The 576,716-nt window shown below is 36.6% G+C and overlaps 2 protein-coding genes and 3 pseudogenes across 9 annotated transcripts; 2 read left to right on the top strand and 3 right to left on the bottom strand.

Moving 5' to 3' along the window:
- Nucleotides 1–140,826: 140,826 nt before the first annotated feature.
- CRPPA (CDP-L-ribitol pyrophosphorylase A) lies at nt 140,827–528,519 on the bottom strand. Of its 8 annotated transcripts, XM_053553593.1 has the most exons (11): nt 527,047–528,519; nt 515,767–516,043; nt 484,954–485,103; nt 425,079–425,183; nt 419,059–419,104; nt 357,278–357,375; nt 302,513–302,605; nt 301,964–302,056; nt 260,096–260,227; nt 173,158–173,230; nt 143,551–143,668 (listed from the first exon to the last, which is right to left on the bottom strand). In XM_053553593.1, the coding sequence occupies exons 1-10, from the start codon at nt 527,301–527,303 to the stop codon at nt 173,204–173,206; spliced, it is 1,278 nt and encodes a 425-aa protein (XP_053409568.1). In that variant the 5' UTR covers nt 527,304–528,519; the 3' UTR covers nt 143,551–143,668; nt 173,158–173,203. The 8 variants fall into 8 exon arrangements, with proteins under 8 accessions (XP_053409565.1, XP_053409571.1, XP_053409572.1 ...); XM_053553590.1 differs by lacking the exon at nt 173,158–173,230 and having other exon boundaries at nt 140,827–143,668; XM_053553596.1 differs by lacking the exon at nt 173,158–173,230 and having other exon boundaries at nt 140,827–143,668; nt 526,548–527,187.
- On the top strand, nt 433,175–435,050 carry LOC128560215 (ribosomal protein S6 kinase alpha-3-like; annotated as a pseudogene).
- Nucleotides 460,249–461,403, bottom strand: LOC128560100 (nucleoporin Nup43-like; annotated as a pseudogene).
- LOC128560101 (heterogeneous nuclear ribonucleoprotein A3-like) lies at nt 469,935–471,000 on the top strand (annotated as a pseudogene).
- A 41,507-nt stretch (nt 528,520–570,026) lies between the features above and the next one.
- SOSTDC1 (sclerostin domain containing 1) lies at nt 570,027–574,368 on the bottom strand. The gene is made up of 2 exons (XM_053609133.1): nt 573,998–574,368; nt 570,027–571,465 (listed from the first exon to the last, which is right to left on the bottom strand). Exons 1-2 carry the CDS (start codon nt 574,200–574,202, stop codon nt 571,050–571,052), a joined length of 621 nt encoding a protein of 206 aa, XP_053465108.1. The 5' UTR covers nt 574,203–574,368; the 3' UTR covers nt 570,027–571,049.
- Between the last annotated feature and the right edge of the window lie 2,348 nt (nt 574,369–576,716).

The following is a 576,716-nucleotide window of genomic DNA, read 5'->3' as shown; positions in this document are numbered from 1 at the left end:
TTTTGTGTAAGTTTCAAGAGGTGTACTTCAGCTTCTTCAGGAAAAGTAACTGCATTTTGTTTAAAATCCTCCACCCCATAAAGCTAAGAAGATTTTTTAATTGTTGTACTGATAAACTGCCAATGTATGCAATCGTGTTGAGATTATGGGCTTGAATAGAATTTCTAGAGATGGAGCTATCAGGAAAATTCTAAAAGAAACATGTAGCTCCAAGAAAGAATTGTATGTTCTTTGCAATTATTTTTTAACATCATATGTGTTTATACTTTCACTAACTTTCCAAAAGTGTTAATTCAAATTGGTCTCCTAAGTATTCCCTCCTGTTGGTAGCATTTGGCTGAATAGTAAAATGAGCAGCTGCCATAGAGCATTTGCTAATGCTTCCTTCCTCAAAGGAAGATTAGTACAAATTTAAGTTTGAGTTAAATCCCCACCTGAGGCATGACAGCCTCCTTTGGGTTTTGGCAAGTACAGATAACTGCTTCAAAAATAGTTTATTTGCATGATATAGGACTATAGCAACAATATTTGCATTTTATAGTAAATGTTGTTTATTTATGGCATTGTACATATGGTATCTATTAAGTAACATCTCCAAGAATGAGAGCTACTTACTTGTTAAATGGAAAGCAAAATGTCAAAAATAGTTTGGGGAAAAGTAAAAGTACATAGCAAATGTTGACAAGCTATGAGGCTTACTGAATTTATCAAAAATGCAGATTACTTAGCCATTAATAACAAGAAATAATAACAGTTTTTCAGGCTTGACCACTTTTGGCAAGATTTTAACATCACCTCACACAACATGACATATGCAAATTTTTTCAGTGAAGTTTCAATTATAATGTCATAGAAGTTTTACTAGTCATTTTGTAATACTGTAGAACAATTGAGAAAGGCAGTGAGCAATTTATAAACAGGGACATTGATTCCATGAGGCTTTCTTGAATTTAAGAAGAAAATTAATGATATGAGTATTTATATAAGGGAAAAGTACCATCTTCTATGGTTTTGTTAATGCTGTTGAATTCATAGTTTATATAATTGCCTTTAAAAAGGATTTGAAATGGCCTACCCTAAACAATATAAAACATTAATGTTTTTTTAATTCCAGATCAATATAAGTGTACATAAAATTAGGTTACATTGTTTGCATTTGTTAGGTAAAGTCCAAGTTGCTGTTGAGCTCTTCACCAGGAGGTGTGCCATATGTCCCTACATTGTACTTGATAATTAACTTTTTTAATATAAGTGATCAAGAATTATTTAGAAGAGAAAAATATCAAATAATTTTGACTAAGATTAGAAGTGATATTTCATCATGAAAATTGTTGTTGCCTTCCATCTTGTGTGACTTGAGATTCAAAACCAGAAATGCAAATGCTCAACTCTTCATCTCTAAAACCATGCTACTCAGAACTTGGGCAAGAACTTCTTGTGGGAAATTGGTCTGCATAATTCCACCTCTTTATTCATGATGTGGAAGAATAATGGGACTTGACATAGCATAATTAACATCAAACATGTTGAAACCCCTGGTAAGTGAATACTTGTGAGCTATGCCCCTACTTGGCCCTTAATATAGCAGAGTATTGAAACACAAACTCCAAAAGTGAAAGAAATTGGGAGAAGTCCATACCTGACTATGCAGGGGTGAAATAAAGAACTAAAAATATCAATACTACTCTTTGGTTCTTTAATTATCCAACTTGCCAATTTTCATTGACAAATCATACTACAAAAAATACCAGATCCTATGTGGAGGCACAAGCCTATAGTCCCCGCTACTTGGAAAGTTGAAACAGGAGGATCCCTTGAACACAGGAGCTGGACTGCAATAAGTTATAATTGCCACTGTATATCATCCTGGGTGACAGCAAGACCTCACCCATTTAAAAAAAAAGGTAGAAGTAACCGTGTTTCTATTTTTTATTTAATTAAACTAATTTCAAAACTAAATTTCTAGCCTGCAAGACTGATGAAAGATACACCGACAAACAAGCAGACGGCGCGGTGCTGATCCCTTTTAGCATCTTTGAGAAAGCTGGGAGCCTACTACTTATTGAATTTTGGGGGGCTATGTGACTTATGAATTTTTGCTCCCTTGAGTCACAGAAAAAATTTCTACTTCTCAAAGACATATACCTCTCTCCTGCCCCACCGAACCATCAAATTATACCTTCAGTAATTTTAAAAGGAGTCTACATCATGTAGTTTCTACTTTCTGTTGAAAAATCCCCCAAGTAAAGAAATGACAAAGATCAGCTATGTGCTTACAATGAAGGGACCCAAAAGATATTTTATACTGAAACTAAGTGCCACAAAAATGAGCAAAAACTCATGAGAAGTTTACCTTTAGACTTTAATTTAAATGCAACCTGAATTGAAAAGCATGAGACACTTTGTCTTGTCCCTTCCATTCAACCCATTCTAAGATGTAATGAAATGCATGATAAGAGGTTTTTACCAGCTACTTTTCTTTTGGTTTTCTTTGGACTCAAACTAAATTTGACTTTATCACTCACTAGATTCCCCTCGCAAATCTCCCCACCTTCAATCATTTCTCCTCTCTCATCTTTTTAACATTGGCAATTGTACTGGCAAGTGGACATCTTGTATTCATTGATTCTCAACGTTTCAGGAATATTTGTTGAGGCAAGCTCGATTCTGCCTTTGACTCATTCTTATGCTAGTTAGCTGGTGACACTCTGCTCCCTAGAGACTCAGATAACAGGGTCTGTTGATTCTATTTTCATCCAGTTATCCCTTTGTATTAGCATTTATGGTGTTCCAGTTGACTCAAAGCCCTTAATACAGATCCTTCTTCTTGAGGAATCTGTTTGTCTGATGTAGAACTACCTTCCTTCTATCCTGTACAATGTCACATATGGCCCCGGACAATGCTATTTTAACTTGGTGTAATCCTGCCCAACATTGTTCATTCTTTCTTTATTGCCAGGGAAGATTAGGTCCAGGCTATTTGTCTTGGCATGTCCAATGTGCTAAAATCTGTTATCAACTTTGTTCTTTGACTTTATTTTCTTCTTACATTTCATTGAAACTCCAGTCAATCAAGGCAGCCACACAAGGTGCCCTCCACGCATCTCCCCTCATTTCTGTATTTTTATAAATTGTTGTTCTAGAATGAGGTAGTGTCTCATTTAACATCTGGAGGGAAATACTCAGTGTTTTCCCAGTCTGGTTTAGCCCTGCCTTCTCTAAAAATTCTTTGCAATGTGAGGGTGTTCAGCACACCCCCTAGGGGAAGGGCTCAACTACAACTTGAATTTTACCTTAGAAGTGAAAACAGTGTAACCTAAACATTTGTACTCTCCTATTAATCTGAAATTAACAAAATAAAAAATAAAAGTTCTTCATAGCTATTTTTTAGAGACAATGGTTTCTCTTGTCCAAAAAGGCTCAGTATCGCTTTCTTGCAATAATTTATTATTTCCTTGAATGTATTCTTGTTTCAGACTTTTGATATTGCTCTTACATTTTAAATCGTTCATATTATCAAGCAAGTTTTACCTCTATATCTACACTGTCCTCTGTAGCTTTGAGTGTGAGGTTTTGGTTTTCTGTAAGTCCCCACTCAGAATTCTGCACAGCCTGTGAAATGATTGTCTTATCTTGCCATTAAGGTGTCGAATGAAGGAATAGCCATGACTGAGTCCCATGAATATGACAGAGAGTTTCCAGTATAAATTAACAGGGAATTAAATTATTCTATAATGTCTAAACACAGTAATTCAATTCCTTTATAACTCTCACATAGCAATATTTTAAATTGTATTCCACTACTATTTATGTGTGTGCATACACACACAAATAGCATCTATTATGAATAAAATGGCTAGGATATATCCTAATTTTTCACTGTTAGAAAAAAGGGAATCCAACATTCCTCTGGTACCAAGGAAATGATAATTTTACCAGTAGGGGGGATGTCTTTTCTACAAAAGAAGGAAAAACCAATCCCTCCAACTGAAATTCAATCTAATTTCAAGAAATATTTTATATGCATGTAAAATATATTAGAATTATCCCTTCCTCAAAGCACTAAAACTCAACTCATTTCTGCTCCCCAGAATATACCATTGCACATTTCTTCTCCAGAATGATTGGGGTGGACGTATCTGGCAGCCAAACATGAAAGTGTGGGTACTGAGCAGCTGGCAGCTGGCCCAGTATTTAACCCTGCTGTTTTAGAATGTCATAAAATAAGCACAATTTAATCTTCTCAAATCATTTGGTCAGTGGCTGTGATTTCCGCTGAAAATGACTTCAAAGAAGACAGGCACCTCTGTTGATGCTTGGTTAAGTGCCTTGAGTGCAATGTATTTAAGAATAGAAAGCACAGCCTCAAAGCCCGTAACACATTCTTGAGATTAGATACCAAGAGGATATGTAAACTGCTCTAGTAAATTTCCCTGGTGTGCTCAAATTGATATAATTAAAGATAATGTCATAAGTTTGTCACAAGTGAATTGACACTTCTTGTTATGATACGTCAAAGCAGAGACATTGATATGGGGCACAGAAATCAGTGAATAAAACAGCAATGTTCATTTCTGATCTAAGGAGGGTGAGAAAATATATGTTTTCATTACATAAATCTGAAAGGCAGATTGTATCATTTTATCTCGTGGTTACTTGGAATCGTGTAACAAGTGATTATTTTTTGAAGCTATCATTAAACTGTTTTGGAGAACATTATTTGATGTGTGTCAATAATATTGTCAATCTCACATGGAGACGGCAGACTTTACAAAAAGCAACTGATCTTTCTTGACCAAAGTAGAGATTAAATTTTAGATTAAGAAAATGAAATTTGAAGTATTTGAACATAAGACATCCTGTTATATAGTCAAACAAATTGTATCATGGTTGATAAATCTCTAGACACGGTTTATTATTAAGAACTTCTCGTCTTGTCCTGATTTAACAAAAAAGTATAAGACAAAAAATGCATTTTACCCAAAACATTTATCTGGCTCACACACATACAAAGAAAGAGTGGTTTATACCAAAATTACTTCTGATTTCAATAACACAAACCAATTTATCTCTTTTTACGTTATTTTTATAGACCAACAAGGATAAACTGCACTCAACTTTTTATTAAGAACTCTAGGGAATTTTCCTCTGTCATCAATTTTGTCAATTATCTTTCATGCAAATATTTAACTTTGCTTCCTTTCTTATGGAGAACCTAGAGATGCACCCAGCCACATACTGCCATCTGATCTGTCTTTACCTTTTCTAACAACTGTTTAGAAAAGGCCCAATTCCTTAAGTAACTTAACCCATTTCTGAGATTTTTGATTCCTGATCTCTGTCTTGCACATTACTTAACTATATTTACTTTCTTCCCACCGAAACTGGGCTTATAATTTGTCCTAATACCACCCTTACTCCTTGCCCCTTGAATGCCCTTACCTTGCACTTATTGGATTGTTGATTTCTGTCTCTGGTTTACTCCAATCTCCTACAAACTATGCAATAATCCAGTTACTTTCCTAGTTACATTTTTTTTTATGGCTACAAATGATTACCAGGAAATATAAAATGGCCTAATCGTATTAACAAATGCTCTTATGAAATATTTCATCAGCTAGAGCAATCATTATCCTGATTCCTAATTCGCTCAGAAATTGTTTCAAAGATTGACCTTCTTCTCAAGCCTCTGCAATTTACTCAATGTAAATGATCTCTGAAAGCACAACTCTGGGGATCTGGATCGGAACTGCTAGCCAAGGGTGAGGAGCATCTAAAATGGGTGCTAAGAAGGAAAAGCAGCATTACTCACTCTCCAAAAGATGAGCCACTGACAAACATGGGATTTTAACCTAATATTTTCTGATTTCTGTATGTAACTTAAACCCTACTTTTTTTTGAAGATTGGTGTCAATTACTCCGCAAGGTGACTTATTTGCTTTCCTTATGGTCCTTAGCAAGAAGAGTCTGAAGTAACTGATGGGCAGCTGGAGCGTGGAGTTCAATGGGACTCTCATTTCATCCATTGGTGGAAAGATTCTCTGTTGGGAACAGGCGCCTCTCAGTCCACTGAGGCTAAATTTCTTGCACACCTCTGTCACTGGGGAATAAATGCACTGTTCCTCTAATACGTACACATCTCTGAGAATTCATCTTTTGCTTAACAAAGTAGAGGTAGTGGATGTCATTAAGGGACACTTCTAAATTCAATAATTATTGTCAAAAACCCTTATCATACTGAATCACAATAAAGCACCTTTTAGTGTATCTCCTGCTCCAGCCTGAGGTTCACCGTGAGTGGAGGAACCATGGCGTATTCCTACAAACAACATGATGCCTGGCTGTGTTGTCAATAAATATTTGTTGGACAAATTCATTATCTTTTCCAAGCCCACACCTGCATTTTCCATTTCTATTAAGTGCACGAACAGGTATCAAGCAGCATTCCTTCAGCCTCTCTCGTTTTTGTCTTTAATTTTCACATCCTCCTCCCAATCCCCGCATCTGATAGGCCCGCCTCCCAAGTGCCTTTTCCATCTACACCCTCTTCTCTATCAGCTTTGCTCCTACTACAAGCTTTATCTCCGACCCAGGTTCTCGGCCTGCAAATCTACTTCCTATGTAACCATTATTCCTCTAAATGAATGAGTAATTATTATGAATTAGTAATTATTATTAATTAATCAGTGATAATGAACTCATTATTGCTCACAATGAATGAATTTCATTGTGTTGCATGCTAATGTTCTGAAAGTTCTTTTACACCACTTTCTTAATGTGCACAGTCATTAGCACAGTAGGTGTACTTCACTATTTGTCCCCAGCCAACGATGCTGGCATCGTACTATGTCATCCAAATCCAAAGATTGTCACTTCAAACAACATAGCATATTATTTTATACCTCTGAGACTTGACTCTCTTTGCTTTTTCTGCAATGTAAGCCTACATACTGCTCACATGTCAACTTTCCATGCAGGTTGAATATCCAGCCTAAATATTCAACTTTTTAAAAAATTTATCTAAGCAGAGATAATTTCTCCCATATCTGTTCTATACTTTATACTTACGACGCATACATGTACAGGGTACATTGCATAAAGATAAGCACCAGGACTTATAATATTTAGACAGCTAGAAAATATAACATAGTGTCTGCTAACGGAATTCACTCAACAGATATTTCTTTATTTAGATTGTAACTTTAAGAGGATATTAATAGGAGAAAAATAAGTTATAATGCTATTGAATAGTTTAGTAATAATTCAATAACTTGGTGATGGAGACCGACAAAATGGAGAATATAATGACATATTATTAAGTTAAAAACATTATAAAACAGTATTTATTTATTAGACCAGATTTGTGATATGTATTATGACACAAACATTAATATAAGATTATATGTAGGTAGCTAAATAATTATTTACTTTTTACTGTTTCTTTGTTGCTTTTATACATTTTTTAATATTATATTCATTACAGAAAATTATTTTGACAAAACAACAAAGCTTTCAAGTTTAGGAAGAAAGGACGAAAAGAAATTTTATGTAAATAAGGATTATTATGATATTAAATATTAACCTTTCTAAGCTGCTGAACCTAGACTAGTTGCTTTCTGTGGGATTAGCAAATTAAAAGTTTTTTCCAGAACAAATCTAATGGCTTTATCTCTTGCAGGCAATGAGACTAATGCTTCTATATTTCCCCTTCAAAATTCAAGTCCTTTTTTTTTTTCTCTTTTTTTTTTTTTAATTAAATCATAGCTGTCTACACTGATATATTCATGGGGCATCATTCACTAGCTTCACAGACCGTTTACCAAGTTTCACATATACCCTTGTAAGATGCACCACTGGTGTAATCCCACCAATCCCCTTCCCTCTACCCACCTCCCCCCTCTATCCCCTCCCTTTCCCCCTTCCCCCTATTCTTAGGTTGTAACTGGGTTATAGCTTTCATGTGCAAACCCTAAATTAGTTTCATAGTAGGGCCGAGTACATTGGGTACTTTTTCTTCCATTCTTGAGATACTTTACTAAGAAGAATATGTTCCAGCTCCATCCATGTAAACATGAAAGAGGTAAAGTCTCCATCTTTCTTTAAGGCTGCATAATATTCCATGGTGTGCATATACTACAATTTATTAATCCATTCGTGGATCGTTGGGCACTTGGGCTTCTTCCATGACTTAGCAATTACGAATTGGGCTGCAATAAACTTTCTGGTACAAATATCTTTGTTATGATGGTATTTTTGGTCTTCTGGGTATATGCCCAGTAGAGGGATTACAGGATTGAATGGCAGATCTATTTTTAGATCTCTAAGTGTTCTCCATATCTCTTTCCAAAAGGAATGTATTAACTTGCATTCCCACCAGCAGTGAAAAAGTGTTCCCTTTTCTCCACATCCGCGCCAACATCTCTGTTCTTGGGATTTTGTGATATAGGCTAGTCTCACGGGAGTTAGATGATATCTCGAAGTAGTTTTGATTTGCATTTCTCTGATGATTAAAGATGATGAGCATTTTTTCATATGTCTGAAGGCCGCGCACCTGTCTTCTTCAGAGAAGTTTCTCTTTAAATCCCTTGCCCAGCCTGCGATCGGATCCCTTGTTCTATTCTTGCTAATGCGTTTGAGTTCTCTGTGGATTCTGGTTATTAAACCTTTGTCGAAGACATAACCTGCAAATATCTTCTCCCATTCTGAGGGCTGTCTGCTTGCTTTACTTACTGTGTTCTTGGCTGTGCAGAAGCTTTTTAGTTAGATCAAGTCCGAGTAGTGTATTTTTGAAGCTGCATTAATTGCACAGGGGGTCCTCCTCATAAAATACTCGCCCAGACCGATTTCTTCAAGGGTTTTCCCTGCACTCTCCTCTAGTATCTTTATAGTTTCATGTCTTAAGTTTAAATCTTTAATCCAGTGAGAGTCTATCTTAGTTAATGGTGAAAGGTGTGGGTCCAGTTTCAGTCTCCCACAGGTTGCCAGCCAGTTCACCCAGCACCATTTGTTAAATAGGGAATCATTTCCCCACTGAATGTTTTTAATTGGCTTGTCAAAGATTAAATAACGGTAAGTAGCTGGGTTCATCTCTTGCTTCTCTATTCTGTTCCAGACATCTACTTCTCTGTTTTTGTGCAAATATCATGCTGTTTTGATCACTATCGATTTGTAGTATAGTCTGAGGTCTGGTAGAGTAATTCCTCCTGCTTTGTTTTTATTTCTGAGTAATGTCTTGGCTAGTCGAGGTTTTTTCTGATTCCATATAAAATGAAGTATTGTTTTTGCAACATCTTTAAAGTATGACAGTGGAGCTTTAATAGGGATTGCATTGAAATTATATATTGCTTTAGGTAGTATGAACATTTTAACAATGTTGATTCTTCCCAGCCATGAGCATGGTATGTTTTTCCATTTGTTAATATTTTCAGCTATTTCTTTTCTTAGAGTTTCATAGTTATCTTTATAGAGATATTTCACGCCCTTTGTTAGATAAACTCCCAAATATTTCATCTTCTTTGGCACTACTGTGAATGGAATAGAGTCCTGAACTGTTTTTTCAGCTTGACTATTGTTGGTATATATAAAGGCTACTGATTTATGAATGTTGATTTTGTAACCCGAGACGTTGCTGTATTCCTTGATCACTTCTAAGAGTTTTGTAGTAGAGTCCCTAGTGTTTTCCAGATATACAATCATATCATCTGCGAAGAGCGAAAGTTTGATCTCTTCTGACCCTATATGGATACCCTTGATCGCCTTTTCTTCCCTAATTGCAGTGGCTAAAACTTCCATTACAATGTTAAAAAGCAATGGAGACAATGGGCAGCCTTGTCTGGTTCCTGATCTGAGTGGAAATGATTCCAATTTAACTCCATTCAATATGATATTGGCTGTGGGTTTGCTGTAGATGGTCTCTATCAGTTTAAGAAATGTCCCTTCTATACCAATTTTCTTAAGTGTTCTGATCATGAAGGGATGCTGGATATTATCAAAAGCTTTTTCTGCATCGATTGAGAGAATCATATGGTCTTTGTTTTTTAATTTGTTTATGTGCTGGATTACATTTATACATTTACGTATATTGAACCAGCCTTGAGACCCTGGGATAAAACCGCCTTGGTCATGATGTATAATTTGTTTGATGTGTTGCTGGATTCTGTTTGTTAGGATCTTGTTGAATATTTTTGCATCTATATTCATTAGTGATATTGGTCTATAATTTTCTTTTCTTGTTGGGTCTTTTCTTGGTTTGGGGAACAGGGTGATGTTTGCTTCATAGAGCTTGTTAGGTAGTCTTCCTTCTTTTTCTACCTTTTGGAACAGGTTGAGTAATATAGGTACTAATTCCTCTTTAAAAGTTTGGTAGAATTCTGACGTGAAACTGTCTGGTCCCGGGCTTTTCTTTTTAGGGAGGTTTTGTATGGTTGATGCTATTTCCAAACTTGATATGGGCCTGGTCAACATTTCCACTTGATTCTGGCTAAGTCTTGGAAGGTGATGTGCTTCCGAGTGTCGGTCAATTTCCTTCAGATTTTCATATTTCTGAGAATACAGTTTCTTGTAATATTCATTAAGGATTTTTTTGATTTCTGAGGAGTCTGTTGTTATTTTGTCTTTGTTGTTTCTGATTAATGAGATTAGAGATTTTACTCTTTTTTTCCTGATTAGGTTGGCCAAAGGTTTATCTATTTTTTTCACTTTTTCGAAAAACCAGCTTTTTGTTTTATTGATCTGTTGTATTATTCTTTTGTTTTCAATTTCATTTAATTCTGCTCTAATTTTGGTTATTTCTTTTCTTCTACTGGGTTTGGGGTTGGAATGTTCTTCCTTTTCCAGCTGCTTGAGATGTCCCATTAAGTTATTAACTTCCTCTCTTTCTGTTCTCTTGAGGAAGGCTTGCAGTGCTATAAATTACCCTCTTAGAACTGCCATTGTGGTGTCCCAGAAGTTCTGATAGTTTGTGTCTTCATTGTTGTTTTGTTCCAAAAAGTTGGCGATTTCTTTCTTAATCTCATCTCTGTCCCAGCTATCATTCAGCATAAGGTTATTTAACTTCCATGTTTTTGTATGAGTATGCAGATTCCTGTTGTTACTCAGCTCAAGTTTTATTCCATGGTGGTGCAAGAAGATGCATGGAATAATTTCTATTCCTTTAAATTTACTGAGCTTAGACTTGTGACCTAAGATATGGTCGATTTTGGAGTAAGCTCCATGGGCTGATGAGAAGTATGTGTATTCAGTTTTGTTGGGATGAAATGTTCTGTAGATGTCTGCTAAATCTAAATATTGGATGGTTAGGTTTAAATCTAAGATTTCTTTGCTCAGCTTCTTTCTGGAGGATCGATCCAACACTGCCAAGGGAGTGTTGAAATCTCCAACGATTATGGAGCTGGAGGAAATCAAGTTACTCATGTCTGTTAGAGTTTCTCTTATAAATTGAGGTGCATTCTGCTTGGGTGCATAGATATTAATAATTGAGATCTCATCATATTGATTATTACCCTTAACAAATATGAAGTGACCGTTCTTGTCCTTCCTTACTTTTGATGGTTTAAAGACTATTGTATATGCAAATAAAATTGCAACACCTGCTTTTTTCTGATTACCATTTGCCTGAAATATGGATGACCATCCTTTCACCCTGAGTCTATATTTGACTTTTAGGTTAAGATGTGACTCTTGTATGCAACAGATATCTGGCCTGAGTTTTTGTATCCAGTCAGCTAACCTATGCCTCTTTAGAGGACAGTTTAACCCGTTCACATTAATGGAGAATATTGATAAGTCTGGTGAAGTTTTGGCTATCAAGTTTTTCAAAAGTCCAGTGGGCATTTTTAATCCTTTTGCCAGTGTGGAAATTGGAGTTTGATCTGAAGTTTCTGAGTGAGTTTACTTTTGTGGTATAGGATTGGGTTGGTCATTATGGAGGATAGGTCTGAGAATATCCTGAAGAGCTGGTTTGGTTATGGCAAATTTCTTCAACATATGAATGTCATTAAAGTATTTAATTTCTCCATCATAAATGAAACTCAGTTTAGCTGGATACAAGATCTAGGGTTGAAAGTTATTTTGCTTTAGGAGATTAAAAGTTGGTGACCACCCTCTTCAGGCTTGAAAAGTTTCAGCAGAGAGATCTGCAGTCATTCTAATATTCTTCCCTTAGAAGGTAATGGTTTTCTTTCTCCTGGCAGCTTTGAGGATTTTCTCCTTCATGTTAACTTTAGTGAAGTTAATTATGATATGCCTGGGGGATGTCTTATTGGGGTTGAGTCGTGCTGGGGTTCTGAAGCTGTCCGCTATCTGAATTTCAGAATCTCTAGGCATGTCTGGAAAATTCTCTTTCATAATTTCATGCAGAAGGGCCTCTGTGCCCAGCAAGGCCACTTCATCTGTTTCTGGAACTCCTGTGATTCGGATATTCGCCTTCTTTGAATTATCCCAGAGCTCTCTGAGATAATGATCCGTTTTTACTCTCCATTTCTCTTCCCTTTGAGAGTTTGGGAGCATTGAAAGGCTTTATCTTCGATGTCAGAAATCCTTTCTTCTGCTTGCTCCATTCTGTTGCTGAGGGATTTTACTGTATTTTTCATATCTTTGAGGGCTGCAAATTCTTGCTTCAGTGTGTCTAAATCTTTGGTGGTTTTGTCTTTGAATTTGTTAAATTCTTGAGACAACTTTTGAATTTCTCCTCAAATTCCTAATTCCACTTTGTTAATCTTGTCTGCAATCCAAATTCTGAATTCAATTTCTGACATCTCAGCCAGTCGTTTATGAATGGGATCTTCAATTGCATCTGCCATATCTTTCCTTGGGGTGGGTGATCTATTCTGGTTATTCATGTTACCAGAGTTTTTCCGCTGGTTCCGCCCCATGGTTGTTTTCCTCCCTCTGATTTTTTCCCCTGAGGCTTTGTCGAGGGCGTGTACAGTGTTGTGGCCTGAGAAACTGGGGCCCTGTCTGGTGTGGTGGGGCTAAGTGGTTCTGTCTTGTTTTCAGCTGGTTTCTGTTCCACCCTAGTGAAATAGATACTCTGGATTGAAGTCTCAGCTATGGAGAAATATCAGCAATTAAGTCACCCCACCCCCCACCAGCAAACAATTGGAAAAGAAAAATCAAACCTTCCTACCACTGTGCACCCAGGGCACCACCTCATTTGTCCTCAGGTGATTAGTTCAGTTCAAAAAGTCCAAATCAATTGTCTCAGTCTGCACCTGTCTCGGGTGAGAGAGTTTAAGAGGTCTTTGGGAACTGGATCACAGGGGTCTGGTGACTACTCTGGTGTGGCTTGCTCCAGTGCTGCGTGGAGTCAGGAGGAGCCACCCAGCCAATAGATCAGTCTGGGAAGGTTGATGCCTCCTTCCCCACCTTGCACCACTGTCACACCCAGTCACTGGTAGCTCTGCAGTTGGCTGACCCAGTTGCCTGTAGTGAATCGGTACTCCAGGAGTTTGCACCTGCCTGAATCACAAGAAAGTCTGCCAGGCCGCTGCGCTCTGCCTCTCTCTAGCAGGAGGAGGTGAGGCCTGACAACCTTGGGCGCTTGATGAAGGTGAGGGGTTTTCACTCCGGTCCAGTCTTGCCCCTGATTAATGTTACTGACAGAACAGAACAGAACAACTCTGCGCTTCCCCTGCAGAAGAGAAGTTTTTGTTTGTATCCTTGTGGTTGCAGCTCACCTCAGCGGGGTTGACGTGAGTTCTTCAACCTTCTCTCTTAGTACAGCTCAAATCCACCAGGTTACTTGCTGAATTTTTGTCCTTTAACTCTCCTACTGGACGGGAGCCTCTGTGGAAAGCTGGCTTCAGTCAGCCATCTTGTCTCCTCCCCCAAAATTCAAGTCTTGAGAGGAGAAATATAGTCTTTCAGCTAAGCAACAATGTTTTCACAGAAAGATAGGTTTATTTATAAAAGACGAGAATAAATTGACAGGACCATTGAAACAAAATCTAAGAGAAAATGAAGCAAAGATTTAATAAAACAAAACACACTTTTAATTATTTAGAAATAAGAAAAATAATAGAATTGAACACACATAAGAAACTGGTTCTTTGGGAAAGAATAATAAAATATATAAAATACTAACTAGAATTATCAAGAAAAACAAAAGTAGAATAAGAAAACATATTAAGAATAAGAAAAAAAATACTTCAGGAAGAAATATTTAAAGTTCTAACAGAAAATTCAGTGTTAGCTAAAAATTATTTTACAGTAAGCGTAAGTTACCAAATTGATTAAAGATGTAAAGAACCAAATGAGACAATAATTGTAAAAGAACTTAAAAGTTTACAGAAGAACTAGCTCACAAGAACTTCAGGCAAAATTTCTGGCTAAATTTATAGAGATCCTCAGGGAAAACAACAAAAAATCCTTTGCCACCATGTAAATGTTCCAAAGCCTAAAGAACTCTCCATCTGGTTTTAGAATATATCATACAAAAAAGAAAATTACATTACAAGTTAGATTATCTAGTCTAACAAAATAGCATACCATAAAAATATTCCATTCCAATCTAATTTATAATATATGGACAAAATAATGATTTTTAAATAATTTAAGAAATCCTTTCATAGAAAGTAAGTATATTTATTATTAGGAAATCTATTAATAAGATTCACTGCACTACTAGGTTAAAGGATGAAAATGACATAGTCATCTCAATATAAATGGATAATCATCTGATAAAATCCAATACCCATTAATAAGTCAGAAATACATGAATAGTTTTTTATTGTTGTTTGTTCGTTTGTTTTTTATGGCTGGGGCTGAGTTTGAACCCGCCACCTCTGGCATATGGGGCTGGCGCCTTACTCCTTTGAGCCACAGGTGCCCCCCAATATGTGAATAGTTTTTCAATAATGTTAAAATAGTTTTTCTATCACAAATCAATGAGAAAAAATATGTTTTAGGGGAAACATTAGTTTTAATGAAAATTGGAATTATTCTAAGGATATTAAATATCATCACTATTATTTAAAAATTCTTTAAATAGTCAATTAATGTGTAAGAAAAAGCAACCAGAAAAGGATGAAACAAAATGTGAATTATTACTACATCATATGATACTTTTCATAGAGAAGTAAAATAATTATTACATACATTTTAAAGATTCTAATAAATTTCAATAATGTGGCCACTGCAAAATAAATTATTCTCCTTTACCAACAGTAGCCACATAAAAATTATTTACATATTATTCTATTTGAAATCAATAAAAACATAACTATGTACATGTAAACTTTAAAAAATAGTTGATACTCACATGAATATCAAAACAAAACTCTACTGAGGGAGTGTAGAGAGATATTGAATGGAGAGATATATCATACTCTCCTTGTGTATATTTTAACACAATATTTTAAAATACCAAACCTTCCTAAAATAATGTGAAAACTTAATGCGTTCACAATGAAAGCAGACATTTATTTCTGTTTGGTCTCAAATCAAACATGAGTAATGCTAAGAAAATTCCTTGAAATATAAACAATGACTATGACCTAATCTTACATAACATTAAATTTTATTATAAAGTTAAAATAATTGCAAATATTTGATATCAATGCAGAAACAAATATATCAATGATACAAAATAGAGAATCTTTTAAAAGACATAAATATACATGGGAAATTAATATAAAAATAATATAAAAGTTGGCACTTCTAAATAGTCTAGCTCATTCATCAAGTGGTATTGGGCCAACTGGCTTGTTTTTGGAAAAAAATAAAATAAACTTGGAAAATAAATCTAGACAGCTATTTCACTTCCACCAAAATGAATCTCAGGGGACTTCAAAGTGTTAGACATGTAAAAAAAATAAACATACTGTAAGAAATCATTTGTAAATATTTTTCATCTTTGAGATAGGGAAGTTTTCCAAACATGTTACAAAACTCAAAAGTCACAAAGGAAAAAATTAACTTTAAAACCTAAATTATACAAGCAAAAATTTTAAAAAATCTTAAGTTTTAAAGACAAGAAATACTATAACAATAATTACAATGGGGGGAAATGTTCTAAAAATCATAAAGTAAGAGAAGAACACCACCAAAGAAAGTTTAGAAAATTTCCTAAACTGGCACTTTAGAGTCAAAGACATTTGATGGCCTAAAAACTTATGATCAGATTCTTAATAAATATATAAATAATATAATAAAATTATAAGTACAATTCATGAAATATTATGGCTCTATGTCTTGCAAATATTTTTAAATGTTTAATAAGGTAATTTGACTATATTTAATCAAAGCTTCAATTGTGTGTAAAAACTCTCTTATTCCGATTCTAAATATCTATACTAATATACAGGTGGCAAATATTTCCTTATGGAAGTAATATGGAATGATCATTGTATTAGAAAAACTTAAAAATGATCAAAACACTGTTCAATAGGAAAAAGATTAAATTATCATAGGTACTCTCTCTATATATGTTATATATATATATATATATACTATATATAATAATGTACTATATATATACTATATATAAACTACCTATATCACATTATATATGATAATGTGCTGTATATATGTCATATATATAGTATATATGTAGTATGATATGTACTATATATTATATGCAGCCACTAAAAATAATGTGATACATCTTCAAGTAAAGAGAAGGATGTTACAGAACAAAATACAGGGTGGACATAAAGTTCGTGTGCAATTGCAACTTTATGTCCACCCTCTATATAGTATTTATAAGTAGTAATTATATTAAGAAAACATGATAAAACAGAATTTCTGGAAACGAACAGAATTCATATGGGGAGGGGAATGAGATTAGTGCATAAGTGTGTGGGAGGGAGCAGACACAAGGGCAGCAGAAAATTGCCTGGTAATTCTGCTTCATGTCATTCCTTTTCTCTACAAGGTTTTTTTTTTTTTAATACACGTATTATTTGCCTTATTTTACAATTAAAGACAAAAGGAATGCAAGAGAAATTGTGATAATACCTATGTTTTATAAAGGTGAGAAAATAGGCATCCCCTGACAATTTGGTTGTAATGTAGATTATTTCATTTCTTTTGGAAAACACTCAGTAGTATCCATGAATTGAGTGATGTGCATTCACATTAAGACAATGATGACATTTTTAAAAATTGTGTGATAGCTGTAGAAGCACAAGTGAACAAATCTATTTATGAAAAAATGCTCATGGAAGCATTAATCTTGATATTTAAATTTGAACACACCCAAATATTTTACCCATAAGAAATTAGTTAAATACATTATGGTAAGTTTATTCATTAAAATAATATAATGCAAAATTTAAAATACTGTAACCGATATCTCTGTATTGGCAGCCCATGAATTATTAAGTAAAAGTAATAAATTGCAGGACAGAACTTAAAATTTGATTCATTTTTTATAAATCAATAATAGCAATATTATTTACATATTAATAATGTCAGCTGTTGGTCTATACTCTGTTAGTGCATATACATGTGAAAAAGTGGATATAATATACATGAATCTGTTAACATATGAATAATCTTTGTTATATTTGTAGGGTGGGATTAGAGGGATTCCCTAAAGTTCTGCTCTCATATTGATAAATGCTTTCTAATAAGCATTTATTACTCTTAAAATCAGAAAAATGAGAATATAGCATTGTCGATAATTGTAAACTACGTAGTTTTGAGTTTGGATGCCAAACAAACACACCAACACACGATTACCATGAAAGCAGCTGGATTGGTGAGATTGAAGTATGTTGATTTTTTAAATTGTTTATTTTATTTATTTATTTTTATTTTTTTGTTGTTGCAGTTTGGCCGGGGCCAGCTTTGAATTCGCCACCCTCGGTATATGGGGCCGGCACGCTGCTCACTGAGCCACAGGCACCACCCAGTATGTTGATATTTTAATAAACCACATCAAAGTTAATATATAGGAATGCCTACACATTTGATGTCATTCTTATTTTTAATAAATATCCAAAGCTCAAATATTATCTATTTGCACATATCACAACATTAACTCGGGAGATGTTACTATATAGGTGCACCCCCAAATTATGTTCAGAGAAATTAGTTTATCTCTCTGTAGACCTATGAATTTATAACCATTTCATTAAAGTCCATGTCCTAAAATTCCTACCATTTTCTCATTCAATAACATAAAAGAAGTTCTCAATAGCAAGTTTTTTAATCCTCACCTCCGAGGGTATAGTTGAGAATTTTCTCTTTCCCAGGACTCTGACTGTAGAAATAGATGAGTTACTTCCACCTTAGGCACTAATAGTGCACTCTTAAACTCACTTGCAAGAAACTTTGTTCTAAATTTCAAATTTTCTCTTCTAGCTATTTGAAATGTTTCCAACCAAAGAAATGATAAATGTTTGGGATGACAGGTATCTTAATTACCCCGTTTGATCATTATGCATTGTACGCATGTATCAAAATATCACATCTACTCTTAGGTGTACACTTATTACATCAATAAAAATTTAATAAAAAAAGAAAGTTTGTTCTCATAAGAGATTATGATATTGAATCTGAAATTCTTAAAGATAACTTTAAAAAAGAAAATGATTTATGTGTTCAAAAGGGGTTCTCTTATTTCAGACTTTGGCCATAATTAAAATCTCATCACTTTTATTTTGAGTTAAAAAAATAAGAAAATTCTTAGTTCAATAATGTATACTTTAAATATAAGAAATCAAAGTTAATTTTGAACCAAATCTAATATACTTGAAGTTAGGAAGTATCTAATTTAAATTTGTTAAGTGTTAAATATCTAATGTTAAATGTTTAATTCAGATTTAATTAAAAACGAGCTAAAAAGCTTTGCTTAATGTGGTCATCTTGAATACATGTTTAGTAAAAAGACTACCTTAATAATATTTACTTTTTAATGGTTTAATTTAGAGGTTGTTCTGGAGATTTACTTTACATAAAGTTACAGGAAAGCCAAACTCTAAAACTTAAAAAACTCTAACATAAAAATAACACCAGGTTACAAATATATACATTTTTGGAATTTTGTATTATAAAGTCAGAAAGTGCAAAGTAAGATATATAAATTATCATTCCTTTTGGAGTTATTTAATTATGTAAATAATTTTAATGTGTGCATGTGTACACACATATACATACTCATATGCATGCTGAATTATATATGCATGTTTACTTAGTTCATGTACATAGACATTGGCATGTAACACACACGACAGGCACACGCCTAATACTGTACCTCCTGGGCTCTGGGATCAAATTGGCAGCTCTCAACCACAATCACCCTCTCTTAGCAATTTAAAGACACCAGGCTAGTCCATTCTTTATTAAGGTTGTTTTTTAATTTTGAATCATTCCCTCTAGATCTCCGTGGTAAAATATATTTTTTAATATTTATATTTAAAAAAATATTGAATGGCCTTATTAGCTGCGAGCTATGAATGCCACAAAACAGATTTGGAAATTGGAACACACCCAACATAAATGGTTACCAACAGTGAATGGGAAGGCCTGAGAAGTAGGGCAGTAAAGCCACCACACAATATGAGGAAAATCATTAAACGATCTTGAAAACCATCAAGATGGCTGGCCTCTTTGTAGTTCCAGCACAAAGATTGAGCCTTATTTCTAAATATTTTCCCTGGTGGGGAATAACAGCTTGAAAATAATCCCAGATGTATTCATTTGTGTAACTATTTGCTTCTTGTAGCATATAGGCATGGAAAAATTATTGAAGGCTTCAATTCTGGACTTGTATTTTTTAAATGTCAGGCTTTTGAAAAATAGCACCATTTTTCCTTAAAACCGTTCATTTACTGGGAATGTTGGCCAGCAGGCCTATAATATGGACTTGGTTTTGTTAAGATTGAAAAAATGCCCAATGGCAAGAGTGGATTGGGCAAGGTTAGTGGATAAAACTGAACCCAAACTCAGCTGAGCAAATGTCCAAGCAGATTAAAAAAAAGTGTTTTTACAATTCCAAGGTAGCCAAGGAATTCTAGATCCTGTTAAAGAAAGATAAATTTGAAAAAGAAAGTAATCTAGAAAGTTTTCCTTAAAGATGCTGAAAGCAGGGTATTTAAAGTACTGTTTAAGGCAGTAGTCAACTTTAAACTCAACCATTTTTTTTCTTAAAAGCAGCCTTTCATTAGAGGTAATTCTAGATAATGAGACAAGAGCTCCAAAAACTAAAATTCATTTTTGTAAGTCAATTTTTAAATGGAAGCAATTTAAATAAACTTACAGTTCTCTATCTAACAAATTCACTTAATCTCAGTTTTTAAAGTTCTAAGAATTTATATAATTTAAAAATTAAAACAATTTCTCTTAAATATATGTATAAACATGCCCTCACTTCTGCAAATAATTCACTAAGTATTGATTCTGCTTTCTACACTCGAGTACACATAAATTTTTTAAAGCAGAGTCTCTAGGAAGTGTGGGGTGTGTGTGTGTCTCTGTGTATAGAGAGAGATTATAGTCAGTCTTTTTTTTCTTTACTTGATCAATTCTTTTTAATTTTGCAGCACACTAAGAATTTAAATAATTGAATGAAATAACCAACTTTTTACATAGCATTCTAGTGCTAAAAATAAATGTTGCTGGTAGTGGTTGTAGTTTTACAACCTGACTATTGTTTAGAACATGGAGGGGCATATTTGAATCTATCATCTATTTTTAAAATATTTAAATTAGCACTGTGATATGCCAGATACTAGGGTTTCAGCAGTGGTACCGAAGTTGCAGTACAACAGTTCTTCAGAAAAACAGCTAGAATCATACTTCTAGTTACCTTAAGAAGACAATCTGAGATAAACAGAAAAGTATATTTTATATATATGGATCTATAACTATTTTAAACCATTACATCAATTCCCATATAATTTATGTAAATGATTTATTATCAGAGCATCTGGAACTGATATCCTTAAAAGAAAAGGCCTCTTTGACTCAAGTGATCTCTTGCTTTGAGACATACTATTTGCCACATGATGATGACACCAGGAGGAATGGATTGGATTAATTTCAAGCAAAAATAAAGAACTCAATCTAAACTACGTAAAACTCACCTCACTCTGATTTATTGCTTTCTTCAGACCATTGAAGCAGCAAATAAAATTTATGAGGGAAGAACAATAAATTAGGATTGGATAAAGGCATAATTTTAGGCCTCAAGATGCTTGTACAGTTAGATTTTAACACATAAAATTGGGAGCATAATACTAACAAGTTAATAAAATCAGCTGAGTGCTGACATGTAAAAACATTTTTTTAAACAATTGGTTGGTTCAGTTAGCCTTGTTGACAACTCGAAATTTTGAAAACCTACATTACTTACATTCAATGAACATTAGAAATGTAGAAAAGTTCATAAATGCATGAAACAGAAATTTCTTGGTCTTGTAATATATTTGGGAGGTGGGGAAGTTACCTTTAAAGTTAAAACTGTAAAATTACCACATAATAAAAACCTACGCTTTGAACACTAATTGCCCATTTATTAAGACCGAAAAAGCTCTTTCCTACTATTATGCTGGTGTGATGCATGAATTTTCTTTGGTTTTACTGAGGTGTGTTTTACATATTTTTGTTTCTATTGCTCTTTTCCATTTATTCTTGATTATAATTCCACTAATATGCATTAGGGTCCATAAGGCATTAGGTCTATGAAGATTCCTACAGCGTTTTAATTGAGAGTAAATTGCTTTCAATAAATGGGGCCTCCTACCGGCCTAGAAGGCTGGCCCACCCTAGTGGCTAGGCACAATTGCTTGTTTGAAGAGTTAAACCGAGGCACGATAGCCCACTTTGTCAGCTGCCTAGAGGGAAGTTGTCAAGTCTGGGACCCTGCTGCTTTATTCCTATAACTGTGTTTTAGAAACACCTCACAAGTGGAATTGTGGTTGCCTCATCCAGAAAATGTGGAAAGGATTAATGTGGCATGTAAAACAAATCACTCCTGAGCTCAGCTGAGAAAGTGGGTATTAAAAGCACTCCAGTCAAAAGAGCTTTAGTGAGAGGGTCACGGTGATATACAGTCAGCATATGTTGGGCTGGTAATGCTGCAGGGTGTTTGGAAATGGTAATGGTCCATGGGTGTAAAGTCTTTCAAGACCTCTTAAAGGCACATGTGTTTCTTGAGCATGTTCTCCAAACAAGGACCTGTTATGGGTTAGATTCACTGAAGCTTTTAAACTTTATTGATTGGTTTGTGAGATTCCAGGTTCACATACTGCTTTAAAAAAAAAAAAAAAAACTGTTGATAAACACAGGCAAGAATCCCTCTTTAATCTTAACCTTATGAATCAATAAACAATGTAGGATGTTGCCTCCTCATCGATTACAGTACACACTATTTATTTTTATTATGGAAGTGTTTGCTAGTTTTCCAAGTTAATGGGCAATATATCCAGGTTGTTCTTCTAAATCCAGGTGCTTTCTAGATTTATTCTGAGGGGGGCACGGAAAGGGAGAGACCTGAAGATTTCTTGCTATTTGAAATATGAACCATAGCCTTAATAAAAACTTGCGGGTTTCAAGTTGAGAGAGAACAAATAAATCTGCTAAGTGTAATTTCATAAACTGAAACGCTTTTCCTTGGTATTTCCACTTTTGGAAAGAATTCTTTCAGATCTCACATTATAATGCAAATATATAATTGTAACACAAGTGGAATGAGCTTTTGAAAAAGTAAATATAATGCAGTCATTTGGTACGTGTAAGTAAACTGTTTCTGTCTAGTTCCCTTTGTTTGGTTTGTATTTGTACTTTGTATGAGATACTGATGTTTTTTCCTACAAAGTTAGACCTCATCGATTCATTCATTTTTCTATGTAACCCATACCAAAGGATCATGCAAAATCTTTGAAAAGATTAACGCAGAGGCAAAGGTTGCAATAAATAAGGAGCAATGAGTTTAAGTAGTTGTCACCACATGTTCAGAAAACAAGCGTGTGTTTTGAGGTAAGACCTGGTAAAATATCAAGACAGGTTATCAGGAAGCACTAGTTAACTAACCAAGAAACTCATCAGTAAAACTAAGCAAATAAAATTATTACATGAGACTGAAAAAAGTCAGGGTGATTTTGGGTTTGGGTCAATGCTCCAAATTTGGTCGCAACTTATATCCATGACAGCAAATATTTTTCACCAACTTCCAGCATGACATTATTTGTTACCTTTGCTTTACCGCAGGCCTAGTAAAAGTCAAGATCAATAATTTCTCAGGACAAGTTCCACTATACGCTAAACTTACAACCAGACTGAGGGACACAGCAGATATAAAATTTCTTGCCATCTCTGTAAAACTCATAAAGCATCACCATTGCCTTGTTTTGAAATTGAACTTCCTGTCTGAGTCTCATTCATGTCACTACTCTGTGACTAACACATTTGATGGGGGGGAAGCCTCTGGTAAGTGTTTATGGTCAGTGTATTGAATATGAAATGGGTACACAGAGAAAAGAGATGAAAATGTTACAATAAAATAGCAAGATAGCAAGGGAAGCAGCTCATATCATTACATTTTACCAGGCAAGAGGAAATACTATGGCTGTGTATACTTTGTAGTCAAAGATGCAACTAATGATCTTCTGCACGCCCAGCTGTAGCTGAGAAGGACTACACAATTTCTGTGCCCCAAAGCTCCTTATATGTAAGTTACTATTCATGGATAGATAGCCCCTGACTCCTTTGGATCTTCAGATGTATGTATTTATAGCCAGTCCTCGTTATCCTCAGGAAGCGTGAGTCTGCAGCTATATTTTCTCACTTACACTTACTTTTCCTGGGCTTTCCATGACAATAAAGTATTTCTGCATGATATATAAATGGCTGCAACTTTTATGCTCTCTATTAGAAGTCACCACTTAACAAACATAAAACAATTCAAAGTTGTCTATTCCAAATTTAGGATTTTTCAGATGACTTCCTGATTATGTTAAATGGTCCAGAAAGTTAAAGGGCCATGTTTGTTCTGTATTACTGACAAAGGTGTTTTCTTTTTATACTGGAATGATGACAAGAAATGAATGATCTTAACAACAATCTTTGTTTTGTCAAATATGTGTGAGTCTGTGCACGCATGTAACATGTTTGCCACTTTAAATTGAAAGGGATTCTGGGCCTGAATGATGGATTCTGCAATATCTAACAGTAACCAGGACTAAATTCTGGTAACTGGGAAATTGCTGACTGCTGGTCTTTGAGCTCAGTGGCACCGACTTTGAATGCTCCTCCTAACACTAATTGCGGACCTGGACTATGTTGAATTTTGCAGGTTTCCACATCTTCCAGACACACTGCACATGAGGGCAAACTAATCCACACCAAGATGTGCCGCACACCTGTACAACAGATGACCAGTTTTAATGTGCAAAGGAAAAATCTCCACAAAATAATATGATGTTTCTTTCACATGGTGTACATACAATTCAGACAGCTAAGGGGCTGAATCATGCCATTTAGCTGTTAAGTTTTCATTGCTAAAGACATTTTATAGGGCTTAAATTTTATATAGTCCAGTATCAAGTAGTACTCCTAATTGCATGACTTCAAAGGAGACATATGAGCCCGACTTTCATATTATTTTAGTGGCAGGCAATCGCTGCCCTTCCAATTGTTCCTATAAGGTCCTGTATTAACATTATTATTGGGGATTTTATTTAACTTCAATTTTAGTGAAAACTGTGCCTCCTTCTTTGAATGGCAATTTGAACACTGAGATTAAATTGATAGAGAAAATCAAGTCTGAATCGTTTTATAGCCCAGAGGTACATTGTGAATCCCATAAAGCATTGTTTCAGGAACCTGGTTAGTGTTCTGTACACCTGCTTAATGTTTTTTTCATCATCACAAATGTCAAAGTGCTCAGTAAGTCACTGGGGTTTGAATGACAGCCATGCGCTAAGCAAGCAGTTATGTTTTTTCACTACCAAATTGGACCATAAATGATGAAAAAGAGGTCAAAAAGGAAGTACGGAACCATACAAATTTGAAAGGGGAAACTGCTAATAGCCATAAACCCGGTGCAATCAAAGGCTTGGCAAGTCATTGCAAATTACCTGCTCTGTGAATTACTGATCGCACTGCATTATGATATAGAAGTTTCTAACTCCTTTCAGCTGTAGTAACAGAGCTTCTAATAGCTCACAGATCAAAACAAAACTCTGCCAGGGGAATTTTGATACAAATGCACCAAGGTTGCACAAGCATAATGCATGTGAACAAATGTTAATATACATCCAAGGTCACTTTTGGTCCACTGATTGTTTAACATAATGTACATGTTTTACAGATCAAACTTGCCAATACAATACTTATAGAAAGGGAAGACTGGTGAGGTGTGCATGACCAATGTAAAAGAAAGAGTGAAATTTTGCATGATACTTTCATTAGGAATTAATGTAGATTGGTATTCTTTAAGCAGTCTTGGCCATCTTTTAGAACAAGATGACAAGCTCCTAAATCCTTTTATTCTAACTCAAGATTCAGACATGGGGGAGTCAGAAATACTCAAAAATAACCCTACAAATATTTTTCCTATTAGAGAAAATATCTGTATCAATAAGTTTCTTGGAAAAAATATGAAATGCCCATGAAAGGTGAAGTTTAATCAGATTCTTTTTCCCTTAACATTTGTCTGGAAATGTGGGGTAATGAGTAAATAGATGTCCTTAGTCTAAGTGAAAAAGAAAAGAAAAAAAAAATCTTTGCATCATGAGACATTTTATGACAAAGATTTGGCTGAAGGGCTGCCAAGCTAGATTTTGCCCTTGTACAAAAATAGCCCTGGTGCCTGGGAGGTAGAGAAGCCCGAGAAGCAGATGAGACACAGAGTTGCCAAAGAGATATTCTCAGTTATACTTGCATGCTTTGGATTGAAAACAACTGATATACTTGAAATGTAAAATCATTTTCTCATTGGTTTTTAGCTCCAGACTTGTATGTATCCCTCTGTAATTCTTTCATAAGAATAATTTATTTCTTCTTTTGTAAGAACGTCCTACCAATTAGTGCTAATTGCTCTAACGTTGCAAATACAGTGGTGAAAGAGGATATAACACACTTATGATTATGGGAATATGCATTTAAAGGCACACATTGAGACAAACAAAGAAACAGAGATTGTGATGGGTGCTATAAAAATGGAAACAGAAGGCAGAAATGGTTTTTTCATGGGGATGCTGTTGAGCATAGGATGGTCAGAAGAGATTCTCAGATAAAGTGATCTCTGAGCAGAGATATGAGCAGTATGAGAAAAAGCCAGCTTCGTGCAGATCAGGTTACCTGGTAACCATCTGACAATGTGAAGTAGAACAAGGTCAAAGGTCCTAACTCTATGAAAAACTAAGACTGGTTGAGAAAAAACAAGCAGCTCGATATGGTTGAACCATAGTGAGCAGGAAAAAGAGTCCCAGGTGATCAGGACGAACGGCACAGGACTGTGGCTCAGATTAAGGAGAAGCGAAGCATGGGACAACTGGGCCCTTCTGTGGAGACCAGATGACACATGAGGAGGAACAGAAGTGAGAGCAGACAGCTCAATATTACAGTTGACCAACATGATAGCAGTGTGGACTAAAGTGGTGGCAGAGGAAACAGAGAGAAATGAAAGTAATCTGACTACCCCAAGCAACCCCTCAAGGAAATTCTGAAAGGTTCTTTCAGCCCTCCAGTCCTTATAATACAGTAACCCAACCTTCTGGTTTAAGTATTCCAGTGAAGGAAATTCTACCTCTAACTTCCAGTCAGAATATTTGTTTCTCCCACCAGTGCTTTCTTGAAATTGGTGAAATGTCATCTTTTTAAATCTATTTAAATGAGCTAAGTAAAGAACTCCATGAAAACCATGAATTCCTTCTGCAGTGCTTATTTGAAAAGTTATTTCAAATCTTTGTGGTACCTGTGTGGTTATATATCCTTTGGTCAGTACATGGAAGTTGATAGGATCCGAGGAGGTGAACTTCTAGTATCAGAGGGACAGAGAGAGAAAAAGAGAGCTTGCCTGAGACAACAGGAGTAGCATCCAGGATGAGAGCTTTAGAAAGAAGGACTCTGAATTCTTTTGTATATATTCTTGCTTCTTATTTCTGAAAAGTCACAAACAGCATCCATTCCTGGACTCTGGGTTTTGTATAAATTAAGAAATTCTATCACTTTTAACGTTATTTTAAGCATTTGCAGGAGGTGTCTGGAGACTCTTTGCAATCAGTACCAGATTAAAGGGAGAAGACTCGAACATGGAACAGAATAGCAGACAAGAGAAATGGAAAGCTGGTGAAGAACCGTCCATCACAGAGTAATGCTGAAGTCTACATTCCTGGACATTTCTAGGGCCACAGTCCTGGGAGGAGCTGTTGAGAGATATTATCAGATAAGTATGCCTATCTATCACTTATAATTGATGTTGATATATAATTACTTTTCTAACCACGTATAATTCACTATTTTTATTTTTTTTTATTGTTGGGGATTCATTGAGGGTACAATAAAAAAGATTACACTGATTGCATTTGTTAGGCAAAGGCCCTCTTGCAATCCTGTCTTGCCCCCAAAAGGTATGGCACACACTAAGGCCCCACCCTCCTCCCTCCTTCCCTCTCGCTGCTCTTTCTTTCCCCACCCCTCCCTCCTTCTTTCTCTCTCTGCTCTCCCCTTCCCACACCCCCACGGTGACCTTAATTGTCATTAATTGTCCTCATATCAAAATTGAGTACCTAGGATTCATGCTTCTCCATTCTTGTGATGCTTTACTAAGAATAATGTCTTCCACTTCCATCCAGGTTAATACAAAGGATGTAAAGTCTCCATTTTTTTTAATGGCTGAATAGTATTCCAGGGTGTACATATATGTACACCATAATTCACTATTATATGTGAATTCACTAATTCACTTACTGATTCCTTTTTGTTTTATAATTTCTTGTGAGAGAAAGGAGGAGGAAACCAGAAGGGATTTAAAAAGTCTCTGTAAATTTCTTTTTGGGGAAAAAAAAGCATTATATTTTCTTATTATATAATGATAATGACCCAGATTATTAGGAAAAGTATTGAATGTTAAATGTGTATCATACTTCTAAATGAGAAGCACACTTCCAATGAGAAACTTGACTTCAGTTTCACGTGCAAACTAGTTACATTCAGTTTTCAGCTTAATGAATTCATCTTTGTCTTTCACTGACAAAAGTGATTCTGGCACTTCTAAGGGCAACATGATTTTGAACTAAATTGAACTCCTTCATATAAAATATTCCAACCTGGGACTCAGAATGTGCTTGCATTGTTAGAGCAGTCACCATGCAACAAGGGTGCTATGGTTTGAATGGTTCCTCCGAAGTTCATGTGCTGGTAACTTGATACCAAATGCAACAGTGTTGAGAGGTAGGAACTTTAGGTGGTGATTAGATGATGAGGGTTCTGTCCTCATGAATGGATTAATGTCATTACTGAGGGAGTGTGTTGGTTATATCCAAAATGGGTTTGTTGTGAAAGCAAGTTTGGCCCCCTCTTGCTCTTTCTCACCCATGTGATGCCTTTCACCATGTTATGATGCAGCAAGAAGGCCCTCACAAGAGGCAGCCCTCAATTCTGGACTTCCCAGCCTTCACAGTCATGAGCAACCAAATAAATTAATTTTCTTTATAAAGTACCCAGTCTCTGGTATTCTTTTATAGCAGCACAAAATAGGTTAGGATAAAGCTTAGATATTACTAGAAAAATACACATGTCAAAAACATATGCACATATTCCAGATATGCAAAGACAGAATTGAGGCTGACTGACAGCTATATCTACTAAAAGTTTTTTTTGTGTGTGTATGTGTGGTTTTTGGCCGAAGCTGGGTTTGAATCCGCCACCTCCAGCATATGGGGCCAGCACCCTACCTCTTTGAGCTACGGGCACCGCCCTATCTACTAAAAGTTTGTACCAAACTTCCCTATCTCCAAAAGTTGTGTGCCATGAATCTTTAGGTATTAGAGATTTAAACTCCTCTGTAATCTGGTAGAATCTCACAACTAGCACAACCTGAACCTGGGTCCTGAACTGATGCCATATGTAAAACACTTCCTTAATCATGGAGAAAAACTATTCCAATTGTCCAATAGCTATAGGCATCACTGTGTATTCTCTCAAATCTGGGTGTTTGAGGGCCGTCCATCCATGGACCATCTGAATATTGCTCATTACTAGAGTCTACTGACCTAGGATGTCAACCACCCAGGTCCTACCTGGACACTTCAGAGCTATAAATCAACAGCCCATCACTGGGGTGATTTGTTGGAAAGTTCTGCTTTAGTGGACAGTTGAGGAACCAAATTGCTATCCTGCACCTATGGGTTAGCCTTATCTCTTGCAGCGTGTACTGTCAATCCATGTCTTGTGTAATCATTCATGCAGTCACAACATCTGGCACGACAGCAGGGTCCATGCCTCCTTCAGAATGCACAATTTACAAATCCTTGGTCACTGGACTTTCAAATCTAATTTTTAATACAATGTAGAGGAGAAGATTTCTGTTTTAGCATGTTCTACTTTCTCTTAAAGGAAGACTTGGAGAATCAGACGAAAGATAACAGGGACAGCATTCTGTTTGATATGTACACAGGGATGCATCTAAGCCCCAAATTCTTAGTGTCGGTTTTAAGGATTTTTTTTTATAAAAAGATCAAAATTGGGGTAGGAAGAAGGCTCAGCTTCATTGATTATTTGAAAGGAAAAATTATTGCATTACATTCTAAGACAGTATTAATATCAACATAGTGTAAGCCACATACATAATCAAAATTTAATATTTTCTAATAGCCACATTTTAAAAGCTAAAAAGAAATAGGTAAAAAGTAAATTTGACAAGCTATTTTATTTAAATCCAATTTAGTTAAAATGTTATCATTTTAAGATCTATTCAATATTTTTTTAATTATTAAAGAAATATTCTATATCCTTTCTTTCATATACAGTCCTCAAAATCCCAAACTACAGCTCATCTTAAATCAAATTCAGACACACAGGTTCATTGGCTGCCTTACGTGGCAGTACAAAGTTTACAGTGAAGGAGAGGCAGGCATGTTAATGACATGATAAGGCAAGAAAAATCAGCATTTCTCCACTTTGATCAAAACAACTAAAATGCTGAATTTTTTTCTGAAATATTAATAGCTGTTCTATCTAAGATAATCAATGTGCATGTTTAAAAATACTGTTGCAACCATTTTACTGGGTTATAACTTATCCAACATTGAGTTTGGACAGTCAACCCTCTTTGTCTTCCAGATGTTCACATTGCTAAGCTTTCTTTTTCATATTCATGGAATTTACTTATTTATATTTTTCCCTTCATCTGGGCCCAAAGCATATACACAGGCATGACATAAAGTAATAAATCAAAATGAAAAGTATATGTTTTGTGTACATACCTGTGGTATACTCTTTTTGAACTACAATCTATACTTTTCTAGTATTTTTATACCATGTGTACTTTCCTCTAAAAAAAAAAAAAAAAGAATTAAAAAAATTTCCAAATCTGTCCTGAAACTTCCACTTTAAATTCAAAACAGATCCCAAAATGTCTACTGGGATATAGCTCTAGTATGACAAAGAATGTGCACCTGTGATTACCTAAACCAGCCGAAGAATGGCACCATTGCTTCACATAAATGTAGTCACAGATATTTTTTATTTGGTTATAGAATTGTATCATAAATCCCATGGCTCAGTGTAGAATTCTATGTGTCCTACAGGCCCACTTTTAGCCTTTAGATAACATTTTACTGCAAAAGCATATTGTATTGCTTCTGTCACCCTTAGACTACTAAAGAAACTTAGAAGAGCACAAAGGGTGAATAATAAGGAGACAAAGGGAAATCGCTGCCCTTCTGGCTCAATCCATGCAGATGGTCATAATTTTCCAACTTTATGATAATAAGGGGAATGCATTTATCACCCCTCTGCTCCTTCTCAAGTTGATCTCCCACTGTTAAGTTTAGCACTTGGCCATAGATATTATGGAATTGTTCAATAACATGGAGGGTAATGGGTGAAGGCAAGTTGAGTTTTAAAGGGAATAATGATAGAGACAGAGTGGCAGATCTGAAGGACAGATTCAGAAAAGGGTCAACCATATCAGACAGGCATCTTAAGATTCTGAGAGTTAAACTGAAAATGAAAGATAGGCTGATAGACCTCAGACTAATTTTCCTTACTGTGTTCTGCTCCAGATTGGCATCCCCACAGTAGCACTGGAGGGATTGCAATAAAAATTATATATATTTTTTCTTCTTTATAATTGTGGACCATACCTACCAGCCCTTTACCTCCTTTATCTATTATCCCTAGTACCATTTGGATGGTTTTATATTTTGATTCAATATTGCTCAGTTTTTGACATCAGGCAAGGCAAAAGAAAATCTAAACTAATTTCAAAATTGGGAAAAATTGTTGCCCAGTTTATAACTGGTTGGAAGATAATCAAATGGCTGATAACTATGTATGTACATGAAACAGTATCCAATGTCATTAATCATCAGGAAAACCAAAAGTAAAACCATAATGAGACGCCACTAGAAAAACTACAGAAAACCTAAGATTTAAAGGACAGAAAATACCAACTGTTGGCAAGATTGTGGAGCTACCAGGATGTTCATATATTGTTGAGAATGCAAAATGGTACACTTTACCATTTTGAAAGGCGTAATAGTCCCTTTATGAAAGAAAACGAACACTTATGCCATAGTCCAGCAATTCTACTCTCAGATATTTACCTAAGAGAAATGAAAACATGTGTACACCAAAAAGACTCGTATAAGAATATTTACAGCAGCTGTATTGCTAAAGGCCTAAACTGAAAACTAGCCTAAGTTTTCATCAACAGAAGAGTGGATTACCCAACTGAGAAATGTTCATACAATGGGATTTTGCTCAGAAATAAAAAGGAACACACATCAGTAAAACAACACAGATATAGCTCACAAGCATTATGCTGAATAAAAGAAGCCATAGGCAAATGAGTTGGATACTATGTGATTCTTTTGAATGTCCATGAAGTCTAAAACATACAAAACTAATCCATGATGTAAAAATACCAAATAGTGATTGTCTCAGTTTTGGTGAGTAGAGGGCTAGGAGGTAAGGATTAAGTTGAATTTGAAATAGTAACATTCCATACTTTGAAAGAAGTTTTAGTTGCACAAGTGTATATACTCATCAAAAAAAAAAAAATCATCAAATGATAACGCTAGATTGGTACATTTCCATAATAAAATTTACCTAAACAAAAGAGAAGTCAATAAACAGTGAACTCTAGTTGATGAAATGCATACTAAGTGTTTAGGAATGAAGAGTACAGTTAATCTGCAATTAATTTTGAAATGAATTTGGAAAATAAGATCAATTGTTTGAAGGAGACAGAGACAGGTGAAAAGTAAAGCCAGCAAAATTATAGAATCTAGGAGTCACATATATGGGTGTTCCCTGTGTAAACCTTTCAAATCTTCTGTATGTTTCAAAATTGCTATAATAAAATGGTAGAAAAAAATAATGCAGATGAACTTTATCAAGATTGCTCCTGGAAACTAAAAGCTGATATTTAAGAAGCAAGAGAAATCTTGAATATAGCTATCTAAAATAGAGGACTTTGATGTATTGATCACTATTTTGTTTAAATCAGAATCTCTGTGATTATTCAATGTAGAAAAAAATTATTTCCTTACTCAGAAGGACTGTCCTCTAAACAGAAGGCACAGAAACCAATTCAGAAAGTGTGTTGGCCAGAGAATGGGCACCAGGCATGGTATATTGATGGCTACTCACAGACCTACATCATGCCACTCAGCTAATGGCAAAAGTTCTTCCTCTGTATGGACAGCACAGAAAGACATAATGCGATTAGTCACCAAACATTAAAGGCAGAAGCATCTAGCTTTTAATTTGGCTTCTCCTCCTCATCAGCTTTGTTTCCCTATAACCGTTACTGAAACTTTCTGAGTCTCGGTTTCGTTTGTTTACGAAATGGGAAAATTACTGGTATGTACTCCTGAGGGTCCTTCTGAGGAATAACAGAGTATTGTGGATATGAAAAATCATTATCTCTCTCTCTCTCTCTCTCTCTCTCTCTCTCTCTCTCTCTCTCACACACACACACACACACACACACACACACACACACACACACACACACCCCACACCCCTGGAAAAAACAGTAAAGAAGAAGTATCATGTTATTTAAAGAAAAGATTTTGAGCAAGGAGGATAATGATAAAATAAGGAGCTTGACAGAAAGTATCAAACTACAGAACTTCTGGTAAATTACAATTATCTTTACTGTAATTTATTTTCTTTTTGTACACTATGTAGGTTTCAGAAATCTCTCCAACCCTGCCCCTGAACCCTAAAGAGATGACAACAATGATTATTTCTAAGCACAAGTCTGAATGAAAAGCCACATTGTGAAATATTTGGTTCACTTCCCCCTGAAAATCTTCTCACAACCTTCTCATAAATAAATGGGGCTAGAGTCAAGGAAATTGGGCTAAATCCCTCCCTTACTATCTGGACTATTCTCAACTCATTCATCATGGACACAGGCGGATGGGGCTTCTTTTTGGCATACATCTTCAAGAAGTCTGGCAGGGTAAAAGAAAAGAGGCAAAAGAGACTTTGCTCAAATATCCAGGATATTTGTGCCAATCTACTGCTTTAAAAAATACATGTGCAGTTTCTTATGTCAATAAATCCTCTGTGCTTTTACACTGAAGGAGCTGAAAAGTGCTTAGGTAGTTCAGAAGGGTATCCAGAACTTTTTGCAGAACTGTGTTCTGACAAGTGAAGATAAAAATTTCTGTCTCCAGATTCTACAATCAATGAGCTCTGAGAATTCCTACAGGTTTTCATTGGACTAGAATTCACAGACTCGGTTCTGAGTTGCATGCTATCTATTTCAATTCCTGGGCAAGGAGAATGAGTTTGTGCTAGAATACTGGGCCAGGGTGAGGGTAAAAGTATCCTCATCCCTAGGATATGATGTGTGGTATATATGGATGGTTAAGAATCACAAAATCCATGATAGATTACCCTATAAAATTTCTCTTAAATCTGCCTCAAATTCTATATTCTATAATATTTTCAATCTTTGAAATGAAATTTCATTGTTGGATTGTTCAATGAGAGGAAAAATTACAGGGCAAAGCAATGAAGAATAAAGCTGAAGCAAGACAGAACAATTTTGACGTATGAAAAAGTAATTTTAAAATTACTTTCCTTCTATTCAAAGAAAAACAATTTTTTCTTATTTTTAAATACTTTATTGGGGCACTGGATAAAATTATGAGGTTTGGGAGTGGAAGGCCACTGTGCCTTATCTTTTCTTGGCTCCTATGATTGAAAATTTTTGCCTAATTGTGGTTGGGACAAGAAGACTTTTTAAGTGAAAAGTACATTTTATATTTTATCTAATTAAATATGATCAAAGGCACCCTTGCAGAATTTGAACAACCATTTTCCTAGTTATGTGGTGTAGTCTATATAAGAATATAGCCATCGGCTCAACGTCCTTGTTATTGATTCAATAGTTCCTTCTGCTATGGACGAACAAAATTTTCCATTCTTTGAAACCTAGTGTTTTACTACACAGATGAAACGCACCTGTTTCTGATATACAGCCACTTTCAATTCTTGTTAACTGTGAAAAATTCATGAAATAGAAAAAAATCTGTATTTCCCATTCTGGTGTTAAATATAATTTGGAGCTTCACATTGTCAATTAAAAGAAAAAATATATAGCACCTACCATATGCAGGGATGGCTCCATGGAATCCAATAAATCTGAAAATGTTTATTGAGCATGCAGTCTAGGACCAGGCCCTCTTGTAGGCTCTAGAAAAGAGGTGAGCTATAAAAACAAACAAACAAAGACAATAACAACCAAGAAAGGAAGATAGATGGGGGTGGGCTGACCACTAAAGAGGATGACCAGAGAACATCTTCCTCATGACAATAAGATGATAATAGGGGAATCTGAAGAAAAGTTAAAAAAAAAAAAATGAGGGTGAACACAACATAGGTCTTTGAGGAAGAACTTCAGGTGGGAAATAGAGTGGATACTTAGGAAAACAACAGAGGCTAGTGTGCTATACATGAATGCCTGATGTGGGAAGTGGTAAGAAATGAGTTTGTAGAAGTAAAATGGGACCAAATTAGCAAAAATTTGGTTTTTACTATGAGTGAGTTGGGAACCTCTTGGAGAGGTTAAACAAGGAGAGATAGAATCAAACATCTGTTTCAATATGACACCAAAACCAGGATGCTTAGTCCATTGAATACACACTGGCTGGTGTGAGTAAAGAGAGAGAGAAACAAGTTAGCAAGCCATTGAGTACTCCTGACTTAGACCAGGGTCATAAAGTAAAATGGTAAAAAGTGGCCAGATTCTGAATATATTTTGAAAGTAGAACCAGCAGGATTTGTTGAAAGCTCGGATATACAATACAAGAGAAAAATGAATTGGTGATTCTAAGATATTGGTTGCCATTTACTAAGAAAAGTAAATATAAATGTACCTCCATTAGCTAAGGAGGTAAAATTTATTTTGTACAGGGAGGGAATTGGATTTCTATTTGAAATACATTTTATTTGAGATGACAAGTAAAGATGAATGTGGAGATGATTTGGCATGCAGGAAAACATTTTTATCTACAGTTAAGGGGTTAAGGTTCAGGCTAGACATATATATTTGGGAGTCATCAGCATATAGATAGCATCTAAGGCAGGGGTCCTCAAACTACAGCCTGCGGGCCACATGCGGCCCACCGAGGACATTTATCTGGCCCGCCAGGTGTTTTTGCCACAGCTGCCTGTCCTACTTAGTAGCTGACTTGTCCCGCCCAGGCTGCAGCGCACATGTGTGGAATATACCCTACACTCTCCAATTCCCCTCCTACTCTCTGACTCCACTCCTTCTCTCTGTCTCTTGGCTCCTCATCTCAGTCTCTAGTGTAATTGAAGGAGTCACCAGGTTGCCTGTGCAGAGCCTGCTGCTGCCTAGGGACTGAGGTAAAAACAAGTTAGGATATATATATATATATATATATTTGTTTTTTTTGAAGTTAGGAGGTCTTTTTTTTTTTATTTTGCAGTTAGTAGGGCCTTTTTTTTGCAGTTAAGGGGGGGCTCTTTTTTCTGAAGTTAGGAGGTCTTTTTTTTTTTTTTGTAGAGATACAGTCTCACTTCATCACCCTTGGTAGAGTGTTGTAGCATTACAGCTCACAGCAACCTCCACTTCCTGAGCTTAGGTGATTCTCTTGCATCAGGCGTCCACCACAACACCCAGCTATTTTTTGTTGCAGTTTGACTGGGGCCAGGTTTGAACCCACCACCCTTGGTATATGGGGTTGGCACTCTACTCAGTGAGCCACAGGCACTGCCCAGGAGGTCTTTTTTTTTCTTTTGCAAATAGGGGGCACCTTTTTTTGAAGTTAGAAGAGCCTTTTTTTTTAAGTTAGGAAAGCCTTTTTTTTAAGTTGGTTAGTTGGTTGGGGGTATTTTGGGGGAGGTTGCATCACAGTGATAACTCAAATAGTCAGCACTCAGTGCTAATGCAAATTGTCAGTGCTCAGAGGTAATGCAAATGGTCAGAGCTCAGAGGTAATGCAAATAGTCAGTGCTCAGTGGTTATGATAATTATAAGTGCTCAATGTTAATGCAAATTGTTAGTGCTCAGTATTAATGCAAATTGTTAGCAGTGTTATTGCAAATGGTCAGTGGTCAGTGTTAATGCAAATGGTCAGTGCTCAGTGTTATCACATGGGGACCCCAAACTGGTAATCTGCCTAGGGCCCCATGGGAACTTAATCCAGCTCTGCAGACAGGTGAGGAGTAGGAAACCCAATTTAATTGCCAGTAAGTGCATTTATATTCTGATTACTATTCAGTTGTGTATGATGTTGTATGTTTTATGCTGTGTAAGCCCCGGTTCACACTGTTGCGATCTCTGAGCAGTGCAAGTTCAGCCAAATGCTTGTACGGCTGAACTACATTAAATTTGGAAGAAAAAAAGCATATGTGCCTTCTTTTTTCCTGCAGTGGAATCTGATCACATGGGTCTTCTCACCCATGAGATCAGATTCCTGTGCAAATTCACAGATCGCAGTGTGGTTCGCACAGGGTATTGTAAACTGGAAAGGTGGTGGAGGAACCGGCTCTGTAATTGTGCCTGTTCCCACACCACACCAGTGTGAGCCTGAGGTAAAAATGCAGTTCCACCATATGGGCACTGGTGAGGCTCAAATAATGTGGACTGGCAAGGCTGCATTATTGGACACTGATCAGACTGCATTGATGGGCACTGATCAGACTGCATTGATGGGCAGTGCAGTCTATATGTCTCTGTGTGGGCAAAGTTATTGCTGGTACATTGTTTTTGGAGTGCTGTATATATATATATATATTATATATATATATGTATTTTACTAATAGCAATTTGGAATCCCTAGGAAACAATGATATCAAGAAAGAGAAAAATTGACTCAGAGTGTAGGATATTCAAAGAACAGTGGACTTATGATTACTTTTTCATGCAGTACAAGGAAAGAGCTGTGTGTTTGATATGCCAGAATATAGCATCTCTGTTCAAAGAATACAATTTGCGCCAACATTATCAAACTTAACATAAAGATAAATATGATAGTTTGGTAGGAGAAGTGAGAAAAGATAAAATATTAAAACTGAAATATTTATTGACAACTCAGCAAAATATTTTTGTGAAGCAGAAACAGCTAAATACTTCATCACTGTGAGCAAGTTTTCAAGTTGCCAAGATAATAGCGTACTGGCAGACCATTTGTGGAGGGAGAATTTGTTAAAGAATGCCTTCTTTCTGTTGACAAAGAGATGTGTCCAAAGAAGGCCGATTTATTTAGTACAGTGACTCTTTCAGGACCCTCAATTACATAAAGGGTTGAAGAAATGGGAGACAATTTGCATCAGCATTTGCAAAACTCCGCAAAAAACTTTCCTATTTTTCCTTGGCACTTGGCGAAAGTAATGATGTTTGTGATTCTGCACAACTTCTAATTTTTATTTGTGGTACAAATGACTATTTCAAAGTCACAGAAGAGCTTGATGCGCTGCAAAGCATTAAAGGAACAACTACAGGAGAGGATATTTATGAAAATGTTTGCCAAACTGTGAATAGTTTGGAGCTGGACTGGGCAAAACTAGCCAGTGTGACAACTGATGGTACTCCTAGCATGGTGGGGTCTAAGAAAGGAGTAATTGCTCACATTAACCAAGAGATGGACAAACATAACCATTCTCATCCAATAGCCATAAACTGCCTCATCCACCAACAAGCGCTGTGGAGTCAATCACTGAAGTGGGACTCTGTTATGAAAACTGTGGTATCTTGTGTTAACTTCATTAGTGGTAATACACTAAACCATGGACAATTTCAGGAATTTCTGTCTGAGCTAAATGTTGCCTGTGAAAATGTTCTGTACCACACAGAAGTCCATTGGCTGAGTTGAGGGAGAATTTTGAAACATTTCTGTGACCTACTTCCACAGACTACAGCTTTTCTGCTTTCAAAAAACAAGTACCAGAGCTCAATGATGCAGAATGGAAATGGCACCTTGCCTGTCTGATAGATGTAACAGAGCTACTCAACAATTTCAATGTGCAACTTCAAGGAAAGGGGAAGCTCCTCTTTGATATGCAATCACATGTGAAAGCATTTAAAGTAAAATTAGGCCTCCTCATCAAACAAGTGAAAGAGGAAAATTTCTGCCATCTCCCCACAACTCAAAATCTGTTACCAGAAAATCCATTGGTTGCATTCCCAAATAAAACATGTGTGGATTCACTGGAAAAGTTGCAAAAGGAGTTCCAATTTAGAATTAAAGAGTTTCATCGCCATGAACAGGACATACAGCTTTTCCGTAACCCATTTTCTATTGACATTGAAAATGTGGATACGATTTACCAAATGGAACTGGCTGAACTGAAGAATTGTGACTCTGTGAAAGATGCATTCAAGTCAAGCAGCCTTCCTAATTTCTATGCATCTCTCCCCTCTGAGACATATTCTAATCTCAGGAACCATGCACTCAAAATGGCAACCATCTTTGGTAGCACTTATGTCTGTGAACAGACTTTTTCCAGAATGAAACATCTGAAATCTCCAACCAGATCTAGACTAACTGATGCACACTTGCATCACTTGTTACAACTAGCAGTGACAAATATGAAACTGAACATTGACCATCTCATTATCCAAAAGCAGGCCCATAGTTCACATTGAAATACTGGTAAGTTTGTTGATTTAACTTTACTTGTTCTTCATTTTAAATATTGTATTTGTTCCCATTTAGTTTTTTTACTTCAAAATAAGATGTGTGCATAGGAATTTGTTCATAGTTGTTTTTTTTTTTAAAACTATAGTCCGGCCCTCCAGCAGTCTGAGGGACAGTGAACTGGCCCCCTGTTTAAAAAGTTTGAGGACCCCTGATCTAAGGTCATAAAATTCAGTGTGATCTGTAGGAAGTGAGAATTGACCAACTCCAAAAACTAAGCTTTACTACATAGCTAAGGGTATAGATGGATGAGCCAAGCCAAACAGAGAGAGACAGAGTCAAGAGAGATCAAGAAAGAAATGGCCACTGAGGGAAGAGGAAAATTGGGACAGGCTGGTATCCTAGAGGCCAAGTGAAAAAAATGAAATAAAATGAGGCTTATACTTTGTGATTATATAGAAACAAGTAGGAAAGTAAGATCATTTCAAAAATTACAAATTTAGTACAGTAAATGGTAAGTGTGACAAAAGATCTATAAAAGAGTGCTTCAGTCAGACAAGAGAGGGACTTCCTGCCACTCCATTCATGGCAAGGCTGCATAAAATACGTAATATTTAAGGCCAATGCTGAGAGATGGATGAAAAATTAACTGGTAAAGATGGAAAAACAGAGGACAGCTAATTCAGAGGTAGCATTTTACAAAAATAATAGAGAAGGGAGAGCACAAAGTATATATTTGGGGAGCAATGAGTAGTCTGAACTAGCTTGTGTATACAGAATGTATAGCCTACTTTCTGTATACATCTAAGGCAAGATTCCTGAAACTAAAAGGTATTCAAATTTTATTGTTGTTAATGTATTTTTTAAAACCAGATCTTTGGCAGTGATGGGTATAAGAAATTTTCACACAGTATTAAAATGTCTTCCTTCAATTCTTTTCCCCCCAATCTAACGATCACATGTCAAATCTTATATTTTCATCTGCAAGTACAATATGGCTACACAGAACATTAATTTCTATACATTAGCATCTATGGAGTTCTTGTTTTGTGTAAATTCTGGTGGGAAGAGAAAAGGACTAACAAATATGCAAAAATAGTCATTGCAAGGTAAGTCTCTGCTGTGTGCTAATTCTGGAGGTGGGTGGAAGAAGTTGGGACACAGTAATATGAAGAAGATAAGGCTCTGTCTTTGGACAGTTGAACAAATTTATTAGGTAAGACAATCTGCCTAATAGAAAATAGGAGCTACATGCTATAGATGTGGATTTTAACACAACATAATCTAATCTAGGCTCCAGTTCCTTGGAGAAAATGTTACTTTGCCTACAACTGTGCCCAAAACTCCTTAAGAATAAGGGTTATCAGGTGGCATCTGTGGCTCAAGGAGTAGGGCACCGGCCCCATATATAGGAGGTGTTGGGTTCAAACCTGGCCCCAGCCAAAAACTGCAACAACAACAAAAAAAAGAATAAGGGTTACTATCTCCTGGGGTCTGAAACTTACAGCACTGAAGAGCAATAGAAAGAAATGGAAGGAATCACGGGGGATTTTTTCTTAGTAATAGGCAAGCAACGTCTTAATAGATTCTACCCCTTAAAATATGAACATGGTAAATTTTTAGATTTGTTTTAATGTAACTTTTAATTTTAGGACTGATTATATTAACTATTAACCCATACGGTATTCCAATAACATAATAGTATAAACTGAGTCAGCAGACCTGTTTTCAATCCAAACTCAGACCGCAAGTTAGCCTCTGAGCCTCTTTACACCTCATGGCTCTCAAATGCAAAACTAAGGAGACCTTGGTGAGGAATAGAGTGGAAAGACTCAACACTTTGGAGTCATGCAGACTTTGTAACTATATGACAGTGGGCAAGCCACTGAACCTTTTGAATTTCAGTTGTTAAACTGGAAATTAGAGAGAGTAAAAGCTCTCACACAGTGTTGTTATGTGATTAAAAGATAATCACGGATGGAAAATTTATGGTAGACACTCAATTAATGTTCATTTCCTTCCTTTTTTCACTTGAGAATTTTGGATCCAGTATAACATCAAGACTTTGGCTCCATAATTTGGGTAAAAATCACTTAGGAAAGAAATTATAAAGTTTTACCACTACTGGCTTTTTTGCAAGGGTTTTTTTTTTTTTTTCTTAACTTAGCATCCAGTTGGTGTCAGAGCATAAAACAGCTTCTATCTTCTTTAGGGTAAAAGTAAAGAACTGTCAGGGAAAATGTACCGAATGAACGGTGGGGAGAAAACTGGTGTTTCCCTTGAGAAAAACTCTTAAGATTTGTGGGGAGGGAGTGGGGAGGAAGGAAGAAAGGGAGGAAGGAAGTTAGTTGATAAACAGCTATAAAGCCTATAAATTAGAAATGAGCTAAGTAGGAGAATGCTATTTGCAGTGCTGCTGTCCCCATTAAGATGGGTTAGGTATGATGGCTGGCATCACACAGTCATCATTCTTACTCCTGAAATGAAAAGGATTTTTTTTCTACAAAAGTAAGTGGGTTTATGGCAGGAGTGTCAGCTCAATGAGTGATTCTATGCTCTTTCTAAGAGGAAATACATACTTTACAACTTTGAGCTTTCTATATTTTTCATATTTTGCCTGGCTTTTCATATATTGCAAACCTTCCTTTCAGTCAGCAATTAAAGTCTAATTTGCACTGGCTTTTATAAAATGAAAGCTTCCCTCCTCCAGATAATATTTAAAATCCTCTGGTTGATCTCATACAGTTCATATAATCCAGTAATACACAATTCAGTGTTTGAGACATAGAAAGCACAGTATGAAATATAAATGAAGAAAAAAGAGAAAGGGAGAGGTGGCAGTAATTTACACCTGTCTCGAAAGTTCAGCACTGCAGCACCAAGTATAGGGAGCCATTTACAGGGGAAAACGTAACCAGAGACTATGTAAGTGTTCAAGATGAGATCATCTACCAGCAGCAATCTTTCAAATTCATAGACACTTCTGGATTCATGAGGTGAGAATGAGCAATGTAGAGGACTGTAAAATTCATCTGTAGTGTTTCAATTTATTAACACACATTCTCAAGCTGTCTTTGTGATGAGATAAATGGCACTCATATTGTAAATGAAAAAAATCAGTCTGGAAAATACCTCTATCAGTTGAAATCATGATAATCTCACATCAGAAAGACACAGTACAAAATGGAAGTTTTGTACTGAAAAGTTATTTAAATGGCCAAAATAGGTAAATTTAGGATAAGTTTTAATCCCATTTCCTCAAATAATTACCTAATATTCTTTTTAAAGTTTCACTTAATTATTTATTATTATTAATTTGAATATATTCAGCTACACTGGGCATGGTTAAAATTTGTCTTTGAGTATTTTTTTGCCCTAAATTTTTTCTTAAAGGCAGAATTAAATTTATCAAGAATTTAATAAAAGAAATGATCTGTACCTCTCTTCTTACTTTTCTCCTATAAAACCGAACATAGATATAATTTCAACTTCAATATCAGAAGAGGAAAATGGGAAATCTATCTTAACATTTTTTTCCAAAACCAGGGAAATGCAAATCTAGAAATCAAATGCAGAAGGTTGTAAGGTGTTTTAATGAGAGCGAGAGAGAGAGAAAGAGAGAGAATGGGTACTATCAATGTTGCCTATTTGGAACCTAGAGCATGTATGTGCATATATTAGAAAACATAAAAATAATGTGAATAAGTAAAGTATCACTTATTTGTTATGACCCATATAGCCATCCAAACATTCAAAAAGCAAATCTTTGAGCTAAAGAAAATACACAGGAATAATTAATTATTAAATTAGGAGGAAGGTCAGAAAAACCTGAGAGGATACCTAGGCGCTTTAGATGTATAGACCAAGGCTTTTAAACTTTAAAATGTACACAAATCTAAGATATCATTAAAATACATATTCTGCATCAGCATATGTGAGATAGGACCCCAAAAGCTCCATTTCCAACAATTTCCCAGGCAATGCAGATGCTGCTGGCCCATGGACCACATTTTAAGGAGCAAAGCCCCAGATCTTGACAAAGAAATGTTTATCCTAGAAACTGTATGCAGGGAGGTCTGAATTTGAAATGACCTTTTCCACCAACTTCCCCTCTGTTCTTCAATGGAACCCACTCTAGAAAACATAAAAGTAGTTAACATTTTAAAATAATCACAATGTAACATTTTACCAATGTGAAAAAAATCATTTATTTAACTCCCAAATACCTTTATTATCCTCATTTACAGAAAAAACAAACTTCAGCTTAGAGAATTTAATTAATATAATCAAGTCCCCACTTGATTTAGAGGCAGAAATCTGAATCTGAGATATGTGGCCACAGAGCTTAAATATTTAGCCAATGTCACTTTTAAAACTATTAAGACTTCTTGAATGCTTTCTTAACTATATTACAAATAAAGAACTAGACTCAAAACACCATAAGGGATGTAATAATGTATGAGCACACCATTGTCCTGGTTAGTTTCCAAAACAGGAGTCACTCAGGAATAACTCCTCTTGATGTTAAGATGATTAGGAGCTTCAATGCAGTAAATAATCAATGGCAAAAGCCAGAATGAATAAAAGATGAGGATAAAATACTCACTGGATTTAGCTCCTAAGACTGAAGGAAGAACATATAGACTTTAGATAAGGACATACTAAAGGCTCCACAGACTTGAACATATGGGATAACCCTTAAAACTTCACCTTGAAAAAAAATAACTCTTAAACTTTAGAATCCCTAAAGGACCTTTACTATTGAAGGATACACTATTAAATATTTTATGTGTTCTGTTATTTTTAAAGGGTGTAATCTCTCCTAAGGTGTGTTGGCCCTGGGGTCTTTGAACCAGTCTAGACCAGAATTAACTAGAAGTCATCATTTTCATTATAAGCATGTTATAATTATGTTTGCTTCTTTCACACTGTTTAATATACTCCCTTCTTTTAAACTGCATCACAATACCTTCAGCACCTGTTGCTTATTTCTGCCAGCCTGAAAATATTCTTTTTCCTTTATTATTCATGTGCAAGAGTAAGATTAACTTGCCAAAACTTGTCATTCTTGAATTCACCTGCCAAGTGTCAGAAACTTTAATAGTTGAAATGCTTATAGCATGTGCTATGGTTGCTGCAGCTACCAACTTCCATTGTCCAGTACCTCACAAGAGATTTGATATATTCAGGGTGACAGAGTCATCTCTTGATGAATGTACATGTGATGATATACCCATGGGTATGTACCATTCTCATATAACAAGCTTTGGGTGAGAATATATCTTTCAGTAAACTACTACCTGAACAACTTTCTTTAAATCAAGAATAAATTTCTTGGATTGTATTTACTGATCTGTTGGCAGTTGCTCACATAAGTGATGACATTAAACTATACCAAAAAAAAATCAAATTGCATTTATGGTTATAATATAGAATTGGTCTTCTTGTTTTGATACCTTTCTTAGTTTTCCTTTCTAAAAACACCTAATACTTTTTGCATTTGTTTGTTAGGTCATCCATCCAGATTAAAAGTAAGTACTTCTAAATTACAGTATTCAGAAGTGAGCTAAGCTTAGATAAATAGCCAGGGTGAAATTGTTCAACTGCTGGGACCTGGCCAGTTAAACCTGGGAACAATAGCCCGTTATTGTTTTTTTTATTTAATTTTTTTTTATTGTTTGGAATTCATTAAGGGTACAAAGAATTAGGTTACACCAATTGAATTTGTTAAAGTCCCTCTTATAATTGTGTCCTGCCCCCAAGAAGTGTGCCATATACTGTGACCCTCCATGCCCTTTCTCTGCCCCCTCCCTACTTGCTCATTTCCCTACCTTGCCCCCCGCCCCCGTATTAGCTCATCTACTACCTTCATATTAGACTAGAGTACATAGGGTTCTTGCTTCTCCATTCCTGTGATGCTTTACTAAGAAGAATGCGTTCCACCTCCATCCAGGTCAATACAAAAGATGTAAAGTCTCCATCTTTTTTAGTGCTGAATAGTATTCCATGATATACACATACCATGGCTTGTTAATCTATTCCTGGGTTGGTGGGCATTTAAGCTGTTTCCACATTTTGGCAATCATAAATTGAGCTGCAATAAACATCTAGTGCAAATGTCCTTATGATAAAAGGATTGTTTCCTTCTGAGTAAATGCCTAGTGCTGGGATTGCAGGATCAAATGAGAGGTCTAGTGTGAGTCCTTTGAGGATTCTCCATACTTCCTTCCAAAAAGATTGTACTAGTTTGTAGTCCCACTAGCAGTGTAAAAGTGTTCCCTTCTCTCCACATCCACAACCAGCATCCACAGCTTTGAGACTTTGTGACGTGGGCCATTCTCACAGGGGTTAGGTGATATCTCAGGGAAGTTTTGACTTGCAATTTCTCAGATTATTAGAGACAATGAACATTTTTCATGTTTGTTAGCTATTTGTCTTTCTTCTTTAGAGAATGTTCTACTAATGTCTTTTGTCCAGTGATATATGGGATTGTTGGGTCTGTTTTTGTTGATGAATTTGAGTTCTCTATAGATCCTAGTTATCAAGCTTTTGTCCAATTCATAATATGCAAATATCTTATCCCATTCTGAAGGTTGTCTATTTGCTTTGGTTGTTGTTTCCTTAGCTGTACAGAAGCTTTTCAGTTTAGTTAAGTCCCATTTGTTTATTTTTGTTGTTGCAAGTGCCACAGAAGTCTTCATAAAATCTTTCCCCAGGCCAATATTTTCAAGTGTTTTCCCCACACTTTCTTTGAGGATTTTTATTGTTTTGTGTCTTAGATTTGTACTTTTTATCCACCTTGATCAATTGTTGTAAGTGATGAGAGGTGCAGGTCCAGTTTCAGTCTTTTACTTGTGGATATCCAGTTCTCCCAACACCATTCATTGAATAAGGATTCTTTTCCCCAGTGTATGTTATTGTTTGGTCTATCCAAGATCAGATGACCATGACAGATTAGTTTCTTTTTTTCCCCCCCCCCAAAGGTCTATCTATTTTATTGACCTTTTCAAAAAACCAACTTTTTGATTTATTGATCTTGTGTATAATTCTTTTGTTTTCCATTTCATTTAATTCTGCTCTAATTTTGGTTATTTCTTTTCTTCTACTGGGTTTGGGGTTGGAGTGTTCTTCCTTTTCCAGTTGCTTGAGATGTCCCATTAAATTGTTAACTTCCTCTCTTTCTGTTCTCTTGAGGAAGGCTTGCAGTGCTGTAAATATACCTCTTAGGACAGCCTTTGCGATATCCCAGAGGTTCTGATAATTCATGTCTTCATTGTTGGTTTGTTCCAAAAATTTGGCAATTTCCTTCTTAATCTCATCTCTGACCCAGCTATCATTCAGCATAAGGTTATTTAACTTCCATGTTTTGGTATGAGTATGCAGATTCCTGTTGTTACTGAGTTCAACTTTTATTCCATGGTGGTCCAAGAAGATGCAAGGAATAATTTCCATTCCTTTACATTTACTGAGGTTAGACTTATGACCTAAAATGTGATCAATTTTGGAGTATGTTCCATGGGCTGATGAGAAGTATGTGTATTCAGTTTTGTTGGGATGAAATGTTCTGTAGATGTCTGCTAAGTCCAAATGTTGGATGGTTAGATTTAAATCTAAAATTTCTTTGCTCAGCTTCTTATTGGAAGATCTATCCAACACTGCCAAAGGAGTGTTGAAATCTCCGACTATTATGGAGCTGGAGGAAATCAAGTTGCTCATGTCTGTTAGAGTTTCTCTTATAAATTGAGGTGCATTCTGGTTGGGTGCATAAATAATAATAATTGAAATCTCATCATATTGAGTATTACCCTTAACAAATATGTAGTGACCATTCTTATCCTTCCTTACTTTTGTGTCTGCAAATAGAATTGCAACACCTGCTTTTTCTGGCTACCATTTTCCTCAAATATGGGCAACCATCCTTTCACCCTGAGTCTATATTTATCTTTTAAGGTAAGATGTGACCCTTGAATGCAGCAAATATCTGGCCTGAGTTTTTGTATCCAGTCAGCTAACCTGTGCCTCTTTAGAGAACACTTTAAGCCATTCACATTAATAGAGAATATTGATAAGTCTGGTAAAATTTTGGGCATCGAGTTTTTTGAAAGTCCAGTAGACATTTTTAATCCTTTCACCACTGTGGTAGTTGGACTTTGATCAAAAGTTTCTGAGCGAGTTTACTTTTCGGCAGAGGATTGAGCTGGTCATTATGGAGGATAGGTCTGAGAATATCCTGAAGAGCTGGTTTGGTTATGGCAAATTTCTTCAACATATGAATGTCATTAAAGTATTTAATTTCTCCATCATAAATGAAACTCAGTTTAGCTGGATACAGGATCTGGGGTTGAAAGTTATTTTGCTTTAGGAGATTAAAGGTCGATGACCACCCTCTTCTGGCTTGAAAAGTTTCAGCAGAGAGATCTGCAGTCATTCTAATATTCTTCCCTTTGTAGGTAATGGATTTCTTATGTCTGGCTGCTTTGATTATTTTCTCCTTCATATTAACTTTAGTGAAGTTAATTATGATATGCCTGGGGGATGTCTTATTGGGATTGAGTCATTTTGGAGTTCTGAAACTGTCTGCTATGAATTTCAGAATCTCTTGGCATGTCTGGAGAATTATCTTTCATAATTTCCTGGAGAAGGGCCTCTGTGCCTTGTGAGGCCATTTCATCACTTTCAGGGATTCCAGCGAGGCGGATATTAGCCTTCTTCAAATTATCCCAGAGCTCTCAGGGATTCCAATGAGGCTGATATTAGCCTTCTTTGAATTATCCCAGAGTCTCTGAGAGAATGATGCATTTTTGCTCTCCATTTCTCTTCCTCTGTGAGAGTTCGGGAGCATTCAAAAGCTTTGTCTTCAAAGTCAGAAATCCTTTTTTCTGCTTGCTCCACTCTGTTACAGAGGTATTCTACTGTATTTTTATGATCTTTGAGGGCTGCAAATTCTTGTTTCAGTGCATCAAAATCTTTGGTGGTTTTGTCTTTAAATTTGTTAAATTCTTGAGACAACTTTTGAATTTCTCCTCAAATTTCTAATTCTGACTTTTGAATTGCTCCTCAAATTTCTAATTCCAAATTTTCCTCCATTCTATTAATCTTGTTTGCAATCCAAATTCTGAATGTGATTTCTGACATCTTGGCCAGCTATCTATGAATGGGATCTTCAGTTACATCTGCCATATCTTTCCTTTGGGGGTTGGGGGGGGGTTGACCTATTCTGGTTATTCATATTACCAGAGTTTTTCTGCTGATTCTGCTCCATGATTATATTATACCATTTTATTTTTCCCCTGGAGCTTTGTCGAGGACTCATACAGTGCTATGGTCTGAGAAACTGGGGACCTGTATGGTGTGGTGGAGCAAAGTTGTTCTGTCTTGTTTTCAGCTGGTCTCTGTCCGACCCTGGTCGACAGGTTAGATTCATTTCATGTTTTTCTATTCAGTTCCAAATGTCAATGTCTCTGTTTTTGTGCCAATATGTTGTTGTGATCACTATAGCCATGTAATATAGCTGAAAGTCTGGTAGAATGATACCTTCAGGTTTGTTTTTATTACTAATAATTGCATTGGCTATACAGGGTTTCTTCTGGTTCCATACAAAATGAAGAATCATTTTTCCAAATCTTGAAAGTATGATGATAGTATTTTAATGGGGAATTATTGAATCTGTAGATTGTTTGGGGTAGTATAGAAAATTTTGACAATGCAGATTCTTCCCAGACATGAGCATGATATGTTCTTCCATTTGTTATTATCTTCTGCTCTTTCTATTCTTAGAGTTTTATAATTTTCTTTATAGAGGTCCTTCACCTCTTTTGTCATGTATATTCCTAGGTATTTCTTTTTTCTTTCTTTTTTTTTGAAGCTACTGTGAAGGGAATTGTGTCTTCGATTAGCTTCTTATTTTGGCTGTTATTGGAATACACAAAGGCTACTGATTTGTGGACATTGATTTTATATCCTGAGACCTTGCTGTGTTTTTTATCACTTCCAGGTGGTCTTGTGGTTGAATCTCTGGGGTTCTCTAAAGTATAAGATCATATTGTTGGCAAAGAAGGAAAGTTTGACCACCTCTGCACCTATTTGGATGCCCTTTATTTCTTTCTCTTGCCTTATTGTATTGGCTAGAACTTCCAACCCTATGTTGAATAATAGTGGCAACAGAGGACAACCTTATCTGGTTCCAGTTCTAAGTGGAAAACCTTTCAGTTGTACTCCATTCAGTATATTAGCTGTGGGTTTGTCATAGAAGGCTTTGATCAGAGTAAGAAATGTGCCACCTATGCCTATATTCTTAAGTGTTCTCATTAGAAAAGGATGCTGAATTGTATTGAATGCTTTTCTGCATCTATTGTGAGGATCATATGGTCTTTATTTTTACTTCTGTTGATAAGGTGTATTACATTTATGGACTTGTGTTTATTAAATCAGCCTTGCGTACCTACATGATTGTTATGAATGACGAAGCCTACATGATTGTTATGAATGATATTTTTAATGTGTAGCTGTAAACTACACATTAGGATTTTATCGAGAATTTTTTATCAATATTCATTAGCAAAATTGGTCTGAAATTCTCCTTTTTTAGTTTGGTCTTTTCTGGTTGTGAAATCAAGGTGATGTTTGCTTTGCAGAAAGTGTTGGGAAACATTCCTTCCTTCTCAATTTTTGGGAATAATTTCTGCAAGATGGGTATAAGCACTTCTTTGAAGATTTGATAGAATTCTAGTTTGATGCAATCTGGACCAGGATAATTTTTGCTTGGGAGATTTTTTTTTTATTATTTCTTTGATCTCAGTTCTGGAAGTCAGTCTGTTCAAGAGATCTATTACTACTTAATTAAGTCTTGGGAGAGGGTGTGATTCCAAGTATTGATCCATTTCCTCCACATTGTCAAATTTCTGGCTATAGCATTTCTTGTAGTACTCAGACATGATCTCTTGTATATTTGTGGCATCTGTTGTTATTTCCCCTTTATCATTTCTGATTGAGGTTATTAGAAATTTTACTTTTCTATTTCTAGTTAATCTGGTCAAAGGTCTAACAATTTTATGTATTTTTTCAGGAAAAAACAACTTTTTGCTCCATTAATTTTCTGAATGATTCTTTTGTTTTTTATTTCATTGATCTCTGATTTAATTTTGGTTATCTATTTTCTTCTTCTGGGTTTGGGGTTAGATTGTTTTTCTTCTTTTTTTTTTAGACTTAAAAAATATTTTTTATTAAGTCTTTTGTACATAGATCATAAATACATTTATGCCAATTTCAGTGTATTGATTATTTGTACAAATTGGAGTGCTTACATCATACTAATCAATATAGTTTTCACCTCATTTACCCAATTATAACATTAGGACATTTGTGTTCTACACATGATAGAACCAACTTGTACTTGCAATGTGTTCCATAGTTGTGGTCCCTCTACTATCCCCTACTATCCCTCCCGCCCCCTTCTCATCCCTCTCCCTCCCCTTCCCTCCTTCATCTTAGGCTAAAGTTGTGTTTCATTTTTCATATGCAACTGTGAGTTATTATAAATTGTTTTCACAGTACTACTGAGTTCTTCTTCTTCTAATTCCATAAGATGGTTTATGAGATAGTTGATGCACTCTCTTTCTGTTTTACAAATGTAGGCATCAAGTGTGATAAATTTCCCTCTTGAGACTGATTATGTAGTATCCCACAGGTTTTGGTAACTTGTGTCTTCACTGTTTTTTGTGTTTGAAGAATTTAATGATTTCCTTTTTATCTCTTCCTGAACTCATCTATCATTTAGAATAAGGTTGTTTAATTTCCAAGTCTTTGCGTGAGGATGAACATTTTTGTTGGAGTTGAGTTCTACCTTTATTGCCTGTTGTCTGAACAGATACAAGGTATAATTTCTGTTCTTTTAATTTGCTGAGGTTTGATGTTTTATCCTTAGGATGTGGTCAATTTTGGTGTACCATGGGCTGACAAGAAAAATATGTATTCCTCAGCTTTGGAATTGTTCTGTATATGTCTATTAATCTCATTTGTTCTAGGGTCACATTTAAGTTCTTTATATCTTTGTATGGTTTCTCTTTAGAGCAGTGGTTCTCAACCTTCCTAATGCTGTGGCCCTTTAATATAGTTCCTGTGGGTCACAACCCACAGGTTGAGAACTGCTGGTTTAGAGGATCTATCCAGTTCTGTCACAGGAATGTTAAAGTCCCCAACTATTATGGTGTTATAGGATATCATATTACTCAGACCAATCAAGGTGTGTTTCATAAGCTGGAAGCATTTAATGTGGGTGCATAAATATTTATAGTCGAAATGTCTTCTGCATTTCAACCATTGTTGTTCAACTTCTACAACAATAGTTGTATTGTTCCCTTGACCAGTATAGAGTGTCCATCTTTGTCTTTCTTAACTTTAGTTGCTTTAAATCTGCTTGTATCTGAAAATAAGATCCCAACCCCTCCTTTCTTCTGATTATCATTTGTTTTAAATACTGTTTTCTATCCCTTAACTATGAGTTTTGATTTGTCCTTCAAGTGTAGCTGTGTGTCCTGGAGATAGCATATGGATGACTTGTGCTTTTTCATCCAGTCAGCCAGCCTGTGCTTCTTCAGTGGCAAATTGAGTTTTATTGACATTTATTGAGAGAATTGATAAGTGACAATCTTATTTTGTGAAAGTCCATTGTGTCCTTTATACCATTGTGTAAGCTAAGGTTTGACCGTTAGCTTCTGGATGTTTACCTTGCTTGTAGCCCATTGTGATGGTCAGTGTTGAGAATAGGTCTAAGTATTTCCTGTAGAGCTGGTCTTGTTGTGGCAAATTTCCTCAGTGCTTGTATATCTGCAAAAGATTAAATTTCTCCATCAATTTTGAAGTTTAATTTAGCAGGATAGACAATTCTGGGCTGAAAAGTGTTTTGTTTAAGAATAATGAAGGTGGATGACCATGCTCTTCTCACTTAGAAGGTTTCAGTTGAAAAGTCTGCTGTCATCCACGGGCACCGCCCTGTGGATCAGTTGTTGCTTACTCCTGGCTGCTTGCAGAATTTTTTCTTTCATCTAGACTTTGGACAGGTTCATTACAATGTGTCTTGGAGAGGTTCTGTTTGAGTTGAGATGACCCGGGGTTTGATATCCATCTGAAAGGAATGTGTCATGGTCTTTAGTACAACTTGGGAAATTTTCATTTATGATAGTCTCCAGTAGCACTTCCATTCCTTTGGAACAATCTTCTTCCCCTCCAGGAATGCCTATTATTTATATGTTTGAATACTTTATGGAGTCTCATAATTTTCTAAGTGCCTGTTCTGCTTTTTCTCTCTCCTTTTCTGACTCTTTAACTACCTAGGTTAACTCATAAACTTTATCCTCTACCTCTGAGGTTCTTTCTTCTCCATGGTCTAACCTATAAACATATATATATATATATATATTATTTTATTTATTTATTTATTTATTTTTGCAGTTTTTGGCCAGGGCCTGGTTTGAACCTGCCACCTCTAGTATATGGGGCTGGCACCCCACTCCTTTGAGCCACGGGCACCGCCCTTAACCTATTTTTGATAATTTCTACTACTACCTCTTTACTTTCCCTGATTATCTCCTTCATTTCCTTAAGCTCCACCATATCCTTTCTATATTTTACATATCTCTCATCTGACTTTTGGTTCTGCCTTTCCATTTTCTCATCCATTCCTTTATTGTTTTTATCATCCATATTTTAAATTCCCATTCTCTCAAGTCCATTAATTCTTTATAGGTGGAGTCTTGTGCAGTAACTGCCTTATGGTCGCTTGGGGAAGCTGCTCTGTTTCTGTTTTTCATGTTGCCTGAATTTTTCTGTTGGTTCCTCCTCATACGTTCCTTCTTCTTGTTCACCTCCTTGTACTCCTTTTTCCTTCTCACTGCCTCCTTTGCTTCAAATTACCTTGTGTCAGAGCTTAGGTCTTGACGTGTCCTCAGCCTGAGCAAAGCCAAACTCTTCCTGGTGGCCAAATAAACAAAAATACTTGCTTTCAATGATAATCTGTTGGAATATGTCACTGGAATACTAGGTGGTGCTGTGGTCTTTTTAGGATACAGAGCACAGCCAGCAACCTCTATGGTCCTTATTTCAAACTTAGTTACTTTCAGTGATTGCTCAATTGTTTCCTCACCATTCAGACCCTATCAGGTTGGGATCTTAAAGTTCACAAGAATCCTTCAGGTGCAGGTCTCACAGTGCCCTCTGACTCCAGTTCCTGTAGGGTCTGGGAGTCCCTTAGCCTGTCCCGAGAGTGGAGTCCTGATCTCAGCAGGCAGAATTAAGACAGCCATCTTTTAGGCCCCTGCTAAGACTTTCACATGTTTCTTCCCATAATAGCAGCCCTCTGGCCACCAAGACCTTTTCAGCATGGCTGTCTTGCCAGCCACCAAACCTATGACAAATCCACTCCAACCAGCATTCCATCTAGTTGCTGTATATTGTTTGAATCCACCCACTCTCCCAAGCTTACCACTCAACACACAGCTTCCCCTAACAACTGAAAACTCGGGAAAAGCTTTCTCCCATCCCAAGCCTCTGTGGGCAGCCAGCCGATCCCAGGTTGCAATCACTTGCTAACTCATCAGATTTCCACCAGTCCATATCATACACTATATCCAGCTCACCACCTCTTCACTGTGCTTCTTGAGCTATGACTCTGGGTAAGTTCCCTGTGCCAGGTATGGCGGGGTTCTCTCTTTTTCCCTAGTCATTCTAGGAGAGCTCAGCTGAACAATCCTTCTGGTCTGCCTTCTTGCTCCACCCCAATATCCCATTGTTATGTAAGGGGCAGCAGCCAACCTCCTAAAGATAGGTTTCCTTTTACATCTGAATGAGAAACAGAGCTAATAAAGAGGTGTCCATTTTTGAATCCTACATAAGGTAATAATAGGAAAGGTAGGTGTGTCCCTTTTCCATGATTTATTTAGTTCTATGCTACCAATCTTTTCAGATCTTATCATTGAGGTGGAATGGAGGAGGAGAAGGCATTGAAGTTTTTCTAGAACATTATAGAATGCTTGCATGTGGCTGATGCCAAGAAAGACTGATATATGGAGCTACATTTATGCTTTCATTGCTTTACTGCATTCCTAAGAACAGGTGAGGACTTCACAGGTTTGTTCAATTCCCAGGCAGGCCATGTATTTCTTTCCCTACGCACATGAGCATGGCAGAACTTTAATCTCCCTTCCTCGGCAGATATCAAAAATCTATCTAAATATCTCCCAAAATTCACAGCGAAATTAAACCGTATAGCATCCTTATTTCATAAGCACCCTGTTTCAGGTAACTTTAAAACAAATTTTCCATTTGGATACAGTACAAAAAAATAGTTTGAGTTTTCTTTCTCCTGCTCTCTTTCTATCGCCCTCCTTCTCTCCATCTACCTCATGTTCATGTAGGCACACTACTCAGAGCCCAAAATGCTTCATATTTAAGGATGGAATTACATACTTAAGACCTTTATTATTAGATGACACATGGCTTTTAGTTTCATAAATCTAGTGATAAAGAAACTTCCTGATATAACAACAACAGGGGACTTTTCTCAGAGGAGGAGTTTCCAGTCACATTATTTGTTATTTGTCGTAAGTAATTCTACCAAACTCCACTTGAACAATTCATTATAGCTCCTGGGATGAGAGCTCTTGCTGCAGAGCCAGGGACAAGCTGGTTTTTCCTTATCCTGAGTTACTTATTATACCTCAGAAACTAAACCTCTTTAGATATGACTGTAGTTTGGTCACAAGATTTTCTCAGAGATATTTGGTGCACTTAATCTTGAATTGATGACAAAACATCACAAGTAGGATAAACTTGAAGACATAAAGAACTTTCAGGTGTGTAGAAACAGAGCATCTACATATAAGTCCTCTTTGTTACCATAGGCTGCATGTCTACTACCTAGCTGGTGCCTTATTGGATAATTACTGCAAAAACAACAGAAGAAGCAGGTCAGAGCTGGTGGCCTTCAACATACTCAGAAAAATACAGAGGAGACAAAGTTGGAACTCTCCTTTAAGGCCTAGGCCACTAGTCAGAGAATTCCAAAGAGGATTCAGTCCACAGACACCACAAAAAAAAATTTTTTTTAAGGAGATTAGAGAACTATTTCCATCCAGAATAATTTGAAAGGTCTGACATGTACCATTATGTTGTTTGATGAACATTTCCAGAAAAATGAGATGTCTGTTTTGACTTTTGCAGAGTAACACAGGGCAAAAAGCAAGACGGAAGGCTTATTTTTCTACAGATAGCAGAATACTGCTCTCCTTGTTAAGAAAGTATGGCAGACTGCTTTTGTCCTTCTTTTTCCTTTGTAATTTGAAAGTACTCCCAGATAAACCTTTGCGGTATACAACTTGCTTTTGACATCCTGGCTTTATGCCTCTAACTGTTTATAAGTCATGCAAGGAAGTCATCTATCTTAACCAATCTGACTCAGACATATTTTCCATGTTAATTACACATGTTTGGACTGACATTGCAGTGATACTATTTCATTTGTTTAAAACAACAGAAGAAATGTCTCTTTAACTCAACAAGTGTAGGTAAAAATTCTTCCCAGGGTAAGTGTAACAAGTCTGGAAATTATAAAGTCACAGGCGCTCGTGGCTAAAACCCCAGAGACTAAGAAGCCGATATTCTGCAAGGATCCCTTATTTAGATTAAAAGCATGTTGGAAAAGTACAACACAATTATCAAAACAATTATAATTATAATAATATATGTGTTAGACACTCCAACAAGATTGGCATCTTAGAAATAATCACCAGTTTAAAAGGAAGCAGAGGCATTTTTTACTTTAACCCAATGGAAATGTTCAAATTTTGACTGCATTTTTTTTTTTTTTTGAGCAGGACCTCAACATTTTTTTACACTTACCAGAACACCAGTAGTTAACCCCATAATGGCCAATTGCTAGTTATTATCCTACATTTGGTCTGCAGCTGCATAGTTGTGCTCACTTTATTGTCGTTTCAGCCCTCAACCTATTAGCTGCCTGGTGACTGCTTGCATGCAGAGGGACTTTTCGTTAACTAAATCCCCATCAGGATCACAGCTGTTATAAAATATGTGGTGACAAAAATATCCATGTGCAATGCATTGTAGATAAATGTGTAAGCCAATTTAAGCAAAACTTGAAAAGCAAATGAGGAGAGTAGCTGGATTCCCTGGCTTCTGAACATTGCAAACTACATTTCCTTTACTTTCAGGAATACTCATTGTAAAATTCCAGCACTCCTCATTGCAAACATTTGGATGATGAGGGCTAAATTTAAAAGTGATAGGCACAGTTTAGGAAATATATTCTTTTCTCCCATCCTTCACTCAGCAGTGAGAGAAATGTCACACTTGATAATTCAAACAAATTCTTCATTTTGGTACAAGACTAAAGTCAGCATTGGGTATTTAGTCAATTATGTGCCTTAACTCAAACACCCCAAATCTTCTCTCAGTTTCTCCTAGCCAGAAGGTTTGGCTCCATAGTTATATATGTGCAAAGATATCACACCATAATCCTTTGCAGCAGGCAAAGCTGCCATGTCTGGTTCATCTTACAGAATACCTTCAAAGTGCCCTTTAGGAAATTATAATTGGAGTATTACTGGCTATTCTATCTCCGGTTATGACATTGGGAGTTTGGGCTTCTTGTTGCTACATTAAAAAGTTTAAGAACAGGGAGAAAATGAAGAACAAATGATCTATACCAAAAAGATAGCTTGGGTACAGTGGTTCATGTCTATAATCCTAGCAGTTTGGAAGCCAAGGCAGGAGAATCCCTTGAGGTCAGGAGTTCACGACCGGCATGAGAAAGAGGGAGACCATGTCTCTACTAAAAGTAGAAAAATTAGCTGGGCATTGTAGCCAGATACTCAAAAGACTGAGGCAGAAGGATCACTTAAACCCAGGAGTTTGAGGTTGCTGTGAGCTATGTTGACCCCACAGCATTCTAGTGAGACTCTGTCTCAAAACACACACACACACACACACACACACACACACACACACAAAGAAGAAGAAAAAAGATAGGATGGAGAGATCCTTTGTCTATTTTATCATTGAAGCCACTCTTTTATCACACTGTCAAGATCCCAAATCAAGTGATAGATGTCATCTGAAACTTTCTTAGATCAATTGAATTTCAACCCAGCAAGGGAGAATTATTTTAGATCTAACTATTTTAAAATTTAGTTTTTACTTGCCAATGATGATTGATTTGAATACCTACCCCAAACAGATTGTAAATTGTTAAGGATATTCCTTAGAAGTCAGTAACCACATTTTGTTCCTTCATGAATTAATTCAAACATGTTTTAAATACCTACTATGTGCCAGGTACTGGAGATAAAATATTAATGAATCATAGTCCCTGTATGCAATGAACCTAGGGTTCTGTGGCATGTAATCTCCCAAGTGTTAAGTGAATAATTACTTTCTTTCATTTATCTGCTGTCAAAAATGATGCTGCAAATGAGATAAAAATTATTAGCTCTTTGTAGCTGTTTACCAACCTTGATGAAACAAAATACAGGTATTGAGGTATGTATATTAACTGTGCATTCATGGATGGCTTATTATCTGACTTCTTGGTGCACTCAGGAAAAAAAATTTTAATTATCATATAGATATCTAAGGTATAACCAGTGTATTAGGTTCGTGGCATTTAAAAATAGAATAAATTATACACTCTATGTTCAAGGCATTTACAAGTTTAGAAAATAAGATTTTTTTAAATGCTTTTAAAGTACAATAAAATGCATTGCAACTCATGTGTTTGCACACACATGTACATATGTGCAGAATAATTGATTTGAAAAAAATAATTATGAGTTTTATATATAGGAGAGCTCTTAGGGATAATATTGTTCATTAGAACTTTATTATCAATAGTTTCTTCATCATCTCACATCAAGTTGCTCTATTGCATAATATTTTCCAGCAGATCTCTTCCATACATAAGATAAGACACTTAGAAGGGCAGTATAGAATCCAGAGGCACAGTGCAACTCTACTCTGCTACATGAAGCCAGTAAACTCATTGAACATTTCATCAAGAACAGTGAATTCTAAATCTGTCTTTTGTCTATCTCCTTCTGAGCTTCTATTTTTCTCCTGGTATTTTAACTCTTTTTCTTCTTGATTCTCTTCTCTTTTGGAAAATGCTGCCCTGACATTTGAAGGCAGTTTGTGGTTCATAAGATTAGTAGTTTTAACAAAGTTACAGTTAACAAAAATTCAAAACAAAAGAAAAAGAACTTTCTGGATTTGAACAGGAGCTTCTATATGACATAAAAGACCTATAAAAATATCCTTTATAATGACAATTATAAACTTTGAGCTAAGGATTAAAATTTTCTCCCCTTCATATGAAATCAAATGATGAAAATTGCTTGTATTTTGAAGTTAGGTAATATGATGTCTACAGCAATTATTTGTGTATTTATTTATTTTGCTCAAGACTGCTTTGACAACTCAATGTCTTTTGTTGTTCTGTACAAATTTGAGGATTGTTTTTCTATTTCTGTGAAGAACATGACTAGTAAATTTACAGAGATTACATCAAATCTGCAATTCTTTGGATAGTATGGACATTTTAACAATATTAATTCTTCCAATCCATGAACATGGGATATCTTTCCATTTCTTACTGTCTTCAATTTCTTTCATTAATGTTTTATAGTTTTTAGCATAAAAGTTTTTCACTTCCTTATTTAAATTTGTTCTTAAGCAATTAACTTTACATAGGATTAGAAATGATACTTTACTGCTCCTTATTATCCTTCTAGAATATTTATTCTAAATATTTTGGAATGAACATTTGTGAAAAGTAGAAATATTTACTGCCTTAATAATAGCATATTATAATGAGAGAAAGAAAAATACATTTAGTATTATCAAAATTGATCTTTTAAAAAACCTTGAATTGGTATTCACATGAAATCATATAAGACGTTTGATAATTAAGTTGACAAACTTGCCACCGTGTTCTTATGTTGACAGAACTGTACAAATAGCTTGGAAAGGTTTCATAAATGTGTTATATCAGTGTCTCACAGCTGTGTTCAGGTCAACATGTGGTGTTGTCTTGCTAAGTAGCATTTGTTATTGTTGCATGTTTTTGTGTGCTGCCATGAGAATGTCAGAGCTTGGATTAGAGCAAAAAACAAACATTAAATTTCTTGTTAAACTTGGCAAGAGTAGAAATGAAATCAGACATATGTTAGTCCAAGTTTATGGGGAAAACACCATGAAGAAAATGGCAGTGTAAAATAGATTAAATGTTTTCTGAGGGGAGAAACATGTCACCAATGAAGAGAGATCGGAGCAGCCAGTAATGAGTGGAACTGATGAAAACAAAAATTCATTTAACTCTGCATTAAAATTGTTGGATGACTGTGAGAATCATAGCAGGCCAACTAAATACAAATAGACAAACAGGAAAATCTTCACTGAAAATGTTGGCTAGCAACTCATGCTTCTTTCATTATGACAATGCACCAGCTCACATGGCATTGTCTGTGAGGGAGTTTTTAACAGTAAACAAATAATTGCATTGGAACACCCACTGTACTCACCCAGTGACTTTTTTCTTTTCCTAAAGATAAAGGAAACATTGAAAGGAAGACATTTTGATGACATTCAGGTCTTCAAGGGCAATACTATAACACTTTGATGACCAATCCAGAAAAAAGTTCCAAAATTGCTTTGAAGGATGGACTAGGTGCTGGCATCAGGGCACAGCTTTCCAAAGGGAGTACTTCATAGGTGATGTAGTAATATTCACCAGTAAGGTATATAGCACATTTTATAGGATGAGTTCACAAACTTAGTTGTCAGACCTTATATGCCAGTAGTTCTAACAGCAGATAGATAATGATAATTTTTTTTAAGACAGAGTCTCATGCTGTTGCCCAAACTAGAGTGCAGTGGCAGAATCCTAGCTCACTACAGTCTCAAATTCCTGGGCTCACTACAGTCTCAAATTCCTGGGCTCAAGCTATCCTCCTGCCTCAGCTCCTGTGTAGCTGGGACTACAGGCACACATCATTGCAGCCAGATAATTTTTCTATTTTTTGGTATAGATGGGGTCTCACTCTTTCTCAGGCTGGTCTCGAACCCCTGAGCTTAAGCAATCCTCCTACTTTAGTCTTCCAAAATGCTAGAATTACAGCTGTGATCCACTGTGCCAGGCAAAATAATGTGTTATATTTAGCAGCAAGTTTCTAAAAGATAAATGTGTCGCCAACTACAATATTACTTTATTAACTTAAAAGAAAAGCCTTCATATCACTTAAATTTCATAAGGAGGATATCAAGATAATAAAAGAAAGATACATTTCATAGAATAGCATTATTGTGTACTCTGTTATATTGTAATTGTGTGAAAAGTAACTATCTATATAATAACTTGATGATCCAGGAAGTACAATTAATTGAAAATTCCTTTTTCAATAATGTTAAATAATGAAAAAAGCTAAATTAGTTTCCTTAATTTTTAATATAGCTGTGTCATTCTAAGGTGCCACATATATAACAGTACTAACAGTTACATTCATCAAGAGCACTAAACTAGGAAGGAAACAGCATACTCTGGAGAATGACTTAAAGACATGAGGCGAACTGTGTCATAAGTTTTCTTTATTTTCTGTTTTGGATTACATCAAACTTACAAAAACTCATATTTATAATTAACCCATGAAAATAAAAGCCAGATTTGGACAGAAAATATTAATCAGTTCAATTTCAATAAGTAAATAGAGTACATAGGCCTAGTTATCAAGCTTTTGTCTGATTCAAAATATGCAAATATCCTTTCCCATTGTGTAGGTTGTCTATTTGCTTTGGTTGTTGTCCCTTTAGCTGTACAGAAGCTTTTCAGTTTAATTAAGTCCCATTTATTTATTTTTGTTATTGTTGCAATTGCCATGGCAGTCCTCTTCATGAAGTCTTTCCTCAGGCCAATGTCTTCCAGTGTTTTCCCTATGCTTTCTTGGAGGATTTTTATTGTTTCATGCCTTAAATTTAAGTCATTTATCCATGTTGAATCCATTTTTGTGAGTGGGTAAAGATGTACGTCCAGTTTCAGTCTTTTACATGTGGATATCCAGTTCCCCCAACACCATTTATTGAATAGGGAGTCTTTCCCCCAAGGTATGTTCTTGTTTGGTTTATCAAAGATTAGGTGATTGTAAGATGTTAGTTTCATTTCCTGGTTTTCTATTTGATTCCAAGTGTTTATGCCTCTATTTTTGTGCCAGTACCATGCTGTCTTGACCACTATGGCTTTGTAGTACTGCCTAAAATCTGGTATGGTGATACCCCCAGCTTTATTTTTATTTCTAAGAACTCCCTTAGCTATACGAGTTTTTTTTCTGGTCCCATACAAAATGCAGAATCATTTTCTCCAAGTCTTGAAAGTACAATGTTGGGGAGAGGCGGAGCAAGATGGCGGCCGAGTAACAGCTTCCTTGCATCTGGGCACCGTGAGTCTGGGGAGATAGGACTCCAGGCATCTCTGGCTGGTGGGATCTGCCTATCATCACTCCTATGAGGATACAGGGAGTCAGCGAGAGACTTCTGGACCACAAGAAGAGGACTAAAACAGTGGAAAACCAGCAACTGGTCGCGTGTGTTCAATCCGTCTAAACCCACCCACAACTGTAAGTTCAGTAGCAGCGAGACTGCAAACCAGAAAGGCCTTACCTGTGAACTGATTTGGTGTCCTTGGACTTGGCACTGAGTTGAACTGCCTTGGGGAGGGACTGAATGGGAGTGTGGAGAACTTTGGCCGTTGTCTAGGGCCCCAGTCTGAGCCGCTGAGCCAGACGGAGCTAATAGTATTTGGCGGTGGGTCACACGGAACCATTGTCAGTGATCTGCCCCGGCAAGCTCCGCCCTCAGGGTTGCAGAGCTAGAAATGGGTGGGACCTGGTAACCCAGCAACCAAGTAGCCTAAGGGTGGGGTCTGAGCGCCTTGCAGCCCTAACCCTCAGGGGCAGAGTGAGACCGGTTTTGGCACACTGGGTAAGTGGATAGCCACTTCAGCAGTGATTCCAGTGAGAAAGCTGGGAAAGCTTCTGCTCAGCAAGTTTACAAGTTCAAAGTGCCTGTTAAGTGGGCTGAAGAGAGATTTAGGGTGTCTACCTGCTGGGGTTTGAGAAATCAGCAGCCTCCAGTCGTATCAGAACTGTGATTAACATTTCATACCCCAGAAGATCACATGTTGCCCAGACAATTTTCAATAACATATACAAACTGCTTTGTTTTCGCTTGTGTATTTTTTTCTTTTTTTTGGTTTGGTTTTTTTTTTGTTTGTTTGTTTATTTTGATGTTGTTGATGTTCTTTTGTTTTTTAATTGCAATCTTTTCCATACAGATCCCATTTTCTTCCTCAATTTTTCTAGTTTAATTATAATTTCACATTGATGCCTTTTTTAATAACTAGAACTTCATTTTTGCTAGTGTTTCTACCGATATAATTTGGTTTTTCACCCAATTTTATCCCCGTAAAGTTTTCTGTTTGCTTGTTTTGGTTTGATATATAGCATTTTTGTCTTTCCTCTCTACTTGGTGGAGGTGGGGTACTGTGTCTGATCAGGTTAGCAAAGAGCTGCTGACCTCAAGGGAACCACCCAACTGGGCACCCCCAGAAGGTGGGTTTTTTTTTTTAAGGTTGTGTCAAAGTACCCTACTGTACACCTATATGCCCTGTCTCCCACTTTCTGTGCCTGTCTTCTTTTTGTCAATATTCCTTATACCCACCCCCTCTCCTTTCTCTATCTTTCTTTTTTTTCTTATCACTCGGTCCTCCTTCCCTTCATCCCTTTTTTGCTCTTCAACCTTCTCACCCTTCTGGTCCTGTAACCCTTAGTCCACAGGCACAAGAACTTAAAGAGCAAGAGGAAGTGAAAGGAAAATTAGGGCAAGGAAACAGATAAAAGAAATCACTCATAGGAAGAATCAGCAGAAAACTCCAGGCAACATGAAGAACCAGTCTAGAACAACCCCACCAAGGGACCATGAGGTAGTTACTGCAGATGATTCCACCTGTAAAGAAATGTTAGGAATGACAGAAAGGGAATTTAAATTACACATGTTGAAAACAATGAAAGAAATGATGGAAACAATGAAGGAAACTGCTAATAAAGTGGAAAATAACCAAAAGGAAATCCAAAAACAGAATCAAATAAGAGATGAACGATATGAAGAATATAAAAAGGATATAGCAGAGTTGAAGGAACTGAAACAGTCAATTAGGGAACTTAAAGATGCAATGGAAAGTATCAGCAACAGGTTAGACCATGCAGAAGAAAGAATTTCAGAGGTAGAAGACAAAGTTCCTGAGATAACTCAGACAGTAAAAGAGGCAGAAAAGAAGAGAGAGAAAGCAGAACGTTCACTGTCGGAATTATGGGACTTTATGAAGTGTTCCAACATATGAGTTATAGGAATTCCAGAAGGGGAAGAAGAATGCCCCAGAGGAATGGAAGCCATACTAGAGAATATTATAAAAGAAAATTTCCCAAACATCACCAAAGATTCTGACACACTGCTTTCAGAGGGATATCGGACCCCAGGTCACCTCAACTCTAACCGAGCTTCTCCAAGACACATTGTCATGAACCTGTCCAAAGTCAAGACAAAAGAAAAGATTCTGCAAGCTGCCAGGAGTAAGCGCCACTTGACCTACAAGGGCAAATCATTCAGAGTGACCGCAGACTTCTCTAATGAAACTTTCCAGGCAAGAAGACAATGGTCATCTACCTTTAATCTACTTAAACAGAACAATTTCCAGCCCAGAATTCTGTACCCTGCTAAGCTAAGCTTCAAAATTGATGGAGAAATCAAATCATTTACGGACATACAAACATTGAGGAAATTCGCCACAATAAGACCAGCTCTACAGGAAATACTGCAACCTGTTCTGCACACTGACCACCACAATGGATCAGCAGGAAAGTAAGAACTCAGAAATTAAAGGACAGAACCTAACCTCCACACTGATGCAAAAGATAAAACTAAGCAATGGACTCTCACCAAATAAGATGAATAGAATACTACCACACTTATCAATTATCTCAATAAATGTTAATGGCTTGAATTAACCACTGAAGAGACATAGATTGGCTGACTGGATTAAAAAACACAAGCCATCCATTTGCTGTCTGCAAGAAACACACCTGGCTTCAAAAGACAAATTAAAGCTCTGAGTCAAGGGTTGGAAGACAATTTTTCAGGCAAGTGGAATTCAGAAGAAAAGAGGACTTGCAATCTTATTTTCAGATACATGTGGATTTAAAGCAACTAAAGTCAAAAAAGACAAAGATGGTCACTTTATATTGGTCAAGGGAAAACTACAACAAGAAGACATTTCAATTCTAAATATTTATGCACCCAATTTAAATGCTCCCAGATTCTTGAAGCAGACCTTACTCAGTCTGAGCAATATGATATCTGATAATACCATCATAACAGGGGACTTTAACACTCCTCTTACAGAGCTGGACAGATCCTCTAAAAAGAAATTAAACAAAGATATAAGAGATTTCAAAGAGACTCTAGAACAACTATGCTTGATAGACGCATATAGAACACTCCACCCCAAAGATAAAGAATATACATTCTTCTCATCACCCCATGGAATATTCTCCAAAATTGATCATATCCTGGGACACAAAACAAATATCAACAGCATCAAAAGAATTGAAATTTTACCTTGTATCTTCTCAGACCATAAGGCATTAAAGGTGGAACTCAACTCTAACAAAAATGCTCGACCCAACACAAAGGTATGGAAATTAAACAATCTTCTGTTGAATAAAAGATGGGTGCAGGAAGAAATAAAACAGGAAATCATTAACCTCCTTGAGCATAACAACAATGAAGACACAAGCTACCAAAACCTGTGGGATACTGCAAAAGCAGTTTTGAGAGGAAAATTCATCCCTTTAGATGCCTACATTCGAAAAACAGAAAGAGAGCACATCAACAATCTCACAAGAGATCTTATGGAAATGGAAAAAGAAGAACAATCTAAGCCCAAACTCAGTAGAAGAAAAGAAATATCCAAAATCAAATCAGAGATCAATGAAATTGAAAACAAAAGAATCATTCAGAAAATTAATGAAACAAGGAGTTGGTTTTTTGAAAAAATAAATAAAATAGATAAACCATTGGCCAGACTAACTAGAAATAGAAAAGTAAAATCTCTAGTAACCTCAATCAGAAACGATAAAGGGGAAATAACAACTGATCCCACAGAGATACAAGAGATCATCTCTGAATACTACCAGAAACTCTATGCCCATTAATTTGACAACGTGAAGGAAATGGATCAATATTTGGAATCACACCCTCTCCCTAGACTTAGCCAGGAAGAAATAGAGCTCCTAAACAGACCAGTTTCAAGCACTGAGATCAAAGAAACAATAAAAAATCTTCCAACCAGAAAATGCCCTGGTCCAGATTTCTTCACTCCAGAATGCTATCAAACCTTCAAGGAGGAGCTTATTCCTATACTGCAGAAATTATTCCAAAAAATTGAGGAAGAAGGAATCTTCCCCAACACATTCTATGAAGCAAACATCACCCTGATACCAAAACCAGGAAAAGACCCAAACAAAAAGGAGAATTTCAGACCAATCTCACTCATGAACATAGAAGCAAAAATTCTCAACAAAATCCTAGCCAATAGATTACAGCTTATCATCAAAAAAGTCATTCATCATGATCAAGTAGGCTTCATCCCAGGGATGCAAGGCCGGTTTAACATACGCAAGTCCATAAACGTTATCCACCATATTAACAGAGGCAAAAATAAAGATCACATGATCCTCTCAATAGATGCAGAAAAAGCATTTGATAAAGTCCAGCATCCTTTTCTAATTAGAACACTGAAGAGTATAGGCATAGGTGGCACATTTCTAAAACTGATTGAAGCTATCTATGACAAACCCACAGCCAATATTTTACTGAATGGAGTAAAACTGAAAGCTTTTCCTCTTAGAACTGGAACCAGACGAGGTTGTCCTCTGTCACCTTTACTATTCAACATAGTGCTGGAAGTTCTAGCCAATACAATTAGGCAAGACAAGGAAATAAAGGGAATCCAAATGGGAGCAGAGGAGGTCAAACTCTCCCTCTTTGCTGACGACATGATCTTATACTTAGAGAACCCCAAAGACTCAACCACAAGACTCCTAGAAGTCATCAAAAAATACAGTAATGTTTCAGGATATAAAATCAATGTCCACAAGTCAGTAGCCTTTGTGTACACCAATAACAGTCAAGATGAGAAGCTAATTAAGGACACAACTCCCTTCACCATAGTCTCAAAGAAAATGAAATACCTAGGAATATACCTAACAAAGGAGGTGAAGGACCTCTATAAAGAAAACTATGAAATCCTCAGAAAGGAAATAGCAGAGGATATTAACAAAAGGAAGAACATACCATGCTCATGGATGGGAAGAATCAACATTATTAAAATGTCTATACTTCCCAAAGCAATCTACCTATTCAATGCCATTCCTATCAAAGTACCTACATCGTACTTTCAAGATTTGGAAAAAATGATTCTGCGTTTTGTATGGAACCAGAAAAAACCCCGTATAGCTAAGGCCGTTCTTAGTAATAAAAATAAAGCTGGGGACTTCAGCATACCAGATTTTAGTCTGTACTACAAAGCCATAGTGGTCAAGACAGCATGGTACTGGCACAAAAACACAGACATAGACACTTGGAATCGAATTGAAAACCAAGAAATGAAACTAACATCTTACAACCACCTAATCTTCGATAAACCAAACAAGAACTTACCTTGGGGGAAAGACTCCCTATTCAATAAATGGTGTTGGGAGAACTGGATGTCTACATGTAAAAGACTGAAACTGGACCCACACCTTTCCCCACTCACAAAAATTGATTCATGATGGATAAAGGACTTAAATTTAAGGCATGAAATAATAAAAATCCTCAAAGAAAGCATAGGAAAAACACTGGAAGATATTGGCCTGGGGGAAGACTTCATGAAGAAGACTGCCATGACAATTGCAACAACAACAAAAATAAACAAATGGGACTTCATTCAACTGAAAAGCTTCTGTATAGCTAAGGAGACAATAACCAAAGCAAAGAGACAACCTACACAATGGGAAAGGATATTTGCATATTTTCAATCAGACAAAAGCTTGATAACTAGGATCTATAGAGAACTCAAATTAATCCACATGAAAAAAGCCAACAATCCCATATATCAATGGGCAAGAGACATGAATAGAACTTTCTCTAAAGATGACAGACAAATGGCTAACAAACACATGAAAAAATGTTCATCATCTCTATATATTAGAGAAATGCAAATCAAAACAACCCTGAGATATCATCTAACCCCAGTGAGAATGGCCCACATCTCAAAATCTCAAAACTGCAGATGTTGGCGTGGATGTGGAGAGAAGGGAACACTTTTACACTGCTGGTGGGACTGCAAACTAGTACAACCTTTCTGGAAGGAAGTATGGAGAAACCTCAAAGCACGCAAGCTAGACCTCCCATTTGATCCTGCAATCCCATTACTGGGCATCTACCCAGAAGGAAAAAAATCCTTTGATCATAAGGACACTTGTACTAGACTGTTTATTGCAGCTCAATTTACAATCGCCAAAATGTGGAAACAGCCTAAATGCCCACCAATGCAGGAATGGATTAACAAGCTGTGGTATATGTATACCATGGAATACTATTCAGCCATTGAAAAAAATGGAGACTTTACATCCTTCATATTAACCTGGATAGAAGTGGAAGACATTATTCTTAGTAAAGCATCACAAAAATGGAGAAGCATGAATCCTATGTACTCAATCTTGATATGAGGACAATTAATGACAATTAAGGTTATGGGGGGGAAGCAGAAAGAGGGATGGAGGGAGGGGGGTGGGGCCTTAGTGTGTGTCACACTTTATGGGGGCAAGACATGATTGCAAGAGGGACTTTACCTAACAATTGCAATCAGTGTAACTGGCTTATTGTACCCTCAATGAATCTCAACAATAAAAAAAAAAAAATTAGCTTTGAAAAAAAAAGAAAGTACAATGTTGGTATTTTAATAGGAATGGCATTGAATAGGTAGATTGCTTTGGGAAGTATAGACATTTTAACAATGTTGATTCTTCCCATCCATGAGCATGGTATGTTCTTCCATTTGTTAATATCCTCTGCTATTTTCTTTCTTAGGATTTCATAATTTTCTTTATAGAGGTCCTTAACTTCCTTTGTTAGGCATATTCCTAGGTATTTCATTTTTTTGAAACTATGGTGAAGGGAGTTGAGTCCTTAATTAGCTTCTCCTCTTGACTGTTGTTGATGTATACAAAGACTACTGACTTGTGGACATTGATTTTGTATCCTGATACATTACTGTATTTTTTGATGACTTCTAGGAGTCTTGTGGTTGAGTCTTTGGGATTCTCTAAGTATAAGATGATGTCATCAGCAAAGAGGGAGAGTTTGACCTCCTCTGCTCCCATTTGGATTCCCTTTATTTCCTTGTCTTGCCTAATTGTATTGGCTAGAACTTCCAACACTATGTTGAATAGTAAGGTGACAGAGGACAGCCTTGTCTGGTTCCAGTTCTAAAAGGAAAAGCTTTCAGTTTTACTCCATTCAATAAAATATTAGCTGTGGGTTTGTCATAGATACTTTTGATCAGTTTCAGAAATGTGCCCCCTATGCCTATACTTTTCAGTATTCTAGTTAGAAAAGGATGCTGGATTTTATTGAATGCTTTTTCTGCATCTATTGAGAGGATTATATGGTCTTTGTTTTTGCTGCTGTTAATATGGTGGATAACGTTTATGGACTTGCATATGTTAAACCAGCCTTGCATCCCTCGGATAAAACCTACTTGATCATGATGTATGACTTTTTGATGACAAACTACAATCAATTGTTTAAGATTTTGTTGAGAATTTTTGCATCTATATTCATGAGTGAGATTGGTCTGAAAGTCTCCTTTTTAGTTGGGTCTTTTCCTGGTTTTGGTATCAGGGTGATGTTTCCTTCATAGAACATGTTGACAAAGATTCTTTCCTCCTCAATTTTTTGGAATAATTTCTACAGTACAGGAATATGCTCTTCCTTGAATGTTTGATAGAATTCTGGTGTGAAGCGATCTGGACCAGGGCATTTTTTTGGTTGGAAGATTTTTTTTTGTTTCTTTGATCTCAGTGCTTGAAATTGGTCTGTTCAGGAGCTCTATTTCTTCCTGTCTGAGTCTAGGGAGAGGGTGTGATTCCAAATATTGATCCATTTCCTTCACGTTATCAAATTTCTGGGCATAGAGCTTCTGGTAGTATTCAGAGATGATCTCTTGTATCTCTGTGGGATCAGTCATTATTTCCCCTTTATCATTTCTGATTGAGGTTACTAGAGATTTTACTTTTCTATTTCTAGTTAGTCTGGCCAAAGGTTTATCTATTTTACTTATTTTTTCAAAAAACCAACTCCTTGTTTCATTAATTTTCTGAATGATTCTTTTGTTTTCAATTTCATTGATCTCTGATTTGATTTTGTATGTTTCTTTTCTTCTACTGAGTTTAGACTTAGATTGTTCTTCTTTTCCAATTCCATAAGATGGCTTGTGAGTTTGTTGATGTGTTTCTGTTGATGTCTTTCTGTTTTTCAAATGTAGGCATCTAATGTGATAAATTTTCCTCTCAAAACTGCTTTTGCAGTATCCCACAGGTTTTGGTAGCTAGTGTCTTCATTGTTGTTATGCTCAAGGAAGTTAATGATTTCCTCTTTTATTTCTTCCTGCACCCATCTGTTATTCAACAGAAAGTTTTTTAATTTCCATGCCTTTGTGTGGGGTCGAACATTTTTATTAGAGTTGAGTTCCACCTTTAGTGTTTTATGGTCTGAGAAGATACAAGGTAAAATTTCAATTCTTTGGATACTTTGATTTAATTTGTTTTGTGGCCTAGGATATGATGAATTTTGGAGAATGTTCCATGGGGTAATGAGAAGAATGTATATTCTTTATCTTTGGGATGGAGTGTTCTATATGCATCTATCAAGCACAGTTCTTCTAGAGTCTCATTTAAATCTCTTATATCTTTGTTTAATTTCTGTTTAGAGGATCTGTCCAGCTCTGTCAGAAGAGTGTTAAAGTCCCCTGTTATTATAGTATTATCAGATATCATATTGCTTAGACTGAGTAAGGTCTGTTTTAAGAATCTGGGACCATTAAAATTGGGTACATAAATATTTAGAATTGATATGTCTTCTTGTTGTAGTTTTCCCTTGACCAATATAAAGTGAGCATCTTTGTATTTTTTGATTTCAGTTGCTTTAAATCCACATGTATCTGAAATGGGAATCCTTACAACCAGAGTAAAAGTAGTGCCTGAGATTATAGCAATATATATATATAGATTATATATATATATATATTCACTGGTCACAAACAAGGGGACAGTCCTCTAAGTCCCTACCACAGGTCAACATGTTGTAAAGGAAGCCAGTGTCTTGTTTTACCGTTCAAATAAATTCAGGCAGACATCAAAATAAATAAATTAATTAATTAATTAACATGATTCTGAAATAAGATTGCAACTCCTCTTTTCATCTGAATTCCATTTGCCTGAAAAATTGTCTTCCAACCCTAGACTTGGAGTTTTAATTTGTCTTTTGAATCCAGGTGTGTTTCCTGAAGACAACTAATAGATGGTTTGTGTTTTTTAATCCAGTCAGCCAATCTATGTCTCTTCAGTGGGGAATTCAAGCCATTAACATTTATTGAGATAATTGATAAGTGTGATAGTGCTCTATTCATCTTATTTTGTGAGAGTCCATTGCTTAGTTTTATATTTTGCATCAGTGTGGAAGTTTGGTTCTGTCCTTTTGTTTCTGAGTTCTTACTTTGCTGCTGATCCATTGTGATGGTCAGTGTGTAGAACAGGTTGTAATATTTCCTGTAGAACTTGTCTTGTTGTGGCGAATTTACTCAATGTTTGTATATCCATTAATGATTTAACTTAAATATCCATTTAATGATTTAATGTTTGTATATCCATTAATGAAGTTAACTTCTGATTTAACTTAGCTTAGCAGGATAAAGAATTCTGGGCTGGAAATTGTTCTGTTTAAGTAGATTAAAAGTAGATGACTATTGTCTTCTTGCTTGGAAAGTTTCATTAGAGAAGTCTGCAGTCACTCTGATGGATTTTCACCTGTAGGTCAACTGGTGCTTACTCATGGCAGCTTGCAGAATCTTTTCCTTTGTCCGGACTTTGGACAGGTTTATCACAATGTGTCTTGGAGAAGCTCGGTTAGAGTTGAGGTAACCTGGGGTCTGATATCCCTCTGAAGGCAGTGTGTCAGAATCTTTGGTGATATTTGGGAAATTTTCTTTTATAATATTATCTAGTATGGCTTACATTCCTCTGGGACATTCTTCTTCCCCTTCTGGGATTCCTATAACTCGTATGTTGGAATGCTCCATAAGGTTCCATAATTCTGACAGTGAACATTTGCTTTCTCTCTCTTCTTTTCTGCCTGTTTTACTATCTGAGTTATCTCAAGAACTTTGTCTTCTACCTCTGAAATTCTTTCTTCTGCATGGTCTAACCTGTTGCTGATACTTTCCATTGCATCTTTAAGTTCCCTAATTGGCTGTTTCAGTTCCTTCAGCTCTGCTATATCCTTTTTATATTCTTCATATCATTCATCTCTTATTTGATTCTGTTTTTGGATTTCCTTTTGGTTATTTTCCACTTTATTAGCAGTTTCCTTCATTGTTTCCATAATTTACTTCATTGTTTTCATCATGTGTATTCTAAATTCCCTTTGTGTCATTCCTAACATTTCTGTATTGGTGGAATCCTCTGCAATAGCTACCTCATGGTCCTTTGGAGGGGTTGCTCTGGACTGGTTCTTCATGTTGCCAGGAGTTTTCTGCTGATTCTTTCTCATGTGTGATTTCTTTTATCAGTTTCCTTGCCCTAATTTTCCTTTCACTTCCTCTTGCTCTTTAAGTTGCCATGCCTGTGGACTAGGGTTTCGGTGAGTCCTTTTGGTACAGGACCAGAAGGATGAAAAGGTTGGAGATCAAGAAGGGATAAAAGAAAGAAAGAAAAGAAAAAAAAGAGAAAGTAGAGGGGGTGGGAAAAAGGGAATATTAACAAAGAGAAGAGAGGCACAGAAAGGGAGACAGAGCAATATAGGTGTACAGTAGGATACTTTGACACAACCTTAAAAAAAAAATCCACCTCTGGTGGTGCCGAGTTGGGTCCTCAAGACCTCTGTCTTGAGGTCAGAAGCTCTTTTCTCACCTGATCAGACACATTACCCCACCTCCACCAAGTAGAGAGGAAAGACAGAAATGCTATAAATCAAACTAAAACAAGCAAACAGAAAACTTTATTGGATAAAATTGGGGGGAAACCAAATAATAGGGATAGAAACACTGGCAAAAATTAAGTTCTAATTATTGAGAAAGGCAACAATGGGAAATTATATTTAAGCTAGAAAAATGGAGAAAGAAAAAAAGAAAAAAATCTATAGGGAAAAGGTTGAAATTAAAAAACAAAACAACAACAAGGGAAAAAACAACAAGGGAAAAAAGCAGTATATATATTTTTTTGAATATTGTCTGGGCAACAGATGATCTTCTAGGGTATGAGATGTTAATCACAATGCTGATATGACTGGAGGTCTCTGCTGATTTCTCAAACCCCACAGGGTGAAGACCCTAAATCTCTCTTCATCCCTCTTAAAAGGCACTTTAATCTTCTAAACTTGGCTAAGCAGAAGCTTTCCCAGGAAATTGCTTGTCACTGGGATCACTGCTGAAGTGGCTATCCACTTACCCAGTGTGCCAAAACCAGTCTCACTCTGCCCCTGAGGGTTAAGTCTATAAGGCAGCTCAGTCCCTGCCTTTAGGCTGCTCAGTCACTAGGTTACTAGATCCTTGTTCTGCGACCCTGAGGGCAGAGTTTGCTGGGGCAGTTCTCTCACAATGGCTCCCTGCGGCCCACAGCCAATCACTGTTAGCTCCGTCCAGCTCAGCAGCTGAGTCTGGGGCCCTAGACAATGCCCAAAGTTCTCTACATTCCTGCCGAAGCTCTCCCAAGGCAGTTCAACTGAGTGCCAAGTCTAAAAACACCAAAACAGCTCATAGGTAAGGCCTTTCCGGTTTGCAGTCTCATTGCTGCTGTACTTACAGCTGCTGGAGGGATTAGACCAAATGAACACACGCAACCACTTGCCAGTTTTCCACTGCTTTTGTCCTCCTTTGGGGTCCAGAAGTCTCTTGCTGACTTTGTGTGTCCTCAAAGGGAAGATTATAGGTAGATCCCACAAGCCAGGGATGCCTAAAGTCTTGTCTCCCCAGACTCACCGTGCCCAGTTGCAAGGAAGCTGTTACTCGACCACCATCTCTCAGGAAACTTCCAAAATGAGTCTACACAGTTAAATTTCTTAAAGTGTCATAAATAAAATTAATACAAACTTCCCAGGCAGGTCACCTTACCCTTTCAATAAACGTGGCCTGAACATATCCTCTGTGGCCTCATCTCTGGGTGACATCGTTTATGCTTTTGGCACAGTAACTTAAAAAGCAAGAGGTAGTGAAAGGAAAATTAGGGCAAGGAAGCAGATAAAAGAAAACACTCATGAGGAAAAATCAGCAGAAAAAATGCTGGCAGCTTGAAAAACCAGTCCAGAACAACCTCCACAAGGAACTGTGAGGTACTTCCTGCAGGAGATTCCACCTATAAAGAAATGTTAGAAATGACAGAAGGGGAATTTAAATGACAGTTGATGGAAACAATGAAGGAAATTGCTGAGAAAGTGGAAAATAATCAAAGGAAATCCAGAAACAGAATCAAATAAGAGATAAATGATATGAAGAATATAGAAAGGATAGCAGAGCTAAAGGAATTGAAGCAGTGAGTTAGGGAATTTAGGGAATTTAAAGAAAGTATCAACAACAGATTAGACCATGCAGAAGAAAGAATCTCAGAGGTAGAGGACAAAGCTCTTGAGATAACTAAAATAGTTAAAGAGGCAGAAAAAAGAGAGAGAGAAAGCAGAATGTTCACTGACAGAGTTATGGGACTTCATGAAGTATTTAAATATACAAGTTATAGGTATACCAGAAGGGGAAGAAGAATGCCCCAGACGAATGGAACCATGCTAGAGAATATTATAAATGAAAATTTCCCAAATATCACCAAGGATTCTGACACACTCCTTTCAGAGGGATATAGAACCCCATGTTACCTCAACTCAAACAGAGCTTCTCCAAGACATTGTGATGAGCCTGTCCAAAATCAAGACAAAAGGGAAGATTTTGCAAGCTGCCAGGATTAAGTGCCAATTTGCCTATAGGGGCAAATCCATCAGGGTGATTGCAGATTTCACTAATGAAACTTTTCAAGCCAGAAGACAATGGTTATCTACCTTTAATCTACTTAAGCAAAATAATTTCCAGCCCAGAATTCTATATCCTGCTAAGCTAAGCTTTAAAATTGATGGACAAATCAAATATTTTACTGATACACAAACACTAAGGAAATTTGCCATAAGACCAATCTACAGAAAATACTTCAACCTGTTCTACACACTGACCATCATAATGGACCACCACCAAAGTAAGCACTCAAAAATTATTTAAAGGACAGAACCTAGCTTCCACAATGATGCAAAAGATAAAACTAAGCAATAGACATAGATTCAAAAGACAAGTTAAAATTCAGAGTTAAATGTTGGAAGATAATTTTTCAGGCAAACAGAATTCAAAAGAAAAGAGGGGTTGAAATCTTATTTTCAGATACAAGTGGATTTAAAGCAACTAAAGTCAAAAAAGACAAAGATGGGTATGATACTTCATATTGGTCAAGGGAAAAATACAACAAGAACATACTTAAATTCTAAATATTTAAGCACTCAACTTAAATGCTCCCCGATTATTAAAACAGACTTTAATTAGTCTGAGAAATATGATATCCTATTATATCATAATAACTGGGGACTTTAACACTCCTCTTACAGAGCTGGACAAATCCTCTAAACAGAACTTAAACGAAGATATAAGGGACTTAAATGAGACCCTAGAACAACTGTGCTTGACAGACATATATCAAACCTTCAAAGGAGACCTTATTCCTATACTGCAGAAATTATTCCCAAAAATTGAGGAGGAAGGAATCTTTCTCATCACATTCTATGAAGCAAACATCACCCTGATACCAAAACCAGGAAAAGACCCTACTAAAAAGGAGAACTTCGGACCAATTTCACTAATGAATATAGATGCAAAAATTCTCAACAAAATCCAAGGCAATAGATTACAGCTTATGATCAAAAAAGTCATACATTATAATCAAGTAGGTTTCATCCCAGGGATGCAAGGCTTGTTTAACACATGCAAATCCATAAAGTTATTCACCATATCAACAGAAACAAAAACAAAGACCATATGATCCTCTCAATAGATGCAGAAAAAGCATTTAATAAAATCCAGCATCCTTTTTTAATTAGAACACTGAAGAGTATAGGCATTGGTGGCACATTTCTTAAACTGATCAAAGCTATCTATGACAAACCCATAGCTAGTATTTTACTGAATGGAGTAAAACTGAAACCTTTTCCACTTGGAACTAGAACCAGACAAAGTAGTCCTCTATCACTACTACTATTCAACATAGTGCTGGAAGTACTAGTCAGTTCAATTAGGCAAGAGAAGGAAATAAAGGGCATACAAATGGGAGCAGAGGTGGTCAAACTCTCCCTCTTTGCTGATGATATGATCTTATACTTAGGGAACCCCACTGACTCAACCACAGTTGAGATTCCTGGAAGTCATCAAAAAATACAGTAATGTATCAGGATATAAAATCAATGTTCATAAGTCAGTGCCCTTTGTATATACTAATAACAACCAAGATGAGAAACAATTAAGGACACAACTCCCTTCACTATAGCTTCAAAGAAAATAAAATACCTAGGAATATACCTAACAAAAGAGGTGAAGGATCTCTATAAAGAAAATTATGAAACCCTAAAGAAAGAAATAGCAGATGGAAAAACATACCATGCTCATGACTGGAAAGAATCAACATTGTGAAAATGTCTATATTCCCCAAAGCAATCTACCCATTCAATGCCGTCCTATTAAAATACCAACATCGTACTTTCAAGACTTAGAAAAAATGATTCCTCATTTTGTATGGAACCAAGAAAAAACCTATATAGCTAATCAGTTCTAACTAATAAAAACAAAGTCAGGGCATCAGCATACCAGACTTTCGGGGGTACTACTAATACTTCCTTTTTGGAAGTAATCAAAACAGCATAGCACTGGCACAAAATAGACACATAGACATTGGAATCAAATTGAAAACCAGGAAATGAAAATAACATCTTACAGCCACCTAATCTTCTATAAACCAAACAAGAACATACACTGGGGAAAAGAATCCCTATTCAATAAATGGTGCTGAGAGAAATGGATATCCACATGTAAAAGGCTGAATTGAACCTGAACCTTTCTCCACTCACAAAAATTGATTTAAGAGGGATAAAAGACCTAAATTTAAGTCACAAAATGATAAAAATTCTCAAAGAAGGCATAGGAAAAACACTGGAAGATATTGGCCTGGGGAAAGACTTCATGAAGAAGACTTCCACGGCAAGTCCAACTACAAAAATAAACAAATGGAACTTAATTAAACTGAAAGCTTCTGTACAGCTAAGGAGACAACAACCAAAGCAAATAGATAACCTACACAATGGGAAAGTATATTTGCATATTTTGAATCAGACAAAAGTTTGATAACTAGGATCTGTAGAGAATTCAAATTAATCCACACACAAAAATGCCAACAATCCCTTTTATCAATGGGCAAGAGAGAGTGATAAAACCTTTTCTCAAGAAGACAGAGAAATGGCTAGAAAACATGAGAAAAAATGCTCATAATCCCTAATTACTACAGAAATGCAAATCAAAACCACCCTGAGATAGCATCTAACCTCAATGAGAATGGCCCACATCACAAAATCTCAAAACTGCAGATGCTGGCATGGATGTGGAGAGAAGGGAACACTTTTACACTGCTGGTGTAACTCAAACTACTACAACCTTTTTGGAAGGAAGTATGGAGAACCCTCAAAGAACTCAAGCTAAACCTCCCATTTGATCCTGCAATCTCATTATTGGGCATCTAACCAGAAGGAAAAAAAATTCTTCAACCATAAAGATGCTCGCACTACACTCTTTATCACAGCTCAATTTACAATTGCCAAAATGTGGAAATAGCCTAAATGCCCACCAACCCAGGAATAGATTAACAAGCTGTGGAATATGTATACCATGGAATACTATTCAGCCCCTAAAAAAGATGGAGACTACATCTTTTGTATTAACCTGGATGGATGTGGAACACATTATTCTTAGTAAAGCATTACAAGACTGGAGAAGCATGAATCCTATGTACTCAATTTGATATGAGGACAATTTATGACCTAGTACATGGTGGCAGGTGGGGTAAGGGAAGATAGAGGGAAGGAGAGAGGGGCTGGAGGTCTTGGTGTGTGACACACCTTTTGGGGGCAAGACACAATTGTAAGAGGGACTTTCCTAACAAATATAATCGGTGTAACCTGGTTTCTTGTACCCTCAATGAATCCCCAACAATAAAAAATAAATAAAAATAATTAATCTAATTATTTCTGATTATAACACTTTGAACTCTAGGTTTATAGGATTTGATTGTCAACAGCTCCTCATTGTTCTCTATGAAACTGGGATAATTGTGAACCAACTATAAATTCTGAAGATGAATGTAGATGTAAAGGAAGAGGTAAAGGAAAGCTGCCCCTATGTTGTTTATGCTCAAGCACAGCCACCATTGTCAGCACAGGGGGAATGATCCTCAGGAAGCTTACAGCAGACAGTCACAGGGTTTTGAGCGGCTAGAGCAAATAGGTGCCCTGAGGCCGCTACTTCATTCACTTTACATACCAACATGGCAAAAGCCAATTCCTAAATAATAAATTATCTTTCCAAATGATAAATTATCCTTCCACTTTAGAAGGTAGGAATGAGAAAAGGCTGAAAATATTTATGTGTCAAATATTCAACACTATCTCTTACAATTGATTATTCTTCTTCCTTTAGAGTACTAAAGGCTAAGCCTACCATATCCCATATTCTTGTTTATTTTGGTCAACCCTAATTTTAAATCTTCCTAACCATTTATCATTACATCCAGAAGTGAGAGGTCACATCACCTGGTAGTTAAGGATATAGATTCTAGAACCAGGCTGGTACTTACTATGACCTTGTGTAAGTCACTTAAAATTCCAATGTTTCAAGTTCCTCATCTATAAAACGGGTAAATATCATCAGAATATTAAGAAGATTAACTTGTATTATTTGTTAAGCATTTCAACCAGCACATAGTGGTTCCAAATGTGTATTGCTAAATAAATAAATGCACTACATCCTACTCTGACTTAGCCCTGCTCTCCCTCTCAAGTGTCTTTTCCTAGGACTATGAATAGGTAGCACAACTTCGCAACCACACTTAGAAGGGGCTATACTTGGAGTAATGCTCACTTGTCACCATCCTAAATTCTTAATAATTTTTGAACATGATGTTCTGTATTTTCATTCTGTAAGGTTTCACCTATTATGTAGCAGATCCTGACAATCTGTCATCATGAGAGTCCTTATTCCTTCAAATTCTTCCCTGGATACTCTTGTTAGCTTCTTAGTTTGACTCCTATTGGCATCATTCTCCTCACAACAATCTAGAGTATAGGATTTTTTAATATACCCTATATAGCACAGGATCAAAAGCAAGAAATTGGGGTAGGTGCTTGTTCTGATTTTCTTAGTCCCTCTCATTTAAAGCTTGCATCATAAAACTACACTACACATTACATCTCCTTTGACTCTACAGTACTGACTCTTAAATATATTCTTGATTCCTTTCCCCTTTCTCTTCATCCCTCTGCATGCCATTATACTTAACAATTTCAAAAAGCATGTGGATGGAGCATTTACAACCTGCTTATCAGATTCTTTCCTTTCTTATCTTCAATAGGCTTTTTCTCTAACTCCTCTCCAGCCAGTAGTCACACCCTTTACATTGCGTTAACAGTAACTAACCATACCCAAAATCTGAAAATCATTCACTCCCTCATCTGGCAGCCACTGCTGTTCTTTCAGTTTGCTTCCTTAAGCATTCATTTTGCAAAGAAGTCTCCAACTTCAGTGACACATATAAAATATTGGCTCCACTTTTCACTATCTTTCTATGCACTTATCTTTCCTCTTTACCTGGCTTTTAGTCTATGTATTTTTAACTGAAATAAAAATTTTAACATCCTCCCATGAAAAATCCCAAACACTGATTAAAATCATATCAAAACTGTTTTCATGCTGGCCCCTGAGAAACTGAATATAACTATAGAAGACCTGTTCTAGGAAGAACAAAATCACTAAATTTATGCTAAAATTTTCATAAACACACTCAGCACCGCCTGGCAAACCTAGTGCCCTGCAATGCCCACAGAATCACAAACAACCCCTTTATTTGTATTATTTTCTCCAGTCTCTTCAAATCACCGACCCTTTGCTTTCTTGGATGCAAAGCTACCAGGGTGATTTTTTTTTTTTTTCGGTCTCACTGATCCTTTTACTGCCATTAACTAATCAACTCATTACAATATAGTTACTTTCCCCATCAATCCCAGGAATCTTATTTAGGTCATTGGCAACCACCACCTTATCAAATCTGCTTTCCGTGCTCTTCTTTCTTGGCATTCTATGGGTGACATTTTCTCTTTCTTCAAACACTCTTCCTTTGGTTTCTAGAAATCTAACACTTTCCTGCCTTTGTTCTATCTCACTGGCTATAGTTTCAAAGCTTCTCTTTCATCTAAATATCTGTCTGATTCTTCTGTGATTTACTTGTTTGCGCTCATTGAATCTCATGTTATACATACATTTATACAGGGTGTCCACCTGTTCTGGTTGGCCAAGAACTAATGAGTTCCCAGGACTGGGACTTTCAGCATTCAGATGGGGATAGTCCTGAGCAAACGAAGATGGTTGGTTACCCCATGTCTACATGCTGATAACTCCCAATATTATGTCCCCAGTGTAGATCTTTCTTATGAGTTTTATTTCTACTTGCATTTTTAATATTCACTTCAGACTTATATTTTTTCAAGACAAAACTTGATTTTTGTCTTCAAATTTTTCCTCTGTCATTATTTTCTTTTCTTTCTTTTTATTTCTTTTATTTTATTGTTGGGGATTCATTGAGGGTACAATAAGCCAGGTTACACTGATTGCATTTGTTAGGTAAAGTCCCTCTTGCATCTCCAAAGATGTCACATAATGTACCAGTTATTATGGAAAACAAAATAAAAGAAAATTTTTATGGCTCATCTTACCCTTCCTTTCCCACCACCCTTCAAAGCCACCATCATCATCTACCTAGGGCACACCAATAGCCCTCTGACTGTCTTGCTCTAACACCTGACCCTTTCAATCCATTCTGCACAATGAAAGCAGGGATAACTTGAGTTCTTTTAGGAAATATACATAATGATTCATTTCTTTTTAAGACACTTCAGTGTCTTTCTTTGCTCTAAGAATAGCAAGGAAACATCTCTCCAGGACTTAAAACAGTGTTTCTCCATCTACTTGTAGGGAGGTAAGTTTGTTTTATTTTTTTTGTTGTTCTTTTATTCCACTGTGGACTGATAGGCACATGACTGGAAGCAGTTAGTATTGCGAGATGCTCCATGAAAGTTTGAAACACCTGAACTGTTATGCACCCTGAAATGGGTCCAATGATCACGTCCTAGAATCTCAGCAATGTGACGGTTTCTATAAAGATTTTTACATTTATGTACTTGTCTTGTTACCTGACCAGAAGTGGTCCACACCCAAACTTTTCTTTGCAGTGGTCTACAGTCCCTGTCTCTCTGATCTTAATGACTAACCACCCCCAAAGACACTCAGACTTCTCTTTGTCATTCAAAAGATATCAAGCCTGTAGACTGAGCTAAGAATGTTCTTTGCTCAGCTCTCCACAATAAAACCTGTTAACCTTCAAGTCTCAGCTTAGATATTCTCCTCAGAGAGCCTATTGCCAAACACTCTCCACTAAATTGGCTGTCTCCAATCATTTTCTTTTTTTTTTAATTAAATCATACCTGTGTACATTAATGCAATTATGGGGTACATTTGAAATATTTTCATCAAACATAGCCTTCACCTCCTTTTCTTATTGTGTTAAGATGTTTATACTCTACACTTAGTAAATTTAACATGTACCCTTATAAAATGCACTGTAGTTATGTTTCCACCAATTATTTTCTAACTCATCACTCAACCTATTGCCTTTATAACATACTCCGAATATTAACATTATATACTTTTCCAGCTTTATTGATGTATAATCAACAAATAACAATTGTGTATTTAAAGTGTACAGGGTAGTGTTTTCTCACTGTTCATATAACGTTTTATGTCAGAGAGGCCTCTTTTTATCTTGCTTTAAATTGGATTTCTATCAATAGTTAGGAAGTTTCCCTCAATCCCTGTATTATATATGTAATGCTGATGATTTCCTTCTAAGTATTTTATTTTTAAATTTTAAATCAAAGGAGAACTATTTTATATTACATATTACATAAAAAATGTGTATTTCATATATATGCATACACATATGTTTATATTTTATAATATACATAAATGTATTTAGATAATGAAGAGAGAGAATGAGAGAAAGAGAGACATAATATTCTAGCCAATAGAACATTTTGCAGTGATGGAAAAGTTTTATAATCTGTGTTGTCCAATAAATTAGACACCAGTAACAAGTAGCTATTGAGCACTTTAAAACATGGCTAAGCCACTAGGAGCAGGATTTAACATTTTTATTTAATTTTAATTAACTTATATTTAAAGATAAGTAGCACTTCTGGCTAGTGACTACCATGTTGCATAGCACAGACATAGTGACAGCTGGTCCAACTTTGTTTCCTTCTGGATAAATAGCTAATTGTCAGCCCCATTTAGAAAATAAGTCATTCTTTACCACTGAATGGAAATACTAGTGTAGCCACATATAAAATTTTCATGTACAGACATTTATTTTCAAGATTATCTATGTTTTTCATGGATTCATATGGCTAAAACCCATATTGATTTGATTATAGTGACCTTATAGTCTGACAAATAATGTGCAAAGCAAGTTTCCCAGCTTCTCAGTGTCCTACATCAAAATTTCTTGGCTATTCTCAGACATATATTCTTCCAAGTGAACTTTAATATCATTGTATCCAACTCTAAAATCAACACTTGATGAAGCTCTATTTAGAAATGTCTTAAATTTATAGAATAAATTTGAAGAATTGACATTTTTACTGTAGTAATTATTCTCATTCAAGATCACAGTATGTTTTTCCATGGATCAGATATTATTTTATGCTTTTCAATAAGATTTCATAGATATTTTTGCACAGATCCTGTCTTCCTTTTTTTAAATAGTCTGTAAGAATATTATGTTGTTTATTATAAATAGAATATTTTTTCATTTTCATTGCCATTTTTTATATGTAATAAAACAAAAATGTTGATCGTTATGTATTAAATCTGTCACTTAAGTTTTTATCATTGTTGTTGATTTTAATAAGAGTCTGGAATTTCTAGACCACAATGTTATTATAAGACTTTAATTTTTTTTAAACTTACCATGCCAACACAATGGTGTTAGTAAAAATTCCTTTAATCATTTTTTACATGATGTGAACTGAGAGTTTTTTAATTAGAATGACAATTAGTTTTGGCTTGGGATAAATCATTTTGTCATATTGTGTAATTTACTTTTATTCCTATTAAATTTAGAGTTTTTATTGAAAATACTTAATAAATTTTAAAGATTTTATTCAGAATTTGTTAATATTACCAAATAAGTGATTATGATTTTTATGGATTGGTATAAATAATTATCCTGATAGATTTCTGGTTAATAAAAAAATGGGTTTCACAATTTTTTTGCATTTGTATTTATATGTGAGGTTGAATTACAGTTTTGGATTTTGCTTACCTTATAAGGTTTTCTCTTAAAGGGTATTTTTCCAATAGGCTGTAATAGCTTAAGTAACATGGGAATTATCTATTTTTTAAAGTTTTGATAGAACTCAGCTAAGAAAATACATGGTCTTAGTTATTTTTATGTTTTTTCCAACAGAAGTTCTCATATTTATTACTAGTGCAGAGCATATAAACAAAAATACTTGGAGTTGTACTTGATTTTATTATAAGTTTCATCCCATTTCCCAATGGGACACTTTTGCTTTTGTTTCTTGGTCAGAAATTGCTTGATCCTGAATGTCTTAGGCAAGAAACCGAGTTGACCACATACATCATAATGGTGAAGAAGGGAAAGAGATCCTAATTACTTTTATTTATGTTGGATTGTTTTCACCTTCTCAATCACTGTTAGAATTATTGGCTTAAGTTTTTTTAAATTTTTCTTGGGATAATTTTGGAAATGTCAATGATATTAGAAAAACTTATTTTACCTAGGTTTTCAGATTTGTTTCTATAGAATTATCTGCAGGTATACATTACTAGTATATCATTGTAATCATATCTCTAGTTATATCTCAATCTCTTTCTTGCATATTCTGCTCCTTTCAAATTCCTTAATCAGGCTTCTTTTCCTTGCTTCTCAAATCTTACATTCTTTGGGATCACATTTCCCCTCAGGAAAAGGAGATGGTCCCATGCACGTTTGCTCTCAGGCATGGCCCATATCCAGTTTACGGATTCATGGGGGTGTCCTTTACTTTAGGAATCTCTGAAGACAAGAGCCAGTGCCAGCCTCCTTCTCTATCAGCTGTTAGCCAGTCACCCATCTGTGACCTTTGTCACTCATTTGTGTCTCCCCAACATGCCACAGACACAGATTAAATTCTTAGTGTTCTCTTTAAGACCCTTCTCCTTAGATCTAAAGAATGAAGCAAATTCCAACCCTCTGCCTTTATAGCATGCACTGACAGCATAGCTATTATGAATAATTTCTGTCTCTAAATCATATCAGCAGTTCAGTCTCAGAAAACTAAACTCACCCCCACAATTACAAGCAGAAAAGGTATTAATTTATTTAATTCGTGTTTATGAAACTTTGTCAAGGTGGTAGAACAGGCTCTGAGTTGGCCTACAGGACTGATTCCCAGATAAATGGAGAAATAAGCCATCAATTACTGGTCACTTCTGCCACAATCAGGAAACTTCAACCCACACTGTGTAGCAGGTTCTACTGTAGTGTCTGAGTGTGCCACAGTGAACAAAACAAACAAAGAGAGTTTGAATCTTTATATTTAGGAGTGTGGACAGGATATAGAGAATAAACAAGATAAATATGCAAAATATATATTATGTTTGATGCTGATAACTGCTGTGCAGAAACAAAGAAGGTTTGCAGTTTTGCATAGGTCAAAGGAAGGACGGGGGCAATATATGTTAATATTGAGGGAAGGGATTTCCAGAAAGAGGAGGGAGAATGTTTAAGAAATAAGGAGAACAATGGGTTTAAAGCAAAGAGATGAAATATTTGAATCAAAATAATATAGTGGTCACATTGTTATGAGTTAGGGGTGGAGCATGTTTCATGGATCATATAAGGCCTTAGGGTCATGGCCTAGAGAACCATGAGACAGTTTAGTCAGTGGAGTGACAGGTTCTACCTTATTTTTTTTATTTTTTTTTTTTGTAGAGACAGAGTCTCACTGTACCGCCCTCGGGTAGAGTGCCGTGGCGTCACACGGCTCACAGCAACCTCTAACTCCTGGGCTTCCGCGATTCTCTTGCCTCAGCCTCCCTAGTAGCTGGGACTACAGGCGCCCGCCACAACGCCCGGCTATTTTTTTTGTTGTTGTTGCAGTTTGACCGGGGCTGGGTTTGAACCCGCCACCCTCGGCATGTGGGGCCGGCGCCCTACTCGCTGAGCCACAGGCGCCGCCTCTACCTTATTTTTTTTAACAGGACTCCTCTGGTTTATGAGAAGGGGGAAAGGTGAAAGCAGGTGGGCGTTGGTTAGGCAGACTGCTAAAATAATCTAAGTGAGACACAATGTTAGTTTGCATCAGGACACCAGCACGGATATATTAGACATTATCAGAGTCATCATCAGTAGAGATGACAAAATTTTCTGATAAATCAGATATGGAATGTGAAAGAAAGAGAAGAGTTAAGGAAAACCCCAAGATTTTTTAAGCAAATTGGAAAATGGATTTTCTGTTAACCAAGATGTGGAAGAGTAGGAAAGAAGATTTGGGCAAGGACAGACCAGAAGCTCAGTTTTCAATCCACTGAGTTTGAGATAAGTGATATATTCAAATTAACACCCCAAGAGATATGTGAGTCTGGAAACCAGCAGACAGGTCAAACGCAGATTCTCCACTGGGATATGAAAATTAGATGCCCTCTAGTTTTCCAAGAAAGATGTTCTATTTCTTCACTGTTTCCTCCACTTTTCTTGAGTCTCTTTTTCCTATCATATTTTCATTATATGTACTTTTGATCCATATTTATTACACTTGCTCTTCCATATCTTGATAAGCATCATCCTCACCCTCAATTAACACAGACATTGCATGTGAATCTCCTGAAATGTTACTATTCTTACCATGTTAATTCAAGCTCCGCCAGAAGCTCCATCTTGTAAGGAGCCTGTTCCAGTTTTCTGCTTTGTGTCCTGTTTACCTGCTGCCCCCCTGAGGAGTGGCATCATCCTCTTTGCTACAAGTTGGAGTTCAGATACAGTCTTGGAATTAATTTTTATGGTGTCACTACCTGAAAGGTTAAAGGCTTGGTGATTTATATTCTTGGACCTGGAGAGAGGCAGTTGGAAGGTGGTCAAATTCTTGTCAAGGCACCAGTAAGAAGGCTGCCTGCTCTCAGGTCTCTCTGCTGAATACTCAGTCCACCTGTCCAACTACCTTTGAGCTCCTTGAGGGTCCAAGAACCCTCAATGTATGTGGAGCTAATTACCAATCCCAAGGGAAGACTTCCAATGAATGGATTATACCAAAGATCATCACTGTGTCAACTACCAGGAATAAGGATCCAAGCATTTCCATCCACTGCATCTTGGACTACCATTTTACTAACTGCCTGATTCCTGTGAGACAGAACACACCCACATGCAACAAGTTATATGAATCAGGTTTATTACTTATAGAAAGTGAAAAAAAGAAGTCTCAGATCCATTGTAAGCCAGTTCCTCAAGGCTCAAGGAAGCTTCCTGGGGTAGTGGAGTCTTGACTGGGCTTGCACCTCAGCTGAAGAACTCCAAAAGCCTACCGTAGATTATGTCTCAGGGGCAACATCAGTCATTGGGAAAAGCTTTGAAGAACATGTTCTTCCAGTGGAAAAACTGCCTGGGATAGAAATGGAGAAGAACTGTCCAAAGCAGTTCTTCCCTACCTCAAAATATTACATTCCCTAGGAGGGACAGGCCCATTCTGTTTCATGCAGCTCCTTCCTATCTCCCCAGCACATTCTATGGTTATTCTGAGAGCAACATGCAGGCAGTAGGGGTGGAACTGCCTCAGTCCAAGGCCACCTGCAGAGCTATCCTGCAGGGGCCTATCTAGAAGGCAGCCTTAAGAGATGTAAGATTCTCCTGGGATCTTTCATTGCCTGAGACTTGCCCTTGATTTCTACCATACTGAAGACTGAAAGCCTGCATTTACTTTCTTAATGTATTTACAGGAAAAAAAAAATGGAATTGTGAGAAGAATCCAGACCTACGCTATTTATCTGCTCAATATTTTGTTCCTTTTGGTGAGGGTTCAGGGGCGCAACAAAGCCCCCAGGCATCTATGGGAAACCTTAAAGTTGGAACAGGAGGGAGTATAAGCTAGCACTGATTTAGCACCTAGAAGGTGCCAGTCACTAGGCTAGTCACTTTCATCTTATCTAATCCTTATAAATATTCCACAAGGTGGATCACATTAACTTCATTTATAAGTGAAGAATCCTTATTCAGAGAGAAGATCAGAAACTGTTCACGACCACTCATTGTCAATGCAAGTCTGTCTGACCCCAAACCTGATGATTTTGCCATTGAACTGTTTTTACCCTCGAAATATCATTACTTATCTCAACAGACTAACATACATAAGTGTATATGAATGTGTTTTGAGTATTTTTTTTTATATTTTCTGAAAATACTACCTTTGGGGATAATGCTTCAAGTCTCTTATGCAGTCTCACTGCCAGGAAATAGTAGAGTGGGTTTTAAAACCCAGGGTATGTTGCCCCCAAAGAATAAGCTGTTTTCACTACACTGTACTATTTTTTTTCTAGCAAAATATGAGTGATTTTTATGTTGGCCACCTGAATTTCCCTTTATTAATGTATATATAATTAAGGGCTGAGATTATTTAAAGAAATCATGGGACTTATAGATTAAAGCAAATTTCTTTATTTACTCCTAGCCACAAAGTAGTTCCTGGAAATTTTGATCTCCTGCCTTGATGTCACCCAGTTACTATTCAATCTGACAATGCGGTGCCTCAAGTTTGGGCCCTGAAATATGCTAATCATGGTTGGCAGCGCAGTTGGTAAAGTGCATCCAGCATGAACTACCTGGTCCTCCCAGAACTATTCTAGTCTTTGCAGTTCATTATATTGAAATGCTCAGGAGTAATCCACATTCTTAATAGCCTGGATCTTATCCAAGCCCATTTTCCTAGACTTTTCTTACAATGTCCCAGGAACCAAATTCTATGAACTGCCAAAGACCACCCAGGAGTAGCCTTTAAACTGTATGTAGTATTATCAAATTTCCCAGGGCTCCCTAAACTGGGTCACCCAGGACCACCCAGAGGCAGGATAGAAGATCTAGTGGAGTTTTGTTTTGGACTCAACTTCCAAAGAATGTGTGATGTCTTCTCCAGCATCAAGAAACCAGGCTAAAAAGACCAGAGCCTATTCACTCGTGGAAATGGCTTAGAGACAGTAATCATCCCACCCCTTGGCTTCAGCAATGTGTATGATCATCAGCTGTCCTCATCTGAGGATCACAGCATGTGAAACCTAAGCTGTGAACTTTCCAAGAATGTTGCAATAGCCATCTTTCCAATTTAGCCTACCCAAGAGATTGCGGGAAAATTAAACTTTATTCCCTCTCAATTGTCTGTCTGATTTTTGGTAAATTTAGAATATTTTTCTCAAGATTTTGTATGTTCAATTATTAACTGGTTTATCATATGTTGTAGTACCTTGTAAGTTTTAGATAAAAAATGAAAGATTGGCATTCTTTGTTATCCAGCTTACTTCTTTGCATGAGTTTTGGGAACAACACAATCAGAAACATCTGTGTTATGAAGATGGTATAAGGGTGAACTCTGTGAATTACTAGAGTAAATTGGGATTTAGCACTTTGTGTCAGTGCATTATTTTAATTTACAGTGAATTGTCTCACATAAGCAAGAGAGGCATGTGATGAATGAGCATATTGAACAATTTTCCAGCTAAAAATATTTTGAACTTCTGAATATATATCACCCAAGCCATATTCCAAGATTTTCTATTAAATCCCTTGAGCAACTCCAAATTAAAACTATTTAAAATAAATTTTTCTTGTATATAGATGTAAAAAGATACTCATATAGTTACACTGTAAGTCACCATAAAATATGACCTGAGAATAGACATGACTCTGAAAAAGCTGGGATGCTGCTTTTTGTTCAATCATCCATCAACTCCATGACTGAGAATGTAAGAAAATTCTACGTATGATATCCCACCTTCGTCTGAAACCAAGAACAGGAGGTTTCATCAGTTGATGAAATATTTAAAATTTCATCTAAGATAGATAAATTGATGCCCAAGTGATAGTTTTGTGAGAAAAGGGAAAATCCCACTAGATTTAGCTATTTCTTGAATGGAGGAGGGTTAACCCAATAGTTATTTATCAACCGCCATGTGGAATCAATTATACAAGACTGAGCCATCAATTAAATTGGAAAGCATTTCCTTTATACTTTCTAGATTATAGAAAACAAATCTTATACAAATAGGAAAGAGGGAGAAGCAAGACTATACCTGGTTGATCCAATCCCTCGAGTTCTTCCAATCCATTAACGTAGATAGTCTTTCACCACCTCCTGGATTTTCACCTACAACTGCACTGCAACACCAGCATCCAGTTACACATCCACACCACTGGTTAGCAGACAGACTAGGAAATCTCTCTGGTTTAGTCATTTATGTGTCAGCAAGCAGGGAGCCCCTCTTCCCTCATTTCCAGAAAATGTATTTCTGCAGCACTGGAGTGATGGCTAGGCATTTACAAGCCATTTTCTTTGGCCGACAATTTTGTTTTTAAATCCTTAGTGGAGCATCTGCAACTACTGTTTTATTGATCTAATTTCATATGCAGTTGTGTTTCCAGTAATCTATGACAGTTTTAAAAGTTTGATGAGACCAGGAGTTGGAGACAACAGTGAAACAGATGTGTTTCATTGGGACTTGTTAGCATCCTGCTAAACTATGTTATGGAGATCTTTTGGAAGGCAGCATCAAGTCAAGCAACAACAAATCCTCTTTAAACTTACACAATTTCACATTAAGTGATAAAAGGAACACCCAGAAGCCACCACACTTCTAGCTTAATATACAAGGATCAGAGATATATCTATCTTTCTCTCCCGGTCTCTCTATCTATCTTCTATATATATATATATATACAACACATATATAGTCATTTATATCTCTCTTTCTCTCTCTCTGTATATATATACATATATATATATATTTTTTTAAATAACTATTTTAAATTATATATATATGGTGGACATAAATTTAATGTGCAATTTAAAATAGTTTAACACAGTAAATTTCACATAAAATTTATGACAGCCTTGTATATAAGATGAATGATTAAAAAAATCCTAACAAGAAAAAAACTATTAATTGTAAAGGAATAGATTCATTCATTAAAAAAAGAATAACCATTGGACACCTATGATGTGCCAGACACTTCCTTAGATTCACAGAATTCGTGAATGACCAAGGTGCCTGACTTCAAGAAGTTTCTGTTCTGGTGTGGGTGGTTGGCAGGAAGAAGACAGGGGAAAAAAGATAATAAACAAGTAAGTTACAAAGCTTATGGAAGATGATAATGGGGTGAAAAGATGAAAAGGTGAAGTAGAGGAAGGGAGCTTCAAAGTGGGCTCCCAAGGACAACTTTGTTGGAGAAGGACAATAGGTCACAGAATCTGAGTGATCCTCAAACTCTTTGGCAAGGTGATGGTTGAACAAGGATTAAAGGAGGTGAGGAGATAAGCAATTATATTTTAAATGATGAATTATCAATGAAATATAAAAGTCTAGAAAATGGATCGGACAAATTACACACCAATTGGATCGATAGAGCTGCAGACTAATCAATTAACAGGTCAGAGAGCAATGACCATGGTGGAAGCCTCTCTTCTCAAGTTCTTTCACTTGGGATGCTCCTCCCATGGGCTTCTTTCCCATGAGTCTTCCTTCCTCCTCATTTATTACATTGCTCTTCTATTCTTTCATTGATTTGTACTTCTCTCCCCCATGCATGAATTTATTTTTATTTTATTTTATTTTATTTTTGTTGGGGATTCATTGAGGGTACAATAAGCCAGGTTACACTGATTGCATTCTTTAGGTAAAGTCCCTCTTTCAATCCTGTCTTGCCCCCAAAAGGTGTTGCTCTTCCTTTCCCCAACCCTCCCTCTTTCTTTCTCTCTCTCTGTTCTCCCCTTTCCCCACCCCCACCGTGATCTTAATTGTCATTAATCATATCAAAATTGAGTACATAAGATTCATGCTTCTCAATTCTTGTGATGCTTTACTAAGAATAATGTCTTCCACTTCCATCCAAGTTAATACAAAGGACGTAAAGTCTCCATTTTTTTTTTTAATGGCTGATGAGTATTCCATGGTGTACATATACCACAGCTTGTTAATCCATTCCTGGGTTGGTGGGTATTTAGGCTGTTTCCACATTTTGGCCATTGTAAATTGAGTTGCAATAAACAGTCTAGTACAAGTGTCCTTATGATAAAAGGATTTTTTTCCTTCTGGGTAGATGCCCAGTAATGGGATTGCAGAATCAAATGGAAGGCCTAGCTTGAGTGCTTTGAGGTTTTGCCATACTTCCTTCCAGAAATGTTGTACTGGTTTGCAGTCCCACCAGCAGTATATAAGTGTTCCCTTCTTTCAACATCCACACCAGCATCTGCAGTTTTGAGATATTGGGATGTGGGCCATTCACACTGGGGTTAGATGGTATCTTAGGGTGGTTTTGATTTGCATTTCTCTAATAGATAGGGGTGGTGAACATTTTTTCATATGTTTGTTTGCCATTCGTCTGTCTTCTTTAGAGAAGGTTCTATTCATGTCTCTTGCCCATTGATATATGGGATTGTTGGCTTTTTTCATGTGGATTAATTTTGAGTTCTCTATAGATCCTAATTATCAAGCTTTTGTCTGATTCAAAATATGCAAATATACTTTCCCGTTGTGTAGATTGTCTATTTGCTTTGGTTGTTGTCTCCTTAGCTGTACAGAAGCTTTTCAGTTTAATAAAGTCCCATTTGTTTATTTTTGTTGTTGTTGCAATTGCCATGGCAGCCTTCTTCATGAAGTCTTTCCCCAGGCCAATATCTTCCAGTACTTTTCCTATGCTTTCTTTGAGGATTTTTATTGTTTCATGCCTTAAATTTAAGTCCTTTATTCATCTTGAATCCATTTTTGTGAGTGGGGAAAAGTGTCAGTCCAGTTTCAGTCTTTTACATGTGGATATCCAATTCTCCCAACACCATTTATTGAATAGGGAGTCTTTCCCCCAAGGTATGTTCTTGTTTGGTTTATCGAAGATTAGGTGGTTGTAAGATGTTAGTTTCATTTCCTGGTTTTCTATTCGATTCCAAGTGTCTATGTCTCTATTTTTGTGCCAGTACCATGCTGTCTTGACCACTATGGCTTTGTAGTACAGCCTAAAATCTGGTATGGTGATACCCCCAGCTCTATTTTTATTACTAAGAACTGCCTTAGCTATACGGGTTTTATTCTGGTTCCATACAAAACGCAGAATCGTTTTTTCCAAATCTTGAAAGTATAATGTTGGTATTTTAATAGGAATGGCATTGAATAGGTAGATTGCTTTGAGACATATAGACATTTTAACAATGTTGATTCTTCCCATCCATGAACATGGTATGTTCTTCCATTTGTTAATATCCTCTGCTATTTCCTTTCTGAGGATTTAATAATTTTCTTTATATTTTCTTTTGTTCTCAACAAAATTCTAGCCAATAGATTACAGCTTATCATCAAAAAAGTCATACATCATGATCAAGTAGATTTCATCCCAGGGATGCAAGGCTGGTTTAACATGCACAAGTCCATAAACGTTATCTACCATATTAACAGAGGCAAAAATAAAGATCATATGATCCTCTCAATAGATGCAGAAAAAGCGTTCAATAAAATCCAGCATCCTTTTCTAATTAGAACACTGAAGAGTATAGGCATAAGCGGCACATTTCTAAAACTGATTGACGGTATCTATGACAAACCCACAGCTATTATTTTGCTGAATGGAGTAAACTGAAAGCTTTTCTTCTTAGAACTGGAACCAGACAAGGTTGTCCTCTGTCACCTTTACTATTCAGCATAGTGCTGGAAGTTCTAGCCAATACAATTGGCAAGACAAGGAAATAAAGGGAATCCAAATGGGATTCAAACTCTCCCTCTTTGCTGACAACATGATCTTATACTTAGAGAATCCCAAAGACTCAACCACAAGACTCCTAGAAGTCATCAAAAAATACAGTAATGGGGCGGCGCCTGTGGCTCAACGGGTAGGGCGCCGGTCCCATATGCCGGAGGTGGCGGGTTCAAGCCCAGCCCCGGCCAAAAAAAATAAATAAATAAATAAAAAAAAATAAAATATTAAAAAAAAAAAAAAAAAAAAAAAAAAAAATACAGTAATGTTTCAGGATATAAAATCAATGTCCACAAGTCAGTAGCCTTTGTATACGCCAATAACAGTCAAGACGAGAAGCTAATTAAGGACACAACTCCCTTCACCATTGTTTCAAAGAAAATGAAATACCATGCATGAATTTTTAAAAATTATATGAATAACTAGAAGTATTTCCAATAATACAAGCTTCCCAAGAGAGCAGCACACACACCTTATCCTTGCCATGAGCACTTATTTTCCATTCCTCATGTGGCAAACATCAGAAATTTAGTGAAGTCTATGTCCTCATGTAAAGATTTTTTTGTTCCTGATACTCTTGCCTTGAAATGAAAATCCATAAATTGAAAACAGAATTGTGAATTTTAAAGTGAAATTATCTTTCATATTATCCCAATATAAAACTTCCAATTTTCATAGAAAATTGAACAGTGAAAACAAGTTTATATAAATATTAAATAATGTGAAAGTAACATACAGTTAAAACATGTCCTGTAATAAAGTTTCTCGTACTCATAAAGGAAGGAGGAAATTGGATTAGGGGAGATTGTTGGGGCTTATTTTCAGACAGACATTTGGTGTCAAAATTGGATATTCTACACGTATTGATTTCCTAGGGTTAACATAACAAATGGTCACAAGCTGGGTGATTTAAAACAACAGAAATTTATTCTTTGATATTTCTGAAGTCTTCACTCCTGTAATCCCAGCACTGTGGGAGGCTGAAGAGGGAGAATTGCTTGAGCTCAGGTGTTCGAGACTTGCCTAAGAGAGTGAGACCCCAACTCCTAAAAAAATGAAAACCCAGCTGGGCACTAGGGCAAGCACCTATAATCCCAGCGGCTTCCGGAGGCTGAGGCAGCGGGATGCCCACAGTCCGAGTCTGAGGTTACAGTGAGTTTAGGGCATAGGGTAGGACTCTGTCTCAATGAAAATAATAAATAAATAAATAAATAAATAATAAATAAAGGTGTCAACAAACTGCCTAAAAGCTTTAAGGAAGAATCTTGTCCTTGTCTCTCTTCCTGGCTCTGGTAATCACTGACAATTCTTGTAGTTTCTTGGATTGAAGATAATATCACTCCAATATCAGCCTCTTGCCTTCACATGATGTTCTCTCTCTGTGTCTCTATGTCCAAATTTCCTTCTTCTTACAAAGACATCAATCATTTGAAAAGGACTTGGAACATGATTACATCTACAAAGATCCTATTTCCAAATAAGGACTTATTCATAGGGACCAGAGGTTAGGACTTGAACTTATCTTTTTGGTGAATACAATTAACCTGCTGGATAAGAAATTTTATCTTTTTAGACTACAGCAAAATAAATACTCAGTCAAGGAAGAGTTGAAAACACGTAGAAAATATATGTGCAACATAGACTGAAGATTCAGAAGATGCTACCATCTCATCTCATGTACTAACAACGCAAAGATGTTTTTTCATCCAAACTTGATGTTCAATTTGAATTTTTCCATATTATAGTCTTTGATTATAAATTGTTGTGTTCAGTAAGTAGGCAAATCTGTCTTTTCCTAAAAATACACATATGTTGTTAATATTACTATTATCGATTTAGTAGTATATTGTATTCAGTGTGTTTTGAGATGAAAAAAGTTATTCTCTCCCTCAAAAAGTGTTGTTTTAGGTACTGTAACAGTAAACTGTTACAGTAAAAATTGGTACTAGGACAGTGATAACATGAAATAAGTGTCTTAATATATCTTCAGATTCAAGGGCTATTCAGCTGTGATCCAGATAAGTATATATTTCCATGACAATGTACTAAAAGCGATATTTCCCAATTCATGATATTATATATTAATCTTAAGTATTCTTAAAAATTCTTAAATACCTCTCTATTCTAAAATTTCTCCCAGTGGAAAAGGAGAAAAACAATTATTGCAATGTAGATGTTGCGAGGCCAGGTAAGGGATTCTCCAGATTTATTTTTCTGGCAAAGTAATTTTCATGCCAGATATTATGAGTGGAATTACGACCCCTCAAAAAGACGCATTGAAATTCTAATCCCCAGTATCCTGAATGTGATCTAATTTGAAAACAGGGTCTTTGTTGATGTAGTTAAGATGAGGTCATTAGGTAGGCCCTAATCCAGTGTAACTGGTATCTTAATCAAAAGGAGAAATTTAGAGACAGACACTAGGTGAAGATGAAGGCAGAATGCCAGGCAGACATAAAAGCTGAGATTGAAGTGATAAGTCTCTAAACCAAAGAACACAAAAGATTGCCAAACCCATCAGAGGCTAGGAGAGAGCCATGCAACAGATTCCCTCTCAGAACCCTCTGAAGAAACCAGCACCAAAAATGCCTTGAGCTCAGACCTCTAGCCTCCAAAACCATGAAGCAGTAAATTTCTGTTGTATAAACCATCCACTCCATGGTACTTTGCTATGGCCATAGTACCCTAGGAAACTGATACACAAGCTTTGGTGTAAAAAAAATAATATGGCAGAAAAATGTAATGTTACTATATGAAATGGACCTGAAAGGTTGATCAAATGCTGAATGTCAAGATTCTCTCCTATACGGCAGCCTTCTGACACAATCTTGTCCACACCTTTTTAAGTGAGTGTGTTCTGTTTGTTCATTGGCAATGGGAGATGAACTCAGCTTCCCATATAATGGTGATTGTGGATGAAGTTCTGTCTCTTCCCTTTTACTCTAGCTGATTTACTCCAAAGAGAAGCCTGAGATGGCGCTGAAATGCCACAGGTATGTGGCAGTAATCCTTCACCAAAACTACTATAGCCATGTTGTTATTTCTTTCTATGTAAGAGTGGATGGGGGAGGTTCTGCACCCAGCTAGAAACACAGTTTTCAACCTCACTTGCTCAAAGGATGGTCAATAACATACAAACATATAAATAAGACATTAGAAACATCTTGGATGAGACTTCAGGAAAAGTTTATTCAGCTGACAGGTGCCTCTCTAACCATCTCATTTTCTTTTTTCTTTTCTACAGCATGTCTTAAAGTCCAGCTGCCATTTGCAGACCAAGAGTAAAAGACTAAGAGATTCTTCCTGAATACCCGAACTCTTGTACTATTGAATAGATATCAGCAACTGCCCAACTCCATATGTTTTATTGATTGTATAACCATATATATTTAAATCATCCCAGGCAGCAGTCTGCAACTAGTAACCAATTGTAATTTTTAACTGATATAAAAACCTTTGCACTCAGTGGAAGTGCCCTTGGTTTCCAAGGCTACCAGTAGCTTCCTCTAAACTTGTCATTGTTTACAACCCAAATTAATACACTGAAATTCTTCACTTTTATCATTGAAACAATGTTTCACCAAGAGAACATTATTGTACAACATAAAGAACATAATTATAATAAAAACACAATGAATATGATTCTTTTGAAGCTTATTCTCATTGCATCAGGCAATTACCTCTGAAAAAAAGAAAATAAACCAAACAACCCATTTCACTTGCTTTAAAATTATTTTTGTAGATTGTCTTTTCTCTTGGATTTCATGGAGCTTCTTTATAATCCACTTTTGAAATTTTTTTTTTTTTTTAGAGACAGAGTCTCATTTTGTCGCCCTCCGTCAAGTGCTGTGGCATCACATCTCACAGTAACCTCCAGCTATTGGGCTTATGAGATTCTCTTGCCTCAGCCTCCCAAACAGCTGGGACTATAGGCCCCTTCCACAACACCCAGCTATTTTATGCTGCAGCTTGGCTGGGGCTGGGTTCGAACCTGCCACCCTCGGAATATGGGGCCAGCACCCTACCCACTGAGCCACAGGCACTGCCCCACATTTGAAATTCTTTATCTGGCATATAAATAAATATTTTTCATTGCTAACCATTGCTAGAGAAATGGTGTTCCCTTTGTGGGGGAGTGTCCTCTCAGTCTAATTTTTTGTATTTCTTGATTTTTTTCATGGATTCCTTCTTGTCTGGATCTGGTTTCGCTTCTTTTTTTTTTTATTTATTTCATTTTATTTTTTTGTAGAGACAGAGTCTCACTTTATGGCCCTCAGTAGAGTGCCGTGGCCTCACACAGCTCACAGCAACCTCCAACTCCTGGGCTTAGGCGATTCTCCTGCCTCAGCCTCCCAAGTAGCTGGGACTACAGGCGCCCACCACAATGCCCGGCTATTTTTGGTTGCAGTTTGGCCGGGGCTGGGTTTGAACCCGCCACCCTCGGTATATGGGGCCAGCGCCTTACCGACTGAGCCACAGGCGCCGCCCTCTGGTTTCGCTTGTTACTCTCAGATTTTCTTTTGTGTCGATGGGGCTTCCCCCAGCCCCATTCACAAGTAAGGCTGTGTCTAAGGCATGTGTTGGATAAGTGTTTGTTTTTGCTTTGGGTGCTTTGATGGCAATCTAAGTTCTTGATGGATACCTTGGGTATAGATATCCTTAGTGCTGCAGTTTCCAGATGCCAGTTCTTTGTAACCTGTAGTGGTGGTGAGCTATGTATGTGGACAATTTCCCTGTCTCTAATTAATGAGGGAAGATGGAGTTCTTTGAAATCCTTTCTCTTTCCCCAGCCCTGCAGCCTTCTTAACAGCGTGAATTATATAGGCATGCCCAGTTTAATCACTGAGACAGAAAGTGGTGCTTGTAACCATCAACAAGTATGATTGAGTCAGTAGTGTTGTGAAGGCTGTGCAAATTGACTTCCCTGGTTTTGGAACCTATAACTGGCTTTCTAGATCAGGCGTCCTCAAACTGCGGCCCGCAGCCACATGAAGTGGTGTGAATTGTATTTGTTCCCATTTTGTTTTTTACTTCAAAATATGTGCAGTGTGCATAGGAATTTGTTCATAGTTTTGTTTTTTTTTTTTTAAACTATAGTCCAGCCCTCCAACAGTCTGAGGGACAGTGAATTGGTCCCCTGTTTAAAAAGTTTGAGGATGCTTGCTAGATCCTCAGGTGGTGAATGCCCTGGGTGGTGGGAGGAGCCCTGAAACTTTCAGGTGAGTTCTTACTTTCTACTAAACAGAGGTGGGTAGGAGAGCGAGGGTGGGTAGACCTGGGTCAGAGAGCCTCCCCTCAAGGGTGACAAACCATGTAAGGCAGCCGTCTCAGCAGGAGTTAAAGGTCTGCTCCCAGCTTCTGGAAAAAGCTGCCAGGAAGCAGTTGCAGTGAACCTACCTGGCCAGGAAGTCTGCTTATGGGAAGAGGCATGTGAGATTCACAGTCTAGCTATGGGGAACAGGTTCCCCTACTCTGTGGTCTCTGTCTGGCATCTTCCAGCTGGTAGGAGCTCAAACTAGCTGAGCACTTCTCTGACGGTGATGTGGGCTGGAAGTTTCCCAGGATCCCACACAGGCTGAGAGTGTGGGCTTCCTGTGGGGGGAGGGTGCTCCATGAGCACACTGTGAGGGGATTTTACTGCACTCTCTTTTCAGCTCTGCCCACGTGGCTCCCTCACCTCCTGAAATTAGTTCACCAATCTCTCACTCTTGTGTCCCCAAGAAACACAATTGAATCCCAAGGCTACAGGATTGGGCCCATGGGCCTGTCCCGGGTCCCTGAAGATTAATTCTTGACCATGCCTGGCAAAGGGTACTGGTCTTGAATTGCTATGAGGTGCTCATGCAGGTTTGATGTAACCTTTTCTTTGGGATGTGCCATGCTCTGGTGAGCAGCTGGGCAGGCGACACCGGGACAAGCCACTGAGCTGGGAGCTCACAGGCTGAATACCCTACCACCCACTTCAGGTCTTTAAGAAGAAATGTTTGAGTTCCATGCTGTGTGAAAGCCCCAGTGTGGTGAATGCACCAATGGAGGGGAAGCAGACCCTCCTGAGAACCTTGGCTCAATTGTCTCTGCAGCCACAGGCAGGGAAGGGAAAGGGGATAAAAAAGAGTCTGAAAGGAGGAATCTAGTAGTTTCTCCATCTCTGTCCCTCTCTCCAAAAGGCAGGCCACCTGGAATGTTCAGGCTCTGCAGTAATGCAGATCCCCCAGAACTCACTAGCACCCTGGGCTTCCCTAGTCTGGGCTGGAGTCGGAAAATGTCTATGTGGGAATGAGTGAAAAAAAACTTGAGGCGCTGAAGCCCCTGGGGAGGACAAAAGTGCACAGTGGGTGGAGAAACAATAGGGGACCTGCTGTCTTAACTCAAGTGGGTGGTGATGGGACATGAGCTCAAGGGAGTTGGTAGCCTGGTGCTTTGTCCTCAGGGAGCTCCCAAGTCCCTGGCAGCAGCAGCTTTGGGGCCTATGAAGGTGGAAAGATTCTTCAGCAGCTCTGGAGCCTGCTGACTACAAAAGATGCGAGGGGGAGAGAAACAAACTGCCCCACCTCCCTTTCCCCTGGACTCCAAGCTGCTCAGAGGTAGACCTCTGCTGATATCTTGCTCCTTCTTGTTCTGGTTCACATCTTCTTCCCATGGAATCTCTTACAGGTTCTGGCACTTTTCCCTCACAATTACACCTGATCTATGTTTGTTCATTTTCATCTGAAATTTTTCTTCTTTCCTAGACCATCTGGTCAGCCATCTTCCTGAATTTATTCTGCTATAAAATTCTTAATCAGAACCATCAATTGTCATTCACAGCCACAGAATGAGCAAAACCTAATTGTTTGAAGCTTGTTGATAAATTGTATGGGCTACTAGAATATATGAAGGTAGGCAATGCTTGTTCACCAATTTGCTAAAACCTCTCCAAACAGTTTCACTAACAGAGAAGTGGAAAAGTGGGAATTAAAAAAGGAAGAACTTAAGAAAACTTTTATCCTCTTGGAATATAGCTACTCTTTTGGAATCTAAGGAAATATCTAGGGCATAGTTCTAAGATGATAAATGATTATAAACATGGAAAATACATTAAAAGATATGCCATGAAACCTGGGCACCTATGAGGTAGGTTTGTTTCTGGTTTTGTTTCCATAGTCCTATATACATAGGACAGAATTTTTGATGAGGGGGTCACAGTATATGGCACAACTCTTAGGGGAAGGACACAATTACAAGAGGCAACTTGACCTAACAACCACCATCAGTGTAACCTAAGTCTTTGTACCCTCCATGAATCCCAAATGATAAAAAAAAAAAAAAAGCAACTCTTTGTTTTTAATAAAGAAGCCAGGTACTGGATGTCATAACAATATCTGCTTTAATCAAAGGGCTTTTGCTACTAAATTCATAGGACATTTGACTTGTATCCTTTGTTCTACTATCTCATCAGTTAATGTTAAGAAAAATTACATTGCTATAGTGTTTGGAAAATAGTCTACAAAATCAGTGAAGGCTGAAAACAGGTGGCAAAATTAATTTCTCCTCTACTGTTCTCCCATTTCCTACTTAAAATTCAGCTCCATGTGTACCCATAAAAATCAGTCCAGCATAATCACAAATATAAAATTGAATAAGCAAAAAATAATAATAAATAAATAAATATAATTGAATAAGCATACCCACAGTCTAAAGAAATAAAACAAGACATTTCAGGTGAGGATGTAAGTAGCTGTAAGCTTAAAAACATACATATATATCTGTGTTTTCTCTTGTTTTTTTGTTTTTCTTAGCCATATTTGTGAGAGATGAGTATTATGAGTTTATACACCATAGAAAAAATAGTAAATCTTCTTTCACATCAATATGTAATTTGCTGTTCAATTACCCCTTCAATAAATATGTATCTTGAAAGCTTATTCTAAGAAAGACACTGTCATAAATAGTGGGGATATGATATGAACCAGTAAACATGGCCATTGCCTTTATGAAGCTTATAGTCTGATGAAACATGTACAAAAGTAAAAAAAATAAATATGATAAATATTACAATGTGGAGAATATAGGATTCTAAGAGAGAATTTAAAACCACACATTCCCAAGGACATATCTAAATTCAAACACAGCAATTTACAGTATGTCAGTTTTAATTCAATTTAAACTTTCTCTCTTCTCCCCCCAAAATAAATAAAGATAAGTATAAACAATAAAAATAAATAAGGGTGATATTATTATAAGGATAACTTTGAGACTTCTATCATGTAGACAAAAATGTAGATCATCCTTAAACTTGAATTCATTAAAAAGTTTTTGTCTCATGTTAATTGTAACATGGTATATTATAACACCATATTTGTGATTATCTTTGACATGAGTTTATAGGAAAATAAAAAGACACCAAAATTTTCATAGTAGTGGAAACTCTAGCTTCCTAATCCCTGTCTTAAGTCAAATGCACTTAACGGTGTAACTCCATGAGGAAATAAAGCCAATCTCAATCTAACAACAAGGTAGAACATGGGAAGCTAATGTACATTTACAGAGAATGTATTAAAAGTGGTGAGGAAATTATATTATTCCATAAATTGTCCGGGCAGGGCTTTAGTGTGATATACAACAGACATCACATTTTCAATTGTTCACCTAAATTCTTTGTTAAGAAGCTCTAAGTTATAACCTGATATTGACCCTAATAGTCAAAAAGTAATATTGAAATAAAGTAAATTACAAATCGCCTTCCATGACTCACTACACATAAGTAGTATTTCTAGGAGACATAACTAATAATTCCATGGCAAGACTCCATATGGACTGAATTATGCAAAGAAAGAAATTTTGATTGTTGTACAATTCTCAAACCTCCACAGCAAAAATATGTTTTGTGTTAATGATTTTAAAAACCATAATAATTAAATTGATTAAAAAGGAACATTTATTTTTGTTTATGGGCCTGTACTTCTATCAACTGGCTTCGAAAAAGTCCCCACAGGATTCAGTCATTAAAAGAACCAACAACTGGGACAAATAATATTAGATGCCTAAAGATTAGCCAGATGGATTTTCAAGGTTGTTCATAATTTGAGATGCTCAATTTCAACAGTAAAAATTAAGTCTACTAAAGTTGAGTCTTGAGTCATACCAGAGTTATTGTGGTATTAATTTAATAAAGGAATACCTTATTAAAGACTTTTTTCCTTATCTTTCTAACACAGTACATGTCTACTTCATCACTGATAGAAATTTATCTACTGAGGATCCATGGAATTGACACAGGTCATGGTCCCTCAAACTATAGACTCTGAGAAAATGTTTGCCAAACATACATTTACATCAGTCCAAAAGAATTTCATGTCTAGTCCTAGACAAGTCTAATTTCTTACTTTAGTCTTATCTCTTAATGGGCCACCAACTCTGGCAGCTGCAATAGTGATAGTGTTAGCCAAGCCCATTATAGAGTGGATGGTGCCAAAAAAAAAAGTTTTTTTCTGATGTTCACAATTCCCAAGAGAGTAGCTGTCAAGTAGCCAGGGAATGAGTTGGTATGGGCCAAACCACACAGAAATATTCTTATCTAGTGTATATTTATTTTATGATTGGATCATAAATATGATCCAAATTTCCCTTTCTTCATGAAATGTTAATCTATGTTCTCTGATCAGAGGCCGGAAATCTCTGCCATACCAATGTTTTTAATAGAGTAGCAAAATAAAAAGTTTTGCATTATATGCAGATATTTTGACTGAACATATTTATGAAATCTCAGGCTAAACAATTTATAGCCTCAAACAATATTTAAAATATGTATAACATTCAAAATAGGAGAATATTCTTAAGTACATTTCTAAGGAAAATAGCCTAATTCTTGAATTTGTAATCTACTTTGTATGAATATTTTTATCACCTATGGCATACAGTACATGCTCAAGAATCAGTTGCATTTATTGAAAGAACAAATCATATAATTATACCAAAATATCTAATCATATTAGCACAATGTTAATTCTGATTACCCAAACTTTCACTTATCCAATACAAAACTCTTTTTCAGTGATCTACTTACAGTCTTTAAAAAAAAATAATGAATATGCATACTTATTTTCTTTAATTTCATGAGATAGTATATTTTGAAAATTAATGTTTTAAAAGTAATTAAAATGACTTCTTATAATTTGTAACTTAAGGAATTTGACTAAAGCACACAGTTACTCTCTTACGGCAATCTACTTAAAATGACAGTAATAATAATAAAGTCTAAACTCGTAAGAGTAAAAGAAATGGAAGAAGAATGAGTGGCATACTAAGGGACTTAACAAGCAAAAGAAAGTAGATGAGAATTCTTTCTCTGGCAGTGTGGCAGCCTAACGAAATCTGCCCTGAAAATAACTAAAAATGCTAGGTATACAACATAAGTTAAATTTGTGAATGTGCTATAAAAAGGTTAGGGTTATTTGTAAGAAAAAACAAAATGAAAAAATAATTAAGCAATAAAGTGATTTTCACCTTGAAGATATTTGCCAAATCCAGGTAACCTCTACCTCTAGTTTTCAAGCTTTCATAGGACACAGGAAATATGAATTAACCCTAGAACTAACCCCAAATGGAAAGTCTTACACATGCTTTTTCTCCATAAACTTGACAGTATATGGGCACATATTCTTGGTTAGACAGGTAAGCTCTGTTCTCTACAATCTCCTACTTTCCCACCCTTATTATACCCCTCTAACTCCCACTTCGACTCATACCTCTACTACTAGTGATAAAAGGAAAAATGTGCTTATCCTTAGCATTGGTGGAGGAAAAAATTAACTCTTCTAAGAATTTTTAAATACAAATAAGTTCTTAATGAGTTTTTCAAACCAATACTATGCTCCTTGGAATATTTGAAAATATTTAACCCATGAACTTATATGGAAGTGGTCCTAGATTGATAGTAACTATGTGTACTGACAGAAACAACTTGACATCATTTCTGAGAGATACCAATAGTAAACCAAGCCATTAAGGAAATACCAGAAAAGCTTCCAAGAGATAGGAACTCATAAACAAAATTACAAAATATGTAGGAAATCTAGACCCAGCAGAATTAACAATGTAGAATCAGGCCCTCAATGTCCCAAATAAATCATTAAAAATTAAAAATTTTTGGTAACCCAAATTCAAGGAAAGAAATGAATATAAAAAGACTATAAAAACAAATCAGATTAGAAAATATTCAAATTTAACTTCTTTAGTAATAAAAAAACAGCAGCTGATTTTTGCTTCTGGCCATTTTAGAGTATCAGGAACTAGATATATCATCCTATATTAAAGAAATATGAAGTTGCCAAAATATATGAAATTATACCTTTTAGACATTGTTTACCAGATAGTGTTGATTTTTCATCCTGCAGGAAATGAGAACTAATGTGATGAGACTTGATTGTCAACACAAGGAGAGGGAAACCCATGCAGAGCCCAGTGGTGGCACTGAGTTGAGGACAGAGAGATTGGAATGTGGGGAGGCCAAAACAGCTAGCATCTGTGGAATGGCATATGCAAGAGGAGAGCGCTTCATAGAGAGAAAGCTCCAGGGAGCAAGTATTTGTTGGAATATTTAACTTCATGGACATGAGATAACTATCCAGGACAGCAGAAATAACAACTAGGAAATCATTAGGTCAAGTAATTCCTGGAACTTATACAAACCTGAAAATAGTGTGTCATATAGCTAGAGAAAGGACTTCAGAATACATAGAACCTCTAAAAGTTTACATATAAAAATTATATTTGTAAAAGTTCATATGAAAGCAAAGAAATCACAGGGTTTTTTAAAATCTCTTTTGATGACTCATCACCAGTGGATGATGCAAAGTACTTGGCAAATGGAACACCAACTCATGGTAAAAAAAACCATCAGCCCACTGAGAGGGGAACTTCCTGATAAAAAGCATATATGGCCAACCTACAAGTAAAATCATACTTCATAATGAAAGACAAATGCATACTCACTATGACTGAGAAAAAAGACGAGAATATTCTATCAAACAAATGTTATTTACTATTGTATGGGAAGCTTCAGACAGTGCACTAAGGCATCAATGAATACATACACATATTTACAGAAAAATGCTCACACGTTGAAAAGGAAGAAATAACGGTGTCTTCATTTGTAGATCCTCTGGTCATCTATATAGAAAATCTTATGAAATTTACTCCCTCCAAAAAATGTACCAGAACTAGTAAGCAAAATAGAAAGACTACAGGATACAAAGTCAATATACAAAACTCTATGGTATTTCTATAAGTTAATGACAAATAATTAGCTATTGAAATTTAAAGATAATACCATTTACAAAGTGATACTCAAATTCTAGTAGGCTTTTTAAAATAACAATAAGCTGATTTTTAAATTTATATGTAAATATAAAAGGTCATAATCGTCTATTTTGAAACTCCAGGCCAAACTTGGAGGACTGATACTACTTACACTATGTGATGTCAGTACTCATTCCAATGCTACAATAGTCGAGACAATGCAATATCAGCATAAGATCAATGATGGAAGAAAAATTCTGGGAATGGACTCCTGCATATGTGGTTAATTTTTAACAAATATTTTAAGATTGGATAGGAAAGATGTAGTGTTAAGGAAAAAAATTTTGACAAATTAAAATTAGAGGAGTTTCACTGAGGGAAAAAAATACGAATTTTACAGAATCAGAACATGTTTGGAAAAATTCTGGGGCTGCCATGTGGTTGGATAATATTGATGAGCAGAAAAAAGAAAGTGACGTACAGAAAATGGAAGCAAGGTACTGAAACAGCTTAATTGGTTATAGTTCAGTGTTTGACTCATTTGAACACATTTTGAACAACTGGCTACCTGTGATTGGCTGAAGCACAGCTGCTGTAGTTGGTTGAGATTCAGCTATTATTACACAAGCATACTCCCAAGTTAGGTTTTCAGTATATCCACATGCTATGTTAGATTGCAATTCATAAGGATTCAAGTATGTGAACAAGAAGACTTTCTCAGGCCAAATTTATTTTAACAGTAGTCTTTCTAACAAAGTGTGCTGGAACAATTGAATATATACACATGGGGAAAATCAACACTTATGTCATACACAAAGTTTAATGTTAAAAGTATTATAGAAATAAAAGTTAAATATAAAACTTCTGAAAAAATAGAGGAGGGCAAAAATTTTTTAGAACAGAAAAAGCAGAAATGATAAAGAAAAATTGACAAATTGGACTTTTTTACTAGATATTGACAGAAAAATTAAAAGGCAAACCATGGACTTGGAGAACACATTTGAAAAACATATTTAGCAAAATACTTTAAGCAAAATATATAATGAAAATAAACAACATGATAAAAATTAAGAAAACCATTTAAGCAGATTAGTCATACACATACATACTTGCACACAATACTATAACACTATCCACTCTCCAGAATGGCTGAAATTGTAAAGATACCTCACATGAAGAGCAAGGATGTGAAGCAGCTAGGACTCTCAAACATTGCAGATGAGAGTATGAAATGGTACAACCACTGTGGAACATAGTTTGGTACTGCCTAATAAAGTCAAACATTAACCCATTACCCAGCTGACTTATTCCTTGGTATTTACCAAAGAAAAATACAAACATAGGTCTACAAAAAGATTTGTAAGCAAATGATCATAGTAGGTTAATGCATAGTAGACAACAATGGGAAACAACCCAAATGTTCACTAATCCTTGAATACATAGCAAATTATATTCTAACTATGTAATGGAATGCTGCTCGGCCCTAACTCAGATGAACTACTAATACATGCAACAATACGGTTGAAACTCAAACGCATTCTGATAAGTGAACATAGCAGGCATAGAAGACTACCTGCTTCATGATGCCCTGTGTATGAAATTTTAGAAAAGATAAAGCTGTAGTGACAAAAAGAGCAGTTTTTTCCTAGTCGTTGGAATGGAGAAAGGGCTGATCACAAAGCAGCATGAGAGAATGGAATTTTCAGAGGGATGGAAATTATTTATACCTTGATGTGGTAGTGATTATATTACGATACCCATGTTTCCAAACTCATCAATCTGTGCTTTTAAAATTGACGACTAAACTCTATGGAATTATACTTCAACAAACCCAGTATTTTTAAACCACAGGCAAAAAAGATAATCAGGCAACATCAAATCAAACTCTTAATATGAGTCCATTTGGAACCTATTCAAATGACAAAAATGAAGAAATTATTGAATACCAAGCACTGGAGGATATGTGGCTAAATACAATCTCCTGTGCATTATTGGTGGAAGTACCTTTTGATTGCACCACACTGTAAAACATTTGGCATTATCTTTTGAAATCAGATAACTATATGCTTTAAAGCTTAAGAGTTTTACCATCTGCGCATATTCAGGTTAACTTTTTTATGTATGAACCATGAAACATATGTAACAAAATTAATTTTAACACTCTTTGTAATATAAAATAATGAAACTATTAAGTGTATATCACCAGGATGACAAATTACAGTATATTCATACAAGGGAGAATTATACTGTAGTAAAAATAAGTTAACCAAAGCCACATGTATCAAAATAGAACATAATGTTAAGGAAAATAGCTAGTCTCAAAAGATTACATACTGCATGATCCCCTGTTTATAAGATTTAGAAGCAAATATAACTTTGGTTAGTCTTCTAATCCTTGGTTATTGTTGTGAGGCTTCATTATACGGATACTGACAGAGTGTCATAAACCAAGAAGTATAATTAATTCTGTGCTCCTTGAAGTCCTTTTGAAATAAATACATAAATATGTAACTGGAAAGAAAAGTGAATAAGCAGATAAAAGATTAATAATATGATATAAATATATCTTTTGCCTCTCAATAGAAAAAAGAAATGTTATCCTAATCTTAAAAAAATTAAAAATTACAGAAAAGTAATGAAATAAGAAAAAAATTAAGTACTGAGCTATTGTTGAACTGAGAAAAAATAATTCCTGCAAGATTGTTTCAGAACTTTTTTTCTTGTAACTGCCTACAGTGTGACAGTGACATTTAAACTTTTCAGAATTTATATAAAAGAATATATTGCCAGCATGATTTTTGGCTTTTGTAATTATTACTTACAATAATCATACTATATAAGTATTTAAACTTTCAGGATTATATTATTAAGTAAGCCAGCAAATGCAATGTTGAGCATCCTGTGATTAAGACTCTAGCACAGAATGTACATCTTACGAATTTTGAAAATGTAAAAGTAAAGCTATAAATGAACACAGGACATGGAAGGAGAAAGGAGAGCCAGAAGAGAAAGTAAACAGTATGGATAGTCTCATTTTTTTAATCACTGGAAATTACAAGAAACTGTGTTTGACAAAATTGGAAATAATTGTCTAATAGTTTTAACTACTGATATAACTAATAAAAGAAAGAAAGATAATGCTGTAATGTCCAAATTTTATCACAATAGTTGGGACAAAACATCTATGGTGTTATTAATAGACTATAGCATCGTCTGTCAGATTGAAAACTTCAGAGTTAACATTTCATAAATCAAGAGCATTGATATACCGATATTATTTGGAGTTTTGAAAAAATAAGTAGCAGAACAAAATTTTTAATTGCGAGTGGCTGTCTCTTTGAAATAAGACTGTGCATAGAAAGAGAACTGGGTCAGAGAAGTGTGCTTCAGTGTAAGTCCTCCATCACTGGGTGATCTTTTTCCTATTTGAATGAACCACTTTCACCTAAATAGATGAATAAATAATAAACTAATATAACCTAATCATATGAACTCTCATATTAATATGAGATTAAAAAATCAAAAAAGAATGATAAATAACACCAAAATAAATGACTTGTGCAGAACTTCAAGTACCGTAACCAGTAGATACCACAGCCTCATCTTACATCCACTACAAAGTACAATTTTTTATTCCTGTGTCAAGATATGCTATCTCATTATCATGACAGATAATGATGCCCATCTTCCTTTGCGTGAAGAGAACCTAAATCAACCCCAGAGATGAACTGCAGGATCCGTAGCTTGTAAAGTATTTTGTAATCATCGTGGTAAGTGAGCTGAGCTGTCAAGATCAGTACTGGAGGAGAGTCCCTGGGGTCATTCAGCTAACCTGCAGCCAGAGCACACAGGAATTTAGAGACCCCACAGGGTTGCACAGATGGCTTTTCAGCCCTCTGAACAGCACTGCTCTTAACGTGAACACATCTAAAGAAACACAACAGTGTTGTAGGTCTGAGGCTCAGCTCAGTGAACCGATATCAACTCAGTGACATAGAACAAACCAGCAGGGATCTGACCCCCCCTCCATGAGTCATTCTCATTCTGTCCAAGGTTAACCTCGCACAAAGTGTACTTGGTTTGTCTTCCTTTCAGGCTTTAAAACTGAAGAAAATCTTGGATGAGAAAAACACTTTCTTTTTCCCATCTTCACATGGAAGCAGGGATGACAAGTGGCAACACACTTCTAACCTCGTCAGGGGGCCAGGATGTATTCTCTTCGATAGCAATTAAAAGTGCTGCAAATACCCATAAATGCCCTTTTCATTAAGAGACTTACTATTAATGTACGTAGCAGAATAGTTCAGAAAATGCCTTTTACTAGCAAATGCAAAAAGAACTATAATGTGTTAGAAATACATGCAAAGTTCTCAGAGTCCAGTAGTTGAGAGCAAAGGCTCTGCAGACAGATAATGTCCAGGCCAGGATGTATTCTCTTCCTATAGTAATTAAAAGTTCAAAAAAGAAGAGTTCCAATCTTGTCTTCCATTTGCTAGGTTTAATTCAGTCTTCCCTATTTTCTTTTCAAGAGATTACTCCCATCACATTGCAACCTAGAAACCCGGAGACCCCAAATCAGACCTTCATAAAAGTATCCCAAGTTGGTGGACAAGAATTTATTGTAGAAAAGAATCATACTAATGTGAAAATTAATATTCTAGTTTTGATTTTCCTGTATCTTGTCTGCTGACTCACCACGTATCCCTATGTCCTGTCCTGTGTATTCCCTATGGCTTTTACTTCATCAAAATTGAATGAATCTTGAGTTTCATATCACTGTTAAAGCTCTGAAAAGAGAGAAGAGGAAATATCCTCACTGGCCAGGTTTCCCCCAAAGAAAGGATCAAGTAAGGAATAATTGCCAATTTCATGATAAAAATCTGTTTATAGGTTTGGAGTGCTTAATATACTGTAAAACATTAGCACAGTATAATCACTATAATGATCAAATAACCACAAACACATCAGCATGTGCTGTAACCCTGACAATGGCTGACTTAGGGCAGTGACTCCAGAATTATCTTTCAATTCACCGGGTTTGCTGAAACTTTCCATTCTCATGCAAAGTGCATATTTTCAAAAGTTTACCTAAATCTAAATTGTGAATAGCACCCCTACACATCCAGCGCCCTTGAAAAAGCGTCTGTTCTAAATTCCTCAGGCATTCTAAACACCTCCATTTCTGGAGGGCAGAGAAGTCCCTACACACGTGTGTGTGTGTGTGTGTGTGTGTGTGTGTGATGTCACGTGCTGACAAATACCCCTATGTGCTGTGAATGGTGCCCTGAGTGCCCTTCCTCCAACCCACCACCTGCCTCCTTGGCTCACGGATTTTTCTTTTACTTTTCCTCTTCTTACAACGCCCTCCTAAAAGTTGCAGGATGGTTTGCTCCTTCCAGGACTTTTCATGTTGCTGAAGTTTAACCTTCTTAGTGAGGTGTCACCAGATCACCGAATTAAAAATCGCAACTCCACCATCCCAGCACTCCATATCCCCCTTCCCTGTTTCACTTTCCTCCATAGCACTTAATGCCCTCTCCTGTATTCTATAACTTCATTTTTTTTCTGTTTTCTAACACTAATATGTCTGGCACATCAAAATACTCAGAAAACATTTTTTGAATGAAATTCAACATGATTCAAATGATGCCAGCTTGATATCTGAATATGAATTCTGAAGTTCTGTTTTTTACACTATAAACATACAATTTTGTTACAGTTCAGTAAAACTAAACGCTCTTTCTAATATCCAAGTGCTGGAGTTTGTTTTTTCGCCTCAAGAGACTCCTCAGCTTTCCCCATTTCCAATTGCTAACATCTTGGTGGCCTTCAAGTCCATTTTCAACCAGTGTTTATTTGACATTTCCTAGTTCACTGAGAACTACCTCAACAAAAAGGGGTTTTCCAAGTTAAAAAAAAATTGCACAGACAAAAAAAAGAAAAAAAAAAATCAACCCCGCTACAAGGATGAAGAGAATTTGCTGCAAGAGATCACGTAGGCAAACCGAAAGATGCCTGGAGATATAGGCAGCGTCCACTTTGAAGGAGAAAGAAATTGGACTGCCCAGAGATTTCCTGCTCCCCTTCCTCAGAAGAGATGTCTCTGGCAAAGGTCCTGCTTACCCCCTCACTCAAAGGGCAATAATTTACCAGTGGAGCCAATTGGACACATGGCTACTTTCCAGTTATTCAAGTCCTCCAGCAAATGTGTCCTGAGAAGATGTCTACAGTGTAGGTATGATTTCAGAAGATGAATCTGGCTGAATGATTTCTTGTCTGGACTTGGCTGGAATTTTTTTCCATCTACTCTAATTTTTTTTCAGTCTAGATTTTTATGAGTATTGAATAATAAGAGTATTTAAGATGCCTCTAGTAGCCGAGATGGAGTCTTAGACAAAAGGCCTCTAAGACTGAAGTATAAATAGAGAGGAGTTCAGATGACATCATGCTGTGTGCACACCAGAAGTGACCACAAATAACCTACAATAACCTTTAAAATTAGTTTTTTCCTGACTTCATAAAACAATATTTTATTTGGCAGCATATATTGGCAAGCTCTTTCAAAAGCTCTATTTGTTTTCTGTATCCAGGAAGACACAACCACTGTTTTCACATAGGTTTCCTTCTATGCTGTGGTTTTGCCATTTTCTGCTTCTTTATTTGAGTGCTTGCTGCAGAATATTTTTCTTTGAGACATTTATTAAGAGCAACAAGGATATGAATGAAAAACCATCTTGATAACAATAGAAGGTGGTTTTCTCCTTCCATATGTGATGCTGACCAAATCCAAAGGACAGAAGTGAAATATATCAACAGTGATATTGTTGCTTTATCCTAAAATTATATAATAGCATGCAGCTGGCTAAAAATACACTGTAGTGTGTTAAAGAAAATCAGTCCACGTGCCCTGGGTTGCGTTAATTAAATCCAAGGTTAAAAAGAGGATGTAACATCATAGCATACCTTTAAAAAATATATAAAATAATTCAAGCCAAACTGAGGCATCATAGAGACCAAGAAAACATAATTACATAGTTATCTCAAGTGCATCCAGTTGTTTTAGCTTTTTAAACTTGTTCACGTCATAAAAGTGATACATTTATTTCTAAATAAGTGAACATATTATGGAATCCTTTCTGAATCTGATTACGTTCATATCACTCAGTTTTTCAAAATCTCCTTCCACTATTTAATAGAAGGAAAAGATGAGTAAGTAAAATATTTTAAAATAGAATACAAACAAATTATTTCTCTCATAAACAGAACTTCTAGAATAAGTCCCTGTATTTTATTTTCTTTTTGTATTTTCTATTAATATTTTACTTTCACGGAGGCACAAGAGGAAGGTTCCAATAATTAACCTTGTGCTGTTGACCTAACCAAAATTAACTGGCTATGCAACAATTTAGTTGTCCATATAAAAACAGGAAGAGAGATTTCCCCAAGTAACCCTTATTCACCATGAGAAAAACAGCTGGCCCTCTCTCTTTCCATGTAAGCCTGTGGGGCACGGATGAAAGGATGTATATTTCTGATATCCTCTCTTGTAAATGGGTCGTTTTTTCAGTGGAAGTGTGCCAACACTCAGTTCCTGAGAGGCAGGGGCCCAAGAAAGTCTGGTCAAAATATTTAGAATTCTATCTGTCTAAGGTGAGGGCTGTGAAAATGAACCAAGTTTCCTCACCAGCATTATATGAATAATCACTGCAAAACAATAATGGAACCCTTTATCTTTTCCTCCAAAGAAAGGAAGGAAAGATTAATAAGAAGCTTTGCCCTTGCAACAACAAATATCAAAGTTTTAGTACCAGGCTTTTTTTGTGTCCCTGTTTTCCAGTAGTTCTGCTACATTTCCCACAGTACACTGCTGGGATTTTTTATTTTTTATTTTCGCTACGCATGCTCACACATCTGTTGCACATGTGTGATCAACCGACTAGATTTTTGAGCCAAATGTCCTGTTAAATGGACAGAGTGGGCAGAGCATTCCTTTGAGAGTTAGGCTTTGCCTCTGGTGGATTGCCGCCAAATGCAATGGTGTAATAAAGAAAAGAAATCTGCTCATTTGAATTGCATTGAAATGAACTGTGTCCTCTCCTAAAATACCATATGGTAATGATCCCTGGAGGGATGGCGCATAACACCTAGGTCTGGCAGACTCCAGTGGAAGGCCGTAAACGTCCCTGTGTAGTCAGACTGTGAAAGGCAAGACAGTTGACGAGAAGCATGCAGGGGGAAACAAGAATCCTATCTGATGTCCCTCACACAACTAGAAATGAAAGAAAATAGATTGAACAAAGGAATCCTAGCAAGTCATCTTAGAGAATTCCTCCTTCTCCCATTAAAAAAGCCGATTTTGGATCTCACCTCTAATAAAGTGAAACCTTATGGAAAGAAAGCTGTTTCACCTGAGCAGTAGCCAGAGTTTCTTTGCAGCAAATTATCTCAATAACACTACTCAAGTGGATGTCTGCAAAGCAAAATACAGTCTTCATAATCAAACCTCCACGAGAGCAGAGAGCAGATGGACCAAGTAAACCGAGACGCTCCAAGTCATGCCTCTGCCCTGCTAGCACTCTCAGTGAACCAGATCCTACAAGCAGGTAGAGCCAGTGACCGTCGCACCATTCTGCGGAGTCTCCCAAGGGACACACACACCTTTTTAGTGGGGCGAAAAGTCAAGTAACATTAGAGAACTGGTGGGGAGATGTTGCAATGTCTGGATGAGAAGCAATAGAAAAGGATAGGTAGAAATTTAGACTACAAGCTAACAAAACCCCAACAACCATTACTAGTTATAGAATTTTCATTTATATCAACAGTGCAATTCTGATCCTTTCTTTCTTCTTCCTTGAAAAGGAATAAATTTCCCATTTATTTAATCTAAAAATGATATATATTGCATCGAAATAATATGGCAATTAACCTGTGGTCAAGATGTAATTTCTACCTGTGCATTTTTCTGTTTAATAATTTGATCATAATAGGGTACATGTGTTAATGGGGTGCAAGAATTCCTTAAACGACAGTTACTTCTCAACCTTCACTTTTCCTTTACTAGAAGTTTCAACAACTGAAATCTATCCATATACTTAAATACAAATTTTGGATTTATTTGTTGTTCTTAGGTTTTCTGAAAATTGAAGTTTCATTTTCTCATATCAAATATGACTATGTTTTGATTTACATAATTCAACTCAGTTATCATTACTTATAAAAACATAGATACTGTGTAATGGAATAGTAGCCATGAGTATGTATTGGGTAGTTTTATATTGGTTAATAGTAGCCATTTAATCTTGACCATAACCTGCAACAATAGTATTATTATCATCTTCATTCTTTTTTCTTTTTTAGAGACAGAGTCTCACTTTGTCACCCTTGGCAGAGTGCCAAGGCATCACGGCTCACAGCAACCTCCAGCTCTTGGGCTTAGGTGATTCTCTTGCCTCAGCCTCACAAGTAGCTGGGACTACAGGCGCCTGCCACAACGCCCGGCTATTTTTTCTTTGCAGTTTGGCCGAGACTGGGTTTGAACCCACCACCCTCAGTATATGGGGCCAGCGCCCTGCTCACTGAGCCACAGGCACCACCCATCATCTTTGTATTTTACAGATGAGGAAACTGGGATTTATCAAGATTTTGTAATTTGTCCAAGGTTAAAAGTAAGAAATACACCCCGAGGTGTTATTCCATGTTGTTTTTTCAGAGCCAGCATTCTAAAATGTCTATTACACCATCATGCTAGAGGGGTTTGGGATCTGGTTTTGTTTTTGAAATTCAGACTCTAGAATTGCCATTTCAAACATGTCAGTGCTATAGTCTAAGACCATTCAAAGGGTAAAACTCTATTTACCTCAATAATTTCATAGCATTTTTTTTAAAACTCGTGTATAACTATTTTTTCTTTCTTCAAATCTGAAGATTTCCCACTCCTAAAGTTTTAATCATCTCTAAATTCTGCCACTAGTAATATTATCTAAAAACTTAACTTTTTCTTCAACCTCCCTCCCAAGAAAAAAATCAAGTTTTTAAAACCTTACTACATAAGTCATTTTTCTCCCTACATTCCAAGCCAACAAATTTTTCCAGAAGTACGTAGAAATCTATGAGTAAAAATTACATACAAAAATATTTTTTGAGAAAAGACTGTGAAAGGAGTGTCTCTAATTTAAGTCTTCACATATTAAGGTCTCTTCCTTGTCTTGTTCACAAGTCATTTTTACTCGAGGGCCTCTATGAATATTGGGATCACAAAAATGGCCCTGGAAAGCAAGTAGCAGGCAGCTCACACTTCCATTGCTATCCATGTTTCAGAATCCTTCTCATAACATCAACACAGATGTCTCTTTTCTTCATTAACTATTATATCTTCAAATTTGGTACTGAAACACAAAATCAATCTTGGCCACTCTTTGATAACAAAGAGGACACTGGATTCATCACCACCCTGCTCATTGTTTCAACAGAGGAGTTTTAAGGGCAAAGTGTGTGGGAAGAATATTTATCTTATTTTTACAGATCAGAAAGCTGATGCATAGCGATTAAATTACATTTGTGAGGTCAATGACATTATCAGCAGAAATGTGATGAGCCAATGCTGCATTCCACAAAAAGTTTAAAAATAAATTGGATTTCCAAATGATAATGTAACTATATTTTATATATTCAGGCCTTTCACTTCAGCTCTAATGTAGACTATAAACATTTTATCAGATTCACAGGAAATTCCCAGCACGGTTTGCCAATTGATCTTAGAGCATGAAGTCCAAAGAAGTCATATATATATACACACACACACACACATCCATATTTTTTAATTTAATGAATGTGTATTTCTAAAATGCAAAGAGTCATCTCTGAGAGGACTAAGTTTGTTTTGGGATAAGGACAACACTGCAGAAATACAAACACACTTCTCAGTTCAGTTCTGAGAGTTATTTTCTAACCATTTTAAGGAGATTACTATTTGTCCTGGATGGAAAACTGGGGGATAGCTATTTTTTCTTCCTAACCATGAAGACGCTTAATGATCCCAACAGAAGCTTGATTATTTTTTAGGATATGCAAATGAACAATTCCCGTATCGCTCTGATTGTTAGTAAAATCATAAGATGTGTTTTATTGAGAGTGAATAGCTATTTCTATTAACCTATTAGCATCTCCAGGATTTTAAGAAATAAGCTCCTCATCAGACATATAATCATGATCTAACAGCATTCTTAAAAATACTTCACTAAAATTTCAGATTAGAAGTAAAGTTAAAAAACTAATGTTTGCAGCATCTCTCTGTTGTGTGTGTGTGTGAGAGAGAGAGACAGAGAGAGGCTGCAAATAAGCCAAAAATGAAGATTTTGCAGAGCATCCTCGGAGGGCTGCCTCAGAGACTGTTTAGTCCAACTGCACTCTCTCTAGTAAGCCTACAATGTACGTGTGTGAAAACACTCACATATAAACAGGAATTTCAGCTCAGCAACACTTGTGCTCACTTTCTCTTCCTCTCCCCACCTTTCCCTCCCCTCCCCAAGTCTTTTTACTTTCTAATCTGCCAAATCAAATGCTAAATCAGGAGCAATAGGCCTACAATTAGCTTTTTCAATTAAAATATAGAGTTCAAAGTTGACTCCAGAGTGAGTAATTGCTTTTGAAAACCGCAACCAGCAGGCAGCTGCCAGATTATTACAACAGTTTATTTAACCTCAAAACATCTGATCAATTTTATTATCTCAGCAGAAGGGAGATATCCTGGAGAGCAGGATTTTAAATATACTATACATCCTAGATGTCTGAGAGAAAATTAAAATTCCTCAACACCATAAATATTCTTTTGCCATCACCTTGCTGAGAAAACAAACTCAAACCACACTTTCTTCGTTCAAAAGTCAACAGAAATCAAGAACATTATGACATTCAGCTGGGGTGGAAGTGTGGCAAAGGGGCCAGGAACAGACAATTTACAAAATTACAAGGTTCAAAAACATTCAAACATCCGGCTCATGATGTTTGGAGTTTGTTTTATTCATCCAGAAAAGAGACGCAGAGAGGGTTGCCAACCTCACCAAAACAAAAAGCTTAACGTTTTACGAATCCTGATTTGGCTGCCTCCCCCCCACCCCCCACTGTCACCTTATTATTCTGAAATTTGCTCGATAGCCCCAGTAATGCAATGGATTGAAACGTGGGGAATAGATAAATAGACTGAAGGGCTCTCTGAGCTCCTTCCTCCACAGAATGGCACCTCTAGGAATTTCTTCCAACTCTTCTTTCCTGACCCTACCATCCACAGATTGCCAGGACTTCCTTTCAGATCCTTGGATTCAATCCTGCAATGCCTCTGAAAAGCTACTGCAACCTAACGCACTAAGCAGATTGTATGCCTAAGCTCAACCCCCATCTCTCTCCCAATCCTCCTCAAAGAGGCAGTATTGGGTAAGATTCTTTAGCAGGCTTTCTGCATTTTAATTCTAGTTTCACCATTTACTAATTGCTTCTCTGCTGAGCATAACCTCAAAGCTTTGTTGTGAAGATTGACAGATTATCATGTGTAAAGTGTTTAGAACTGTGCCTGCCTGACACAAAGTAAGCATTAGGTAAGTTTTAGCTGTTGGTTTTTCTTCAGTTCCTGTCAGCTCTGGTCCTGGCCTGCTGGCAGTGTTATTACTCTCGTCTACCTCCCAGCTCTTGGAACATCTCTTCAGATAGCCTGGAAGGAGGGTTCTTCTGATGCTTGGCTTGGAGATCATGTACTTAGAAAGCTTTAATATAATCACATGCCTCTACTGTTTACAGGAATTTAACCATCAGGAACAGTGTCGCAGATGGACCCAGAACACAAGTAACTCCCAGTTATAGCTGTCTCCAAAGCACATCATCATGGATTTCCACGGGGTGTGATGAGACACTAATACACATCTCTGTATTTGAAGAACGTTAGCATCGCATCTTTTCTGCCCACTCCAACAAAGGTCAACTGACAGAAAAATAAATTTTCTCAGCACAGAAAATCTAGAAAGCATTCTAGGGAAAGGAACCATTCATGCCTTCAAAAAAGACACCTCAATGTCCCTGAAAAACCATAAGAACACCATCTAAATGCTTATTTTGTGTGCGTGTGTTTTATTTTCTGTTATTGTTTTTTATGTCCCTCCCCCAGTACCATTCACTTTCCCCTCTGGAACCATTGTAAAGCATTTGATTTCCTTGAAATACTATGAATTCTTATGTAATATGTAGCATTTTGTGTGTAATTTAATATAAAGTGTATTGATTTACAACCTAACAATCAACAAAGTTTGATTTATAAAGATTTTGATTCATTATATTTATTACTTTTAATCATTTAACAGTGTTCTAATGATATATTCATGTTATTTTGTCTTAATTTGTTGCTTTTAATTTTAAGAGTACTCCAGAGTGTATGCCTATTACATTTTTACCTAACCACTTTGTGCTTGTCATTTAAGTAAAACAAAAATGTTAACATCCAATAATTAGTCTCCTATTCAATAAACCTGATCTAAAGTCAGAGTGATTTTGGTAATTCAGTGAGGGAATTTTTCCCTCCAATCTTTTATGTAAGAGTTTTCCACCTGAATTATGGAGACAAATGATTTTCTTTCACTTTGCAGCAGAGATACACTCAGTAAAAGGACCATTTTTGTTTTTAAATCTGATTGTTGGCAACCAACATGTTTTGTTGATAGAAGTATCTGTCAGAGATACTAAACAAAACATAATGTAAGACAAGAACATCTTAAAAGCTTTGTGCAAACAGGCCATGGATAAAACATAACTAATAACAAGCCAGCTGTGTTTTCAGTTACCTGTAGGATTTTATTTATAAAAACATAGGAAATGCAGACGATCCTAAAGATATTTATTCAAGTTTCTGCACTGTAGCAGAATGTAATAAAATGAGATACTGGAAACAATATAAATGTCTACTAGTAGGAACCTAGGGTCTAAGTAGTAAAATATGCGATTTTAGGCAATTATAAAAAATGAAGTAATCTTGTGTGTACTGATACAAACATCTTAAAAATAAATACATTAAATACATTGTTAGTAGAAAAGGCGACTCACTGAAGAATATTTTTGCCCTGATTCCATTTTTGTAAAAAAAAAAAAAAGAAAGAAAGAAGAAATATGTATGTATAACAATGTGTATATATACAGGATTGCATGTGCCAGAAAATATCTGGAAAGATTCAAACTGCACAGAGAGCAACATCTAAAGGAAAGAGAAAACGTATTTGTTTAACTTTAATTTTTGTATTTTCTTGCCACAAGAGTTGTTTGCTTTTGATATCTATTTTTTACCCTTCAGTACCATTTACATATTTTTCGTTGTTTACAACCAACATGTATTCATTTCACACCAAATTTTTCTCAGTATGAAGAAAGCATGATAACAAAGCCTGGATTTGAGGTGGAAGATACGGTTTTAGTTACAAATGGAGGAAATGGAGGTGCCGGCCTGGTCCCAGAAACGCTGAGGGAAGGAGAGGCAGATGTGAGCAAGGAGGGAAAAAGCACGTCCCGGAATCAGCCCCACCCCAATCACTTATTACCAGGCAATGTGCAATCAAAATAGCCTACAAGCTTCTATTGTAACAAATCAGTTGCAAAGTTGTGTTATTTGAGTCACTACAATGGAAAAAAGAAAGAAAATACTTTAAAGAGAAGAAACAATTTTCAGTGAACTGGAGGAATGAGGGGAAAACTTTTGTGTGGCATGGATGCTAACCATATGTAACTAAAAAAGGAAATCTGTTAGAAATGGTTCTTAAATAGTCAAGATATTAAGAAATTAAGGTTTTTATTAAAAATAAATTCAAAATAACCACACACGTGTGCATTTTTTTCTTTTATGAAAAATGTATATATACCTTCAACTTAAAATGTATTTTACATATAAAAAGTAAATATAATTTTAATGAAAATTTTACTACATCTTAAATAGTGTTTCATTGCTTGATGTTTTAAAATAGAGTATATAAATTATTTTTAGTTTTTCTCCAAGTAGTCAAATATAAAAAGTACAATGTAAAATAGAACTTGGAGGCTTACATCAGAATTTGACCATATTTCATATTATTTATAGAAACCAGGACAAACATATAAAATTTTGATGGAAATATGAAAGAAAATGAGTTAAAATTCAGACCACCCATTCTGGAATGAGTAGAGCTTTTTACCCCTGAGAAATACCCATTTTTTTATTATTCCTAAGGCAGATTTTTTTTACCTACTTAACAATTAAGCTTTTGATTTTTGATGCTATATAACCAAAACAGTTGCCCAGTGAAATTGTTAATTTTAAATGTCTTGGAATACTATAACAAAAAATTACAAACAGGTAAAGATATCAGTTGCAACCATGGGAAATAAAACAACAATAACAACACTAAACCATAAAAAAATCTGGTGGAGTTTACCCACATCCCAAGATGCTGTACATCGTTTGGTGCAAATAATTGATCTTATTTCCACAAAATTTTAAATTCAATACTTTACACATTTAAACATAAAAACATTAATGTTATATATTATATATCGTAATAATTTTTTGGCACAATCTTTGTTATTTTCAGACTATTCAATAAGATTTCAATGAAAAAATATTAGAGTATGAAACTAAATTCTTGGTATTTGCACTCTTGCTGGCTTACCAGAAGCAAAGGAAATATTTATGATGTTATACTCCCTCTAGTGGTCATTTAAAAAATGAAACGTTCAGTACCTCCCCGCGCACTTCAGTGCGTTTTGAGCTTCAGGATTCCTTCTGTACTGGATAGGAAGGGTCTGTGCAGGTTGTCCTGTGATGCAGGAAGCTTGGAGTCCGTCAGCTCATGCTTTATGTATGTTTCACTCCTTCAAGAAAGCTGCATTTTCTAGTGTGGTATCATTGTTAGGAAGTCATGTTTATACCAAATCCAAATAATCCAAGAAGTGAAGGACTTCTTGGGCCTCATGAAGACTCTGGGAAGAGTTTATTCCCCATTTTGACTGTCCTTACAGCAGCTTCTTGAAATGTATCTCAGCATAAGAATAGCTACCAAACGAGCGAAAAACAATCGTCTTAAGAAGCCATTTCAAAAATATTTCAGGCAGGCTTATCCCTGCGTTGTTTATAATCCATGAAATTACAAACCTAAAATGATTATTTTTCCTTTGCCATTATATATGCAATGCCTCATCACATCTACAATCGAGTGTTGTATATAACAGAAAATAAGTTTATACAGATAAATATTCACCAAACTGTTAATTAATAATTTTTAAATGTTTCTCTTTTCATGAAACTGAGTAATTAATTTCTATTGCATGGAAGAAACTGTGTGAGGTCTAAAAGGCTTTAAAGGACTTAAAGCCCAAAGGGTGAAACGACAACGTGTGTACAAAGTAGCATGATTTAGTCAGAGAAAAGAGGCTCAAGGCATACCTCTGCTGTTAGATGCTCAGATTTACCATCTAATTTAAAAGAAACCATACTGGAGATTCACCAAAAATAGAACTGTCATAAGATCCAGCAATCTTACATCTGGATATACGAGTATATCCCAGGAAAATACAATCCCTATCTCAAAAAGACATCTGCACTCCCATGTTCATTGTGGCATCATTTACAATAGCCAAGATATAGAAATAACCCAAGTATCCATCAATGGGTGAATAGAGAAAATATGATGTATATGTATATGTGTTTATACATAATGGAATATTAATCAGCCTTAGAAAAGAAAAAAATCCTGGCATTTGAACATAGAGGACATTATGGTAAATTAAATAAGCCAGACAGAGAAAAACAAATACTATATGATCTCACTTAAATGTGCAATCAAAATATCAAACTCATAGAAACAGAGTGGAAGGGTGGTTATTAGTGGGTACAAGTTAGTTAAGGGCTACAAACTTGCATCAGTTAAGTTCTGCAGACCTATTGGACAGCATGGTGTCGTTAATAATGATGTAGTGTATACTTAATATTTTCTTGCCAAATGAATAATTATTAGATATTCTCATCAAACACACACATGTACATACACACAAAGTAAGTCTCTGACATGATCGACATGTTAATTAGCTTGACTGTGGTAATCATTTCACAATGTACACGTAAACCAAGGCCATCACATTGTGAATATTAAACATATATAATTTTTGTTTGTCATTTATACAGCAATAAAGCTGAAAAATAACATGATTCATAATGAAATTTCTACCATTATGTTCACCCTTGAGAGAAAAATCCTTCTGGCACTCTACCTCTTTGAGCTAGCACAGAACCTACATCTGGGTAGAAAGGTTCCACGGTGCCATGCTTGTTGTGGAAGATGAAGCTCCAGCTTGAATACTTGGGTTAACCAACCTTTATTAACTTCCATTTGAACCATATAACAAATTTGCCTTTTTGAATTATCTGCTTCTGAAAGAAGTGTTTTGATGGGAAAAGGGAGTTAGAAAGGTGTGGGGATCCATGAGATGTAGGACAGGCTTGGGGTGTGTGATAGGAAACCTTGGCAGGTAGGGCACTGTCAACACCGGATGGAAAGGAAGTGGTGAGGACACCAAAGATACACACCGTCTAAGGCCAGCCCAGATCTACTCTCCTGCAAAAAAGAAAGCTTAGCCTTTTTTCAAAAGCAATGTGCTATCTACACCAGGGGAGCATTATGGGACTTTTGCTATAATTCTAATCTTACCTCCCCTAGCTTCTTCAGAAGCATGACTTTTTAAGATCATTACCCAATTGCCTGGTGTGAGGCAGAGGAAACGTATCATGATGTGGACAACTAGATGGCAGCAGATTGCATCATAGATTAGATTGTTTAGTACAAACATGGGTGTTCCTACAACTAAGCAACAATATAACATACCAAGAAATCTAGGGCAATATTTTTCAAATCATGGCCTTGGACATAAGTAACCAGCAGCACTCAAGTGCAATTTTTACAAACATGTGCAACCCAAAGCCTGCTCACTCTGACTTTCTAGGGGCATTGCCTGCTAAGCAAGATATTTTATAAAATCCCCAAATGATGTTCTGAAAAGTAAGAATCACATCACAGAACCAAGTACTTAAAAGACATCTTCCACAAGGGTGGAAGGAATGGGCGTATCTCTAAAATATGTCCCTCCACAAGGGACATCATCTACAAGCCTTTAGAAATACCTAAGAAACTGACACTTGAGGACCAACTCACTTTTTCTTTATTTCCCTTCTGTACGGGAAAAGAATTCGTTTTCTTTGAGTGAGCACTAGGTTACAAAGTTGGCCAACATTTAAAGGCTGTATTGTAAAATATTTCTTTCTAATTCTAGAACCACCTCGATCTTGGGGAAAGCCAAGGGTAAAACTGAGACCAGCTAAGGAATGAGCAGCTTTAGATTTTTCTTTGGGTTAAGCCACAAAATGTGCCAATAATTTGGGGGAAAAAATGGATGTTTTCATGTATTTGTTCGTCCACCCGTCCACTGAGAGACTGTTATCTAGAAGATGTTTATTGATGTCAATACCAAGATAAACAGTGAAATTAGCATTTGATGTGCTTCAAAAAAAATAACATAATGAAAAATCCAAACTTGAGTGTGAGAACTTTTCAGTAGATTTTCCTGAAACATATTAAGGATTCTAGTAAGTGAAAGAATGCCATCAGACGACTAGGTGAAGCTGGAGAGATGAGTTTTATTTCTTTCTTTTGTTGATAACTGAAGAAAATAAACATGATGTTTTCCTATTGGACTCATTTCTTTATATATTCTTTTTAGAGTGTCATGATTTATTGACCTATTTAGCTGATGTTATTATTTCTTTTCTTTTTTTTTTTTTTTAATTATTTCAATGTAGTGATCCTTGATATCCCCAGCCTTCTCCTTGCAAATCTGGCGTTTTCTGAGGAGCCTCCTGTGAGACCCACTTGCACGAATGTCTATGTCTGGGGCTTGACTGTCTTCTGTGCTCCTGGCCTGTGTGTACTACCCCCCCACACCCCCACCCCCGTCTGACTATAAATGTGCTCCTCATCCATACCATACAGACCGGGAAGGGGGCTGGCGGTGCCAAAATCTCATGAAACATTATTCTCTTAGCCGGCTGCAAAGTGGTTCAGCAGTTTTCTACCATTCAAAAGCAGCAGATTAAAAAGAAATCCTCCTAGAGGCAGCGCCTGTGGCTCAAAGGAGTAGGGCGCCGGCCCCATATGCCGGAGGTGGCAGGTTCAAACCCAGCCCAGGCCAAAAACTGCAAAAAAAAAAAAAAAAAAACAAAAAAACCATAATCTGGGCTCGGTGCCTATGGCTCAAGCAGCTAAGGCGCCAGCCACATACACCTGAGCTGGCAGATTCAAATCCTGCCTGGACTCGCCAAACAACAATAACAGCTGCAACCAAAAAATAGCTGGGTGTTGTGGCGGGTGCCTGTAGTCCCAGCTACTTGGAAGGCGGAGGCAGGAGAACTGCTTGAGCCCAGGAGTTGGAGGTTGCTGTGGGCTGTGATGCCACGGCACCCTACCCAGGGCAACAGCTTGAGGCTCTGTCTCATAAAAAAAATAATCTGCATTCTGAAGGTCACCTGTAGGGGCATGGAAGAGCTACACAAATTTATAATTTTATCTTCTCATCATTATGTCAACAATAAGCCTAGAAGAGTATTGACTCATATTTCCATTTGCTATAAGAGCATTGCAAATTAGAAAGAACATTCTGTAATGTACATACATTAAATACTTGATGTACATTGAGATCCATTTCTGTTTATAAATTTTCAATATTCTCATGCCCATACATGCACATTTGACTTCTACTTTCCCACTCTTATTGATCAATTACACTTTCTTCTCAATCCCTTCCACTTACTTTATTCTTAAAAATCCATACACTGCAAACCCATTGTCCTCAAGCCTATACTACTATTGGCTGTGGCCTTTCTACACATACTAGATGAACTGTGAGCAAAATCACCTCTACTATTCTGAGAATATATTCATATGCCATTTTTGAAATATCCTATGCAGAGACTGTGGGAATACTCAGGAAAAAGAAAGTGTATCTAACTTTTGAGACCTCCTCCCTATTGTTAACTTTTTACCACCAGCCTCCTATTGCTAGCCGCTGCCCCCTGGTGCACCGGGCAGTTCTTTAACCATGACATCCTCTGCTTTCTACATAGGGGCAGGAATGGGTTAGAAAAGTGATTCTCAGGGGAAGGGGGCAACAGAGGGGAAAAATGGGGTAGGAAGTTTGCATTGTTCTAAAAATTATGTTTAGCACTATAGTTTTATGTCTTGGAAAAATATTTTCATGAAAACTTCAGAAAGCAAATGATAAGACTTCTTTGCTGGTGTATTAGTGTTTTATTGTTGCTCTAATAAATTACTACACACCTGGCACCTTAAAACATCACAAATTTATTCCTTTGCATTTCTGTAGATAGAATGCCAGTGCACGTCTCATTGGGGACTAACATCCTGGTGTTTGCAGCACTGCATTTTAGGAGGCGCTGGAACAAATCTATTTCCTGGCCTTTTCCAGGAAATTCTAAAGGACTGTCACATTCCTTAGTTGGTGGCTCCTTCCTCCAATTTCAAAACCAACAGTGCTGTGCCTCTGACTGTTCCATACTCACTCCTCCTGCTGACTCTCCTCCTGGTCTCTATTTTCACTTTTTATGGACCCTTGTGACTACTGGGCCCACAAACTCAGTCCAGAATGATCTATTTAAGTTCGTCTAAGTAACAACTCAGAATTCATCTTCAACCTAAATTCTCTGTTGCCATGTAGGGTCATATATTTGCACATTATGGGGATTAAGATATAGGTATCTTGGGAGGGGGCATTATGCTGCCTACATTCACTAGTGAGGATATGATGACATGGTAATTATTTATCATGGAAGTGGTGCCCCATTAAATGGAGACACAAAATGCAAACCAAAAAAAAAAAAAGTGAGCACAAAATATTTGTGTTCATTACTGGATCGCTGGACTAGAAAACTGAACATCATTGGCTTAGTAATAATATTAACTGTTCAGGTGGTAGTTTGATAGAAAGGAAGAAGAAAAATATGTGAGAGTCTAAATTTTAGGTTTAACTCTTCAGCCAAGGAATTGTGTGTCCTTATCAAAACTTTTCTCTCTGGAAACGCAAATCAGAACCACCTTGAGATATTACCTAACCCCAGTGAGAATGGGGTCTCAAAGCTGCAGGTGCTGGCCGGGATGTGGAGAGAGGAGAACACCTTTACACTGCTGGTGAGACTAATACAACTTTTTTGGAAGGAAGTATGGAAGAACTCACATTAGGCCTCCCATTTGATCCTGCAATCCCATTACTATGCATGTACCCAGAAGAAAAAAATCATTTTGTCATAAGGACATTTGCACTAGACTGTTCATTGCAGCTCAATTTACAATCACCAAAATGTGGAAACAGCCTAAATGCCCACCAACCCTGGACTGGATTAACAAGCTGTGGTATATGTATACCATGGAAAACTATTCAGCCACTAAAAAAGATGGAGACTTTACATCATTTGTATTAATCTGGATGAAGGTAGAACACATTTTCTTAGTAAAGCATTGCAAGAATGGAGAAGCAAGAATCCAATGCATTCAATTCTAATATGAAGCCACTAGACTCTAATACATAGTCACATAAGAGAAAAACTCAAATCATTCAAGGTGGGGGCGGAGGAACTAGGGAGTGGAGGGAGGGAGGAGAGTGGGGGTGGGGGTCACAGTGTATGGCACACATCTTGGGGGCTGGACATAATTATAAGAGGGACTTCACCTCACAAATGCAAACCGTATAACCTACTTCTTGGTATCCTCAATGAACCTGAACCAATAGTGTTTTTTTCTCTCTGCAGTACAGTGTCCTCTAGGAAATAAGCAGGTAACCTGATAATGCCAAAAACAACCAAATGATCTCAAGGTGGAAATAATATAGTTTAAATGTTCCCCAGCCCAGGCTTTGTATTTAAAAGGCCACCAAGACTTTAAAATTTGCATCATCCAGTAGTTAGGAAAGGTACCCCCTGTCCTTAAATTTCAACCCATCTGAAAAACTCCTATTTCACTAATGGAACATTGTACGAAATGATATGGAAAACATTGTTTCTCCATATTTTTGATGACTATTGACCAATTTCTCTTCCTCGCCTTTTTGTACTAAAATATAAATTTGTCAGATAAACATCACAAATAAGCTACAATGGTCATGAATGTGAATGTTTACAGAAACCAGGTAAGAAGAAGGCAGAGTATGATAACGCTAAGGAATAGTGGGGTCTGTGGAAAAGTGGAATGTGTGCCCCTCTACAAAGGGAAAGCTACTCCTCAGGTCAAGATTACTTGCCTTGTAAGACAAAGGCCAGCCCGTCATTGCTAGATAGCTGCATTTTTTAAAATAAAATTTCCTAATTTACAAATGTAGGCAACTATTTCATGTCGTTAATGCAGATATAACAAAACAGATCTATGGACTAAAACCAGCCGGAGGCCTTTCCAGTGTGTAAATTCTGCCTAGGTTTTCAGTCTGAAATAATTTTAAAGCTAAATGCTACAAAAGAATGTTATTCAACATTATTTTATGCTTAACATGCTTGTGAGAAAGAAAAGATATAAATTATGTATTAAGTTTTGGACTGGCCAGTATTATTACTTGAGTTAATATTTTTCAAATATTTCTCCAGATTATTTTTGTGATTTTATATTAATCATAGAAGACTCAAAATCAGTGTTTTTCAATGTTTTTATCTCACAGCACACTTTAACCTATAGTCAAACTTCCACAGCACACTTAAATGATGTTGATACAAAAAAAGAGTGAAAAAAAATGCTTAATGTGCTCTGAACTTATTTCAAAAATAATTTAACTAATTACCTTTAAAAATTTTGGCAGCACACTTAAGATCCTTTCATAGCACACCAGTGTGCTGTAACACACGAGTTGAAAACCATTGCCTAAATGAACTTTTGTAGTAGAGAAGCATAGATCAAAAAACAATCTGGATATGAGACAGAGATAAGAGGAAAGATTTGCTTTGTGATTATCACAAGAAAATCACTCTTGTAACCTCTGAGTGCCTGAATATCATGAAACAATGGTAATAATCGGATGCTGAATGCTGTGTTTTAATGTCAGTATCAATTTAAAAGATACAGCATATTTTACAACATCTGTGACAGAGGAAAACCTGATAAACACACACATATGTAACAGATAAATGTATGTCTGTACGTAGGTACAGATGTACATAGACTTTATTTCTCTGCTAAACCCAACACCAGGCACGTGTGGAAGTCCAAACAGGAAAGCAAATTCTACCACCAGATGGAGCTGAACTTCCATTAAAGCCGCAGACACACAAAGAGGGTTTCAAGAACTTATTTGAATTCTTTGTGTACCTCAGGAAAGAATTCAAGGAAAAGGGTAAACTTCAAAGAAAACTGTGTGTTTTAAAAGCCGGTTACAGATGTCAGTGACCACAGGACTTTATTTTTCATGAGTACTCATTTGCTCAGGTGCTAAGTGGCCACTCAGAAATGATTGACAATGGATTTCCTTCCTCTCTGTTCTTTTTCCCTTTGTACCAGAACGTTGTTAAACACCTATATCTCTAAGTGCCCAACTTTAAATAAAAACTATAGATCATCACTGTAACAGAGCCTAAGAAGTAAAATTACCAAAAGAAATAGCTCATGTTATGGAAAGATTGAACTCTAAGTAGCACACTAGCATGTATTCTCCATTAGATGAAATGAAATACAGCACAGAAATCCTCCAGAGTAGTCCTGAAATTAATTGTCAAATATTAGTGAGAGTTACTCCTACCATAGTCTCTACACAGATGATCATTTAACGATTAATCTCTATCAAATCAATGTCCTACATGTCTATGAATGCTCATGGACAAAGCATTCAAAGTGTGGCTGGGCCTTACAGAGCAGCCATTTGTAAGTCAGGACATGGTCATTGTCCTTTAATTGAGAAGAAAAGATGTTACACAAATCAGTGTATCCCAATTCAGTGTGTAAACTGAGGGTGGACTTGTGAGTTTATAGCTTGTAAAGACTTTTTTTTCATATTTGGCTTTCATATTCACCTGATTCCATCTATTTTCAAATATTGAGGATAGACAGGAAGGGGGTTATAATAGCATCCCTAATATCATTGGCACTTCTTTGGGGGAAGAATATATTCTAAAATATTTTGGGGGCATATTGATTGTAAGTTCTAAGCTATATTATGACAGTAAATTTAACATCATTTCAATTGACTAAAATATTTGTATTGATCTGGCTTTTTAAACTATTCAGTTTTTTCAAATTACTAATGTCATTCAATGGAGAAGCATAGAATTTAATATACTTTTACTTAGCTTTTTTTGGTAACTGTTTGTGTATTTCTTCATCTCTTGAGGCATTTTCTGTACAAATTTCTGAACACTATTAATTGAAACACTTAGATAATACAGAGTTTTTCTTCTTAAAAATGCAAAAAAATCTCCATCTTTCTTTAAGGCTGCATAATATTCCATGGTGTACATATACCATAATTTATTAATCCATTCGTGGATTGATGGGCACTTGGGCTTTTTCCATGACTTGGCAATTATGAATAGGGCTGCAATAAACATTCTGGTACAAATATCTTTGCTATGATGTGATTTTTGGTCTTCTGGGTATATGCCCAGTAGAGGGATTACAGGATTGAATGGCAGATCTATTTTTAGATCTCTAAGTGTTCTCCGTATCTCTTTCCAAAAGGAATGTATTAATTTGCATTCCCACCAGCAGTGCAAGAGTGTTCCCTTTTCTCCACATCCGTGCCAACATCTCTGGTCTTGGGATTTTGCAATGTAGGCTAATCTCACTGGAGTTAGATGATATCTCAAAGTAGTTTTGATTTGCATTTCTCTGATGATTAAAGATGATGAGCATTTTTTCATATGTTTACCTCTTTCATGTTTACATGGATGGAGCTGGAACATATTCTTCTTAGTAAAGTATCTCAAGAATGGAAGAAAAAGTACCCAATGTACTCAGCCCTACTATGAAACTAATTTAGGGTTTTCACATGAAAGCTATAACCCAGTTACAACCTAAGAATAGGGGGAAGAGGGAAAGGGAGGGGAGGGAGGGGGGAGGGGGTAGACGGAAGGGGATTGGTGGGATTACACCAGCGGTGCATCTTACAAGGGTATATGTGAAACTTGGTAAATGTGGAATGTAAGTGTCTTGGCACAGTAACTGAGAGAATGCCAGGAAGGCTATGTTAACCAGGGTGATGAAAGTGTGTCAAACGGTCTGTGAAGCTAGTGAATGATGCCCCATGATCATATCAATGTACACAGCTATGATTTAATAAAAAAAAATGCAAAAAAATTTATATTCACCAGAACACGTTTAACGCATATAAAGACAAAATACAGATAAATAACTTGAAGGAGAGATAAGCTTCCAAAGCTCATATGAGAGAAGGCCTGGAAAGGATGGATCTGGTTAACAGACAGATGATTTTTAGGCCAGAACTGAACTTAACAAAATAAAGACAAAATTTTTTGCCATACTACTTTCAACAAAACCTCTCCTAACGACACTCAGTTGTTCTTCTCAGTGGGTGTTAACCAAATAGCTAATATAATGTTGAAGCATGGGCACGTTAGTAGCTTTTCCATAACACTAAACTATTAACATGATCACTGTGTCCTTAGGTCTTACTTAGTTCCCATTACTGTGGGAGCTTCCATTACTAAAGGAACAGGGAGAGATGGAAAAGAGAGGCTCCCAGAGCAGGAATGGCAAAGAACACTATAGGAAGGATGGGGATTCGATCGACAGAGGGAGGGATGTGTTCCCAATAAGAGCAAGAAAATCAGTCAAAGGGCAAGATCTGGAAGGGGATGAGCATGTGTGCCATCAGGAAGGCACGGTGTCTGGTTCCACTGCAGGTGTGTGTTGGCCTAAGATTAGGCCTTGACTACAAAGGTGAGGTGGACTGCAATGATGGAAGATACAGTAACAAGAAAATGGGGATTTACTTGCTGGAGAAGTAGGTCAGAACTGTAAGATGAGGAGAGCATTATTTACAAAGCTTATGAAAAAGAAAGAAAATTTGGGAGGCTCATTCAGTATTGAGCCTGCCTTTCTGCTTAACTTCTTTTATACCGGTTACCAACATTTATTATTCTAGGTTCAAAGAAAATAAAGATGTAGAAATATGCCTTATACTCTTTTCTTTCTTCTTTCTTTTATTTTTTTGTTACTCAGTTGAGCTAGAAAGTTCAACGGAGGTACAAAAGTAATTGAAAGCAAAAATGAATGGGAACTGGAAATAAAAGCAGAGCAGCACAGGCAGTGTGAATGGAAAGCAAAGGTAACCTACACAAGTTTTAGGGTAACAAGGAGAAGTTTTATTTAGAAAGAACAAAGAGAAAGTTCAGAACACTTCCAATGAGAATTGGAAGTCAGTCCCTCTCATGATGGAGAGAAAGTGAGAGGGAACCTACTTTTTTTTTTTTATTTGTGTATTTTTTTTATTTTTTTATTTTTTTATTAAATCATAGCTGTGTACATTGATATGATCATGGGGCATCATTCACTAGCTTTACAGACCGTTTACCAAGTTTCACATATACCCTTGTAAGATGCACCGCTGGTATAATCCCACCAATCCTCTTCCCTCTACCCGCCTCCCCCCTCCCTCCCCTCCCTTTCCCCCTGCCCCCTATTCTTAGGTTGTAACTGGGTTATAGCTTTCATGTGAAAACCCTAAATTAGTTTCATAGTAGGGCTGAGTACATTGGGTACTTTTTCTTCCATTCTTGAGATACTTTACTAAGAAGAATATGTTTCAGCTCCATCCACGTAAACATGAAAGAGGTAAAGTCTCCATCTGTCTTTAAGGAACCTACTTTTTTTTGAGCGTGTGGATCAGGGAATGGTGAGTGACTTGTTGGACTGTGTGGCATACAGGGCGTGAGTGGCTTGGAGTGAGCTATGAATGTGCAGACAGTGTTAATGGCAGGAGGAGAAGAAAGCATAGATTCAATGAGTGGCTCAGAAAAAGGCACAAGGAATGTAGAAAAGGATCCCAAAGAAGGGGAGCAGTAGCAAGAGGCAGTAACATTGATGAAGACATGAACCTGAGGGCCAAGTCAAGCTTACGGGAGAAAACTGAAAAGATGGCCGAGCGTAAACACATTGTTCTGTAGGTGACAGAGGGCATAAGATTGGAGTCATGTGATAGTGGGTGGAGGCATGGGTTTGCAGGGGACCGGAAACCTGCATGGAGAAGAGAGGGTTCACCATCTGTCCCCCTCATGGATACTTAATTGACAAAAGGCTGGGCTTCTGGACTCATTCCTTCATGCTTTGTTCTCTGTTTTCCTCTTGGTATTTAAACCTTGTAGCCTGATTTATCATTCCTTGCCTCAGGGTTTGGGGAAGGAAGGAAAGTGGGAAGAGCCTAAAGTGTCAGGTGCTGTTGTTTCTGTGGCAAGACAAAACCCAATGGCTTGTACTGGTCATTCCCGGGGAACAGAAGAGAGGCATGAGGAGAAAGGTAGAAAGTGTGAGCAAGCTGGGTGGAGAGAGAGGCTTGGATTTCAAAGAGGGTGATGGGACTCAGAAGGACGGGGACTACATTGTGTTTTTGCCCCTGCTCACTGGACCTGCAGGGAGAGTGGGGTCCTTGGTGCTCAACAGTAGAGACTGATGCCTGAGAACTGAAGGGACAGTTCTGATGCTTTAACACTTCTTCAGACCCAGTGTCTTTATATGCCCCTGATGGACTTTTCTTCTAACCCACAGGGCTTGAATTCAGGGATAAGTTAATTTGTTAAGAAAAGATATTTATTTTTGAATGTATGAATTTATGAATTGAGATTCCACACATTGCATACACTTTGGTGAATTTTAAAACTATCACTCGATTTATATATTCTCTGTCCCTTGCTGAGCAACACTGTAAATTCCTCAAGGTTTATATCCCACTAGATAAAGGTTTAATATCAGGAATTATGATACAACTACTAGAATAGAGTCAAATCTTAAACCCAAAAGGGACCTGAGCATGCCACTGTCATTTTTAATGAAAGCAGGAGGTAACCAGATCCGTATAATTTAATGCCTCAAGGAGTTTACATCTTAACAATGAACTGGAACGTGAACAGAGATAAATGAATAGAACAAATCAATATGCATCATAAGTGGAGGTACCCAATGATGCTGTGTGAGTATCAAAGAGGATATGTTGCCCTGTAGGAAAGTTTAGGGAAGAAATTTAGTAGAAGCCTCAGCCAAATCTTGAGTACTAAGGCCATAATGTGACAGAGAATTCTCTATACCTCCAGATGCCAGAAGATTCTCTCCTCTGAGTTTCTATCAGTAGGTCACAATATCATTTACTTCATTTTTGCCATATACTACTTTCCGTTGTCATAAATTTTGTCTTCTTCACCTTTCCAGAAATATCTCAGGGAGAGTAGAAATGTTGCCTTTTATCACTCTGTAGAATTCACACAGAATCTAGAGGTCTTGGTCTTATGTAGTAAGAGATCCCCTAAAATAACAGGGCCCAGGACTTGGTCTGCTACACGTTTCCCATCTGACTTCCTTGGAACCTGGCTAAAGCAGAGGAGGACATGTGACCAACGCCCAGCTACTTCTGGAGCAGCAAGTGATGAAGTTTAGAGAGGCCAGGACTCATACCACATAACAAGGCACCAGGAGAAGGCTTCCCCATCTGAAATCTCACCAGCCTTTTTATTGTGTTTCAATAACATTTACAACATAGCATGAGCTGATTCATCACGATTACTTAGGAGTCAAGGAAACTATGTCCCCATATGTGGCATATGGGTGGTCTTGTGTTAAGAAAGACCTAACGGGAAGAGTGTGTAGGGAAGTGGGCAAATGGTCTAGGTTAGAGTTAACTTTTAAATGGGAACATATACTGTATTTGGGGGGAGATGTTAATTACTTTTTAATCTATACTGCTAATCTATTCCAACCAGCCCAGAAAGCTGGTTTCTAATCTAATCATCTAATGTGTTCAAAATTTGCTAAGCATTCCATCCTTGCTGTGATCTTCAGTTTCCAAGATAAGAAGGCAGGCTTTTGCCCTTTGTACTCCTTACAAAGGCTTCACTGCTTTTCCCCTTTGTAATGTTTCTAGCAATTCTAGAGTCGCTTTCAATTGTAATTGATGTAGCACTGTAAGGGCAATCCAAAAAATATAAGTTTTTGGGACTGGCCATGGCAGGTACTAGTTGTGTGATTTGGGGATTCCCATGAGGCGTCTACAAGCCTCAGACTCTTTTGTAATATGTAGGACTGTGTGTTCTCAAGAAAGGTACATCAGATAAAGTAAAAATTACTTGGTAAAGAATAAAACACAGCTTAATAGCAATTATTATTAAATAACTAATTGGTCTTCAGGATACTCTTTTACAATAAAGATCATGGAGATTTTATATAGGAAAAAGAGTCTTATACATACTTTGCTATGATTATGTTACCTGGTAAAACTGTTTAATTTATTAGAATCAAAAATTTCTCTCAGTTAAATGATATATTTTGGAAAAAATATTTTTTAAAGTATTATAGTTGACCGTGGCTGAAACTAAAAAGCCAGACTTTAGAGAAAGCATCAGTATCCACACTCTTCGCATTTAACTTATTAGATACATGAGCATATTTCTTGAAAAGAAGGGATGATTGTGCTATCTAATCTCATCTAATCTTGATGTAATAAATAAAGTAAGTCCTTTAGATAGCAGGACTTGAGGGGATAGCAGAGAGTAAGCATTGCTTATCCTCCGATTTAGTAGTAGATGGGCTCGAACATCCAGGGAGCTGAAGCGTTTCTTATAGTGAGGCAAGTGGATGGAGGCCTGATGGGAGTGGCAAGGCTCCTTTTCTTCTTTTTGGCAGAGGACATGTCCCTCTGGCACAGAATGATTACAGAAGTTTCAGGGAGAGTCTAGCCCTGACCCTACCCAGCTGAATGCATCTGAGATCAAGCTCTCTGAGAGAGTTGGAAGAAGAGTCCACAATGGTTAAGTCCAGAGGTGGCAGCATCAGGCAGAGTGGCTTTTTTTAAGAAAAGGCTGATGGTCCTCATGAGGGTAAGAACATGGTGACAAAATGAAAAATGAAACTGAGGAGCTTATGAAATTGAAATTGCTGGGGAGGATACTGTGAGTCAGGCTAGTTTCTGGCAGAAACGATGTGAGCTCATATTATAAGAAATTGGGTTAAAAAAATGGAAGTGCAATCTCATTTTAATGTCATGGGCTAGTGGGACTGCCAATATAAAAACAATTAAAGAATGTGTCCAATCTGCATTGCCAATGAGGATTATTATATACCTGTAATTACTCTGTGTAAACATGTATTTATTATGCTTCAGGTATATCCTTTACTCTATTTTCCCACTTTACTAAATCTAAAGTGGGTTTTACAGACTAGAGGCACCTAGTCTCTAGAAGTGCATACAAAGCACAAACTCACATTGCAATTGTTTTAGGACTCTAAGAAAATGTTCATCTGAACAAATACACTTTTTCCCTTCTATTTCCCTATACTCCTCTTTCTCTACACACACAGAGCGATATTAATGGAACTATCATACTGACAAATTAAATTTGTAGGTTGTCTTCCTTAAGAAAGTTTTACATTGAAGTTTTAGCCTGTGAAAGCTCATGGGAAGGGCAGAGAATGCCACATTATCTTATAATAAGATAAGACTCCTTATCTCTTCCCAACACGGTTTTCAGTTTACATGCTGAGATTGACAGTTCTGAGAAAAGTATACATCAGAAAAGCCCCAGAGGAAAAAATCTCCGGTCTTTCAAAATGTCCTACACTGCATTCATTGAATTAGGCAAATACAGTCATTAATTCCTTGTTAATGACAAAGATAAATAATTTTCATATTATAGTGTGCTAGAGAATATAAAGTAGTGGCTTCAAGTTGAGCGGCTGTTTGCTATAAGCAATTAAAGGTTAGTGAGACAAACAAACAAACAAAAAATCCCATTTAGGCAATGTACATACATAGGCTTGGGAAGGAATGGCCTTTTGCAGAACCTCATGATTAACCCAACTTTTAATATTCAGAAGATTCCCAAACCAGAACCAAGAATAGTTGGCCCGTAGTTGCTTCTCCCTGCTGTCTTATCAGATAGTGTATTTATCATCATTTATTTTAAATCCTCATTTATGGCAGAACTTATGGATATTCCCACTGGGATCCTAAACATTCAATTTGTTTACATATTTTGGCCTCTTTCCAGATTTTTGTGAACGTTAACTGATCCAAGAAACAAATAGGCGGAAATGTCTTTGAATAGCATTCTTTTACTGTAGGGTCATACACATCTCCATTCAGTAAAACAGGCAACTGAATTCCTGACCCAAGCAGTTCAATAACACATTTTTAAAACTCAGGTGGGATTACAGAGAATAATATTCTATTCAGACTAGAAAAGAAAAAAAAAAAACAACAACTATGACCCTAACAAGGTCTTAAAAACACACACACAGGATGGAAAAGAAATTCCTCTCAACTATTGAAGAAAATGAGTTAGCACTCAGATTTTATCTTCTATTTCCTCCTTTTCCTCAAAGGGATGTTTTGTTATCCACTTAGACCTTCAACTAAATTAAGGACTCCAATGCATATTAACAGAGAAGCAAAAAATATAGAAATAAAAACTGACATACCAATAAACCAGCCCCTTTCAATAGTCCATTTTATAAGGAGGTAGGACAAAGAACACATAATAGATAGCTCCAAAATGGCAAAACTCCAGAAACCTCATTCAGTTAATCTACTAGATGCTTTGCCAAAATTTATCCTTATGGTCTACATACTAGTGAAAATTCTTATAAAATGACCTATATGTGGAATCTCAATCATGCCTTCACTCTGGTCAAAAAAATCACTAGGATTTTCTTGTTGAAGCTTTGCCCCCAGGTTCAACTTTAATGTTGCAGAATGGAAAATAATGGAATACATCCAGGTAAAATTCTGGATGTAGATTTAAATCAGACTTTTTAAACCTTAAGAATAGTCCATCCTATTTGTGATTCAATTCCCTGAAATATTGTGTAAAGCTGGCCAGGCACGGAGGCTCATGCCTGTAATCCTAGCACTCTGGGAGGCCCAGGCAGAAGGATCCCTCAGGAGTTCGAGAAACAGCGAGACCACATTTTCACTTAGAACAGAAAAATCAGGCATTGTGGCAAGTAACTATAATTTCAGCTAATCAGGAGGCTGAGGCAGGAGGATCACTTTAACCCAGAAGACTCAGGTTGCTGTGAGGTCAGCTGAGGCTGTGGCACTCTATCTAGCCTAGGCAACAGAGTGAGACTCTGTTTCTCCAGGAAAAAAGAAAAAAAAGAAAAACCTGGGCCATTCTGGATTCCCAAACTCGGTTTGGCTTCCAGTGTGTTGGGTGATCATGAGTTCTTAATCTCTGCATCTGCCAGCTCATAGTGAACATATCACAAGGTTAATACAGACCTACCTTACTGAGACCCTGCCAGGATTAATTAAGGTTAAATAAGAATAAAAATATTGCATTTGACAAGCCAGGTTTCATCGATACTGCCAAATAGACCCAGATGTTTTAACAACTGTTCAGATTATTTGGTAGCACCTTAAGTAGAGAATTAATTTGCATAATGCATTTCAGCTATGAGGACATTTTTAAAAATCAAAGATTTCAGTGTTTCCGATGGGAAGGGAGAAACGATCTGGCTCCACTCTGGCCTCATGCATCAAACTGGGCATGATTCACGCCCAAATCTTCCTACTGAGCAAACAAGGGTGAACATACGTGATGAAGAGAATCCCATGGCAAGGGAAGACTTACTTTCTTATTCTTGGATACTTCTCTATACTTCCTTTCTCTTATAAAGATGGTAAATGGATTAAAACTTTTCATATCTTGCTGTGTTGCTGAGGCTTCTTGTGGATCCAGAAGTATACACTTTTCTAGTTTTCATCTTCCATTTTCATTATCCAAGTATCCTATAATTCACTGCCTGAAGAAATCCAACAATTTTAGATCTCACACAGATGGCATTGGTAATAATCTTATATGGGCATCAGTCTTAGCTGATTTCACCAGTACGTACACATCCAAGAATGTTCCAAATTCTGTCAGGAGTGATGAGGGGAAAAGGAAAGGAAAAGGACAGAAACTATGAGAAGTAATGGGCTTTACCCATTTTCTTTTCTTTGCTATTAAAGGAAAAAAACCTGACACTCCCTTCTTTGAGAGTCATTCATTAAGGAGTCTTAAAATGGTATGATTTGTACTGTTGTTTAACACAGTGCTCAGGAGTATAAGGTATGAGACTAAATAACAAAATATGAATTCCATTTCTCCCACTTGCTGCCAAGTTGACTTCGAATAAGTTTTTCAGAAGGTATATGCCTTTTTTCCCCCATCTTCTAAATGACAATGGCTGCACTACATAGCACATAGTTATTAGGAAGAATAAAGAAATTCTATACATGTAAGGAACAAAGAACAGTTTTTGGAAACTAGTAATGATTCAATAAATGTCAGCTATTTTTATTATCTATTTTAAATGCCCATATTCTTAATTCATTATAACTTGAGATCCAAGACAGTTTCACCTCTTTTGAAAACTTTTCTAAAATATTCAGTACTATTTTTATCCTGTAGAAACTACTGAACAGGGAATGTGTTCACTGCAGCACCCTCCAGTACTTTGGGATCACTGCCCTAACAATTTTCCTATAAGCATTCTGCTTCCAGATACATGCAAGGCTTGTGAGGACAAATACATTCTATACTGCACACTGCCACAGATTTTCTTTCCTTAGTTACCAATTGGTATGCAATGAAAAGACTGAAAACTCAGTACTAGGAGAAAACAATGAGGATTTATGCAGCTGACATGTCTGCTGGAGGTCAACTAAACTGGGCTAGAGGGCTCTGCTTAACTCAGCTGAGCCTTTCAGCCATTTGTGGCTTAGCTGGTTGTCAGCTGACTAGGTCCTTGTCTTTCTCCTGGACGTGGCACGGGTAGGCTGGGCATGTTCTTCTCGTGACGATGGCAGAAGCAGAAACACAGCTCTCTCTAATGCCTAGTCTCCATGGCATACTGCCACTTCTGAAAGCAGGTCACATGATGTATCCCAAAGTCAAGAGGTGATTATGTTCCTCCAGTGGAAGGAAAGGATTACTTCTGAACAATAATTCAACTCACCAGAGACACTGTTACCTAATCACAATACTTGTTTGACTGTGCTTGAGTACAGCTTTTATACCCTTAATTACTAGGAAACCTGCTAGAGATGAGGGGAAAAGGAGAAAGTCTAATTGAGAATTCTGGTTTAATAATTTATTAATTTTTTTTTACAGAATAATAGTTCTGGACTTCAAATTCTACAATATAAAGTATCACATTAATATATGTATTCTGAGAATGTTAAATTTGGTTTTTCAAATGTGATTTAGTTGAAAAAACATGTACATATACACGAAACATAAATGAAAATGCCATTAGATTTTAAAATATAATTTACTTACATGTTACTTATTTTATGAAGAAAACATGTAGAGTCTTTAATAACAGTATTTTACTTCTGAATATGCACATAATTTTCACAATTTTGAAACATGTACAGAACATGTGTAAATGCTACAATGCCAAACACCACTTACGTAGCTACTTCAAGTTCACTGATCTTAAGCCATACTGACAATTTTTCATTTATTCTGTTTATTTTCAAGTTAAACTTTTATATAACTTCAATCTTTCTTCTCCCAAATAGTTTCCTGAACATTTTAATTAAAATGTTATGATTTAAGCTTCTGCAAATCCACAGTCTCAATATTAAAGTAAAATTTACAGATTTTAATGTAAGAGAATGTTCCATAATTTGATATTTATAGCATGATTGCTGTATTTAAATAAAGTAAAATTTAATAGTTACAATAAATTAACATGGGAGAAAAGTTTTCCTTTTAAACCAATGCAAAATGTTTAACATGATCACGGTAACAGTGGCTCTGACAGAACACAAGGGTCTGACTCTTAATCTTTAGATAAGAATACATGTAACAAGTCATTCTCTCAAATTAAGCAGTTTTATGAGGGGAAAAAAGTCCTCTTAACAGTATGTCACTACTCAAACCATTGCTCACACTATGTTGAATTCCTAAAAAGATTAATTTTAAATTGCATTTAACTAAGTAGCAAAAATTTAGAAACATAATAGTCTTTCCACAAAATTTTCCATAGCTAGAAGCAATTTCAGCAACCTGAAGGCCTAATTACCATTATTTTAAAAGAGATTTTGGATACTTTACTAAAGAGAATGTTCTCCAACTCTATCCAGGTTAATACAATGATGTAAAGTCTCCATCTTTTTATGGCTGAATAGTATTACGTGGTATATATATATATATATATATATATATATATATATATATATATATACACCACAGTTTATTAATACATTCATGGGTTGATGGGCACTTGGGTTGATTCCATATCTTGACAATTGTAAATTGGGCTGTGATAAACAATCTAGTGAAAATGTCCTTATGATAAAATGATTTTTTTCCTTCTGGATAGATGCCTAATAATATGATTTCAGGGTCAAACAGAACCCTATTTTGAGTTCTTTGAGGATTCTCCATACTTCTTTCTGAAGAGGCTGTATTAGTTTATAGTCCCACCAACATAGAAAAGCAAGTATCTAATGTACTCAATACTAATATGAAGCCAGTAGAAGAATTAATACAGGCCCACACAAGAGAAAAACTCAGTTTGATTCAACGTGGGGGCAGAGGAGAGGAGCAAGGGCGGAAAGGAGAGGAGCGTGGGTGTTTGGTGTGCTCTCACCTCAGGGCACAATGTGAGGGTACCCAGCACACCTCTTGGGTGAGGGGCACAAGAAAAACAGGGACCTTACCTAACATATGCAAACATTGTTTGGTCTGAAATCTAAAAAAAATAATAATAATAATAATAAATAAAAAATAAAGATAATTTGGAAAATAAAGTGAGAATGATAGCTTTTACTGAAGTAAATAAATTTACAGAAGCAGTGATAAAAATAACAGCAAAGTTGCTTCTGGATCTCTGAATGAAATAATTTATCTTCATAAGACAATAATTCTGGCCATTCCTTTCACCCTCGGCTATTGTACAATTTATGCATGTTGGAAAGATTGCTGAAAAGCCCGAAGTTCCATGATTTCATCGTGTTTGTCCACCCTCCCCTCTCCTTGTCCATTCCTCCAGCACTCCCTGAGAGCCTCTTGCTTCTGACTCACAGGCTTGCTTTCGGAAGTCTTTGCCAGGAGTCATTATTAGATAGTGATACAAGGGTAACACTTATTCTCAGTCCGGAGTTTAAGCCCTTCCTTGTTACCATGCAGTTACTTGATTTTTACCAAGCTAATTAAGATCCCTGAGCTCCAATTTCCCTATCTAAATAGTGAAGGATGTGGAGATTTCTTTTTCAATTGCAAATGCTGTCAACTGCTTTGTAAACTGTAAGGTTGAAAGACTATAATCATTTTTTAGGCACATTTAGTATTTTATTAACTCAACTTAATTACACTAAGTGTTTCCAAGTGCCCAGGGTAAAGTCATATTAATTACCCCAGGATAAATTCTTGTCTGCTATGATATTCTTTTATTAAGTTGAAATCTATGTCAATTAGGCAGCACCCCACAGAGCAGGATGCCCAGTTTCCTGCTGCCTTCTTAAAAGGCACTCTTTAAAACCTTGATAACATTTCCTCTTCTGCCTTTATGGGTACTTTCAAAGTCTTAAAATATTTCAGGCACAGGGTAAGGACTTTGCAACTGTGCCTTTCAATGCCTTTCACCACACAGTTAACTACCTAAACAGGCACAAAGACATTATACCCAAACTACACATTGTCCACATATTTTTATCCTTGAGAATTTGAATCAATGGATTTTAGGTTTCTTACCTCTCTCAGAGAGAGAGAGAGAAAAAAAAAAGGTGATCCCAGGAATTCAGATCTAAATAATACATTTCATTTAGGAGAATGAATTGCATTAATTATCCCATGCACATTATATTCTACTCATTATTGCTTAAATATAAAACATAAACTCTATTACATAGATACTTGAAATATATAGGGAAACATCACCCAACATGTTAAAGAAATTCTACCATGTAGATACAGTCTATCTTTAACTGACAACACTTCATCAACTTCTGTAATTTCCACAGGCAACCTAAACCCTAGAATAATCTATTTTAATCTGTTGGTATAAAATAAAAGTATGTATAAAATAAAAGGCATCTCTAATGACTAGAAACATGTAATTAAAAATGTAAGGAAAAATACTAATATTTAAGATGTATACACCAATGGTAATTGGAAAGAACTTGGTTTTAAAAGTTAACAGTATTTGTATCAAAAGAATAACCACCACTTCAACTCTATATGATGCACAACAGATTCTCCAGAAGATGACTAACCAAAATAATTTAGGAAGCTTTCTGGACCTTTAAAAAGCCTATTCATAAAAAAATAGAGACCCTTTGAGACAATGTTAGCAATAATTATATTTCACAAACCAAGGAAAATATTTAATATATAATTTAAAAATAACAGAAAACCATAAGGAGATTCCATCTCCTACATGAGACAGAAGGGGAAGACATTTGATACAAGGACTTTCATTCACTGTCAACTTCTCTTTTTTTTTTAAGATGGGAAAAATTTCGATGAAAGGCAAAAAGATAAACCACCACATGTTGAGAGGACAATTTTAGAATTGAGAATAATTCTGAAGCTTATCCATTAGCTTTATTACAGTGTGATTTATTTTCATAGAGTTAAGGTAACAGCTGAAGTTTTCTTATTCCTTAAAAGAATAGCTTATTCATCATTATTTCTTTCATGCCTTTGTGGAAAGATTCTTTAAGTGAAGGTTATTATTTTCTATTTATCTACTCTTTTCTAGTCCAAGCAATTAATATTTGACATACACAAAAATATATTTGCTTTACGGGTGCAAGTATTGATCCACTTCTATAATCTAAGTATCACATCCTACAAATTATAAGATGACAAAGAAAACAACTTACACAATCTACCTCAAACAACGGGGGGGGCACAACAGAGATACTTGGGTTGGTGTTTCAAAAAGCCTAATGGGTCATTTTCTGTGTTCTTCACGCCACCAGTAGCTGACCGACGAGTCCAGCATTTCTTTCTTTGATTAAGGCAGTAATAATGACGGCAGCTTGCTTTAAACTCTCTTGCAGTTTCTGCTCATCCTGAAAAGAAAGGATGAAACAATAATTGTTTTAGAAAGAAAAGATGTCACATGTTGAATTTGATAAAGAGCCACTTTTTAAGGTCATCATGGAATCTGCTGAATGGATTTGGCATTTTATAAAGTCAGATCTTGGCCACTGGCATGGACTCAGTCCCCCAAATAAAGAGGAAATGCTTTTGTAAGCACTGTTCATTACAGACCAAAAAATATCTGCTAAAGAACCAAGGAAAAGCACTGGCACAATTTCAAATGCTAACAGAAAGAAACAAAAGATTGTTTTCCCTTAATCTGATCTGACAAACTTTGGCTCTTCACTGAAGTGTGAATATTTCAAGGATGATGCACGGCTTTTCTCCTTAGCGTTTCTGAGTGCTCTCCAACTTTGTTACAAACTGTGTGTGAGCACTGGTGGGAGGAGAAAAAAACCTTGGTTGCTGTTTCTGGAGTGGGGGATCAGGCAAATTTGTGAAACGAGTTATTTCACAAGTTGCTTCTGAAATCATATTGGCTATGAAAATCTGTTTATGCTAATTATTCAAGCTTCTTGAAAGTATAGGGAGATTATATGAAGGGAAAAGGAAAGTGGAAAAGAGCTAATACCCTCTAGTCTCTGTGCTGTGAACTGTGCTATCAACATTTTTAAAAAGAGGGACATGGTAACCAATTTCTAAACTTTGGTATCATCCTCAATACCTTACCCCATATTCCAACATTCACATATTTTAAAATGTAGATCTGATGACATCACTATCCACCCTAAAATCCTTTGATTAATACCTTTAAACCTCAAGATAAGGTCTGATCCTTTACCTGGTAAGAGAAAGTCTTTTACCTTTCCAGCCTCTTTCTTAACATTTTCTTAAAATCATTCAATTCTCCCAGTAAGAAGGACTTACTGCTTCTCCTTCCTGTTGTTTCTTGCCTCCATATATACCAGGCTGAGACATGAAGAATAATGCCACTCAAAATGCCACTGCCCCCATAACACCTCTGTCCTCAATGACTGTAACACTCTCAGGAATGGTCTCCCTAAAGTCTCTTTCTCTTCAATTCCATTTTCTACACAGCTGTCAGCATACTTATTTTAAAATGTAGACCTGATGACATCACTATCCAGCCTAAAATCCTTTGATTAATACCTTTAAACCTCAAGATAAGGTCTGATCCTTTACCTGGTTAAGAGAAAGGCTTTTACCTTTCCAGCCTCTTTCTTGACATTTTCTTAAAATCATTCAATTCTCCCAGCCACATGGAAAAAACAGGTATTTTTCTGTGCTTGTATTCCTTTGCTCCAGCTAATCCCTTTGTCAGAAAAGCTTTCCCACACCTATCCCAGTTTAGCTGACCCTAATTACTCTTGGTGGTTCAACCCAGGTATCAGTGACTCTTGAAAACTACCCTGACTCCTACCTTCCAGTCCAGTTTGGGTGAGGCAACTATGTTTCCACAGCTGTGAATTCCTCTAGCACACAGCATTTTAATAGTTTTTTTAGTAAACCATTTATTCTGCCAGATAAGTTTTTGATGTAAAGAATTTTTTATTTTAGCTTTGACTATGGAACCCTTAGCTCAATGCCTAACACATGGCGGCACTCCAAAAATCACACCAGATTTAAGGAAAGCAGGCTCTGGCTGGGATAGAGATAGAATCGCCCTTTCAGTTGAATTGATTTGTTGACCTTGACTGCTGCTTGGTTACTTTGTTTACTCCTATTTGCATATTTAGCCTGAAGCCTGACAATAGTACAATGGATAAATCAATCAATACATAAATAAGGAAGCTTCATCACTACCAGTGGGCCTCCACTTCCTAACCTGGGTCCCTCACCCCAAATCTTGAATGTATGATGTTGGTATTTTAATGGAGATTGCACTGAATCAGTAGATTGCTTTAGGTAGGATAGACACTTTAACAATGTAGATTCTTCCCAGCCAAGAGCATGTTCTTCCATTTGTTAATGTCTTCTGCTATTTCTCTTGTTAGGGTTTCATAGTGCTCTTTGTAGAAGTCCTTTACCTCTTCTGTTAGGTATGTTCCTAGGTATTTCATTTTCTTTGAAGCACTTTGAAGGGAATTCTGTCTTTGATTAACCTCTCGACTTGGCTATTATTGACATATATGAAGGCTACGGACTTGTGGACGTTGATTTTATACCCTGAGACATTACTATATTTTTTGATCAATTCCAGGAGTCTTGTGGTTGAGTCTCTGGGGTTCTTTAAGTATAAGATCATATCATGAGCAAAAGTGACATCCTCCTTTTGGATGCCCTTTATCTCTTCCTCTTGCCTGACTACATGGCTAGACCTTCCAGAATTATGTTGAATAGTAGTGGTGATAGTGGACATCCTTGTCTGGTTCCACTTCAAAGGAAAAAGCTTTCAGTTTTACTCCACTCAGTATGATATTAGCTGTGGGTTTGTCACAGATGGCTTCAATCAGCTTAAGAAAGGTGCCACCTCTGCCTATTTCTGTAAGTGTTCTTGTTAGAAAAAGATGCTGAATTTTATCAAATGCTTTTTCTGCAACTGTTAAGATACCATATGGTCTTTGTTTTTTCTTCTATGGATATGGTGGATTACATTTATGAATTTGCATATGTTAAATTAGCCTTGCATCCCTGGGATAAAGCCTACTTGATCCTGATACACAATTTTTTTAATGTGTAGCTGTAATCTATTGGCTAAGATTTTATTCAGTATATTTGCATAAATATTCATTAGTGAAATTGGGCTGTAATTCTCTTTTTAGTTGGGACCTTTCTTGGTTTGGGAATCAAGGTGATGTTTGCTTCATAGAATGGTTTGGAGAATGTTCCTTCCTTCTCAATGTTTTAGAATAGGTTCCGCAGTATAGGTACAAGCTCTTCTTTAAAGGTTAGATAGAATTTTGATGTGAAGCCATTTGGTCCAGAGCTATCTTTGTTGGAAGCATTTTTATTGTTTCTGCTATCTCAGTGCTTGATATTAGGGTTCTAGAGATCTATTTCTTCCTGATTTAAATCTAGGAAGATGCTATGATTCCAGGTATTGGTCCATTTCCTCCACATTGTCAAATTTTGGAGCATAGTTTTTGTAGTAGTCAGAGATAATCTCTTATATCTCTGTGGTGTCTGTTATTTCTCCTTTTTTGTTTCTGACTGAGGTTATTAGAGATTTCACTTTTCTCTTTCTAGTTAATCTGGCCAAAGGTTTACTGATTTTATTTGTCATTTCAAAGAACTAAGTTTTTGTTTTATTAATTTTCTGATTCCTTGTTTTTAATTTCATTAATTTCTGATTTCATTTTGGTTATTTCTTTTATTCTGCTGGGTTTGGGATTAGATTTCTTCTCCTTTTCCATTTTCTTAAGATAATTCATTAGGTTGTTGATGTACCCTCTTTCTATTTTCCATATGTAAACCTCTAATGTGATAAATATCCTTCCTAGGATGGCTTTTGCAGTGTCCCACAGGTTTTGGTGACCTGTAGCTTCATTGCATATCTAAGAAAAGGCATTTACTTCTGCCATCTTCCTCCTAAAAACTCATAACCCAGGTCTAACCATAAGAAAGATATCAGAAAAATTCCAATACAGGGATATTCTATTAAACAATCTACTTGACAAAACTACCTGATAGTTTTGACTCCTCAAAATATCATCAAAAACAAACAAACAAAAATCTGAGAAACCATCAGTCTTGAGAAGCCTAAAGAGGCGTGAGAGCTTAAAGTAATATGGCATAATGGAAGAGAAAACTACTTTAAGTAAAACTGGGGAAATCTGAATAAACTATGGACTTTGTTAATAGTATTACATCAATTCATTAATTGTTCACTAATTGCAACAAATGTATCATGCTAATAAAAGATAATAATAGAAGAAACTTTGTGCATGGCACATGGGAATTCTATACTATCAATTTTTCTGTATATCTAAAAAATTAAGTATATTACTTTTTAAAAAGCAATTTTTTTCTTGGTTTTAAAAATGTTTCTGTACCAGATTTATAATACTTGAGTTATAAAGGCAATATTTTGGGTGTGTGTGCACTGGCCACTTTGTGTATTTCTTAACTAAAATATAATATTCCTTTAATCAATTATGCAATTGAGAAGAACATAGGCTATAAAGTCACATTGCTGGCATTTATATACTGGCTTTGAAAATTTAAGTGATGTTTGAGCAAATTTAGATTTTTCAAAATTTAAAAATAGAAAAATAGATTTTTTGTGTGTGTACTATATTAGATGAGACATGTAAAGCAATGATGTCTAGTAAATGTTCAGAAATAAGAGCTGTTGAAATTGTCATTTTTATGGAGTATGCTGATATCAACTATGATAGCATGTATCACCTTCTTACCATAGATAATTATTAAATCCTGAAAACTGTATGTAAAAATGTTGAAAATATTGTTCGCAGGTCTTAGACAGTAGCAAATGCATGTCTAATATTCCCTGAAAGAAGAGCTGTCTAGCTGACATTCATCCTAGCTGTTTTGTTGAGAGCACTTTTCCAAACAACAAAGAAGAGAAACAGAATCCAAAGGAAGAATGGCAGTATCTCTGGGTAGGAAAAGACACAGATTATGATTTAGAACTATCTAGGTAGCTTGGATTTCCATAAGGTTCCTGACAGGACAGAGTTGCAGAGAAGTCCTACAAATCTGTTCATCCACCTGTGTGTGCCCAGGGAGAGATTCCATAAGGCATTGCAGAGAATAACTTCTGGGAAGCTGGAAGCTAAGGAGAAATTTCAAGGACTCACAGTGCTGAGGAAAAGAAGTTATATCTGAGTCCAGACAAAATGAAAAGCCCCCAGTCAACAGCCATCACTTAGAGTTAAGATCTCTGAAAGATGATGACTATAGGCGGGCAATGAAAGGAAAAACCTAACTAGACCTGACTTAAGAAAGCTTAAACAACTTTTATAAGATCAAGTTGGTCTCCCTATAACACAACTGCTTGCTACAACAAATTTTTATACTCTTTGAAGGAAGCTAAAATTATCTAGAAGAGACTTTATAATGTTTTCTAACTAAAGTATGTCATACAAACAACTATTACTAGATTAACAAAGAGGCAGAAAACAAGCAAAATAATAACCCCTTATTAGAATATATAATCATTAATTAAGCTGATTCAAAAATGATACAATATTGTAATCAACATGTAAGGATTTAAAACTAACTATGATAACATATAAAGAAAGAGCTAAAGATGAATATGTTGATGAAAATGTAAATTTTCAGCCTGGAATAGGGATCTATAATATAGAATATTTTAGAATTACAAAATATAAAATTTAAAATCAAGAATTAATTGCACTGGTTTAATATTGGATAGGCAGAGCAGAAGACAATAATAGTGATCCTAAACATTGATATAAGAATAATCCAAACTACAACAGAGGAAAAATGTTGACTTATTATAATCATTGTAATACTTCAGGCTCCTATTACCATTTCATTTTCCTATTTCTTCCTTCTCTATCAAGCCTCTCTCATCACTAAGAAACCTGTCTGGAAAATTATCCCAGCAGCCAAGTCATTGGGAATATTTATTTCATGAAACAAAGGAGAGTTTAAAAATGTCAACCCCATTTCTAGTAATGCAATGTAATATAATGTACATAACTATGTACAAAATTAGACTATAGGTAATATCCCTATTACTGGGCACTGAAGGATATGGGAATTCAGAACATGGCAAGATCATATAATGCTGAAATTATTCCTGAAGGAGGTGGAACCAAAAGATGAGAGAAAGAGGAAGCAAAACTGATAAGTCCAGAATGGACAAGAAAACACTTTGGGAACAAAAAACGACTGATTGTTATAGTGGCATATAAATGTGATATGCATAACTTTACAAAGGTATTTTAAGCAAAGCAGTCACTCAAAATTCCACATTAAAAGGAAAAGAAATTACTGAAATTAAATTTATTACCAGTTTATTTACTATCTGTAACTTTAGCAACATTAATCCCTAGGCTTCAAGTTTACCTAGACAACACAAACTATAAACAAAGGCACACCAGTGTTTGAATAGCCACGCATAAAAATAAAAAGAAGGCTGGGCATGATGGTTCCTGCCTTTAACCCCAGTGCTTTGGGAAGCCAAGCCTGGAGGATTTCTTGAAGCTAGGAGTTTAAGACCAATCTGGATCAGTCTGGCATGGTGGAGTTCAACTATAGTCTTAGCTACCTGGGTGGCTGAAGTAGGAGGATTGCTTGAGTCCAGGAGTTCAAGGTTACAGTGAGCTATGATGCATTGCTGAATTCAGACATTGTACAATTTGAAGAAAAGCAGATTTCTTAATGCCATGACATGTATCAAAGTCCTTATTTTCTCTTAAACCTAAATCATTGCCATAGATGTCATTACATATTTTATTAACTTGTTTACACCATAATGATGTCAGATTTTAAGAAATTTACAATTTCAAACTCTACTGCTTACAAAACAATAAAAATTTAACTTCTGTTTGAAATACAGTGTTTATACTTTTTTCTTGTTTTCAACTATATTATAGCAAAAATAAAAACCAGCCATAGGGTGGCGCCTGTGTCTCAGTGGGTAAGGCACCAGCCCCATACACCAAGCATGGCAGGTTTGAACCTGACCCTGGCCAAAACGCAAAAAAAATAGCCGAGCATTGTGGCAGGTGCCTGTAGTCCCAGCTACTTGGGAGGCTGAGGCAAGAGAATCATCTAAGCCGAGGAGTTAGAGTTGGTATGAGCTGTGATGCCACAGCACTCTACCGAGGGCAATAAAGTGAAACTCTGTCTCTTTAAAAAAAAAAAAAAATCTATAAAGGAAAAAAGTACTGGAGAGAAAATATAAAAATATAAACAATATGAAAATGTTAAAAAGACTTTTTGGGTTTTTTGGATGATGAATGAATGACAATTTCTCTTTCTTCTCTGTGCTTCATTACATTTTCAAAATTTCCATAATAATCAAATTTCATTCCTCTCACCAGAAAAAATTATCCTAAAATTTATTTGTAAGACTGTTTAAACTCAGAGAACTAAACTTGATTTTTTTCATATAAAATCAATAATGCAGAACATTGTCCAAATTTCTAGAGAAATTTCTCTGTAAATATCCTCAAAATCTATAAAAAAAAAATACTGTTTTGCTTGAACATTCGAGCTTTCAACAACAGGCCCCCCCCCAATGATATTAATATTCCACAAAGTCTTATCTTTCTGCTGATTTAGATTTTAAGAAAAATATTACAAATAGCCGGGCGTTGTGGCGGACGCCTGTAGTCCCAGCTACTCAGGAGGCTGAGGCAAGAGAATCGCTTAAGCCCAGGAGTTGGAGGCTGCTGTGAGCTGTGTGAGGCCACGGCACTCTACCAAGGGCCATAAAGTGAGACCCTGTCTCTACAAAAAAAAAAAAAAGAAAAGAAAAATATTACAAAAGTCAAGCTAAAAGCATGACAAAAAATTGTACTTAATCTTACCCAGCACACACACACACACACACAAAAGTTCACAGAGTGGTAAAGAGTTTCTTAACAGCAGGATTTTAAGACTATTAGAAAGAACAACAAAATAATACCAATGTAGAATATACTTAATTTTCTAAATCCTCAAACTGATTGAATTCCGCATGAGTTTTACCTAGAAACTTTTATTTAGTGATTTCTCTATTACCTGTAATTTCAAGATTAAGATTAAATATACTCTACTCAGATAAAAGATGAACGAAAGTTCTAATTATCATTATCTTTTAAACACATAAACTAATTCCAAATTTACTCCCTAGAAATGAAGTCTTATAATGAAATCCCTTACTTCAGTCTTTCTGCATGTGTGTCCTGTTGTTTGGGGGCTGGTTTCCTTACAGTGATCATATCTACATCATCTTCAGCAGAATAGTCATGATGAGAAATTCTTGTGGGACCTCTAAGCTTTTGGCAAGCTTTTGGGAAATTGAGGAAAGTAAGAGATTTCATTAGTTTCTCAGAAGCTTGGGAGTGACAGTATCATCTCCATAATTCATAGAAACTCTTCTTTTGCCTCCTTTTCCATCCTCCACCTCAAAATTTGGTCAAGCAAAGCCTGTAGTTCAAAAGGAAGTTACGAATAAGCCACTCCTCCCAAGTTGATAGTGGTCAATTTTCTATGATGCCTGTGTCTTCAGAATTTCTTACTTACTAACCATCCCTTTCAACATTCTCAAAAGACAACTTTTGCAAAACTTCTTGGACTAAATTTGAAGAACTTTTTAAAAAGTGTATTTTAAAACATTAAATCTCATTATTTTACTACTAAACAGATCTCAGAACTTGAATTACAGAAGTGTAAACAAATTTATGGTGGGCTGTTAGAATCACATTTATGTGGATTTTGTACAATACTGTTTCAAAGAATAGCAGGAAAATAGTCATTGTTCTCTAAATCTTTATAGACAACCTGAAAGGAAATATTTTAGGAGATATTTATCATCCATGCACATCACTCCTAAACAACATAATGTACTCTGCTAAAAGGAAAACTATAAAGTATATATGTATGTGTGTGTGTGTGTGTGTAGATATAGGCTTTAGACATCTCAGGAGATTACGCAGTGCTTCGTGAAGGGTAAACCTTGCATTGTCTCAGCAAATTCCATACCTAAAGCCTAATTCAATTTCCATGAATTAGAGAACTCTACTGAAATTCAAGTTTCTTAGAAGTTGATATTATTATCCTATGCCACTCGTGTTTTGGTGAACTTACGCAAAAATTCTCTAAATGTCACAAATTTTAAACATGCAACAAATTAAAGTGTTCAAGCTACATCTGGTGATATATACACACATATCTAGATATATCTACACACCTATCTCTATTTACAACATATGCAAAAAACAAAAGCCAAAGTGGTAAACTTATTAAGCCTTAAGCAGGTTTGTTAGATTTATTAGATCATTAATAAAAAAATCAAAATAATTTGAGATTAAATTTCCTTTTTGTACAATTTTGCTGATATGGAAGAAAAAAATCTAATGGTGACACACTGTCCCCTACTGTAAATTTCCAAAACTACAGGAAAAAGCAATCACCTATTAATAGGATTTAAAAAAACAAACAGCCCTTTCTACATGAAGAGCTTTTCCCTCTTGCTCCTTTGAATGAAACAGCTCTCTCTCTAAAGCTAGACAACAAAATACTAATGAAAATGCACCTGGGATTATTTATTAACACTCATCATACAACAGTCCTAATCACCTTTATTTTCTGTGCCTAGAACACTGTCCTGCAATATAGTAGATGCTCGATAAGTATGTGTGGAAAGAACTAATTAACAAAAAAGGACTAGTTAATAAAATCCTGAAAGGCAGCACAGATGCTCTGCTGAATAGGAACAGAGAACAAAGATAGAAAAGAATCAAACTCTACAGTGCTTAGAGCCAGACTGCAGTGGAGAAAAACACAGGCAGCAGAGATAACCTGAGAAATAAGCAGTTTATTATTGCATAAATGATTTCTGACCAGAGGATTATCACAGTCATACTTTTTTTTGTATCATTCATTATATAAATTCCAGAACTTAATAGTGCATTTCACTTTTTCATTGGCAAAAATATTTTGATCCCACACAACTCACCCAAGTCCTGTAGTTTTCTACCGTGACATTCCTCATCAGTCATATTCCAACTCCTGTAATCCTACCTCCACACCATCCTATGCCTGGACTGCTCTGGGATATTCTAACTGGCCACTCCTCTTTGCCCTTTGCTACTGCTCTAACCTCACTGGAGCAACCTCTTTCACTACTTCATACCCAAATTACCTTCAGCACTTCCACTTACCTTTCAAAGACATAAGCAAACAACCCAATTAACCCTTCTAATTACATTTCTCACTCCTTATCTATATAGAATCTACTTTTGTGGCTATACTAGCATAGTCATTGTTATTTCTGCTCAAGTAAAATGGTTTTCCAGTAATTATCTTTCACATCAATTTTCAAAGACTCAATTGGGATAAAGTCCTCTTATGAATTCATCCATTTTACGCACATTACATTATCATAGTTTTTCTCAAAATTCCTTACTAATGTTGTTATTAGTTTGCACACCTACATCCCATTTTCTCAGCTAAATTATAGGATAGTAAAGATAACTCTCTGAAAGTCCTTAGTAGTCACTCAGTAAATATATATTAACTAGATTAATTGGCTCAATAACTCTACACACAGCTAACCATAATTATAGATGACTGTTAAAACACCTTGGAAATACCAAAGTTTTTTTTTTTTTTAATTTCAGGTTAATGTGAGATTAACCTACAAACAACTAGTTTACAATATTTCCATTTGTTAGATAGAGTCCCTCCTGTAGTTGTGTCCCACACCCAAAAGGTGTGCCATATACCCTTATATTGTGCCCACTAAATGGGAGCATACCAATCCCCTCCCCTCCTCCCCTCCTCTCTCCAACTTGAATTGAATTGAGTTTTTTCTCTTGTGTGGGCATGTATTAGATCGCCTGCTGGCTTTGTATTAGTATTGAGTACACTGGATATTTGGTATTCCATTCTTGTGATATTTGACTAAGAAAAATGTATAAAATGTCAAAGTTTTTAGAGGCTACATTGCTATAGAAATAACCTCCTAAAATTAAAAACAAAATTAAAAAACCCTTGTATCTGTACCTAGAAACTAGAAAGGATGTCAAAAATGTGGAGTTTATGTTCCATAACTCCCATGATGAAACACCCCACCCAGTCTGACAGGTAAGTGTAAAGGACATTAATAAACCCCTCCCTACAGCCCAAGCCAAGGGAATAAAGGCACACATTAGGCAGCATCCTCTTAGACAGGAGGCTGCATAAATGTACCAGGTGCTGATGGGCAACAGGTGTTGTTTCCAAAACACATGATAAGTAATGGGAAGGACAGAAAGCTTATTCTAGTTACTTCCTGAGTGAATTGTCTGTGTATTAGTAGAATAATATTGATAAATTCTATACCAGCTAAAAAACTGGTTACATTTTTTCCTGTAAAATTTAGTTTCAATTTTTTAAATTACAAACTGTATGCAGAGAAAGAAAGAAAGAGAGAGAGAACTAAAATGGCTGATTAAAATACATCTTAATAAGGAATATAGGGATAGTGGAGAGAATTATTTTTAGAATATTTTTGAGTAGTCTAAAACAAAGATTCCTGGTTAATGACAATTAGGATTTTGAATATTGGTTGGTTAATGGTTATTTAGCATATAGAACTGTTTACCATTGTAATAAAAAGTATTTCCTTCCAAAAAGATGGCTGTGAATTACGACATGCAAAAAAAAATTCTATACCAATATCTTCTCCCATCCTGAAGGTTGTCACACCCACACAAGAAAAAGTCACACCCACATGAGAAAAAAGAAAAACACAAATTCAAGTTGGGAGTGTAAGAGGACTGACGGAGGAGGGGAAGGTGGCATGGGAGGAAAGGTGAGAGAAGATTGGTAAATTCTCACCTAATGGGCACAGTGGAAGGGTATACAGCACACTCCCCTGGGTGAAGGGCTACAACTTGAACTTTGTCTAACAAATGTAAATGAGGTAGCCTATCATTTGTACCCTCATATTAATCTGAAAATTAAAAAAAAAAAAAGATTTCTGTACCAAAAATACTAGTGCTGATTTGTATTAGTCTTAGTTCTCAAAATGTTAGCCTAGAAAAGCTCTCTCCCAGAACTGAACTCAGAAAAAGGTTGTAGATGGTAGAATTAATGCCTATAGAGTTTCTTTCCAATAAGGAAGTAGAAAAATATATCTGCAGATACGTGAAACAATTCCCTTTGTGGAAAGAACTTTTTGAAATCACCAAAATGTAGTACCTCTCTCTGAAATGACGCTTTTGAGTTAAACAGGAAAAAGTGTTAGATATTGTCTGATTTTCAGTCTCAAGATGATTAAAGAGGATGTTTTAACCCTAGCCAAAAGTACAAAGTAGGAATAATCTTATGTTGACATGCGGCTATGTCAGAAGAGATTTTATGTAGATATTTAATGCATTTTGAATTTAAAACATTAGATGTGGTATACAATCTACTTTTTCTGTAGAAAACTGAATAAGATAAGTAAGAGACAGACTTAAAAATGTCTAGAACTCAGAATTTGTTCTTCTAGGATACCTGCAAATGCCAGAAGAGGGGGCTATTTCCTCAAATGCGTAAATAATAATGCAAAGACACAAGAAAACTAATAAAGCTCCAGAAAAGGACCCTAAAGGAATGGAGAGCAATGAAATGACAGAAAAACAATTCAAGGTAATACCCATAAAGAAGCTAAGTTAACTACGAGAATATTCAGATAGAAAATTTACTGAAATTTGAAAAACAAAACTTCAAAAAGCAATGTTAGACAAAGACATAGAAACCCTAAAACAACCAGGTAGAAACCTAAACAGGAAGAATACAGCAACAATTGAAAAATTCAACAGAAATCTCTAACAGCAGACTCAATCAAGCAGGAGAAAGAATCAGTGAGCTGGGAGACATAATATGCTAAGTGATCCAGTAAAAAATACAAAAGGAAGAGGAATGCCTATTGTAATTACGGGACATCAGCAAGAGAGCAAATATTAATAGAAATTGTAGAATAAGAAAATAGAGAAATGGATCAAAAAACATATTTAAAAAATAATGGCTGACAACTTTCTTACTGTGGTGACAGATGCCAACATCCAGATATAGGAACCTAATGGTCTCCAATCAAATAACACTCTAAGGAGGAATTAATCAAGGCACATAATAATCAAACTAACAAAAATAAAAGACAAAGAAATTCTGAAAGCATCAAGACATAAGAAATACATCACATACAAGGGACTGATAATATGACTATCAGTGAATTTCTCAGTAGAAACCTTGTGGTCCAGGAAAAATAGGATAATAGATTCAGGAGGGGTGGGGTAGGAAAACCGCCAACAAAGAATACCTTATCTAGCAAATCTAACTTTTATAAATGAGGGAGAAATAGAGACTTGCCTTATAGGAATTACTGAAGGAAGCTTTTTAAACTGATACAAAAAGCCACTAATTAATACATGAACAATAAGAAAGTAAAAATAATAAATACTATAAGTAAAACAGAGTCATATTTAGAATACTCTAAAACTGAAATGATAGGATATAAGGAACTTTTTTTCCAAGTATGAGGATTTACAAAACTACTAATAACAACTATACCTAAAATTAATTAAGCGATATACATATTAAAATGATGAAAATTCTGACCTTAAAAACATAAAATGTGAGGGAGAAGGTGAATAAAAATGTAGAGTTACATGTAATTAAAACTAATTTATATCAGTTGAAATAGACAATTATAACTACTTGTGCCAGTTTCATAGTACCCTTAAAGCAAAAATCTTTAGCAGAAGCAGAAAATAAAAATAGAAAGCACATAAAACATAACATTACAGAAAACCAGAAGAAATAAAGGGAGGAAGACAGGAAGGGAGGAAGAAAGGCAAAAAGGCAGGCAAAGTTTCCATAAAAATAACTAACAAAATGGTAGTAGTAAGTCTTCACCTATCAATAATTATCTTGAATGCAAATGATTTAAATTCCCCAATAAAAAGAAAGTGACTGGTAATAAGAACCAGAGGAATTAGGTAATAGATAGAAATAAAAGACATCCAAATACAAGAGGAAGATGTGAAACTTTGTTTTCTGATGACATAAATATATGACAAAAGCCCTAAAGAATCAACCAAAAAGAAAATAAAGTGGCAAAATATAAAATCAATAGAAACAAAATAGTATTTCTACATACTAATAACTATTCAAAAAAGAAATCGAGCTAATTATCCCATTTACAATAGCTATTAAGTACTTAGAAATAAATTTAATTAAGATGATAAAGATCTATACAGTAGAAACTATAAAACACGAATGAAAGAAAATGGAAATAAACTGGAAAAATAAACTGGAAAAAAAAAAGAGAGAGAGAGAAAGAGAAGATATCCCATGTTCAAGGATTGGAAGAATTAATATTGTTAAAATGCCCATTCAAACCAAAGCAATCTACAAATTCAATGCAATCCCTATCAAAATTCCAATGTCCTTTTTCATAGAAACTAAAAAAAAAAAAAATCCTAAAATTCATATGGAATCACAAAAAAACACTAATAGCCAAGGCAACCATAAACAAAAAGAATAAATGTGGAAGAGTCAATTGTACCACCTGATTTCAAAATATATGATAAAGCAGTAACAATGAAAATATCATGGTACTGGTAAAAAATAAATTAATACCCAATCAATGACACAGAATAGAAAACCCCAAAATGAATTGTTCAGCTGACTGAATTTTCACAAAGGTGCCAAGAATATACAATGGAAAATGGAAAGTTTTTTCAGTAATGGCACCAGGAAAACTGGATATCCACATGCAGGCGAATGAAATTAGACTCTTACCTCACACCATACAGAAAAATCAGTATTAAATCTACTTAAAGTGAATTAAAAACTTAAATATACCAAAAACTATAAAACAACTAGAAGAAAAGATAGGCAGAAAACTATAGAACACTGGTGTGGACAGTGATTTTTTTATACCTGAACCAAAAGCTCAGGTAACAAAAGCAAAGATAGGCTAATTGGATTATATCAAACCAAAAAGCCTGGGCTTAGTAAAAGAAACAATTAACAATGTACAGAGATAATCTACACAATGGGTGAAAACACTTGCAAGCCCTACATCTAATAAAAAGGTGATATTCAAAATATATAAGTAGCTCAAACATCTTACTAGCAAATAAATAAATATATATATATATATACACACACACACACACACACACACAATTTAAAAATGGGCGAGGGACCAGCATAAACATTTCTCAAAAGGAGATATACAAAATGGCCAATAAGGACGCAATAAAATGTTCAACAGTGCTCATCAACAGAGAAACGCAAATTAATATCACAGCTCGCACCTGTCAGAACGGTGCTAAGAAGAAAATGAAAGACATTAAATATTGGCTAGGAGGTGGAGGAAGAACGTTTGTACACTGTTGGTGGGAATAAAAATTATTATAGAAAACTAAAAAACTAAAAATGGAATTACCACATGATCTAGCAATCCCATTTTTGAGCATTCTCTCAAATGATTTGAAATGAGTTTGTCAAAAAGATGTCTACATTTCCACGTTCATTTCAGCACTGTGCACAATAGCCAGACGGATGAATAAGTGTGGTATATATACACAATAGAACATTATTTGCCACCACCCCCCCAGATGGAATGAAAGAACATTAAACTAAATTTAAAAAGCCTAGCAGAGATAGACAAGTACCACATGTTCTCCCTTATATGTGGAATCTAAAACAGAAGCAGAAAATAAAATGGTGACTGCATCGGCTGGGAGGTTGAGGAAATAGGGAGATAATGGTCAAAGAATACAAAATCTCACTCAGGAATTGTATGTTCTAATTTTATTTTTTTTAGTTCTATTTACAGCATGATGAATATTATATATGTCAAAACTGCTAAGAAATTAAATTTCAAATATATTCACCACAAAAAATTAAGTATTTTAGGAGTTGGATATGTTTACTATATTGATTTAATTATTCCAAAATGTATTAGATCATAACATCACTTTATTACCACATACACATATACGATTATAAATGGCCAATTTATTATGAAAATTTTTAAAAAAGAAGAAAATGCCATGAGCTGAATTAAGATCAGGAACTGCACATAAACAGGTATTCTTTGGTGCCTTACAAAATCAGTTAAAGAATGTCAAAAGAAATCATATTCAGATGATACCTTCAAGTTTTTTTTTTTTTGTTTTTTGTTTTTTCTTCACTTTTTGGCCGGGCCTGTGTTTGAACCCACCACCTCCAGCATATGGGGCCAGCGCCCTACCCCTTTGAGCCAAAAGAGCCACCCAATACCTTCAAGTTTAAGATTAAAAATATCAGTTACCTCTAGGACACAGTACAGCTTTCTTTTCTTTCTTTCTTTTTTTTTTTTTGGAGACAACGTCTCACTCTGTTGTCCCAGCTAGAGTGCAGTGGTGTCATTGTAGATCACAGCAACCTCAGACTGGTGGGGCTCAAGTGATCCTTCTGCTTAGGTCTCTGCAGTAGTTGGGTCTACAGCTATGAGCCACCACACCTACCTAATTTTTCTATGTTTCGTAAAGACAGGTTCTCGTGGCTCGGCGCCTGTGGCTCAAGCATCTAAGGTGCCAGCCTCAAACACCTGAGCTGGCAGGTTAGAATCTAGCTCCGGCCCACCAAACAACAGTGACACAATAGCCGGGCGTTGTGGCAGGCACTTGTAGTCCCAGTTACTTGGGAGGTGGAGGCAAGAGAATCGCTTGAGTCCAGGAGTTGGAGGTTGCTGTGAGCTGTGATGCCACTGCACTGTACCCAGGACAACAGCTTGAGGCTTTGTCTAAAAAAAAAAAAGACAGGGTCTCACTCTTTTGTGCTTAGACTGGCCTCAAACCCCTGACCTCTAGTAATCCTTCCATCTTAGCCTTCCGGAGTCCTAAGATTACAGATGTGAGCCACCACACCCAGGCCAGCTTTTTTTCAATAGATAAGAATGGCTGATGTGTAATTTTTCTAGAATGCTAAGTATCAGAAACCAATAGGTTATGAAAAAAGGATTATCACACAAGAATCCTGGCTGTCAGAAGTACAAAGAATGTACAAAAATACTGAACATATTGCAATTAGTGGCTCCTTTCTTGAAAAAAAGTAAGGAGTATCTAAAAATTTAACTTATCCAATGATAACATAAGCAAGGGGGTGCAAAAGGGAAAACTATTCCTTATTGTAGACTTCCACTTAATACATTTGGGAAGAATAATGGGATCAGAAAACCACCATTTCACAAACAATAGCATATAGTGGTTTCCAGAAAGAATTCTCAATGCATACTAAAATTTTATGCAATGGTAGGATTAAAAATTGGGGTAGTTACCCTAGTCTCAGCTATCTTCCCATAAGATAATTATTCATTACTATTGGAATAACAATAAAATTTCAGTGGACAAACCTGGCAGATATCACCTTCCTAGAGTAATCAAAGCCAACATGAATAGCAGGGAGCCAACTAGACATCACGTGACCCCTAGATGTGACATACTAAGAAGAATATAACATTGATTCCGTGGTATTCTTGCCAAAAGAACACATTCTGATTTTGTACATGAGAAAATAGCAGAAATTTAAATTGAAAGTTGCTATATAGGCAGCGCCCATGCCTCAGTGGGTAGGGTGCCAGCCCCATATACCAAGGGTGGCGGGTTCAAACCCCGCCCTGGCCAAACTTCAACAACAACAACAACAAAAATACCCGGGCATTGTGGCGGGTGCCTGTAGTCCCAATTACTCAGGAGGCTGAGGCAAGACAATTGCCTAAGCCCAGGAGTTGGAGGTTGCTTGAGCTGTGATGCCACAGCACTCTACTGAGGATGACAAAGTGAGACCCTGTCTTAAAAAAAAAAAAGAAAAGAAATAAAGATGCTACAAAATAACAAGTCAGTATTTATGAAAAGTACAAAGCCATCAATGACAAAGACTGACAACGTATACCAGGTTAAAAGACACTGAGAAGTTATGACAGCGAAATGCAATGTATTTCACAATTGGATCCTGGACCAGAAAAGGTATATTACCGGGATAATCTACAAAATTTGAATAAAATTTGCAGACTGGATAACAGAGTTGCATCAATGTTATTATCATTTCCTAATTTTGATCCTAGGGTGATGTGAGATGTCAATATCAGGGATACTGGATCAAGGGTACATAGGAATTTCTTTGAACTCTTTTTGAAATTTCTTTGAAGTCTGAAATGATTTCAAGATAAAAAGTTAAAAATAATGAGAAAAATCGATGAAATCAACAGAAAATCTCAAACAGTTAAGAATAAAAATAAGAAAATCAAGACAAATCAAATAAGGCAAAAGAAGATAATATTTTTCTAATTTCAGCAAATGTAAATGGACAAAGTTTATAGATGAAAATAGAGATTGTCAGGTTGGCTTAAAAACCAAATAACAGGGCGGTGCCTGTGGCTCAGTCGGTAAGGCGCCAGCCCCATATACCGAGGGGGCGGGTTCAAACCCGGACCCGGCTGAACTGCAACCAAAAAATAGCTGGGTGTTATGGTGGGTGCCTGTAGTCCCAGCTACTCGGGAGGCTGAGGCAAGAGAATCGCTTAAGCCCAGGAGTTGGAGGTTGCTGTGAGCTGTGTGAGGCCACGGTACTCTACCGAGGGCCATAAAGTGAGACTCTGTCTCTACAAAAAAACCAAAAAAAACAAAAACAAATAACAGCAAGACTTAAAACACAAAGATACAAAAGTCTTAAGAGGCTGCAAAAAATAACCTAGACAGGTACTCAACCCTAGAAGGGCTGGCTCACTATATTTCCCCAAACCACAGACTCTCAAACAAAAAACAGTTTTATAGATTGAGCATCACTACAAATGTCATAAAAAGTTTAATTCACCAGAGCAGGTTTTGGATGTTGGGAATAATAAAGTGCATTTTGGATAAATCTGAGATGTAAGGAAGACATCTACAAGAGGATATCAGGTATACAGTTAGATATGTGAGTCTGGAACATGGGAAAGAGTCATTTGCAAAAGAACGGTATTTAAAACTATAGCAGCAAGTAAGAATTCCTAGCAATCACTCAGGACAGCGACCTAAAAATCATCAGCATTTCAGGATCTAATGGAGGTAAAGAAGTTGGCAAGGATTTTCAGAAGAAGCAGATTTAAGTTACATAAAGAAATCAGAAGACTGTGATATTATGGGAACTGAGATAAAGTAGTTATCAAGAAGAAAATGGTTCCTTGTTAACCATTTGTATTTACAATCTGTTATTAACAAAGACTTTCTCCTTGATCAAATTCTAATCAGGCTCCTCCAAGCTCTGTATACCTTGACCGTGGTCAGTCTTATCACCACTTTTATCAAGAATGCTAAATAAATTGAGTAAGAATCTCTCAAATTCAATATCATATCAGCCATGATATATGATCAAATTCCTCATCTCCTGCTATACCCCGGATGACAACTGATTACCCTGGTCTACATGCAGCAAGAATCCTATCAAGTCAGCTTAACCGGAATCACCCCTTATTCTCTTAGGGATTTTAAAACATTAAACCCCATCATTGTACTGCATAGCTATCGGCACTTGAATTAAAGAAGGGCAAATAAATTTATGGTAGGCTGTTAGAACTGAATGTACGTGGATTTTTATAATGTCTTGAGGAATAACAGAAAGAGCTATGACATCTTTGTTCCCCAAATCTTTATTTCCACTCACTGCCCCATAATCTTACTCCGTGGGAATCCCCACTTCCCGTCCTGTATTTGAAGCTGAGACCAATCTCTCTCCCCTATTACAAAACTCCATTACAGTAGTCCCTTGAATAAAGACAGCCTTTACTGTCTTCAACAAGTGTCAGAATAATTTTACTTGACATTACAGAAAAAATGAATAGGCTGTCGAGGGATGGATAGCTGTTTTTAATAGGTTATCAAGCAAAGCAACATAACTAATAATTCTGCAATCATAATTTTTTTTAATTCATCATTAAAGATACATCATGAAATATCAAAATGTGAAGTAATGGTTTAGGGTGGAAAGTGGTACTAAATTTCTCATTGTATATAGAAAGCCAATATGCATACATTAAAAGTATCACTGATTTTAAGTTAGTAAAAAAAAAAAAGTAAACATGCATAGAAAACTCAAGAACAAACAGATTTAGTATAAAGCAGGATTTTCACAAAATTGCTAAGGAAAAAAGTACAGAAAATATAACAAACCCTATGAGGTAAATTCCATTATTTAGAAACTTACATCAAGGTAGTTGGAATATCATGTCCAACATTACATAGATTATGACTGAAAAACCCAGATTTCAAACCAGAATCTGAATCCATAGAGTCCAACCACTTAATAACTATATTAGACACATTCTTATCTAAGAAAATACGCTTCTAAATGACTATTTGAAGTTTATATCCATTAATTATTTTGTGCAATTTAATATTATAACATATTAAAATTATAATTCCTCTCCTGAGATTTTAAATTATTCACCATCAGATAATTGGGTGGTCCAACACACAATCACCCATCCCTTGTAGGTATATTTTGCAAAAATACAAATATAAAAAAAAGAAAGAGAAAAATAACACAGTTACCAAATTAATTTATGTTTTAGACATGAAGACAAACTAAGGAGATAATTAAATATTTTGAGTCAATAATAATAACCTCTGATATGAAAATGAGGATACTAATGACTCCAGAATTTGTTAACATCAAAAAAAAAAAAGATAGAAGCATTATTCAGTGAATATTGTTGGAGGAATAATACCAAAAAAAAAGGCAAGTTCTGTAAAACAGATGTAGTGGACATGAAGTAAATATTTATGGAGTCAAAATGTCATTTTCCCTTATAGTTTACATTGTCACACATATATATTACAAAGGTAGGCAGGAAGCCTTGTCAATTTCAAGAACTGCCATGCCATAAAATGATAAGCCATAGGGGACAACAAATACCAGAGTCAAGTTGCTAAAGCAAAGGCAGAAATAAAAATTTTAACCAAAACATACACTGATTTGACTGTCATGGTTGGTTGGGTTTGGCATGATCCTGGCAGGATCTGTTTTACATTGAGAAATGATGAACAGTTGCTTTCTCTGCTGACATGTTTTCAGTGAGGTGTACAACATAGGAAAGGCTGAGCAACATTTAATTATTGCTCCAGCATTATAATAAACTGAAAAAGATCTGGGGAGAACATAAATAAGCAGCACACTGGAAATCTCCTGTGGCACCCTGGAAACCCTACAAAGAAAATGTTAACATGTTTTCCATTCACGCAGCCTAAAGCGTAATTCTCCAGTTTCCTGGATATACTAATTTCATAAAGAATAATTTAAGTGTTATATAGAACACACACAATCAAAAGAAAAAGAAGGACTACAAAATCTTTCTTCCTTTTAATTGTTTATTCATTCTGATTGGGATTGGAAGGCCTTTAAAAGAGAAATGTCTGACAGCTATAAATAATTAAAATACTAGCAAAGAGCAACAATAATTACAAGAAAGAAAATGTCTGTCCTGATTATACGCATTTCTAAATGAAAAGAGACACTAATGAAAAGAGTGAATACCAAACACTAACTTGTCAAAGTAAAAACAATTGATAATTTTTACAAGAACATGTTAAAAGTAAACTCGAATTTAATGTTAAGTTCTTATAAGTAATAGTGTACATCATTCTTACAGAAAAAGATATTTCTCTTACAGAATGGAATATTATCATCACTATGAAAGGAAAACTTGTACTGAGAAACCAAGCCTGCTCAGATTTGTTTTGTTTGGATTTAAACACGTACTTGCAAATGAATCATCATGGCGGGGACAAAAACAAAACAAAAGCAAACTCATTCAGATTACCTGTGAAAATTGGAGCTTATACTGGAATTCTTGTAGATATTGTATCACTTTTTTCTTTAAATAATAGTAAGACTTATAAAGTTTAAGAAGAGTGGAAGATGTTAGTCTAATTGCCATGGAAGAAGCCTTAGGGCATGGGTGTCCAACCTGCAACCTATAAGCCACATGCAGCCCAGGATGGCTATGAAAGTGGCCCAACACAAAACCATAAACTTACTTAAAATATTATGAGAATTTTGGGTTTTTTTTTTGTGGAACTTAATTTCAATTGCTCAGTTCTCGAGCATGAACCTTGTAAATAGGACAGCATTGTGTCACAATGTCACATCAATGAACATACGTACAATCTGTTTGTACACATGCGTGACTTCAGTTTTATGGCAGTATGCAGCTTCCATAGTGTTATTTTCCAAGCCCAGAGAGTTAAACTGACACCATCAGATGTTAAATGTGCTTATGATGACTTGGCAAAGCAGTGATTATCAACAATATCACTACTTCCTATTGCAACGTAAGGCATTTAATGTAATGTAGAAGTCAAGTATGCATTCTTATTTGATTATTAAAGGTACTTCCATGCCTCACCAGTGCTTCACACATCGCCCAATGAGCTTTACAATTTGCTCTCTGCCTAGCCCTGCATCTGCAGCAAGCTACGAGAGGCCCCAAACCTTGCTTTCTATTTTCCTGTCAATTAATTTTCATAATCAAAATAAATACAGTCCCTTATCTATTTTTATTTCAGAGCAAATAGACAATCTGCAGAATGGGAGAAAACATTCACATACTATACATCGAATAAAGGGCTGTTAACCAGAATCTACAAAGAACTCAAGCAAATCAGCAAGGAAAAAAAAAATCAAACAACCCCATTAACAAATGGACAAAAGACGTGAACAGAAGCTTTTCAAAAGAAGATAGATAAGTGACCAATAAACACACGAAAAAATGCTCAAGGTAATTTATCATCAGGGAAATGAAAATTAAGCCCACAATGAGACATCACCATACCCAGATAGAATTGCTTTCATTAAAAAGTCCACAAAAGTAGGGGCTAGCATGGATTCAAAGAGAAGAGAACGCTACTCTACTGTTGGTGAGTCTGCATATTGGTACAATTTCTATGGAAAACAATATGGAGATACTTCATAGAACTAAAAGTAAACCTACCATTCAATCCAGCAATTCCACTACTGGGTATTTACCCAAAAGAAAAGAAGTCATTTCATCAAAAAGGTATGTATACTCGAACATTTATCACAGCACAATGCACAATCACAAAGATGTGGAATCAACCCAAGTGCCCATCAATTCATGAGTAAATTAACGAAATATGGTATATGTAAACCATGGAATACTACTGAGCCAAGAAGGATTACTTAATGCCTCTCCATCCCATTTGGATGGGATTGGAGACCACTATCCTAAGTGAATTATCTAAATAATGGAAAAACAAACACCACCTGCACTCACTATTAAACTGGAAATGACTGAAAAGCACACGTGTGCTTAGAGCAGCCTTTCAACCTTTTTTTTTGTATCATGGCACACTTGAATCTTAGTTAAACTTTCATGGCACACTTAAATTATGTTGATCAAAAAAAAAAGTTAAAAAAAGAATATACTCACTGTGCTTTGAATTTCTTTCAAAAATAACTTCATTAATAATCTTAAAATTTTCATGGTACATCTAAGACCCTCTCATGGCACATCAGTTAAAAAATCAGTTAATAATCACTGGCTTAGAAGAAAGTAAAATTTAGTGGAAATCAAACACAGAAGGGATAGAGGGGATGGTAGAAGACCTACTTAATGGGTACAATAAACACAATCCGGGGGATGGGCATATTTATTGTTATGACTCAAGCATTATAAAAATGGTCTATGTAACCAAAAATATTTTTATCCCTATCATTTGAAATAAAAATATACAAATTAATAAAAGTAGAAAAAAATCTTATTTTTGATTGGTACATTTTTAAGGGAGCACAAGACAGTGCAAAGAGCATTTAATATCTCATCTCATTAGTTTAGCTACTTATAATAGGCTTATTGATCCAAAAAGAACTTATGGGGGACTGTAAATATAAATGATAAATATATGCATTAATACACTTGACATTTAAACCCCCATAGAAGTGATTTTAAGCTCTAAGTACTTATTTATCTTCCCTTTAAAACAAAATAATGAGTTGTCATTTCCTTCATTCCGATGTGCTGCTAATTTTCAGGGTGAATTAAACCACAAAATACCAGCTTAAGTTATAGAAGAGAAATATCAAATATAGATGAATCATAAGGACTCAAATTTCAGATAAGCCCAAAGCAAACTATGTTAGATTCCTTAGGACCTGTCTTATTTGTCAATAAACAAGATCTAAAAGTTCCAGGAACCGAGAACTCTGGCTAGCAACATCCATTTTCATATTAACCATAAGAAATTAACCATTGTAAAGCTCTCAGAGGACTACCCAACATGCCAGGCCATGCACCAGTAAATAATCATGCTAGGAGAAGGAGGATGAATTCTAAAATATGGATTGTATATAAGTTGTATAGTGCTTAAGAGGCATGGGAAAGGAGTGATTGTGCCACATTAAATTCCAGAGATCCATGAGTTGAGGATTTAAGAGGATTCTGAATTTGTGGTGGTTTACCTGCTTTAATTACAACTTTATAAATTTTAGAAAAAGTGCCTTAATAAATTGAGACAGAAATATGTAACAGTTTTCTCCAGCACCAAAAATTTTATAAAATAAAATGTTAATAAGCATTTTAAAAATTAAAAACTTGAAGAAATTTGATTTAAACAACAGTCATCCTATTTTTAAATCAGTAGTCACTTATTTTCAAGAGCCACTCAGACATTCTAACTGACCTGTGACACCCAATCCCTTAGGTTGATTTCATATCTTGGGTATTCTGAATAGTGCTGCAATAAACACTGGAGGGCAGGTATCTCTGACATACGGAGTCCTTTCTGTGGGATAAATAACTAAAAGATTGCTGGATCATAGGGTAGCTCTATTTTTAAGTTTTTGACCTCCATACTGGTCTTTATAATGGCTGCACTAATTTACACTCTACCAATGATGTATAAGAGTTCCCTTTTCTGCCCATCTTCTATTTTTTGATAATGGTTATTCTAACTGGTGTGTGAAGATATCTCATTGTGGTTTTGATTTGCATTTCCCTAATGATTAGTGATGCTGAGCATTTTTTCATATACATATTGGCCATCTATATTCTTCTGAGAAATGTCTACTAAGATCACTTGTGATGCAGACATACATGGATGACAACAAAATATTATACAGCCCTAAAAAAGGAGGAATCCTGTCATTTGCAATGTGATGATCTTGAAGGATGTTAAGTGACATTAATTAGGAATAGCAAGAGAAACACCGCATGTTCTCACTCATGCATGGGAGTTAAAATAGTTGACCTCACAGAAGAAAAGAAGAGAATAGTGGCTATTAGAGGCTTGGATAGGAAGTTAATAGACACGAAATTACAGCTAGGCAGGAGAAATAAATCCTATCATTCCACAGCACTTAACAGTTAAGTATAATTAACAATAATCTATTGTATATTTTCAAATAGCTAGAAGAGAGGATTTTGAATGTTTCTAGAACAAAGAAATGATAAATGTTTGAGATGATGGATATTTTAATTACCCTAATTTGATTATTACACACTCTATAATGTGTATTGAAATATCAAATTATACTTCATAAATATGTAGAATTATATGTCAGCAAAAATTTTAAAAGTTAAAAAATATATAGTCCTCTATTTTTGTTGAGGGTTGGGGAGAAGAAACCACAAGTGACTAGTTCCTTTTTTGAAACTAAAAATAAACCATTTTACCTTAAAACTGTGAACTAACATGAAGCAAGTGCTTCTGTTTCTTGAATTAGACTACTCAATTTCTTTTTTTTTTTTCCCTATAGTCTTTGCCATTTACTCTGGATCCATCTATATAGCTCTTTTCTTTTGTGTGACAAACTAGAATAATTTAGAAGCTCATTAAAAATAAACTCAATGAATCAACTAGATCACCATAAATGTGGAGATAATATAAGAAAACTAATAGGCAAGACAGAATGAGCTTTCAATGAGTACATCACAATAAAAATTACGATGGTGTACCCTCTGGAAAATCAGAGAAATGTTATAAATTCTAAGTTCATCTTTAAAGAAGAATTACTTTTCATTGTATGAAACAGGTTAAATGGAAGATGATTTAACACATGACAAAGTTTTATTATTAGAGAGTTTATTTCAAGAAATCATCAAGAAGCTCAATCAAGACGACAGCCTCAGGACACATGCCTTCCTCATTTTAAATCACTACAAATATCTACTGGTGGCAGTGGTGGGGGAGTTAGACGCACTACAGAAGTATACACACACTCACAAATATGTATATACAGCGTGGCCGTAAAGTCCGCTGCACACGAACTTTATGGCCACCCTGCATTAATAATAATAAAGGAAAAGAAAAGGAAATGCTCTAACGTGACTAATGATTTCAAAGAATTTCTGAGAATCAGAAACAGATGGGATTAGACTGGAAATGAAAGCTGGGAGAACATGTGAGGCCTGTGACCAAAACATACACAAGGTAGGGGCTCTATGGAAACCAGTTTTGGGTTTATTTAAGCTTGAGGGAAACAAATTCAAGAAGCAGAACAAGATCCTGTGCCAATCTTCAGGATAAATATTCATGAAACTATATCCTTGGCGGTCAACAGATCAGTCTATCCCTCAGTCCCACCTGCATTAAAGAACTGGCAATAAATATGTTTACCCATAGTGTCAAAAAGATCACATGGGCACTTGTTTCAGAGAAATAACAGTATGGTAAATTGCCATGAAATCCCAGAAAGGAAAAATTCTCGCAGAAGGAAGCAAGTTATCAGTATGCAAGGCCAGAGGCCTCACATGTTTTCCCAACTCAGAGTTGCTGAAATATGCTTTCATTAATTCCAAAGATTAATAACAATGAAAGGTTTTTAGAACATTGATATCATGAAATAAAGTCACCAAATTTAACAAACAGAACTAACATTCAAAGAAATAGAGTTAATACTGCAAAAAAAAAAAAAAAAGAAGAGTGTTCCTAATATAGGGTCCCTACCAAAAGTGGTTTAGAAATGTGCTACACCTGAAATATCAAGCATTGCATCTGGAGATACTAAAACCTAAACATATGATTATTCCAATACGAGTTCAATGGGTAGACTGCCTAGCAGAATGAGTACAGAGGAGGATAAAATTGGTGAGCTGGACAACTGAGTCCGGGAGTTTTTTCAGAATACAAAAGAGAAAAAGAAAAGAAAGACAAGAGAGATATATGGATGACAGATACAAAAGTTCTAAAAATGACTAACAAGTTACACAATGTACTTGTGGATGAAAGGAATATTAGAGTCCTGTCACCAGAAAAATAAGCAATAAAAGGCAAAGAAAGCAAAACAAAAACAAAACTTTGAAGTAATAATTTTCAAATCTGCATTAAGAAGGAATAGGATGCCAAAAGAAGTAAATGATATTTACACAGTAAAAATCAGAACAGTGAGCACTGTGCTAACTAAAAGTGGTAATAACACGCAGACAATGCCTCTCACCACAACACATTGTGAGAAAGAAAAGCATTTGCTAGGATTTCAACTTTGGTTCAGCATATAAAAATTTATCAGTGTGATGCAAGATACATTATGAAATTAAAGGTTAAATAGTAGAAACTTTTAATCAGATGCCAAAAGCATTTATTACTATTCAATACCCATCCTGAAGAAAACAAAAAGGGAATAACACAAAAAGGAGAGGAGAATCCTTGCTTAATTGTTTTAAGAATTTCCTTAAATTTAGAGAAAGCGCAAAGCTGACCAATATCACTACTAAAGTATACTACTGTGCTTGGGTTCTTAGCCAGTATAACAAACCAAATAAATAGGAAGGTTAAATATTTCAGTGTAAGATGTAAATGTATACTCCTCCTCAAATGAAAAAGCAATTTAGTAGGTGGTCAGGTAAAAGATTAACACACAGAATAATGTGAGCTTTCCCATATAAGCAAAATAAGCGATTATAAAATTCCATGTTTTTAAAAATTCCACTCACAAAATTTTTGGTAGCTTTGAAAACACTGCCAGCAACCAGTTATGAAATGTAAAAAAAATTATAATCAATAGCTCAAACAAAACCCATATACTGGTCACACTGCAGTGTTGATATGTATCAGGTAAAGCACTGACAATTCCAAATTAAAATAGTCTAATCAACAAAATTAATAATTACAGATCAAAATAAGTAATTTGGCTCTATATTTGTAGGATGTACAAGTAGAATAAATCACCGAACAACTACTCTCAAGTTAAATCTTACTCATCCAGAATTTTTATAACTAAAGTCATTATTAGCATTCTCACTTTGAATTTATTTTCATTAACTGATAAAACAATCAAATATTTTATTAGTTTTGGTCGACATTTCTGTTAAAAGATCAACAAGTTTATGTAATTTTTGAGGCTGCTAAACTCCAAACCTACAGCTACAATGAAATCAATTTTGCTGCTCTCATGTCCTACGTGGGAAAAAATAGATATATTTTAGAAATTAAAAAAAAATTAATCTCAACAGCCCCAATAATACAGAGACCAAGACTGCTATTTCTCTTCTCTTTCCAAAGTGATATATAGAACTTTAAAGAAAGGATGCCTGTGGTTAGGAGAATCATAATAAAAGATCTGCTAAACTGCATTAGAACTAATCGGTAACTTTCAAGTAAGCAGGAAATTCAGAGAACAAAGGGCTTCTAATGTAAAGAAAAGAAACCAGAAGACAAATAACCCTGCCAAGGAATTAACTTGGCAAGAAAGCTGAATTTTGGCCAGAATATAAAACAGGGCTGTGCTTAGTGATGGGGGCGGCGGGAGTCAGTAAAACAAGAATCCATACCAATTCCAAGTTATAGACCAGATGGAAAAATTGGACCCAAATAACATACCACCTTAGAAAGATCTGTAATGAACAAAATTAAGGAAATACCAAGTTTCAATTATAACAGATTAAGATAATCATGGAGATGAAAAGCAAAATTACTTATGACTAAGATAAGATGGGTAGAAGAAAGGGGAAGAGTATAGGAGGACCAGCAAGTGATCCAGACAGCAGAGAATAATTATTTTTATTTCATGATTAGATGCATAATTTGGAAATTATTTCAGTTTGACAGTACAGTTCTAAACAAGAAACACTGGTATATACTGCTTCAATTATTGCTAAATCATTAAGTACAAAAGCTTATAAGAGTCGAAATTTTAGCAGTCCATCCAATTTTAATTAGTATTACCAAACACCATCTTTTTGTGGAGAAAATGACATGGATCCCCTTGCCACATCACACATTATGCTCCCCCTTTCTCCCTCCATTTAATCTAGTTAGCCTAGTTTCTGTCCTTTGAATTTGTTGTCATCTGTCATTGGCGTTTCTGTATGTTACTTCCTCTCTCTAAAATGTTCTCTCTTCTACTTTCAAATCTCTAGTTGAATGGAAAAGTTGCTTTTCATTTCATTTCCCTCCCTCAAGAAAGTATCTCTTGACCTCCCTGCCCAGGTCAAGTGCATCCATTGTAGACTCTCATTGGACCTCTTCTTTTTAGCTCATCTTTCTTTGTCCCAATTTTATATTTGCTGGTGTGATTCTTCTTCTCGCCCGAATGTCCATGTGATCTCATCTGTTTTATCTTAGCATTGCATTCTGAGCGTGTGTCATGAGACCCAAACAACAGCAGATGCTCAGCAAATACTGTGAATGAATAAATGTGTAAGTAAGGGAATCCAGGTTTCTGGTACTATTTGTTGCTGAGTTTCTGCAACTCTTTCAGGTCAAAACTTTCTTTCTTTTCCTATTCTAAGTTTATATTTCATCTCCCTTCTCCCACCCTGTGCCATTCCTCATTAATATCTAATTGCAGTGAATAGGAAGGTCATTTCTGTTTCAGGGTTCCAACCCTGTTGATCTATCACCATTTTAGCTCTCAGGTTCCCTTCTTTCCTTATTGGTGCCCAAGCTTCACATAAGACCGTGGTGGTTCTCAACCTGCGGGAGAGGAACTGTATTAAAGGGTTGCAGCATTAGGAACCCTTTCATACACTGGCATAAGACATAGCATGAGAATGAGAAAGCACACACCCAAATAAATACTGAATTATTAAAAAAGTTGTCTACATTCTACCCCAGATCATCTCTAATTCCACCCATAGCGTACCTATAACATTCCCCAAGAATATTAGTTCCCTTGACTCTTGAGAGGAGTTATAGGCAAAACTTGCATAATAATGAAGTCATTATAATGTTAAATACAAACATTTTTAAGTTTTTTGTTTTTGGGAATGTGTGATATTCTGTTTTGAAAACAAAAGATTTCATCATTTATGTTTCTTTATTGGTGAAATATTGGATTTTTTCTAGGAAGGAAGAAGAAAGGGGAAGAACAAAGGGTATCTCTAAATAAAGCCTAAAAAGATCTTTAGTTACAACACAGAGGCCACTCCAAACTGCAAGATGGACTGGGAAATCAGTTTTTTTGTCCAAAATAAAATCAAGTTTCTACAATGAAAAACACATGGGCACCCAGCAGACTCTACCTTGCATGTCTGATTTGATCCTTAGGAGAGAATTAAACAATAAAAAGAAAAATTCCATGAATGCAAATCCCTCTTCTGCTCTATGTTTTCTATTCTTAAATTGAGCAATGGACTTCCAAAGGGCAAGTGCCAACTTCCTAACACTAACCTTACCCCTTATTCTGCCAAACAGACTTAATTGGACGGCTTCCCGCGATGTTCTCTTTTCCTTTAGTCCACTAATGAGCCATGATTTATAGGCGATACATAATGAGTTTCTGTATCCTATTTTTTAAATTAGGCCCAACTGAATGACATCTGAAAAGTATTCCTAGAAGTTTACACTTTGAAGATGAAATTCTCTGCTACAGACCGAATATTTGAGTCCCACCAAATTTATATGTTGGAACTTCATCTCTGGTGTGATACTGGAGTTGGGGCCTTTGGGAGGTGATTAGATCATAAAAGAAAAGTCCTCGTTACTGGGAATAGTGCCTTTATAAAAGGAACCCAAGAGATAATAAGCCCTTCTGCCCTGTAAGGACACAGTAAGAAGATAACCATGTTTGAAGCAAGAAACAGGTCTTCACTAGACACGGAACCTACCTGCATCTTGATCTTGGACTTCCCAGCCTCTGAACTGTGTGAAGTAAATTCATTTTATGGCTTATCTTTATAAGCCATCCAGTCTATGGTATTCTGTTAGCATTCTGCTATGTATAGCAGCCTCAACAGAGTAAGACCAAAAACTGATACCAAGAAGTGGTGGCTACTGTAACAAAATGTAAAACTGTGGGAAAGGCTTTGGAAATGGATGACGAGTAAAGAGGTACATACCAAACAAAGCATACATTACTGTTGTGAACAGACTGCTAAAGGCAATTCGAGTGAGGGTCCAAAAAGAAGAGAGGGGAGCTACAAAGAAAGCCTTAAGTATCACCAAATAGAATGTTAATAAAAATATGAGTAGTGGCTCGGCATCTGTAGCTCAGTGGCTAGAGCGCCAGCCACAAACACCGGAGCTGGCGGGTTCAAACCCAGCCTGAGCCTGCCAAACAACAATGACAAGGACAACCAAAAAAATAGCTAGGCATTGTGGCAGGTGCCTGTAGTCCCAGCTACTTAGGAGGCTAAGGCAAGAAAGTCACTTAAGCCCAAGAGTCTAAGGTTGCTGTGAGCTGTGACGCCAAGGCTCTCTACTAAGGGCAACGTAATGACACTCTGTCTCAAAAAAAAAAAAAAAAAAAAAAAAAAGAAAGAGTAGTAAAGGTCATCTAAATCAAACCTCAGATGGAAATATTATTAAAAAATAATATTATTTTAGGAAACTAGAGAAAAGACCATCCTTGTTATAAAGTGGCTAAGAATTTGGCTAACTGGTGCTCCCTTTCTGTTTTGTGGAAGTTAGTAACAACGTTGGTATCAAAGGTTCAGAGCTAGAGAATAATTAGTATAATGAGACCTTGACTACAGTGAGGAAGACAGGATCTAAACAGATGGGTCTTACATACATAATGAAGGAAGTACATATAGAACCCACTTATTGAAAGAAAATAGGACTTTAAAATGACTCAACTTTATACAGGAAAAATGTTATTCATTAAAGTGAAATTAGAGAGGCAGTACGTATTTTAAGGAGGTGAGAAAGAGGTGGAAGGGTAGAAAACAATGTTGAGGGGATAATTTCTTCATATGAAACCTAAATAAGGTTTCCAAATACAGTTGACCCTTGAACTATGTGGGTTTGAACTACATGGGTGAACTTATACATGAGGTTTTTTTTTTCAATAAACATATAAGAAAATTTTTTAGATTTGTGAGAATTATAAAAAAACAAATGAATTACATAGCCTAGGAATATAAAAAAAATTTTTTAAGGTATGTCGTGAATGTACAAAACACAGGGAGATGCTAGTCTACCATTTACTACCATAAAAATGTCATAAAATATATACAAATATAGAAAGTTAAAATTTATCAAAACTTACAAAAACACAAATATGCCATTCTCAGTCAAGAGAAACAGAAGCAACTGCAAAGTCATAACTGCATGAAATTAACTCTTATACATTACAAACTGTACTAATATAACAATTTCCTAGCTACCTCTTGCTGCTAGTACGGGGAGCACAAGTGTTGCGAGTATCCACTTAAAATACTACGTCATCCTAATCATCTCAGCATGATCAGTTCATTTCTCCAAGAAAATGAATGTCATAGTAAAAAGTGATTTCTCACAGTTCTCAGGTATTTTTCATTGTTCTTCATGCAATACTGTAAACCTAGAATAACACCAGGGGATACATGAAGTGCCACTAGTGATGTTGGCTATGCTCCCCTCAGATCAGAGGAAAGTTGGCATCACAAGAAAAGGCTGAACTGCTTGACAGGCACAGTAGACAGAGATCTGCTGCTGTGGTTGCCCACAATTTCAGACAGACCACTTACCTTATAAACAGACAATGTAAACTACAACGCCAATAAATATGGTACAGTACTATAAGCATATTTTCTCTTCCTTATGATTTTCTTAGTACAATTTTCTCTAGCTTACTTTATTTTGTAAGAATACAGTATATAATACATATAACATTCAAAATATGTGTTAATTGTCTGTATATGTTATCAGTAAAGTGTATGGTCAACAGTTGGCTATTAGTAGTTAAGTTTGGGAGGAATTGAAAGTTATACATGAATTTGACTTCATGGAGGATTGGCACACCTAACCCTGGCATTGTTCAAGGGTCACCTATAATAATAATAATAAAATAATAATAAGTCAAGAACCCCTCCAAAGTTTGAATAGACAGGTAATTACAAAAATAAGATTAAATGATAACAGAAATGACCTCGGGATATGGGCAATCCTGATATTTCTCAATTTTGTAAATTATAATTTAATTGTAGCCACCTTGCAATCACATATGTCAAAACATTATTAACAGAAATGTTCCCAAAAAGTTGAACACAATTAAATCTGATCACAAAGCAAAGGCATTATGAAACATCCTAGAATTAACTGAATGTTATGTCAAACTTTTCTACAAAATATAGAATAATTTCAGAGTATGATTTCTTACCACTATATATGTTTTGGAGTCTGAATTTTTTAATATTATTTCCTTAAAGTAGAATATGCTCTTCATTAAGTATGTAATACTACTTAGTCAATATCTCAAAACCATATTATTCCAACATATCTGAGCAAATATCGAACAAAAACAGATTTTCCACCTTTTAAAGACCATGTTTTCACCAGTTATGACAGGCTCTTTGATTTGCTCACAACAAAATAGAAAAATCTTGCAATAGGTTTTTGTAACAGGCATAATTTCTACTGCAGCGGCAAAAGGTTTCAATAAATCTAAACAAGTACAGTGTCACACAAAAAGTTAACATATACCTCTGTGAAGACCTCCATTTGACTGGCCCTTGAATTTTCTGTGGTTAGGTAGGACTTTATTATATAAACTATATATTGAGCCTTAATACCTTCTAATTATGTTAAGTGCCATTTGTGAAAGTTCTTCAACTTATTTGGAATTTTGCTTCCTCAGCTGGCAGCAATTACAGATGCAAGGATCCCCAGAAATAATTGTGCAGCCCATTTTGGGATCCACATGCTTGTTATGAACACTTAAGCAAGCATACACGAACATTACACTCTGATAATAAACGAAGCCAGAGGGAAGATTTTTCTTTTCCACTAAAAAAAAAATCCTGCTCATAAATGATTCAAAAAAGAAATGATAATTCTACCAACATATGCAAACTTTATCTGAAATCAGAGCCACTTTATGCAGAACTTTGAACTTTGAAAGTAACAGCTCACACAAATTATTGACTACTTAGGGTCCAGTCAGTACATTCATCTAACAAGGCAATTTCCATATGAGTAACCACAAACATTTCTGGCTTCAGTTGTTAATACCCCATGAAAAACTATTTCCATACTATTTTTAACTTATTTATGGTAATTGTTATCCATTTACCTCTGAAGCATGAAAACTCTTCCTGTGCCCTCTAGAATGTATTTATGTGCCATTTCCCTTCCATGCCCTTGGCAGATGGAAGATTCACGTCTTCATCCCAAGAACAAAGGTTGAGAAGCATGTTGCTTCCTTTTCAGCTGGCTCCTTTACTGCCTCCCAAATTTTCACACTATTGCGTCTGTTTCTCAATAGCTTTTCAACTGTAACTTCTTAGGTAAAAAATGTAATTGTGTAATACCTGAAATCAATTACTGTGGAAGAGTAGACAAAATGCAAAGTAAAATTCATAATTCACCTTGGGCACATATGTAAAAATCAAGAATTTTATTTTTTACTATAAATTAGAAATTCCTGTGGCAAAGTATAGAATTCAAGATATTTAAGTATAGCTCTGAACTAAGACCTCTTGCGTACCTCTAACCAAGTATTTTAAGTTAATTCATTCAATATATTAACAATATGACAGGGGCAGCGCCTGTGGCTCAAGGAGTATGGCGCCGGTCCCATATGCCAGAGGTGGCGGGTTCAAACCTAGCCCTGGCCAAAAACCACGCCCCCCAAAAAAATACAATATATTATTTTAGCTTATAGAAGAAGAAAATAAACTTCATAAAGACTAAATATCTCATCCAAGTTTACAAAAGCAAATAGGTAATAGTTTCAAGTATTAAATTCAGTTCCATCTGAATTCAGAAATCATTTTGCTTTTGTGACTATGCTCTATCCTTTATGAATTTCAAGTTTAAAGCCCAGTTGGAAGACCCAATTACAAAATAGACTGACTTCAAATACACAGATCCTAAAAGAGAGTTACAACTTAGTGCAAACAATTGCTAAACAACACGTGGTCTTTATTCTTAAGTAACTCCTGGTTTGTGCTGGAGACATTTTTATTTCGGTAATGTGTTTTAGAGCTCTCTTTATTATGTTACATATGTGGAACATCAGCTCATCACAGAAAATCTTTCATGGCTGAAAGTATATGTCCAATATTTCTTTGGGTGATGTGAAAGAAGAGTAGTGGAAAATTCATCTATTTATACACATATAGATCTCTTAATAATTAGATATATAGTTATTTAAAAACTTGCATCTAGGTTATACTTTCTAAATATATTCCATGTACCTGAAAGCTCTGTGCTTTATAATTTGGGCTGAGTTTGAATCTACTAATATAATTTTTGAAAAACTATATTATAGACAATAACATTAAGATATTTCAGAAAGTAGAACTCTAATGTTCAACTCTAGCAATCTACATTTCAATCTTTTTGATATAGTTAACCATGTGCTAAGGTCCAGACATTTGCATCACAAAATTCATATTCTGAATCCTAAGCCCAAAGTCAGAGTACTAAGATATAATTAAGAATACTACATAATATTTAAACTGAACATAGTGGCTCATGCCTATAATCCTAGCACTCTGGGAGGCTGAGGTGGGTGGACTGATTGAGCTCAGGAGCTCAAGATTAGACTGAACAAGAGAGAGACTCCATCTCTACTAATAAACAGAAAAACTAGCCAGGCACTCTGTCAAGTACCTGTAGTCCCAGCTACTTGGGAGGCTTTGGCAAGAGAATTGCTTGAGCCCAAGAGTTTCAGGTTGTTGTGAGTTATGACACCAAGGCACTTGATCCAGGGTGACAGAGTAAGACCTTGCCTCAAAAATAATAAATAAACAAAAGAATACTATATAATATTTAAATTAATTTTCAATCATCTTACTCCATCAAGAAGTTTAACTTTCCTTTCAATTAGATTTGCCCTCTGCTAGAGTTTTTCATTAGTATATCCAGTTTTGGTATCTATTCTTTTTCTATAACATTTTATAGAAAAATAGCTTAAAAATAAACTGCATAATTCTATACCAGATTTAAAGGTAACTGTGACTTTTCCTTTTTAATATGACAGTATACAAACAACCCATGATGAATTGTATAGTATGTGCTTGCAATTATAATCTTATACAAAATATGAGCATTGAATGTTCATTAAACTAGTGATGCTTTATTAAAACATCAGGAAAATATCCCATAGGAAAAATATTTTACAACATAAGCTTTATTCATTTTCGAAGTGAAGAAAAATAGATAACATAAAGATAATGCTGAAGCTAGCATGCCTTGAAAATCGGTAAAGTTAACAGATCATGGAGTATGTCAACCAATCACAAATATCTGACATACTTCTCTAAGTGAAGTCTTTATAGTTAAAGATATTTATGTGAAAATAAGGTCATCATTTCTAAAGAATGTCTGCTCTTCATATCACCTACAATAATAATGTTTTGGGTAGGACAAATCATTTGCAGCTGAAATATCCATAATGCCTCAAGAAAGTATTTGTCTATGCAAGAGCAGAACAGGCAAAGGTACCATACCTTGGGGTAAAGAGGGGGTTAAAACCATTTTTGATTATAGCCTGAGACATACAGAACATAAATTTGAAGTATCTTCAAAAATTAGTACCAAAAGGGCAAAACATGAAAATGTAAGTATCATCATGATTGTATGTTATCCAGTTACTATTACAATAATGTTTTTAAGGAGTATGGTCTAATATACTTCAGGCAAATAAATTACTACACGGAGACAAAGAAATAACACAAAATTGAATTGTCTTGGATAAAGACAGCACAGGATGGAGTGCAGTAGTGGAATTTTCCCTCTCTGGCCCACTTCTCCACATACAGAATCATACAGGAATCTGTCAAACCTTTACACATAGTTTAAAAATCAAAGCCATATATAATTGTTTTTATCTCAATTATATAGCATGCCCTTTCTACTCATGGAAAGACTTTCTAGACGTTTGAATCTTCGGCAGATAGCAGTTTCATTGAGTATCAAACATTTCTCAGTATCGCCTGTATATCATTTCCATTAGTCCATAGTTAGCATATTTATACATTTCTGGCATTTCTTACGCATAGAATAATTTTTAACATTAGGGGTCATGAACTGCTGAGAATTATTCATCTATTGTTTAAATAACTGTTCTTTGAGCACCTACTATGCCCCAAACACTGAGGACGAATGTGGACCATTTCACAAGAAAGACAAAGCAATATATAACCTTTTGCTTGTGAATGCCTTAAGGTGGTTAATAGACCTGATATTAAGAATCTTTCCTTAGGTGGCCTTCCCTACTTGTCTAACTAGCATCCTGTTTCTTGTATCTTCTTCCTTCCATGTCAGTTGGTATCCTACACAGAAGTCAAGAATCCACTGCCCTCAGAGCAAATGCAGGCTGCCTTCTGTTTTTACAATTAAAGCATCATTGGAACACAGCCATTCATACATTTAGGATTTGTCTGTGGCTGCTTTTGTACAAGAATAGCAGCTGGCTACTCAAAAATCCCTGTATCTTCTCTTACCCTTTGTAAGAATAAGAAAACTACAATTTATAAACAGATTACTTTGACATCAAGATTCTAAACATAAAAATTCTTAAATATTTAATCAAGTTCCATACCTAAATTTAATAGAAAATAACCACAAATCAATGTTGCCATATTTTCTTCTCTAATTTATGCAAATGGCTAAAAAACAGACCCTAAATGAGCAAATGGCTGTATAAAAATTTTGATTTAGAGTTCCACAAAGACTAACAATTCTGAAATATTAAACACAAGTGATTTAAGTGAGCTATGTAAATATGAATGTAAAAACATTTCATTTTTAAAGGGTATACTAAAAATGTACCATATATATTCTACCATTCATTGTAATTCTTAACCTTCTCAAGCTAGTAACTATCAGTGTGCTATGAACATGATTTATTTGACTACACTTGAAATTGCATGATAAGAAATTCTCTAGCAAAATAATAGTAGGGGTAATTTTATGCAAGCCTTGCTCTCCTACTGAGTACACACAGAAATATTTTCATCTATCAATGTCAAACGTTCAACTTGTGCAATAATTTAAATACAGGATCACAATTAAGAGGAAAAGGTTTCTCCTTTCAGAAATAAAGTTCTATATTGCATTTTGAAGAAAGAGAAAATCATTATTTATAATTTGAGATACTTGGCAATTTAAATGTAAATGCAGATAAAATTTTTGGATTTTAAGCTATTCTTGGTCAAATAATTATCCACAAACCATTCTCATGTTTTAAAGAACAGTAAAATATGTGATAAGAGTTTTCCTAGATTTATATTTACACACTAATATTTTAAACTTCTTTGCATAATTTCACAGGCTACTCAAAATACAGTCTCTAAATTGTAGGTATAGATCTGTAATCAAATTCTTAAGAATAATGTATAATTTAAAATTCTACCCTGTGTTAACTTCTAATGAGATTTTAAGCACTTTTACATTTTAGAACATTAATGTATTATAACTCACCAGAGAAAAGAGCAGTAAATTTCAATGATAGTTCACTTATAATGTGCTTTCTTCATATCCAAATAAAATTTCAACAAGGTGATTTAAAGATAAATAATAAATGCCAAATAATAATAGTAAATTTTTGTAAATGGGTAGACTTGGCAGTTTTACTCTATATTCAGAGATCACAGCTAGCAAATCATGCTGAGAAAAGGAAAATATATTTTTGTCTTATGACTGACTAGTTAATGTATACAAACCACTGAGAATAATGCCTGGTACAGGGTAAGCATCATGGTCATTACCACCACAATCATTATCGTATCTTAGAAACAAAACAGAAACAAACAACTCATCTGTAATTTTCTTCTCTAGGAGTGAGGCACCTGAGTATTCAGCAGGTAAAAATTTCCACCACTCAGAAAAGATTTATCACATGATATTCAAGGAATAAAAAAATTTCTCTTATACCTAAAGGATGTAAATTACACTTTTAATCCTAGAATTTTGGGATGATGAGGTGGAAGGATCACTTGAGGCCAGGAATTCAAGACCAGCCTGGGCACTGGGCAATATAGCGAACTTTACCTTTACCACAAAAAAAGAAAAGATAAGATAAAATAGCCACGTGTGCTGCTGCATGCCTGTAGTCAGAGCTACTCAGGAGGCTGAAGCAAGAGGATCGTGTGAGCCCAGGAGTCTGAGGCTATAGTGAGCTATGGTCTTGCTACTGCACTCTAGCTTGGGTGACAAAGAAAGACCCTGTCTTGAAAGAAAAAATTGTTCTCTTATGCAACAAATTCAAGATCAAAGTTATTGGAAATACAGTGCAAAAAAAGGTTACTGGTGAAATCTATGGACTATGCCATCTATTTAAGCCAACGGTAAGTAGGATAAGTGTTAGGATGTAGATACTCATGAGAGATTACGATGAACAATTACATGCCAAAAAATTGGATAACCTAAAAGAAATGATTAAATTTCTAGATACATACAATACACCATGACTGAATCATGAAGAAATAGAAAGTCTGAGCAGACCAATAACTGATAAGGAATCAGTTATCAGAATCTCCCAAGAAAGAATATCCAAGGACAAGATAGCTTCACTAGTGAACTGTGCCAACATCTAAAGAGAAGGCAACGTCAAACCTGGTCAAACTCTTGTTTTCCATTTTGAGACAGAATATCTGTCACCTTGGTAAAATGTTGTGGCATCATAGCTCACAGCAACCTGAAACTCTTGACTTCAAAGGATCCTCTTGCCTCAGCCTCCTGTGTAGCTGGGACTACAGGTGCCTGCCACAATGTTTAGCTAGACCTTTAAATTCTTTTTATGAGACCATTACCATTATATTAAGGCCAGATAAGGACACCACAGGCAAAGAAAATTAAAAGCCAATATCCCTGATGAATACAGATCTAAAAATCCTCAACATATACTAGCGAAACAAATTGAATGGAACAACATCAGCATAATCAAGTAGAATTCATCTTTAGAAAGCAAAGACAGTTCAAAATATGCAAATAAATCGATAACATGAAATAAAAAGATATCCTCTCTGAATACTATAAAAATCTGTATGCTCATAAACTTGAAAACATGGGAGAAATGGACAAATTCCTAAAAATGCACAGCCTCCCTAGGCTCAATCAGGAAGAAACAGAATTCCTAAACAGGCAAATAAGTGCTGAAATTAAAGCAACAATAAAAAAATATTCCAACAAAAAAAAAATCCCAGATCACATGATTTCAAACCTGAATTTTACTAGACCTATAAAGAAGAGTTGGCTCCTATCCTACAGAAATTACTCCACAACATCAAGTGGGAAGGAATCCTTTCTAGCCCATTTTATAAAGCCAATATCACCTTGATACCAAAGTGAGGAAAGAACTTGACAAAAAAAAAAAAAAAAAAAGAAAACAACAGACAGTATAGGTTATGAACATAGACGCAAAAAATTCTCAATAAAATCCTAGCAAACTGAATTCAGCTGCACATCAAAAAAATAATTCACCTCACAATCAAATGGGCTTAAACTCAGGGATGCAAAGATGGTTCAACATATACAAAACTGTAAACATAATTTAGTACCTATATAGAAGTAAAAACAAAGACCATATGATTCTGTCAAAACACACAGAGAAAGCATTTGACAAAATTCAGTACCCTATTATGATAAGAACACTTAACAAAATAGGCATAGAAGGGACTTACCTCAAAATTACAAAAGCCACATATGACAAACCCATTGAAGGGGGAAAAACAAAAAGCATTCCTGCCTATAACTAGAACCATATAAGGTTGCCCACATTTCTACTCAACATAGTGCCAAAAGTCCTAGCCACAGCAATCAGACAAAAGAAGAAAATCAAGAGTATCCAAATGGAAATTCTATTTTATCTAGAAAACACCAAAGATTCTGACAAAAAGCTCCTAGAATTGAGAATTTCAGCAAAGTCTTATATTATAAAATTAATGGACACAAATCAGTAGCATTCATTTATTCCAACAACAGTCCAGCTGAGAACCAGATCAAAGACTCATTACTCTTCACAACAGTAACAAAGAAAATAAAATAAGAAGGAATATATTTAACTAAGGAGATAAAAGACCTCTACAGGGAGAACTATGAAACAAGGAAGAAGGAAACAGCAGAGGATATAAACAGAAGGTAAAACCATGTCATGCTCATAGACCAGCAAAATTGACATTGTTATGATGTCTATAGTACTGAAAGTGAGCCACAGGTTTGATGAAATCCTCATTAAAATACCAATGTCATTTATCATAGATCTAGAAAAAATAATTTATGGTTAGTATGAAACCAGAAAAGACACCATAGAACCAAAGCAAACTTAAGGGAAAAGACCAAACTTGGAGGCATCATCTCACCAGACTTCAAGCTATACTTCAAGGCCATAGGAACCAAAACAGCATGAAACTGGTGCAAGAACAAAGACATAGACTAATGGATCAGAGCAGAGGACTCAGGTATAAAACTATCCTCATATTGCTATCTGATATTTCCCAAAGCAGACAAAAAAATACACAGTGTGGCAGTGGGGGTGGGGGGGTGGCAGAGGCAATCCCTATTCAATAAATAGTTCTGAGAAAACCAGACAACCAAATGTAGAAGACTGAAACAGGATCCCCACGTCTCGTCACTCACAAAAATTAACTCACTATGAATAACAGACCTAAACCTAAGGCACAAAACTATAAGAATTACAGAAGAAAACATTGTTAAAAACTCTTATAGTCATTGGGCTAGGCAATGAATTTATGAAAAGGACCCAAAAAGCAGTAATAGCAACAATAAAAATAAAATGAACATAATTAAATTAAAAACCTTATATACTGGGTGGCGCCTGAGGCTCAAAGGAGTGGAGCACTGGCCCCATATACTGGAGGTGGCAGGTTCAAACCTGGCCCTGGCCAAAAACTGAAAAAACAAAACAAAACAAAAAAAAAACCCTAATACACAGCCAAGAAACAATCATTAGAGTAAAAAGACAATCCACAAAATGAGAGAAAATATTTCTGTGTTAGGCATCCAATAAAGGGCTGATAACCAGAATTTAGTAAGAACTCAAGCAAATCAGCAAAAAAAACAACAACTCCATTAAAAAGTGGTCAAAAGACAGGAACAGAAACTTTTCAAATAGCCAAAAAATATATGAAAAACAGCTCAACATCTCTAATCATCACAGAAATGCAAATCAGAACCACAATGAGGTATCAACCCGAGTGACAATGGTTTTCAAAAAGTTCCCAAACAACAAATGCTGGCATGGATACAAACAGATGGAACACTAGACGATCTGCTGTGGGACTGTGAACTAGTATAACTGCTATAAAGAGTGGTATAGAGATAACCTCAAAGAATTAAAAGTAGACGTAACATTCCATCTAGCAATCCCACTACTAGGTATTTACCCAAGGTGGGTGGGGACATCGTATAAAAAATAAAACTGCACTTAAATGTTTATCATAGCACAATTCACAATTGCAAAGACGTGGAAACAGTGCAAGTGTCCATCAATACATGAGTGGATTAATAAAATGTCATATATGTATGCCATGGAGTACTATTCAGCTGTAGAAAATGGTGCACTCACGTGGATGGAGTTGTAGACCATTCTTCCAAGTGAGGTAACACAGAATGAAAAACAAATGCCACGTGTACTCACTATTAAATTAGAACCAATCAATCAACACTTACGTGCACATATGTAAATACTTACCAAAACTCAAGTAGGTTGGAAGGGGGAGGAGCAGATGAGTAAATTAACACCTGATAGGTACAATGTACACTACCTGTGTGATGGGCACACTTACAAATTTGACTCAAATGGTAGCAAAGCAATTTATGTAACCAAATGTTTGTACCCATGTAATATTCTGAAATTTTTTAAAAATTGATGGAAAAATCTAAATTTCATAGCTGTTGACTATAGAATCTGGATTAAAGGTATGTTCAGAAATCTCAGTGGCATCAATCACTCTATTACTTGAGAAAATCCTACAAGAGCAACAAAAATATACTTTGTTAAACATGGCCATAAGGTTTCAATAAAACAGGCAATGTGGTTGAGATTGAAAAAAAATATGGAAATCAATAAATTGATATGCCACATTAACAGAATAAAGGACTGAAATCATATGATCATCTCAGTACATGCATAAAAAACATTTAATCAAAGTCAACATCTTTTCAGGATAAAAACTCTCAAGAAATTAGGCATAGAAGAAAATGTACCTCAACAGAACAAAGACTGCGGAGCACAAATCCACAGCTAACATGTCCAACAGTGAATATGTGAAATGTTTTCTACAAGTTCAGGAACATGACATTGATGCCCACTCTAGCTACTTCTTCTATTCAATACAGTACTGAAAGACCTTGCTAGATTAAGGAGATAAGAAATAAACAGCATTCAAACTGAAAAGAAATAAACAAAACTGTCCTTGTCTGCAGATGACATGACTTTATATATAGAAAGCCTTATAGGTCACCAAAAATCAGAAATAAATTCAGTTAATGTTTCAGGATAAAAAGTCAACATAAAAAATCAGTTACATTTCTATACACAAAGAATGAGCTATCTAAAAAATAAATTAAGAAAACAATCTCATTTACAATCCATCGAAAAAATAAAATGTTTAAGAATAAATTAACCAAGGAAATGAAATGTCTGCACACTGAAATCTGTAAAACATTGATTCTAAAAAATGAAGGTAACACATATAAGTAGAAAGATGTAATTGGAAGGATTAATATTGTTAAAACATTTATACTACTGATGATCTATGGATCCACTGCAATTTCTATCTCTTGAGATTTTTCACAGAAATAGCAAAAAAAAATCCTAAAATTCATATGACATCAAAAAGGACCACAAACGGTTTAAGCAATCTTGAGCAAAAGAACAAAGCTAGAGGTATCACACTACATGACCTCAAATTATATTACAAAGACACAGCAATCAAAATGGTATTACACTGGCATAACGACAGAAATATAGACCAATGAAACACAATAGACAGTTGAGAAATAAATCTGTACATTCGCAGTTAACTCCTCTTCCACAGAGTGCTAAGAACATTCAACAGGAAAAGACAGTTTCTTCAATACACTGTGTGGGGAAAATTAACTACATATAGAAGAATTAAGTTGAACCCTTATCCTACACCATAACCAGTAATTAATTCAAAATATATTAAGGGCTTAGACATAAGACTTGAAACTATAAAGCTACTAAAAAAAAATTGAGGAAAAGTTTATTGACAGTGGTTTAGGGAAATAAATTTTTGGACATGGCATCAAAAGTACAAGCAACAAGAGCAAAAATAGATGGAATTTCATCAAAGTTAAAAGGTGTGACACACCAAAGCAATGACCAAAAGAGTGAAAAGACAACCCACAGAATGAGAGAATGTATTTACAAGTCCAAAACATGTAAGAAACGATAAAAAAACCTATTCATCCTAATCAACGAAAAGAAAATATACCCTAATTAAAAAAATGTGCTAAAGGCTTGAATAGACATTTCACAAAAGAAAACATACAAATAGCCAACAGGTATATGAAAAGATACTCAAGGTCACCAATCATTAGGGAAATGCAAATAATCAAAACCACTATGACATAACCTGTTAGGGATTATCAAAAATATAAAAGTACTGGATTGTCTCATTACACATTGTAATACATGTATCAAAATAGTACTCTGTATCCCATAAATATGTACATATATGCTCACTCAAAATAAATGAAAATATGTATCTATAACCTCCATTAAAACTTAGGAAAAATGTTTTCTACTTTGAAACTGTAATTCTCATTTTTATTGAACTCAATTATTATTTCTGTATCCACAGTGAAATATTCCTGACTCTTGGACAATAGAAAATGTTTAGAATATGTAATTACAGAGTAAAAGTAGGATATTGTTGATATACAGAAATTACTCTGCAAATAGGTTAACCGTCATTTCAATAATTCCTGTAGCTAAAGAAGTTATAACACACAATATTCTTTCCTTCAAGTGACAAGCATTATAATCTGTCCTTTCAAATGACTGAGATTTGGAGAAATCATACTACCTATAGATTAATCCTCTCACACTTCCCATCACAAGTGAACTGGGACAATTGGCAGTCTAATAAACACAATTATAAGATGAATGAAAAATCATAAGATATATCTCATAGGCAAATCTTTTTCTATAAACTATACAGTTTTATTCTTTAAAATTTTATCATATTCAGGCAAAAAAGAACACACACATTTTGTATATACATGATATAGTGAGGTGCCCCTTCTTAGAATTAGAGCATGTTTAAGACTCAAAAACTTAAATTAGGTTGTAAAAGATGTGCCCACGTAGATAGTTGTGTGTAGAGAGAACATGGCTAATTGACAATGAATCATTAGGACTTGATCTGAAAATAATTGTCACCTCTGATTTCCAACACGTAACAGGAGGAGGGTCTGATGCAGACCTGTGGAGTAAAGATTGTTTTCTTGCCAACTAATATGTTTGAAATGGTCCTCAAGGCTTTCTTAAATAAACAAACCTGCCAAATAAATAAAAACTAGTTGATTTGCTATAATAAAACAACAGATAAGAAATAAAACTACATGAAGAATGCTTTATTTCTTGTACAGGAGAAAACAATGTCAAATGATAAAAATGAAATTCTCTTTTAGTTAAGTTTTAGAAACTTAAGGAACCTTTTTGATTTGAAACAATTTATATCCAGGAAAAAAAAATGAATATTGTGTGCTTAAAGTAAATCTGAAATTTAATTTTAAAGTAACTATTCCCAAGTTTTAAATTTATTCCATGCTATTTTATTTCTAGTTAATATTTACAAAGGATGAAAGCTCTTTAACCGCTAATCCAGCAGTTCTCAACCTGTGGGTCATGACCCCTTTTTAACAATGAAAATACACTGCAGCATTAGGAAGGTTGAGAACCACTGCCTAAGCAGTCTCTTTATTTATATCAGAAGCATTTTGTGATATTGTTAAAACATGTCATTATTTTAAGCACAGGAAAATCAATAGCTGACTCAAATTATAATACTATATATTCACAATAAAATTATATTTTAGAAGAACAAACATGAGATTAAAAAATTATTAGTTCTACATGGCTTGTTTCATCAAGTCACCATGAACCAAGTCATTGGCGCTTTGGAAGGAACTGGGTTGACTCAGATTCAACTGGTCTTGAGAATCTACTTTTTAAATGCGTCCAGAGGAGCTAAGAATATCCCCAGCTTTGGATCCTCCTCCCTAAGGTGACATATAGTAAGGATATAAATTGCTGAAGAAGTTGAAACCTCTGCAGTCTCTCCCTCTACAGCATGGAAAGACAGAGCAAATCTGTGACAGTATGGAGTATTAGGGAAGGCACCAACTAGAACAGCATTCTACAGGGAACGCAGAAGACAGACACGTGTCCTCTTCATGCCACAGCCATTCATTTCTCATTAGGGTGCTAGAAACCCTGATAATAAATATCATGTAAGTATATGTATAGGTAGAGGCTTTGGTACTAAGAAAATCAAGGGCATTTTATGGTACCATTTGTATAAAATATAACATTTAGCATAATATTTCTTATAAATAAAAAGATGATACACAGCATCCTCATAAACTAAAGTAGTTCTGTAGGTAACCAGTTAATTGATCCATAAAATTATAGTAAAATTCTAATTACATATGTATAATTGATAAAACTATCATTTCATCTCGTATAAATTTTTTTGTTTTTTATTTTATTTTTTTTTATTAAATCATAACTGTATACATTGATTCCTATAAATTTTTATAGATGAATCATGAATGTTGATAGAAGCTCATGATTTTTACCTCATTGGTACATTCTAGAAACAATAAAACTGGTGCTATTCATTTGACATATTGATAGTATTTTTGTATCACTATTTATAGCCTTTTACTCTAGGGCCAGCCTGGTGGCTCATGCCTATAATCCTAGCACTCTGGGAGGCCGAGGCAGGTGGATTGCTTGAGCTCAGGACATGGAGACCAGCCAGAGGAAGAATGAGACCAATACCCCAACAATTTGAGGTTTCTATGAGCTATGATGTTGTACCAGTCTACTGAGGGTGACAAAGATTTAAATAATTTAAAATATAAAGACTCTTACTTTTACACTTGAATAAAGATTTTTTTTAAGCAAATGAGCAAAATGACTTTTTAACAATAGATTTATCAAAAATCTGTACCACAAAATTTTAACAGCATATTGAAGGAACTAATAGTTAATAGTTTTATTTTTCTATTTAAGAATCATTAGCGTTTCTTAAACTTAATTTTTTTAAATTTTAATTGTTAAGACAGAATGCTCCCTGTCTTATTAAGAAGGGTATCCTTAACATTAATAGAACGGCTACTGGTGGAGAATGTTAAAAAGATTCTGGTAACAAATCATCACTATTAAGGAAGCTAAATGTTATGACTGAACTTGAAAGAATCCTCAAACATACTGTGAAAATATGAAGTATACTTCTTAATGATTCTTTTTGTCTCATATTTAAAATGTTGGATCTATTAAGTATAGAGTATAAATGTCTTACAATTAAGTAAATGAGATGAGGTATATATTAATCAGTGTGGTGTAAACACTCCTAATTCTATATGAAATCAGCAAATTGTACCTCATAAATGCATTAAAGTATACATGATCTGTGTATTTATGATTTAATAAAAAAAAATAAAATATGGTATAAAAAAGAAAGTCCATTCTATTTTGCTGTTTTTAGAATGAAAAGATTTAAGGCTGTCAGTCAGTAGTAGTTACTAAGTGAGCACCTTCTACTACAAGAAAATACTAAAGGTGCCTTGTCCTAGTACATTTTGTGCTGCTATAACAGAATACCAGAGACTGGGTAATTTATGGGAAAAAAATTATTGTCTTGGTGTTCTAGATGCTAGAAAGTCCAATGTCAAGCTTCCTTGCTGCATTATCCTATGGTAGAAGAGTGAAGAGAAATGCCAGAGATTGAAAGAAGGACACCAAGCTAGGCCTTTTATAAGGAACCTACTCCCATAATAATGACCCACTGCTGTGCTAATGGCATGAACTCAACCCTGAGAGCAAATCCCTTACTGCCTGATCAATCATCATTAAGCCCCACCTCCCAAAACTGTACACTATAATATTGGGGCTGCAGTTCCCAAAGGAGCTCTTGGGGGAGGGGACATTCAAATCACAGCATGTTTTTCAATCACCAATAAAAACTGTCAACAGACACTTTCTTTCTTAAGATTTTGTACTACTCAGGAGGCTGAGGCAAGAGAGGTTGCTGTGAGCTGTGTGACACCACAGCACTCTACGGAGGCTGATAAAGTAAGACTCTGTCTCTACAAAAAAAAAAAAAGGATTTGTTAACACAGCTAGCAGGATTCACAAGCACACTAGCAGATAGATGAGACAATGTAAGTAAAGTGAGTATTGTATCCCTCAATGACTAAATAAGCCAAAAATAAGAAATTGTCATTTATTAATCTTTCTTCTCTTTCAGGCAGGTAATATTTTGGTTCATGGCAAACATAAAACAAAGGAGCTTCAAGACAGAAACCAGAGACTAAAATCATCAACTTACCAAAAAATCTACTCAGTTACCTTGAGAAAGTAGTCTTTGAAAAATGATTGGTCTTATAGTCAAAAGGACTTGAGATAATCATGTAAAGGAATGTGGTCTGTGATAGTTTATTATTTGAATCAATGTAAGTTTAAAATAAAGACATTCTGTTCATATAGGAGCAGAAATACTATTTTCCCTTTCTTGTTACAGCCAGCAGATAACGTTTTATTAATGCCAATCCAATGAGCATGTATATTTATAATGATGAAAAATACATTCATTGTAGAGAGATAGAAAAACATTTTTAAAAGGCATTATTAATATAACATAAAGAAATCAATTATTTTCTTCCTAGAAATTTTCAAGCGTATTTGTCCCATGTTTTCTATTTATGTATTTACGTTCATATACAAACATTCTTTGCAACTAAATACTATATGAATATTGCATGATATTATAGTTTATAGCATGTTAGATTATTTTATGACAAAAAACACAACTTCATTTTAAGGAGAATATAAGGACTAATTTTCAATGTAATTTTTCTAGGCAAACATTAGTAAATATAGTATGAAGTCTTGAGGGCTAAAAACTATGAGCAAATTGAGTTACTGCTGACTAAAAAACTAAAATTTATTCATTTATAATGAATAAATCAGTAAATTTCATTCCAAAGATTTCATAGAATTAGAATCCTAACAAAGCCGAGCCACATAAATTCTCTAGTAGCATTTTGGATTCTGCAGAAATTCAAAATAGCAGAGAAAAGAATCTATGCTCTATTCCTCTATAAATAATTTTAAAATCATTAATAATGATTATATAATATCACCAGTGTAAATGTGCTAATCAATTATTAACTAATAGAAAAGATGCTCTGCATTTTAAAAGAGAAAACCCAATGTACTCACCCTTATTATGAAACTAATGTAGGACCTTCACATGAAAGTTATATCCCAGTTATAACCTAAGAATAGGGAGAAAGGGGAAAGGGAGGGGAGGGAGGGGGGAGGGAGGGGGAAGGAGGGGGATTAATTGGATTACACCTGCGGTGCATCTTACAAGGGTATATGTGAATCCTAGTAAATGTGGAATGTAAAGGTCTTAGCAAAATAACTAAGAAAATGCTACAAAAGCTATGTTAACTAATGTGATGAAAATGTGTCAAACGATCTATGAACCAAGTGTATGGTGCCCCACGATCATACTAATGTACACAGCTATGGTTTAATAAAAATAAAAAAATAAAAAATAAAAAAAAAGAGAAAACAGAAATCATAAATTATGCAATGTTAACATTTTATATATAAATAGAGACATATTTTATAATCAAGATCATATTTAATAGCTACAAAGTCCAGTATCTAGGTGAAGGGCACACTTACAACTTTGACCCATGCAGTACAAAAGTAAACCATGTAACCAAAACATTTATATCCCTGCAATACACTAAAATTGAATAAAAAAGATAGAAGCAGGAGAAAAATACTATAAAATATGTGAAACTAAAATATGTGAATATCAATTTGATACAAGTTGAATAAGCATAGATAGTAGTGATATTTTATAAAATATACTTTATATAAGATTTATAAATTATAACATAAACTTGATATTATTAAAGAAGTGAAAAACAATGACTTTACATGTGAATACTCTCAAGTATTAAATAACTATTTCCTAATTAAGTCTCAAAATATTATATTAGGGATTCTAAAGGGTGAAAATACTTGCCTTACTGTGAATTAAAAGTAGCATTACTATTGTTTAAAAGATTTTGGGCTATTTTTATTACACTCAATAAATACGTATGATGAGCATTAGTAAGACTGAAACGTGGTGAAGTTGAGGTTAGAACACAACAGAAAATATGTTAATTATTATTTTCCATTCTGTACTTCCAAAAAAAAGCAATCATATTATTAATTCCATCCTTAATATATCAACATGAAAGGCATCATCTTGGTTTAAAGTTATGGATGTAATTTTAAGACTGTTTCCAAAGCTTTTGAGTGGTTCACAATTTAAAACATGACTTTCTACATATTGCTTCACAATCTACATGAAATATGTGTACAGTATTAAAGCAAAGCAAAAGAGAAAACTAAACGCAGATTTTATACATAAACACATGCTCACACACAGAGGTAACCCTTTGATGATGCAGGGGTTAGAGGTGCTGACACTCCCAGCAATCAAATACCTGCATATAACTTTTGAATCCCCCACAATTTATAGCCTACTGTTTAATGGAAGCATTACCAATAACAAAAATAGTCCATTAATACATATTTTATATGTTAAATATGTTATGTTCTATATTCTTACAATAAGGTGGGTCAAAGAAAATGTTAAGAAAATCATAAGGAGAAGAAGATGTATTTACTATAAATGTATTTGTTGTATACTAATTAATATTTTTATTATAATTATTGCCCAGATTAGAACTAGAAATCACATTCAAGATTTTCTTGTTCTTCATTTTACAACAAATCATACAAGTCTTTTAAACATAGTTCCCTTTGATTAATACCTTTAAATATTACTGATTTGTATTTTACTAGTGACTCTATTGTGAAAACTTAACAAATGTTAATATCCAAAATTCGTCTTTGATACACTTGAGTACAAAGCAACACGCTTTGTGCGCACTGATGTTTCTTTTTCCAGAGCTCTGGGCCAGCTATTACCACCATGAGTATTCTACATTCACCCATTTTCTTTTTATTTTAGTGGTGCAAAAATTGCTGCAAATCGTATTCCTACTATACACAAAAAAGTGTTCACTGGGCTCATGTCACTAGACAGGCCGTAAGACCAGGTCAGACATCATTGAAGTCGTGGTGAGTCACATATCCACCTGACCCTTGAACATGGATTTAACCTACACTGGGACCAGTCACATGCAAGTATTTTTCACTAACAGTCACATCAGCTGTTCCTGCCTCTGCTGCCTCCCCATGCACCTCCTCCATCTCTACCACTCCTGAGACAGCAAGATCAACCCTCCCCTTACTCCTCCTCAGCCTACTCAGTGTACAGAGGACAAAGACCTGTATGATGAACCACTTCCACTTAATGAATAGTAAATACATCTGTCTTTCTGTTGATTTTCCTTTTATTCTTTTTAGGTAAATGGAAACTGAATAATTTTATTTTTTCTTTGTTAAATCATAACTGTGTACGTATTTTCTTAACAACTCTTTCTTCTAGCTCACTTTATAGTAAGAATATGTAATAATACATATAACACGCAAAATATGTTTTTTTTTTGATGAACACATGTGGTTTACAAAAGTAGATGATAAGGAATTTTTACTCTCAAGTATACATTTTTGAAAGTATTTTTGTGTATTCTTTTTTCCTTTTTTTTTAGAGACAGAGTCTCACTTTGTCACCCTTGGTAGAGTCCGTGGCATCATAGCTCACAGCAACTCCAGCTCTTGAGCTTAGGCGATTCTCTTGCCTCAACCTCCCGAGTAGCTAAGACTACAGGCACCCACCACAACACCCAGCTATTTTTTTGTTGCAGTTTGGCCAGGGCCAGGTTCGAACCCACCACCCTTGGTATATGGGGCCAGTGCCTTACTCACTGAGCCACAGAGGCTGCCCTCCTTTTTCCTTTGTATCGAGACATATACATAAAATATATTTTAATGGACTGTATGTTACTGGGAGGCTTCTGTTCAATAGGAAGCTATCATTAGTTAAGTTTGTATGCAGATTTGACTGTGCAGGGAGCCTCTAACACTCCTGCTGTTCAACAGTCAAATGTATAAGCTACTTACTAGGCACATATTATAATAGCAACAGTAACCGAGGGAAATTACACAGTAAAACCAAGCAGCATTCCTTAACTTCAGCTAGAGAAACACTGCTCTCCAGGATAGAGAAGGGATAAGAAGGGGAAGTTAAAGGGGTGGAAACAGCATAAACATGCCTAAGGCTAATACAGGTTCTGTATACATATCTTAAAGACTACTCCATTTTTTAAATTAAGCAAATACAAATGAAGCTAAATCCTGTATACAAGTTATAGAGAGATTAAAAAAATCATTACTATATAACTGCATTATAAAAGAAGTGTGTTGTATTAATATATTAAACCAATGGCCAAGGTTCTAACTTAAAAACAGTTGTAGGATCAATACTCATTTTATTTCAGTTGCTTTATTAAGTAATTGTCACTGCTCTCTCAGGCAGGATTTTGGTGGGTTTTGCCCACACATGTACTTTGCACCCTAATTTTATGTCCAGTATAGACACTGGCAGCTTTTTCAAAGGGCTTTGCCAAGGGGTTATAACATCCTTTTTGGTGGCTTACATGAGTGAAGGGAAAAAAAATCCAAATTTGCTCCCAATCTTAAGAGTCACATGGCAGATGTTTTGACTACACCAGAATCCTCTCCTCTGGTGACCTGTTTGTGACTTGACTTGTTTTTCCCCACTTTTTCTTCTACCTCAAGGACTAGATACTGGAATTTAATTGATGGCATCTCAGAAGATCATAGAAACACTAAAAGACAGGGCATGATATATGAATGAATTTATAAAGTAATATGCCAACAACTAAGACAATCCCATTTTTGTCATGTTGAATATTTTCACCCCCATCAATATATATAGGTTTTAAGGCAAGAAATCCTAGTCTTCATGTCAAATGATCATAACATTTCTTTTTTACAACTTCTTTTGGGCTCTCAGAATCCTAAACATCTGATGAAAGCTGTGGATAAAAATGAGTCTTTAAACTAATTTTATTAAAAAGATTTTTTTCCTTTTCATTAAAAAAGATGGATGCCATTTATATGTTTTGTGCTTATTACTGAAGAAAAAAAGATGTAGGATATATTGCATACTGACATGTAGACTGTGGATGCTGCTGAACAAAAAAGCCTGCATTGACAGACACAGAATTTTTCATATAATTTTAGGAAGACTATCACTTGACATCAAGCCAACCTCAATTTAAAAAATCACCAATATACCATAATAGCAAAAATAAAGCTCCAAAGAGATGACATCTTTTGCCTAACATAACACAGCAGTGAAGACACTTTTTTTTTTTCACTCCCAATTTAAGAGTCTGGAGAGACTCTTTAATTTCAAAGACTTCAAAGTAAGTTATAGTACTTCTTTATGAAGGAGAATACTTTTAGTGCTTTTGAAGCACTGGGAAAAATCTTTCAGAGCATAAATGCTCCATTTGTTATCCCCCTAAAGAGCAAAGAAGTGAAATTCATAAGCTTATTCTTGATTTTCTGATTTGGAGAGACAGAAGATAAGCAATTAGAGTTGAAGAAAAACCCTGGAAGAACATCTAAGAGTTGGGAGAGGGTTCTCATATGGAAACAATATGATTTTGGAACATGTCTGTATTTATTAGGATAAAAGCAAGTGATCCTGAACATTATTATAATTAATGAAATAATATGAGATTTCTAAATCAGAACACATGTTTCAGCTCCCTCTTCCAGCTGTTTCTTTTTACTTGGTTGCTACTCTGATATCCCGACCATCCAGGCTGACAGTAAGCTTGAAACTGGAATCATCCTAGGCTTCCCCTCCTTCCTATCAATTCTATCCTTCAATATTATGAATGTACCTATCAATTCCACCCTTTAGTATTATGAATCTACCCTGTATTCTCCTCTCCATCATCCTGTCAAGTCTCACGTTTTCTTCACCTCTCACTTACCCTTGCTTCCTTTATACTTGCCCCCGTCTACTCCCTATCTATCCAATTCATCTACCACATTATTCCAAAGGGGATCTTTCCATAATATTAAGCAAATTCAATCACATTATTTGTTCCATTTATTCTCTTGTTTGACCTAACTCAGTGGCTACCTCATTAGTTATGAGTTTACTTCATTTGGATTTCTCAAACATTTCTAACATGTTATGTGATGATTATCATTTTGCATGGATTAAAGTTAAGAAAACAGCTTATTTTAAACCACTATCTTAGCACAGGTGCTGCAACAAAATATGTGTACTAGCAATCAAAATTCAACAATATATCAAAAAAGCAATCCACATGACCAAGTGGGCTTCATGCCCGGAATGCAAGGATGGTTCAACATACGTAAATCAATAAATGAGATTCACCACATGAACATAAGTAAAAATAAAAGTCACGTGATCATCTCAATAGATGCAGACAAAGCATTCAACAAAATTTAGCACCCTTTCATGTTAAAAGTACTCAACAAACTAGGCACAGAAGGAATATATCTCAAAATTATTATTGATATATATAACAAACTCACCTCCAACACCATAATGAATAGGGGAAAGGTTGAAAGCATTCACCCTAAGAACTGGAAGAAAACATGAATGTCTACTGTCACCACTTCTACTCAACGTAGTAATGAAAGTCTTAGCCAGAGCAATTAGGCAAGAGAAAGAAATAAAGGATATCCAAATTGTTGCCCTTTTCTGACAATATAATCTTATATCAAGAACACCCTAAAGATTATACCAAAAGACTTCTGGAATTGATGAATAAATTCAGCAATTTCTCAGGTTACAAAATCAAGGTACACAAATCAGTAGCATTCCTATACACCAATAACAGTCAAACTGCGAGTAAAATCAAAAACTAAATATCATTCACGATAGCTACAAAGGAAATAAACTACCCCAGACACTTAGGAAAGAAATTGCCGATAACCCAAATGATTCAACAAGTCATGCTTGTGGATTGGTATAATCAACATTGGTAGAATGTCTATACTTCCCAAAGTAATTTACAAATTCAATGCAATCTCTGTTAAAATATCAATGTCATATTTCACAGACCTATAAAAAGTAATTTAACAGTTCATTTGTAACCACAAGAGTCCAGATAGCCAAAAGCAATCTTAAGTAAAAAGGATGACGCAGGAGGCATCTCATTAACAGACTTCCAACTATACTACAAAGCTATAGTTATCAAAAAGGCATAGAAGTGGCACAAAAACAGAGACATAGATCAATAGAACAGAACATGGACCCAGATATAAAACAATCAATATACAGATTTTTATTTTTTATTTTTCTTTATTGTTAAATCATAGCTGTGTACATTAGTGCAATTAAGGGGTACAATGTGTGGGTTTCATATACAATCTAAAATATTCTCATCAAACTGTTCGACATAGCCTTCATGGCATTTTCTTAGTTACTGTATGTAGGCATTTGTATTCTGCATTTAGTAAGATTTGCCTGTACCCATTCTAAGATGCACCGTAGATGTAGCTCCACCCATTACCCTCCTTCCACCAAAACCTCCCACCTCCCTTCCCATTCCTTGGCCCTTTCCCCATAGTCTTGTGCTATAGTTGGGTTATAGCCTTCATGTGAAAGCTATAATTTAGCTTCATAGCAGAGCTGAGCACAAAGGATACTTTTTCTTCCATTCCTGAGATACTTTGCTAAGAAGTATATGTTTCAGCTCCATCCATGTAAACATGATAGAGGTAAAGTCTCCATCTTCCTTTAAGGCTGCATAATATTCCATGATATACATGTACCACAATTTGCTAGTCCATTCGTGGGTCGATGGACACTTGGGCTTCTTCCATGACTTAGCAATTATAAATTGGGCTGCAATAAACATTCTGGTACAGATGTCTTTGTTATATTGTGAATTTTGGTCTTTGGGGAATAAACCTAGTTAACGAATTATAGGATCGAATGGCAGGTCTATTTTCAGGTCTCTTAAGTATTCTCCAAACATCCCTCCAGAAGGAACGTATTAGTGTGCATTCCCACCAGCAGTGTAGAAGTGTGCCCTTTTCTCCACATCCATGCCAACATCTCTGGTTTTGGGATTTTGTTATGTGGGCTACTCTTACTGGGGTTAGGTGATATCTCAAAGTAGTTTTGATTTGCATTTCTCTGATGATTAAGGATGATGAGCTTTTTTTCATATGTTTGTAGACTGTGCAACTGTCTTCTTCAGAGAAGTTTCTCTTCAAGTCCCTTTCCCACCCTGAGATGGGATCATGTGTTCTTTTCTTGCTAATACGTTTGAGTTCTCTGTGGATTCTGGTTACTAGACCTTTATCAGAGGTATAACCTGCAAATATTTTCTCCCATTCTGAAGGCTGTCTTCTTGCTTTACTTACTATGTTCTTGGCTGTGCAGAAGCTTTTTAGTTTGATCATGTCCCAGTAGTGTATTTTTGATACTGCTTCAATTGCCTGGGGAATCCTCCTTATAAAATAGTTTTCACCCAGGCCGATTCCTTCAAGAGTTTTCCCTGCACTTTCTTCAAGTATTTTTATAGTTTCATGTCTTAAGTTCAAATCTTTTATCCAGTGAGAGTCTATCTTAGTTAGTGGTGAAAGGTGTGGGTCCAGTTTCAATCTTCCACAGGTTGCCAGCCCGTTTACCCACCACCATTTGTTAAATAGGGAATCTTTTCCTCACTGAATGTTTTTAATCAGCTTCAAAGATCAAATAACGGTAAGTAGCTGGATTCATATCTTGGTTCTCCATTCTGTTCCAGACATCAACTTCTCTGTTTTTGTGTAAGTACCATGCTGCTTTGATCACTATCGATTTATAGTACAGTCTCAGGTCTGGTAGCGGATTCCTGCTGCTTTGTTTTTATTGCTGAGTAATGTTTTGGCTATTCGAGTTTTTTTCGGATTCCATATAAAATGAAGTATTATTTTCTCAAGATCTTTAAAATATGACAATAGAGCTTTAATAGGAATTGCATTAAAATTAGATATTGCTTCGGATAGTATAGACATTTTAACAATGTTGACTCTTCCCAGCCATGAGCATGGTATGTTTTTCCATTTGTTAACATCTTCAGCTATTTCTTTTCTTAAAGTTTTGTAGTTCTCTTTGTAGAGATCTTTCACATCCTTTTTTAGGTATACTCCCAAATATTTCATCTTCTTTGGCACTACTGTGAAAGGAATAGAGTCCTTGACTGTTTTTTCTGAATGGTAATTGTTGGTATATATAAAGGCTACAGATTTATGGGTGTTGATTTTGTAGCCTGAGACATTGCTGTATTCCTTGATCACTTCTAAAAGTTTTGTAGTAGAATCCCTACTGTTTTCCAGCTATACAATAATGTCATCTGCAAAGAGTGAAAGTTTGATCTCTTCTGACCCTATAAGGATACCCTTGATTGCCTTTTCTTCCCTAACTGCAATGGCTAAAACTTCCATTACAATGTTAAAGAGCAATGGAGACAATGGGCAACCTTGCCCGGTTCCTGATCTAAGTGGAAATGATTTCAATTTAACTCCATTCAATATGATATTTGCTGTGGGTTTGCTGTAGATGGCCTCTATTAGTATAAGAAATGTCCTTTCTATACCAATTTTCTTAAGTGTTCTGATCATGAAGGGATGCTGAATATTATCAAAAGCTTTTTCTGCATCAATTGAAAGAATCATATGGTCCTTATTTTTTAGTTTGTTTATGTGCTGAATTATATTATAGATTTATGTATATTGAACCAGCCTTGAGACCCTGGGATAAATCCCCACTTGGTCATGGTATATAATTTTTTTGATGTGTTTTTGGATTTTGTTTGTTAGGATCTTATTGAGTATTTTAGCATCAATATTCATTACTGATATTGGTCTATAATTTTCTTTTCTTGTTGGGTCTTTCCCTGGTTTGGGGATTAAGGTGATGTTTGCTTCGTAGAATGTGTTGGGTAATACTCCTTCTTTTTCTATATTTTGGAAGAGGTTTAGTAACATAGGTAGTAGTTCTTCTTAAAGGTTTGGTAGAAAGCCATCTGGTCCTGGGCTTTTCTTTTTAGGGAGATTTTGTATAGTTGATGCTATTTCAGAACTTGATATAAGCCTGTTCAACATTTCCACTTCTTTCTGGCTAAGTCTTGGTAGGTAGTGTACATCCAAGTATTGGTCTATTTCTTTCAGATTTTCATATTTCTGAGAGTAAAGTTTCTTGTAATATTCAATAAGGATTTTTTGAATTTCTGAGGGGTCTGTTGTTATTTCATCTTTACCATTTCTGATTGATATGAAATTGAAGATTTTACTCTTTTTTCCTGGTTAGGTTGGCCAAAGGTTTATCTATTTTTTTGACCTTTTCAAAAAAACCAACTTTTGGATTTATTGATCTGTTGAATAATTCTTTTGTTTTCAATTTCATTTAATTCTGCTCTGATTTTAGTTATTTCTTTTCTTCTGCTGGGTTTGGGGCTGGAGAGTTCTTTCTTCTCCAGTTGCTTGTGATGTCTCATTAAGTTACTAACTTCCTCTCTTTCCATTCTGTTGAGGAAGGCTTTCAGTACTATAAATTTCCCTCTTTGCACTGCCTTTGCAGTATCCCACAGGTTCTGATAATTCGTGTCTTGTTGTTTTGTTCCAAAAATTTGGTGATTTCCTTCTTAATCTCGTCTATAACCCATCTATCCTTCAGCATAAGGTTGTTTAGCTTCCATGTTTTTGTATGGGTATGCAGGTTCCTGTTGTTGTTCAGTTAAACTTTTATTCCATGATGGTCTGAGAAGATGCAAGGAATAATTTCTAATTTTTTAAATTTGCTGAGGTTAGATTTGTGGCCTAGGATGTGATTGCTTTTGGAGTATGTTCCGTGGGCTGATGAGAAGAATGTGTATTCAGTTTTGTTGGGATGAAATGTTCTGTAGATGTCTGTTAAGTCCAGATGTTGAATGCTTAAGTTTAAATCTAAAATTTCTTTGCTTAGCTTCTTTTTGGAGGGTCTATCCTGCACTGCTAAAAGGGTGTTAAAATCTCCAACTAGTATGGAACTGGAGGAAATCAAGTTGCTCATGTCTGTTAGAATTTCTCTTATAGATTGAGGTGCGTTGTGGTTGGGTGCATAAATATTAATAATAGAGACCTCATCGTATTGAGTATTACCTTTAACAAATGTGAAGTGTCCATCCTTATCCTTAATTATTTTGGTTGGTTTAAAGCCTATTGCGTCTGCGAACAGGATTGCAATGCCTGCTTTTTTCTGCTTTCCATTTGCCTGGAATAAAGATGACCATGCCTTCACCTTGAGTCTATATTTGTCTTTTAATGTAAGATGTGATTCTTGTATGCAGCAGGTATCTGGCTTGAGTTTTTGTATCTAGTCAGCCAACCTGTGCCTCTTTAGAGGACAGTTTAAACCATTCACATTAATTGAGAATATTGATAAGCCTTTCGAGAGTCCAGTGGACAGTTTTAATCCTTTGTGACTGTGGAAGTTGGAATTTGATCAAAATTTTCTGGGTGAGTTTACTTTTGTGGTGGAGGATTACACTGGTCTTTATGGAGGAGAGGTCTGAGAATATCCTGGAGAGCTGGTTTAGTTATCACAAATTTCTTCAACATGTGAATGTCATTGAGTATTTAACTTCTCTGTCACAAATGAAACTCAGTTTAGCTGGGTATAGGATCCTGGGTTGAAAGTTATTTTGTTTTAGGAGATTAAAAGTCAATGACCATCCTCTTCTAGCTTGAAAGGTTTCAGCAGAGAGATCTGCAATTATTCTAATATTCTTCCCCTTGTAGGTAATGGTTTTCTCTCATCTTGCAGCTTTCAGAATTTTCTTCTTCATATTAACTTTAGTGAAATTGATTATGATGTGTCTGTGGGATGTCTTATTCGGGTTGAGTAGTGCTGGAGTTCTGAAACTGTCTGCTATCTGAATTTCAGAATCTCTTGGCATGTCTGGAAAGTTCTCCTTCATAATCTCATGGAGAAGAGACTCTGTGCCTTGTGAAGACACTTTGTCGTTTTCAGGGATCGCTATAAGACAACTATTAGTTTTCTTCGAATTATCCCAGAGCTCTCTGAGAGAGTGATCTGTTTTTGCCCTCCATTTCTCATCCTCTTTGAGAGTTTGGGAGCGTTTGAAAACTTTGTCTTCAATGCCAGAAATCCTTTCTTCTGCTTGCTCCATTCTGTTACTGAGGGATTCTACTGTTTCTCAGATCTTTGAGGGATGCAACTTCTTGTCTCAATGTGTCAAAAATCTTTGCTCATTTGGTCTTAAAATCTGTTGAATTCTTGAGATATCTTTTGGGTTACTGCTTGGAGTTCTAATTCAATCTTATTTGCTATCCAGATTCTGAATTCAATTTCTGACATCTCAGCTATTTGTTTGTGCATGGGATCTTGTGCTGTGTCTGCCCCATTGATCCTTGGGGGAGTTGATCTACTCTGATTATTCATATTGCCAGAGTTTTTCTGTTGATTTCACCTCATGATTGTTTTTCACTGTTGCCTCTGGCCGTCCTCAGAGTTGGGGAGGTGTCTCTCCAAGATTAGATCCCAGCGGGATCACTCTATTGTTGCTTGATCTTTGTATGGAGTGACCCTGGGTAGTTCCTCTGGGGCTGCTCTAGCTAGGGAGTTCTGGTTGTGGAAGCAGCTCTGGCGTGTGACACACCTGGATCCAGCAACAGGGCGGGAGGTGGTGCGCACGATTCTGGGAGTGCCTGGCCCCCAGTGACTTTGGCACAGAGAGCCCAAGGCTCCAGCAGTCTCTGTCCAGGAGAAGGGCTCTGCGTAGAGGCAGGGAGGGCTCCAGAGGGCACGCAGCTACCAGTATCCCTGGCCAGATGAGCAGGCCAGTGTGGAGGCTGGGAGGATACAGGAGGGAGGATGTAGGGTTGCACGACTTCCGCAGTTCCTGGTCAGGGCATGCAGAGGTCCGGTTGGTGCAGGGTTGTGGCAAGATCTTATGGAGGTCCAGGCAGCACTAAGCCCAGGAATTTGAGGATGCTATGGACTGTGACACCATGGCACTCTACCCAGGGCAACAGCCCGAACCTCCAGTTCACAGTAGTATTTTTGATAATAACCAGAAAAGTAGGAATAATCCAAATGTCCATCAGCTGTCTGTATGTCTTTATCTTTCAACCAAGTTCCAAGAAGAATGGGTTGTTTTCTTTCCTCCTTATATTCCAAAGTCTAATGTGACTTCTCTGGTGGTTCAAATCCAGCCCGGGCTTGCTAAATGACAATGATGGCTGCAACCAAAAAATGGCCAGGCGTTGTGGGGGGCACCTGTGGTCCCAGCTGCTTGGGAGGCTGAGGCAAGAGAATCGCTTTAGCCCAAGAGTTTGAGGTTTCTGTGAGCCATGACTGCACAGCACTCTACTAAGGGTGACATAGTGAGACTCTGTCTAAAAAAAAAAAGAAAAAAGATTTCTTTTCCCCAAAGAGTTCAGGAATAGAAACACAACATCCTATTTTACGCCCACACATGGGTTTTAAAGGGTAGGGGCACTATACATATTATGGGTGGGGTAGAGGGGACATCCAACATACAGATCTTTGACAAATCAGACAATTCAGTATACTACTGAATAATACTGAGCCATAGAGAAGGATGAACAGAGGCCTCTTGCAACCATGTGGATAGAACTGAGATCATTATCCGAAGTGAAGTTGTCTAAGGACTGGAAAAACAAACACCACATGTACTCACTATTAAATTGGAATTAACCCATGAGCAGATGTGTGCATAGAGTGAAGTAAAACTCAGTGGAAATCAAGTGGGAAGGGGTGAAGAGGGGATAGGTGAAAACCTACCTAACAGCTATGGTGAACACTCCCTGGGTGATGGGCACATTATAACCCTGACTCAGGCATAACAAAAGTGATCCATGTAACCATGTAAAACATCTGTACCTCTGTAGTATTTTAAAATTAAAAAAAAAATTACACCATGCTATATTTAAACTTCACGTATTAAAAAGTTTTTTTTTTCCTTTTCATGGTAAAGAATGGATGCTTTTTGTATGCTTTATGCTTATTATTTAAGCAAAAAAGGAGTAGGACATACTGTACATTGACATGTCATTATATAATGAAAAGCATATAATTTTTTGCTAAAATTTTGTCATTATATAATGAAATTTTATGTCATTATATAATGAAAAGCATATAATTTTTTCACTAGTTTATGCTATTTCAATAGCATAAATACACTATTAAACTCTCAAATGTAAATGTAAATTTCATATTATGAGCTTAATAAACTAGCTGGATTTTTAAACAATGATAACCCTTATGTTTAAAAGCTAAGAAAAAGAATTTTATAGAATACCATTTGCAAGAACATCCCCACAGTGACATAAATCCTACGAAAAACTTCATGTAACTCTAGAGGTCTGAAAGCCCTAAATGTGGGGTCATTCTGAATTCAGTGTGGTGCTCCATCTCACAGCCCTTTGCTCTACTTACTTGAATCTGCAGTTCTCCAGACCCTATGACCTTGAACACACCATTCCTGCTTCCTGCAGAATTCCCTTTTTGTAAATGTAGACATCTGTATGCATTGCTTTAACCTAAAGTGGGAAGGTATTATTCTGAGGGCTTCTCTGAAATATATACTCCTCTGTGCTACTCTTTATTTCACATACTCTACATTATCGTCATATACATTTTCCCTTCTGAATTCTAAATTCCTACATAGGTAGTAGAAATCCCAATACCAAACCAATAGGGGGTAGTAAATATTTATGAATAAATTTCTAATGAAATTTGTAAATGAAATAAAGTTACTTAGAAAAATAACCCCAGATGTTGAAAAATTGAACAGGTAAAGGTGAAAAATTTCTACCACCATGGCTTTTCACATTATTTTATACTAGCATTCTCTCCCTTAAGAGGTTTTTTCCTTAGTATCTATGACATGTTAATAAACTTCGCATGTTGTAACAAAATCTACAAGAGCACAGACTAATCTGACACAATATTAATGTGACAACGCCAAATTTACTTTCTAAGAATCTCTTAATGGGTGAAAAGTTGCTTTCAAGACAGTGTATTTTTCCTTATATTTCCAATGATACCCGTGCTCAATGTTGTTAATAATCCATTAAAGACGATTCTGCTCCCTCTACCCTTAAAGTGTGGCTGAAACATGGCTGCTGGCTAGGATTAAGTTTCCCAGTCCTGTTTGGCACAAATACGGCTGGCCACATGATTAATTCCTCATTGCTAATGGAATACAAGCAAGGAATTATGTGAGCAAACTTCTACTTGACCTGCTGAAGAGAAAATGATTGGCCCAAGACTTCTATTCTTTCCTTCTTACTATTTAAAGGTTTACAGCCGAAAACTGTGAAATCTATGCATTTAAAGGTGGCATAAAGAAGGACGGGTGGTAGACCTTCATAGTGTGCCCAGACTGTGACTCAACAGAACCATAAACTTCCATCTTGTTTGAGCCACTGCATTTTGGAATCTTTTTGTTATAGCAGTTTAAACGTTTATCCTTACATACACAGCAAAGGCTTTAAAAAAATGGCAAGTCTTTGTACATTCCTAAACATATTATATTTATATATAATTTCTGTAAACCCTCAAAGCATGTTTTAAAACTATCAAATATTAATATTCATAAAAAAACTAGCAAACATTAATATTCATAATAAGATACTCATCTTCTGAATTATATAAACATTTTTGGGGTTCAAAACTTTGTTAAATCTGATATAAAATGTTAACAGTTTGTTGCATTTTATAAATGATTTGCTCACAAAGATAAACCAAATTTTATGCAGAATGGATATGACAAATTTCCTGTTACAAGGCCTTTTAGAATAGAGAATGCAAATATACTAAAAAAAAAAAAACATACAGTGAATAACCCTACAATGTTGATGTTTTCCACAAATCATGGTACATTAAAGTTTTTTGAGGTCTGAGTATAATTTCTAGGTCATGAAGAAGAAGCAATCAGTTGACCAGTTATCCTAGTGACAGGACATTCTCTATAATTTAGAGCTAAATGTTTTTTAGGATATACTTTAGATCTTCTTCTGGAAAATTATTCAAAACACATTTGTCTGTATCCTGATTTTGTAAAGTCTACTAAATCTAGCCAGTATTTTGGTAATTCAGAAATACATAATGCATTTTGAGGTTATTACTAAAAATCATTTTTAAAAACATTGCTGAATTTTTATTTAAAGAAAATACAGTAGAATATACAGAACCTAATGCAATAGAACATGAAGCTACTTTTCTTTAGGGTACTTTGTAAGTCTTACTTACACAGTTCCTTTTGTACTTTATTTAAGATGTATATGGTTCTTCTCTATCTGTCTCTCCCACCAACCTTGTCCAAGAAAAATCAAACCATTTTTGATATTTTTAACTAATAAAACCTGTAAGTTTTTATTTATGATTACATTTGTGAAGGACAAACACCGAGAAATTAAATAGTCTATTTAGTTTATATAACAAATGAACCAGCAACAATACTAGAAGCTTAATGTATATATATTTATTGCACAAACTAAACCCAGACACTTGAATTTTGACATCTGGAAAAATGCAACCACATTTCTAAAATATATTCAGTTATCATCAGTTCCAGGAACTAGATCACTGCCATAAACATGTTTTTGCCATTGAAAAATGATATAAGATGATATATGTTCTAGCAGCAATCCATGTATGGGACCACCACACATGAGAAATCATCAATTAACTAACTTCCGTATGTCCATTGTCAGATGGAATCCACATGTAAATGAAAATTCAAAATAGTCATTTCTTAAAATGAGGTTATGAAAAGTTATAATTGCTTTCTTCCAGCTCTTTTCTCTACCTCAACTACTCCTAGCTAGACTGCTATAAAAATCATTAGCACCCAAGCATCATCAAAAGAAGTGTAGCTCACGTTGTTAAAACTGGTCAGATACACTTCTAAAGAAGATCTCCTGGGTACACTTGTAGAATTCATCATGAGCTGGAGAAATCAGTCTCCACATTACAAAATCAGGTTGAACAAGGCCGTGAGGTCCTAACTATTCTATATTCACTCTTCCTTCACTTAGCTCCAAAAACCTACATTAAATTTTCCTTAGTTGAAGGAAAGCACACAATCTCCCGGACCAAATTCTGTCTAAACATGAACATTTTATGGGTACTCCTTTAAACATTGCCTTATAAATGTTACAACACTCTTATTTGCACACTGAGGTAATCCGGTGTTTCTGTTGAGCAGACTTTGTAAATTATACCAGTGTTGCCTGTTTCATTTGCAGAGTCTTAGAAGAAAGGCAACGTAGCTGATAGACATTTATTTAAAAGGTTGTTCTTTTTGATAGCACTGGTTGTGTGAATATTCCTAACACTATTTCTACAGCCTAAACTATTTTTAATACACCACAAGGAAAGTAGATTCTATAACTTTTCACGGGTTATTACTTGGTTAAAAATATACTGGCCTACTCAACAGCCTCCAAATTCTCCTTACTGGCTACTGTGCCAAGTTTAAATTCTTCTGACTACTTCTGAGAACCTTCCCAGCATCATCTTGCTGAGCTTCCACCGTTCTTCAGAACGAACCCAGCAGCACTGGTCACAAGCATCTTGCTCCTCCTCCCTACCTCTCCGCCCTTGCTGACTGGGTCATATTATCTAATTTATCAACACCAAATCATAGAAAAAAGTCGTATTTTCTTTGAAAATCTCCTGACAGCCTATACAAGGTGATCAATATATACAAATGTATTATGAGATTAAAGCATTATCTTCCCCCAAGTTTCACAAGATGAACCATCCAGTCTAGAATAAAGGTACAATGCCCAAGTTGTCAAGTCCATTATTTTTGAATGTGTCTCCATTGCCTAGTATCACTACAGTATATTAGAAAAGGAATTAATCTGCTTATAGATACTGCAGTTTTCTACCATTTAGCTGTCTTATTTAAGTAAGCAGGTCAATTTCTAAGCCACTAACACATTTGAATAAAATAAAAAATAAGAACAGCACATTTCACTGACTTTTTTTGATTTCCTTAAATACACTACGTACACCTCATATTATCTTTCCTCTACTTGAATATTTCTTTCCCCTCTATTTACCTAGTTAATTTTTATATATGCTTAAATATCACATTCTTACAAGGTTTTCCTTACTATTCCCTCTTCCCACTTTACTTATTCAATGTTTATCTTTCCTAATGGAGACTGTAACTTGCCAGAAAAAAAAATCATGTTGTTTTATTCCAAATTGTATATCCAGTGTACTGAGTAAATATGCAAATATTAGTTATGCACCATTAATAATATGTACTATATTCAAATAGATTTATATGATAGAAAATATAAAAATGTTGATAGTCATATTTTTATATCTAGCCTTCGTGTTTTCAGTCTAATTAAGCCTGCATAAATAAGAATCCAGATTAACATAAGTCATTAAGAGTGAAAACATATACATACACACCATTGACATAGCACTGAAGGGAAAACTGACATTCTTATAAAAACAAGAAGACACTGAAAAAAAAAAAAAACAGATCATGCCAAATCTTATAGACAATAGAAAAAAAAGAAATACTTCAAAATCATTCCACTTTTTGAAATTATCTTCTATTTTTATTTATAAATATTGTCTATTTTTGAGACTTTGAAAAAAAGAAACAGGCAAAGCATGCTATGATAGACATACTTTTATCTAACAATGTGAATGTTCCTTTTTTTGCATCATTATTATTATTATTGCTCAATATTTCATTGCAGCAATCATCTGATTTCTTTTCCAAATGTATTTATCTTCATTTGTTCTTTACAAGGTTTTTGGTCCTAGTCCTTATCTTAAACATTGTTAATGTTATTAAATTTTAAGCCTCTTTAATTTTGTGGCAAAAAGTGGAAACCAAACAAACACATGTAAATGTATAGATAAAATAAAACAACAACAACAAAAACAAACAAACAAACAAAAAAGCAAGAAGACACTTGTCAAACCATGAGTGTTCTAACTCCATTTAGTCAGAAATGTTAGGGTATCCATCTAAAATTCCAGAAAATTTCAATGGCTATACAAATAAATTCTCTTATTCAATTTTAGTCAGACTGAAATTTAAGGTTAACCAGTGCACTCTAAAAGAAAAACAAGAGAAAAAAATGTATACTGTGTGGTTTTATGTACACTGTTAATGAAAGAAAAGTTTCTCAACAAATGAGGTGATGATAACCACTCAAACAGTTACAATCACATTTGGCTGAAAGTATCTGGCAAAGTAATGATCCCTGAGGGGACTTCTCAAATCACAACCTAACACATTTAAGTCTGTATTCAATATTAACCTATATGGGAAACTTGGTTAGGGAGGTTTCAAGCATAAAGGATTTAAGAAATTGAACTTCAACTTTCATCAACATGCCTTTTTAGCTAGTAAATTAAATCTCCACACCTGTCTTACATAAATTTTAAAAAACCACTGAAATTACACCTTATTTTCCAATTGATACCTCACTTACATCTTCCCTAACTAATAAAAGGCAAGACATAATTTAAATGGAGGAAAATATTGCAGGGGAAAATTAAAAAGTACATGTACTACATTAATAAAGAAATAAAGCAAAGACAGGAAGTCATTAGAGGTAGAAAAATTCAATCCATTCTCACTGGAAGAAATGAAATAATAAAAAGATAAAATAACCTTTGGTTGGAAAGAAGGTATTGGAGAGAACAATCCAAGACGGCAGCCGAGTAACAGCTTCCCTGCAACAGGGCATGGTGAGTCTGGGGAGATAAGACTCTAGGCATCTCTGGCTGGTGGGATCTGCCTATAATCATCCCTTTGAGGATACAGGGAATCAGCAAGGGACTTCTGGACCCCAAGAGGATGACAAAAACAATGGAAAACTGGCAAGTGGTTGCGTGGGTTCGATCGACCTAATCCCGCTGGCAGCCATAAGTACAAACAGTAGTGAGATTAGAACTGGAAAGGCCTTACCTGTGAACTGTTTCAGTGTTTTTCGACTTGGCACTCAGTTGAACTGCCTTGGGGAGAGCTTGAGAAGCAGTGCAGAGAACGTTGGGCATTGTCTAGGGAAACAAACTGAGCCGCTGAGGCTGATGGAGCTAACAGTGTTCGGCTGTAGGGCGCAGGTAGCCATTATGAGAGAACTGCCCTGGCAAGCTCCGCCCTCAGGGTCACAGAGCAAGGATGGGGCAGGAGCTAGTAACCTAGTGACTGAGCAGCCTAAAGGCGGGGACTGAGCTACCTTACAATGTTAACCCTCAGGGGCAGAGTGAGACTGGTTCTGGCACACTGGAGCATCGGGAGTGCCAGGCACTCCAGAACCGTGAGCACCACCTCCCACCCTGCTGCTTGATCCGGGTGTGTCACACTCCAGAGCTGCTTCCACAACCAGAACTCCCTGGCTGGGGCAGCCCCAGAGGAACTTCGCAGGGTCACTCCCTACAAACATCCAGCAACAATAGAGGGATCATGCTGGGATCTAATCTTGGAGAGACACCTCCCCAACTCTGAGGACGGCCAGAGGCAACAGTGAAAAACAATCATGAGGCGAAATCAACAGAAAAACTCTGGCAACATGAATAATCAGAGTAGATCAACTCGCCCAAGGATCAATGGGGCAGACACAGCACAAGATCCCATGCACAAACAAATAGCTGAGATGTCAGAAATCGAATTCAGAATCTCAATAGCAAATAAGATCAAATTAGAATTCCAAGCAGTAAACCAAAAGATATCTCAAGAATTCAACGAATTCAAAGACCAAATGAGCAAAGATTTTGACACATTGAGACAAGAAGTTGCACCCTTCAAAGATCAGGGAAACACAGTAGAATTCCTCAGTAACAGAATGGAACAAGCAGAAGAAAGGATTTCTGGCATTGAAGACAAAGCTTTCAAATGCTCCCAAACTCTCAAAGAGGAAGAGAAATAAAGGGCAAAAACAGATCACTCTCTCAGACAGCTCTGGGATAATTTGAAGAAAATCAGTATTCGTCTTATAGGGATCCCTGAAAGTGACGAAGTGGCTTTACAAGGCACAGAGTCTCTTCTCCATGAGATTATGAAGGAGAACTTTCCAGACATGCCAAGAGATTCTGAAATTCAGATAGCAGACAGTTTCAGAAATCCAGCATGACTCAACCCAAATATGACATCCCCCAGAAACATCATAATCAATTTCACTAAAGTTGATATGAAGGAGAAAATTCTGAAAGCAGCCAGATGAAAGAAAACCATCAACTACAAGGTCAAGAATATTAGAATAACTGAAGATCTTTCTGCTGAAACCTTTCAAGCTAGAAGAGGATGACTTTTAATCTCCTAAAAAAAAAAAAACTTTTAACCCAGGATCCTATAACCAGCTAAAGTGAATTTCATTTATGACGGAGAAATTAAATACTTTGATAACATTCACATGTTGATTTAATTTGCCATAACTAAACCAGCTCTCCAGGATTTTCCCAGACCTATCCTCCATAAAGACCAGTGTAATCCTCTACCACAAAAGTAAACTCACCCAGAAAATTTTGATCAAATTCCAACTTCCACAGCCACAGAAAAATTAAAAATGTACACCGGACTCTCAAAAGGCTTATCAATATTCTCAATTAATGCGAATGGTTTAAATTGTCCTCTAAAGAGGCACAGGTTGGCTGACTGGATACAAAAACTCAAGCCAGATATCTGCTGCATACAAGAATCTCACCTTACATTAAAAGACAAATTTAGACTCAAGGTGCAAGTATGCTCATCTATACTCCAGGCAAATGGAAAGCAGAAAAAAGCAGGCATTACAATCCTATTCGCAGATGCAATAGGCTTTAAACCAACCGAAATAAGGAAGGATAAGGATGGACACTTCATATTTGTTAAAGGAAATACTCAATATGATGAGATTTCAATTATTAATACTTATGCACCCAACCAGAACACACCTCAATCTATAAGAGAAATTCTAACAGACATGAAAAACTTGATTTCCTCCAGTTCCGTAATAATTAGAGATTTTTAACGCCCCTTTAGCAGTACTGGATAGATCCTCCAAAAAGAAGCTAAGCAAAGAAATTTTAAATTTAAACTTAAGCATTCAACATCTGGACTTAACAGACATCTACAGAACATTTCATCCCAACAAAACTGAATACACATTCTTCTCATCAGCCCAAGGAACATACTCCAAAATCAACCACATCCTAGGAAACAATCTAACATCAGCAAATTTTAAAAAACAGAAATTATTCCTTGCATCTTCTCAGGACATCATGGAATAAAAGTTGAACTCAATAACAACAGGAGCCTGGATACCCATATAAAAACATGGAACCTAAACAACTTTATGCTGAAGGGTAGATGAGTTATAGATGAGATTAAGAAGGAAATCACTAAATTTTTGGAACAAAACAACAATCAACACATGAATTACCAGAACCTCTGGGATACTGCCAAGACAGTCCTAAGAGGGAAATTTATAGCACTGCAAACCTTCCTCAAGAAAACAGAAAGAGAGGAAGTTAATAACTTAATGGGACATCTCAAGCAACTGGAGAAGGAAGAACACTCCAACCCCAAACCTAGCAGAAGAACCAAAATCAGGGCAGAACTAAACGAAATTGAAAACAAAAAGAATTATACAACAGATCAATACATCCAAAAGTTGGTTTTTTGAAAAGATCAATAAAATAGATAAACCTTTGGCCAACCTAATCAGGAAAAAAAGAGTAAAATCTCTAATTTCATCAATCAGAAATGGTAACAATGAAATAACAACAGACCCCTCAGAAATTCAAAAAATCCTTAATGAATACTACAAGAAACTCTACTCTCAGAAATATGAAAACCTGAAAGAAATCGAGGGGCGACACCTGTGGCTCAAAGGGGTAGGGCGCTGGTCCCATATGCCAGAGGTGGCAGGTTGAAACCCAGCCCTGACCAAAACTGAACAAAAGAAACAAAAAAAAACAAGAAATCGACCAACACCTGGAAGTACGCCACCTACCAAGACTTAGCCAGAACAAAGTGGAAATGTTGAACAGGCCTATATTAAGTTCTAAAATAACATCAACTATACAAAATCTCCCCAAAAAAAAAAGCCCAGGACCAGATGGCTTTACATCAGAATTCTACCAAACCTTTAAAGAAGAACTAGTACCTATATTACTAAACCTCTTCCAAAATATAGAAAACAAAGGAATATCATCCAACACATTCTACGAAGCAAACATCACTTTGATCCCCAAACCAGGAAAAGACCCAACAAGAAAAGAAAATTATAGACCAATATCACTAATGAATATTGATGCTAAAATACTCAATAAGATCCTAACAAACAGAATCCAACAACACATCAAAAAAATTATACACCATGACCAAGTGGGATTTATCCCAGGGTCTCAAGGCTGGTTCAATACACGTAAATCTATAAATGTAATTCAGCACATAAACAAACTAAAAATAAGGACCATATGATTCTTTCAATTGATGCAGAAAAAGCTTTTGATAATATCCAGCATCCCTTCATGACCAGAACACTTAAGAGAATTGGTATAGAAGGGACATTTCTTAAACTAATAAAGGCCATCTACAGCAAACCCACAGCCAATGTTGTATTGAATAGAGATAAATTGAAATCATTTCCACTTAGATCAGGAACCAGGCAAGGTTGCCCATTGTCTCCATTGCTCTTGAACATTGTAATGGAAGTTTTAGCCATTGCAATTAGGGAAGAAAAGGCGATCAAGGGTATCCACATAGAGTCAGAAGAGATCAAACTTTCACTCTTTACAGATTATATGATCGTATATCTGGAAAACACTAGGGATGCTACCACAAAACTTTTAGAAGTCATCAAGGAATACAGCAATGTCTCAGGCTACAAAATCAACACCCATAAATCTGTAGCCTTTATATATACTAACAATAACCAAGCCAAAAAAACAGTCAAGGTCTCTATTCCTTTCACAGTAGTGCCAAAGAAGATGAAATATTTGGGAGTATACCTAACAAAGGACATGAAAGATCTCTACAAAGAGAAGTATGAAACTTTAAGAAAAGAAATAGCTGAAGATGTTAACAAATGGAAAAACATACCATGCTCATGGGTGGAAGAATCAACACTGTTGAAATGTCTCTACTACCCAAAGCAATATATAATTTTAATGTAATTCCTATTAATGGTTCATTGTCATATTTTAAAGATCTTGAAAAAACAACACTTTGTTTCATATGGAATCAGAAAAAAACCTCAAATAGCCAATACATTACTCAGCAATAAAAACCCAGCAGGAGGAATCACACTACCAGATCTGAGACTGTACTACAAATCAATAGTGATCAAAACAGCATGGTATTGGCACAAAAACAGAGAAGTAGATGTCTGGGACAGAATAGAGACCCAAGGTATGAATCCAGCTACTTAACCATTATTTGATCTTTGACAAGCCAATTAAAAACATTTAGTGGGGAGGGCGGCGCCTGTGGCTCAAGGAGTAGGGCGCCGGTCCCATATGCCAGAAGTGGCAGGTTCAAACCCAGCCCTGGCCAAAAAAAAAAAAAAACATTTAGTGAGGAAAAGATTCCCTATTTAACAAATGGTGCTGGGTGAACTGGCTGGCGATCTCTAAAAGATTGAAACTGGACCCACACCTTTCACGATTAACTAAGATAGACTCTCACTGGATAAAAGATTTAAACTTAAGACAGAAACTATAAAAATACTTGAAGAAAGTGCAGGGAAAACTCCTGAAGGAATCGGCCTGGGTGAATATTTTATGAGGAGGACTCCCCAGGCAATTGAAGCAGTATCAAAAATACACTTCTGGGACCTGATCAAACTAAAAAGCTTTTGCACAGCGAAGAACATAGTAAGTAAAGTAAGCAGACAGACCTCAGATTGGGAGAAAATATTTGCAGGTCATACCTCTGATAAAGGTCTAATAACTAGAATCCACAGAGAACTCAAACATATTAGCAAGAAAGAACACCTGATTCCGTCTCAGGGTGGGAAAGGGACTTGAAGAGAAACTTCTCTAAAGAAGACAGACGCATGATCTACAAACACATGAAAAAAAGCTCATCATCCTTAATCAGATTTGCAGAGAAATGCAAATCAAAACTACTTTGAGATATCACCTATCCCCAGTAAGAGTAGCCAACATAACAAAATCCCAAAACCAGAGATGTTGGCGTGGATGTGGAGAAAAGGGCACACTTCTACACTGCTGGTGGGAATGCACACTAATATATTCCTTCTGGAAGGATGTTTGGAGAATAATTAGAGACCTAAAAATAGACCTGCCATTCGATCCTATAATTCCTTTACTAGGTTTATACCCAGAAGACCCAAACTCACAATATAACAAAGATATCTGTACCAGAATGTTTATTGCAGCCCAATTCATAATTGCCAAGTCATGGAAGAAGCCCAAGTGTCCATCGACCCACGAATGGACTAGCAAATTGTGGTACATGTATACCATGGAATATTATGCAGCCTTAAAGAAAGATGGAGACTTTACCTCTTTCATGTTTACATGGATGGAGCTGGAACATATTCTTCTTAGCAAAGTATCTCCGGAATGGAAGAAAAAGTATCCAATGTACTCAGCCCTACTATGAAGCTATATTATAGCTTTCACATGAAGGCTATAACCCAACTATAGCACAAGACTATGATGAAAGAGCCAAGGAAGGGGAAGGGAGTGGGGAGGTTAGAGTGGAGGGAGGGTAAAGGGGGGAGGGCACACCTATGGGGCATCTTAGAACGGGTACAGGCAAAACTTACTAGAGGCATAATACAAATGTCTACATACAATAACTAAGAAAATGCCACGAAGGCTACGTTGAACAGTTTGATGAGAGTATTTCAGATTGTATATGAAACCAGCACATTGTACCCCTTGATTGCACTAATGTACACAGCTATGATTTAACAATAAAAATAAATAAATAGTCAAAAAAAAAATAACCTTCAGTTGTACACTCCTTGTTTAACATTAATTTTTATCTAATACAGTTTCATAATTAAACATTGCTAATCATAATCTAAAACTGAGTGCTGCCTGAAAGGTGATTTATACCCAGATAAAATGTTTCTACAAAATTCATAAAATGAATATCTTGTCATTTTATAATATATTTAGTACTCATATATTTAGAAGCACTCTTACTCAGATAACAAAAATGTAGGAAGCTTACAGATAAATCACTAAAACTCTAAATTCAAGAAAGAAAAAAAATTTGAAATTTGATTAGACAATACTGAGCTATTGTATCTCACAGTGTAACTCAGTTGGCCAGGAATAGCTGTACCAGAAGCAAAGTTCTTTGTGTCCGATATTCTATCAACAAATTAGTCCCTCTCTAGGACTATATGAGTTGCATATGCAGCCATGTGCATATGTTGGCAGCACTGTACAAACAACTCAGTACAGTTTTATAACTTTGGCATATCTGTGTCTCACAGTTGTGTCTGTGTCAACGTATGGTAATACCTTGCTGAGTGGTGTCCATTATTGTTGTGTGTTTTGTGTGCCACCATGAGAATAGTGGAGCTTGATAAAAAGCAACGAATAAACATTCATAAATTTCTTGTTAAACTTGGCAAGAGTGGAAATGAAATCAGGAACAGGTTAGTCCAAATTCATAGGGTTAATGCCATAAAGAAAATTGCAATGTACAAATGGGTTAAACATTTTTCTGAGGGGAGAGAAAGCATCACTGATGAAGAGAGGTCAGCAGCCATAACAAGCAGAGCTCGTGAGAACATTGCAAACAGTCATCCAATTGTGCATTAAAATCATCTGCTGACAGTGAGAAGTCCAGCAGATCAAGTAAAAATAGATAAAGAAACAGGAAAATTTAACTGGAAATCTTGGCCAGCAACTCATGGCTCTTGCATCATGACAATGACGAAGTTCACAGGGTGCTGTCTGTAAGGAAGTTTTTAGCCAGTGACAATAGCTGTATTGGAACACACTACCTACTCACCTTGGTCTCCAGTGACTTTTTTCTTTACTCAAAGATAAAAGAAAACTTGAGAGGGAGACTTTTTCATAGAATATTAAGGGTAATATGATAACAGCTTTGATGACCATTCCAGAAAAAGATTTCCAAAACTGTTTTAAAGGGTTAAGTAGATGCTAATGTCACGGCATCACTTCCCAGTGGGAGGACTTGAAAGGTGACCACCGTGACATTCAGCAACAAGCTCTGGAGCACTTTTTCTAGGATGGGTTCATGAACCTAATTGTCAGACCTTGAATGAAGAACAAAAACTATAAAAAATCATGTGCTTCTTCTAAACAACTAGCTAAAATGATGTTATTATCAATAAAACTCAGCTTTGCAAAACAAATCTTCATGGATCCAAAAAAAATGAGAAAAACTATATTGAGCAAAAAGGAAGACAAATACAAATGCTAATATTAAAAAAAAACTACTGAGCATACAAAGTATTAGAAAAATCTCAACTCTGAAGAGAATAATCAAACGATACAATATTGAGATTACTCAGATGATGGGCTTATCAAAGACCCTTAAGCAGATATAATAATCTTGTATCATGAAGAACAAAAGCTATAAATGACTGATGCTCACAGAGAGAATATATATACACATAAATTACCAAAACACAATGTAAAAATGCACAAAAGACTTGAACAAATGTTTTTCCAAAGAAGATACATAAATGACCAATAATCGCATGAGGAGATATTCAATCACTAATCATTAAGGAAATGGAAAAATCACAACCATGATGAAACATTTCACATATATGCATGGCTATTATCAAAAACTAAACCAATATAAATGCGCTTAATGCCACTGAACTATATTCATAAAATTATAAATGGTAAATTTTGTTATGTACATTTTATTACAATTTTACAATTGTAAAAGTATTACAATTACTTTTACAAAAAAGTAAAAAGATAGGAAAATGTATAAAAAGAAAACAATGGAAAATAATTCAATTTAAAAATACAATGACTGAAATATAAGCTGGATGTCTTTAATAGCAAATGAAGACAGGAGAAGACAGAGTCAGTGACTATCAAGGTAAACCAATAAATACTACAAAATCCAAGCAAAAAGGGAAAAATGACTGAAAACAGCAGCACAGAACCTCAGAAATCTCCAATCCTGTGTTTGTTTTTATTCTGACATGTATTCTTAAAGTCATAGAACAACAAAAGAGAGTAGTGCAAAAATAAATACATATTTTAGAAAATAATGACTTTGAAAATTGGAAAAATATATTTACGGATTCAAGAAGTCAAAAAATCCATAACAAGATAAACAAAGAAAACCACGACCATGGTTGGAATTAAAGCATCATTAATCCAACAGGTGAAAACTGAAGATTAGTATCTCAAAAGCTGCTAGAAAAATATGACATATTACATATAGGACAAAGATTTGAATGCATTCAGATTTCTAAATAAAAACAATAGAGATTAAAGGATAATGCAACAGAATTCACAAAATGCTGGGGGGAAAAGTGGCCAATTCTATATTCTCTGGCAATGAAACCAAAATAAAGACATTCTAAAATAATTGAAAAGGAAGAGAATTCAACAATAGGCAGCTTGCTCTGAATGTTACAAGCAGTTCTTAAGGCAGAACAGAAAGCATGCTAGAAACAAACCTAGGATCCAAGGAATAAGGAAAATGAATAGCGGAAAGAAGAAAGATCTCAAATCAATAATCTAGCTTCCACTTAAAAAAAAAAAAAAAGAACAAGGAGAAAAATGAAATAAACCCGAAGCAAGTAGAAGTTTAATAATAAAAGAACTGAAATCAATGAAATTGATTTAGTAGAAACAGAATTAATGAAACCCAAAGCTGGTTCTTTTAAAAGAACAATAATAGTGATAAATTTCAACTTCTTCCACATGATAACATCACCCATGAAAACTTAAAACATTATACTTATAATGAAATTCTGGGGACCTTCATACTAAGATTGAGAACAAGTCAAAGATGTCTCTAACAACCTTTCTTTAACACTTCACTGGAGGCCAGAGTTAATGAACACGTCTCCCCCCTAAATAAACAAATAAATAGTAAAGGAAGAGAAGGAGGGAGGGAGAAAAAAGAATATAGTCTATTTGCAGATGAGAAAATTTAATTGCCTTTGTAGAAATCCTAGAACAAATAAGAGAATTTAGCAATACCATAGGATATATATAAGGTCAATAATAACAATCATTTATATACAATGATCAATTAGAAACAAGTATTCTTTTAAATGATAAAAAAAAAAAAAGATAAAAACTGATAGCTTCCCTGACCATCCTCCCTCCAAGAAAAAAGGAACACGTAACTATAAATGCAGAGGACCTGTAACTGAGAATTTAAAACCACTAATAAAAGAAATCGAAATCCTAATAAACTCATAGATTTATAGTCCAATATTCATGGATTGAAAGAATATTTTTAAGATATCAATTCTACGTAATCTGCAGATTAAATGCAATCCCAAGCAAAATCCAAACAAAAATTTGTATACATAGTGACATGTTCAGTCTTACATTTAAATAGAAAATTCAAAGAAACAGCACCAACCAAGACAATTTTGAAAAAGAGGGTCAAAATTGGGAAACTAATACTAATAGATTTTAAGACTTATTGTAAAGCTACAGTAATTAAGACAGCATAAGTTTGCTGAGAGAACAGACGGATAGATGAATGGACTAGAATGAGTCCTGAATATACACATTAACATTGTCCGTTGATAATCGAAAAAGCTGCCAAGGCAATCACATTGAAAAAGAATAGTCTTTTTTTTTTTTTTTTTGTAGAGACAGAGTCTCACTTTATGGCCCTCGGTAGAGTGCCGTGGCCTCACACAGCTCACAGCAACCTCCAGCTCCTGCGCTTAAGCGATTCTCTTGCCTCAGCCTCCCGAGCAGCTGGGACTACAGGCGCCCGCCACAACGCCTGGCTAATTTTTTGTTGCAGTTTGGCCGGGGTTGGGTTTGAACCCGCCACCCTTAGCATATGGGGCCGGCGCCCTACTCACTGAGCCACAGGCGCTGCCCGAAAAAGAATAGTCTTTTTAACATGGAGTTCTAGAATTAGATATCTGCATTGTAAAGAAAAGAACCAAAACTTAAAATCTCACATCTTATATAAAAATTTACCCAAAATATATCATTACCTAAGTGTAGAAAAAATTCCAACATTTGGAAGAAAATAAAAAAATCTTCCTGACCTTGGATTAGCAAAGATTTCTCATACAAGACACTAAAAAAACATTCCATAAAATACTGACATATTCACATTTCATAAAAATACATTTGTTCTGCAACAGACAACACTATAAAAATAATAAGACATAGTAAAGATGGGGACAGAAAGTTCACAAATCACATATCAAAGGACTTGTAGGAAGAACATGTAAAAAATTACTAAAACAAAAATAGAAAAATAAACAAACTAATAAAATATAGGCAAAAGATTTGGACAATCACTAAAGAAGGTATATGGAAAGCAGATGAGGACAAAAAATGTTCAATTTTAGGGTAGTGCCTACTGCTCAAAGGAGTAGGGCGCCAGCCCCATATACCGGAGATGGTGGGTTCAAACACAGCCCTGGCCAAAAACTGCAAAAAAAAAAAAAAAAACAAACAAAAAACCTTCAATTTTATTTCTCACTATCGAAATACAAATTAAACCCACATGATATACCATTACATAACTATTAGAATAAGCTAACATAAAAACAGATAACACCAAATGTTACTGTAAGACCCATAGCAACTGAAAATCATACATTTCTAGTATAAAACAAAATGGTAGAACTACTCTGAAAAACAGTTTAGGAATATTCTTATAAAGTTGAATGTGCACTCACCACATACCGTAGCAATGACACTCCCAAGTATTCACTCTAGAAAAATGAATACTTCTGACCACATAAAATACCTCAGTGTGATTATACCAGCATTATTTATAATCACTATATCTTGAATCAAAACAAATATCTTATTATAAATTCATGTTAATTACATGATACATCCATAAAAATGATCACCATTCAGCAATACAACTTCTTGATAAATACAGCAATATGGATTAAGCATAAATGAAATATGTTATCTCAAAAGGCAGTTTACATATTACTTCATCTCATTTAATGACATTGTGAAAATAAACTAAACTTTAGGGACAGAAAAGAAACCAATGTTTGCCAGGTGTTAGGAGTGAAGACAAACTATGACTAAAATGGGAAAGATGAGGAAATTTTGGTGGTGAAGAGTACATTTTGTATCCTCACTGTAATAATAGTTACTTGATACATTTGCTAAAATTAATTGAATGGTATACCATAGCTAGGTAGATTATATGTATATTTCAGAACCAAAAGGAAATGTTACATATAAAATATCCAGAAATAGATAAAGTGTACAATGTGTCCTGTTTGGAATAAGTTCATTAATTTACTTTTTAAGGAAGAGAGGTGAATGAGGACCTTCTGTTCTCTAAGTTTCTATATAACTTAGTTTCTGTGAAATACTTATAATTAAGGTTGTAGAGACCAAATAATCATGTAGAACTAGAGACAGGAAGTTGGACAATTAAGTTTGCAAACTCATCCTAGAAAAGTGCTGCATACCTCACTGCTGAATAGCCCTAGAGTCACCCTTCAGGTGCTCTCCTGGGGAAGCTATGCAATGACAACAGCACCCAGCCCATCCTTCATAGGAGTTTTGGAACACCTTTCCTGGAACAGCCATCAAAGGTGTATCACATGAGGTCTGACAGTTAAGTTTGCCAATTCATCCCAGAAAAAAAATGCTTTGGAGCAGTGTTTTTCAACCTTTTTTAATCTCACAGTACACTTAAACCTATAGTTAAACTCCTGTGGCAAACTTAAATTATATTGATCCAAAGAGTAAAAAAAAAAAAAAAATTTACATAGGTAATTTCCTGTGCTTTGAACTTCTTTTGAAAATAATGATCTTTAAAAATGTTGGTGGTGCACCTAAGATGTTTCATGGCACACTGGTTGAAATTCACTGCTTTGGAAGGTGAACTAGGTGCTAGCGTTGGTGCATAGCCTTTCAAGGAGAGTAATTCAAAAGCGATATTCAGCAATGAGGTTTGTAACATTTTTTCTAGATGAGTTGGCAAACTTAATTGTCAAATCTTATATTCACTTGAGAGTCACGTCCATGTGGATGAAAGGAATAAATATAATAAATCTGAGAAAAACAAATATCCATGTTTCTACAAAATACTATTCAACACCAAAAAATTCAAAGGCAAATGATTAAAAAAACCAAGAACTGTTAATTGAGGAAAAAACATACTCTCTAAAAACAAAACATTCCAATTAGCATTTTTCTTCATAATCTAAAGGACATTTCCTTTTAAAAAAGAAGAAAAAAGAGCTAAATAGCAATAAGACATACATTATAACTTTATAAAACCAAACATCTTCATATGTATGCCATCAAATGGAGGGCTATTTCCCTCTGGAATTCTTTTGAATCTACTATGAAACTTGCTATTTTTCTAAGCTGAGTTATGTGGCGAGTGCACATTTAACTTTATAAGAATATTCCTAAACTGTTTTTCAGAGTAGTTCTACCATTTTGTTTTATGCTAGAAATGTATGATTTTTCAGTTGCTTTGGTCGTAAAGTAGCATTTGATGTTATCTGTTTTTATGTTAGCTTATTCTAATAGTTATGTAATGGTATATCATGGGGGTTTAATTTGTATTTCGATAGTGACTAATAAAATTGAAGGTTTTTTTTGGCCGGGGCTGGGTTTGAACCCACCACCTCTGGTATATAGGGCCGGCACCCTACTCCTTTGACGGCAGTAACAACTGGAAGTAACATACACACCGGGCTGCACAGCAACTATTGTGATTTGCCTGGTAGGATCTGGAGATGGGTAAAATGGGTTATTAGTGATTCAAAAACCTCATGATGTACAGTAGTTGAGTGGAGCTTCTTAAGGTCCATATTTATATCTGTAACACTTTAGAATTTAAAAGTAGTAATTGGTAGAATATGAAGACTAAAAAAAAATTTATGCATACACACATACAAATTCTAACATGTATTAGTGGGAAAAAGTGAAATAAATCACTTCTGCTTCAGTTTCAAGAAACAAAGTGTGCTTATATGTACGCATACACACACACACACACACACACACGTGGAGCTTCCGCAGACAACCACCTCTCGACATAGACTACCTCCTTAAGTCAAACGAATTTTCACGGACCAGATGTGTACCATGTCAGTAAAGTAAGCCTGGTTACTTATGATGACCACTTATGTATGTAATATTTTCATGGAAAACATCAAAACTGTATGCCTCTAAAATGGCTAAATTTGTCTCTGAAATACTAGGATGCCATGTATCTATGGCTTTACATAAACAAAAACAAATCTTTTATAATTTTGTGATTTCCGAAAATGAAAAACAGATATATAGTACACATGATTAAATAAGCATCACTGTAATTTTAAATACAATGTTTGTAGAAAACTATGATACAAATTAAAGCCTTTAAACTGGTAATTTTTCCTCATGTTTTGATCTTCACTAAAGTTTAGAAACTAATGAACTTTAATTATATGGAAAGTTTAAAAAAATTATATAATCGAACAATTACTATAGAGCATATGCCACTGCACTGAGAAATAAGAGAATTAATTTTAAAAAAGTATTTAAAACTTTTTCTTAAAAAAGAATGGACATTGTACACTATAAACCTTTGAAAGCATACTTCCTTTCCAAGTTAATTTAGATTAATATCTATAATAAATATCCATTAAAATGTTCTCATAAAATATTAGAATCATTTTGTCATTCACTGGTTATCATCAAATTCAAATTTTACAGGTGGAAGAATATATGTTCGACTGGCCGACTTCTTGAATTTTGTTACTCTTTTCTGTGACTTAGTTGTCTAATAGCCAGATTCCATGTGTAAAGAAAATATACGTATGGTATCAAATGTACTGAAACAAACAAAATCACAAACCTAATGGCATAACATTAACGATTTTAATTGCCATACTCCAAATTATTCTGTCAGACTGTAGTTTTTCAAGAAACTGCATTCTTTTTAAAACTAAAGAAGTGCTTTGTCCAATTTAGAAAAAAGCATAAATTAATAAATTAATGCAAGGTTGTGACACCTGATATGCCATGATCTGTGTGTAATTATTTTCTTTCACATATATCCCTTAAGACATTTTTACACTAAGAAATAAAAATATTTAGAAATATCATACTAAATACAAAGAAACAAGGTCCTCACTATATTCTTTAAAAATTAACAATTTTCTTAAATCAAACTTTCTGATAACCATAAATAAGTTACATAATTTTAATCTATTCCATACACAATTCATATGTATACATGTAAACAATATAATTAATCTCCAATGAGAACTAATGAGAGAACCATAATTAATCTCCAATGAGCACAGAACTATTATAACTTTGATTATCATCAATATTTCTAAATCTGTAAGCCTAATGTTCAATTGCTATAAAGGTTGGTAAATATTTACAACTAAAAAAATAAATAACATATGCAATCCATTCTCAGTATTTGTTTCATAAAATACCTCTTTGTATCTGGCCAAAATACATTGTTTAAAATTCTTCTGTAACTGGCCAACTAATTGGTGTTAGGCAGCATTGACAGGGATAATAAAAAAAAATTGTCCTGGAGAAATTATATCAACTTTTATATGCTTAAAATAATCTTAATTAGTACAATTTATGAAATATAAAAAGTTTCGTTAGGAATTTTAAGAGGTTAAGCTGTTGATAAACAAGCCACAGTAAAATCCCTTGTTTAAACTCAAATGATTTTAAAAATCACAATAATATAGACTGTCCCTATAGTTTGCAAACATCATTCAACACATCCAAGTATGTTGGCTTATTGAGTACAAAGTCCCTCTTTAACAAAGTGCTAGATAAATGAAGTTATTTCACGATTTATCCAAAGCAAAACCCTAGTGTTAACTGTTCCAAAATAATTTAAGAAACTTGGAGCTAGACAGCAATCCTCTCCTTTTTAAACAAAGACTCTCATTTTTCTTAGAGGAAATTGATACTATAAGAATTATATTAGTTTTTTTCATGGCCAAGTTAGCTATCACTAAAACATAAGCCCTGGCTCCCTGATTCCTGCTTCAGGGTTCTGCTCACACATAGACATTTTTTATTTTTATTTTTTAGTGACTTTTAAATTGATACAAACCTACCCAAAGTTAATTGTAACTTGTGCCAGAAGTTTTCTGAAAGCATATGATCCAAAACACTTTTAATATTTTTAATATATAATTTATCATAATTTATAATTATATAATTTATTGTAATTTTTCTCGTGCCAAAAAATGACCAAAATAAAGTATTTAAATGAAAGTTCCTCTTTTATATTTTCATAATTTCCCCTTTCCAGAAAAGGTTTTAGAGTAATCATTTAAAGGAATCAGGGCAGTGCCTGTGGCTCAGTGGGTAGGGCACAGACCCCATTTACCGAGGGTGGCGGATTTGAACCCGGCCACAGCCAAACAGCAACAAAATAATAGCCAGGCGTTGTGGCAGGCGCCAGTAGTCACAGCTACTCAGGAGGCTGAAGCAAGAGACTCACCTAAGCCCAGGAGTTGGAGGTTGCTATGAGCTGTGACACCACAGCACTCTAATGAAGGTGACAAAGTGACACTCTGTCTCTAAAAAAATAATAAGTAAATAAATAAAGTAATCAAAAAAGAGAATTTTTTTCTCTTTAATCTTATAGGGATAGCAGAGTTAAAAATAAAATATTAAATAATTTTATCATCAAATATTATTCAGTGACTTACAGAATAAACCAATCTGAATAAGGTTTTCTTTCCTCAAGTACTACCCTCATGCTACCTAGCTTATTACTTAGGAAAAGTGCAGGCCCATTAAGCGTGGATATGCCATGTTGTTTCCCTTCCGTTCTATTCATATGCATTTAATTAGAAATGGTACAGTGAAAACATACACTCAGTCTTTAAACAAATTTCTATGGGATTTTCTGTTCCTAAAACTTGAACCTCATGGTAATATTTCTGGATTATGGCCCAAGAAGCATATTTACAGTTTTCGGCTTACTTTAGACAAAAAGTCAGTTTATTAGCCTTCTAATAATCCATGCTATCATAAGTATTGTAACAGAGAAAACATAAGACATAGAACATTTTCCTGAATCCCTTTCAAGCCTAATATCTATTTATCAATATTTTAAAATATTTTTGCTATATATTTTTTGTTGACATTAACAGATCCAAAGCAAGTCATTCAACAAAGAGCAAGCATCAGCAACGTGTTTAGCATTGTTATGGATGCCAGGAAGGTGATATAAATACATAAAACATAAGAAAAATATTTAAGTCTCCATATGAAGAGAAATGATTGTGATGTGGCAGATCCCATATCAGTTCAGTGGTTTTAAGGGGGTATCGGATGAATAGGAATTTAATTCCTTGAGAAAAAAGGAATTGGCGAACAGGAAACCAGGATTTGATAAGAGGATGAAAAGGCGAATCTTCTTTACCGAAGCAAAAATAGAAACAGTATTAGGAAAGAGTCTGGAGATTTGGACAGTTGAACCAGACAGTAACATTAGAGATTAATAAAATACCTTAACAACTGAAAAGTGCTGATTCCTAGCATGAACATTTGAGACTGCAATGTGATCTAGTTTGTGGTTGTATGAATGTCCGCATGAAATCATCTATAAGACTTGGGTGAAGTCTTCCTGTTAATCTCTAAAGAAATTTGTATTATTTTATAGTCAGGACAATTAGTATGAATATATGGTGTGAGGCAAAGAGATGACAGGGGAGAGAAAGTACATAGTTCAACAAGAAAGATAGCAGTGTGGTCTCAAAACCATATTTACTGATTGAAATGGTTATGTCATTATTGGAAATACATACTTTCCAAACAATGCATCGTCCAGTATGGCAGTTGTTAATGACTGGCTTGGGATCCTACTCCACATCTGCCTCTGGTAGCACCATGACTATGAGCAAATTACCAAAACTCTGAGCATTGGTTTTGTCACCTGCAAAATGGTGACAAATTCCCTTGATAGGTTCATTGGAAGCATAACGTCAGATGAACATAGAGACCTAAGTTCAGTGCAGGAACACGGTAGGCCCTCAGTAAATAATATCACCTGCCCAACTTTTCAATAACAGTATAATGTATATTAAATTTTATTTATTTTCATGTACATTTCTTTCAAGAGAAATGCCTCATTTACACTAATAACTTGAAGAGAACCATTGTATTTCTGTCATTTGTTCCAAGCCAAATATGTTGTATAAGTAATAATTGATTAATATACATCAAGTCTTTTGGCTCCTTGGCTCCTTGAGAAGATGCTGAACAAGTCCTAAAAGAAAAAGAATCTTAATTTAATCGCTTCTCCTCAAAATAAACAAAAGAAGAAAGAAAAGGGCAAACAGATAAATTCAGATTGAATGGCCCACACTTTACAACATCATTCAACATCTCCAAATCCAGGAAGATAGGCACATATCAAAAATCTCTTGCAGAGAGGAATTTCTAGGCACTGTGAGGTGGGTTGTCAATTACCTCCGCAGGTCCTGTTGAATTGTGTAGTTAATGCAAGGCGTGTTTTGCTTTTCCTACTAGCAATATGTACCACTCTTACTGCCTGGTAATTTATGCTTAGAATGAAAACAAAAGTTTTTCCTTAAAAAAATACAGTGTGGAGAGCTCGATTAATATTTGTAAAGGACAGCCTGGGGCGGAGCAAGATGGCAGCCGAGTAACAGCTTCCTTGCATCTGGGCACCGAGAGTCTGGGGAGATAGGACTCCAGGCATCTCTGGCTGGTGGGAACTGCCTATCATCACTCCTATGAGGATACAGGGAGTCAGCGAGAGACTTCTGGACCCCAAGAGGAGGACTAAAACAGTGGAAAACCGGCAAGTGGTCGCGTGTGTTCAACCCGTCTAAACCCGCCCACAACTGTAAGTTCAGTAGCAGCGAGACTGCAAACCAGAAAGGCCTTACCTGTGAACTCTTTTGATGTCCTTGGACTTGGCACTGAGTTGAACTGCCTTGGGGAAGGCCTGAGTGGGAGTGCGGAGAACTTTGGCCGTTGTCTAGGGCCCCAGTCTGAGCCGCTGAGCCAGACGGAGCTAATAGTGTTTGGCGGTGGGTCACACGGATCCATTGTCAGTGATCTGCCCCGGCAAGCTCCGCCCTCAGGGTAGCAGAGCTAGAAACGGGTGGGAGCTGGTAACCCAGCAACCAAGTAGCCTAAGGGTGGGGTCTGAGCCGCCTTGCAGCCCTAACCCTCAGGGGCAGAGTGAGACCGGTTTTGGCACACTGAGTAAGTGGATAGCCACTTCAGCAGTGATTCCAGCGAGAAAGCTGGGAAAGCTTCTGCTCAGCAAGTTTACAAGTTCAAAGTGCCTTTTAAGTGGGCTGAAGAGAGATTTAGGGTGTCTACCTGCTGGGGTTTGAGAAATCAGCAGCCTCCAGTCGTATCAGAACTGTGACTAACATCTCATACCCCAAAAGACCACGTGTTGCCCAGACAATATTCAACAACATATACAAACTGCTTTGTTTTTGGTTGTGTATTTTTTTTTCTTTTTTTTTTTTTGTTTGGTTGGGTTTTTTTGTTTGTTTATTTTGACGTTGTTGATGTTCTTTTGTTTCTTAATTTCAATCTTTTCCATACAGATCCCTTTTTCTTTCTCAATTTTTCTAGGTTAATTATAATTTCCCATTGCTGCCTTTTTTAATAACTACAACTTCATTTTTGCTAGTGTTTCTACCGCTATCACTTGGTTTTTCACCCAATTTTATCGCCATAAAGTTTTCTGTTTGCTTGTTTTGGTTTGATTTATAGCATTTTTGTCTTTCCTCTCTACTTGGTGGAGGTGGGGTACTGTGTCTGACCAGGTTAGCAAAGAGCTGCTGACCTCAAGGGAACCACCCAACTGGGCACCCAACCCCCAGAAGGTGGGGTTTTTTAAGGTTGTGTCAAAGTACCCTACTGTACACCTATATTGCCCTGTCTCCCTCTTTCTGTGCCTCTCTTCTTTTTGTCAATATTCCTTATCCCTACCCCCTCTCCTTTCTCTATCTTTCTTTTTTTTCTTATCACTCGGTCATCCTTTCTTTCATCCCTTTTTTGCTCTTCAACCTTCTCACCTTTCTGGTCCTGTAACCCTTAGTCCACAGGCACAAGAACTTAAAGAGCAAGAGGAAGTGAAAGGAAAATTAGGGCAAGGAAACAGATAAAAGAAATCACTCATGAGGAAGAATCAGCAGAAAACTCCAGGCAACATGAAGAACCAGTCCAGAACAACCCCGCCAAGGGACCATGAGGTAGCTACTGCAGAGGATTCCAACTATACAGAAATGTTAGGAATGACAGAAAGGGAATTTAGAATACACATGTTGAAAACAATGAAAGAAATGATGGAAACAATGAAGGAAACTGCTAATAAAGTGGAAAATAACCAAAAGGAAATCCAAAAACAGAATCAAATCAGAGATGAACGATATGAAGAATATAAAAAGGATATAGCAGAGCTGAAGGAAATGAAACAGTCAATCAGGGAACTTAAAGATGCAATGGAAAGTATCAGCAACAGGTTAGACCATGCAGAAGAAAGAATTTCAGAGGTAGAAGACAAAGTTTTTGAGATAACTCAGATAGTAAAAGAGGCAGAAAAGAAGAGAGAGAAAGCAGAACGTTCACTGTCAGAATTATGGGACTTTATGAAACGTTCCAACATACGAGTTATAGGAATTCCAGAAGGGGAAGAAGAATGCCCCAGAGGAATGGAAGCCATACTAGAGAATATTATAAAAGAAAATTTCCCAAACATCACCAAAGATTCTGACACACTGCTTTCAGAGGGTTATCGGACCCCAGGTCGCCTCAACTCTAACCGAGCTTCTCCAAGACACATTGTGATGAACCTGTCCAAAGTCAAGACAAAAGAAAAGATTCTGCAAGCTGCCAGGAGTAAGCGCCAGTTGACCTACAGGGGCAAATCCATCAGAGTGACCTCAGACTTCTCTAATGAAACTTTCCAAGCAAGAAGACAATGGTCATCTACCTTTAATCTACTTAAACAGAACAATTTTCAGCCCAGAATTCTGTACCCTGCTAAGCTAAGCTTCAAAATTGATGGAGAAATCAAATCATTTACGGATATACAAACATTGAGGAAATTCACCACAACAAGACCAGCTCTACAGGAAATACTTCAACCTGTTCTGCACACTGACCACCACAATGGATCTGCAGCAAAGTAAGAACTCAGAAATCAAAGGACAGAACCTAACCTCCACACTGATGCAAAAGATAAAACTAAGCAATGGACTCTCACCAAATAAGACGAATAGAATACTACCACACTTATCAATTATCTCCATAAATGTTAATGGCTTGAATTCCCCACTGAAGAGACATAGATTGGCTGACTGGATTAAAAAACACAAGCCATCCATTTGCTGTCTGCAAGAAGCACACCTGGCTTCAAAAGACAAATTAAAGCTCCGAGTCAAGGGTTGGAAGACAATTTTTCAGGCAAATGGAATTCAGAAGAAAAGAGGAGTTGCAATCTTATTTTCAGATACATGTGGATTTAAAGCAACTAAAGTCAAAAAAGACAAAGATGGTCACTTTATATTGGTCAAGGGAAAACTACAACAAGAAGACGTTTCAATTCTAAATATCTATGCACCAAATTTAAATGCTCCCAGATTCTTGAAACAGACCTTACTCAGTCTGAGCAATATGATATCTGATAATACCATCATAACAGGGGACTTTAACACACCTCTTACAGACCTGGACAGATCCTCTAATCAGAAATTAAACAAAGATATAAGAGATTTAAATGAGACCCTAGAACAATTATGCTTGATAGACGCATATAGAACACTCCACCCCAAAGATAAAGAATATACATTCTTCTCATCACCCCATGGAACATTCTCCAAAATTGATCATATCCTGGGACACAAAACAAATATCAACAGAATCAAAAGAATTGAAATTTTACCTTGTATCTTTTCAGACCATAAGGCACTAAAGGTGGAACTCAACTCTAACAAAAATGCTCGACCCCATCCAAAGGCATGGAAATTAAACAATCTTCTGTTGAATAACAGATGGGTGAAGGAAGAAATCAAACAGGAAATCACTAACTTCCTTAAGCATAACAACAATGAAGACACAAGCTACCAAAACCTGTGGGATACTGCAAAAGCAGTTTTGAGAGGAAAATTCATTGCTTTAGATGCCTACATTCGAAAAACAGACAGAGAGCACATCAACAATCTCACAAGAGACCTTATGGAATTGGAAAAAGAAGAACAATCTAAGCCTAAACTCAGTAGAAGAAAAGAAATCTCCAAAATCAAATCAGAGATCAATGAAATTGAAAACAAAAGAATCATTCAGAAAATTAATGAAACAAGGAGTTGGTTTTTTGAAAAAATAAATAAAATAGATAAACCATTGGCCAGACTAACTAGAAATAGAAAAGTAAAATCTCTAGTAACCTCAATCACAAATGATAAAGGGGAAATAACAACTGATCCCACAGAGATACAAGAGATCATCTCTGAATACTACCAGAAACTCTATGCCCAGAAATTTGACAATGTGAAGGAAATGGATCAATATTTGGAATAACACCCTCTCCCTAGACTTGGCCAGGAAGAAATAGACCTCCTGAACAGACCAATTTCAAGCACTGAGATCAAAGAAACAATAAAAAAGCTTCCGACTAAAAAATGCCCTGGTCCAGATGGCTTCACTCCAGAATTCTTTCAAACCTTCAAGGAAGAGCTTATTCCTGTACTGCAGAAATTATTCCAAAAAATTGAGGAAGAAGGAATCTTCCCCAACACATTCTATGAAGCAAACATCACCCTGATACCAAAACCAGGAAAAGACCCAAACAAAAAGGAGAATTTCAGACCAATCTCACTCATGAATATAGATGGAAAAATTCTCAACAAAATCCTAGCCAATAGATTACAGCTTATCATCAAAAAAGTCATTCATCATGATCAAGCAGGCTTCATCCCAGGGATGCAAGGCTGGTTCAACATACGCAAGTCCATAAACGTTATCCACCATATTAACAGAGGCAAAAATAAAGATCACATGATCCTCTCAATAGATGCAGAAAAAGCATTTGATAAAATCCAGCATCCTTTTCTAATTAGAACACTGAAGAGTATAGGCATAGGTGGCACATTTCTAAAACTGATTGAAGCTATCTATGACAAACCCACAGCCAATATTTTACTGAATGGAGTAAAACTGAAAGCTTTTCCTCTTAGAACTGGAACCAGACAAGGTTGTCCTCTGTCACCTTTACTATTCAACATAGTGCTGGAAGTTCTAGCCAATACAATTAGGCAAGACAAGGAAATAAAGGGAATCCAAATGGGAGCAGAGGAGGTCAAACTCTCCCTCTTTGCTGACGACATGATCTTATACTTAGAGAACCCCAAAGACTCAACCACAAGACTCCTAGAAGTCATCAAAAAATACAGTAATGTTTCAGGATATAAAATCAATGTCCACAAGTCAGTAGCCTTTGTGTACACCAATAACAGTCAAGATGAGAAGCTAATTAAGGACACAACTCCCTTCACCATAGTCTCAAAGAAAATCAAATACCTAGGAATATACCTAACGAAGGAGGTGAAGGACCTCTATAAAGAAAACTATGAACTCCTCAGAAAGGAAATAGCAGAGGATATTAACAAATGGAAGAACATACCATGCTCATGGATGGGAAGAATCAACATTGTTAAAATGTCTATACTTCCCAAAGCAATCTACCTATTCAATGCCATTCCTATCAAAGTACCTACATCGTATTTTCAAGATTTGGAAAAAATGATTCTGCGTTTTGTATGGAACCGGAAAAAACCCCGTATAGCTAAGGCAGTTCTTAGTAACAAAAATAAAGCTGGGGGCATCAGCATACCAGATTTTAGTCTGTACTACAAAGCCATAGTGCTCAAGACAGCTTGGTACTGGCACAAAAACAGAGACATAGACACTTGGAATCGAATTGAACACCAAGAAATGAAACTAACATCTTACAACCACCTAATCTTCGATAAACCAAACAAGAACTTACCTTGGGGGAAAGACTCCCTATTCAATAAATGGTGTTGGGAGAATTGGATGTCTGCGTGTAAAAGACTGAAACTGGACCCACACCTTTCCCCACTCACAAAAATTGATTCAAGATGGATAAAGGACTTAAATTTAAGGCACGAAACAATAAAAATCCTCAAAGAAAGCATAGGAAAAACACTGGAAGATATTGGCCTGGGGGAAGACTTCATGAAGAAGACTGCCATGGCAATTGCAACAACAACAAAAATAAACAAATGGGACTTCATTAAACTGAAAAGCTTCTGTACAGCTAAGGTGACGATAACCAAAGCAAAGAGACAACCCACACAATGGGAAAGGATATTTGCATATTTTCAATCAGACAAAAGCTTGATAACCAGGATCTATAGAGAACTCAAATTAATCCACATGAAAAAAGCCAACAATCCCTTATATCAATGGGCAAGAGACATGAATAGAACTTTCTCTAAAGACGACAGACGAATGGCTAACAAACACATGAAAAAATGTTCATCATCTCTGTATATTAGAGAAATGCAAATCAAAACATCCCTGAGATATCATCTAACCCCAGTGAGAATGGCCCACATCACAAAATCTCAAAACTGCAGATGCTGGCGTGGATGTGGAGAGAAGGGAACACTTTTACACTGCTGGTGGGACTGCAAACTAGTACAACCTTTCTGGAAGGAAGTATGGAGAAACCTCAAAGCACTCAACCTAGACCTCCCATTCGATCCTGCAATCCCATTACTGGGCATCTACCCAGAAGGAAAAAAATCCTTTTATCATAAGGACACTTGTACTAGACTGTTTATTGCAGCTCAATTTACAATCGCCAAAATGTGGAAACAGCCTAAATGCCCACCAACCCAGGAATGGATTAACAAGCTGTGGTATATGTATACCATGGAATACTATTCAGCCATTAAAAATAATGGAGACTTTACATCCTTCGTATTAACCTGGATGGACGTGGAAGACATTATTCTTAGTAAAGCATCACAAGAATGGAGAAGCATGAATCCTATGTACTCAATCTTGATATGAGGACAATTAATGACAATTAAGGTTATGGGGGGGGAAGCAGAAAGAGAGAGGGAGGGAGTGGGGTCGGGCCTTAGTGTGTGTCACACTTTATGGGGGCAGGACATGATTGCAAGAGGGACTTTACCTAGCAATTGCAATCAGTGTAACTGGCTTATTGTACCCTCAATGAATCCCCAACAATAAAAAAAAAAAAGAAAAAAAAAAAAAAAAAAATCTCTTGCAGATTGCTGTTTCCAGTTTCTTCTCTGTGGTTGTTAAAGATAATTAAGACTAGAATAATCTGAGCAAGAGTGAGGCTAAGACCATCCCACTCCTCTCATTAGCAACAAGTATATATATATATATATTTTTAATAATTTTTAATAAACTTTGTAGTAACTCTTTAATTGCTGGAAGGAGAGAGTTTCTTTTTTTTTTTTTTTTTTTTTTGGCCGGGGCTAGGTTTGAACCCACCACCTCTGGCATATGGGACCAGCGCCCTACTCCTTGAGCCACAGGCGCCGCCCAGCAACCAGTATATTAAGGAAGTATCCCCAAAGGGTGAATAAAACGACAGCAAATGTAAAAACTTGAAGATTCTCAGAAGGTTAGGCCTAAGAGAACTATTTTGTTGTGACCCAATCTCTTTTAATATTCATAGAGATTAAAAAGAACACACACAGAGAAAACCAGAATGTACACTGATTTCTACCCAGACAACAATATTGTCTGGAAAACCGTAGCTGTATATTTACCATCTGACAAGGGGGAAGGGAAGTCCTAGCAAATGAGCATCGAGATGATGTTTGCAAGAGTTATCACACACCCACATACAAGGAAAATCTGAATCAGCAACAAAGACAAAGGCGTACTTCTCACCAAAGGATGAATATTCATAATGTTGCCAGTACCACACAGGTTGAATTAAATGCAACTGCTACAATTTCACACTGATATTCTGCCTGAGAGCAATATCAAAGGTTTAACTATAATATGATATAGGACTATTCATCAGGAGCATGTATTTAGTGTTAAAAAACGAGTTGGAGACTAGCAGTAATCACCAAGGAACAGTTCTTCTGAGTTAGAAAGAATATTGTATATGAATAGAACACAGAACACACGGAGAATTCTAAGTGGAAATATCAAGGTAAATACAGGTTTGGGAAATCCTTTACAAAAATATAATTGCCTTAGCCTATCACATGCTGATATCCTGCTTTTTCTCAATTCTCTTAAAATGTATCTGTCTCTATTCTAAAACCATTCAATATTAAACAACAGCAGAAGATCTTTTACTGAGAGTAATTATATATTTTAAAAACTCTCAGATAATAATTCTTTGGCTTATCATATTCTACCAAGATCAAATTAAAAAGGCAGTTCGAACACAAAAGTAGACTTCTAACATGAGGGTCCTGTGAAAGTTCATCCAACTAAATGCCAAACCACCTTGCAGACACATGAGCTACAAGTTTACCTGCCAGCATGTGCACACACCTTGACAGGTGTCCAATTCTTAACTGTTTCCATGGGGTTTCATGTGAAGGTGTCCAGGCAGAGCTAAACTATAAAGTTATTTTTTAATTGTTGACTTAATAGAAGACAATTCTTATTTGGAAAAGTAGTGCATTATCTAAAGTGTAGTGCAGAAAAATTGTGATTTGAAGCTTTTTTAGGTTAGGTAAAAGGAACAAGTAAATTAAGTATACTGAAGCTTATATTATGTTACAAAATGACTCAAACTAACTATAATTCCTTTCCCCATAAGCATTCCTCAATAGATTTATTCCATTAGGCTTCTAGTGAATGGCAATGAAAAGCAATCTTCTGAAGATCACAGATGTGATTGTGCTATTCCTCCAACTAGAAAATGTGCAAAGGTCTTCTTTTGTCTTCAGAAGTCACAAATTGGGAGTGTGGGTTTTAGAACTGGTGACCTCACAGTGTAGAGGTTTCCTCAACACGTTCAAGAATGAAGACACTTTTTGACTTGAGAAATGCTCAGACTACACCACTCACCATTCAGTATTTTTCAGCAGAATAATGCACAGTGATAATTATGAATTTGCAAATGTCTGTCAATTATAACATCTATATATTTGAAAACAATGTATTTACTTTCTACTGAGGATTCTGAGAACAAAATAGATTTGAAGACTTTGGTAATGGCTTTGTGGCTTATGGTTTAAGAATCACTCCTGAGGTGAAAAGAGAAAGGGATTAAAAATTTCTTGGGCACCTAAAGTGTTTGTACTGTTGAAGCTCCACAGCTCAACACTATGCTTACAGAGAAAGTGTGCTCAATACTTATTTACTAAAAGAATAAACTACTTAAGATCAGAATTCTAGTCTTAGTTACTGGCTTCAGGATTTTTCACTGGTTGTGTCCTTTACTGGACTTCACTACACATGGATGCTGATTCCCTCAGTTCCTTCACACATCCCACTGAATGCCATCTTCCTAACGAGGCAATGGCCCCACCTTCATTCTCAGCGCCTCTTCCCTTCCTTTATTCTACTTCATTTGTTTTCCCAGTAGTCATAATTTCATCATTTCCTATCATTCTCTAATAATTTTCTCTTATATTATTTTTACTCTCTGTCATCCATAGAATATCAGCTCCACAAATGCAGATTGTCTGATTTGTTCACTAGTGCATTCCAAGCTTCTAAAACAATCCCTGGCATTGTGAATGTTTTTAAAATGATTAAATCTTTGACAAATCATTACATTCTAGTGTTTCTGACCCTTCATCTGCAAAAATACGATGAAATCTCTCTTGCTCATCTTGCAGAGTGGTTTAAGAAACTAGTGAGTCTCCCTGTAGTAAATGTGATCCAACTGCAGTTCTGAAATTTATGTGATTTTATTTGTAACTCTTCTGTATGAGACGGTGCAGGTGATGAGGGTAAGACAATAGAGGTATCCCCTCTCCCCTGAAGGCTCAATATATGGATGGCAGTGATAATTCTCCTCCTCAGCCAGGCATATTTTATGAACCTGGACTTATTGCTCATTTTGTTGACATGCCTGAGTGATGACTATAAAGATAGTTTATGTGTCTTCACAAAAAGGGTTACAAATTATAACCCATCCTGCTTTGATTTGGAATGTTCTTTTCCCGAAAATGCCTTCAGTTTCCCAATTGAATTATGCAAGATTTCCCACAATCATAGGTGTGCTGGTTACTTTTATATGTCAACTTGGCTAGGCTATGGTACCCAGTTATTTGGTCAAACACTAATCTAGATGTTTTTGGTCAAACACTAATCTAGATAATGTAGATAAAGCAGATTATCTTCCATAATATGGGTGAGCTTCATCTAACCAGTTGAAGACCTTCAGATCAAAAACTGAGGTTTAAGGAAGAACTAATTCTGCCTCAGGACTGCAACATAGAAATCCAGCTTGAATTTCCAGACTGCTGGACTGCTGTACGGATTTCAGACTTTCAGCTTCCGAAGTCAAGTAGCATCTCTCCACACATACATTCTGTTAGTTCTGTGTCTCTGGAGAACCATGATACAGACGGTTCTGAGACAGCCTAAGTTTTGAAAGCAATGCTAGTGACACACATGCTTAGAGATACACAGTTAACATGAACAACCTGTTGATATTTCTTAAAGAAACTAGTTTTTATTCAAGCATAATACACGTACTTAACTCCAAAATGCACATTTTAAGAGTGAAGCTTAATGAGCTTGTACACACATCTACACTGTATATCCATTGCCCTTCTTGCCCTTTCCAATTATTCTGCCTTCTATTTCTATAGCTTAGTTTTGCCTGTTCTAGAACTTCAGATAAAAGGAATCTGACAGTCTTATAATCTTTCATAAATAGTTTCCATTGTTCGACATGGTTTATAAGATTCAACCTTGTTTTGTGTATCAGTAGATTTGTTTAATTCTTATATATACGTTTCAAATCATCTTGAATTTACTTTTTATGACAAGTAAAAAGTGCAAGTTGAAGCTCAATATTTCCTAATTGTTTCCAAATGTTCTACAACAATTGAATTGACTTTCCCTACTGAAGTACCTTGTTTTTTGTTGTTGTTGTTTGTTTGTTTATTTTTTGAGACAGAGTCTCACTTTGTCACCCTCAGTAGAGTACTATCATGTCACAGCTCACAGCAACCTCCAACTCCTGGGCTTAGGCGATTCTCTTGCCTCCACCTCCTGAGTAGCTGGGACTACAGCTGCCCACAACAATGCCCGGCTATTTTTTATTGCAGTTTGGCCGGGGCCGGATTCAAACCCACCAGCTTTGGTATATGAGGCCAGCGCCCTACTCACTGAGCCTCAGGTGCTGCCCTAAAGTATCTTGTCTTTGTCAAACATCAGATGACTGTACATATATGGGTCTATTCTAGAATACTTTGTTCAATTCCCCTACTTATTTTTCTTACATCAACTCCATAGTCTTGATTCTGTAGTCTCATGACTTTTCAAATCAGTTAGTGTGACTCATTCAATTTTGTTATGCTTTTAAAAAGCAGAACTATTTTAGGTCTTTTGCATATCCATATGAATTTCAGAATCAGCTTGTCATTATCAAAAGAAATTCCTCCTATTATTTTAATAGGGACTACATGGAATTATAGGTTAATTGGTGGACAACTGTTCTTAATGTCGATCCATGAATATGATATATATTTCCATTTATTTAGGTGCTATTTAAAATCTCTTGGTGGTATTTTGTAGGAGATTTGAACATTCTTTGCACTTACATCCTTAAATCTTTTATATTTTATCATGCCACTGTGTTTTTTTTAACTTTAACTTCAATTTTTTTGTTGCTTATATTAGTATTGTTTTTATAGTGATCTTATATTTCAGAAAATAATAGTCCTCTAAAGTTAGTTAACTATGGAAATTTTCATGAAATATTTGAAACTTGTGAAATTAACATCTACATAGCATAATAGAAAATTATTTTACTTCTAAGGTAAATTTGCTTCAATAAACAAATCTACATTTATAATTTGTGATGCATTCATGCTTTGAAACAGTCTCCCACACCTTATAAAACATATAAACTTTAAGACAGTAATTCCATACATTTTAAGTTGTTGCTCATATAAGCTTAGAAAGATATCAAAAAGGTAAGTATGAATGCCATAAATATAAAAGAGATTAAATATCTTGTAAAGGCTCAGCGCCTGTAGCTCAGCCGCTAGGGCGCAAGCCATATACACCAGAGCTGGCAGGTTCGAACACAGCCTGGGCCTGCCAAACAGCCTGGGCCTGCCAAACAACAATGACAACTACAACCAAAAAATAGCTGGGCCTTGTGAAGGGCAACTATAGTCCCAGCTACTTGGGAGGCTGAGGCAAGAGAATCGCTTAAATCCAAGAGTTTGAGGTTGCTGTGAGCTGTGATGCCACAGAACTCTACCAAGGGTGACATAATAAGACTCTGTCTCAAAAATAATAAATAAATAATAAATGTCTTGTGTATATGCACATGTATACAGACACACACACAATATTAAAGTTTTCAAAAGTCAGTGACACAGCATTGCTTTTGCTGAGGCAAGACAAAAATACTTCCAAGCACAACTCCGAACTCCGCTGTATGCTCCTCCCCTGGTCTGTGATAGGGCCAATTCATTTAACATTGTTTCCTTCTCTGAGACAGCGTTTTTCCTACCAACTCTCTTCAGGAATTCAGAACTATCCTGACCTCTCCACCACCCACATCCTACCAAATAGCAGTGAATTTGAGTTTTTAGGGTGGCCAATTACTTGATTTCACTAAAACTTACAATGTTAATGATAAAATTTTACCAGGATCAGGCCATTTAATCATCAATGAAGAATTAAACACCTGTTCATCTAAAACAAAATAATAGGAATAATAATTGAACACCAAGCTGTTAAGGAGCTACAGTGTCAGCCCAGACAAAGAGGCCTTTAAATCACACTGGGATCCTCTGCTAATCCTAGAGGAAGCCTATTTTAGGCCTTTTAGCCCAGTGTTGTGGATAGAGAAGAATGTGAACCTAGTTCTTTATTCTCCACACACAACACTATTGCCTTGAAGGACAGAGAGACACAAGAGGCCTCTGCAAGCGCACAAGACATGGCTTGGGCCATACACACAGCAGGGTCCTTCTGCAACATGAAGCCTATTTTGCTCGCAAAGAAATTTTATACACATGGTTTGCCACTTTTTCCCCTGAGTCTCAAACTCCATTATCTAATACCTATCCATGTCTCTCTTACCTTTCCCTGAATTTGATTATTAAAGCTTCTGACAAAGTAACATGTCATGAAACCATAATCTGTCAACACAGATGTACTAAACCCATACCAAAAAAGGGAAAATCTCTTGGAAAATGTCTCTACCAAGAATAATCTGGGTGGCGCCTGTGGCTCACCAGGTAGGGTGCCGGCCCCATATGCCCAGGGTGGTGGGTTCAAACCCTGCCCTGGCCAAACTGCAACAAAAAAATAGCCAGGCATTTTGGCGGGTGCCTGTAGTCCCAGCTGCTTGGGAGGCTGAGGCAAGAGAATCGCCTAAGCCCAGGAGTTGGAGGTTGCTGTAAGCTGTGACGCCATGGCACTCTACCAAGGGTGATAAAGTGAGACTCTGTCTCTACAAAAAAAAAAAAAAGAATAATCTGAGTGCCAAAAAGAAAAAAAAAAAAAACCTAATTGTGGATTTACTGCTTGTATTGCTGCTTTATTTTGCTGTACTGCTTTCATAGTAAGTTTTGCCTATAAAAAAAATTGAGTTGCCTTAAGTATAAGGCATTCCATTGAGGGTCAAAATAAAGAGGGTAACAGAGACAAAGACGATCAGATTGAACAGCAGTCAGTAGTCCCGTCTACCTTAATATTCAAAAATTGTGCAAACTTTTCAAATTACATCAAATTCAAATTATGAAAAGTAGTGCAAAACTTTTCAAAGAATATTCTATTCTTAATATTCAAAAGTTGTGCAAACTTTTCAAATTACGCCCTGCTGAGTTTAAAACCTTTATTTTTGGTCTTTTCTTTTTTACCTTAACATACTTAAAGAATATGACATTTCCATATTGCGAAGGGAAGTTGCACCTTTGGATTCATAGGATAAGAGGTTGACATAAAGACTTTCATGGTTTGAAGCAATTGTCTCTGTTTTTCTAAGTTCCTCCAATACCACCGTGATTACCCTACCACGCTCAACTTTTTAAAAGGCATGAGAAACACTGTTTACAATGTTCTTTATACTATACAATTAGAAGCCCAACCCAAATCAAAGTAAGCCACACAATGATGCCTGGAAGCAAAGATAATTGAGATAAGCAGATAATTAAGGGTGGGCATTACCAGAGAAACAGTGTTATGGTTCCCGAGGACTCTCTGGAATGTATCTCACCAACCCAATTCTGGCAGTGAAACAGAGCAAGTATCTAAGAACTATTCCTCCTGGAACCAAGAATTTCCAGTGAGATTTGCTTTTTTTTTTTTCTCCTTTTTTTTTTTTTTTTATTGTTGGGGATTCATTGAGGGTACAATAAGCCAGGTTATACTGATTGCAATTGTTTTAACAGGGTTAAATTTTAAACTGACTCTTACTCTATTCCTCTGCAAGTACTGTCTCTTTCTTCTTAGCCCCATGCAGCTATTCAACATAGCCCAGGAAACAATCAACCTGAGGCTTAATAGTGCCCCAGCCAATGTGCCCCTTCCAATCATACTAAGATAGGATTTCCTAGAAGAGCAGAGAAGGCTTCAGCCTCCCACCTTTAGAATGACATTAAATAAGTCCTATGGAATCCTCAGCTTTGCTGTCTCCAGGGGACAGGGCCTGAGAAAGTGCATCCACAGCTGAATTAATCAAGCAATTTTAAGTACAGTGGAACCTCCAGAGTCAACCACCTCCCTACATTGACTACCTCTTTAAGTTGACTCAGTTTTGATAGACCACACATGTACCACATGTCCGTACCAGCACAGTAGACCTTGTTCCTTGGGTGGTCAAATTGTAGAGGTTGAACTTTCATTGCTTCCTGGCCATCTGTGGATGGCAGGCTGTGGATGCCCCATGATAAAAAGCCTCTTTGCTCTCTACATACTTTTTCTCAAAAAAGCTCTTGATACTCTGCTCTTCCAGCCCCCTCCCAGTCCTGCATATCCCTTCTTGCCACCATAGGAACAGGCCATGTGCTCAGCTCCATTTCCTGCTCTTTACTCCGCAGAAGAACTGATCATAAAGACAAGCTTTTGGCTTCTAGGCCCACCCATGCTAGATTCAGTTTCTCTCTGCTCCATGTCCCATAGCCAGGGAAAGGCCCTGCCAACCCTCATGCTCCATAGCTAAAGAGAGGCGATTGGGTCATAAAATAATCTGAAAAGGAATACAAAATAGTTTCATTTTTATGATAAATTAAAACCTCATTAATTGTAAAATAATGTAACATGGCTATATTTTGTGCATATGCATGTGTAAATATGTTTGTTACGTAAAATATATATGTTTTGTTTCTTTGTTTTTTTCTGTTCGTTTTTAGTTTAGGAACTTCTACTAAAACCTCACTGGGCATGTGGACAGAGTGGTGCATCTGAGGTCCAAGTCCAGGTCAGCCACTTACAAGCTTGTAGTGTGTGGAGTTATGTAAGTTTCTGGGCCTGTATTCCTCACTTGGGTATGAGTGAGCTATCAATACCCAGTTCACAGGACTATCCTAAAGTTTCAACAAGAGTGTATACACGGCACCTATTTAAAAATATTTTTTAATTATAATAATAGTGACATCTATAAGGAGCATGTAGCAATACTATGTACATGATCTAAATTAAATACTTTCTGCATGGCACTCACAATTCTATGAATTCAAAGCAGTTATGAAGTTCTAACATGATTCAACACAGAAATTTAATTAAAAGTGTAAGTGCTGCCTAATTTGATTTCTAGACACCATATAATTAAGCAAGATGCAGCCACCTTAGGATGTCTTAAGATTTTCTGCAAGTCTATGAAAATGTGTTTATAAAATAAAATCTCAAGGCTTTTCACAAAATGTAAATATTGAGTACATATAATTGCCTGGTATTGTGAAAGATTAATAAAATTGGCATATCATCAGTTGCCTTAAGCAACAGCGCAGGCTAACAGACAATGAGAGTTCACACAGTAATGTGACGAGAAAGCAGCACGCAGAACCCTGAAACGGACATGTCTAATACCCAGATACCAAAAGCTACTCAACAGTTCACTAGGGGAAAGTCAACACTTTCTTCTTCTGATTCAAAGGCATTTTATTTCTTTCTTTCTTTTTTTTTTTTTTATTAAATCATAGCTGTGTACAATAATGCAAACATGAGGTACAATGTGCTGGTTCCATATGCAGACTGAACTATTTTCACCGAACTGGTTAACATAGCCTTCATGGCATTTTCTTAATTATTGTGTTTAAACACTTATACTCTACACTTAGTAATTTTAAATGATCAAAAAATTTTGTTCATAAAGCATAATATTGAAATCTATAAATTAACATAAATCTACATAAACATGAACATATATTTAATATAGGTTACAGAAAAAATCACTATACTCAAAATTTTAAGCTAAGTGGTTAAAAATTTAAAGGCAAAATTAAAATTCACACTTTTACGTTATTTAACAAATTATGGCAAGCATATGTTTATTTCCTAACTCACTAAAAACTATCAATATCTAAATTATAACTCTGTAATTCACAGTCATTACACAGTCTACATTTTCTTTTTCTTTACTTTTAAATGAATATTTAACTTTGGACAAAATATTTTAAATGTTTTTCATCTAAAATATGGTAAGCATCAGAGAACTATATGATGTTTTTAACCTGAGGCAACAGTTAATCTACAAAAAAAAGTTAATCTAAATGAAATTAATATCCAAATAATATATGCCAATTAAAAAACTCTGAGAAAGGAATTAGCAGTCATTTAGCCACAATGTCTAAGAAAAATATGGATATATGCTAAGACAATTAAGAACTTTAAAATTCCATTCAAGTTGAGCACTTAAAGAATTAAAAGGTCAAGGAGAGAAAATTTCCCTTTTTCCTGAGCCTTGCTAAAGTCAGAAAAATCTATAACAGTGGAATCAAATTTAGTAAATTCTATGACTTTTATAAGACTTTTTAGAAATTACAACTTGTAACCTTTTTAGATTTTACTAATTCTTCTTTATTATACATTATAGTCAGGAAATTCATAATTTAAAAAGAACTAGAAGACACAGTTTTCTTCTATTTTGTCTTAGCACATTTGCTTTATTATTAAGCTCCAAAGACATACTAGCTGAGAGATCTGTAATCTCTGGGGACGTATATGGCATGGTTCAGAAGTGGAAGCCACCGTTTGATTTCAAGATGGCTTCATCTTTGTAAAGGGCCATGAACTTACTTAAAGAAGAACAACAATAACAACAAAAAACACCAAACAACCAAACAAAAGAGTCCTTTTTTCCTAAATCCTTACAATTACCAAAAATTTGAGGAAAGGTAAAGGTGCACACTTGTAATTGACTTGACAAAGTACATTTGGGAAGAAAATCTGTTCTGGTGATGCTACTGAGAAAACCTGGTTTTTAGTTTATTAGAAAAACTGAAATTATAACTTCAGAATACCTGAATGAGGCTTTTTAGAAATTGTATTGGCCAGGTCATCTTGTTAAAAATTACTAAGCCTCCTCCTCCCTGTACCCCCCAAACCCACCTAAGTGTGTCTATAGTGTTGCTTAAATGGGCACTTTGTAGGTTAAATGCAATGCCTTATAATGGAAATTATATTTCCATTCTATCAGGGTTTATAAAGGTTTGTTACTGCCTGTTTGGAAAACATTATGCTAAAATATTTGAGAAAAATATTACGCGACCATTTTCATCTAACAAGTTAGAGTTAGTGATTATGCTTATTCCTTTTTCCATGGTCTAGAACTGTAAATTCATGAACTAGATTTGAGCAACTTCTCATCTAGGGCTTTAGTTTATTTCTTCTTATGAAGGTGAGAAAAATAAAAATAAGTCTGTTCAAATGCTAGACTTTCTCAAAAAAAAAAAAAAAAAAAGCAACCCTCCCTAAAGAGCCTAAATCCTTTAATTATATCAAAAATATCTTAAATATGAAGTCAGAAATTTAATAAATGGATAAGAGGATTAAGGTGAAGAATATGGCACAAGTAAATTTAAACCCTAGTATATTTAACAAAACTCATTAATGCTACTTAAAATCCAAAACTGAACAGATCAAATCAGACCCCCAGATACTTAGCCAGAAGATGAGCAAGAAATGACCTAGCCTTACTCTTCACAATGAAAGAACCACAAATGCATAACATAGATATATTATAAAACCATAAATGTATACCTTCATACAATACAAGAATTCTATATGTAACTTTATTTTTGGTGATTGGAATCATTTCACAAAAGTGTATCCCCAGTAGAGAGTCAAAAATGTTAGTTGTCATCTTACTTTACAGTAAGAATGAAGTTTAAGATTGGTTGAAACCAACAAACTAATGTAAGTAACATACTAGTAAGTGGTATATAGATTCCTTCAGTGAACTGTGTTTTAATATACAGAGGTGGCCAGAAAATCTATACACAATTCTACGAAATGTTATCTATGTATTACTTTTCAAAGTTGAACTGAAGGTACAATTACTGGACAAGTGTACCCAGACATGCTAGGCATATCCATTTTACCTGCAATTCACACACTTTTGGGGAATGACTGATTTCACTGCCAACAACATCTTTTAAAATGTATACATGTTTTTGGCACCCTTGGTATTTTACTTAGCCCCAATTTCAGCTTGCAAGCCAATGAACAGAATTGAACTTCCTTTCCTTATGTCTTAATTTGGATACTTCCCATGAGAAAAGTATTTTTTGATGAACAATAACAAAAAGGTTAAAGCATGTCCAATCACAACCATTTATTTGCTTGCGTTTCTGAACCCTTATTTTGAAAGATTTGTCCATATAGATCGGTGGCCTAATTACTTTAATTATGACTTTTGGGCATTAAATACAAATTTTGAAGCATTTGTAAAAAAGAAAATTGTAAAAATGCAGAGACTACAATACAAAATTTTAGCTGGAAAAGAGTGACAAATTCTTTGTGGTACTCTTTTTAAACACTATTTCCTTATCTTCTTCCTGAGAGTTTCAGAATGACATAGTGATTACAAACATACGAGATATAAACAATGACGGAAGCATAATAATCATGAATAGTGTCTTTGTAAAACATCTGTGTTCTTGTTCCATTAAAATCTAAAGTCTAAAAGGATTCATTATACTAGAGATGTGTTTATTATTAAACCAACTCATTTTTAAACAGCATTAGTATCGAATTGTCACTGCATTCAGTAAGAGGAAGTTGAATCTTAATTAAAATATACTCCCTTACAAGTTACCAAAGTTGAGTAATGAGATGGAAGGAAAACTAATAAACCTCACTATTTTCTATACACAAACCCATAGGCCAAACATTACTCATCTCTGATTCACAATGGAGAAAACACCTCTGTATTGCCCATTGTGATTATAATCAGAAATGCTGATAGGATCTCTCAGAGACAATAATCACCTTTCTAATTTTATAAACCATTTTGTTTTCTATGTACAGACTGGGGATGAAAGTAAAAAATTTACATATGAACAAATTCTATAACTTTCCCCTTCTCATTCCAGGAAAATGATTTGGATAGATAGTTCCTGATTCTGGACATCACTTAAACTTTTCTCTAAATAACATATGATATCTAATGGTCAATAGACCCCAAATACTTCTAAGCATTCAGATTCATTCCCTTGGGCTTAGAATTTCCAATCTTACAAATTATTTTGACTTCACATTTTTCCTGTCAAGTTTCACCTTCCACCCTACTTGATGGTTTCAAGTCTTCCAGCGTGCACGTGATTTCTCTACTTGGTACAGTTAATCACTGCAATTTTAGAGTTCTTTGTACAGCTGCTTCTGCAGTTTGGATAATTAGTGTTTTGTAAAATGAAAATAAACACAAAGATATCTCCCATGTTCAAGCATTATTTAAAGAAAAGACTACATAAAACTGATGTAGGCAGTGCACACACAACACATTTGATTTCAAAGGGTTGAAATAATGCCATGTCCATCAGAGAACTTTCAAATTAGAGACTAATTACTAGATTTCGTCTTTTAGCCTGTTGGTCATGCCTTTTTTTTTTCTTTTTACTATTTATTCAAAATATCTGAAATTGAATGAAAACTAAAGTTAAATCCTGCTTTCATTTTTCATTGATATTAATAATAAAGCAGGAGTTTATAGGACAAATAGCTTACAGGAAATCAGATGACCTCTAACAACATTCCTCAACGTTTTCTGTAAGTCCACAACACATATTTTCTTTTTTTTTTTTTTTTTTTTTTTTGTAGAGACAGAGTCTCACTTTACTGCCCTTGGTAGAGTGCCCCCGTAGCGTCACACAGCTCACAGCAACCTCCAGCTCCTGGGCTTACATGATTCTCTTGCCTCAGCCTCCCGAGCAGCTGGGACTACAGGCGCCCGCCACAACACCCGGCTATTTTTTTTTGTTGTTGTTGCAGTTTGGCCGGGGCTGGGTTTGAACCCACCACCCTCGGCATATGGGGCCGGCACCCTACTCACTGAGCCACAGGTGCCGCCCACAACACATATTTTCTGAAGATTACAAATAGGACCTCAGTGGTCAGATTCATTGACCTTTTTTTTTTGGGGGGGGGGTAGGTTCTATTCTTCTTAACTACAGCAACTATTTCCTGGAAACGCTATTCCAAACCTCTGAGATGCAGAATCTTCTGAAGTAAATGCTTATGTTTTTAATATAATGTATCTCCCCTTTCTCAATTGCACCACTACCATTTTATAGCAAGTATTTTAAAATACTGGCTTCACTAACTTGAGTTGCAATATTGCCTACCTGTGAATATATGCATCCCCCACAAATAAATGCCCTCATTGTAACAGAAGGTAGAATATAATGTCAAAACAATTTATTTTTTATTTTTTTCTTAATTTTTATTAAATCATAACTGTGTACATTGATGCATTTACGGGGGCAAAATAATTTCTTATGTTATCACATGGGTTGGGATAGTGATGAAATCCCACCAAAATAAAAATAATAAGGGATGATACTAAATATTTTTAAGTAACTTAGAGATACCTCAATACCATCTATTTCTAATAATTTATTATTTGTCCTAAGTCTCTTAAGAGAGGCCCATAATGTCCTACATTACTCTACACTCGTTGCTTTTCCAGTGTGTGTTCTTCAATACTGAATCTCTTTTTAACTATATACTTATATGAGTTAGAAATGCAATAACACGTTGAGAAGAAAAAGGTATAGTATATAATTTAACAATTTGGAGATAAAATATTTAATTTTCCTCTTCATAAGGATCTGAATTACGGTCATTTCTCATAACTTCTTATAAAAACTCTGCAGTATATTATATGAGAATTCTTAAAAAAAAAATCCATGGAAATGCTTATGAGAAAACTATGCATGGACTTAAAAGTTTTTTTGCACCAAAATAAACTCTAACTTGTAATAGCATGTCCGAACAGGATCTAGCTAGGAAGAAAGATGAGACATTGGTTTGATAAGCTCCCCTATTTGAACCAATAAGAATTATGCTAAAATTGAAGCAAGAACAAACATGAAATGTATGAAGTTTGAGTGAAAGAATAGTGAAATCACTGATGCTTTCTGAGTTTATGGGTGCATTGCTGCAAGCTTAGCAGTTGGATAACTTGTTTTACAAAGAGACGATATGATGTTAAAGATAAACCCCATAGCACCAAACCATCCGCATCAATTTTTGAGGGAAAAATTTATCTTACTTGTGCTGTAAATGAAGAGAACCAACAATTAATAGCACAGGCAATTACCAAGACTGTAGACATAGTTATTGGTTCAATTTACACAATTCTGACAAAAATAAATAAATTTAGGCAAACTCTCCACTAGATACTTGCAAAAACTTTTGTTCTCAGATCAGCTGCAGACAAGAGCAGAGCTTTCAATGGAAATTGTGAACAATGGGATCAAGATCCTGAAGCATTTCTCTGAAGTAACAAGAGATGACACATGTTCTACTAGCAGTTGGGTTACCAAGAGTTGGAAGTAGACCAGTCAAGAGCAAAGATCATGGCACCAGCACTTCAGGATGCTCACGTCATTTTGTTTCTTGACGCTCTGGAGAACCAAGGAACAATTGTATCTGTTTACTATGAGGATATTTTGAGAAAGTTAGCCAAAGCTTTAGCAGAGAAACACCTGGGAAACTTTACCTGAGAGTCCTTATCCACCACAAAAATGCTCCTGCACATTCCTCTTATCTAACATGGGCAATTTTGTCAAGAGTTTCACAGATCTCTGTAGAACTTCCCTTCACACTGCACAGAAACTACCCTATTCCAAGTGAGATGACATGGCAGGTACAGCAAACATCAGCCCTCCCTCTTCTCCACTGGACTAATAACTACTGTCCAACACATGTGTATCAAAGAAGGTTATCTATGGGCTAATTCACCTACAAAACAAAGCTATGCAACTCCATCTTATTGTGTTTAGAATATATGCCCTTGTTAAATCTAAAATGTTTCATCTCCTAGGCTAAGAACTTCATGAGGACTGAAAGAATGTTGGAAGCTCGTACTCTGCACAGTGCCCAGCGCAGTATGCAGTGCACAAAAGACCTGGAACACTCAGAAAATAAGCTATGTGATTGGGCTTAAAATGAATAAAAATATTTGAAAGCAAATGTAAAACACAAATTTTTAGGTTGAACCAAATGAAATAAAAACAGTGTGGAATGAGATAGATCTTTTAAGAATGTATTTAAGAAGATATAATTTAAATGGAATTTTATTTTTTATTAGTGTTAAGCTTGGTATCTAAAAGGATATAGTCACTATATAACTGAGGAAGACATCAATTTAAGCGACTTGAGAATGTCTACAAAGCTGCTAAAGATCAAGAACTTAAAGATAAGGCTGAAGAAGCCCACTTCAATATTGCTTCAATACTTTTTTTCACTTACAGGCAAATCCTCTCTCACAATAAAAATTAGAAAATAATGATACAAGTGTGCTAATGTGTTGGATATGGATCTGACTCAAAGCAAACTCTTTAAAAACAGTTGCACAGATCATGTCAAAAATAAGTGTCCCTTGCTTTGACCCTGTATCACCCTGCTATATGCTGTTACCACTCTACATGTCAAAAAAATTATATACACATATATTGATATATGTACATGTATATAATTGGCATGTTTCTCATGAATAAACATTTATAGCCTTATTTAGTTATAAAACCCTTAATTTGCACAGGGATGGATAGAAAAGAATATACCTAGTTTATGGCCTACAATATCAGCGTCCTGGTATTATCATGGCAGGCAGCACCTGGTATGGCTCCCAGTGACCACCGCACTCCTCATATTCGTGTAATGAATGTAATCACCTTCTCTGAATGTAGATGGATCTTAGTGATTTGTTCTGGTGACGAGCATATAGTAAAGGTAATGGGATGTCACGTGGTGATGTTACTACAGAAGACTGATTTCTGTTTTACTCTCTCTTGTCCACTTTCTCGCTTGTGCTGATGCTGCAAGACACATGGAAAGGCCACTTGTGGCAAGAATCCGAGGTGGGCCTCAATCTAGGTGCTTATGAATTGGGAAAAAGTAAGGCCTCAGTGCAGCAGCCCAAAAGGAACTGAATTGTGGCAAGAGCCACATGGGAATGAGTGAGGAAGAGGGCCAGAGGGCCCACAGAAACTGTGATATGAAATGTTGTTTTAAGCTACCAAGTTTGGCTTAAGCAATAATATCTGACAAATACATTGTTCAAAGAAGTAGTCATTAATTTTCCATGGTAGTACCCTAAATTTTCATAAAGTTGCATCGTTTATTTAAAAAAAAAACCATGAATACCAATAAGCAGTTATATGTAGTATAAAAGGAATAAAATCTGTTTGACAGATTGGTAGGGTGACTATAGGTAAGAATAATCTATTGTACATTTCAAAACAGCTAAAGAGAATACAGTAGCACGTCCGCAGCTGAACACCTGCACACACTGACCACCTCCTTCATGGATCTAATTTTCACAGACCAGACACACCACACATGTACGTATCAGCACAGAAGGCCTAGTCCCTTATGTTGACCACCTATGTATGTTGACTGGTGTGTTACAGTCCCTTGGGTGCCTACAGAGGTTCTATAATTCAACTATTCCTAGCATTAAAAAAAAAGAGCATATTCAACGTGAAGGATATCCCAATTACCGTGATTCGATCCTTATACATTATTTAAATGTATCAAATCACTACAAGTATCCTGAAAATATGTATCTCTACTATGTATCAATGGAAAAAAGATTTGTTGCTAAAGTTTTGTATCTAATATTGCATTTCACTTACATGTGTTTAGGTAAAAAAGGGTTTAGTGCCACTCTCTAATGAGGTCTGCCACGTAAGACTAACCAAACTCCCTAAAAACAATTTTGTTTTTCAAACAATTTTAAAGACATTATATTTAATAAACTTCATATTTTCCCAAAGAGTGACTAAGTCTAAACAATAAAAGCGAAAACACTATTGAAAAGTGAAAAAATATTGAGTCTCATAAACATTCCCACATCTCAAAAGCCTGATTACTCTGAACAGGGTATTACAGATTTCCGTAAACAGAATTGGTATTGCATGTTTGGTGTGCATGCCATATGATTCAGTGCCATAAAAAATACTGCGTGTTTAGTAAATAATGCCCAGTTAAATTCCAAGTAATGGTTCATTGCAGGAAGCTAAATTTCTAAGTTTAATATTACCTATAATTATCATTAAGAAAAATTTCTTTATTTGGCTACTTGGTAACATACAGGCATTTGTTCTCCAATGATCAGACATGTTTAAAGGATGACTTCTAGTTCTAGAGGACCAGAGGAAATGAGGGCCTCTGAGCTGAAAAGACTGGGGTCAGTCACACCCTATACCTTCATATCCTAGGGGTCAAAGGTATAGTAGAGCAGTCAGATCTGTTCGTGTGTTCTTGTTAGATTATTATGAATTTACCTGAGATAATTACAAGGGCATTCATAATTAACAATTTTCTGGATATTCTTTACAGTAAACTGAAAACCTCTAAACAACAGAGAAAGACAGTATGTAACTCATCAAGTAGAGTGATCAGGTTTATACTTTATGAAACAAGACCAATTTACATTCCTTTATCTAATTTCGTGTTGTTATAAAATAATTTCATTTTATCATTTGCTATCCTGTTTTGAAATTTATGAGATTTATACAAGGATTCCCATAAATATTTTACAATTTTTTTTTTTAATAAAACCCCAAATTCACAGAACTGGTTTGGAAATTTCTTCCTTTTTATATACCTTCCAGATCTAAAGTAGTAGGAACAAAAGAAAGGTGGAATTCTGGAGCAGAGAGGGGTCAGGGAGCTCCTCTGTTTCCTCCCCTGACCTCTCCAGGGCTTGTTTCTGCGGCTCTGCCAACTGGAGCTGATCTTTCCAACATCCCCCATCCTATTACAGTATGCACCAAACCAAACATTGTTTTCAACAGTCCTATTTCCCACAATATCAAACTCAGTAGCATGACAGCTCACTGGAGAAGGAGAAAGAGAAAGGGGATAGACCAAAACGGCACGCACTCCCTGCCTCGCCGCCATGTGTAACATTTTTGTCAGAGGAATGCCCCTTTGTTGTCTTTGACTTTAATTTTATTTAAATGTGTAAGAACAGTTACCTCTCTGAACTATACTGAAATATATAAACTATAACGAATGATTTCTGTGTGAAATAGAGGAAATGGTATAGCTGAAGATTTTGGTCCCATAATGAGACAAATGAAAAACCAGGTTCAGTTCCAGAACTACCATGTAACAAGAGTTACGTTGAGTCCCCGAAAATAGCCATGTCTGACACAGGCCTTAATGTGGAAGTTTTGATATCTACATTTTACAAATGGAGAGTCCGAGACCTAGGAAACTTACATTACTTGTCCCAGGTGAGATAGCTATTTTTTTTTTTTTCAATTTAGAGGGGAATAAACACAAATTTGGTAGAAAAACCAATTGGTTATAAAGTTATGGTTCAAGGTTATAAAGCCTTGAACCTGTGTGTTTTTTCTATCTCTAAATCCCCAAGGATATAAAAGGCACAGGTTAAATATAAAACTGCTACAAGACTTTATAAATTTTATAGACTTTAAGATTTTTACTGTCAAGTTTATATTCAAAAATTTGTTAAATAAATGTATACCTTAAATAATAAAAAGTCATCATAAAAAGTATTTTAGGCTTCTACAAAATTAAGACCACAAACTCTAAGCCATTGATGCTAGAAAGATGATCAGAACTCATTCCCCAAACAATTTTATATCATGGACCTCCATTGTGACTGGCACAGCAAAATTAGATAGCAGTGACAAATTCAGCATACAAGTAATATTTTATAAGTACAAATATTTAAATATGAAAAAAGGGACTAAGATCCTTCATATGGATTAAACTATGAAAGCTCATTTTAATTATCCATAGTTAAATGTTTATACGGTAATTTTTTTTCTTTCCTAACACTCAAAGTGAGGGTATATATGGTTATTTTAGAGGGCAGGATAGGGTCTAGTTTAAATTTCTTCAACAAATTATAAAGGCAAACTCTAGGGTGCACTTCTAATCTAGAGAACATATTTCAAATCTTTCCAAATTCATTTGCAACATGAGGAACTGACCACTGGGTGATAAAGTCAGAAAACTTTCAACAATGTATAAACAGCAAGGCCAATTTTTTTTTTTTCAGTGTAAAAATCAATTTATTATACAACAATCATACAGAATGCTTTTTATCTAAAAAGAAAAATGGCTTCTCCAGACTCCCTGTCCACCCCAGTCATGATAGCATGTCCTTAAGATACAAGTACTTTCAAAGGAAAACAAAGTGATGCCCTTATTTTCCAAAAAGGAAGCCCCCAGAAATATGGAAACACTGGAAAGAAAATAGACTCTTACATATAAAATGTGGTTCTATCCATCACAGTAAATACCATTTTGCTTTAAAATAAAAAAAAAAAATACTTCCCTAATAGAGGGGCAGAGTACTTTATCCCCTAATACGTCCACATTCACAGTATATAATTTTAATGGGTTACAAATTTCTGTATTTCATTCCATTTTAAAAAATTGAACAGATATGATCCATCGGGCTAAGTTTAAGCTATCCACAGAGGGGTTATTTTAAATGATGAATTTTCTTTTTGAGATTGAAAGATTACTTTAAAATCAATTTTGAAAAAACGTTATTTGATGCTTTACACTGGCACACCTAAGAAACCTAGTAAATGTGGAATGTAAAGGTCTTAGCAAAATAACTAAGAAAATGCTACAAAAGCTATGTTAACTAGTGTGATGAAAATGTGTCAAATGATCTATGAACCAAGTGTATGGTGCCCCATGATCATACTAATGTACACAGCTATGATTTAATAAATAAATAAATAAATAAATAAAAAAGAAATCAAGGACATTCAAATATTTAATAAAACTCTCCATGATCTAAAATCAATATATACATATGGGGTGTACCTAGAGGTGAGCAAAGCATCTGGCAGGGTTTCTTACAGGAGTATTAAAATATAGAAAAACTGCTTAAAGATGACTGTTAAATGCATTTGTCAGTGGATTATTAAAGAAAGATTGGTAATTGATCACTCACAATATTGTAGAACATTTATAGATACTACAGAAGGAATCAGTCCTTACTCTTCTCCAAATCAGTATCTTTCTAAAGGTAAACATGAAATACAGATATCTAAACTGTACATTATAAGCTATGATCTGAATCAAAAACAATAGGAAAAAAACAAGTTTAAATTCACCAGAGAAACGCCTATATGTATGTAAAAAGAAAAGTCTATACAAACACAAACAAGATTATCAGAATCATGTATTAAGTTTTTTAAAAAGCTTAATTATATTCAACTATAAACAACATATTTGTTAACACCAAAGGTACAGAAAAAAAAATCAAAGGCCATATATATTATCAGAAATATCACATACACAACAAGGTAGGTCTTCTCTGAGAATGAAAAAAAAAAGCATGTATGTGGCACGTACTTTGAATTCAATACATGCTCTTCTAAGGAGGAGCTATTAAACTGAAAGCTTATCCAAAGAAGTACTCAAAGAAAAATGATGAAAAATCTAGAAAGAATTCTCTAATCAGAGATTTACAGGGATATACAACTACCTAGGAAAATATGCTAATGACAATTATAAGGAAGGGTTAGATTTAAGAAACAAAGTGTAATTTGCAAACACTATAAAAAGTTGCATCTCACAGCCCCACAACACTATAAAAAGGTGCATCATTTCCAGCCCCATGGAAAGCACAAACCAACTCCAGGACGTTCCAACTTAATATATCCTTAGTGCTAAAAGAACACTAGCATTAACTAAATGAAAAAATTCATACTGAAATAAAACTGTATCTAGAAGGCAGTTTATTTACTTAGGAATACTATTTGTGAATAGTGTTTTCCAAAAGTTGCTACTAGAAACCCTTAATCTTATGAGTTGTCCATGAGCTAACTCCAGCAAATGAAAAGTGGCATGCCCTCAATTTGGAGATGTGAAATGTTCATTAGTATGTTGAAGATTTGTGAGAGCCCTTCATTCAATCTGTTTAGCTCTATTGATGCTTCCTAAACTTTTTAACCATATCTTTTCCGATAGCATATCTGGTGGACATCCCAGGGTCTTTGGGTAAATATTCCCTTAGATGAAATTATGCATTGCTCAGTAAGTTAGGTTACCGAGTCGATTCACACCTGTCTTTGAAGACAAAATAAAGCCTGGTATCTTAAACATTCTCACATACTTGAAATATCTTCACTATTGCATACTTAAGAAGAAACAAGGAATGCATAAAGAGGCTATCTTTGCTCCCTAAAATGATGACAGAGATATCTTACAGGCCTGAAAGGTTTATCTCCTTGTCCAATCTTGGTGGCTTAATAGAGAGCTGGGTTAGCAGGTCCTCAGCTCAAAAATAACAAGGGTCTGAAACCAAGCTCCAAAGCTTCTCCTTTCCAAAAAGTCCACTTTTCCAGTCAGGGAGTTTTCACAAGTACAAAGTCACAAAGATAGGTATCCCACCCCCTAAATATGTACGGTATGCTGGTTATGGGAATACTTTCTACCAAGGTTGCCAGATTTAGCAAATAAAAATAGAAGATGCCCAGTTAAATTTGAATTTCAGATACACAGACAAGCCTCTAAAGCAAGTATCTTCTATGTAATATTTGGGACATACTTAACACTAAAAATTATAGTCTATCTAAAATTAAAATCGAACTGAGAATTCTATATTCTATCTGGCAACACTACTCTCTACGAGAAAGTCAACTACAGTGTATACAGGCCCCTGTCCTGGGACAATGAGTGCCAGGAATTACATAACATAACAGGCTCCCATTTCTCTGAATTTCAGATTTGTCTCAATGAACTATTTTATATCTTCACAAAGTGGCTTCAGTAGTATATCTCTACAACTCATTTGTACAACATAAGAAAAAGCACTGATTTATTTTCCCATGATAACAATCTGGAGTACCACCAGAAAAAAACAGTTTATTAAAAAAAATTATTTCCCATTGAGGATACAGACCTTATGTTACCCTGCCAATTATCCATCCTTGGGCAAGTACTCGTCTCCTTAACTCTTGGTTGTCCTGATGTCAATAATCCCTATAGCACTAACATTTTACAATTCCATTACACTAAGTAAATGAAACTTTGCTTTGTTCTTGATGACTAAACTAAGGTTATCTTTGCATAGTTTGGAAGCGAAGGAAATCACCACCTCAACATTAAAAAATAAAACATAACAAGGGACCAGCTAAAAGATGGTCCTTATATTTAATTAAAGTCCACTATTTCAAAAGAAATGTTACCCACAGGCTAAATATGCTACAAATAATTTTATAAATAGTGTCTGCTGTTCATCATCCATATATAACTTTAAATACCTTTCATTTTCTAGACAGTACCAAATCACTTTTATTCAAGTTTCTAAAAAAAGCAGTTGACAATTGAACTATTAGCCTCCTGTGTGGTGCCTTCAAAAAGCATAAAATGCTGGTAAGTCTGATGAATAAAATCTATATACAAAGAGTAAATCCACTTTCTCTAACAGATTCTCCACATACTTTGTTTTAAGAAGTATTTCTTGGCACAAAGAATCTATAATGCTAGTTCATCTGCCCTTCATTGTGATTAACTTAACTACTGTTAAACACAGTGACAGGCAATGCATGTCTCCGGTTAAGTGCCACGCTCTGTGAAAAGGTAAATGCCAGGTATTGCTTTCAGGTGATTAACATGAGGGGGGAAAACACTTGACTACTTTAGCAAATACAAAAATAGGCAATTTGAATGATATCACTGGCCAAGAATTGTAGCCTGATAGGGTTGCCAGTTAAATATAAGAATTCAGTTAAAGGTGAAATTCAAATTTCAAATTCCAAATTTGGAACATACCTACAAAAGCCTTTGCTCATCTGAAATTCAGTTTTAACTGGGCATTCTGTATTTTATTTGCCAAATGTGACACTCCTATGTGAAATACCCATTATGAGATAATTGTCAATTTTATTATTTTTTGTCTTAATCAAAACACTTGTGATTTTTATTTTTCTTCTAGATTCAAGAATTTCTACTATTATAGCACACACTCAGATGAGCAATTCTCAAGACACAACTTTCCCTATCATTAATACCCCTTTTCTTTTATCAAAATCAAGTTTTCACCATTAAAATTGTAATCTATAAACATATATTCCAAAGCCATCAATATTTCACCTACCTGTGGGTAACATATGAGAAGGCCACATAGCAAAATATTTCTTTTTTTCATTTCCTTTGCAAATCCCCTAATCCACATTAGGTTTTCCATTTTCTGACCAAGAGGTACTAATTTAAAGTCAATAAAATGCACCTGCAAAATATAAAAGGCAAAGTTTAGAAAAACATTTTCTCCAAAAGTCACTTAAAAATATAAAACAGTAAAGAAGATCAACACACATATGATTACAATATTGCAATTGTTTTTATTAATTTGTATTAATTTTGACTTATGGTCCAAGCCACAAATATTTAATAACATTAATGAATGCTCCTTTGTAAATACAGATATAGTAGTACTCATTGGGAACACAATGTTGAAAAATATAAAATACTAATATTCTACTTCAACTTACATCAGAGTTAAATGTCTGAAAAATATGATTTTATCAAATCATTCAAGTTAATTCATTATTTGTAACTAGGCTAGCTGGCAATATACAATGTTATATATGCTAAGAATTTAATATAAATAAAATTCAAAGGGAGGAATTATCCAATTAAGTAAATTAAGTTTTTTTTAGAGAATCCCTTTCAAATAATTAGTAACTGGTATCCCTAGAAAGTAATTATTCATTTCTTAAGGAAAACCCAGAGGGTTTTTATAAAGAATATTTTTAAGTAAAAGTAGTATTTTTCTTAAAAATATTTAGATAATCATTTTTTAAACTTTTATTGAAACATAATATTTGTACAAATTTATGTGATATATTGTGACATTCAAAGAATATATAATGATTAAGTCAAGGTATTTAGGGTATCCATCACTTCAATACTATGTATTGAAAATATTTCAAGCTCCTCTTTTTACCTATTTTGACATGTACAATACATTATTTGCTACAGTCACTTCACTCTGTAATCAAATATTAGCACTTACCTCTTCTATCTAACTGTATGTTTGTGCCTATTAGTCAACCTTTCTTCACCTCCCGGACCCCCACCTATACTCAACCCTTCCCACCCTCTGGTATCCATCTTTCTACTATCTCCATGAGATCAAGCCATTTAGCTCCCATTTATGAGTGAGAACATATGATATTTGTCTTTCTAAACCTGGCCTATTTCACTTAACATAATGACCTCCAACTCAACCCAGATCGTTATGAAAGACAGGATTTCATTCCTTTTTTTGGCTGAATAGTACTCCATCATGTATGTATGTGTGTGTGTGTATATATATATATATATATCACCTTTATCCATTTATCCACTGATAGACACATAGGTTAATTTCATATCTTTTATTTAAACTTTAAAGATGTCAGAGTGATATTCCCTCATTTCTCTAAACTATTTAGGCTTTACAATATTATCTTGTCTCTGATGGGACCTAAAAGACCTTAACCACAACAACAGCCCCCAAAGAAACAATTTTTAAAATGTTAATGCACATATAGAATAAACACTCAAATATGCATATTCTTTTGTAATATCAAACTTTAAAAACTCAATTATATTGCTTTGTATATATTTATAAACTAGAATCACTTTAACTATACCCACCCTCATATTTTTATACCAATCCCTTGCTTCCACTCTGCCCACCGTATGGAAGTGCATTCTATAGAAAACACACAATAAAACATCTTACCATGTTCCTTATGTAACACATGGAAAAAAATCTTTTTTCTACCTATCACACCACACTTTTCCTTCCCAGGGAAGAATGCTTAAATAATATCTATTTTTAAAGAGCATTATACAATGATGTGTAATACATATTAATTTAGTAGATATTCAATAATATTTCTTAGAACTTTTCATTAAATGTAAGTAAAGACACAGACATACAGTTACTTCCTCCTGAAATCTAAGAAGACAATAGACTTTAAAATGCCCAGTTCAGAGGAAATCTAAAGAGTAGACAAAGAAGGCTCAGCGTCCCTAGCAGTGGTGAGGGCACTGGCCACATACACAGGGGCTGGCAGGTTCGAACTCGGCCCAGGCCCGCTAAACAATAATGACAAGTACAACAACCAAAAAATAGCCAAGCGTTGTAATGGGCACCTGTAGTCCCAACTACTTGGGAGGCTCAGGCAAGAGAGTCATTTAAGCCCAAAAGTTTGAGGTTGCTGTGAGCTGTGATGCAACAGCACTCTACTGAGGGAGACATAGTGAGACTCTGTCTCAAAATAAATAAATAAATAAAATAAAGAGTAGACAAAGAAAAGTAAAGTTTTAGAAGACACACAAGAAAAAAGAAAGAAAGAAGGTTTAAGGTTTTTCTATTTGCCAAACAGCTGGTTACCCTGTGACCTTGGGTGTTTACTTTACTTAGCTTTGTTTCTCCGGAAACCCGCAAAGGTGAAATTTCAGCTGTTTTACCATGCCACATTATTTATGATAAAAATAACACCTGCCCGGCAAACCACAAGTAGGCTAGAAGAACTGTGAATGAACTATAAACAGTAGACCTTCCTTTGGTGTTGCTTAGCTTAAAACCAAGTGTTTCCCTAGCTGGGATCTGGATGCTAAATGTTCACAAGCTATTGCAAGAATGTTAGTTCTTGTTTGTAGCCTGAGCCTTCTAAAACGGAGGCTCACATGCCTCACCTCACCCCTTGGCTGTCAAGGAGGGCTTGTGGGTGGTCTCACTAAACTGAAGACAGATGGTAAGCTAAAGTGACATTCATCTTTGCCCCACTTTCTTTTCCTTGCCCTATACTCTTCTATAAAATTAAACAAACTAGTGTCACAACGACGTGTTCTCAACCTATGAATTTGAAATATTGTCCTGAGCCAAAAATTACTGGCAGTGGGCTGACCTACAAAAAAGGCAGGCTAATTCCCAAATTTTGGAAGTTACAGTCATATGGTATGAACCTGAAACCAGGGGATGAGCTGAGGATATAATAAGGTCTTCTCCTGAGCCTATGCTACAAAATAGCTATGTACTTCCATGCCTGGTGGACTGTGTAACAACACTGCTGTTCAGAGTTAAAGCGTCAAGGTGTTAATACAATTTAACTTTCTGAATTTAGATACCATGAAGATCCCATGGCCACCAGGCCCCTCATAGTTGATGTGAATGAAGTACCTGAAAGACTTTAATGGAAAATTTAGGCAAGCTCACTGCCAGGCAGCATGGATATGTGGACAGCCAGAAATTTCTTGTTCACTACAAATTTTCAGTTCTAAAAATTTTGAGTTCTGAAAAACTCTCATTGTGTATGTGTGTGTGTGTGGGGGGGGGTAGTTTGTGGTAAAAAAAATAGTACAAAGGACAAAATGTACATGACTCTATTTGGTAATTACAGACTCCATGGATATTTGAAATGCACAAAAACTAAAGAATGGAAATATTGATCATGTTAATTGGAGAAGGAATGAGACATACGGTGCAATGGGGACTAGAGCTCTGTACCTCTGCTAAGTGAAGCTGCCATTAACATCAGCTCAAAAGGAAGCTCAAGCTCCCAGGAGCTGGGGCATCTTTCTGGAAGTCAGTTGACACCAGGTACTTATTTTTAATTTTCCAAAAAGAATATTTAAAGGCTTCTGATTCTGGTACATCTGGTACATCAACCAAGTTGACACTGTCTCCCCTTTCCTTCTGAGGTTATGATGCTACCCTCTTTTGCAGACATCTATGAGCTGATGCCATTCCACATTATATGGACCTAACTCCCCTACTTAATGACCAGACACAAGCTAATTTTTCTTAAAGAAACATATGCTGCACCAAAACAATCTAAGCTGAATATAAAGACATGATATAATTGTTTCTAGAGTCCCAGCAAATTCATGAGATGTCTAAACAAAGAACAGATGATTTTCACTCAAGCTATAGATCTATAAAATGAAGCACAGCCTAATTCCTTCAAGTTAATAGCATTTTAAAAAGAAATCAACAGGCCAATACTGTTCACCACAGATTCCATAAAATAAAGAAATGGTGCGTAGAAGTGAGTTCAAGGCAAATTATCTATAAATCTACAAACCAACATTTCTATGTTATCCCTTCAAACCAAGTGCTTAAAATATGGAAAAACTTGAAGACATAGGAAAAATATTACAGGTCCTTTTCATGAATACTTACTATATGCTGAGGATGGGGCTAGTTGATACAATTAACTTTTAAAGAAACACATATATGGATCTTAACCTTGTAAAACATGTAATTAGGTTAACAAAACTCAAGCATGAAGTAGGATGCATCTGAAAATTATCTTGTACCGGACGAAAAGCCCTAATGACATCACGAAAACAAAAGATAATCATCAGCAGATGTTATTCCTAATACTATGAAATTTAAGTTTAAACTTTACATGGTGCCACTAATTTTGAATCTAAAATATACCAATTACTTCTGTCTTGTAAGGAAAAAATACCAGTCGGTACAAAAATACAATCAATTTTAATTTCAAAAAACTAGGCAGGTTTATATAACCACAGCTGAGGGTCAAAATAATCATGATAGCTCAGGAGAATGTAAATGTTTTTGCCTTAAAAAAACAAACTTGCAGCCTGGACAGGCTTACATCTATTAAAATGCAGCAAAAAAATTCATGTACCTTGATTTCTTCTGATTTGCTTATAGCTACATCAAAGAGGTTTTTTTTTTAATAACTTTTTTGCACTGTTTACTAATTCACTACATGGAAATTACAGTGAAACAAAGTTTCCCACTTACCATGGCCTTTCTAACAGTTCTTTCTCATATATACATTTAAGAAGATAAGGATAGCCTTCCACCCTCCGAAAAAATATGTCTAATTTATCTAATTTCATTTTTTAATGAAAGGTAGCATATCTACTCATATAGAGTGGTAAACTGTTTAAACATTTAACATATGGAGAGCTTTATGGCTTTGTGGGTGGGCAAGGTTTCTGGCACTTGGAGTTTAAAAAACGATCCTCTGTACCCTGTATGTCTTTATTTACTTATTTATTTTATTTTAGTTATTTTTTTATTTTGAGGCAGAGCCTCAAGCTGTTACCCTGGGTATTGTGCTGTGGCATGACAGCTCAACCTGAAACTTTTGGGCTCAAGCAATTCTCTTGCCTTAGCCCCCCAAGTACCTGGGACTACAGGTGCCCGTCAGAATGCCCGGTTATTTTTGTTGTTGTTGCAGTTGTCGTTGTTGTTTTTTAGCTGGCCCCTGGCTGGGTTCAAACCCACCAGCCTCAGTGTATGTGGTCAGTGCCCCACCCACTCAGCTACGGGTGTTGCCCCTTGTATGTCTTTATTACACATCAAGTTCTAACAAGCTTTTTATTTCTCTAGCAACCATTTAATACATCCCTGGTCCCAAATTAATTCCAATTAATTATTTTTATACTTTAAAATATGATTTTCAAATAAATTAATGGATAAATAAACAGTGATTTTCACTTGTCTCTGAGGACAGGTACATTATTAATTAAAAAACATTAAATATTAAACATAAAATTCTTGAAAACTCCATATTTAACAAATTCTGTTTCATTCCAGAATCTATGGTCACAAAAAGGCCTCAATAGGTAAATTTGTATAAGAAGGGAAAACAGACTGTTTTTTTCACTAAAGAGGAAAGTCAATTCATGCAGCTTGTGTATAAACTCAAATAAGGCATTGCTTAATGTCCCAGAAAGTGGAAAGAAGGATAGTCAAAATGAAAGTTCAGGTAATTATCAAATAAATGAATTAGAATTGGTAGATAAACCAGAGAGGTTTTCTGATTCCATACAGTAGATACTACAAAATTATCAACCTATGTGTATAAAAAGCAAATTGTGTGAATTAGGCCCAACATCTTCAAAACATCTTTTTGAAAGAAATATAAAGAAAAACTCAGAAAGGCAAGATGGCTGACTGAAGCCAGCTTTTGGCAGAGGCTCCCATCCAGAGGCAGAAATATTAGCAAGAAATAACCCAATAAACTGGAAGATTGGGAGCTGAGCTGAGAGAGAGGATTGATAGGTTCACATCACCCTGATGCAACAAGCTGGAACTCGAAGGAAACAAATTTCAGTTTCTCTAGCTAAATTGTGAAAAATAATCATGGGGTGGAATCAGTGGGAAAACTCTGGCAACATGAATAATCAAATAGATCAACTTCCCCAAGGAATGACAAATGAGATACAACAGAAGATCCCATTCATAAACAAATGGCTGAGATGTCAGAAATTGAATTCAGAATTTGGATTACAAATAATATAAACAGAATGGAGGTAAACATGGAATTAGAAATTAAAGAAGCAATTCAAAAGTTGACTCAAGAATTCAAAGACAAAATCACCAAAAATTTTGACACATTGAGGCAAGAACTTGCAGCCCTCAAAGATCTGAGAGGTACAGTAGAATCCCTCAGTAACAGAATAGAGAAGGCAGAAGAAAGGATTTCTGACATTGAAGACAAAGCTGTTGAACAATACCAAACACTCAAAGAGGAAGAGAAGTGGAGAGCAAAAATGGATAAGTTCCTGAGAGAATTGTGGGACTACTACAAAAGAGCAAACATTTGCCTCATAGGAATCCCTGAAGGAGAAGAGGATGGTCTGAAAGGCACAGATACTCACTCCAAGAGATAATTGAGGAGAACTTCCAAAGCATGGTAAGAGATACTCAAATTCAGATAGCAGACAGTTTCAGAACCCCAGCACGACTCAACCCAAATAGAGCATCTTGTAGACACACTGTAATTAACTTCACCAAAGTTAATATGAAGGAGAAATCCTGCAAGCAGCCAGATATAAGAAAATCAGAACCTATAAGGGGAAGAATATTAGAATGACCGCAGATGTCTCCGCTGAAACTATTCAAGCCAGAAGATGATGGTCATCAACCTTCAGTATCCTAAAACGAAACAATTTTAGGCCCAGAATCCTGTAAGCAGCAAAACTGAACTTCATTTATGACGGAGAACTTAAATACTTTAATGACATACACATACTGAAGAAATTTGCCATAACCAAACCAGCTCTTCAGGATATCCTCAGACCCACCCTCCATAATGACCAGCAAAATGCTCTACCACCAAAGTAAACTCACTCTGAAATTTGTGACCAAAACCCAATTTCCACAGTGGTGAAAAGATTAAAAATGGCCACTGGACTTTCAAAAAACTTGACATGCAAAATACTATCAGGCTTATCAATACCTTCAATTAATATCAGTGGCTTAAACTGTCCTCTTAAGAGGCACAGGTTGGCTGACTGGATACAAAAACTCAGGCCAGATATGTTCTTCATACAAGAATATCATCTTACCTTAAAGGATAAATATAGACTCAGGGTGAAAGGATGGGCATCTGTAATACAGGCAAATGGAAATCAGAAAAAAGCAGGGGTCGTAATTTTATTTACAGATACACTTGGCATTAAACCAACAAAAGTAAGGCAAGACAAGAATGGTCACTTCATATTTGTTAAGGGAAACACTCAACATGATGAGATGTCAATTATTAACATTTATGCGCCCAACCAGAATGTTCCTCAATTTATAAGGGAGACCCTAACACATATGAGCAATTTAATATCTTCCAGCACCAAAATAGTTGGAGATTTTAACACCCCTTTGGCAGTGTTGGATAGAGCCTCCAATAAGAAACTAGGCAAAGAAATCTGCACTTAAACTTTGCCATACAACAATTGAATTTAAACAACATCCACAGAACATGTCATCCTAACAAAAGTGAATACACATTCTTCTCATCAGCCCATGTAACGTCTGCCAAAATTGATCACATCTTAGGTCACAAGTCTAATCTCAGAAAATTCAAAAGTATAGAAATTATTCCTTGTATTTTCTCAGATTATCACACAATAAAAGTTGAACTCACCAATAACAGGAATCTGCATACTTATACAAAGACGTGGAAACTAAATAACCTTATGCTGAACAATAGCTGAGTCATAAGTGAGATTAAAAAGGAAATAGCCAAATTTTTGGAACAAAACAATAATGAAGACATGAATTATCAGAACCTGTGGCATACTGCAAAAGCAGTCCTAAGAGAGAAATTTATAGTGTTGCAAGCCTTCCTCAAAAGAATAGAAAGAGAGGAAGTCAATAACTGAATGGGACATCTTAAGCAATTGGAAAAGGAAGAACATTCCAACCCCAAACCCAGCAGAAGAAAAGAAATAACTAAAATTAGAGCAGAATTAAATGAAATTGAACACAAAAGAATTATTCAAAAGATCAATGAATCAAAAAGTTGGTTTTTGAAAAATTCAACAAAATTGATAAACCTTTGGCTAAACTAACCAAAAATAGAAAATTAAAGTCCATAATATCATCAGTCTGAAATGACAAAGGTAAAATAACAACAGCCATCTCAGAAATTAAAAAAATCTTTATGTGGCATCTGTGGCTCAAAGCAGTTGGGTGCCAGCCCCACATGCTGGAGGTGGTGGGTTCAAATCCAGCCCTGGCCAAAAACTGTAAAAAAAAAAAATCTTTAATGAATACTACAATAAACCTTATTCTCAGAAATACTAAAATCTGAAAAAAAATGACCAGTAATTGGAAGCATGCCAAGTTCCTAGACTTAACCAAAAAGAATCGGAAATTCTGAACAGAACTATATCAAGTACTAAAATAGAATCACTTACACAAAATCTCCCCCAAAAGAAGACTCCGGGACCAGATGGCTTCACACCAAAATTCTACCAAACCTTTAACGAGGAACTATTACCTATATTACTTAACCTTTTCCAAAACATCAAAAAAGAAGGAATACTTCCCAACACATTCTATGAAGCAAATATCACCCTGATACCCACACCAGGAAAAGACCCAACAAGAAAAGAAAACTATAGACCAATATCTTTAATGAATATAGATGCAAAAATAGTCAATAAGATCATAACAAACAGAATCCAGCAACACATGAAACAAATTATACATCTTGACCAACTGGGTTTTATCCCAGGGTCTCAAGGTTGGTTCAATATACATAAATCTATAAATATAATACATCACATAAACAAATTAAAAAGCAAAGACCATATAGTTGTCTCAATACATGCAGAAAAAGCTTTTGATAATATCCAGCATCCTTTCATGATCATAACACTTAAGAAAACAGATATAGAAGGGAGTTTTCTTAAACTGAGAGAGGCCATCTACGGCAAAGCCACAGCCAATATCATATCAAATGAAATTAAATTGATAAGCCCATCAAAAATATAAAATTGGGGAAATATTCCCTATTTAACAAATGGTGCTGGGACAATTGGCTAGTGACTTGTAAAAGACTGAAACTGGACTCACAGCTTTCACCATTAACAAAAATGCGCTCTCACTGGAAAGAAGATTTAAACTTAAGACATGAAACTATAACGATTCTTGGAGAGAGTGCAGGAGAAACACTTGAAGAAATTGGCCTGGGAGAATACTTTATGAGGAGGACCCCTAGGGCAACTAGAGCAACACTAAAAATACATTACTGGGATCTGATCAAACTAAAAGGCTCTGCACAGCCAAGAACACAGTAAGTAAAGCGAGCAGAACAGCCCTCGGAATGGGAGAGGACATTTGCAGGTTATGCTTCACACAAATGTTTGATAACCAGAATCCAGAGAACTCAAACTTATTAATAAGAAAAGAACAAGTAATCCCATTTCATTGTGGTCAAGGACTTGAACAGAAGCTTCTGTGAAGAAGATAGGCACATGGCCTACAGACACATGAAAAAATGCTCATCATCGTTAATCATCAGAGGAATGCAAATCAAAACCACTTTGAGATATCATCTAACTCTAGTAAGAGTGGCTCACATAACAAAATCCCAAAACTACAGATGTTGGCACGGATGTGGAGAAAAGGGAACACTTCTGAACTGCTGGTGGGAGTGCAAGGTAATACATCCCTTTTGGAAAGAAGTATGGCAAATACTCAGGGATCTAAAAGTACACCTGTCACTTGATCCTACAATTCCTCTACTAGGTGTATATCCAAAAAACCAAAAATCACTTGGCAACAAAGATATTTGTACCAGATTGCTCACTGCAGCTCAATTCATAATAGCTAAGTCATGGAAGAAGCCCCAAGTGCCCATCAACCCATGAATAGGTTAATAAATTGTGGTATATGTATATCATGGAATAGTATGCAGCCTTAAAAAAGATGGAGACTTTACCTCTTTTACATTTACATGGATGGACCTGGAACATATCCTACCTAGTAAAGTATCTCAAGAGTGGAAGAAAAAATATCCAATGTACTTAGTACATTATGAAACCAATTTACAATCACTCACATTTTCATATGAAGAATAGATCACAACTCATGGCCCAAGATGAAGGAGGGAGGAGGGGATGGGGGGAAGTCAGATCCTGCAATTCATTGTGGTCAAGGGACAATGGTGGGATCTATGCACCTATGGTGCATAATGCAAGGGTACCTGTCGGATCTATTAGTATAAAGTGTACATGTCTTAACTCAGTCACTAAATAAATAATATGAGGTATATATTAACCAAAGTGATGTAAGCATTCCTAATTTTATATGAAATCAGCACATTGTACCCCATAAATGCATTAATGTATACATGATCTATACAATACAATATAACAAAGTAATATTACACAATACTTATACAATAACTAAGGAAATGACATGAGGTATATATTAACCAGAGTGATGTAAGCATTCCTAATTCTATATGAAATCAGTACATTGTACCTCATAAATGCATTAATGTATACATAATCTATGAGTATACATAATTTATTATGAGTTAATAAAAAAACAAAAATTAAAAAAAGGAAAACTAAAAACTGATACGAAATACTGAACTGGTCAAAATAAAAGTTTATCTGAAAGATTAGAAAAATTAAGAAAAATTTTCACCTTTCTTCAACTGTTTAAGAATTAAATGGATTTCATTGATAAGAATTACTTTAATTTAATGAACTGTACTTTTAAAAAGGAATAAGCTTCTAATATTGAACCACTTCATTACAGAGCAAATTTAATGTCATCATGAAAATCATCATCTAATGAACAAAAATTAACAAGCTGCTATGAAAATTCAAAGTAAATTCTTAACTCATTTTTAAATCTTCACAACATACAGGCAAAACTAGTAAATTGAGAAACAATGGCATTTAACAAAAGGTAGTCAGTAAAATAGTACATTGCATTAAAAATTTAACTGTACAAAAGATTTTAGTGTTTCTTTTGATTCAAATAATTGAATAGTAAATGATTTTATAATATATGTATGACTGTTATTTTGTATACACATTTTGTTTCAAATCCTTATTTAAATGACCAAAGTATTAAAACCAGAACTTCTCATTTTTAACAGTTAATAAAGAAGCCTAACATTATTCAAAAGCATTTTATTAAATGCTTAAAGTAAAATGCATAAAATGAAACTTTCTCATGGTCCACAAGACTGTCTCTCCCATAAGAACATAACGTCGCCACCATTGCTCTGTGGAACAAGTATCTTAGGTACCACATATACCCATAATGATTTTAATATCTGTGCTAACCATAGCAAATTTTAGAATTGAAAGTTAAAAGAAATCCCAATTGGTTAATATGAAGCATTGATTTGTTTACCTAACATTTCCATCTTCATGGAAACCTTTCAGAGAATATAAATCACCAAGGTTACAAAAAAGCAAGTATGTGACTCAAAAATTTTACCGAGTTTAATATAATTTTATATATTTTAGTGAGCTGTCAAAATTTTATTTTACATAATAAAAACCTGTTACTGCTTAAGTAACAATCTGCTATTATTAAGGTTATCCAAAAGCCATATAGAGAAGCATTATACAACATTAAATAAATAATGAACATAGTTAGAGTTCGTTTCACAAAAAGGACGTATGCTTTTAGGCTAACCACTCCAAGCCCGTTATACTACATTGAATCAATAGAAATAATTGATTCTGTTTTATATACCTACATTTACAAGTGCTAATTTTTAAAAAGTGTATTAATATGTTTTAAAAAGCAAAACAATTAAGAAGAAAATCTTTTCAGAAGATGAAGCATCCAGAATATACAGAGAAAAATAGTACTCAATAACACGACCGAGTTGCCAGAAAAGCAAGTATACACTGTAAGCCACATTAGAAGGGCATCCACAAATGCATCCTTCACGGTATGGCAAAAATCCTTAAATATCTCAATAATTAAAGATTGTTCAATAATATCAGAAATTAATCACTTGATAGCATTAATAAACTAATTTCTTCAACCCCAGGAAATTCACAATCTAATAATCAAAAGCAATAGATATATAACACATCATGCATATTTCTTCTGAATTTGATAATAAAAATATATGAAGTATATGAAAAAAATGTTAAGAAAATGTAAAAAGAATAACCATAGGGGAAAATATAATACCAAGAAGTTTTGATTACAGTGCTTCCAACAATTAATTGGAATGTCACTTGTGTTTCACTTCGTTGGGCTATTTTAGATTAAAATAAAATGACAACATTTGACTTCTAACAGATTTTTGCCACATACTGCTGTTTAAACTCAAATGTATTAGAATAAAAAATAAAAATGTTTCTTTTACCACAGTACTAATACCTCAAGTACTCATAATCACAAGTAGATAGTGGCTACCATATATCAGAGAAATTGACCTTTAGGAAAAGAAAATTGTTAATTTTCACTTCAACATTGACAAATAAAATTTACGTTTACTATGCCCAATGCAATATCTTAAAATGTACATATATAATGTAAAGACTAAGTCCAGTGAATTAACCTAGATATTACCTCATAGTTATCACTGTTGTGGTGAGAATTTGCATCCAACCTCAGCAATTTCAGGAATATATTAATTGTAGTTATGTTATACGACTGATCTCCTGAATTTATTCCTGCTACGCAATGGAAAGTTTGTACCTTTACTAACATTTCCCCAACCACTCTACTCTCTACTTCTATGAGATCAACTCTTTTAAAAGAATCCACGAAGGGAGACCATGCAGTATTTGTCTCTTTCCATTCTTTGCTTACTTATTTCACTTAACACAAAGTCTTGTAGGTTCATTAAGGTTGTCGTCAATGACAGGATTTCCTCCTTTATCACAGCTGAATAATATAGTAATATTGAATGAGTATACAATGGTGTATATAAACAACAGTTACTTTACCCGTGTTTCTACTCACAGATACTTAGGGTGATTTCCTGTTACAAATGTATTTTGTGAATAATGCTGCAATGCCCATGGGAATGAAGATATCTCTGCCATCTAGGGATTTTCTTTCCCTAGATGTTTAGCAAGTAGTGGGACTGCTAGGATCATAAGGTATTTCTAATAGTATGAGAAAGTTTTATACTGTTTTCCACACTGTCTGTACTTATTAAAATTTCTACCAACAGTATACAAAGGCTCCCTTTTCTTCATATCCTTAGAAACATTTTTTTCTCCTTTTGATAACAGCCATTTAACAGTGAGGGGGTGATATCCCATTGTGGTTTTGATTGGCATTTCCCTGATGATTAGTGATGACTATTTTCTTCATACAACTATTGGCCATCGGTGTGTCTTACTTTGAGAAATGTCTGTTCAGGTCCTTTGCCCCCCCCCAACCCCTTTTAAATTAAGTGATATTCTTGCTACAGAAATAAGTTTTTACACAATTTGGATATTGACTCCTTAGTTAGGATAAATATAGTTTGCAGACGGTTTCCCCTAGTCTGTAGGTTGTCTCTTCATTCCACTGATTGTTTCTGTGGTTGTGCAGAACGTTTTGAGTTTAATTCCATTTGTCTATTTTTATTTTATTGCCTGGGCTTTGGGGATCACATCCAAAAATTCATTTCCCAGACCAACATCATGGAACTATTCTTCTTTCCTTCTAATAGTTTCATGGTTTCTGGTATTTCATTCAAATTTTACATAAGTATGTGAGATAACTTCATTTTTCTGCATCTGAAAATTCAGTTTTCCCAACATCATGTATTGAAGAAATTGTCCTTATCCTACTGTGTTCTTGAAACTTTTGTCAAAATTAGTTGGCTATGAACATGTGGATTTACTGGGGGGCCTTCTATTCTGTTCCACTGGTCTCTGTGTCTGTATGCAGTGCCAGGCTGTTATGGTTACTATAGCTTTGTAGTACATTTCAAAGTCAGTTAGTCAGCTTTTTAATTTTTGCTTAAGATAGTGTTGGCTATTGGGGGTATACCAAAAGATTTTTGTCAATTTTGTTTAGGTTTTAAAAAAATTAACTTAGTTTTATTGATCCTTCCTATTGATTTTCTACTCTCTATTTCATTCACTTGTCTTCTGATCTATATATTGTTTACTTCCTCCTAACTTTGAGAGTAGCTCTTGTTTTTTTTCTAGTTCCTTGAGGTGCAGAGTTAGCTCATTTTGTAGAGATGTTTCTTTTTTGATAGAAGCATTGGTTGCAATAAACTTTCCTATCAGGACAGCTTTTATAGTATCCCATAGGTCTTGGTATGTTGTGTTCCCATTTGTCTCAAGAAAATTTTTAATTACCTCTTTATTCATTGGCCCACTGGTTGCTCGAGAACATATTTAATCTCCATGTATTTACAAGCTTTTCAACATTTCTATTATTGTTTTCTAGTTTCATACCACTGTGTCAGAAAAGACACCAAATATGACTTCAAGGTTGACAAGTCTTAAATTTAAGACTTGTTTTATGGTCTAGCATATGATCTCTCCTAGGCAATGTTCTATGTGCAGTTGAAGAATACATTTTCTGTAGTTACTAAATGTAGAATAGTTATATATATAATACATATATCTGGATATATGTGTTAGGTCCACTTGATCTAGAATATAGTTTAACTCCCATGTTTCTTTTTTTTTAATTTATTTATTTTTATTGTTAAATCATAGCTGTGCACATTAGTGCAATCAAGGGGTACAATGTGCTGGTTTCATATACAATCTGAAATATTCTCATCAAACTGTTCAACATAGCCTTCATGGCATTTTCTTAGTTACTGTATGTAGGCATTTGTATTCTGCATTTATCTGTCTATGAGGTCTGACAACTGAGTTTGTGAACTTGTCCTAGAAAATATGTTACATACCTCTTGCTGAATATCACTATGGTCACCTTTGAAGTACTCCCCTTGGGAAGCTATGACTGATGCCAGTACATATTCCACCTTTCAGAGCAATTCTGAAGCTTTTTCCAGAATGGCAATCAAAGCTTTTGTCATACTACCCTCGATGTCCTAGATGTTATCAAAAAGAAAAAGTCAATGGGGGCCAGATCAGGTAAGTAGAGGAGGTGTTCCAATACAGTTATTCGTTTACTGGCTAAAATATCCCTCACAGACAGTACCGTGTGACCTAGTGTATTGTCATGATGCAAGAACCATGAGTTGTTAGCCAAGATTTTCAGTTAAATTTTCCTGTTTTTCCATTACTTTTACACAGTTGGTCAATGATTTTGACACACAATTTAATGAATTTTTGTAGTGTTTTTGCCAATTCTGCTCTTTATTGGCTCTGACCTCTCTTCATCAGTGATACTTTATCTTCCTTCAGAAAAATGTTAAATCCATTTGTACACTGCTGTTATCTTCACAGCATTAATCCCCAAAAACATGGACTAACATGTCCCTGATTTCACTTCCAATTTTGCCCAGTTTAAAAATAAATTTATAAATGTTTGTTGGTTGCTCTAATTCAAGCTCCTATGTTCTCATGATGCACAAAAAACATGCAACTACACATAACATGAACACAGCTGCGAGACACTGATAAACCACAGTTATGAAACCTTACTATTTCTATTGTGCCACCAACTTACGCACATGGTGGCAAGTTTATGGATTTAATTGTTGCACCTAGCAGATAATCTGTCCATTGCTGATTAGGGTGGTTTTGACCATACATAACCATAAAATGATTATATTGCAGTCTACATCTCCCTTCAGGTCTGTTGATATTTGCCTAATATATTTAGGTCCTCCAAAGTTAGGCACGTATATTACAATTGTTACATTCTCTTGCTGAAGATTCCTTTCACATTATATGACTACTTTTGTTTACATAATTTTTTCCTTAAAGTCTATTTATCTGATAATACTTATTATCTCTTTTGGCTTCCATTCATACGGGCATCTTTTTCTACCCTTATAGGTGAAATGAGTCTCTTATAGGTAGCATTTAGTTGGGGGTTGTCTTTTAATCCATTCTGTGACTCTATCCCCTTTCAGGAATTTGATACATTTATACATTTACATTCAAGGTAGTTATTGATAGATAAGGGCTTACAACTATCAGTTTTTTCATTGTTTTCCTGTTACATTTTAAATTCTTTGTTCCTTTTTGAGACAAACACTCACACTGTCTCTCTCAAAAAAGGGAGCTCACAGAAACCTCAAACTGTTGGGCTCAAGTGATCATCTTGCTCAGCCTCCCCAGTACCTGGAAGCACAGGTACCCACCAAAATGCCCAGCTAATTTTTTCTATTTTTAGTAGAGATGGGTCTCACTCTTGCTCAGGCTGGTTTTAAGCACCTGAGCTCAAGCAATCCACCCACCTGGGCTTCCCAGAGTGCTAGGATTCCAGGTGTGAGCCACTGTGCCTGGCCAATTCTTTCTTCCTTTCTTCCTCTCTTGCTGTTTTCTCTTGTGGATAAGTAATTTTCCCAGTGGTATATTTTGACTTCTTGCATTTTGTGTGTGTGGTTACTATGAAGGTTACAATAGGCTTTTGTTCTGTGGTTACTATGAAGCTTACTTTTTAGTTATAACATGTTCTATTAAGCAGATAAATTTGACTGCAAGAAAAACAAAACTTCTTCTATTCAACTTAGAATTTTGATGTCACAATTTTCATTCTTACAGTTTATATGCTTACTTTCTGCTATTTTTTTTTACTTTACTTTCTGCTATTTTTAACAGTTTTGTCATTTAACCTTCATGCTAGAAACAGAAGTGATTTATAAACCACCTTTACAGTATTAGAGTATTCTGAGTTTGTGCACTTGCTTTTACCAGTGAGTTTTCTACTTTCAGATGTTTTGGGGTTATTTTAGTGTTGTTTTAGTTCAAGAAAACGCCCTCTAACATTTCTTTTAAGACAGGTGTGGTGGTGAGAACTTTGACCTTCCTGTACCAGTATATTTATAATTTTTTCAGAATTAGAATGTTTATTGCTATTATTTTTAAGTATGTTTCTATCCCTTTATTATTCTCTACTTCAAAAATTTGCTGTTTTGATGCCATGTCATAAATCCTATGAGATTTCTTCCCTCTCTTCTTTCTTTCTCTTCTGACTATAGATTTTCAAACACTGTCTTCAAAATTACAGATTTTCTTCTTCCTGAACAATTCTGCTGTTGATGCTTTCCATTGCATTTTTCATTTCCTTCATTGTTTTTCATCTCCAAAACTTGATTTTTAAAAATTATTTCACTCTCTCTACTAAACTTCTCTGTTCATTTATTGTTTGCCTCAATTGTAGAATTGTTTCTCTGAATTTTCTTAAAGTTTGATGAGCTTCCATACAAGTTTTTTTTTTTTTTTTTTTTTTTGCAGTTTTGGCTGGGGCCAGGCTCAAACTCACCACCCCTAGTATATGGGGCCGGCACCCTACTCTTTGAGCCACATGCACTGCCCCCATAGAAGTTATTTTGAATTCTTTGTCAGGCAGTTTATATACTTCCATTTTTAGCATCATTGGCACTTTATTTTGTCCAGTGATGTCATTTTTTCCCCTGATTATTCTTGGGCCCTGTGGTCATGTATCAACTCTGCACATTTAAATAAGTATTTATTTCGGTCTTTAATGAAAAACTTTGTCTGGAAGATCCCTGCAGAAGCTGTGACACTACCAAAAAACAGGGGCTTGCTATGGCAGAGAAGCCCAAATGTAGAAGCTTGCCTGCTCCTGAGGCTTTCCAGAGCCTGAAGCCACTAATATCAGCCTGGTGGTAGTGTGAGCTGAAAATAAAATTCTTCACACAAGCCTGAATTCTAGGGCTGCTGGTCCACCTAGCACCAGAGCAAATCTAGAGGATCAGTCTGCAGGTATCCACCTGGAAAATGAGGCACTGAGAATCTGCCAAATATTGAGTATTATTGTGGTAGGTCCAATATTGGGTTCCAAGTAAATTCTTATGCTCATTTTCCTTCTTATCCCTCAAGCACACAATCTCTCTCTGCATATTATGTTACCTGAGATTCAAGACAATAACAAAACTGTCTAAATAAAACAAAAGTGTCACAATAAAAACATCTCATTTTTATTATGTTACAACCAAGCACTATGATTTCTCACCTAGTTTCTTTAACTCTTGTAAAGATATTATTGTATACATATAGTTGTTCAAATCGATGTCTCTATGGAGAGAATAATCATTGGAGACTCCTATTTTACCATCTTGTCCCACCCCTCCAGAATATTTCATCATTGCCATAAGTGATAAGGGACAGCGTCTAAACATGAGAATCATATATAATTTTTGGTCATATATCCCTTTGAGTATTTTTGATCATTAAGTTATATGCCTGTATTACAAAGAAATTTTCATTCATGCTTAAATACTATGTAAGATCCTATCAAAAATTATATATGAAATAGGCAAAATTACATATAGCCTGGAATAAAACAGCTTTTTATTTACATACAAAATATAATCCCCAAAATGTGGATGAATATTGAAGTTGTAAAAATTAAACATGCAAAACTTTCTAATCGCTATGGTTTAAATGTTCCCACCAAAACTCATGTTGAAATTTAATTGCTATCTTAACAATTCAGAGTTGGGTCATTTAAGAGTGATTTGATCATGAGAGCTGTGTCCTCATAAAGCAATTAATGCCGTTATCTAGGGCAGTGATTTTCAACTGGTGTACCCTGGCATTATTTTTGGAAAAAGTTCAAAGCACAGTAAGTATAGTCTTTTTCTTCTTTTTAAATCAACATAATTTAAGTGGGCCATGGAAGTTTAACCTTAGGTTCAAGTGTGCCATGAAATAAAAAAGACTGAAAAACACTATCTAGGGAGTAGATTAGTTCCTACAGGAATGGATTCCGACTAATAAAAGGTAAGTCCTGCTCACCTTCCTCTCTGCACATATGCTTCCTTCCACCATAGAATGGCCCTTGACGCATGCCAGGGCCATGTCTAGGGGTGCTCAAACTGCGGCCGCAGGCCACATGAGGTGGTGTGATTATATTTGTTCCCGTTGTGTTTTTTTACTTCAAAATAAGATATGTGCAGTGTGCATAGGAATTTGTTCATAGTTTTTTTTTCTTTTAAACAATAGTCCAGCCCTCCAACAGACTGAGGGACAGTGAACTGGCCCCCTGTTTAAAAAGTTTGAGGGCCCCTGCTAGGTCTTCCCATCTCTAGAACCATGAGTCAAATCTCTTTCCTTTTTAAATGATTTAGTCTAAGGTATTCTGTTATAACAGTATAAAATGAAATGAAATTGTAATTTACAGAGCATTAGGTAGAAAAGAAAGGAGGATCATCCCTTGGTTGTGAGGAATAATTATCTCTGTACTAAATATATTAACTAGTTGTGTCTGAAAACCATAAATGTCCAGCACCCAGTAAGGTAACATTCATAATATCTAGCAACTAATCAAAAAAAAAAAAAAAGAGAAAGAAACAAAGTATACATAATACAGAAAATAAGCCCCATGATGAGAAAAAATAAGTGACACAAAACTTACAGATAAATAAAAAAAAAACAGAATTAAAAAAATTATTAAACTGTGTTCAATTTGTTCAAAAAGCTATAGGAAAGACTAAACATAGTAAGTACAGAAAAGGGAAGCTATAAAATAGACCTACATATAACTCTCAGAGGTAAAACCTTTATCATCTGAGAATTTTTTAAAATCTACTTATGATAATTAACATAAAATTAGATATTAAAGAAAAGACTAACAAACTTAAAGACATAATAATAGAAACTAAAATGAAATTTTTAAAAAAGAATCAAAGAAAAAATAACCAGACCATCCATGAGGTATGGATCAACCTTAACTAGTCTAATATACAGATAGCTGGAGTTCTCAATGACGTGGGAAGAACAGAAAACATCTGAAAAAATACCTCATCTATTGTGCATAATGCAATGGTACATTTTAAAACTATTAAGAATAGAGTATAAATGTCTTACCACAACAAATAAACAAGTGAGGTGATGGTTATGTTAACAAGTTTGATGTAAGCTTTCCACATTGTATATCAAATTAGCACATTGTACCCCATAAATACATTAATGTACACAGTTATGATTTAATAAAAAATTTTAAAATAAATAATTTAGAAACTAAACTTTTCAAATTGAGTGAATGTTTAAAATACCTATATCAATAAACACCCCTTAACAAGACCCCAAAAAACAAACAAACAAAAAAAAAAACAAACGAAAAAACCTATAAACAACAACAGAAAAGAACACCCAGGTAAGTAAAGGAGGAACTTATGACCCATAATGAAGAGATATATGCATCATTTAAAACTGAGACAGAACTGATAGAGATACTGGAATTCTCAGACAAGTATGTTAAAATGGTTATTGAAACTAAAGGTCATATATTCAAAAGTAAAAAAGAGAATATTTAAAAGTGACCTAAATCAACCTTTTAGAGATGAAAACTATAATACCTAATACAAAATAACCCATTTTTAAAAAATTTAAGCCTGTACATGTGAGCATATAAAATGGTATATGTGTGCTAAGCTGAAATAAATGGCTAGCCAGAACAAAGAAACATCCATTTGGCATACAATTTCATTGTGTTGTAAAAATAAATTGTGCAACAACAAATAAATGGGTGAAATACCACGTTCTGTTGATTCTTATAATCTCAGCATTTATTATAAGTTTTAGGATCATTTTTGTTCTATTTTATATGCATGACAAGGAGAGAGGCTACTCACTTTCAGGTTACAGGGTCCACTTGATTGAAAACGCATTGTAAGAGGGGGAAACTGTTCTTTAATTATTGATATTATAAGTATCTAATAGGCCAGTTTATTGGAAAATCCAAATAAAAGGAAGAAATAGTCATCTACAATGCAACTGTCATCCATAATTTTTTTATTTTAAACTTCTGTCTTTACCCTAATATTTTCTATTAATATAAGTAAATGTCATACATATGAACTAAAAGATCAAATTAGTGCTTGAAAGTATAATTTTTTGTTAACTTTTAAAATTTGTGACATATGAGTTTTCTCATAAGCTTTTGTATCCGAAACACCATTTTTCTATTTGTTTTTCTCTTACCTTAAAATTAGAGTGACAATATTTCCTCTTGGATCTTTCTCTGTCATATCCTGGTGCTTGTAGTTTTTTCCCTTTTGACAACTCAGCAAGAATAGACATCCAGAATTGTTATGGGACAAATAAAGAATGCCACCTATCCCACTCCCCAAACTCAAGTTTTAAGAGAAAGAAAGTCTCATTTAGGAGTTAAAACATATCAAACATTAATACTACCTTTCAGAGGACATACAAAAAAACTAATTCAAAATAAGACATATCAGCAGTCATTTCTTAACACAATAAGATGCTTCATAAAAACTAAAAACGGGTATCAGTAAGACAATTCTAATTTTGAAATAAAAATAAAATATATTTTTCTATAAAGCAAAATGGAAAATTAAAAATTAAAATGTATTAAAAAGTGTGATAGGATAAAATCAAAACAGTAAAATTCATAAAATTTAAATTTGTATACAGTAAATAATGATCCAAATAATCATGTAAAACTAGTACTACTCTTTTGCTTAATAGAATGTAGCTATTTCTTGAATTGAAAATTTTATTATTTCCTCATACTCAGCCTCATTCATTTCTGCAGGTCCCCATGAAGCACCTTGTTGTAGTCGACAGAAGTGGAACAGGTCAGGACAGGAGACACCATAGCTTAGAATGTCAAGGCACATTCAAGTTGATAAATAATTCTGAATGTCCACTCTTGCTGAGTAGTGAAAGGGGAAAAGACTGTGAGCACCAAGGTATCATAAAGAAAGTTTCCAAGAGGAAATATTGTCACTCAAATTTTTAGATAAAAACAAATAGAAAAATGGTGTTTCAGGTAGAAAAGCTTAAGCAGAAAACACATGTGTCACATAAAATGGTACAGGTGAAGAACTACAAGAACTTTAGTATTTCCAGTGGGCAAACAACTCAGTGAGGAAATGACAGAGGTAGAACACTGGAATTAAGCAAGAGCCAGACCAGGTCAAGGCTTTATAACTTGGCGAAAGCATCAGAGAGGTTTCAACAAGGAGAGTAACTTGGTAGATTTATAATTAGCAAAATCTCAGATGGTAGCTATGGTGAGGACAAAACTGAAACAAAAAAGAGCAGGTAAGATGGACAGTTATTGGAAGGAAGAAAAGTTTAAGTTTTTAAACTGCATATATTTATACATTCCTATCAAAACTGAGTTCAGAAATAGAAGTGTACAAATGTATGCATGAGTAATACTTTAAATCAGGAGACTTGATGACCCAGAGTCTATGTCTATAAAGAAATATCTTACACACTATAGGTAAAGGAAATAAACAACTGTGGTAACTAGGTCATATAAAATTGAAAATCTAAACCAAAAAGTCAGCAAACTACGGCCCATGGGTCAAATCCAGCCTGCTGCCTACTTTTAAAAATAAAGTTTTGTTGGAAAACAAACATACCTATCCTTTACGTATTGTCTAGGGCTGCTCTGGCACTAAAATAGCAGAGTTGAGGAGATACAACAAACACCATATGGCCCAGAAAGCCTAATATATTTACTGGTCTTTTACGGGAAAGATTTGCCAGCTCCTAACATACAGTTGTTATCTCAGATTCACTCAAAGAAAGGACTTGACTTGTAAAATGAGACCACTCTATTAGATGATTTTTAAAATCCTTTTCTCCTCTAATAATATTTCTATTACTTAAAAAAAGAGGCAGCATTGGCATTACTCATGAAACATTACGCAGTAAAATGAAATGTCTTAGGCTTATTTTTGAATAGGAAATAAAGCTATCTATTAAATCAACTCATGGAATTTCAGTAAGGATTAATGTTCTGGATTCATTTATTTTAAAACAAAGATGACTCATTATTTCTGTGTCTATTATTACTAACATTAAGATAATTATACTAATAATATGCATTAGCAGGCCACATTTGTTGGGAGGGTTCTGGGAATCTTAGGGGTAGTTGTAGTTCCATCTTATACAAATAAGGAAAAGCAAAAAACACAAGATCACAGCTGGATTCTCTATGGGTGAGGAGCAAACAACTCAGTCATTACCATCAACAAAGTTACAAAATATAAATTTATTGTTCTCATTCAATATAGTCTAGAACTAGAAAAAATACTCAGAGTATTCAAAGGACACATGCAGATAATTTCAACCAGTCCTGTCACTCTCAGATAAGAATATTCCAATTATGACACTGGTACTATCTGGACATTTGTTTCATTCTACCTTAGCAGGTGCCAGTAGAATTAAGTATTAATTAATTATTATTAATTATTAAGCTTCAGAATTCCATAAAACAAAACCTCTAGCACCCGGAAAATTGAATCGCACTTTTTAAGAGTGTCACATATATACTTGTTGCAAACACAGTTCAAGCCAAAAAATATTTGGATTAAGAAACTTCTGCACTGATTGACCATGTTTCTATACTTTCAATAAAAGAACAGTTCAGGCTTCTCAGAAAACCAGTAGCTATAGATTTTTATCTTAAGGGAACAGCACTTAAGCCTAGTAATATTCTCACCATCTTTGTATCTGATGATTCAACTCCTAGACATAGTTCTCTTCAGAATCGGAAGTATTACTATAAAAAATATTTAATATAAAACATAACCTACCATACAGATACTATATAAGATTTGACAACATCACTACAATATAAAATATGTATTTTTTAATTGTGCCTATATACATGGAATTATTTTAAAATTCAAATATTAAGAAAGCCTCCAAGGAGTCTAACTTGCATTTCCAAGTAAACTTCCAGATAAAAGTTTCTGTGCACACAAATTAATAGAAAACTTTTAAATATGAATGATATTTAACTATACTATGCCAACAAACTTGGAATCTTCATCTGTCTGTTCAACCTTCATAAACAAACCAAAAATCTGATGTTCCATATCTTACTATCATTCACCTAGTTTCATGAGACATAAAATTAAAGGGTTTACTTATTTTAAAAGTCAATTCTTAGTTCTTCAATCTCTTTAATTAATCTTCATTTCTGTCCTTCCAGCTAAAATACCTGCCTTGGTAACTTTGACCTGCGATAAAAAATATCTATAGCCTGGATAGCCTTTAAACAAAATAAATTCTCGAGGAGGTGAAGCAAGATGGCAGCCGAGTAACAGCTTTCTTGCATCTGGGCACCGTGAGTCTGGGGAGATAGAACTCCAGGCATCTCTGGCTGGTGGAATCTGCCTATCATCACGCTGCGCAGATACAGGGAGTCAGCGAGAGACTTCTGGACCCCAAGAGGAGGACTAAAACAGTGGAAAACCGGCAAGTGGTCGCGTGTGTTCAATTGGTCTAAACCCGCCCGCAACTGTAAGTTCAGTAGCAGTGAGACTGCAAACCTGAAAGGCCTTACCTGTGAACTGTTTTGGTGTCTTTGGACTTGGCACTCAGGTGAACTGCCTTGGGGAGAGCCTGAGCGGGAGTGCGGAGAACTTTGGCCATTGTCTAGGGCTCCAGTCTGAGCCGCTGAGTCAGACAGAGCTAAAGGTGTTTGGCGGTGGGTCACAGGGAGCCATTGTGAGCGATCTGCCCTGGCAAGCTCCGCCCTCAGGGTCACATAGCTAGAATTCGGTGGGAGCTGGTAACCCAGCGACAAGTAGCCTAAGGGCGGGGTATGAGCCGCCTTGCAGCCCTAACCCTCAGAGGCAGAGTGAGACCGGTTTCGGCACACTTGGTAAGTGGATAGCCACTTCAGCAGTGATTCCAGCGACAAGCACTTTCCTCGGAAAGCTTCTGCTCAGCAAGCGAACAAGTTCAAAGTGCATTTTAAGTGGGCTGAAGAGAGATTTAGGGTGTCTACCTGCTTGGGTATGAGAAATCAGCACCCTCCAGTCGTATAAGAACTGTGATTAACATCTCATACCCCAGAAGACCACGTGTTGCCCAGACAATATTCAATAACATATACATACTGCTTTGCTTTTGGTTGTGTTTTTTTGTTTTTTTTTTTTGTGGTTTGGTTGTTTTTTTTTTTAATTTGATGTTGTTCATGTTGTTTTGTTTTATAAGTTCAACCTTTTCCATACAGATCCTTTCTCTTTCTCAATTTTTCTAGTTTAATTATAATTTCCCATTGCTGCCTTTTTCAATAATTAGAAATTCATTTTTGCTAGTGTTTCTACTGCTATTATTTGTTTTTTCACCCAATTTTATCCTGTAAAGTTTTCTGTTTGCTTGTTTTGGTTAGATTTATAGCATTTTTGTCTTTCCTCTCTACTGGGTGGAGGTGGGTACTGTGTCTGATCAGGTTAGCAAAGAGCTGCTGACCTCAAGGGAACCACCCAACTGAACACCCCCAGAAGGTGGGTTTTTTTTAAGGTTGTGTCAAAGTACCCTACTGTGCACCTATATTGTTCTGTCTCCCTCTTTCTGTGCCGCTCTTCTTTTTGTCAATATTCCTTTTACCCACCCCCTCTCCTTTCTCTATTTTTCTTTTTTTTTCTTATCACTCGGTCCTCCTTTCTTTCATCCCTTTTTTGCTCTTCAACCTTCTCACCCCTCTGGTCCTGTAACCCTTACTCCACAGGCATGAGAACTTAAAGAGCAAGAGGAAGTGAAAAGAAAATTAGGACAAGGAAAACAGATAAAAGAAACCACTCATGAGGAAGAATCAGCAGAAAACTCCGTGCAACATGAAGAACCAGTCCAGAACAACCCTGCCAAGTGACCATGAGGTAGCTACTACAGATGATTCCACTTATGAAGAAATGTTAGGAATGACAGAAAGGGAATTTAGAATACACATGTTGAAAACAATGAAAGAAATGATGGAAACAATGAAGGAAACTGATAATAAAGTGGAAAATAACCAAAAGGAAATCCAAAAACAGAATCAAATCAGAGATGAACGATATGAAGAATATAAAAAGGATATAGCAGAGCTGAAGGAACTGAAACAGTCAATTAGGGAACTTAAAGATGCAATGGAAAGTATCAGCAACAGGTTAGACGGTGCAGAAGAAAGAATTTCAGAGGTAGAAGACAAAGTTCTTGAGATAACTCAGATAGTAAAAGACGCAGAAAAGAAGAGAGAGAGAAAGCAGAACGTTCACTATCAGAATTATGGGACTTTATGAAGCGATCCAACATACGAGTTATAGGAATCCCAGAAGGGGAAGAAGAATGCCACAGAAGAATGGAAGCCATACTAGAGAATATTATAAAAGAAAATTTCCCAAATGTCACCAAAGATTCTGACACACTGCTTTCAGAGGGATATCGGACCCCAGGTCGCTTCAACTCTAACCGAGCTTCTCCAAGACACATTGTGATGAACCTGTCCAAAGTCAAGACAAAAGAAAAGATTCTGCAAGCTGCCAGGAGTAAGCGCCAGTTGACCTACAGGGGCAAATCCATCAGTGACCGCAGACTTCTCTAATGAAACTTTCCAAGCAAGAAGACAATGGTCATCTACCTTTAATCTACTTAAACAGAACAATTTCCAGCCCAGAATTCTGTACCCTGCTAAGCTAAGCTTCAAAATTGACAGAGAAATCAAATCATTTACGGATATACAAACATTGAGGAAATTCGCCACAACAAGACTAACTCTACAGGAAATACTTCAACCTGTTCTGCACACTGACCACCACAATCGATCAGCAGCAAAGTAAGAACTCAGAAATTAAAGGACAGAACCTAACGTCCACACTGATGTAAAAGATAAAACTAAGCAATGGACTCTCACCAAATAAGACGAATAGAATACTACCACACTTATCAATTATCTCAATAAATATTAATGGCTTGAATTCCCCACTGAAGAGACATAGATTGGCTGACTGGATTAAAAAACACAAGCCATCCATTTTCTGTCTGCAAGAAACACACCTGGCTTCAAAAGACAAATTAAAGCTCTGAGTCAAGGGTTGGAAGACAATTTTTCAGGCAAATGGAATTCAGAAGAAAAGAGGAGTTGCAATCTTATTTTCAGATACATGTGGATTTAAAGCAACTAAAGTCAAAAAAGACAAAGATGGTCACTTTATATTGGTCAAGGGAAAAATACAATAAGAAGACATTTCAATTCTAAATATCTATGCACCCAAAAATTCAATATTTATCTATGCTCTCAGATTCTTGAAACAGACCTTACTCAGTCTGAGCAATATGATATCTGATAATACCATAATCACAGGGGACTTTAACACTCCTCTTACAGAGCTGGACAGATCCTCTAAACAGAAATTAAACAAAGATATAAGAGATTTAAATGAGACGCTAGAACAACTGTGCTTGACAGATGCATATAGAACACTCCACCCCAAAGATAAAGAATATACATTCTTCTCATCACCCCATGGAACATTCTCCAAAATTGATCATATCCTGGGACACAAAACAAATATCAACAGAATCAAAAGAATTGAAATTTTACCTTGTATCTTCTCAGACCATAAGGCACTAAAGGTGGAACTCAACTCTAACAAAAATGCTCGACCCCACCCAAAGACATGGAAATTAAACAATCTTCTGTTGAATAACAGATGGGTGCAGGAAGAAATAAAACAGGAAATCATTAACTTCCTTGAGCATAACAACAATGAAGACACAAGCTACCAAAACCTGTGGGATACTGCAAAAGCAGTTTTGAGAGGAAAATTCATCGCTTTAGATACCTACATTCAAAAAACAGAAAGAGAGCACATCAACAATCTCACAAGAGATCTTATGGAATTGGAAAAAGAAGAACAATCTAAGCATAAACTCAGTAGAAGAAAAGAAATATCCAAAATCAAATCAGAGATCAATGAAATTGAAAACAAAAGAATCATTCAGAAAATTAATGAAACAAGGAGTTGGCTTTTTGAAAAAATTAATAAAATAGATAAACGACTGGCCAGACTAACGAGGAATAGAAAAGTAAAATCTCTAGTAACCTCAATCACAAATGATAAAGGGGAAATAACAACTGATCCCACAGAGATACAAGAGATCATCTCTGAATACTACCAGAAACTCTATGCCCAGAAATTTGACAATGTGAAAGAAATGGATAAATATTTGGAATCACACCCTCTCCCTAGACTAAGCCAGGAAGAAATAGAGCTCCTGAACAGACCAATTTCAAGCACCAAGATCAAAGAAACAATAAAAAATCTTCCAACCAAAAAATGCCCTGGTCCAGATAGCTTCACACCAGAATTCTATCAAAACTTCAAGGAAGACCTTATTCCTGTACTGCAGAAATTATTCCAAAAAACTGAGGAAGACTGAATCTTCCCCAACACATTCTATGAAGCAAACATCACCCAGATACCAAAACCAGGAGAAGACCCAAACAAAAAGGAGAATTTCAGACCAATCTCACTCATGAATATAGATGCAAAAATCCTCAACAAAATCCTAGCCAATAGATTACAGCTTATCATCAAAAAAGTCATTCATCATGATCAAGTAGGCTTCATCCCAGGGATGCAAGGCTGGTTTAACATACGCAAGTCCATAAACGTTATCCACCATATTAACAGAGGCAAAAATAAAGATCACATGATCCTCTCAATAGATGCAGAAAAAGCATTTGATAAAATCCACATCCTTTTCCAATTAGAACACTGAAGAGTATAGGCATAGGTGGCACATTTCTAAAACTGATTGAAGCTATCTATGACAAACCCACAGCCAATATTTTACTGAATGGAGTAAAACCCAAAGCTTTTCCTCTTAGAACTGGAACCAGACAAGGTTGTCCTCTGTCACCTTTACTATTCAACGTAGTGCTGGAAGTTCTAGCCAATACGATTAGGCAAGACAAGGAAATAAAGGGAATCCAAATGGGAGCAGAGGAGGTCAAACTCTCCCTCTTTGCTGACGACATGATCTTATACTTAGAGAACCCCAAAGACTCAACCACAAGACTCCTAGAAGTCATCAAAAAATACAGTAATGTTTCAGGATATAAAATCAATGTCCACAAGTCAGTAGCCTTTGTATACACCAATAACAGTCAAGATGAGAAGCTAATTAAGGACGCAACTCCCTTCACCATAGTCTCAAAGAAAATGAAATACCTAGGAATATACCTAACGAAGGAGGTGAAGGACCTCTATAAAGAAAACTATGAAATCCTCAGAAAGGAAATAGCAGAGGATATTAACAAATGGAAGAACATACCATGCTCATGGATAGGAAGAATCAACATTGTTAAAATGTCTATACTTCCCAAAGCAATCTACCTATTCAATGCCATTCCTATCAAAATACCAACATCGTACTTTCAAGATTTGGAAAAAATGATTCTGCGTTTTGTATGGAACCGGAAAAAACCCCGTATAGCTAAGGCAGTTCTCAGTAACAAAAATAAAGCAAGGGGCATCAGCATACCAGATTTTAGTCTGTACTACAAAGCCATAGTGCTCAAGACAGCATGGTACTGGCACAAAAACAGAGACATAGACACTTGGAATCGAATTGAAAACCAAGAAATGAAACTAACATCTTACAACCACCTAATCTTCGATAAACCAAACAAGAACATACCTTGGGGGAAAGACTCCCTATTCAATAAATGGTGTTGGGAGAACTGGATGTCTACATGTAAAAGACTGAAACTGGATCCACACCTTTCCCCACTCACAAAAATTGATTCAAGATGGATAAAGGACTTAAATTTAAGGCATGAAACAATAAAAATACTCCAAGAAAGCATAGGAAAAACACTGGAAGCTATTGGCCTGGGGAAAGACTTCATGAAGAAGACTGCCATGGCAATTGCAACAACAACAAAAATAAACAAATGGGACTTCATTAAACTGAAAAGCTTCTGTACAGCTAAGGAGACAAACAAAGCAAAGAGACAACCTACACAATGGGAAAGGATATTTGCATAGTTTCAATCAGACAAAAGCTTGATAACCAGGATCTATAGAGAACTCAAATTAATCCACATGAAAAAAGCCAACAATCCCATATATCAATGGGCAAGAGACATGAATAGAACTTTCTCTAAAGATGACAGACGAATGGCTAACAAACACATGAAAAAATGTTCATCATCTCTATATATTAGAGAAATGCAAATCAAAACAACCCTGAGATATCATCTAACCCTAGTGAGAATGGCCCACATCACAAAATCTCAAAACTGCAAATGTTGGCGTGGATGTGGAGAGAAGGGAACACTTTTACACTGCTGGTGGGACTGCAAACTAGTACAACCTTTTTGGAAGGAAGTATGGAGAAACCTCAAAGCACTCAAGCTAGACCTCCCATTTGATCCTGCAATCCCATTACTGGGCATCTACCCAGAAGGAAAAAAATCCTTTTATCATAAGGACACTTGTACTAGACTGTTTATTGCAGCTCAATTTACAATCGCCAAAATGTGGAAACAGCCTAAATGCCCACCAACCCAGGAATGGATTAACAAGCTGTGGTATATGTATACCATGGAATACTATTCAGCCATTAAAAAAAATGGAGACTTTACATCCTTCGTATTAACCTGGATGGAAGTGGAAGACATTATTCTTAGTAAAGCATCACAAGAATGGAGAAGCATGAATCCTATGTACTCAATTTTGATATGAGAACAATTAATGACAATTAAGGTTATGGGGGGGAAAGCAGAAAGAGGGACGGAGGGAGGGGGGTGGGGCCTTGGTGTGTGTCACACTTTATGGGGGCAAGACATGATTGCAAGAGGGACTTTACCTAACAATTGCAATCAGTGTAACCTGGCTTATTGTACCCTCAATGAATCCCCAACAATAAAAAAAAAAAAAAGAAAGAAAAAGAAATTCTCTCAGTTCTGTAGGCTGGAAGTCCAGGATTAGGGTACCATAATGGGTGGGTTCTGGTGTGGGTCCTCTTCCAGCTTGCTGTCTGCTGACCTCTTCTGTTGGATCCTCAGGCAGTGAAAAGAGAGTGAATTAGTTCATCTAGCCTCTTCTTATAAAGGAACTCATGTCATGAGGGCCCCACCTCCCACGAACAAAATACCTTCCAAAATCCCATTTCCAAATATCATTTAGAGGCTAAGAATTTCAACATGTGAATTTTGGGAGGACATAAGAATTCAGTCCATGACACTGTCCTAGTCCTAGATACCACCATTATTTCTTGGACAATTCTACTGCAGTAGCCTTCTAACAAAGAAAATCCATCAGTCTGCTTACTTTCATCCATTTCTCTGTTGCATCCAGAAAGTAAAAATGCAAATCTGATTATATCCATTGCTATGGGGCAGTACTTCTTTTATAGAGTTCAAACATAGAAAGACCACCTTAAACCCAGACCTGCCTAATCCCCAAACTCAACCCTCCTAAATGTGTAATTCCTTATGTTTTAGACCCACTCACTGACTCTTTGCAATTCCGACCACTCTTTGTGCTTCCTTGTGTGTACAGAAATTCCAAACCTTCTACTCTTCATGGAGCTAGACCCTGTTCAGTCTTCCGGATCTTAGCTTCCTCTCACATCCTTAAGACAACCTCTACAAGCTAACTTGCCCCTTTTTCAAGCAGACCTGGCCAAAGTTCTTAAGCACTAGGGTGGCAGATAAAAGAAAAAAAGACCAAGGATTCTGTGAACTCACACCCACTGACTGAAGCACTTTCCTGGCTAACTATGGCCATTTAATTAAGCTCCTATTATATTAAGAATCCTCATTTTAACTCTTAAGGATGCTGGCCTGGGGAAAGATTTTATAAGGAAGACTTACATGGCAATTGCAACAACAAAAATAAATAAATGAGACTTAATTAAACTGAAAAGCTTCTGAACAATGAAGGACACAACAATTAAAGCAAATAGAATGGGGACAGCACCTGTGGCTCAGTGGGTAAAGCGCTGACCCCATATACTGAGGGTGGCGGGTTCAAACCTGGCCCTGGCCTCACTACAACAAAAAAATAGTCAGGTGTTGCGGGCGCCTGTAGTCCCAGCTACTCTGGAGGCTGAGGCAAGAGAATCACTTAAGCCCAGGAGTGAAGAGGTTGCTGTGAGCTGTGTGATGCCATGGCACAGCACTCTGCCAAGGGCCATAAAGTGAGACTCTGTCTCTACAAAAAAAAAAAAAAAGCAAATAGAATGGGAAAAGGTATTTACATGTTATAAATCTGACAAAAACTTGATAACTAGGATCTACAAATAACTCAAATTAGTCAATAAAAATAGAGCCAATAATCTCATGTATCACCAGGCAAGAGACATGAATAGAACCTTCTCTAAGGAAGACAGATGAATGGCTAATAAACATATGAAAAAATGCTCATCATTGGGCATTTAAGAAAGCCTCCAAGGAGTCTAACTTGCATTTCCAAGTTAGAAATGTGATTCCATGTGGTTCAAAGGAGTAGGGCACTGGCCCCATATACCAGAGGCAGCGGGTTCAAACTCAACCCTGGCCAAAAACTGCAAAAAAAAAAAAAAAAAAAGCTCATCATCTCTAATCATCAAAGAAATACAAATCAAAACTACCCCAGTTTTGATATCACCTGACCCCAGTGAGATTAGCCCACATCACAAAGTCCCAAAGCTGCAGATGCTGGTGTGAATGTGAAGAGAGGAGAACATTTTGGTGGGACTACAAACTCATACAGCCTTTTTAGAAAGAAATATGGCGACTCCTCAAAGATCTCAAGTTAGATCTCCCACTTGACCATGCGATCCCACTACCAGGCATCTACCTAGAAGAAAAACATCATTTTATTGTAGGATATTTGCACCAGATTGTTTATTGTAGCTCAATTTACAATTACCAGGATGTAGAAACAAACTAAATAGCCATCAACTCAGGAATGGATTAACAAATTGTGGTACATGCAAACCATGGAATACTATTCAGTCATTGACGTCACGGCACTCTACCGGAGGGCGGTACAGTGAGACTCTATCTCTACAAAAAAATAAATAAATAAAAAGATGGTGACTTCACATCTTTTGTAATATCCTAGATTGAGCTGAAACAGATGTGATTGCAAGAGGGACTTTACCTAACAAATGCAATCAGTGTAACCTGGCTTATTGTACCCTCAATGAATCCCCAACAATAAACAATAAAATAAAATAAATAAAAAGATGGTGACTTCACATCTTTTGTAATATCCTAGATTGAGTTGAAACAGATTCTTCTTAGTAAAGTATCACAAGAATGGTAAAGAAAGTATCCAATGTATTCAATATGAAGCCAATGTACACTAATATGAAGCCAGTAGACAATCAAATGCATGACCAAATGGAAGAAAAACATTTCAATTTGAGCTGGGGGGAAGAGTAATGAGTGAGGGGAGGGTTGGGGTAATCTCATTGGATGGACATGGGGTAGGGTGGTGGCACACCTTTTATGTATAGGACATAACCACAAGACAAACTCTGCTTAACAAAACCAAATATTTTGACCTGGTTGCTTGAACCCTCACATTAATCTGAAATAAATTAAAACAAACAAAAAAACAAAACATACATAATGTGTCATATAAAAGCAAAGGACTTCACAACATGTTCTGGTACAGAAAGCATTTTTAGAAAGAGTAGCCACTTAGATGTCATCAAGGCCATCCCACTCAGTTTATAGACAAAGACTATGAACTATCATTCAGAAACAGGTAAGAACATAGGTTAAGAGACTTCTTATTTGCAGACCTAGTACTTGTACCTTGAATCCTAACTTCAGATTCAACATCCTTACCATGCTTATTGCACAACATAATTTTACTCCACAAAGTAAAATATTTTTCAATATGATTAACAAAGCCAGGCTTGCCATATTTATATAAACTTGTTAATGCATTATGATACTTTATTAATTATATAACATGCAACTTTAATAAATGATATTGAACACAAATGAATTTGGTTCCATCTCTGCAAAGAAATAGTCCAACACAATTTAAAGCAGTTATTTAAATTTAATTTAGTAGCATGAAAATCTAGTAAAAAATCTCTGGGCACAATTTTGAAAAACTAAATGGCCACATCAAGTGTTGCACATCTTATCAGAGCTAAAGTTAATGTAAACTGGCTGTTAAAATCTATTTTCATCTATTTTTCTGCCTATATATTTAATATTAAGTTTTATAAATTGGTTTAGTAGGATAGCATTGGCAAATAAATTCAAACAACTTTGCTCATCTGAGTTTAGTTGAGCAAGTTTAGTCACCTACTTAAAATAGGGAAATAAATAGAAATGCTAAACCCTCTGCTTAATCAAGAAAAAGTTATTCATAAAACTTAGGAAAAGTTCTCTGCAATTCATTCTATTCACATAATGCATTAGAATACCCTTCTATCTGAAAATAATGTCTATTCATTAAATTAGATACTCTTAATAGAAAGGTATGCTGTATGAAAATTATTTCTTCATACATTATCAATTACATGTCCACATAATCTTAGGGAGTTTCTATATTACACAGCACAAACTTTTCATTAACCATTTAGGCATAAGCAAAGATCTCCTAAAACTTAAAACATAACACTGTCAATTCTTTCTATTCAAAACCTCCCACAAGAAAAATTTCATCATTCTTCATCTTTGTGTTAGAAATTAATCCCTTCTTGACTACAATTGGAAAAAAGTTCTAAAGGTATTTTCTTATCCAGCATTTATTTAGGTTTTATTATTGATTGAGGCAGGAAATACTCAAGACTTACTACATCAGCAGAAAACAAATGAAAATACTTGTAGAATTTGTACAAGTGACTGCATCTCTGCCACTGACACAGTGCACAATCACAAAAGAGAAGACATCATATCAAGTGCAATCATAAAGAAAAAATAGAATCCATAAGGCCATAGTAACAACAAAGCTGAGACTGGAGTGGACATGGATGTGAACCTGTCCCCAAGGTCAATCACTGTCTACCACATACTTATACATACACACATAACACCATCCATTTGAAAATTTTAACTTTTAGAGACTTGAAACATAGATTGTAAAAAATAAACCCAATATGGATGCAGTAAGAATTAAAATAACCATCTCTTGTGTTTATTTCATAAGAACATGTGTGCTGAAATACTTTTTTTGGTTTAAGAAAAAGATGAGATCTGGTACTATCACCCAGGCTGGAGTGCTGTGGCTCAATCATAGCTCATTATACAACCCTCCCAAATAATGAGGACTATGTGTCACCATGCCCACTATTTAAAAAATTTTTTGTAGAAACTAGGTCTCACTATGTTGCCAGGCTGGTCTTGAACACCTGGCCTCATGAAATGCTACCTTCTCAGCCTCCCAACATGCTAGGATCACAGGTGTACGCCACCATGCCCCAACACATTTTCTTAGTTTTATTAATAATAGCATTAACAGGAGGAAATACATAAAACAAGCAGGTAAACAAAAGATGACAAGATATATGTTAGAGATACAGTAAGAAATTAAACTGCACCATAAAAAATATCTAACTTCAATTCAATAGAGTTTCAATACCCTGGGAAAATAAAGTAAGATGCCACAGGCTTGGCACCTGTAGCTCAGTGAGTAGGGTGCCAGCAGGTTCGAGCCTGGCCCGGGCCTGCTAAACAACAATGACAACTGTAACCAACAAATGGCTGGGTATTGTGGCGGGCACCTGTAGTCCCAGCTACTCGGGAGGCTGAGGCAAAAGAATCGCTTAAGCTCAACAGTTGGAGGTTACTGTGAGCTATGAAGCCATAGCATTCTACCAAGGATGACATAGCGAGACTCTGTCTCAAAAAAAAAAAAAAAGTAAGATACCATTAGCACTGAAAAGAAGAAATTATTGTTTCTCCAGTTGTCATTTGTTACTTATTCAGAAGGAACATTAAATATATATGTATGTATATATTCTTAATCTTTTTGCATTTCCTTTAACACGTTTATGATAATATAAAAGTAACACATGCTATGATACATTGCACACTAGACTGATTCTGCTCCTGGCTCTGCCACTAGTGAGCTGTGGGACCTGCTGGAAACAATTTGTATCTCTGTGATAGTTCCCCCACCCGTGGAAGAATCAAGTCAACAGATGGTAGTTTTCTATTTTTTTTTATATGTTCACATGTTCAAATACTAAACATTTTGGAGTATTTTAAAGATGATATATTCTGATCTCTTAACATAAGCTACTTCTAAGAAAGTAGAACTAAGTTAGGTATTTTTGAAGGTTAAGTTTCTCAAAGCATTAACATTCTACTGGTAATTTATGGGTTTTGCTAAGATGAATTCATATAAAGATTCCTGTCTTGGGCTGCACCTATGGCTCAGTCGGTAAGGCACCGGCCCCATATACTGAGGGTGGCGGGTTCAAACCGGCCCCAGCCAAACTGCAACCAAAAAATAGCCGGGCGTTGTTGCCGGTGCCTGTAGTCCCAGCTACTCGGGAGGCTGAGGCAAGAGAATCGCTTAAGCCCAGGAGTTGGAGGTTGCTGTGAACTGTGTGAGGCCATGGCACTCTACCGAGGGCCATAAAGTGAGACGCTGTCTCTACAAAAAAAAAAAGAAAAAAAAAAAAAAATTCCTGTCTCGTAAAGTACCAATAAAATTATTGTCTACAGAAAAAGTAGAGCTCTCATATAATTATCCATATAATCACATTAAATATCTTTTGCTGTGGAAAATTTGCTTAACTATTTTATCAAGTGAAATTAAAAAGTTGGTTCCTTTTACATTCTGAACATCTCAGATTTGTTGCCAAACTTCCCACTTTTAACAATTAAACCCTTATCTGGTACCTATCATGTGAATCAGCTATGGTAACTTTTGAAAAAAAAAAAGCTCTAAGAAGAATATATTGTTGACTATTTTATCAACTCTCCTGGCTGATAAACAATTTCAAGTAGTTTTGTCTCCTAAAAATCTCTCTTTTGCATTGCTAGGAAAAATAGCTCCCTGGTCATTAATTTCTAAGCCAGAAACTTATTCTATAGTTCACACTTTTAGCACTTTAAATCTTTTTTAATCTAGGTAAAGAGGCTATTCCTTTTCTGAGTGAATTTTACATCAGAAAGTTTATGAATTTACCTTTTAGTAGTTAATACATATTACTTTTATTTTTCTAAATATTCATTAATCATTTAAATAGTGAACAAAAACATTATTAGAATAGATAAGAGAGAACTGGACGTGTTCCACCTTGATAGCAATCTGACAATGGTGGTAGTAATACTATACGCCCCCCTTATAACGCAAAGTAGAGAAGGCTAACAATAACTTCTGTCAAATAAGTGGATCTTAAAGTAATAAACTGTGACAGTTCATCTTTGATAACAAAAAGCTGGCGCATTGAATATTTTCTAACCCATTTCACAAAACCTAGGAAGAAGCTGATCTTTGTGTGGGCAAAACCTCTGCAGAACCTAAAAGTAAGCTACATGCCTATGTACCAAGAACAAAGCACCACTTTAACTATTTACTCACTTAGCTCCCAGCTTCCAACAAAAGAGAAATATTCTGGATGAGGTTCAAAGTTACATGTCCCTTTTGAATGTCTACTGCATGACAGACAGCAGGCAATTTCAAAATATTTTTCTATACTCCTTAAGTATATGGGGAAAAGGTGGGCTAACAATATCATGGCCTGACATTTTTTCCACTTAGACTCTAACTCAATGTTATTTTTGTCAAATGTCCAGCTAAACTGATATTTGGCCTCATTTTCCCTTTAGATATTTTCCCTTATACAGTAAAATACTATGCCACAGCAAATGTAATCTTAACTAGTCTCAGTTGAAAAACCTCACAAATATCTAATAACTGCATTTGTCTCATTCCTAGTAAGTCTTCCACTTTTCAGATGGATTAAAATTGAAAGTTGATAGCTCTTTCGAAAGAACAAGGACCACTGTACCACAATTCAGCCAAGGGAAAATAGGCATTCAAACATTTACAATACATGCATTCAAAATCTATTGAATCACATAACCAGAAAGTAAAAATGGACATATTTTCCTATAACACTGATGTCATTTGTAATATATTTTCTGATGAATGAAATCTACTTGTTTAGGGAAGCAAATAATCAGACTCCTTTTTGACCATTCTTTTCATAATTTAAAGTTACTTAACAATAATCCTATTTATTTTTTTTTAGAGTCTCACTTTGTAACCCACAGCAGAGTGCCATGGTGTCATAGCTCACAGCAACCACAAACTCGAGGGATCAAGCGATTCTCTTGCTTCAGCCACCCACGTAGCTGGGACTCGGGTGCCCACCACAATACCCAGATATTTTTAGAGGTAGGATCTTGCTCTTGCTCAGGCTGGTCTTGAACCTATCAGCTTAAGCAATCCACCCACTTGGGCCTCCCAGAGTGTTAGGATTATAGGCGTGAGCCACCTCGCCCAGCCCCACTAATCTTATTTAAAAAAAAAAAAAAAAGCCCCAGTGATAAAGTTCTTTTATTTTTCTTGGTTTATTCTTCCAGCAAATTCAGATAGAAGAAAAGTAGACACTATAGCCTCAGAGGGGCTTATTATGTATATCATCTTCCAATTATAAATTGATATATGGATGCATATGTATTTATACTTAAACATTCAAATAATATAAATATAGTAAAACCTCCATAAATTGACCACCAAGGGACTATAACAAACTGGACAACATATGGAAGTGGTCAACATAAAGATATAGGCCCAGTGTACTGATATTTACATGTGGTACAAGTCATGTCTTATGAAAATTAGGTCAATTTAAGGAGATGGTCAATGTAGGATGGTGGTCAACTATGAAGGTTCTACTATATGTGTGGGCTGTTTTGCTTTATTTTTTTGCCTCTAAGCAAATATGTTGTTATTATAACAACATATCTAGACTGCAATTTAACTCTTTTATTTTACTTTTATAATTATCGTATGTATGTATTTTTATGTATGTATTAATTTGGGGGATGTTTAAATGGTTCTGTCAAATTTTCATTAAGAGGACAGCCAAAATGGCCTTTGGTCATTTTTGGTGAAAGTGGTAACAGAATAAATAAGAATAGAGCCTGACTGGTCATATTCAGGATCATTTATAGGGCAATTCAATCACCCAGAGACTATTCACTTGCTTCCTCAGTCAAGATGCCAGCATTCTTTACTGTACCCTTTCCAGTTACTTACTCCATTCTAAGGATAGATTCTAGATAGATTCTAGATAGATTCTAGTGACATTTTCCAATTAAGTTAATAATACCCTTAATATCATCACACTAGGTTTGCCTAAGCAATGGAAAAATAATGAGTACAGACAAACCTCAGAGATACTATGGGTTTAGTTCCAGAACACCACGATAAAGTGAATATTGCAATAAAGTAAGCCACATAATATTTCTGGTTTCTCAGTACATATAAAAGTTTTGTTTACACTATATTGTAGTATACCAGGTATGTAGTAGCATAGGTCTAAGAAAACACAATATACCTAATGTACATACATGTGTCTTAATTAAATTATATTTTATTGCTAAAAAGTGCTGATAATCATCTGAGCCTTAGTGATTACTTCACAATCATTTTGCTGTTGAAGGGTCTTGCCTGAATGCTGACAGCTGCTAACTGATATGGGTCAAAACCTCTACAGAACCCCTAAATAAAAACTAATTATGCTAAATAGAAGTTGCTACAGTTTGAAGTGGCTGTGGCAATTTCTTAAAATAAGACAATAATATTGTTTTGCTACTTGACTCTTCCTTTCAGGAAAGATTTCTTTGAAGTGTGCAATGCTGTTTGATAGCATTTGACTCACGGTAGAACTTATTTCAAAATCAGAGTCAACCCCCTCAGGCCCTGCTGCTGCTTTATCACCTATGTAATATTCTAAAGCCTTTGTTGTAAGTTTAGCAATGTTCACATCATCACTAAGAGTACATTTCATCCCAAGAAAACACTTTCTTTGCTCCTGCTCCTTCATAACCAGTAACTCCTCATGTGCTCAAGTTTTATGAGATTGTTACAATTCACTCCCATCTTCAGGCTCTACATGTAATTCGAGTTCTCTTGATACTTCCACAGATCTGCAGTTACTTCCTCTACTGAAGCCTTGTACCACTCCAAGTCATCCAGGAGGAGTTCTTCCCATCTCCTGTTAATATTGATATCTGGACCTCCTCTCACGAATCATGAATGCTGTAAATGGCATCCATAAGGGCAAATCCTTTCCAAAAGGTTTTCAATTTACTTTGCCCAGACCAATCAGAGAAACCACCCTATAAATATATACAACTATTATGTAGTATAATAATTAAAAAGAAAAAACAAGGACAACAGATTCCAACCCAGGTGCCCATACTGCCACAACTGGACTGCCATTAGGAGAAGTAGAATTTTGGACAATGTGCTTTTGTGACAGATCTAATATGCTAAATTTATAAACTGACATACTTCAAAGGAAGTATGAAGTAGAATATCGGGAAATGTATGTCTAAAGATCAGAAATCAGATGAGAGCAGTGAACGTGAACTTGGAGTTATCACATCCAAAGGGGAGCTAGACTATAAAAACTAACATCATATCCCTGCCAAGGGCCCACCTCTGTGCTACAAACTACATTGTACATTCATTTTTAATCCTTAGAACAACTTAAGAAGTAGAGTCATTAACCTCACTCTCACACTGAGGAAACCAAATGTTACAAACAGTAAGTAACTGAGGTGACTGAGGAACTGAAGTCTGAATTCCATGCCCTTCTTTTCACTATGCTGCCTCTTCATAGTATCTGAAAACATGGAACAAATGAGGTTTCTGAGCAAGGAAACGTGGAGAGAAGAATACAGGGCCAAACTGAAGTCTGGACTTACCACTACTGTACAGAGCCATAGAACCTTTGAGGATTGGTACATTCCATAATATTCTTAAAAGCTCTATGAAACCCTCTGATTCTGTGAAAATCAGTCACATGCAAACATTTGGTTTCTATAACAAGCTGCACTCATGGGAATTATCTATGTATAAGCAAATATAACAGACCAGTGAATTAATTAAACTTCCCATAGTTGCTAATTTGTTTCTATTTGCATTGCTCAGTTTAGAGTCATTTATACTACAAATTGTTATCTTTATTACTTACCATAAATTCCCACACTATGGGATGGGCTTCAGCTTTGGCAACTTGGCAATTGCTAACCACATCTGAGAATTTAATGTTTAGAAATCCTTTCTACAGCAACATGCTACTAACTACAGATCCTGCTTCTCGGCCAATTTGGCGGGTCTGGCCTCTGACCTTACTCCTTCCTGGCTTTCCTAACATTCCTCTCTACTGCAGAGTTTAATAGACAAATCAAGCAAATGTTGTCCTAGATACATACTTATAGTCTTTCATTGAAAAATCCCTCCCAGATTTTCATGGACCACTCTTCTAGAAATTCTCTTTTAATCTATTGCTTGTTCTGTTGTGGAGCAGAGAGGGTGAAACAGCTCAAGAACACATTTTTTTCATTAGATTTTTTCCTCACATTTCAATTTCTGGATTTCTTCTCTAATGGCATTATGGAAATTTACTACCGAAAGCTCTTTCACATTATCCGAATGACTAATCAGCTTAGCCATATGCTTTGCAATTTCAATGAAGGGGAAAAATGTAATTGGTTGCATCAAATAGTTTTCCTAACCTATCAGTGATAGCACCCCAGCAAGCTGAGGAACCCACAAACAAGGGAAGAGTTTCTTCTGGGTGTGGGTTGATGTTTTCAATTGGATGAAATTTTGTTAAACATAAACATTGACTTATAAGAAGGAAACACAAATTTGAGAAAAATCTGTATTGATTCACTTACTGAAATGACCACAATAGGATACAAAGTGGAAAGATTACTCTCTTCCAGTATACCCAGTAACTTCTGGGTATCCTGAAAATCAGAGGTCATAATCTGAAAAAAAGAGAAGAAAATGAAATGAAAAGAAGTTCTTAAATAATTTTAATATTAATTCAAATAGAGAGTTTATATAACATTCAAAATATTTACCAAGCCTAATTTTTAAACAACTTAAAGAATACCCATACTGTTAAATATATTAAAATTAGGACTATTCATTTAAATTCAATTTTCTACTATTGTGTCTTATCTATTTTATACAAGTATAAGACAGAAAATTGAAAATATCATCTAAAAAACAAACACCCACTTCTCATTATGAGAAGTAGCTTATTAGGAAGTGTTATTTCCCTATTTCAAAGATAAAAAACAAAATTTTCTCCTACGTATTTCATAACATAACTCCTCTATCACAATCATATATTTAAGAATCAAGATAAATTACTTTTCTTCCAAATTACACTTGTACACATCCTCCAGTGCTTTCCATCATTTGTGTTGATTACTCACATTCACACAAACAAAATTATAGCATTGCTCTGGGATGATTCGCTGAAGGCCTCTACCAGTGTGACGCAGAGCACCAGATGCGACCTTCACATGCTAAGAAAAAAGCACATGGGAAAAAATAACTGACAAACTAGACGGACCAAACGTGACCATAACATCTTTATTACTAAGGTGCACATAACAGCTACAGGAAAGACGCATAAACCCAACACCCATAAAAATAAATTCAGGCATTAATTTATTAAGTTACCAAGAAAAAAAAACATTCGAAGTAGGCCACAAATGATGATGATTATTTATATATTTATAAGGATATATATTTATAAGGATATAGGGAATTGTCTTGGATAGGAAATACACACACATACACACAGAGTGGAAGAAAAATACATACACATTTTAAGATATACACCAGAATCATTTGTTACTTTGCGTATTGTATCTTTGTATTTTGTATCTTGTCATTGCAGACATCAAACATGACTTGAATATCATACTGTTAATAATTTTTTTTCCTTTCTTCAACATGTATACATTTTTGGAACCGTGTGTGTGTGTGTGTGTTTAGGAACAGGCAAGCAGTCTGCTTTATCTTCTAACAAAGAAGTATTGCTGAGGATATTGAAAGACTAAAATGGAAAGGTTGTAAGGAAGGTTGTAGATATCTGGAAGCATGTTAAATACCATAGTTACAAAGAATAAACTTCACTGAACGTGGAATGACTATAAGCAGGGAAAGCACTAACAGATTATCACAATATGAATGTGAAAGAAACAAGACTTGAACTAGGGTAATGATAAAGGAGGACATGAAAACAATCAAAGAACTTGTAACAAGAAGAAACAGTCCCAGACTAGATTTCAAGCAATAGGACATGTATTACAGAAAATTTCTTAATGAAGATTTTCATTTCATATGGCTTAATAAACTAATTAACTTGTTCAAGAATTTTCTATTATAATATGAACAAAACCTTAAGAATGATTAGACAATAAATCAGCTATGGTATTTCTATTATAATTCATAGGAACTCACATTTCAGTGCATTACAATTTATAATTCTAAAATACCATGCTGTTCCTAAGTAAAACATCAAACTTTGTACCTTCTAAGAATATTACGTATTTATCAGCTTAATTTTATATAATTTTGGCAATTGATCAGAGAATGAGAAAGGCAAGTAAAGGTTTTAAGGTCTTAGCTTTACTACAGCAATTAGCTGGCTCAAACGTTATAAGAATTTCAGCTCAGTTTGATGTTCTTATTGAATACAAAGTTCAAAACATTTTTAAAGAGCCAAAAAAATCCTCCCATAGTCATCAACTACATATTAATACTGTAACAAAAAAATAAACCAGCTTCCATTCTGCAACATTTAGTTTGATCAAGAACATCTTCTACATATTATAGGCAGACAGTTTTTCAAGAGTCTCTCATGTATCTGAATATTTTCAAAGTCATTAACAGCTAACTTGTTCCAGACTCTTTTCCAAGTACGTTTGCATAACAGGCAGAGTTGCAAAGATAGATATGTCTCTTCCTAGAGCAGATTTGTTTATTCTCCAGAAAATAAAGATGGAGACGTCTCTCTCCCTGGAGCAGGTTTTATATAACATTCCAGAGTAAGAAAGATAATTTCTCTCTCCTAAAGGGAAGATGGGCTGATTTGCCTGTGTAAGACCAGAGTTTCCTACTATGAAGGTTTTATTTATTAATTTATTTACTTTTCAAATTAATCTGAGGGTACAAATGATTAGGTTACACTGTTTGCATTTGTTAGGTAAAGTTCGAGTTGTGATTGAGACCTTCACCTAGAGGGTATGCTGTATACCCTTACATTGTGCACAGTAGGTGAGAGCTTACCAAACCTCCACCCCTCTTCCCTTTTCCTCCCCATCACCTGAATTTAATTGTGTGTGGTTTTTTTTGTCACGTGGGGGTATAGTTTTTTTATCTATCGGTTTCATATTAGTATTGCATATATTGGATACTTACGTTTCCATTCTTGTGATACTTCACTAAGAAGAATGTGCTTCAACTCCATCCAGGTAAATACAAAAGATGAAAGTGTCATCTTTTTATGGCTGAATAGTATTCCATGGTATACATACATCACAGTCTATTAATCCATTCATGGGTTGATGGACACTTGGGTTGATTCCAAGATTTGACAACTGTGAATTGACCTGCGATGATTATTCTAGTCCAAATGTCCTTATGGTAAAATTATTTTTTCTTCTGGGAGATATCTAGCAATGGGACAGTGAGACCAAATGGAAGGTTTACTTTTATATCTTTGGGGATCCTACTTCTCCTCAAAGAGGCTACAATTAGTTTGCAATCCCAACAGCAATATAAAAGTGTTCCCTTCTCTCCACATTCATGCCACCATCTGCAGCTTTGGGACTTCACGGCGTGAGCTAATCTCATTGGGGTTAGGTAACATCTCAGGTTTCCGACTTGCATTTCCCTGATGTAAGGGATGATGAGCATTTTTCTTTTTTTTTTTGGCTATGCATCTGTCCTCTTCAGAGAAGGTTCTATTCTTATCTCTTGCCCACCTCCAAATGGGATTGTTTGCTCTTTTCTTCTTTATTAGTTTTGAGTTCTCTGTTGATTCTGGTCATCAGCCCTTTGTCAGATGTGTACAATGCAAATATCTTCTCCCATTCTGAAGGTTATCTGCATGCTTTAGTTGTTGGACCCTTAACTGAACAAATGGTTTTTGGTTTGACCATGTCCCATTCATTTACTTTTGGTGTTGCTGCAATTGCCAGGGAAGTCTTCTTCATAAATCTTCACCAGGCAAATATTGTTCAGAGTTTTTCCCCACATTTTCTTCAGAATTTTTATCTTTTATCCAATGAAATCAATTTTTGTAAGTGGAGAGAAGGGCAGCACCAGCTCTTGTCTTCTACATGTAGCTAACCAGTTCTCCTGGCACCGTTTATTAAACAGCAATCCTTTTCTCCAGTGTATGCTTTTGTTTGGTTGACAAAAGATCAGATAGGGATATGTGGCTGGGTTCATCTCTAGGTTCCCTATTCTATTCCACAGAACTGTATCTCTATATTTGTGCCAGTACCATGCTGTTTTGATCACTGTCACCAAGTTGTATAACCCGAAGTCTGGTAATGTAATGCCAGACTTAGAACAGCATTGGCTATTTGGGGTTTTTCTCTGATTTCATATGAAACAAAGTACTATTTTTTTTCAAGTTCTTCAAAGTATGACATTGGTATATAGATGAGGATTACATTAAATCTGTAGATCACTTTGGGTAGTATGGGTGCTGTAACAATATTAATTCTTCTCAGCCATGAGCCTGGTATGTTCTTCCATTTGTTTCCTTCTGGTATTTCTTTTCTCAGTTTGACAGTTCTCTCTGTAAAGATGCTTCACATCCTTTGTTAGGTATTAGGTATATTCCCAGGTATTTTATTTTCTTTGAAGCTACTATGAAGGGTAGCAAGTCTTTGATTTTATTCTCAGCTTGACTGTTATTAAAGTATGTGAAGACTACTGATTTGTGGACATTCATTTTATATCCTGAGATGAAACTATTTCCTGATCACTTCTAGGGGCCTTGTGGTTGAATATCTGGGGTTTTCTAAGTGTAAGATGATATTATAAGCAAAAAGTGAGAGTTTGGCCTCCTCTGTCCCCATTTGAATATCTTTAATATCCTCTCTTGCCTGATTGCATTGGCTAGAATTTCCAGCTTTATGTTGAATGGCAGTGGCCATATTGGACATTTTATCTGGTTCCATTTCTAAGTGGAAATACTTTCAGTTTTACTCCATTCAGTATGATATTGGCTGTGGGTTTGCTGTAGATGGCCTCTATCAGTTTAAGAAATGTCTCACCTGTGCCTATTTTCGTAAGTGGTCCTGTCAGAAAATGATGCTGAACAAGTATTTTGTCCAATATTTTTTGTGTGTGTCTATTGAAAGGATCATATAGTCTTTGTTTTTGCCTCTATTTATGTGGGGAATTACATTTATGCATTTATATATCTTGATCCATCCTTGCATCCCTGCAGTAAAGCCCACCTGATCATGATGTATAATATTTTAATATGTAGCTTTATTCTATTTGCTAGAATTTTATTGAATATGTTTGCATTGATATTAATTATATTGGTGTATAGTTACCCTCTTTGGTCGGTCCTATCCTTGTTTTGGTATCAGGGTGATGTTTGCTTCACAGAATGTATTGGGGAAGGTTCTTTCTTTCTTAATGTTTGGAATAGGTTTTGCAGTATAGATATAAGCTCCTCTTTGAAGGTCTAGTAGAATTTTGGTGTAAAACCATCTGGTCCTAGACTTTTCTTTTTTGAAAGTTTTTGTATTGTTGCAATTTCAGGGCATGATATTGGTCTGTTCAAAATTTCTAATTCTTTTAGGTTGAGTTTGGGGATGTGGTGTGATTCCACATATTGGTCCATTTCCTCCACATTTTCAAATTTCTGGGCAAGAGTTTTCTGTAGTAATCAGCAATGATCTTTTGTATCTCAGCGACATCTGTTACCACTTCCCCTTTTCCATTTCAGATTGAGGTTATTAGAAATCTTACTTTTCTGTTTCTAGTTAATCTGCCCAAGGGTTTGTCAATTTTTTTAAACTTTTTGAAGAACTTTTTGTTTCACTGATCTTCTGAATGGTTCATATGTTCTCAATTTCATTTTATTCTGATTTAATTTCATTTATTTATTTTTTTCTTTTTTCTGTTATGTGTGGGATTGGATTACTCTTCCTTTTCCAGTTCCTTAAGATGCTTCATTAGGTTGTCGATATAAACTCCTTCTGTTTTTTGAATGTGGACATTTAATGTGATAAATTTACCTCTTAGAACTCCCTTTGCATTATCCTACAAGTTTTGATAGCATGTGGCTTCATTATCATTTTGTTCAATAAACCTAATTATTTCCTTCTTTATCTCCTCCTTGATCTAGCTGTCATTCATCATAGTTATTAAGTTTCCATGAATTTATGTGGGGATGAAGATTTTATTGGAGTTGAGTTCTACTTTTATTCTGTGGTAGTCTGAAAAGATACAAGGTAAAAATTTATTTTCTTTTAAATTTGTTGAGATTTGATTTGTGCCCTAAGAAATGATCAATTTTGGAGAATGATCCATGGGTTTACAAGTAGATAACCTTTGATTTGTGCCCTAAGAAATGATCAATTTTGGAGGATGATCCATGGGTTTACAAGTAGATCACCTACTCAATTTTACTGGAATGGAATGTTCTGCATATGTCTGTTAAGCCAATTTTTTCAAGGTTCTTTTTAAAGCACCACATTGCCTGGCAACAACTAACTCTAATTTTACCTCTGCATAGGAATTATAATTCTGAAAACCAGCACAATATTGTAAAATCTGCTACTGCTCTCATTGTAATAAAGTTTGTGTTCTCTGACCCTGTACTCTCAGGGGTCACCTGCCAAAATCCTGTCTCAGGTTGACATATTTTTATGCAAGTGGGGTATAATCTCACATCTTGCCAAGTTTCTGACTTCACAGATATGGAATAAGACAACTACATCATATCTTAATTTCACCAAACAGTGCAACTGAATTCTGAATTTTAAAAAATGACATTTTAAGATTCTTTTGAACTATAAGATCATAAATAAAATCTAGGATGAGAACATAAACAATATTCTGATTTAGCTTTTGAGTATTAAACAAAACATTCTTCAAAATGAGTTTAGGATGCTTGAGACAGAAATATTTATGTTTTTACCTCCTGCAAATGCTTAAGTTTTTACCTCCTGCAAATGCTTAAGTGTTTAAAAAGAAAAAATTTTGCCCCTCCCTACCTTTTTAACAAACTAAAAAAGAATTGTGTCAAGAAAAATGGTATATTTTCTTAAAATTAGCAATGTGGAAAAGTTTTCTTTTAATTTATTTTTACTGTTTGGAATTCATTGAGGGTACAAAGAATTAGGTTATGCTAATGGCATTTGTTAGATAAAGTCCCTCTTATAATTGCGTCCCACCCCCAAGAGTTATGCATGCACCGTGACCCCATACTCCTCCCACCTCCCTTTTCCCCACTTGCTCTTTCCCCTACCCTCCCCCCCCATATTAACTCATCTACTGCCTTCATGTTAGAATTGAGTACATTGGATTCTTGCTTCTCAGTTCTTGTGATGCTTTATTAAGAAGAATGTATTCTACCTCCACCAAGATTAATATAAAAGATATGAAGTCTCTATCTTTTTTAATGGCTGAATAATATTTCATGGTATACATATACCATAGCTTGTTAATCCATTCCTGCGTTGCTGGGCATTTAGGCTGTTTCCACAGTTTGGAGATTATAAATTGAGCTGCGATAAACAGTTTAGGTGCAAATGTCCTTATGATAAAAGGATTATTTTTCTTCTGGGTAGATGTCTAGTAATGGGATTGCAGGATCAAATAGGAGGTCTATTTTGAGTTCTTTGATGATTCTCCATATTTCCTTCCAAAAAGGCTGTATTAGTTCACAGTCCCACCAGCTATGTAAAAGTGTTCCCTTCTCTCCACATTGACACCAGTATCTGCAGTTTTGAGAATTCGTGAGGTGGGTTACTCTTACTGGGGTTAGGTGATATCTCAGAGTGGTTTTGATTTGCATTTCTCTGATGATTAGGGATGAGGAGTATTTTATCATGTTTGTTAGCCATTTGTCTGTCTTTTTCAGAGAACGTTCTATTCGTGTCTCTTGCCTGGTGATATATGGGATTGTTGGCTCTTTTTTTGTTGTTGATTATTTTGAATTCTCTATAAATCCTAGTTATCAAGCTTTTTTCCGATTCATAATATGCAAATGTCTTTTCCCATGCTGAAGGTTATCTATTTGCTTTGGTTGTTGTCTCCTTAGCTGTACAGAAGCTTTCCAGTTTAATTAAGCCCCATTTGTTTATTTTTGTTGTTGTTGCAATTGCCATGGAAGTCTTCTTCATAAAATCTTTCCCAAGGCCAATATCCTCAACTATTTTCCCCACACTGTATTCAAGGATTTTTATTGGTTTACGCCTTAGAATTAAATCTTTTATACATCTTGAATCAATTTTTGTAAGTGGTCAGAGGTGCAGGTCCAGTTTCAGTCTATTTTATTTGTGGTTATCCATTTCCACTAACACCATTTATTGAAAAAATATTTTTTAATTCATCTAAAAATACCAGTACATAGAATCACTCTGAATATCAGATAAGTATCATTCCAACAATGATTTATGAATAACAAATGAAGTAAGCTGAAAGGATAAAAGAATGAAGAATTAAAGTCATAAATGCATTTTATTAAAAAGGATCACACTATGCATGTCATTTTTAATTCTTTAATTTTAGTAAAAGGAAACTGAAGGTATTACTATACTTCAGATAATTCTCTCTTCAAGAAGTGAAATTACTTTCTAAAGGTTAAGAGAGGCTATCAAAAAAAAGATATGAAAAGACAGTGGACTTTCAATGACAACTCATTTTGTAATTCAATATTAATTGATTTCCTTCTGTGAGAGAGGAGTTAGCACATTTAACTCCCACTTCCAGCTTCTTTCTAAGTCAATAAAACCCTGAAAAGGTTTTATAGATTCTATATTGTAGCCATAATTCCCATAATCAAAACATAACACATCTACTTTCAACAAAATTTTTCAACAAAATTTCTCTATTTCTAAAATCCTTTTAGTTCATTTTTTTATTGGACAAACATGTGCAATTAGTCTGTTGGGGGTTTTCTGATGGTTTTGTGTGTTCATTTTTCTTTTTTAGAGAAGCCTTCACCCTTCACATTTTTAATTTTTATATTCCTAGAGTTTTTGATCTCATACTTTAAGAATAACTTCTGTAGGAATAAAAATTTGGTTCACACTTTCTTTTCCTTACAGATTTGCAGTCGCTGTGTCACCACCTTCAAACTGCAGGTCTTCTTGGAGCTTGTTATATGCCACTGGTCGTTCACCCATTCGCCATCATTTTATGGGGCAGATTTCAATGTCAATGTCACTTCCAAATACCTATAGGTATCACATTTGAAATTCTTTTTTCTTTATTCCAATTTTGCTTTTGGTGACATTCCTGGATTCCACTGTTATTCCCTCTGAAGTCTCTGTCTATAATGCTTCATTATATTCAGAGTAAATATTATAGAGATAGTAGCAATCAAGCTATTCTCCTCTTTGTAATTTTTGTACATTTTTTTGTTTTTGTACCTACGTGTCTGCCTGAATTATTTATGGGGAATTTCGAAATCAGAGTAAGTTTTATTGACAATTGTTATTTCTCGGTTTTTCCTAAAAATATGACATTTAGGCCAAACTGAATCAGACCATTTTAAGAAAATTTTCTTCCCGCCTCCTTTCTTATTTTTTTTTCTACTTGAAATAAGCATCTCCACATGCTGGATGCTTTTATCATCATTCCTATGTAATCTATTTTCACTACCATGTTATTTTTAATCAAAATACAATTTCTCAAACTCTCCCTCTGCAGTACTAATTTGACTTGTGCTGCCTTCTGTTCCTATTTCTAATACATTAATTAATTCTATAATAGTGTTGTACCAGTCTTTATTTTGTTGTCTTAGTTGTTCAGTAAGTATTATTCTCTTTAAGTGCCATCTTCCAAGTTCTCAGATTCTTTCTGAGTTCTTCTATACAACAATTATGTACAAGGATATTTTAAAGGGAGAGAGAGACTTGAGATTTCTTCCAGATTTACTTCTTTTGATTTGTGTGCATGACAATTGTATAGCTTCCTCATTAACTACCATGAGTTAAAAATTGGTAGGCATTTCCAATGGTAGTTTTCCCTACCCCTACTAAGATGCAAAAAATTAAAAAAATTTGTTCTACTCTTAAAGGGTTTTTCTAAGACATACCCTTGGCCTTTGCTTCCACCCCTCAATCTGCTTCTAAATTAAAAACAAAAGCATTATCTGGATTTAAAAAACCACCTTTTGACCCATTCAAATGTCCATTATTTAAGATTTTTACATTAAGCCAAGCCCTACCTTTATTTGATTACTGTTAGTATTTTTGTTTGCTTTATTTACTAGGTTTTAAAGAACTGGAGAAGGAAGATTTTGTAAATAATCTTCACTCCATCATATTTACGTCACCACCATTTTTAAATACAGGATGTCCATAAAGTTCATACTTTAAATTGCACAGGAACTTTATGGACATCCTGTATTTAAAAAATTTTATCAGATCTTACTTTTATATTGTACATGTTAAAAAAGGAACTTATTCCCCCAAACATTACAAGTATTTTTAAGATTAGTATATCTGAAAGAGCTTCATTTCATCCTTCTCGTTAATAATATGCAATTATATATACATTATAGATATATATAATTTCTATTAGATTAAATCTAAAATAGTGACTAGCATTAAAATACTCTATAATCTATTTATATTGTGTCTATTCAAATCCTAACCATCCATCTCCACTCTTCAACACAAGTATTCTTCAACTCTAAGCCCATTTTCCTCGATTGCTATAAACACTGGGCTCCTTCATGCCCGTGATGTCAGCCCCTGTGCTGACATTAAAATCTACCTTTTTCTTTTAAGTTTAAACAGCATATATTTCTTAAGCCTTAAAAGTTAATAAATAATGCAGTCTTAAGATATAGGTATATGTAAAGGGCAATGCTCAGCTACATATTATTATTGTTACTGTAGATATAATAAAAACATATTTGTTCAATTATTTTTTCATGAATTGAAAACTCCAATTAAAACAAAGTAATTTATCATCTATGCCCATAGACTAGGACAGAAATGTTCTCAGAATATTTTTCTAAAATGTTTTAAATATTTGTACGTTGCACCCTCTTAAAAAAAAAAAAACCTGCATAATCCAAACAGTAATTCTTTTCTTCTTGAAATTGAGACTCTTAATAATTGTTTCCAGTTAAGTGTAATTCTTTCATTTAGTCATACAGCTTTCCTCCCAACCAGAAATCAAAATTTTCCATGCTTGAGTAAAGAAATTCAGATTTTATGTAAATATAGCAAAGATATCTTTGACACCTTTAATAAACAAAGACCGCATTAAACAACACTGTGAGGGTGTTTATGAAAAAGCTCGATGGCATCATTTTATGCTGTCATTCCTAATGTTTCCACACTCAAACACAACAAAGGGAACAATCTGCTAGCAACTTCTTGTTCTGTAAATATTTTGGTTCAAAGAACATTTAAACAATTTAAAACAACCTTCCAATGTGTTCAGTAAAATTAAAGCAGTATACCAAAGAAATGAAACTTCCCTTACAATATAATCAATAAGAATTTAGAAAATATTTACCAGAAGGTAAATGCAAACATGTGTATATTAAAAAATACTATTTAAGCATGGATATTAGAAAGGGAGACGGAGTTCTGAAGAAAACAGGTGCATGGTCTACAGACACATGAAAAAATGCTCATCATCTTTACTCATCAGAGAAATGCAAACCAAAACTACTCTGAGATACCATCTAACTCCAGTAAAAGTAGTCCACATCACAAAATCCCAAAACTACAGATGTTGGCATGGATGTGGAGAAAACGGAACACTTCTGCACTGCTGGTGGGAATGCAAGCTAGTACGTTCCTTTGGGAAGGAAGTTTGGAGAACACTCAGGGATCTCAGTGTAGACCTGCCGTTTGATCCTGCAATTCCTCTTCTAGGTGTATATCCAAAGGAACAAAAATCATTTGACAATAAATATATATGCACCAGATTGTTCACTGCAGCTCAATTCATAATTGCCAAGTTATGGAAGAAGCCCAAGTGCCCATCAACCCATGAATGGATTAATAAATCGTGGTATATGTATACCATGGAATACTATGCAGCATTAAAAAAAAATGGAGACTTTACCTCTTTTATGTTTACATGGATGGAGCTGGAAAATATTCTTCTTAGTAGTAAAGTATCTCAGGAATGGAAAAATATATATCCAATATACTCAGTACTACTGTGAAACCAATTTATAATCACTCACACTTGATAAAGGGAGGGCTAGTAGGGGGACCACACTTATGGAGCACATTGCAAGTACAAGTTGTATCTATCAGGTGTAGAACACAAATGTCTTAATGCTGTAACTGGGTAAATGAGGCGAAAGCTATGTTGATTAGTAGAATGTCAGCACTCCAATTTATACAAATAATCAACACATCGAATCCCATAATGGCATAAATGTATTTATTATCTATGTACAAATGACTTAATAAAAAAGAAAGAAAGAAAAGAAAAAGAGGGGGAGATGGAATGTGAAAAAGTATTCATTTCAAGAAGAGTTAAAGCTTTACTAAAGCTGGAAGGCTTTGGTTCAAGTCCTATGAGTCCGAGGTTCGAAATGTGTTTCTGAAAAGTCAGTCTTCCTTTTACAAAACAAACTGGCTAGTTCATCTCTGAATCTGAAAATTTCTCACCTACCTCCCATTCAAACACTGGCACTAATAAGAAATAAACAGGGAAGTCACAGAAATGCATTTTCTTTCCACTTTGTAGCTACGCTAACAAGTCTTTCGTCCACATAGCATTCAGCATTTACTATATTCTTTTTTATTTCTTAGAAGATGTTTTAAAGGATTTTTATTTTTGTTTTTGTTTTGTAGTAAAGAGCTTGGACTCTGGAGTCACACTCCCTGGATTTGTCTCTACCTCTGGAATATTCTGTGTGGCTTTCGGTAAGTCAACCTGTGGCTCCACTTAACTCATAAGTAAAATGAATACATCATAAAATCAATATGAGGACTAAGTTCCTATCTGACAGGTAAGGCTTAAGTCTCCTAAGACTACATCATAGAGACACTATCTCTTACAGGGCTTGAAGGGTATCAACCTTGGTAGAGTTCTGAGGTGACTCAAGTGAATTAAGTTGCCAGCCAGCTACATTATATAACTTATAGACCCCCTATCCACAAATGCTGAACAGATACATCATACCATAGTCTTCCCCCTCCCCATCCTGACTTTGTAAACTGCCAACATAGGATGCAGACCTTATTATATCAAAGGAGTCTTGATATTCTCTTAATTTTACATGATGGGTAGGCAAAATAGGACTATAACCAAACTGCTGCCAGGTTACATTGCTGTTGGATCCCAATCCCTATTGCACGAAGGGAAGGATTCCTGTTTCCCTATTACACAGCTTAAACATCACCTAGCACAGATACTGAAGTCTAGTATTCAGCCCTGAAGACCATTTGCAATGATACATAAACGATGGACACTGCATCCCCGAGTTCACACACTTCTCCCAACAATTATTGTTTCAAAAAGTCTTAAGCTAGTGTGTGTGCTATCAGATCATTCATCTTTGTTTTGATACATATCCGTAATAGCACTCTGTATTAAATGATTATTCAACTCACATCTCATTAAACTTCCACTTTTAGAAGACACTTTAAGATATACCTCCATTATCCCTCAATCTTTAATACTTTACTAAGGCTTTATAATTTACCAGAATCTGTACAATACAGTTTCAACAATCACCTTATTGAAATTGCACCGTATACCTGTGCCTAGGCAAGTATCATGTTACACACGCATCAAGAGGCCCAGACATAAAAGTTTAAACAAGCTGCCCAAGATCACACAGCCAGTAACATTTAACCACTAAAGTACAAGGGACATCCCTGTTACTCTGGGTTATAGTAGCTTGTCTTAAAAGTCACAAGACCCTTACTCTGACAGGCATGATTTCATCAGTCCCAAGGTCAACTCTGGAAAAAAACCTAATCTGGAGGGAGCCGTATGAGTACTGTCAATCTCAGTTATGGTGCACATAATCCCTCAACTCTGACATTTTTTCTGAAACTGGGATAGAGGAAAACAAATCTAAGAAGTGTCCTTCAATTCAGCTAAGTCTTCAGATCTGATTTTGTAGAAAAGTCAAGTGCTTCTGAACCACTGTGTTCAATACACACTGAGCTGATGGCCACAATAGAAAGAATTATAGCAGTACCCTCCCCTCAGGAATAGTCTCACTTTGTGCATCCCTCTCTCTCACTGTTAAAATTCACTTTGAAGGCCAACTATTATTCTCATGCAAAACTGGAAATGGAAAATAACAAGCTCTGATCCTAACAAACCTGAGCACCCATCACAAAGAATTCAAGGCTTCCATTTTATAAACATCCCAAGCTGGATAGCATCTACACAAAATGTAAAGCTATACAATACAAATCTGCTCAAATTTATCCTTCTGTTGAATTTTTACTACAGAGTATTACACTATAACTAATAGCCAGTGTGTAGTAACCAGGAACTAAGTGGCAATGACACAAATCATGTTTGGCAGGCACATTCTGTAGATATTACCCAACTGAAATGACAAAGGATGATATGCTACAAAATTCACTCAGTAATATGATCTCTTTATGTTTATTGGGAATGCATAAACCATTTGCAAGCTGAAAACTGGCAAGTTGACATAAACAAATCCTATGTGTTTTAACTAAAAAACACAAAGTCACAAAGAGTAGAGTATCCTAGCCATTGACGGATTAATATAGGGTTTTACTCATTTGACCAATAAATATTTATTGAGGGCTCCAAGCCAGAAATTAGATTGTATCCTGAAATTATATCAATGAACCAGACAAGTTTTTGCCCCCATGAAACTTATACCATACTGGGAAGATAAAATAAAGTTTAGATCTGTGTTTTTCAAATTTCTATGTGAATAATAACCCCTGAGAATCTTGTTAAAAATGTAGTTTTTATTCTCTTAGATGTAGTGTGGGGCCTAAGAATAAATATGTTTAACAAAACTCCAGTTGATGATAATTATTCCATGAACCATACTTTGAAACAGCAAAACATTAGCTCTTTTGAATCCACATTCATCAAAAATCCTCCTCCCTTTGAGTAGATGTATTTACTAAGGAACAAGGAACTGACAGGTAACTGTAATCTTACTGGACCAAAGCTATTGCCTTTCTGTATCATCTACAATAAACTGCCTATATATTTATTGCATGAATCAGTATGGCAAACAGAACTAAAATTAAAGAACTCATTAATTCAACTGCTTTTCCTTCAAATTCTTGCTAAATTTATAGCACAAGTTAAAGTTTTAATTTTTTCTAGGTAACATAGGGCACCATCTAAAATGTCTGTCTTTGGAATCCATGAGTTCCACATCCAAAGATTCAGGCAATTGAAATAGAATAAAAATAAAAAACAAAATAAAAACACAAATTTAAGAGAATACTCCATAACAATTACTTATATAGTATTTATAGTGTACTCTAAGTAATCTAGAGATGATTTAAAGTATGTTGAGAGGATGTGTGTAAGTTATATATAAATACTATGCCAGAGCATCAATGAACTTTGGTATTGGTGGGACAGTGGAAGGTTTCAGGTAGGTTCTAGAACTCCTGCAGATATCAGGAGACAATTTTACATAGAACTAGCATTTTAGCCTCCTTCTATACAAACACTCACTAATAAATTACATACAAGAAATGTTATACTGTAGTCAAAACAATGACTTGAAATTACTAATTAGCATCTACACCAAATCCGATTTCAATCACTTTTAGAAATTATTTAAATAATCTATTAAAGCTTATACATATTTTATTATATATAGCCATGTCCTAATAGTACCTATAGCATTGGTAGCCAATGTATAAATGACAGAGAAGCTATTATTATAAATATCCTACAACACAGGCCAGCTCCCATAACAAATGTATCTCTAGTACTCAGCCCTACTATGAAACTAATTTATGGCTTTCACATGAAAGCTTTAACCCAGTTATAACCCAAGAATAGGGGGAAGGGGGAAAAGGGAGGGGAGGGAGGGCGAAGGGAGGGTGACTGGTGGGATTACACCTGTGGTGCATCTTACAAGGGTATATGTGAAACTTAGTAAATGTAGAATGTAAATGTCTTAACACAATAACCAAGAAAATGCCAGGAAGGCTATGTTAACCAGTGTAATGAAAATGTGTCAAACGGTCTATAAAAACAGTGTATGGTGCCCCATGATTGCATTAATGTACACAGCTATGATTTAATAAAAAAAAAAAAATTTAAAAAAATGTATCTCTACAAAAATCCTATGTTAGAGAGAAAATTCTAGTTTCTAGTCTTCAGTATTTATTCAAGAATCAATGACTAAGAGTAACATTCTAGCAACTTTAGGGCTTTACTATAATTGTTCTTCTTACAAGGGAAATACTAAAATGTAAAATTGCACTTTATCAGACAACCAGGCATTTGTCTGATAGTCACATTTAATGATGTGATTTTGACATTGTCACAAAAGTGACAATTGTGTTCAAACTGTCTGGATAAGGCATAGACTAAAAACAAATTCTCAACAACCTCCGTTTCCACCTAGCTTTTGGAAAATGACAGGAAACAGAAGAAAACTAAAATCAGCTCTCACATGCAGAAGTAGCTGTGTGGAGCTTTCTTTCACGTGTAAACACAAGGGAACTATGCAAGAGACAGGGTTGAAAGCAATATGCAAATACCACCCCAGTACTTGTTCAACCTGAATATTGCCATCATATTTCTTCAAACTCTACCTAATAAGAAAGTTATCTTTCATTAACGTATTTTCCTCTTGAATGAGAAATATACTTGTGATATTTTATACATAAAACAAAATTTCCATCCCACAACTTTCCATTATGAGTTACATAAGAGAGACCTATTAATTATACACCAGTTAGCCTAATGTCTAAAATATATTAAAGATAAATTACACTTAGAACACTAAAATATGATCACATGACTTATTTCACAGTAAGTGCAAACATTTATGTACCTCAGACTATTTTTAGAACAGCACATTTCTAAATACAGAAAATGTATTCAAATTCAATATAGAATCTTATGTATTATATAATATATATATATTTCTTATACTAAGAAATACATTTTGAAGTGTTGCTTATGGATCCACTTCACTCCCTGCCAGTCCCCTCTGCAGAGCTGATTTCTCCATCAGTCTTTCTCTCTTCCTTCCAGAAAGCTTACCACCAGTTTCATCACTGTTGCTGACTTCAGCTCATCTACTCTCTGCAAAAGTATATGCTATCTTCCCTTCTGTTCCCTCCTCTTGTGAACACAATCCTGTGTCCTGGTTAGAAAATCAGTTCAAACTTCTTGGGTGTACTTTTTGTTTTAAACTCTTCTCAACTTGCCACATGATTGATGATGCCCAGAGGCTCCCTCTTTATCTCCAGAACTGTAGTTGGCCGGTGTCCCGGTAGAGAGGCCTACCAGGAGCTTGCTGGCTCATCACCCTCTCATCCTTAACCACAGATTCTATCTCCCACTATATACACAGCAGTGTGTGAGGGATCAGTGATATACATGGCAAGAGAGATGTAGAGGAGAATAAATTACAAAGAAAAGGAGGATATGCAGGAAAACACCACACCACTGTTCGTACTTCTGGAGTTCCAAGAAGTAGAAAAACGGGGACAATTCCTGGAAATAGTAACAATAAACCAGACCTTACCAAACAAAATAGACAACTAGAAAAGGCAATCAATCAAACACAAAATAGAGGAAGAAAACTATTATATAATTTCAAGATATGTATAAGACATGTGGGATCAAAATAGTGACAACATTGGGAGAATAAAGGTCACTACAGACTGTGGTGATCCACCCGTACCGACTGACTCACAGATATTGAGCAGTCATTTGAAGGCATGCAGTGCCAATGCAAGAAAGAAAAAGATTTTTTTTTAATCCAAGTACACAAGTATTTATTTGAAGGCCTTGCAAGTAAGTTTTCACAAATCGTCTGATGCCACAGATGATTTTTCAAACTGTAAGCTCAAATGGAGTATACTTGATTCATTTATTCTAGACCCACCAAAACCCTGGAACCACATTATTTAGCTAAAGCCACTAGAACAACAGAATCTTCTACCTTTTGACATTGTAATGTAAAATTATACTGCATGTGAGAAAACATTTTTCAATAATTTTTTTTGAAGTTCACTTATGTTTCAAGTTTTCAGCCAAATAAGAAATGCTGACCAGAACTTCGTGATTTCCTATTACACTGCTGCATTCCTTTCTGAGTTTCTTTCCCAGGAAGACCCTCCTTACAGCCAGAAAACCACAGAGCCTTACAACATCTGTCTGTTGCAAGAAAGGCAAGATAAATGATATGCCAGTGCAGACTGTGTCCAAGGACCCACTGAACTGGACAATGACACTGATAACATGACCAGTATGAACCTCAAGCTCACTGTAATATCAGTGACTTGGGAGGGACTTACCCACCATTTTTTGTTCATGGGACATATGCACTAGCATGACTTCTCAACACACTTGTGAGCCCTGAACTCCACCCTCACCATGTAATGATATTCATTCCTCTCGTGTATTATTCATTTTTACCACCACAAAAACCTCCCACCCTTTTGGTCCAGAAGATGGATTTGAGACAGTCAGTGACTCCCCATCCTTAGCAGATGCGTCTCCTGAAGTAAATCCTTTCTTCTTTAACAATCTTTTCTCAGTAACCGACTTTCTGTGGGGAGAGCAACATGAACCCCCTTGTGGGTTCATTAATACAAATAGTTAAAATGAGATGCACCTCCAAACTCAATTACCTGGGATAACATTAATAAGTATGAAGTGATATTTTAAAAATATCATGTATCCTATAATTGGAATTAAAAAATCAACAAAACAAAATCATAGTCAATAAAGCCCTAAAACTGTATGTCAATCTAAATAGCAAAGGTTATATATAAAACAGTCATTGAGGTACAACTGGGCACAGTGAGAGTGGCGAGAGAAGACTCTAGGCATCTCTGGTTGGTGGGTTTTGCCCAGAAGCTTCTCTTTGGTAACACAGGAAGCCAGTGAGAGACTTCTGGACTCCACGAGGACAGAACTGGTGGAAAACTGGTGAGTGGTAGGTGTGTTTGTTTGGTCGGGGGCTGCCTGCAGCTATACCCATAGCAACAGCAAGACTACAAGCAGGAAAAGGCTTTTGGTTTTCTCGGACTTGGGCACTCGATTGAATTGCCTTGGGAGATCTTGGGCAGGTGTGTGCAGACGACTTTGGGCATTGTCTGGGGCCCCGGTCTGAGCTGCTGAGCGGGAAAGGGGCTAATATCGTTCAGCTGTGGGCTGCCCACACAGCTGCTGTAGAAGAGCTGCCCTTTGTGTTGCAGCACTGAGATCAGCCTGGAGACCTTGGGAGAGCAATCTAGTGACTGAGCTGCAGTAAGGTGGGGACAGAGACACTGGGAAAGTGTGGAGATCCAAGTGTGGCAGATTAACAGCCTTGGCCCTCAGGGGCATACTGGAAGTCTGGACTTGGCACACTGGAGAAGCAGGCAGCCACACCAGGAAAGATCCCAGGGATAAGTGCTTTCCTTGGAAAGCTTCTGCTTGGCCAAGGTTCATAGTTTGGAGTGTCTTTTAAGGGTGCTGAGGAGACTTTTGGGCTCTTAGACTGCGGGGTCTGAGAGATCAGCAGAGGCCTCCAGTCTCAATCTTATACAGCTGTAACAACATTGTGATTAACATCCTATGCCTCAGAAGATCACCTGTTGCCCAGACAATATTCATCAAGATATATATACTGTTTGGTTATTTGATTTGGGGATTTTAGGAGGTTTTGTTTGTTTGTTTGTTTGTTTCTTAATTTCAACATTTTTCCTTGGCATTTTTCTTGTTTTTTTTTTTTCCTTTTTTTTTCCTTCACTATTCTAGTTTAAATACAATCTTCCATTTTTGCCTTCTTTAACAATTAGAATTTCACTTTTGCCAGTGTTTCTTCCCCTATTATTTGTTCCCCCCCCATGTCATCCCATAAGGGTTCTTGTTTGTTTATTTTGGTTTGATTTATAGTATTTTTGGCTTTCCTCTCTACCTGGTGGAGGTGGGGTACTGTGTCTGATCTGGCTGACAAAGAGCTGTTGGCTTCAAGGCAATCAGCCAACCCAGCACCCCTAGAGGTTGGAGGTCTTCAAGGTTGGGTCATAGTATCCTACTATACACCTATATTACTCCTGTTTCTTTCAGTGCCTTTCTTCTTTTTGTCAATATTTCCTTTTACTCACCCCCTCTTCTTTCTCTTTTTTCTTTCTTTTTCAAATATTTTTTCCCTTCTTGCTTTTCAATTTTCTCATCCTTCTGGTCCCATAACCAAAGGAACTCATTAAAACATTAAAGAGCAAGAAGAAGTGAAAGGATAATTAGGGTAAGAAAACAGATATAAGAAAGCACTCATGAAGAAGAATCAGCAGAAAAATCCTGGTAACACGAAATACCAGTCCAGAGTAACCCCTTCTAGGGATTGCAAGGTAGCTACAGCAGAGGACTCCTCCTATAAAGAAATGTTAAAAATGACAGAAGGGGAATTTAAAATACAGATGATGAAAACAATGAAGGAAATTGCTGATAAAGTGGTAAATAACCAAAAGGAACTCCAAAAACAGAATCAAATAAGAGATGAATGATACCAAGAATATAGAAAGGATATAGCAGAGCTGAAGGAACTGAAGCAGTCAATTAGGGAACTTAAGGATGCAATAGAAAGTATCAACAACAGATTAGATCATGCAGAAGAAAGAATCTCAGAGGCAGAGGATAAAGCTCTTGAGATAACTCAGATAGTTAAAGAGGCAGAAAAGAAGAGAGAGAAAGCAGAACATTCACTGACAGAACTATAGTACTCTATGAAGCATTCAAACATACCAGTTATAGGTATCCCAGAAAGGAAGAAGAATGCCCCAGAGGAATGGAAGCCATTCTAGAGAATAATATAAATGAAAATTTCCCAAATATCAACAAAGATTCTGACATATTCCTTTCAGAGGGATATTGGTCTCCTGGTCGCCTCAATTCAAATAGAGCTTCTCCAAGGCACATTGTGATGAATCTATCTAAAATCAAGACAAAAGTAAAGATTTTGCAAGCAGCCAGGAGTAAGCACCAACTGACCTACAGGGGCAAATCCATCAGGGTGACTGCGGACTTCTCTAATAAAACTTTTCAAGCCAGAAAACAATGATCATCTGTCTTTAATCTACTTAAACAGAACAACTTCCAGCCCATAATTCTATATCCCTCTAAACTAAGCTTCAAAATTGACAGAGAAATCAAATCTTTTATTGAGATGCAAACATTGAGGAAATTTGAAACAAGTCCAGCTTTACAGGAAATATTTCAACCTGTTCTACACACTGACCATCACAATGGACCTTCAACAAAGTACAGAATCTAGTTTCCACAATGATGCAAAAGACAAAACTAAGCAATGGACTTTCACAAAATAAGTTGAATAGAACACTACCACACTTAGCAATTATCTCAATAAATGTCAATGGCTTGAATTCCCCACTGAAGAGGTCTAGATTGGCTGACTGGATTAAAAAACACAAGCCATCTATTTTCTGTCTGCAGGAAACACACTTCACGTCAAAAGACAAATTAAAACTCAGAGTTAAAGGTTGGAAGTCAATTTTTCAGGCAAATGGAATTCAGAAGAAAAGAGGGGTTGCGATCTTATTTTCAGATACATGTGGATTTAAAGCAACTAAAGTAAAAAAAAGACAATGTTGGTCACTTCATATTGATCAAGGGAAAAATACAACAAGAAGATATTTCAATTCTAAATATTTATGCACCCAATTTAAATGCTTACAGATTCTTAAAATTGCTTGTTTGAGCAATATGATATCTTGTAACATCATAATAACAGGGGACTTCAACACCCCTCTCTCAGAGCTGGACAGATCCTCTAAACAGAAATTAAACAAAGATGTTAGAGATTTAGATGAGGCCTTAGAACAACTGTGCTCAATAGACGTATATAGAACACTCCATCCCAAAGATAAAGAATATACATTCTTCTCATTGCCCCATGGAACTTTCTCCGAAATTGATCATATCACAGGACACAAAACTAACCTCAACAGAATCAAAAGAATTGAAATTCTACCTTGCATTTTCTCAGACCACAAGGCACTAAAAGTGGAACTCAACTCCAACAAAAATGCTCAACCTCACACAAAGGCATGGAAGGTAAACAACCTTATGCTGAATGACAGTTGGGTGGGAGAAGAAATAAAAAAGGAAATCATTAACTTCCTTGAATATAACAACAATGAAGACACAAGTTACCAAAACATATGGGAAACAGCAAAAGCAGTCCTGAGAGGAAAATTTATCTCTTCGGAAGCCTACATTGGAAAAACAGAAAGAGAGCACATCAACAAACTCACAAGCCATCTGATGGAATAGGAAAAAGAAGAACAATCTAAGCCTAAACCCAGCAGAAGAAAAGAAATATCCAAAATTAAATCAGAAATTAATGAAATTGAAAACAAAAGCATCATTCAGAAAATTAATGAAACAAGAGTTGGTTTTTTGAAAAAATAAATAAAATAGATAAATCTTTGGCTAGACTAACTAGAAACAGAAAAGTAAAATCTCTAGTAACCTCAATCATAAATGACTGAGGGATTGATCCCTGTGAATCAAATAGTGACGAATTTTCACATAAATTGGATTTAATTTTGACCAGAGTATATTATTTAAACATTAATTTTTAATTCAACTTGTTAATATGTTCTTTAGGATATTGTGTCCTCATTTATAAGTGACATATGTTTGTAATTTCCCCTTTATAATAATATATTTTCTTCAATTTTAATATCAGGTGTACCCAGATCAAGTAGAATAATTTTGAAGCATTTCTTCTTTATCTATTGTCTATAAGATTTAGCATGATCTGTTTTTTGAAATTATCTGTGACTTTTATTTATAAATATTAGTTGTCATTTTGAGACTTAAAAAAAAATAAGACGTTAACTGATGACTCCATACTGAACCTCAGAGTCTAAGCATTCTATAATAGACATATTCTTATTTGACAACGTGAATGTTACTTTCTTTGCATTAGTATTATTATTATTGCTTAATATTTCGATGTAGCAATTGTCTGATTCCTTTTCTGAATGTATTTATGTCCATTTGTTCTTTACAAGGTTTTTGTTTCTAGTCCTTATTTTAAACAATTGTTATTAAAATTTAAGCCTTTTTAATTTTGTGAAGACAAAAAAAGGAAACCTAATAAACACGTGTATATGTAAAAATAAGAAAACAACAAAAAAGATAAAAAGAAACAAAAACAATTTATAATCACTCACACTTTCATATGAGAGATGAATCAAAAAAAAAATAGTCATTGAAATCAACTGTTGAAGGTTGGTAACTATAATCTACGTAGAAGAAGAAATTTCTTTTTTGATGTTGCAGTTTTTGTCCAGGGCTGGGTTTGAACCTGCCACCTCCAGTATATGGGGCTGGTGCCCTACTCCTTGAGCCACAGGAACCACCCCAAAAAAATTTTTTTTCAACTGTCTATATGAATTTTCCCTTCAAATATGTGTAAAAAAAAATTAATAAGTTTACTATTTTTTTAAGGTTCAGCATAATGGTTGTTTAAAATTTGTGAGCAATGATTTCATTCCTAAGTGAACAAAGATGTAGAACAGCATTTTGATAAATTACCCCTCTGGCTCCTGTAGGAAGAGTTATATTTCCACATGTTCCTGTATTTCAAGAACATACACAGTTTAAAATGTGAAGATATGTTAAATACATATAGAAAAAAATGGAGAAACTGGTATTTAGGGTCAATTGCTCTAGCACCCTCATTAATAATCACATTATAAAACTATGACAATCTATTATTATAAAGTGTTTATTTTATTAAGTACAACATAGATATAATTCATAACATCTTAAGCAACTAGGTGGTCCAGTAATTGTGAACTTTCCTTTTACCTCTAGAGGACTGATCAGGAAATCTGGCTAGCATCCCAAATAAGCAAAATAGATTTAAAGGGACCATCTCTGACTAGTTTCTGTAGTCTAGTACACAAACATACAATACCACATACTCAAAAAGTAGCACTAGTCAGAATCAGAGGCCCAAGAAGAAAAATAGCTTTATAGTGTTACTTGTTATTAATTATACAGTGTTTAGGATTGCAAAATGAAAATTCTGTTTCCTCAAAGTATTTTTGTAATATGTAACAAAGTAAGTTTAAAATAACTATTTTGAATGGGTCCTAGGATGCTGCCATAGCTTCATTTGCTGTTTTTGCATGTCTGATTTTCCTTACTTCATTTGCGATTTTTGATGTTTTGTTTGACTAATATGTCATACAAAGAATTTAGTAAGGCCTATAACAAAAGTCAGAGATCCATATGCTGGACATAACCTTGAGGGCATTAGAAAAATAAACTATATACGATAGAACAGCCTGAACAAAATCAAAGCATGCTTACACCCAGGAAACAAATGATTTTCAGTCACACTGCTTGTCCTTTGTGGTTACACAGAACAATAATTAAATTATGTGCTCCCAGAAACAGGAAGGAGTGGATAAGCAAAATACATCAAAACCCCCTACAGTACCTGTCTGTTCATAGTACAGATCAGCACTCTTTTGGATTCCATTTCTTTCATTACAGGAATGAGAATCAGGTTGAACACAACCTAATTTGTCTAGAGAAGTAATGTGACGTATGAGACCACCACATGCTGCTGGTCTTCCTCTACAGAAATTTACTATGAGGCAGCAGCAAGCAAGATTTTCTTGTAAAGGTAAATTGGATCATGTCATTTGCAGCTAAAGATGTCTATCACTTCATTCTCCTCTTAAAACAAATATAAATAATAGCAGTGGCCAGGTATGGTGGCTCTCACCTGTAATCCTAAGCACTCTGGGAGGCTGAGGTGGGAAGATCACTTGAGCTCAGGAGTTCAAGACTAGCCTGAGCAAGAGTGAGACCCTGTCTCTACTAAAAATAGAAAAATTAGCTGGGTGTTGTGGTGGGCGCCTACTTGGGAGTCCCAGCTACTTGGAAGGCTGAGGCAGGAGGATCACTAGAGCTCAAAAGTCTGAGGTTCCTGTGAGCTCAGCTAACACCATAGCACTGTAGGCTGGAGGAACAGAAGGAGACTCTGTCTCAAAAAAAGAAAAATAAATAATAATAACATAGCAGCAGTAATAGTAACAGATGTAGAAGTGACTCAACACAGCCTGCAAGGCTGCCTCTAGGTCTACCCCAGCTCTATCCTCACCTGCTACTTGTACTCCTTTGACTTCTCACATAGAAGCCTTATTTCAGTCCTGAAAGTAGCTCTTTCTGTGCCTTCCAACTACCATTACTTCTGATTTAGTCTATAAAGAGAATTCCCGATTACCCTTACAGGCTTCACTTACAGCCACTTCTGCCAAAAGATTTCATTTGCTTCCCTCCACTCCCACTGGAGTTATTTTCCATGGCTCTCTTACATATAAGGGCAGTTTACTTTTTCCTTAGAATTTTCATCACCACTTGTAATTATATGTCCTTTCTTATTTGCATTTATTTAACGTTTTGTCGTCTATAGGGCAGTCTGCTTCCTGAGGACAGAGAAACATGTTTGCTCATTTTAACTTCATATCCAGTGACCATATTATAACAGGCACTTATTAATTATTTGGTAAATAAATTAGTGAATTAAAGAATAAAAAGCTAATCACAAATTCCTTACTACCTTCAGTACAGTGCATGGTATATACTGTTTTTCAATATTTGCTGAGATTTGGGAAGAAAGGAGAGGGGTTCTCATTACTGCATATCACCCCTGATGTATCTCTGAAACAGATAAAGTCTGTGAAATAAATAGTCTAACAAGGGAGGGGCAAGATGGCCGACTGGAAGCAGCCTCCGACACAGGCTCCTGTCCAGAGAGAAGGATAATGTCCATAGGGTAGCCAATTGAGCTGAAGACAGGAAGCCAAACTGAGAGAGAAGAGAGATAACTACAGGTCACCCTTGCTGAGACAAGCAGCAATTCCAAAACAACAATCTCCAGGTACGAAACGAAAGGAAAAATGCTTGACTCCTCCCCTAAGAAAGCCACGGGTTCTTTTTTCCTTTTCCTTTCACTCTTCGTTTGCTCCTGTGGGATTTCTATAGGCAAGTAGTGAACTAAGGATCTCTTGTCTCAACCCACGGGTGAGAGCAATAAGAAGTGGGGCCCACTTCCTCCAGAGGGACCCTGCGGTGACTCTGACCATTCTCTTACCAGGCAGAAAAATTGAACTAATATTTTCCCTGTCATTCTGAACTTTCAGTCCACCCCTCCCCCCTAACTGGATAAACCAGATCCCTGACCCCTGCAGAGACTAAAGCAAGAGGCTTATGAGCAGCAGCCTCCCCTCCCCAGCCTGCCCGACTGAGTGCCCTGCCCCCCACCCGGTTGGTCCCCTGCTCCCTCCCTGTCTCCAAGCCATGCCCTGCCCACCCAGGGACCACCGAGGCCACGCGGCACCCCGCCCACCCAGACCACAGAGGCCACATGCTGCACCCCGCCCATCCGGAGACCGCTGAATCTGTGCCCCGCGCCTGCCCTGCCTCCACGCCAGGCCCCTGCCCAACCAGATTAGCCAGTGGAGTAGTGTTCTCCTTGCTGAGGTCACCGGCCACTGGATACTGCCAGAATCTCATGCAGTGTATCCCACCCTGCTGTCAGATCCATGTGCAGCACACTCCTAGAGCTGCTCCTACAGCCAGAATTCTCCGGCTTTGGCAGTGGCAGTGGAGCTGTACAGGGGTACTTCCCAAAAAGATCCAGCAACAATAGAGTGATCATACTTGGGTCTAATCTTGGAGAAACACCCCCCCAACTCTGTGCACTGCCAGAGGAAACCAGAAGTCACTCTATAGGGATACTGGTGCTGCAGAGCAGCAGGGGCAAAGGTGTGGTGGCTGAGGGAGATAAGCATTTGCAGGCCAGGTCCCCCCAGGATTACATTGAGCCCAAGTGGAACATATGCCAGTGGATATTAAACAACCGAGGCAGGCAGGCCTCAGCTCCCCCAGCTGGCTGGTAGCTGAGGGCAATGGCCAGGCCTTGGGGCATTGACCTTCCTTTGACTCTGACAGGTGCTAAGCCCTGGCACTTCACATTATTGGAGGGAACAAGACTGCAGCCCTGCAGGGTTACCAGTGATTGGGTGTGAAAAAGGAACAAAGTGGAGAAAGAGACTCAGCCCCCTGGTCCTACTGTGCTATGAGGCGGGCCTTTCTGACTCCATAGAGCACCGGAGAAAGCCAAATGTGACCAGCCAGTAGACCTATGCTATCTAGCTGCTGGAGACCTTTCAAACTCTCCTATCTGAGAGTTCGTACTGACAAGGTCAATTGCTTTGGAACCCCTAACTTGGGACAATCACCCAAGGACCCTCTAGGGTGATACCCTGGTTATGTAGTAACAGGAAGGGTCGATTTTCCCATTCCAGTTGTTATCTGGGGAGGTGGGGTTTCTTAATTGCTTGTATTTCTTCACAGCTAAGACTTCACCAGAGTCACTGATCCACCAGGATCAGACAAGAACCAGTTGAATATAAGACCGAGCCACCTAACCCCACCATACCAAGGAGGTTTCCCCAGCCTTAGGCTGTAATACTGTACAGATCCTTTGCAAAGCTAAAGAGGAAAAAGATGCAGTCATCAGTCCCAGATCCTTAACAAAGGGCTGGTTAACCACAACTCCAGGAAACCCCAATCCATTCTCACCTTACCAGACCACCTAGCCAACAGTGAAAAACAATCATGAGGCAGAATCAGCAGAAAAACTCTGGCAACATGAACAATCAGAGTAGATCAACTTCCCCAAGGAATGATAAAGCAGAAACAGCACAAGATCCCATTCACAAACAAATGACTGAGATGTCAGAAATTGAGTTCAGAATTTGGATAACAAATAGGATCAACAAAATGGAGGAAACGGTGAAATTAGAATTTAAAGCAGATATTCAAAAGATGTCTCAAGAATTTAAAGACAAAATGACCAAACAGTATGACATATTAAAGCAAGAATTTGTAGCCCTCAAAGATCTAAAAAATACAGTAGAATCCCTCAGTAACATAATGGAGCAGGCAGAAGAAAGGATCTCCAATATTGAAGACAAAGCTTTTGAACACTCCCAAACACTCAAAGAGGAAAAAAGTGGAGAACAGAAATGGATCATTCTCTCAGAGAGCTCTGGGATAAGTCGAAGAGGTCTAATATTCGCCTTATAGGAATACCTGAAAGTGATGAGGTTGCTGCCAAGGATACAGATGCTTTGCTTCATGAAATAATTAAAGAGAATTTTCCAGACATGCCCAAAGATTCTGAAATTCAGATAGCAGACAGTTTCAGAACACCGGCACAACTCAACCCAAATAAAAATTCTCATAGACACATTATAATTAATTTCACTAAAGTTAATATGAAGGAAAAATTCTGAAAGCTGTAAGACCTAAGAAAACCATTACATACAAGGGGAAGAACATTAGAATGACTGCAGATCTCTCCACTGAAACCTTTCAAACTAGAAGAGGGTGGTCATCAACCTTTAATCTCCTTAAACAAAATAACTTTCAACCCAGGATCCTGTATCCAGCTAAACTGAGTTTCATCTGTGTTGGAGAAATTAAATACTTTAATGACATTCACACACTGAAGAAATTTGCCATAACTAAACCAGCTCTTCAGGATATTCTCAGACCTATCCTCCATAATGAACAACACAATCCTCCGCCACCAAAGTAAAACCACTCATTCTAACTTCCATAGTGGCAAAAAGATTAAAAATGTCCACTGGACTTTTGAAAAACTTGATACTCAAAACTCTGTCAGGTTTATCATTACTCTCAACTAATGTGAATGGCTTAAATTGCCCTCTAAAGAGTCACAGGTTGGCTGACTGGGTACAAAAACTCAGGCCAGACATCTGTTGAATTCAAGAATCTCACCTTACCTTAAAAGATAAACATAGACTCAGGATGGTCATCTATAATTCAGGCAAATGGAAATCAGAAAAATGCAGGTGTTGCAATTTTATTCGCAAATACAATAGGCTTTAAACCAATCAAAGTAAGAAAAGACAATGATGGTCACTTCTTACTTGTTAAGGGCAACACTCAACATGATGAGACTTCAATTATTAACATTTATGTACCCAACCAATATGTGCCTCAATTTATAAGAGAAACTCTAACTGACATGAGCAATTTGATTTCCCCCAGCACCATAATTGTTGGAGACTTTAACACTCCTCTGGCAGTGTTGGATAGATCCTCAAAAAAGAAGCTAAGGAAAAAAATTTTAGAATTAAACTTAACCATTTAACATTTGCATCTAATAGACATCTATAGAACATTTCATCCTAACAAAACTGAATACACATTCTTCTCATCAGTCCGTGGATCATCCTCCAAAATTGATCACATCTTAGGTCACAAGTCTAACCTCAGCAAATTTAAAAGAATAGAAATCATTCCTTGTATTTTCTCGAACCACCACAGAATAAAAGTTGAACTCAGTAACAACAGGAATCTCCACATGCATACAAAAACACGGAAACTAAATAACCTCATGCTGAATGATAGCTGGGTCATAGATGAGATTAAGAAGGAATTTACCAAATTTTTGGAACAAAACAGTGAAGAAAGGAACTATCAGAACCTCTGGGATACTGCAAAGGCAGTCCTAAGAGGAAAATTTATAGTGTTGCAAGCTTTCCTCAAGAGAACGGAAAGAGAGGAAGTCAATAACTTAATGGGTCATCTCAAGCAACTGGAAAAGGAAGAACTTTCCAACACTAAACCCAGCAGAAGAAATAACTAAAATTAGAGCAGAACTTAATGAAACTGAAAACAAAGAATCATACAACAGATCAACCAATCAAAGAGTTTGTTTTTTGAAAAGGTCAATAAGATAGATAAACTGTTGGCTAACCTAACCAGAAGAGTAAAATCCCTAATTTCATCAATCAGAAATGATAAAGGCCAAATAACAACGGACTCCTCAGAAATTCAGCTAATCCTTAATGAATACTACATAAAACTCTACTTTCAGAAGTATGAAAATCTGAAGGAAATAGGTCAATACTTGGAAACATGTCACCCTCCCAGACATAGCCAGAAAGAAGTAAAAATGTTGAACAAGTCTATAACAAGCTCTGAAATAGCATCAACTATAAGAAATCTCCCCAAAAAGAAGAGCATGGGACCAGATGGCTTCACATCAGAATTCTACCAAACCTTTAAAGAGGAATTAGTACCTATATTACTTAATCTTTTCCAAAACATAGAAAAAGAAGGAATACTTCTTCCCAACTCATTCTATGAAGCAAATATCACCCTCATACCCCAAACAGGAAAGGACTCAACAAGAAAAGAAAATTATAGACCAGTATCTGTAATGAATACTGATGCAAAAATATTCAGCAAGATCCTAGCAAACAGAATCCAACAACACATCAAAAAAATTATACACCACGACCAGGTGGGTTTCATCCCACGGTCCCAAGGATAGTTCAATATACATAAATCCATAAATATAATACATCACATAAACAAATTAAAAAACTAAATCCATATGATTCTCTCAATTGATGCAGAAAAAGCTTTTGACAATATCCAGCATCCTTTCTTGATCAGAACGCTTAAGAAAATAGGTATAGAAGGAAGATTCTTAAACTGATAGAGGCCATCTACAGCAAACCTATAGCCAATATCATAGTGAATGGAGTAAAACTGAAATCATTTCCACTCAGATCAGAAACCAACCAAGGATGCCCACTGTCTCCACTGCTTTTTAACATTGTAATGGAAGTCTTCACCACAGCAGTCAGGCAAGAGAGGGCAAACAAAGGGATCCAAATAGGACCAGAGGAGATCAAACTGTCACTCTTCACAGAAGATATGATTACATATCTGGAAAACCCCAGGGAATCAACTACAGAACTCCTAGAAGTGATCAAGGAATATAGTAACGTCTCAGAATACAAAATTAACACTCATAAATCTGTAGTCTTTATAAACATCAACAATAGTCAAGGGGAGAAAACAATCAAAGATTCTATTCCCTTTACAACAGTGCCAAAGAAGATGAAATATCTGGGAGTGTATCTAACCAAGGACGTGAAAGATCTCTATAAAGAGAACTATGAAACTCTGAGAAAAGCTGAAGTTGTTAACAAATGGAAAAATATACCATGCTCATGGCTGGGAAGAATCAACATTGTTAAAATGTCTATATTACCTAAAGCAATTTACAGATTTAACACAATCCCTATTAAAGCACCTCTCTCATATTTTAAAGACCTGGAAAAATTAGTACTTCATTTTATATGGAAACAGAAAAAACCTCAAATAGCCAAGACATTTACTCAGAAATAAAAATAAATTGGGAGGAATCACACTTCCAGACTTCAGACTATATTATAAATCAATAGTGATCAAAAACAGTATGGTACTGGCACAAAAATAGAGAGGTAGATGTATGGAACAGAATTGAAGACCAAGAGATGAACCCAGATACTTATCGTCATTTGATTTTCGATAAGCCTATTAAAAATATAAATTGGGAGAAAGATTCCCTATTCAATAAATGATGCTGGATGAATTGGCTGGCAACTTGTAGAAGACTGAACCTGGACCCACACCTTTCTCCTCTAACAAAAATTGACTCTCACTGGTTAAAAGACGTAAACTTAAGACATGAAACTATAAATATTCTTAGAGAGAGTGCAGGGGAAACGCTTGAGAAAATTGGCCTGGGAGAATACTTTATGAGGAAGATACCCCGGGCAATTGAAGCAACATCAAAAATACATTACTGGGATCTGATCAAATTAAAAAGTTTCTACACTGCCAAGAACACACTAAGGAAAGGAAATAGACAGCCCTCAGAATGGGAGAGGATTTTTGCAAGTTATACTACTGACAAAGGTCTAATAACCAGAATCCACAGAGAACTCAAACTTATTACTTAGCAAAAAACAAGTGATCCCATTTCATTGTGGGCAAGAGACATGAACAGAAGCTTCTCTGAAGAAGACAGGAGCATTGCCTACAGACACATGAAAAAATACTCATCATCTTTAATCATCAGAGAAATGCAAACCAAAACTACTCTGAGATACCATCTAACTCCACTAAGAGTAGCCCACATCACGAATCCCAAAATTACAGATGTTGCCATGGATGTGGAGAAAAGGGAACACTTCTGCACTACTGGTGGGAATGCAAGCTAGTATGTTCCTTTTGGAAGGAAGTTTGGAGAATACTCAGGGATCTAAATGTAGACCTGCCATTTGATCCTGCAATTCCTCTTCTAGGTGTATATCCAAAGGAACAAAAATCATTTGACAATAAAGATATTTGCACCAGATTGTTCATTGCAGCTCAATTCATAATTGCCAAGTCATGGAAGAAGCCCAAGTGCCCATCAACCCATGAATGGATTAATAAATCGTGGTATATGTATACCATGGAATATTATACAGCAGTAAAAAAAATGGAGACTTTACCTCCTTTAAGTTTACATGGATGGAGCTGGAAAATATTCTTCTTAATAAAGTATCTCAGGAAAGGAAAAAAGTATCCAATGTACTCAGTACTACTGTGAAACCAATTTATAATAACTCACACTTGCATATGAAAAATGAAACACAACTTTAGCCTAGGATGAAGGAGAGAAGGGGAGAGAGCGGGATGGAGAGGGGTTGGGAGGGATAGTAGGGGACAACTATGGAGCACACTGCAAGTACAAGTTGGTTCTATCATGTGTAGAACACAAATGTCCTAATGCTATAATTGGGTAAATGAGATGAAAGCTATGCTAATTAGTATGATGTAAGCACTCCAATTTGTACAAATAATCAATGCACCGAAATGGGCATAAATGTATTTATGATCTATGTACAAAAGACTTAATTAAAAAAAAAAAAAGAGGAGTATCTAGAGAGAGAGCATTCCATTCAGGAGGAATAGCCCAGTACAAAGGCCCAGAGGCAGAGGCATCCTTAACACATTAAAGGAATAAGCACAGTGTGTCAAAAAGGAGAAAGGGGGAGATGATGAGGGGAATTATTGCGGGTTGGGGTAGATCACATAAGGCCTCATAGACATTCCAAAAATGGTGGCTTTTGCTTAGAGTCAGGTAGGAGCTATTGAAAGTTTTCTAGTAAAGGGAGAACATGGTCTCAGCCACTAAAGGTTTAATCTGGCTGCTGTGTCGAGAATGGGGGGCCGGGGTTTGCTAAAGGGAAACAAGAGTGGAAGCTGGAGAGAAGACCTGGCTGGTAGCAGTGGAGGGGATAAGCTACCAGGTATTTTTGAAGGCACTTATGATGGGACTGCTGATAACTTGGTTGAAGCATGTAAGCAAAAAGAGGAATTCAAGGTTTCTGGCCTGAGTAACGAGGCCAGAAACACAGTGAAATGGAGAAGACTGCAGAGGAGCAGGCTTAGGGACATCGAGAAGAAGTTCAGTTTGGGATATGAATTGTGGCTACATGGAGAGACTCACCATCTTTCTTGCTAGCTGAGGTCTATGGCTAACTTGGCAGGGATGTTTTCCAGTGGGGCAGGACAGCAAATCAATATCCTGGATGAAAATGCTGTTTGATCACAGAAAAGTCTATACGAGAATGCTCATAGTTTCATCCATAAGAATAAAAAAACTGTAGACACAATGGTAATATGAACTCAGTCAACAATCTAATACATGCCCACCTAAGAGAAAAACTCAATTCAAATCAAGGTGGGGAGCAGGGAAATGAGGGAACAGGGAGAGGGAAGAAGGGTGGGGAGGAGTGTGCTTTCACTTAATGGGCACAATGTTAGGGTGTATGGCACATCTCTTGGGGGTGGGGCACTTTAACCTAATTCTTTGTACCCTCAAATTAACTTGAAACAGACAAAAATAAAACTATAGACAACTCAAATGTCCACCAATAAGGAAACAGATAAACAATTTATGGCATTTCCATACAGTGAAATATTACTCAGCAAGAAAGAGGATCAAACTCCTGAACAGGCAGCAATTTGAATGAATCTCAAATACTTTCTGATAAGCAAAAGAAACCTTACACAGGAGTACAAACTGAATGATTCTTTTTACATGAAGTTTAAGAATAGGCAAAACTAAGCTAAGATCAGAGTAGTCATTTCCTCTGGAGGGAGATGGGATTGACCAGGAGAGGCACAAAGGACCTTTCTGGGGTGGCTGGTGGTTACATAAGTATTAACATATAAACACAAATGACCTTTCTGGGGTGGCTGGTGGTTACATAAGTATAAACATATAAACAGACAAGAAAAAATATTTGCCAAAATGAATCATTAAGATATATGCATTTTTCTGTGTGTAAATTAAATTTCAATTAAAAAAAATTGTGTAATGAAAGGAAAATGACTGCAAGGATGGGCACCCAGTTCCCCATAACAGATCTTAAAAGGATGGAGTGGTGTAGGGAGAACATCTGTTGCTCCTCCTTTCATTTGGAGAAGCCCAACTTTGTGACCTGCTTTCTCCAGCACAAGGTTGCCAGCACAGAACCAAGCTTCAGCCTCTCTCTCACGGATGCCTCTCAAAGTTCTGAGTGTAGGGCGAGGGCCACAGAGCCCACTGGGAACACCACCACAGACAGGCAGTGTTGCCAGCAGCAGCAGCACCCAGCCACATTCCTCCCACGGTCAGTCCTTCTCATTAATCTCAGAAATTACTCTGTCCTCTTCTGCTCTGGCCACTCAGAGTCGGTTTCTATGGTTGGTAAATGCTGTATGGGAAGAGTCCAGAGTTGAATGTCAGAGAGAGTTGGTTGGTATCTTAAGTCATTCTGGTTGATCAAGTCCTAAACAGCCAGCAGGAGCTGGTCTCATGATGAGCACCATTCCAAGGCAGAGAAACTGGGCAGGGAGAGAGTTGGAAGGGCGGGGAGAGTGGTTGAGGGCAGCTCCAGGGCAAGCTTGCCTAGGCAGGGTTACTAGTTTTAGTATTATAAGTGGGGTGCCAAATAAATAAATAAATAAATAAATAAATAAATAAATAAATAAAAGAGTCTAACAAGACTGAGAAATCCTCGTACTTTTAAGTATCACCGAAATGTACATGTGCACAAGGGGATGGAAGAGATGCCTCTGACCCAGTTAGCTCTTTATTTTACTTTTTAGCAACATCCTCCATGCATTTGGCATACGTTGCTACATTAGAGTTAGATGGTTAGTTCACCCCCAACCTAAGTCCCAAAATTCTAGCACAGATAATTATAATAAGTGTATCAAATCTTTTCCTTTAGTTTCAAAGGGAAACAATTTTTCTTTTTTTTTAAATTGTTAAATCATAGCTGTGTACATTAGTGCAATCAAGGGGTACAATGTGCTGGTTTCAAATACAATCTGAAATATTCTCATCAAACTGTTCAACGTAGCCTTCGTGGCATTTTCTTAGTTATTGTATGTAGACATTTGTATTCTGCCTTTAGTAAGTTTCGCCTGTACCCATTCTAAGATGTACCATAGGTGTGGCCCCACCCATTATCCTCCCTCCACCCTAACCTCCCCCCTCCCTTCCCCTTCCTTGGCCCTTTCCCCATAGTCTTGTGCTATAGTTGGGTTATAGCCTTCATGTGAAAGCTATAATTTAGCTTCATAGTAGGGCTGAGTACATTGGATACTTTTTCTTCCGTTCCTGAGATACTTTGCTAAGAAGAATATGTTCCAGCTCCATAAAACAATCCTCCCATTGTGTGACAAGAAGCTCCACACCCATGCTGATCTGCCCTACAGATGTGGGGATTTCAGTGGCAGTGACTTCATCCTTTTTATATATTCTTTTCAAAGTTAGACAAAAGCTCAGAGAGGTAAAAATGTTACAACACAGAATATGCTGCATTTTGTATTTGTAAATTTGAGGATGGAAAAGGTCACAAGATAAATTTGCCTTTGTAAAGTAAAAGAAAAGTTACATAAAATGGGATAAGGCTTTTCCCCAGGAAGCAACTTTTTCCAGACCTTCTGGCAATCTGAAAAATCTCATTATTTTTTTCTTTATTTCACCTTTCCTTAAAAGAATATTAATTAGTAAAGACCATATTGAATCAAATAGTACCTAGATACACTATTTACATGATCTTAGGCAAACCATTAAACCACAAGATTTCCTACTTCTATTGTTAAAATGAAGGGGGGAAACAGGGTTATTTTTTTAAAAAGGTATTTTACATTACTGCTCCTAGCACATAAAAGGTGCTCCATGATCATTAAGTCTATGGCTATTTATGACAGAAAACATTCCAGTAAGACTTCCAGTATGATTTAACAGGGTTTTAATTTTTTTTTTTTTTAACACAAATTTAGCAGCTCAGGAAGGCTTTAGAAGGAACGGCACCTCTTTCACAGTCTGAGTAAGACAGCAAGACAAGCAAAGCTCAGTTTTAGAAGTTCTGCATTAGCTGCTCGTTAAAAAATAAATAAATGAAAAGTCTAATGTCTATCTTCTAAGGAAGACATTACAATTAAGAAGGGTTTGACAAACAAGGAGATTTCCTTTCCTTAGAATATATTAACATTTCTTAGTTTTGTTTAATATATGAATGAGATCCCAAACTTCAAGTCAAATGTATTTTTTAAAATATTCCAAAGTTGTTACAAATACCTAAATTAGATACTTGAGATTAAGAGAAATTTAAGCGTTTAAAAATTAGACATAGTCAGCAGAGCACACATGAAGAATAAAGGAGGAAGATGATTCTGAAAAGCCATAAATTCTGTTTAATCTTTGAATCTACGCAGATCCCTCCGTAAAAACAGGCAATGCAAGCAGGATATCAAAACCAATAGACAACATGTACCTCAAAACCAATATCAGCGAGTAGGGATGAACTGCCAGCACATGTTAAAGACCCACAGAGTTTAAGACACTGTGCAGGAGAAAGCAGAAGAAAACCAAGTGAGAACGAAAACAACACAATCAGCAGGTAATGTCTGGATAGCTTAGCAGGCCATTCTGAGAATAGCAACAGGATGTGGGAGAGGCCTCTGTAGGCATTAACTCAAAGATGAAAACAAAGCAGCCACGTGACACAGTGTTAAGGATGTCTGGGACTCTGAGCCCAAAGGCAAAGAACACTCAAAAATAAGAAACTGAAGTACCTTTCTCTTCCAAGTTAAAGTATCAGCCTGAAAAGAAATCTGGATGGACAAAGAGCAGTACAGCAAGAATAATGGAAAGAGAAGGTGCAGGCTAAAGATGGCAACAGAGGCAGAAGAACCCAGGAAGAACTTAGCATTATCTTTCACCTTTCCCTAAAAACAACTAAAGCAGAAGTGCCAAGCCATTAAGGTAGAAAAATTATTTTTTATATATCACTTCCTCCTAAAAATAGATAAAACTCTCCTACATAAAAGGGGCAACAGGAGAGTACCTCAAGTCTCATACATATAAGATTTTAAGAAAAGAGCAAAACAATATCCCTACAGACGATGCATGTACATCAAAAAGACCTCCTTACACGACAGATGAAGACTGAAACCCAATATTCAATAAAAAGCTAGAAGTGATTAAGAAAATGATAGAACTACAAAAGTCATAATCAGAATAACTTAGGAAGAATATGATAAAAACAGAAACATTGAAAAAAAAATCATCCCAGAAATGAAGGCAATAAATTACAAAGAACATGGAAGTGAATAAACACAAATTAGAATGCTGCAGAGAAATACAAGAGGAAAAGAAATTTTCAGATTTAAAAGAAAGTGTGTGCCTAGGAATATCAACCAAAAGGCTATAACTGAGAAAATGGCAAACCTTATACATAATTACAAAACAATTTGGACTCAAAAGAAAAATAAATTATTTGAGCACCCAAAGCGACTAAGCCAATCACATGACGAAGAAAATGAGATTTTCTCACACCTGGCCAATACTTTGACAGGAGAAAGTAGAGTGGTGTATTTAAGATGCTCAACAAAAAATTTGGAATCAAGACTTTTTTTTAATTTATCCAAAATCGCTTTGAAGATTTTGAATAATTTTTTTCACCTAGAAGAATTTAGGAACACTATGTTCCTGAGCCCTCCCTCCCTAGCCATCTACTGCAGGGTAAATTTTAAAGAATCAAATTATTTGCAAGATATCAACAGAAGGATTTGTGGTGACCATTAAATATAAATTAACTTATACAACTAAGAAATAATGGTTTTGAGAGAGATAGTATACTAGGAGATGACATGAATGCAGAAAAAGAAAAGTGTGCTGTCATCTTATAGGTGTAAACTTTAAGAATGTTAAGTCAAATTAGATACAAAAAAGGAAGATAAGGGGAAGAAGCACTAGTTAGTTTCAACATTGCTGAGAAGAGAGAACCATTAGACAATAGTTAAATACATACGTACAAACAAATGGTATTTTACAACAATATTACAGAGGTAGTCATCAATGAGAGGGGTAAGAAAAGCTTCACAAACACTGAAATATAATGAAGGGTGCCAAAGAAATATATACATGTATATCTTATTTATGCTTGTCCCATGATGACCCTAGTGTTCATTTGATTAACGCCACTTTTTGAGCAAACATCATACTATATATTGCTACTGTAATTCAAATTCAAAAAGTAATGTATATATTATTTATGTATATTTATGTGTATATATGCATATATATTTTTATACATGCATATATATTTACATATATACACAGAGAGAGAGAAAGAGAGAGAGATACTAGTAAATAATACAAAGAATAAATCATGAAATTTTGAAAAATTGGTTACTTAAAATAGGGGTGGCTATAGGATATAGAAGAGAGGGATAAAATCTAAACTTCTTTAATTTGCTTTGTCCATTTGATTTTGATACCCTGAAACCTTATACGTAATTACAAAACAATTTTTTGAAAAAGAAATGCCTAAAAAATAAAAAGTAAAATAAAGCAAATAATTTTGTATATCTGGCTCGTGGCATAACTACTCCAAGTACTATTTCAAATGATGCTAAAAACACATAATTTGAGGGCAGCGCCTGTGGCTCAAAGAATTAGGGCAAGGTTTGAACCTGCCATCTCTGGTACATGGGGTCAGCACCCTACCCCTTTGAGCCACAGACGCCGCCCAGAAGGTATCTTGTTTTTAAAAAATAGGAATATGTTTCTTCCATCTCTTCAACCAAATAAAGTATAGAAACAACAATGAATCTATTAGTAGCCATTTAGAGAACTAGATAATGCCAGGTTTGGTCAAAATGTACAAAATAAACCTTGAATATCTTTTCATACTACAAAGTAAGAAAGCTAACACAGGACTACCAGTATCATATCAAAAGGATCCAAGCTGGGTCCGGCGCACTGGCTCATGCCTGCAATCCCATCACTTGGGAGGCCAAGGCCAATGGATTTCCTGAGCTCACAGGTTCAAGACCAGCCTGAGCCAGAGGGAGACCTTGTCTCTAAAAATAGCCGGTGGTTGTAGCAGGCGCCTGCAGTCTCAGCTACTGGGGGGGCTGAGGCAAGAGAATTGCTTAAGCCCAGGAGTTAGAATTTGCTGTGAGTTATGATACCACTGCACTCCACCAAGGGTGATAAAGTGAGACTCTGTCTCAAAAAAAAAGAAAGGATCCAGGGGGGAGACAAGATGGCGGACTGAAGCCAGCTTTCAACAAAGGCTCCCGTCCAGAAGGAGAGTTAAGGGACAGGAATTTAGTAAGTATCCTGGTGGACTTGAGCCTCACCAAGAGAGAAGGCTGAAGAACGCACATCAACACCGCTGAGGCAAGTTGTGATCACAAGGACGCAAACAAAAGGTACAAAATCCACCACCACGCGGACGGGAGTCCCCCTCCCCCATGAGACCGGCTCTAGAGCCCCACAATTTAACAAGCGGGCAGAAATTAAAGCCCCTCCCACTACACTCCACGGGAGAGACCTTCTAAAAACTGGACCTACCTCCCCTACTGGGGTGTCGTGGCGTTCTCCTGCCGGGCATAAAACTGAATAAAACTTTGGGAATCCTTCGCCGGCAACCCTCCCGGCGCTCCCCTCCCGCCCACTGAGGTCTGGAGGCCTGTCCCCCAGGACTTCGGATCCTTGGGTGATTTCTCAAGGGGAGTGGACAGTCCCCGAGTTGCGACTGGTCAGCATTGACTCTGAGGCGCGCCAAGTGAGGAGAGGGCACCGGGCTGAGGGGGAGTCACGCCTCGCGGCACTTCCCTGCGGTGCAGTGCAGCAAGCCTCCCCGCTGAGAGCTGAGAACCCCTACTCTCGGGGTCTGAGGGCCTATCCCCCAGGAGTTCGGCTCCTTGGGTGATTTCTCCAGGGGAGTGCACAGTGCCTGAGCTGCGTCAGGTCAGCGCTGACTCTGGGACACGTAAGCGAGGAGAGGGCACTCTGCTGAGGGGAAATCAAGCCTTGGAGGCACTTCCCTGCGGTGCAGTGCAGGAGCCCTCCCCAGACCGTAGTATTGCGTGAAACTGAATGAAACTCTAGCTTCCCCCCGCCCCACTCCCAATCGGGGTCTGGGGGCCCATCCCCCAAGAGTTCTGATTCTTGGGGGATCTCTTAAGGGGTGTGGACCCAGCACAAACTGCGGCCGCTCAGTGCTGACTCTGGGGCGCGGGACAGAGGAGAAAAGGGTCGCCTGAGTGCCCACACCAGAGCAGCAGTTCCCTGGAGGTAGATCAACAGCCGTTTTTTCTTTAACGGCAGAACGCTCACTTCTGGATATTCTGAGGCCACACCCCCTGTCTCCCTGGGCAACCAGAGGAGGCCACCGGTGACACGGCTCACAAACCAGGAAGCCTCCAGGGCGGGGCCGACCCAGAGAGGTGTTCAGACGCAATTCTCCAGCAGCAAAGACGTTTGAACTCAAAACAGCCCGTCTCCTGTAGGCGACGACAGGAGCAGAGACAGAACCTCGCAAAGTTGTCTGTTCTGTTCTGTTCTGTTCTGTTCTGTTAGCAGCATGCATCAGGGACAGGGCTCAGCCTGAGTGAACACCTCCTTCCCATCACCTGCATCAAACACTCAAAGATGTCAGGCCCCATCTCCTCCTGCTAGATAGCGGCAGTCTGCGGGGGCCTGGCAGACTTCCTTGCGATTCAGGCAGGTGCAAACCCCTGGAGTGTCTGTTCACTGCAGGCAACTGGGTTAGCCATCTGCACAGATACCAGTGACTGGGTCCGACGGAGGGGCAAAGTGGGGAAGGAGACGTCAACCTTCCCAGACTGCTCTGTTTGCTGGGTGGCTCCTCCTCACTCCACGCTGCACTGGGGTGAGCTGTGTCAGAGGAGTCACCAGGCCCCTGTGATCCAGTTCCCAGAGACCTCTTGAACCCTTCCACCCGAGACAAGTGCCGATTGAGACAGTTGATTCGGACCTTTTGAACTGGGCTAATAGACTGAGGACTCTTCAGGCGGTGCCCTGGGTGTGCGATTGTAGGAAGGTTTGATTCTCCTTTTCCAACTGGGGCCAGAGGTGGGCAGGCGGGGTGACTTAATTGCTGATTTTTCCACACAGCTGAGACTTCAAGCCAGAGTAGAAGTTGCAATAGGATCGAACAGAAACCAGCTGAAAACAAGACAGAACCACTTTGCTCCACCACACCAGACAGGGCCCCAGTTTCTCAGGCCACAACAGTGTACGGACCCTCGATAAAACCCCAGGGGAAAAACCAAAGGGAGTAAACCATGGGGCGGAATCAGCGGAAAAACTCTGGTAACATGAATAACCAGAATAGATCAACCCCCCCAAGAAAAGATACGACGGATGTGATTGAAGATCCCATTCATAAACAACTGGCTGAGATGTCAGAAGTTGAATTCAGAATTTGGTTTGCAGACAAGATTAATAAAATGGAATTAGGAATTCGAGGAGAAATTCAAAAATTGTCTCAAGAAATTAACGAATTTAAAGACAAAACCACCAAAGACTTAGACACACTGAAATAAGAACTTACAGCCCTCAAAGATATGAAAAATAACAGTAGAATCCCTAAGTAACAGAATGGAGCAAGCAGAAGAAAGGATTTCTGACATTGAAGATAAAGTCTTCGAACGCTCCCAATCTCTCAAAGAGGAAGAGAAATGGAGAGCAAAAACGGATCACTCACTCAGAGAGCTCTCAGATAATTCGAAAAAAAACAACGTAAGGGTTATAGGAATTTTGGAGAATGATGAAGTGGCTGCCAAGGACACAGAGGCCCTTCTACATGAAATTATGAAAGAAAATTTTCCAGACATGCCTAGAGAATCTGAAATTCAGATAGCAGACAGCTTCAGAACCCCAGCACGATTCAACCCCAATAAGCCATCTCCCAGACATATCATAATTAGCTTCACTAAAGTTAACATGAAAGAGAAGATTCTCAAAGCAGCCCGGCGAAAGAAAACTATAACGTACAAAGGTAAGAATATTAGAATAACTGCAGATCTCTCTGCTGAAACTTTTCAAGCAAGAAGAGGCTGGTCATCAACTTTTAATCTCCTAAAGCAAAAAAACTTTCAACCCAGGATCTTGTATCCGGCTAAACTGAGTTTCATCTATGATGGAGAAATTAAATACTTCAATGACATTCATATGTTGAAAAAATTTGCCATAAGTAAACCAGCTCTTCAGGATGTTCTCAGACCTATCCTCCACAATGACCAACCCAATCCTATACCACAAAAGTAAACTCACTCAGAAACTTCGGATCAAACTCCAACTTCCACACTGGCGAAAGGATTAAAAATGTCCACTGGACCTTTGAAAAACTCGATACCCAAAATTCCACCAGACTTATCAATACTCTCCATCAATGTGAATGGCTTAAACTGTCCTCTAAAGAGGCATAGGTTAGCTGACTGGATACAAAAACTCAAGCCAGATATTTCTTGCATACAAGAGTCACATCTCAACTTAAAAGACAAATACAGACTCAGGGTGAAAGGATGGTCATCCATATTTCAGGCAAATGGTAATCAGAAAAAAGCAGGTGTTGCAATTTTATTTGCAGATACAATAGGCTTTAAACCATCAAAAGTAAGGAAGGACAAGAATGGTCACTTCATATTTGTTAAGGGTAATACTCAATATGACGAGATCTCAATTATTAATATCTATGCACCCAACCAGAATGCACCTCAATTTATAAGAGAAACTCTAACAGACATGAGTAAGTGATTTCCTCCAGCTCCATAATCGTTGGAGATTTCAACACTCCCATGGCAGTGTTGGATCGATCCTCCAGAAAGAAGCTGAGCAAAGAAATCTTAGATTTAAACCTAACCATCCAATATTTAGATTTAGCAGACATCTACAGAACATTTCATCCCAACAAAACTGAATACACATACTTTTCATCAGCCCACAGAACTTACTCCAAAATTGATCACATTTTAGGTCACAAGTCTAACCTCAGTAAATTTAAAGGAATAGAAATTATTCCATGCATCTTCTCGGACCATCATGGAATAAAACTTGAATTAAGTAACAACAGGAATCTGCATACTCATACAAAAACATGGAAGTTAAATAACCTTATGCTGAATGATAGCTGGGTCAGAGATGAGATTAAGAAAGAAATCACCAATTTTTTGGAACAAAATGACAATGAAGACACAAGCTATCAGAACCTCTGGGACACTGCAAAGGCAGTTCTAAGAGGGAAATTTATAGCACTGCAAGCCTTCCTCAAGAGAACGGAAAGAGAGGAAGTTAACAACTTAATGGGACATCTCACGCAACTGGAAAACGAAGAACATTCCAACCCCAAACCCAGTAGAAGAAAAGAAATAACCAAAATTAGAGCAGAATTAAATGAAATTGAAAACAAAAGAATAATACAACAGATCAATAAATCAAAAAGCTGGTTTTTTGAAAAGGTCAATAAAATAGATAAACCTCTGGCCAACCTAATCAGGAAAAAAAGAGTAAAATCATCAATCAGAAACAACAAAGACGAAATAACCACAGACTCATCAGAAATCCAAAAAATCCTTAATGAATATTACAAGAAACTTTATTCTCAGAAATATGAAAATCTGAAGGAAATAGACCGATACTTGGAAGCACGCCACCTTCCAAGACTTAACCAGAATCAAGTGGAAATGTTGAACAGACCCATATCAAGTTCAGAAATAGCATCAACTATACAAAACCTCCCTGAAAAGAAAAGCCCGGGACCAGATGGTTTCACGTCAGAATTCTACCAAACCTTTAAAGAGGAATTAGTACCTATATTACTCAACCTGTTCCAAAATGTAGAAAAAGAAGGAAGACTACCCAACACGTTCTATGAAGCAAATATCACCCTGATCCCCAAACCAGGAAAAGACCCAACAAGAAAAGAAAATTATAGACCAATATCACTAATGAATATAGATGCAAAAATATTCAACAAGATCCTAACAAACAGAATCCAACAACACATCAAACAAATTATACATCATAACCAAGTTGGTTTTATCCCAGGGTCTCAAGGCTGGTTCAATGTACGTAAATCTATAAATGTAATTCAGCACATAAACAAATTAAAAAACAAAGACCATATGATTCTCTCAATTGATGCAGAAAAAGCTTTTGATAATATCCAGCATCCCTTCATGATCAGAACACTCAAGAAAATTGGTCTAGAAGGGACTTTTCTTAAACTGATAGAGGCCATCTACAGCAAACCCACAGCCAATATCATATTGAATGGAGTTAAATTGGAATCATTTCCACTCAGATCAGGAACCAAACAAGGCTGCCCATTGTCTCCATTGCTTTTCAACATTGTAATGGAAGTTTTAGCCACCGCAATTAGGGAAGAAAAGGCGATCAAGGGTATCCATATAGGGTCAGAAGAGATCAAACTCTCGCTCTTCGCAGATGATATGATTGTGTATCTGGAAAACACTAGGGACTCTACTACAAAACTCCTAGAAGTGATCAAGGAATACAGCAGCGTCTCAGGTTACAAAATCAACATTCATAAATCGGTAGCCTTTATATACACCAACAACAGTCAAGTTGAAAAAGCAGTTAAGGACTCTATCCCATTCACAGTAGTGCCAAAGAAGATGAAATATTTGGGAATTTACCTAACAAAAGACGTGAAAGATCTCCATAAAGAGAACTATGAAACTCTAAGAAAAGAAATAGCTGAAAATGTTAACAAATGGAAAAACATACCATGCTCATGGCTAGGAAGAATCAACATTATCAAAATGTCCATACTACCCAAAGCAATATATAATTTCAACGCACTCTCTATTAAAGCTCCACTGTCATATTTTAAAGATCTTGAAAAAACATTACTTCGTTTTATATGGAATCAGAAAAAACCTCGAATAGCCAAGACATTACTCAGAAATAAAAACAAAACAGGAGGAATCACACTACCAGACCTCAGACTTTACTACAAATCGATAGTGATCAAAACAGCATGGTATTGGCACAAAAACAGAGAAGTAGATATCTGGAATAGAATAGAGAACCAAGAGATGAATCCAGCTACTTACTGTTATTTGATTTTTGACAAGCCAATTAAAAACATTCAGTGGGGAAAAGATTCCCTATTTAACAAATGGTGCTGGGTGAAGTGGCTGGCAACCTGCAGAAGACTGAAATTGGACCCACACCTTTCACCATTAACTAAGATAGACTCTCATTGGATTAAAGATTTAAACTTAAGACATGAAACTATAAAAATACTAGAGGAGAATGCAGGGAAAACCCTTGAAGAAATTGGTCTGGGTGAGTATTTCATGAGGAGAACCCCCCGGGCAATTGAAGCAGCTTCAAAAATACACTACTGGGACTTGATCAAACTAAAAAGCTTCTGCACAGCTAAGAACACAGTAAGCAGAGCAAGCAGACAGCCCTCAGAATGGGAGAAGATATTTGCAGGGTATAACTCTGACAAAGGTTTAATAACCAGAATCCACAGAGAACTCAAACGCATCAGCAAGAAAAAAACAAGGGATCCCATCGCAGGCTGGGCAAGGGATTTGAAGAGAAACTTCTCTGAAGAAGACAGGCGCACGGCCTTCAGACATATGAAAAAATGCTCATCATCTTTAATCATCTGAGAAATGCAAATCAAAACTACTTTGAGATATCATCTAACTCCAATGAGACTAGCCTATATCACAAAATCTCAAGACCAGAGATGTTGGCGTGGATGCGGAGAAAAGGGAACACTTCTGCACTGCTGGTGGGAATGCAAATTAATACATTCCTTTTGGAAAGATATATGGAGAACACTCAGAGATCTAAAAATAGATCTGCCATTCAATCCTGTAATTCCTCTGCTGGGCATATACCCAGAAGACCAAAAATCACAACATAACAAAGATATTTGTACCAGAATGTTTATTGCAGCCCAATTCATAATAGCTAAGTCATGGAAAAAGCCCAAGTGCCCATCGATCCATGAATGGATTAATAAATTGTGGTATATGTATACCATGGAATACTATGCAGCCTTAAAGAAAGATGGAGACTTTGCCTCTTTCATGTTTACATGGATGGAGCTGGAACATATTCTTCTTAGTAAAGTATCCCAAGAATGGAAGAAAAAATACCCAATGTACACAGCCCTACTATGAAACTAATTTGGGACTCTCACATGAAAGCTATAACCCAGCTACAACTTAACAATAGGGGGAAGTGGGAAAGGGGGAGGGTGGGTAGAGGGAGGGGAATCGGTGGGATCACACCTGTGGTGCATATTACAGGGGTATTTGCGAAACTTGGTAAATGTAGAATATAAATGTTTTGGCACAGTAACTGAGATAACGCCGGAAAGGCTATGTTAACCACTGTGATAAAAATGTGTCAAATGGTTTATGAAGTGAGTGTATGATGCCCCATAATCATATCATTGTATACAGTTATGATTTAATAAAAAAATTTAAAAAATAAAAAATAAAAAATAAAATAAAATAAACCTGTGATCATTAAGTATAAAAAAAAAAAAAGAAAGGATCCAAGCTAAGTTGAAGAGGTTTCTAATGGTCAAAAACTGGACTATTTAAGCAGCAATAAGGTAAAAATTACAATGGGTTGAAACACAAATATCTTTTAAAGTCATATGTTCGTAATTTTCAAGGAAAAAAAAAGCATTGATACCCTTCAGAGCAAGGGCCAAAACTTCCACATTTCTTGACTTGCACCTAGTATTATTTTACAATTTCATGCATTAATGAATCCAATTGATGCACTGATGGCTGCCTATACCATAGAAATACAGATGACAAGGTTTATGTACCTCTTAATAGAAGTATACATTAACACCTGTGAAAAATATACGATTTTGCTGGAAAAAATATTAATCTAAATCCAAACAAAACCAGATTTAACTACAAATTTATAAGATTTACAAGGTACAGGCACATTAAGTGACACCACAGACATGTGATCATTAAAACCTACTCTGTGGGCAATTCCATAGGAAAATGTACCTAACCCATATTCCCAAAGAAAGTTTTTTTTAAAAAATGGTGAGAAAATCTAGAATAAAAGAATCTTAAGAGACACAGTAGGCTTAGCACCTGTGGCTCAAGCAGCTAAGGCACCAGCCACATACACCTGAGCTGGTGGGTTCGAATACAGCCCAGGCCCACCAAACAACAATGACAGCTGAAGCCAAAAAATAGCCAGGCATTGTGGTGGACGCCTGTAGTCCTAGCTACTCAGGAGGCTCAGACAAGAGAATCACTTGAGCCCAAGAGTTTGAGAATGTTGTGAGCTGTGATGCCACAGCACTCTACCCAGGGCAACAGCTTGAGGCTCTGTCTCAAAAAAAATAAAAATAAAAATAACAACACAGTAACCAGAGTAATTCATGGGTATTGGTGGTATAGTAATAAGCTAGTGTTGGAAAAAATGTTTCAGCATATTAGAGAAAAGGGAACACTGTTGACATTAAAGAATCAGTGCTGATATTTTAGGCTGTGGTAACTGTATTAATGGTTATATTTTAGCAGAGGAAACTTTCTTTCCTCCAAAAGAAATATTATATCTAAGATTTGTTCAAAATAATCTGAGGAAATGAGTAGAGTTAGAGTGGAAATAAGACAGGCCATGAGTTGTTAATCATTGAAACTAGGTAAGTGATACATGAGTTCATAATAGTATCCTCTCAGGTATAAGACTGAAAATTTCTATAATCAAAAGTGACATGGGGAGACAGAATAATGGGAAGGGGAAAGAAATATGTCTCAAAAAACAAAAGCAAAAACAGAAAAGAAAAGAAAGGAAAAAAAATGAAGCTTAGTAGAACCTTAGAAACCATTTCAGAAGTTGTGAATAACATGACAAGAATATTAACTCCGTCCTTAGGGGAGCTTATTTCCCCTAAAATTCAATTTCTATTCAGTGTTTTATCAGATTGTACAAGTTACCTGGGGCTACCCTATGGATGTATTGACATAAAAAAAAAAAAAATTTGTTACTGATGCTTTTTTTGTTATAATAGAAAATTTTTCTGTCCTCATTTACATTGGATAGAAATGCATTTAATTCAGGAGATCATATTCATTTCTTAACTACTCAGAGGTTTCTGGTGTTTATCACATAGGATTATGATAGACTCAGCATTAAAGGATGATTTACATAAAAATAGATTGTGCCTTCTCTTGTTTGGCTAAGGGATTATAGGTAATAAATGATTTTTTTTTTTTGAGACAATGTCTCAATATGTCACCCTGGGTAGAGTGCTATAGCATCACAGCTCACAGCAACCTCAAACTGCTGGGCTTAAGAGATTTTCTTGCCTCAGCCTCCCAAGTAGCTGGGACCACAGGCACCTGCCACAACACCCAGCTATTTTCTTGGTTGTAGTTGTCATTATTGTTAGGCAGGCCCGGACTGGATTCGAACCTGCCAGCCAGTATGTGGCTGGCACCCTAACTGCTGAGCTACAGGTGCTGAGCCAGCATAGATGATTTCAATGAAGAAATTTTAGGTACAATAAGATAAACTTCTGATACTCAGAGAAGGCTCAGACTTATATATAGTACTGCCTTGTTAGTGGGTGCTTTGTTTTTCACCTTAGTAGGCAGCCTTGAAAAATCACCTCAATACTGTGTACCTTCCACTATTTACAACCCTTTCTCTTGAGTGTGAGCTGGACCTACGAAATCACTCTAAATGAACAGAAAATGACAGAAGTGGTGGGATGTCATTTCTAAAATAAATTCTAAAAAGACTGTGCCTTAAACCTTGAGTACATGTTGTAAGGTAGACCTGTGGAGAAGCCCAAATGGCAAGGGACTGAGGCCTGACAACAAAATTTGGGTAAGCTTGGGAACAGAATCCATTTCTTCATCTAACCTTCAGATGAGAACGCAGCCCCAGCCTTCAGCAGGCATGAGAATCCTTCAGCCAGAGAAACCCAGTTCAACTATACAAGATTCCTGATCCGTATACACTATGAAATATCAAATATTTGTTGTTTAAAAATCACAAAATTGGGGGGTAATTTATTAATTCAGCAAGAAGAATAAAATGCTCAGTTTAGTAATAACTAATCATGGTCATTTATACATTTGTTTAGTCAACCTTGAATAAACAATCCCCTTGTTTCAAGACTGTACTAGCCTTTGGAAAGACCTCAGATGGGGTTGTACAGTATTGTTAACCTAGGCTAAAGTAGAAAAATACCAGTTAGCTCCTGGAAAATTTCTGGGCTGCAAGCCCTCAACAAAATGGAGTAAGTCGGTTCACTCCCAAGATAGATGGGAAAGTATTCACTAACTTCTTGCTTGACTAACTCCCCTGAGAAACCGACTAACTCCCCTGAGAAACCAACTATCCCCAGACTGACCTTTAAGAAATACCAGGTGGGTTGGGTGGCACCTGTGGCTCAAAGGAGTAGGGCACTGGCCCCATATACTGGAGGTGGTGGGTTCAAACCAGGCCCCAGCCAAAAACTGCAAAAAAAAAAAAAAAAAAGAAAGAAAAAGAAATACCTGGTGGGGAAAATATTAAAACAAAGAGGTATGACGTATGGCTAACTAACCACAAAATTCTGCTTCTGTACAAGGCTTGCTTACTACCCTACCCAGATGCACCTGGACAGCAACCAGGATGCAGACCAAGCCTTAAAAAGCCGACCACTTAAGCACTCAGGGCTGCTCTCAGAAATCCCATGTTGGGATATTGAGGCAGTTGCCGGTCGGCTCTTCAATAAAAGAACTCTGCTGTAAATTTGGCTTGTTTGGCAGTGTAGTATCTGTGGAACTCCTGGGCACAACAGTATTCTGTCAAACATGATAGAAATACCCTGTTTCCTCGAAAATAAGACATCCTCTGAAAATAAGACCTACTTACAGGAAAGATAAGATGTCCCCTGAAAATAAGACCTAGCGCATCTTTGGGAGCACACCTGAAAATAAGACACCGTCTTATTTTCTGGGAAACAGGGTAGAAAGGTACATAAACCACACTTTGGAAAAAAGATGGGCAGGAAGAGCTCCCTGAACAAAATACATCACAGATGAAGGGCCCAGAAAGAAGAAAGCAATACTGCAGTTAAAAAACTGTAAGTAATTTTCCTGAAAGATGTACATAGAGTGTATAGGGCTATTTGTCATGGGCACCTATTAAGAGGTTAGCCTTTGGCATCACAGAAATGCAAGTTCATGTCCCTGTTCTAGCACTTTACAACAATATTTAGAAGTATGATTTAGACATGTCCTTTGTACCTAAATTCTCTTCTAGAAAATAAGGATACTAGTTACTATTTCCAAGGGTTAAACACGCATGCTATGGCACTTAGTATAAAATTGGTGCTAAAAATCATTGGGTTATTCTATTACTATTTTGTTACTTCATTAGTTATAATATGAAAGAACTTAAATTTAGGAGCAATGGAAGGCCAAACAACAGATTTACATGGGAGAAAATTTGATAAGATACATAATTTAGAATGATCACTCTAATAGCCATATGAAGAATGGAAAGGAGGTAGCAAGACTGGAAGCTGAAGATTAGTTAGCAGAGTACTGCAATAATCCTGAAAAGAGCTGAGAGTGCCCAGGATAGTGGCAGTGGTGATGAAAAGAAAAAGACACATTTTCAGGGACACTGAGAGGTAAGATTCAACTGTCTAAAAATTTGATCATTTGGGAAATGAAAGAAAATGAGTTGAAGATGAGAGAATTAGGTAAATAATACATATTTCCAGCAAATGAAAACCAAGACAATAGAGGTGGACTGGCTAGAACAAGAGTTTCCAAATGTGAAATGTCACTGACATTTAAGTTTAATGTACCAACATCTGATTGAATGAACAGATCTGAAACGCAGAATAGTAAATAACTAAATATAGAGCTAGGAAATGATTTTCATCTGTAGAAAATAGACTATATGTGAAGCCATTGGCATCTTTTTTAAAGAAATTCACTTGAGGGCGGTGCCTGTGGCTCACTGATTTAGAGTACTGGCTCCATATACCGAGGGTGGCAAGTTCAAACCTGGCCCTGGCCAAAATGGAACAAAAAAATAGCTGGGCTTTGTGGCAGGTGCCTGTAGTCCCAGCTACTCAGGAGACTGAGGCAAGATAATCAACTAAGCCCAAGAGCTAGAGCTTGCTGTGAGCTGTTATGCCACAGCACTCTACCGAGGGCAACCAAGTAAGACTCTGTCATTAAAAAAAAAAAAAGAAAGAAAGAAAGAAAAAAGAAATTCACTTGCCTGTGTACAGAAACCTAAAAATAACAAACAGAATCCTGCAAAAGAAACCAAGAAAAAGGAAGTCCAACTTAAAAACAATCAGACAAAAGATGCTTTAGAATCCACAGAATGAGATTCCTTCTAGAAAAAAGTATTAAACTAGATCAGGGGTCCTCAAACTACAGCCCGCAGGCCACATGCGGCCCACCGAGGACATTAATCTGGCCCACCGGGTGTTTTTGCCATAGGTGCCTGTCCTGCTTAGTAGCCGACTTGTCCTGGGCTGCAGTGCGCATGTGTGGAATGTGCGCCAACTCTCCAACTCCGTTCCTTCTCTCTGTCTCTCCCCACCGGGTGTTACTGCTGTCCTGCTTAGCAACCCACTGTCCAGGCCGCAGTGCGCATGTGTGGAATGTGCCCCACACTCTCCAATTCCCCTCCTACTCTCCGACACTGCTCCTTCCCTCTGTCTCTCCCCACCCCTCCTTCTCTCTGTCTCTCGACTCCTCATCTCAGTCTCTGGTATAATCAGAGAAGTCACCAGGTTGCCTGTGCAGAGCCTACTGCTGCCTAAGGAACGAGGTAAGAACAAGTTAGGATTTTTATTTTTTTTGAAGTTAGGAGGTTTTTTTTTTTTTTTTAATTTTGCAGTTAGTAGGGCCCTTTCTATAAGGGGGGCCTTTTTTTCCTGAAATTAGGAGGTTTTTTTTTTTTTTTGCAGATAATGGACACCTTTTTTTGAAGTTCGAAGAGCCTTTTTTTTGAAGTTAGGAAAGCCTTTTTTTTAAGTTGGTTAGTTGGTTGGGGGTAGTTTCTAGGGGAGTTACATCACAGTGATAATGCAAATAGTCAGTGCTCAATGCTAATGCAAATAGTCAGTGCTCAGAGGTAATGCAAATGGTCAGATCTCAGAGGTAATGCAAATAGTCAGTGCTCAGTGATTATGATAATTGTAAGTGCTCAATGTTAATGCAAATTGTTAGTGCTCAGTATTAATGCAAATTGTCAGCAGTGTTATTGCAAATGATCAGCGGTCAGTGCTAATGCAAATGGTTAGTGCTCAATGTTATTGCATGGGGGTCCCAAATTGGTAATCTGCCTAGGGCCCCATGGGAACTTAATCTGGCTCTGCAGACAGCCGAGGAGTAGGAAACCCAATTTAATTGCCAGTAAGTGCATTTATATTCTGATTGCTATTCAGTTGTGTATGATGTTGTATGCTGTGTGCTATGTAAGCCCCGGTTCACACTGTTGTGATCTCTGAGCAGTGTGAGTTTAGCCATATGCTTGTATGCTTGTATGGCTGAACTCGCGTTAGATTCGGAAGAAAAAAGGCATATACGTGCCTTCTTTTTTCCTGCAGTGGAATCTGATCACATGGGTCTTCTCACCCATGCAATCAGATTCCTGTGCGAGTTCACAGATCGCAGTGCGGTTCACACAGGGTAGTGTGAACTGAAAAGGTAGTGAAGGAACTGCCTCTGTAATTGTGCCTGTTCCTGCATCACACCAGTGTGAGCCTGAGGTAAAAGCAGAGTTCCACCAAATGGGCACTTGCAGAAATGATGTGGACTGGCAAGGCTGCATTGATGGGCACTGAACAGACTGCATTGATGTGCAATGCAGTCTATATGTCTCTGTGTGGGCAAAGTTATTGCTGGTATATTGTTTTTGGAGCGCTGTATATATATATTGGTATTTTACTAATAGCAATTTGGAATCCCTAGGAAACAATGATATCAAGAAAGAGAAAATATTCAAAGAACAGTGGACTTATGATTACTTTTTCATGCAGTATAAGGAAAGAGCCATGTGTTTGATATGCCAGAATATAGCACCTGTGTTCAAAAAATACAATATGCGACAACACTATCAAACTCAACATAAAGATAAACATGATAATTTGGTCAGAGAAGTGAGAAAAGATAAATTATTAAAACTGAAATATACATTGACAACTCAGCAAAATACTTTTGTGAAGCAGAAACAGCTAAATACTTCATCACTGTGAGTAAGTTTTCAAGTTGCCAAGATAATAGCGTGCACTGGCAGACCATTCATGGAGGGAGAATTTGTTAAAGAATGACTTCTTTCTGTTGCCAAAAAGATGTGTCCAAACAAGGCCAATTTATTTAGTACAGTGAGTCTTTCAGGACCCTCAATTACATAAAGGATTGAAGAAATGGGAGACAATTTGCATCAGCATTTGCAAAACTCCACAAAAAACCTTTCCTATTTTTCCTTGGCACTTGACAAAAGTAATGACGTTTGTGATTTTGCACAACTTCTAATTTTTATTCGTGGTACAAATGACTATTTCGAAGTCACAGAAGAGCTTGGTGCGCTGCAAAGCATCAAAGGAACAACTACAGGAGAAGATATTTATGAAAAGGTTTGCCAAACCGTGAATAGTTTGGAGCTGGACTGGGCAAAACTAGCCAGTGTGACAACTGATGGTGCTCCTAGCATGGTGGAGTCTAAGAAAGGAGTAATTGCTCACATTAACCAAGAGATGAACAAACATAACCATTCTCATCCAATAGCTATACACTGCCTCATCCACCAACAAGCGCTATAAATCACTGAAGTGGGACTCTGTTATGAAAACTTTGGTATCTTGTGTTAACTTCATTAGAGGTAATACACTAAACGACAGACAATTTCAGGAATTTCTGTCTGAGCTAAATGTTGCCTGTGAAGATGTTCCGTACCACACAGAAGTCCATTGGCTGAGTTGAGGGAGAATTTTGAAACATTTCTATGACCTACTTCCACAGACTACAGCTTTTCTGCTTTCAAAAAACAAGTACCAGAGCTCAATGATGCAGAATGGAAATGGCACCTTGCCTTTCTGATAGATGTAACAGAGCTACTTAACATACTTTCAATGTGCAACTTCAAGGAAAGGGGAAGCTCATCTGTGATATGCAATCACATGTGAAAGCATTTGAAGTAAAATTAGGCCTCTTCATCAAACAAGTGAAGGAGGAAATTTCTGCCATCTCCCCACAACTCAAAATCTGTTAGCGGAAAATCCATTGGTTGCATTCCCAAAGAAAATATGTGTGGATTCACTGGAAAAGTTGCAAAAGGAGTTCCGATTTAGATTTAAAGAGCTTCATCTTCATGAACAGGACATGCAGCTTTTCCGTAACCCATTTTCTATTGACATTGAAAATGTGGATACGATTTACCAAATGGAACTGGCTGAACTGCAGAATTGTGACTCTCTGAAAGATGCATTCAAGTTAAGCAGTCTTCCTAATTTCTATGCATGTCTCCCTCTGAGACATATTCTAATCTCAGGAACCATGCACTCAAAATGGCAACCATCTTTGGTAGCACTTATGTCTGTGAACAGACTTTTTCCAGAATGAAACATCTGAAATTTCCAACCAGATCTAGACTAACTGATGCACACTTGCATCACTTGTTACGACTAGCAGTGGCAAATATGGAACCGGACATTGACCATCTCATTAGCCAAAAGCAGGCCCATAGTTCCCATTGAAATACTGGTAAGTTTGTTGATTTAACTTTACTTGTTCTTCATTTTAAATATTGTATTTTTTCCCATTTTGTTTTTTTACTTCAAAATAAGATATGTGCAGTGTGCACAGGAATTTGTTCATAGTTTTTTTTTTTAACTATAGTCCGGCCTTCCAACGGTCTGAGGGACAGTGAACTGGCCCCCTGTTTAAAAAGTTTGAGGACCCCTGAACTAGATAGTCAATTATTGCAGTAAATTAAGGTAAGGACTGATAAACACCATGTGCATTTCTCAATAGGGAGGTCCCTGAGGCTCTCACCAAGAGTAATTCCTTTGGAAGAGCTGGGGTAGAACTCAGATTGCAGTGGTTTGAGGCCTGAGAAGATAAGTTAACCTAAGATAGTTTGGCTTCAGGGTAATCTTGCCTTAAGAAAGGATTTGTTGGTAGGTGGTGGCTGGTGCCTATAATCCCAGCACTCTGGGAGCCAAGGTAGGTGGATTGTCTGTGCTCAGCAGTTTGAGACCAGTCTGAGCAAGACTGAATCCCATCTCTAAAAATAGTCTGGCATTGTGGAAGGTGCCTGTAGTCCCAGCTACTTGGGAGGCTGAGGCCCAGAGATCCACTTGAGCCCAAGAGTTTGAGGTTGCTGTGAGTTATGATGCCATGGCACTCTGCCAAGGGTGACAAAGTAAGACTTGGTCGCAAAAAAAAAAGGAACATATCATTATACTATAAAAGTGTTTGGCAATCATAGTTTTTATCAAACTAAGTCTTTGAATACTTACATTTAATTCACATTTCAGCACTGCTTCAAGAAGATGACCTACATGTTCTTCACCTTCTTTGGTGTCCATAACTACACAAATCTCTTGGGAAATTCTCTCTAAGATTAAAAAATAAATAGAAATGTTAAGTTTCAAACTAAACATGGAACAAAACACTAATATCCTGACACACCTGTACTCACCTGCAGTGTTTAGTTATTGACTAAGAACAGGTAGGCTGTGGCTTTAGGACTCTGGAGTGACATGTACTACACACTGAGATGTTCTTGACTCTGGTTGCTGCTAAAATCGATGAATCTATTCATTGAATGCTTTATGGGTAGTTAACCAGCCCTTGGGCAACCAACAGAAATAAGAGATTTTAGGAGACATCTGAAGGGAGTAATCAGAGGTGACATCTATTTGGCTTACCAATTCAATTGTTCCATGTCATAAGGAGTCCCCCAGAATCTGACATATCCCCACTTCTTAGACAGGCAGATTCATTCTTTAGGCTGTAAGAATCTCCTATGCAGGAGGGAGACAAGATGGCGGACTAAAGCCAGCTTTCAACAGAGGCTCCCGTCCAGAAGGAGAGTTAAGGGACAGGAATTTAGTAAGTATCCTGGTGGACTTGAGCCTCACCAAGAGAGAAGGTTGAAGAACGCACATCAACACCACTGAGGCAAGCTGTGATCACAAGGACGCAAACAAAAGGTACAAAATCCACCACCAAGCGGACGGGAGTCCCCCTCCCCCATGAGACCGGCTCAAGAGCCCCACAATTCAACAAGCGGGCAGAAATTAAAGGCCCTCCCACTACACTCCACGGGAGAGACCTTCTAAAAACAGGACCTACCTCCCCTACTGGGGTGCCGTGGCGTTCTCCTGCCCGGCATAAAACTGGATAAAACTTTGGGAATCCTTTGCCGGCAACCCTGAATCCCCGGCGCTCCCCTCCCACCCACTGAGGTCTGGAGGCCTATCCCCTAGGACTTCGGATCCTTGGGTGATTTCTCAAGGGGAGTGGACAGTCCCCGAGTTGCGACTGGTCAGCATTGACTCTGAGGCACGCAAGTGAGGAGAGGGCACCGGGCTGAAGGGGAGTCACGCCTCGGCGGCACATCCCTGCGGGGCAGTGCAGCAACCCTCCCCGGGCAACATTACGGGCACAAGACTTAATAAGACTCTAGCTTCCCCGCTGAGAGCTGAGACCCCTACTCTCACTCGAGGTCTGAGGGCCTATCCCCCAGGAGTTCGGATCCTTGGGTGGTTTCTCGAGGAGAGTGCACAGTGCCTGAGCTGCGTCAGGTCAGCGCTGACTCTGGGACACGTGAGCGAGGAGAGGGCACTCTGCTGAGGGGAAATCAAGCCTTGGCGGCACTTCCCTGTGGTGCAGTGCAGGCGCCCTCCCCGGGCCGTAGTGTTGCGTAAAACTGAATGAAACTCTAGCTTCCCCCCCCACTCCCAATCGGGGTCTGGGAGAACATCCCCCAAGAGTTCTGATTCTTGGGGGATCTCTTAAGGGGTGTGGACCCAGCACAAACTGCGGGCACTCAGTGCTGACTCTGGGGCGCGGGACACAGGAGAAAAGGGTCGCCTGAGTGCCCACACCAGAGCAGCAGTTCCCTGGAGGTAGATCAACAGCCGTTATTTCTTCAACGGCAGAACGCTCACTTCTGGATATTCTGAGGACACCCCTTGTCTCCCTGGGCAACCAGAGGAGGCCACCGGTGAGCGGGGGATTTGCTGACATGGCTCACAAACCCGGGAAGCTTCCAGGGCGGGGCCGACCCAGAGAGGTGTTCGGACGCAAATCTCCAGCAGCAAAGACGTTTGAATTCAAAACAGCCCATCTTCTGTAGGCAATTTCGACAGGAACAGAGACAGAACCCCGCAAAGTTGTCTGTTCTGTTCTGTTCTGTTCTGCTCTGTTAGCAGCATCCATCAGGGACGGGGCTAAGCCTGAGTGAACACCTCCTTCCCATCACCTGCATCAAACACTCAAAGATGTCAGGCCCCATCTCCTCCTGCTAGATAGCGGCAGTCTGCGGGGGCCTGGCAGACTTCCTTGCGATTCAGGCAAGGGCAAACCCCTGGAGTGTCTGTTCACTGCAGGCAACTGGGTTAGCCATCTGCACAGATACCAGTGACTGGGTCCGACGGAGGGGCAAAGTGGGGAAGGAGACGTCAACCTTCCTAGACTGCTCTGTTTGCTGGGTGGCTCCTCCTGACTCCACGCTGCACTGGGGTGAGCCGTGTCAGAGGAGTCACCAGGCCCCTGTGATCCAGTTCCCAGAGACCTCTTGAACTCTCCCACCAGAGACAAGTGCCGACTGAGACAGTTGATTTGGACCTTTTGAACTGGGCTAATAGACTGAGGACTTTTCAGGCGGTGCCCTGGGTGTGCGATTGTAGAAGGTTTGATTCTCCTTTTCCAACTGGGGCCAGAGGTGGGCAGGCGGGGTGACTTCATTGCTGTTTTTCCACACAGCTGAGACTTCAAACCAGAGTAGAAGTTGCAATAGGATCGAACAGAAACCAGCTGAAAGCAAGACAGAACCACTTTGCTCCACCACACCAGACAGGGCCTCAGTTTCTCAGACCACAACACTGTACGGGCCCTCGATAAAACCCCAGGGGAAAAACCAAAGGGAGTAAAATAACCATGGGGCGGAATCAGCGGAAAAACTCTGGTAACATGAATAACCAGAATAGATCAACCCCCCCAAGAAAAGATACGACAGATGTGATTGAAGATCCCATTCATAAACAACTGGCTGAGATGTCAGAAATCGAATTCAGAATTTGGATTGCAGACAAGATTAATAAAATAGAATTAGGAATTCGAGGAGAAATTCAAAAATTGTCTCAAGAATTTAACGAATTTAAAGACAAAATCACCAAAGACTTAGACACACTGAAGCAAGAACTTACAGCCCTCAAAGATATGAAAAATACAGTAGAATCCCTCAGTAACAGAATGGAGCAAGCAGAAGAAAGGATTTCTGACATTGAAGATAAAGTCTTCGAATGCTCCCAATCTCTCAAAGAGGAAGAGAAATGGAGAGCAAAAACGGATCACTCACTCAGAGAACTCTCAGATAATTCGAAAAAAAGCAACATAAGGATTATAGGAATTTCTGAGAACGATGAAGTCGCCTCCGAGGGCACAGAGGCCCTTCTGTATGAAATTATGAAAGAAAATTTTCCAGACATGCCTAGAGAATCTGAAATTCAGATAGTAGACAGCTTCAGAACCCCAGCACGATTCAACCCCAATAAGTCATCCCCCAGACATATCATAATTAGCTTCACTAAAGTTAACATGAAAGAGAAGATTCTCAAAGCAGCCCGGCGAAAGAAAACTATAACGTACAAAGGTAAGAATATTAGAATAACTGCAGATCTCTCTGCTGAAACTTTTCAAGCAAGAAGAGGCTGGTCATCAACTTTTAATCTCCTAAAGCAAAAAAACTTTCAACCCAGGATCTTGTATCCAGCTAAACTGAGTTTCATCTATGATGGAGAAATTAAATACTTCAATGACATTTGTATGTTGAAAAAATTTGCCATAAGTAAACCAGCTCTTCAGGATGTTCTCAGACCTATCCTCCACAATGACCAACCCAATCCTATACCACAAAAGTAAACTCACTCAGAAACTTCGGATCAAACTCCAACTTCCACACTGGCGAAAGGATTAAAAATGTCCACTGGACCTTTGAAAAACTCGATACCCAAAATTCCACCAGACTTATCAATACTCTCCATCAATGTGAATGGCTTAAACTGTCCTCTAAAGAGGCATAGGTTAGCTGACTGGATACAAAAACTCAAGCCAGATATTTCTTGCATACAAGAGTCACATCTCAACTTAAAAGACAAATACAGACTCAGGGTGAAAGGATGGTCATCCATATTTCAGGCAAATGGTAATCAGAAAAAAGCAGGTGTTGCAATTTTATTTGCAGATACAGTAGGCTTTAAACCATCAAAAGTAAGGAAGGACAAGAATGGTCACTTCATATTTGTTAAGGGTAATAATCAATATGATGAGATCTCAATTATTAATATCTATGCACCCAACCAGAATGCACCTCAATTTATAAGAGAAACTCTAACAGACATGAGTAACTTGATTTCCTCCAGCTCCATAATCGTTGGAGATTTCAACACTCCCATGGCAGTGTTGGATCGATCCTCCAGAAAGAAGCTGAGCAAAGAAATCTTAGATTTAAACCTAACCATCCAATATTTAGATTTAGCAGACATCTACAGAACATTTCTTCCCAACAAAACTGAATACACATACTTCTCATCAGCCCACGGAACTTACTCCAAAATTGACCACATTTTAGGTCACAAGTCTAACCTCAGTAAATTTAAAGGAATAGAAATTATTCCATGCATCTTCTCGGACCATCATGGAATAAAACTTGAATTGAGTAACAACAGGAATCTGCATACCCATACAAAAACATGGAAGTTAAATAACCTTATGCTGAATGATAGCTGAGTCAGAGATGAGATTAAGAAAGAAATCGCCAATTTTTGGGAACAAAACGACAATGAAGATGCAAACTATCAGAACCTCTGGGACACTGCAAAGGCAGTTCTAAGAGGGAAATTTATAGCACTGCAAGCCTTCCTCAAGAGAACGGAAAGAGAGGAAGTTAACAACTTAATGGGACATCTCAAGCAACTGGAAAAGGAAGAACATTCCAACCCCAAAACCAGTAGAAGAAAAGAAATAACCAAAATTAGAGCAGAATTAAATGAAATTGAAAACAAAAGAATAATACAACAGATCAATAAATCAAAAAGCTGGTTTTTTGAAAAGGTCAATAAAATAGATAAACCTCTGGCCAACCTAATCAGGAAAAAAATCAGAAAAAAACATCAATCAGAAACAACAAAGACGAAATAACCACAGACTCATCAGAAATCCAAAAAATCCTTCATGAATATTACAAGAAACTTTATTCTCAGAAATATGAAAATCTGAAGGAAATAGACCGATACTTGGAAGCACGCCACCTTCCAAGACTTAACCAGAATCAAGTGGAAATGTTGAACAGACCCATATCAAGTTCAGAAATAGCATCAACTATACAAAACCTACCTAAAAAGAAAAGCCCGGGACCAGATGGTTTCATGTCAGAATTCTACCAAACCTTTAAAGAGGAATTAGTACCTATATTACTCAACCTGTTCCAAAATGTAGAAAAAGAAGGAAGACTACCCAACACGTTCTATGAAGCAAACATCACCCTGATCCCCAAACCAGGAAAAGACCCAACAAGAAAAGAAAATTAGAGACCAATATCACTAATGAATATAGATGCAAAAATATTCAAAAAGATCCTAACAAACAGAATCCAGCAACACATCAAACAAATTATACATCATGACCAAGTTGGTTTTATCCCAGGGTCTCAAGGCTGGTTCAATATACGTAAATCTATAAATGTAATTCAGCACATAAACAAATTAAAAAACAAAGACCATATGATTCTCTCAATTGATGCAGAAAAAGCTTTTGATAATATCCAGCATCCCTTCATGATCAGAACACTCAAGAAAATTGGTCTAGAAGGGACTTTTCTTAAACTGATAGAGGCTATCTACAGCAAACCCACAGCCAATATCATATTGAATGGAGTTAAATTGGAATCATTTCCACTCAGATCAGGAACCAGACAAGGCTGCCCATTGTCTCCATTGCTTTTCAACATTGTAATGGAAGTTTTAGCCACCGCAATTAGGGAAGAAAAGGCGATCAAGGGTATCCATATAGGGTCAGAAGAGATCAAACTCTCGCTCTTCGCAGATGATATGATTGTGTATCTGGAAAACACTAGGGACTCTACTACAAAACTCCTAGAAGTGATCAAGGAATACAGCAGCGTCTCAGGTTACAAAATCAACATTCATAAATCGGTAGCCTTTATATACACCAACAACAGTCAAGGTGAAAAAGCAGTTAAGGACTCTATCCCATTCACAGTAGTGCCAAAGAAGATGAAATATTTGGGAATTTGCCTAACAAAAGACGTGAAAGATCTCCATAAAGAGAACTATGAAACTCTAAGAAAAGAAATAGCTGAAAATGTTAACAAATGGAAAAACATACCATGCTCATGGCTGGGAAGAATCAACATTATCAAAATGTCCATACTACCCAAAGCAATATATAATTTCAACGCACTCCCTATTAAAGCTCCACTGTCATATTTTAAAGATCTTGAAAAAACATTACTTCGTTTTATATGGAATCAGAAAAAACCTCGAATAGCCAAGACATTACTCAGAAATAAAAACAAAACAGGAGGAATCACACTACCAGAACTCAGACTTTACTACAAATCGATAGTGATCAAAACAGCATGGTATTGGCACAAAAACAGAGAAGTAGATATCTGGAACAGAATAGAGAACCAAGAGATGAATCCAGCTACTTACCGCTATTTGATTTTTGACAAGCCAATTAAAAACATTCAGTGGGGAAAAGATTCCCTATTTAACAAATGGTGCTGGGTGAAGTGGCTGGCAACCTGCAGAAGACTGAAATTGGACCCACACCTTTCACCATTAACTAAGATAGACTCTCAGTGGATTAAAGATTTAAACTTAAAACATGAAACTATAAAAATACTAGAGGAGAATGCAGGGAAAACCCTTGAAGAAATTGGTCTGGGTGAGTATTTCATGAGGAGAACCCCCCGGGCAATTGAAGCAGCTTCAAAAATACACTACTGGGACTTGATCAAACTAAAAAGCTTCTGCACAGCTAAGAACACAGTAAGCAGAGCAAGCAGACAGCCCTCAGAATGGGAGAAGATATTTGCAGGGTATATCTCTGACAAAGGTTTAATAACCAGAATCCACAGAAAACTCAAACGCATCAGCAAGAAAAAAACAAGGGATCCCATCGCAGGCTGGGCAAGGGATTTGAACAGAAACTTCTCTGAAGAAGACAGGCGCAAGGCCTTCAGACATATGAAAAAATGCTCATCATCTTTAATCGTCAGAGAAATGCAAATCAAAACTACTTTGAGATATCATCTAACTCCAATGAGACTTGCCTATATCACAAAATCTCAAGACCAGAGATGTTGGCGTGGATGCGGAGAAAAGGGAACACTTCTGCACTGCTGGTGGGAATGCAAATTAATACATTCCTTTTGGAAAGATATATGGAGAACACTCAGAGATCTAAAAATAGATCTGCCATTCAATCCTGTAATTCCTCTGCTGGGCATATACCCAGAAGACCAAAAATCACAACATAACAAAGATATTTGTACCAGAATGTTTATTGCAGCCCAATTCATAATAGCTAAGTCATGGAAAAAGCCCAAGTGCCCATCGATCCACGAATGGATTAATAAATTGTGGTATATGTATACCATGGAATACTATGCAGCCTTAAAGAAAGATGGAGACTTTACCTCTTTCGTGTTTACATGGATGGAGCTGGACAATGTTCTTCTTAGTAAAGTATCCCAAGAATGGAAGAAAAAGTACCCAATGTACACAGCCCTACTATGAAACTAATTTGAGACTCTCACATGAAAGCTATAACCCAGGTACAACTTAATAATAGGGGGAAGTGGGAAGGGAGGGGGTGTGTAGAGGGAGGGGGATCGGTGGGATCACACCTGTGGTGCATCTTACAGGGGTATTTGCAAAACTTGGTAAATGTAGAATGTAAATGTTTTGGCACAGTAACTGAGATAACGCCGGAAAGGCTATGTTAACCACTGTGATAAAAATGTGTCAAATGGTTTATGAAGTGAGTGTATGATGCCCCATGATCATATCAATGTATACAGTTATGATTTAATAAAAAAATAAAATAAAATAAAATAAAAGAATCTCCTATGCACAGACTCATGGGGCTACCCAGTGTCCTGGCTAAGTAGCATTTTCCTTAGTGTTCCTCCAGATGGTCAATTCAACAAAATTAAGTTCCTGTTTTGACTATTACCATAGCAAGTAAAAATGGTTGGAAAAATTTCCTGAAATTTAGGTTTGAAATGTTCTGATTTAAAATTACAAACTATGTGACATAGTGATATTCACATCTACAGATCCTGGATATGTTCTGTCAAAAGATACCCAGTCCTCTGCTACAGCAGGTAAATCCAAAGTACTAAGAAATGCCTAACTAGTTGCCAGTTAAAATTAAAGAGCCATTCCATGTCAGGGACAAAGAAAACAAAGCCAAATCTTAAGAGTTCTGAATCAAAATAACTTTTGACTCAGCTGCCACTTCCATTGGCAATTTTGTACAACATGTTCTATATAACCATTGACCTTGCGATAGTCAGTGATTTTTCCAAAGCTAGAGAGGACAGATTATTTAAAATAATATCATCAGTTAATAGCATTCCTATTATAACCCAAGAAGAATATTACACGTTCTGGGAGCTACATATTATATTACTAGTAATCCTCTGATAACCCCACAAGAACAATATTAGTCTGAATCTATGCAACAGATTCAGGAAGCTGGATTTCAGAAAAGTAAAGTAACTTGCCTAAGATTCACAAGGATGTAATAGAAAAAGGATTCAAATTGAAAGAATTCCACTATAAAAGAGAAAAAAGACATCTAACATTTACTGATGAAGCATTTTCACATGAAGTTAAAAGCTTTCAGAGTATCCCTTGTAAAATCTCAAAGTATGTATTATTAGCTACATGTTATAACACCTATTTACACTCACAGGGGTATCTAAACAAAAACCCAGACAGTTATATTTCATAATGCTTCTACAAAAGAACAAAGAATCGAAAAAATTAATAAATACAAAGTAATTTACAAACAACAATTATTTTGGCAAATTAATAAAATAATGTATAAAGTTAGAAATTTTTAAAAACAAATTCAGCATATGTAGTAAATTTTCCCCTCCTTGTTTCATTATCCTTCTTTAATTCTACGCTGTACCAAATATAAGTCAACAATAATAAAAGAAAACTGGCATACTACTACCAACCTACAAAAACAAAATATAAAAGGAAATGAAGTCATTCAAAATCTATTTGGTCTTTATCTTATGCCAGGTTTTAGCTATCCTAAATACAAAAAAATTGTGCTTAGGAAACTTTCATTGTCATATAAATTTTACAATCAATTTCCACAAAAACAAGCCTTGAATTTTAGACAAAAATGATCTCTTTAAAATAACAAGCCTTTCAAAGAAAATATTCCCCCATATCCTGACATTTTCCTTAATTTCTTTCAAACCATCTTAATTACAAGTACAGAGTCCTTTCAGTTTTTGTTAGATGTATTCCTAATTATTTGGTGATGCTACTACAAGTTGATATTTTTAATTTATTTGTTGTTATACATAAAAATACATTTTATATAGATGTTTTAGTCAGTAATCTTGCTAAATGTACATTTAAATGTTAATGTTCTATAAATTTTTAGGTCTCTATAAACAAACATTGATTGTGAATAATTTAAGTATTATTTCCATCTTTCTAATTTATAATTTTATCTTATAAAGAAAAAATTAAGAATATCATGAAAAATTGAACCCATAATTTTATATTCTTAGAAGGTCCTACCATATTGTCATTGAACAGTTAGACTATCCTCACACAAGCCGAGAAGTGTTCCTTTTCTATATTCTAGAAAAGGGTGTAAGATTGATGTTATTTCTTCTTTTGGATGGTTTTATAGAATTCACTGACAAAAGCCAACTGTCTCTTTGTGGCAAGTTTTTAATTAAAGATTCAATGTCTTAAATGGATAAACAACTATTCATTTTTTTATGTCTTCATAAGTTTTATTAACCAGAACATTCATCTGAATTCTTATGATCATCATAAAGTTGCTCATAACATCTTATTTTGTTGAGTATAGGAACTGCATTGATGTTTCTTCTCCATTTTGATGCTGATAACTTGAGCCTTTGATATTTTTCATGACCACTCTTGCTAAGGTCTTAACAATTTTATTAACATCTTCCAGAAAAATCTTTGTTTATTCTCTTATATGTTTGTTTTCTAGTTCACAAGCTTCTGCTATTTTCAGTAATTTATTCCTTTTACTACCTTTGGGCTTCATTTGCTATTCTTTCCCAATTTCATTAAAAAGAATTTAAGTTGTTGACTTTCTGCTTTTCCTTTACTGGGAATATTTACTCTAAGGCTCAAAATTTTCCTCTAATAACAGTTGTAACTGTACCTCAAACACTGTATTGTGTTCATTCAACTTAAATCACTTTACTTTCAGTTTAAAAGATTTCATTCATTTTCTCTCACTTTATTTTCTATTGTGATTTTTTATTCGACTCAAAGATTATAAAGGGTTTTACTATTTTTATTAGGTTGCTATATAACAAGTACTGCAAATCTGGTGGCTTAAAACACTACCCATTGACTAGCTAACAATTCTATGGGTTGAGAGAGGAAGAGAGAGAGAAAAAGACAGAGAAATAAAACAAATGAGGCAAAAATAAACTGGTGAACTAGTGCACCTAGGCAAAAGATATGGACGTTATTTGTGTTACTATCTAAACTTTAAATTTCTAAGTCTATTAAAATAAAAAAACCTAATACTTAAAAAGCTAATCTGAGGTTTAAAAAAGACTGAATTTAGAATTTTGGTTTTGGAAGTTTTGTTAAATATCAAATAGAATCACAAGTCATTTATTTAACTAAGAGGTGTAGTTGCCAAAAGATTCTAAATCTGATAGAGGAAGTTTTTGTAGACCTTTGATATGGATCTTTTATCCTGTCAGATAATCTCTTCTAATTCTCAACATTGGTATTCCATACTGGTCTGTGCCAGACTGGCCATTTTCTTACAGTTTCTATGGACCACATTGATGTGTCCTTTGCCACTAATAATAATAAATTTTTAATCTGTCTATAGTTATTCAAAATTTTCATCGCTTCCTCATTTTTGATACAGGGTTTCCCCCATTATGGGCTGGACAAGGACTCCCCCACACCTCTGTTTTCAAGTAAGCTGGGACACTTCTGAAGTGGACCTCTGCTGCTTCCCTCTCCCTCCACCTAAAGGAACTGATTCATTTTCATTTGTTAATACCCGCAATCAGTTGTTAATCAACATTGAACTCCATCAAGTCCTGGCCAAGTGTAATTCCCAAAACAGTATAAAGCCCCTAGAACAGATGAAAGACCCACACAGGGATTTCCCTCTTGAGTCTCCCCATATGCCAGGACTCTGGTGCCTTTCTGTCCTTCTATTCCATTCTAATAAATCCTATCTTATCACTGATCTCTGTAGTCCGTGAGTTCATTCTTGGATCTCTGAGACCAGGGACCTACTGCAGGAAGAAATTCTGGCAACATTTTAATTCAATTGTTCTCAACTGGTTGCATATCAAAATCAACTCCAGGGCGGCGCCTGTGGCTCAGCGGGTAGGGCGCCGGTCCCATATGCCGGAGGTGGCGGGTTCAAACCCAGCCCCGGCCAAATTAAAAAAAAAAAAAAAAAATCAACTCCAAGTATCTTTTTGTTTTCCTTTTTCCAAATACACATGCCTATAACCCTTTCAACATGATTCTACCTGCACCTCGTGAGGTTCCACATGTGATTCTGATGTAAAGCTAAATAGAAAAATTCTATTTAGGTACTGCACTGATTTTATATAATGTGGAGATTAGAGAAGATTTCTTTTTAAAAGAAATATATACTGCCTACTATAGATGATTAATTCACTCAAAATGGAATAATTTGGGGTAATTCTACAGTTTTCTTTAATCTTCTTTCACAAGTATAGCAATTGAAGAACACTGAGTTTAGTGAGAAAGAACTGTTGAGTAACCCATTATACAAAGAGTTTGATATTTTTGATGTAAACTTTTAAAGAACCCCAAACCCACCCAACCACTACTTTCATCTGAATGTCTCATCAGGTTTTACAATTAAGCAGTTGCTCACCCATTATAGGAAAGGTGATACAAGGAAAAGAAAGCAATATATATTTAACAATTATGATTATAAGAAATGTAATAGGTGTTCAATAATATTCATTTAACTATTGAGGCAAATACAATTTTAAAATTTTATATAAATTCAATATTTGGATGATATTGAAAGTAGCATATTCATATTTTAGTATTATTTCACATGGGTGAAATGAGACACTAAAGATGAATTTCTATGCCAAGTCAAATTGCCTCTAAGGAGATTATTTTAAAGAAGATCATTATTAAGCACATATCTGCAGAACAATAATTTAAGGGCAAGGAGATGGATTAAAAGAGTACTTCATTCACTTATTAATGCCTTCAATATAATAAGAAACAGCTCAAAGCTGTTGCAAGAAGTGACTGCCTTTAATGAGTCTGCCATCTAGTACAAGATTGTAAGATTCAATTTTCACAATGGTACACAATACTGTCATCCTATTAAACACTTAAAATAAATACAAAAGAGGTAAGAGATGTGAATAAAAGACTCACATTATGAGATTTTAATGAGGGTTAAATAAATTGGGTAAAATTATCTGTAATGCCTGGTACAAAGAAATACCCAATAAACGTTGGCCTAGTTATTCTTGTTGTTATGGACACATACACTCAATAAGAAAGTTAAGTTGAGATCTCTGCAAGGGGCACAAAGAGAGGGTGTTCAGCATGCCCCCTGGGTGAAGGGCTCAACTACAACTTGAAATTTACCTTAGAACTAGAAACAACAACCTAAAATTTGTACCTTTGTATTAATTTGAAAAAAAAAAGAAAAAACAACACTGAGATTCCTTTTGTCTGCTCAAAATATGACCCATTTCTGACTTCAGGAGCTCTCTTAAAGATTTAATATTTGAGGATTTGGTAAACAACCCATATAAACTTCATCCCCTGAAGTTTTCCTTTCAAATTTCCAAGTTTCACCAAACATACAACAGTCATATGTAATAATGGAATACACATTGGTTAACAGTTGTAGGTTTTCATACTTGAATTTATTTAAAGCTAAAATAGACACCTTTGGGGGGGGGGCAGGACACAATTATAAGGAAGACTTTACCTAACAAATGCAGTAAATGTAACCTGGTTCTCTGTACCCTCAATGAATCCCCAACAATATTTAAAATATATATATATATACCCACTAGTTCTTATTGTTCCTATCTTAGTTTGTCTACTAAATCTAAACTACGATTCCCATTAATAATTTCACAAATATGCACCGACAATCTTAATTGAGAATGTTAATTTACTTCAGATCTTTCAAGAAAGATAAAAACAATGAGTGTACTTGCAACCTCAAAATGGAAAGGAATACAACAATCAGAACAGGATTCCAGTAAATTGTACCTCCTCAATCCCAGAGTTTTTCTAATATCCCTCAACTCATTGAAAGAGAAAAAAGTATATAATGTATTTAAAATTCATTTTTTCACAAAGCATAAAGTGCTTTCCAAACATAATGATTAATCCTATTTAATCTCAAAGCAAACGAAGTATTTAACAACTTCCTTGAGGTTAATGATGAAATCAAAGCAAAAAGAAAAGCCTACAGAATGCTTAATCTTTTCTTCTATTAATAAAGTACTTCCTAAAAATTATTAGAGGTTAAAATAAAAACACCACACCAAAGGGAATCATGAAATCATTTTGCATCCAAGAAATTATAAAAACTCTAACAAGAATCTAATCTTTGTTCTCTCCCCAGAAAGACCCAGGGATAAATTATGAAAATGTTAAGTTTGCCATTAAATCATATCTGAGTTGTCAACTTGATGACTAATATTTGCCTGAGTTTTAGCTTTCACATTACCCTTTTATTTTTGAAATAACTTCTTTACATCTTCCTAAAAGGCCACCAGTGGCAGATGGTAAAATACTTTGATGTCAAAACTAGTAAGGCTCCCCCAAAATTATTTTACCACATGCTATGATTTATACTGAATAACACTTCATTTATCTATAACATCTAAGTGTAATGTAAGTGTGACTTAACAGAGCAAAAGCCCACACAAGAATATGACTTTAATTCTACAGGTTTGTATTAAAAACTGTAAGTTTTTAATTAATAAGCCTAAATTTTTCCATTAATACCTCATCCCCATACATGAGAATTTCTAAATGGTCAAGTTATGCATATAATTACCAAAAATAATTATGCCAAAACAAGAAATAACACACAATTTAATTTTATTTTAGTGACTTAGAAATGGTTAATTTTGTGCATCAACCTGACTCTACCATAGAGTGCCCAGATATTTGGTTAAATTTTATTCTAAGTGCCCTAGTAAGGGCATCTTTGGATGAGAATAAAATTTAAATAGATAAACTGAGTAAAGGACATGGCCTTCACAGTGGCAGTGAAATTCATCCGATCAACGAAAGCCTGAGTAATTGGCTCTGCCGATTTTGGACTTACCAGTCTCCATTATTTTGTGAGCCAATTCTCAATATTTATATACCCATATCTACCTACATGTCCTCTTACAGTGTTTTTCTGTAGAACCCCAATACACCGGGAAATGTCTAAGCATTCTTCAATAGATAACTAATAATTCCAATGTCCTCATCATAAGATTCCCACCTCCTTCTATCCTTATAGAAGGCAATATATGAGTATGACTCATACCTTATTCTTCAGCCAAACCACTCTACCTACAATTTTCTGAACATATTTTGAAACTAACATACATGTTTCCCCTGCCTGCAGCAGCATTTCACTTCCTTATCTAATTTGTCAATAAGGTCACTTCAAGTACCACCTGATTTAATGACTATAACAAGCATTTCAGATGCATTTGGGTATGTGGAGGGAAGGGTTGGGACAAGGAGTATGCAGGTAATAGAATCTACTTGGAAGCTTTTTGGAAACTACAATACCCCCACTTCTTCAAGCCCCTAGTTGTAATATATAAAACTATCTCTCTCAAACACATATATGAACACACCCACCATTCCCCTTATATTCAGGTAGAAGATAAGCCATCTAGTCCTTTGTCATGGCAGCTCTAGGAAACTAATATATATATTCCTTGACTTTAATCTGAATAAAAATTAGCATTGAGGACCCTATAAATGAAGACAATGATAAAGAGAAATCAGAAACTTATCAGTAGAATCAATCTTATTTTAGAAAAAGGAATAAAAAACTTAGCCTTTTTCTTTGAAGCCAAATAACTTTAAATATAAAAGCATAAGATAACTATTTAAAGAGCCAAGCGAAGATAAATCTTAAATCCATATTTTATAAAATAAAAGGAATAAAGAATAAGATCAGCCTTAAAAAATAATTTTGACATAATATAACTTGAATTTAGGTTGCCTTAACATATAGCAACCTAACAGTGTGCCTCAAGGAGCTAGCAAATCAAAAACAAACCAAATCCAAACATTAGTAGAAGAAAAGAAATAAAGATTGTAGCAAAACTATAGGAAAGGCTAAAACATTAAAAATTATGACATTTTACAAAATATTTATGAAATGTTCTCTACATATTGGTCGTAAAATGCCATAAGGAATATTTTGTAAATAAAGGTACATTTAGCCACACTTTCACATTTTTTCCATGTATGTCGACTTTAAGGGGACTTTGGGGACACCCCAGACAAAGAAGCAACAAAACAAAAAGTCGAGTTTTTAAAAAGATAAAAATTCATAAACTTCTAGGTAGACTAACAAAAAAAGAAAGAAAACCAAAAAATATATATATTAAAACCAAAAACAAAAAAAGGAACACATTACAACTGATACTACAGAAACACAAAGGATCATTAGACTGTTATGAACAACCATACTCCAAGAAATTGGAAAGCATAGGGGTAATAGATAAATTCCCGAACACATACCATCTACCAAGACGGAATCAAAAAATGCCAAAACTTACACTGATAATGAATAATGGGATTGATTCAATAATAAAAGTCTCTCAACAGAGGAATGCCCAGGATGGGACTGCTGAATTCTATCAAACCTATAAAGAAACAACAGCAATTCTTCTCTAACTGTTCCAAAAACCTTAAGAGGAGGGAATTCTTCCTAATTCACTCAGTAAGGTGAGCATTTTGCCAATACCAAAACTAGAAAATAATGCAACAAAAAAAAAAAAAAGAAAGAAAGAAAATCTACAGGCCAATATTCCTGATGAACATAGAGGCAAAATCCTCACCATATCCAAATACTAGTGAACCAAATCTAACAGCATATCAAAAACTTATACCATAATTAAGTAGGATTCTTCCCAGTGATACAAGGATGAGTTGTCATATAATTTGTTCATATGCAAATTAATAAATGTGATACATCACCAAAATCAAGCCCAAAAACCATATGACATAGAAAAAGCATTTGACAAAATTCAACATCCCTTATGATAAAAACACTTAAAGTAGGCTCAGGGCCTGTAGCACAGTGGTTACGAGGACAGCCTCAAACACCAAGGGTGGCAGAATGGAACCTGGTCCAGGCCAGCTAAACAACAATGACAACTGTAACAAAAAATAGGCGTTGTGGTGGGCACCTGTAATCCCAGCTCCTTGGGAAGCTGAGGCAAGAGAATCGCTTAAGCCCAACAGTAGAGGTTGCTGTGAGCTGTGATGCCACAGCACTCTACCAAGGGCAACACAGTGAGACCCTGTCTTAAAAAAAAAAAACTCAAAGTAGTCATAGAAAGAACATACTTCAAAACAATAAAAGTCATATATAAATTCACAGCTAGTATCGCACTGAATGAGGAAAGCTGAAAGCCTTTTCTCTAAGAACTGGTACCAGACAAGGATGTCCACTTTCACCACTCCCACTTGAGGGGTGAAAGTACTTTAATAGTACTTTAATGTCACTACCAGAGCAATCAAGCAAGAAAAAAAAAATCCAAATTGGAAAAGAGGCAGTCAAATTAGCCCTCTTTGCCAATGGCATAATTTGATACTTAGAAAAGCCTAAAGGTTCCACCAAAAAATTCTTAGAACTGATAGTTAAATTCAGTGAAGGTGCAGGATACAAAATCAACATGCAAAAATAACTACTGTTTCTATACAACAGCTAACTAGCTGCAAGAGAAATTAAAGAGGCAGTCCTATTTACAATAGCTACAAAAAATAAAATTAAAATACTTAAGAATAAATTTACCTAATAGGTAAAAGATCTCCACAACAAAACCTAAAGAACATTAACAACAGAAATTAAAGAGGACACAGACAAATGGAAAGACATCCCAAGCTCATGAATCAGCAGATTATTGTTAAAATGACCATATAACTCAAAGCAAGCTACAGAGTCAGTGCAATCCCTATTCAAAATACAAAGGTCATTATTCACAGAAACAGAAAAAAACAATCCTAAAATTCATATGGAACCAAACTATAAAGCTACAGTAACAAAACAGCATGGAATTGATATAAAAACAAATACATGAACCAATGGAACAAAACAAAGAACCCAGAAATGAATCCATATATTTACAGTCAACAACTTCTCAAAAATAAGTGCCAGGAATAAACCCTGGGAAAACTGGACATTCATATGCAGAAAAATGAAACTAGACCCCACACTTCTCACCCTATACAAACATCAATTCAAAATGGATTCACAATTTGAACATAAGACCAAAAACTATGAAACTACAGAAAAAAAAAAAAAACATGAGGGAAATGCTTTAGGACATTGGTCTAGGCAAAGATTTTATGGCTAAGACTTCAAAAGTTCAGGCAACAAAAACAACAATAGATAAATGAAACTATAGTAAACTAAAAAGCTTTTGCACAGGAAACAATCAGAGTGAAAAAACAATCTGTTGAATGAGAAAAATATTTGCAAAGTGTTCATCTGACAAGAGACTCAAACAAATCAACAGGAAAAAAAATTTCATTAAAAAGTAGACAAAGGATCTGAATAGATATTTCTCAGAAGACATACAAATGGCCAACGGGCACATGAAAAATGTTCAACCTCACTAATTATCAGGGAAGTACAAATCAAAACCAGAACGAGAGATCATCTCACATCAGTTAAATGGCTAGTCTCAAAAAGAAAAAACGCTCTTACAAGGATGTGGAAAAAGAAATTGTTATGCACCACCAGTGGGAATGAAAATTAGTGTAGCCATTATGGAAAACAGTATGTAGTATTCCCAAAAAGCTAAAATTTCAACTGCCATATATACTACTGGTATTTAAGCAAAGGACAGGATATGAATGTATCAAAGGGATGCTTATATCCTTATGTTTATTGTAGTGCTCTCCATAACAGCCAATAAATGGAATCAATTTAATCATGTATCAATGGATGAATAAAGAAAATGTCATACATAAACAAGTGGAATGCTATTCATCCACAAAACGAAGGCTATCCTGCCAGTTGCAGCAGCACGGATAGAACTAAAAAGGTCGGGGGAGGAGACAAGATGGCTGACTGAAGCCAGCTTTCCACAGAGGCTCCCGTCCAGAAGGAGAGTTAAAGGATAAAAATTCAGCAAGTAACCTGGTGGATTTGAGCTGCACTAAGACAGAAGGATGTAGAACGCTAGTCAACCCCGCTGAGGCGAGCTGCAACCACAAGGATACAAACAAAAGGTACAAAATCCATCACCAAGCGGACAGGAGTCCCCTCCCCCATGGGAACGGCTCAGAGTGCCCCACAAACAACCGGTCAGAGTTCAAAGGTCCTCCCACAACACTCCACGAGAGAGACCCCCTAAAAACTGGACCTACCTCCCCTACTAGGGAGCCACAGCATCCTCCTGTCAGGCATAAAACTGTATAAACTGTATATAGTCTTTACCTGGAATTCTGAGCTCCCAATGCTCCCCTTCGCTCACACTGGGGTCTGGAGGCCAGTCCTGGTCGGTCGGCGGAGACGGGACTGCACCGGAGTGGCAGTTCCCAGAGGCACAGTGCGAGCCGTCTTTTGGTGACAATACGGCCAGGCATAAAACTGTGTGGAGCTCTGTGTGTTCTCTGCCCACAACCCCAGGCTCCCAGCGCTCCCCGCACTCCCCTCTGCTGTCGCTCCAAGGTCTGGAGGCCTGTCCCCCAGGGGTCCAGACTCTTGGGTGATTGTTCGAGGGGTGTAGACAGTCCTGGGCTGCAGCCTGTCGGTGCAGACTCTGGGGTACGGGAGGGGAGAGAGGACTGTTGGCCGGAGGGGAGCTACACCCGAGCGGCCGTTGCCTGAGCCATAAAGCAGCGGCCCTCTTTTGCTAGCAATATGGCTCACTACAGAATATTCTGAAGCCACAGCCCCTGCCTCCCTGGGCAACCAGAGACTCTGAGTTTGCCTGAGGCAACTCTAGCTTACAAACCAGGGAAACTCCCAGGGTGGGGCTGACCCAGAGGTCCCCTTTACTAAACCTAAGACGCACCTGGCCCTCAGGGGATCGTCAGCCTATAGACAATAAAGGAGCAAAGACAAGCTGATTTGGAGCTCAATTCAGCTTCTCTTCTGCAGGGGAACTGCAGAGTTGTTCTGTTCTGTTCTGTCAGTAACATTAATCAGGGGCCAGACTGGACCTGAGTGAAAACCCCTCAACCTTCATCAAGTGTCCGAGGTTGTCAGGCCTCACCTCCTCCTGCTGGAGAGAGGCAGAGGGCAGCCGCCTGGCAGACTTCCTTGTGATTCAGGCAGGTACAAACTCTTGGAGTACCGATTCACTACAGACAACTGGGTCAGCCAACTGCAGGGCTATCAGTGACTGGATGTGAAGTGGTGCAACGTGGGGAAGCAGGCAGCAACCATCCAAGACTGATTTATTGGCTGGGTGGCTTCTCCTGACTCCACGCAGCACTAGAGCAAGCCACACCAGAGTAGTCACCAGACCCCTGTGATCCAGTTCCCAGAGACCTCTTAAACTCTCTCACCCAAGACAGGTGCACACTGAGACAACTGATTTGGACCTTTTTGAACTGAACCAATCGCCTGAGGACAAATCAGGTGGTGCCCTGGGTGCACGGTGAAGGTTTGATATTTCTTCTCCAATTGTTTGCCGGTGGGGGGCGGGGTGACTTAATTGCTAATATTTCTCCACAGCTGAGACTTCAATCCAAAGTATCTGTTTCACTAGGGTGGAAAAGAAACCAGCAGAAAACAACACAGAACCACTTAGCCACACCATACCAGACAGGGCCCAATTTCTCAGGCCACAACACTATACGGGCCCTCGACAAAGCTCCAGGGGAAAAAATCAGAGGGAGGAAAACAACCATGGGGCGGAATCAGCGGAAAAACTCCGGTAACATCAATAACCAGAACAGATCAACACCCCCAAGGAAAGATATGGCAGATGCAATTGAAGATCCCATTCATAAACAACTGGCTGAGATGTCAGAAATCAAATTCAGAATTTGGATTGCAGACAAGATTAACAAAGTGGAATTAGGAATTCGAGGAGAAATTCAAAAGTTGTCTCAAGAATTTAACGAATTTAAAGACAAAACCACCAAAGACTTAGACACACTGAAGCAAGAATTTGCAGCCCTCAAAGATATGAAAAATACAGTAGAATCCCTCAGCAACAGAATGGAGCAAGCAGAAGAAAGGATTTCTGACATCGAAGATAAAATCTTTGAATGCTCCCAAACTCTCAAAGAGGAAGAGAAATGGAGAGCAAAAACGGATCACTCTCTCCAACAGCTCTGGGATAATTCGAACAAGGCGAATATCCAAATCATAGGGGTTCCAGAAACAGATGAAGTGGCCTCGCTGGGCACAGAGGCCCTTCTGCATGAAATTATGAAAGATAATTTTCCAGACATGCCAAGAGAATCTGAAATTCAGATAGCAGACAGCTTCAGAACCCCAGCACGACTCAATCCCAATAAGACATCCCCCAGGCATATCATAATTAACTTCACTAAAGTTAATATGAAGGAAAAAATCCTCAAAGCTGCCAGGAGAAAGAAAACCATTACCTTCAAAGGGAAGAATATTAGAATGACTGCATATCTCTCTGCTGAAACTTTTCAAGCCAGAAGAGGGTGGTCACCGACTTTTAATCTCCTAAAGCAAAATAACTTTCAACACAGGATCTTGTATCCAGCTAAACTGAGTTTCATTTATGATGGAGAAATTAAATACTTTAATGACATTCATATGTTGAAGAAATTTGCCATAACAAAACCAGCTCTTCAGGATATTCCCAGACCTATCCTCCATAATGACCAACCCAATCCTATACCACAAGAGTAAACTCACTCAGAAAATTCAGATCAAACTCCAATTTCCACACTGGCGAAAGGATTAAAAATGCCCACTGGACTTTTGAAAAACTCAATACCCAAAACTTCACCACACTTATCAATATTCTCCATTAATGTGAACAGCTTAAACTGTCCTATAAAGAGGCATAGGTTAGCTGATTGGATACAAAAACTCAGGCCAGATATTTGTTGCATACAAGAGTCACATCTTAACTTAAAAGACAAATACAGACTCAGGGTGAAAGGATGGTCGTCCATATTTCAGGCAAATGGTAATCAGAAAAAAGCAGATGTTGCAATTTTATTTGCAGATACAATAGGCTTTAAACCAACAAAAGGAAGGAAGGACAAGAATGGTCACTTCATATTTGTTAAGGGTAATAATCAATATGATGAGATCTCAATTATTAATATCTATGCACCCAACCACAATGCACCTCAATTTATAAGAGAAACTCTAACAGACATGAGCAACTTGATTTCCTCCAGCTCCATAATCGTCAGAGATTTCAACACTCCTCTGGCAGTGTTGGATGGATCCTCCAACAAGAAGCTGAGGAAAGAAATCTTAGATTTAAACTTAACCATCCAACATTTGGATTTAGCAGACATCTACAGAACATTTCATCCCAACAAAACTGAATACACATACTTCTCATCAGCCCATGGAACTTACTCCAAAATCTATCACATCTTAGGTCACAAGTCTAACCTTAGTAAATTTAAAGGAATAGAAATTATTCCATGCATCTTCTCGGACCATCATGGAATAAAACTTCAGCTGAATAACAACAGGAATCTGCATACTCATACAAAAACATGGAAGTTAAATAACCTTATGCTGAATGATAGCTGGGTCAGAGAGGAGATTAAGAAAGAAATCGCCAATTTTTTGGAACAAAACAACAATGAAGGCACGAACTATCAGAACCTCTGGGACACCGCAAAGGCAGTTCTAAGAGGGAAATTTATTGCACTACAAGCCTTCCTCAAGAGAACGGAAAGAGAGGAAGTTAACAACTTAATGGGACATCTCAAGCAACTGGAAAAGGAAGAACATTCCGACCCCAAACCCAGTAGAAGAAAAGAAATAACCAAAATTAGAGCAGAACTAAATGAAATTGAAAACAAAAGAATAATACAACAGATCAATAAATCAAAAAGCTGGTTTTTCGAAAAGGTCAATAAAATAGATAAATTTTATCTTTGGCCAACCTAATCAGGAAAAAAAGAGTAAAATCTCTACTCTCATCAATCAGAAACAACAAAGATGAAATAACAACAGACTCCTCAGAAATCCAAAAAATCCTTAATGAATATTACAAGAAACTTTATTCTCAGAAGTATGAAAATCTGAAGGAAATTGACCAATACTTGGAAGCACGTCACCTTCCAAGACTTAGCCAGAATCAAGTGGAAATGTTGAACAAGCCCATATCAAGTTCGGAAATAGCATCAATGATACAAATCCTCCCTAAAAAAAAAAGACCAGGACCAGATGGTTTCACGTCTGAAGTCTACCAAACCTTTAAAGAGGAATTAGTACCTATATTACTCAACCTGTTCCAAAAGGTAGAAAAAGAAGGAAGACTACCCAACACGTTCTATGAAGCAAACATCACCCTGATCCCCAAACCAGGAAAAGACCAAACAAGAAAAGAAAATTAGAGACCAATATCACTAATGAATATAGATGCAAAAATATTCAACAAGATCCTAACAAACAGAATCCAGCAACACATCAAACGAATTATACATCATGACCAAGTCTGTTTTATCCCAGGATCTCAAGGCTGGTTCAATATACGTAAATCTATAAATGTAATACAGCACATAAACAAATTAAAAAACAAAGACCACATGATTCTCTCAATCAATGCAGAAAAAGCTTTTGATAATATCCAGCATCCGTTCATGACCAGAACACTCAAGAAAATCAGTATAGAAGGGACATTTCTTAAACTGATAGAGGCCATCTACAGCAAACCCACAGCCAATATCATATTGAATGGAGTTAAATTGGAATCATTTCCACTCAGATCAGGAACCAGACAAGGCTGTCCATTGTCTCCATTGCTTTTCAACATTGTAATGGAAGTTTTAGCCACTGAAATTAGGGAAGAAAAGGCGATCAAGGGTATCCATATAGGGTCAGAAGAGATCAAACTTTCGCTCTTCGCAGATGATATGATAGTATATCTGGAAAACACTAGGGACTCTACTACAAAACTTTTAGAAGTGATCAAGGTATACAGAAGTGTCTCAGGTTACAAAATCAACATTCATAAATCGGTAGCCTTTATATATACCAACAATAGTCAAGTTGAAAAAGCAGTTAAGGACTCTATCCCATTCACAGTACTGCCAAAGAAGATGAAATATTTGGGAATTTATCTATCAAAGGACGTGAAAGATCTCTATAAAGCGAACTATGAAACTCTAAGAAAAGAAATAGCTGAAAATATTAACAAATGGAATAACATACCATGCTCATGACTGGGAAGAATCAATATTGTTAAAATGTCTATACTACCCAAAGCAATATATAATTTCAATGCAATCCCTATTAAAGCTCCACTGTCATACTTTAAAGATCTTGAAAAAATAATACTTCATTTTATATGGAATCAGAAAAAACCTCAAATACCCAAGACATTACTCAGAAATAAAAACAAAGCAGAAGGAATTACGCTACCAGACCTCAGACTATACTACAAATCGATAGTGATCAAAACAGCATGGTATTGGCACAAAAACAGAGAAGTAGATGTCTGGAACAGAATAGAGAACCAAGAGATGAATCCAGGTACTTACCATTATTTAATCTTTGACAAGCCAATTAAAAACATTCAGTGGGAAAAAGATTCCCTATTTAACAAACGGTGCTGGGTGAACTGGCTGGCAACCTGTAGAAGACTGAAAGTGGACCCACACCTTTCACCATTAACTAAGATAGACTCTCACTGGATCACAGATTTGAACTTAAGACATGAAACTATAAAAATACTAGAAGAGAGTGTAGAGAAAACCCTTGAAGAAATCAGGCTGGGCAAGTATTTTATGAGGAGGATCCCCCGGGCAATTGAAGCAGCTTCAAAAATACACTACTGGGACTTGATCAAACTAAAAAGCTTCTGCACAGCCAAGAACACAGTAAGTAAATCAAGCAAACAGCCCTCAGAATGGGAGAAGATATTTGCAGGTTATGTCTCCGACAAAGGTTTAATAACCAGAATCCACAGAGAACTCAAACGCATTAGCAAGAAAAGAACAAGGGATCCCATCGCAAGCTGGGCAAGGGATTTGAAGAGAAACTTCTCTGAAGAAGACAGGCGCGCGGCCTTCAGACATATGAAAAAATGCTCATCATCTTTAATCATCAGAGAAATGCAAATCAAAACTACTTTGAGATACCATCTAACTCCAGTGAGACTAGCCTATATCACAAAATCCCAAGACCAGAGATGTTGGCGTGGATGTGGAGAAAAGGGAACACTCTTGCACTGCTGGTGGGAATGCAAATTAATACATTCCTTTTGGAAAGAGATATGGAGAACACTTAGAGATCTAAAAATAGATCTGCCATTCAATCCTTTAATCCCTCTACTGGGCATATACCCAGAAGACCAAAAATCACATCATAACAAAGATATTTGTACCAGAATGTTTATTGCAGCTCAATTCATAATTGCTAAATCATGGAAAAAGCCCAAGTGCCCATCGATCCATGAATGGATTAATAAATTTTGGTACACGTACACCATGGAATATTATGCAGCTTTAAAGAATGATGGAGACTTTACCTCTTTTATGTTTACATGGATGGAGCTGGAACATATTCTTCTTAGTAAAGTATCTCAAGAATGGAAGAAAAAGTACCCAATGTACTCAGACCTACTATGAAACTAATTTAGGATTTGCACATGAAAGCTATAACCCAGTTACAACCTAAGAATAGGGGGAAGGGGGAAAGGGAGGGGAGGGAGGGGGGAGGTGGGTAGAGGGAGGGGAATTGGTGGGATTACGCCAGCGGTTCATCTTGCAATAGTATATGTGAAACTTGGTAAACGGTATGTAAAGCTAGTGAATGATGCCCCATGATCATATCAATGTACACAGCTATGATTTAATAAAAAAAATAATAAATAAAAAAAAAAGAACTAAAAAGGTCATTAAGTAGTCTGAGCCAGGTAAAGAAAGATAATTATTGCATTTTCTCGCTCTCATGTGAGAGCTAAAAAAAATTGGTCTCATGGAAATGGATAGTAGAATGATAGTTACCAGAGGCTGAAAGGGGGTGAAGGGAAGGGATTAGAAAAGGTTGGTTAATGGTGCAAACATTAGATAGATACTAATGGATAGAACTAAAAAGGTCATTAAGTGGTATGATCCAGGCACAGAAAGACAATTATTGCATGTTAGAGATTAGAAAAGGTTAGTTAATGGTACAAACATATACTTAGAATGGTGACTATACTTAACAATAAATATTTTCTATTTCAACTAACTAGAAGAGATTTGAAATGCTCCTACCACCCAAAATAATAAATGGAGATGATGGTATACCCTGACTGAGTCATTATACATTGCATGCATGTATCTTATCACATGTACCCTATAAATATATACAATTGTGTTAACATTTGTGATTTTTTAAAGTATATTTTCCTGAACTTTAATGTAAAAGGCACACATACATGATTGTTTTTTCTTTCTTCCATTTGAGAATACAGGTATACATTTACTTGTCTCCATATGGAAGTAAGTAGAAATTACTCAATTATATCCCTAACGGTTATATATGATTAAAAGAAAATTACTGGGGCGGCCCCTGTGGCTCAAGGAGTAGGGCGCCGGTCCCATATGCCGGAGGTGGCGGGTTCAAACCCAGCCCCAGCCAAATAAAAAAAAAAAAAAAAGAAAATTACTGGTATAAAGACCTCAATGACAGTAGGGAGACCATTTTTCAATCTCCAACAATCCCCATAAAAAAAACAGAACTAAATAAAGAAAAAAAAGAACTAAAGCCCATGAACAGTATTTTCAACAAATGGATAAGCTGTCAGCATAACCCCCCAAATACAGCCAAATGAAGATGAAGTACCATCAAAGATGTAAGACCTTTCTTATCAGAAGTGATGCAGGAAGAAGCAGAGGGAATTTGGCAATGAAACAAGGTACATGACTGACAGGATGATAGAAGAACCCCAGGTTAGTCAAGAGACATTCCCTGAAAATATGAGCAGGCCAACTCGAAGAGAGTTCTACCTAGAAGGGTTTTATCTACTCAAGAAACTTTCTCTGAAATTAATACAAAGAACATTTGGTTAGAGTTAAAGGGATTGAGGACTCTCAAAATTGGCACCCCAGAGTTCCCTTCTGGTACAGAATCCAATTAACAGAAATTTGGAATAGAATAAAAACTACTCAGCAGAGAAATGGTAAAAGAAGGTATCGAAGTGGAGGAGGGAAACAGAGTCAGGTAATTTCAAAATTGAGCTGCTATATCTGTACATGGCACAAGAAAAATAGAAGAGGGCACTCCCTAAGTTGTCTTAAAAATTGTCTTCCTATTAAAGTTCAGTAAAATAAACCTCTTATAAAAAAGAATGGAAAAAGCATCAAAGTCAAATACCACACAAAACTATTATAAAAAATAAAAAAGGCAGAATAATACCTTTACATAGAATGGACCGATAGCAAAAAGATGTTCCCATGTACTAACATGAAACTCAGATCAGGGATGTTCAACCAGTAAACATAATGCAAATATTCCAAATTCTGGAATCCAAATCCAAAATCCAAAGCACTTCTGGTACCAAGCATTTTGGATAGGGGACATTCATTGAACCTGTACTATCCAAAGGGATCTACAAATTCAATGCAATCCCTATTAAAATCACAATTTTTTTTTATTTTTTTGCAGAAATAGAAAAACCCATATTGAAATCCATATGAAATCTCAACAGATCCAAGAATAGCCAAAACAATTTTGAAAAGAAGAACAAAGTAGGACTCTCTTTAATTTTAAAAGCCAAGACAAAGCCACAGTAATCAAACAGTGCAGTACTAACATAAATACAGGCATGCAAACTAACAGTATAGAATAGAGAGCCCAGAAAGAAACCCTCACATGTACAGTCAAATGGTTTTAACAAGATGGTAAAGACTGTTCAGTGGGGAAAGGAAAGTTTTCAACAAATAGTGCTGGGCAAGCTGGATAATCCCATGAAGAAGAATGAAATTAGAGCCTTCCTCAGTATCATATACTAAAGATAACTCAAAACGGATGGAAGAACAAAACGTAAAACCTACAACTAGAAAGTCTTCTGACCAATCTGTACCGCAAAACTTCTGGACACTGAATTTGGCAGTTGTTTCTTACAACATAGACCTCTGACAAGTTAACAAGAAAAATATCTAGACATGTGCCGCTATCACTTAATCATGACACCAGAGGCACAGGCAACAACAACAGAAAAACTAGACAAATTAGACTTCATGAAAATTAAAAATCGTGCATCCAAAGACACCATTAACACAATAAAAAGGCAACCACAAATGGAAGAAAAGATGGAGGGTGTCAACGAAAGGTATACACAGTTTAGAAAGGAAAAACTGTATTACAATTGTAACACTCCAGTCATGTTTGAATCTGTGTAGTACTTTATGTATTTTCCTTTGCTCTTCCACCACAATCTCTCCTGCGCTTAACATTTCCCTAGTGTGTCCTATTTCAGAAAGGTGAGTCTTTCTTTACTCTACTTGCCCCACATCTCCAACAACTGCAGAGCTAAGCAACAGGAAGACAGAGAAAAAACAGGAACAGTGTCTCCACCCCCATCTTTTGAAACTACAGCAATTCTGAGCAAAGAAGAATGTCCCATTCATTCAGAATGTTAGGTATCGCCAGGAGCCTACTGCTGCTTCTGTAAATGCTATCCCTGTCACAAGACTGCTAAAGCATTAAAACAGAAGAGGAGGACAGGATTTATTCTCTATCTCTTAGCATTAGGAGATCCCTTTCCTGCTCTTCTGACAAAAAAAAGCAGAAGTCTTCTCTTGCAGCTCCATCTCGTCACAAGGCCCACTCCTGGTTTAGGGGGCTGCCTTGGAACCAGGACAGGAGAACAAAGTGGCAACCTTTACTGTCCATTTTACTAGTACTTCAAATTTAAATAATTTTATTTAAATTTGCTAACATTTATTTCTAATCTTCAAATATCTATATAGAATTCCAACCATCTCCCCTGAAAAAAGCAAAGAAATTCTAGTTTCATATCTAAAATGTAAACATTTTGACTATATCAAGCTCCATCTATCCTTCGAAATCCTCTCAAGTTTTAATCAAGCTGTAAGGGCAATACTGTTTCTTCAGGGTTTTCTAATTCTTGGCTTAATGATCTTTGTGATCTAAAATGTAGCCATCTTGGTTAGCATTATATATACAATGTGGTTTCATAAATGTTCAATTCCAGTGTTACTTTAACTAAAATTCTCCATAATCAGAATAATAATGCATAAATCTTGCACAATTTTGAAGGAGGCCAAAATCTAATGTATAACATATTCATCTTTTAAAACTTACTATTTTCCTTGAATATTGAATATCTTGCTACATATAAAGTATATAGTCTTCCATAAAGTATTATAAAACAGATATAATTGTAGGTCTTTTAATTTCACAAAACAGTAATACAAAATTTCTAATATGCACATTTCTTCTTTACCGTAAGATATAGACCCACTGACACATTAATGAGAATGAGAATATCTGGACATATGTCTCTGTCAATTAATCATCACCAGGAAATTCAGGAGCATTAAGGAAGGTGTTTGTGTTTTACAAGAAATGTTCAACTACCATGGAAGAAAGATTAGTAAACCCAAATACTCAACCAGCAAGTGGGCCAAATATTCAGAAGATTTTCTTAAAAACATCCAACACTACGTGCTTCTTCCATTAAGTCTGATATCATCCACTGTACTGACCTCAAATCAGTCTTAGTGTTCTTAGCAAGCATACGAAATCTAAAAGTAGTCATTTCCAAAAGAAGTTTCAAGCTCTAATCTGTTCAAAGTCAGTATGGAGTCTTCCAATTCTCCTGCTAATTCCTGTAATCAAAAGTCAATGTCAGAGTCCATTTTCTATTTCACATGAAAGAATCTGAAGTGATATTAAACAGAATCACTCCTATTAAGGCTTGATGTCCCTGTCTAAGCATCTATTTTGGATAATTAAGGATTGTCCAAACACCTGGAAAGCAGAAGTTATTACAATGGAACAGGAGAAGGCAGGCAGTAAATAAAGGAAAAACAGCCAATAATCCAACAACACAGGGCAAGTGCATAGCACAGACAGCAAATAAAGACTTGCAAGTAAACTACACACACCCACATTAAAGGTCAAAGGGGTCTTCTGAGAAGTTAGCTCTATTGTTAACTGTACCTGTTTCAACTAGAGGGAAATTCCACATAGGCAGATTTTTTTTTTTTTTAAGATGTTTTATATTAGCAGAGCTTAACCGCATTTCCAAATGAGTCACTGAATAGGAGATGAAATTTCCTACATTAGATCTAAAGGTAGGGAGCAGGCATGTTACATCTCGTCTCCTACTCATGTGTCTGTGTGTAAGCAGTATAAGCATATTACTATTTTCTAAGTAAATCATACTGGGGGTTTTTTTGTTGTTTTTTTTTTTTTTTTTTGCCAAAATATATATTCTTTCTCAGTGAGTGGAGAGAAATAAATTCTAAATATTTTTAAGGTTTGTGATTCATGAGAATATTAACCAAGTAGCTATTACTCTGAGTATAAATATTTCACTTTTTGGTTTTATAGTGTTTTTTTAAACCTACCTACACCAGAGTGAAATATAAGTGGCTGGCTTTTGTCTGTTATCCAGCCTCATTTAGCCAGTTGTTTAATACCTCACTATGACCTTCAGAGTTTTTGAAATATGACAGATTTAGTTGAATTACTGTTTCCCTGATAACAAATTAAGGAAATTAGAAAATCAAACAAGTGAACTCTACTTTCTTTAATCTTGATCCAAATACTGAACTTTCTAATTTATATATTTTTTTACAATAAGACTCCAAGGAAACCAAAATTCTCTTAAATAACATTGTAGCATTCCTATTCTTACTAATTAAAGCTTGACGCAAATGTTTTTAAAGATTCACGTAAGATACAGTCACAGTCCTATTTTCAAGAGAGTAAAGAACAAAAACTTTTATGTACAAAGAAGTTATGTTATTAAGTGAAAATTTGAACAATTAAGAATCATAATCAACAGCCAACATAAAAAAAATTAAGATTGCTATATAAATCTTCACTGTCATTTTGCATTGTAGAAAAACATGGCTAATGAAATTGTGTCACCTCTGGGTATTTAACAAGAAAAACCTGTTGAGAGGCGGAGCATGATGGTGGACGGGACGGACGTGTAGTCTACCTCTCCCAAGTCATCAGGTGAGAGGAAGAGGGGTCTGGACCTTTCCCGCACATGGATTACTGGTGTGGATGGACAGCTGGAGACGCTCAGCGAATTGGCGGACTGCTATACATGAGGGGTAATCTAAAACCGCGGACTCTGTTGTAGAGATTTTTCCCTGCTTGGCTATGCTGGCCGGCAGGCCGCTCCTTTACGGAGGACAGCAGCTTGCAATTAGTGGCAAAACCCAACTGATGAAAATTTATTCCTGAGCTGAGGGTGGCACCCAAAGGAGAGCCACTCAAAACCGCAGGGAGCTGGGCAACCCAATGGAAAATTGAAGGGAAGGGATCCCTCCCGGGAAAACAACATTGTGAACTATCCGAAATGGCGGAAGCCTTCCCCCAGAACAACAGGAGTGATTAAATAGACTGGAGCATTCCTGGTGGGGAATGTTGGAGGGGGCTGGCAGTTCAGGCTGCATGGCGAACTGGCAGGTAGCAGGACTCAAAAGTCCCGATTCAAAAGGGAGACTCTGAACCACAAAACTGAGAATAAGGTCCCCAAGCACAGCCACGGAGCCGGCAGCAGCCAACACCCTCCCCCACAACCAATTGCAGTCGTCAGTTTGCAGGAGAACATGGGAGCGGAGTGGAAAGATTTGTGAAGCGTGGACTTCTACACTGAGTTGGGAGGTCGGATAGGAGTGCCGTCTGGAACAGAGCAGCTGAGGTTGCACAATAGTTAGGTGACAAACTTTTACAGAAACACCAAAATGGTGATGGGCCAGGTAGGGTGGTTATCATGGTAACAGTATAAGCCTGGGAACCACTCACAGCACCCCTGGTGTCCAGAAAGTATATTGCATTATAAATATATTCCTACGAAATTTGATCCCTATATCTCATATATATATAGATGTATATTTCTACATATATACAACAATAATATTTTTGTGATTGGTGCCATTTTATTTCTTTCTCTCCCTCTTTTTTTTTTGTTCTCTTTTTTCCTCGCCATTTTCTTCGAGGAGCTATTGTTAATTTTTTATTATTTTTTATAGATATATTTTTATTTCTATTTTTGTCTATTTTTAATTTCTCCTTTTTTAACTTTTTTATAAACACCACTTTTTTCTTTTTTTTCAATCATTTTATGATTATCACTATTTTTATTGTAGTTGTTTTTTTTGTTGTTGTCATGGGTGTTGTCAGTATGTCTATGTGTCTCTGTCTGTTTGTGCATCTATAGGCTCGTGTGTCTCGTAGCCTTTGTATCTGTTTATTTGCTCATTTGGTCTCAATGAGTTTGGTGTTACGACCTGTAATCCTGAGCTCCAAGCACTCCCTTCGACTTTCACTCTGAGGTCTGGAGGCCTGTCCCCCAGGAGTCCAAATTCTTGGGTGATTTCTCGAAGGGTGTGGACAGGACCTGGACTGCAGCTGGTCAGTGCTGATTCTGTGGCACAGGAGTAAGGAGACTATGGTTGGCTGAGAGAGAATCACGCCAGAGCGGCAGTGCTCCAAGGTACAAAGCAGCAGCCATCTTTAGCAACAACAAGGCCCACCTCCGGCTATCCTGAAGCCACTCCCCCGTCTCCCTGGGCAACCACAAGAGGCCAGGCACCTTCTCAGATGGCAACCACCACGGAATAGATCTGGAACTGAAACAGAGGCTCTGAGAGTAAAGAGTTTGCCTGAGGCAGTACTGGCCTGGGTAGAACGTAGGGACTAGAAAATGCACGCACAGAGCCTGGAAACTTCTAGGGTGGAGCTGACACAAAGGAATGCTCTACTGAGCCTAAGATGCACCTGGCCCTCAGGGGATCATCAGCTTATAGACAAAGGACAAGAGCCTAGAGCTGACAGCTAACCACTCTGCGAATACAAACCTGCAGGAGCAAAGACAGGGCCTGAGGCACAGGTTCTGGGAACTCAAATCAGCCCCTCTTCTACAGAGGAATTTAGCTGGGACAGAAACAAACTCCCACAAGATTGTTCTGTTCTGCCAGTAACATCAATCAAGGGTGGGGCTGGAACTGAGTGAACACCTCCCATCCTCCATCAAGCACCCAAGGTTGACAGGCCTCACTGCCCACTGATGGATAGAGACAGAGAGCAGTGGCCTGGCTGAGCAGACCCAGACTTCCTTGTGATTTAGGAAAGTGCAAACCTCTGGAGTATCTGCTCACCGGAGACAACTGACTGGGTCACAGCCCTGAGGGGCTAGCAGTGACTGGGTGTGACAGAGGTACAAGGTGGGGAAGGAGGAATCAACCTTCCCAGACTAATCTATTTGCTGGGTGGGTCCTCCGGACTTCACGGAGCACCGGAGCAAGTCATATTTGAGTTGTCACCAGACCCCTGCATTCCAGTTGCCAGAGACCTTTTAAACTTTCCCACCTGAGACAGGTGTTGACTGAGACAATTGATTTGGACCTTTTGAACTGAGCCAATCACCCGAGGACTATTCAAGTGGTGCCCTGGGTGTGTGGTGGTAGGAATGTTTGATTTTCCTTTTCCAATTATTGCCTGTGGGGGGTGGGGTGACTTAATTGCTGGTATTTCTCCACAGCTGATACTTCAACCCAGAGTAACTGTTTCACTATGGGCGAACAGAGACCAGCTGAAAACAAGACAGAACCACTTAGTCCCACCACATCAAATAGGTCCACAACATCTCAGGCCGTAGCACTGCACGGGTCCTTGACAAGGCTCATGGGGAAAAATCAAATGGTGTAAAGTAATCATGGGGCGCAATCAGCGGAAAAACTCTGGTAACATGAATAACCAGAATAGATCAAACCCACCCAAGGAAAGATGTGACGGATGTAACTGAAGATCCCATTCATAAATAGCTGGCGGAGATGTCAGAAATCGAATTCAGAATTTGCATTGCAAACAAGATTAATGGAATGGAGAAAAATTTGGAATTAGAAATCTGAAGACCAATTCAAAAGTCAGAATTAGAAATTTGAGGAGATATTCAAAAATTGTCTCAAGAATTTACTGAATTTAAAGACAAAACCACCAAAGATTTTGATGCACTGAAGCAAGAATTTGCAGCCCTCAAAGATCTGAAAAATACAGTAGAATCCCTCAGTAACAGAGTGGAGCAGGCAGAAGAAAGGATTTCTGACATTGAAGACAAGGCGTTTGAATGCTCCCAAACTCTCAAAGAAGAAGAGAAATGGAGAGCAAAAACAGATCATTCTCTCAGAGAGCTCTGGGATAATTTGAAGAAGGGTACTATCCACCTCATTGGAATCCCTGAAAGTGATGAAGTGGCCTCGCGAGGCACAGAGGCCTTTCTCCATGAAATTATGAAAGAAAATTTTCCAGATATATCAAGAGATTCTGAAATCCAGGTAGCAGACAGTTTCAGAACCCCAGCACAACTCAATCCAAACAAGATATCCCCCAGGCATATCATAATTAACTTCACTAGTGTCAATATGAAGGAGAAAATTCTGAAAGCAGCTAGACACAAGAAATCTATTATGTACAAAGGGAAGAAATTAGAATGACTGCATATCTCTCTGCTGAAACCTTTCAAGCCAGAAGAGGGTGGTCATCGACTTTTAATCTCCTAAAGCAAAATAACTTTTCAACCCCAGATCCTGTATCCAGCTAAACTGAGTTTCATTTATGATGGAGAAATTAAATACTTTATGACATTCATATGTTGAAGAAATTTGCCATAACAAAACCAGCTCTTCAGGATATTCTCAGACCTATACTCCATAACGACCAGTCCAATCCTCTACCACAAAAGTAAACTCACTCAGATACTTTTAATCATACTCCAACTTCCACAGTGGCGAAAGGATTAAAAATGTCTGCTGGACTTTCGAAAAACTCGATACCCAAAATTTTACCAGACTTATTAATATTCTCCATTAATGTGAATGGCTTAAACTGTCCTCTAAAGAGGCACAAGTCACAGGCTGGGCAAGGGAGTTGAGAGAAACTTCTCTGAAGAAGACAGGCACACGGCCTACAGACATATGAAATAATGCTCATCATCTTTAATCATCAGAGAAATGCATGTCAAAACTACCTTGAGATACCATTTAACTCCAGTAAGATTAGCCCATATCACAAAATCCCAAGACCAGAGATGTTGGCGTGGATGTGGAGAAAAGGGAACACTTCTGCACTCCTGGTGGGAATGCAAATTAATACATTCCTTTTGGAAAGATGTTTGGAGAACACTTAGAGACCTAAAAATAGACCTGTCTTCAATCCTATAATTCCTCTACCAGGTATATACCTAGAAGACCAAAAATCACATTATAACAAAGATATTTGTACCAGAATGTTTATTGCATCCCAATTCATAATTGCTAAGTCATGGAAAAAGCCCAAGTGCCCATCGATCCATGAATGGATTAATAAATTGTGGTATATGTACACCATGGAATATTATGCAGCCTTAAAGAAAGATGGAGACTTTACCACTTTCATGTTTACATGGATAGAACTGGAACATATTCTTCTTAGTAAAGTATCTCAAGAATGGAAGAAAAGTATCCAATGTACTTAGCCCTACTATGAAAATAATTTATGGCTTTCACATGAAAGCTATAACCCAGGTATAATCTAAGAATATGGGGAATGGGGAGAGGGAGGGAAGGAGAGGGGAGGATGGGCGGAGGGAGGGTGATAGGTGGGATTACACCTGCAGTGCATCTTATAAGGGTACATGTGAAACTTAGTAAATGTAGAATATAATTGTCTTAACATAATAACTAAGAAAATTCCAGGAAGGCTATGTTAACCAGTCTAATGAAAATGTGGCAAACTTTTTATAAAACCAGTGTATGGTGCCCCATGATCGCATTAATGTACACAGCTATGATTACATATTAATAAAAAAAAAAGTAAAAAAAAAAAAAGAAAAGAAAAACCTGTTGAGCGGATAGCACAAATACAGAGCCCTGTCCATTTACAGATGCTGCTAACCTGATTTAAAGTTCCTCATCTTTTCAACTTGATTTGAAACATTCAAAATAATACTTCCCTTAACAATACCAGGATTTTAAGTAAAAATGTTAAAGGATCAATACAAAATTAAGGTGCTGGTTTCTCTATTTTGCATAAAACACATTCCAAAACAGTCTTCCTTATTCTCAAAAATGCTGAAACTAAATTATTCATATGTGATTTTATTTTATTCCTTTCAGAGTCAATTTAAAAGTATTTTCAGCAACTTACAATGTATAAACAAAAAAGAATTCAATTGCTTTCCTGCTGATACACTTTTCCAAAAACTATACAAAAAAAAAGTAGGCATGAGTATTCATAGGTTGACAGTTCCTAGGTACTGGTTGAAAAAACTCCCCCTGTATCACAAATGTTCAAGAAAACATTTTCAGAATAAAAAGATAAATTACTGAGCCAATTAGTGAGGCTATACTTCAGAAAAAAATCAATGCATTTCCTTTAAAACAAATGCTTCACAAATAGAAAACAATACCTAATGATTAAAAAAGGACATTAATTTGTATATGAGTGTTAATACCAATTTTAACTTTAATTAGAAAATTTCAATTTTAACTATTTTATTTTTCCATTTTTACATAAGCCATATGAAAACAAGCACCATGAGGCAATTTAGCATGAGCTTACTTGTGTTTGTACTACCATAACTGAGGAAGATGAAATTTCTTTTTAAAACACTTTTTAGTCACAAAATGCAATATACTAAAAAGTTGATGAAGGATTGGGAGTGAAGAAAGTAAATGTAATCTTTTATTTGAACATTCCATAGGGGCTTTCCTTAGAAAATCTTAAAATATTGACCTTTATGTGGTGAGTATATTAAATCAAGTGTAGGTTAAGATTGTGCAGCTTATGTAAATCTACACAAAGTATCTTACCACTGGCACCAGTTATCCAGTTTGGCTTACTTTGAGCATGCAGAGCAGGCTTGCGTGGGTTCAACCCACTTGTCAGACAAAAGTACAATACCTCCTTGTTAAGTGATGTTTATAAACTTACCAGTAAGTATAGCATCTTGTGCCAATTAATCACACTACTCCCTAGAAAAGTTTGATTCAAATTTAACTCATGGTAGAAGCCTGAAAGAGTTAAACATTAAGGGACAATGGCCAAATCCAACTCTCTACCTTAGAAAAAGAAATTAGGGCAAGGAAACAGACAAAAGTAAACACTCAGGAGGAAGAAACAGCAGAAAAACCAAACCAAAGCAACCTCCCCAAGGGACCATGAGATAGAGGCTACAGAGGATTCTACCTATAAAGACATGTTAGAAAAGACATAAGGAGAATTTAAAAACAAATAATAAAAACAATGAAGGAAGTTGCTGAGAAAGTGAAAAATAACCAAAAGGAAATCCAAAAACAGAAACAAATAAGAGATAAATAATATGAAGAAAATAGAAACGATATAGCAGAGCTAAAGGAATTGAAGCAATTAGGGAACTTAAAAATGCACTAGAAAGTGTAAACAACAGATTAGACCATGCAGAAGAAAGAATCTCAGGGGTAGAGGACAAAGCTCTTTAGATAACTAAGATAGTTAAAAAGGTACAAAAGAAGAGAGAGAAAGCAGAAAGTTCACTGACAGAATTATGGGACTACATGAAGCATTCAAACATACGAGTTATAGGTATGAAGAAGGGGAAGAAGAATGTCCCAGAGGAATGGAATACTGGAGAATATTATAAATGAAAATTTCCCAAATATCACCAAAAATTCTGACACACTCCTTTCAGAGGGATAGTGGACAACAGGTTGCCTCAGCTCTAATAGAGCTTCTCCAAGACACACTGTGATGAACCAGACCAAAGTCAAAACAAAAGAAAAAATTCTGCAAGCCATAAGGAGTAAATGCCAATTGACCTACATGGGCAAATCAATCAGGGTGACTGCAGACTTCTCAAATGAAACTCTTTTCCAAGCCAGAAGACAAGGGTCATCTACCATTAATCTATTTAAACAGGGGGCGGAGCATGATGGCGGACAGGACAGACGTGTAGCCCACCTCTCCCAAGCCACCAGTTGTTCTTATATTGCTGTTGTTGTGCCTATTGCTTGTATGTTTATGTGTTTCCATCTGTCTCTGTATCTATGGGCCCATGTGCCTGTAACCTTTGTATCTGTTTATTTGTTCATTTGGTCTCAATGAACTTGGTGTTACGACCTGCAACCCTGAGCTCCTAATACGCCCCTCCACTCTCACTCCGTGATCTGGAGACATACCCCCTCAGCAGTCCAGATTCTTGGGTGAACTCTCAAGAGGTGTAGACAGGACCTGGACTACAGCTGGCCAGTGCTGACTCTGTAGCAAAGGAGCGAGAAGACAACGGTCGGCTGAGAGGGACTTACACTGGAGCGGTGGTGCACCGAGGTGCAGAGCAACAGCCATCTTCAGCAATAACAAGGCCCACCCCCAGATATTCCATAGCCTCTCCTCCTATCTTCCTGGGCAACCAGAAGAGGCCGAGCATCTTCTCAGATGGCAACCACCATGGAACAGACCTGGGACTGAAACACAGGCTCCGTGAGTAAAGGGTTTTCCTGAGATGGTACCGACCTGGGTGGAACATGGGGACTAGAAAACACACCCACAGAGCCAGGAAACTCCTAGGTTGGGGCTGATACAGAGAACCGCTCTACTGAGCCTAAGACGCACCTGGCCCTTAGGGGATCACCAGCCTATAGACAAAGGAGGCCAAGAGGCTAGAGCCAACAACTGATTGTGCTGCGAATATAAACCCGCAAGACTAAAGACAGGGCCTGAGACACAGGTTCTGGGAACTCAAATCAGCCTCTCCTCTGCAGAGGAATCTGGCAAGGTCAGAAACAAACTCCCACAGGGTTGTTCCCTTCACCCAGTAACATAAACTAAGGGTGGGGCTGGATCAGAGTGAACACATCCAGCCTCCATCAAGTGCCCGAGGTTGACAGGCCACACCACACCCTACTGGATAAAGACAGAGAATAGTGGCCTAGTCGAGCAGACACAGACTACCCTGTGACTTACGCAGGTGCAAACCCCTGGAGTATATGCTTACTGCAGACAACTGACTGGGTCACAGTCCTGTGGGGCTAGCAGCGACTGAGTGTGACAGAGCTACAAGGTGGGGAAGGAGGCATCAATCTTCCCAGACTGATCTATTTACTGGTGGCTCTTCCTGGCTCCACGCAGCACTGGAGCAAGCCATTTTAGAGCCAGTCACCAGACCCCTGTGATCCACTTCCCAGGGACCTCTTGAACTCTCCCACCCGAGGCAGCTGCTGACTGACACAATTGACTTGGACCTTTTGAACTGAGTCACTCACCTGGGGACTATCCAGGTGGTACCCTGGGTGTGTGGTTGTAGGAAGGTTTGATTTTCCTTTTCCATTTGTTGCCTGTGGTGGGTGGGGTGACTTAATTGCTGGTATTTCTCCACAGCTGAGACTTCAACCCAGAGTAACTGTTTTACTAGGGTCACATAGAAACCAGCTGAAAACAAGTCAGAACCACTGAGCCCCTCTACTCCAAACAGGGCCCCAGATTCTCAGGCCACAGCACTATACGGGTGCTCGACAAAACACCAGAGGAAAATCAAAGGGAGTAAAACAATCATGAGGCGGAATCAGTGGAAAAACTCTGGTAACATGAATAACCAGAATAGATCAACCACCCCAAGGAAAGATACGGCAGATGTAATTGAAGATCTCATTCACAAACAACTGGCTGAGATGTCAGAAATCGAATTCAGAATTTGGATGGCAAACAAGATTAACAAAAAGGAATTAGGAATTCGTGGAAAAATTCAAAAGCTGTCTCAAGAATTTAACGAATTTAAAGACAAAACCACCAAAGACTTAGACACACTGAAACAAGAATTTGCAGCCCTCAAAGATATGAAAAATCTTTGGAATCCCTTAGCAACAGAATGGACCAAGCAGAAGAAAGGATCTCCGACATGGAAGATAAAGCCTTTGAACGCTCCCAAACTCTCAAAGAGGAAGAGAAATGGAGAGCAAAAATGGATCACTCACTCAGAGAACTCTGGGATAACTCGAAGAAGGTAAATATCTGTCTCATAGGAATTCCTCAAACAGATGAAGTGGCCTCACTGGGTGCAGAGGCCCTTCTGCATGAAATTATGAAAGAGAATTTTCCAGACATGCCAAGAGAACCTGAAATTCAGATAGCAGATAGCTTCAGAACACCAGCACGACTCAACCCCAATAAGACATCCCCCAGGCATATCATAATTAACTTCACTAAAGTTAATATGAAGGAGAAAATTCTCAAAGCGGCCAGGCGAAAGAAATCTATTACCTTCAAAGGGAAGAACATTAGAATGACTGCAGATCTCTCTGCTGAAACTTCTCAAGCCAGAAGGGGGTGGTCATCAACGTTTAATCTCCTCAAGCAAAATAACTTTCAACCCCGGATCTTGTACCCAGCTAACTGAATTTCATTTACGACGGAGAAATTAAATACTTTAATGACATACATATGCTAAAGAAATTTGCCATAACCAAACCAGCTATTCAGGATATTCTCAGACCAATCCTCCATAACAACCAACCCAATCCTCTACTACAAAAGTAAACTCACTCAGAAACTTCTGATCAAACTCCAACTTCCACAATGGCAAAAGGAATAAAAATGTCCACTGGACTTTCAAAAAACTCAGTAACGCAAATTTCACCAAACTTATCAATAATCTCCATTAATGTGAATGGCTTAAACTGCCCTCTAAAGAGACATAGGTTAGCTGACTGGATACAAAAACTCAGGCCAGACATTTGTTGCATACAAGAGTCACATCTTAACTTAAAAGATAAATACACACTAAGGGTGAAAGGATGGTCATCCATATTTCAGGCAAATGGTAACCAGAAAAAAGCAGGAGTTGCAATTTTATTTGCGGACACAATAGGCTTTAAACCAACAAAAGTAAGGAAGGACAAAAATGGTCACCTCATATTTGTTAAGGGTAAGACTCAATATGATGAGATTTAAATTATTAACATCAATGCACCCAAACAGAATGCACCTCAATTTATAAGAGAAACTGTAACAGACATGAGCAACTTGATTTCCTCCAACTCTATAATAGTCGGAGATTTTAACACTACTTTGGAAGTGATGGCTCGATCCTCCAACAAAAAGCTGAGTAAAGAAATTCTAGATTTCAATCTAACCATCAGTATTTAGATTTAGCAGACATCTACAGAACATTTCATCCCAACAAAACTGAATACACATACTTCTCATCAGCCCACGGAACTCACTCCAAAATCGATCACATCTTAGGTCACAAGTCTAACCTCAGCAAATTTAAAGGAATAGAAATTATTCCATGCATCTACTCAGACCATCATGGAATAAAACTTGAGATGAGTAACAACAGAAATCTGCATACACATACAAAAACATGGAAGTTAAATAACCTTATGCTGAATGATAGCTTGGTCAGAGATGAGATCAAGCAGGAAATTGCCAAATTTCTGGAACAAAACAACAATGAAGACACGAACTATCAGAACCTCTGCGACACAGCAAAAGCAGTTCTAAGAGGGAAATTTATAGCACTGCAAGCCTTCCTCAGGAGAACGGAAAGAGAGGAAGTAAGCAACTTAATGGGACATCTCAAGAGACTGGAAATGGAAGAACACTCAAACCCCAAATCCAGTAAAAGAAAAGAAACAACCAAAATCAGAGCAGAACTAAATGAAATTGAAAACAAAAGAATAATACAACAGATCAATAAATCAAAAATCTGGCTTTTTGAAAAGGTCAACAAAATAGATAAACCTTTGGCCAACCAAATCAGGAAAAAAAGAGTAAAATCTCGAGAGGCGGAGCAAGATGGCAGCCGAGTAACAGCTTTCTTGCATCTGGGGACCGTGAGTCTGGGGAGATAGAACTGCAGGCATCTCTGGCTGGTAGGATCTGCCTATCATCACCCCTGCGCGGATACAGGGAGTCAGCGAGAGACTTCTGGACCCCAAAAGGAAGACTAAAACAGTGGAAAACCGTCCACAGGCACGAGAATTTAAAGAGCAAGAGGAAGTGAAAGGAAAATTAGGGCAAAGAAACAGATAAAAGAAACTACTCATGAGGAAGAATCAGCAGAAAACTCCGTGCAACATGAAGAACCAGTCCAGAACAACCCCACCAAGGGACCATGAGATAGCTACTGCAGAGGATTCCACCTATACAGAAATGTTAGGAATGACAGAAAGGGAATTTAGAATACACATGTTGAAAACAATGAAAGAAATGATGGAAACAATGAAGGAAACTGCTAATAAAGTGGAAAATAACCAAAAGGAAATCCAAAAACAGAATCAAATCAGAGATGAACGATATGAAGAATATAAAAAGGATATAGCAGAGCTGAAGGAACTGAAACAGTCAATTAGGGAACTTAAAGATGCAATGGAAAGTATCAGCAACAGGTTAGACCATGCAGAAGAAAGAATTTCAGAGGTAGAAGACAAAGTTCTTGAGATAACTCAGATAGTAAAAGAGGCAGAAAAGAAGAGAGAGAAAGCAAAACGTTCACTGTCAGAATTATGGGACTTTATGAAGCGTTAAAACATACGAGTTATAGGAATTCCAGAAGGGGAAGAAGAATGCCCCAGAGGAATGGAAGCCATACTACAGAATATTATAAAAGAAAATTTCATAAATATCACCAAAGATTCTGACACACTGCATTCAGAGGGATATCAGACCCCAGGTTACCTCAACTCTAACCGAGCTTCTCCAAGACACATTGTGATGAACCTGTCCAAAGTCAAGACAAAAGAAAAGATTCTGCAAGCTGCCAGGAGTAAGCGCCAGTTGACCTACAGGGGCAAATCCATCAGAGTGACCGCAGACTTCTCTAATGAAACTTTCCAAGCAAGAAGACAATGGTCATCTACCTTTAATCTACTTAAACAGAACAATTTCCAGACCAGAATTCTGTACCCTGCTAAGCTAAGCTTCAAAATTGATGGAGAAATCAAATCATTTACGGATATACAAACATTGAGAAAATCCGCCACAACAAGACCAGCTCTATAGGAAATACTTCAACTTGTTCTGCACACTGACCACCACAATGGATCAGCAGCAAAGTAAGAACTCAGAAATTAAAGGACAGAACCTAACCTCCACACTGATGCAAAAGATAAAACTAAGCAATGGACTCTCACAAAATAACATGAATAGAATACGACCACACTTATTAATTATCTCAATAAATGTTAATGGCTTGAATTCCCTACTGAAGAGACATAGATTGGCTGACTGGATTAAAAAACGCAAGCCATCCATTTGCTGTCTGCAAGAAACACACCTGGCTTCAAAAGACAAATTAAAGCTCCGAGTCAAGGGTTGGAAGACAATTTTTCAGGCAAATGGCATTCAGAAGAAAAGAGGAGTTGCAATCTTATTTTCAGATACATGTGGAAATAAAGCAACTAAAGTCAAAAAAGACAAAGATGGTCACTTTATATTGGTCAAGGGAAAACTACAACAAGAAGACATTTCAATTCTATATATCTATGCACCCAATTTAAATGCTCCCAGATTCTTGAAACAGACCTTACTCAGTCTGAGCAATATGATATCTGATAATACCATCATAACGGGGGACTTTAACACTCCTCTTACAGAGCTGGACAAATCCTCTAAACAGAAATTAAACAAAGACATAAGAGATTTAAATTAGACCCTAGAAAAACTGTGCTTGACAGACACATATATAGATAAAGAATATACATTCTTCTCATCACCCCATGGAACATTCTCCAAAATTGATCATATCCTGGGACACAAAACAAATATCCACAGAATCAAAAGAATTGAAATTTTACCTTGTATCTTCTCAACCATAAGGCACTAAAGGTGGAACTCAACTCTAACAAAAATGCTCAACCCCACCCGAAGACATGGAAATTAAACAATCTTCTGTTGAATAACAGATGGGTGAAGGAAGAAATAAAACAGGAAATCATTAACTTCCTTGAGCATAACAACAATGAAGACAAAAGCTACCAAAACCTGTGGGATACTGCAAAAGCAGTTTTGAGAGGAAAATTCATCGCTTTAGATGCCTACATTTGAAAAATAGAAAGAGAGCACATCAACAATCTCACAAGAGATCTTATGGAATTGGAAAAAGAAGAATAATCTAAGCCTAAACTCAGTAGAAGAAAAGAAATATCCAAAATCAAATCAGAGATCAATGAAATTGAAAAAAAAAATCATTCAGAAAATTAATGAAACAAGTTGGTTTTTTGAAAAAATAAATAAAAGAGATCAGCCATTGGCCAGCCTAACGAGGAATAGAAAAATAAAATCTCTAGTAACTTCAATCAGAAATGATAAAGGGGAAATAACAACTGATCCCACAGAGATACATGAGATCATCTCTGAATACTACCAGAAACTCTATGCTCAGAAATTTGACAATGTGAAGGAAATGGATAAATATTTGCAATCACACCCTCTCCCTAGACTTAGCCAGGAAGAAATAGAGCTCCTGAACAGACCAATTTCAAGCACCAAGATCAAAGAAACAATAAAAAATCTTCCAACCAAAAAATGCCCTGGTCCAGATGGCTTCACACCAGAATTCTATCAAACCTTCAAGGAAAAGCTTATTCCTGTACCACGGAAATTATTCCAAAAAATTGAGGAAGAAGGAATATTCCCCAACACATTCTATGAAGCAAACATCACCCTGATACCAAAACCAGGAAGACCCAAACAAAAAGGAGAATTTCAGACCAATCTCACTCATGAATATAGATGCAAAAATCCTCAACAAAATCCTAGCCAATAGATTACAGCTTATCATCAAAAAAGTCATTCATCATGATCAAGTAGGCTTCATCCCAGGGATGCAAGGCTGGTTTAACATACGCAAGTCCATAAACGTTATCCACCATATTAACAGAGGCAAAAATAAAGATCACATGAACCTCTCAATAGACGCAGAAAAAGCATTTGATAAAATCCAGCATCCTTTTCTAATTAGAACACTGAAGAGTATAGGCATAGGTGGCACATTTCTAAAACTTATTGACGCTATCTATGACAAACTCACAGCCAATATTTTACTAAATGGAGTAAAACTCAAAGCTTTTCCTCTTAGAACTGGAACCAGACAAGGTTGTCCTCTGTCACCTTTACTATTCAACGTAGTACTGGAAGTTCTAGCCAATACAATTAGGCAAGACAAGGAAATAAAGGGAATCCAAATGGGAGCAGAGGAGGTCAAACTCTCCCTCTTTGCTGACGACATGATCTTATACTTAGAGAACCCCAAAGACTCAACCACAAGACTCCTAGAAGTCATTAAAAGATACATTAATGTTTCAGGATATAAAATCAATGTCCACAAGTCAGTAGCCTTTGTATACACCGATAACAGTCAAGATGAGAAGCTAATTAAGGACACAACTCCCTATACCATAGTTTCAAAGAAAATGAAATACCTAGGAATATACCTAACGAAGGAGGTGAAGGACCTCTATAAAGAAAACTATGAAATCCTCAGAAAGGAAATAGCAGAGGATATTAACAAATGGAAGAACATACCATGCTCAGGGATGGGAAGAATCAACATTGTTAAAATGTCTATACTTCCCAAAGCAATCTACCTATTCAATGCCATTCCTATCAAAATACCAACATCGTACTTTCAAGATTTGCAAAAAATGATTCTGCGTTTTGTATGGAACCGGAAAAAGCCCCGTATAGCTAACACAGTTCCTCGTAACAAAAATAAAGCAGGGGGCATCAGCATACCAGATTTTAGTCTGTACTACAAAGCCATAGTGCTCAAGACAGCATGGTACTGGCACAAAAACAGAGACATAGACACTTGGAATCGAATTGAAAACCAAGAAATGAAACTAACATCTTACATCCACCTCATCTTCGATAAACCAAACAAGAACATACCTTGGGGGAAAGACTCCCTATTCAATAAATGGTGTTGGGAGAACTGGATGTCTACATGTAAAAGACTGAAACTGGACCCACACCTTTCCCCACTCACAAAAATTGATTCAAGATGGATAAAGGACTTAAATTTAAGGCATGAAACAATAAAAATACTCCAAGAAAGCATAGGAAAAACACTGGAAGATATTGGCCTGGGGGAAGACTTCATGAAGAAGACTGCCATGGCAATTGCAACAACAACAAAAATAAACAAATGGGACTTCATTCAACTGAAAAGCTTCTGTACAGCTAAGGAGACAATAAACAAAACAAAGAGACAACCTACACAATGGGAAAGGACATTTGCATATTTTCAATCAGACAAAAGCTTGATAACTAGGATCTATAGAGAACTCAAATTAATCCACATGAAAAAAGCCAACAATCCCATATATCAATGGGCAAGAGACATGAATAGAACTTTCTATAAAGATGACAGACGAATGGCTAACAAACACATGAAAAAATGTTCATCATCTCTTATCTATTAGAGAAATGCAAATCAAAACAACCCTGAGATATCATCTAATCCCAGTGAGAATGGTCCACATCTCAAAATCTCAAAACTGCAGATGCTGGCGTGGATGTGGAGAGAAGGGAACACTTTTACACTGCTTGTGGGACTGCAAACTAGTACAACCTTTCTGGAAGTAAGTATGGAGAAACCTCAAAGCACTCAACCTAGACCTCCCATTTGATCCTGCAATCCCATTACTGGGCATCTACCCAGAAGGAAAAAAATCCTTTTATCAGAAGGACACTTGTACTAGACTGTTTATTGCAGCTCAATTTACAATCGCCAAAATGTGGAAACAGCCTAAATGCCCACCAAGCCAGGAATGGATTAGCAAGCTGTGGTATATGTATACCATGGAATACTATTCAGCCATTAAAAAAAATGGAGACTTTACATCCTTCGTATTAACCTGGATGGAAGCGGAAGACATTATTCTTTGTAAAGCATCACAAGAATGGAGAAGCATGAATGCTACGTACTCAATTTTGATATGAGGACAATTAATGACAAGGTTATGGGGGGGGAAGCAGAAAGAGGGATGGAGGGAGGACGGTGGGGCCTTGGTATGTGTCACACTTTATGGGGGCAAGAAATGATTGCAAGAGGGACTTTACCTAACAATTGCAATCCGTGTAACCTGGCTTATTTTACCCTCAATGAATCCCCAACAATAAAAAGTAAATAAATAAATAAATAAATAGTAAAATCTCTAATCTCATCAATAAGAAATAACAAAGACGAAATAACAACAGACTCCTAAGAAATCCAAAAAATCCTTCATGAATATTACAAGAAACTTTACTCTCAGAAATACGAAAATCTGAAGGAAATCGACCGTTACTTGGAAGCACGTCACCTTCCAAGAATTAATCAAAAACAAGTGGAAATGTTGAACAGGCCCATATCAAGTTCAGAAATATCATCAACCATACAAAGTCTCCCCAAAAAGAAAAGCCCAGGACCAGATGGTTTCACGTCAGAATTCTACCAAACCTTTAAAGAGGAATTAGTACCTATACTACTCAACCTTTTCCAAAAGGTAGAAAAAGAAGGAAGACTACCCAACACATTCTACATCAGCAAACATCACCCTGATCCCCAAAACATCACAAACATCAGCAAACATCACCCTGATCCCCAAAACATCACCCTGATCCCCAAATCATCAGCAAACATCACCCTGATCCCCAAACCAGGAAAAGACCCAACAAGAAAAGAAAATTTTAGACCAATATCACTAACGAATATAGATGCAAAAATATTCAACAAGATCCTAACAAACAGAATCCAGCAACATATGAAACAAATCATACATCATGACCAAGTCAGTTTTATCCAAGGGTCTCAAGGCTGGTTCAATATACGTAAATCTATAAATGTAATACAGCACATAAACAAATTAAAAAACAAAGACCATATGATTCTCTCAATCAATGCAGAAAAAGCTTTTGATAACATCCAACATCCATTCATGATCAGAACACTTAAGAAAATTGGTATAGAAGGGACATTTCTTAAACTGATAGAGGCCATCTACAGCAAACCCACAGCCAATATCATATTGAATGGAGTTAAATTGGAATCATTTCCACTCAGATCAGGAACCAGACAAGGCTGCCCATTGTCTCCTTTGCTCTTTTGTAATGGAAGTTTTAGACACCGCAATTAGGGAAGAAAAGACAATCAAGGGTATCCACATAGGGTCAGAAGAGATCAAACTTTCGCTCTTCGCAGATGATTTGATTGTGTATCTGGAAAATACTAGGGACTCTACTACAAAACTCTTAGAAGTTATTAAGGAATACAGCAGTGTCTCAGGTTACAAAATCAACATTCATAAATCGGTAGCCTTTATATATACCAACAACAGTCAAGTTGAAAAAACAATTAAGGACTCTATCCCATTCACAGTAGTGTCAATGAAGATGAAATATTTTGGAGTTTATCTAACAAAGGACGTGAAAGATCTATATAAAGAGAACTATGAAACTCTAAGAAAAGAAATAGATGAGAATGTTAACAAATGGAAAAATATACCATGCTCATGGTTGGGAAGAATCAACATTGTTAAAATATCCATACTACCCAAAGCAATATATAATTTCAGCGCAATCCCCATTAAAGCTCCACTGTCATACTTTAAAGATCTTGAAAAAATAGTACTTCATTTTATATGGAATCAGAAAAAACCTTGAATAGCCAAGACATTGCTCAAAAATAAAAACAAAGCAGGAGGAATCACACTACCAGACCTCAGACTATACTACAAATCGATAGTGATCAAAACAGCATGGTACTGGCAAAAAAACAGAGAAGTAGCTGTCTGGAACAGAATAGAGAACCAAGAGAAGAATCCAGCTACTTACCGTTATTTAATCTTTGACAAGCCAATTAAAAACATTCAATGGGGAAAAGATTCCCTATTTAACAAATAGTGCTGGGTGAACTGGCTGGCAACCTGTAGAAGACTGAAACTGGACCCACACCTCTCACCATTAACCAAGATAGACTCTCACTGGATTAAAGATTTAAACCTAAGACGTGAAACTATAAAAATACTAGAAGAGAGTGTAGGGAAAACCCTTGAAGAAATTGGGTTGGGCGAGTTTTTTATGAGAAGGACCCCCCGGGCAATTAAAGCTACTTCAAAAATACACTATTGGGACTTGATCAAACTAAAAATCTTCTGCACAGCCAAGAACACAGTAAGTAAAGCAAGCAAACAGTCCTCAGAATGGGAGAAGATATTTGCAGGTTATGTCTCCGACAAAGGTTTAATAACCAGAATCCACAGAGAACTCAAACGCATTAGCAAGAAAAGAACAAGGGATCCCATCGCAGGCTGGGCAAGGGACTTGAAGAGAAACTTCTCTGAAGAAGACAGGCACACAGCCTTCAGACATATGAAAAAATGCTCATCATCTTTAATCATCAGAGAAATGCAAATCAAAACTACTTTGAGATATCATCTAACTCCGGTGAGACTAGCCTATATCACAAAATCCCAAGACCAGAGATGTTGGCGTGGATGTGGAGAAAAGGGAACACTTTCACACTGCTGGTGGGAATGCAAATTAATACATTCCTTTTGGAAAGAGATCTAAAAATAGATCTGCCATTCAATCCTGTAATCCCTCTACTGGGCATATACCCAGAAGACCAAAAATCACACCATAACAAAGATATTTGTATCAGAATATTTATTGCAGCCCTATTCATAATTGCTAAGTCATGGAAAAAGCCCAAGTGCCCATCGATCCACGAATGGATCAATAAATTGTGGTATATGTACACCATGGAATATTATGCAGCCTTAAAGAAAGATGGAGACTTTACCTCTTTCATGTTTACATGGATGGAGCTGAAACATATTCTTCTTCCCTCCCCCCCCCCGAAACATATTCTTCTTAGTAAAGTGTCTCAAGAATGGAAGAAAAAGTACCCAATGTACTCACTCTTATTATGAAACTAATGTAGGACCTTCACACGAAAGCTATAACCCAGTTACAACCTAAGAATAGGGAGAAAGAATAGGGAGAAAGGGAAAGGGGAAAGGGAGGGGAGGGAGGGGGAAGGAGGGTGATTAATGGCATTACACCTGCGGTGCATCTTACAAGGGTATATGTAAATCCTAGTAAATGTGGAATGTAAAGGTCTTGGCAAAATAACTAAGAAAATGCTACAAAAGCTATGTTAACTAATATGATGAAAATGTGTCAAACGATCTACGAACCAAGTGTATGGTGCCCCACGATCATACTAATGTACACAGCTATGGTTTAATAAAAATAAAAAATAAATAAATAAATAAAATATAATCTATTTAAACAAAACAATTTCCAGCCCAGAATTCTATATCCTGCTAAGCTTTAAATTTGAAGGAGAAATCAAATCTTTCGCTAATATGCAAACATTAAGGAAGTCTGGAACAACAAGACCAGATCTATAGGAAATACTTTGATCTGTTCTACCCACTGACCATAACAATGGACCACCACCAAAGTAAGCACCCAGAGACTAAAGGACAAAACCTAGCATCCACAATGATCTAAAAGAAAATTTATCAATGGACTTCCACAAAATAAGATGACTAGAAATCCACCACACTTATCAATTATCTCAATAACTTCCTAGATCATAACAAAAATGAAGACACAAGCTACCAAAATTTGTGGGATACAGCAAAAGCAGTCTTTAAAGGAAAAGGACTGGCTGACTGAATAAAAAAAAACACAAGCCATCCATTTGCTGTCTGCAGGAAGCATGCCTTGCTTCAAAGGATAAATTAAAACTCAGAATTAAGGGATGGAAGACAATTTTTTTAGGCAAACAGAATTCAGGAGAGGGGTTACAATCTTACTTCCAGATACAAGTGGATTTAAAGCAACTAAAGTCAAAAAAGACAAAGATGGACACTTCATATTTGTCAATAGAAAAATACAACAAGAAGACATTTCGATTCTAAATATTTATGAACCCAACTTAAATGCATAAATTTATACTGAATGACAGTTGGGTGCAGGAAGAAATAAAAGACAAAATCATTAACTTCCTAGATGATAACAAAAATGAAGACACAAGCTACCTAAACTTGTGGGATACAGCAAAAGCAGTCCTTAAAGGAAAATTTATTGCTTTAGATGCGTACATCAAAAAAATAGAAAGAGGGCACATCAACAAATTCATAAAGAACAACCTAAGCTTAAACCCAGCTGAAGAAAAGAAATATCCAAAATTAAATCAGAGATTAATAAAATTGAAAAACAAAAGAATCATTCAGAAAAGTAATGAAACAGGGAGTCGAGTTTTTGAAAAAATAAATAAAATACATAAACCTTTGGGCAGACTAATTAGAAATAGAAAAGTAAAATCTCTAGTATCTCAATCAGAAATGATAAAGGGGAAATAACAACGGATGCCATGGAGATACAAGAGATCATCTCTGAATACTACCAGAAACTCTATGCCCAGAAATATGACAGTGTGAAAGAAAAGGATTAATATTTTGGAATCATACCCTCTCCCTACACTTAGCCAGGAAGAAATAGATCTCCTGAACAGACCAATTCCAAGCATTGAGATCAAACGATAAAAAATTTCTCAACAAAAAAATGCCCTGGTCCAGATGGCTTCACATGGCTTTAAATTCCATCGAACCTTCAAAGAAGAGCTTATTCCCATACTGAAGAAATTATTCCAAAAAATTGAAGAGGAAGGAATCTTCCCCAACACTTTCCATGAAGGAACCATCACCCCGATACCAAAAGCAGGAAAAGACCCAACTAAAAAGGAGAATTTCAGACCAATTTCACTAATGAATATAGATGCAAATATTCTCAACAAAATCCCAGCCAATAGTTTACAGCTTATCATCAAAAAAGTCATACATCATGATCAAGTAGGTTTCATCCCAGGGATGCAAGGCTGGTTTAACATACACAAGTCCATAAACCTTATCCACCATATTAACAGAAGCAAAACTAAAGACCATATGATTCTCTTAATAGATGCAGAAAAAGCATTCAATAAAATCCAGCATCCTTTTCTAATTAGAACACTGAAGAGTATAGGCATAGGTGAAACATTTCTAAAACTGATTGAAGCTATCTATGACAAACCCACAGCTAATATTTTACTGAATGGAGTAAAACTCAAAGCTTTTCCTCTTAAAACTGGAACCAGACAAGGTTGTCCTCTGTCACCTTTACTATTCAACATAGTGCTGGAAGTTCTAGCCAATACAATTGGCAAGACAAGGAAATAAAGGGAATCCAAATGGGAGCAGAGGAGGTCAAACTCTCCCTCTTTGCTGACAACATGATCTTATACTTAGAGAATCCCAAAGACTCAACCACAAGACTCCTGAAAGTCATCAAAAAAAATGTTTCAGGATATAAAATCCATGTCCACATGTCAGTAGCCTTTGCATACACCAATAACAGTCAAGATGAGAGGCTCATTAAGGACACAACTCCCTTCACCATAGCTTCAAAGAAAATGAAATACCTAGGAATATACCTAACAAAGGAGGTGAAGGACCTCTATAAAGAAAATTATGAAATCCTAAGAAAGGAAATAGCAGAGGATATTAACAAGTGGAAGAACATACCCTGCTCATGGCTGGGAATAATCAACATTGTTAAAATGTCTATACTTCCCAAAGCAATCTACCTATTCAATGCCATTCCTATTAAATTACCAACATCATACTTCAAGATTTGGAAAAAATGATTCTTTGTTTTGTATAGAATCAGAAAAAAACCCATACAGCTAAGGCAGTTCTTAGTAATAAAAACAAAGCCGGGGCATCAGCCTACCACACTTTAGGCTGTACTACACGGCCACAGTGGTCAAACAGCATGATATTGGCACAAAAATAGAGACATACACATCTGGAACTGAATAGAAAACCAGGAAATGAAACTAACAACTTAACAGCCACCTAATCTTCGATAAACCAAATAAGAATGTACACTGGGGGAAAGAAACTCTATTCAATAAATGGTGCTGGGAGAACTGGATATCCACATGTAAAAGATTGAAACTGGACCCACACCTTTCTCTACTCACAAAAATTGATTCAAGATGGATAAAAGACCTAAATTTAAGGCATGAAATGATAAAAATCCTCAAAGAAAGCACAGGAAAAACACTAGAAGATATCGGCCTGGGGAAAGACTTTATGTTGAAGACTGCCATGGCAAGTGCAACAACAAAAATAAATAAATGGGACTTAATTAAACTGAAAAGCTTCATACAACTAAGGAGACAACAACCAAAGCAAATAGACAACCTACACAATGGGAAATGATATTTGCATATTTTGAATCAGACCAAAGCTTGATTACTAGGATCTACAGAGAACTCAAATTAATCAACATGAAAAAAGTCAACAATCCCTTATATCAATGGGCAAGAGAAATTAAGAGAACCTTTTCTAAAGAAGACAGACTAACAGCTAACAAACATATGAAAAAATGCTCATCGACCCTAATTATTAGAGAAATGCAAATCAAAATCACCCTGAGATATCATCTAACCCCATCGAGAATGGCCCACATCACAGAATCTCAAAAGTGCATATGCTGGTGTGGATATGACGGGAACACTTTTACACTGCTGATGGGACTGCATACTAATACAACCTTTTTTGGAAGGAAGTATGGAGAATCCTCAAAGAACTCAAACTAGACTTCCCATGTGATCCTGCAATCCCATTCATTACTGGGCATCTACCCAAAAGAAAAATATCCTTTTACCGTAAGGACACTTGCACTAGACTATTTATCACAGCTCAATTTACAATTGCCAAAATATGGAAACAGCCTAAATGCCCACCAACTCAGGAATGGATTAACAAGCTCTGATATATGTATACCATGGAATACTATTCAGCCATTAAAAGATGGAGACTTTACATCTTTTGTATTAACATGGATGAAAGTGGACTACATTATTCTTAGTAAAGCATCACAAGAATGGAGAAGCAAGAATCCCATGTACTCAATTCTTACATGAGGACCATTAATGACCTAGTGCGTGGTGGGGGATGGGGGAAGAGGAGAGCTGAGAGAGGGAAGGAGGGTGGGGTTTGGGGAAGTCACAGTGTGTGATATACCTTTAGAGTGGTGGAACACAATTATAAGAAGGATTTTACCTAACAAAAGCAATCAATATAACCTGGTTCTTTGTACCCTTCCTGAATCTCCAACAATAAAAAAAGGAAAGGCTTTGCTTTATTTGGTATAACATAGTGTCATTAACTTGTGTAAGACATAAATGAAGGTACCACTTTCTATACACAATGTTTCCTGTTATCAAATTCTGTACCATAAATGGAAATCCATGTAAACATGCTGATGCTAAAATAAATTAAGCTTAATTTAAAAATACCTAACACAATAAAAAATCCCATTTGTAGACATGCTACATACTGCAATTTAGAGATTTGAGTCAAAAGCTTGCCTGAAGTTAGCAAACACATCAAATACCAGTGAAAAAAGATTACTCATTTTGCTCAACATCAAAATTTCCATATAAAGACAAAGATGTTAACTTGAACATAAATTAAGATAGACAAAACACACTTGCTATTTTGGTGACAAGTAAATTTTAGAGTATAAAATGCTCTTTCAAGACATGAGACATGATGATATTTACCCCAGAAATATTATATAGAGTCTGGAAAAATTAACAAAATAGTTACAGTAGTTTATAATATGCTGATCAGCAATAATTAGTATTCAAGAGAAAGAACATCTTAGGAAGGACAAATTGCAAAATAGAAGGCACTTATATCACAGTAAGAGAGGAAAAACTCTAATGTCTAAATAAAGACCATTAAACTACTAAAATTTTCAAAACAGAACAATTAAACAGTACCTCGAAATGTATTTTTTACTATTATTCTGATTTTAAATTTTTACTTTTACTCTTTCTTTGGGCAATCCTAGAAATTTGTCATTAAACTATCATACGCTTTTTATCCCCCTGTGATTCCAACAACATACACTCTATAGAAGACTATATTGTGAGCTTAGGTAACGACTAGGAGATAAAATCATCATTGTTAATTGTATTACCACTTTTCATCAGGCCAACTAAAAGTACCGTTTTCAAGCTAAAGGAATCCTAGGTATACAGACTGAACTTCACTAACCACTGTTGTACTCACCAAGAGAGCTACTGAATCCGGTATCCACTTTAGTGGCCAGCACAAGTAGCTGCATGATTTAAGAGGTACAAAATGGTCATGTCTCAGAGTAAAGGCAGACTAAAGGCAAGCTCCATCAAAATACCAATGTCAATTTTCACAGATCTAGAAAAAATAACTCTATGCTTCTTTTGAAACCTGAAAAAAGCCTGAATAGCCAAAGCAACCTTAAGCAAAAGGAGCAAATGTGAAGACATCACTTTATCAGACTTTAAGCTATACTACATGGATACAGTAACCAAAACAGCATGGTACTCTCACAAAAATAAATATATGGACCAATGGAACAGAAGAGAGAGCCCAGATATAAAACCATCCATGTTTTACCATCTGGTTGTCAACGAAGACAATATACACCGGGGTACAGAATGGTGCTGAGAAAGTTGGATAGCCACATGTAGAAGACTGAAACAGGATTCTTACTATTCATTAAACTTAATTCAAGATGGATAACAGACTTAAACCTAAGACATGAAATCATGAGAATTATAGAAGAAAATGTTGGAAAAACTGTTCTAGATACCAGCATAGATAGAGAATTTATGAAAAAGACCCCAATGGCAATCACAGCAAAATAAATAAATAAATAAATAAATGGAATTTGATTAAACTAAAAAGCTTCTGGGCAGCCAAGGAAATAATCAATGGAGCAAATAGACGACCTATAGAACGGAAGAAAATGTTCGCATACTATGGATCTGATAAAGGATTAATAATCAGAATCTAGAAGGAACTCAAGCAAAGCAGCAAAAAAAAAAAAAAATCAAACAACTCATTCAAAGGTGGACAAAAGACACAAACAGAAGCTTTTCAAAAGAACATAGACAAATGGCCAATGAACATGTGAAAAAATGTATCATGCTCAATATCACTAACCATGGAAATACAAATCAAAAAAGCAAGGAGAATGGATTTTTTTAAAAAGTCCCAAAATAACAGATGCTGGATGGAAGTAGAGAGAAAGGAACACTGACACACTGTCAGCAGGACTGCAAACTAATACAACCTCTGTGGAAAACAGTATGGAGATTCCTCAAAGACCAAAAGCAGACCTACCATTTGATCCAGAAATCCTACCACTGTGTATTCACTTAAAGGAAAAGAAGTTATTTTACCAAAAAGACACTGCACTCAAATGTTTATTGCAGCATGATACACAATCACAAAAATGCTGGACCCAAGCCCATCAATTAAAATGGACTAGTAATATGCTATATATATGCCATGAAGTTCTACACAACCATTGAAAAGAATGAATTAATTCCTTTTGTATCAATCTGAGTAGAACTGAAGCATTCTCCTTAGTGAAGTATCACAAGAATGGAAAAACAAACACTAAATACACTGTTAAATTGAAACTAACTGAACAGCATTCATGTGCACAGATAGAAGTAAAACTCAGTGAAAACTGGGTACATGGGAGGGGGGATGAGTAAAATTATACCTGGTAGGGTGGCCCCTGTGGCTCAAAGGCGTAGGGCACCAGCCCCATTTGCCGGAGGTGGGGGGTTCAAACCCAGCCCCGGCCAAAAACTGCAAAAAAAAAAAAAAATTATACCTAGCAGCTACAATGTACACTGTCTGGATGATGGGCACACTTATAACTTTATCTCAACCAGTACGAAAGTAATCCACATATCCTAAATACTTGTATCCCTGTAACATTCTGAAATTTTAAAAAAGAAGATATGATATAGGAATAGATACAGTAGAATCTATTGGAAGCATCTGTTGGAAGCAGGTACACTGGAAAGATGAGAGGAGCCATAATTTCCAATACCTTAAAGTAAAATAAACCAAGATGATTCTAAGGGTCCAGGCATTTGGATCCAGGATGCTTACTCAATAATGGCCTGAATTAATGCAGATTTTAAAGCATCTTGAGCAGATCCCAATAAGCATCTCTTGTAAGCCAGGTACAGTGGAAAGATGTGAAGGGCCGTGATTTCCCATACCTTACGGAAAAAAAAAATAGACTTACTCATTAATATATCATGCTATGCAACTCAACTCAATGTTAGAGGATACCAAAAAAGTAGATCTTCTTCCCACCTTCACTGAATAACAATCTAAAACAGGTTCATAGCTCTTTTCTGGCTGGAGCCATGGAGAATATCAAAGAGAAGAAAAAGAAGGTTCCTGCTGTGCCAGAAACCCTTAAGAAAAAGTGAAAGAATTTCACAGAGCTGAAGATCAAGCATCTGAGAAAGAAGTGTACCCAGAAGATGCTTTGAAAGGTAAGGAGGAAGCTTATCAATGAAAAAGCTTTAAGCATTATCATAAGGAATACAGGCAGATGTACAGAAGTGAGATTGGGATGGCTAGGATAGCAAGAAAAGCTGGCAAGAACCCAAATTGGTGTTTGTCATTAGGATCAGAGGTATCGATGGTTTGAGTCCAAAAGTCCAAAAAGGTATTACAGCTTCTCCTTCACCAGATCTTCAATGGAACTTTTGTTAAACTCAAGAAGACTTTAATTAACATGCTGAGGATTGTAGAACCCTATATTGCATGGGGGTAACCAAACCTTAAGTCAGTAAATGAGCTAATCTACAAGAGTGGTTATGGCAAAATCAAGAAGCGAATTGCATTGACTGATAACAGTTTGATCGCTTGATCGCTCAGTAAATATGGCATGGTCTGCGTAGAGGATCTGATTCATGAGATCTATACAGCTGGAAAATGCTTCAGAGAAGCAAACAACTTGTCGCCCTTCAACTTATTGTCTCCATGAAGGAGAATGAAGAAAAAGACAACCCACTTTGTAGAAGGTGTCGAGATGCTAATAACAGGAAAGACCAAACCAATAGGCTTATTAGAAGAATGAACTAAGGTATCTGCCCTGATTATTTTTGTAAACTGGTCAGTTAATAAACAGTGACAGCTTTCAAATTGAAAAGATAAATAAATAAATAAATAATAAAACAGATTCATATACATTATAGGCAATACCCAAACCGAAAAGTTCTCAAAACTAAAATAAACCATTGTTTTCATATATAAATTTGGTGGCAAAATCAGTCCTCAACTTCAACTGGCAAGAAACTCTGCAGTCTTTATTATTGCACTGAGTGTAAACATTTACACTTAAGTTTAATTTTGTGTAAGGTTTCAAATGATGTGATGTCTGTGACACACTGAGGCAGTTCCTGAAGTACTCCAACTTCTCAAACACAAGTAGCCAAAGAGTTTCAGATAAGATAATTTGAAAGGGTAAAAATACTAAGGGGAAAAGTAAGGTAGAACAGATACATCATAAAAAAGGCAAATTGCCTAAGGCACAGACTTGTAGTTCTGTCTTTCTCAAGAAGCTATTTGCTTTGGAACCTTTGATTATCCTGTAAGACAGAAACAACAACACTAGTTATATCACTGAGTTCTTGAAGAGATAAAGAGATAACATACATAAAATACTTGTGTGGGTGCTCAGGACCTTCAGGTTGGTCTTGGAAATTCCACTCTGACTTTCTCAGAGTCAAGAACCAATTAGATTGGAGGATCGAAGAAACAACCAATAATCAGAAGGATTTAAAATAAAGAAACCTTATTGGTCGGGTCAAGACTGGGGAAGAGCAAACATCAGAATATTCCCAGCAATATTGTTGTCCACCTTTCTGGGCAACTCTATCTTGGGTCCCCTTCCATGACTATGCAGAAGGTTTCCCTTTCTCTCTTGCTGAAATAAATCTGCAACACACTCTTTGAGTTTGACATTTTCATTTGAGCTGTAACTGAGGCCACTTCCTCATTTTTGAGAATAAATGGCCAATGAACCCACCCGCGACTCTGACAATGGCAGGGAACACTTCAAACCACACCCAGCACTACGTACCCAATAAATCCTGTGTAATAGAAGTGCCTAGAAAAATCACTGGAACATTTAGTGTGATGGTTAATACTATATGTATTGACTGGGTTAAATGATGCCCCCAAAGCTGGGAAAATATTATCTCTGGGTGTGTCTATGAGGGCGTTTCCAGAGGAGACAAGCATTCAAATCCATAGACTTAGAAGACTTCTCTCACCAATGGTTGGGTCATCATCTGATCCACTGAGAACCTGACTATAACAGGTAGAGAAGGGTGAATTTTCTTTTCTGGAGCTAGATCAACCTGCCATCAGACATCACTACTCATGAGCCTGGGGTCTTTGGGCTCAGGGTGGGACTTACATCACTGGCTCCCTTGATTCTCAGGCATTTGGATCTGGACTGAAACAATACCTCCATTTTTCCTGGTCCTCTAGACTATATATAGCAGATCATGGGAATTAGGCTCCACAATCTAATCCAATTTCCCATAATAAATCTTTCTGTACATCACTATCTATGTATATCCCATAGGCTCTGCTTCTCTGGAAAACTCTGATTAATACATTAGCAACAGACAAACAGGTAAATATATTTCAGAGTCTGTCATATACCATAATCTCCTATATACCACATTACATTTGGGAATTTATTCTTTTTTTTATCCAAGTTTTCTTTTCCTTTACCCAGAGAGATATTTCTACTGACAGAGATAGTACTGAGTACCAGTCATGAAAGTAGGAATATTCTCAGATGAACAAACAAGTATTTGGAGCTGGTAGACTTTGAGCTCTTAATGCAATAAATATACTATTTTGAAAGAAATGACCTCTAAAAGGGTGAGGAGCAGGCTAGAGGAATGCTTCTGGAATTTAACCTGTAAGCTACTCAGCCAGAGTTCTTGTTAAAATGCAAATTCTGATTGAATGGGGTGGGGCAAAGATTCTGCTTTCAAGTACTCCGGTAATCACAGCGCTGCTGTCTAAAAGCACACACTGAGACTTGGAAGGCCACAGAGCAGTGATTCTCTAAATGTACCAGCAACAGCAGAATCTCAGGGGAAGTTATTAGAAATACAATTCTTAGAGATTAAGGAAACTTGTGAAGTTTGTTGACCTAACTCAGCTGTTTACACCAAGCTAGATTATTGTTCCTATGAAAGAACAGTTTTTCAATACTTAAGAAAATAAATGTAAAATAGAAACTTATCTAAATAAGAAAAACAATTTTCTCTGCAAACAATTTACAAAGTCATAATTCCTGCCATTATACTTAAAATGTAGGCATATCGCACTAAAAGAAACCACCTATGATAATGTGTATCCAATGTATTGCAATTCACTTGAACCCCCGACTACTTGTTCACAAAAAAGATCATTTCTGTTTTTCCTAGGTAATACAGATAGGACTTGGTAAAGAAACCAACCTAATTTTTATTTTTGTGTTGAGAATATAACCAACCACATCATGGTTTAGCCAACTTTCAGAGTAATGTTTATAAATTGCTTGGTTGACATGTAAACATAGGTGAACATTTTGATTTAGGCATCTGTTCACATACATTATGCATCTGTGACATACAGATGCATAAATTATGATACATTAATGCTTTGAAACAAAATATGCTTGAAGGACAATGAACTTAAGGCAAAACTACAAAAACAGTGTCATGATCAGAGGAAAGATTTCCATTTTCTGCATGTGAAACCAACTGATTGTAAAATAAGTTTTTCCAAAATTTTTAAAAATACTGATGCACACAATTTAAATTCAGTACTTATTTCTACTTCAATAAAAGTTTGGATTTAGAAGTTTACCTCTCACTAAAACCTGAGTACATAGACTAACAAGCTGTGGTATACATATACCATGGAATACTATTCAGCCATTGAAAAAGATAACAACTTTTCTTCTTTTGTATTAACCCAGATTGAGCTGAAACACATTCTTCTCAATAAAGTATCACAAGAATGGAGAAGCAAGAATCCAATGTACTCAATTCTAATATGAAGCCAGTAAACAATCTAATACATACCCATATAAGAGAAAAACTCAAATCAATTCAAGGTGGGGGTCAGGGGAATGAGAGGGTAGGGAGAGGGAAGAAGGGAGGGTCATGGGGGGGTTACAGTATATGGCACATTCTTGAACGAGGGACACAATTTTAGGAGAGACTTTACCTAACAAATGTAGCATAACCTAATTCTTTGTACACTCAATGAATGAACATAATGAAAAAAAAAGAAGAAGAAGAAGTTAGCTACTAAAATATTATAAACCGCTATACTTGTTTCAGAATAGGAGTCCAGTCTCACTAGGACTATTTATTTAAAAATGGTGATTCTCCATTAGGAGCAATTTTGTCACCTAGAGAACATTTCCCACTATCGGAAGTCAACTTTGATCATCACAGCTGGGGGCAGGGTTGAGATGAATGGGTGTTTCTAATATCTAGTGAGTTGAGGACAAATACACTGCAGAACAGTCTTCATGGCATAGAATAATCTGGCCTATAACGTCAATACACCTATAGTGCTAAGGTTGAGAAACTTGATTTAAATAACAGAAGCTACAAAAATACAGAATGAAATGTTCATTGTACATATTAATTACATTCGTAAGAGTGTTCAGCCCAATAAAAAAACATTTGATTATTAAATAAACCAGCTTTGTGTAGCTGGGATCTTAGAGTTAGAGATAGAGAAGTGGGGTATCCAAAATCATAAAACAGAATTGTAGTCACTGTCAGACCAAAAAAAGAATTAAAACATCACCCCACTCAGTCAAATTTCTCTAATTTGAGAAGACAACGTTTCTCGTATGGGAGAGCTACCTAATGTACTGTGACAGTGTTAAGGGGACGTGGCAGTTCTCTTAACAGTAAAAATTAAATAAGACTATTACAAATTCATTAAAATACCAGTTTTCACTGTTAATAATAGTACAATACCCATACTTTTCTTAAGTAAATAAAGTATTTCCTCTATAAAAATTAACACCAATGTTACATCATAATAATTCATGATATTTCACAAGCAAAATAAAATGTAACTATTTTCAAACTACAAATCAGAGATCTTGTTGGCTACAGGCATTTATACTTCTGAGACTGCTGGGACTTAAACTGTCATGAGAAATTCTAAACTGGCTTACATCTGGGAAGCACAGAAACTGATAGCCACAAGGCCAAACATACCCTTAATAATCGATTCAGCCGCATACAGATCTCGTTTGTAGGTCACCTAAAGGACAGATAAACCTCATTAGACTTGACAGAGCAGGAAGGAATGTGAAAGCAATAAAGTAATGCCCCCAAGTAAAGTCTTGATTTTGAAATAACTATAAACACATAACACAATTTCTAAATTTGAATTCCATCAATAATTTCCTATTTAAAAAAAAAATCTATTCCTATAAATCCTCGAAGATTTGTTTTTAAATCTTTAAATTATTATATGACAGTAGTGACTGAAAGCTTAATATAACTTTAATATTATAATCGAAAATGTGGTAATGTTCAAATTACTGAAATTACTGTTTAATAATAATTCGTTTTAGTTATTTATTTTTTGAGACAGAGTGTCATTACATTGCCCTCGGTAGAGTGCTGTGATGTTACAGCTCACAGCAACCTCTAACTCTTGGGCTTACGCTATTCTCTTGCCTCAACCTCCCAAGTAGCTGGGACTACAGGCACCAGCCACAATGGCCGGCTATTTTTTTGTTGCATTTGTCATCACTGTTTAGCAGGCCCAGGCGGGGTTCGAACCCACCTGCCTCGTTGTATGTGGCCAGCGCCCGATCCACTGAGCTACAGGCACCACCAATAATAATGTTATATATTAGAAGGAAGCAAAGGATAGAGGGAATAAATCTCTGTACAACAAAAATCACTAAGTTGCATTCTCAGTTGAAATGAGAAAATTTTCAAAGATTAATTCACATTAAGAGGGACTTCCTTCTGAATTGAGTATATTTGTACGTACCCAGATAAGATTTGTCTTGTAAGATTTTATGAAAACATGGCTCCAATAAAAAGAGCCTACAGAGCACCAATGAGTGCCTAAGAACAGAGATGGATGACCTTTCCTTTAAAACCTACAACCTCCTTCTAACGTAACCTGCCTCTTGTAACCTTTCCTGCCTTGGTATGTGTCTATGGCAGATGCCTCCCAGACCCCATGCACTGAGCTCAGAGCATGTACGCTACAGACCTAGACCCCCTGTATCACATAGCTGAAAGAGAGGGTAAATAATGAAACTATAGATACTGATCCAAAATCAGTACTATCTGGAAAAAAAGAGGGGGGACTAAAATACATACAGACACTTAAAGGTTCATGCTGTGTACATTACCAAATGCAAGAATATATTGATCTCATCCACTGTTTCGATAAATACTGAATGAATAACTCCTATATTCTAGGTGCTACTCTAAGTGGGAACAGAGTAATGAATAGAGTGAATAAAAATCCTTAATATGTAGAGACTACATTATACTTGAGCATTTTTTGTAAAATTAGTTTTTAATTTTTTTCTTAAAAATACCAAATTAACTAGATATCTAAAATCAGGTTTTCTTGATATCTTCAACATAAATAGGAATGTCTTTCCCACTATAATTGTCCACTGTGTAGGACATAGAAACAGAAATTAAGGAGAAGATGACTAATAGTCAAAATTCATTTCTACTCCTTCCTGCTTTGATAGGTAGAACTGAATTTTGAATTAAAATAAAATAATTATGAAAGTGCCTTAGTTTTTCATATAGATCTTAATTATGGCTTTCTGAATTAATAGAAAAATTATTCTGAGATACTAAAATGACTTTTCTAGAACACTTACAAGACTTATTTTTTGCACTGGGGTCAGTCATATGGATAAAATACATTTATTACCCAAATGTTTTTTTCTGCTGTAATATTAAATAATTAACTGTATAATAAGAAAGACTCAAATTTATCTTCTGTTTCCTATGAATACCTATTATACACAGATTAAAGCATTTGTGATTTTTTTTTTTTTTGCAGTTTTTGGCCAGGGCTAGGCCTGAACCTGCCACCCCGGGCATATGGGGCCAGCGCCCTACTCCATTGAGCCACAGGCGCTGCCCGAAGCATTTGTGATTTTTTTAAGATCTTCTGCATACATCAACTGTTCTTCTCAAATACTGATTTAATAAAAGTAAACTATAGAATATATCTCTTGCAAACTTTTAAAGTATCTTCAATTACAAGAGAGACTTTACCTAACAACTGCAATCAGTGTAACCTAATCCTTTGTGGCCTCAATGAATCCCAAACAATAAAAATAAATAAATAGCCTTATTTTTTTCTAAATAAAACAGCTAAATAATTCAAAGGAAATATTACTGGAAAAATGTTGTAATTGTAAATTGATGTGTCATTCAATTTTTCCATTTAACTTTTACAGTAATACGGTTTTCCTTTCCTTATTTTTAATTGGAAGAAAAACAAAACAAAACACCCTATCAGTTTTAAAGTTCATTTTGTTCTGTCAGTATGATCTGTGTCTTCCTTTGACCTTGCACAATACTATGTTATGAAAAAATAACTACTTCAAAAAAGAAAATCAATCCTGTAGTGATGAAGCGAATTCCTAATTCACTTGTTTCAAACTTAATTCACTTGTTTTTAAACTGTGCTCACTAGAGCTTCAGGCACCACTTGAATAGTAAAGGTATAATGTGAGAGAGAGACTCCAACTCAACCTCTGATACCTAGCTCAGCTTGATTTTTGTCTGTCTTGTCCAATTGAGCTTCTATGCAATATTGCATTTGAGTAATGTGTTTAGCTAAAAAAAAATTCAATAGAGTAGAAAATATTCAATAGAAAGAAGCTCAGAGCTACAGACATAATTGTCTTCTCAATCCTTTTTTTTTTTTTTTGGCTGGGGCTGGGTTTGAACCCACCACCTCTGGCATATGGGACCGGCGCCCTACCCCTTGAGCCACAGGCGCCGCCCATCTTCTCAATCCTAAATAAGGATTCTCTCAATGATACTCTGGCAAAGACCAGTAATACCTATATTTTGTTTCTGTGTTGACATACAAAGTAGTGAAATAGACCTTTCAGAAAAGAGCCAACCCCAGTTGGCCACCATCTTACATTAGACTAACCAAATGCTCTCCCACCTTCATCTCATAACTCTAACAATTAGGAAAAATCCAGACAAACTTATATTTTATACATGTACAATATTTACTACATAGATTTTTGGAACTTTATTCCATTTTGTCAATTATGTACATCTAGACAATCCTTTCTTGAAACTGGATAACTACATGAAAACCACTCAAAAGAAACAATGTCACCACATTGTACTTTTGAGGTTACAAAACCAAATAAAGACTACTTTGTTTCTTTTGTTTTTAAACAAAGATGCTAGAATGCTTGAATCTAAAAAAATGTAGTCCCCATCAAAAGGAATCATCAAAAGTCATCTATTCCAGTAACAGCAATAACACAAGACTTCAGAAATTCCTTCTAAAGACAATTGAATAGAGTTGTTAAATTTCTTTAAAATTGGCTATAAGTCTTTTATGCCTTAAAGATAGTTTTGACACTTATAAATAAGAAGTCTATTCAACTAAGTTCATACAGTGTTGTAAGCGACCAAGCTATATAATTAAAAATACAGAGAGCACCTAAAAAAATGTATACACATTTAAGAAAGGAAAAATTACTGTATTAAATTTGTAAAACTCAAGTCACATTTGACTTCTGAGATTATAAATGGTGTTCAATGTGACTTGTTTTGTCTTTTGTTATTGTTATGTATTGTTATGATTTTAATAGTTTTTTTCCTTTTTTAAGATATGAATACATCTTTTTAGAACTGTCTGTATACTGGTATATATATATGTATGTGTGTGTCTATATATATATATATATATACATATATATACATATATACACAAAGATATAGTGCAACTGTAAATTAGAAGGACTAAAGTTCTTACATAGATGAGATGAAATCTCACTGAAAGAAGAGTGTTTACTGAAGTCTGCCAAGGCACAACTACTCAAGGGAAGCATGAAAGTTGGTTTCTGGAAGCCAGTCCCAGACTCTTGGGTGCTGGTCACACTTATGGGAGACTGTGGGCGTAGTGTGGTCGTTCAAAGAGGATGCTCTCTATTAAGCATGGTAATGTGAAAAAAAACTGATGTTTTCTTCAATGTTAAATTTTCATATTTACTTTTATTAAAATTGGTATGTAAAATATAAAATAATAGTCCTCCTAGAATTTGTGGTGGCAACTGAAATAATATGAAGTGCAATCATCAGAAATTTCCTACCACTACGGAGGGAACTCCGTGACTTCTAAGGTATATTGTTTCATAACTTGGGGCTTCAAAGAATAGGAAGTTATTCTGTCACAGTTCTGGAGGCTAGATGTTAGAGAACAAGCTGAAGGCAGGACCACATTCCCTCTAAAGGCTTTTATGAAGATTCCTTCCCAGTCTCTTTCTGGCTCCTGCTGGCTGCCAACAATCCTTTGCCTTCCTTGACTGGTAGATGCATCACTCCAGTCTCTGTTCCGTCATCCCATGGCATTCTTCCTGCACCCGGCTCTCTTCTCCTATTCTTATACCAACATCAATCACATTGGATTCAGGTCTTACCCTACTCCATTATAACCTCATCTTAGATCCAAATAAGGTCACACTCATTAAGTGCCAGAGGTTATGACTCTACCACATCTTTTAGAGGACAATTCAACCCATAATAGCATTTGTGAAGTGACTCACCAGTGGAATCAAGAGAAACATCCTGAAAAGACAATCACGTCAGTGTACACTGACATTTCTAGTACATAAAAGGGAAACAGAGAGCCAAGATGTACCTGAGGACTAATGCTCTCTTGCGGGGGGAAAATAATGAAATATGAGCAGTTAACAAAAGAAAAAAGAACCTACAGATGAAATTTGTGAAGGTGATGGAATAGAAAATTCAAAGAGTTATGTGCTGCTTCCTTTTCCATCCAAAGGGTTCAGAGTGCTTTACAAGCAGGCTCAAATGTAAATAATCCCACCCTCAAAGATGCCAGAGAGCACAGATACATCAACAGCGATAAAATACCTCACAGTTTCTATTTTTTTACATGTCCTTCAAATTAGGTCTAGCAGACAGTCAAAAGGGATTCTACAGAGATGTGGACCTGAATCTTTAACTACACCCTAACTGGTAATTATCCAAATCCTCATAATCAATATTTATATCACCATTGAGCCATATATAGAAAAAAATCAGAATAAAATATTTGTTTGCTGGGTTGAAGACATTTAGATATCCCTAAATGAGCAATAACACTACATGGATTTGTCTGTCAGGCAATAATCCAACTCTGTTGATATTTTGTAATCTTAGAAGTCAACAGTTTAAGTGTCAGAGACAATCTTAGCATTCAGCAACTCTCCTTCAATCAAATACATATTTTCAGAATATACCGTTCAACTCTTTTGTATTTGATGAAACAAAGGGAAATCATACTCCAACCTCAAAAAGAAGCTGTAGTATGATAATGCTACTACCTTGTTTACAAAAACCATTGCATTCCTCCCAAAAAAAATGAGTTTGTCATCAGAAGAGTTGGGCCTTGCCACATAAAAGAGTCCAGTTCCTGATGGGGGGAGCAAGGGAGGTGGGACCAGCCACTATCCCACTGAGCCATAACTACAGCATACTCCCCAGGTAAAGGACTAAACTACGACTTAAACTTCACATAACAAATGAAAGCAGTGTAACCTAGTCATTTATACCTTTATATTAATCTGAAATAAATAAAATTAAAAAAAAATTTTAAGAAAAAAGATCTATGGCAGACATCCTTTCAAACACTTAAGTTTAAGCAACCACCCCAGGGCCTAGAAAGAAATGTTCATATTGCAGGCAGAGTTGTAGCTTTAATCCAATTAAGTGAACAGAATAAAAGCTATACGCAGAGATTAAGAAAAAAAGGGAGAAAGTGAATAAACGCATCTTATGGACTATAATATAGAATTTCTTTGAGTAAATTATCTCAGAGGAATTTCTTAAAGCCAACCAACAGAAAGAATACATTCTGATGGCTCAGTAAACCCAGTAAGACTCCCTTAACTCCCATTAAGTATTCCACCATTTTTAAACGTACACGTACCCACATGCATGCCCGAGCATGGAGAAGAACACTAGCAAAGTACCACCCGTCTTACCTTCCAAAGGTCGGGTGATCCTTCCACAAGTTTGGCATTAGTATGACAGTATTTTAGAGCCAACTGCAAACACTCAGTTCCAAATTCCAAGTCGTAGTCACTACACTGTTGCGGGAAAAAAAAATGTTAAGGTTTTATTTAAAATTATATTTTAGTTTAACTAAGCCTTTCATTTCATACTGAATTGCAAATAAAAAAGAAAGGAAGAATCTAAGAACTCACACTTATCAGCAGCTCATTAAATTATAAAACAATTTCCCCCATTCCCTAAAAGCAAAAACAAAATGAATAGCATATAGCAATATTACAATTGTTAAGAGATTTGAACTTCCTCAATAGTTTTGGATGTCAAATAGATGTTATACTTCATTTCCTTTGCTTATAAATTACCTTTCCAAACAAGTTTATAAAATGCCTAAATGGTTAGCTGAGGAATACTGTATCAGAACTGTCAATAAATATATGTCTATAAAATCCGAATCCAGTATCTTTTATTTGTATCAAGACTCATGCAGGTCACAGTTCTGTCATTCATTTTAATATGTAAGACACCAGTAAACCCTTTTTAAATGACTTATGTTTTGATGGTAAACATGGAAATAGTTGAAGTTTTCATTGTGAGAAAAAGTGAAAAAGGTCTCTGATAAAAATCAGTAAAACATAGATAACATCTTTTAGCAATTTAAGCTGAAGCATCAAAATAACCAAGTAATATTATTTAGCTGAATAATACAAAGCATCTATCCTCTCTCCAAGCTCTGCATTAAGTACCAGCTAAATCAGACATGGAATGTGTCTCCAAGGAAGTCAAGTCTAGAAGGGGAAGTTGACTTCTAATAAATAATTTGTAACAGAATGTAATAGACACAGCAATAAAAGAATGTCTAGAGGAGTGTTTTTCAACCATTTTTATCTTGTGGCACACTTAAACCTACAGTTAAATTTCCATGGCACGCTTAAATTATGTTGATCAAAAAAAGAGCAAAAGGAAAATACTGTGCTTTGAACTTCTTTCAAAAATAATTATCTTTAAAATTTTCACAGCACACTTAAGATCCTCTCATGGCACATCAGTGTGCCACGTCACACCAGTTGGAAATCACTGGTCTAGAAGTAACCCAGTGGACAAAATACTTCATTCTGTGCGAGTGTATCAGAAAAGGTCTATTAGAGGAAATGGTCTCTGATCTCTATCTTAAAACCTGAATAAGATTAAAGAAGGAGAATTATCTTTAAGGCAAAGGGTGTCATGCAAACTTATAAAGATTTTAGACATTTGGTAGATTTGCAGTTTGTACAGAGCATATCCTCATAAACACTGCTGGAAGTCAACAAATGTAAATAAGGCATCTAACTTAGCCTTAAATAGCTAATGCTGTTTTATTGTACTGAAGGTTACAAAATTCTAACAGTAATGTTTTGTGCAACTAATGAAGAAAATATTACCAAATACACATAGAGCCCCAATTCTACCAAGAGTCCCAATTCATTTGACATACTATATAACCTCACATACTTCCTAGCTATTCCTATTTTTCAACAGAGTATCATCAAAAGTAGTTATATTCAAATAACATGAGATGAATTTTGGTAAACGTTCCTTTGGTTTGTACTTCGGGCATCTATACAGTGTTACCTATTAGTATGTGAGATCAATGTACAGAGTCCTCTCTGACACATGGATAAATCCCATAGATAACTAACAATAATGGGTTTCCTGATTCATTCCACAGGCAAAATATCAAACATACCCAGGATAACCTTAGAAGTGCTCACAAAAGTGCACATGAAGAAGCAGTGCACAGGAACAGCAATGTCCTTTCCATCTCTGTGTGAAGCATAATAGATGCTATGTTTCCACCTGCCATGAACTGTACTAGCCAAGAAGGCAACAGCCTACATGTTTCATTAAGGCTTTAGGATATCAGTCACTAGTGTCAATGGGAAACCAACAACTACAGGTCAAGAGAATGTAAAATATATACAGGAAATAGAAGCTGAGCAATCTTAGCAGAGAGACTAGCCTGAATTTATCATTTGTCACTATAGCCCAATATTACAAGTATTTATGAGAGTCTTTGATTTTTTTTTGCAATGAAAACTTTCTTTAGCAGTGAGTTTAAAAAAAATATGCTTAATAAAAAAAAAAAGTCTAAATTTGTTTCTCAAGAACACTGATGAATTTCTGCTTTTGTCTAGGATATAGAAAACTGCCACAAGTGAAACTCATATCTGAACAAAAGAAAAAGCAGGTAAACTATAGAAGTATAACTTTTTCAAACCATCAGGAGTAAGGTCACGGGACAACAAAGGGGCCTTACACCTAAGGAAAAACATGCTCCCCTCAGAGGAGTATAACTTTTCAACCCATCAGGGGTAAGGTCATGGGACAACCAAGGGGCCTTATACCTAAGGAAAAACATGCTCCCCCCCAGAGGAGAAAAAGGATGTGATCTCCAGCTTACTTATGGCAGAATCTAAGACAGTGGTTCTCAACCTTCTTAATGCCTCTACTTTAAGACAGTTCCTCATGTTGTGGTGACCCCAACCATAAAATTATTTTCATTGCTATTTTCTAACTGTAATTTTGCTACTGTTACGAATTGTAATGTAAATATCTGATATGCAGGATGTATTTAGGCGAACCCTGTGAAAGGGTAGTTTGACCCTCAAAGGGGTTGCGACCCACAGGTTGAGAACCGAAGCTGATCTAAGAGCAAGCAAGAGTCATGTCAGATAAGAAGCTAGAATTTAACGAGGTGCTGAAGACTCAGTGGAGACTACTGAAAGAATGTAAAACCTCTGAGAACCACAATCACAAGAGGAGTTTATAAGCACTTGCAGGCTCCTCTCTGAGGGCTTTGAATTAGGTGCACATAAAGTGATAACTTATTCAAAGGAAATTTAGCAGAATGTGTATTTTAATCACTAAACAAAAAAAATAGTTAAAAGAGTCAACAGAAGTAATAAAATGAAATTACAAAAAAATGCTAGATTAATTAAAAGGCCCCAGGTAATAAAGTAAGAAAAAGAACAAAGAACAAATGAAATAAATAAAAAGCAACAAGTGAGATGGTCATTTTAGTCAGTAAAGTGAACAAAGAATGAGTAATTGCATAAAATATTTGACATTTATTACCCAGCATGGGGGAAGCATGGTGATATTGTTGATCACATATGCTGAAATACACAGACCCCTAGAACCATCTACCTCCCCAAACTTTGCCCATCAAAACAATGTCAAGCAGCCTTCTCCACTAAGCAGAGAGCCATGCCAGTCACATCACAGGGAAGCTCACAGTCAACAAGGCCCACCTACAAAACTCACTCACACCAACCTGTCCCCAATGGTTACACATGAACCAGAATCCAGATTTCACTGACATCCAAGAAGAGATTGTAACATGAAACATAAGGTCACAGATGCAAAAAGTAAAGCATTTGGGAGAAAATAAACCACCAGGCTTTTTAAACTATTAATAGACCCCAAAACATACAATATTTGTAATTTAAAAAAATAGTGTAACATTTAAAAGGGTAGAAAATGAGAGAAAGATAATTAGATGACTCATCCACAAAGTCAAATATCCAAATTGAATATCCAAATAAAAAGAGATTGAAAGGGGAAAAGAGAAAAAGGTAGGGAAAGATGTTTCAGAAATGAAGAACATGAATTTCCAGATTTAAAGAATTTAGGAAATATAGAAGCTAGTGGATGAAAATATACCAAACCCAATTAACAACAACAAAAAATTCTCGGACAAAGAAGTCAGAATCCTAATGGACTAGAATTTCTCAGCTGAAACAATGAAAATTAAAATAATCAATTTCTTCATAATTCTTAAGGTAATGATTTCAACACAAAATTATACTCTCAGAAAGGCTACCAATTAAGTTTGAGGGTAGAATATAAATTTATCTAGCATTCAAGGTCTCAAAACAGACCCATGCATTCTTTTTTTCCCTCTGTATTTTTAACAGACTTTGAGAGAAGTTTTAAGTTCATAGCATGATGGAACATGCTATGGTACAGAGACTACTGTTCCGTACACTGACACATTGTCACCCAAAGCCCACCATTCACATTACAGTTCATTCATGGTATTATACAGTCTGTGTTTTCAGAAATGTACAATGACATATATTCATCAACATAGTATCCTATAAAGCAGTTTTACCTCTGTAAAATGCCACTGCACTCCCCCTACACATCCCTCTTCCCCATGAAACCCTTGCAGCCAATCATCCTTTTACTGTCTCCATGGTTTTTCGTTTTCCAGAATGCCATATAGTTGAAATCACATAGTATGGAGTCTTTTCAGATGGGATTCTTTCACATAATAATAGGGATTTACGGTTCCTCCATGTCTTTGGGTGACTCAATAGCTAATTTCTTTTTTTATCAGTGAATATTTCATTTTTTTAATGTTCTAGTTTACTTATATACTCACCAATTAATGCATATTTCATTTTTTTAATGTTCCAGTTTACTTATATACTCACCTGGTTGGTTCCAGTTTGGGCAATTATAAATAAAGCATCTATAAGCATTCATGTGCATGTTTTTATCTTGACATAAGTCTTCAACTCATTTGGGTAAATAAAAAAATATATATGAGCTGCTGCATCATAGGGTACGAATGAGGTTAGTTTTGCAATCCCGTCAAACTGTCTCCCAAAGCAGCCGTACCGTTTTCAATTCCCATCAGCAACAAACAAAAGTTCTTACGGCTCCAGATCTCGGGCAACGTTTGTTATTATTAGAACGGACAAAATATGAAACAGGTACATATGGCATCTCTACGTTGTTTTTAATTTGCATTTTCCTGATGAAATGACAAACATCTTTTCACATGCTTATTTGGCTTCTGTATATTTTCTGTGATGGGGTGTCTATTAAGACATTTCATAATCAGGTATTTTTGTGTGCTTCTCCTTGAGTTTAAGAATTCTTTGTATAAGTTAGATTACCACATTTCTTTTGCAAGTATCTTCTGCCAGTCAATACCTGTCTTCATTCTCTTGACAGTGGTTTTCACAGAGGAGTTGTTCTTTTTTTTTCCTTGAAGTACACCTTATTAACCATTTCTTTAATGGATCATGCCTTTGGTCTTATATCTAAACCAAAATATTTCAAATTGCATATAAAACCAGCAAATTGTACCCCACAATTGCATTAATGTACACAGCTATAATTTAATTTAAAAAATAAAATATAATAAACCCAGGGGCAGATGGAACTTCTCCTATCTTCTAAAAGTCCTATGGTTTTGTATTTTACATTTATGTATGTGATTCATTTTAAGTTAATTGTGATGAATATATGATCTGTACCCAGACTTGATTCTTTGCAGGTGGCTGTCCAATTGTGTCAGCAATATTTGTTGAAAAGACAACAGATCTTTGCCATATTGTATTGCCTTTGCTCTTCTACCAGAGATCAGCTTACCATACTTACGTGGATCTATTTCTGGGCTTTCCATATTGTTCCATTGATCCATTTGTCTACTCCTCAGACAATACCACTGCCACTATCACCGTAGCTTCACAGTAACTCTTAAACTCAGATAATTGTCAATCCTACAACTTTCTTATTCTCTTTCAACAGCATTAGCTATTCCAAGTTTCCTCTCCAAAAGAAACTTTATTTTTTTATTCTTTATTAAATCATAACTATGTACATTAATGCATTTATGGGGCACAATGTGCTATTTGATATACAATGTGGAATGCTTACATCCAACTGATTAACATAACCATCTCCTCGCTTATTTGTTATGGTAATACATTTATACTCTATTCTTAATAGTTTTGAAATGTATCATTGCATTATGCGCATTAGGTGAGGTCCCCCCAATACCTTCCCTCCTCCTGGCCTCCCCCCTCCCCTTCCCTCTCCCTCCTCTTCCCTCCTTCTTTCTAGACTATAGTTATGTTTTACCATTCCTTGAATGTATAGGTGATTATATACTGATTTCATTGAGTAAATTGGATACTTTTTCTTCCATTCTTAAGATACTTTACTAAAAAGAATATGTTCCAGTTCCATCCAGGTAAACATAAAAGATGTGAAGTCGCCATCTCTTTATGGCTGCATAGTATTCCATGATATACACATACCACAACTTTAAAGTTTAATTTTTATTCTAAAGTTATAAACTTTAGAATACAAACTTCAGAATAAATGTAAACTTTAGAATAAATGTATAAACTTTATAATAAATTTTTCAATAGCCCCAAAATAACCTGCTGAGATTTTGATTGAGATTGCATTGAATTTGCAGGTGAAGATGGGAAGAGATGATACATTGACAACATTGAATCCTCCTATCCACAAACACAGAATACCTCTCCACTACAAATCTTAGCTCTTTGGTGTCTTTCAGAGCTTATAGTTTTCCTCACATAAGCTTTGTTAGATTTATGCCTAAGTGTTTCATTTTTAGGGGTGTTAATGTAAATAATAATGTTAAATTAGTTTCATTTCTTCCTTCCCAATCATAATACTTAGTTCCTTTTCTTCTTATTGCATTAGCCAGAAATTCTAGGACAGTGTTGAAAAAGTGGTGAGAGGTACTTCCTTGCCTTATTCTTGATCTTTCCAGAAAAAATTTAAGTTTCTCATCATAAAATATGTAGTATGATGTTACATGCAAATGTTTTGTGGATGATTTTATCAAATTGAGAAAAATTCCCTGTATTCCAAAATTTGCTGAGAATTTATCATGAGTAAATGTTGGATTTTGTCAAATAAAATTTCTGTATCTGGCGGCGCCTGTGGCTCAGTGAGTAGGGCGCTGACCCCATATGCCAAGGGTGGCGGGTTCAAACGCAGCCCTGGCCAAACTGCAACAAAAAAATAGCCAGGCGTTGTGGCGGGCGCCTGTAGTCCCAGCTGCTCTGGAGGCTGAGGCAAGAGAATCACATAAGCCCAAGAGCTAGAGGTTGCTGTGAGCTGTGTGATGCCACGGCACTCTACCGAGGGCAGTAAAGTGAGACTGTCTCTACAAAAAAATAAAAAATAAAAAAACAAATTTCTGTATTTACCGATAACGATCTTGTGATTTTTCTCCTTCAGAATGCTGATGTAATGAAATACATTAATCTCAAGAGAAGTTATAAAAAATGTTGAATGAAATGAATTTTACTAATGGATTTTTGGATTAATAGATTTTTTTATATTGAAGCAGCCTTTGTTATCTACATAAATACCAATTGGTTGTGGGATTTTTTTTAATACATCATTGGATTAAATTTGATGCTATTTTGTTAATGACTTTTGCATCCATGATCTATAATTTTTTTCTTGTAATGTCTTTGTCTTCTTTGGTTTTGGAATTAGGATAATGTTGACTTCACAGAATGAGTTACGAAGTATTCCCTTTGCTTTAACTTTCTGGAGAAATTTTAGAGAACTGGTATAATTTGTTCCTTAAATATTTGCTAGAACTCACCAGTGAACCCATCAGAGTCTAGTGTCCAGCATTCGGGCCTGAGATTTTTATGGAAAATATTATTGCCAGTTTATTTAACAAACATAGCCCCATTCTAATTGCCTATTACTTTCCTGTATGAACTTTGGCAGATTTTGTCTTTCAATAAATTGGCTTATTTCATCTATCTTATAAACTTTGTGGGCATAGAGCGTGAGGCTCTCACTCAATGCGCGGGGGTCCTCCAGCTAGGCGCGCGGTGTCCGGGCGGTCGCATCCAGCCCACTCCCGGGCCACTGCTGCTGCCACTACTGCCACTGCCGCCGCTTGGGCGGCGACAGAGCCGGGCGGCCACAGGGCAGGGGGCAGGGAGGAGGCAGTAAAGGCGGCGGGCGCGGGGTGGGGGGAGACGCTGCTGGCGCCGCTGGCGGACCGTGGCAGAAGATGGCTGTGGAGAGCCCGTCCGCTGAGGATTCTATCTTTATCCTTCAAATTTAAAAACACGTGCCAGGAAATGCCTTGGTGTTGATGATCTCTGTTGAACCGTCTCAGTCTTCAGTCTCAGTATAATGAGCATGATGAATATCACTGTACATAAGTCTTTATGTACATCTCTTCTATTTCCTTAGGCTAAATGAGGAGCCGATTCTTAATCCTGTCACAATGAATGGACTGCAAATTATGGATGAACCCATGGGAGAGGAGGAGATTAATCCACAAACTGAAGAAGGAAGTATCAAAGAAACTGCAATCATACATCATGTAAAAGAAGGACATGAAAAGGCAGATCCTTCCCAGTATGCGCTTTTAAAAGTATTCCGCCAGGGATCATTTGGAAAGGTTTTCTTAGTTAAAAAAAATCTCAGGCTCTGATGCTGGACAGGTTTATGCCATGAAGGTATTACAGAAGGCCACACTGAAGGTTCGAGACCGTGTTTGGACAAAAATGGAACGTGGTATCTTGGTAGAAGTTAATCATCTTTTTGTTGTCAAGTTGCATTATGCTTTTCAAACTGAAGGGAAGTTGTACCTTATTTTGTATTTTCTCAGGGGAGCAGATTTCTTTACATGCTTATCCAAAGAGGTGATGTTCACAGAGGAAGATGTCAAATTCCACTTGCTTTAGATCATCTACATAGCCTGGGAATAATCTATAGAGACTTAAAACCCGAAAACATACTTCTTGATGAAGAAGGTCACATCAAGTTAACAGATTTTGGCCTAAGTAAGGAGTCTATTGACCATGAAAAGAAGGCATATTCTTTTTGTGGAACTGCAGAATATATGGCACCAGGAGTAGTTAATCGTTGAGGTCATACTCAGAGTGCTGACTGGTGGTCTTTTGGTGTACTGATGTTTGAAATGCTCACAGGCACACTACCTTTCCAAGGAAAAGATCAAAAAGAAACGATGACTATAATTCTTAAAGTCACACTTGAGATGTCACAGGTTTGGGGTCCTGAAGCCCAGAGTCGTTTACGAATGCTTTTCAAACGAAATCCTGCAAACAAACTAGGTGCAGGACCAGATGGAGTTGAAAAAATTAAAAGACTTCATTTTTCTCAACAATAGACTAGAATAAATTAGTCTAGAAGAGAAATTCATGCACCTTTTAAACCTGCAACTGGCAGGCCTGACGATACATTCTATTTTGATCCTGAGTTTACTGCAAAAACTCCCAAAGATTCACCTGCATTCCACCTAGTGCTAATGCACATCAGCTTTTCAAGGGATTAGTTTTCTTGCTGTTACCTCAGATGATGAAAGCCAAGCTATGCAGACAGCTGGTACACATTCAATTGTTCAGCAGTTGCACAGGAACAGTATTCAGTTTACTGATGGATATGAAGTAAAAGAAGATGTTGGAGTTGGTTCCTATTCTGTTTACAAGAGATGTATACATAAAGCCACAAACATGGAGTTTGCAGTGAAGATTATTGATAAGAGTAAGAGAGACCCAACAGAAGAAATTGAGATTCTTCTTTGTGATGGACAGCATCCAAACATTATTACTCTAAAGGATGTATACAATGATGGAAAGTATGTGTATGTAGAAACAGAACTTATGAAAGGGGGTGAACTGCTGGATAAAATTTTGAGACAGAAATTTTTCTCTGAATGAGAGGCCAGTGCTGTCCTGTTCACTCTCACCAAAACTGTTGAATATCTTCATGCACAAGGAGTGGTTCATAGAGGCTTGAAACCTAGCAACATTCTTTATGTGGATGAATCTGGTAATCCAGAATCTATTCGAATTTGTGATTTTGGCTTTGCAAAACAGCTGAGAGCAGAAAACGGTCTTCTCATGACTCCTTGTTATACTGCAAATTTTGTTGCACCAGAGGTTTTTAAACAACAAGGCTATGATGCTGCTTGTGATATATGGAGTCTTGGTGTCCTCTTCTACACAATGCTTACCGGTTATACTCCATTTGCAAATGGTCCTGATGATACACCGGAGGAAACCTTGGCACAAATAGGTAGTAGAAAATTCTCCCTCAGTGGTGTTTACTGAAATTCTGTTTCAGACACAGCATAGGACTGGTCTCAAAGATGTTTCATGTCGACCATCATCAGAGAGAGATGGCTCATGTAGACCATCATCAGAGAGAGACGGCTGCTCTTGCGCTCAGACATCCTTGGATTGTCCACTGGGACCAACTGCTGCAAGGCCAACTAAATAGACAGGATGCACCACATCTAGTAAAGGGTGCCATGACAGCTACATATTCTGCTTTAAACCATAATCAGTCACCAATTTTGGAACCAGTCTGCCACTCTACTCTTGCTCACCGGAGATCTACAGCCCTGTGAAGTGACCCCAGTGAGATATTTGGTGCCATGGTGTAAGCTGATAGCACAAGTTCTGGTGACAGGTAGCACATATCTGAGAGACACCTGCAAGCACACGCTGTCCCAGCTGGTACCCATAATGCTGCTGCTCCTGCTTTCGTCTCTTCTCGCTTTAAATGATTGTTAGCAAGTTAGATTTTCCTGGAGCTTCGGATGAAATGAAAATGGAAACATGATGAAGATATATTCACTGAATCAACAAGAAAAATAATGAACATATGAATTCCACCTAAAAATACACTGAATAAAGTACTCTACACCACACAGCATTATTTTTATAGGAAATATTTCATGTTCCTCAAATATTCTTTGTTACAGGGATGGACAGTTTATGTTAAGCACTTAGCTTAAACAATCCTTTTTTATTAGCACTGTATCCCTTGTGCCATCCGACATTTTGTATGTTTTTGTAAACAGTTCATATACAGTACATTTCTGTACTGCTTTCTTTAATGTATACATGCCTTGTTTAACTTGGAATCTATTATTAATCAATTGACTATTAAATCTGGTTAAATAGTTAAAAAAAATTGTGGGCATAGAGTTATTCATAATATTCCTTTATTATCTTTTCAATGTCCTTGTTATTTATAGTGATGTCAACTCTTTCACTTCTGTATTCTTTTTTCTTAGTTAAGTCTTGATTATCCTTTTTATTAATCATGTCAAAGAATCAACTTTTGTCTTTAAAGATTGATTCCGATTTTCAATTTCATTGATTTCTGTAGTTTTAGATTAATTTATTCTTTTTTATGTAGATTCCTAAGATAGAAACTTTGAAACTTAGTCACCTGAATGACTTTAGGTCTTTTTCTGTTTTTTAACGTATGCAATCAGTGCTATAGTCTTCCCTTTAAGCACAGCTCTTGCTGCATTTCAATTTTGATAAGTTTTATTTTCATTTCATTCAAAATATTTTATAACTGTTCTTGAGATTTCTCTTTGTAACATGTTCTTTAGAAGTATGTTATTTAATCTCCACAATTATTTTGGATTTTCCAGATATCTTTGTTATTGATTTCTACAATAATTCCATTGTGATCTGAGAGCAGGCATTGTATGATTTCTGTTCTTTAAATTATGTCAACACGTGCTTTGGGGTAGAGTTCCTCTATTTAACTCACTATTCTACTATGTATCTCCATCCTTAATAGTCAACTTTCACTGAGTAACAAATATGCCCAAAATCTTAGTGACATGTGGCAATAAAATGTCATTTCCCACTCACACAGCAGGGAGGTGGCTGAGCTGAACCTGCTTCGTGCTGCTCTGAGCTGCAGGGCTCGGGCTGACCTTGGAAACCTTGCTCCTGTGTTTTCTCTGCAGTTCAGACTGGAGCAGCAGCCTCCCACCAGAGGATGCCTTGCTTGTGGCCATAAAGGAAGCACAAGAGGACAAGTCCAACAGCACAAGCACATTGTAAGCCTCTGTCTAGATCACATCTGTAAAATCCATTGTCCAAAGCCAGTCAGGTAGGTAAATCCAGAATGAGAAAAATACACTTCATTCACCAGGAGGCCATGGCAAGGGCACAGAAGTAGAATACCATTTCAAAGGACTCGAGATTTAGACCAATGATTTACCTACCATACACATTTCTAAATAATGTGTCTCTGATATTGCCTCTTGGTTTTTCTCTTTCAGCCATTATCTATAGAAGAATAATGTCGTCCTTCCTGCCCCCAGCTTCACCACCATATACACCAACACTTCCCATTCCCTATCCTTTGAATATCATAATTTTGCTTAAATCAATATTGAGTGTTTATATCAGTGACTATATAAACACTACTCATAGCTGAGTCACATATTATTAAAATTCCTTTCCTGAACAACTTTTTGTTTTCCCTGGAATTAGAGCTTATTGTTTGTTTTATGTGGTTTTCTATAGGCTTATGACTCATTCCATACCAAACACTTAGCTACTTGTCTAAATCTACTCTCTAGATGTTCAGACACAGGCATTTCATCAATTATTCCTGAAAAAGTCACCCTGGAATCCTCTGACTGTTTCCACACAGATGGGTTGTCCTGACAGTCATACAGCTATCATGTTAAGAACACCCTTTACTATCATCTGGAGGATACTCTTCCTCCCTCTATCACAGATCCCCTCACTTTTTTTATCCCATACAATCTTCTTTCTTAACTCATTTTTGTGAAATAAATCCTCCAATATGTTTCTATAGAGTGACTGAGTTATGGACTTTATGGGAACTTCCAAGGTCAGTATTTTTAGGTCTTTCTTAGACTGGACAGATTGCTGAAACAAAGTTCTCACCAGCCAAGATGGAAAGCCAAAGCCAACCCATCAAGACACTGACTACTGAGTGCCAGAGAAGGTGTACACTCCCCTATCGACAATTAGAATGCACACGGTCTGTTAGTCCTTGTTTCTACCAGGACACCAGGGCCCTCCACTGCTCACAATGTTCTCCTAGTACAGAGAGTGCTTCACCCCCAAGTACTTCCACTGGGTGGTCACAGAGTAGGGAAGGTGACTTAGAGATTGGACTGCTTCTCAAACAACTTTCAACAAACCCCTTTCATTTTGTCCCCCTTCACTCCATCCCACAGGTATGTACGTGCTGCAGCCACATCCTGAACTTTTGAGATTTGTATAACAGACCCAATTTCAGTTCTTAGCTTGCCCCACCATTTGCTTATAATTTGGCCTTCTCAGATCTACTGAATCTGCTAGTACTAATTTCACTTGCTTTCCAGTTATTTTTTATTTGTTGTTATCACCTCTCCTGTTGTTTTTGATGGTTTATGTCATTTTTAATCCTTTTAGAGTAGCTTTAATGAACTGTGAGTAGTGAGCAAAATTAGGCAAATGTTCAGTTGGCTATCTCCAGCCAGAAACAGGAAACAAGAGAGTATGTGCATTCTAATTAAGCAAATTTCCAAAATTGTCTTCCAAAAGGTGTTTTCAATTTGTATTTCCATAAACAACGTATGAGAATGTGGCAGGGTTATTAACATGAGGTAAATGAATGTGACTCAGAGGACTGAAAAAACACTTCTGAAAAAGTATCTTGTGTAGGCTGCAATTATTTTTCTGGGATAGGGCTCCATAACTTTCAGAGGTTATATAACAAAAAACAGCTAGGAACAATTGTTTTATGGTAGCCATGTAATGGTGCATGGCTACAAATAATCTGATTACATATCCTTCCAGCCTTAACATCACTCACAGCATTGTTTCTGCTAGGCAGCCTGGGAAGTTTGCCCAACAAATAACAATATATACATTAGAGTAAAACTAAATCAAAGGCATGCATGCACAGGTTTTTCACTCTGCAGTTCTAGGTTCATGCTCACAATGTTTCAAGTACAAACAAAATAGACTATCTTACAATGAGGTAAACAATGAACACCTGCATCCAATTTATCATCTGAAAATCAAACTTGAAGTATTTCATATACATTTACGTTGTTTGAGTTATGCAATGTATTTTAGAATTGCATGAGAGACAGTTATCCAAGGAGCTTTGTTCTTACAATATATCAGTTCATTTTCTGAGTAAATAAACAATTTCAGCCTAAGTCCATATGGGGCTGATAATATACATACAACCCTTACTTTCTAAGAAACAAAGTACAAATGATCTGGCTAAGAATAAGATTTCTGCTCTCAATAAAAATTTTAAATGTGTTTACGCAGAATTTTATTCACAAGAGGCTCTCTAGCACTTAACAGTGGGGGAAAAAAATAAGCCTATGAATTTATTCAAGTTTTTGCCAACCCTACCCAAACAAAATCCATCATAAATTTAGAGGCAATCATCTATACCTGCCAGTTTAACATTACCTAGGAGACGGCTCTTTTTCTGCGACCAAATAACTTGAGGGAAGAAGTAACACAGGAAACAATTTCACCAGTAATTTTCAAACTCCATGTTCTGACATTTCTGCTGCCTTCACAATCAAACATTGCCTAACACTATTAAAAACTAAGAATTTCACTGAACTGTTTTGTTTTTCTATGTAATTTCTTTGATAAAGTAAGCAGATCAAAAGCTAGACAAAAGGAAAAAATAAAATATAGGTATTGCCCAAGAACACTATTAAATTACTAACCTAATATAAAAGCGAATGGAACAGATATTCACATGCTCTATATTTAACCCCAATGTAAACATTTTGAAAAATCAAAATTCTATATCATTCATTAGGTAGCCCCAGAAATGAGGCATTAAATTCGCACAGGGAGAACTGTTAACAAGGCTGTTGGCCGTAATTTCATCAACAGATAAGAATCTGAAATAACTCCAAGAAATTTAGAAAAGGGAAAGCATAGATGCAGAAATTTTTTCAGTAGCAACAGGACTATGTTATTACCAAGTTAGATGATGTGGAGATAGAAGGCAAATCTATTCGTTAGGTTAGTGAAATCAGCCAGATTTAAGTTTCCAGCGGGAAATCCAGCAGATGTACTCAGTTGAAATACATCCCTTATATTTATTGACAAAACATGAAAAAGAATAATTGAAAAAGCTGATGGACATCCTGTTCATTTAGTAAGCAAATACTCATGGAAAATTTGCCAAGTAATATACTAAGAATGTGTAAGACTTAGGACAAACCACATAAGCAAAGGTAAAAAAAGGAAATGTAAAAGGAAAGCCAAGGATCCCTAGTAAATATCAGAAACTAGAAGAGACAAAGATTCTATCGTCAAGTTAGACAGCATGGTCCTACTAGCACTTATTATGGACTTTTAACCTCCAGAGATGTAAGACAATAAGCTCGTGGTTTTACTCAGCCACTCAGGCAGCCCCAGCAAACTAACATGTTCCCCGCAAAAAAGGAAAAAGTACACCAAGACACATGTAGGTTTTAAAAGCTAAAAGCCTAAGGCAAATAAAGAAAAAAGAAATTTTTTAAAAATATTGTTATACGGGGACAACTTTGGAAGATAAAAACTAATCAACTTATGAACTTGGGCAAGATGGCTTCCAGAGACAATGCTGAATGCAAGAGTTGGCATCTTTAAGGTATTATACACATGAGAAAAGCTAAAAACTGGCCAATGAACGCACATATTAAAAGGGATAGAGCCCAAATTTTAATAGCCTGAAAAATACAACTTTAATCTCACATCTCTGCAGTAAAAGACTGTCAAATTGAAAAAGAAAAAAGTTGAGGGTATAAATGAAATCCTGGGGTCTGGAAGCTAATCCCAGGGAGCAGAACTGGACCATGGTTAACACCTCCCAGGGTAAGGAAACCTGGCAATTCTTCCACAGCAGGATTCCAAATTTCTATGGAAAAATGATTGACATTTGCCTCCTATTCTTACACCTTTTGAAGGGGAGGATTTAATGTGGTTATTCCATATAAGTTCTACAACTATATATATTGAGTATATAGGGAATAGAAAACTTCATTTTTAATTCACAAGTCTCTAGGCAAAGACACTATATTGCTACCTTGAGCATTGTGATGTCACTAGATGAGAATCTAAGGGTGCTGGGATATTATTGAACGTATTTAAATGTCAAAGGGACATAAATAATTGTAGCTAGCATTCGGAGGTACAACTCTACACACTTGCCCATATCTGCATGTACTACTGCCATGTAATTTTACATTTCCCCACTAAGGGGTGAAATATATTGCCTTACTCGGTGATGCTAAGTTTGGTCAAACGATTTAGTCAATAGAATAAGGCAGAAATTCGCAGCTAGTGCAAATCTAAGATTTAAGAGACTTTGTATGTTTCTATTCTCATACCTCTGCCATCTCATAAAAGCATGCTTTGATAGTCTAGTCAAAAGACAAAAGAAGAATGAACCAGAGCCCTCCAGACCTGTAATGCAAAGCAGCATTGCCAGCCGAGTCCATTATAAATCATCAAAGCCCCAGCTTATCCTTGAATGCATGCAAATAAGTTGGTTTTCATTAAATGATTCATTGCATACCATTCATTAAGCAAGAGCAAACTGATATACTTGTTGAAAAGTTGTTCAAAATTAGCCAGAAACTAAAAAGTCATCAATGAACAATCTATATGTATAATTGTATACTGTTGCAATTCAACAAAAGTAAAAAAAAAAAAAAAAAACTATAGATATATGCAATAGAAATGAATTGCTGAGCAAAAAACAAGTCACGCAAAAATACTACCAGTATGATTCCATTCATAGAAAGATTCAAAACTAATTCTGTAAACACCTACATATATGGTAAAACTACAGATGAAAGCAACAATATTAACAGAAATTAAGGACAACAGGGTGGCGCCTGTGGCTCAGTGAGTAGGGCGCCGGCCCCATATGCCGAGGGTGGTGGGTTCAAACCCAGCCCCGGCCAAACTGCAACCAAAAAATAGCCGGGTGTTGTGGCGGGCGCCTGTAGTCCCAGCTGCTCGGGAGGCTGAGGCAAGAGAATCGCGTAAGCCCAAGAGTTAGAGGTTGCTGTGAGCCGTGTGACGCCACGGCACTCTACCCGAGGGCGGTACAGTGAGACTCTGTCTCTACAAAAAAAAAAAAAAAAGAAATTAAGGACAACAAAGAGGAAGGTAAGCGGGCAGGAGGAAAGATAGATGACTAGAAACATCACTTGCTCGACTTTCTCAGAGGTAAAGTCGGATTTCAGGTACAGAAGGGAGAGGAGATACAGCTCGTAGATCTTAGAGGTGTAGATCGTAGAGAGATGCCTAAGCCTGCCAGGGACCTCAAAGAAGAAAATTTCCAAGCAGAGGAGGAGGAAGATAAAGAAAAAAATATATTGGTAAAGATCAAATCCAGAGAAGATCAGAGCCAAGTGAACAGGTAAGGGGTGTCCCTTTCTCCCTCCCACACTGTTTCAGTGACCTTCAGGCTACCAAGTTTCTTAGAAGTGTTTCCACTATCGCTCACCCCCTCCCCCCAGGCCAAGCACTGCAGCAAACATGGAATAGTGGGAAGAACTTGCATGATCCCAGAGTCTAAACATTCCATGAGGGGCTCCCCTCCAAAGAGAGTAACCCAGGGGCTGGACAGTCAGCATTCTTCCTTTCAGACTTACAGCTGCCAACCCACTATAGCCAGGAGGACACTTGGAGAATTTGGAGCAGCTGCCTCCTCCCAGCCAGGCTGTCCTGAAGTCTGAGGTTTCCACAGAGACTGGGTCCCAGGCCTTTCTCCTCGAAGTGCTGCATTTCTGGATCCGGGAGCTCCCTGCCTGCCAATGTTTTATAGAGATGCATGCCAGTGGTTCAGACATGCAGGCTGCAGTCTGTGCACCCAGAGTCCACTGGGTCACTGGGGGACACAGTGTGGAAGTTTAGGAGCTGAACTTGGAGGCGGAAGGAGCCTATGTGGACAGAACTGACAGGAGACCAATATGGGGGTTAGAGCCACAGGTATGCAGGAGAGCACCCACTCCCTGTTCCCCAGGAAATCCACACTTGGATTACAGTGGGTGCTTTTTTTTTTTTTTTGAGACAGAGTCTCATTGTGTCATCCTCAGTAGAATACCATGGCGTCATAGCTCACAGAAACCTCAAACTCATGGGCTCAAGCGATTCTCTTTTTTTTTTTTTTTTTTTTTTTTGACCAGGGCTGGGTTTGAACCTGCCACTTCCGGCATATGGGGCCGGCACCCTACTCCGTTGAGCTACAGGTGCCGCCCTCAAGCGATTCTCTTGCCTCAGCCTCCGAAGTAGCTGGGACTACAGGTTCCCACCACAAAGCCCAGCTATTTTTATAGATAAGATCTCGCTCTGGCTCAGGCTGGTCTGAAGCTCAGGCAATCCACCCACCTCGGCCTTCCAGAGTGCTGGGATTATAGACATGAGCCACCACGCCCAGCCTATAGGGTAGGTCCTCTCATGGGCACCACCTGGGGATTCATAGCGACCAAGGGTGGTGCATTTAGTGCTCAGGCTGTCAGGAATTGCAGCCCCTTTCCCACCCACTGTAGTGGAAAGAGTAACATGAGCTCAAATTTAGCAAGTGGCTGCTTTCCCCCAGCTGGTGTGTACTCCAGGCTGAGCTTCCCACAGTGAGGGGGGCCCAGGCCTTTCCCCTTGAGGACCTGAGTGGACCCAGATGCCCATTCTGGGATGTGCCTGCTGGCATTTCAGAGATGTGTGCCAACAGGTCAGACACACAAGACGGATCCTGTGTGCCTGGGACTCAAGTGAGTTGCAAGGGGGGCACAAGAAGGAGGTTTGGGAGCTGGACGTGGGTGGCAAAGGAGACCATGTGGACAAAACTGATGGGAGAATACGGTAGGAGTCAGAGACACAGTTTTGGTTTAGGAGAGCACCGAGCTCCCTGCAGAAAATCCCCACTGCTTGATTAGAGTGGGTTCTCCTACAGAAAAGATCCCAGCCCAGGATACTATAGCAACCAAGCATTCAGGCCCCTGCTCCACAGCAGCCCCAACCCAGCCTAAAGAGACTGCCTTGACTTTCCTCCCAACAGCTCTCCGTATCACCCAGAAAACACCCAGGAGCACAGCCAAGGCTTTACAAAGCCTCCCAGGCTGCTGCAACCTAACCCCACCCTGCTTCACTCTTTCACCCACCTCTGCTGTGGTGAAAACCCAGCAACCCCTGGGAGCCCTCCCAAAGGACATTTAATTCCTCCACCTGAGGGACTAGAGCTCACGGCAGGCACAAAAGAACATCTTGGCAGTTGACTCTTTCCTACAAACATCAACCACTGATGGAAAAAAACTCTGAAGCTCATCACAGCATCTTCCAACTCAGTCAAACAGAGCATAGCTGATTCTTGCTTTCAAGAACCACACTCAATCTTGGAGATTAAGCTGGGGGGACCCAATACAACTCACACTGCTGGGAAGAAGTGAAGACAGCAGGATAGAAGCACCTGAGAGGACACTATGGGGAGAGAAATAAAAGTTACTACAGGCCACTTGATCTGGGAATGGTCTCCCTCTCCCACTGCAGACCACTAGGCTGATGGAGCAGATGCTTGGAGTCTGTGCAGAGATACTCCAAACAGAGAGCAGATGCAGCAGAGATCTGGTGCCTGCCAATCCCAAGTTTCTGCAACTGAGGACATCCTGATTGATCAAATGCATGGAGCCTGGCCTGCTCAGGGACCCAGCCATCCAGCAGTAACCTTAGCATCACCACTTCTGGGCCAGGGAGGGAATGAACACTCCCGTGCACTGAGCCCGGTGATGGGGGGTTGAGCACACCTCCTCCCAGATGTGAGAGCCAAACAGAAGAGGAGCTCCTATTGCCACAGGCACCACTTGGGAAGCCCAGGCAACTGCCTAAGTGTGGGGGAAGAACCCTGGGCAACCAGCAGCTGCCGCCTAGCTACATGGAACCTGGGCCAGTGAGAGAAATACCTGCCTGTGCAAGTGGGCATCAGCAGTCCCCATGCTGGTAGAACAGCCCCCAGGGGACAGCTCCGCCCCCAAAATTGCCAGAGCCAGTTCTGAAGCTGTTGCTGTGCCAGAATCTGAGGCTCTCCTCCTGTAGTTCTAGGACTCCCCACAAGGTTTATGACTCTACCCCCAGGACCCCAGAGATGAAGATTTCTGCTGCCTCTTGAAATTTCCTAAAGGACTCTTTCATTTCTTTAAGATCCTTACTTATTATATCCTTATGTTGTTTATCTCATCAATGAGTTTTTCATTTTCTTCATACACGTCCTAGAACATATTTTTTGGTGTTGGCTTTCAACTTTCTCTTCAATGCCATTCATTTTATTTGCCATGGATATCCATCTCTGACATTTCAATTTCATTTAAATTGGGGGTCCATCACTGGAAACCTATTTGTGATCCTTTGGGAATGTTGAAACAGCCTTTATCTCCCATGTTCCCAGACATCTTATTCAGGTTCCTTCTCACCTGAAATGCCCTCCCTCAGCTCAAGCCAGATGGGCTTTCAGTGCACCCGTTCTCTGCTGGGAACTCACCTACTTAGTGCAAAGAAGAAGTCTCTACATTGAGTGCTCGTGTCTTCCTCTGGAGGACTGACCCAGTATGAGATGGACGGATACACCATGAGCATTTAACAGCTGCTCTCTAGCCTCCCTGTTCTCCTGTGATCATCACTGGTGACCCCTATATTGCAGAATAACTGAACGACCACCTAGTTCTGTCAGCAGTGGCAATGGTCAGCCCAAGACGCTCCACTCAGATCTGCAAGCAGTGGCATTTGCCCTGTGCCAGCTTGAGTGCAGCCTCAACCACATGGGCAGGTTAACAGTGATTGTCGGTCTTGCCTAGGTCTCCACCCTACCCCATGCAGCAGGGTCACATGGCTTCCATTCATGGGACTCATGAGAGTGCCTGACCTCCCTGTTCCCTCCATGCCAGGACTGGCAGGGATTATGGGGAGTAAACAGCAATGGATCTGACCCCTAGGTCTAGGATTTTAAAATGGCACTAGCTGCAATGCCCAGAGTCACTGATATGTGCTCTCTCTGGAGCCCAGCAGTGCTCACTGTGTGGCTGCACAGTTTCCAGATAGCTCCTGTGTCAGTCCCGCAGCCTTCTTCAGAGGAGGGTTCCTCCCACGGCTCAGATAGCAAGTATCAAAGGAGTAGTGTGAAGCCCCGAGTCTCTTCTGCACCTTTCCCTTATGTGCACTAGTCTTCACTCTGTACCTCCAAACTGCAGAGCATGTCACCCCTCTCTTTCCTCTCCTTCACTTTGGGTGCTTCTTGTTCCCTTTCTTTTGATATGCAATGTTTACTTAGACAATTGATCAAAGGAGGATATTCACTTGCTGTTTTCAATCTTCTCCATGACAGAAACACGTGCAGGCTGCTTCCAGTCTGCCATCTTCAGGAACATTCACCATGATCACGTGGAATTTATCCCTGCGATGCAAGGATGACTTCAACATACAGAAATCAATAAATGAGATTTACCAAATTAATACAAAGAAGGACAAAACCCATTGATCATCACAATAGATGCAGAAAAAGCATTTGATGAAATTTAACATCCTTTCATAAGAAAAACCCTTCAATTTATGGTATAAAAGCAATGTTCTTCAACATACTAAAGGCCATCTATGCCAATTCCACAACTAACATCACACCCAATGGCAAAAAGTTAAAGGCTTTTCTCCTAATATTAAGAATAGGACAGGTATTCCCACTCTTACTACTTCTGTTCAACATAGTACCAGAAGTCCTAGCCAGAGCAGTTAAGTACGGGGAAAAAAAAAAAAAGGCATCCAAATCAGAAAGTAACGAGTAAAACCATTAGTGATGATGGGACCTTATATAGGAAGTCCTGAAAAATCTTCCAAAAAACTATTAGGACTGATGAACTAATTCACTAAAATTACAGGATAAGAAAAGTCAACTTGCAAAATTCAGTAGCATTTCTATATACTAACAGTGAACTATCTAAAAAAAGACACCAAGAAAACAATTTCATCTACAATAGCATCAGAAAAAGAAAACAGGAACAAACATGAAGTGAGATTATATAATAAAAACTATAAAATATCAAAAAAAACTATAAAATATCAATGAAAGAAATTAAAGATACAAATGGGAAAAAAATCCTGTTCATGAATTGCAAAAATATCTTTAAATGTCCAAAGCAATCTAAAAAGCCAAGGAAATCATTCTCAAAATTCTAATACCATTCTTCATAGAAATAGAAAAAACTATCCTAAAATTTGTATGGAACCTCAAGATCCCATAAATAACCAAAGCCACTTATATAAAAAGAAAAAAACTGGAGACATCACACCACTAGATTTCAAAACATATTACAATACTAGAGTAATTAAAAAACAGCATGGTACTGCCATAAAAACAGGCATACTCAATGGAACAGGACAGAGAACCCAGAAATAAACCTAAACATTTACCATCAGTTGATTTTCAACAAAGGTGCCAAGAACACACAATGAATAAAGGACAATACTCAATGAATGGTATTGGGAAGACTGGATATTTACATACAAAAAAAATTTTTTTAAGGCCCTGATTTTATCCCTTATACAAAAACCATCTTAAACAAAAGAACTGAAACCACAAAACTATTGGAAGAAACCGTAGGTTTAAAAACTCTACGGCCTTGATCTGGGCAGATGATTTTCTTGATATGACCCTGAAGCATTGCACCAAAAGAAAAATAGACAAATGGAATTGCATCAATTAAAGCTCCTGCACAGCTACTGTACCAAAATAAAGAGATAACGCACACAATGGAACAAAATGTTTGCAAGCCATACATAAGGGACTATTACATGAAATACACAAGGAATTCAAACTACTCAATAAGATAACAATTAACCCTATTAAAAAATGAACAAAGGACCTGAATAGACATTTTCAAAAAATGATACACAAATAGCCAGATACACATACATGAAAAGTGTTCAACATCTGTAATCAAAAAAGTGTAATTAAATCCACAATGAAGCATCACCTCATACTTGTTATATTTCATCTTTCTGATAATAATTAATCTAACAGGTATTGGTGACAATGAAGAAAAGGAGAACTTTGTATATTGTCAGTGGTATTGGAAATTAGTACAGAAATTCTGAATAAGAGTACAGAGTTTTCTCAGAAAACTAAAAATAAAATTGCCATATGATCCAGAAAGCCTAGTTTGGGGTATAAATCCAAAGAAATTGAAATTAGTATGTGAAAACAATGTCTGCACACCCATATTCATTGCAGCATTATATGGAAGATGTGGAAACGACCAAATTGTCCTTCAAAGGTCAAATGGATTTAAATAACGTGAGATACATACAATGGAGTACTATGCAGCCTGCAAAAAGGAGAAAATTCTATTATTTACAACAACATGGATTAACCTACACTATATTGTACTATAATAGATCAGGCATAGAGAGACAAATGCCACATGATCACCCTTACATGTGGAATCTAAAAATTAAACCCAGAAGTAGTGAGTAGAATAATGCTTACTAGAGTCAGGGGCATGAGGGAAGTTCATTAGGAAAGGGAGACATTGGCCAAAGGGTACAAAGCTTTAGTGAGGCAAAGGAAGATGTTCTGGTGATCTGTCTCCAAGCATAGTGACAGTGATGAATATAGTGTTTTTCAAAACAGTGAAAAAGAATTCTAAATATTTTCACTACAAAGAAATGATAAATATGGGAGGTGATGGATATATTAATTAGCCTGAGTTGACTACTCTATTATGTATGTATGAAACACACGATAGCCCACGAATATATGCACCCATATTTGTCAATAAAAAATAAAGTAGAAAACAGGTACACTATGGAGAAAAGAAATTGTTTACTATTGATTTTATTAAAACTTGATTAGAAGGCATCAAATTAAATTCAGTTTGTAATTTTTTTTTTTTTTTTTAAGAGACAGAGTTTTTCTATAACGTTGCTGAGGCTGGACTCTTAACTCCTAGACTCAAGAGATTCTCTTTCCTCAACTTCTTGAGTAGCTAAGTTCACTTTCTATAAAAATGTCTTATTAAAAATAATATATTATCATCAGGTTACATTATAAACACATAATTGACAGCATTCTCTTGGAAAAGATGACAGCAAGAGTGCTCCTTTTACAAATAAAACAATTAAATAAATTTCTTTATCTGTAAAAATAAAGCCATAGTAAGAATAAAAACAAACTTTTTAAAAAATGCAGCCCTCAATGTACAGGTCTGCTTTTTTCAATAAAATGCTATTGTGCCACCAAGACATGATATAACATGATGATATGTAGCATGGTTAAAAACAAAGGGCATTTATGCGGTCTATAATCAATCCGGTGTGAAGTAGACATTTTTCCTTTCATTAGAAGTGGGCTAGTCTATGGGACTTCCTGATATCCTTCATTCCATTTAATATTTTGTGCACAAAATGATGTAACCTATCTTTAAAAGCCTACGGAGGCTTTGGATATTTACTCGTTAATTTTTCTTTTAACTTACAAAGAAACTTGAGATTACCTTAGGGGAAAGGAATAAAAACAGTCCAACTTTAGCTACTCTGACCAATGAAGGATATAAATTTTCTCCTTGTAGCTTTCTTATGACTCCAAAGACGACTGTGGCTTAGAAAAGGGTGTGTATCCAAGAAAGGAATTTAGTGTTATTAAACACAAACGTGTAATGCAAGGTTTCCTGAACCTCCTCACTGAACTGCAGCCATCAGAAAATAATGGCGTTAGTCATCTTTTTTCTTGTATTTCAAATACATGTATTCCCCCAAGCCATGTATGTCAAAAACGTATTCAACATCAGAACTAAGCCACAATGTTACACAAGAAGGAAGAAAAACACACAGATAAAAAAGGTAGACAATGTGCCATAAAAATTTACTGTTGAATATTCTCCCAGCTAAAGCTAAATAAATACTCTTTAGCTTTCTCACACTGGGTTACCAAACTGTACCAAAAAGATATTTGCGTAAGTGGTTGTATGTTCTATAGGGAAGTATCATCGATATGTATTAGAATAAAGCACATCATTGTAAATCAGTCTCAGGAAACACAACAAGTGTTATAATCAGACCTTGGCTTTCACCTTGTGCATGCCATTTAATAGATACTGAACCTGTGCACGTACCTTAACTTTTTATCTAAAAAGATGAAATTATCACTTACCAGTTACCATGCCTTCCATACCATGGCTACACAATCAACTAATCTCCCTTTCCCCTTGCATGAGCCATAAATTTCATGGTCATTTGGCAAAGGAAGTGTTTTCTAAAGTGAGGCTTAAGAAGAGACTGTTTGAGATTAGTTTCAAGTAACTTAATAGTCTCAAAAACAGATATATACTCCTCCCCAACGAATCCCTATTCTAGCCAAACCCAACTCCCGTAGCAATCAGAAGAGGAACAAAGGTCCGTTCAGAATAGAAACTTAGATTAAACAAATATCCGAATCAGAATGGCAATCAACACAAAAGACAAGTAGCTCCAAGCTACACGATAGGGATTTACTCCTTTTGCTCAAAGAATAATACATTCTAAGGCTTACCTGCTATGCATAAATGTTTGAGAGGAAAGAAGCAATATGTCATTGAACACAAACATGATATGGCTATTAAGTATGTTTTAATTCTGTAAGCTAAAAGATCAAGTCCTGAGTTTTTGTATTCAAAGGCCAGCATTATACTACTGTATAAATCTGTGTTTTTTCTTCCCTTCTATGTATAAAATGTCTTTGAAAGAAATTGTTTCTTCTCTATCACAATTTAAGACAGGCGTCCTCAAACTTTTAAACAGGGGGCCAATTCACTGTCCCTCAGACCGTTGGAGGGCCCGACTATAGTTTAAAAAAAGAAAAAAAACTATGAACAAATTCCTATGCACACTGCACATATCTTATTTTGAAGTAAAAAACAAAATGGAAACCAATACAATTCATACCACTTTGTGTGGCCCGCAGGCCGCAGTTTGAGGACGCCTGATTTAAGATGTCCTTGCAGTGATTCTCCTGGCAAACTTTTTTCCCCTACAGTTCCTCATATACTGCATCATGCCCTCTGTACTGTCTGGTTTGCTCACAATATCTCATCCCTACACACCCATGTAACCAGCCAAAGGACTATGAGATGTCTCGATTTCTACTCAGTGCTTTTTAAGTAATCATTGCCTTACCCAGCTCTTCACCTGTTTCTGAATCAAAGTCAGAGCTAGAAAGAGTTACAGAGATCACCTAGTCCAAACCTCTCATTTACAGGTGTGGAAATGGTTCCAGAGAAATTATAGTTTGTGACCACTATTGCTCAAGTTCAAAAGCAGGCCATTTTTGACTCCTAATATTCTCATTGCTCTAAGCACCTACCATCACTTGAAAAAAGCTTCAGGCAAGGAAGCCTGGAGGTTGGGCTAACAAGGTGGCAGGGTACCAGCAAAGGTGATACCCACCAGAACAGTGGCTGCTTTGAATAGGTGACTGTGGTGGCTCCAGTTAAACATTCACATTAAACAATATAAAGATCTGTGTTCTTGATACCTCAAACCACTCTATACCCTTTTTCACTTTATGCCGAATTTTAAAAGATCAAATGATTTCATCAGTTATAGTGGTTACAATACCCTCTTGCTTATTCGACAACTTACATATCCTCACAATACTAAGTAACAAAATATAATCAGAACCAGAAAAGGGTAAAATTTCATACACAGAAAAAATTCTAGTTTACTTTCAAATCTCAAGATTATGAAATTGAAGGAAAAAATAAGCTTATAAAGTTATCTAGAAGTAAGCTTTCAACATGTTTATACTTTACTAGGGACTGAACAGATTGAGCAAAATCACAATGAAATTATTCATAACAGCTAAGTATCATTCATTTTTTTCTATATATTTCTTTCTCAACACCTGTCAAGGAAGAGAATACCTTTTTTCTTAGACAAAAATACCAAGACTGAAAAGTATAGCAACTTACTAACAACGAATAAGAAAATTCTAAGCTGTCTGATTCCACATTTCTTACTCTTACAACACAATGGTGGTGAATTAGAGAGAGCCACAAATTCTTTTGCATGGGGGTGGGTTCTCTCTTTAAACATGGCTAGTGTCTTACTTTTCCGACCTTTACAGAACAGCAGTGATACTGTTCTACAGCTGGATGCAAGCTATAAACAGACTGGCAGCTTCTACCCTGGTGTCTTGAAGCCCAGCATAAGGCAAGTTTAGCAGTTGATTCTTCAATGTGCTGTTAATCACAGCCAATGGCTCTACAATAGTTTTAAATTCAGGATATGGCATTTTTAAGTTCTAGATTTCCATTTGTTTCTTTTACCCTTTCCATATTTGTCTTAAAATTCATCATCTCATTCATTGCATCAACATTTTCACATAGATTCTTTCAGCCTTGCTACCTCAGGGACTGAGAAGTGATCTTAAAAGACCTATCATTCACTGTCAACTACACGGTAACTTGAATAGGAAAGATTTAATATAAAGTATTAACTATTTATGACAATTTCATTACCAAGAAAGAGTAAAATAGAATTCCAAAATATATACTGAGATATGTACTAAGTCTGAGAAAGATTACCAAAGGAAAGAACAAACTCACTCCAAAGCTGAGGTTCAAACCTCACTGGAGGAGGCATGGTGCATCCCCGTTGATTGGTGGTTAAGTGTAAAACCTTGAGCTGGGCCAGAATTAGTAGATGGTCAGGAGACCAATGCCCCACATCATACCAAAAACAAGGACTGACAAGCTAGATGGCCAAGAAGCTTGAAGCTGACAAACATGATACAACAGAGCAGACTAACGAGCTGGGAGCCTACCACTGAGGACCAGCGAACCAAGGCAGGCGTGGAGATGACCTGTGGGTGCAGGGTGTGTGCAGATAGAGGCTGAGAGCTGAGAACGCTGGGCCAGACTGGTGGTGAGAATTTGCTGGAGACTAAGTGCACTGAGTGCCACACATACATCAATGGCAGCAGTGGAGCCAGAGGATGGAAACATACCCGAACCAGGAAGAGAAGCCTCTGCTTGCTGCAGCTGTCTTTGTCAGCCACCCTCTGCTGACAAAGCCAAAGTTGTCTTGGTAAAGAAGAGATGCTTACAAGGTTCAGCAAGGCAATGGAGGGTGGACAAGGTCCAGCAAGGCAATGGAGGGTGGATTCGGAGCGGAGAGACAATAAATTAATTGGCAACACCATATAAAAGTGGATCTTAAACTAGTATGATGCCCTTTCAAGGACAAAATCCCTTCTAGGTTTCCCTGCTTTTGATGACTCTTCACTGCCTTTATAAAAATATTTCAAACCTCTCTGCCACCATCTCCACCTCTAGTTATAGATATATATCATAGTTTATTTTTATCCAGCGGGTTGGCTATACAGATTATTCTGTCAGTACTAAGAGTCAAAACCCTGGGTCAGAAGTCAAAAATCACTTGACAGAGAATTTGAAGATAAAACTACCACTTACTTCATGTTTCAGACTACCCATGAGGAGGTTTATGAAATGTACAGATATCTTGGCATTCAGCAGTATATACAGATTTCATTAATGATAAGCCCATGTTCAAAATAATCTCAGCAAAAAAAACTGATACCCACTTCCTAAAGAGAATTAGAAATTGAGCTTGCTCAAAAGTATATTAAAATGATTCTTTGTTCAGAGAATACAAAACTATATGTCTAGCTCATCACTTAAAATACCAAATTCTATAAAGATATTAATGCCCACAAGAAATAATATCCGTGAAACAATGGCTCCAACTTTAAAGAATTAGATTTTCATTTGTTGGAAATCCATATGTTTATGTACTGGTTGAAGGATAAGTGATTTCCTAAGTTATGGATCCCACAAAATTATTTCCCACCTGACTGATTTCTAACACAAAGATAGACTATGAACATGCTACCTTTGAAAGCAGTAAACAATTAATAATCTTTATGATCTATGAATTTTCAATGTTCTGGGCAGCAGACCAATTAACCAAAACCCTGCCAGAACCACTTAAAAGCAAAACTTTTCCTTCTAGTGCTTTTGGTGATGGCTAAGTCTTTGTGACACACCCAAGAGGAAAGCTGCATATTACACACCCAAACCACCTTACATAAAAAAAAAAAAAAAAAAAATTGCCTTATAATTCACATGTATTTCTCTTTTCTAAACAAGTTGAGAAAATAATTCAGCAATAGTTAAGAAAAAAGTAGGAGTTGCTTGTACAATGTCTAAAGTGGACAGAATGTCTTGGTGCCTGTAGCTCAACAGCTAGGGTGCCAGCCACATACACGGGAGCTCATGGGTTCAAATCCAGCCCAGGCCTGCTAAACAGTAATGACAACTACAACAAAAAAATAGCCAGGCATTGTGGCGGGCGCCTGTAGTCCCAGGTACTTGGGAGGCGGAGGCAAGAGAATTGCTTAAGCCCAAGAGTTGGAGTTGCTGTGAGCTGTGATGCCAGGGTGACAGCTTGAGAATCTGTCTCAAAAAATAAATAAATATAAATATAAAAGAAAATAAAGTGGACAGAGCACACAGTCATAACTCCAGGGTCGAATTACATAAGATATCAGTCTGGGAAACAGGACCACTATAAGAAATTTTAGGAATTAGACCCTATACAGTTGTGAGAGGTGCTGGAGGAGAGTCACACTGAAAGGTAAGGTGAAGAAGTCACTGAATAGTCAATCTTATAAACCAAGCCAAGCATGCCCAGCCACCAGAAGGAGACTCAGGAGAAAGTCACGGAGAGGTGGATGGAAAACAGTTGCCTGTGTGTAACTACTCCTTCAAAGGGCCACCAGGCCACTGTCTGCTGATAAACCCCAGCGACTGCGAGCCAGCACTGCTAGCAGGTGGGAAGCTGTGTTAAATGATGGCCCTAGAGAGCGAGGACAGGTTGGAACCCATCAGAGACTTGTATATGTGTCGGTTATTCCATCTGACAGCAAGAAGCCCTTTGGAGAAAAATAACTTTTGCTTTACTTAAACCTTCCAAATCTTACTCATATTGCTCCTTTGGCCAATGTACCCCAGAAAAATAGTTCCCACTTGACCAAACTGACACAGCAACAGCCAGCAAGGATGACTATCATATAATTCTAGATATACAGAGAAAAGAATTTATCTGCTTGAGAGATACAGTGTGTGAGAAAGGTGTGAGGTCATTACCTGAATTTTAAAATCCAAATTATTTCAGGACAAAATGTCCTCAAAGTATCTCACCAAACTTTTCCATCATTCTGCAATTTACTCGAGTTAATGAGCCCCAAATATAAGTAGTCAAAGTCCTTAGGTCTTTCTACAAAACAAGTTTTGTTTCGGCCATAAAGTGCTAAGCTAATGCCCAGACACTAATACATACATATGCATGCCAAACTTAAAAGGCCAAAGGACTACATGCCATCAATTTTTAACTTATTTCTTCATTTCAGCCAAATGAACCCATACTTCAAAGTAATACCTTTACTATTCTAGTAAATGAAAAAGTTTTTCTATTTTGACTTTTATTTCTTCCCCCAAATAATGGCATTTAATTAGTACGTGTACACGAGTAGTTCAGGATGTGATCACAGTATTGTCATCACTGAATCACTCGCCAAGTCTACAGCTCTGTTATCTTTGGAGGAGTGACAAGATTGCCTGGGTACCAGTGTCTGTCATCTCTTGGCACGTACAAAGCCAGGAGTTTGACTGTCAGTTATGGAGAATTCTTCAGTCTTCATCTGTGAAACGCAAATCTTTATAACTCCTGCCCCCTCCTGACTGCCCTCCAGAAGTCAGTACCTAATTTCAGATCCAAAGTCTTGCAGTAAAAGATCAAGAAGAGGAGATAGTATATCTCTCAGTTCATTTGTATTTATTTATTCAAAAAGGCAGCCTTTCTTGCCAAAGTCTATAACAAAGAGATTAGGATTTTTGAAGATAAAAAAGCCCATGACAGTGCCAAGAGGCCCTTTTGTCTACTGCTTATAAAAGAATATGTGTTCCTATTCTCTGCCTCTTCTCAAACATTCCATTCTCCACTTTTAACTTTCTTATTGGAAAAGCAAACATAAAAGGGATTCCAATAATCTCCCAAACTGAAACCTTTTTTTCAGGATCCTGTTTTTCTAATACAGTGACATATACTCATGGAGAACCAAAGGAAGGATGTAACAAGTTAGTTTTAACATCTCTCTCGTCTCTGTGTTTATGTCCTCTCTTTACCTCACCTTTTGTTTTGTGTCATCCTTATAGTTGAAATTGGACACATCCATATTGCACTTTTTTAAAAGTTGTCTAACCTAGCTAAAGACAGATGTTCATATCTTGTTAAAACATGGGTTACTAATGAATAGGTGTGAACTAGCTTTCAGAGTAAAATAAAGTGGTAGAACTGCTCTCTAAAAATTCACAATAAGTCTAGTTTTCTAGTCCATAGTATATAAGGAAAAGAAATTCACTTTTAAGAACATGTCATATTTTATACTATTAAAAAAACCTGGGTGGCGCCTGTGGATCAAGAATAGGGCACCGGCCACATATACTGGGGGCAGTGGGTTCAAGCCCAGCCCTGGCCAAAAACTGCAAAAAAAAAAAAACACCTTTTTTTATTTCTCACAAGGACGTTCATTAAACATCTGCTAGATTTTTTTTTTTTTTTTTGAGACAGTCTCACTATGCCACCCTCGGTAGACCGCCATGGCATCACAGCTCACAGCAACCTCAAACTCTTGGGTTCAAGTGATTCTCTTGCCTCAGCCTCCAAAGTAGCTAGGACAGGCACCTGCCACAACACCAAGCTATTTTTTTGTTGCAGTTGCCATTGTTGTTTAGCTGGCCCAGGCCGGATTCAAACCTGCCAGCCTCCGTGTATGTGGCTGATGCCATAACCACAGTGCTAAGGGCTCCAAGCCAACATCTGCTGGATTTGAGACACTATACTAGCTGAGACAGAAGAAAAAACATCAGATAAATGTGTGTGGAGTCAATGGTATTAAAGAATTCTTCATTGCCCCAAATAGCCAAAGCAGTTTTTTAGAAGAATGAAGTTACTACAAAACTACAGTAATACATCAAAACAGTGTTTTACAGGCATAAAGACCAATGGAATAGAGAGCCCAGAAATAAACTTCTACATATATGCATAGTCAAATGATTTTTTAACAAAGGTGCCAAGGACCATTTTATGTGGGCAAAGACACTCATTTCAATAAATAGTATTAGAAAAACGGGATATCAATATACAAATGAATAAAGTCAGATCCTTAACAAATGAGTTCAAACTGGTCAAATATCTAAATGTTGGTTCCACCAAAAATTATAAAAGTGAGAAGACATAGGACAAAACCTTCATGACATTGACTTTGACAATGATTCCTTAGATATGATACCAAAAGCATAGGCAACAACAAAAAAATACATAAACAGGACCATACCAAAATTAAACACTTCTGTGCAACAAAAGATACTATAAGTGAAAAGGCAATTTATGTAACAGGAGAAAATATTTGCAGATCATATATCTGAAAAGGGACTAATATCTAAAAAACATGAAGAACTCCTAAATTCACCAATAAAAACAAACCATGGTTGGGGGGGGGGGCACAGAATAGACATGTCTCCAAAGATATATAAATTGATAATTAGCACATGAAAAGACACTCAGCATAACTATTCATTAGAAAAATGCAAATCAAAACCACAATGAGATCCCATTTCTCCCCTACTAGAATGACTTGAAAAAAATAATAAAGTAACTCTTGGCAAGGATGCCAAGGATGAGGATAAATTGATTGGAATCCTTCTGCACTGCGGATAGGAATGGAGAATGATGCAGCCTCTATGGAAAACAGTTATGGCAGTCCCTCAAAAAATTAAAAATGTGATTACCACACTATCTAGCATTTCTATTCTAGACATTTAGAGAATTGAGACAAAGAATTCCAACATTTGTATAGCCATATTTATAGCAGCATTATTCATCATAGCCAAAAGGTAGAAGCAACCCAAGTGTCTATTGACAGATAAATGCAGAAACAAAATATATCTGCACACATGGAATGTCAGCCCAAAAATGGAAGGAAATTATTACACACAATACAATATGGATGAAACTTGAAAACATTATGCTAAATGAACTAAGCAGTAAGAAAAGGGCACTGTACGATTCCACATATCAGATACCTAGGACAGCCAAATTTGGAGAGACAGAAAGTAAAACGGTGGTCACCAGGAGCTAGGAGTAGGGAAGAGAAGTTACTACTTAGTAAGTACAGAGTTTCAATGTTACAAATAAAAACATTCTGAAGATACACAATGATGATGGTTGCACAAAAATGTGAAGACTTAATACCACTGAACTATGTACTAAAAAATAGTTAAAATAATAAATTTTTTTACAGTTTAATCACAATTTTAAAAAAAAAATTTTTTAAGAGAATACATGTTTCAATCCATTCAGGCTGCTATGACAAATTACCAAAGACTAGGTAAAGTATAAACAAAAGAAACTTATTTGTCTGTTCTGGAAACTGGGAAGTCCAACATCACAGCAACAGCAGATTCGATGTCTGATAAAGACATCTTCTTGTGGCAACCTCACATGACAAAAAGGGCAAAAGGACAAAACAAACAAAACCTGTGTTGTCATGCGGCAAAAGTGATAGAAGGGTCAGGAGTCTCTCTGAGGCCTCTTTTATAAGGGCATTAATCCCACTGATGAAGGTGGACCCTCATGGCCTAATCACACACACACCCCCAAAGGTCCCACTCTTCATGCTGTCACCGTGGGATTTAAGTTCCCACATCAGTGTTGGAGGGACACATACCATCAAACCACAGCAATTCATCAGCAGATTAGGACAGACAAAAGACTCAAGGACAGAATTATTTGCCCATATACCACAGATATGACAGAGATAAGCAAATCACTAAAGAAGGGCTACGAGAAAATGAAAGCTCTGCATCTCAATTTGTAGCACTAAGAAAATACTAACTATTAAGTATATAAGGAAAATTGATAGCTTAGAATATATTTACTAAAAACTAAGATCAAAAACATGATCTACACTTTTAACTCAAAATATATATTTTATTCTTCCTTTTTGTCTTGATGAGGCTTGCTAAATGTCTGTGTGTCTTATTAAGTCTTCCTGGTTATATTAACGATTTCACCACATCTAAAACTCCTTCCTTTTTCTCCCCATTTCCCCAATTTTCCCTCATTCCTTTACCCTTACAGTTGCAACTTTTTACTAAATAATATAAGAATACTATTCCCCTAAACTTGAATATATCCATAAAAGAGACATATTTCTGAAATAAAGTATTACAACTGGCAGGAAAAAAATCCTAGAGATTTAATGACCATTACAGAAATTGAAATGTTAATTAACAACCACTACTAAAAATTTATTCCGCTATCCTACCCACCCCCAAAACAATCCCCAGGCTAACAAAGTTTTATTTATTTATTTTTTTTTTTTGCAAAATTGAAAATATTTATTAGAACAGAAAAGCAAAATCTTACCATAATTGCTATTAAAAAACACATACTTCAATGGTATAATAGCAGTATTACATCATTAAGGTTTAGGTCAATAATACATTTATAATCTAACACATTTTGGAAAGACAACATCATGAAATTGTCTTATAACATTATCTGTTAAGTCTAACATTTAAGATAATAATACTGTGGCATAATTCTTTATCCTTACCATAATATCATATGATTATCACACTTGTTATCTATGAAATTTTAGTTTAGTATTCACTCCACTCATCAAATATCAAATTCTATTTTATTGAGTAATGTCCAGTTTGCCAGTATTTCTGTTGGCTCTCAAACAAAAGCAAAAATCTTTAGGAAAAATGTATCTTTTTCCTTTTTAAGAAAAATAAACTTGGGTCCAAGCAGTTCACAGAGTTTTGCTGAAAAACCCATTGCAAGCAACACAGTAACTTCTTGAACATTTTCACCTTTAAAAAAATTTGAATATGATATAAATTTGTCATTTTTGGCCTACCCAATTCTTTCTGAAAAAGTTTATTAAAATTATTAAAAAAATAAAATGTAGAAGGATCAAAAAGAAATTACTTGCAATAAAAAGAATAATCATCAACGTTGGCTAAGCCAGTAGAGAACAATGTACTGTTCCACATACTGTTGATAAAAATTATAGGAACCCACTGGTGCTTCCCATAACCACCAGTGATGTAAGTCTCACAACATCAAAAATGAAGAGTTGGTTTTGTGAGCTATCATAATAGTTTGTTTGAAGGCAATGTATTTCATCAGTGCAAAGACCCCTCTGCTGTTGTTCTATCACATGTTGAAAATCTTTTGCCTTCAGTCATCTATCATATTCTATAACTATTATGGGAATATCCCACAACATAACCAACAAAAGCAAAAAATGGTCATTGACATTAACAGTAGTTTATTGATGTTTCCCTGCAAATTTCTAAAAAAATTTTGTATAGAAGTTGAAATTCAAACAGCCAATTGTATGTTTTATCTGAAATCTTGTAATTACAGTGCTTTCAATGAAAAAGTTGTCTAGTGACATAAATTGCTTCTGCATCAGTTCCACAAACAAGACAAGGACCTAAAACATCTAAACTGTTCACAGACAGAGTCCTATTAGGAAGTAAGCTTGTGATTTCAATACGGTCTTTTGCAGGATCAATGCTGAGCCAGGAACTTATGAGAGACTGCTGAACATTAGCTTGGTTACTAATGCTATGAGACAAAAAAGCACTAGTTCTTCCTCCTTGGTGAAAGAGTGATGACTTTTCAGCTACATCTGTGGAGGCATCCCAGTGCCAAAGGAACCCATCTTCAGAACAAGTAAACAGATGATCTGGGTTGGATGGGTGAAAATGAACTTCCCACATTTCAGCTTCATGAGCCTTCAGCAGAGATACAGGTATGGTACCTTGTCTAACATCCCAAATACTCAACATTCCAATCCTGGCCACCAGTAGCTACAACATGCTGTTGATTGGGATGTCTATCAACACAGTGGAGTGGGACTCGGTCACCAATAAATGATAATATCTGAGAAAGCTCATTTCCTTGTTGTTTAAAATCTCACATTTTTAACTGTCCAATTGAATTTACTGTAAGAATCTCAGGAGTTGGAAGGAAGGTTACAGCATGGAGTGTACTGCTAACTGTATTGTCTATAGTTCTTATAGCTTCCTTGTGATCAGCTCTGAAGAGATTTATTTGACCATCCTCTCCAACTGTGACAATTTCTGGCTTGTCACACACAATACCTATACATGGTGCGCTGCTAGAGGAAGGACTATTTGTACCTGTGTGGTAGTGAGTTGTTGTCCATTGCTGGTTGACTGACAGAATCTGGTTATTTGGATGGTGAAGGAAAATTGTTACACATCGTGTTGATGTAGCAGCTACAATTCTTTCCTGATCAAAAAACTGTAAATCCATTACATCACATGGTACTTGATATCACACAATAATTGATGGTCTCCTTCAAACCCTCCATCAGAGTCCAAGTTTCCAAAATCGCCAATGGACCACAGTGAAACATAATTTTCCTCATTGTCCAAGACCCTGTAGCAAACGTCTCCACGGTCTGCAGGCTCCCTGGAGATACCAGCCGCCAGCAGGTTTTGCTGATTTTCTGAGACCTGAACATAGCATAAATATCCTCCATGCCAAAATCAACCACCTACAAAGTTTTACTATGAAGCTCTATCAGGATTTCAATAGTAAATAGTACTGTATCACCTAAAAATTATTCTAGAAAATTGTAAAAGAAGAAAAATGACCCAACTCATTATATAAGCTTGATACAGTCTTTCAATGAAAATCAAATAAGAGGGGGAGATTAAAGATGGCGGCCGAGTAACAGCCTCCCTGCAACTGGGAACAGCAAGTCTGGGGAGAAAAGACTCCAGGCATCTCTGGCCACAGGGATCTGCCTATAATCATCCCTTTGAGGATACAGGGAGCCAGCAAGGGACTTCTGGACCCCAAGAGGAGGACAAACAGTGGAAAACTGGCAAGTGGTTGCGTGTGTTCGATCGACCTAATCACGCCGGCAACCGTAAGTACAAGCAGCAGTGAGACTGCAAACCAGAAAGGCCTTACCTGTGAACTGTTTCGGTGTTCTTGGACTTGGCACTCAGTTGAACTGCCATGGGGAGAGCTTGAGTAAGAGTGTGGAGAACTTTGAGCATTGTCTGGGGCCCCAGACTGAGCCACTGAGCTGGGAGCAGGAAGCCACTATTTAAGAACTGCCCCAGCAAGCTCCGCCCTCAGGGTCTCAGAGCAAGGATTAGGCGGGTCAAAGTAACCTACTGACTAAGCAGCCTAAAGGCGGGGACTGAGCTGCCTTACAGCCTTAATCCTTAGGGGCAGAATGAGACAGTTTTGGCACCCTGGACCCTTGGGCTGTTGCCCTGGATAGAGTGCGGTGACGTCACAGCTCATAGCAACCTCAAACTCCTGGGCCTGGTGCTGCCCAGACCTTCATAAGAGCTATGCAGCGACCCCTGACGGGTGACCTGCACCCACTGGGCCTCCGCATTGCCTGACCAGCAACTGCAAGAGCCACACAACCCTGCGTCCTCCCTCCTGTGTCCCCCCAGCTTCCACACTAGCCCGTTCATCTGGACAGGGATGTGGTAGCTGTGTGCCCTTTGGAGCACTCCATACCTCCACGCAAAGCTCTAATCCTGGCCAGAGACTGCTGGAGCCTTAGGTTCTCTGTGCCAAAGTCACTGGGTGCCTGGCACTCCCAGAACTGTGAGCACCACCACCCAGCCCTGTTGCTGGATCCGGGTGTGTCACAAACCGGAGCTGCTTCCACAACCAGAACACCCTAGCTAGAGCAGCCCCAGAGGAACTACACAGGGTCACTCCCGAAAAGATCCAGCAACAACAGAGTGATCCCGCTGGGGTCTAATCTTGAAGAGACACCTCCCCAACTCTGAGGACAGCCAGAGGCAACGGTGAAAAACAATCATGAGGCAAAATCAACAGAAAAACTCTGGCAATATGAATAATCAGAGTAGATCAACTCCCCCAAGGATCAATGGGGCAGACAAAGCACAAGATCCCATGCACAAACAAATAGCTGAGATGTCAGAAATTGAATTCAGGATCTGAATAGCAAATAAGATCAAATTAGAATTCCAAAAGTTATCTCAAGAATTCAACGGATTCAAAGACCAAATGACCAAAGATTTCGACACATTGAGACAAGAAGTTGCATCCCTCAAAGATCTGAGAAACACAGTAGAATCCCTCAGTAACAGAATGGAGCAAGCAGAAGAAAGGATTTCTGACATTGAAGACAAACCTTTCAAACGCTCCCAAACCCTCAAAGAAAAAGAGAAATGGAGAGCAAAAACAGACCACTCTCTCAGAGAGCTCTCGGATAATTTGAATAAAACCAATATTTGTCTTATAGGGATCCCCAAAAGTGATGAAGTGGCTTCACAAGGCAAAGAGTCTCTTCTCCATGAGATTATGAAGGAGAACTTTCCAGACATGCCAAGAGATTCCGAAATTCAGATAGCAGACAGTTTCAGAACTCCAGCACAACTCAACCCAAATAAGATATCCCCCAGACACATCATAATCAATTTCACTGAAGTTAATATGAAGAAGAAAATTCTGAAAGCTGCCAGACGAAAGAAAACCATTACCTACAAGGGGAAGAATATCAGAATAACTGCAGATCTCTCTGCTGAAACATTTCAAGCTAGAAGAGGATGGTCATTGAACTTTAATCTCCTAAAACAAAATAACTTTCAACCCAGGATCCTGTATCCAGCTAAACTGAGCTTCATTTATGACAGAGAAATTAAATACTTCAACGACATTCACATGTTGAAGAAATTTGCCATAGCTAAATCAGCTCTCCAGGACATTCTTAGACCTATCCTCCATAAAGACCAGCGTAATTCTCCACCACAAAAGTAAACCCACCCCAAAAATTTTTGATAACATTCCAACTTCCACAGTCACAAAAGGATTAAAAATGTCCACCGGTCTCTCGAAAGGCTTACCAATACTCTCAATTAATGTGAAGGGTTTAAATTGTCCTCTAAAGAGGCACAGGTTGGAGGACTGGATACAAAAAAATCAAGACAGATATCTGCTCCATCCAAGAATCACATCTTACATTAAAAGGCAGATACAGACTCAAGGTGAGCATATGGTCATCTATATTCCAGGCAAATGGAAAACAGAAAAAAGCAGGCGTTGCAATCCTGTTTGCAGATGCAATAGGGTTTAAAACAACCAAAATAATTAAGGATAAGGATGCACACTTCATATTTGTTAAAGGTAATACTCAGTATGATGAGATCTCAATTATTAATATTTATGCACCCAACCACAACGCACTAGAATTTATAAGAGAAACTCTAACAGACATGATCAACTTGATTTCCTCCACTTCCATAGTAGTTGGAGATTTTAACACCCCTTTAGCAGTGCTGGATAGAGCCTCCAAAAAGAAGCTAAGCAAAGAACTTTTAGATTTAAACTCAACCATTCAACATCTGCACTTAACAGACATCTACAGAACATTTCATGCAAAAAAAACTGAATACACATTCTTCTCATCAGCACATAGAACATACTCCAAAATCGACCATATCCTAGGCCACAATCTAACATTAGCACATTTTAAAAAATAGAAATTATTCCTTGAATATTCTCAGACCATCATGGAATAAAAGTTTAACTCAATAACAATAGGAACCTGCATACTCATACAAAAACATGGAAGCTAAACAACCTTATGCTGAAGGATACATGGGTTATAGAAGAGATTAAGAAGGAAATCACCATATTTTTGGAACAAAACAACAATCAAGACATGAATTACCAGAACATCTGGGATACTGCCAAGGCAGTCCTAAGAGGGAAATTTATAGCACTGCAAGCCTTCCTCAAGAAAACAGAAAGAGAGGAAGTCAATAACTTAATGGAACATCTCAAACAACTGGAGAAAGAAGAACACTTCAACCCCAAATGCAGCAGAAGAAAAGAAATACCCACAATCAGAGCAGAACTAAATGAAATTGAAAACAAGGGAATTATACAACAGATCAATAGATCCAAAAGCTGTTTTTTGAAAAGATCAATAAAATAGATAAACCTTTGGCCAAGATAACCAGGAAAAAAAGAGTAAAATCTCTAACTTCATCAATCAGAAATGGTAATGACGAAATAACAAAAGACCCCTCAGAAATTCAAAAAATCCTTAACGAATACTACAAGAAACTCTACTCTCACAAATATGAAAATCTGAAAGAAATCGACCAATACCTGAAAGCATGCCACCTACCAAGACTTAGCCAGAACTAAGTGGAAATGTTGAACAGGCCTATATCAAGTTCTGAAATAGCATCAACTATATAAAATCTCCCTAAAAAGAAAAGCCGAGGAACAGATGGCTTTACATCAGAATTCCACCAAACCTTTAAAGAAGAACTAGTACCTATATTACTAAACCTCTTCCAAAATATAGAAAAAGAAAAAATATTACCCAGCACATTCTACGAAGCAAACATCACCTTGATCCCCAAACCAGGGAAAGACCCAACAAGAAAAGAAAATTATGGACCAATATCACTAATGAATATAGATGCTAAAATACTCAATAAGATCCTAACAAACAGAATCCAACAACACATCAAAAAAATTATACACCATGACCAAGTCGGATTTATCCCAGGGTCTCAAGGCTGGTTCAATATACGTAAATCTATAAATGTAATTCAACACATAAACAAACTAAAAACTAAGGACCATATGATTCTTTCAATTGATGCAGAAAAAGCTTTTGATAATATCCAGCATCCCTTCATGATCAGAACACTTCAGAAAATTGGTACAGAAGGGACATTTCTTAAACTAATAGAGGCCATCTACAGCAAACCCACAGCCAATATCGTATTGAATGGAGTTAAATTGAAATCATTTCCACTTAGATCAGGAACCAGGCAAGGTTGCCCATTGTCTCCACTGCTCTTTAACATTGTAATGGAAGTTTTAGCCATTGCAATTAGGGAAGAAAAGGCAATCAAGGGTATCCACATAGGGTCAGAAGAGATCAAACTTTCACTCTTTGCAGATGATATGATCGTATATCTGTAAAACACTAGGGATTCTACTACAAAACTTTTAGAAGTGATCAAGGAATATAGCAATGTCTCAGGCTACAAAATCAACACCCATAAATCTGTAGCCTTTATATATACCAACAATAACCAAGCCGAACAAACAGTCAAGGACTCTATTGCTTTCACAGTAGTGCCAAAGAAGATGAAATATTTGGGAGTATACCTAACAAAGGAAGTGAAAGATCTCTACAAAGAGAACTAGGAAACTCTAAGAAAAGAAATAGCCAAAGATGTTAACAGATGGAAAAACATACCATGCTCATGACTGGGAAGAATCAACATTGTTAAAATGTCCATACTGCCCAAAGCAATATATAATTTTAATGCAATTCCTATTAAAGCTCCATTGTCATACTTTAAAGATCTTGAAAAAATTATACTTCATTTTATATGGAATCAGAAAAAACCTCGAATAGCCAAAACATTACTCAGAAATAAAAACAAAGCAGGAAGAATCATGCTACCAGACCTGAGATGGTGCTACAAATCCAGTGATCAAAACAGCATGGTACTGGCACAAAAGCAGAGAAGTAGATGTCTAGGACAGAATAGAGAACCAAGAGATGGATCCAGCTACATACCGTTATTTGATCTTTGACAAGCCAATTAAAAACATTCAGTGGGGAAAAGATTCCCTATTTAACAAATGGTGCTGGGTAAACTGGCTGGCAACCTGTAGAAGATTGAAACTGGACCCACACCTTTCACCATTAACTAAGACAGACTCTCACTGAATAAAAGATTTAAACTTAAGACATCAAACTATAGAAATACTTGAAGAAAGTGCAGGGAAAACTCTTGAAGGAATCGGCCTGGGTGAATATTTTATGAGGAGGACTCCCCAGGCAATTGAAGCAGTATCAAAAATACACTACTGGGACATGATCAAACTAAAAAGCTTCTGCACAGCCAAGAACATAGTAAGTAAAGCAAGCAGACAGCCCTCAGAATGGGAGAAAATATTTGCAGTTTATACCTCTGATAAAGGTCTAATAACCAGAATCCACAGAGAACTCAAATTTGTTAGCAAGAAAAGAACACGTGACCCCATTTTAGGGTGGGCAAGGGACTTAAAGAGAAACTTCTCTAAAGAAGACCAACGCAAAATCTACAAATACATGAAAAAAAGCTCATCATCCTTAATCATCAGAGAAATGCAAATCAAAACTACTTTGAGATATCACCTAACCCCAGTAAGAGTAGCCCACATAACAAAATCCCAAAACCAAAGATGTTGGCGTGGATGTGGAGGAAAGGGCACACTTCTACACTGCTGGTGGGAATGCCCACTAATACGTTCCTTCTGGAAGGATGTTTGGAGAATACTTAGAGACCTAAAAATAGACCTGCCATTCGATCCTATAATTCCTTTACTAGGTTTATACCCAGAAGACCAAAGTCACAATATAACAAAGACATCTATACCAGAATGTTTATTGCAGCCCAATTCATAACTGCTAAGTCATGGAAGAAGCCCAAGTGCCCATTGAACCACGAATGGACTAGCAAATTGTGGTACATGTATACCATGGAATACTATGCAGCCTTAAAGGAAGATGGAGACTTTACCTCTTTCATGTTTACATGGATGGAGCTGGAACATATTCTTCTTAGCAAAGTATCTCAGGAATGGAAGAAAAAGTATCCAATGTACTCAGCCCTACTATGAAGCTAAATTATAGCTTTCACATGAAGACTATAACCCAACTATAGCACAAGACTATGGGGAAAGGGCCAAGGAAGGGAAGGGAGGGGGAGGTTTTGGTGGAGGGAGGGTAATGGGTGGGGCCACATCTATGGTGCATCTTAGAATGGGTATAGGCGATTGTACTAATGTACACAGCTATGATTTAACAATAAAAAAAAGAAGAAAAAACATAAATAAATGAATAAAATAAAATAAAATAGAAAATCAAATAAGGACAGCATAAAAAATGAAACTTATAAACACAGAAGGGGAAAAAAGCCCTAATAAAATATCAGGTAGCTAAATCCTATAGTATATAAAACATTATAGATAGTAAGAGTAATCCCAGAATCACAAAGACTATTTAACAGTGGTAAGTCTATCATGTTAATTCACATTAGTAGAGTAAAAACATTGGTACCATCTATAGAGAGAGGGAAAATACATAAGATTTCAAAAAGTACAATATCTGAGATTTATAAAAGGAAAAATGTTTTTAGAAAAGTGAAAGTTAAGGAAATTTTTTACTTTCTATTAAAAAACCTACAAACATTATACTTAAGAAATGAAATAAACTCTGTTTAATGATACGATCCAAGAAAACATATACCATTATGTTTGCTAGTCTACAGTATAATACCAGGTGGTCTGGCCAAAGCAACAATGAAAGAAAAATGAGGACTGAAAGAGAAAGACAAATTTATTATGTGCAGACACTATGATCATTTGTGTAAGAAAACTTAGAATTCAAAGTACATACTCAAAACCAGTGCTCAATAAATTTCCATCCTATAGCTTAATACACCAAAGAGAAAAATAACAGCAAATATCAATTAGAATGTACAATAGAAAATAAGGTAACAGCTAAAATACAATCTAAGAAATATTAATATACATAAAGTAAAAGTCCTTCAAAAAATGAAAGATATCAGAATGAACTATACTATATTCATGACAGAGACAACATAAAATTTAAATCTTATAATTTCAAAGAATTCCAGTAAAACCTTCCAACCAGAGGGATCTTAAGACTTCACATTTATAGAAAACAAAGATAAATAACAGAATATATCAGTTGTCACAGATTCTCCTGGGATTCACCTCTCTCTCAGGCCCTATGTGACTAACTACGTGTGGTCTGGCCTGGTCCATAACTGAGGACACAAGCCACAGTCTCTACTTCTCCCTGCACTTATCTCTAGACACAGTTAAAACACCATGGTACAGGTCATGGAACCTAGCTTCTCTGTGACTACATGAGGAACCCCAGAGTCTACTGCCTCTGGGATAAATGTTAACAAAGGGAGCGAGCAGATATATTGTCCATTAGAATAGTCCAGTGGAAAGAAAAACACAACAGTTTTGGATAATCCAATTTGGGTACATCCCATGTGATGAAGTGACCAGTTATGTTTGTGAAGCAGTGACTATGTTGGGACCATATCACCTTCCATCAGCATTTAAACCTTGCCTAAGGCTCTAAATTGCTGGGGAACCCATGCTGAAAGACAATTCTGAAATTAAGAAAATAAGATGTAATATCACAGGAACCCAGAAATAAATCTACATTTATATAGAGGGTGGAAAATAAAATGTATACACATTTTAAGCACTGTTATCTATGTATTACTTTTTAAAGTTGAATTGAGGGTACCGTTACTTGTCAAGTGTATCTAGACATGCTACACACATCCATTTTACCTGCAATTTATACAATTTTGAGAATGAATGATTTTACTTCCAACAAGATCTCTTTAAATGTGTATACATTTTTTGGTACCCCCACTATTAGAAACAGGCAACATAACCAAGACACAAATTAGGAAAGCATGAACAATTTAGTAAATGATATTGAAAAATAATTACTTCACTTTATAAACATGAAAAAAGTAAAATCTCTACATCACCAAATATATTTAAATGACCTCCAAATGAACCAAGACCTAAGTATGAAATGAAAACTCAAGGCTAAGAATACAATACAACTATAATGGGGAAAAGAATTTTTTTGTTTTTTTGTAGACAGACTCTCACTTTATCACCCTCGGAAGAGTGCCATGGCATCACACAGCTCACAGCAACCTCCAACTCCTGGGCTTAGGCGATTCTCTTCCCTCAGCCTCCTGATAGGGAAAAGAATTTTTTAAACAAGACCATAAACTCAGGATTTAGCTATATCAAAATGAAGTACATTAAAGACAATGTTACAAACAAATTGAGAGAAGATTGTAACATGCAAAACCAAGAAAATGATAGAATCTACAATATGAAAGAAACTCCAGCAAATCAAGAAGAAAAAGACAAGCTGCGGTCCCATATTGAAGTTGAGTTGGAAGAGGTGAGTCCAGTCTCAAAATGGAGGGCCATGATCCAAAGGAACCAGAGCAGGTGAGAAAACTGTTTCTTGGTGGTCTAAGCTTTGAAACTAGAGATGATAGTTTAAGAGAACATTTTGAGAAATAGGGCATACTCACAGATTGTGTGGTAATGAGAGATCCCCAAACAAAACGTCCCAGGGGCTTTGGTTTTGTGACTTACTCTTGTGTGGAAGAGGTGGATGTAGCAACATGTGCTCAACCACACAAGGTTGACAGGCATGTTGTGGAACCAAAGAGAGCTGTTTTAGAGAGGATTCTATAAAGCCTGGGGCCCATCTCACAGTGAAGAAAAATTTTGTTGGTAGTATTAAAGAAGATACAGAAGAATATAATTTGAGAGACTACTTTGAAAAGTATGGTAAGATGGAAACCATAGAAGTTATGGAAGACAGGCAGAGTGGGAAAAAGAGAGGATTTGCTTTTGTAACTTTTGATAATCATGATACTGTCAATAAAATTGTTGTTCAGAAACACCACACTATTAATGGGCATAATTGTGAAGTGAAAAAGGCCCTTTCTAAACAAGAGATGCAGTCTGCTGGATCGCAAAGAGGTCTTGGAGGTGGATCTGGCAACTTTATGGGTCGGGGAGGAAACTTTGGAGGTGGTGGAGGTAATTTTGGCAGTGGTGGAAACTTTGGTGGAAGAGGAGGATATGGTGGTGGAGGTGGTGGCAGCAGAGATAGTTATGGAGGAGGTGATTGTGGATACAATGGATTTGGAGGTGACGGTGGGAACTATGGCGGTGGTCCTGGTTATAGTATTAGGGGGGCTATGGTGGTGGTGGATGAGGATATGGAAACCAAGGTGGCAGATATGGTGGTGGAAGAAGATATGATGGTTACAATGAAGGAGGAAATTTTGGAGGTAACTATGGTGGTGGTGGGAACTGTAATGATTTTGGAAATTACAGTGGATAACAGCAATCAAATTATGGACCCACGAAAGGGGGCAGTTTTGGTGGAAGAAGCTCGGGCAGTCCATATGGTAGTGGTTATGGATCAGGTGGTGGAAGTGGTGGATACGGTAGCAGAAGTTTCTAAAAAACAACAGAAAAGGGCTATAGTTCTTAGCAGGAGTGAGAGCAAGCAGTTGTGAGGAAAGCTGCAGGTTACTTTGAGACAGTTGTCCCAAATGCATTAGAGGAAATGTAAAAATCTGCCACAGAAGGAACGATGATCCATAAAAAATCTGCCACAGAAGGAAGGATGATCCATAGTCAGAAAAGTTACTGCAGCTTAAACAGGAAACCCTTCTTGTTCAGGACTGTCATAGTCACAGTTTGCAAAAAGTGCAGATATTGATTAATGCAATGTAGTGTCAATTAGATGTACATTCCTGAGGTCTTTTATCTATTGTAGCTTTATCTTTTTCTTTTTCTTTTCATTACATCAGGTATACTGCCCTGTAAATTGTGGTAGTAGTACCAGGAATAAAAAATTAAGGAATTTTTAACTTTTCAAAAGAAAAAAAAAGAAAGAAACAAGCCATCAGGAAAATAGAGGCTACTAATATGCATTATTAGTAAAATGTTAGTAAGTGTCTTAGTCCATGGAGGCTGGGTAATTGATGAACAGAATTTACTACTCACAGTTCCAGACTGGGAAATCCAAGATCAGCGTGCCAACGGATTGTGGAGTCTGGTAAGGGCCCAGGACTCACAAATGGCACCTTCTTGCTGCACCTTCACATGGTGGCTAGGGGTACACCAGCTCCCTCAAGCCTCTTCTATAAAGGCATTAACCCCATTGAGTGCTCTTTCCTTATGACATAATCACATTCCAAAGGTCCTACCTCTTAATACCATCTTCTTTAGGGTTAGGTTTCAACATATGAATTTTGGGCCAACACTAACATTCAGCTCATAGCAATAAGCAACACAGGGAAAGATGAAGAAACAAAACTCCAGTCTCACTAGCAATCAAGTTTTAATTAAAACTCAAATCTATATATATCCATCAGATTGACAAAAATAGAACGTTATAAAACACTAAAAGCTACAGAGGATGTGGCTGAAACCAGAACCATTACTAACCTTACATAACTAAACTTAAACTTACATAAACCAATATACTTACAGAACTAGCAACTTATAAAGTGATTGCCATATCTGTGAACTAAATACAGGGTAAAAATAATTTATGCTTTTTAAGCTAATGATTAAGGAAAAAAATTTAGGGTTAAAAATTATGCTCAGAGGAGATCCCAAGCCAAATCACGGAATCTTATTTCCTACAACTCTTTAGGATTTTCCCAAAATAGGATGTAAAAAATGACCTAGCTATGTAAGCATATCTAGTAGAATTGGTTGAAGAAAAATAAATAAAGATAGGAGAGGGAAAAAAGAGAAAAAGATACACTTATGAGAAATATGACCAATAGGATGAATCATGATTTTAAGCATTTTTAACTCTTTTCCAAACATATACCAAGATTGTGGATTATTTTATCTGATAAAGTACTATAAATAGATTATGTTTCCATTAACAACTCAGATATGTCACTTCATAGTGTGGTTTGCAACTGACATTTATGAGAAACAAAATGATGGTTTGTAGATAATTTCACTAATAGAAAATGTCGGCTCTTTTGGAAACAGAAAGCTTCATCTTCAAATACCTACTATGTCTCTGTTTCACTCATTTTCTTCATACATCCTCTCCCTCACCCTTCTTGAGAATCTTTTCATTTCTTATCCTTTTCCACAAGTCTCCATTTGTTTAAGAAAAAATGACTTATGTCCGCTCTCTTATCTCTACCTACCTCCCCAACCCTTCATTGCCCACCCAGCCAGCTCCCTACCCCAAAATCCCATGTGATATGAGGTTTGTTTTGAATCATTTTATTTTGAGGCTCTTCCTTATCACCTCCAAATTCAATACAGGCCCACCTAAACAGTCAGCAAAAAAGAGCCAGGGATGAAGGTAGAAAAGGAGAAGCAACAGGAAACTGTGCTCTGTAAAATGGTAATAAAACTTCTGAGAATCAAAATCCTTGATGGATATGCAGAAAAGACATTCTTAATAACACTGCATCTGACTGTTTCCTATTAAGTCAGCTTGTAAAGGACATATACATTGTCCATATATATTGCAAGACACAGATCCGATTTCTGCTAATGCATGCAGGGTATAGATAGGCTATGATCATTAAAGGGAATTCCTATCATAATCCTTCAATTCCACAATTATATTTGGATATCCAGAGACAAAAGTGACAGGAACCTTCTAAAAATTCAGGGGGTGAGAATGATGTTATTTTTTATGGGTATATTTACCCTTCCAAGATAAATAGGCACTTAAAAACACAGCTTCTCAATCTCCATTATAGGAGCAGCACTTAAATATATCTTCACAGCGAAGTCTCTAAGATGGAAAGCAAACCAAAAGGCACATAATGAACACACCAGAGCCCAGTTCAGCCACTGGTTAAATCCTACTATATCTTTCAAGCATGTACATTTTCATAAAAAGTTAATTAAAACAATTACCTTCTAAAATTCTCCATGTACATAAAAGCTTGAGTTTCAGAAATGAAACCAAGTCTCTAAACAATAAAGTTCAGAATATGATCTGGGCCCATGTCAGCAATTTTCTCAAAAATTCTTGAGTTTCAGAAATGAAACCAAGTCTCTAAACAATAAAGTTCAGAATATGATCTGCGACCCTGTCAGCAATTTTCTCAAAAAATGGATTTGTGTAACTTAAAAAAGTCTTTGAATGAAAATGTATTATTCCCTAAACTGCACAGAATTTCAAGTCTGAATGAATATGCAGTAAGAATCTTCTGCACCCATCTGTGGGCTTTTCTTCATGTTCCTGGAGACTGCACTGTTTTCATTATTGAATTTGTTATTATTTAATAGTCATGATTTTCTTGAAGAATCTTTTCTCTTTCACCACATAATGTGTCACGAAAAATTCCTCAAGATAGATTTTTCTCCCCAAAATTATCTTAAGCAATAAGAAAAAATTGTACAAATACCTAGTTACATGAAAAAGCCAAAAACCAATCAAAAACAAGTATTTATGTATCTTAAGTATCACAATTGTAGATTTTAATGATTTTTAAGTTATTGATCCAGACACAGGCACAATAACATTTCAGTGCTCACACATGCAATCAGTCTTTCCGCTTTGTGTATATATTTGTACATACAGACATTAAACAACACATTTTATATGTAGTCAACACATTTTTGCATCTCAAAAATGATGTAAAAAATAACTTTTGGTAACCCCATAAAGTTTCTGCTAAGGAATATGACACAATTTAATTGATTACTAGAAATATCAACTCAGTAGAAATTTTCACATTTACAAAATATTGTAAGTCAACAATTTTATCTGTAAGTCTTTGCCCAAACTTTCAATAATTTCAGATGAATTTCTTAAAGGTTTTAAAAAGAATTTATAATTGTATATACTTTATATAAATATATACACATATATTACCCTCATGAAAGTTTTATGTAATTAGCATTACATATTTATTAATTTGTAAACTATATCATATATTATATTAATTTATTAAATTATATCATTTATTAACACATATACACCTATGGATGAAATTCATTTGACAATGTTTCTCAAGACCCTAATGTGTGCCATGAACTCTCCTAGGTGCTAAGATATCTTATTCCCTAGATCACAGAGGTAAGGGAACAAGATAAAGTCCCTGCCCTAGTAAAACTGAGACTATCAGGAAAAGATAGACAAATTCTTAACCAAAAAATAGGTATCTAATAAAGAAACTAAAGCAAAATAAAAGACACATGATAGAGGTTCCTATCTTATATAAGATTATCAGCTAATGCTTCTCTGAGGAATAAGATTTACAAAGGGACCAATGAAGAGTAGAAACAAGCAATTTGAATATCTGGAAAATGCTGCCCAGGTAGAGGAAGAGCAAGTACATGGGCCACTTTCCATCTGTTTATATGCATGCAAGCCTTTATGATCATTCTTTGGAACAAATATGTACTTGACAGTAATATATGAGGCATGTTGCTAAGAACAAGACAGATACTATCCTCACCTTCACAAGGATGCACAGTCTATCAGGGGAATCAAAAATTTCACAAACAACTCAAATAATTACTCAAACATAATTCAATGCTGGGGAGAAAAAAAAATAGGCACTGGAAAAACACATAAAGGGTTGGCTTAATTTACACTGAACAGGACAGGAAAGCCCTCCCTGAGCAAACATTGACTTGATATCTAAAGGATAAGTAGCAAGATCAGAAGGAAATAAAATTCCAGATAGAAGAAAATTTTTAGTATTTGAAAAACTAAAATAAAGTGAGCATGGCTTACATATAATAAGAGAGTGAATGAGATAAGCCGGAGGGTGGATGGGGAAATAATCCAGCAGGTCAGCATGCAGAATAGCATCTTGACATCTATCACTTCCACCATCCTTTGAAGACAAAAAGTCACCTATAACCAAAAACTGCACACCTACTTTTATTTTGCCATAATCCATAACGACTGTGATCAGCTTATAATGTGTTTCTTCTAGATATGCTTCATCTTCACATGGCCTTGGTTACAGTGCCTGGATTTCTGCTCAACTCTCAAATGGTAAGCACTATTTTGCATTTTCTACATGAGTTTCACAAAGAAAAGCTGTATCTTTGATTTAAAAAAAAAAAAACCCTAAGTCAATATTTCATGGTCACATTAATGACTGTGCGATTTAATAGCTTTGTAGATTTTTTAGATCAAAAGTTATCATAGTTTGCCATGAATACCCAAAAAATAGCCCTGATACATTTTTGGGGGGGATAGTTTTATTTATATATTATATAATAATATGTAATAATAATAAATAACATATATATTAGGCTAGATGTAAGAAATAAAAATGAAAGGCAATATTAACTATTTCAGACATCTTCTTTCTCAAAGCCAGGACATTTCACCTACCTTCCCCACTCTCAGCTGATGACTTACTCCCTAGATCACAGAGAAAACAAAAAAACAAATCCTAAGTCCTCCCACTACATCTATTAATCTATCTGCATCTGTATCCACATGCTTTGCCTTTCCTCCTGTTCCTCTGGATAAACTATTGATCCTCCCAGCCAGGGTCTACTTCCATACCACTAGTGCCATTGTTCCTACCCATTCTCATTCCAGCACAGACTTTTCCTCCATACTTAATCCCTCCATCATGTCAATATGCTGTTATATCATCCATCTTAAAAGAATAATGAAACCCTTCTTTTTTATTTCAGATTACTATCAGGATACACACAATTAGGTTATGTTGTTTGCATTTGTCAGGTAAAGTCCACAGTGTAATTGAGCCCTCACACCAGGAGGTGTGCCCTACATTGTACCTTCTAAGTGAGAGCTTACCAGACCTCTCCTCCTTCCTCCTTCTTGAATTTGTGTTTTTCTCTCATGTAGGCCTATAGTTGTTCATCAACTAGTTTCACATTATTACTAATCTATGACTGTTTTCTACTACCCCTTCCATTTCTCTGCTCAATATATAAGTTCCTCAAGAAACTGGCCTTTCTATTCTCTCTTAAATAAGTTCCAATCAGATGGATTAAAGATGGCAGCCAAGTAACAGTTTCCCTGCAACTGGGCACGGTGAGTCTAGGGAGATAAGACTCCAGACATCTCTGGCTGGTGGGATCTGCCTATAATCATCCCTTTAAGGATACAGGGAGCCAGCAAGGGACTTCTGGACCCCAAGAGGAGGACAAAAACAGTGGGAAACTGGCAAGTGGTTGCATGTGTTTGATAGACCTAATCACGCCAGCAACTGTAAGTACAAGAAGCAGTGAGACTGCAAACTGGAAAGGTCTTAACTGTGAACTGTTTCAATGTTTTGGACTTGGCACTCAGTTGAACTGCCTTGGGGAGAGCTTGAGCAGGAGTGCAGAGAACTTTGGGCATTGTCTGGGGCCCCAGACAGAGCCACTGAGCTGGGCTACAGGGAGCCATTGTGTGAGAGAACTGCCCTGGCAAGCTCCGCCTTCAGGGTCCCAGAGCAAGGATCAGGTGGGACCTAGTAACCTATCAACTGAGCAGCCTAAAGGCGGGGACTGAGCTGCCTTACACCCTTAACCATTAGGGGCAGAGTGAGATGGTTCTGGCACACTGGAGGCTCAGACTGTTGCCCTGCGTAGAGGGCCGTGGTGTCACAGCTCACAGCAACCTCAAATTCCTGGGCTTGGCGCTGCCCGGAACTCAATAAGATCTGTGCCGCAACCCCACACCAACTGGGCCTCCGCATGCCCTGAACAGAAACTGCGGGAGACGTGCAACCCTGTGTCCTCCATCCTGTGTCCTCCCAGCCTCCACACGGAACTGCTGGTCTGGCCAGCAGGGTAGCCGTGAGCCGTGAGCCCTCTGGAGCCCTCCCTGCCTCTACACAGAGCCCTTCTCCTGGCCAGAGACTGCTGGAGCCTTGGGCTATCTGTGCCAAAGTCACTGGGGGCCAGGCACTCCAAGAACCATGCACACCACCTCCAGCCCTGTTACTGGATCCAGGTGTGTCACATGCCGGAGCTGCTTCCACAACCAGAACTCCCTAGCTGGAGCAGCCCCAGATGAACTACACAGGGTCACTCCCTACGAAGATCAAGCAACAATAGAGTGATCCCGCTGGGGTCTAATCTTGGAAAGACACCTCCACAACTCTGAGGACGGCCAGAGGCAATGGTGAAAAACAACCATGAGGCGACATCAACAAAAAAACTCTGGCAATATGAATAATCAGAGTAGATCAACTCCCCCAAGGATCAATGGGGCAGACACAGCACAAGATCCCATCCACAAACAAATAGCTAGATGTCAGAAATCGAATTCAGAATCTGAATAGCAAATAAGATTGAATTAGAACTCCAACCAGTAACCCAAAAGATATCTCAAGAATTCAACAAATTCAACGACCAAATGACCAAAGATTTTGACACACTGAGACAGAAGTTGCATCTCTCAAAGATCTGAGAAACACAGTAGAATCCCTAAGTAACAGAATGGAGCAAGCAGAAGAAAGGATTTCTGACACTGAACACAAAGTTTTCGAATGCTCCCAAACTCTCAAAGAGGATGAGAAATGGGGGCGGCGCCTGTGGCTCAGCGGGTAGGGCACTGGCCCCATATGCCAAGGGTGGCGGGTTCAAGCCCAGCCCCAACCAAACTGCAACAAAAAAATAGCCAAGCATTGTGGCACGTGCTGTAGTCACAGCTACTTGGGAGGCTGAGTCAAGAGAATCGCCTAAGCCCAAGGATTTGGAGGTTGCTGTGAGCTGTGTGATGCCAGGGCACTCTACTGAGGGCGATAAGGTGAGACTCTGTCTCTACAAAAAAAAAAAAAAGAAAGAGGATGAGAAATGGAGGGCAAAAACAGATCACTCTCTCAGAGAGCTCTTGGATAATTTGAAGAAAAACAATATTCGTTGTATAGGGATCCCCGAAAGTGATGAAGTGGCTTAACAAGGCACAGAGTCTCCTCTCGATGAAATTATGAAGGAGAACTTTCCAGACATGCCAAGAGATTCTGAAATTCAGATAGCAGACAGTTTGAGAACTCCAACATGACTAAACCCAAATAAGACATCCCCCATACACATCATAATCAATTTCACTGAAGTTAATATGAAGAAGAAAATTCTGAAAGCTGCCAGACAAAAGAAAACCATTACCTACAAGGGGAAGAATATTAGACTAACTGCAGATCTCTCTGCTGAAAACTTTCAAGCTAGAAGAGGATGGTCATCAACGTTTAATCTCCTAAAACAGAATAACTTTCAACCCAGGATCCTGTACCCAGCTAAACTGAGTTTCATTTATGATGGAGAAATTAAATACATCAATGACATTCACATGTTGAAGAAATTTGCCATAACTAAAACCAGCTCTCCAGGATATTCTCAGACCTATCTTCCATAAAGACCAGCGTAACCATCCACCACAAAAGTAAACTCACCCAGAAAATTTTGATCAAATTCCAACTTCCACAGTCACAAAAGGATTAAAAATGTCCAATGGATTCTCTTTTGGCACCCTTTGTATATATATCTCCCTTCATTCCCAGGTATTCTGATGTCTAGAATCTAGGCATTTGTATTTTTCCTTTTTTTTTTTTTTTTTTTTTTTTTTGGTGGATTTTGGCCGGGGCTGGGTTTGAAACCACCACCTATGACATATGAGACCGGCGCACTACTAGTTGAGCCACAGGCGCTGCCCATCCACTGGACTCTTGAAAGGCTTATCAATATTCTCAATTAATCTGAATGGTTAACTGTACTCTAAAGAGGCACAGGTTGGCTGAGTGGATACAAAAACTCAAGCCAGATATCTGCTGCATACAAGAATCACATCTTACATTAAAAGACAAATATAGACTCAAGGTGAAGGGATGGTCATCTATATTCCAGGTAAATGGAAAGCAGAAAAAGCCAGGAGTTGCAATCCTCTTCGCAGATGCAATAGGCTTTAAACCAATCAAAATAATTAAGGATAAGGATGGACACTTCATATTTTTTAAAGGTAATAATATCATGAGATCTCTATTATTAATATTTATGCACCCAACCAAAACGCACTTCAATTTATAAGAGAAACTCTAACAGACATGAGCAACTCAATTTCCTCCACTTCCATAGTAGTTGGAGATTTTAACACCCGTTTAGCAGTGGATAGATCCTCCAAAAAGAAGCTAAGCAAAGAAATTTTAGATTTAAACTCAACCATTCAACATCTGCACTTAACAGACATCTACAGAACATTTCATGCAAAAAAAACTGAATACACATTCTTTTCATCAGCCCACGGAACATACTCCAAAATTGACAACATCCTAGGCCACAAATCTAACCTCAGCAAATTTAGAAAATAGAAATTATTACTTGCATCTTGTCAGACCATCATGAAATAAAAGTTGAACTCAATAACAACAGGAACCTGCATATCCATACAAAAACATGGAAGCTAAACAAACTTATGCTGAAGGATAGATGGGTTATAGACGAGATCAAGAAGGAAATCACCAAATTTTTGGAACAAAACAACAATCAAGACATGAATTACCAGAACCTCTGGGATACTGCAAAGGCAGTTCAAAGAGGGAAATTTATACAACTGCAAACCTTCCTCAAGAAAATGTAAAGAGAGGAAGTTAATAAATTAATGGGAAATCTCAAGCAACTGGAGAAGAAAGAACACTCCAACCCCAAACCCAGCAGAAGAAAAGAAATAACCAAAATCAGAGCAGAACTAAATGAAATGGAAAACAAGGGAATTATACAACAGATCAATAAATCCAAAAGCTGTTTTTTGAAAAGATCATTAAAGAGATAAACCTTGGGCAACCTAAACAGGAAAAAAAGAGTAAAATCTCTAATTTCATCAATCAGAAATGGTAACGATAAAATAACAACAGACCCCTCAGAAATTCCAAAAATCCTTAACAAATACTACAAGAAACTCTACTCTCAGAAATATGAAAATCTGAAAGAAATCAACCAATACCTGGAAGTACACCACCAAGCAAGACTTAGCCAGAACGAAGTAGAAATGTTGAACAGGCCTATATCAAGTTATGAAATAGCATCAACTATACAAAATCTCCCTAAAAAGAAAAGCCCAGGACCAGATGGCTTTACATCAGAATTCCACCAAACCTTTAAAGAAGATCTAGTACCTACATTACTAAACCTCTTCCAAAATATAGAAAAATAAGGAATATTACCCAACACATTCTATGAAGCAAACATCACCTTGATCCCCAAACCAGGGAAAGACCCAACAAGACAAGAAAATTATAGACCAATATCACTAATGAATATATATGCTAAAATACTCAATAAGATTCTAACAAACAGAATCCAACAACACATCAAAAAAATTATACACCATGACCAAGTCGGATTTATCCCAGGGTCTCAAGGCTGGTTCAATATACGTAAATCTATAAATGTAATTCAACACATAAACTAAAAAATAAGTACCATATGATTCTTTCAATTGATGCAGAAAAAGCTTTTGATAATATCCAGCATCCCTTCATAATCAGAACACTTAAGAAAATTGGTATAGAAGGGACATTTCTTAAACTAATAGAGGCCATCTACAGCAAACCCGCAGCCAATATCGTATTGAATGGAGTTAAATTGAAATCATTTCCACTTAGATCAGGAACCAGGCAAGGTTGCCCATTGTCTCCATTGCTCTTGAACATTGTCATGGAAGTTTTAGCCATTGCAATTAAGGAAGAAAAGGCGATCAAGGGTATCCACATAGGGTCAGAAGAGATCAAACTTTCACTCTTTGCAGATGATATGATCGTATATCTGGAAAATACTAGGGATTCTACTACAAAACTTTTAGAAGTGATCAAGGAATACAGCAATGTCTCAGGCTACAAAATCAACACCCATAAATCTGTAGCCTTTATATATACCAACAATAACCAAGCTGAAAAAAACAGTCAAAAACTCTATTCCTTTCACAGTAGTGCCAAAGAAGATGAAATATTTGGGAGTATACCTAACAAAGGATGTGAAAGATCTCTACAAAGAGAACTATGAAACCTTAAGAAAAGAAATAGCTGAAGATGTTAACAGAGGGAAAAACATACCATGCTCATGGCTGGGAAGAATCAACATTGTTAAAATGTCCATACTACCCATAGCAATATATAATTTTAATGCAATTCCTATTAAAGCTCCATTGTCATATTTTAAAGGTCTTGAAAAAATAATACTTCGTTTTATATGGAATCAGAAAAAAAACTTGAATAGCCAAAACATTACTCAGCAATAAAAACAAAGCAGAAGGAATCACGCTACCAGACCTAAGACTGTACTGTAAATCAACAGTGATCAAAACAGCATGATACTGGCACAAAAGCAGAGAAGTAGATGTCTAGAACAGAATACAAAACCAAGATACGAATCCAGCTATTTACCATTATTTGATCTTTGACAAGCCAATTAAAAACATTCAGTGGAGAAAAGATTCCCTATTTAACAAATGGTGCTGGATAAACTGGCTGGCAACCTATAGAAGATTGAAACTGGACAGACCCACACCTTTCACCATTAACTAAGGTAGATTCTCACTGGATAAAAGATTTAAACTTAAGACATCAAACTATAAAAATACTTGAAGAAAATGCAGGGAAAACTCTTGAAGGAATCGGCCTGGGTGAATATTTTATGAGGAGGACTCCCCAGGCAATGAAGCAGTACCAAAAATACACTACTGGGACCTGATCCAACTAAAAAGCTTCTGCACAGCCAAGAACATAGTAAGTAAAGCAATCAGGCAGCCCTCAGAATGGGAGAAAATATTTGCAGGTTATACCTCTGATAAAGGTCTAATAACCAGAATCCACAGAGAACTCAAGCATATTAGCAAGAAAAGAACATGTGATCCCATCTCAGGGTGGGAAAGGGACTTGAAGAGAAACTTCTCTAAAGAAGACACACAATCTACAAACACATGAAAAAAAGCTCATCATCCTTAATCATCAGAGAAATGCAAATCAAAACTACTTTGAGATATCACCTAACCCCAGTAAGAGTAGCCCACATAACAAAATCCCAAAACCAGAAATGTTGGCGTGGATGTGGAGGAAAGGGCACGCTTCCACACTGCTGGTGGGAATGCCCACTAATACGTTCCTTCTGGAAGGATGTTTGGAGAATACTTAGAGACCTAAAAATAGACCTGCCCTTCGATCCTATAATTCCTTTACTAGGTTTATACCCAGAAGATCAAAAGTCACAATATAACAAAGACATCTGTACCAGAATGTTTATTGCAGCCCAATTCATAATTGCTAAGTCATGGAAGAAGCCCAAGTGTCCATCGACCCACGAATGGACTAGCAAATTGTGGTACATGTATACCATGGAATACTATGCAGCCTTAAAGAAAGATGGAGACTTTACCTCTTTCATGTTTACATGGATGGAGCTAGAACATATTCTTCTTAGCAAAGTATCTCAGGAGTGGAAGAAAAATTATCCAATGTACTCAGCTCTACTATGAAGCTAAATTATGACTTTCACATGAAGGCTATAACCCAACTATAGCACAAGACTATGGGGAAAGGGCCAAGGAAGGGGCCGGCCCCATATACTGAGGGTGGCGGGTTCAAACCCAGCCCCGGCCAAACTGCAACAAAAAAATAGCCGGGCATTGTGGCGGGTGCCTGTAGTCCCAGCTACTCGGGAGGCTGAGGCAGAAGAATCGCCTAAGCCCAGGAGTTGGAGGTTGCTGTGAGCTGTGTGACGCCACGGCACTCTACCGAGGGCAATAAAGTGAAACTGTGTACAAAAAAAAAAAAAAAATAGTACACTCTCAGCTATTATCCAAGAGTTAACTGGTAAGGGTGGCCCACTGTGTCAGACTGTTTACTTAAACAATATGTGGTATATGCTTAAACCCTACTTTCCTTCTAAGGAACTAGATTTTTGCATGTACTAGGCAGAGGATGTCCATACAATATACCCAACATGTTAGGCACTTAATCTCTAATGGGCTTCCTTAGGCAGAAACATCACATACATGAACTAAAATAAACCCAAAGACCCACCCCCAGCTGACTGGTTGGATCACTTCTTGACCAAGGGGACCTCAGAAAAACCCTATATCTGCATTACTGGCCATGAGAAGGGAGGTCAGACATGCCTTCCCATGCCCCTCTTCTCTTTTTAAGAGTTAATTTATATAACAGTAAGATACAAAATCATTAACAAATCTAAAGCTATTATAATCTAAAATGAGGCAAAATTAAACATAATCAGCAGATCAGCTTACTTAACAGATCACTTGAGTCTGAGTATATGAGTGTATCACTTGAGTCTATGTCCTATATAATAATGTATGTCCAGTAGCTTATCTCTGATTAACAGATTTCCTTATCTTAAAACATTCCAAGCCTTTAGACAAAGCTTCATTTTTTTAACCAATTAAAAATAAAAAAAGTCTTTAACACCACCTATAACCTGTAATCCCCCATGTAGAGGAATGGACACCATGCTTGCAAAGGACAGTTACTGATTCTTATCATATTGAAAGGAAATTCTGAGAATAGGACAGTCTCCAGGCAAGCCTAGAGACATTTTGTGACTTAGGGGCAATCCCCCAAGTAACTCAGTGTTCCAGAATGAGATAAGATCGGTCACTCACTAGTAAGCATGTGTTAAACACTGATGCTTGGTACTTGTTCATGAGGCTTATGGGGAGAGAATACATGAGGAGAGAACATGTGAGGAAAGAGCATGTGGCAATCCTTACACATGCAGCCCTTATTTGTAATTACCTTAACTCTCCACACCTGTTGCGTATAACCTTAATAAACCGCTGTTGAGGAGGGGGCTCAGGGCTACCCTGCACTTAAGGTTAGCCTGCCTCCTGCAAGCTTGTACTCCTAATCTGTGTCACGCCTGGTTTCTTCTTGCAGCAACCGAGACCAGGGCCATAGGGGTCACAACACTCCCATTTCAAGATGGGCTGCCATTTGGGGCCAAATCAATGTAGGCCTTCAATGTATTGATTTATGATTTTTCATGTAATTCTATCTCCCTGAAATGTGTTAAACCAAACTGTAGCCCAACTACAGGGAGATCATTTGGTCAAGCTTTCTTGGGTTTGATCACACACATCTCACTCAGAATAAACCTCTTTAACTTACTTTAGAGAGATCAGGTTCCATTCTGTTGACACATACATGTTGCTGCATTCTCATTGCTGGGAGGTGGGCAGGAGGATGTGTTTTTTGTGACTCTTCAGGGGAGGGAGAGAACATATGGAAGCCTGCAAATGGATTCCTCAAGACCCTGCCTCTGTCTTTCTCTTCTCAACCAGTTGCATATCCTTAATACATCATTGTAATAAATCTTACTCTTGACTCAGTTATATGCTAAGTATGATGAGTTCTAAAATTCTCCAAGTGTAAAAGTGACTTGGAAAACTACTGACATAACAGCAACTTATTTTAAAAGCCAGGATTCTTACCTGCTGGTATGCTTCATAGATCACATCAAATAGAAAAGCCTGTGGCATTTCACTTGCTCTATGTCTGGCACGTTCTAGTGAGTGGTCTAAGTACCCGTCAGCAGATGGACTGATGATGGTAGATACAAGAGGTCGAATTGCTCCTGATGCCTAAACAACAAAAAAGAAACAAGTAATGTTTATTCTACCTACTAAGTATTTTAAAGTGAAACTCTGAATTCTGCATCTCACTTTGAAAATAGATCTTACTCATACCTCATACCTTCAACAAGATACCTCAAAACAATCTAAGCAAGTATTTGGTTCACAATTCAAATTATATCGGGTAAAAAAAAAAAAAAAGGCAATTTCATAGTATTACAGTTCTATATATTAAGAAGTAAAAAATATTTTTCATTATAGGCTCAAAATCTTCATCACAGACTACTGAGGTCAAGACTAAAAAAGGATGATAATATACAACTGGGTAGTCCCTAAAGATGGAAGGCAAGAAGGAAAAGACTATTGTAAAATAATTGAAATGGATTTCAAATTAACATTTACTGAGTACGCCTTTGTAGTATTTACACATCAGATAATTTAGGCATCAAACAACTTCCCCAAGACCCTCAAAATTAGACTCAGTAGCCCTAAATTTATATCTTGCTCTAATTCATACAAAATCCAGTTTCCTTCAAACATGCCCTCCATGAAATGTTTCCCCAGGCAAAATATCTATTGATTTCAACTGCTGTGATGAAAACTGTCTCATATTAATACATATGTCTAAAATTTGTTTTAAAATATAACTTGGATGACCACAGATCTTTCAGCTGAAACTTTACAAGCCAGATGGTCATTGGCCTTTAACTTTCTTAAAACAATTTTCAACCCAGGATCCTATATCTGTCTACAATAAGTTTCATTTGTGATGGAGAAATCAAGTATTTTACAAATGCAAATGTTGAAGATTTGCCATAACTAGACAGCTCTACAGGAAGTACTTAGACCCATTCTTCAGAATGACCAGCCTGACAGTCCATCATCAAAGTAAATGCACCCAGAAATTAAAGAACAAAGCCTACCTCCCACAATGATGCAAGGGATGAAAATAAGCTCTGGACTTCTGATAAATGAGATAATCAAAACTCCACTGTACCTATCAATTCTCTCAATAAATGTGGATGCCTTGAATTCTCCTCTAAAGAGGCAAAGGCTGGCTGACAGAATACAAAAGCTCAGAATACAAATACAAAAGCTGACAGATACAAAAACATACCTTATCTCAAAGGATAAAACAAGTCTCGAGGTGAACGGATGGAAAACAATTATCAGACAAATGTAAATCAGAAAAAAGCACAGACTTCAATCTTATTTGCACATATAATTAGATTTAAACCAAAAAAAATAAAAGAATGGATACTGTGTACTGGTCAAGGAAAGCATACAACAGGAAGAGATTTCAATATTTAACATTTATGCACCCAAGCGAAATGCTCCTTGATTTATGAAACAAACCCTAAATGATCTGAACAATATGATATCTTACTGCACTATAATGGTTGAAGATTTTAACACCCCTTTGAGAATACTGGACAGATCCTCCAAGTAGAAATTAAACAAAGAAACAATGAATTTAAACACAACCACAGAACAAATGTACTTGACATATACAGAACGTTTCATCCTAACAAAACTGATTAAAAATTCTTCTCATCAGCCCATGGATCATCCTCCAAAATTGATCAAATCTTAAGACACAAATCTAACCTCAACAAATTCAAAAGAATAGAAATCATTCCTTATATCTTCTTGAACCATCACAGAATAAAAGTTAAACTCAGTAACAGCAGAAATCTTCATACCCAATTAAAGTTATGGAAACTAAATAAACTTATGCTGAAAAACAGCTGGGTCAAAGATGACATTAAGAAGGAAATCATTATATTTCTTGAACAAAACTATAATGAAGCCACAAACTATCAAAACTAGTGGGGTACTGCAAAAACAGTCCTCAGAGACAAATTTATAGTATTCGATGCCTTCATCAAGAAAACAAAAAGAGAGCCCAGGAGTTGGAGGTTGCTGTGAGCTGTGATGCCATGGCACTCTACCCAGGGTGTAGCTTGAGGCTCTGTCTCAAAAAAAAATAAAAGAAAAGAAAAAGAAAGTTGTTTCATTACATCAACAATGTAATGTACCTTCTCAAGCAACTGGAAAAGGAAGAAAAATCTAACCCAAAACCCAGCAGATGAAAAGAAATAATCAAAATTAGAGCAGAACTAAATGAAACTGAAAACACAAGAATCTTTTGGAAGATAGGTGAAACAAAATGTTGGTTCTTTGAAAAGATTAATAAAAATCTTTTGATTAATAAAAAAGATTGATAAACCCTTGCTCAGACTAACCAGAAACAGAAAAGATCTCTAATAACACCAGTCAGAAACAATAAAGGGGAAATAACAAAGGATACCATAGAAATACAAAATATACTCAATGATTACTACAAAAAACTCTATTCTCAGAAATATGAAAATGTAGAAGAAATGGACCAATACCTAGAAGAATGCCACCTTCCCAAACTCAACCAGACAGAATTAGAAATTTTGAATAGACCTATGTCAAACAGGAAATTTGCAATTATACAAAAGCAGAAACACCCTGGACCAGATGGATTCACACCAGAATTCTACCAAACCTTCAAAGAGAAGCTAGTACATATATTGCACAACCTATTCCAAAATATATAGAGAAGGAAGGAATCCTCCCCAACACATTCTACAAAGCAAATATAACCCTAATTCCAAAAACAGGAAAGGATCCAACAAAAAAAGAAAACAATAGGCCATTATCATTAATGAATATCGATGTAAAAATATTCAGTAAGATCCCAGCAAACAGAATACAGCAACACATTAAAAAAGTTATACATAATCAAGTAGATTTTATCCCAGTAATGCAAAGTTGGTTCAAAATACATTAATCTATAAAAGTAATTCACCACATAAACAAAGATCATATGATTCTTGCAATTGATTCAGAAAAGGATTTAGACAATATCCAGCATCCTTTCTTGATAAGACCACTTAAGAAAATAAGTTTAGGTGGGACATTTCTCAAACTGATAGAGGCCATCCACAATAAATCCACAGCCAATATCATATTGAATAGAGTAAAACTAAAAACATTCCCACTCAGATCTGGAACTACAAAAGGATGCCCACTATCACCACTGCTATTCAACATAGTGCTAGAAGTCCTAGCCCCTGCAATCAGGCAAGAGGAAGAGATCAAGGGTATACAAATGGTAACAGAGGAGGTCTAACACTCACTCTTTGCAGATGACATAATCTTATGCCTAGAAAACCCAAAGGACTCAACTACAAAACTCTTAGAAGTGATCAAGGAATACGGTAGTGTCTCAGGATACCAAATCAATGCCCACAAATCAGTACCCTTCATATATGCCAATAACAGTAAAATCAAAGATTCAAAACCTTTTACAGTAGCTCCAAAGAGGATGAAAGACCTGGGAATATATCTAGCAAAGAATGTGAAAGATTTCTATAAAGAGAACTATGAAACTCTGAGAAAAGAAATCACAGATGTTAACAAATGGAAGAATATACCATACTCATGGCTGGAAGAATCAAAATTGTTAAAATGTCCATACTATTCAAAGCAATCTGCAGATTTAATGTGATCCCCATCAAAGCAACAACATCATATTTGGAATAACTTGGAAAAAAGAGTACTTCGTTTCATATGGAACCGAAAAAAAAAAAAAAACAAATAGCCAATACCAATTTTAGAAATGAAAACAAATCTAGAGGCATCACATTACCAGACTTCAGGTTATACTATAAGTTGACAGTGATCAAAACAGCATGTAGTGGCACTAAAATCAAGATATAGATGTATGGAATAGAACAGAGAATCTAGAGATAAACCCAGCCACATATGAAAAGAGTCTAGAAGATGAACCCAGCCATCTAAACTTTGATAAACCAAACAAAAGCATGCACTAGAGAAAAGAATCCCTATTTAATAAATGGTGCTGGTTACTCACATGCAGAAGACTGAAACTGGACATGCACTTCTCGCTATTAACAAAAATAGACTCCAGCTCAATAAAAGGTTGAAATTTAAGACACAAAACAATACAAAATTCTAGAAGAGAGTATGGATAAAAAGCTTGACAAAATTCACCTGGAAAAAGACTTTATGAAGAAGATCCTCCCCCACCCCCAGCAACTGCAGCAACACCAAAACTAAATAAATGGGACCTGGTCAAGCTAAAAAGCTTCTCCACAACTAAAGCAAACAGGTAGCCTTTAGAATGGGAGAAGATATTTACATGTTACAAATCTGATAAAGGGCAGATAACGAGAATCTATGGAGAACTCAGCCAATTCTCTCAGAACAACCCAATTCTCTCAGGCAAGAGGCTTGAACAGAAACTGCAGACAGATGAATGACCAACAAACACATGAAAAAAATGCTCATCATCTTTAAGCATCAGAGAAATGCAAATCAAAACCACTATGAGATACTACCTAATTCCAGTGAGATTAGCCCACATCACAAAGTCTCAAATCTGCCGATACTGGTGTGGATGTGGAAAGAAGGGAACACTTCTACAATGCTGGTGGGATTGCAAACTAATACAACCTTTATGGAAAGAAGTATGGAGAATTCTTAAAGATCAATGTTTCATTTGATCTTGCAATTCCATTACTAGGTACCTACTAAGAAAAAAAGAAGTCATTTTACCACACAGACATTTCTACCAGAATTTTATTGCAGCTCAGTTCACTATTGTTAAGTTGTGGAACCAACCCAAATAAATGCCCAATCAACTCATGAGTGGATTAACAAACTATGGCATATGTATACCATGGAGTACTATTCATCCATAAGAAAATATGGAGACTTTACATCTTTATGTTTGCTTGGAGTTGAAACACATTCTTCTTAGTAAAATATCTTAAGAATGTAAAAAAAAAAAAATCCAATGTACTCAATACTAATATAAAACCAATATCTAAACAACTACATGCCCACACGAATGACTAACTAGGACTAGACTAGAGGAGAAAATGGAAGAGGGAGGGTGACTGGTGAGGGGAGACCAATTGGTAGGAGGAGAGAGGGCAATTGGCAGGAACTCACCTAAGGTGCACCATGTGAGGGTATTCAGCACAAGCCCTGGGTTGAAAGGCTCCACTACAACTTGAATTTTACCTTAGAATAGAAAAATGTAACCTAAAAATTTGTACCCTCATATTAACTTGAAATTTAAAAAAGTAAAATATTTCCTCAAAAAAGTAAAAATAGAAAAAAGAGACACCTCCATGTCTGACCATATTTCCTTTCGTCTTTAATGGAGTCTCATTCTAAGATCTTTACCTGACCACTACCTTGCCTTAAAAATAGGGTTCTAAGGTAGGCATCCTTCTTCCACATAATCACTACAGGGGATTGTAGCACTTGAAGCTAATGCACAAATACAACAAGTGTCATCCTGTGAACAACATCTGAGCAAGACAAATCATTCACACTTGGGTTTATGAAAGCCAATGGACTGGTTGAAAATCAAAGCTACTGGATGAACCCAGTAGACAGATTATAAATTGTATCACGGATTCCAAGTGGAAATATGGACCCTGGCCATAAAAGCCAAAATGAGGAAACAACCAGGGTTGACAAAGAGTGAGTAGTACCTGTGAAAGGCAGGTAGGAAAGGCACCCAATTGGTTCAGCCTAACACATCAGTAGGAGTCACAGGACGAGACAGGAAAGAAATATGTGTAAACATAAAAGTACGCTACTTTTTAACAAAAGTAAATTTCCATTGCAACTACTTCAGGTACTATTGAAATTCTATACCAGGGCATGAAGTAAAGAAAGGGCAGTGTAAAGAGCTCCACATATGCTCTCCTGAGTGTGACAACTAGTGAGAAGTATTTTAAAAGAACCATTTAAAGCCTCCAAAAATTATCCCAAGGGTATTTAGCAGATGAAGAAACATTTACTCAAGGAAAACTACTAAATCTTGGTAAAAAGTGAGTCTATGATTCTCGAGTCATGGCCTAGTTCCTCTTTTATCCATACCCAGCTGAGTGTAATAAAAGATCTACTCAGGGTAGGTATGGCTAAAAAGAAAGATGGCCCCCCAACCCCTAATGGGAGGGGAAGAGTGCATTTCCCATCACCTCAGCATTATGTATAGAGGTTAAAATCTAGGCAAGTATAGCCAAGATGTTGCACACACACACACACATATAACAGCACCCCCAACATAGGGTAAAGATCTGCCCCAGTTATAATAGGCTGTGAATATTACCTGATCATCCTTTTTCCAGCTCACACATAAGGCAGAGCTGTCCATGCCAGAACAAGAAGCAAAAATAGAACACCAATGTCTTCTACTGCCCCATGCAGCACCCTGATCATGAAATGGAGTGTTACTCCAAGAAAAACAGTACACCATGCCTACTCACAGCTTCAAAGCAGCAATGTTGTGGTTCTTCACAGGTGGAGGAAGGATCTAAGATAGAGAGCTATGAAGACGTACCCCAGGGAATTTACTTTATTTGGAACACAGACTAGGGAAGTTTAAACCCAAATGTACTCTGGGAAAAAAAAAAAAAAAAAAAGAAAGAAAAATAATAAAGATCATGGTAGCTACATGAGAGCAAAACACTAAACTATAGGCCAGTTTACCAGAGAAAACAGAGGGGAAATAAAGCTAAAAAGAGCTCTCCTGAAATTAAAACAAACCTCAAGTACTAACCTCAAAAACTACCTCAACAAAAGGCCCCGAATTTGACTGAATCAGACTATACAGAGATTTATGGCCCAGTCATTGTCAAAAATAAACCTGATCAATTAGCAAGCAAAGTGTGATGTTTAACAGGTAGGTGTGAAACCAACAAATCAGTCAGTAGACAGCTAAGGAAAGGAGGCGATCAAAGACAGCCCTGCTAACACCATTGTCTTCTCAGAGTGACTGTACAAATACCCAAGTCTACACTCTCTGAAAAGTGGCATCAGAAGCTATTCCCTGTGGGGGGAAAAAAAAAGATTTCACTAAAAAAGACCAGCCAAGTCAAAAACAGATACGCAAACAAAAATCAATCCTGGATAGGAAGAAGGGAGGGAATCAGTATTTGGAAGTGGATTTAATATAAATACACTATATGAAATATCCCATGTCAAAAATAAATAACCACCACAAAACATAAATCCAAAGAAAGTATGACCTATGAATTCTACTGTGATTATCTTTTTCCCCTTTGCCCTTTAAATTCACTTAGCCATTTGACCTCAGCACAGGCATTCTTCCTTTCTTTCTTTGGGATGACAGCCATCTCCTTGCTTTCTCTCTTTTTCCCATTCTTTCCCTCTATCACTACCTCTGTCCTTCTAAGAATACAAAATAAACTTCACACTTTCATATCTTAATCTTGGGCTAGAGAAAATATTTTCTCATCCTGCAATCATCTACTAAGCTTTCCACCTTAACACTAGAGTTGAAAGCAAAACTAAAACAACTTACTAAAGGAGCACAATGACAGTGTAGTTAGAATCACCCCTCTCCAAAGTCCTTGGTCTTAGATTGAAGAATGAATCCACAGACCACACAAGTAAGTGAAAGGACAGATTTTATTGATAGATAAAAGCAGAAAAAAGGACAGGGCCTTCAGCATGCTGAAGGAGAGTTCCCGAGTGGGTAGCCCATATGGGCCTTCTGTCTAGAGGTTTATATACTGCTTTTCCAATCCTGTGAGCAGGGAGGTTTTGGGGAAATGAAATATTATAACCATTTGGAGCTAGAGGTTGGAGGGAAGAAGTTAATTCTAAAACTGCCCTTGTGTAGGTCTTGGTTTGTTTAGGGTGTGTTCTCTGCTCTGGGAGTGGTGGCTGAGGTGGGACACTCATCAGCCTGGTTCTTTTACTTAAGATCTACAATCAAATTATTGAGCTTGCTTAGGCCCAGAAAATGGGGGGTTCCTATTGTGGGTTCGGGATCCCTGTATCAATAGGTTTGAACTGGAGAAGAATTAATTAACTTCAAGTTAGATCAATAGGGATAATGCAACCCAAAGAACACAGAGAAAAAAAGAAATAAGATAAATGAAGACAGCCTCAGGGAGCATAGGACACTATTATATACATGAACAATTCCATATTGGTAGAAACAGAAGGAATAAAGAGAGGAGTGGGAAAATATTTTCAAATAATTATGACAGAAAATTTCCAAAATTTAAGAAAAATTTAGTATGTACATTCAAGAAGCTCAATAAACTAAGAGCAAACACAAATCCACGTCTAGATATATCATAGTAAAAGTGCTGAAAAGCCAAAGGCAAGGAAAATAATCTTGAAAGCAGCAAGAAAAAAAGATTTAACATTGCAAAAGATTATCAATAAGATTAACAATTGATTTATCAAAAACAATATAGTGGGGTGACTGTCACTAATATAAGGAAAAAATACTATCAAAGACTTTATATCCAGCAAAATCAACATTTCAAAAAAATGAAAGCAATATAAACATTCACAGAAAACAAAAATTCTTTGCTAACAGATTCATCTTACAAAATGTTCTTTAAACTAAAAGCAATCAACCCTTGACAATAATTCTAATTCACATGAAGAAATAAAGTGCACCAATAAAGCTAATATATAATTATAAAAGACAATGTAAACGCATATTTCTGCCCTTTTTTATTAACTGAGGCTAATCACAGTGGCTCACATCTGTAATCCCAGCACTCAGGGAGGCTGAGGCAGGAAGATTGCCTGAGGTCAGGAGTTCGAGACCAGTTTGAACAAGAGTGAGACCCCATCTGACTAAAAATGGAAAAAATTATCTAGTCATGGTGGTGCTCACCTATTTTACCACTTGGTTGAGGAAGGAGGATTGCTTTACCCTGGGCTTTGAGGTTGCTATGTGCTAATCTGATGCCCTGGTACTCTAAGCCAGGGCAACAGAGTGTGACTGCCTCAGGAAAAAAATATATATATAAATACAAAAAGCAAATGTATTAAACAACAGATATAGTTAATTGATTAGCCTGTAACACAGTGAATTATATATGTTGGGTTAAAAAAAAACATAGATAAGCATAAAGGTAGACTAGAGCAAAAAAAGGATACTGAACAGCAACTAGAATCAATAGTAATGAATGTGTATATACCTGCTCATCTTTCTTCTCTCAGATTATATAAATGAAGAAATATAAAGTAATAATTATAACAATTATCTGTTGGATTTCTAACAAAGATATACATACAATAATAGAATGAAGGAAAAAATAATACACTCATAAGGTATTTCTTTCTCACTGAAATTAAAGTAGAAAAATCTGAAGTAAAAATAAGAATGTATATTGTAGACCCTAGAGCAGTGATTTTCAACTCATGTGCTGCAAGAGGATCCTAAGTGTGCTGTGAAAATTTTTTAAAATCACCAGTTCAAAACACAGTAAGTATATTCTATTTTTTACTCTTTTTCTTAATCAACATAATTTAGTGTGCCATGAAAGTTTATAGGTTCAAGTGTGCCATGAGATTAAAAAAAAAAGGTTGAAAAACACTTCCCTAGAGCAGTCACTAAGAACGTAAGTCAAAATTAAGTGAGAATATCATTAAAGGAACTAAAACGTAACAAAAAAAAACATTGACTCGATGCAGAAGAAAGAAGTAAAGGTAAATAAAGTAGAAAAGAGACAAGAGACAAGAAAAGCAAAATGCAGGATTGGCACCTGTGGCTCAGTGGCCAGGGCACCAGCTATATACACTTGAGCTGGCAGGTTCAAATCCAGCCCGGGCCTGCCAAACAACAATGACAACTACAACCAAAAAATAGCCAGGCATTGTGTAAGGTGCCTATAGTCCTGGCTACTTGGGAGGCTGAGGCAGGAGAATCGCTTAAGCCCAAGATTTTGAGGTTGTTGTGAGCTATGACACCATGGCACTCTACCAAGGGTGACATAGTAACACTGTGTCCCAAAAAAAAAAAAGCAAAATCTAAAAGAAAAGGAAATCCAAAAACAGAACCAAATAAGAGATGAAAGATACAAAGATTAGAGAAAGGACATAGAGGAGCTTAAGGAATTGAAGAGGCAGTAAAAAGTATCAGTAACAGATTAAGTTCTGTTCTTGTAAGATCTGTTCTCCAATAACCATGGAGAAGAAATAATCTCAGAGCTAGAAGATAAAGCTCTTCTGAGCTAACAATGGCAATAAAAGAGGCAGAAAAGAAGAGAGAAAAAGCAGAATGCTCACTGAGAGAATTATAGGACTTAATGAAGCATTCACACATATGAATTATAGTTATCCAGGGAGGGGAAGAAGAATGTCCCAGAGGAATGGAAACCCTACAGGAGGACATTGTAAACGAAATTTTTCAAAGTATCACCAAAGATTCCAACACACTCCTCACAGAGGGATTTCAAGCCCCAGGTCTTCTCAACAGAAACAGAACTTCTCTAAGACACATTGTCATGAAACTGTCCAAAGTCAAGATGAAAGAGAAAATTCTGCAAGCAGCCAGGAGTTAAGTGTCCTCTGAACTACAGGGGCAGGTCCATCAGGGTGACAGCAGACTTTCAACTGAAACTTCTCAAACCAGAAGAGAATGGTTATCTATCTTTAACCTTCTTAAATAAAACAATTTTCAGGCCAGTATTATATATCCTGCTAAGCCAAACTTTAAAATTGATGGAGAAATCAAATCTTTTACTGATATGCAAACACGGAGGAAATTTGCCATAAAAACAACACTACAGAAAATACTTAGACCTATTCTCCACACTGACCATCACAATGGACCACAAGCAAAGTAAATACCCAGAAAGCAAAAGACAAAACCTAGCTTCCACATGACTTAAAGGATAAAACCAAACAATGGTCTTTCACAAAAGAAAATGAATAGAACTCTACCACACTTATCAATTTTCTCTATAAATGTTAATGACTTGAATTCCCCACTGAAAAGGCACAGGCTGACTGACTGAATAAAAAGGCACAAGCCCATCCATATGCTGTCCCCAGGAAACACAACTAGCTTTGAAGGACAAACCAAGACTCCGGGTGACAGGATGGAAAACAATAATTCAGGAAAATGGAAATCAGAAGAAAGGAGGAGTCACAATCGTATGTTCAGATACAAATAGATTTAAAGCAACTAATTGCAAAAAACACAAAGATGTATACTTCATACTGACCAAGGGAATAATATAACAAGAGACATTTCAATTTTAAATATTTATGCACCCAACTTAAATGCTCCCAGATTTATTTAACAGACTTGACTTGGTCTAAACAATATGATATCCTATAACACCATCACAGCAGAGGACTTTAATACCCTCTTACAGAGCTTGACAGATCCTCTAAACCAGCAGTTCTCAACCTGTGGGTCACAACCCACAGGAACTGTATTAAAGGGCCATGGCATTAGGAAGATTGAGAACCACTGCTCTAAACAGAAAGTAACAAAGATACAAGGGACTTAAATGTGCCCCTAGAACAACTGTGCTTAATAGACATACAGAGCACACCATCCCAAAGCAAATCAAACCTCTACAAAATTAAAAGAATTGAAATTATACCATGTATCTTCTCAGACCACAAAGCAATAAAGGTAGAACTCAACTCCAACAAAAATTTTCATCCCCACACAAAGTCAATGGAAACTAAATAACCTTATGCTAAATGACCATTGGGTCATGGAGGAGATAAAGGAGGAAATTATTAAATTCCTTGAACATAACAACAATGAAGACACAAGCAACCAAAACCTGTGAGACACTGCAAAAGCAGGATTAAGAGAAAAATTTGTCACATTAGATGCCTACATCCTAAAAACAGAAAGACATCAATAATCTTATGCATCATCTTCATAATATGGAAAAGGAAGAGAAATCCAATCACAAACCGAGCAGAAATGAAATAACCAAAATTAAACCAGAAATTAATGAAATTGAAATTAAAAGAATAATTCAAAGAATGAATGAAAAAAAAAGTTTGTTCTTCAAAAAGATAAAATCAACAAAACATTTCCCAGGTTAACCAGAAACAGAAAAGTAAAATCTTTAATAACTTCAATCAGAAATGAAAAGATAGAAATAACAGCTGAGACCACAGAAATACAAGAGATTATTTCAGACTACTAAAAGAAACTCTAGGCCTGGCGCCTATGGCTCAAGCGGCTAAGGCGCCAGCCACATACACCTGAGCTGGCAGTTCAAATCCAGCCTGGGCCTACCAAACAATAATGATGGCTGCAACCAAAAAATAGCCAGGCCAGTTGTGGCAGGCGCCTGTAGTCCCAGCTACTTGGGAGGCAGAGGCAGGAGAATCACTTGAGCCCATGAGTTGGAGTTTGCTATGAGCTGTGATGCCACAGCACTCTACCCAGGGCCACAGCTTGAGGCTCTGTCTCAAAAAAATAAAATAAAAAAAAGAAATTCTATACCCAGAAATTAAGACAATGTGGAGGAAATGGATGAATACCTGGAATTACACCATCTTCCTAGACTTAACCAGAAATTGACCTCTTGAATAGACCAATATGAAGCATTGATATTGAAGAAATAATAAAAAAGCTTGCAAAAAAAAAAAAAAGCCCTGAACCCATGGCTTTATGACAGAAACCTATCAAATCTTCAAAGATAAACTTGCACCTACACTGTAGAACCTACTCCTTATGAAACATGTTTTATGAAGCAAACATCACCCTGATTCTAAAACCAAGAAAGGACCCAACTAAAAAGGAGAACTACAGACCAATTTCACTAATAAATATTGATGCAAAAATATTCAACAAAATCTTAGCTCACAGACTGCACATACACATTTGAAAAATTATACATCATGAACAAGTAGGCTTCATCCCAGGAACACAAGGCTGGTTTAACATATACAACTCTATAAATGTAATTCACCATATCAATAGAAGCAAAAACAAAGACCGTATGATCTCCTCCATAGATGCAGAAAAGCATTTCATAAAATTCAGCATCTCTTTCTGATTAGAACACCTAAAAATATAGGCATAGGAGGCACATTTTTTTAGCTGACTGAAGCCATCTATGACAAACCCACAGCTAATGTCATACTTAATGGAGTAAAAAATGAAAGCTTTTCCACTTAGAACTGGAACAAGTTAAAGATGTCCACTATTACCACTACTATTCAACATGGTTCTGGAAGTTCAAGCCAATGCAATCAAGCAACAAAAGGATATAAAGGGCATCCAAATTGGAGCACAAGAGGTCAAATTCTCACTCTTTGCTTATGATATGACCATATACTTAAAAAAAAAAAAAAAAAACCCAGTCTCAAGCACAAAACTCCTAGAAGTGATCAAGAAATACAGTAAGGTCTCAGGGTATAAAATCAATGTCCACAAATCTTTGTATATGCCAATAACAACCAAGTCAAGAATCCAATCAAGGACACAATTCCCTTCATAGTAGCTTCAAAGAAAATGAAATACCTAGGAATACACCTAACAAAAGAGGTGAAGGATGTCCACAGAGAAACCCTATGAAAAGAAATAACAGAAGACATTAACAAATGCAAGAATATACCATGCTCTTGGCTGGGAATTATCAACATGGGTAAAATGTCTATACTTCCCAAACCAATCTACAGATTCAATGTAATCTCCATTAAACTGCAACAACAAAAAAAATACTAACATCATACTTTGAAGAACTGGGAAGAATAGTATTTCATTTTATATGGAACCAAAAGAAAAAAAAAAAAAAGAGCATATAAACAAAGCTCTCTCAGTAATAAAAACAAAGCCAGAGGCATCACTCTACCAGAATTCAGGCTAAATTACAAGTCCACAGTGATCAAAACAGTATGGTATTAGCACAAAAATAAAGACATAGACAAATGGAACAGAATAGAAAATGAAGAGATAAAACCAGTCTCTACTTGTCATCTGATCTTTGTTAAATTAAATTAAAGCATACACTGCAAAAAAGAATTCCTATTCAACAAATGGTGCTTGGGAGACCTGGATAACCACATGTGAAAGACTGAAACTGGAAATGCACCTTGCACCACTTACAAAAATTGACTCAAGATGGATAAAGATTTAAATCTAACACATGAAATGACAAAAATCTTAGGAAAAAAGTGTGGGAAAAACTCTTGATGACATTGGAATGGAGAAATTTTATGACAAAGACGTTAGCAGCAATCACAACAAGAAAAATAAACAAACGGGATTTAATTAAACTGAAAATCTCTGCACAGCTAAGAAGACAACAATTAAAGCAAATAGCTTTTAGAATGAGAAAAGATATTACATGTTACAAATCTGAGAAAGGATTGATAACTAGAATCTACAGAGAACTCAAATTAATGAACAAAAAAAGCAAACAATTCATCTACCACTGGGCAAGAGATATGAACAGGACCTTCTCTGACAAAGACAGACGAATGGCTAACAAATTCCCTCGGCAACTGAATCTTTGCCAATAAAAGCCTAAAATTTTTCTCCAAATAGAATTCTCTACTTTCTCACAAATAAAACTATTTATTTGGATCTCAGATTTAAGTCCAACAGATAATGATACTGGATCTGATAAGCCAGGAAAGATTAACTCACCCCAACACAGGAATAAACTCTGACAGTGCAATGATCACAATCAAAAAGTAATTATTAGTCATGGTCAATTCTACTAAATGTCAAACACTCAAATACAGAGTCAAAAATCTCCCAAGTGCTTCTCCCTTTCTATTTTAAAATACATGCCCAGAAGACATGGCATAAAGTTACAAAACTAGGTTGTAGAAAGGTATATTCTTTCTGATGCACACATTAACATTAATAGAATTTCCAAACTGCTTTTAATCATTGCTAAATAGTCACGTTGCAGAATCCAAAGATTACACATATTCAACATCAAGTCAAAGTTTCTAATTATATAAATAAAGATAACTCAAATATTTAACTAAAATAAAGATAAATATTTTCTATGTAAAAACTAGTCAAAATATTTAATAAAGGTATTTCTTCCTACACAAGTAATTCTGATTATTGGCATATACAAAGGCAACTGATTTGTGGACACTGATTTTATATCCTGAGACACTAATGTATTTTTTGATCATTTCCAGGAGTCTTGTGGTTGAGTCTCTGGGGTTCTCTAAGTATAAGATCATATCATCTCAAAGATGGAGAGATTGACCTCCTCTGCTCCCATTTGGATGCCCTTTATTTCCTTCTCTTGCCTGATTGTATTGGCTAGAACTTCCAGCACTATGTTGGATAATAGTGGTGATCGAGGATAGGTTCCAGTTCTAAGTGGAAAAGCTTTCAGTTTTACTCCATTCAGTAAAACATTAGCTGTCAGTTTGTAGTAGATGGCTTTGATGAGATTAAGAAATGTGTCATCTATGCCTATACTCTAAAGTGTTCTAATTAGAAAAGGATACTGAATTTTATTGAATCCTTTTTCTGCATCTATTGAGAGGATTATATGATCTTTGTTTTTGCATCTGTTGATATGGTGAGTTACTTTTATGGACTTGGCATATGTCAAACCAGCCTTGCATCCTTGAGATAAAACCTACTTGACCGTGATGAATGATTCTTTTAAAGTGTAGCTGTAAACTATTCACTAGAATTTTATTGAAAATTTTTGCATCTATATTCATTAGTGAAATTGGTCTGAAATTCTCATTTGTTGGGTCTTTTCCTGGTTTTGGCATGAGGATGATGTGTGCTTCATAGAACATGTTAGGAAAGATTCCTTCCTTCTCAATTTTTTGAAATAATTTCTGCATCATGGGTATAAGCTCTTCTTCAAAGGTTTGATAGAATTCTGGTGTGAAGCCATCTGACCAGGGCATTGCTTTGTTGGGAGATATTTTTATTGTTTCTTTGATCTCAGTTCTTGAAATTGGTCTGTTCAAGAGATCTATTTCTTCTTGGTTAAGTCCAGAGACAGGGTGTGATACCAGGTATTTATCCATTTCTTCCACATTGTCAGATTTCTGGGCATAGGGTATCTTGTATTACTCAGAAATAATCACTTGTATCTCTGTGGCATCTGTTGTTATTCCCATTTTATCATTTCTGATTGAGGTTATTAGAGATTTTACTTTTCTGGTTCTAATTAATCTGGCCAGAAGTTTACCAATTTTATTTATTTTTTCTAAAAACCAACTTTTTGTTTCATTAATTTTTCTGAATGATTCTTTTGTCTTCAATTTCATTAATCTGACTTAATTTTGATTATTTCTTTTCTTCTGCTGGGTTTGGAATTAGATTATTCTTCCTCCAATTCCATAAGATGGTTCATAAGTTTGTTGATGTGCTCTCTTTCTGTTTTTCAAATGTAGGCATCTTGTGTGATAAATTTCCTTCTGAAGACTACTTTTGTTATATCCCACAGGTTTTCGTAACTTGTGTCTTCATTGTTGTTATGTTTGAGGAATTTTATGATATCCTCTTTTATCTCTTCCTGAACCCAACTATCATTCAGCATAAGGTTGTTTAATTACCAAGTCTTTGTGTGCAGACGAACACTTTTGTTGGAGTTGAGTTCCACCTTTATTGCCTTCTGGTCTGAGAAGATATAAGGTATAATTTCCATTCTTTTAATTTTGCTAAGGTTTGATTTATATCATAGGATGTAGTCAATTTTAAAGTACCTACCATGTGCTGATGAGAAAAATGTATTTTCCTTAGCTTTAGGATGGTGTGTTCTGTATATGTCTATTAATCCCATTTTTCGGATCACATTTAAGTCCTTTGTATCTTTGTTTAGTTTCTGTTACAGGATATATCCTGTTCTGTCATAGGGGTGTTAAAGTCCCCAGCATTATGGGATATCATGTTGCTCAGACCCAACAAGGTCTGTTTCAGAAATCTGGAAACATTTAAGTTGGGTGCACAAATATTTAAAATTGAAATGTCTTCTTGCATTGTTCCTTTGACCAGTATAAAGTATTCATCCTTGTCTTTCTTAACCTGAGTTGCTTTAAGTATGGTTGTATCTGGAAATATAATTGCAACCCCTCCTTTCTTCTGATTTCTATTTGCTTGAAATGCTGTTTTAGATCCCTTAACCCTAGTCTTAATTTGTGCTTCAGGACTAGTTGTGTCTCCTGGAGACAGAATATGGATGCCTTGTGCTTTTTTTATCCAATCAGCCAGCCTGTGCCTCTTCAATGCTGAATTCAGTCCACTGACATTTATTGACAAAATTAATCAGTATGGTGGTGTTCTATTCATCTTATTTTGTGAAAGTCTGTTGTGTAATTTTATCCTCTGCACCACTGTGGAAGCTAAGTTTTGACCTTTAGCTTCTGGGTGTTTACTTTGCTGACTGTCCATTTGATGGTCAGTCTTAGAAATAGGTCTCATTATTTCCTGTACAGCTCGTCTTGTTGCACATTTCCTCAGTGGTTGTATATCCATAAAAGATTTGATTTCTCCATCAATTCTGAAGCTTGGTTTAGCAAGATATAGAATTCTGGGCTGAAAATTGTTTTGTTTTAAAATGTTAAAGGTGGATGACCATGCTCTTCTAGAAGCTCTTTTGGAAGGTTTCAGTTGAAAAGTCTGCTGTCATGCTAATGGCTCTGTAGGTCAGTTGGCTGCTTGCAGAATTTTTTCCCTCATCTTAATCTTGGACAGGTTCATTACAAAGTGTCTTGGAAAGGCTCTGTTTGAGTTGAGATGACCAGGGATTCGATATCCATCTGAAAGGTGTGTGTCCGGGTCTTTAGTAAAACTTGGAAACTTTTCACTTATGATAGTCTCCAGGAGGGCTTCCATTCCTTTGGGACAATCTTCTTCCCCTTCAGGAATCCCTACTATTCGTATCTTTGAATGCTTCATGGAGTCTCATAGTTCTTCAAAAGCACCTGTTTTGCTTTATCTCTCTTCTTTTCTGCCTCTTTAACTAACTGGATTAACTCTTAAACTTTATCCTCTAGCTGAGGTTTTTCTTCTCTGTGGTCTAACCTATTTTTGATACTTTTCACTGCATCTTTACATTCCCTGATTGGCTTCTTCATTTCCTTAAGCTCTGCCTTTCTATGTTGTACATATCGCTCATCCAATTTTTGGTTCTGTCTTTCCATTTTCTCGTCCATTCCTTTTATTATCTTTATCATCCACATTTTAAATTCCCTTTCTGTCAACTCCATTAATTCTTTATAGGTGGAGTCTTTCTGCAGCACTTGCCTCATGGTCCTTTGGGGGAGTTGCTCTGTTTTGGTTTATCATATTGCCCAAATTTTTCTGTTGGTTTTTCCTCATGTGTTCTTTCTTCTTGTTCACCTGCTTGTTCTCCTTTTTCTTTCTTACTGCCTCCTTTGCTTCAAACAGAAGTCCTTGCTCTTGATGACAGTATATTGCAATATGTCTCCTGAACACCAGGCAGCACTATGTTTTTATTGTTGTTTTTGTTTGTTTTTTGTTTGTTTTGTTTTGTTTTTAAGGAAACAGAACAGCCAAGCAACCTCTGTGGTCCTTATCCCAAACTTATTTGCCTCTGGTGATCACCTGATTATTTCCTCAGCATTCAGACCCTGCCAGGTTGGCATTTTAAAGCTCACAAGAATCTTTCAGGAGCAGATCTCACAGTGCCCCCTGAGTCCAGTTCCCATGGGATGCAGCAGTCCCTCAGACTGTCCCAACACTAGAGTTCTGATCCCAGTAGGTGGAATTAAGACAGCTATGCTTCAGGCCCAGGCCAAGACTTTCTCATGACCTTCCCACAATGACAGCCCCTTGGCCTCTGAGACCTTCTCAGTATGGTTGCATTACCAGCCACCAAACCTATGTAAAATCAACGCCAAGTAGCATTCAAATCTGGTTGCTGTATACTGCTTAAGTCTTCCCACTCTTCCCAGCTTCCCACTCAACAAACAGCTTCCCCCAACAACTGAAAACTCCAAAAACGCATCCTCCAATCCCAGACCTTTATGGGGGCCAGCCAATCCCAGCCAGTCATCATCACTTGCCTAATTCATTAGATTTCCACGACTCTGGATCATATGCTATATCCAGATCACCACTTCCTCACTCAACCCCCTGAGCTATGATTCTGGGGAGGGTCCTTAAGCCAGGGGCTGGATTCTCTATTTTTTCCCCACTCATTCTATGAGACCTCAGATGAATGATCCTTCTGGTCTCCATGTTCCTCGGCTCCCTCCAAACAAGAAGTACTGGTCACCAGAGAGAGGACCCCACATGTGAATCCTTGTGGTCTCCTTGATAAAACCTCTTCTCCTAACTTCACTCTTCCCAGATTTGTGCTTTTTTTGATATATCCTGAGTGCCAGTCTTTTATCAGGGTCAGTACTGCCAACTGTCTCTTCAACTTACTAACAAGAAGAGACCAGAGGTCATCTCCAGAAGAGCTGTGCCGCAACACGCGATCGGTGCCTACATGGACCACCATAAGAGCTGCACCGCGACCTGCAATTGGCACCCACTGGACCTCTGGAAGAGCTGGCATGACCTGCGACCCCTGAACGACACCCACCCAGACCTCTGGAAGAGCTGCGCGGTGACAGACGACCCACAATCAGCACCCACCTGGACCTCCAGAAGAGCTGCACCATGACCTGCAAGCCGCAATGGGCACCCACACAAACTCAGGTGAGAGCTGCACCATGACACATGACACACGATTGGCACCTGGCCGGACCTATGGTACAACTACGCCACAGATGGCGATCGGCACCCACTGAGCCTCCGGAAGAGCTGGCCCGCAACCTGCAACCTGCCATTGGCACCCGTCCAGGCCATGGTAAGAGCTACGCTGTAACTGGCAATCAGTGCCCAGCAGGCCACCGCATGCCTGCCTGGCCGCAGCACGCAATGACCAGGAACTCTGGGAACCACGCAACCCCACATCCTCCAACCTGTACCCTCCCTGCCTCCACACCAGCCTGCTGGTGTGGCCAGGAACTCTGGTAGCCACATGCCCACTGGAGCCCTCTCTGCGTCTGCGAGGAGCCCTTCTCCTGCCCACAGACTCCTGGAGCCTTGGGCCCTCAGTGCCAAAGTCACTGGGCACCAGGCATTCCCAGAACCGTTGCTGGATCAGGGGTGTCGCACTCCGGAGCAGCTCCCACAAACAGAACTCCCTGGCTAGGGCAGCCCCAGAAAAGCTACACAGGGTCACTCCCTACAAAGATCCAGTAACAATGGAGTGAACCTGCTGGGGTCTAATCTTGGAGAGACACCTCCCCAACTCTGAGGACAGCCAGAGGCAATGGTGCAAAACAATCATAAGACAAAATCAACGGAAATACTCCAGTAATATGAATAATCAGAGTAGATCAACTACCACAAGGAACAATGGTGCAGACACAGCACAAGATCCCATGCACAAACAAATAGCTGAAATGTCAGAAATCGAATTCAGAATCTGGATAGCAAATAAGATCAAATGAGAATTCCAATCAGTAACCCAAAAGATGTCCCAAAAATTCAATGAATTCAAAGACCAAATGACCAAAGATTTTGATACATTGAGACAAGAAGTTGCAGTCCTCCAAGATCAGAGAAACACAGTAGAATCCCTCAGTAACAGAATGGAGCAAGCAGAAGAAAGGATTTCTGACATCGAAGAAAAAGCTTTCAAATGCTCCAAAACTCTCAAAGAGCAAGAGAAATGGAGGGCAAAAACAGATCACTCTCTCAGAGAGCTCTGATATAATCAGAAGAAAATCAATATTTGTCTCATACGGATCCCCGAAAGTGATGAAGTGGCTTCAAAAGGCACAGAGTCTCTTCTGTGCGAAAGAGAACTTTCCAGACATGCCAAGAGATACTGAAATTCAGATAGCACACAGTTTCACGACTCCAGCATGACTCAACCCGAATAAGACATCCCCCAGACACATCATAATCAATTTCACTAAAGTTAATATGAAGGAGAAAATTCTGAAAGCAGCCAGACAAAATAAAACCATCACCAACTGGGCGGCGCCTGTGGCTCAACGTGTAGGGCGCCGGTCCCATATGCCGGAGGTGGCGGGTTCAAGCCCAGCCCCGGCCAAAAAAAAAAAAAAAAAAAAAAAACCATCACCAACAAGGGGAAGAATATTAGAATAACTGCAGATCTCTCTGCTGAAACCTTTCAAGCTAGAAGAGGATGGTCATTGACTTTTAATCTCCTAATACAAAATAACTTTCAACCCAGGATCCTGTACCCAGCTAAACTGAGTTTCATTTATGACGGAGAAATTAAATACTTCAATGACATTCACATGTTGAAGAAATTTGCCATAACTAAACCAGCTCTCCAGGATATTCTCAGACCTATCCTCCATAAAGACCAGCATAATCCTCCACCACAAAAGTAAACCCACCCAGAAAATTTTGATCAAATTACAACTTCCACAGTCACAAAAGGATTAAAAATGTCCACTGTACCCTCGAAAGGCTTATCAATATTCTCAATTAATGTGAATAGTTTAAATTGTCCTCTAAAGAGGCACAGGTTGGCTGACTGGATACAAAAACTCAAGCCAGAAATCTACTGCATACAAGAACCTCATCTTACATTAAAAGAAAAATATAGATAGACTCAAGATGAAGGGATGGTCATCTACACTCCAGGCAAATGGAAAACAGACAAAAGCAATTGTTGCAATCCTATTCGCAGATGCAATAGGCTTTAAACCAACCAAAATAAGGAAGGATAAGGATGGACACTTCATATTTGTTAAAGGTAATACTCTATATGATGAGATCTCTATTATGAATATTTATGCACCCAACCAGAATGCACCTCAAAATATCAGAGAAACTCTAACAGACATGAACAACTTGATTTCCTCCAGTTCCATAGTAGTTGGAGTTTTTAACACCCCTTTAGCAGTGCTGGACAGATCCTCCAAGAAGAAATTTTAGATTTAAACTTAACCATTCAACATCTGGACGTAACAGAAATCTACAGAACATTTCATCCCAAAAAAACTGAATACACATTCTTTTCATCAGCCCACGAAACATACTCCAAAATCGACCATATCCTAGGCCACAAATCTAACCTCAGTAAATTTTAAAAAATAGAAATTATTCCTTGCTTCTTCTCAGACCATCATGGAATAAAAGTTGAACTCAATACCAACAGTAACCAGCATACCCATACAAAAACATGGAAGCTAAACAACTTATGTTGAAAGGTAGATGGGTTATAGATGACATTAAGAAGGAAATCACCAAATTTTTGGAACAAAACAACAATGAACACACAAATTATCAGAACCTCTGAGATACTGCAAAGGCAGTGCTAAGAACGAAATTTATAGCACTACAAGCCTTCCTCAAGAAAACAGAAAGAGAGGGAGTTAATAACTTAATGGGACATCTCAAGCAACTGGAGAAGGAAGAACATTCCAACCCCAAATCCAGCAGAGGAGAAGAAATAACCAAAATCAGAGCACAGTTAAATGAAATTGAAAACAAAAGAATTCTACAACAGATCAATAAATCCAAAAGTTGGTTTTTTGAAAAGATCAGTAAAATAGATAAACCTTTGGCCAACCTAAACAGGAAAAAAAGTAAAATCTCTAATTTCATCAATCAGAATGGTAAAGATGAAATAACAACAGACCCCTCAGAAATCAAAAAAATCCTTAATGAATATTACAAGAAACTTTACTCTCAGAAATACAAAAATCTGAAAGAAATAGGCCAATACTTGGAAGTACGCCACCTACCAAGACTTAGCCAGAACGAAGTGGAAATGTTGAACAGGCCTATATCAAGTTCTGAAATAGCATCAACTATACAAAATCTCCCTAAAAAGAAAAGCCCAGGACCAGATGGCTTTATGTCAGAATTCTACCAAACCTTTAAAGAAGAACTAGTACCTATACTACTAAACCTCTTCCGATATATAGAAAAAGAAGGAATACTACCCAGCACATTCTACGAAGCAAACATCACCTTGATTCCTTAACCAGAGAAAGACCCAACAAGAAAAGAAAATTATAGACCAATATCATTAATGAATATTGATGCAAAAATACTCGACAAGATCCTAACAAATACAATCCAACAACACATCAAAAAAATTATACACCATGACCAAGTGGGATTTATCCCAGGCTCTCAATGCTAGTTCAATGTATGTAAATCTATAAATGTAATTCAGCACATAAACCAACTAAAAAATAAAGACCATATGATTCTCTCAATCGATGCAGAAAAAGCTTTTGATAATATCCAGCATCGCTTCATGATCAGAACACTTAAGAAAATTGGTATAGAAGAGACATTTCTTAAACTAATAGAGGCCATCTACAGCAAACCCACAGCCAATATCGTATTGAATGGAGTTAAATTGAAATCATTTCCACTTAGATCAGGAACCAGGCAAGGTTGCCCATTGTCTCCATTGCTCGTTATCATTTAATGGAAGTTTTAGCCATTGCAATTAGGGAAGAAAAGGTGATCAAGGGTATCCACATAAGGTCAGAAGAGATCAAACTTTCATTCTTCACAGATGATATGATCGTATATCTGTAAAACACTAGGGATTCTACTACAAAACTTTTAGAAGTGATCAAGGAATACAGCAATGTCTCAGGCTACAAAATCAACACCCATAAATCTGTAGCCTTTATATATATACCAACAATAACCAAGCCAAAAAAACAGTCAAGGACTCTATTGCTTTCACAGTAGTGCCAAAGAAGATGAAATATTTGGTAGTTTATCTAACAAAGGACGTGAAAGATCTCTACAAAGAGAACTATGAAACTTTAAGAAAAGAAATAGCTGAAGATTTTAACAGAGGGAAAAACATACCATGCTCATGGCTGGGAAGAATCAATATCGTTAAAATGTCCATACTTCCCAAAGCAATATATTAATTTTAATGCAATTCCTATTAAAGCTCCATTGTCATATTTTAAAGATCTTGAAAAAAACAATACTTCGTTTTATATGGAATCAGAAAAAAACTCGAATAGCCAAAACATTACTCAGAAATAAAAACAAAGCAGGAGGAATCATGCTACCAGACCTCAGACTGTACTATAAATCGATAGTGATCAAAACAGCATGGTACTGGCACAAAAACAGAAAAGTAGATGTCTGGAACAGAATAGAAAACCAAGAGATAAATCCAGCTACTTACCGTTATTTGATCTTTGACAAGCCAATTAAAAACATTCAGTGGGGAAAAGATTCCCTATTTAACAAATGGTGCTGGGTGAACTGCCTGGTGTTCTGTAAAAGACTGAAACTGGACCCACACCTTTCACCATTAACTAAGATAGACTCTCACTGGATAAAAGATTTAAACTTAAGACATGAAACTATAAAAATACTTGAAGAAAGTGCAGGGAAAACTCTTGAAGGAATCGGCCTGGGTGAATATTTTATGAGGAGGACTCCCTAGGCAATCGAAGCAGTATCAAAAGTACACTACTGGGACATGATCAAACTAAAAAGCTTCTGCACAGCCAAGAACATAGTAAGTAAAGCAAACAGACAGCCCTCAGAATGCGAGTAAATATTTGCAGGTTATACTTCCGATAAAGGTTTAATAACCAAAATCCACAGAGAACTCAAATGTATTAGCAAGAAAAGAACAAGTGATGCCATCACAGAGTGGGCAAAGGACTTGAAGAGAAACTTCTCTAAAGAAAACAGAGGAACGATCTACAAACACATGAAAAAAAAAGCTCATCATCATTAATCAGCAGAGAAATGCAAATCAAAACTACTTTGACATATCACCTAACCCCAGTAAGAGTAGCCCACATAACAAAATCCCAAAACCAGAGATATTGGCGTGGATGTGGAGAAAAGGGCACACTTCTACACTGCTGGTGGGAATGCACACTAATACATTCCTTTTGGAAGAATGTTTGGAGAATACTTAGAGATCTAAAAACAGACCTGCCATTCGATCCTATAATTCCTTTACTAGGTATATACCCAGAAGACCAAAAATCACAATATAATAAAGACATCTGTACCAGAATGTTTGTTGCAGCCCAATTCATAATTGCTAAGTCATGGAAGAAGCCCAAGTGCCCATCGACCCACGAATGGACTAGCAAATTGTGGTACATGTATACCATGGAATATTATGCAGCCTTAAAAAAGATGGAGACTTTACCTCTTTCATGTTTACATGGATGGAGCTGGAACATATTCTTCTTAGCAAAGTATCTCAGGAATGGAGGAAAAAGTATCCAATGTACTCAGCCCTACTATGAAGCTAATTTATAGCTTTAATATGAAGGCTATAACCCAACTATAGCACAAGAACGTGGGGAAAGGGTCAAGGGAGGGGAAGGGAGAGGGTAGGTTAAGGTGTAGGGTGGGTAATGGGCGGGGCCACACCTATGGTGCATCTTAGAATGGATACAGGCAAAACCTACTAAATGCAGAATACAAATGTCTACATACAATAACTAAGAAAATGCCATGAAGGCTACGCTGAACAGTTTAATGAGAATATTTCAGATTATATATGAAACCAGAACATTGTACCCCTTGATTGCACTAATGTACACAGCTATGATTTAATAATAAAAAAGAGACCAGAAAAAAAAGAAGTTCTATTAGCTATGATATATAAAAATTATGTTCAGATATTAAAAGATATAAAATCAAAAACAGGAGATGAATTATATATGGAAAAGTACCTAATGGAATTCCAGAGAAAGGAAAAATATTACAGTTTTAAAAATCCTTAAACCGAAGATTAGAAAGAGCTAAAAAATGAAATAGAAAACTGAAATTACTCAAGACACAACATACAAATAGGAAATATCAAATAATTTAGGACACATGAGGGCTTGATAGGAGGGTTTAATATACATATAGTATCCATGCGGAAAGGAAAAAAAATGTGTGAGCAAAGTAAGTGGGGCAGAAAATCAATATTCAGATAATCACTCAGAATTTTCTAGAATAAATGGAATTAAAGTTCATAAAGGACACTGTATCCAAAGCAAGGGGGGGAAATCTGTAACTAGACACAGAGACTAAACAATACCTTTGAAGAAGAAATTATCTTTAAAGTGTTCAAAGAGAAAAGAAATTATTTTCAAAGGAATATAATCTTCTAACTTCTTTCAGCAGTGTAAAAGCAAGGAAACAGTGACAGTGGAAAAAAAAAAAAGAAAGAAAAACTGTAGACTTAGAATTTCATATCCAGACAAATCACAATCAATAAGTAAAGAGAAAATAAACCTGACACAATTTTGCTATTAGCCATACGGAAGCCATCTTGCCTCCTTCTAGACCCTCAGAATATAGTATGTGCAACAAAGAGAGAAAAACCAGGTCCTAGTGACAATTTTGAGCTTTTATATGTAGGCAACTTTAACTCCAGTCTTAACTGTGGAAATCTTCATCTCTAGGCAATGTATCTTCAATTTATTTTTTATTAACCAAAATAGAAAATAAGCTAAAATACCAGTAAATGTGAACATATACAATCCTCCACCACCACCCCCCCCACACACACCCCTCTGAAACAGTCACAGAGTAACTTGTTCAGGAAACAATGTATCTGAAAAGGACCTTTGGGTAGAACTTGAAAACTAAGAGCTACGAAGAAAAATGAGAATCAGTTAAGGAGTATGTAGAAAACTGTGTAAGAGAACAAAAGAGAATAAATCAAAAGGAGGCCTGAAAAACAGCCTATGAAGTGACTGCAAGTAAAGTCAGTGGAATTTTCGTGTCATAAGGTAGAATTTGATTCAAGACCACTCTTACAATTTACTGATGCCAAGTTTAAAAGATGTCATATTTCCCACCAACTGAAGTTCAACTACAGTATAAGCCCCAATTCCATTTATTTTTATGATTACAAATCAGAATGGTATGAGAAAGCAGGAAGTAGCGCCTAGATTTAACTGAGGCTACTAGTTAAAGAAAACTTGCTGTTTAATAAAACTTAGGACTAGCTAGGAGCAGTGGCTCATGCCTTGTAATCCTAGCACTCTGGGAGGCCAAGGCAATTGGATTGCTTGAACACAGGAGTTTGAGACCAGCCTGAGCAAAAGCAAGACCTTGTCTCTACTAAAATAGAAAAACTGAGGCAAGAAGTTCACTTGAGGCCAAGAGCTGGAGGTTGCTATGAGCTGTGCCAGATGCCACAGCACTTTACCCAGGGCAACAGCTTGAGACTCTGCCTAAAAAAAAAAAGGAAACTTGGAATAAGCAAAAAGGTTCCTGGGTGTCTGCAACAGGTGTCTGCTTAAAACAGATTCTCTCAGATTAGCTGAATCCAACCTTTGAGGTATTTTACAACTTTCAAAGATAACGAATAGCAATGCAAAAATTTCTTACCTACAAATGTGCAAATGAATTCTGCCTAATGTTGTTCAAGTAACTCCCCATAGAAAAGCCAGTTTTGTTTTTTAATTCAACTTACCTTTTCACTCAATATAAATGTGTGTTTCTCTAGAGTCGATTTTGAGCAGTTATGTCGGTGCCCTCTATGGGCACCCTGTTACCATGCAAATAAAAACCGCCAGGACATGGATTGAAGGTACAAGCCTGCAAGTGCTGGGCTTCCCATCTGTCTTCCAGGAGCCCCAAGAAACCTCTCTCTCGGCCTTTTATTGAAGCCCACAACAGGAGTGCGGGCCCACGTGCTAGGATCACATGTTTAATGGTCCCTAAGTGTTCTTTCTGCCCCAGCTCAGCTCCCATCCTGTTGCCCTACGAATGTTACAAAGTATAGCACCTGCTTGCTAACAAGCTACCGATCTTATCTCATTAATGCATGCAGCTGCTTGAAGGCTTATCTCCGGGCTGTAAAACCTCTCCAAGAGGGCTAGGAGAGATCGAGAGATCGTCTCGCTCCCAGTGTCTTCTTCAAGAGCAGGTAGCTGCTTCTATAAGCCTGGCAGTTGTCCTCCTACAGTAACATCTATGTGGTTCCCTCACTAATAAAGGAAAATTCTTAATGTGGATATCAGTATAAAACGCATAATTTTAACCTTCAAAAAAAAATCCTTTAACACCAACAAAACCAAGACAATTTTGTAAAGAAAAGGCAAGCCATATTTCTGGTTTACTTCCAAATAATCTGTTGTAAAGTCTTAGTCTGAACCAGCCCCTTAATCTAATCAGAAAGTCTTCTACAGATTTCATTAAAATTTAAATTTGTTTTAAGATGCATAATGTGATTAAATCTTACAACTTATATACTGATTAGCAAACTTAATTAATAATTTAATTAGTCTAATAGGAATTCTCACAAATCTATAGAAAATAATGGCTATGTACCTTAATATGCTTTATTAAGTCATATGCAAAACAATGTTATCCTTAGCATATGCATTGGAGTGAGTAAAAAGGCCTGTTTTGCCTTTTTTAGACCTACTACCACTTTAGGGACAAGCACTCAAAGATGCTTTCCAGTATAGTTCTCGACAACAAAAAAATTCCAAGTACGTGGTTATTATAGTGAGCCTGAGTGACAATTTTTCAACAGGTAACATAGGCAAACGATTTTGTATATAATGTAGTACGTACTGGAATTTATACAGTCATCCCTAGGAACTTTTTCAAATGTGTAAAATTTGAGAATTTCTTAAAAGTTGTAAATCCTTTGTTCCTGTGTTCCTTCTGACTACTCTTGCAACTTGTCACATTGCTTCTACCACAATTGAGCCACCTAGAGAAGAGGAAGGAGTTACCTGGAAAGACTAGAGCCATGAGAAAGTTTTGCGGTCACTAATGGTTTCTGGTCCACAATTTTCACTACCTTAAATACCATTCAAAAGATACATGAGGTCTGACAATTAAGTTCACAAATGTGCCACTGTGCAATTATGTTGGCAGATAATTAACAAATAACTCTGTAAGGTTTCAATAACCTTGGTATGTCAGTGTCTCACAGCTGTGTTCACGTTGACATGTGGTGGAGTCTTGCTGGGTGGTGTCCCTCATTTGTCATGTGTTTTTGTGTGCCACCATGAGAATGTCAGAGCTTGAATTAGAGCAAAAAACAGACATTCGTAAATTTCTTGTTAAACTTGGCAACAGTGGAAATGCAATCAGGGATATGTTAGTCCGAGTTTACGGGGATAATGCCATGAAGAAAATGGCAGTGTGCAAATGGATTGAACATTTTTCTGAGGACAGAGAATGTGCCATTGATGAAGAAAGGTCAGTGGCCAGTAATAAACAGAACTGATGAAAACACTGCAAATATGCATCCAATTTTGTCTCAAAATCATGAGCTGACTGTGAGAAGTGTAACAGACCAAGTATAAACATCAATCAAGAAAACAGGAAAATCTTAACTTGGAAAATCTTGGCCAACAATTCACGGCTCTTATATCAACAATGCAGCAGCGCACATGGTGCAGTGTGTGAAGCAATTTTTAGTCAGTAAACAAATAATTGTATTGGTAAACCCTCCCTACTCACCTGATCTGGCCCCCAAAGACTTTTTCTTTGCTCAAAGATAGAGGAAATATTGGAAGGAAGACATTTTGACAACATTCAGGACATCAAGGGTAATACAACAACAGCTTTGATGGCCATTCCCAGAAAAAGTTTCAAAATTGCTTTGAAGGGTACACTAGGTGCTAGCATCAGGGCATAGCTTCCCAAGAAAAGTACTTTCAAGGTGACCATAGTGATACTCAGTAACAAGGTATGTAGCACTTTTTCTAGGATGAGTTTGTGAACTTCATTGTCAGACCCTGTATTAAGAAATAAATCAGAATATTTTACATTGAAAACTGTGCAAGAATGCCATGGATAAAATAAAATTAACTCAAGTCACAGGAGGAAGAGAAGAAATTAGGGCAAGTTTCTTCCTGACTATGACAATTCAAATATGCAAGGATAATTAAGGAAGTCAACTCTCTCTTGAATAGGACTTTCACTTTTGTTTTTAAACTTCCAGTGCACCCAGATGGCTAGGTAGGCTTTATTTATCCTGTTGGTCTATAATCCTTGGAGGAAACTATCACTTAGATCGTATAATGAATCTTAATACCATTTGTAAGCACTCAGCACTCTAATTTCCAGTCCCAAGAACAACATTGAAAGTTATTAGCATGTATATTTTCACAAGTAAGGAAAATGGGCTCTGAGAGGTCGAAAAGGTTAAAACACTCCACCACTGGTAATTACAAAATTTGAGACTGGAGCCTACCTCTATTATACCATCTCTGTGTAATATTTTTTTTTCACTATTTCTCACATTTACTTGCAAACTTAAGTTTAGTATCTGCTACTATATTTGTAGATTTTTTTACCTGGTAATAGAAAGAAAAAAAAACAAACATATTCTAGAGATTAAAATAGGTGTTTTGCTATTCTGTGGCTTATCTTTGTGAAACAGAAATGGAAACAGAATTCTTTGTCATGTCAAGATGATTCACTTTTAGGGGTGTGAAAAATCTGTGTGGCTGTTTGTGCTAGAAAATCAAACACCTGAAAATTTAAAACACAAAATTGAGATTTTTTTTAATTATATATCCTACACTTGAGCAATTTGTCGTTTTCATATAATTGCATTATTTTCATTAAATTCCTTTGGAATTTCTATTTTAATGCCATTATTACTCATTCTTCTCCATGTGGTTCATGTTACATTAGAATGTAAATGACTACAGCAAAAAGAACTATTCTAGAACAGTCTCACAATCTGTGTGTATAGTACTATAAAGTTCCTAAAATAAACTACCATAACATCTTTAGGTCACGTCCATTTTAAGCAATTTGACATTGAAATATAATACAATTCTATTGAAATTCAGCAAATGAACCACATTATATTATAGTGTTTTCTCTCTTTATCCAGACTCAGAAGTAAAAATACTTACCCCATGTTCCTTAGCAGCTATGACAACTTTGAAGAGGACATCTTCCTCAACAAATGGTCTGACAGCATCATGGATAATCACAACTTCTGGTTTAGATAGTTTTGAGTCAGGCTGGTCTTCTGCCAGTGCCTTTAGTCCATTGAAAATTGACCTGTGGCGGGTCACTCCAGCTTCAACCAGTGAGATGCGCTTATGCTGGTACTTCTGAATGATACTGTTCATTGCTTCCATGTTCTCTGATGTTACTGCCACAACAATGTCCTTTATCCAACATACTCTAAAAGGAAAGTATGTGTACATTTCATATAAATCCATTTCTAGACAAAGCTAATAACAGAAAATTGAATTACTACTAATATATTTTCATAGGGAAGTTAAATACTGAAAGTTAATAATAGAAAATTGAATTACTATTATTAGCATATTTCCATAGGGAGATTGGAACGTGAAAATTAATAAGTCAGTTTTACCCATTTGTATTAGGTTCAGTAAAGATGTTGATGAAAAAGAATGAGTAAGCTTTCACACTAAAGTTAAAGATGGTCTTTCATATCAGAGACTTTTATATATATAATCTATACATATACCATAGAATATGGTATACCAAGTATGTTAATTTTTGATACATCAGCATTGTATCAGATAATGTAAGTTTTTAACTTAAATTTGATCAGAATATCAGTAGATTATATGAGAAAATAGAAAATAATAATATGCTTTTAAACATTTCCAAATACTTGTTCCTCAGCAGGATCAGCATAATTCAAAACACTTTTAAGTTCCAAAAGTTAACTGTCTTTTTCAAGAAGTTCATCGAATTGGCAGCCAACCATTGGAATACTAACAAAGCTGAAAACTTAACACAAGCCTTCCTTACATCAAGGTGAAATATGTAGCTTAAATGGAGAGATCGTAATAATTAAGTTTGTAGAAATAAGTTTTAAGTAAAATGGAAACACTTACAATTTAATGAAGTAGTAAAGGAATTGTTCTCCTAAGACATATGTTTTTCTGTTGTAAGGCACTTTTTTAAAGGACCTGTTGACACACTGGACTATAAGTCGTCCGCACTATTCAGCAGCCACTGCATTGAAATCTGGCAGATTTCCCTTGAACACTAGTGCTAAAGGAGGCAGGTGTCACTGTAGATTCACTGTACCACTGCTGCAGGCCCCAATCAGGACAATTACCTTTGACCCATGATATGCACTCTGAATAAAGTCACTTAATTTTTAATGAAATTCTTAGCCTATGAGATCCTATATGTTCATATTAGAAGAGTTAAGTCTTAAAAACATTTTAAAGTGATAGAGGGCTTTAAAATTACTAAATAAAAATTACTTCCTACTTCTTTTAACCTGAGAATTAAAAATTAATATTGCATTGTTTCACTCAGTTATTCACAATTTCCCACCTTCTGTTATTGAACAAATCCTTCTTGCAACCCAAAACCCTATTCTTTCTGTAGCCATAGCAATAATATTCTGGTGAACAAAACCAAGAGCTACTTTATAGGTGCACTGCCTTTTCATTTTAAGTCTATTCCTTTAATAAATATTTATCAAACAGTGAATAAAATGTTCAGTATTGAGGATACAACAGAAATAGGCCATCACTGCCCTGAGAGAGCTTACAGTCAGACATAAAGCAAATAAAAACCGATCAATTGCAAGCCACAATCAAGTGCAATGAAGGAGAGGTCCAGGGTCCAGGACAGCATGTACGCTGACTTGCTGACCAATATGGAGAAGGCTGAGAGGATGTTCCCCAAGGGAGGGGAGTTTACACTGAGATCCACGCAGTAGATGTCAGGTAAGCAGACAAAGGGGCTTGGAGGGAGAGAGAGGGCTGCTCCAGATAGAGACCATGGCAGAGTCCTTAAGGGCGAGGAGGAAGTGGAGCTGGGGTTTCCTGAGCAAGGAGAAGAACATGAAGAGGCTGGAGACCTAAGCAGGGGCTCGGCAACCTTTTCAAAGTTTTTTGCAGTTTTTTGCACTTTTTCGCCAGGGCTGGGTTTGAACCCGCCACCTCCCACATATGGGGCCAGGGCCCTACTCCTTTGAGCCACAGGCACCGCCCAACCTTTTCAAAGTTTTAACCTTTAATCTTAAAAACTATAGGCAGCCATAGAAAAGCTTTAAGCAGGTGAGCATATTCATACTAATAAATAAAAGAGTACTTTCCCATGTTCTAGGCACCATTCTGCAACATAACAGGGAGGAGTCTTCGGTAGGCAGGGTAATGGACCCTACAACATATCCACTTCCTAATTCCTGAAATCTATGACTATATTACCTCATATGGCAAGGGAATTTCTGCAGATGTGACTAAATGAAGGATTTTGAGATGGGGAAATTATCCTGGATTATCTAGTGGATCCAACATAGTCAAAAGGGTCCTTATAAATGCGAGGAGACAGGAGGGTCAAGGAGGAGATGTGATGAGAGACGCAGATGTCGGATTTACACAGGGCCCCAACCCCAAGAATGTGAATGGCCTCTAGAATTTGGAGAAAAACAAGGCACGCCCCCACCCCGCTCCAGCAGAAGGAATGCATACAGCCTTCCCAATAACCACGATTATAGCCCATTGAAACTAAATTCAGACTTCAACCTATAAAATTAAGATAATATGTGGTTTTAAGCCATTCAAATTGTAATAATTTTAACAGCAGCAATAAGAAACTAATACAAGAACATAAATTTTACTCTGGCTACGAAGTGGAGAATGGACAGGGTAAAAGGAGGAAGGACACAGGGACCAGGGAGGAAGCTGCTGCTGTGGTCCAGGCAATGCACCCATGGCAGCCTGGCCTGGATGAAGCTTGTCTAGGAGATTTGGGAGATAATCTAGAGGTAATCATCCATAAGAGTAAGAAAGAATGGCAAAATGAGTCAAGGACCACATAATATGAAATAACAACAGCTAGCATAAATTAAGTATTGACTATGTCTTAAGCACATTTCAAATTTTAACTCCTATAATACTTATAACACTTCTATTCTATCTCCCATATAATACAGAAAAGTCAGAAAGACATGTGAATGTACAAATCTATATTGTTCTATTCTGCCACCTATTCTAAAAAAGGACTTGAAGCAGAAAAAAATATTTTTACCATTTCATCAAGACAACATTCCGTTTTATCTCATCTTGTAGAATGTAGGCTCCATAATAGCAGAGATAGCATCCACTCCGTCCACTGCCTTATACCTAATTTCTAGAGGGTGCTCAATATACATTTGTCAAATGATTGGCCCTGGTCTATCTTATCTACCAGGTGCAGTATAACTTCTTACAACAGTCTAGTCTCAAGGATTACAAGAACAAACGGAGGCTGTCCTCCTTAACTTGGTTAGCTACCCCCAAAAAGGGCAACTAGCATTCCTATGCAGTGTAATTTTGTTGACTGTTTTCTTTGGTTCTAGGTACTTGACTCTTCACCCTGATTTCAAGGTCATAAGGCTCCTAAAAGACCAGGATTACTTTTTGTTTTATTTAATACCTTTGAAAATTTTTAATCATAGATAAAAACAGTGCAATACTACCCAGAGAATGCCAAAGAACAGTCCATAGTCATCTGTACAGGCAATAAAAGGGGTTCTGGAGTAAGACCAAATGTGGTTGTTTTCTGTTTTGTATACTCAACTCATTGCAAGTTCAACAACTAGAATTTACAACATACTTGCACAGTTTAGAAATCATACTTTAACAAATCCCTTGGCAAGTGGCAAGTAACAGTTCTTCGTTCCCTCCAAAATGTGGGATTGTCCAAGGACCTTGTTCCACTGCCACAGGCAGTGTCACCCAGGCATCTCTCTCATAGTTTTCTGCACCAACTTCTTGGTTGTGTCTTCTTTCTCATCTTGTCCCAACCCATTTCATTCTCACCACTGTGTATGATCTTTCTCAAGCACAAATCTGAGGCCATCCTACTGGCTTTTTAGAAAGGCCCTTCCAGACCCGACCTCAGCCTACTTCTCCATGCACATCTTTTGGTCTCTTCTACACTCCCCTTATAAACCAAGCAATTCCCTAAAGGGAAAGCCTTACATTCTCTCTCACCCAGGTCTTTGCATGTGCTACATTCTTTGTCTCTCAACACTGTCCCCACCCCCCATCCCTGTCTCCCCCATCTACTCTTGTCTGAGTACTACTTGTTCTTTAGTTCTCGGTTCAGAGACAGCCTTCCCCAGGGAGCTTTCCAGGACCTCCATTCTGGAGCCAGTGTCCCTGCTTCTCAGCTTCCAGAATACTCTTGTCTCTGGAGAACTTAAGGATCATACTGTAACTTTTATCTTCCTCACTAGGCTGCCAAATCATAGAAAGCAAAGGTGATACCCTAGAACTTGGCATGTACGAAATTTTACCAGCAGAAACAATACCTAATATGTATGGCATGTTTCCTACTAGGTACCATGCAATTTGGAGACCATTTCACCTGAAATATCTCAACACCCACATTAGCTCTGTGAATTGTACCTCAACTTTACGGAGAATGGAGAGTGTATTGTCACACAGCTCAGAAATGAGGAGGCCAGGCTGTGATCCCAGTCTGACTTAGGCGCTCATAACTTTAACGTCTGTAAACACACTATACATTAACACCGTCTCTGAGAGGGAGAGCATAAAAATCATTGTTATCTTCAGCACTTCATTTATGTTAAGGTTGAACCAGGTGACATTGCTGCTTTTATAAGCAAAAGTGGTGACATTTCTTATGATCTCGTATAACTCCAACAAAAGTACGCATTCCTTCATCCATGTGTTTGTTTGTCATTCACCAAACATCAAACAAGATGCTGGGGATACAGTAACAAACAAAGACGGACAGAATTCCTGACCTCACAAACCACGTCAATAAATATCTATTAAACAGAGAAGAGAATGTTTGAAGTGAGTATAAAAAACTGCTTTTATATAAAGTTATTAAAAGCAATCAAATGTATTTCAATTGTTTATTAATGTGACATTACACATTAATGCAATGTGTAAAAAAAATCTCCTTTTTCTTAATAGATAAGGAGACGACATAAGCACATCTTCAACTAAATCAGTGGCAGGATTTTTAAGGCAAGAGATGAACTTGCCCCCAAGCTATTTACCTCTGGTACTTTGTATAGTATATTCCTCCAGTAAAAAAAACAGTTGAAAGCAATTTTTGAAAAGAACATGTTGCTACTCTTACAAAAAAATCACATTAACTTAAATGTGATTAAATTAATTAAATTAAATTAAATACAAGAATTAAGAGAAAGAGGCCAACCCCAGTAGCTTACACCTATAATCCCAGCAATTTGGAAGGCCAAGGCAGGATTGCTTGGGACCAGGAGTTAGAGATCAGGCTTAGCAAGAAAGAATGAGACCCCATCTCTACAAAAACAGAAAAATTACCCAAGTATAGTGGTACATGCCTATAGTCCCAGCTACTTGGAAAGCTAAGGGAAGAGGATTGCTGAAGCCCAGGATTTAAAGTTGCAGTGAGCTATGATGACTCACTGCAGTTTAGCCCTGGTGAGAGAGTGAGGCCTGTCTCGAAAAAGACAAAAAAAGAGGAAGATAGACTGGCTACGTTAAGTGATATCCTTTCAAATCTCTATTCAATGAAACGATTAATTAACTCCAAATTGTATGAGATCACCTTAAAATCACTATAAAATAACTATATGTTCCATCAAACAAAAAGCAAAGTAGATGTAAATAATTACAAGCAGATGTAGTTGTGGCCTTTGGCTATGTCAAACAATTGTATGAGGCTCTAAATAGAAAATGGTGTTTTAAATGAATGTTTCTCAAACTGCAGATTTCAGGACCCATTACTGTGTCCTCAAGTCCGTTTATAATAAGTTCTAGACCAACATTGTTGAATAAATAAAACACAAAAATTAAAATGCATAGCACATAATAGGGATAGGTTGTTTCTCATGAAATTTGCTTTCAAATTAAGTAAATATGCAATTGTCACTGAGCCATGATAGAAAATGTAGTTGTCATAACATCATACAAAAGAAAAAAATCTGGGAAACATTGTTTTAGACCACTCTTCAGAGATAACAAGCTTATTAAGCTACTTTAGGCAGAATCAAGCATATACCCAGCACTTGCAAGCCTTTGTAAGTACTGTTTGTATTTCAGAGGATTTATCCACATTCTTTTCTAGTTATAGAATTTAAAGCCTTTTACAGTATTAAAGTTTAATAATGTAAAAATCATGGGACGAAAAAGACCTTAAGTACCTCACACAGTGCCTACCAACCAAATATTTGCTAAATAAAGAAATCTAGTTTACTCTTAACTAAAGACAAGTCCACACCAAACCCCCAGTAGCCTGATTCTATCCAGTATTTCCTTCCTAGCACATTCCATAAGCAAACACAAGCCTAACCCCTAAATCCATTAAGCTACAGACATTTTGAGGGAGAAATATAATATCTCAAGTTATTTTCTCTTGGAATAACATAAATATTACTTACAGGAATACTCTGCTCAGTTTTAAAAGATCAGTTGAGAATAAAATGCATTAACAAATGCTTTAAAAACAGATGGGAAAAATCAGGCCCTGTTATCACCTCTGAAGTACCCTCATCCAGTCTGCAGATGTTCAGCCTAAAAAGAACAGTGGCAGCTGCTGCTCACTGCCATGAGATCCTTCATGGAAATTTGGCCTCTGGATTGTACTGGAGTTATAACTTATATACTCTATCTCCATCTCGCCAATAACCACCCTGATGTGTTAGCAATAAAATATTGAATTGGTGTGATGGGACTGGTTCCCCATTCTCTTGCAATGGTAAGCCTCCTTACTATAGCCCACGAAAATTCCAGTCATCAAGCCTCCACCTATTTGTCTTCATTTTATATCTTGTGAAAAAGTCCCATGGGGGCACTTGGGAACATGATACAATTTCACCAAACACAGCAGCCCTATTCCTTTCCTTGACTGAGACTTGACCATTTCATTAAGGAAGGCTTGACACAAAAATTTAAGTCAAATTGATCTATCTGACCACTTAACGAAAAGCATCTTCAACACATTTCTTTCTGAATCCCAAATCCAGTAATCACGTCAATACCACCTGTCAGTGTTTCTCCTGTCTTCCCTACTCCATTCCTGCTACTTGCAGCCTAATTTAAATGCTCAACCTTGTTCATTTGAACTGACATTTATATATTTACTTGTAGTGTACTCTTTTCGACAGAATTTGCAGTGGTTTTCAGAAATAAGGTAGAATATAATTTTTTAAAGTACACAACAAAAAAAAATGGAGAAAAGGGGAAAACTAAAAAAAAAGGTATAAATTAATACACTGAAAAAAAAATCAGTTTTAAACAACTGAACATGGACCTCCATTGACTTTCCACGCAAAAAGACAAACAAGCAACCCAATTAGATCAAATTTCTATAATATTAATACATATAGATCTACATAACTGATTTTTCTCCCCAAATTTACCTGGAGCAGTCAGACACTAGTCAAACTGAAAAGGGACCGAAACATGGATTAGAATGCTAGTGTTTTATTGTACAATGGTACACATTACTATCACAAAGTTTGGAATGCTTTTTAATCAGTGGAACAACATATCTTCCTACAGATTTATATGGAAGGGGAAATTATATTAAGATTTAAGGAACAGGAAAACATATAAAGGAACAAATTATCTTAATCCACATCCTCCACCTAAGAAAGCCCAAGAAAACTCATGTGCTTTGGGGAAAGCCATGCCAGAGCATCATCACAGCTCACAGCACCTCAAACTATTGGGCTCAAGCTATCCTCTTGCCTCAGCCTCCCTACTGGCTACAACTACAGGTACCCACTACAGCACCCAGCGAATTTTTCTCTATTTTTAGTAGAGACAGGGTCTCACTCTTGCTCAGGCTGATCTTGAACATCTGAGTTCAAGTAGTCCACCCACCTCAGCCTCCCAGAGTGCTAGGATTACAGTTGTGAGCCACTGAGCCCGGCCACAACATAGTTTTGATATATGTAAACCAGGAGCTTCCATCTCCCCAAATAGAGCCTTTAGCCAACATGCCTCAGATAATGGAGGGCTCACAGCTACTTTCGAATCCCATTTAATCTGATAATCACTTTTCATAGCAATTTCAATGGAGTAAAGTAGAACTTGGCTAAACCAGAAAAACATGGTTTTCCCAATTTCGCCAGAAGGAAAACAATCAAATGATCTGAAGTCCCAGTGGATTCACAAAATGGATTTACTTTCAGTGCCTCCAACTGTTTGATTATAGAAGAATAGTTACTTTAATATATTGCATGTTTGAAAAGGAGAAAATTTTCCTTAAGTCATGGACCTCACGGACTATGGATCACAGCATAACAAAGTACACTCGGTCAATTCCCCCACTGTCACAGACCACCTCACTCCAGCCATCAGCTGTACTAGTTTCAAGCCAAAGAATAAATGTCAGTATCTGCCAGAGAGATCTTAGAATCTAATCATTCCTTTTGGAAGTTTCAATCAGTTGTCTTTTCATCTTCCCACCTTCAGAGACACCCTGTCCCTTCAATTCTTATATTTTTCTAAGGTGCTGTGATTTTAATCAACTTACTTCTTCATAGCTGTCATACCTGAAGGCTTATATTTTTATTTTCTTTAGTCTGTTAAATCTGATTGGTTACCACTCCTCCATCTCCTTTCTATCTTCCTGAGTTTTGTTGGTATTTATTTGCTACACTTCCTCTCAATCATTTCTCCCTTGTGTAGCTGGACATTTTTCGTTCTTCTTTGTGAATAACTGAAGGAGTTGGGAAATGAAAAAAAAAAATGTTTAAATGGCAATATTTAACTAGAAACAAAACTGGTCATGTTTCTTTACAGTTCCCTATCCCAATTTGGGAGGTCAAAGATCAGGGGTTCCCCTTCTCTTTCCGAGGCTCTAATTGATTTTATTCTGTTTCAAAAATCCAAAACACAAGTTAACCCATAAGATTTATTTTCAACAACTATCTTTAATTTCTTATGTGGAAAAAATAGGTAAAAATTAAAAATCACAGGGCGGAACATGTGGCTCAAAGGAGTAGGGCGCCGTCCCCATATGCCAAGGTGGCAAATTCAAACCCAGCCCCGACCAAAAACTCCAAAAAAAAATCAAAAGTCACAATGTCTTGACTCTATTAGTGAAACAGCAAAGCTTGAGCAAGGAAAATTCTTATGAGAAGCATCACATACCACTTTTAAAAGGCAAGAAATAACATCTCTCAGTGTAATCTAGATGATTGATATTCAATTACTTCTTTTATTTTGGATAAGAGCTGTGGTTTCTCTTTAAGTAGTAAGCACATATAATTTCAACCGAGTCAAAAAAGTAGTTTTATAAGACATTTTATGTTTCTATGTCTCTTCCTTATTTTAACTTATATCTTTGGGGATGAAAGGACTGAGGACTTTTGGTACCATACCCTAGGAAAACTATCAGCAGTCTGTTGGGCCCATCTTTTATAGAAAAATAATAATAATAATAAAGGTCTTCATTTGGCAAATGCCAAGAAGCACCCATATGCCTCAAAAATGCAAGGTTTCCAAGGATTTACTGGTATATACTCAACATATAATCATATTCCATAAATTTTTCAGGCATTACAATAGTGATAAAAGTAAGTCCTAAAAGTATTCCAGAATGTAGATTTGAGTTAGTTACTATTGTATTAGTTGGGATTTTACGATTGCTGTTATCAATTATGTAAAAATGGAAGACAAGTGTTCTTTCACCTTATTTTTCATAAACAAGGGCTTTCCAAACATTCTTTTAAAGGTGAGACTTTTAAGTGTCCACTTACTTCAGGCTGCCTCAGAAAATGCAAAAACGTCCATTAACACAAAAGCTTTTGTTACACACACACACACACACGGGAAGTGTAAAAATGACTACAGTTCCCTTACTAAGTAGACAAAGATTCTGGTAGCCAAGATCTGTTGGGCCCCATGGGATTACCTGGACGTATGAACTACTGTCACAATATCAAGGGCATTGGAATATAGAGTGTCCATAAAATGGGTGCAGTTTAAAATAATTGTATGCTTTAAATTGCACGCGAACTTTGTGGACATCCTGTATTGTGGGTGTACCATTCATAGGATAGATTCTGGGACCCCCAGCCCTCACTGCCTAAAGAAATGGAACAACACAGAAAACAAGTAGCAACTAGAATTGTTTCAAAGTTGGTATGAGTTCCATATGCAACTGCTGGCCTGATTACGTAATTCAAAGGTGATTATGGCTGGCTCTTTACACTTCCATTTTTCAAAAGACAATATTCAAAACGTAAAACAACCATATGAAAAATCCAGGCTTTTGGCTTCCGAAGTATAAGGGTTTGCGTGTGGGGGTCCTTTCTGGATTACATGCTATTTTCCTTGGAACCTCCCTAGCTTGGTTTTCATCAAAGCCTCCTGAAAAGGCCATTCACGTTAAAGGATACCACCTACCTGGACATGCAAATGGTTCACTTCAATCCAGGGTTTAAGATACTACCACAACTCCCCACTGGCTTCAAGGAAGTTCAACCATTTTAGCAAAACCTCGTGGAGCTTTGTAATCCCCCTGCGTCCTGCCTTTCCACCCTCAGCCCATGCTCCATCACATTACTTAGTGCCAAAAAAGCAAAATAAAAAATAAAAATCCCTCACTTCCTCAGCTTGCTACTGCTCCCGCTAGTCCTCCTAACCTCATTCCCTCTGTCCCCTTCGTTTCCCCAACCTGTTAATTTCAATCCCTTTTTTACAGATGACAAAGGGTATGTTGGTCTCAATTTCACCTTTCAATCTCATCCGTTAACATTTGGAATTCTGCTCCTCCCTCCCCCTTCAGGACCTGGTAAGTGAGCAGTTGGTCTCATAAAACGTGTTCAGTAAACGTTGGTGAAAGAGCCACGCACACCCTTAAAGCTAGCTGTGCTTGACGTGCAACTCCGCCCACGCATGCGCGAAGGCAGAGCCCGGTACAAACTCCAGCGAGAACTCCAGTCCCAACCCGGCTCACGTTAACCCGGCGGCGCAGGTCGGGCCTTCCCCCGCGCCTTATCCTCTAGGGGACGTAGAGTTCTGTGGGGCGGCTCGAGCTTCCGCGCCCACCTGTGAAAGGTCAGAGGTGCCCATTTCGGAAACGCTGGCGGGAACCGAGCTCAGCTTGAGGAACTGAGCCCGGGGGTTCCGACCCAGCAGTCCCCGAGGGGAAGGCGCCCGCGCGGGAGCTGCGACGGGGCGGGGAACCCAAAGCCCGGCCCGGGACCGCGGGGCGCGCCGGGGCCGCATTACCTCTCCAGGGCCTGCAGGGTGTAGCTGATGAGCGGCCGCTCCAGGATGGGGCAGAACTGCTTCGGGGTGGGGACGCCCATCCTCTCCCCGCACCCCCCTGCGGGTAACACGGCCGCCACAGACAGCGGGCAGCGCCCCGGCTCGGCCCCGGCCGCGCTCGGCGAGGAGGCCGGAGCTGCCTGGTGAGCGCCGAGCGGGCCGCTCATGCAAGGCCCCGGCTCGGCGGGCCTGGAGCCGCCGGGTGGCCCAGGCTCCATGGCGGCGCGGCGAGTCCTGCTCGCCCCGGACAGAAGCGCCCCGCGCTGCACCCGCCCTCGGCTGGGTCGCGGGGTGGCGGCGGACAAAAGGGGAGGACGCAGGCGGAAGGCGCTGGCTGAGCCTCCCGGGCTCGCTGCCGCCGGTGGACAGAGGATGAGCCCGGCAGCTGCTGCAGCAACTGTGCTGCCGAAATCTCCTCGCCGCGCGGCTGCAGGCTCTGCGCCGGGCCCAGCGCCCGCGGGAGGGCTGGCTTCCCCGGGCAGACGGAGCGGTTCCCCCACGTGGAAGTGTCAGCTCTCCTTACATACCCAGAGATCACAAACAATTAACAGTTGTGCATACGCGAGAGAGGTTCGGACTCCGTCAGGTCCCTCCCTTCTTTAAGATATTTGGAAGAGATACGGATTCAGGTCACTGGGTGGGACGAAGGGTGCACATGCACCCGGATTATCTGAATTTAATTAAGTTCCCAAGCCTTCCTCGTTCCACCTCCCGTAAAGATGGGTGGATTGGCAGATGTTGCCATAAAACATAAATAATCAAAACAGAGGTGCTTCCCAAACTTGTCTGCACATTGGAACCACCTGAGGAGTGCGTCCAGCTACCTGAGATTGGGATTTACTTCTAGTGTGTGGCCTTGGCCTGGGCGTTTTTAAGTATGTTCAGATGATTCTAATGAACAGACACGTTTTGGAATCACAAAGCCAAACTAATACTAATAGTTACTGAACCATAGACACACGTCATTTAATTCTCAGGAGAACCCAACTATTACCGTTTCCCTTTTACAAAGAGAGAAATAGGGTTAGAACTTGAAGTAACGTGTGTAAGATTGCACAACTAATAGTAGAACAGCCATAAAGCCTTGTACGGAAGTAGGACCAGAGTTGAAGAATTCCAGGCCTGAAGCATATCTTGCCCTTATTTAGTGCTATCCTTGGGGGGATGTTTACCAGGACAATATGGTAAATTATTTGGAGAGCCACAGCAATGCATTGGGTCCCCGGAATGTAAACTCCGACTTAATGTAATAGACGCTTAATGTTTACTGAATGAATTGCTGATTAAAGTATATAATTATCTGCAATTCCTAATTAATCTTACCAATGGTTAATATAAAATTCATAGACAATAACCTTAAACACTAAAAATGTTATCTAGTTATAATATCCCAATTCCCAGTATTTTTCCCATTTTCTCAGTTCAAAGAGTACAAAAATAAAAATATTCTGCTTTTTTCTTTAGTCTTATTGAAAGTATTTTTTTACCTTGGTTACCTTTATCATAATTAATGTTTAGCACCTATACTAATTGATATTTCTCAGACAACTGACTTTTAGCTGGAAAGATCTTTGGGTGTCATAATATACTTCTTTGTTACTCATATTGCTAATGCTTTGAATTTGGGCTTGAGATCTCTGTCTTGAAAGTGGCTATAGCCAAGAATAGGCATTCTTCTAGAGAGCTGAGGCTTTGGGAGGAAACAAAGGTTTGGGTGTATAGACACCACACCAGATTAGGCAGCACAGCAAAATATGTGAGATAACAGAAGCATTTTAATAGTAAAAGATCTACCAAAGAGGGGCTCCCACACAGCCCAGCTGGAACTCCTTCCCAGAGACAGCAGGGTAACAACGAGTCAGTGCAAGGGAGGTAGAGAAATAGAGGACCTACTGGGCTGTGACTTCATTAAGGCCACCAAGGCTTTCACTAGGGGGGCAGATTAGATCGTCAAAGAAAGCACTTGAGAAGGAGGAACTATTTACATGACTCTGGTATTGACCATTAGGATGAAGAACAAGTGGAAACAACTTACCTCAGCCTAAAAATGGATGCCTAGATAGCAGCCATATTAAACAAATTTATGACAATAGTTGGCTTTGTAGCACCAGCACCATACCTGTGTCTGGCCTACACTATGCATTCTGTAAATACAAGTTGAGAACCTGGATGAATGAATGAATAGATGAGTACATCTGTGACAGTAGAAAGGCAAACCAAATTATTGTTTTCATTAATACTGGCCTTTAAATCTCCCATTTTAATCTAAAGATGACATTAAATCTCTTCATTTAATATTGAGCAAGGAAAAACATAGTAATAAAGCTCTGATTATATTAATTGGTAAAGAATAATTTTATATAATTAAACCTTGTTGAATCTTAGCCAGAATCTTATTTTATTGATTTACTTTTGATCTTAGAGCAAATATTCTAACTTAGCTCTCCTTGCTATGAACCCTTAGATCTTAACTATATATGAACAATGTCTAACAGATGAATTATACTGAAAAAAGAACAGACGGCAGTATTTATTCATATACACAGTATAAAGTAACATGTTTTTCTGTCGTATCTTTTTTACATAGATGTAATTAGTTCCATGTCATGCATAGCTTTGGTAAAGGATGTCATTTCTGTGGTACTTTATACCAAGTTAATGGCAGCCAAATTAAGAGACTATCTTCTCTGTATTAGGCATATTAAAGTACCTAGCCTGGATAGTGAGATCCTCCCGGACTCATTGGTAATAACCATTGAGGTATCAGTTGACATGTTTAGAAAAAATAAAACCAACTTTCACCACACAAAGCATGGGAAGTGGAGAAGTTCTTGGAATGGTTTTTGGTCAGGGCTTCTATGGTAGATGGGATTATAGCTCCCCAAAGAGGTCCATGTCCTTATCTTGAAAATAATGAATATGTTACTTTACAGTGCTAAAGACACATTGCACATGTGATTAAGTTAAGGATCTTGAGCGGGGAGAATATCCCGGGTTTTCCAAGGGGGCTCTAAGTAATCACAGAGTCCTTATAAGATGGAGGCCAGAGTTAGAGAAGGGGATATAAACATGGAAACAGGGGCCAGAATGATGCAGAGCCAGAGCTAAAGCATAGAGGCAACCACTAGAAGCCAGAAAAGGCCAGGAGAAACAGGCTTTTCTCTTACCGCTTCCAGAAGAATGTCCTGCCAACCCATTTTTAGACTTCTGATATCCAGAATTATAAGGTAGTATGGATTGTTTTAAGCTACTAAGTGGATGGTAATTTGTTACAGAAGCAATAGGAAACTAATATACCTTCATACATAGGGGGAGCTTGAAATTCACATTCATACCTAGTTATACAATTAACCATGCAGTTATACATAGTTAAGAGTACACTGATGTGTTTAAAAAAAGAAGGTACTATTTGCTCAACTTATGTCCAATTTCTAGATCCTCAGAGCATTATACCTAAAGTTTAATTCTCTTAATGAATAACAAAATGATATATTGCATTTTTTTGCAACTGTTCAAAGCATAACTTTGTTAAGTGTATGCTACAATTCTGTACCCTCCCTTTGGTGTGTCTTCACTTTTTTTTTTTTGAGAAAAAGTCTCACTCTGTTCCCTAGGCTAGAGTGCCATGGACACAGCCTAGCTCACAGCAATCTCAAACTCCTGGACTTAAGTTATCCTCCTGCCTCCACCTCCCAAGTAGCTAGGACTACAGGAATGTGCCACCATGCCCTGCTAAGTTTTCTGTCTTTAGTAGAAATGGGGCCTCGCTCTTGCTCAGGCTGGTCTCAAACCCTTGACCTCAAGTGATCCTCCCACCTCGACCTCCCAGAATGCTAGATACAAGTGTAAGCCACCGTGTCCAGCACTTTAAAAAAAAAAAAAAAAACAGACTTTTTTAAGAGTAGTTTTAGCTTTAGAGCAAAATTGACATGAAAGTACAGAAATTCCCACATACTCTGTGTTCCACACATTCGTAGCCTCCCCCACCGTCACTATACCCCACGAGAGGACATTTCCTACAATGAACCACACTGACACATCAGTATCAGCACAGCCCATAATTCACATTAAGGTTCACTATTAGGGTTCATATGGAACTATCGTTCCATGGATTTGGACAAATTTACAGTGACAATATCCACCATTATGGTATCATATAGAGTAATTTCACTGCCCTAACAATCCTCTGTGTTCTACGCTATTCACGCCTTTCTTTCCCCAACCCCTGCTCCACCTGGCATCCACTGGACTTTTTACTGTCTCCATAGTTGGAATCAAACAGTATATACCCTTTTCGGATTTGTTTTTTACACTTAGTAATCAGTATTTAAGATTCCGCCAGGTCTTTCCTGGCTTGACAGCTCATTTCTTTTTAGTGCTGAATAATATTCCATTGTTTGAATGTACCACTCTTTATCCATTCACACCTACTGAGGGACATTTTGGTTGCCTACAAGTTTGGGCAATTATGATTAAGTTATGTGCAGATTTTTATGTGTGCTAAAAGCTTTCAACTTGGGAGGAGAGGGGAAATAGCAAGGAGAAAGGTTGCTGGATTATATGGAAAGAGGATGTTTGGAAGACAGTTTCTCAAAAAACTATTCCCACCAACAATGAATGAGATTTCCTGTTTCTCCACATCCTTGCCAGCAGTTGGTGTAAGTGTTCTGGATTTGGGCCATTCTAACAGGTGCATAATGGTATCACACATTGTTATGATTTGCATTACCCTGATGACATATGATGTTGAGAATTTTTTATTTGCCATATGTGTTATCATATTTGGCACAATGTCTGTTATAGTGTTTGGTTGACTTTTTAATGAAGCTGTTTGTGTTTTATTGTTTTAAGAGTGTATATTTCGAATAACAATTCTTTATCTGGTATGTCTTTTGCAAGTATTCTCTCCAAGTCTGTGGCTTATCTTTTTCTTCTGGACAGCGTCTTTTTAAGAGCAGAAATTTTTAATTTTAATGAAATCCAGCTTATTAATTCTTTCTTTCATGGATTATGCCCTTGAAATTGCTTGTTTAAATTTATCACGAAACCCAAGGTAACCTAGATTTTTTCCTATGTGATCTTTTAAGAATTCTGTTGTGCTGTGTTATTTTTGTAAAAGGCATAAGGTCTGTCTAAAAGATTCAGATTTTTGTATGTAAATGTGCAGTTATCTCATCAGTATTTGTTGAAAAGACTATCTTTACTAGACCAGCTGACTACATGTCATTTTATTCAGGGTTCTTTATAATGTTCCATTGATCTATTATATATGCTTTCACCAATACCACACTTTCCTGATTAATGTAACTTTAGAGTATGTCTCAAAGTTAAATAGGGTCTGTCTTCCAATTTCATTCTTCTTCAATATTGTGTTGGCTATCCTGGGTCTTTTGCTTTTCCATAAAAATGTTATAGTCAGTTTCTCAATATCCACAAAATAACTTGCTAGGATTTTGATTGAATCTATAGATCAAACTACTGACATCTTAAACATATTGGGTCTTCCTATTGACAAACATGGAATGTCTTTATTTAGTTCTTTTATCATGTCTTTCATCAGCGTGTTTGGGTTTTCCTCATATGGATCTTGTAAATATTTCCATGGATTTATACCTAAGTATTTCATTTTGGAGCATTTAATATAAATAAATAATGTATTTTTAATTTCAAATCCCACTTGTTCATTGCTGGTATGTAGAAAGCAATTGACTTTTTTTTTTTATTAACCTATATCATACAACCCTGCTATAATTTCTTATTAATTCCAGGAGTTGTCTTCACTTTTTAATATACACAGAAGTGCATGTTAAATGGAAGTGACTCTCATCTTTATTGTCTCTTTGTTTTTACATGATAACATATCCTCCTTGGAAGACTTATTTTGGATATTTTTTAAAAATATTTTTAGAGAATTTTAGGTATAGATGGGCTAATTTTTCTAGTTTCAATTCGAATATAATTAGTACCACTTGTCATTCCCCTCCTCCCCAACTACATTAATTGTTTCAATACCATTTCTAGAGGTTAGTTGGGACATTGCTCACAAATGCTAATGCATAGTATAGTGGTTTACCCTTTAACTCTGTTGAACTCAAAGCCAGAGAAAATAAATTATTGTTTTACCATGAACCAGCCCTCATTTCTGGCAGGCTATGCATTGTAATTCCTATTTTGCCATTGTGTATCTTATGTAAATTGTACAGTCTGTTAACCTCTGACCTTTAACTCATTTTTGTACACAAGAAGCATGATGCTCAGAATTGAGGTCTTTCTGTGTAAACTAAACAGTACCACATAACAGCAAGATTATCTGTCATTTTCTCACCATATCTTACAAAGTTAATGGTCAACTATCTTAACTGTCCACTTTGATTTTCCAGTATAGTTAAAAGAGAAAACAATGGTGAATATTTAGTTTTAAACTGAATTAATCATACTAAAGTTTAACTTTTCATAAGAAGTATGTGGAAACAATTGTTTATATATTTTTATATATTATATACAATAATTTGCATTTTATATTATATAATAATCTTAGAAAACATATTCTTGACTCCTACTGACAGAAATTTTGATTCAGTAGGTCTAGAGAAATTTGATTTTTAAAAGGCTTCCTTAGGTGATTCTGACATAGGTATGAATCAGACTTAAACTTTGAATTTAAAAACTGTACTCCAATCCACTTCATATTCAATGTGTTTAATTTTAGTACCTAAAAGAAAATGCAATTAACACATTAAACATACCTTATAAAAATTGCAGAAGAAATGTATTAAAACAGTGTTTTATTTCCTTGTTAATTAATAAGAAGGGAAACACAAGAGAAAAATATTTAAATACCAGAACAGAAAAATGGAAGAGAAATAGAAAATTGGATTATCCATATTTCTACAAACTTGTTGCTTAAAAAAACATCACCTCTGGGGACCATGAATGGCAATATATATTTACCCATAGCTTAAATATAATTGAATTTTTTGCCTGGAACTCTGCTCTAATGAAACTAATATGTGCAATTCCATTGAAAATGCTATACAACTAAAATAGGGATTGACCCCTTATGTAAGAGGCAACATGACAGAGATGATATCTTTGAAAGACATGTTTAAGAAATGAATGACCAATCTAGAAATGGTTGTGACCAGCCTTTATAATCTCTGAAAGTAAAGAACATATGGAATCATCAAAGAGCAACAGCTGGAAAAAAAGAAGATTTACTACTTCTGCAAGGAAAAAATATTGGTGACAGCTAGTCATTTGACTCATTACTAAAACAAGAGTTAAAGAAGAAAAAGCTAGGCTTTAGGAAGAAATTTGTCCCAGGGAAATCAATCATGTCTGTTATTTGAGGGATAAAAAAAGAAGAATATGGCCATTGTGCATTTGACTACAAGCACAACACCCACCACCTGCCCAGCATAGAGTACATGCAGGAGGTGAGCTGTCCAATATAGTCTGAATGTGCGCCACCATTGCTTATAATGCCTTATGCAGGAAGATACACATCTTGATTTTAAGCAGATTGAAAGGGTCGGGTAGGAGTGCAAGGAGCACGTGGAGAAAGGAGGGAGAGAAGACTGAGACAGGGATAATGTAGTCTCTTTGCATAAGGATATAAAAAAGCTGTTAATTTTTGCAAAAAGAATATTTCATTGCTTTCTAGCATGGAGAATTTACTGGGCTAACAAAAAAAAAAGGAAAGGAAAGGAAAGAATGAATATACAGAGTTTGGGCAGATGCTGTATAATCTAGTTAGGGAAGCAATAAACCACATTGCTTTGGACAAGGAACACTTAGGGGTGACAAAAAGACTGTTTAATGCAGAAATAAATTACGGAAGAGTGCAAAGAAAGAACTGAGGTCACTGTTGTTTATACTACATGTGAATAGAAATAAGTTCAATAGAAATTAAGTACTTCTATTGGTGACCAGGGCTACCACTAATTGGCTTAAGACATAAATGAAACAATAAATGAAAGAATGTTAAACTTACCAATGCGTAAAGGAAAGTTTACACTTAGCCTTCAGAAAAATTAGAAGCTTGAAACTGTTCCCCAAAAGGAAAAATTTATTTTAAGTTTGCACTGACCCTTCTCACTTATTATGTCTTACCATCCCTTCTATCAATTATTCCTTAAAAGAATTTAAGACTTTGAAAAAAACCTTAAACAGAAAAGAAGAAACTCCTTTTGTCAAATTTTTCTTAGCAATTATTCTCTCTTCATAAAAATGTATGGTTATTAGCTGCTATGTTATGGTAACAAAAACATACATAAAACTAACCAACATTGGTCCTGGGCAAATTATCAAATTTCATTATGCTTGTCTCCTGGCCCCTTTTGGATTTTTCTTAGTACCTCCTGAATTGAGTGTCTCACTGTCAGCTCTGCTGAACAAGAATTCACCTGTGGCTTTCACCTGTGGACTTCACCCTGCTAGTGCTGACCAGAAGAATCAGCTTCACTCAGTGAGTGCTACATCTTGAATTTTTCTCATTACCTAACAGAGTTGCCTTACTATTCATAGGGTGTACCAACCCCCTGGCAACCTTCTTCTCAAACTTGACCCCACTGACCCAGGTCTTATGACTAATTCCTGCTTAGAATTCTACATCTCTCTGAAACCAAGGGAAACACAACTTCAGTCTGAGGGGTAGGCTTGAGTCATCAGAGGGATGACCTCTGAATAATGACTAGAGAACTTCTCTGAAAGGATTAATCACACTGAAACAGGATGCCACCCCTTAACTCTCTTTAATTTTCATTCCTGTGAATTCTGATGCCTGAGTCTACCTGGGATGTATAGCCTGGCCTATGCTTATTTTCCATTACACCAGCTGATGCCATTGAAATCTGCGCTTGCTCAAGTTATGCCACTAAGGCCTTCCTGCCCCCAGCTCTCAGGGAAAATCCAATCATCTTGCTTATCCTTAGAAACAAGTAGTAATCATTGAGAAATTTCCATTTTAGTAAATATCAGAACCATAATTGCTATGGTTTCGGTATGTTCCCAAAGTTCATGTGTTGGAAACTTAATTGCCCTTGTAACAGTATTAAGAGGTGAGGCCTTTAAGAGGTGATTAGGTCATGAAGGCTCTGAATGAATCAGTGTCATCATCATCAGAGTGGCTCCCAGTAAAAAAGCCCTCACTCCCTTTCTGTTACATATGCTTGCTTCTAGCTTCTGCCCATTTGTCATCATGCTCTTAGGCTTCATATCCTCCAGAACCATAAGCTTCCATTTTTTATGAACTACTCAGCCTGTGGTACTCCATTATAGCAACAGAAAATGTACTAAGACAATAATCTAAAACCCTTGACATTCTGACCCTGAAATTTTTTAAGGTCTGGGAATAATATCAAGAAGTCAAGAAATATACCTTACAGATGAGGTCAGTGAAAGACTAAACTTAAAAACAATCCACTCTTTATTTTTGAGGAAATGATCAAAGATAAGTGTTCTCAGTAATAGCTAAATCAGACTAAACTGTGGAGAACAAAAACTATATTGTTTTACAACTGATTTCAATTGTCTGTTGCTGTATAAAAGACCATTCTGAAACTAGGCATCTTGTTAAAAAATAACACCATTGTTTTGGTTACAACTCCATGGATAAGGAATGTAAGCAGCAGTCAAAGGAGAAAGCTCATCTTTCTTTCACCTTGATTTGGCTAGGTTAGCTCCACTGGAGCTAGAGGAGGATCAAAGTTGGACTTACTCGTAGGTCAGGAGCCCTGGTGTTAGGGATTGAATGGGCATCTCCGTTCTCTTCCACATGATCTTTTTCTCCATCAAGATATCCTGGACTTCTGTATATAGTGGGTGGTTTCTAAAAGAGCAAAAGCAGATTCTGCCAAACCTCCTAAATTCTGTCCCCAAAACTAGTGCATTGTCAAGTCTGTCTCATTGTATTGGTCAAAGGAAGTCATAAGACCAGTCTAAATTAATGAGGAAGAAACATACCTGTAAGTTATGATGAAAGGAATTGCATACATTTATAGGAACAAAAGCATTATTAATGGCCATTTTGCAGATGATCTTTTGCAGGCACTGTGATGCTTAAGTTCATGTATCAACTTGACTAAACAACTGGATGCTTAGATAGCTGGTTAAACATTATTTCTGGAGGTGTCTATGAGGGTATTTCTGGAATAGGTTAGCATTTGAATAGATGAAATAAAGTAGCTGGACCTACTTAATATCATGGGCATCAAACAATATGTTGAGGCCCTGAATGGAACAAAAAGGTGAATAAAAGCTGAGTTTCCTCTCTGCCTGACTGCTTAAGCTATACATTGACCATCTCTAGCCATGGGCCATTCTAATTCTCAGGATTTCAGACCCAGACTGGAACCTACACCATTGGTTCTCTGGCTATCAGACTTTCAAACTATACCACTAGCTTTCCTAGGTCTCCAATTTGCCATTGGCAGAACATGAATTTCTCAGCCTCTATAATCACCTAAGCCAATACCTTATAATAAATATATCTTATGGCTCTCTCCAGAGAACCCTGACTAATACACATATAGGCACCAGCACCCATTTTGAGGATTCACATGTCTTTAGGTCACAGCAACATCTACTCAAGAGACTCCGTAGATTTCTAGCCACAAGAGGAGAAAGTATTCAATGGGTTAATTTTTGACCTTCTTCTCAAGAGCGAAAGATCAAAAAATTCAGAGTGTTCTGTCTGTATGGCCCTGTCTTCTCTTTGGAATTATTTATTTCTCTAGATTATTTGCTTTATTATTCACTTTAAGCCGCTAATAACTGTCCCAAACCCTCTTCTTTCCCATCATAAACACCAAAACTGGGCTTGAAATATTAGCAAAGAGAGTTGATGCTTAAAAAGTTGTTTCTGTGACCAAAAACCCCACTGTTAAATATCCCAAGTGATACACCAAGAACTGATTTCCAAGATGTGACGAACTTTTGATCTCACTTTTAAGTGAAACTCTCCTCAGAACCATATTGCATGGATTAGCAATTTATTAGCGGGGAAAATGGTTGCAATGACGGTTTCTTCATATTTGAATTTTTTTTCCATTTTTAAATTTCAATCATACATGTTAAATTTAACTTAGAGCTAAAACTATTTCACACAATGGTCTTAATTTAAAATTAAAATTAATTAAGCTACAAATACGGAATGGGAATATTTGCAATAACAGATGACAGACACTACAAATTCTACAAACAATTGGGAAGGTGGGTTTTATTACCATAAAGCAAAAAAAAAAAAAATAGTAAACTCTGAGTATTACAGTTTGTTGTGGCCACTTATCTTTAAAAAGAAAAATGTCTACAAAGTAACATTTTCTCCAGCTACAGTTATATACTGAGCCAACCAGGAATTTCTGAACATTAAACGTACATTACACTGGAAAGGGTGCCAAGGGACTTGATATCTACAAGGGATGTACAAACTTGCTTCAAGAGAAGCTACCTGGTTATTAGTTTTTGATAAATAACCCAGTAGTGATAATAATAGGGAGCAAAACAATGTATTTCACCTAATTCCTTTCATATGGACGTAGAGTTCCATGTCAACAAACTTGTTTATCTGACTTAAACCTCTCATTTGAAATCATGGCTGGCACATTTGAACTGTGAATTGCGTCTTCATATCTTAGAACTGGAACTGGATTAAGACTCTTATCTTACAGGAGCGTCCTCCTCAATTACAAATCCTCTGAAGAATATGCATAAATGTGTGTCTGGTCGTTGAATAAAGTATAACAGATGGGGAATATCAGATGGAGTGGGGAAGGGGCTCACTTTGACTTGTGCCACTGCCTGGTGAATTCCAACTTGTGATTCCACCAGCGGAAGCAATGAAAGAAGCAACTAAGGAAAAAGCAGCTTTACCATGACAAGCTAGAGATTTTGCATGAAAAAGCGGGCTAGGTTCCTCTTGGCACATAACCTGCCTTTATAATACTTAACCAGGATATATATATCAAAATCACCAGTACAGTTTTTACAGATGCAGATGTTCAATCAGAATCTGAGGCAGGAACTTAGAAATACTTGATCTGACGAACACCTCTATTGATAGTCATCATGCAGATTATGCATACAAAGATGGAAAACCAGGTCTAGTTTAGCAATTGTAATTGATCAGGGTGAACAGAGGGCAGTGTGATATGATGGGGTGAGTACTAAATCAGGTCCATTTTACTCTATGGTCACACTTAGACTTATTGGATAACTGTAATTAATTATATATATATGTTGTACATCAGACAGTGTCATATACTTATATCAGTAATTCTTTCAGTTCACAACTGATTTGTGATACAAAGGTTACCTCCTGTTTGCAGATGTGAAACCTGAAATTAGTGACTTGGCCAAGGGAGTGATGAGCTGTGATCTCAGGTCTTTCTAATCTATACTTGCATCTGAAGGGTAAAACAATGTTTCCAATTTTCTTTTAGTATTTTTATAGTGAGATTCATTTTCTTAATGCCTCTATTAACAAAATATTACAATAAAGTATTCCCCCGTGAACAGTGGGCGATTATCCCCTAGAGCAAACTTTCCTGGATGAAACGAGGTGGGATAAGTGAAGAAGGCATTGAAAACTGTAATATTCTATAGAAAGTAAGATTTATTTTTATCTTGAATGATGGCTCATACATCTTCACCCTATAAAAGAAAATAATTTTTTTTCTGAAAACCTTTCTGTGTCTTCATTTTATTACCTAACTTCAACCTTTTGTATATTTCAAAATATTTATTTCAAATATTATCTCGAAACTTTTCTGGCAGAAACTACCACAGTTTTTCTTGAATGGAAGTACAATATAAATAAATTCAAATTGAGTTTTCTAGTCATAGCAAAATATTCCCCCAAACTGTATAGTGACTCAATTTTTAATCAAAATTGTTAATGAACTTTGAAAAAGCTCTTTTAAAGTCTTAAATGTGTTCAATTGTTTTTTCAAGGTGTCACAGTACATACAGCACAGAAACATAGTTACCCCTTATGAAAACCATATTTTCATTTCCCCAATAATTTGTCCTGACTTAATTCTCAGGAGGCAAGGCCACCATGTTGTGCAATTTTAGGAATCATCATGCCCAGAAAATATAATGTAAATTTTGCCTTCTGAAGTTGGGTAATAACTGGTACAAATGGAAATTTTCATTTATTATTCCGTTGCTTCTTGTTAACTAATTTTAGAAGACTGGGGGTGGGGAAAAACATGGTTTAGATTCTTCAAAGGTAGGGTGAATTAAAATTTTCTCTGTTTTTCAGGCAAAAATTATTCATTGAGCTAACATCTAAAAAACTGAATTTCAATATTACCATAAATTTGGTAGTGGCAACTTTGTTTTGTGACAGAGTGGTAACTTTGTTTTGTGACAGAGTTCATATAAATTATAAGTGAGTAATTAAAATGGACCTCACCCAAAGAGATTGTTGTGGAAGGAAAAGTGATCTGTTCTTAATGAATGGAAACCAAAAATTTTCATAGAGTGGTGCAGTTATTTCAACAGCACAAATTATATTAATAGCTAAAGAGGAATTGAAATAAAATGTTTCTAAGTTTCAAAGACTCTCCCTTTTTAATTGAGTTTTATGTGATTTTCACATGAATGACATAAAATCTAAAGTATCTCTACTTTTTTGTGCTTGTGAAGCAGACATTCATTTGTTCAAAATTATCTTGCTTATAATCATTATCGTTGAAGCTTTTTGACTAATTTAATTCAAGCTGAAAAGCGCTATCGAGAAACAAACTAGTAGGAGTGAGTATGAAAATCTGGCATCTCATTAGTGTTTGATGGAGACATTCATGCTTGGAGTCAAAGGTCAGATTTTCCTAAATTGCTGATTATTTACCCATAGCTCACAGATACCCAGAACTCAATGCAAGTACCACCTCCACTGTACCACCTACCCACATTGAGTGCCCCTCTTTTAATACTTGTTTAGAATTTGTTTCCTATTACAACAGTGCTCTTCAAAGAAAGATACATATACCCTCAAAAATATGCAAGATAATCTATTATGTTACAAAAAATAAGTAGTAAAACTTCTAATCATTGTTTGACTTTCAATGCATTTTTTTTAAATTTTAATTTTTGTAAATTTTGTAGTCTCATGGTACAGTAGCACATAAATACCATTTAAACTTTAAAAAAATATGACTGGTGTATGCTCAAATTTCTTTACAGATAAAAATGCATGTCCAAAATACTTAAACAGGTATGTCCAACCTATAGCTCACGGGCCACATGCTGATTTTGTGAGAACTTTTTTTGCTTACCTGTGGTGTTGCAAATCATAAAACATATACACAGACCCTTGTTTTTCTCATCATCTTTTGTTAGGTTTGTGTATTTAATGTGTGGTGCAAGATAACGCTTATTCTTCCAAGGTATGCAGAAAAAAAAATTTCGGACACCTCCAGTTAGAGCTAATGTCCTAAAGTTCTGTATTCATTTAGCGTTTAGATAATAATTGATCCTTCCTGAGCCCCTACTATCTTTATGATCTTATAAGAGTTATTAAATCCCTCTAAGCCTCTGTTTCCTCATCTGCAAAATATAATTAATAATGTTACATTACATAGGATGTAGTCATGATTGTATTATTTTTGTGAGAAGGGTTTTATAAGAGATAAAGTGCTATTCAAATATGTTTGGACATCTTGAGAGAAGACAATAACTCATTTTTATATCTTAGTACATATGAAAGTACAATAAAAGATGTTCAATAAATGTGTGAGTAAATGAATGAATGAAGATCAGCCTGTATATTGTTAACATTCTTATGGGAAAGAGCAAGATGTGGTGAAAGCAATTACCCAATGTACTCAATACTAATATGAAGCCAATAGGTGATCTGATGCATGCACACAAAGGAGAAAATCTCATTTCAGTTCAGATTAGGGGAGGGAGGGGTTGGGGTGCTTTCACTGAATGGGCATGAGGTGAGAGTGTTTGGTACACCTTTTGTGTGTGGGACATAACCACAAGAGAGACTTTACCTAACAAAGTCAAACATTTTGACCCGATTGTTTGTACCCTCACATTAACCTGAAATAAATTTACTTAAAAAAAAAAAATAAGAAAAGGCCATGTAGAGTGACTCATGCCTGTAATCCCAGCATTTAGAAGGCCAAGGCAGGTGGATCGTCTGAGCTCACAGGTTCAAGACCAGCCTGAGCCAGAACTAGACCTCGTCTCTAAAAATAGCCAAATGTTGTGGTTAGCACCTGTAGTCCCAGCTACTTGGGAAGCTGAGGCAAGAGAATCATTTAAGCACAGGAATTTGAGGTTGCTGTGAGCTACGACGCCATGGCACTCTACCAAGGGTGACAAGATGAGAATCTGTCTCAAAAAAAAAGGAAGAAAAACATAAATGGTTGCAAGTAGAACCCAAGTCATCTTGTGCCATCTTTGATGCCGTGATCTTTTAAAAAGCCATTCATTTTGCCAAGCTCAGTTTTTTCGTCTATATGGGATGACCGTAAAGTTCATGTACAACAAACTTTAAATTGCACATGAACTTTTGACCACCCTGTATATGAGACATAATAACTTCTTTTTTTCTTTTTATCCTACTTCACAGGGTTATTTTCAGAATAAAATAAATATGTGAATTATATATATGAAAATATGTCATGAACTCCTAGAAAACTCTGTGCTAGCATTGGTTATTTCTTGTGATTTTATCAAATTCTCCTGCTACATTGCATTTAATTAGAAGGGAATGTCCCTCTCTACCTTATGCTTTTATCATATTCTCTTCAGTGTCTAATACAATGCTTTATATATAAGGAGTTTTTCTTAAGGATAAAAAAAAAAAAGCTCCTTATGGAATGATGACCTGTTTTCAAGGCTACCTTCCTTTTCACCAAAAAGATGGTAGCATTTAATAAGTTCCTGCCAGTACCAACTTGTGTGCCCTCAAGCACTTTTTATCAGTAAAAAGGCAGAGCATGATCTCAAGGGGAATCTTGATTTATACCTGTCTAGGCGATCAACCTGCCACCCACAGAAGTGTTGGAAGTTTGGCAGTTAATCAGCCAAAGCAATTTTTGTGATTTATTCTTTATTGTTGATCCTTTGAATTTGTCCCCTAATGATTCTCCTCAGTCATTTTGTCCCATAATTAAAACTCTGGGGACAGGAACTTTGTCTGTATCCCTACATCTCCAGTGACAGAAGAGTGCCTGGTATATTATAAGCACTCAAATAAATACTTATTGGATGAAAGAAATAACTCATGAAAATTAAGGATAGGTGTACTCATTCAAAACTTGAGAGATTTATCCAACCATTAATTTTATTTAATTCAGCAAAGTTTACCCCAATTTTCTTCTTTATAGAAAAGAATGAAAAAATTAAAGTTTGTGTTGAATTCTTTTCTGGCGTTTTAAGCTTCTTCCTTCAGATTATAGTGCACTTTCTCTCCTGTGTTTACGTGTATGCACAATTGTTTCAAAGGTATATAAATAATTGCCATCCTTTTGATTAAAACTCAGTCTTACCTAAACTCCTGTTTTTCTGAAGACCATAATTTTACATTGAGGAAAAAAAAAATTACTGTGTATTTGAACATATTTATTTTCAAAGATATTCCTTTTTTGAACTAATCACATTGTTTTTCCAAATATAATACCCAAGAAAGTATTTGACACCCAAACTAGAAATGTTGTATAATTAATTTTAAAACTTAACTATTCGAGGTACCCTTATATTTACTTTCAGAAATTGAATCATGAATTTAAAGATTAGAAAAATAATCACATTTTATATATTATATAAATTTTCTTTTCATTAAGACTCAAATTTTAGATGCATTTTTTTCTGATTTCTCTCAGTAACACATCTCTGAAGCAATCAATGAATATTATCTTGACAAGGCTTATAGAGTAAGAATACCAAGAGGCCAGAGTTGTATCCAGTTGCTCAATGAATGGAATAGGTTCCCTTCTGTTTTCCCACCCTGCCTGCCTCCTGCTGTTCAATTAATGAAAAGTGAAATGACCAAAAAGGAAAGAGTAAGTAATGATAAGATTGGTTCTCACTAGATAAAGAGAATAAGAAAATTAGATCTTAGATACTCAAAAGTTGATACAAAATAGCTCTTTTGACAAGAGACTTCAAATTGCTATCTCCTCGCCAGACTGGAGAGTGCAACTTATCAAGATCAGGTGATCATCGTGCATATGATGTAACCTGACACCCAGCAACATGTGGGGGTCTAATGACCAAGCCCAGAAATTTAGGAACACACATTGTATTTCTTGGGGGTTAGGCTGTATGCACATTAGTATCATTTTTTAAACATATTTTTGTGCTTCTAAAAATTGTTTATAATTATAAAAAATGAAAATTTTTGTTCACTAATTAATTACAGGAAAAAGTGATAATAAAGACTTAATTATTGATGTATTACAAGCCCTGGAACCTCAGGGATATTTCATAAGCAGACTACTGCAGTTCAACCTCCTTTGGATGTTTGACTAACTTGGCCTGCAGTAGAACTTGGAATCCAACCTATTAATACTCATTTACTACAACAATGCAGTGGGAATCCTTTTTAAAGTGACAGATTCCACTGTCATTATTAAATATATCCATAAGATTCTCCAGAGGCCTAAGACTATAGCTACAAAAAATTCTTTTGATGTTTGAATAAAAGGCTCATGCAATATTTGGATCTCAGTTCTCAAAAATTAATTGTTAATGATAAATAGGTCTAATGAAGTCAAAGTATCCACTTTCCAGATGTTCTTAACGTCACTCATCTTCATTATGTGTCCTCAAATGCCAACAGTTAGTACCTCCTTTGGGACGGACAAGATAAAAAAAGAAAACAGACACTAGCAGAATTGCTTAGTGCAAGCAGAAACATAGTGGGCAGAATAATTACAGTTCTTAAAAGTATGCAAGGAACACTACATAATTGTGGATTACTGAAAAAATCGTGATGATCAACTGAGTAGTCTACACATTCTCCAGTAGAGCTGGGCACTTCCTTTTGGACAAGTACCCTCAGTAACAAAAGGCAAATACCAGTTTTGAAATGCCAAATGTTCATATATTAACTATGACTGCCTAATAAGAAATCATATTTTTCCAATGTATCTTGCCCATGGTAGACACTTGGTTAATTTTTGCTACACTCTCTGTATTTCCTTCATGTACTTACTTCCTTTAATGTATATTCTTACTTGCTTATCTCTCTTACTATAAGTGGCAAGATATACATGGTCAATTTTTTTATTTCTCATACATATACATGTGTTTATTTGGTTTCCCTTTTTTGCCTTCACAAAAATTAAAAAGGCTTAAAATTTAATAATAATAACAATGTTTAATATAAGGATTAGAAACAAAAACCTTGTAAAAAAGAATGAAGATATATACATTTGGTAAAGAAATCAGACGATTTCTGCAATGTAATATTGAGTAATAATAATAATAATGCAAAAAAAAGTAACATTCAGAGGCGGAGCAAGATGGCAGCCGAGTAACAGCTTCCTTGCATCTGGGCACCGTGAGTCTGGGGATATAGGACTCCAGGCATCTCTGGCTGGTGGGATCTGCCTATCATCACCCCTGAGAGGATACAGGGAGTCAGCGAGAGACTTCTGGACCCCAAGAGGAAGACTAAAACAGTGGAAAACCGGCAAGTGGTCGCATGTGTTCAATCCGTCTAAACCCGCCCGCAACTGTAAGTTCAGTAGCAGCGAGACTGCAAACCAGAAAGGGCTGTTTCTGGTTTGTGAACTGTTTTGGTGTCTTTGGACTTGGCACTCAGCTGAACTGCCTTGGGGAGAGCCTGAGCAGGAGTGCGGAGAACTTTGGCCTTTGTCTAGGGCCCCAGTCTGAGCCACTGAGCCAGACGGAGCTAATAGTGTTTGGCTCTGGGTCACAGGCAGACATTGTGAGCGATCTGCCCCAGCAAGCTCCGCCCTCAGGGTTGCAGAGCTGGAATTGGGTGGGAGCTGGTAACCCGGCGACCAAGTAGCCTAAGGGCGGGGTCTGAGCCACCTTGCAGCCCTAACCCTCGGGGGCAGAGGGAGACCAGTTTTGACACACAGGGTAAGTGGATAGCCACTTCAGCAGTGATTCCAGCGACAAGCACTTCCCTGAGAAAGCTTCTGCTCAGTAAGTGAACAAGTTCAAAGTGCCTTTTAAGTGGGCTGAAGAGAGATTTAGGGTGTCTACCTGCTGGGGTTTGAGAAACTAGCAGCCTCCAGTCATATCAGAACTGTGATTAACATCTCATACCCCAGAAGACCACGTGTTGCCCAGACAATATTCAAAAACATATACATACTGCTTTGTCTTTGGTTGTGTTTTCTTTTTTTTTTTTGGTTTGGTTGTTTTTTTTTTGTTTATTTTGATGTTGTGGATTGTTGTTTTGTTTTTTAAGTTCAACCTTTTCCATACAGATCCTTTTTCTTTCTCAATTTTTCTAGCTTAATTATAATTTCCCATTGCTACCTATTTCAATAATTAGAACTTCATTTTTGTTAGTGTTTCTACTGCTATTATTTGGTTTTTCCAGCCAATCTTATCCCGTAAACTTTTCTGTTTGCTTGTTTTGGTTTGATTTATAGCATTTTTGTCTTTCCTCTTTAATTGGTGGAGGTGGGGTACTGTGTCTGATCAGGTTAGCAAAGAGCTGCTAACCTCAAGGGAACCACCGAACTGGGCACCCCCAAAAGGTGTTTTTTTTTTTAAGGTTGTATCAAAGTATCCTACTGTACACCTATATTGCTCTGTCTCACTCTTTCTGTGCCTCTCTTCTTTTTGTCAATATTCCTTTTACCCACCCCCTCTCCTTTCTCTATTTTTCTTTTTTTTTTCCTTATCATTCGGTCCTCCTTTCTTTCATCCCTTTTTTGCTCTTAAACCTTCTCACCCCTCTGGTCCTGTAACCTTTAGTCCACAGGCACAAGAACTTAAAGAGCAAGAGGAAGTGAAAGGAAAATTAGGGCAAGGAAACAGATAAAAGAAATCACCCATGAGGAAGAATCAGCAGAAAACTCCAGGCCACATGAAGAACCAGTCCAGAACAACCCCGCCAAGGGACCATGACGTAGCTACTGCAGAGGATTCCACCTATACAGAAATGTTAGGAATGACAGAAAGGGAATTTAGAATACACATGTTGAAAACAATGAAAGAAATGATGGAAACAATGAAGGAAACTGATAATAAAGTGGAAAATAACCAAAAGGAAATCCAAAAACAGAATCAAATCAGAGATGAACGATATGAAGAATATAAAAAGGATATAGCAGAACTGAAGGAAATGAAACAGTCAATCAGGGAACTTAAAGATGCAATGGAAAGTATCAGCAACAGGTTAGACCATGCAGAAGAAAGAATTTCAGAGGTAGAAGACAAAGTTTTTGAGATAACTCAGATAGTAAAAGAGGCAGAAAAGGAGAGAGAAAGCAGAACGTTCACTGTCAGAATTATGGGACTTTATGAAGCGATCCAACATACGAGTTATAGGAATTCCAGAAGGGGAAGAAGAATACCCCAGAGGAATGGAAGCCATACTAGAGAATATTATAAAAGAAAATTTCCCAAATATCACCAAAGATTCTGACACACTGCTTTCAGAGAGATATCGGACCCCAGGTCGCCTCAACTCTAACCGAGCTTCTCCAAGACACATTGTGATGAACCTGTCCAAAGTCAAGACAAAAGAAAAGATTCAGCAAGCTGCCAGGAGTAAGCGCCAGTTGACCTACAGGGGCAAATCCATCAGAGTGACCGCAGACTTCTCTAATGAAACTTTCCAAGCAAGAAGACAATGGTCATCTACCTTTAATCTACTTAAACAGAACAATTTCCAGACCAGAATTCTGTACCCTGCTAAGCTAAGCTTCAAAATTGATGGAGAAATCAAATCATTTACAGATATACAAACATTGAGGAAATTCGCCACAACAAGACCAGCTCTACAGGAAATACTTCAACCTGTTCTGCACACTGACCACCACAATGGATCAGCAGCAAAGTAAGAACTCAGAAATTAAAGGACAGAACCAAACCTCCACACTGATGCAAAAGATAAAACTAAGCAATGGACTCTCACAAAATAAGACGAATAGAATACTACCACACTTATCAATTATCTCAATAAATGTTAATGGCTTGAATTCCCCACTGAAGAGACATAGATTGGTTGACTGGATTAAAAAACACAAGCCATCCATTTGCTGTCTGCAAGAAACACACCTGGCTTCAAAAGACAAATTAAAGCTCCGAGTCAAGGGTTGGAAGACAATTTTTCAGGCAAATGGAATTCAGAAGAAAAGAGGAGTTGCAATCTTATTTTCAGATACATGTGGATTTAAAGCAACTAAAGTCAAAAAAGACAAAGATGGTCACTTTATATTGGTCAAGGGAAAAATACAACAAGAAGACATTTCAATTCTAAATATCTATGCACCCAATTTAAATGCTCCCAGATTCTTGAAACAGACCTTACTCAGTCTGAGCAATATGATATCTGATAATACCATAATAACAGGGGACCTTAACACTCCTCTTACAGAGCTGGACAGATCCTCTAAACAGAAATTAAACAAGGATATAAGAGACTTAAATGAGACCCTAGAACAACTGTGCTTGATAGACGCATATAGAACACTCCATCCCAAAGATAAAGAATATACATTCTTCTCATCACCCCATGGAACATTCTCCAAAATTGATCATATCCTGGGACACAAAACAAATATCAACAGAATCAAAAGAATTGAAATATTACCTTGTATCTTCTCAGACCATAAGGCACTAAAGGTGGAACTCAACTCTAACAAAAATGCTCGACACCACCCAAAGGCATGTAAACTAAACAATCTTCTGTTGAATAACAGATGGGTGAAGGAAGAAATAAAACAGGAAATCATTAACTTCCTTGAGCATAACAACAATGAAGACACAAGCTACCAAAACCTGTGGGATACTGCAAAAGCAGTTTTGAGAGGAAAATTCATCGCTTTAGATGCCTACATTCGAAAAACAGAAAGAGAGCATATCAACAATCTCACAAGAGATCTTATGGAATTGGAAAAAGAAGAACAATCTAAGCCTAAACTCAGTAGAAGAAAAGAAATATCCAAAATCAAATCAGAGATCAATGAAATGGAAAACAAAAGAATCATTCAGAAAATTAATGAAACAAGGAGTTGGTTTTTTGAAAAAATAAATAAAATAGATAAACCATTGGCCAGAATAACTAGAAATAGAAAAGTAAAATCTCTAGTAACCTCAATCAGAAACGATAAAGGGGAAATAACAACTGATCCCACAGAGATACAAGAGATCATCTCTGAATACTACCAGAAACTCTATGCCCAGAAATTTGACAATGTGAAGGAAATGGATCAATATTTGGAATCACACCCTCTCCCTAGACTTAGCCAGGAAGAAATAGAGCTCCGGAACAGACCAATTTCAAGCACTGAGATCAAAGAAACAATAAAAAAGCTTCCAACCAAAAAATGCCCTGGTCCAGATGGCTTCACTCCAGAATTCTATCAAACCTTCAAGGAAGAGCTTATTCCTGTACTGCAGAAATTATTCCAAAAAATTGAGGAAGAAGGAATCTTCCCCAACACATTCTATGAAGCAAACATCACCCTGATACCAAAACCAGGAAAAGACCCAAACAAAAAGGAGAATTTCAGACCAATCTCAGTCATGAACATAGACGCAAAAATTCTCAACAAAATCCTAGCCAATAGATTACAGCTTATCATCAAAAAAGTCATTCATCATGATCAAGTAGGCTTCATCCCAGGGATGCAAGGCTGGTTTAACATACGCAAGTCCATAAACGTTATCCACCATATTAACAGAGGCAAAAATAAAGATCACATGATCCTCTCAATAGATGTGGAAACAGCATTTGATAAAATCCAGCATCCTTTTCTAATTAGAATACTGAAGAGTATAGGCATAGGTGGCACATTTCTAAAACTGATTGAAGCTATCTATGACAAACCCACAGCCAATATTTTACTGAATGGAGTAAAACTCAAAGCTTTTCCTCTTAGAACTGGAACCAGACAAGGTTGTCCTCTGTCACCTTTACTATTCAACGTAGTGCTGGAAGTTCTAGCCAATACAATTAGGCAAGACAAGGAAATAAAGGGAATCCAAATGGGAGCAGAGGAGGTCAAACTCTCCCTCTTTGCTGACGACATGATCTTATACTTAGAGAACCCCAAAGACTCAACCACAAGACTCCTAGAAGTCATCAAAAAATACAGTAATGTTTCAGGATATAAAATCAATGTCCACAAGTCAGGAGCCTTTGTGTACACCAATAACAGTCAAGATGAGAAGCTAATTAAGGACACAAGTCCCTTCACCATAGTCTCAAAGAAAATGAAATATCTAGGAATATACCTAACGAAGGAGGTGAAGGACCTCTATAAAGAAAACTATGAAATCCTCAGAAAGGAAATAGCAGAGGATATTAACAAATGGAAGAACATACCATGCTCATGGATGGGAAGGATCAACATTGTAAAATTGTCTATACTTCCCAAAGCAATCTACCTATTCAATGCCATTCCTATCAAAATACCAACATTGTACTTTCAAGATTTGGAAAAAATGATTCTGCGTTTTGTATGGAACCGGAAAAACCCCATATAGCTAAGGCAGTTCTTAGTAACAAAAATAAAGCTGGGGGCATCAGCATACCAGATTTTAGTCTGTACTACAAAGCCATAGTGCTCAAGACAGCATGGTACTGGCACAAAAACAGAGACATAGACACTTGGAATCGAATTGAAAACCAAGAAATGAAACTAACATTTTACAACCACCTAATCTTTGATAAACCAAACAAGAACATACCTTGGGGGAAAGACTCCCTATTCAATAAATGGTGTTGGGAGAACTGGATGTCTACATGTAAAAGACTGAAACTGGACCCACACCTTTCCCCACTCACAAAAATTGATTCAAGATGGATAAAGGACTTAAACTTAAGGCATGAAACAATAAAAATCCTCCAAGAAAGCATCGGAAAAACACTGGAAGATATTGGCCTGGGGAAAGACTTCATGAAGAAGACTGCCATGGCAATTGCAACAACAACAAAAATAAACAAACGGGACTTCATTCAACTGAAAAGCTTCTGTACAGCTAAGGAGACAATAACCAAAGCAAAGAGACAACCTACACAATGGGAAAGGATATTTGCATATTTTCAATCAGACAAAAGCTTGATAACTAGGATCTATAGAGAACTCAAATTAATCCACGTGAAAAAAGCCAACAATCCCTTATATCAATGGGCAAGAGACATTAATAGAACTTTCTCTAAAGACGACAGGCTAACAAACACATGAAAAAATGTTCATCATCTCTATATATTAGAGAAATGCAAATCAAAACAACCCTGAGATATCATCTAACCCCAGTGAGAATGGCCCACATCTCAAAATCTCAAAACTGCAGATGCTGGCGTGGATGTGGAGAGAAGGGAACACTTTTACACTGCTGGTGGGACTGACTACTCGTACAACCTTTCTGGAAGGAAGTATGGAGAAACCTCAAAGCACTCAAGCTAGACCTCCCATTTGATCCTGCAATCCCATTACTGGGCATCTACCCAGAAGGAAAGAAATCCTTTTATCATAAGGACATTTGTACTAGACTGTTTATTACAGCTCAATTTACAATCGCCAAAATGTGGAAACAGCCTAAATGCCCACCAACCCAGGAATGGATTAACAAGCTGTGGTATATGTATACCATGGAATACTATTCAGCCATTTAAAAAAATGGAGACTTTACATCCTTCGTATTAACCTGGATGGACGTGGAAGACATTATTCTTAGTAAAGCATCACAAGAATGGAGAAGCATGAATCCTATGTACTCAATTTTGATATGAGGACAAATGGTTATGGGGGGGAACAAAAAGAGGGAAGGAGGGAGGTGTGTGGGGCCTTGGTGTGTGTCACACTTTATGGGGGCAAGACATGATTGCAAGAGGCACTTTACCTAACAATTGCAATCAGTGTACCCTGGCTTATTGTACCCTCAATGAATCCCCAACAATAAAAAAAAAAAAAAGTAACATTCACATTGTCTGATAAAAGTATGTCTATCATAGAATGCTTTGACTCTGAGGTTCAGTATGGAGTTATCAGTTAACTTTTTTTTTATACATGGTCATTTTTATAGGGAGGGAGATAACTTTTTAATTGAATTATATTATTCACAAAGGAAAGTATACATATCATTAGTGTAGATGCAGTTATTTCTATAAGTTAAACACATTTACATAATCAGAGTTCAAATTAAGAAATAGAAAACTACTATCACCCCAGAAGACTTCTGGTGTTAACTTCTAAGACGCTATACTCCAAAAATTAGCACTTTCTGATTTCTAACATCTAAGAATACTTCTGCCTGTTCTTAGGCTTTTTATAATGAAATCAAGTTACAAACCCTAATCTTAAGAAACTATTCTTAAGATGTATAAATAGACATGTATAAAAGGAAATGAGATACGTACTATTCTGTGTCTGGTTTCTTTTGCTCAACCTAACACTTATGAAATTGAAATTGATATCATTGGTAGAACTGTAGATCATTCATTCTTATTGCTCTATGATATTACTGTGTATGGATATTCCACATTTATTTATTCATTCTATTACTGATGTGCATTCAGGTTTCTATTTAGAATCATTATAAATAATGCTATAAATATATGTTTATGAAAAGTATATGTCTGTTGGTGAACATACGTACACATCTCTGTAGTGTGTTTACCCAGCAGAGACATTGTCACGTCATAGAGTATGCATATTGTCAGTTTCAATAAAAATACAAGTTTTCCAAGGTAATAATATAAATTTCCCCTTTACCACTTTGTTCACCATTGTATTTCCTGTACCCATCACAGTTCTTAGTATCTATTAGGGCCTCAAGAACTCTTGGATGAATAAATTCAGCTCATCTATGTTAGCAGTTTCTAAGTGATAACTGGCATTTCATTGATCTTTTTAAGTAGCAAGATTTATAATCCATTTCATAGTTTTTCTAAAAGATATCCCTATATAACTAGTCCTTGGGAAAAAAATAAGACCTCTTCAGTAAATGCTATTCTTTAGCATAAATAGCTGACTCTTAATGGAATAAATAGCATTCATGTGATAACTCAGAATACAGATATGTCAGCACAGGAAGGCATTTTAGCCTCAACTCTCCTACCTCTTCATTGCACAACTGTGGACACAGAGATACAAAGAAATCAAGTTACACACCCTAATCTTAAGAAACTATTCTTGGGATGTACAAATAGACATGAAATATAAGAAGAAATGAGGTATCAAGTCATGAAAAAATATAGAGGGAACTTAAATGTGCATTACTCAGTGAAAGAAGTCGATCTAAAAAGGCTACATACTTTATCATTCCAACTATGTGATATACTGAAAAGACAAAAATAGAGACAAAAAGCTCAGTGGTTGGTAGGAATCAAATGGGATGGAGAGATGAATAGGCAGAGCGCAGTGTTTTTAGGGCAGTGAAACAATTCAGTATGACACTACCATGCTGGATATGGCACTATACATTTGTCAAAATCAATAGAACATAGGTAGTATAACACCTGGAGTGAACTCTATGTAAACTATGGACTGTAGGTGACGATGTATCAATGTAAGTTCATTTGTTGTAACAAATGTACCACTTTGGTGCAGAATGTTGGTAGTATGGGAGATTGTGCAGGGTTGGTGGGGTAGTATATGGGAACTGTCTGTACTTTCCATTGAATTTTGCAATGAACTTAAAACTTCTCTTAAAAATAAAGCTTATTAATAAAAATTTTTTAAAAAGTAGACTGGGTGGCACCTGTGGCTCAGTGAGTAGGGCACTTGCCCCAGATACTGAAGTTGGCAGGTTCTAACCTGGCCCCGGCCAAACTCCAACAACGACAACAACAACAACAAAAAATAGCCAGGCGTTGTGGCGGGCGCCTGTAGTCCCAGCTACTCGGGAGGCTGAGGCAAGAGAATCTCCTAAGCCCAAGAGCTGGAGGTTGCTGTGAGCTATGATGCCACAGCACTGTACCAAGGGCAACAAAGTGATACTCTGTCTCTACTTAAAAAAATTAAATTAAATTAAATTAATTTTTTAAAAGTCAACAAAGAAACAAGGGCTGGCTTGGATATCTACAGACCTGGTGGCAGGCTGACATCATATCAAGCCTCCCTCTAGGGTTTTCCCGGCCTGTTCAGGTATATACAGCCAGCCTTACACTAGGCAGTGGGTATCACTCATAGGTGACATCATATGACTTGGAGAGCTTATGCAGTTAAAGCACACTGTTTTCTAAATCACTTTCTGATTTAGTGTATCTGGGAATGGGCCATGGATTTGAGTTTTTAACAAGTTCTCACTTAAGGCTGAGTTTTCTGGTTTGGAAAGCACACTTTAAGGACCACTCCCCTAAGCAACAGAGGATGTGTTCTTTTCGATCCCAGATACCTTGTCTATGGGCAATGTTCCTCTGCGAGTGAGCTTTAATGCTTTGGGGACTCGGGCTTCATATAAGCATATCATAGGTTATCTCTTCATAGTTTTCCTCTAGTTCTAACTAGGTTTTCCTTATCCTGGATTATTCCTTCCTCTCCTTCTGTATTAGGTTCAGGATTCTTAGTCTTGATAATAAATAGGTCCAAAGGCAAATATGATAGAATTAAATAGAATATGGTTCACTATGTTGAATCAATTTATCTATAGTCCATATGACAGTCCCTGAAACGTAACTGCTATATTATGGAACCTACTATAATAACTTATATGCATGATTCTCTACCACAAATAACACATTTTGGCCAAAATGAAGAAATGAAGCCAGAACAATGAAGTAAACTAATGTTCTTTATCAAGTCTTTATGGTTCAAAGATGAAATTAGGAATAGAAATTGGGAATACTTTCTGCTTATCTGATTTTATGTACCATATTTTGTCTTTCCAGAAATAGGCAAGAGTAAACTGTTTATTTACCTTAGACCATTTCTAAGGCCCTTTAAATCTGAGGTCTCATCTCAAGTGGAAAAATACAATTTTTTTTTAAGAAACAACAAATTAACAGTATGTAAAGTTTAAAATAAAAGAGTTGTCTAAGCTCTCTCAAGGTCCATAAAGTTAAAATAATATCTCAATGCCGATGCCTTTTTGGCTATGGCTTACAAAAAAAAAAAATTATGAACACTTTTAAAAGAAGTTTAAGACCAAGAAAGAAGGAATAAAACAATCAAAATATAACTGCCTGACTCAACTAGTCCTAAAATCCTATTTTGATGTATGAAACCATATCAAAGAGAAAAATGAATCAATTAGATTTGCACAAAAGCCTACTTTGTTTTATCTACATTGTTGAGATTTTTCTGCTTTATTAAACAATGTTTCTTTGTGTGAAAGGCAGGGCATGTGCCGAAAGCTAGTCATCTGTCTGAGCATTAAAACCCAAGCAAGGTTTTAATTTTCTTTTTTTTGTAAGCCATAGCCAAAAAGGCATCAGCATTGAGATATCATCTGTCTGAGCATTAAAACCTTGCTTGGGGGGTGGCACCTGTGGCTCAGAGTGTAGGGCGCTGACCCCATATACCAAGGGTGGTGGGTTCAAACCCGGCCCCGGCCAAACTGCAACAAAAGCCGGGTGTTGTGGCGAGTGCCTGTGGTCCCAGCTACTGGGGAGGCTGAGGCAAGAGAATCGCCTAAACCCAGGAGCTGGAGGTTGCTGTGAGCTGTGATGGCACAGCACTCTACCAAGGGCAATAAAGTGAGACTCTGTCTCTACAAAAAAAAAAAAAAAGCTTGCTTGGGATGGTGCTTTCACTTGCCTTAAAGACTCAATTAAAGAATCAAGAAATATTCCAGAAGAACTGGAAGTGTGACACTGAGCTAATGATCCTGAAATAACGCTGTGGAAAAATTATGAGAAACACGAGGGAAAACACCACATGAAACAGACTTTTCACACATCTCTGATATACACTGGATTCATTTTTTTTTTGTCTTAAACCGCCTCTCTCAGCAAACCTCACCAACACTTCTAACTTTTCCAGTCATTAATTTACACCTATCCGCTTAGCAGTCACCTGTTTCAGACCAGCCAAGGCTCAGGAACTGACTTCAAATCCTACCATCAGCAGCAAAATAGAGTTGCAGCCTGGCCTCTTTGCCACAGCTTACAGGAGGTTTTCCATGAAGGGAAGAGTAAGAGGGGACATCTGGCCATCCTGCATCTGAGCATCTCCAGAGCCTTTGCCTGTCTCATAGCAACAGTCAATCCCAACTTCCTCACCTAACTGAGGACTCTATGCTTTGGAAAAATAAGAATAATTCTTCTTCATTAGGAGGGTATCAAGTTAGTAGGTAAGGGCTACTCAAATGGTACAGAACATGGTCTACTTCTCTAAGACATTTCAATCCAATTAGAGAAAAAAATGTTGCAACTAAAACCTAATACATTAAGTGCTCAGTCATTTGGTTTAGGTTATATAGGTATAGATGATGTAGGCATCCAATAATAATATTATTTTTATTTCATTCCAAGAGAGTTTGATGGTTAATCTAAGGTTTATACGTATTGTTGTAATAGAAACTACTTACTAATCAGAGCTGGCTTAACACATATGCAACAATGCATTTGCCTATGAAAAACAAACACAAAACAGGAAAGAAAACAAGGAGATACTATTTCAGAATGACCAATTAGACCTTATTTCTAGTTGAAAAAGTAAAAAGAAATGAAGTTTTCTCATCTATCGAAAGGAAAATTCTAATGTTCTTAGTGGGCCTTCCCTTTCTAATATGAAAAAAGACTTGAGTGCAGAGTTAAATGCAGCCATTAATTGGGAATATAGTTTCTAAAGGCTATAAAACAAATTTGCCAAGCATATTAAGGGTATACTAGTATAAAAAAGGTTTACCACTTTTTGTATACTAGTAAACCATATTGAAAAAATCTTTAGCAACAGAGGCTCTATTTATATTTCTTCCAAATAACCTCTTTAGAGACCACAGATAAAAATGCACTTCCAGATAAGGCTGACACATCTCCCTGGAATTTGGCCATTGCTTTTTAGAATTATGTTAAACATTTTATTCTTCTTTATATTATTGTATTCTAGATTTTGCTCCATAAAATTATGTTGGCATATGGAAGAAAAATATATGACAAAGAAATCAGTGAACAAGGGAAGGATTAAAATCAGGTTGTGATCTCAAAGGAAACAAATCTGTAATGCTCAAGTGCTGATGGCACAGAGCATTTCAGGGGACGAAATGAGAGCGAACTGGGAAATGTGCAAGAAACGCTTGGAAGTATAGTTCAAATGGACGGTATAAAATCTCGCACAAGTTTTCCAAAAATGTACGTGGTTTATTATTTTCAAAGAATATAGTCAAATTTACTTGTTCTTGTTCTTCTTCCTCTGTGCTTAGCTCATTCTGATCAGGCTGCCATAACGAAATACCATAAACTGGGGGAGGGGGGTTATACAAAAACATACATTTATTTCTCAACAGTTCTGGAGGCTGAGAAGTCTAAGATAAGAGTGTTGGCACATTGGGTGTTCAGTGAGGGCCCGTTTCACAAATGGCATCTTCCCTGTGTCCTCACTTTATGAAAGGAGCTAACTAGGTTTCTGGAGTCCCTTTTATAAGGGTACTAATCCCATTCATGGGAGTAAAGCCCTCATGACCTAATTAGCCTTCTACAGACCCTACCTCCTAATACTGTCACATTGGGAATAAGGTTTAATGTATGAATTTTGGAGGTATACTAACACTCATACCTTAGCAGTATCCTTCCTTCCTTCCTTCCCTCTTTTCCTCCCTCCCTCCCTACCTTCCTTGCCTTCTTTTCCTTTTCTTTTCTTTCTTTTTTTCTTTCTTCCTTTCTTTCTCTTTCTTTTCTTTCTTTCTTTCCATCCTTCTGTCCACCTTGGTTGAATGTCATATCATTATTATTTTTTAATCTTTAATTGGAGCAACAGAAGAAATTCTATTCAATTTTATTTCATTCGATATTTGTTTTTAAATTAAAAATTAAACTAATGTAGTTGTATATATAAAGAAGTAACTGTATATGAACAAAGGTGATTTAAATTCTTTTCTCTGATAGAGAACATTTTTAAAATAATTAGAGTTATAAGTCATGACTTAACATGAATAATAAAAAGGAAAAACAGAAGAAGGTTGCAATCTGAACATTTAGAATTGGATTAATATATTGTATTGGAATCATGAAAAATCAGGAATGAAACAAGTAAAAAGCTGCTCTTATTCCTTTTTTATAAGAAAGGAACAACAGAGGGTGAGCCCTAAAATGGCACGCTCGTCAAGTAAGTAAATATTAATACAATAGTAGATAAGGTTAATGTAAAGGAAAAAGAGAATAAATGTGTAAAAATGTTTTCTATATCAATCTTTATGTCACTCAAGTATGAAATAAATGAGGAATGACAACATAGCCAAGAAAAGCAAGCTTAAGATGAACTCGGGAGGCTGAGGCAGGAGAATCGCCTAAGCCCAGGAGTTGGAGGTTGCTGTGAGCCGTGTGACGCCACGGAACTCTACTGAGGGCGATAAAGTGAGACTCTGTCTCTACAAAAAAAAAAAAATGAGTTAAAAAAAAAAAAAGGCATGGATATAGGAAAAGATAAACTCACTCTCTGAAAACAAAATACCAAAGCTCTTTATTTTTATTTAAAATTAAAAAGATCAGTCCAGAATATCTCTTAAAGATGCCTTTGTGCTCTGTCTTGAATTCCCCTACCTTGCTAACTCTCTTCCTTCCTCTGTTTCTCTCTATCCTGCTGTTCCCAGTCTACTTTCTGGACTGAGGGCTTAGAGAAGATAAAATCCCTACTCAAGCCTATGTTCTCCTTCACTCAACTGCCTCGTCTCAACTAAAAAAATACCTTGGGAGAAAGACTCTCTATTCCATAAATGGTGTTGGGAGAACTGGATATTCCACATGTAAAAGACTGAAACTGAACTCACGCCTTTCTCCACTCACAAAAATTGATTCAAGATGGATAAAGAACTTACATTTAAGGCATGAAACAATAAAAATCCTCAAAAAAAGCATAGGAAAAACACGAAGATATTGGCCTGGGGAAAGATTTCATGAAGAAGACTGCCATGGCAATTGCAACAACAACAAAAATAAACAAATGGGACTTTATTAAACTGAAAACCTTCTGTACAGCCAGGGAGACAACAACCAAAGCAAATAGGCAACCTACACAATGGGAAAGGATATTTGCATATTTTCAGTCAGACAAAAGCTTGATAACTAGGATCTATAGAGAACTCAAATTAATCCACATGAAAAAAGCCAACAATCCCATATATCAATGGGCAAGAGACATGAATAGAAACTTCTCTAAAGATGACAGACGAATGGCTAACAAACATATGAAAAAATGTTCATCATCCCTATCTATTAGAGAAATGCAAATCAAAACAACCCTGAGATATCATCTAACCCCAGCGAGAATGGCCCACATCTCAAAATCTCAAAACTGCAGATGCTGGCGTGGATGTGGAGAGAAGGGATCACTTTTACACTGCTGGTGGGACTGCAAACCAGTACAACCTTTCTGGAAGGAAGTATGGAGAAACCTCAAAGCACTCAAGCTAGACCTCCCATTTGATCCTGCAATCCCATTACTGGGCATCTACCCAGAAGGAAAAAAATCCTTTGATCATAAGGACACTTGTACTAGACTGTTTATTGCAGCTCAATTTACAATCGCCAAAATGTGGAAACAGCCTAAATGCCCACCAACCCAGGAATGTATTAACAAGCTGTGGTATATGTATACCATGGAATACTATTCAGCTATTTAAAAAAATGGAGACTTCACATCTTTCATATTAACCTGGATGGAAGTGGAAGACATTATTCTTAGTAAAGCATCACAAGAATGGAGAAGCATGAATCCTATGTACTCAATTTTGATATGAGGACAATTAATGACAATTAAGGTACTCCGATTTGTCATGATAATAAGCATTATCATGTCAGGGTGGGGGAAGAGGAGAGAAGAGAGAAAGAAGGAGGGAAGGGTGAGGAAAAGAAGAGCAGAGAGAGGGAAGGAGGGCGGGGGTGGGGCCTTGGCATGTGCCACACCTTCTGGGGGCAAGACATGATTGCAAGAGGGACTTTACCTAAAAAATGCAATCAGTGTAACCTGGTTTATTGTACCCTCAATGAATCCCCAGCAATAAAAAATAAATAAATAAATAAATAAATAAATAAATAAATAAAAAGAAATACAGTGATAGCAGTAATAAAAGTATCAGAGCAGTTACAGCTAGCAGTATAATTCTTACCTGTAGAACCATTTCTAAGGTAGACATAATTACTCCCTTTTACAGATGAGAAATTTGGGGCATATATCTTCAAAAGTAATTAATTAGTAAGTGGCGAGGGTGGATTCAAATCAGGTATCTTGCTTCATATGTATACTCTCGACTACTATGCACAGCTATCTAACAATATGCCAAATAAAATATAAGTCAAGTTTGAATGAATTCCAAATTTAATCTTTTTTTCTGTATTCCCATTCCTCAGATCCCAACATTCTAGAATAGTTGGGTCAAGTAATATTACTATCCATGGATTAAGCCCAAGATGTGGTCTTCCAAGTGTTAGGGAGTCGAATAAGCATTATCATATCAGAGAGAACTATTTCAGTTACAAAATTGTTATTTCGGTGCATTTAAATGTAGGTAAAGAAAAGAATTGCAAAGTTGGCAGTGCTGTTTATACTTTGTACGTCTAAAGGCTGTCCTCAGCAGTGTAACCACAAAGGAAAGCCTGGCACAGCTGTTCATTCTGTCTCGTTGCCTTTTATCTACACAGTGCCTTCCCCGTAAAGTGAGTCTTTGAAATTCTGAATGCTGGGCACTTCATTTTCCATCATTCCACACCTGTGCCAAGTTTCAGGATTGGCTTTGATGTGTATCTAAAGTGGCCTGGCACACTGCTGTCATCATTCCCTGGATCTGTTCTATGCTGTGAAGCTGTGATATGATCATCACTGTCCCACGTGAGGAGGCCAGCTGTGTACAGAACCATAATGATGTCTTTCCACAACTCTGTGTGGCTGACAGGCTTTGCTGATGGCTGTTGGAGAGTATAGTGTGAATGGATAAGAGTTACACATTTATGACATCATGTAAGAGTTACACAACTATCCTACCTGAGGGTTTTAGTTCTGGAGTTTTGTTGTCACCGTAGTTTACAATGGCAATCAACCTTAAGAGCTGCCAGATTCAAAAGCTTTCTTTTCTAAGGTTGAGGAATAAACTTAACATAGTATATACTATTTGTGTTCTAAATAATGTCTTTTGATAAGCATTATATTTAATGAGTCATTATTCCCAGTTAATTTTTAGTGGATTTGTAGACGATATGAATTCTTCCAACTAATTTCCCACTTCAAAGCTTGAATGACATTTTTGAAACAAACCATCAGATAGAAAATGTGCAGTTAATCATTCACCAATCATTGCATAATCTAATGACATAGTTGTTATTTAAATATCTCACAATAGTCGCAGCAAACCAAATAGCCAATCCCTATGCCCCACTCTAAAAATGTGAACATTCTCAGAGACTAGTGGATTCTATAGTAAACATTGCCCTGTTCTTCATGTGCTACGTGATGTTACTACTCAAAAAAAAATAAAATAAAAAAATAAAAACAGTCATCCCAGTTTTTGTCTTTTTGTGTTTTAATTTAGGTTGATTTGTTTCTTGAAGACCTTAGGATAAGATATCCAGACCTCTTCAGAACTCCTTCCAAATTTGTCTCCTTCACATTCTCAAATATAAAGTAATGAAGTGAGAAGATAATGCTGAAAGAGACCTTGGAGAGCATCTTACTACCTACATTTGAAATATAAAAAAAAAGAGAGAGAGATTCTATAATAATTCAGTGCCAACTAAATGCAATACATTGTTCCAGATAGTGCAAAGAACGGTAGACTCAAGGCTGATCTTGTATGTGGATTACATTTACGGAAGTCCCAGTGACCTCCAGATGAGGTAAGCCAATGGGGGACCCAGGCAGGACATCAATTCAGCAAGGAAGGAGCATGACAAGGTTGTTATTCCCCTGGCTCCAGTGCTTTGCAGGCTCCTCTGGCACACCCAGATCAACTACAACCCACTGCTTCTCTCAATGTGTGCCCTCACCTGCCATGTTCCAATAACCTCATCCTTCCCTCAATTTTTAGGGCCCAGAGTGGTGACAGCTTTGCTGTCGCTGGCCCTGGGCTTCTGTGTTTACTTTGTGCTTCCCCATCCAGACTTTATGATTAGTTCCCCTGTAAGTAAATTGTCTTGAACTTATCTTGAGGGTGTCTTGTGTTTCTGTTTGGGATGCTGACTGGTACAGAGGTGTCAGCACAGACGGCAGGAAGCTTACAGGGTACCTGATTCTCCAAGGCCGTGCAGGGGAGCAGACTTGAGCTTAGCATTCAGGTCTCCTGACTTCTGTTGGGGAGCTTGCTTACGCACACCCCAGGGCCATAAAACAACTTCAACTGACCCAGCAAATGGATAGGAATGTAGAATTTGATAGATAGAGGCTTTTTCCTTAATTTGCTGCTAGTTTTCAAAAAGTAGTAAAATGTATATAAAAGATGCGGATTGGGGGTAGAATTCAGCTACTGTACCTGGGAGCCGATTTGAAGCTATTTATACAGTTTTTCTGCAGTCATACCGTTTGCCCTTGCCTTATCCCCAACCAGTTTGTCTGAGTAGGTATTGAGTGTGCAAACCTTGTCTTCGTGTGTTTTCTTTTCCAGAGATATTTTTATTTGAGAGGAGTAAAAGAAAAAGTTAAATAGTGGAAATGATCTTCTAATGATAGACTACTAGATTTCCAGAAGAGCTGGAGAGAAGTGGTTTGTTTTGCTTTTTTAATCAGGAAAAGAGAACAGCAGGGCTTCTGGTAGCCTCAGAATTCCATCATGTTTGAAGGCTCCTTTTCTGAGCAGCAGTCCTAAGACGCTGTGGCTTTTTAGACCTCATTCCAGAGGTCTTCTTCAGTGTTGACCATGTCCATCCAGGCCATTTTTCCCTGTCATCATCATTCCCTAACTCTTTACTTCAGCCCAACATACAGCTGCTCTGGTATTGGAGTCATCTTCCCATTGAACATGCTTATCTTTAGTCCTGATAATTAAAGAGATAATAAAACACAATAGAAATATCCTTAACTCAGAATGTACAGGAACCACACCTGTTTCAGTTTAATAATATTACTGAATCATAAATGTCTTAACTCCAAAAGAACACACTGATCAAAAAAGAGCCTTGTTCCAGCTCCAACATCTGCTGGAAGCATTCTCTTGGGTTTATTTCCCCATTATATGGGTTAAGGAATGAGAATACAATACACATTTACACAAATGCAATTCAAGTCTTTAAAAAAATTATAACCCTCAAACATATGTTAGTGACTGAGAACCAGCTTAACTTATACAATAACAGCTTGCCTTGCATGATATCACTGCAACCATCCAGTGTATTCCATAAAATTTTCCACATTTTTGAACATCAATTTGCTGGGGCATTACCCTATGTAGGCAGGCAGATCCTTCTATCATCACATGCTCCTCTCCAGAGCAAATTGATCACAATGACAGTATTTCAAAAGTGTAAAATTATTTAAAAATCTCTTTCTAAATATTGGATACAAGTAATATTTTCTGGCCCAAACAAACAAAGCTCTACATATTTTGTTTATTCAAGTTGTCTGCAACTATTGCCTTTAAACTCATGTTATTATCAGCAACAAAATGACTTAATACACAGAAACTACATGAAATGGGAATTTTTGTGTTTAATATGAATATTTAGAAGAATATAGACTCCAAAAAGCAACTTATGAGTGCACAAATAAATAATTAAATGGAAAAATTGCATAAAATTTTATACAAGTGTAGGTCCTTTAAGAGGTTAGTGCTAAGATTGGACTCTGCTTAAAAATAAAGGTTTCAACTTTATTTGGTAGACTTTATCATCACAAAGAAAGTTTTTTTGCTCTGTTTTTATTATTTCCTATATTTCATCTGAAGTACTTAGGGCAGTATTAATATTCCCTTCGGAAATACATTTTTCTTGTTTTAAGTGCAGATGGTAGAACTTTCATAATGGGACACAGAAATGATATTTCTGTGAACTGGTTTGTATGTATTTGCTTTTACATTTTGTTGTAGGGTATTTTTTCTTCTTAATTGGTTGCCATTTTTTATCAATGTGCTCTTAGTACTTAGTAGGCACAGATTGCTTTAAATAATTACTAAATGAAAAAACAGATTAATGAATGGATTTCAAAAATCATAAAATGTTTTCACTATAAATATTACTATACTGCTTGTAATGTAGTATGTATGATTACAATTTTTAAAATAAAAACTTTCAACAAAAATATAACATCCTTGTTTTACAAAAAAAAAAAAACAAAAACAAAAACAAAAAACAATTCTCACTATAGGCTACAACAGCCTTTTCTTACTATTTTCCCCAGAAGTGAAAGATAGTAGCGCAGCAATAGAGCTTTTTAACAGAGAAAAAATTTGGATCTATCTTGTATGTGCAAAGTTTCCTCACCTTTGCCCTGGTCCTTAACATTTTCCTGGTGTTTGAGCAAGTTTGGACAAAGAATGGGAAATGCCTGGCATTTAACAAGCTACAGTATCAGCCCCCCGGGTCTGGGTTACCACTCTTATCTTTTATTGCCTGATTTATAGAAGCATTGATGATGATGGAATATGTCAACTTCCATGATAAGTTTTACCAAAATCTTATCCACAAATTTTACAATGGCGTGAACTGGAGACTTAATCAAATCTGCCTCTGTAAATATCATTGTGACTGTAAATATGACCATACTGTCAAAAGAATAGAATGTGGCACAGTAACTGAGATAATGCCGGAAAGGCTATGTTAACCACTGTGATAAAAATGTGTCAAATGGTTTATGAAGTGAGTGTGTGATGCCCCATAATCATATCATTGTATACAGTTATGATTTAATAAAAAACAAACAAACAAAAAAAAAAGAATAGAATGTGAATATTTTAGAGCTAGAAGACACTTGAGACATTATCTGGTTCAGCTTTCTTATAGACAAAGTAGTTATGCCTTAAGAAGCTGAAGAGACAAGTATTAATTCACCCAGCAAGTTAGTAATAGCATAGTCTAAATCAGCTATCAGGTTTCTGTGTTTACATGTCTTGAAAGTCACTTGTATAAAGTTACTACATAGAAAAATCATAAATGAGTCAAATTAAAAACTTTATTATTTTTTAAAATGTAAAACTATGTCATAGATTAAATATAAAACTGTTTCTTTATTAGCATAGAAAGTAGACAAAAATAATCAACTTGTTGGAAAGGTAGTGTCAATGAACAGACAAAACAACAACTTTTAATTAGATTATTAAAGGCATTTGGCAATGTTTTGTCTTAGGCTTGCAATAAAAAAATTGTGGCAAGAAATTTTTTAATTTTTTGGGCTTGAAGAAGTAAACAAAAACACAAAACAAATTATTCTTAATTTATAAGGCATATATGAAAAATTGAGAGGATGTAAAGCGACCAGTTATATAGAATAGGGTCTGTAAAGAGTCAACTGTTTGAAATAAAGTATAATGCTGATTAAAATTGTAAAATACTGTTATGAAGTCTTTGTAACTAGACAGTTGAGTTTATTGTTTTAAGCATGTCTCTGAATGTCAAATTTAGGTTAACATCTCAATGAAGAAAATTACTGAAATGATCATTTTGTGACAAATTTGTCAATATCATAAGTTAAAAATTTTAAAATTTGTATGCATTTAAGGACAATGAATTTCAAAAAAGGAATTTATTTCCACTAAAAAAGTGATGTATCTTTTTTAATAGTTACTTATTGTTAAGTCTTATCAAACTGTTGATCACTATTAATAACACTAAACATTGGCAGAATTATGTCTGTGTCACTGACAATATCATTCAATTTAGACATTCTTCTTCTGATTCAAGCACCTGTTCCCCCTGCTAAAAATGAAATCAATTAATTCAAAGTAACCCTTGGTTTGCAGTTACCAAATAATTAAAAGAAAACATTTTAAGTTTTTTCATGAGAAATACCCCCTTTTTGTTCTTCATCTACTAACAGAAAATCAATTATTTAGCAAGTCAACTAATGTAGATGATAAACTCACTCTAATTTGCTCTGGAAATAATTAAGCATTCCATTTGGCATTAACTCATTTTAATCAAATCTTAAATCTGAAAACTGAATTGTCTTCTCACTGGGAATTCTGCAGTAGTTGCTACCCTACAACTCTCTAAGACAACTTGCAGAATATGCAGGCAAATGCACCAAAGCATATTAGCTGTTGAGTTAGGAATTATGCACACACCAGTGCATCTAAAAATGACCCTGACAAGTAGAATATCTTTGGGGATATCTGTTTCAGCAGGTCTCTCTTTGTGCAAGAGAGGATGCAACAAAGATTTCTAGTTACTAAAATATCTGCTTAGTTCACAGATCTAGACTCCGTTTAACATAGAAGTATATGTTAATAGGGTCCAATGAAACCAAGAAGAAAGTCGTCTCTATATGCCTTAGAGGGAAGGAAGCATATTCTAACAAGAGAAAGCTACTCGGTAGCACTGAGGATCCTCAGTTATTTCCACACTGAACTCCCGGATTTCTATAAGAATTCCATGAAAACTTGCCATGCACTTTATTTTTTATTATGACTATATGGCTATCAGAAGCATATAAATCCTGAATTACGGAGTGAATTGCCATTTTGTGTTAAGTATTTTCATTAGTTGAATTTCAATGATGCTTATTCTAAATGCAATGAATTATATTTTGATACCTAAAATTTCATGATGATAACAAAAGAAAATTGCACCATACTAAATCTAAGCTTTCAAAGGCTTTAATTTTATTCTGCAATTTGGAAGTTAACTGATTTTTCTACTCCTAAATACTTTTCTCTATATTCACAACTTCTTAGTATGACCATTTCCCTCAGGGTTTATTAAAACATGATATTCAATAGACAAATAATGTTACATAGTGAGAAAATTTTTTTCTAGTATCATAATAGATCTTCAGTAGTGGTTTACAGGGTAGAGATCTCCTGCTAAAGTTTAATCATTTGATAAAAGGCAGGAATATATTAAGATTCAGTATTTTCTTTACACAAATCTTGATTTTGATTGGTTTTCAAAAAATATACAGTAAAATAAACATGACTAACAGTGTATTGCCAAGTAGTAGCTGTCAATAACTCACATAGATTAATAAATACAAATGATCTGTAATTAAAATACTAATTTTATGTAAATAGGTATTTTCCAAAGTTCATGTGCATGTAGGCTTAGGTCTAGCCTATTATATGTATTATTCATTTGTATATGTGCTAATAATTTTTCTTTCATTCTTGCTATTGACAGAAAATCACCTTACTAAAATGTTACTCTAACATGAATCAACTTACTAAAAGATTCACAGCAACATTTTAAAAACTTTTCTGTTTTGAAGAGGTTTTGTTTGGAGGCAGGGCTGGGTTAAAAGATGGAAGATAACTAAGAGGGCTTTTTATGTTTTAAAATGTAAATGTCTCTAGGTACATAATCTATCTATAAATATCAATATACATTTATCTATTCTTCTGTCTATAGATCCTGTCAAACCACTTGAAAAGCCCTCCATCTGACCAAAATAAATCTGATAAGCAAATCCTTTCATGAACAGATATTACGAAGGTAAACTGGAGATAAGACCTAACTAAAGTCATCAAATTCTGCCACTTTGAAATGATAGTTACTAAGGTGATAAAAGTATGCAGACTTTATTGGATTTGAGCATATGGGTAAATTGAAAAAAAAAAAAAATCCTTGAAATACAATTAGCAATTCAGACACAGTGCATTTTAGCATTAAAAATGGTAACTGAACTAGAAAGCTACTCTTTCTGTTGGCTTTCGACTTTTACTTCACTGGGAAACTGATTTTATTTCAGGCATTTCTTATTGATTGCTGAATTTTTCCTGTTGTTTGATGTTAAATACAATGCAATAAATATATCATTAATGTAAGCTGTCCTTAAATGGCTCAGTAAATTGAATGTGATCAGGAAAAAAAGATTCAATTTTTGACATAGCAGGTAACATAGATGTCTTACTTATAGATTTATTTTAGTCCATTTCATTTTTCTTAGTATATTATGAACCAATTGCTAATCTACTATTAGTGATCAACTCAGTGAAGATGTCAGCATTTTATTTCTGCCTAAAGCCTTTGTTTTAATGTTTTATTAGTAAAAGGCAATTACATAGTCTTCTTGAATATGAAAAGCTATTGTCAGATCAAGTCCTTTTTATGCCTTAGACCTGAGAACACACTACTTCTCAAGACTCTTTCTAAGGCTTTCCATAGAAGATACTGTCTTGTTGAGAAGGAAGAAATAACTAAAGTATCTTAACTTTTCTGTTATCTTAAATATCTCATTGAGAACGAACAATGTTTTTGCTATATTCAACCTATTATATATTTATTATGAATTTCCCATGTATTAGTATGATGACATAATATGAAATAATTTAAGATCTTATTATTGATAAGACAGGAAGATAAATCAATGGTATACTATGATTTATTTCTATATTTGATGGTATAACAGCATTATTATAAAACCTAGAGCTTTTCATCTTTTATCTGTATATATGTTGAGACTTTTCTACCTCTCATAGGAAAGGGATAATTTTTATGTTCTTACTTTGCTGAGGATGATGTATGTAATAAATGTGATTTTTAGACTTGTAATTACAAAAAGAAAAACAATCTACAAAAAAAGTACTAAAGAGTCTTCACATTCAGCATCCCGAAAGGGAAAACCCAGGAAATCTTATCAATAGTGCACATAAGAAGGCCTCAATTTTCTTCACTTGGAGTGACAGAATCGGTACTTTCATTAAATTGGCACATCAGTCATCTAACTACATAATTTGGTTCAGGATTGTGATAATGTTGCTTACCAGAACAACATGCTGAAAATTGAAAAAGACTGAAAACAACTTTTTGGTTCCCTTTGTTTACATTTTATTTTTTGGTTTAGGGGGCACAATGTAATGGTATTCAAAGTTCCCCAACAAAACATAATGATATTTTCACAATTCCTCCCTTCTCAAACTTAGTGGCACATTAAAATCACCTGGAAAACTTTAAAAACTGCTGATATCTGAGTCCTACCCCAAGAATTTTGATGTAATTTGGATGAAAACCTGGGCACTGGGTCATAGGATATCTCTCCCAGGTTATTATAATATGCAGCAGATTTGGCAACTTCTGTGCATATGAAGCTGATATTCTCATCACAACTCACCGCTAGGTCGCCACCCTACCCATACTGTTTACTGAAGAGTTGTCTTCCTGTCTGTCTGTTTCTCTCTTCTCCTTACTACAGATATTTTTGTCAAAGCTTAAATGTGACTTCCCCTAAAAGCAATTACTCTTACACATTTATTTTACAATTTTTGCAAACACTTTCTTTTTTTCTTTTCAAGACAGGTCTCACTTTGTTGCCCTTGGTAGAGTGCCATGGCATCATAGCTCACAGCAACCTCAGACTCTTGGGCTCAAGTGATTCACTTGCCTCAGCCTCCTTAGTAGCTAGGACTACAGGTGCCCACTAGAATGCCCAGTTATTTTTAGAGATGGGGTCTCACTCTTGCTCAAGCTGATCTGGAACTCCTGAGCTCAGGCAATCCACCCGCCTTAGCCTCACAAGAGTGCCAGAATCACAGATGTGAACCACCACACCTGGCCCAAACATGTATCCTTTTATACATGTTAGAGGTGAGGACAATAACTTTTAGCAGTATTTATTTTTTCAAAAGAAACCAGTGGCATTGAAGGTCAAAGCACCTTCTGATTGCACAGACTAAACAAGAAAGTATTACATATTCCAGCTTTACAAAGCATCTTATTGATTTAAACAGATCCAACAGATAGATTTAAACTTTATCTATTGATAAAGTTCATTATGAAACGTGTCATAAGGAGACTAACATTTATTTTACATATCTACAACATGTATTTTCATACTTCTAGATAAACCACAAATCATATAGGAAAATATTTAGGTACATGAAAAAGATTCAAAACATAAAAAATTAATATTTTGAAAAAAATCACATGTGAAAGCTCATTAAATAATAACATTGACAAATAAATAGTTAATCGCTTTACATCTTAGCTGCTGCCATGCATTTCTGGCATTCCATTCCAAGCGAGGGTCAGCATGCAGGGTATAATTTCATACTATACGACTGTAAAAAGCTACAGGGCTTATTTTGAAGTGAAATGTCACAAGGTCTTTCATCCTTTTTCAAAGGAAGATCGATCATGGCCGCTAAACTGTTCCCATGAAGGTTACCAAAAAGCGCTTTCCTAAAATGTTACTGTGAAGATTCGTGGCCACTTTTTTTTTTTTTAACTTTTCTGTTTTGAAGAGGTTTGGGGGGCAGGAATGGGTTAGGATGGCAGGTAACTGAGAGGCCTTTTTTCTGTTTTAAAATGTAATGATTCAGCCACGTCTATAGGGTCAAGAATATATTATAAGAACAACGACGGGGAGTGAAAACTACAGGATGCGTGGAATTTAAATGCAAATTGCATTCATGGATATATGTACATCTTGAAAAACTTGAAAAGGAAGAACTATTCCCAGAGAAGGTCCTGATACTCAGGACAGCTTGCTGGGTTTGATCAAAGCAGAAAGCATAATACTTTCAAGTGAGAAAATAGCAGTGGCAGGCTTGGGTCTTCCAAGCAATCAAATCTGTAAAGCAGATGGTTGCTAGTCAGTCCAGCTCTGGAAGTCTGAGTTCTAACTCATGCTGTGCTTGCCGGGTTTGCTGGCTCTTTTCCGCTCTCTGTGATGCGGGGCTGGCTTGGCAGGAGACACGCTCTCAAAGTTGTGACTGGATTCATTGTGCTGCCGGGTGTACCTCTTGCACTTGCAGGCGGTGACTACTGTGATCTTGTAGGTGCGCGTGCTGCCATCTTGGCACTGCAGCTGGATTCTCTGGGTGCGCGTTTTGTCGTTGACACACCTCCACTCCTGGGAGCTCCTCCTGCTCCAGTACTTGGTTCCGTAGCCGCCTCCGATCCAGTTAGGGAGCACGGGCAGCGGCAGGCACTCACCAGCACACACCAGCTCCTTCAGAGGGCTGATGCTGGTGCACTGGCCGTCGGAGATGTATTTGGTGGAACGCAGCTCCCGGCAACCCACTTGAACCGGAGCTGCAGGAAATGGAAAAGAATGCATCAGAGACAAAAAACAAGTTACTTTTTTAAAAAAGTAATTTGCAATAACAAACATAATATCCAAATGACAGCAAATTGCCAGACAGAGTGAACACCTACTTTATTTTCACAAGGCAAAAATCTGCCTACACAGTTGTAGAGACACTTTCATGAAAATTCATCAGTTTACATAGCTATTTTGGGGAAAAAAAAATCAGGGCCTGATTTTTTTTTTTAATGTGTAGCATTAGCTAATTGCTCATTAGAAATTAAAAAAAATCCCATTCTCTTAGTCTTACTCCCCAGTAAGGGTTTAGCAGCCCTTACATTTGTGTGTAAATATTCATTCTTCAATGAGTTGAAAGAGTGTACTTCAATGTTCTTTTCCTCAAGGGTCATATTGGTTAATGTCTGCAAGAGATTTTAATTAGGTTTCTAAAAAATCCGTTGAGAAAATGCGGAAAATATTTAAATATTCCGTATAACGCATATGCACTCTGTAAGATTTTATTTCAAATATAAAATTCAGCTGCAGAGAATCATTCATACATAAATGCCTTCTGATGTTTTGCATATCCAACTTAATAACTACATTTTAAACATAAATTCCCAAACTAACTTTTAAAAATACAAACAGTAAAATGTTTGAAATGGAAAATGTCACTACAACTCAAAATTTAGAGAATATAAAAGCCCTTAAATCAGGAACGTATGGTTGCCATAACAACTTGGCTACATTTCCATGAATTTTATGGCAGAAAAATGCCTAACATGTCTGATTTACAACTGCAAAAGGAACCACGGTGTTCATTTCCTGAATACAGGTCATGGCAACCTTTTGTTTTAGTTATTTGGATTTGATAGGTATGTTCTCTAATTGCCTGTTTCTTGTTGCATGCCTTATGTAATTAAAGCAAAAATTAATCTCATAATATTTGAAGTTTTCCTTACCATTGCTTTGTTATCTAAACTTGAGGAGAATTGCCTGTAACAGGCTTGTAAAGAAATCAAGGCTTGTTAACCATGAAAAAAAAATGTTTAAAGGTATAGGCTGTTGAAATTTTAAAAATAAAATTATAAGCGAGTTTGAAGTGGTTCTACATAGAATAATGAAAGCTAACTCAAAGAAGAAATTGAATTAGTTTTACTTCGTACCCCAGGATTTCTAAGATTAAAGATATAGATTAAGGGAAATGTGATAGTTGTAGAAAAATACGTGTATATAGACATACAAGCATATAGATTCAGAGTTGTGGAACTAAATTTAAAGGATTAATTATTTGGCTGGATAATGTGTTCAGTTTGCCTGATTCTGATTCCAGTTCACCTTCAAGTAGCTGCCTTAGGAATGTACCTGGAAACAGCCAGAAATGATTTCAATTTGCCTCACTTTTTGTTCCTGTATTCATAGAGATTTGGCATTTTTGTGATGACAGTTCATTGACAATGAATGCTCACCACATCTCTCCTTAATCCAATAATAATCAAACGTTTCCACATTCTTAAAGTCAACCATCTTTAGTAAAGTTAAAACACCTTAGTATTCTTAGATATTAACAGTCATATTTGCTTTGACTTTTCAAAGGTCAAAACTACTTTTAGTAGTTGAATAAAGAAGGAGGGGCAAAATATTTGTGTAAGATTTCCTGTGCACTTTTTCTGTCTCTCTTAAAACCATTATTAGCATGTGAGCTTTTCTAAAGGAATGAACTGAAACAAAAGTTAGAAGAAATTTGAATCCCCCTAACCAGTGTTCAACTAGTGTGTCAATTAAGCAAATAGAAAAGGAATTAAAAAAAAGTTGCCCTGTAAACATTGTTGATTGTTGTACTGTTATTTTAAATCTCTTAAGTTATAAAAATATCCCCAGTCTTTCACAGAAATATACAATTACCTAAATTTTGACCTGGTTCATAAAGAATGATTACAGAAAAACATGATTCTCCAACCTTTTCAGTTTTATCCCTCTTTTACATTAAGCTTCATTCAAACTTTCAACTATTTCCTAAGACATGTTTTGGAAATCCATGTGAACAATTTTTTCCCCCTCAAACGCTTCCTTTTCCTCCAGTGATTTTTTATACACACTTTAGCTTAGTTACCTTTATACATTTTACCAAAATTGCACATGCCCTGAAATAAACTGACAGAACAACCTGAACTTAACATAGTAGAAAATACTTTCTAAAATCCTTGCTTTGCATACTTTTCAAGAAGCAACAGTTTAATTCTTTGTGGGTACTTGGTAAAACTTAAGTCTGTGCTTGCATTATCAAATCACTGTTTCAGTTACATTAACTTTAAAATCACTACCCAGGGAAGAGTGCCAATCTACACATGCAGCAGATTACTCCCAGATTGTTTAGCAAACCCAGATTGTTTAGCAAATTATATAATATACAGTTCAGGTTAGTTAACAATAAAACAATTCTACAGGAATGTGAGATAATGCTACTGAAAAAGAAGGAAAGAAAGAAAGAAGAGAAAGAAAAGAAAAAGACAAAATCCATACAAGTAAAACATACTTACTGTTCCGATCCAGTCCAGTGTTACTGAAATGCCTGCCTCCATTTCTGGCTTGATTCAACGTGCTGTTGCTGCTGGGGTGTGCTGAAACAGGTTTAACCACATGTGAATAAAGGATTTCTGTGGCATCATTTTTAAAAGCCAAACAGCTTTTCATTAGGATGCATGCAAGGGGAATGAGATAGAAATGAATGGCAGGAGGAAGCATGGTGAGTAGATTGCTTGGCTGGAGAGCTGGTTAATTCCTTTCCCTCTGCTTCTGCACTGTAACTGTGAAATTCCTCCCAAGGTTCCCTTTATATATCCACAGAGGTTTGGCGTTCATTCAGGTGTAAAGTTGTTATAGAGCTTCAGAGTGAAAACGCAGAGAAGGGGTGGGATCCCTACATGACCCTGCAAAAGAATTTTACCAATGGAAAAGAAGATTGCAGAAAAGGAGGAGCTTGGTATACAAATGGCCTGAAATTTCAGACTTGGACTTCATCACTTGTGTGTGAGCCGAAGCAGGCAGGCACATTCTATATCAACGACAGACTCTCCTCTGCCACTTCCTTTCCTTTCCTAGTTTACAGTCGGGTACAATTTAAATGAAAATCCAATTTAATTGAACGGCTGTTCATTTGAAGAGATTGGCTTTTCCTCTATAATCCCCTCAGGTTTTAGAGGACACATATTTGGGGCAGGGAGGGGGTTCTTTCCGGAAAACAGGAGGAATTCCTGTGAGTTTAAATATTGTAGGACTTGCTTAAAGCACCTAGTTAAACATAGTTTGTCCCTCAAGCAGCAAACCAATGTCTTTTTCTTTAAAGTATAGGACACTGAGCTAAAATCTGCCCCCTGGACATGCTTAAATAATGCAGCTTTGATCTGCATGAACTACTGGGCTGCTAGGTAAATTATTGCCAGGGGTTCTGTATGGAGAATAATGAGCACAGATCTGTCTCCATTAAACTGACTAATATCAATTTTCATCTTAAAAATATCTCACATGCATTAACATTTCTAGCCTTATTTTACAGCCATTTCTGAAAGATTATTGTTTAGTAAATTCAAAATAAATTTTTCTAGATCTTTTTCTATTTGCTACAAAACATAGGTTCTGCTCATACTTAATAAACATTTCATTCATTACTTTGACTCTGCTGTTCAAGTAAGAATTGCTGTATTTTTCTGAACTACTTTATCCACACCTGGAGCACATGTTCCATTAATTAATACTAGGCCACTAGTTTAAAAGAACATGAAAGAACATCTGACTTATAGGACATTTCAATTGGAATAGCTACATATTCTGAATCACCTTTTTAATTATCAATCCAAATTTATTCTTTGTGTGCCTATTAAAATGACCTCCCAGCATGGGTGTTTGGTGTCTCTTTTCTTTATAAGCTTTTGTCCATTGTAACTGCTATTCACCTATGTGTCTGTCTGTCTATCTATTCATCTGAGTTTTTCTACAGCAGCACAATTGAGATATTGAAAGAGATAATTCTTTATTGTTGGGGGGCTATCCTGTGTGCTTAGCAGCACCCCTGGCTTCTACCCACTAGATGCCAGTAGAAACCTCCAGTAATAACAAAAATATCACCAAACATTGACAAATGACCTCTGCAGGGTAAAATCACCCCTAATTGTGAACTACCAATTATCTATTCATCTGTCTCATAAAAGACTGTAAAACTAAGGATAAAAACTAATTATTAAATAATAAGTTATTATAGATTATAATAGAATCATTTATATCATATGGAATCAGCTGGAATTAGCTTTAAAGATAGTATTTGAGGAGTTAAGGATGTGGGTGGCAAAAGACTAGTCATAGCTTGATAGTTGTTGGAGTAGGATGGAAGGGATTCCACCCTGTTTACTCTTGTATAGGTTCAAAATTCTACATAATAAAAAGTTTAAAACCCAAAATAAAACAATCAATTTAATGTATACATACTTCCTACTAACAATTAGATCCCTATCCTAAAGTTGCATGTGTAATATTCTAACTTTCTTCCTAGAAAATGTTACATGAGTTTATTTTTTACAAATAGGAGATTATATACTAAGCGTTCTTCTAAGATACTATGAGTTCCTTGTCCTGTTTACCAGGAGATTTAATATTAATTACACAAAGTATGTTAATATTAATTATTGTCCTGTAGACTGAATGCCTAAAGGAAGTTAAAAGGTTAGAATAATCTAATCTCTTCCCCATTACTTTTTCTTTTTCATGTCAGGAGCAGGAGATACCTTAATTTGAGTTTAATTATCAGGTTGGACACATCAGATTGATCAAATTAACGTATCATTGTTAAATCTATTCTGCACTTGGTATTCCATAGGCTTACCTTTAGGATATCACCTCAGGCAGAAGCAAAATTAGAAAAGAAAGAAGGCAATGTTGTTGACATATGTGGACAGGAAAATTCAGAATTCTTAGGCCCAATATATCTTGCAAAAACAAATTTAGAAAACTACTTTGATAAAATAGAATAAATGAAAGATTAAATATTTAACCATATATTAACCAAATATTTAATTGAACCTCTTGTGTAGGTTCAGTTTAAAGCAGCTTTATTAACTACACACTGTAATACCCTTAGACAATTATAGATATGAATATTTATTTATTACTTTATTGTTATTATTTTTTGAGACAGAGTCAAAAGAAGTAGAGTGCTATGGCATCATCAGAGCTCACAGCAACCTCCATCTCTTGAGCTCAGGTGAT

The sequence above is a fragment of the Nycticebus coucang genome, chromosome 11 (assembly GCF_027406575.1).
Source record: "Nycticebus coucang isolate mNycCou1 chromosome 11, mNycCou1.pri, whole genome shotgun sequence".
NCBI lineage: Eukaryota > Metazoa > Chordata > Mammalia > Primates > Lorisidae > Nycticebus > Nycticebus coucang.
The sequence above is the reverse complement of the archived record's forward strand: the minus strand, read 5'-3'. Positions and strand labels throughout refer to the sequence as shown.

Coding starts and splice junctions, on each gene's coding strand:
- CRPPA (XM_053553590.1), bottom strand. CDS start 527,303: ATGGAGCCTGGGCCACCCGGCGGCTCCAGGCCCGCCGAGCCGGGGCCT. Junction 485,104..515,766: donor TAGCTGCTAAGGAACATGGG/GTAAGTATTTTT, acceptor TTTGTTGTTTAG/GCATCAGGAGCAATTCGACC. Junction 419,105..425,078: donor GATCACCCGACCTTTGGAAG/GTAAGACGGGTG, acceptor TCTGTCCTTTAG/GTGACCTACAAACGAGATCT.
- SOSTDC1 (XM_053609133.1), bottom strand. CDS start 574,202: ATGCTTCCTCCTGCCATTCATTTCTATCTCATTCCCCTTGCATGCATC. Junction 571,466..573,997: donor CACTGGACTGGATCGGAACA/GTAAGTATGTTT, acceptor CATTTCCTGCAG/CTCCGGTTCAAGTGGGTTGC.